At 37.7% G+C, this 561,372-nt stretch overlaps 21 protein-coding genes and 2 long non-coding RNA genes across 27 annotated transcripts; 8 read left to right on the top strand and 15 right to left on the bottom strand.

Moving 5' to 3' along the window:
* Nucleotides 1–583: 583 nt before the first annotated feature.
* On the top strand, nt 584–6,869 carry LOC125488547. Its single transcript, XM_048624578.1, has 2 exons — nt 584–5,827; nt 6,467–6,869. Exons 1-2 carry the CDS (start codon nt 1,687–1,689, stop codon nt 6,844–6,846), a joined length of 4,521 nt encoding a protein of 1,506 aa, XP_048480535.1. The 5' UTR covers nt 584–1,686; the 3' UTR covers nt 6,847–6,869.
* A 33,973-nt stretch (nt 6,870–40,842) lies between these two features.
* On the bottom strand, nt 40,843–244,933 carry LOC105384996 (kinesin-like protein CG14535). The gene is made up of 9 exons (XM_038118950.2): nt 244,596–244,933; nt 239,118–239,190; nt 191,591–191,994; nt 79,196–79,367; nt 53,612–53,815; nt 48,635–48,728; nt 45,922–46,119; nt 45,221–45,436; nt 40,843–45,102 (listed from the first exon to the last, which is right to left on the bottom strand). Exons 1-9 carry the CDS (start codon nt 244,715–244,717, stop codon nt 42,380–42,382), a joined length of 4,206 nt encoding a protein of 1,401 aa, XP_037974878.2. The 5' UTR covers nt 244,718–244,933; the 3' UTR covers nt 40,843–42,379.
* Nucleotides 244,934–264,511: 19,578 nt separating this feature from the next.
* Nucleotides 264,512–314,704, top strand: LOC105384984 (polypeptide N-acetylgalactosaminyltransferase 2). Of its 2 annotated transcripts, none has more exons than XM_048624691.1 (10): nt 264,512–264,649; nt 286,735–286,985; nt 292,873–292,971; nt 293,390–293,457; nt 293,822–294,009; nt 308,199–308,312; nt 311,071–311,249; nt 311,799–312,005; nt 312,373–312,545; nt 314,113–314,704. In XM_048624691.1, exons 1-10 carry the CDS (start codon nt 264,587–264,589, stop codon nt 314,382–314,384), a joined length of 1,614 nt encoding a protein of 537 aa, XP_048480648.1. In that variant the 5' UTR covers nt 264,512–264,586; the 3' UTR covers nt 314,385–314,704. The 2 variants fall into 2 exon arrangements, with proteins under 2 accessions (XP_048480648.1, XP_048480647.1); XM_048624690.1 differs by lacking the exon at nt 264,512–264,649 and adding an exon at nt 264,985–265,224.
* A 1,610-nt stretch (nt 314,705–316,314) lies between these two features.
* LOC105384985 (ATP-binding cassette sub-family G member 1) lies at nt 316,315–341,566 on the bottom strand. The gene is made up of 11 exons (XM_011555287.3): nt 341,380–341,566; nt 334,449–334,652; nt 326,782–326,899; nt 322,870–323,059; nt 321,172–321,317; nt 320,775–321,013; nt 319,887–320,134; nt 319,548–319,716; nt 319,102–319,358; nt 318,621–318,844; nt 316,315–318,307 (listed from the first exon to the last, which is right to left on the bottom strand). Exons 2-11 carry the CDS (start codon nt 334,576–334,578, stop codon nt 318,112–318,114), a joined length of 1,917 nt encoding a protein of 638 aa, XP_011553589.3. The 5' UTR covers nt 334,579–334,652; nt 341,380–341,566; the 3' UTR covers nt 316,315–318,111.
* Nucleotides 341,567–348,849: 7,283 nt separating this feature from the next.
* On the bottom strand, nt 348,850–351,702 carry LOC105384986. 2 transcript variants are annotated; one of them, XM_048624692.1, is made up of 4 exons: nt 351,607–351,702; nt 350,718–350,888; nt 350,302–350,446; nt 348,850–349,194 (listed from the first exon to the last, which is right to left on the bottom strand). In XM_048624692.1, the coding sequence occupies exons 2-4, from the start codon at nt 350,871–350,873 to the stop codon at nt 349,043–349,045; spliced, it is 453 nt and encodes a 150-aa protein (XP_048480649.1). In that variant the 5' UTR covers nt 350,874–350,888; nt 351,607–351,702; the 3' UTR covers nt 348,850–349,042. The 2 variants fall into 2 exon arrangements, with proteins under 2 accessions (XP_048480649.1, XP_011553590.3); XM_011555288.3 differs by lacking the exon at nt 351,607–351,702 and adding an exon at nt 351,407–351,580.
* A 3,941-nt stretch (nt 351,703–355,643) lies between these two features.
* LOC105384987 (ATP-binding cassette sub-family G member 1) lies at nt 355,644–383,229 on the bottom strand. 2 transcript variants are annotated; one of them, XM_038119312.2, is made up of 13 exons: nt 383,074–383,229; nt 380,590–380,717; nt 375,490–375,607; nt 370,967–371,156; nt 369,679–370,003; nt 368,633–368,774; nt 367,144–367,349; nt 363,320–363,477; nt 360,968–361,136; nt 360,450–360,550; nt 358,424–358,579; nt 357,631–357,816; nt 355,644–357,246 (listed from the first exon to the last, which is right to left on the bottom strand). In XM_038119312.2, exons 1-13 carry the CDS (start codon nt 383,100–383,102, stop codon nt 357,088–357,090), a joined length of 2,067 nt encoding a protein of 688 aa, XP_037975240.1. In that variant the 5' UTR covers nt 383,103–383,229; the 3' UTR covers nt 355,644–357,087. The 2 variants fall into 2 exon arrangements, with proteins under 2 accessions (XP_037975240.1, XP_037975238.1); XM_038119310.2 differs by lacking the exon at nt 383,074–383,229 and having other exon boundaries at nt 380,590–380,955.
* A 335-nt stretch (nt 383,230–383,564) lies between these two features.
* On the top strand, nt 383,565–386,843 carry LOC105384988 (etoposide-induced protein 2.4 homolog). The gene is made up of 7 exons (XM_048624737.1): nt 383,565–383,719; nt 383,790–383,941; nt 384,030–384,285; nt 384,850–384,969; nt 385,125–385,348; nt 385,552–385,623; nt 386,131–386,843. The coding sequence occupies exons 1-7, from the start codon at nt 383,705–383,707 to the stop codon at nt 386,231–386,233; spliced, it is 942 nt and encodes a 313-aa protein (XP_048480694.1). The 5' UTR covers nt 383,565–383,704; the 3' UTR covers nt 386,234–386,843.
* Nucleotides 386,844–393,325: 6,482 nt separating this feature from the next.
* On the bottom strand, nt 393,326–400,331 carry LOC105384989 (equilibrative nucleoside transporter 3). Its single transcript, XM_011555291.3, has 8 exons — nt 400,214–400,331; nt 399,684–400,037; nt 399,301–399,455; nt 398,735–398,880; nt 397,942–398,379; nt 397,696–397,781; nt 396,309–396,505; nt 393,326–394,928 (listed from the first exon to the last, which is right to left on the bottom strand). The coding sequence occupies exons 2-8, from the start codon at nt 399,912–399,914 to the stop codon at nt 394,817–394,819; spliced, it is 1,365 nt and encodes a 454-aa protein (XP_011553593.2). The 5' UTR covers nt 399,915–400,037; nt 400,214–400,331; the 3' UTR covers nt 393,326–394,816.
* A 2,226-nt stretch (nt 400,332–402,557) lies between these two features.
* LOC125489294 lies at nt 402,558–402,877 on the bottom strand. The gene is made up of 2 exons (XR_007266864.1): nt 402,813–402,877; nt 402,558–402,665 (listed from the first exon to the last, which is right to left on the bottom strand). It is a non-coding gene; the product is annotated as an uncharacterized LOC125489294 (long non-coding RNA).
* A 3,357-nt stretch (nt 402,878–406,234) lies between these two features.
* Nucleotides 406,235–429,880, bottom strand: LOC105384991 (protein bark beetle). Of its 2 annotated transcripts, XM_011555292.3 has the most exons (14): nt 429,193–429,880; nt 417,972–418,135; nt 411,573–417,787; nt 411,278–411,489; nt 411,033–411,168; nt 410,706–410,925; nt 410,413–410,538; nt 410,133–410,162; nt 409,304–409,565; nt 408,809–409,010; nt 408,566–408,698; nt 408,355–408,475; nt 407,631–408,267; nt 406,235–407,483 (listed from the first exon to the last, which is right to left on the bottom strand). In XM_011555292.3, the coding sequence occupies exons 1-14, from the start codon at nt 429,547–429,549 to the stop codon at nt 407,197–407,199; spliced, it is 9,102 nt and encodes a 3,033-aa protein (XP_011553594.3). In that variant the 5' UTR covers nt 429,550–429,880; the 3' UTR covers nt 406,235–407,196. The 2 variants fall into 2 exon arrangements, with proteins under 2 accessions (XP_011553594.3, XP_011553595.3); XM_011555293.3 differs by lacking the exon at nt 410,133–410,162.
* A 1,630-nt stretch (nt 429,881–431,510) lies between these two features.
* LOC105394054 (RNA-binding protein Rsf1) lies at nt 431,511–432,912 on the top strand. Its single transcript, XM_011565894.3, has 3 exons — nt 431,511–431,669; nt 431,908–432,571; nt 432,775–432,912. The coding sequence occupies exon 2, from the start codon at nt 431,923–431,925 to the stop codon at nt 432,436–432,438; it is 516 nt and encodes a 171-aa protein (XP_011564196.1). The 5' UTR covers nt 431,511–431,669; nt 431,908–431,922; the 3' UTR covers nt 432,439–432,571; nt 432,775–432,912.
* Nucleotides 432,906–441,795, bottom strand: LOC105394055 (mediator of RNA polymerase II transcription subunit 17). Its single transcript, XM_048624587.1, has 12 exons — nt 441,438–441,795; nt 441,088–441,349; nt 439,351–439,632; nt 438,926–439,076; nt 438,135–438,352; nt 437,800–437,880; nt 437,244–437,409; nt 435,872–436,011; nt 435,101–435,186; nt 434,508–434,640; nt 433,816–433,957; nt 432,906–433,200 (listed from the first exon to the last, which is right to left on the bottom strand). The coding sequence occupies exons 1-12, from the start codon at nt 441,524–441,526 to the stop codon at nt 432,980–432,982; spliced, it is 1,971 nt and encodes a 656-aa protein (XP_048480544.1). The 5' UTR covers nt 441,527–441,795; the 3' UTR covers nt 432,906–432,979.
* A 604-nt stretch (nt 441,796–442,399) lies between these two features.
* On the top strand, nt 442,400–444,878 carry LOC105384999. The gene is made up of 6 exons (XM_038119307.2): nt 442,400–442,512; nt 442,627–442,812; nt 442,996–443,128; nt 443,389–443,528; nt 443,855–443,959; nt 444,273–444,878. Exons 1-6 carry the CDS (start codon nt 442,498–442,500, stop codon nt 444,393–444,395), a joined length of 702 nt encoding a protein of 233 aa, XP_037975235.2. The 5' UTR covers nt 442,400–442,497; the 3' UTR covers nt 444,396–444,878.
* A 72-nt stretch (nt 444,879–444,950) lies between these two features.
* On the bottom strand, nt 444,951–459,009 carry LOC105385001 (pancreatic triacylglycerol lipase). Its single transcript, XM_038119306.2, has 7 exons — nt 458,816–459,009; nt 458,614–458,659; nt 456,205–456,469; nt 454,971–455,119; nt 447,205–447,431; nt 446,149–446,308; nt 444,951–445,348 (listed from the first exon to the last, which is right to left on the bottom strand). Exons 1-7 carry the CDS (start codon nt 458,859–458,861, stop codon nt 445,207–445,209), a joined length of 1,035 nt encoding a protein of 344 aa, XP_037975234.2. The 5' UTR covers nt 458,862–459,009; the 3' UTR covers nt 444,951–445,206.
* Nucleotides 459,010–459,418: 409 nt separating this feature from the next.
* LOC105385002 (serine/threonine-protein phosphatase 6 regulatory ankyrin repeat subunit A) lies at nt 459,419–494,212 on the bottom strand. The gene is made up of 19 exons (XM_038119372.2): nt 493,783–494,212; nt 482,433–482,534; nt 476,867–476,968; nt 476,464–476,580; nt 474,815–474,907; nt 474,255–474,468; nt 473,079–473,275; nt 472,449–472,547; nt 471,996–472,140; nt 471,039–471,196; nt 469,240–470,467; nt 468,927–469,126; nt 468,196–468,732; nt 467,895–468,101; nt 467,123–467,813; nt 465,443–465,663; nt 463,630–463,758; nt 461,330–461,465; nt 459,419–460,266 (listed from the first exon to the last, which is right to left on the bottom strand). Exons 1-19 carry the CDS (start codon nt 494,116–494,118, stop codon nt 460,037–460,039), a joined length of 5,142 nt encoding a protein of 1,713 aa, XP_037975300.2. The 5' UTR covers nt 494,119–494,212; the 3' UTR covers nt 459,419–460,036.
* Nucleotides 494,213–497,259: 3,047 nt separating this feature from the next.
* LOC105393708 (TATA-box-binding protein) lies at nt 497,260–499,301 on the bottom strand. The gene is made up of 4 exons (XM_011565502.3): nt 498,858–499,301; nt 498,355–498,485; nt 497,807–498,050; nt 497,260–497,616 (listed from the first exon to the last, which is right to left on the bottom strand). Exons 1-4 carry the CDS (start codon nt 499,104–499,106, stop codon nt 497,341–497,343), a joined length of 900 nt encoding a protein of 299 aa, XP_011563804.1. The 5' UTR covers nt 499,107–499,301; the 3' UTR covers nt 497,260–497,340.
* Nucleotides 499,302–499,443: 142 nt separating this feature from the next.
* Nucleotides 499,444–511,633, top strand: LOC105385004 (WASH complex subunit 4). Its single transcript, XM_048624499.1, has 5 exons — nt 499,444–499,877; nt 500,019–500,185; nt 500,410–500,891; nt 508,781–510,916; nt 511,198–511,633. Exons 1-5 carry the CDS (start codon nt 499,600–499,602, stop codon nt 511,402–511,404), a joined length of 3,270 nt encoding a protein of 1,089 aa, XP_048480456.1. The 5' UTR covers nt 499,444–499,599; the 3' UTR covers nt 511,405–511,633.
* Nucleotides 511,634–512,138: 505 nt separating this feature from the next.
* On the top strand, nt 512,139–513,603 carry LOC105384994 (eukaryotic translation initiation factor 3 subunit K). Its single transcript, XM_011555296.3, has 4 exons — nt 512,139–512,305; nt 512,401–512,620; nt 512,867–513,086; nt 513,412–513,603. Exons 1-4 carry the CDS (start codon nt 512,253–512,255, stop codon nt 513,561–513,563), a joined length of 645 nt encoding a protein of 214 aa, XP_011553598.1. The 5' UTR covers nt 512,139–512,252; the 3' UTR covers nt 513,564–513,603.
* A 2,414-nt stretch (nt 513,604–516,017) lies between these two features.
* On the bottom strand, nt 516,018–516,901 carry LOC105394640 (histidine-rich glycoprotein). Its single transcript, XM_011566546.3, has one exon. It carries the CDS (start codon nt 516,899–516,901, stop codon nt 516,071–516,073), a length of 831 nt encoding a protein of 276 aa, XP_011564848.3. The 3' UTR covers nt 516,018–516,070.
* Nucleotides 516,902–517,833: 932 nt separating this feature from the next.
* LOC105394639 (histidine-rich glycoprotein-like) lies at nt 517,834–518,749 on the bottom strand. Its single transcript, XM_038119410.2, has 2 exons — nt 518,552–518,749; nt 517,834–518,463 (listed from the first exon to the last, which is right to left on the bottom strand). The coding sequence occupies exons 1-2, from the start codon at nt 518,747–518,749 to the stop codon at nt 517,924–517,926; spliced, it is 738 nt and encodes a 245-aa protein (XP_037975338.2). The 3' UTR covers nt 517,834–517,923.
* Nucleotides 518,750–521,058: 2,309 nt separating this feature from the next.
* LOC119693924 (histidine-rich glycoprotein) lies at nt 521,059–521,781 on the bottom strand. The gene has a single exon (XM_038118916.2). It carries the CDS (start codon nt 521,779–521,781, stop codon nt 521,059–521,061), a length of 723 nt encoding a protein of 240 aa, XP_037974844.2.
* Nucleotides 521,782–532,511: 10,730 nt separating this feature from the next.
* Nucleotides 532,512–555,365, top strand: LOC105394638 (visual system homeobox 1). Its single transcript, XM_038118897.2, has 3 exons — nt 532,512–532,906; nt 542,954–543,198; nt 555,195–555,365. The coding sequence occupies exons 1-3, from the start codon at nt 532,696–532,698 to the stop codon at nt 555,363–555,365; spliced, it is 627 nt and encodes a 208-aa protein (XP_037974825.1). The 5' UTR covers nt 532,512–532,695.
* Nucleotides 555,366–558,584: 3,219 nt separating this feature from the next.
* LOC125489297 lies at nt 558,585–560,155 on the bottom strand. Its single transcript, XR_007266867.1, has 2 exons — nt 559,436–560,155; nt 558,585–559,018 (listed from the first exon to the last, which is right to left on the bottom strand). It is a non-coding gene; the product is annotated as an uncharacterized LOC125489297 (long non-coding RNA).
* Between the last annotated feature and the right edge of the window lie 1,217 nt (nt 560,156–561,372).

Raw genomic sequence — 561,372 nt, 5'->3', positions numbered from 1 at the left:
AATGCTTATTTCTACTTTATTACTTAAACTAAATCTTATTTTAAGTTATTTTTTACTTCGTAATTTCCTGTAGTAACGAGGAATTTTAACGACAAAACTTAACAATGGCCTAGAATCTTTCTATGACCTAACCTATGTATTAGAATACATTTTATTATTATATACCTAACCGTGAGTGAGTGAGATTCACACAGCAATCCTGAAAACAACCAGATAGCAACCTTATGTCCTCAGATTTGATTCTGATTGTCTTCTATAGGCAAAAGACAAACCTTACCTATACTAGTACGCATTACTGTGCCTTTTGGTGTGATGACAGTTAAGGCCCTTACCTTCCCATCTGCACCAGGGAATGTCTCCACCACACGAGCCATAGGCCAAACCAAAGGAGGGGCATTATCAATTCGTAAGATGACCAACATACCCTTTGATATGTTAGGTAGTGGCTTACGCCATTTAGGCCTACTCTGAAGTTGCATGAGGTACTCTCTAGACCATGATTTCTCAAATTATGGTCCTTCATCGGAATTTATAAATCTATCGTTTGGATCAGGGCGCTGTCGCGAGTGTGGCTCATCTTACATTACATTGCATTGGCCGTACCAACGCCATTTTTTACATCGGACTCTCGGACTTTTTTGCGGTTGTGCGGAGCACCGGACTCTTACACTAACATTTACAAGTGCCGTCAATCGTGGACAGTGTTACAAAATTACCAAAGACTTTATCTGGTCTTGCGGAGTGTTTGCTGCAAGTGCACTGCTATAAGTGTTTTCACCGGACTTTGGACTTTACATTACATTACAAGTTGGTTGCTGCTATAAGCAATCGACGCCAGATTGCCCTTGTTGCTTCTGGGAATCATCGGGTCTCGCGGCTATAGTATTTTCTGCGAGTGCACTTCTATAAGTGTGTCACCGAGGTTTGGACTTTACATACAAGTGGATTGCTGCTATAAGCAATCGTTTCCAAATTGCCCTTGTTGCGGCATCTTTACATCGTTTTATGATACAGTTTAAGAGTGAGAGACTATACATTCGAGCTGCATTCATAGTTTTACAAACATTTACATGTGCTAAATTTCATGGTTCACCAATACACGTAGCCATTTCCATCGAGTACGGTTGGCCAACATAGCTTCAAGAATTCTACGTCGAGGTTCCTGATTGGTGGAAAACGAGTCAAATTGACCGTTTCCGCTACTGCGAGAGGAGGATAGCTGATCCAATCCGTAGAGGGTTAGAAAGGGACGGCATATCGTCGGGAGCGCTCGTCACAGGTCGGCCAACTTCGAAAAAAGCAGCGACGCGAGCGCCATCCGCGGTCGGGTGACTGCAACTCGTCGAGTCGGCAATACTCGGAAGCGCTCGTCACAGGCGGGCCAACCTCGAGAAAAGTAGCGACGCGCGCGCCACCCGCGGTCGGGAGACTGCAACTCGTCGCATCGGCAATACTCGGGAACGTTCGTCACAGGCTAGCCAACCTCAGCGGTCAAAAAAGGCGACGCGCGCGCCACCTGCGGGGACCGCGGACCAAGCTTCGATTGATTCGAATTCGACGTTCGACGCCATTTTATCTCTTTGAAAATTTCTTTGTTGTTTGTGTATTTAGTATTTTTCAAAAATATAATATTAATCTATATTAATATAACTAAATACAAGTGTAAAAAGTTATAGAATCTCCAAAATGGAGGAAGATTTAAAGAAATTGAAGGCTGCCAGGGGGCAAGCCAAATGTAGTATCACGAATATTTGTAATTTCACAAACGTGATTAAAAACTTAGAAGAATGTACGTATTCTCAGCTATTAGTAAAAAAAGATAGGCTTGTTGAGGTATTTCAGAAGTACTGTGATTATACAATAGATATTTCTGTGTTGGATATTTCAGATAAGGAGGAGTTTTTAGAATATGAGGAGAAGTATTTTTGTGCTTTGTCTGCCTTGACTGAGTACCTCACCATGAAACAAGGTTACTCTGCTTCGTCATCAGGAAATGCTTCCACCAGCTTAACTAACAACAATCACACATTCCAACGCTTGCCACCTATCGATATAAAAAAGTTTAGTGGAAAGGTATGTGAATACTATGATTTTATTAATCTTTTCACCAGTGTAATTGCCAATAACTCAAGCTTATCGTCCTGTGACAAGTTTTATTACTTAAAAACATCATTAGAGGGCGAGGCTGCTGATGTAATCAAGCATTTAGGCCTAACTTCTGAAAATTACACAGTAGCATTACAACTTTTGGCTGAGAGATATGATAACAAAATGAAAATAATTAACCACCACATATCTGCTTTATTAGACATAGAATGCCTAACAAAATGTACTGCACCTGCCTTAAGAAACATTGTTGCACAAGCTAAACAGCATCTAGCTGCTTTAAAAACGTTGGAGGTACCAACTGATCAGTGGGATCTCATCATCATTTGTATTTTACAAAGAAAGTTGGACCAACAAACGTTGCGGTATTATTATTTAGAACTTAAAGACGGCTTACATAATTTGCAATCTTTTCTCAAATTTATAGAACAACGAGCTGCTGCGTATGAGACTGTGGCAGATGGCTATAGTTCCAGCTTAAAAAGAGGTCATGCAGTGAGTGGGAGCCGCACCGCAAGTCTGGTAACAACCTCCACCCAAAATAGCAACAACAACAATGACAACTGTAAGTTTTGCAATTCAAAATATCACTTGCTTCACCAGTGTGAGAAGTTTAAGCTATCTAACTACTCAGATAGAATCAACTTTATTGAATCCAATAAGTTGTGTAAATTATGTTTAAGGTTACATAGCCAAAAGTGTAGGTATGCATTTAGGTGTAATATTTGTAAAGAACGGCATAATTCTTTACTGCACCAGGAGAAAAAACCAAAGCAGGTGGCATTGTCTATGAACATGGGTAATAATATTTTATTGCCTACATTAAATGTGGGGTTACATGATAAAAGTGGGAATGTAATTTACACTAAGGCATTATGTGACTCGGGGAGTCAAGTTTCATTAGTGTTACATGATTTAATTAAATCAATTGATTGCAATATTTACAATGAACAGAGTGTCATTACTGGCATTGGTAATGAGACAAATAATATTTCACAAAAGGCTGAATTTACAATTCATTCAACCACAAACCAAGAGGCACTTACATTATCATGCTGTGTAGTGGAGAATATTACGTGCAACATGCCTCAATTTTCAATAGATGCAAAAGAATTAAATATTCCTGATCATGTACAGTTAGGAGATAAAAACTTTTACAAAAAGGAGAAGATAGGTATCCTGTTAGGGTGCGATATTTTCTTTCAATTGCTCTTGCGGGATCAAATCCCAATTGTACCTGGTGGTCTTTGTTTGTATAAAACTTTGTTTGGGTATGTTGTGGCTGGTAAGGTCCCTAGACAGGGTAATACTATACAGAGTGATGAAAATAGTTCAAGCAGTCATCTTTTGAACGTTGAGTCAGAGTCGCAACATAACTTAGAATTATTAAATGAGTTAAATACAAATATAAGTCAACTCTGGGAGTGTGAAAAAATTACTGAAACATTCACAGAGGCTAACACAGAACAAGAACTTGCTGAAAAAATTTATAAAGAAACAGTAGAATTAAAAGAAGGCAGGTTTCATGTTTCATTAACTTTGAAGCAAGATTACGATAAAATAAAGTTAGGAGATTCATTGACAAGAGCTTTACAAAGATTTCACAATTTAGAAAAAAGATTTGCAAAGGACAGGGACCTATTTTTAAAATATAAAGCATTCATTGATGAATATGTATCTTTAGGTCATGCACAGTATATTGAAATTGAAAAATATAATATAGACGATGTTCCATTTTATATTTTACCACATCATCCTGTATTCAATGACAAAAGTAAGACAACAAAGATGAGGGTAGTTTTCGATGGGGGGATGCGTACAAATGAGAATGTGTCATTAAATGACATATTGTTAAATGGACCCACGGTTCAAAATGAATTATTTAACATTCTAACTTTGTTTAGATTTCACAAATATATTCTTATATCTGATATAAAAATGATGTTTAGAAATCTTATGTTAGACGAAAACCACTGCTCATTGCAGAACATTTTATGGCGTGAGACGCCTGAAGAGAACATAAAGGTCATTCAACTTAAAACTGTGACGTATGGGCTTAAATGTTCAAGCTTCCTAGCAACGCGATCTCTGATAGAGCTAGCTGATATGTATGAGGAGGACTATCCCCTAGGAGCTTTTGCATTGAAGCATAATGCATATGTTGATGATATTAATACAGGGTGTAATGACATTGAAGAGCTCAAAGAAACAAAAAGGCAGTTATGTGAACTGTTACAAAAGGGAGGGTTTGAGTTACACAAGTGGTGCTCAAACTGTCCAGAACTTCTCAGGGACATACCACTCGATAAACAAAGTATAAATGAGGTCGATTTATTTAAATCTGAACATGTTTTGATCAAAACTTTAGGTCTTACATATGATGTCAGTACAGACACTTTACGAATTAACTGTCCTGAGCAAAATTTATTAGATATCTACACAAAACGACAGGTATTGAGCTTCATGAGTAAAGTTTTCGATCCGCTAGGTCTAGTAGGGCCAGTTGTAGTGTTAGCAAAAATTATTATGCAGAGAACTTGGGCTTGTAAAATTCAGTGGGATCAGCCTATCCCCCAAGAACTAAACAGTGTTTTTATAAATTTTGCAAAAAATTTATTTAAAATGAATGTTAGCGTTCCTAGGTGCATAAATACAGTATCTGTTAAACAGATAGATCTTGTAGGATTCTCCGATGCATCCAGCAAGGCACATGGTTGCTGCTTGTACATAAGGGTCATTGACTCTGAAGGAAATATAAGTGTAACTTTATTGTGCTCCAAATCTAGAATAAATCCATTAAAACAGCTTAGTATTCCTAGGCTTGAATTAAACAGCGCGTTGTTATTAGCGCATCTTGTAAAAAAGGTTTACGATGAAATAAACAAATTAAATATTAATCCCTGTGTGTATCTACATTCTGATTCACAGATAACGTTGGCTTGGCTTAAAACCGAGCCCCAACAGCTGACAGTTTATGTTTCAAATAGGGTAAAGACTATACAAGAAGAAACTCAGGGTTTCTCGTGGTTTTATGTAAACAGTCATGAAAACCCAGCAGACGCCTTATCGAGAGGAGTTGAACCTCATTTATTAGAGACAAATGAGCTGTGGTGGCGAGGACCTGGCTTTTTATATTGTAAAGAATTCCCCAACAATAGGGACAATTTCACGATGCCAACTGATATACCTGAAACAAAGGTTTGTTTGGCGGTAGATAAAGCTGAAAAACAAGAAAAACTTGAAGTGTTTTCTAAGTTTTCAAGCTTAAACAAATTAATACGTGTGATGGGATATGTTTATAGATTCATTAACATATGTAGAAAAAAGGCTAAAAGAAATGCAGGTCGTTTATCTTGTCAAGAAGTAGATGCTTCATTAAAAATGATCATTAAGTATGATCAACAACAGCATTTCAAAGAGGAAATCGCAGGTTTATCTTTAGGGAAAGAAATTGCAGCACATTTAAAGGCATTAAATCCGTTTGTTGACGGCATGGGTCTTATGCGAGTAGGTGGAAGGTTACAACATGCTGACCTACCTTACTATCAAAAACACCCAATCATATTAGCCAAAAAATCTAATATAACCCATCTAATTATTGAAAATGAGCATAAAACTTTGATGCATGCAGGTCAAAAATTGATGTACGCTTCCTTGAGCCAAAGATACCATATAGTAAACGGCTTAAGGGAAATTAAGCATGTAGTACACAAATGTCTCATATGTTTCAAATTGAAGGCAAAAACGTCAGAGCAGCTGATGGGATCTCTGCCTCCAGACCGAGTCAACCCAAGTAGGTGTTTTGAAAAGGTAGGCATTGATTTTGGAGGTCCATTCATAGTCAAAATGCATCGTATAAGAAAAGCTCTTACGTACAAGGCATACATATTATTGTTTGTCTGTTTTGCCACAAAGGCAATTCATATTGAACTTGCATCTAGTTTAACAACTGAATGTTTTTTGCAGTGTCTGAAAAGATTTATAGCTAGGCGTAATAAGCCCTCTGTTATATATTGTGACAATGCTTCGACCTTTAAAGGCGCGAATAACGAATTAAACGGATTGTATAATTTACAAGCTAATCAACAGCACCAAGACCTGATTCTTGATTTTACTACTAGTGCAGGCATAGATTTTAGCTTTATTCCAAGCTACTCACCAGTGTTTGGAGGCCTTTGGGAAGCCGGAATTAAAAGTGCCAAAGGACACATTAAAAGAGTGGTGGGTAATCAAATATTAACTTATGAGGAGTTAAATTCAGTTGTTATACAAATAGAGGGAATTTTGAATTCAAGACCACTGTTGTCTTTACAAACAGCTGACTTTAATAATATGTCTTACATAACACCAGGCCACTTCCTTACAGGTGCCACCTTGAGCACTGTTCCTGAACCTAATATCAGTAACATACCAATCAACCGTTTAAAATTTTGGAAACAGTGCAGTCACATGACTCAATGTTTCTGGAAATCATGGTCTAGAGAGTACCTCATGCAACTTCAGAGTAGGCCTAAATGGCGTAAGCCACTACCTAACATATCAAAGGGTATGTTGGTCATCTTACGAATTGATAATGCCCCTCCTTTGGTTTGGCCTATGGCTCGTGTGGTGGAGACATTCCCTGGTGCAGATGGGAAGGTAAGGGCCTTAACTGTCATCACACCAAAAGGCACAGTAATGCGTACTAGTATAGGTAAGGTTTGTCTTTTGCCTATAGAAGACAATCAGAATCAAATCTGAGGACATAAGGTTGCTATCTGGTTGTTTTCTATAGGCAAAATCCATAGGTCGCTGGTTCAAATCCGGCTCGAAGGACCATAATGTGGGGCACTGGTAATGAAACCCACATAAAATATTGAATGGACTGTATATTATTCAACTTGTAAGTTTACACATGTGTTTGTCAGGGCGTACGACGTGTGACTGACTCATAAGTACTATATGTACATACATCTACCTACATACATGTCTGTATCGTACATATGGCCAAAACAATCAGAAAAGGTGGACAAAATTCAACAGAAAAACTAACAAAATTAGCGCAATTTAAAGGTAAAAAGTGTGATGGTTTTCAGTCCTGTTCACTTTAGTATGGAAACCCCTGTTGAGTTTTCTTGACAAGTCCCAATGTTAATGGAAAGTATCGTAGGCGGGGACCAGCAGAGGGTTCACCATTTAGCTGAATGTTACTTAGAAAACGGCCTTGAGTGGCGGTCAAGTTGTTCCCCGCCTGCGATACTTTCCATAAACATTGGGACTTGTTTTCATGTTTTTAGCGTACAGTCGGGTTTTTCGTTTGTTTATAATTGTATTTTTTTATTTGTAACTTTTTAGTTGTTTTTATTTTATGAAATTTTACGTCAGTAGTTCATGATCATTTTTTATTTCAATAATTTTGGTGTTGTTATTTAAATACCTTCAATATGCATATTTTTGTAATGTGAAAATCAAGCCCTTTCATTTGATACCTTACACGGCAAAGTTGAATTATTATTTTTTCGATCATCACGTTATGTCCTCTAGAGGGCGCTATGTACATTTTAATGGAACGTCACATAGCCTATAACCATCGCGCCATCAATACGCTTCTAACAATACCTCATACATCAAAATAGAAACTTTGTTGGACATGTGACTTTTTACCATGGAAAACGAATATTTTTTTTCGCGAATTTGCCAATCTCGTAGAACAAAAGTTGTCCAGAATGACTCCTTGAGTCATCCCCTTTTGGCTTAGTATAGCCCTTTTGCGACACTATGTTTGCTTTGTCGTCGGGGTTCAGTTGGCTGGAGGATGCCCGAAACTTATTATCTACACTTTAATACTTGTAGATACCTTTCTACAAGTAAATACCACATTTGTGTGAGAAAGCTAATCGGGTTCCGAGTATAGAATAAAGTGGCACCCCTATTAATTTCTACTCTTTCCTGGTGCCTACCAGTGTAAGTAAGAATTATACTTACTTACCCTAAAATCACCCAAAATGTACTTGAACATAATTGTCAATAAAGTTGGCGAGTAAAAGTTTATCGACCCACTGTGCAAACTTACATGTGTGCGTGTCACTGCGTGTGCTGTGTGAAGAGCATTGAAAACCCAAAATTGGCGCGGCACGTCACCCTGTACGGGCCCTTAACGTTGCGTATCGTCAACTGTCACTGTCAAAATGTAAGGCAAAGTTAGTTCCAAAAGTGACATTTGTTTTTTCCATATGTTAGGTGGAATTTCACCAACCGCTAAACGTATTTAGAAGCCTGTCATACATCTGTCAGTTGGTACAAAATGTATTTAAAATTTGATTTAAATACGTTTAGCGTTTGGTAAAAGTGACCCTTCGTGTAGATTCGAAAATAGTATCGAATCCTGTGCTCGCTGCACAGATTTTGACAAAGTCCGACAACGCTAACTTTGCAACGGGCATAAGATGTGAGATTTTTCTTTTTTTCAGAAATTAGGCAGAATAAATTTGTTTCCCCAATAAATTTTTTTGGCACAGATTTTTGGTGTTGAACCTCGTTTCTCTTTGATGTTGCACTGCCAACTCTTCAAAGCTAGCTTAGTCGGACTCTAGAAAGAAAATCTTCCTAGTCATTCCGCCACTGCTAAGTTTGTATTTTAGTACCAGTTGTATATAATAAATATGTATTTATGTGTGTATATAGCTTAGCCCTCCTCCCCCCTTCTCCAGGAGCGTGGTCTGTTTATTCCCGACCTGATGAACTCCGTCCTAAGCAAACAGCAACAAAGCCGATGAAACGAAACAATCTCACAAAACCATTTACCTTTTTTTACCTGAAAAAAGTGGATTTTATCAGTGATCGGACCAAAATCGAGGCAAAAGTTTGAAAACACAGCATTTAATACACTTCTTATGACGCCTCATTGCCTGATTAGTCAAATGCATTCCGCGGTCAAACACATATCTCCTTTAGTTTCACAGATGTTGATCAATACGTATAAATTTGGTTAGGTACCTATGTACGAGTAAGTATATCCGTTGTCCAGTATAAATTGATTTCAACACTAATAAAATTTTACCCTGTGTTTAGTGAGCGGGCCTTTTTTCAGCCGAAGTTTATTGTATTGACTGTTATACTAATAAGTATACCTATATACATACACACTACATGCTGTAAATTAGGTACTAGGAAATGAAGACTTCTTGAATTCCATTCGACATGCAATAAAGAATTGAGAATTAATAATATAATTATGTTTTTAAAGATTTTACCCTGTCAAAACAATTTAGCTAGGATAGGACTACTATTCTATATACTTGGGTTATTCGGATATTGCAAAAGAGTGCGATATTTCCAATATTTTGATGTCAACAACCGAGTTAAAACTAGATATTTGTGGTAAATATTTCCCTAACAAAATATGTTAACTTATTTAGTTCCAGCCGACGTTTTTGCATCGCAAATAACATTTACGGGTGTGAATTCGTTTTTTTCTAGTAAATATTTTTTTATACTGTAACATACCTACATGTCGAGAAATATCAAGTACAGTTAGGTATTACAAGAATTTAATGGAGACTGGGGTCGATCAGTGAATCTACTTAATTAATTGTTTATGTAATCTAATTAAAGCTTGTTAACTTTTTCGATGCCTACCTACCTACGCCTAGTGCTTAATATTACAAGCATTCACAGAGCTGAGATATTCTGAACTTAGTTGTGGTAGTCTTTTACTTACTTTTTAATTTAAAAGTTTTAATTGAATTTTACTGTCCACTGGAAAAAACGCTGTATTTATGTGTCTTCCTGTTTCTTCCCAACGAAAGAAATATCTTAATATGTACCTACATAGCTAAATTATAAAAAATGCTTATCAAGAATTAAATGTCTAATGTCATTATGTATTTTTTTAGTTGCTTTGGCACTTCGTTTTGATTTCTTAGTTAGGTACTTAAATAAAATAAAATAAAAAGCCTTTATTTGTTCCCAAATATAAACCATTAATCATGATATTAAAAATAGTTAAGAAATAATTTCATTGATACAAAATTTATTTTGGATTAGTTAGGTACTTACCGCACCTATTTATCTTAGGTTGATCATATACCCGCGTTTATGATCAGCTAGCTTATTTATAAACTGTACCATCACAATGAGTTCTCGTATTTTAGGCAACAAAGCAATAATTACAGTACAATACAGTGATACTTGTATTCAGTTGAGGCTTGCTGAGGCAGACATTGAGAGGCATCCGGCCTCCTTAGCTCTTCGTTCGTAATACAATGTGTTTGCAAGACTGCGGGCCTTGTGAAGTTGTGACTGAAGCAATGAGGTAAAGCACGGTTTGTGTAGCCCTTGAGATGACGTCAAGTTTGTTATTCCACGAAATAATTTACCAAAGTTGTTTTCAGCTTGGATAGACGGAAAATTATACTTCATCTCATTCGAGATATAATGGAAGTATTGGAGAAACAATCGGGTGTGAAATGAATTTATTTACACGTTATAGTTTGGTGGCGTATTTTGGAGAGGTAATATTCAGCAATGGTCTAGGTGTTTGGCTATTTAAACCTATTTATGTATAGTATACTGATAAAATCTTGGAGTTATATTATGTCAAGCAAGAGTGTGTTACTAAATTTATCGTGAGTGAAAAGTTGAGAAGGGGTTACCCACATTATAACCCTGATATCATAAGCCTATCAAGATTAGCCCCGAGAGACAAAATTTAATGTAGCGGAGGCATCAGCATACGAGTATAGTTATAAATGTGTACAATATGCAGTGGCTTTATTTATAGCAAGTAATTATTACAATATTACCTCTAAGCCATTAATGTCGTAGATCCTATGTTAAGACTTGTACTTTATGAATTATGAATAATGCCCTAAATTGCCGTCTAGGGCGTGACGGGAACCCTTATTTTATTGAAAACGTTAATTTTACACGCTATTTTAGGGTTGGAGTTCTTTCAGGATTCATACTTTTGAAAAATTTACAGGTAGCCAACTTGTTTCAGTATATTTATAATAAGAGTATGAAGGTAGGTATAATTTCCCCAATTATTGTAAATTGTAAATAAATAGGTATTGAAATACTTGTAACGAACGCAATCATACCTTCTAAGTATATGGCTTTCTTTGAGTAGTTAATAATAACTAAAGGCTCAGCCTAAATGCAGTTGGTAAAATTTTAATAGGCAAGGCGAAAGATTTTGAAATCCTCTTCCGTAATGCAGATAACCATCTATTACTTAGTCATATTTATAGCTAGTCACGTAGCCCGCAGAGCCGACGACCGCTGGAGTACAAAGGTTCTGGAGTGGAGACCCCGTGTCGGCAAACGGCGTGTCGGTCGCCCCCCAACCCGTTGGTCTGATGATCTGCGGAAGGTAGCGGGAAGCCGCTGGATGCAGATGGCGGGTGACCATTTGGGGTGGCGATCGTTAGGAGAGGCCTATGTCCAACAGTGGACTACAGAAGGCTGAGAGAGAGAGAGAGAGAGAGTTAAAGATAAATACTAATAAAATAAACTAACAAAGAGGTTTTCACGTTTCTAAATTCGGAAGAGCAAAATTCTTTATTTGTTGCAAGGAACTCGCCCAACATCAATAAATCGATCCTGGGCAAATTTGCACTGTTTGCCTTAACAAAACCTGGTTCCATTGTTAAAGATAGATTCGTGTTATAAAGTCGATAAATCACAAAAACAAATATATATCAATCGTAACGCGCAATCAGTATGTAAGGTAATCAAATCAAAACACAGTGAAGCGTACATAAGTATGACGTCATGCGCTGTGATTGGCGTTTCAGTCAAAATGGCCGATTGCAGTATTTTACTCTTTTATTTTATTGAAAATCTTATTAATCTCATTTTTTTTAATAAAACTAAATCAGTTTTTTAAATCCTTTGAATGTGTATTTTCCTCTAAAGTCATTAAATCTTTGATAATGTAATACTGTCGACACGCCTATTGCACCCCACATTAAAATACGCTACTCTAAATATAAGATTCAACGGAAATAGTCGTGTCTTTTGAATTTACTTATGAAAGGTGAAGCTCGGCTCGTCGCCTCAGGCACATGGAAATTAAACCAACTTACGGGGAAGCCCAGGCAAGAGTGATCCTCCGTCCCTTTCCTCCTCGTCTAGAAGCTCCCAAGTGTGACAAGGAAGGTGATATCAAAATTGAGCCAGGAGAAAATGGAAGGATTCAAGAGTAATTGGAAATACCTTTGCATTGATTGGCGCGCCTGAGGTTTTCGCTGAAATTGAGATCGTATGGAAAATATTTTATCAGCTCAATAGTGAAGGCATTGTTCGGGTGCCTGGAAATGGAAATTTTAAATGCATTAGGTAAATTGTGAAAAAATTATCGATGAGTGGATATTTTAAAGGCATAACCAATGCTATTAAAAGAATAAGAGGAACGGAAAATTGAAATGAAATGAAATATTTAAAATGAGTTGTAGCCATATATCTTCCTAATTGTTAAAAATGAATGCTTGTTATTCATTTTATTGACTATGCAGGACTGGTAGGTACTGTACATAATGATTTTGATGAAGGTAGTTAACAAATAAAAAATACAGAAAAAAATGTTAACACCTTATTAATGCCAAGAAATTTATCATCACTATAGCCGCAAAAAATTCACCATACCGTTTCCCCTTTCATTTTTATTTTAAAAATTAATTAAACCAGAACAAACTCCACGAAGGTGTTAAACGAAAGTTTAGAATGCAAATAGAAAAGGGCTGGTATTTCCATACACTGGCACTCTGGGGCCCCATTGATAATTATTACAGGAGCCATAAGGGTTTGAGGGGCCTAGAAGGGTGTCTTCACGGGAAGGGCCCCTCTGGGATGCCTGGACCTGGATTACGTCCCGTGTTAATTAAGGTAAAGCACCTTTTGGGCTACTTTTTGTGGGTTCTGAATTATTTGATATGGACGCGTGATGTTCAATTCTGCGTGGGCCTTTGCGGTCGAATGAGACAACTGAATAATATGTTGAAATGAAATAGGGTCCATTCTATTCATATAAAGCGGTTTATACAGGCAATAACAATTTTATTTCGACCGTTACTTGATTTCTGCAAGGTAGGTAATATTACAATACAAAAAACATGCAGGAGTCCCTATAATTTCCACAGCTATTTAAACCATTGCACAAAACTACCTCTGCAATTTTTATTGCCAATGTAAGAACCCCAAGTAATGATAGATTTCCTCAAGAAGGAAATATGGAAAGGAAAAGTGCACATCTGTTGGCAGCCCGCCGAGTGGAAATCACTGCTCGCTGTGTTATTGTCTGAATTTGTGAAACACCCGAGTGTTGGCAACACTCGGTAACACTGGGTAACACTGGGTAACACTCGGTAACACCGGCAATGCGAGGAACCAGTGGCGCCCCGCTGCGCTACTCGCAAGAATTATGAGATTTATGAGTAAGTAAAATAGCTTGTGAGACTGTGCTGCTTTTAATGGCCACCGTGGAAAATTTCATTCAGGTTCAAACTAGGTAAGGACTACCCAAACACTCATATGTCCTCCTATTTGTGCCTCTTTTTAAATATTGCTATGAATAGTGAAGCTCCCGTACAAATTAATACCGACAGTGATTTTAGTCCTACTATGACTTAAGTATGATTTTATGATCATGATTTGAGAAACGGGCACCAAATTTAAATGTGATTAGCCAGTGTAGCACAGGGCGCTATAAAGACGTGACAAAAGTTCTCCGTCGCGCTCGCGCTTGAGGCTGCGTAATGTGAATGAGCGCGATGCAAAACAATTGTCACGTCTTAAATGCGCCCCGTACTAGCCCTTCAGGTCTAGATATTTTATACTCTAACTATCATCGTCCAGTTACCAGAAAGGCTCTGCCGTGCTGGCTCCGGCACTAATCTGCTTGCCAAAGGACACAGAGTGGTAATAAACCAATAATCGCACCAGATTACGCATCACCAACCACCGACTTATCCGAGACACGTCATTAAACCGTAAGTATTCTAGGACATAAAAGCGATATCAAACTGTTTTATTACTACGCGGAATGATTTAATGAAATCCATAATAGAGAAGATAAGGCACCCCGCCGCAATATGAGCTATAAATTGTCCACAGTATTATTCTGCGCATGGTCTCGCCATCCTTGTTAGATGAGAATGAACATTGGCCCATTTAACGACACACTGCTACTGAAGGAATTGGGATTAATGACTGCTTTCTTTTCTTGTGTAGTGTTTATTTAGTCCGATTATTTACACTCAACGAGATATATAGAAAATACTTAACAAAAAGTTACACTTATAAAAAACACCAATGAAATAAACAAAAGCTAATTTACATCCCTAATTAGCCCATTCCTCATAATTTAATTAATTTAAAAATCAGTCAGTCAGTAGCATTGTCACTATGGGTGAGTTCAGGTTTCTCTGCCCCATGCTATACCACAAGACTTTTATCACGATGATGTTTCAGGCAAGGAGTGTAACTAGTAAAGTCCTATTTAAATTATCTACATATGTATATACCTAGTTAGGGTGTAATCTTACACAGAACTGTCAAAGGGGTAGTTAGTAAGTTAAGTTCAAACTCGGAGACATATCTACGGGTTTTACGATGGATGACCGCAATCAGGCCGCCGGGGCTGTAAAGACCCTCAGTCCTCAGCCTTTGGGAATCCCTGACCGGCATTACCATACCCGAGCAACTCTGTGATCAAGCTACTCGAAGATTTGGTTTGTCTGTGACTGTTTGGCTCTCCGAATAATAATGCATTACCTGTATTCATAAAATTACAAAGTCTTTTAAACTGTCTGTAATTAAAACATAAGTAGATTTATTCCGTTCAAGATTTACGTGACATCAAATAATTTATAATACAAGTAAGCTTATTAACTAAATTCTCTGTGGACTTAAGTAGGTATACCTATTAAATATGCAACTAAGCAGGTAATTAATTAATTCATAGGGTCATTCACACCTACAAGGTAAATCACTTAATTTGCGAGTAAAACTTTGCGAAACAAAATCCAGAGACAACAGTTAATAAAGCAAGCAACGCTAAGTGCATAGGGGTGTATTCACATCGATCTCGACTCGGCTATGAATTATGCAGATCGTGACAGTTTATCCGGCTGCCAATTAGCCGGCCGCCAGTGTGTACTGGGCTTTACTAACACATCATTTGTGGCAACGAATCAAGATTCATCAAGATGAGGTATTCGCGTATATTTATTATCATTGTTTTCGCTGTAACTACTTCATCGGTGGAGCGATTGGGATAGTTATCAAAAAGGTGTTTTTTTTTTAAATTTAGGGCTTGTTCTAAAAAAACACAGTAAGAGAGCCACAAAAACAAAATTGAATTGAATTCTAAAAAAAATGTGTCTGTAAGATGAATAGCGCTTAGTACCTAGCACCCTTGCAGCATCTTATGCATCGATCGGAAAAACCAGTAAATAGCGATTGAGTTGCCGATATCTACTTATTGTTATTTTAATTTTCTTTTAGTGCACTCACAACATTGGCGGCGACAGTCGGTCGTCGGTCGCTTGTCGCCTCGCTGCATGTCGCTGCATGTCGCCTCACTGCATGCTGCGTCGTGCGGGAGACATGCACTTACCTCCGCGCGTCCGACTCCGGACAACTGCAGTCTATTTACATTCTTCAGCTAGGTAGGTTTATTGGTGTTATAAGTTTAACCTGTCTGTCTGTGGCATTGTACTCGCTGTAAATATTAATAGGCTGAACCAAAATGGTTCAGCCTATTAATATTTACAGCGAGTTTACACGAGTCCACCAACCCGCACTAGGCCAGCGTGGTGGACTAGGCCTAAACCCTTCCTTCATTGGAAGGAGACCCGTGCCCCAGCAGTGGGGACGTAATGGGTCGTGATGATTACACGAGTCATCACACAGTAATATTAGTATAGTACACGTAATTTGGTGACAACAAATGCAAACTTTCATTATTTACAAAATCATGCGTTTTTTCAATACAACTCACTTTACCTATATTTAAAATTGCCGACAAATGCGTGCTTCAGACGTGTAGAGGTATTACAATAATAATGATGTCTGTCTGCCGTGGGTGGCGATGCTGCAATATTATCGACACTGCAGTAATGCACCATTGAGTTTTAAAGGGTGTGGCTCCGGGAGGTACCTTGGAGGTACCCATAGCGTGTTTATCATTTATTTACGTGCGTAAATTTTCAGCGAGACTGTGGAAATGTTTTTTCTTTTGCCACTACTTTTTCGCAATACGGTGCGATTTTTTCACGTAAAATACAAATCCCTTGTTGAAAGGTGGAACTCCAAATTTTGAGTTTTAATTTAGGAAGAGCTATGGGATAAATATGTCGTTACAGCTCTTAATATATACTTATGTAGGTTGTAAGTGTAACCTTCGATTTCCCAACATATTTAACAGATAGTTGTCCATCAACAAAATGGCTTTCAGATTTCAGACTAGTTCGGATCAGGACATTATCTAGCCACTTAGATGGTGAGATACGTCGTTGAGACTATCATATATCTCAAAGCAGCTCCATAGGTCTCGTTCAAGTGTTTGTCTTGTGACCTCATTCCCACAGGACACTAACTCGAAAGCAGATCTACAGACCGTTCACCATTTATCTGTCCCCTGGCGCTTCCTATATCCAATTGAGGTCTCTAAGCTCGTGACTCATAAACCTTCCTTACAGGGTCCACTTTTGTTTGGCTTTTAGATGCGCCAGAAGATGTTTGTTTGTGAATAGGGTAAGTTCATTGGTTGGCCCAGTCGCCTAGCTAACTGTCACAGAGATATGTTAGTAAAACAAGACCGTTTGGGACACTCCATCAATACGATTGTAGCTATGTACCTAATCAACGGGGATGAATGAAGATAGAGTAGACTTTGTACGTATCCCCGAAGTATCTAGATGTACAATGTGTTTTAATACTTGTTTGAATTAATATCAGTCTTCTAACCCATAAAGCCCGACCAGTCTTGTAACCAATAAATAGAACACTGAAACCATAGATTTCTGCTACGGACATAAATATATGCTAAAGCTTTTAATATTTCCTTACTTTGTACCGGTTTTTTGCTTTAACCCAATAAAAATAAAAGGCCACTGGTCAAAAACATCAAAAGGCCCGCAACCGGCGGCCATTCCCGATTGTTACATGAAAACTCGAGTCGAAACGTGCGAACGCGTCTAAATGGTGCTTCAAAAATCGTCGATCAAAAACTTGGTCGCGCAATGGATGTGCAAATTAGATTTGTTAGTGGAGAGCGAACGGCACGATGTGTCATTCAACCTATCTATCTACCTACGTAGGTACCTGCCTGGATTTCGACAGCTGAATTTTCACCAAACATTTCTGCAAACGTGATAAATTCCCTTCTTTTGTTTTTGGTCCTTAAAAATTCATGAATTTGCCGTTCGAGTCGCGTGTGTTTGATTTCTGTTCTGACGCCATTTGCACTGTGTATATGTGTGTAAGTTGGATTATTTGCTACTACCAATAGTAGACGATGTTCTAGTTTAGTTTTGTGCCTGATTCACATGTGATGGCTCTCATGGTGGGTTAATATCTCAGTTCTAGTACTTATTGACAAATCCTTCCCAGACCACCACTGCCATAGGGAACCCCAACTCAGAAGCTACCAGGCTCCCAGACAATAGAAGAGACAAATCAAATGCCAATACAAGTGGTTGCACAATGGAATAGCTCGGCCACAAGACGGCAGGCGTCGCCACGGTCACAGACGCCGGTCGACGACGTTTTACGTTCCGGAGAAACCCGCACACTTCCGCTGCGTAAGCCGTATTGTCTCGCTGACTGTACTTGTGCACCACAGAGAAAAGGGTCTAAGGGCGTGGCCCCATTGCAGCGGTGAGTAGTTTTTCATATATTTCTTAAGGGTCATGCATGTAAACAATGAGTATAAGATTGCGCTAGCGTAGTCGCCATGTTTTACTACCACTGCTGTAGTGTATAACATGTTACATACTGGCCCATCCTCTTCTTATGTTCATTTAAACTTAAGTCATGCTCATCTTCAATTCAGCCAATCATAGTTCTACATTCCATATCGTCGCTATGTACTGCAAAAATCAACTAGTTATCTCAAAATTTTGCATAAAATAATTTAGCAGTACGATACTAGGTACTTAGGTTTTCCTGCTCTTTCATATGTGAAAATTGGTAAAATTTATTAAAAAAAAATGTGAGTTAATTGCCTTTTGCAGTATAGCGACGATAAAATTGGGAATTGTCGTGACCTACAATAGCTGGTAAAAGTATGAGAAAGGTCTCAGGTAACCGCCAGTGGCTAACTGTCCAGTACAATATTTTTGTGCCTAGAATCGCTACCAACCTACGGTGTCTAGTCTACAGCCCACCTAAGATACAACAACTGGTTAATATTTAATACTTATAATTAGCGACAATAAAGATTATTCATAGAAATCTATAGGTGGTTCGTATCGCATCTCTCGATTGAATCAAATCGAATAGTTATCGATTGCCGTTACTAGATAGCAGTCGGCAACTTTGTGTCCCTCTAGAGTTAATTGATACGGCAACCGTGCTGAATAGTTGGTATTGTCACTGTCTATTGATATTCCGTAGTATTATGTTCTTAGGTTCCGTAGAACGGCATTGATACTCTCGGGGCTTACAGAAACTGTCTACTTACGAGTCTTACGACGATAACTATGTAAAATAAATCTAAGAACTGTCTATAAACTTCTAAGCATGTAATTTAGTTGAAGTTTGGATGTTCCTTTTCATATTAGCATCATCATGACTGGATACCTTAAGACCTCCTCTTTCCTTACAAGATCACGAAAAAAGTACCTAAGCAAGATTACCAAAGTTTCGCAAAAGAAAATTTTAATCACTCGCCACGCTAAAGCTAAGTAGTTTCCGATAGCTCTTCTTGGCGTTTTCAAGAAATTTTAATAAAAAATGAAGAATATTCACGTCTTTGAACCTGACTTTAGTTTCATTAAATACAGTCAGCCCAAGACTGAATACTGATGACGCGTCCAGTGCGAAATTGACTCGTATGTGTATGTGTTAAGGTTAACTAATAATTGTACAAGTCACGTGAACCGAAGTGGGTGCTGGATGATACAAAGCAAAGCTCCTGATTATCCAATACCTTCTTGGTGAATATTTTATGAATGAAGTTTCTGTCCTTTGGCTCAAGACAAGAGATTAATATTGTACCTAGTTTGTGAACTGTGTTTGGTTGCTGAAGTTTTAAATGAAAGTTAAGTTAACCACTATCAACCAGGTAAAGTGAAACTAATATATGTACTTACTCATTATTAGATAGGTATATCTGCTAATCTTAAAATGTGCTTTAGACATCAACACAAATACATACTATGCCACTACTTACAAAAACCTAAAGAATTCCCAACACAATAAACGTTCTCTTTTAAATAACTTGAAATATTAGCATATGTCTGTAAACGGAGGCATATCCACTTACATCCCGCGAATGTAAGACAACGTCTGAATGTTTCATGTGATAAGGGAAAGCTTCACTTCAGGCCACTCAGAGCGCTTTGACTGACATTTTAATGGAGCTACGAATTTATTCAATGTCTGCCCACCACTCTATATTTAATATTTTAGTTTATTGTTTTACTTTTAAGTCGTTGAAGAAGTATCTTTAGTAGAAATAGGCTTGTGCAAGTATAGTACAACTCCAGAGTCCAGACAAAAAAAGGATGGTTTTATTTTTAAATAAGGTGTTCATTTACGGCAGTCAGTGGCTCTTTCATGAAAATCGGTTCCGTCAATGAAAATAAGTGGTTATTCATCCTACTAATATTATGCCAAAGTTTGTGAGTATGTGTGAGTGTATGTTTGTTACTTCTTCACGTCAAAACGGCTGGACCGATTGTTATTAAATTTGGTATGGAGTTAGATGATACCCTTGATTAACACATAGGCTACTTTTATAGCGGAATTGTTTATAAGAGACTGGTTTTTTTATCCATGTGAACTGTGAACAGCAGAACTTATAGACAAGTATTTAGAGAGATTCCGAAATATTCTTTCTAAAGGTTATGCATTTGACTTTTGAGAAGGGTTGGACGATCTAATTTTATATAATATGGCAAGAGAGTGAAAAGTGAATGTACTTCCGACTCCAGGTGTGCCACTGCCAATCATACTTAATATTACAAGGTGAGGCATACCATGGTGAGCCGTAAATAAAAACTATAATTTTGGACGACTTAGCGCTTTTCTGTAAGTATCTTTAATATACTGCTGTACCGAATGTCCCGATCCCGCCACCATCGCTGGGGCAAGATACATATCTGCTGTGGGATAAATGATGTGTTAGTCAGTATCCTATTAGGTACATAGGTACTTAGGGAGTTTTGTGGCCCTGGGATTTGTCTGGCTAGATCTTGTCTTTTAAATTATTTATAAAGCACATAAATTAATTATGATGATGTGATGTGACTCAATTTAGGTATTTAAGTAGGTACGCTGAAGAGAGTAGTAAAACAATGATATAATTTTGAATATATTAAATTCCGTGTTTAATGCAGCGGTTAAAATACAGTTACTCAAATTAGAATTACCTAAGCACTAAAGTACTTCATACAATTGCAACAAATGTTTATGCTTCACGTTATTGTGGTGTTCAGTAGGTAGTTTGTATTGTTAAACATAATACGTTTAACAACCTGTAGGGATAGTACGGGGCGCATTTAAGACGTGACAAGAGTTTTGCATCGCGCGCACTCACATCGCGCAGCCTCAAGAGCGAGCGCGACGGAGAACTTTTGTCACGTCTTAATAGCGCCCCGTACTAGCCCTTCTGAATATTGGTCGTAAAATGTAAATTAATGGTCATGTTATATTTTGGTGCTTTCGGATCTCATTTAAATGTTTGAGTCATCATACAAGCATATGTATGTATTATTAACGTTATATTAATGTACGGACTAGATTTTACCAGTTCGCTTCCGACGATAGTATTTCGGAGTTCACATGGAATAGTTATTCTATCTAGGTACTAGAGATGCCTGAAAATTGGCTATCATTATATACATACTTCAACAAATCTGTATCACCATCACGACTGAATATGTGTTCCATGCGACCAAATAGTGAACACTGACAGTCTCAAAGGTCGGGTTCAATTTCCGGCCAGGGCAGTTATTTTACACTGCCCCTGCTACATTGCAACATAATGCATAACATGCGCCTATCCTAGGAAGCGATCGTAGAGTAAAATTTTCATCCAATGTGTAAACTTACTTTTATACTTGTATAAAATGGTTTTCAAAGGCACTATTAGGTCCCACCACGTACCTAGCGCTGCTATCTGGCTCCCGATTCATTGAATCCTAAAACCGGGCAGTAAATTAAAATCGGTTTCCACACGGACGGTCGCTTATGAACCATCTCCCTGCAATAAGTATTAGAGCTCGGCTCAGCATCATCTGCATACAAAACCTCTAGCCCGCTGACTTGCAATTTCGAGAAGGTTCGTGTCACGGCACGTTTCGTATCGAGCTCAGTTCTTTGAAGGACCTTATCTGAATCTAATACCCTTCCACCCTTACCTCGGCCGTGGGTCTGCTGAGGCCAATCTCTGCTCAGCGAAATTGGGTAGCATAAATTGGACGCTAATAAGGCGCTTGTAGTCTGACCTGCATTTTAGATCTATCTGTGAATATACTACATAGTAAAGTTCTTTGTTTTGAATTTACTTTGCGCTGAAAGACTGTTTGCTAGCCCTTTCGAATTTATCTTTTGAGGTTAGCAATACTTTAAATTCCGCCGTGTACATTAAAATACCAGGTTCTTGTGCTACTTGGCGCAATATTTCTTCTCGCTCCCTCCCGCAATCACTTGGCACCAGAAGTTTTATTTTCCCGGCGGCGTTCCCCGTTGTTTTACTATGTAAATAGGGGAGGGATTTCCGGCCGAAGACAAGTTTTGGCTGCGCGGAGATTTCCTTTGCCACATAATGCACTTCGATCGAGGATAAACGTAATGTGGAGACTTATCGCCGCATCTTGGCTGGAGGGGGTATCGTCACGCGCGGCGGCTCAGGTTCCCCCTGTGTCGCATTGCTTCGGAGTGGGCTTGGGTTACTTCTTCATTGCGTAGGTAAACTTACTCGGTTTTTGGTTGCTATTTAAGGTTAGTTAACTTGGCTATTATAGGTTTATATGGATACCTTTAGTTGGACACTCTTTTATCTGAAATGAAATGGTGAGGATGTATGTAACTTAAATATCACCCATAAATTCCAGTAAAAATCTGAATCAAATGCTTCCGATGTAAAGCAAAAAAACGTTCGCAAAAAACGGCATTCACTTAAGGGTTCCAAATAAAAATAAAGGTCCAGGTTAATGTAAATAAAATAGCATTGTAAGCTCCACATCGGCCGGGGCAGAGGTCCGGGAAACGACAGCTGCGACTCACGTAGGCCACTCAGGACCTACCTGCAAGGAGGCCGGGGGCTAAATCGAAATAACCAAACTATTTTCTCCATTCCATTTTCAAATTTAACTGCCGTGTTAATTGAAAAGTAAAAAGCGTTCTATATTTGAATTTTAAAAATATGAGAGCTTTTTTCTCATCTTTAGATTCTGACGATATTTTACGTCCAGCGTAAAAATAGTTTACGAGCAATAAAACGGATGATATCGCATTTCTTCGGATACGTACGTAGTTTGGGTACACGGGGCAGTGTAACCTGAGACGGAGATTGGAAAGTGGAGATAGCGCCCCGATGCGCCGATAGGCCGGGGATGAGTTTCCTTGAGCCTCCACTGCCCTTGGGCTCATTTCAGATTACCATGGCATTTAAAAAAAACATGCATTTAACTATAATTGACACCGTAGTCGCGTAGATGAACTGCTTCTGTGATACAGGCTTCAAATCTAATCGAAGATCCGTAATCACAGGTTGTAGAATTCTGATCCTGATTTCAGCAATGACCACTACCACCGAATTTTCAGCCCTTTTAAAAGCATTTGAAGAATATACCCACCGACCAAAAAGGTCTGTCGAGATTTTCATTCCGTTTTTTTCCGCTATATTACCGGGATATTTTTAAGTTTCACAAATCATGGTTAATTAAAAGGTTACTAAAAAAAACATGTTCTACCTATGGTTACTATGCATTTTACTATACCTATTACCAACAAGGCGTTGATTGCGAGTTTAAAAAAATAAAATTTTAATTGGTCAATAAATTATTTATTGTTATTAGAATTAAAATTTACAAAACAGGTGTTAATTACGGTTATATGGATGAACTTTTCGTAACAAAACTAACTTTACTTCAGCCAAGTACAAAATTATTATACTATTAAAGGGTGATGAACTTTCGTCTAGACAAAAATGTTCTAAATTAATTAAATCGTAATTTTGGTTTTTATAAATTTTTATACTAAATTATTTTATAGTTTAGTCGGCCATAAAAATATTATATTTTTAACTTTACATAGAGATAATTTAATAGGCCACTTTAAATAGCACATAACACACACTTGAATTTTAGCACTGAAGCTAATTTTTGCTCTAATTTAAAATTTACATAATAGATACCTACCAAGGCTTTACTGTCGTGAATATGTACCTATATACATGCACATGCATGCATCACACGACGCAACCATCTCGACACTCAAGATAACCAATAACTCGAAAGATGATTTGTCGAATCGATCCCTATTTAAGGAAATTGGATTTGTAGATTGTCGTGGATAAGGCGGGGTCGGGATATCGCCGGTAAAAGTTTATGCATCCCCCTTCTGTAGCTCTTGAGCCGCGATATCGATTTTACTATTATTTCGTAGCTGTGAGAAGAAATCTTAATAATGGAAATGCTAAATCCCGTTGGTTCTGGCTCGGTTGAAAGTTTCAGTACTCATTCTGCCATCGAATAATGCGATAAGAACGCTTTGTTACTTTTTGTTCTTCTATGGGATATAAACAATAAAAGGTATATTCATGAATTTACGGTATTTATGTACCTAATACTACAGATCATGATCAAAGACCTAATAGGTATTTTAAGAGACATGCTCTAGTTTAGTTAAGGACCTTTAGTTACCTAGTTATAGACATACTCGGTAAATCTATTTAACGCAACGTATAACGACTAGCTATGTAGACCAGCGGAAAAGTTAACACAACTCGTTTCCTGTTATTTTGGAAGTAGCATATGTTTGTGAAAGGTTCTTTGGAAGTGCAACTTATAAGGCAGTTATCTAAATCTGGGGTCCTCAGAGATCCTATAAAATTGCTTACGGACGTGAGCCGATGTTAAACAGCTTTTTATTGTTAAATGTTTCTTTTTCCGAATGTTTCCCCGCTCTCGCGTAGCCCGTAGATATAAAACGTTTAAAGTACTTATTAAGAAATATGAGCGTTCTAGGAAATGTTTTTCTTGGAGGGAAGATACTTATATTGCGAAGTTATTATAACCTTTAAAATAACTAGTAGTTTTAAAAGCGACCTGTTAAATTTACTCAATAAATTGGGCTTTTCTTGAAAATTTAAGCTAGAGTCGTGTCTTTGTAAAATGAAAAATAGATAATTACTCGCATGCATTCGAGTACGAGAACCTGAAGTTACAAATATTTGATTCTAATTAAATGAGCAGAAGCTAAATAAAAATAACATCTCTAAGTAGTTCTTAGAACGCAGCATCAAAAGAAAAGCGTTCGAATACCGGAGCCATTAGGGCCTCAATTTTCTTTACCGTTTCAAATTCAGCGTAAGTCGTAAGAGTTATCATTGCTTTTTTATTTAAAAAAAGGAAAACGCATCGTCAACTCCTTGGGGCAACATAAAGCTGACTTTTGTTTCGTTTTAATTACGCCCGGCCGGCTACTGAAGTTAAAAAGTTAATTAGCTTAAATTTTAACGGCTGTGGGGCGGCTCTTGCACAACTCGGCAAATACAGATGGACGCTTAGTATAAGCGCTATGAATATAAATCTATGCAGTTTTAAGTTTAAAGAAAAAAGTAGGGGGTTGTTTTTATCAGTCGAGAGGAGTTTTGGTATTACTGCTTGCTTCATCTTGAGTTATGTTATGAGTTTTTTACAGTTATTTTGGATTGCCGCAAATGTCTCAAGTAGAAAATATATCCATCTACAATATTATTTGCCCTATAAATTCAAACACCACGACGGGAGTGTATAAAAAGCGCGTTTCATTATTTTAATATTCATACCAATAATTCAAGTTACGAGTTGGCTCGTAAAATTGGCTTCTCCCTTTACATTCGACGCTGGGCTATGTATTCTTAGAGTGGAAACAGAATGATACGCACAAAGAGACTATAAAATTTATTGTCACCAAGGAAACATCTGCAGCCCCCCCCTAGGGTAGGGGGGCCACGCAAGCTGTTTTACAACGGGGCCCACTCAATATTCAGAAAAATAAAACTCGGTAAGATACAGTTGGTGGCTGCGATTCCCATCCCACGTGTGACGGATTCAGTGGCATTCTTGTGAGTTGGCAGTTTGTATCATAATGTAGGTAGTTTCATAATTTGTTACCACTGCACAGGTGTATGTGGTAAGTCCCGACTCAATCCCCTTTATTATAAAACTTAGACTAAAGTTCTGGTTTAGAACCGGTTATGGTCCAGAGATTGCATACAAATAAGTAGTTGTTTTATTTTTATTATTTGTTTATTAGATTTTTGAGCTTATTATTTTTATGATTAAATCCAATGGTGTCAAATGTACTGACTTCTAACTTTGAATATCTACTTGTTTGGAAGAATGAAAACGGTAGTATCTCTTACTCGCCGAGCAACGATGTAACACTAGTAGGTACGTTTAGCACCGATCCTAAGTTGTGCATCGTTACTACAATTTTAAAAATAATGAACATAATATAGTATAGAATAAAGTAACCTCGTCTATTTCTTATCGTACGTATATAGAGTGTTTATAGGTATTTAAACAAAATTAACTTTTTCCTCTCAACCTATCGCACAACCTATGCACTAACTACTTATCGCTTTCTCCATAACGCTCACCCACGGTTATGGATGGTGAAGAGAATTAATACCTATTATATCAGGTACTATAAGCATTAAGTTCGCTTATGTACATTTAATTATGCGCAATAAAGAATTTAATAATAATAATAGACGCATTTTTCCTGAAATAAAAATGACATATTATGTATCTAGCCTATCTGAAACCTAGTTAAACATTGTGAGATATGGCGTTTCGACTTTCTCCGTGTTCGGCATCATAAGGGTCACAGTGACAGTTAAATAAAGTCCATTTTTCTCTCCACCTTTAGTTTGCAAGGTGCGGGTGCCTATATAAATAGAGTGAGTCGCCCGCGCGCCTCAGTTGTAATATCACCATGCAGAAATGACTAGGTTTCAGATAGGCTAGATACATAATATGTCATTTTTATTTCAGGAAAAATGCGTCTATTATGTAGTCTGAGCCTATCTGAAACCTAGTTAAACATTGTGAGATGTGTTTATTATCGCATGGTGGAGAGAAAACCAACTGTGACCCATAAGCTACTGATGAGTGTATCAGTAGATAAATATTTGAACCTATAAATTTATAATGCATAGATTTCTAGGTAATAGATATACTAAAAATAAAGGTATAAGTATACATAAGACTTAAGTACTTCCTTATTATTCCTGACTTGTCAGAAAGTTATGGAAGGTATATACCTATAAATATAGGTAGGTATTTATACATATGGATACACACAGTGCCTCTTCGAAAGCAATACTTATCAGTAATTATTGATCAAAATCTTGTTATTGTCAAGGCAATATTTTTAACATACACTAGCCGAATGGATGGAACCAGTGAAATACTTTGCAACAATATTTAAAAGCTGTAAAATGTAGAATATCGATCCAGGCCGCTGGGGCTCAGGTCAGCACATGCTGACTAGGGTATGTAATTCTGGACTGACCTCAGAAATGCAGCAGCCGACCCTGGAGCCTCGAGGACCTGCTCAGTCAGCCCTGTACGACGACACGGCCTGCAACACCTGGCGCGGCATCTAGTCCTTGGAACGAGAAGTGGTGCTTGAAGGGAAGATAATTTTACTAAATATCTCAGCCTCATCAGCTACTGGAAAAGATTAGATGAAGGCTGTGACACTGGCGGTTAACTAAGTATTCAGTTTTTCAAAACATGATGCAGGTCACTACATTCACAGTCTAATTTTGTATTCTAACTAACTCGGCGGTTAACGAGTTCCTGTGCAGTCCTACTAGGAAGGAAAGTTATTTTATAAGCCTTTGCACCGATTTTGTGGGCTACTATCATTCTGTATCATCATGTGTGAATATTATGAGCTCTGGCAGCATTCCTTGGTAGATGACATCAATTAATAAAGATTGATTAACACAACAATAACAATTATAATAGTTGATAAATGAAACCCGGCTAACATGTCTTAGCTGGGTAAGTAAATGATCAGTCATGCCACCAGGATAAGTAAAATGTTCAGTACTTCATATGAAAAACATTAACAAGGTCACCTTTAGGTATGTTCGTCAACACTAAGGGCAGGTCTCGGCCAAAACCTTAAGGCTTCGCCTTGTTGCAACTTCAAAGGTACGTAGGTAGGTACCTACTTACATTGTTGTAGGTTCGATTTTGAAACCATTAAGTCGACCTAGATAAAACAAAATAAAATAGCTCGATTAAATAAAGATGGTACGTAAAGATGTTAGTTGTACCTGATCAGACCTGATGCAACGACAGCCAACATAGACTCTCTAATCTGTGGAAGCAACAATCACGGTGGCGGGAACATGGACAGTTGGACGAGCCACCTCGAGCCTGAGAACTGACAGTTCGCCAACAGCAGATAGCTTGCGGCTATCTATAGGTAAACTTAGGTAGTTAGCTATACCCAAGAAAAATTCCTTGGACATCGATATGAGAGTGGAACAGCGAATAACTGTGACATTCATTAAAACAAAAAGGCTTGTTGTTGTTGTTGTCCAGCTAAGGAAGGTTACCTACTCCAGCGACCTGGTATTGCATTCTGAAAGAACTGCGAAGAGTTAATATTATGACTAATAATTATTACTTATTTAGAAAGTTTTCAGCAAACTCTAATAAATCAAGCAGCTACCACGTCACCGCTGCCCGGTTATAGCTCTGTACTAGCTTAGTAGATATATATACCAGTTCTAGCCTTCAGCTAGAGGCCAGAGAGCTCCTAAATGAGATGCGAGTACGAGCATGACACAAGTAATTTTTTACTTGGTAACTAGTTACGTAACTAACTGAAAGATCCATAAAACAGTTGAGGATTACTCAAAATGGAATTGTGAAAACGGCACGTCTGCATCTTAACCAGTCAGTCTAAGTAGTTTCAGCAGATACAGTGTTGAAAAATAGTTATGAAACGTTTGCGCCAGAATCGAATTAAAAATACATTTTCATTAGAGAAGCCGTTTAGGCATGAATAGGTACTTTCACCCTTTGGATTGTGCTCCAAATGATGACCTTCGAAATTTATAGAAATTTAATGACGACTGCCATTGTTTATTATCTAGCCCCGTACATTGAGTAGGGCTGCGGCTACACGTGATGTGATACACAGTACACAGTAGGTATATGCATGTTCCCAGAATAGTGGAAGTTATAATTTTACCAAAAGGTAGTCGTCTCGTGCAAGAGCACCGTTACTCGATTTATTCGATACACAACTAGTAGACAGCTGCTGCGTAGGAGGTTCACGCATTTTTCAACAAAGAGCTCGGATACACTCACAATCCACTGGGACATAAGGAAGACAGCTAATATGGTGCCACTCAGAAACCGCGATGACTCTCCGATCATGATCACCCGACAGTAGGATCATAATAAATTCGGTAACTTGTGAAGCGGTATGGTATAGCAACAGCGACTTTCACGAAATTAGGAATTAGCTCAGTGCTTTTAGGTTGAACACTCGCCGGTGGGATTCACTTTGCTCACAGCCGAGAAAAGAAAAGACTCAAAGCTGGAATCTGCCGATGTGTCATGACACTTAAGATAGTGTCTGGGGGGTCACTTTATATGACGAAAAACGAACTTTCAGTGCACTGCGGCGCGAGCCGCTCTATCTGTTTGTATGTAGGTATTAAACGTGCCGATTGCACGACAGCTCTCGTTCGTTCGTTTCTCATCAGTATAGAGTAACGCTCCTGTACTTACCGTGCGTCACCATTCCCATGAGCAGTTCAATGATCTTTAGGCAGTTTAGAACAAAAGCTGCATTAGACAGTTTCTTCAGCAGAGACATCGAAATAAAAAATTGATTGCACAACTATCCCCAGGAGCAGTCTACAGGTCACTTTGGGTAGTTCAGAAGAAAGCTGCTTTAATAGAATACCCTACCTCAGCGGAGGCATCAAATTGAAGTGCTATAACACTTTTAGAAGCGGTGCACGTTACCCGATTTGTCGTCATCCATGCCGATGCGGCTACGGCGACTGCAGGTGGTTACTCAGGCTTCGTTGGTGTGCCCTTGTATGGCTAACATGACCAACCTTGGCAGTAAACGTTCGTCTGCATATGCCAAAATCACTGATGAATAGCGCACGTTACTCGATACCTTCTAAATAAGTCACTCATAATGATGGCTGATGATGATGATGACCGTGCTAGCAATAGAGCAGGCGGTTCCGCTGAGCATAAAATCTCTTCCCAGACAGGGGGCGTTTGGATCTGGCAACCAGAACAGGAGTGCCAGGTGTGCGCAGCGATGCAGGTGGGACAACACAGCCGCCAGGGCAGGAGTACATGGCTGGGTCTATGCAGCGATGCAGGTAGCACAAACCGGTGGCCAGGGCCAGGACCGGGTGTACGCTGCGATGCAGGTGGCACAAAACGGTGGCCAGGGCGAGGACCGGGTGTACAGCCGCCAGGGCAGGAGTGCATGGCTGGGTCTATTCAGCGATGCAGGTACCACAAACCGGTGGCCAGGGCCAGGACCGGGTGGACCGCTGCGATGCAGGTGGCACGAGACGGCGGCCAGCGCAGGAGCACAGGGCCGGGTGTATGTTGCGATGCAGGTGGCACGAACCGGTGGCCAGGGCAGGAGCGCAGGGCCGGGTGTACGCTGCGATGCAGGTGGCACGAGACGGCGGCCAGCGCGGAAGCACAGGGCCGGGTGCAGGCTTCAATTTCACCGAATCGGCCTGCCTACCCTTCAGCGGGTAGGTACCGGCGGATCACATTACTTGCCGCACATGCCACAATGTCCCAACATACTGAAACTCGGAGCCACGTGCTTCCTGTAAAAAATCCTATGACGGTCCTGGAAAGCTCCTGTTTGTAAAGCCTTACATAAGCTATAATCAAGTGCATTATTGTAATAGCAAAGTTTTTATCAACTGTTTTCTAAAAATATTAGAAATTGAGGGTAGAAAAATATATTTTTATTATTTTTTCCTGTATAAAATTAACATATGCTTTACTAATGTAAGTATCTAGCTCAAGCGCCACTAGTAGGACCGGAATATGTGATCAATCATCACCACGACTATTGAATCGGACCCTACTGCGTGGGATAAAAACCCCAAGCGCCGGAGCATTATGACCAGTGGCTGAGCTTTTAAAAGCAGTAAATAATAGCATTTTACTCACGGCTTATCAACTCAAACCTTCGTTGCGAAATCCTCAGCAATGGCTGCGTGCGCAGCAGCCGGCAGGTCCCGCTCCCCGACGCCACGTGTCGCGGTGGCCGCGCCCCGCGCCGCCTGGTCCGCATCACGCTGCTCCCGGCAGCGAGGACTCCGCAAATTCAATATTATATTTTTCCCCGTTCGGAGCGAAGCCGACGAGAATCGTGGCTACATTGAGCCATTTTGCCGAAGTGTTCACTTCAAAAATCAAAAACCAACTGAGGCGCGCGGGCGACTCACTCTATTTATATAGGCACCCGCACCTTGCAAACTAAAGGTGGAGAGAAAAATGGACTTTATTTAACTGTCACTGTGACCCTTATGATGCCGAACACGGAGAAAGTCGAAACGCCATATCTCACAATGTTTAACTAGGTTTCAGATAGGCTCAGACTACATAATAGTCTAATGTAAGGTCGGTTTACCACTAAGCCAAGATTCAATGAGCAAATATACTCAATGCAGTAACCAAACGATAGCCGATGCACATCCAAGGGCAGTGGACAGTGGACACTATGGGACTGTGAGGCCGAGTGTATCGATTATCCCAAATCAATAAGCCATATCGCCCAATATTAGTTATCGATACTATTTATTTATTTATATACACTTTATTGCACACAAAAAACAAATTTTACACAGAAGCATTTTAAAACCATAGTTATTAATTTGCGCACAAAGGCGTATCGTAGGATTAACAATAAGGAACCTACCACAAGGACTTAGACAGTGAAAAGAAGTTTAACGCTGCCAAAATTGTAGTTAAACAATGTATGGTGGTAATACAATAAATGCCCGAATGCATTGTGCATGCCAATAATTCACATAAACTATTAATTATCTTAAATCTGCTTGTACGTAGAAAACCTTGATGTATATTTTTAGAAGAAACATATTTGTATATCACCCTATTTCAGGACAATCACGTCAATCACCAATAAAGTTTAGACCCGTAAAGTTATATTGTATATCTGTGTAAATAATGGAAAGTAATGGTCAAACTAACGTAGTGTTTTTTTTTCCTCAGTGGGTGAAACTCAAAAAATAATTAATCGAAACCAAATATTTATTTGAATTTCATAATTGGCTCTAATAAACAAGTGAATCGATTATCTCACAATCGTATCGATTATTCCAGTGAACGATTAATCGATACTTACCCGTTCTATTTAAACAGCACTAGTGAGCCCCATGACTGCAGGGTCTGTCGCCGGGTTATTTACCGGCCCCGCGCTGGGACATATTTTACACGACCAATCGATAGCAGTCGAGAACTACCGGCTAATGTCTGCAGTACGATACATGTGTCGTTCCTTTCACTGATAAAATTAGTAGCTAATATAGTAATTAGAGGAATCAAATTTAAGATCTCGCCTGAAAAGTGGTAAGTATTCTTATATTACATTTCGGAGCTTTCGATTAAGAACCTCTTTCGTGATGTGTGATGTTATGATGGAATATCCTCATATTTCCGACAAAAAGAGGGGTGTTATAAATTTAACGTGTCTGTGTATTTGTGTGTGTGGATACTGTGGATCTGTCTGTGGTAGTGTATCTCCCAAACGGCTGAACCGTTTTTCGATTTGATTTTTTGTGTAATACTAATAAGTTACCGCGAGTGTTCTTAGCCATATCTTACCGATCGATATCTCAAATTTATTTATTATCTCAATTGGATTAGCAGTTCAAAAGTTATGCCACTTTAGTGTTGAATATCGGGGTTTTAATAACCTAATTATTCTTGTTCTATTATTATGAAAAACATTCCTAGCTACTTGTCCACACACCTTACTTACCGTTCTAGCTGGTGTCGGCACTGCGCTACATGTGCAGCAATATCTCACGGTGACGCATTGCGATGTGCGATAACTACCCCCTGTTGTGGCACCGCGCTGTGTTCTGAGATTTTGTCACTTGTTTAGGTGACGAATGGTTAAGATCCTTTAGAGTATTAGGTACCTTACATAGATAAGCTCTATTTTAATTAACATTAATTGATTGATTTGACCGCTTTTAGACAGGTCGAAAGTTTAGAGAATCACTCATTGCGCATGTGTTTGTTGCACTTTTACAATGTATTTCCTTCGATTACTTAGGTATCCCAGCTTCTAGCTTCTTCCTTAAGTAAATAAGTAGGTAGTAAGTTTAAAGTATACTTGCTGTAAAATGCAAGGAAGTTCTTCATTTTCAGGCTTTTATGTCACTCAAAGAAAGTATTAAGTAAGTGCTACAACGAAGTAAGTAACTAAAAGTGCGCTTCGGTTCAATTTCATCGTCTTGCTCCTTTTTGAATACAACACTCGTGACAACGTATAGTCCAGTCAATAAATGACTCAAAATTAGGTGTAGAGTGCGTGAGCAGGTAACTAAGCGATTTCTTCAGAAACTTGTTCAGGGGGCTTAGGTTGTTAACATACCAAAAGTCCTGACTCCTAGGTGATGAGCTGGGGGGAGGAGGGGGGGATAAAGGTACGAATTTTTGGTTTTTAGCTTATATCTCGAAAACGGTGCATCGGAGAGAAATATTTTCAACTAATGAAATAAAGTTCTTAAAATTATCTATTACTTTTATATCATATGTTATTTTCTAATTCCTGACCGTTTTCGAGCTATTACCCTCGGAAAAAGTTGAAATTTACAAGAAAAATGTATTCATGTCAAAACATTCATAAACATTGCATCATATTGTCTAAACCTATTGATAAATGAAAAAAATGAATAGAAAAGAAGTTGTAGATTTTTAAATTCCCTTTTAGAATATATATACATATGCTGGTTAATGTCCAACCCACCTAAAGGTACAGCTATTTTACTCACACTTAACGTTACTAATTCGGTGAGCTATGTCAGTGACTTTACCAAAATGCAAGTTTAAAATAGCTCTAACTTTAGGCGGGTTGGATATTGACCAGCATATGTAATATATTCTAAAAGGGAATAAAAAAATCTACAACTTCTTTCCTCTTCATTTTTTCCGTTTATGAATTGGTTAAGACAATATGATGCAATGTTTATGAATTTTTTGACATGGATACTTTTTCTTGTAAATTTCAATTTTTTCCGAGGGTAATAGCTCGAAAACGGTTAGTAATTAGAAAAAAACATATGATATAAAAGTTTTAGATAATCTTAAGACCTTCATTTAAGTAGTTTATAATATTTGTCTCCGATGCACCGTTTTCGAGATATAAGCAAAAAACCAAAAATTCGTAACTTTATCCCCCCCTCCTCCCCCCCGCTCATCACCTAGGAGTCAGGACTTTTGGTATGTTAACAATCTAAGCCCCCTGAACAAGTTTCTGAAGGAATCGCTGAGTTACCTGCTCACGCACTCTACACCTCATTCCTTGACTGGACTAGTATGTCGTACCTACCTCGTATTTTCAGAATAATTTCTTAAGGGCCCGTACAGGGTGACGTGCCCCGCCAAATTTGGGTTTTCAATGCTCTTCACACAGCACACGCAGTGACACGCACACATGTAAGTTTGCACAGTGGGTCATAAGCTTTTACTCGCCAACTTTATTGACAATTATTTTCAAGTAGTGATTTGAGGGTAAGTATAATTTTTAATTACACTGGTAAGCACCAGGAAAGAGTAGAAATTAATAGGGGTGCCACTTTTCTCCATACTCGGAACCCGATTAGCTTTCTAAACAAATGTAGTATTTACTTACTTGTAGAAAGGTAACTACAGGTATTAAAGTGTATACTAAGGGTATACTAAGCCGAAAGGGGATGACTCAACTCAAGGGGTCATTCTGAACAACTTTTGTTCAACGAGTTTTGCAAATTCGCGAAAAAAAATATTCGTTTTCCATGGTAAAAAGTCACGTGTCATCAAAGTTTCTATGAAAAAGGTTTTTTTTTGTTAATTTTTAAAACTCGTAGAACAAAAGTTCAGAATGACCCCCTGTCTCACTTGTTTTTACCCGACTGCCGAAGGAGGAGGGTAATATTTTTCGATTGTATGTTTGTAAGTATATTTTTTGGAAGCAGAATAATATTTTTTCTTATTTTTAGGGTTTTGTACCTCAAAAGGAAAAAAGCAACCGTTATAAGATCTCTTTGTTGTCCCTCTGTCTGACTGACTGTCTGTCACCGCCCTTTTTCTCAGAAACGGGTAAAGATATCAAGCTGATATTTCGCATAGATATGGGGAGTACCCCAAAAAAATATTGGGGTACTCCCTCTCCCATACAAGTAAATTGGGGCTGATATTTTTTGCCGGTTATTTTGATGGTGTAGGTAGGGTATCGTTGAATTGGTCTTTTAATATAATAGATATAAAAAAAGGTTAAAATATAATTATTTTGCTTTTACCCTTAAATTTGGGGACCACACCATAGACAAATCCTAATTAAAAAATGATTTCAATAGATGGCGTGTTTTTATGTTGGGTAACTCAGAATAAGAAGTGATGATATCTCAGAATAATAATGGTTAATGGTACTATTCCGCTGAGCACCGAAACCGGTGGGACACAAGTGAAAAGTGGCGGTTCCCCTCATCTCGCATAATCTTTATTGACCTAACTCATTTCGCATAACTCGTATGGTCTAAACTTTTTTGGCCGAACCATCACTTTGCCAAGAATTATGTGGCATAAGGCTCGTTTCGTCTAAAACTCTTTAGGCACAATCTTTAAACACCTAAGTTTCGTTAGCTCAAATGTATGTTCGTCTATACCTATGTATAATCTTGTTTCTCCTAATGTTATCTTAATAAATAATATATTAAGTATGTAGTAAATGTACAAATTGTGGTATTTTTTCTCATACATCCCGAAAATCACGATATTGAATGATAAAAAAATCGAAAGTTAACGAGCAATACAACATACATTTATAATACACATACAATAATTATTACAAACCCCATGAGATCGAAACCTAAAGATAGGTGCGACGACGAGCAAAGCGAGGAGGAGCGTGTTAGGTGCACATGTTCATCAAAACCGAAGCGGAGCGCAGCGAAGCGGAGCGGAGCGTTTTCCAAACAGCGGAAACAATACAAGGCACCAGTTTGCGCTATAGAGAGACGCTCCGTCAAAGTTAAAGCCAAACAAATATTATTACTCTGTATAAACCTATTATTAGGCTATTCAAGATTTGGCCATACCATTATTAGGCTAATCAAGATAATGCGAAATAACTTTTTACTAATCGAGATTTATGCCATACGATTTTCGGCGAAACGAGACTTTAACCAAACGTTACTATGCAATACGAGATTAGGCAAATAAATCTTGGGCCAAAAAAGGTAGAACCGAAAAGTGGTCATGAAAATGCACTAGGGTAGACCCTGCTCCTAGAACAGGGCATGAGTTTGTGATTTGTGTGCGAGGATGGAAACTTTGAATATTTTCTTGATTTTTTTATTATTGATGCAATAACATATAGTATTTTTTTCTGAGTTACCAACCGAAGTCACCCCGTGACAGGGTGACTAGATAGGTACTTCTGCAAATTACGCCATCTATCGTTGGTTTTTTTAGTAACTACTGTCTATAGAAGAAATTCCGTCATTATCAATTTTACTTTGAATGAATTTAGTAAACCCAGTAAACCTAACTAATCCAGAGGAAACCTAAAATATCTTTCTGTCTCTCTGAAAAACATACTTAATAGCCCAAACTCGATGCTTTTAGCTATTAACATCTTTGAAATAAAATTCAGTCACCACCTTGTTACTGCCCTCATCAGATCCTCACGAGACCATTCCTCAACCAGTACCATGAGACTGTGTTTTTGATGAATCCTAACCTAATGTTCCTACGTATTGTCATCACTTAGATCCATTCGCTATATTCCTGCTCCTCATCGGACCTTTACGAGACTGTAATGTCACGCGAGAACATTGCCCACTATCTGATTTAATTTAATGTATTGAATATATTGTAAGAATTATGCTTCCTCAATTTCAAATCAAATTATGTTGGTGTCATAAAAGTTGAAAAAGTGCAATGACAACCAATGTGCAGTGATTTTGCATCTGTACACGAAAAGATCGCGAGCTGTCAGTGCTGCCTAAACCGACGTGACCCTTCTTTGGAGGCCACCGGCCGACTGAGTCAAACGTCGCTTGTGTTTTTGATTTTATAACACAGAAAGCCGCCATAGATATTTGTATGAAGATTTGAGGGAAAAAAATTGCTCAAGTTTGGGATTAATTTACACAAAATAGGTGTGTGTTCATTAAAAAACAAGGTATTAAGCGCCTAGTCCAAGCATTTATCTTTATAATTTGATAACAATTATATGAAAATTCTTTATAATTACGACACAGTTGTTACAATACGGGAGTGTGATTTAGTGATTTTTCAGATTTAATTTACAGTTATCTATAAGCATTTACTTAAATTCGAATGATTCAGCACCTAGCTAAACTCTTCGGCTACCTGTGTGATTTTTTTCAAGGCTGTAGAGCATCATTTACTATATAATTCTATGACAATGCCAACCCTCGATTACCTATTGCCGACCCTTAATTAAAAAGTAAGATTGAAAAAATACGATTAGTTAAGACGTATTTTTTAATTAAGTTTAAATACTGATAAACGCTTATAGCAATTCGATACAAATCATAAGATATATAAATAATAATCAAAACATTTATAAGTTCATATTGATTTTGATATATAATGGGTAAGTATCGCTATAAAATCCCACGCGTATAAGTGATCAGTTCAGATCACAAGTTATTTCATATCGTAGGCTCAGAATGTACCAAAGACTTCACAAAGCAATATTATTAAAACTTAAAATTGCCTCATAAATGTTAAATATGTATTTTCAATTCCAATGCTTGTACTTAAGTGGGCGAGTAAAGTAGTTACATTGTCAAAAACATACAGCATTACTCGATATTTTTTTTGACTGCGATCAATAGCAGGGCTATACAGGGTGATGCAACACCAAACAAATTCTAACAAAATGGATTTTTGTACCGGCGGCACGCAAAAAACTGATCCAAGGTGTCGATTTTCAGCAAATTTATAAAAGTGTCAATATCTCGAAAATTATCGAGTTTTTACTAAGGTCATATTGTGATATTCTGGCCTCTCATGAGCTGACCTATCAGCCCTTTAAGGTATAACGTTGACTTTTGGGACACCCTGTATACATTCAAAGGACATGGACTTTATAATAATATGATCATGTACCCACGCTAGCGCAAATCGGTCGCGGTTATTCCAGTGAGCGGTAATATCGCTCGTCTTATCTTAATAAAACAGGTCTAATTTCACATAATATGGATGGATGGGCGCGCGGGCGGCTCGCGTCCTCTTCATTCCGAATAATGCGGATTAATTGAAGATGGACGCGACAAAAACACGGCAGCGAAGAAATTCACAGTAAAAATAGTGACTATTTTCAGGTAATTCTACCATTTGACTCGAAAGGCGTGTGGTGTGACTGAGTATCGTCTTTAGGACAAGTTTCACTCGCGAATGTTTTAGAGGGTTCTATTCTTTTAATTTTGTTTATCAAAGATTCTATGGGTAAATTATTACAGTAGGTACTTTTTTAGTATGTGTCATAAAACGAAGATTGTAATATTGAGTTTTAAATGATCCGTTTTTTCTGCATAGAACTATTTATTGTATGTAGGTACATACATAGTTATGTAAAGTTGTTGTAAACGTCCGTAACTATATTTGGAATAAAAGTATTCACCTAAATTTGTTCATTTCAGTACCGGAATGGGGCTGCTTGTAAATATTAATCAAAACCTAAATTATTTTTACAGAAAAAACAAATTACCTACCCTCAGGCAGAGCTTTCACATCGTTTAATTTAGCTTTTACATTTTTCGCGTTTAATCACTTCAACTTCAGTTCCAGTAACAGTCTAATTTCAGTTTAGTTTCTAACCAGGATACCTACCTATTTTACCTATAATAAAATTATATTTGTTTCGAAAACTACACAGATTACCTAATTCCGCTGAAGAAAGTTTAAGGGCCTGGTTTACAATGTCTGGATAATGGATCTACCTTTGGGAAATAAAACTTGCTGTGACTGTCTAAAACATAATGACAGAGAGTGACAGCACGTCTTTGATCCCACAGGTAGCCATTATCCAGACATTATGAAACAGGCCCTTAATCTTGCGGGATGTAGAGATTTGTGACGTCACACTAGCGTGGCGGCGGCTGATCGTTCCAGCTCGCGGCTGCAGCGAGGTGATTCGATTTGTGGTCGTCACACGCATGGGGTGACGCCGCTGAGGAAATCATGTTACGTAAACATCGACGCCGGGATTAGGGTTCACTGGAAAGAAGATGATAGGAAACGCTGTATCCATAGCGCTTTCCGACGCGACGATGTCATGTAGCTTCCAATGGAATAGAAGGCGTCCATTCCATCTTCTGCTGCCGCAACACGGGTTCGTTATCGATGTAGACAAACGGCACTTTGTGATACGTTTTCATTTTTTTAATACGTGTTACTAAGGGCTTCTAAGCTCCATCTAATCTCTGTTTTATTTAAGAATCGTTGCAGTTTTCACTCTTAACGCCTGTTTCAGACACTTTCAGCATTCAGCTCATACCTTATACATATTTCCTTACACAGATCCTAGAAGATGCTTATGTCATGGACATATAAATAGGTATTTACGGAAACTTTTCCTTTTCCGTAACCTGTCAAAACCTTAGGCACACTCTTCGTATAGCATTTCCACCATCACTCTACACAGTCAACACAGTCTAGCTAATATAAGTTCAGGGTCTAACTTTTCCTCATAGCTAAAGGTAAGTAGTTACTTAATAAAATTACGCGTGCGGAACTCAACCGAGGAACAAGTAGTAAATTGGAGGGAACGTAAAGAAAGGAGTCCTCATTCGCGATCTGTTCTTTGTTCCCGATTCTGTCCACGTATCGCGTCGCCGTAATGTTTCCCGAATGGCCTTTTTAAAGAAACGGATCGCGAAATCCTCAGCCCAATGTGTCCTGAGGCGCGAGCATAGGATTCGATACTATTTTCGAATCTACACGAAGGGTAGCTTTTACCAAACGCTAAACGTATTTAAATCAAATTTTAAATACATTTTGTACTAACTGACAGACGTATGACAGGCTACTAAATACGTTTAGCGTTTGGTGAAATTCCACCTAACATGGAAAAAACAAATGCCACTTTTCGAACTAACAAATTTGCCTTACATTTTGACAGTGACATTTGACGATACGCAACCAATACGCAACGTAAACGGAGGTTTCGAATCCTGTGCTCGGGCAACTGAGGAATGTGGCTTTCGAATTGCATTTTAACGGCGGGAAAGCCTGCTTTTTTGTTGGGTGACAGTTTTTTGCACCCTTGTATCGTTATTTCGGCTCATTTCGTTAAATTGCTGCACATACTGTTCATACTCTTAAAACGTTTGTTTAAAAAGCACGGATTTACACACTCACTCCTGGATCTGATAGGTTTTAAAAATATATTATGCATGGATCTACTTACTTTTTAGCTAATTAATAAAAGGTTTTCTTGTTGTTTCTCTTATTTGCAAGGGTACCTATACTTACGCACATACCATCAACTTGTAATTTTCACTTTCATCAGCACCAGCTACGTAGCATTTTGCTTTTCAGCTTTCAATATTTTCCACGGCCACCTAATCTATGTAATCAATTTAAAACATAACAGCAATTCCTTGCTCCTTGTTGCATGTATCACGTTTCAATATTTCATACAAGACGATAAACGCAAGCGGCGTGGCAGGACACATATGTTGTTTTGCCGTTTCCTTATCCGTAACTAAATAGGGGTGGTTTTGGTGTGTGACATTGGTAAGTTTGGCTATCGGCAGTGGCGATATTAGGGTTGCCGCTCACGTGCGGCCGCCGCCCTGTGTTGTGCCTTTGTTTCAATACTTTTATTTTTGCCGGCGCTCCAGCGTTGGTGGCGCTGCGTATTGGGTTACCATGACGATGTATTTTAATGTGAATGTGTTTTAGGTGTTTAGATGGTCTAGAATCAGTTCACGAGGATAGGACGTAATAACGAGTGTCCTATTTAGCTATGTCATTTTTCCTTTTCCTCAAAATTGTATGTAATCATTTTGAAATGAATGTATTTACGCGTATGTTTGTGTAATGGTTGGCACTTTGTCAAATTATTGAAAGATTTGTTAAAAGGTCGCCACTCTCTCGATGGGGGAGGTTATCTTCTTATTTGATAGCTCGATTACTTGGGGGGCGCCCGAATGTTAAATTACGGGCAAAATGAGAGATAATAGGACGTCCTTTTAAAGGAAAAAAGTAACTTTTCCTTATTCCCGGAAGAAAACTTTTAATCCCTCTGATTTAGAAATTTTCACCCCTCGGGAAAGTTTTAACTTATTTATATTTTCATGACTTCTTATAATTCAAATTGAGTGAAAATATTACGTATGAATTTTCAGTCAGGGTTCGCTGAAACACAAGAATCTTTCATAAATGTTTATTTATCCGAAGCAATGAGAACACATAGTAAAATTTAAGATATATGTTTAATATTAATAATAATAATGTATCAATAATAATAATTAACAAAACGTTGTCTTAAGCAAAAATTATGTTACCTAACCAACGTTTTCATAGCCACGTAAAGTTCAATAATATTGCAGTTTACATTTTTATGTACAGAATTCCGCAGTGACCGGACATTGAATAGGGCTTATATAAATAAGAAATTATAGCTATAATAATATAAACATGGCCAACACGTCAACAGACCAGATTAATAAACAAGTTTATACATATTCAACATCAATCAACATTTACATCTATAATAATGGCGTAGTTTCCGAAAGATCCCATGGGAACTGAAACCAGTAAATATTTTAGGGACATGGTTACTTATTCACAGTTATAACTATAATTTTGCTCAGAATGTGGGTAGATTCAGATCTTGCATAGTAATGTAGCAAAAGTTGTAAGATCTAGTGTGTATAAAATAAGATTATGCTATGCGTTAAGTGATCATTTTCATTTTACAAAGTTGCTTTCCTTAATTTTCAGTTCATTTGTTTTGGTTTGTATTTCTGTTGAGGAAGACATAGGAAGACTACATTTTATGGGAAAAGTAGTTTAGCATGTATAAAAAGCTACGTAGAAAATTATTTCAAAAATAGCTATCAAGTACAAAGTACAAACTGTAGCATCAGTTTGCTTGGTATATTCTGTTATCAAAAACATTTAACTGAATAAGTAATAGGAGCACTTAGAAATTATGTCAAGTAAATCATGAGGAAAAGCAGACCGTCTTAAATAGTTACAGTATATCTACTTCGATGAACTTTTTAGTACAATACTTATACAGTTTTAAATTTTGACCGAAGTTTATCTATAAATAAAACAGTAGTCATACTAGACACTAATTCTTTTTAAAAATAGAGTTCACAGTTAGAAAACTACGAGCGATATCGATAGTCAATAATATCTTACACCTATTATAGAGCGTTAACACTATCACTTCGTGCAAAAGCTTTTTTACTAAACAGGTATTGTATGTATGTTTCTAATAATATGTAAATACATCTAGAGTACAAAAGCAGTCTCCAGAGTAAATTCGGTAACGTAACTTATTTGATATAATAAATGCATTGTAGAGTCTACTTAAAAAGACGATTCTAGAAGTCGCTGATTTCTGGATCGGTGTCTGCGTATTTGCAGGTGAAGGGGTTCCGCAGCCAGGCGCAGAAGGAGCGGTCGGCGTGCGGCTTATACTTGGCTGTGGTGTGTTTCTTGGCGTGGGCCCTGGCCACGGCGGCGCGGCGCGTGGGGTACGAGTCCAGCGAGGAAGCGTCGGAGTCCCGCGGCACGGAGTCGTACCCTGACTCCGCCCGGCGCGAGGTCCCCGCCGGGCTGTGCTTACCAGTCCGCGGAGTAGACTCGTGCCCGCTGTCGTACCCGTCTGTCTTCCCACACCCCGCCACGCGAGCTATCGTCTTATCCGTCTTATCCGTCTTATCCAACTTTTCCGGGCGCGGCTCGCTCGTCACGACCGTCGGCGTAACTTCTAGGTGCAAATTCGATTTTAACTCCCGAAATGTATTCAGCGTCGCCCCCAAACTCGGCGCGCGCTGCTCCTCGCGTAAGTTCGGGTCGGAAGCTCCGTCGGGGTGGCGAAGAGATGCGATTCGGGCGTCGGTTATGTCGTCGCCGTGGTATTTCTCGAAGGGTCCGTATGTGTCGTCGTTGCCTGCGTCCAGGTCGTGGTATGCTCCGCACTCTCCCACCGCACTGTTCGGTCTGGACATTGTTCGTTTACAACTATCACATATTTTATCACTTGGCCTGTAGGCGGGCTCACTGTAAACAGAACCGTCGCCGTGGAATTCATCTGTATCTCGAACATTACACAGTGATATTGACTGAAACACATTAGATACTCTCGGGTCGTATTTCCCCGATTTGGAGTGTGCGTATAAATCACAGAGTCCCATCATGTCATCAACTCTAGATTTAGATGAATGTACACTTTCATGTGGGTTAAAGTCAAGCATTTGATCACTAATTGCATTTTCTGTATAAAAATCATAATTTCTCCTCAAGTAAGATTCATTTCTTAGCTGTCGCTCAACTTCACTATAAAGAGATAAAGTGTCTGTAAATGTTGAAGCCACAGTAAGATTTTCTTGGCTCAAAATCCTCAGTGGATGTTCTTCAGAATTCTCCTGGTCACCATCCGCTAAATTACCATCGTATCCCATGCAGAAGTCAATGTCTTCTTCTGTAACTTGAAGACAACAGTCTTGCATAGCGACTAATTCCAAAGGTTCTTCTATTTCAATTATTTCTAAAATTTCGTCCTCGTCATCATCAATAGGAGCTCTACTTATACCGTTTGGACCTATTTCCCTGCTACGATTTGAAGCTAATTCATCATCCATCCTCATTCGTTCTTTGTATTTACTATCTAAGCTCTCCATAGACACCTCTCTACTACTAAGTTGTTGAAGAAGTGGAAGGGCAGGAGGAATTTCGGCTAGTTCTTCACTGTCATCGTCGTCATCTATATCATTCTTCGGTGCTGTTTTGGCTGAATTTGTCGACTTTTTAGGTGTTAAACTCTTTTCACTAGACGGTGGACCAACATTTTCTTCTTCGATAGCCGCACCTTTTGAACCAGCTTTAAGCCCAGTTCTTATTGTAGATTCTTCAACATGTCTCTTTACGGCTTCCTTAATAAATGGCTCTGACTTTTGTGGCAAATCTGAATTATCATTATTTTTACAGCCACTTTGTTCTTTTGTAAGCTGATTTGCTTTGTGACTTGGAGAATTGTGTCTAGATTTATGAATTTGCGTTGTTTGATTTTCTACCCATTTTCGAATCATATTTTTCTTATGATTATCCATGTAACCGTATCCGAGGCTCTCCCCTCCCTGTGCATTTAGTAAACCTACTTGTAGAGGGATTGTACTAGGCTGTAGAGTAATAGGATCGAGTGGCACAGGAGGGGCTTGTTTCATTGGTCCATCGATCCACGTCTCCCGTTTGTTGCTTTGTGTTTCTTTTATGATATGTCTTGCTTCGACTAATTTCGATTTAGATATCCTTGGTCCGTCTATCCACTGTTCATCACTATTTCCTGTGCCAGAATGTTTGCTTTTGCCATCATCCCCAAATGTTTTTGATGACGTTGTTTTCATAGGTGTGGTTTTAGGTGTGTGGGCTGGTGATGATTTAGGAGTTAGGTTAGCTGAATGGGAAATGTTTCTCTTCATGGGTGATGACTTCGGTGATGAATGCAATTTGTGAAGTGGGCTTCTTTCTTCGACAACCTTAGATAACGACGATTTATGTTTGTGCTCTGCAGCAGATCCTCTCAAAGCTTTACTTAAAACGCATCGATTATCGCCAGAATTGATGTGGGGGATATATACCGGAGGGTGTTCTCCATCGGTTTGATCATCATCCATCGGCCCCACGTATATAACTGTATCAGCTGATAAATCACTGCTGGATGGATCAGGCTCACTGCTACTTGGTTTGGACGCGTCTTCCCCAGAGCTACCGCCAGATCCTGCATTGTTATTTGCAGAGAACTTCATTTTTCTTCTCCTTAGCCTATGTATTCGAGAAGCTAGTTGTAACGTAGTCAGAGTATCTGAATAGTTTTGTACGTTTGGAGATACATGTACTATCATGGCTGTATGGCACGTTAGAGATCCTAGACATTCTTTGAGAACATGTGTGAGATTGTGGTCTCTATACGGAAGGTGTCGCTGTCCATTGAATATTGCTAATAAAATATTTCCTAATCCTGATAGTGGGATGCCTCCACTAGCTTTGCCTCGTTCCGAATTTCCTAAGTCGATCAAATGAAGACGGCTTCTCCCTCCGGCCACTGGAAAGAAACATTTGTATTATTTACAAATACTAAAAACTCGATGGCAATAATATTATTATATAGTGCTATGCTATAATATATAATGTTGTTATTAACAATAATTGATGTCTATTACCTGCTCCCTTCCCTCCAATACTGTACTGGTACAGATGTAGGGTGTACAGTAAGTGGCTGTCTCTTCCTTCTTCCCTGGTACCACGGGTGGCCAGTGCTGCGTCCAGGTAGAACGCAGCCTTCTCAGCACTGTGTACCCGGAGCTCAGACTGGTTCTGGAGGTGAGTCCCGAATAGTGGATCATCTCTCAAGTACACGCCTGGAGACTGCTCAGAATCTGTTGAAGAAGATGGACATTTGCAGTATTTCCAGTGAAGTCAGTGTCAGGTCTTCTTAAATCATAGAAATATTAAATGATGACTATTTGCTTCAGATCTGGATATAATTAATGTGAATATTGGGTTTATTTTCTTCTTGCAGGTGTATTAACTAGCTTTTTATGTGGGGTTGTTAGTTAGTCTACACGTTACTATCACTCGAATGCAACCTCTGTGCATAATACTGCATAGCCATAAGATCTAACCGGGGGGGTTTACCACCATCGTCACATTAGCAGCGCATTAATCCAAAAACAGCATCGCTTGACTGTCAAACATCTGTCAGATACATACAAGTTACGTCAGATTTCATTTGATCATCATCAAATCTGACGTAACTTATATGGATCTGACAGATGTTCGACAGGAGAGCGGCGTTTCAGTGGCGGTAGGATAGCTGGAATCATATCCTGTGCTAAAACGGCACAACTCGGCACAAGCTTACCATTCTGATAAGGCGCGAGGAGGTCCCGTATCTGGTTGGTGTTGGTGCAGAGCTCCACGGCGGAGACCCTGACGGAGAAGCGTGTGCCACACTTGTGGCGCTGCTCGGCGATGCCCCGGAACAGCCACGAGATGGCGCAGGGGATGGCTCCGAGAGACCCGGCCGCGTCCGCGCGACCCAACATGGTGTAGGATTTGCCTGGTGGGGGAATGTTTTGGTTAGGTTTGGTTGGATAAGGTAAGTTGAGGGTAGAGTGCGCGTGGTGCTGCCATTGAGTTTACTAGGTACAGATTTTTTGTGTAACTCAATTGGTGCTGTTAGGGATCTTTATAAACTCTTCACCGTAGCTGTACATGTTATTACTTACATGTATAGATAACAGACCAACTGGCTGTTTCTATTACACCATATGTGCCTAGAAATCAAATTATTCACTACCTTTCTAGTTTACAAGTTAGTATTATTACACCAACTTGTTGACTACCAATCAAAATAGCCGTAAACTCTAACCTAAACCTGTAATATACACGCTTTTATAAGGTTAACATGAATATATCGACTTAATGCCGACTATATCCAGCCACCATGTAAATGAGTAAGCAATAAGTTCTCTCGAGTATTTCATATTCAAATTTCAGGCTGACTATTCTGAACATGCTCGGCGTTTTTAAAAGCGATAATAATTATGAATTCGTATCGCGTCGTCGTGTCATGTCCGCTCAGTGTATTGTCATTTTAGTTTCACTGTACTAGGAGCTTTGTATTGCAAAAAAACGTTAAATACGAGTATCATAGTTTACGTAGTAGAATACGTAGCTTATCATCTAAACAAAAGGCCACGCAAGAATGGGCGTTTTAACATTGGGAGATAAGTGTATTAGCATGATAATTATGGTCGGATTGACTTGATAACGTTGACTAAAAGAAGGTAAGTAGGAATAATGAAAGCATTTACTTCTAAATTATACCTAATTATCAGATTGATATCTTTCAGTTATCGGAAGTGTCATTACAGTTATTTTCCAATCGATTTCTAAACGCTATGTTGCCCCGAATATGGCACTTGGTTTCTCGCGAGCAGTATTGTGAATTGTGAAGTCGTTCTGGATTTATTCTGAAAGTTGGCCGGCAGCACGCCGTATTAGCATTCAAATAGACGCCGCACTGAGGACTTAATTGAAACTTCCAGAAATATACGAGAACCTCCGTCTCTGCGCCTGCACGGTGACATTCGCAGGATACACAGGTGTGGATGTGGAGTAATCTTCACATGTACGAATCTTGCTACTTGTATTTGTCACAATTTCTTAATGATGTTTAAAGTACTTACTTTTTAATGTAACTAATACATACTTAGTTACTTAGGGTGTTAATGGTATCTGCATACTTAATCTTATATATCTTCAGACTTCTTTTTCAGTATAGGTACAAGGTGAAATTTTATCACTAGTGCACGATCCGAAAACTGGTGAATGTATCCGTAATGAGAAAAATACTTATTTCCAAATTTCGCGTTTAAAGTTACGTGTATAAGTTTTTAATAGTCTCGCTAATTAATTCAATTTTCATTTCACTAAAAAAAAACTGTAAATATTCAGCCTTATTCCATTAAAAAAAAGTATTCTCTTTATGTCAATGTATACTTGTATTCCAGTACACGCACAGTTCATTTCAAAACCCTTTAGAAACCACATAAGCTTCTCAGCCCTTTTATTAAGTCTTGGAAGTAATCACTCGCAATCCGCCAAAGTATTTAATTCTTAATTCTTTAATCTAACTGAGAAGATGAAAACGCCATACCCCAGTACGGATTACGGTTTTGGAATTTAAATTAAATGAAAGCTACCGAGGAATTATCTAACAGCGAGTTAGATATAAAGCTGTCATAATGGATTATCCACGTAATGAACTGGTAATTACATTTGAGGGCAACATTTTGTACATAAAGAATGCGTAAATCAAGATTATAATATGTATTGATATATAATACTTGGTGTGTTGTGTGTACAGGTAAATAGTTGCTAGGCTACTTATTCCGAAACCCTGATACACGGATAGTAGGTATTTGTTCAGCTATACATTCAATACCGTAGTTTAGTTTTGTTCTATACACAATTACACACCTTATAGAAAAAGTGGTACCTATAGTACCAAAGCTGAAATTGCGGGGCCTATCAGGGCCTCATACTAATAGCACAGTTAGATTATTCTGTCACTGCCTGCACAGGGTGCGCGGCACATATACAGAATGTTGCAAAAAGGGTATACTAAGCCGAAAGGAGGTGACTCAGGGGGTCATTCTGAACAAAATATCAGTTCTTCATAGTTAAGTTACGTGACCTAAAAAGTTTGTATAGGGAAGTCGCAACGGTCCAAAAGTTGTTCAGAACGACCCCCTGAGTCACCCCCTTTCGGCTTAGTATATCCTTTTTGCAACACCTTTATAGGAACAGGTGATACGTCACTCGGAGATGCTTTTCCATCCCTGCATGATAATGATGATGATAATGTTGTTGTGTGCATTTGTGTAAGAACAGGTGATACATCAGTCGAAGATGCTCCTGCACCCCTGCATGATGATGATGTAGTTGATAATGTTGATGATGATTGATAATATTGATGTTGATGATGATGTAGTTGATAATATTGATGATGAAAATGATGATGATGAGGATGATGACGATAGAGATGGTGATGTTGATGATATACTGACCGAGCCCGGCGTGTCCGAAGCAGAACAGGCAGCCATCCGTCCCGTTGATGACGGCGTGCAGCACGTCCGTCAGCGCACTCGAGCAGATCTCCGACTGGAATTGTATGCAATATGTTAGTAAAAAACATATTGACACAATAGTATGGATGTTATGGATATCTAGTGAAATATGTGCCTCGGTGGAAGAGGGACTAAGCAAAATATACGAACACACAGTACCTATTAATGAAGGATTATCTTCGTTCAAAAAATTTATTGACACAGTCATTATAGTATAGTAGTACCTACGCATATTGTAAATTAGGGGCCAATACCTACAATTAGGGTGATTGCTAATTCGATACATTCATTTAAATGGGTTATAGAGGAAGGCATTTGCAATCGATGGAAGCCTGCCTTATGGGTGTAAGGCAGGGCTTAAGGCATTAATATATGGATTTACCAATCCTCTTGTATATTCACTTATGTATGTATTAAAGAAAATGTTATCAACCAAGCCCGTAACATTTGTAAAGGCAATAAAGCACCCCATGAAAATAATTCACAAATAAACAACGAGCGTAATCATTGATCAATCATCACGAAAGCTACGCGCCTAACCCCAATTCCAAGAAAATTCCAATTAGCGTTTCAGTTATAAGCGGACGCTATTAAAATTTTCATTCAAAACAATTTCAATATGACCCTTCGCATTCCCTCCCGTGCGTAATCTGGAAAGCGCACCTTAAGTCCTTTTAATTATCTCGGATGTGGTCGCCCCCCCTTTACCTCCCGCCGCAGAAAGAATCTCCAGGCTTAGGCACTCCGCAAACACAGTGAATGAAGGGAACGTGGTATGTTTCGTCTTCATTGCATCAACTGAGCGGTGTGATCCAATGTTGGTTATGTGTGCTATCGCCCTAGAATATATTGGTATTATAAATATAAAATATCTACATTGTCGCAATTTTTAGGGTTCCGTAGCCAAAATGGCAAAAACGGAACCCTTATAGTTTCGTCATGTCCGTCTGTCCGTCTGTCCGTCTGTCACAGCCGATTTACTCGGAAACTATAAGTACTACAGTGATGAAATTTGATGGGAATATGTGTTGTATGAACCGCTACAAAAATATGACACTAAATAGTAAAAAAAAGAATTGGGGGTGGGGCCCCCCATACATGTAACTGAGGGATGAATTTTTTTTTTTCGATGCACATACCCGTGTGGGGTATCAATGGAAAGGTCTTTTAAAATGATATAAAGTTTTCTAAAAAACATTTTTCTTAAAGTGAACGGTTTTTGAGATATCAGCTCTCAAAGTCGTAAAAAGTATGCCCCCCCCCCCTCTATTTTTATAACTACGGGGTATAAAATTCTAAAAAAAATAGAGGTGATGCATGCTAATTAACTCTTTCAACGATTTTTGGTTTGATCAAAGTATCTCTTATAGTTTTTGAGATAGGTTGATTTAACTGTAATTTTGGTTAAGTTATTGACATAATAAGTTTATTATATTTGCTGCTACGGAACCCTTTGTGCGCGAGCCCGACTCGCACTTGGCCGGTTTTTTGTTTTACAAACATTGTGTTCTTTATCACTAACTCCAATCTGTTATTTACTCAGAGCTTCGCTTTCCATAAAAACTACGATACAGTAACCCTGCTATACGTACAAACAAACACAAAGTCATGGCTCTAAATCTATTCTGTTATTCGTATTTTACAGTATTAAATATTAGTACGGATTACCCAGACTGTTTAGTGGCGGCTTAACACTCGCACAGGCTGAAACAATGCAGTAATTGGGGCACTTCCACTACATTCAATGTTCAAGAGGCGGCTTTGTAACGTAAACACGATGTAAGTGGCAGATTTGCCTAAATAATTTAAGGCATTAACCGGAGTTACCTGTATACCGGGTACGTTCTGTTTGTATTCGTTGTCTTGTACTTTTGCTTTAATATTTAAGTGGTTTTGTTGGCTCTATGTGTGAGCGTGTTTATGTCTAGGTTTCCACCTGGGAGATTATGTTTTAATCTAGAAGCTTGGATTGTTGCTGTGAGATTTCAACCCAGAATGGGAACGGGTACGACGAGCGAGTTTGCATTATAGATTTTATATTATGCAACGCGATCAACAATATAGATAGTTACTATTAAAATCCTACCATGCCTCTGTTTGAAGGCATGATCTTAGAAGTTTTCGACATCGAATATTTTACCGGATAGATTTTAGATAGTCATCACTTCTTAAATTCCCGCCCCCTATTACATTGGGACTAACATAACACTCTGGCGAAAAGTGGGTGCAGCAATGCACCTCTGCCTACCCCGCAAGGGAGTACATTAGTACAAGGCGTGAGTGCGTGTGTGTCTTAAATTCAATCCTACGATTGTAAAGTTGAAGAGATGCATTCTCGCTTGAGTTAATGTTATGTTATCAATATAAACACAGTTTTATACCAAGGAGTTATGAGAAGGTGACCTTTTAAAGCCCGCTCGTTTCGAGGGTGGATGCACAATTATGTATCTGGCACACCGGCCTAGTACGGCCCAGTCGGATGCACAGCCTATCTTAATACATATTTTATATTTATTCATTGTTCCCTTATCGCTGTATAAATAAAATACATAAAAAAAAAACTTCTGCCTCATACTTATATCGGACGTTATTTAGATACAAAACGCTTTTTTTCTATTTCATGCTTGAATTAAGATTTCTTTCAGGATTTTTACTTGCATTAAAATGTACAGAGCGGGTGGCTTGCTTGCGAGTCAGCTCTGACTGCCCCTTCGGGGATTACTACAGTTGTGAGCATAATGTATGTATGTAGGTACTTGTATTAACAGTATTTCCATTCGCTGCTATCGTGCACTCATTAAAATCTAGAACTGTGACGCGGCTCGTGATACCTAGAGTCAGATAGCCGTGATAGGTGTCCTGTCTAGTCCTGTCGCTGGGCTGTGACACGGTCAGCCGGGATAAGCGGCTGTCAGGCGCCCGCCCAGCGCCGCCCAACGCCGCCCACCGTCGAACTGTGATCAATTGCCGGAAATCACCGGCTTCAGGGGTTCTGATTGATAAATGTTACCGGTAACATGCAGTATTTGCTTACTTGTAACAGTTAAGATTAATATTCCGGTTGCTACCATATTCAGAGAAGTATCTTAATTAGACTATCCATAGGAGTATGGGATTTTTTCCACATCGGCGCTATACCTCATGTAAACACATATTTGTCAGCATCAGAACAGAAATAGCCGAATGGAAGTTGGTGCAAATATCTCGATGGTACTACTTCTGGGGGGTCACTCCCTAACACTAAAAACTAAGTTTCGGAGCGCCGCTGCGCGAGCCACGACTCTACCTCGTTGTATTGACGAGCCGATTACACGACAGCTTTCGTTCATTCGTTTTTCGTCAGTATAGAGTGACCCTCCCGAGCTGTCACTGGCCCGGTAGATACGCGGTGAGGTAAGCCCGGCTCAGCTCGTGTCAGGAGACAACGGGAACTACGCTAAATGACGGAGACTTATTTGACGAATCTATCTCTCTTCCGCATAACCTGGTCACCAACGATGGTCATTATTTGGGGACTTACATTGGTTTTGCTTTTGGCTCTATTGATTTCGAAAGGAACTGTATCGACATGAGATGGAGGGGGTTATAAAGTCGTTAATTAAGGTTTAGGAACAATGAGAGCGTCGCAAAACGAATTATAACTTCGACTGTCAAGTGATTATCTGCCATTCATTGGGACAAATTCTGGCGGAATTAAAGCATCGTTCCGGCAGCTCGCGCCTAATGTACGCCTGCGTATAGCACTACATAAAGAGGATTAGGCCAAATTAATGGGATTGCGGGAATGCACTATGTGACTGTAGAATGTAAACGTATAAATTATGGTTATATGCTTTGCATGCAAATCCTCACGTGCAAATTAGATACTTAATGTAAATCTTCTGGATAAACGCGGTATAAGCTTTAGTCACTCGGCGTATTTTGTTACCATCAGGCGTCGTGTTTTTGTTTCATTTGGCTGTTCAGTTAGCTAGGCTAAATGGAAATAGCATCTGTTTTATCTGAACTAGCAGGGTAGGGCATTCTGTGTAGCGTAGGAATAAAAGAAAATAGTGGAATCTAAAAGATTTGGACTAAGCCTCGATCAACGTTACGCAAGCGGATACATTTTTGTAAAAAACTGCCGGCCTTTATTAAAGGGAACTATGCGACTACGCGAAAGTTTGTCGATTAAATCGATACGAGCTTCTACATCCGGATGTTCGCTTCAAAAATATTATGATAAAAGGGAATTTTTCGAAAGTATTCCGGAGAATTCCGACGTGAAACAATTTAAACATGAAAATTCCCAGCTGGCGCCGGGGAGTTTTCGGTGCATAAAATTCGTTGTGTTTGGTGCAACGTGGCGACGACCGCGCCGCACTTCATACAAAGTTTTATTCCTACTTTAACAGACTGCCGCAAAAGAAGTTTCCCTGAGCTAGAAGCGATCTAAATGATTCTCTAGTAAACATGTACGAGGAGTTGTAGTTTTTGCTTTCAGAACTTTCTCTAAGGACTTTTCAGACACAATATTTTGTAGACTCGCTTCGGCGTCGAGGGACAGTGGGCGCGTGCCGGGAGCTGCAACGCTATCGAATCATTTTATTACGTGCATATTGTTTTAAATTCAAACCCCCAATAGTAATAAAGTAGAAAGCATTTTAAAGTTTCTTTATACGCGGTGGTTTCCATGGCTTGCTCGCGTACTATTTCTTTCTGGAATAGTGTAGTGAATAAGTAATAGGTTTGCCGGTACGGAGCGTTTATTTGTTTTTCTTTTCATGTACCTACTCGAGTCCTGTGAGCTAATTTACCTAGTGTCGGTATATTTTTATATACCTCTAGAGAATTTCAGTATGATATCATGGCAGGCTGAATACTGAATAACCTGAGCATATTTAAGATGTTTATTGTTATTATGTTCATTAAATTTACCTGAGCATCATCCTGCGAAAAGATCGCATCAAAGGCGAACATCTTGGGCGCGGCCACGCCCAGCTTCCTGTCCTCAGGGGCCACGGGGGCCGCGCTGGCCTCGCACAGGGTCACCTGCTTCTTGCGCTTGTCCAGCGAGAAGGTCTGGGAGCCGCTGGTGAAGGGACCCTCGCCGGCCGCGCCCACCCGCAGCATGACCTTCACCTGGGGAAGAGGAAGTAGAGGTTAAATAAGGAAACAACCAACACCAACCTGCAACTGTCCACCATCCTGCAATAGGCCAGCGTGGTGGACTAGGCCTAAAACCCGTCCTTCGTTGGAAGGAGACCCGTGCCCCAGCAGTGGCGACATGATGGGTCGTGATGATGACGATCAATGCATTTCAGGACCTATTCAGACCGCAGAGTGCGGGCCGTGGTGGGTAGCGGAAAACGTAGATACATAATTATGGCGATAGTAAGGCTTTAGAACCGTTAAGAAATAATAAAGGTATAAAATTGCATAATTTATAAAAAAAAAAAGAGTAATATTATTCATTACGTAGGCTGCCTTTATAGCTAAATCTTATAATATTATGGATTTTGATCGCCTCTCCTGAATTCAGGGTAAATCTCACGAAGGATCCGAAGTCACGTAGATATTGTCTAATTGATTTCAGAGTAATTACACAGTGCGTGGCGGCTGAGGCTGAATTACGAAACTTGTGCTGACGAGTGTACGGTAAAGTACAGTCGGCATCAACATTATTATCTAATTTTAACGACCGACGGAAAAAGAGGGGTATTATAAGTTTTGGCTCAAGGAGTTTCTAAGCCATTTCGTATCTTTAGGGACAGAGTCTTTGTGAAATGGTGGTAGACTAATATTATGACTATGTAATAAAATTTAACGTCGAATAAACAACATTCATGTGTATCTGTGTATTTGTCTGTAGTTCTGTAGCCTCCAAACGGCTGAACCGAATTTGTTATTTTTGGGTGATGGGTATACCTAATGTTACTCCGAGTGTTTTACATTATAATTATAACTCACTCATTTAATATAATATAAATATTATAAAGTCATGATGGTGATCTAATAAGATAATAGGTGTTTTCACCTAACAAAAGAATAACTACGGTCAGTGTAAATAATTAATGAAAATTTTGATTGAAATTGTTGCAACCATAATTATTCAATTGGTTTATTACATGATAGTTGAGGTGCTTGAGGGTTGTAATTAATTTGTGGTCGCACCTAATTGGGAATTGGGATAACTGCGGTGTTCAATATGAAATTATCAAGTTTATTTATTGCATTACTTATATTTATATACTTGTTTATTATTGTACGAAATAGAGGCACCTGTTACTATTACCAACGTTAGTGTGTAGTATAAGGCTGCGTTTCCACAAGACACCAATAGTTTAGCATTCCTCGCACTGTACATCACCAGTGGAAACGCGGCCTAACACTCTAATCAGTAATTCAGTCAGTCAGTCAGTCAGTCAGTCAGTCAGTCAGAGGTGCATTGGGGAGATTAGACTCACTCTTTTGGGTGGGATAATAACACGTTATAGGTGTCATAGAAAAACACGAAAACTAACGCCCATTGGCATTATCTTTATTTACAGTATTAAGATTCATTGTTACTAACACTTACTATGGACTATGTGGTCTGAAAATAAATATATTTATTATTTATTATTATTATTATGTTGTGTCGTTACCATCTCGGGACCATGGGGTCCCGGGCATTTGGAAGGCGTGCATGGGGCCGAAGCCAACATGTAGAGGCTCTTTTGACAACATTAATCTATATGAAATGTGACACTAACCGACGATTTTCCCTGCGAAAACTATAGAAGTGAACCCAAGGAAAATCCCCGGTGGAGAAAACTAATACAGGGTTATGGAATGGGGTGCTAAATGGACTGGGTATCTGGGACTATGGAAGGACTATGGCCCCTGCCTGGACCTATATGTTTCACATACGGATAAAAAGGCAGGGGGTGACTCGCACACAAATTAAATGGGCCCCCCAAAACAGTCGCTAGCACATTACAGTGACGTAGCAACAAGGGGGCAACATGGCATGAGGTGCTGAGGGTGGAGAGGTATACCAAGGCTCTCAGAGCAATCGCGGATGCCGGTCAAGACCCCTACAAGCACTTACTGGATATACTTCCTTCCTCCGAGCATTTCTGCTCTAGCGGTACACCACTCAAGCCAGCCAATGAAGGCAAGCAAGAGGTGAGAGATCCTGTTCCTCGTCAGTGTTCACTCTGGACAACCAATAAATATTATTATTTAGTAAACCCCACTATTCATTAAGTGTCTATTCTATTCTATTCTCTGTGGGGGTTTCAGTACCTGCACCTGGCTCTCTCGAATGGAACCTTTGTGCATATCCCCAAGGTCTAAACTGCCTTCCTAAGCTTGGACCATTTCCCACCACGCTGGTCCACTGCGGGTTGGTGGGTTCACATATCTAGATGTGCTAAATCTAGATATGCAGGTTTCCTCACGATGTTTTCCTTCACCGTAAGAGCGATGGTATACATTGTACTTAAATTCAGAAAAGAACTCATTGGTACATTGCAGCGCCGGGATTCGAACCCGCATCTCTGGCGTGAGAAGCGGGCGCTTACCCGACTGAGCTACCACCGCTCCAGTACTTAAGTATCTAATACATTAATATAAATTTGTAATCGGTATAATATACTATCGGAGAATCAGCCATATCTTAAAAAGCCTAGAACCAGTTCGAACCCTGCGAGCGTGTTCTCTACAAGCACACTCTCACTTCATCTCAAGATGGATAATGGTCCTTTTATGAAACCGTACAACTTTCGGATCGGGTCGACTACTTTGCAATTTTATTAATTAGGTATTAGAGTAGGTGTATCTAATAAAATAATCCTTTTCACTATCAAGTTCATTTATAACGTCTGTGTGCATCGAATCGAACGGCGATACTATTGCCGCCATTTTGTCGCGGTTGACGGGTAAATCCCTAAAGCCTAGTGACAGTCGGGCGACCCTGCGACTGCGATACCGCGCCGCGCCGCCGCCGCCGCCGCCGCCGGGAGCCAGCTTTAAACTGTCATTCGTAATATGCACCGGATTATTGTACACAATCCTGCAGGACTAACATTGATAAATTGAAACATCAATATTTTATTTTTATGACCATTTGTTGTGTGTGATAGAGGGGCGGTGAGTAGGTTTTGGTTAGTGGTTTAATCATAGCGTAGAGAATTCTGTTTGTATAAGCTATGTAAGTATACAATATACATGGACTAGACTAGACAAAATTTAGTCACTGAAAATAGTTTTCTATTTAATAAACCAATCTAAATACCCAAAAAGGTGGCCTAGTTATATTTATGTTGATGTTAATTTGGGTCTGGGTCTGGGGTTCCCAACTCTATCAGTCGTCGCGGCCCGCGGGCGAAACGACGGCGGCGGCGGCAGCGGGGATCCACCTCGCGGATACGACGAATACCTCTCCCACGAATATTTTCTTGGCGACAAGATTTAAGCAAATTGCGTAAAATTGGGGCAGCCGGGAGTGCAGCGATCGTGACGGTGCGGGTGCGTTCATGTATAAAATTAAACCCGGATAATGAAACGTTATAAGCACCGTTTCGCGCCATAGATGGCGCTAAGCTGCAAAATTCTCCGATATAAACCCGCTATTACACTGATTGACGGCAGTAAGCAGTAAGCCGTTCTTTTGAGTCTGGAGCCCGCATGTTTCGCGACAAGATAACTGTATAAAGCCACAGTCAAAGAGATGTTATCGTAACATTGGGTCCTCGGGTTGAGACGCTTCAGCCGCACGCTCCCCACGTTTGAATTTGGAATTAATATTTTTCTTTTTTTTTGGTCGTGATGGTGGCAGTCGAAATCGTTTCGCAAATTACGTAGGCCTCATTTCTGTCGTGGTTGTTTACGAGCGCGCACCCTATCAATCAGGAAGTGATTGCGACGGGCGTCCCACATAAAATATTCCGTGCTCTTTTATGATAAACGTGCCTGAACAAAGTCGCATAAAAGTGGTTTATCATTTTGAAGCTGCGGAGCAGCGATCTGTCGAGGCCTTATGATGATGTTTACCTTTGTACTAAATCGAACGTAATATTTTAAGGTCAACACGTAAAAAGTGTATTGATTCGAAAGCTTAAATTATGTGTAGGTACGTGGCTTATACATAGGGATATACCTACTAGTTATACATAAAGCTGCTTACATGTTGACTCACTATAAACAATGTGGAGGTGAAAAATGTGCTGTGCTTACAAGATTTATTATAGATAATATATGTAGATAACTTTATTGCACAAAAATCTGAATTACAAACAGGTATATATGATACAATTAGCGGTCTTATTGCTAAAAGTAATCTCTTCCAGACTACCTCTATGTACGATGTACATCTACACCTGCATGTAACCCCTTTACAATTGAATAGGTACATAATATAAATTATTATTTACGTAAAAAATATAAAATTCCCGTTACATAAAACGGTATTTAATCCCCAGCTAAACCCTAACCCATAGCAACCCCAAGCAACCTTTCAAGGCATTTATTTCACAGGAAAAAGCGGTTTATAGGGAATCTGTTTTAAAAGTCAAGGAAAAAATGTAAAACTGGGGGAAAGAGGAAAATGTCATCTCGTGTTGAACAAAGAACTGTAACAAAGTGAAAATGGTTAGCGAAATAATGCAATATACGAGTATTTATGGGTTTCCGTAGATTTATTATGTGGCCCATTAAGATGCAAGCTTTGCTACATGAGGCCTCTACAACGGTTTCATCCGCCGAAAAAGGGACAAATAAATAAAGAGATTCAGATTTCAAACACTTGGTTTGGTTAAGTGGTTGAGATTTTGCCTGAAGCGTTTTTAGCGCTTAGATATAATTAGTCAATCCTTGTCTACGGTGACGTAGGTACCTACACTGAATTATACGCTTCATAATTTTTATGTTTGCAGATTATTGTTTTCTAACCTTACTTCTAAACAGGCTCATGATAAGTAACTCTATATTAGGCGGCCCCTAGACAATCAATTATATTGCGCAATATTGACAATTGTACAATATAATTCATCATCTAGGGTTAATATTGAAGATTGCGCAAACGTCATTTGGATGCAAAACTTATTGCACAATAAATATATTGCACAATATTATTGTAGGTCTAGGGTCCGCCTTATAGTTACAATATAACCTCAGTTAGTGGGAAACCTTCCAAATCCGCGCAAGTTAGTAAACAGATGATATAAATGAGCCGGTCGTTCGTTTTTATGTGGCAAGTCGGTTGAGCCGACACGGGGGTGGAAAGATTAAGAATGTGCTGTGATACATAATATGAATTATGCATGTCTTTTGTTACTTTATCATTTTACGCGGCATAACGCTTTACTGGGTCTGTTAACTTTATCTGATCCCTGATCTGCTACTGCAAGTATTTTTTATACATTTTTTTAAGAGTGAGTGATTTCTTGTAATATTTTGTTCATAATTACATTCGGTTACACAAAATTGAAAGGTTGGTGTCCCCAGTATTAAATGTCTGTTAACAATAAGTGAGTAAGTATTCGTTTTTTATTTTTATTGTGGTCCAAGATCCAAGATGCAATCCTATTGGAAAAAATACCAACGTATCTACGATATTTCCAGGCGGGAAATTCAAGAAACCCAATCTCTCAATTAACGCATTAAAGATTTAAAATCAGAGCATACGTTCTCCACCCCTCGAGATCATGGAACCCCTGAACGAACGAATGAATGAATGGCTAAATTATGCAAAGCAGCTTCGGCGGTTAACATCCTAATATTGTAAGGCACTTTTGACTCGGTGCCCTTAATTCTTCGACGACGGAGATGTTATCTGAAACGGTATAAATGTGCAGGAGGGTTACTGTATACTGGCGAAAAATGTACGAATAAGAGCCGTTGTTCGATGGCACGTTGCAACGAGATTTCTATTTCAATTTATTTGCATAACCACAGGTTAGTAACAATGGTCTTGTATGTAAGTTAGAACATGCCATGCTTTGCCATGAGGCGTACACAATAGAGATAAGGCGTCGGTCTTAATTTAAACAATTGAAAACTACAAAAGAAAAATATATCGGTACTTATGTATATTATATTAAAATGAATCTCGCGTTCTAAAACTTTGTTTTTCGTCTTCGAGAGTGACCCCACAGCTACTTGTACTTGCGCCTGGTATAATGTGGCTCTGTCTGTACCTACTCGTGGGGTGACTCGCCGCGGGGCGTCTTTTAGTAGATTGCCTATTTGGTTGCGGCTACCTCTTCCTGATTTAGTGATAGAATTTCGGCTAAATAAATTAGAAACCCCAGTTGGAAATTCCTAAGCAATAGAATATTTTCTTGAATTTATGAAGAGTGTAAATACTTATGTACCTAGTACTCATGAGGTCCGTTGAGGGCATTATAGACTTTTCGTGTTAACCGCATGAATGTCTAGCCTCATTCATCACATCATGGGACAGACTGATGTAGCAAGAGAGAGACACTTCCAAGAAAACATAATGAATGATCTATTTTTATTATACTTATCTAGCTTTTACTTAGGTGGAGAGATATATCTCTAAGAATACGAAATATTTAGGTAAGTACTTAAAATATTTTTAAGCAAACCTTGAAGAAGGCTATTTATAACCAACGTAACGCTTATTAATGTTTTACAGTAACCCAAGGAAAACGCTCAACTGAGGTGAATGGAGAATATGATCAAAGGGAAAACTGTTGTGATCTAAATCTAAACAGCCACGTTCTGTACATGAAATATAAACATATACATAGGTACTTACAGTTCCATATACAAACTTACTTAAAGAGTTTAGAAATAACATATCGTGGCAGTTAAAAATGTGATAAAAGAAAATTATTTACACGGTAAGTTATAGGTACTCTCAAGGCGATGCGAAGCTCGCCGTCAAAAGCTAGTAAGTATCTATTAATTTTCTTTCGCAATTTTATCAGATCGTTAAGACTAAGACAGAGATAAAGAACTCAATTAGAGTAAAACTATAAAGTTCAGTCGTAAAACAGTACGCGGAGGTCGATTCTGTAACTACATAGCGATTGTGTCACGATTTATGCGGTACGCGTTTTTTATTTAGCCGTAGCTTTATGAGGCCGTTTTGTGGCGCGACTCAGCCTCCCTTTCAAATTTACGGGGAGCTGCCACTATCAATTCTTTAGAACGGAACGTTAACTCAGGAACATTACTTCAGATTGTGCGTTTCAGGCGACTTCTACGGTTGAGACTGTTGCGGTTAAATCGACAGAATGAGACTGAGGAATATGTTGGTGAAATTAAAGTACCTACCCAGGACTATAATCTACAGAAACGTTTCAAGCACTTTTAAAATTCAAGAATGTTGTGTAACGTGTGACAATGTGGTGAGTTACAATTTCTAAGTGTGTCTGCGACCACAAAGCTCCAATGGACGGTTTGAATGTTAAAGAAGTGACTTGATCGGGAGCTATATCTCATATATGTATTAATATTGTAATTATTAATATTAATATTGTACCTAAAAGTTGTACGTGACCACGCACGTTACAATTTACGTCCATTTTCCATTTATTTATCATTATCGCCGATTAATACTCGTAACTTCGGCACGGGGCGCGGGGCCACGGTGAGTTTATACCTAACTCCTCAGTCCTCCGTCTTGAGAATAACCCCTTTTAGTTCCGATGTCGCAGTCGCATTATTCCTGTTTTATAGTAACCAAGTGTCTGCGGTGAGAGCGGTGAATTAATTAAGTTTATATTATCCCGGAATCGCAACTGCAGCCATTCGGTTTAATTGAACCGCTAGGATTCGCCTTTTATAACTTCTGTTCTGAGAAGTATTCAAGTGATTGAGTCTTGTTTGTGGGCCCGATTGATAGCTTGGTGGAAACTGATTCTGTTACCTGAAACTGAATGGTTTTTCGCATTGATATCGTTGGATTACAATAAAATACAATACAATACATTTTATTTACACCAAACAAAAAATATATACTTAATATAAAATCGATTTATGTATTGTCTTGCTTGATGTAGGTAGCATCAATTCTGAAGTAATCTGTCGGCATCTGTTGTGTATAAGGTTACATATTGGCCTACGACATTTGTAATGAGGATAATTGAATAATGTACGTTACATTTATCATTCTCTCCTATACTTACTACAAAGTACTCAAAATGGATTCATCCGATCTTGTGCCAAGATACCCAAGTGATACTAAATGTATACCTACTTAGTAACAGAAACCATAATACAGTAAAACGGAGCGGAATACCGTATCCCTATCCGAGAAAACAATAGAACATCGCAAACAGGCGACCCCATGACTAATAGCGTCTTATAAGGCCACCGCGGCCACACGAGTCAGCTGTGCTAAGACGCCCGCGCCATATTTCATGGCTCTCCCACACAGCCTACGGGAGACAAACGGAGGCATTTTATTTTATATTATTTGTTACGTTGTAATATTGGTTGTAATATGCGACATAGGGGTTAGACTTTTTAATGTTAAAACATTGCATTGTCAAATGCTTACGTTACGTTATAGTGCCACAAACTTATCTGTTCCGGTGAGAGCGAACTAAATTGGTCCATACCTCATTACTTACTAATGAATTTCATATTGACATGACATAGATTATATGGACCAATTTAGTTCGCTCTCACCGGAACAGATAAGTTTGTGGCACTATACGTCTTTAGCACAACAAAAACAAGAAGATGGTGTCAAAATTTGGATCTACAATTCACATAAAAAATATAATTTTCATCTGCTTGTAATATTCAGTGGCAGGCTGCGAGAACCTAAGTTGCATAAAATGGAGAGTCGCGCCCGCTCGGTGTCCTGAAACTTTCAGATACTTACTTCAATGTTATCTGGCGTCTGAAAGTATGCCCGTAGTTCACTATGCTCCTTAAAATTTTCTAGTCTATAACTTTGTTTTCTTGATTTAATACTTTAGAAGTTAAATAAGTACAGTCTGAAAAAGTATTCGTCATCTTCATCATCACCAGGTCAACATCCAATGCTGAACATAGACCTATGAAAAGTTTTATTCGGGATTAATAATACGTCTACACTCTCTAGTAATGCAAACGCACTAGCTAGCTACGGACAATGTGCACATAGGGGATATTCCTTCATATCAGGTACAGCTTTGTAGTACCAATCAAGACACCCTATATACTATTATCCGTGTGTGAAACTGAACCCACTGTGAATAATTGAGCGTGCAAACGTCTTCTCCTGACGAGACTCCTTCATCAAACAGATTTGAGCGCCGGAGCTGACTTCCATTGTCCATATCCATTTTCAACGTCTAAGCCTATTATAGGAAATTGACGGCGATTCGGTTATCACATATGGAACATTCACAAAAGCCATAATCGTGCTGGCACAAAGACATATCCGGAATTCGGCAATCGGACGATAAAAGATAAGATCATCTCCGTTTCCGCACTAAAATCTGATTATCCAACTAATAGGTGATAATTTATTATATCCCGCGGGAGAGGGCCACTCGCTCCACTACTTCCTTAAACACTATTAAATCTTGAAAGCGAAATCTGATTTAAAGTTGGGGGTGATCGTTAAAATTGCAAGTCCGCCTACGAGGAAGCCCGGGCACGATGGACCAAGTTGTAAATTTAAATCAGTAAGTCTAGCAAGTTCCCGCAAGTAGTGCGAACTTATGGCAAATTGGATTACAGTTGCGTGCACCTTCCAGCTAGTTTGTCACACCGCAACCTGTTGTTGCGCTGCTCAGTTGCTTCGGTTGCAGTTGCAGAGTGTTTCAAGTTGCGGTGCTTTTGACAACCGTTTTCGGGACTTATTGGCTGGCGCAGCTTTAAGTGGTTGTAAGTTGACTTAGTTTGCGAACTGGGTCTCATGTTGCGCGCACAAAGCATCTTAGATGCTTTTCTAAGAGATAGGTATTCTTGTGTCTGAATGTACCTCTTCAAAATGAGCGCAAACTCACATGAAACGCAACCTCGGGAAGTGCATCTACTTTTTAATTAACTGCAGCTCTTTGTGCTTGTTACACCCCAAACTTAGTGGGACCACATTACCATTCCTTTAAAGTCGTTGGCGGCAAGCGCTCAGACTTTTTGCTCGGAAACATTTAAACAGGCAGGAAAAACGATAAAGTGCCTCATTAAGTCGAGATAGGTTCCCGAAGGGTCCGCGAGGCGGCGCCACCAGGCAGGTACGCGGCCGATGGGCCCCGAATAGGGAATACAAGCCCGGGATCCCGTTCCCCGGGATCCCGGGATCCCGGTCATTTTCCAGTCCCGAAATTTTCGGGATTAAAATTTGCCAATCCCGGGATTTTCGGGATTGACAAAATAGGGTAAATTAGTATGTAAGGGTATTCTCGTAGCTTTGTTGTCATTAGTTAGATGTCAAAGGATTGTTTTCTACCCGTGTGACGTCACAGATGTGATAATTTATAAACAAATATGGCTGACACCGTTTTCGCCTGTTTATGAAAAGTAGAACTTTTAAGTTAAAGTTTTGCAATTGGCAAGGTCCAAAAAAATAATTGATTATTTTGTTTGGTCTAATACAGCAATTATTAATCATATTAGACCTACTTACTTTAAAAAAGAGTCAAGTAGCCTCAGAGTAGCCTATTGTTTATTTTTTTAAGAAGTATATTTTTTTTTCAACTATGTATGGTCTGACAAAGTTAAATTATAAATACTGTGTCTTTAATAAACCTAAAAAACTTTGATTCGTTAGCATGTTTTTGCTTGTGACCTTAATCCCGGGACTATCCCGGGATCCCGGGATTGTCTTCATCCAGTCCCGAAATCCCGGGATCCCAAATAAAGGTCGGGATTGTATTCCCTAGCCCCGAATCATTAAATTCGCTTGTCGCTTGTTCGCAAGTTTTAAGAGCTATTACGTGACTAAGCGCAAACCGTGAACACTGAAACACTTCTTCAGAGCCGCAAATTAAACAAGTTTCTAAACTCGACCCCGCAGTCATGACAATGATTTTCTGAAGAGTTTGTTTTGCAATTATCGCATTAGTCGGTTTCTCCCCAATATCCTTCATAAGTTGTCTGCACGGTGTGCGATGCGATGTGAGTGGCATTGTTAAGGGTGAAAGTTTCGCCAAGAAACGGCTTGTTGCGTGACAAGTTGACAAGGCGGCACATTTTCTGACATCTTCCAGCTTCAGTCAGACTGTTCTAATTTTCCAACTATTTGAACTCATTTGTGCAACGACCGCCGTAATTTTAGTATCTAAATCATCTATATTTTTACAACAATGATCTTCATATACATCTTATACATCCATCTTACATGAAACACGAAAAGGCAGAGGAATGTAGAGCATGAAATGGGAATAAGTCGAGGGTGGCATATTAGCAAAGTCGTGCACACACAGAGCGCACTCCGTCGCGGTGCCGCCGCCCGCCTAGCGCCGGGGGCGCCGCGCCCAGCGCCCGGGCGGCCGGGGCGGCCCCAAGCCGAACTCCACTCTCGCACGTTTTGCTCACTTTTCCACTGCCATAATGTATGCACGGTAGGCACGCTTATTATCAACTCCACTGAGCTTGTTGTTACAAGGATTGAAGGTAGCAAGGAGTTCGGGGTAAAGCATCTCATCTCGAGTCTATATTTAACGCACGTTTTATGTGCCACTTTAAACAGATGTCATTCGGTTTTAAAAGCCAACTTAAATTGGGGCAGGTTAGAGAGCGCTTAACTAAACTTTATAGCTCGGTTTTATTGTTCCATCTGTGCGAGCGTCACGTCTCACGCGCGTCAATTCTCGCGGTTGCCTAAACGGGGTCCCGACGCGAGCGGACAAGATTTACAACGGGTTCCGTCTAAAAACTTAAGCCGTTATTAAGTTTTCTCATATATCGCGCGGCTGCTGTAACAATTTGCTCGATATGTTGTTCTGTACGGTTAACGGCTGTTGCGACTTGTGTCATGGGTGCGGCAGGGCGCCCTAACTGCCTGTTAGCTAATGTTTTCTGAGTGTATGTAATGTAGGTATGTACCCACGTACTCCCACACGCATTGTTCTTGGAAAATATTAGCTGCGGAGCGGAATGAAAATTAATATTTCACGGACTTGCAGCAGTCGACGTAAATTTCGCAGATGCAAAAAACGAGGTAAATTTTTCAGGGACGGCTTAGTTTGGACAAAATATCGTATCGTGCACTACACGGAAAGGCACTGCGACTGCTGCACTAACATTTATTCAAATTTATTGTGGCGGTTTAATAAAGCAACAAATTCTCTCCCCGAGGCGCCGGAGAGCGGCCGATGAACTTTGTGGGGCGAGTTCACGCCACTTCTGCTGAACTAATAAACCCAACTATTACAAACATTTCATATTCCGCTTTGTGTTATCGTGACATATGCGTAAAGAGGGCAATTTTCTAGGTATTCGTCGGTAATCTGTCGATCTCTCACAATTTGCCGGCTTCATGTTCGTAGTTGCGCTTAGCTTATTACGCTTTTTGCAGGCGAGCGCGGCTGCAAACATAGTTCGGCGCACGCTAGCGGTGGCGCCAGCCCTGGAGCTACTCTATCAACTGTTTTATTGAATGTTTTTTTTATCACAACGCAATAGCTTTAAATGAAATCATGGATATATAAAGTAACTATAACAAGTTACTGATTAGTCCAACCAAAGCAAGATGGAAATCCATAACCATTGAAGTATTTACATTCCAATCTCTAAACCCATTTAAGTACCTCTGCACAGTAACCGTATCTGTATCGCCATTTATGTCATTTGGTAAGTGTCCCATGCATTGTAATGCGGTAATACGCCTATTAGTCCATACAGGGACGCATATACGTGTACACCCACAGGAGCCCAAGGCCATTTCTACACGGTCCAGCCCACAATAACATTCCGCAATGGCCGGTAACGCTCTCCGATGCATCAATTACCAATATGATTGCAGAATATGTGGGCTCATTCACTGGAATATTGCTTTTATGGGCTACGAGAGCCTTATTAAAATAACAGGTAGCATTCATATGCGATCACGAAATTACCGTAATAACAATATTGATAATATTTCAATTAGCGGAGCATGTGAAGAGCAGACTTTAAATATGGAATAACGGTCTAACCTCGTTTCTCATTAAAAAGCTTAGCCGCTCTGCTTTATGGGTCAAGCGGTTGCGCCTTTTTGCATTTAACCTGCATGCTGTGGGTGGGTTGGCAACAAAGTTCTTTATTTAAAAATGCTCTCGGCAGATGACTTGAATGGCGTACTGGCTGTCAATAAAAAGAAAAGGCAGGCAATTACTTGGGGATGGCGGGAGGCTGCAATCAATAGCAGCTCGCGGCCGCTTACACTACAGCCGGCTCACTGTCACAGTGTCTTCACTTGAATGTACTATGTCAATACATACTATGTCAAGTACATTCAAGTTAAATTAATGCCCCTCCCTGTAGCCCTACTTAGGAATAAAAACATATCAAATGATTCGTGTATGCATTAAAATCGTTGCAATATAAACGTATATACTTATCATGTATCTATTAAATTGTGTTTCGATTATACTATTGCAATATTTGTATTGGATGCAAAATGTAAAATATTTAAATTAGGTAGGTACTTTAGGTATTCCACTCATTTTAATGGCTGCCAGCAAACGCAATGCTGCGTTCAATTGATATCAGTTTTATACATAGTATAAATTTAATTCATTTATTGCAAAGTAATCCGGCGAGTCCCTAGACCCCAGTGGTTCCGCTGCTGCTTCTAAATTACTCGCCGCGAAGCTCTGGGGGTATGCTACAGAAAACGAACGAACGATCAAGAGCCGTGTATTCCGTAATACATCGAGACAGAGCCGCGGTTAGCGTAGCGCTCCGAAGTTTAGGTAAAAAGTTTTTTTCTGTAGAGACCCCCCTGGCTCCGGTTGTGCATTTAAAAATAATTCAGCCCGTCTTGAAGAATTGCATAACGGACACGATTTTCCTTGCAGTTGGTCTTAAGTCTAATGGAAATGCAGTGTCCGCGTGGTTCGGTACCTACCTAGCATTGTTGATAACTAGAGCGCCCCCTAGCGGTGGCGCGGCCCGACATCGCAAAAATACCAGGCGTGTTTTACTGACCCGAAAAACATTAAAATAAAGGCAGACGACACGGAATATTAAAACGGGAATCATGCTCCAGTTTCTTTGAAAGGATATTTACGAGAAAAAAGGTTGGTCTACTTATATTTATTAACAGAAAAAAACTTTTCTCCCTAATAACAATTTGCGTTTAAAAGTTCTGTTTATATCAGTAAATATACGATTATTGTAATGGTTATGGTCGTACTTATTTATTGAGTTAATTGAATGAACGTTCGGAAGTCACGATAGCCACGACCATAGAGTGTAACACGTTATAGACCGCCCCTAGACGGTGCGTTCGAAAACCTTCGCTTGTAAAAACTACACTCGAGAGTCGGGGCATAAGAGGTTAGTATTATGTCCCTGTTGAATGGTTATGGAGTCGTTGGCAATTACGTTTATTTAATACAACATTGGGGTCATTCGGGGCTCACCATGTCGGTAAGAGCTTCTTTGACACGTCGTTACAGCAAGGTAGTCGCTTCTATCTATCCATCAAGTAATATAAAATGATTTATTTACCTGTATATCCTTAGTACAGTAGACTAGACACGCTAAAAGCAAAAGTAATGGTTAAAATTTACTTTTACGACGACGTACTAGTACAGTACAAAATATGTACGTTTAAAATAACCCGACCTGTGTAACAATACGAACGTATCTTAGTCCGGGAGACTCAGAACAAATTGCTCCCTAGGGACGCAATCTACACGAGCATTGAGGTCATAAGCAAGAAGCTTTTATGCATCAACTAAATTATTGTTCAAAAAATGATGTGACTACTGACTACCCTTGGGGCCAGTAGGCAGTAGTTTTGATGACCCACTGCTCTATAAAAGGTTTCTGTTCGAGGTTTAAAATAGGTAGATAGATGGATAGAATATTATTTATTTGTATACAACAAGAAAACAAGTAGTTAAGTTCATAACTTGTGTACTAACACATAGTACAAAATTTTGTACAAAAATGGCGGTCTTATCGATTAAAGCGATTATAACAAGACAACCTTGTTTAAAATAGGTCATTGGAAACAACAGTTTGTTGTAAGTTTGTCATCGGTATATAAGAAAGGCGTTTCTTTCTGTGATTGTACAATGCTGTTTAATATGATACGCTCATTTGTCATCAGAGTTTGTTTTATTTATACCGGATACGAGTAAGTATTTATCATATGGTAAAAAATAAAAAAAACAAATGAGATAAACATTAATTAATTGACGTCACATGACGTAATTTGATCTCTAAATGACGTCAATTATTATAATTGTAACTCAATCGTTTCGTTCCGAACCGAATTTGTTTTTCAATTATCGGCTATACTTACCTATTATTCACAAACCGTTTATGTAAACATTGCTCCTCGGAAACCAGAATTTCACGGACCTTTCTATTCGTTCAATTGATAATAAAATAAGTAAATACATAACAAGTTAAAAAAATAATAATTATACAACGTACCCCTACCACATGTGCTTTCCCACTGGCACCGTCAAATTAACCGATTCACACCTGTGAATGGATGTGCTTTAAATATTTTATATTTTCACAGACACTCCGCTCTCTATCGATCATTCAATCAAAAAAAACCAGTCGGAACCAACAAAGACTGGCTTTTTAGAGCCATCACGCCATTTCTATTTCACCGGTTAAAATAAGTTTCCACTAGTGTTTCAATTACAATCGGACACGAAACAAACAATAACATACGAACGGGCGGAATGTAAACAAAAATGCTTTTAGGACTGTCCGGAAAAACTACGTGGGGAGTAAAATTCAAAAATGGAATTGGCGAAAAACGACAGTTACAAAGTGCTTGGCGAATATTGGAGGCATTTCGGGCCGGTCGCCATTGTTTACATTTACCCTGAGTTAAAACCGTCCGTAACTACCAGTGTAATAGCTTACATTAGTTAGGCACTGCGTAGGTACCCTACACCAGTACTGGTGACGGCAAAATCTGCTATCAAATAGAATAGACATTTCGATTAGTATACATGTAAAAATTCTGTTCAATTATTATTTTATTGCAGACTATTAACATTTTCAGGTTACACTTATTAGAATCTTGAAAGAAATTGGAAGTCAAGAGATACACTTACTGGGTATATTATTGCTAGAAAACATGAGGATGCTCAGGAATATTTCCGAGTGTGAAGTAAAACACTTGCAGTGAGTAAACTGGCACTGAAAATATTATTTTAAGCCTTTCGCCGCGAAGGTACCTTGTTGGACGGCGGCCAGAGTGTCGGATAATTTGATAAAAACCGCTGTATGCTTGCCACCCAACGACCGTATTAACTGCAGCCAATTTATTCATACGCTTCCACTCCGCTAAAATACTCCTTGTTTACACCCACCTAAGAGCTAAGAGATTTTATTTTCGCGGTTAGGTTGGCACTACAGCCGTCCAAACTTTATAACACTTTATTAAGTTAGCGCTATTATTATGGCGGGCTTTGTTTTCATTAGGCGTTTATTGAGAATAGAGGTAGTTATTGGTTCCCAAGTGAGCTTGAACTAGAGGTCTGTACTGAAGTTAGATTTGAGCTTAGTTCAACAGTCGTTAGGCAAACAGGCGTAGTTACATTATATTACAGGTACACTTCGGAACTGCTTCGTGATCGTTGGATTATGTGAAGTGTACGTTGTGTTGTTTGTGCCCGATGATATTGATATGTACCTAATAGTAGCTACTAGCTATCTTACCTAACTATCTCTGTTTATAAGTATAAATGTTTTATCTGTATACTGTGCTGGTTCAAATAAATATATTCTATTCAATTAATATAATATAAACAGCTTGATAAGATATAGGCAGATATTCTAAACAAGGCATTCAAAATACATTTTAGCTATCTAACCTACAAAATATATTTTACAGGATTCAACTCCTTTAAAATCATATACTTAGGTGATCTAAACTGTACCTAAGAAATAATAGAAAAAAGTTTACATAATATATTCATAAATAATTATGAAGTAACCGACTTAATTACTAATTAATTCTTAACCTAATAAAATATAATTAAACAGATCTCAATAATAAAATACTTTGACCCTCCAGGAGACGGAATCCGAATACTTATCAAAATTGGAAGAATGCCTTTGTATGTACCTCGTTTAGAATTCCTATCTAGGTTATTGGGGGATTTCCTATAGCATCCATAGCAACCTACAGAATTATCATCTTTCCAAATAAGAAGGTCCTCTTGACCTGATTCCTTTCTTTTCACCAGCACAAAGGGAATAATTACATGATCCCATCACAAAAGCATTGACAGCGCAATACTGGCATAAAATGTACATAAAACGTTATATAAATGGAATAGTAGATAAATGTATTTTATAAATTTATACATTTTTATATAGTGTTAATGAAATATTAACTAATCTCTTTTAAGTACGTAGGTACCTACATATGTATACAATTATACGTACATAAGTAGTACCTATCAAGAGGTAGGAATACTTACAGTATACAACATTTTATATAAATGTAACAGAAGTTTCAGACACTAACTTTATAGTAACGTATCAATAACGGCAATGTTCACGTCTTAATAAATCATCCATCCTTGAGGGATGTCCGGCAAAAAGGGCCCGACAATCAATAAGCAGTTTAATCCCGCGGGATACGCCGGCCATCCTTATTGGCCGGCACAAATTGTTCAAGAGGGCGGATCCTAGTGATGGGACACTACGATAGTTTTACCCCCGAATTCATAGAATGAACTGTCAGTTTACCTATATAGCTATTACGTAAGAGATAAAAGTCCTAGTAACTTAAATCTGTGGAAGGTGATTTAAGATGTTTAGATTTGTGTAGAATACAATGTTAGTAGTTGTCAGAGAGAACACCTCTAAGTACAACATATTTTTATTTAGCCATTTTTTTTCCTTACTGCTATGCTGGCTCCCCTTTTTTCCACACCTGTCGATGTTTGGACCTTGCACCCGGTATAACATAAACATATAGAATATTATCGATAGTGGCTGTTACACCACTAAAGTCCACTTTTGGGGCACTCCACTGGGCAATAGCATTAGGCTCTAATAAAGCAGGAGATTGTTTTGACATGGGATTACTGAACATTTTCCGACACGTTTGTTTTTGTGGTGTGTTTTTTATTTATCGCACTCCCAACTTCAAGTACTTTCCCAGGGGTAGATCTGATTTGACAGCTTCATTTTTATTAGACATAACTATTTCTTAGGTCGACAGTATAAGGAAGTTTATTTATCGTGATTTGATATGAAAGTACGATTAATTAATAACAAAATGGGAATTAGGAACCATGGAAGAAAAAAAGTATGTACTTAGGTAGCTAGAAAGTTCATCTGCCGAAAAGTTTATCTACTCGGAATAGTTGAACCCGTATGTGATGTTATAAAAAGGACGATGGAAAAGAATGCAACGAAAAGTGGAACAGAAAAACCCAACAGCAACAAATAAATACCGAGTGAAAATAATCTCGAGCGTAAATTTACCCGTTAATTCCCACTTTAACCTAGTAAAACTAGGAACAAACGACGGCGATGCAAAAAACAACAACGTGCCGTACACGTTATCTTGAAGTAATCCACGCTAGTAGCCTGCGCCCCGGGCAGACCCGCCGCAATCCGCAATCTCGGCCTTAAAACCTTATTAGCCAAAAGCTACTTCAACCTCAGCAGTCTAAGCGCACTTGGGGCCAACACTACGCCACAATAGTGCGCTGCCAACAGTTTTTGCCACCGCCTACGACTGCCATTCCGCAGTTATCTTAGGAAGTACCGACTAAGTATTATGTGAAATGCAAATTGTAACGACATTCTACGCGAATGTACTTAATCTTGTACAAGCGGGGTAAATAGTGTTAAGCGAATATGATAATTTTAAGCTACTTGTATCTAGCTAGCATTAAACTCTGTAATCGGAAATCGATGGCGGTATACCGATAGGTATCCCGCTCATTTCCTACATATAAATATTCAATGTAAGTTGAAAGATTAATACAGAAATGTGATTGAAAATGCTTTTACTGTAACTGAAAAATGCGTTGATGTAGCGGTATCCGTATCCGTATGCATGCGGGCGGAAACGAATATGTTTGAATGTGAATGTATTATTTTGCAGCGAGTAATTATATTATTTATCAAGTAAGTAAGTTTAATAATGCACCGGCCATGCGGTTGGTGAATGATGTGAAATTTAATTTCGCTAAGTACCGAGTCAATACGTCATGTTTACTAATGAAACCGATTACCCGGTATGTGCACTGCACTTGAATTAACAATACTCTCAAATTTAATTTTATGATATGATATGCATGATACTATACGAGCACACAGTACATGATATAATGTTATAGAGTTGTAAGTTATGAAGCTTCAAGGCTTACTGCTGATTCTGATAAATATATGTACATATATACAGCATCAGATTTATAGCTCACGTTTGTTATCCCGTATGAAGTCCACCGTTCGGGAGCTTACGTTAGACTGTAGTCTCCAACTAGAGACAACAGTTAACATTTATTTATTTATGTATAATAACGTCCAAAAATCATAACATTCAATAATATCTGCTTTGTAAAATCCCACGGGCTTGTGAATAAATGGGATGGGAGAATAAGTTGTTTGTTTCCAGAAGAAGTATAACATCCCTATTTTTAGGTCGGGGGTTAAATAAAATGCATTTCTTCATCCAGCGTAGCGTGCTAATGAACTAATGCCAGTGTTGCTAGAAAATTGCATGTTATGCTTACCAGTATTAAAATGAAAAATTAACTAAGATACTAGCAGGGAGAAAATTGCAAAATTAATTAGCTTTTAGAGAAAAAAAGTATGCTCTTTAGTTTTTAATGTGAATAAGGAATGTTTTTGTAATATTTTGTAACGAATAAGTAAAGTACCTGAGTACCTAATCGCGAACTTGTTTCGACAATGATTTTAGATTTAAAATGTATTGAATTTGACAATAATTACTACGTAAATTTTACTTAACCCCTTTTTCGGCCCCTTTTGTGTAGATTGTTTTCTACGTCTAGTCCTACCTACCGTACTGAGACTACAAAACGACTCTACAATAATTCCCAGACTATCGGTCTTCCAAATCAATAGTACCTAGACTTTATATTTAATTTCCGTCAGGTACCTTGGTGCAGCCAGCAGCTTTGTCAGACGTTTGTATTATTAGTTCCCGACGTGCCCACTTAACCTTAGTCTGGACACCAGTCTGGTTTAGGATACAGGAGCTATAGAGGAGGTACGCGACTGTTGTACCTATGGATGAAGGATGTAAGCGGGAGTATAAGGTAACGCGTCCTTTTCCGAGGTAAATCATAACATTTAAAGTACGTAAGAACAATAAACATTTTTAACCATAAATATTGTAAAATATTGTCTTCTGTAAGAATAGACCAACATAAAATGTTATTCTTCAGTAAACATAATATTGTTCACCATTAAAAAATTAGCTCAATTTAGCTTTTTAAGGATTCTTAAATATTCAATAATGTTTTCCCGTTTTTCATATATTTTATCTATCTACCTATAATTTTTTTCTTCTCCAACTCACATATCAACCAAGACGGGTACTGTACCCCATCTATAGCTACGTGTAGCTCGTCGTGGACTCCTCAGCTGCGTCTGATGACATTAGCGGTCCGCCAGGCAGCTCACGTGCCGCCGCCGCGAGGAATATTCAAACCAGCGCCGGGCTCGTGCTGACAGCTTGCTGATTCAAGTTTAAGGTAAAACGGAAGCTTTTACTTTCTTACTTGGCAGCTTATAAACGTAGGTACTGTTGAAGTAATTAGTCAGTTTACGAGAGTACCTAGGTATCGCGTTAAAGATTTAAGCGTCAATTCACACGTACCACAACCACACGACGTCGCAGCGACAAAATGTGGTCAAGCTGTGGTTACGTGTGAATTGTGTGACAGCGGCTTTTTGCAGTTGCGTTGTGGCAGCGACAAAATGTCGATGTGGTTGCGTTGTCGCTGTCATTGCGATGTGGTAACCACGTCGTCGTGTGCAGTTAATACGGAAAACAGGTTGCCGCGGTGCCGCCGTCGCGTGGCGGTGTTGCCGTTGCGATGTGGTTGCGTTGTGGTTGCGATGTGGTTGCGATGTGGTCGTATTACACAGGTGGTCAATAACAACGGCAAAATGTGGCACGTGTGAATTGGATTATTCATTGTCAATACAAAATATACGCCCGACCACACCGCGTGTAGGTGCGTGTAGGTACTACTTAAGTGTTTCATGGTAATTATAGATGTTTAGTTAGATTCGTGGTGAATACAATGTTAGTAGTAGTCAGAGAGACTGCATTCTCTAAGTATGACATAAGTATTTTTATTTAATACTATATTGCACAAATGTAACATTTCGCCTATTTGTTTTCGCTATGCTGGGCAAAGGCTTCACCTTTTTTTCACACCTATCCATGTTTGGACCATGCACCCCTTATAACATAAATATATGGATGTAAATATTTTTTATCGATAGTGGCTGTTACACCACTAAAGTCCACTTTTGGGGCACTCCACTGGGCAATAGCATTAGGCTCTAATAAAGCAGGAGATTGTTTTGACATGGGATTACTGAACATTTTCCGACACGTTTGTTTTTGTGGTGTGTTTTTTATTTATCGTACTCCCAACTTCAAGTAGCTTCCCAGGGGTACATCTGATTTGACAGCTTCATTTTTATGGGACAGAACTATTTCTTAGGTCGACAGTATAAGGTAGTTTATTTTCGTGATTCGATATGAAAGTACCATTAAATAATAACAAAATGGGAATTAGGAACCACGGAGGAAAATAATAATAAGTAGGTACCTACTTAGGCATCTAGAAAATTCATCTGCCGAAATGTTTATCTACACGGAATAGTTGAACCCGTATGTGATGTTATAAAAAGGGCGACGGAAAAGAATGCATCGAAAAGTGGAACAGAAAAACCCAACAGCAACAAATAAATACCGAGTGAAAATAATCTCGAGCGTAAATTTACCCGTTAATTCCCACTTTAACCTAGTAAAACTAGGAACAAACGACGCTGATGCAAAAAACAACGACGTGCCGTACACGTTATCTTGAAGTAATCCACGCTAGTAGCCTCCGGCCCGGGCAGACCTGCCGCAATCCGCAATCTCGGCCTTAAAACCTTATTAGCCAAAAGCTACTTCAACCTCAGCAGTCTAAGCGCACTTGGGGCCAACACTACGCCACAATAGTGCGCTGCCAACAGTTTTTGCCACCGCCTACGACTGCCATTCCGCAGTTATCTTAGGAAGTACCGACTAAGTATTATGTGAAATGCAAATTGTAACGACATTCTACGCGAATGTACTTAATCTTGTACAAGCGGGGTAAATAGTGTTAAGCGAATATGATAATTTTAAGCTACTCGTATCTAGCTAGAATTAAACTCTGTAATCGGAAATCGATGGCGGTATACCGATAGGTATCCCGCTCATTTCCTACATATAAATATTCAATGTAAGTTGAAAGATTAATACTGAAATGTGACTGAAAAGGGTTTTACTGTAACTGAAAAATGCGTTGATGTAGCGGTATCCGTATGCATGCGGGCGGAAACGAATATGTTTGAATGTGAATGTATTATTTTGCAGCGAGTAATTATATTATTTATCAAGTAAGTAAGTTTAATAATGCACCGGGCGTGCGGTGGGTGAATGATGTCAAATTTAATTTCGCTAAGTACCGAGTCAATACGTCATGTTTACTAATGAAACCGATTACCCGGTGTGAGCACTTGAATTAACAATAAGTAATTTAAAATTTAATTTTATGATATGATATGATACTATACGAGCACACAGTACATGATATAATGTTATAGAATTGTAAGTTATGAAGCTTCAAGGCTTACTGCTGATTCTGATAAATATATGTACATACATACAGCATCAGATTTATAGCTCGCACGTTTGTAATCCCGTATGAAGTCCACCGTTCGGGAGCTTATGTTAGACTCTAGTAGACCACATTTAACATTTATGTAGGTATTTATGTAAATAACATCTAAAGTCATATGCAAATATTATCTGTTTTCTTTAAATCCCACGGACTCGGGAATAAATTGAATGGGAGAATCATGTTACCAGTAGTAGTATAATACACCTTTTTACGTCGAGGCTAAACATGCATTTCTTCATCCAGCGTAGCGTGCTAATGAACTAATGCCAGTGTTGCTAGAAAATTGCATGTTATGCTTACCAGTATTAAAATGAAAAATTAACTAAGATACTAGTAGGGAGAAAATTGCAAAATTAATTAGCTTTTAGAGAAAAAAAGTATGCTCTTTCGTTTTTTTATGTGAATAACGAATGTTCTTGTAATATTTTGTAACGAACACAATATTATTTTATGATTTTCACAGCCTGTCTTCTACGTCTAGTCATACCTACAGTTACTGAGACTACAAAACGACTCTACAATAATTCCCAGACTATCAGTCTTCCAAATCAATAGTACCTAGACTTTATATTTAATTTCCGTCAGGTACCTTGGTGCAGCCAGCAGCTTTGTCAGACGTTTGTATTATTAGTTCCCGACGTGCCCACTTAACCTTAGTCTGGACACCAGTCTGGTTTAGGATACAGAGGCTATAGAGGAGGTACGCGACTGCTGTACCTATGGATAAAGGATGTGAGAGCGAGTATAAGGGAAAGCAACTAACGCGTCCTTATTACGAGGTAAATCACAACATTTGAAAATAAAGTAAGAAAAATATGCATTTTTAACCATAAATATTGTAAAATATTGTCTTCTGTAAGAATATACCTGTGTAAAATGATCATCTTCAGTAACAGAAGACAGACCGTTAGAAAATTAGCTCAATTTAGCTTTTCAAGGTTACTTAAATAAACCTAAAATCATGCCATCCAGTTTTTCACATATTAGGTATATCAACAAATTTTTCTTCTCAATCTCACATATCCGCTAAGACGGGTACTGTACCTCCTCTATAGCTACGTGCAGCTCGTCGTGGACTCCTCAGCTGCGTCTGATGACATTAGCGGTCCGCCAGGCAGCTCACGTGCCGCCGCCGCGAGGAATATTCAAACCAGCGCCGGGCTCGTGCTGACAGCTTGCTGATTCAAGTTTAAGGTAAAACGGAAGCTTTTACTTTCTTACTTGGCAGCTTATAAACGTAGGTACTGTTGAAGTAATTATTATTTTTTAACTGACTTCGAAAAAGGAAAAGGTTTTCCATTCGTCTGTATGTTTATTTTACGTATGACAATCGATGATACATGTTTTTGACTAGGTGTTAATTTTGGGTTCCGTGATAAATCATGCATTTAATATGCGATTTATCATATTCGTCTGGATATCTTAACGAGTATTTGTTTTTAAAGAAAATTCTATCACTAACAATTTTTGTTACATGAAAGCTCAGTTTTCATCTGACTGTAAATAAACGGTATCAACCTAGTATCTAAGTGAGGGAACTTAGTGCCTATTGGTCCTTAGAATAATGAGCCGTAGTTCATTACGAAGAGATAATCAGCTGTCTCATTAAAGCAACCAATTAGAGGGCGTCCAGCGCTAAGCGTCCTCTTAAATCATGGCAGCGACCCTCTCAAGGTTATTAAGAAAATTGTACTCAATTTGTGCCTTTTAAAGTAGTTTTTGCTTGAAGTCTAAGATCGTATCGTATCGTCTGTTGTTTTGTTTAGAAATTGAATGTAATTTTACCTTAACGAGCACACCATTTGGATGTTTCGTTATTGATGGTGATTTTAAGTCAGTGGAATTCGTTTCATTATTATCATATTTTAATTATTAATGGTATCTATAAAAAAATTGTGAATTACGACCTTAATAAAATTATAGCGCCGATTCCAACAAATCGTGCAAGCTTGTAGGTTTATACTGTATCCGCAGCCGGGTAGGTTTCAAGTGATTCGTATAGTTACATAATACATTTATATAACTGCCTCTGTGGTCTAGTTGTAGAAGCTTCGCTTCATGACCCAGAGGTCCCGGGTTCGATTCCCGGGTGGGACCATCAATTTGTGTTTCTAAATTGTGGTTCCAAGTTTGGTTAGGACATAGAAGACTGATCACCTGATGTCCGAAACAGTGAAACGATCCATGCTGTCGGATGGGCATGTAAAGCAGTCGGTCCTGCGCCTAGCTCTCTCCAGTCGTGTCGGTCAATCCGTCCCATTGGGTTATGAGAGTGATGGAACAGAGAGTGCTCCTGTGTACTGCGCACACACTTGGGCACTATAATCTACTCCTGCGTAGATGGCTGATCTCAATTGAGATTGGCCGCCGTGGTCGAAATTCGGCTAGGAGGACATTATTACATTTATATAATACATACGTCATCGGCCGATTCCCCAACCGACTGTACACCACTTTTACAAGACCTATTTAGTGAAAAAAAGCATAGTTAGGTACTAACCTTGCCAACCCCCGTGGGTTCCTTGACCCCGAGCCGGCGCAGCAGCGCGGGCGGCGGCGGCGGCTGCGCCCGCTGCAGCGCGGCACAGAACCCGGCCGGCGGCGCGCTGTCGTCCTCCGCCGCGCGCCGCCGCCGCTCCCGGTGCGGGGAGCTCGAGCATTTCTGGGACAGCCTGTAACAATGGAGGAAGGGGTTTTAGATAAAAGATTTAAGAGTAGTACATTTATTTAACACACTGAAAACCAGAAGGCATTGAACTCAGGATATACAAAAGAAACATAAACATATATTATATCAATATGTTGCTGTCCAGAGCGTCAAAAAGGCCAGCTCAGCATGTGCTATAGATAATAAGCCAATACTGGTAATTTAATAAAACAATCGATTTGTACTTTTACGTCCGTTCGTACGTTACTATAATCTAGCTACCAGTGAGATTATGATTGTATACTTATACGCGTAAAACAACAGTTTATTTACATACATGTTATTCTATATCTCTGCAGCTAACTTTGAACTTTAAATTCATAAAACTTATCTAGGTACATTATAGAGTCCCTGGAGGAGTATGAATCTAAAACTTGACGCTGCTGAACAAGAAACAACAATAGAACTAACACCTAATTTATAACCTCGTATGCAGTTGAGTTATTATTCACAACTGCAGCGTGAGTGAAATATGAAGTGCAACTATTTTACGACAGGTGGAGCGAGATACAGCGCTAACTGAAATTCGTAAAAGCGAGGGCCAGACAGGTCTGCACTATTTAATTAAATTTCTTCGCCGCAGCCGCGAGGGTAACTGCAAGAAAGTGAAAAATAAATGGATTGCACGTGTCGTAGTGACCTTTTTACATTTTTCAAAAATTCGCCGCGCGTCAATACGTATCGGCTCGGGGGGAGTCGTGACGGATGCCCGCGACGTGACGACTGGCGACGCCGCCATATTTTATTTTAATACCGACAAAGTAAGAGCACCCCTAGAGAGGCTTAAAATTGAAAATTCTCTTTACGGCCACTATATAATGCCAATAAAGAGTAGAAGCGGCGCCACCGAGCAATAACGGCAGAGACGGCCGCTGCCCGCTATTTTGTTAATAGTTTTGGCGCCAAAATGTAGGCCAATTTGTATTTCAGCCATTCACTTTTATGTAAAAACATCAAGAGCTAAAGCATAGCAAAAATAGTTACCATTTAAAAGTAGTAAAAAGTCATTGTTGTTGTGAAAATCATCCGCGGAGCGCATAGTTCGGCGGCATAAATGGGGTAATTCGGATGTAGAAAAGTCGCTGAAGCGCTCGCTTTCAGTGAGATCGGGGGTTATTATTCGTGAACTCGTCGCGTGCCGGAGCGGGGGCGTTATCGCGAAGTGCACTTGTAGAAATGCTAACAAGTGCAGCGACACAAGGTCCCGGGCGGGTGTCACTCGGTACAGTCGGCGGCATGACATGTGGCCGCGTGCCCCCGCCCTCGCGTGCCACGGCTCGCGTGCCGCCACCGCCGCCGCCGCAGCCGCCGCCCGCCCTATACTTTATTGTGCTTACTAACTATTAACATTCTTCTACCCGGAATGTTTAGATAACTCCACCTTTCGGCTATGCCATCAGCCCATTATTGCCCTTTAGTGCCACATTCATATAAGCATCGTTGATAAATCCGACCCTAATCGCTCACTCGCTGCTAACAATGCTACCACGTAAACTTTGGCGTATATTTTAATAAAAGAGTTTCTTCGATTTTGCGAAGGATGTTCCCCTATGATCGTACCCTTGATTTTACGGGCTGACGGGCACGCTGAAAACAATCCGAATGAAAAGGCCATACCGTGACATTTGATAGGAAATTCCTCGAAGCATAAACAATCCCGGACGCTTGTATCCGTCGGTTTTGAAATTTGCCGTCTCGAGTATTCCTTTATTCGTAAGAAAATAAAACAACTTGCAAAATTCCTTTTGATTTTACATTCCTCCTTTCCGTCACAAGTATGCGAATGCGACATGAAATTCGCCTATCGAGTTGAGTTCATTGTTTCGCTGAGTAACTGCCGTGGTTTTACGGCCTCCGTAAAGTGAGCGGCTGTGTCACAACTATCCCGTGTAGTTTAGATGTTTTAATCAATTTAATTGTCTGTTTTACCGAGGTTTTACTGTCCTTACATTTACGAGTACAACTTTTTGATTACGTTTAGAACAGCCATTTGATTCATTGTAATTAAACAGAGGCTGCCCCGAGTGTGGAGGTCGTAAACCGGGTGTCACGGGGACACAAAGAGTTTAGACACACTCGCGTCGCGTGACTATGTTCACCTTTTGTTCTTTAATTAGCGCACTCACAATTAATACTCGTAAAACATTTAAGCGCTCGAACCTTTTCGCCGCAATAAACTGTAATTTTATAATTCATTGCATTTTAACGGCGCTAAACGGCGTTAGAAACGTTTTATTTACGCGCGTGATTTGAATTATATGCACGTTGGCTCATAATTACGTTTCGCCGACTGTTTTTTGTGGGTCGTCCCCGTGACAAATAAATATAAAGGACGCAGTCAGTTTAAATGGGGAACAATACATATTTTAACAGTGCGATAACGTCACGTCGTATGGCGATGCGTGACTACCGAATGGAGTATTTCGGACTCTTTCGAAATAATTAACTGTTTTGGTAATCTATCATGGTGCGGCGAATGTAGAGGCAAAACAGTTCCAGTTATGCTGGATTCAATTGTTTGTTTGAATTTAATATTCTTTCAGTAGACAGTTGTGCCTGCGACGAGTGCATCGAGCCATAAATCTTCAGTAGTTACTTTGAGTATACAGTTGCTGAAGTTACCTTAGTACTTATACGATTTACTAAGCATCTGACAAGGAATTTGAATTTGAACAATGAGCTTATTATTACGGTGCAAGCCGCGATATTGTCCTGAACGAAATATGAAGGCACGCCAGGCAGCGGGCAAGGTACCGCCTGAGCTACGTTTACACCTTTTATATCTGTAAGCAGACGGAATTTTTTTTCTCTTCACAGCGCCGTGGCTTCGTGCCAGTATTGTCTGGAGTAAAATGACGGCAATAAATATAGAAAAGCCTTTTATAGAACTATCCGATTGCATTGAGGCGAGCTGCTCAACACGCTCCTTGACAGAGAAAGTTTTAACAACATGATTTCCTTCCGCCCCGCGTGTGTCGCCGAACATTCGACACAAACGCCACTTTTCTTGCGCAACTACTTTTACAGTTATACGGGGTGGAAATTTATCAGTGATTTTCGGTACTAGGTCACTTTAACAATAAAAACTTTTTTTTTCTTATGGTATCAACCCTGAAATCGTGAAAAATAACTGCTATCTGCATATGTAGGTAGTATGTACTAGCTGATTTTATTAAGTCTATTTCTGAGCTGGCAGAGAGCTATTCCCATGAGCACGTAGTCACTAGAGACAATTACACTATAAGTCAGCGCCTAACTAACGCCGAGGACCATATTTCTCGCACACACGCGTGGTATATTCATCCTCTGAATTTTTTATCTGAAAAATTGCTAACAGTGGCGGCAACGTTTTATACGGCGCTAAGCCTTCCTTATATCTCGAGTAAACTGTGAAACCGGATGTGTCGGATGTGGTCTTCCGTCCTGCTCGCTCGGTACGGGGGAAATGAGACGGGGATAATTTTCGGTGCTGCGGCACATTGTCGTAATGCTTCATGGCAGAGAGTTGAGGGTTACTCTATAATGAAGAAAAACGAACGAACGAGAGCTGCCGTGCAATCGGCACGTTTATACAATAAGATGGAGTCATTTTTCGACTTCTAGAGTGACCCCCTGAGTCGGGATCGCCGCGTAGTCCATTACATAGCGTATTAATAAAAGAGTTGGGGTTTGTCCGTCCCTTTGTGTACAAAACTCTTCATTAGACCGATCATGGCATTGTTGCGTGCGGGTCGAAGTTACGCAGTCAGGCTTTTAGGGAACAATGAACAAGATGGATTTGTTCTCTTGAACCCCCGCTGAGAGAGTCTATTAGAATAACGACTGGTATATGCGCGACACGCGGTGTAAATATGGATATGAGGAGGTACTTATGCGTCGGTGGTATGTATAGCTTATATAAGCTACCCAATACTTGACAGGATTTTTAAAAATATTATACATTGTATTTTTTTTGTATGTTTATTTTGAACAGGACTCCGAAACCCATTTAAAATGGTTTTTTTTATTATTAGATATGGTATTTAATTATTTATGGCACAAATGCCAAAATATAAATAGATGTACAAAGGGTGGAATTAATGCTTAAAGCATTTTCAACCAATCAAGGATTTGAATGATTTCATTATTAAAAATATGAATAGAGTTGATTTCCACGGGAAACGAAAGGTGATGCGATGCTCAGGTGGAAAAGCTAGTATCAAATATTATAAGGGTCATAAATTTACCATTCTACTCGTAACCTCATAAAAAACGCTCAAGAATCCTGAAAGATATTTTATCTAGGACGAGACTGATCTCAGCACTCAGTAGGTACAGGTAGGTCGAGACGCCAGCAGTCAGCTCACAGTTGCTCGACTGAAATGATTCCATAAACGCTTCCCGCCGCCGCCGCTCCGTGCTAAGGGTAATAATTTATTCCCTACAATCTTTTTCCTCTCGACTTTCACGAGCTTTGACATTTATAAAATACGAATCGTAATCTGAGCTGGCTCCCGGGGGGCGCCGCCTTTTCGCGAACACTTGTACTCCATAAAGTGGAATTTTCACGTGCTTTACAGCCTTGTGGAGGCACCTGCCTGATCCCGGAGGGTAGCCGGCGATTTGGAACCTCCTCGCGCCTTCTGCCGATGATCGCTTTCATGACAGCCATTAAATAAATGAGTACGGAAGAATCATTCGAATTTTAAAGCTCGAAAAAAACATACTGCAGATGCCATTTAAAATTTTCAATTATAATGATAATGATAATTAGGCGAAACAAAGCCATAAGGGTAGTGTAGTCAAATCCCTGAAGTAAAACCTCATTTGCAAACAAAACTCAGTAAATTAGAAACAATTAAACAGAACGTGCAGACGGGATGTTGTTTACACAACAATTACCGCCTAACGAATGCTCCACAAAGCATGAAACGAAACGGCAAGTCTTTATTACACAATCCGGCGGAATAAATGATCACTGGCACACGTGAGGCGGATCTGACGGATGCCGCTGAATAGAAACGTCCCACAAAAAATATAGCCTTACAGGAAACGAATACAAATACGAGTAAAATAAATGTACAAGAGAAAATTCAGTAGGGCCGCGGAGGAGCGAGGAAATGAGAAAAACCATATTCCTACCGACCCCTTCTGTGCGTGCGATAGGGTTGCGCCGTCTGCGCCCTGACAGCGAGCCGCGAGCTCTGCTTTGTGTCAGCTTGCGGTGAGCCGAATTTACGAGGATTAACCAACGAACGCGCCGCCGCCGCCGCCCCGCGCCGCTGTCATACATCGCCTATTGTTTCCATGTTCAGCTACGCTTTAACACAATATTATTTGATTTTATTACGTGCCAGTCCCAGTCAGTGAAACGCTCTCGTCTTCCTTACACCATTGTGCTGCAACGGCAGCACGTAGAAATGCAGAACAATACATAACAGAGCTTTCGTTTCAGAATTTAAACGAAGCGGAAATTCGATAGTTGCAGCCCTGCGCCAAGCCCCGCCCAGCGCTTGCTGAAAAATAGAAGTGGGAGTCGATTGCAACGCAGCGGCGCGTTTTTATTTCTATGTAAATTTACATAATGATATTTTTGTCGCTGAAGTTGCGGCAGAGATTTACGGTGTTGAATCTCGCGGGGCCCGGGACCGCCGCCGGCTGCCGTAAATGAGAAACTTCTGATAAACGCGCCTGCAGATACACCCAGCGGCTCGGGAGGCTGTTATCACGGCACCGCCACACCTTTTTTACGACAGAAAACGTTCGATTTACCAAATACGTGCGACTTTACTGCGCTACATACGAGTACGGAAGGTATTTTCATCACGTGTCCAAAAAGTTTGCAGCTGGAATAAATTATAACGTTTCAAATGCGATGTAGTTACACAACAAAACAGGAGATAGCACATCACGTGCATAGTTTAATTCGTGTTTGTTTAGCGGTGTTTGTCGCTACATACGCATTAGGGTGTGTTTCCGAGTGGACAGCACGGCTGCACTAGCTCGTGTGTCGCCGCGGGCGCCGCTCGGGGCTGGCGCTGTTTGACAAATACTCCACGATGCAGATATCTGATTGCTTGTAGGCTCCGATGAGGCAAATGTTGGGTTTTACGAGTCTAGGTGTGCGCTTCGCAAGGGTGCTGTAAATAAACCTGTAAACTCGACTACAGTAACTGCTCGCTGGTAACAAATAGTTTATAATATAGTGTAATTGATTGAAATTGTGACTGTAACTTCTAAAATGTGTCAGCTGATCTTTTTGAAACAAACTTTCAGAGGGTTCACACTTCAGAGCATAATTAAAAATAAAATAAATAAATAAATATGTGGGGACATCTCACACACGGCCATCCGACCCCAAGCTAGGCAGAACCTGTGTTATGGGTGTCGGACAACTGATATATCTACACAAATACATAGATAGATAGATACTAAATATAAATATCAACACCCAAGACCCGAGTACAAATATCTGTCTTTAAACAAATATCTGCCCCAGCCGGGAATCGAACCCGGGACCATCGGCTCAGTAGTCAAGTCACTAACCACTACGCCATTCGGTCGTCAAACAACAACGTACATTTCGGAATAAAAAAAATATATTTTTAAATGAAAATGAACACATTTTTAACTATAATCCTACTATAGAAATTGATGCTTCAGTCAGCTCAATTTGTAATATTGTCAGAATTAGATGGATACCCTGGAAATCCGTCCAGCCACGGAAATCCTGATTAACAAGTTAGAAAATCCGGATAAATCGACAGATCAGTCCGGGCTCGAATGTATATTTATTTCCGACGACACTTTCGTGTAAAACAGATTATTTTGCTATTTAAACGTAACCGAGCCGAACTGAAAGCATTTGTTACAATTAAAATAATTGGCTTTGTTTGTGAAGAAACGTTTAATTTACCAAACAAAATAAAGTACATATTTTAACAAGTTTAAGGTCGATTATGTTTACTAATTTTGACTTCTTAATTTCCAATATTTTTACTAGGTAACTTGAAATATAATTTGATATTGTTGACAGTTTGGAATTGAAAATTGTTCAGTATGTTGGTAACATTGACCTGGCCACCCTGAATATTGTACATAGGTTTGGCATTGAAATCTCTAAGTTGCCGTGGGTTACTTGGCTGTTCCATATATTTAGCTACTTACCCGAAAGTATATTACTGTAGGTGATAATAATTAATGTAGGCAAACTCGCTATAAGTTGTAGAACTCAAATTCCAGATTAGACATTAAATAATTCAGTGACGTACGTACATATTCCCGCTCCATTTCTGAACCTAACCGAACCTCAACGTCTTATGTCAAGATTTGATTTTCTACGATATTACTTAGACGTGAACACTGAACTAATTTACTTAACTCATTGCTATTTAGCATTACGAACCGGTACCGGTACCCATGTTTAGGGTTTGTTAATCTTAGAACACTCATCGTGGACTTATAAAAAAACCATTGTACCTATGATCATTAGGGGTTATTTTTAAGTACTTGTAAACGTCCTAAGTAAAATATAACATGAGCCCCACGAGTGACAGACCCTTATGCCTAGTTTAACAAAGTTGGTTTTCCCTACAAAATAAACAAATGACAAATCAAATGTATATGGAAGCTGCCAGGGCTCATGCCATAGAACAACGCGGACTCGGGTCATGCTATATTTTACAAAGTATAGCAATTGGTGCATTTGTTCCAACTCATCTCATTTAAAAACGGCGTTGTGGCTCGCGGCCTATCACGTGAGTACAAAATGCACAACAGCGAAAAGCGGGTGTCTCGCTTGCGAGTCACCTCTGACTTCTGACTACCCCTTCGGGGATTACAGTCGTATTTATGTATGTATGTAGTAGGTACTTAGTGCATTTCGGTCTCGGAAATAGTATCAGGTGACCCCCCCCCCCCCTCACACCGCACCCCTCACCCCGCGCCACTGACTCCGCAGTCGACATAAATATTCTGTATAGCATTAGGCGTAGCATAGAATTTGCATTCCCATTAGAGCTGCAGTATTTACACGGCACACGGCACTCCTCGCTACACGCTTTCTCACTGTCCCACACGTGTATGTATGTATGTAAATGTATATTTAGCTCTAATTACATGTAGGAATTCTGTTTATTTATTTGCATACACTTGCACTTGGTTCGCGCACTGCTTGCCCAATTAGCTACTCTACTACAGGAGTCTTGTTAAATAAAAACTTGTAGAACTAAGATTAGCTTAAATTGTTCTGCTACAAAATAAAACTTCACTTAAAAAAAGCACAATAATAAAATCTGCAAAATATTGACTATACCTTGATCTTTTATTCGGCGGAATTCTGACAGTTATCTACTTTTGACATGTCAGAGATCACAAACCTTTTTTGGCTTAGCCCTTTTTTCAATACGAGTCTGGAGGGCCACTACCAAAAACAAACGAACGAACGAACAAGAGCTCGGCTCTATCTCGTTGTATTAAGCGTGCCGATTGCGTGACAATTCTTGTTCGTTCGTTCATCGATTTAGAGAGTGACCCCCCTGAACATCTAAGTCTAAACTACTCTATACATTTTATTTGTTAGTGAATGTATCCATTTTATTAAGTGCGGCGCTCCAAATTAAAAGGGGATAATTACCTACGGTGAGTAATAATTACGTCCCTTTACATCACAAAAATAATATACTTAATTAAAGTATAAATTAATAAATAAAGAAAAAATATAATTGATTATTAAAATATCTAATCGATTATTAAATAATAATAAGAGCGGTGGTAGCCCAGTCGGGTAAGCGCCCGCTTCTCACGCAAGAGATGCGGGTTCGAATCCCGGCGCTGACATGTACCAATGAGTTCTTTTAACTTAAGTACAATGTATACCATCGCTCTTACGGTGAAGGAAAACATCGTGAAGAAACCTGCATATCTAGATTTAGCACATCTAGATATATGAACCCACCAACCCGCAGTGGACCAGCGTGGTGGGAAATGGTCCAAGCTTAGGAAGGCAGTTTAGACCTTGGGGATGCAAAGGTTCCACTCGAGAGAGCCAGGTGCAGGTACTTACATCCCCAAAGAGAATAGAATAGAATATCTAATCATTATTAATACTTACCGATTATGATGAAACTTAGACTAAGCCATTACAAAAATTAATAGTGGCAATCGGTTCAATCGTTTCGGAGATATGCGTGGACAAACATTATAAACATACAAATTTTGCAAGTATATTTGTTTGCAGTTCCAATAATCTTACATAAGTACATACGAGTATGTACCGAATAGAGAATCTTTTTTTGAAATCGATTAAAAAGGTTTACTATCCCTGTATTTAGTAGGAAGTGATGCCAGCTAAAGAATAAAATAAAGTAATTAATATGAATTCGATACATTATCTGTCATTTTATTTTTTTATTGCCCAGAAATGGATCCAAATTTTACCTTTTTTCGGTTAAGAGCTTTTTAAGTAGCATCACTTTTGAAATGTCAGAATTCCGTCGAATTAAAGATCCAGGTATAGGTATTGTATTTTAGGTTGACATTCCCTTTGTGCTCAAACCCACTTGTGATAGTGGCTGTACCGCCGGGTACAGTCGGATCCAAAGCTAAGCTCCATTGATTTGCTTGACTGATGAACCAATCCGCTCACCGTATACAGCGCACACCTGATCTCCTTTGTTGGGAGTTAACGGAGATATTTGTTACATGATCTCTTTTGTCGCTAAGGTATATTCATGGGCGAAAGGTTTAAATACGATTTAAAAATAAAGCTGAGAATATAACATTTATGTTCATAAATTTATGTGGGCATATATTACGTATTAATAATTTAAATGCTGGTTTATCAATCATAGTATCTGTAGTCATCGGTATAATTCAATTTATACGTCTGAATTCAGAAATATTTATTAATTCATTAGGTTGCCTCTCGGAAACTGAGAGTTTTACCGACTGAAATAATATAATATTAATTTTGTATACTTACGAACACTTTTTAAGCAGTTCGTGATGATACTATACCATCCATGTACTGTTAGGGATTTTGTAAGAATTTCATCACAGCCAATGCCAAACAGTCAAACACAAGAAAAAGTCATGTTTTGACCATTTGCATTCATTGATGAACCAACGATGATTTTTACATAAAAACTTGTCTGAATCCAACATCTTTATAGGCTCCCCTACGAAAGTGAGAGCGTTTCAGAGCGTTCCCCTTTAAACCAATATTTCAGGAACCGACAATAGCTGTCACTCGCAAACCAGACTCAATTATGTGCATTCTACCAGCGATAACGTGCCGCCAAACCTCACCAGAATAACTGTAAATATGCACACAAAAGCTGTCTGTTTGTACACATGTTAAAAGAACTGCAAACAACGGTCAAGGAAAGTCTTTTGTATAAAACGGAAGGCAAGTTCTGAAAATTTCACGCTTGAACAAGTCTTAAAGAACTTTTCTGTATGCTCACAAAAGTGTTGTACAAAAATAATACGCAAAGCAGTCTATTGTTAGAAGCGGCTATCTCCATTTACTTTATGTGCAATGTCATATTAAACTTTTCGACGCGGAGAGCACACAACAAAGTAACTGAAGATAAATTTTATGTGAGAAGCTTCGTATCAAAATATATCAAACAAGCGGGAATAATTGGTAAAGACCACCCACTGTATCCATGAATGTCACAACGAAAGCAACAGTTAAACATTGGGCTTAATAAAATGTTTTCATTCTACATCGGTGGCTCTCAGACGTCACATAAAGTTAGAAAGGTAATGTAGCAAAACGAAAAACGTATTTAATGTGTCCCTTTACGCCTTATGTCGTCTCAGTGGAGCCGCCGCGGCGTGCCACGGAACTAATGTCGCGTGCCGGCAAACGAGCGCACACTCAAAATAATGCTTTAATGAATGTTAACTTTGGGGAGCAGGGGGTCATTTTATATGACGAAAACAGAAGTTTTGGAGCGCTGCTGCGCGAGCCACGACAGCATCTGGTTGTATTAAACGTGCCGATTGCACGACAGCTCTCGTTTGTTCGCTTTTCGTCAGTATAGAGTAACCCTCCAGAATAACTGAAGAGGTGTGCGGTTAGCGACTGAAGGAATTTTGTAAGCCGACAGATGGATTTAGGTTTAACTGCCATAGAATTTGGAAAAAAACATATATTTTTTTTATTTGTGCAGTTTGAGTCGCAATTTAAACCTCCTTTGGGTCGTTTGAGATTACATATCACCTATATAGCTACGTCAAGCTTTCACAAATGCGCCGAATATTTTTATTGTATTTATTGAGATCATAATATATCAAAATTGTTATGATAACGAAAGTATTTCTTGTAAGTAATAATCGTAAATATTTCACAGCGAAGAAATAAAATAAATATGAAAATATCAGAACTTGTCACATTTCCTGCGAATGTGGCGACAAAAGTTTAAGTAGCCACATTTAACTTTCGCTTTACTTTGTACTCATAATGGAACTCTTTAGTGTGAATACAACGAGTTATTATGACATCGGAGATCTACTTAGTTACACAAAATACAACTTTTGCCAAAGTAGGACATTAATATAATTTATCTTCTAAATTATTCTACTAAGGTTAAAGTTCCTAATGTAACAAATGAACTGTAATAATATGTTTCTACATTTAAGTATATTATGTAAAGTTATTAATTATTATATTTTGGACTATTTACGTAATTAGTTTCTGTGAAAACTAAATGAGCTTACCTCTACTATAACTTTATATGATTGTATTGCCTACTTCCAATTTAAACATAATAGACAAAAGCCATGCCCTATGGCAGTAAACTGCAATTTCAATACATATTATATAATTAATTCATTGATACCAGTTTTATGAATATTGTCTCTGAAAGCCTGTCTAATTAAACAAAAGTTTGTTCGTACAAGGTAAATATATATCATAACTATATTTCAAAAAATTCTTATAATCTTTCCCAGCCTACCCATCTTTGTGTCTTTCACATTCCCAAAGAATGTAAATCAAGTTTAAAATACTTCAAAAATGTACGGATGGGTTGCCTTTTATCTGTGATTCTGTTGCAGGGGTGAGTAATGAGTAGCCGGGGGCAAGACGCGTATCGTTGCGTCTGATCTTTCAGTACTGTAAACGTATAACACGACCATGTTACAAAGACGCGTGTGGCATCTATATAAACATCTAGCTGTCTCTCTTACTCTTACCCAACTGCGGCATAAACAAGCTGTGTTGTCACTTGTTTCGGTAGCGGATACACGCTCTGTGAAACGTCTTTTCTGTATGCATGTGTTATATTGAAAACGGGCATGTTGTAAGCGTGTTGGACTTCTGAAAGATATTTTGGTAACAAATATTACGGTTTACTTCACCGCTTGTTGGAAGCGTAATGATAAGATAAGATAATTAGTTTTGTATGTTCCTTACTCTTAATTTTACCGAGATATTATATTTACATAATGATTTTCGTTCTTATGCTCGTTATTTAAGTAGAAGATATTGAAATATACCTATTGGGGTTTTAAATACCGTTAAGATGAAAAAACAAAAAGCAAAAATAGCACTATAAAACTATTATTTCACAGCGCATTGTACTTAAAACCATTAAATGTGCCTGGCTCACTAAGATATTAAGAAATATCTATTTTCTGCGCGCTTCTGCGATGGGACTTTAAAAAGGGATATAAATGCCTGCTGCAATAGTCCACCCACCCAGTGACATTTTATCTATTTTTATTGTAGGAAAAAATCTAGATAGCTATTAAATACACTTTTATAAGGAAACTAGGTTGTCCGCGAGCTTTGCCTCAGGTAGGTATTAGAATTTCCTGTGAAATATCTGAAATCAAATCAACTTCTACAAATAATCTGAAATAGGTAGATAAAAACATAACCTCACCAATATTCAAAACACATTGAACACTAAAACTCGCATTACTTTTGAACGGCTAAGCCGATTTTGATAAAATATGACTAAAGAACACTCGGGATAACATTATCTTATACCCTAAAAAACAAAACGAATCGGTTGAGCCGTTTGGGAGCTACGCTACCACCGACAGATACACACAGACACGTTAAACTTATAAAAAGCTGCACTGTCAAGTCCTATGAAATTCTTGACACTAGCAGGAAAATCTTTGTGTAGGTGTATTTAAATATTTTTAATCTGATACATTTAAAGAGATCAGAGTTCACTGCTCTGACACCATCACGATCCACTGGGCATAATATAGGGTTAAAATATTACTTGATAGGTACTCTTTAAATTTGAGAGGCCTATCCAGCCCTTAGTGATATCGCAGTCGCGCTCGGTAGCGGTATCTAGGCCGATGCGATGCGATATCGCTTTAGATCTAAACAGAGCTTTATAAATATAGCACAAAAAACGAAACGTACATAAATCCCAAGATAAACCTCACGCTTCACTCTCTGTGCACAGCTAAACATTTTAATTGAGAGATTATCTTTCCATTGTATCCTTTTTGTACCTTAGATGTTTATGTCCGACCTACTTTGTAGTAATCCTTTATGGGGCGCACTCTTTTTTAGGAGGGAGAGTTTCATAAAATGGACTAGCTTTCATCAGCGAGGATTTATAATTTCTGATTAAGGCAAAGATAGAAACATTGGATAGCAATACTTTGTGTTATATAAGTAATTGTTTAAAAAAATTAGTGGTTTGTTTAACTATAAATATTTTTAAATCACTCTTGGATGCAAAGGTTGTCAGGAAGACATAGTTATACTTAACCAACTAACATAACATAAGAGCCGCGTTGCACTTTTTTCTTTATTTAAATCATGAAATTAAATAAAGAGTATTTGTCACGGTGTTTTTTTTGTTCATGATTTAAATAAAGGGTCTTGTTACGGTGACGTTAGGTTATTTCGGTTGGTAGGTATGTCATGTCGCCTTATTAAAAGCCGTAATGTCGTGATGCAGGGCAATTAATTCAAATGTAATTTATTTTCATTACTTCAGCGACATTACCGAACTTGTACACTTTGTTAGTTAAAACTCTGTTGAATAGATGTTAATGGGTTCAAGTTAGTTACAGTTACAGCAAGCTTTCGTTTACAGTCCCCTTGTCGAAGTAGCGTTCTACTCGACACGACAATGCTCCCGAATTCGCCGTTCAAACTATTGACTTTGCAAAATTAATGGTAGTCGTTATCATGCAAGCCGTCTAGTGTGCCTATAGATGCTGCAGTATTGAGCGTTGACCTCTAAGTAGACTCTGTGCGCTGTGATTGGTTGATTTTGTTAATTAATGCTCGCTTCATTGGCTACATTTTTATCGCTGTATCGCTTATTGGTCGCCTATCTACAGGTGGCAATGTTCATGAGCTGCTGATTACCAACAACGACATAAGAATTAAAATATTTTTAATAATAATAACCAAAGATTTACGACATTTTCTAATTAAAAATTTAACAACCCCAATTCTCATTTAAATGTCCATACTTTTTTGAAGATTAATAACAAGAGAGACATTAAAAATGTTCCGTTAAGCTTTCTAACAAAAGTACAGCCAAAGACAAAATGAACAAGAGGCTAAAGAAGAGGCTGCAGTAATTTAAAAATACTTGAAATTCTTCAAAAGGAGTGCCGGCGAGGTGACTCGAGGAAGAGGGGGGCATCTACTTAGTACGCACCTGAGATAACTTTTTCTTTCATCTTATGAATACAAAAAGGCAAAAAACTTCAGCCTCAAATCCTCTGTGCTTCCGGGCGGCGAACATTCCTTATTGCAAGGAGAATTGTACAAAATGCATTTTTCAAAATATAAAAGAGGTGACCGTGGACATTGCGAGCCGGCTCGCGACATCAAATTAACGTTTTCAAACTTCAGTTTTCGTTCCAATTGTCGTAGAAGTTTTTGCGGGATCCTGACGTTGTTTTGTGAATGGCGGCTTCTTAACTGAGTTAAACGCTTGATTGTCCGCGGGAGTGAAAGGGCGGGAATAAAGTGGCTGCTCAAATCATCGGTTCACGCTTCCAGCTGATTACATTATGTAAATTACGACCCGTTCCGCTCCCCTATTCATTTTTTCTTTTTCTTCAAACAGATAGGTTTCCTCGCTTTCTACATCGTATCGGGGACATTCCGGGATTAATGTAAAGAATTGTGCGTTTCTAATTCGATTTGCGTATTCCGATTATTGGTTTGCAAAGTAATTTTGGATATCTCGGGGTTGTGGCGTGGCATTACTTCGCTCGCATTTTAACGAAGTCGCATTTCCGACGTGACTCCTGACGGCGGCGGCCATCGCCATTCATGAATGCTAATCTCAACAGTATCTCATGGCTCTGGTGAAAGTTACGAGTTACGAGCACGAGTAGGAGCGACGTCGACGGAAAACCTTTAATAATTAACGAAGCTACTCACAGCGTCAATTTGTACGCTAATATTTTAATTTAGGCGTTAAATTTTAATCATTCTGCCAAAACTAGACAGCTAGCGATCCAAATCAATTAACCCATTTCCAAACAAACAGCTTTGATAATAAATAACGGATTTAATGTCTGTTGAAGGTCGTAAATATAAGGTTTCATTTTAGGGTTGCAGATTGGTGTGATTTGATGGAATCAAACGGTTGTCCAATTCATTTTTATAGTTTAACGGTTCAATAAATACGAAGATAAAACTAATATTTTGAAAACTAGACTCCCAAATTAAGAAAATAGGTATTTAATAGAAACAAAATCGAAAATGATTTCATTTTCAAAAGCGCTGAAACCGACAGCAAAAGAAAAACAACGATACAGATAGAGCGAGCATTCAGCCAGCTGTCAAAACACGACGAGGTAAAAAATGTATCTTGCCATAGACAAGGATATAGGCCCTCCACACACGACGCATCAATCATACGCCGAGATTGGATCACGTCTGTGGCTGGCTTAGCGTCCGGCCCGATCATAACAGCGAAGCATATTAAACTGAAAGGAACAACACACGGAAAGTACTCAACAGAAGCATGGAACAATAATGATGAGTTTGAGCAGAATAACTTGATATACATGTGTGTTTAGATAGTCGAGTAATTGGCTAGAATTACATTATTCAGGAATCAGGTTGTAACCAGCAATACAATGCATGAATAATAATCATTTTATACTAATTATGTCTAACATTGGAGAATCTATTTTTTTTTATTAATAAGCTTCTACACACTTCATCAAACATCATCTGAACATAAGTTTAGTTTGTAATATTGCCAATTACATGAAAGTTATGTTACATCCCTCGATAATACAAAAAGTATTTTTTCATGTAGGTATTCGAATCAAAAAGTTCTCGTACGCGGCCAATTCGCAAACACTAAGCCCAGTTATCCTTCAGGTGTTCGCGAGGTAATATATCGAAACAAATGGACCGACGTGATTAGAATGTGCAACGGAACGGCCTGACCCAGATGCGGAAATAACCTCCCCAAATTTAATACCACCTTTATTACGTCAGATATTGGGTCTGTTTTCATCTAGCGAGAAGGGTGGGGGTTTATTCGCGGATCATCGAGCCGAAAGAGACGCGATTCGACGTCAATCTGTGCGTCTTTTATTTTGGTAAAACGCTCCGTTTCAGCCATTAAAAGATATAACAATGATGCGGTAATGCTGTGTATCTGTTGTGCTTTGTGTTGTGTAATGTATCCGTACTTTGTACGGATTTACACTTTAGATTTACTGAACTGCCATTGTTATGTTTCCATACTAAATATACTTATGTGCTTATATAGCACAATATTGTAAAAATGATTTTTAGTGTCGCTTGAAATCAAGATGTTGAAGCATTACATAGCTAGAGGTTTATTGGTTGTAATAATACCCGAGCATACTCCTCATAAGCTGAAAAATATATGAGCTATTAACATATTTGGGCAGTGGACCCTTATCATCTGTCATATTCAGCCACGACGCGACGGCCGGCGTGTGGAAATCTCAATTTTATGAGGACAGAAAAGTTCTGTCAGAAGTTCACCACTTTATTTGGTTTACAAAATTAACAGCAATATTGTTAAAGAGATAATATCAATGAACACGGCTTATTAAGAGCATCATCACATTTTGGGGAATATTCACGCGACATTAAGCACATGTGCACGCACAATTTATTGAAAGTTCAGCCACATTTAGTATGCTTTATTTGGAGAGGAACTACAGATTATTTTAACGCTATAATATACAACAAAACGGTTTATATTCTATACTTACAAATTTATTTGCTCTTGTGTTTCTGATGATTTGAATTTGCAGCCTTCTATTCTATTCTATTCTCTGTGCGATGGTTCGTACCTGCGCCTAGCTTGCAATCTACACATCCAAAGCTTTTTTAGAAAAAAATCTCGACTCCTTTCGTTTTTATCGTGTTATACTTTTTATACAAACTTAGCCCACAAATAAGATCCTTTCAGAATCACATTTACGTTTGATTTAGCTAAGGTAATATTACAATTTCAGGGCACGTGAAAAAAAGGAAATTCAAAGAAAAACCATCAAAATTGCATATTTCCAACGTCGGGTCGCCGAGTGAGGCGGGCGGGGCGCGGCGTGAATGAAAATGAGAGTTCACCACACGCGTGCCGTAGTCGACTGTCGGCTAATGTCGACTACTGTCGACTACCGAATGCGTCAGGACTCACATGTGTGATGAGGTGGTATGCTAGCCTAGTTGGAGAACTCTTCACCGTTCGATCAGTGAAATCTAAATAAATATAATGGCATTGCAGCGTCCGTTAGATGGTAAACTGTCCCGTGCCATAAAAATATGCGATTAGTTCAATATTTTGAACTGTGTTACTCCCACTAAACCCTTTCAGATTATGGTGAATATTCACAAATAATAAAGAAGAAGGATCCTGTTAGGGGAGGAAAGACTTTAGTAGCTCTATTGTATAATTATATTTTTCAAATATGAAGTGAATTTTACACGGTTATAAATTTAATGTTTAAACGTATCTGTACAGTTTTTCGGGGACGACAATGAATGTTCAGGCCAATTGTCCCTTCAAACATAACTTGTATGTCTATGGCAAAAATCCATGCACGATCACGTGGAAACGTGTGTTGCATTCTAGACCTTACTCCGTTTGTTTTACGAGCCAGTCTAGCTAGTTGCGGTCTCCATAAAGTCTGCAGCGCTGCTTGGCATAATTCATTCAGCACTCGTCGATAATCGCGCCATAACTTACCCTGTTCACGGGAAATGCAGCTCTATGCACCATCGATATTAAAGCGGGATAATATATCCAAATTATTACGTGAAAATCTAAATTTATCGCCTTTTTCAGTGTTTTTACAGATTCATTATGCTGTACAAATGTGATGTCTAAGATATTCAGGTTAAGTGTATTTTAGCATTATTAGTGGCATCATGGTATGGAACATAATTATCACAATTTTGACTAAAACGTTTAAAAAATTTACAAACCCATAGTTGTATTAATGCACTCGAAAAACATTTACATTAAAGATAAATAAAGCCGTACATTTATAAGTGTTTTAGCGATAGTTTGCAGTTTATGTTTAGGATATTTAATAACTTATAATACTTAGCTTTGAAATGTGAAATTTAAATACTGAAATAATGCAGCTATTTCTGAAACTATTTATTAATAGCTGAAGACGTAAGCGTCTGGTGTAGCCTCCGCGGGGACGAGCCACGCCAACTATCATAATATCATCGGCAGCATTTTGAACTTGCAAACTTTACCTTTTACTTTTTAATATAATCCCTAACATTCTAGACATAAGAGTGACTATATCTTGGGGATGTGTATTATTATGTTAGAAATGTCTCCACGCCGTCGGTCCCTATAGATGTCGTAGTCATCTCAGAGCCACTTTAGCATACGAAAAGCGAAGTTTCGGAGCTCTGCTTTGGTAACTACGACTCTACTGCTTGGGAATAAACGTACCGATTGCATGGCAGCTTTAGTTAGGTTGTTTTTTGTATAGAGTAACCCCCTGTCGCTCGCGTCTATACTGTCTTTTAAAAGAAACTCTTCCATGAAATTGTACACCGCGCAATTTAAACGCAATCCATCGAAGTTATTTAATTTTTATGCTGCCTTTTAGTTTTTGTATCGGGACATATGGAAATGAGCATTAAAATATTGCGATCCACCTCTCTAGGGACTTTATCTATTTAAGTGTGAAGAAGATATTATTATAGTTCTTAAATTGTCATCCACCAATAGACCGTTGATGTAGAATCTACGAAAGTTTTGCTTAATATGTAGGTAGGTACATTCGATGAAGCAATGTTTTTAAATGTATTTTTATCACCAGAAACTATAAATAAAACATTGCTTTTATCCGACTGTACAGGGTGATTATTTTTATCCATCCTGCGCAATATTTCACACCATATTAAATTACTGTCGTTGTAAGGAGTTCGTTTTATAATTTATGATAAAGCACTCGCGGATCGTATTCAATATTGTTTATTATGTAATTTTCATACATCGTAAATCATGTGGGATCATAAATTTTCCCGTACTCGTATGTGCTATTTTTGTCATTCCTTTTTTTGCGTTTACAGTCTTTGATTATAAAGACGTATGTCAAATGAGTGCCTATTGTCCATTTAGGTTGTGTTTCTGAATTAGACCGAATTGATACTGGTATGGTGCCTACTTCTAAAAGTTATTAGTAAACTTAGTGAGGATATTTAGACCAAAACCATTAGGTTTTACTGTACTAATTAACACTAAAATTGCAGTGATTACCTACAAGTGTATACTGTATAGCGAAACGCAGGCGACTCGCTTGGGGGTTGTATCTGACTTCCCCTTTGGGGACTACAACAGGTGTATCATTACCTTTTTTTTGGCGAATTTGATTACTGTGACTTTAAATATAAAGTTTTGTAGTTCGTTCGTTGGTCAATATGAGTTTGGGAAACATCTGCAGTCGTCAGTCGCATACGAATTAGCACTACCGTATTACGCATTATCACAAAGCACTTTACGTTGCAGTCGATTTAAGTAAATTCAAAATATTTGGAAACGTCTGATTCATGTGTTAGCTATTCCTGTAAGCGAGGACAGAAATAAAAACGCTTGGTTAAGGCACACAGTCTGCGCCGTTTATCCTAGTATTGATTTTATATTCACGGTCCAGATGGAAATAGCTGGACGTTTCAATTATCTCCTGTCAGGCCGGCTTTGTCGCCACACAGGCTCCTAATTGTCGGGTTATTTTAAACTTCACTATCATTCGTTTAGCTATTTGCGGTTTGATAGTTTGGTTTACATAACTGTTGCTGATGATTTTATTGAACAATGTCGGTGGTTGGTTTGGGATGTTAACGCAACTCTCTAATTAGAATGTGTGTGGTGATATTACATATTATTAGTTAGAAATAGCAATATAAATAATGTGAGTTACAAAATGGCATCGGTCTGATCTATTGGATTGTTTGATGAGAAGATAGGTAAGGTGGTTGTTTAAGAATCTGATCACACGTATTCAACGGCTAAGCTGATTTTGAGTGGTGCCACATATGTTCATATATTTTAACCTGCAACTCCAGCCTTCGTAAAACCACTGAACGACTATATACCTAGTCCCTAACTAATTCGAGTAAACATGACAATTTGCGCCAACCACACTCGAAAGAGTAGTCCATTTGAATAATCCTTTTCTGAGTGCTCCGCGGGCAGACGCAGGATCTGATAAGGCGGTCATTTGTGTTGGAATTTAAGTATGTGTGCGGACGCGCCCGCGGCAGCTTTCTTATTGATCTTGCTCTCGAGACGTGCGTGAGTAGCTTCCACTAGGGCCCTTCAGCTAAAGGGGTGCCCTCACTGGTTCACTGCTGTAAGAATGTCAGGAGTTTCAGGAGTACGTTTATTGATACATTCACGTGTGGTTCTCAATGCCGCGCGGGAGTGTGACGGTCCGCTGTAGGACGGGGTCAATTTAACAGTTTTCTATGGTTGCTGGTTTACTGAGATTCATTACAAAAGACACAATACATTAGGTATTGTTTTCTATTCTAGGAGGCAGTGAAGTTCCTGTACGTATTGGCTATCTCGAGTGGAACCTTAACGCACATTCCACATCATATTTTATAATGCATTAGACTGATATAGCGTTGGGTTGAATTTTGTTGGTTTTAAAAATTTTGAAATTAAAGGTGAGGTAGAAATCGATGTTTGTGTTGTGATAGGTCCTTATCTTGCTGTGCGATATCTGTTCTAATGCTTTGTATGAGGCAACCACATTGCCCAGACGGAATGCTAGATAGTAAAATAATACGATCGATAAATGTGACCATCAAATGAACGACACATGATATGTATCTTGATTAACCAATAGCAGCAAATAGCCTGTTGTTGTCAATCAGTGAGCTAAAACGCGATAGTGTGTTTACAGCTAATTGATTATACGAGCTATATACGAGCTGGGGCGATCCAGTATCTGTTTAGAGGCTGTTAGGTTTATCAGTAGGGCAATAAAGGTAACCATATATTATATTGGGTGTATAGGGTGGAAATTTATCAGTGAACTCCTCAGCGGTTGCTCAATGTATCTAATAGTATAATTCCGCTTGTAGAAACAGATCAAAGCGGTGATACAAAAACGATCACATTGTTATTAAGTTCAGGCCTTCTAAGTGCGATCTAAAGAGTATTTTAACCAAAGTGAAGCTACATCACACAATATTTTACAACAATCTGAAAATGAAGACCACCAACGACGCTTAAGAAGGTCGTTAAAGTCGAGGCTCACACATTTATTGGTCATTTCACGCGAAATTTAATGATAATGAAATATTATACGTCCGTCGCATCGCTCCTTTTATACCTAAATCAATGAATTATCCTTTATTTTTGTATATTTTAAAGGGGTAATAAAAAGAGATGAAAGGTAACACTTACCTCGGTAGTTCCTTGGCAGGACTGGATTGGGTTTCCTGGTGACTGAACGACGCCATATTTTTCAGACTCCGTAACCGCAATGTGTCTCTTTCATCGTTTAGTTTATTGCACTAGAAACTGTTATTTTTACGCACATTATCATCAGTTTTTCAGTATTAATGTCATTTATGATCCTGAAAATACATTAGGAAAAGTAAAAATCACGCGTTTTTATGATAAATTGTAGAGATTGGCAATATGTGAACTGTGCATGTGCATAGAAAATTAACTAACAAAAAGTTACCGGTAAATTTTTATACCATTTCTTTGTATAAATTGAGTTGTAATTGTATGTGTTGTATAAATAACAGTACTTTATTGCACCTTCATACCATATATTACATTATTTATTATTAATATAACGAAATTGGCAACAGTATACGCGCTTTCAGCGTTTTGATGAGCAATAAACCGTTTCTATTGGGTCTCGTTAAGCGAGAATTGGCGATGGATTTATTATGTTACTGCTAGTTAAGACGCAGATTACAGTAGGCGTAAAACTGGTTTAAAATACAGTTAATTTTAAGGTAAGTACAAATTTACTTTGATTGGCGCCGTTCATTTGACGTTTGTGCGTCAGACATCAAATGTATATGGAGAAATTAATGGAGGTCCTTATCCGTCCTACTCTCAGTTCAAAATAAATTAGTATTGATAACAATAGTAGAAAAAGGTACCTTAGTAGATATTTATAGAGAGTAGGTATATTGCAATCTTTGTATGCCTATGAGATTCCATTTTACGTTTTAAAGGTGATGGGTATAGCAGCGTAGTAATAATAATAATAGCTGCAAAAGCGCCGAATGAAACTTCCTTTTGTGAAGACGTTAAAAATTTATGTGCCAGCGCTGTTTTGCTTTATTGTTGACGCCGCTGGCGCCTCACGAATGTAAGGGATGTAATTAAAATAGCTACTAAAAGTGAGTTTTCAAACTTTATGTTACAAACTGAAAATTCACGCTTTTAAAGCGCTCGCGAAATAAAATGGTTTATTACCTCGGTTAGAAACCTTTCAGCTTTCGTAAATCTGAAACGAGTGTGTGGGTTTATTCAAAAACGGAAAAAAACACAGTTTTAATATGCATACTCTATTTACTTAGTTATTTCTAGTGTACTTGGTTTTGACGTTAGCTTTAAAACCTCCAAGATACAACGGAGCCCCTTAATAATCTTAAAATCATTACGATCGTGCCTATTTACCCCACAAGGCGGGCGGGTCAGGTCACCCGTATAAACGTTAGTCCTTCTTACTCGCGCCATATCTCCACTAAGCCTGCCGAAGGTCCTCCTTTGTCCGGCCAGGGTCACGTCTCCGCAATGGGGGTGAATTCTAATGAAGCCTGCTTATCATTCCAAATGACAGCCAAGTTTGTCTTCCGACCCCGCTAAGTTTAATTAATTTATGAATTAGCCGAGTTGAGTCGAGTTTGTCGAAAATTTTAATCTGTCAAATTTTGTCGCGCATTGAAATGCTTCTCGCGGATTCCAGTTATCTCGGAGTTTGTACTGCCGAAGTAAGAGTTCATTTTGATGTCGTAACGCTGATTGGGTATGGAAACAGAACTTCCTGCGGCATAATATAATTAATTAGGGAAATCTGAATATTTCCATACTAAATTGGTGTTAAAATTCTGTATCTACGTACGCATAAAACGTTTTCACTCCTTATAACATAGTTAGATAAATGGTGAAATGTTCTACATACGACCTTCTTAACTCTTGTACATAATAATATATTATTTTTAGTTTTCTGTATGGGCTTATGGCCGATTGAAGCCTCAGATCATAGCTGAAGTAACACGATGCCATTCTACTATTACTCGGCTACCATTACAAAGTGTAATGTGTACACATGACGCTGCTAACTCCAGATGCGCCCAGCCGCCTGGCTAGTGAACTGGGCCCCAACTGCAGTAGAATAAATTTTATCGTCACTCGCACTCTTCATAATTAAAACGGCGAGTTTGAATGATCGGATGTTGAAGGTGCCCTAAAAGTGTATTGGAGGTACAGTTGATCAAAGGTTGTCTTGAAAAAAACGTTGTTAGCGATAAGACCGCAATTTTTCTACCTATGTGTTGTAAATTGAGTTCTTGTCTGTGTACAAATAAAGAATTATAGAATATTCTTTATTTGTACATATAAGTACTATTATTTATTATCAGTCAGTTTCCTGACTCGATAAGTAGTCCTTTCAGTTCCTTACCGTCGGAATTATAAACAGAATTGCACCTGTTATAATTGTCTAATATGCTGTGATGGCATACATACATACAATTTTAATCTCTAGAAATAAAATATGACTCTAAACTCTAAACAATAATATTTATAAAAGTTATTCTTAACACAAAGAAAAACAACATGAAAAACTAAGCCAAAGGCGAAAATCACACAAGGAGTAATAGAATTAGATGCAAACACATAATTATGTATATGAGCGAAATGTTGCTTTATTGAAGGATTTATCTACCTTTTATCGTTTAAGTACTTTTATATTCCACGCAATCTTTCATTTTAAACATTTAACCGCTGCGAGCCAATTAGGAAATGGTTTGTGACAAAAAGCTATTCAACATAGCTTCTAAAAAAAGGAATCAACAACCAGTCTAGATACAAATAACAATACCAAAAGCCTTACCGAGGCGAAACCATCCATAACGAAGTAACAGTAACCAAACATCATGCACGATGTAATACAGATACAGTCCTGCGAGTCGCTACACCGCAGCTTTATGATTATTGCACTCCATAAAACACGGTCCCGCCCCTCGGTTTATGGATTATAAATTTCATTAGCGTATGTTGTCGGAGGTGCATTTATTAGACAACTGGAACCCCGCTATAGTGCCCTAAACTTTTATGAAACGATTTACATAGTTTTTATTTATGGAAAATATGCTAAACCGCTCGAAGTGGAGTTTGTTTTTATTTCAGGTTTCACAATGGCTCGTGTACAATTATTTGGCTATTCTGTGGATGGATTGAATGGTTATTTTAAAAACGCTGATTTGATGAAAAAATAAAGTTAGTATTTATTTTAACTCTAAACATTTGCGAACCCAAATCCACATACTTTAAAATTCTCACCAAACGCACAAAAGACAACAACAGTTTAAAACAATGTTTTCCATTTACACAATTAATTAATCCAATTGTTTCTGAAACCGCGGCCAGTGCGGGCAACTACAAACCACTCCATAGAATGAGTGACTCATTCAATTTGATTTGAATTGATTCAACAGAATTCACCAGATTCCATCCATTTGAATGCGTTACGCAGTTTATGGCCGGTAAAATGCGGTGGGCATTTACGAGGTACGTTTTACACTGATCAAAACAATCATGTTCACCACTAAGTGATACCCACACGGGTGTTTACGGAGGGCGTTACATTTAAGTAAAGGTAACACTGTGAAATTTAATTGCAACTAGGTAGCATTTTCATTTAAGTAATTTGACCAATTGTATTTTTTTAAGTTACAGATTTATAATGTAAAGGTCTAGCCCAAACCCTGATTAAATACCTATGCAAAACACGTGTGCAAGAATGCTGCCAACAAAGCGCGTATAATGCTGCCAACTTCACCACAACGACTTAGTGCTTACATATTTGCTTTAGTGAACGTGAATAATCCGAAAAAGTTTTTTAATATAGCACAGCACAGGGAAATTAAATACGCGAAATACGCTGCTCGTAGCGCGTAGTCGGCTACGGCGTAGCGGCGTAGCGCGCGGCGCGTGCTTCGCGCAGTACGGCCGGCGCGGTACTGCCACTGAACTTCAGTCGTCCTGCATCCCACATCCCTACGCCTACAGCTCTGAATAACCACCCCTCCATTTATGTGCGCCTAGTACCTCACGATGGGAAGCTGAAAATGTGAACCACGTGTTTCGTTAAATGACTGAAATTTCTTTTAGATACAGCATCTACAATAGATAATGTTAAATTTAAGCGCGTTTAGTTTAATATACAAAACATACATGTTTACATTATTTACTAAGCATTTTTATGGGTATTTAAGAAATCGTCTGTTTAAAGAACAACATTATTCTGTATCTATTATTATCTCGACTACAGGTACTGAAGCAGGCCCGGTAATAGATTTCTAACGACCGGCCGGTCCGGCCAAAGCGAAGGTGCATCAAAGGATTTGGCGATAAAGGATTGCAAATGAGACTTGAAGAAAATGGCGGATTTTCTTACTCTCCCTTAATTAGAGGGCAACTGTTTGTCCGAGTTCCGAAGCCGACATAATTACTTTGCCCTTATAAAATCTGAGCCTGTTCCCTAAGTAATTGCACAATTAGCTAAATTGTTTGAAACACCTCACCCGATACTGAGAGAACGGAGGGAAGTTCATAAAAAACTTCCTGGAGGCTTGTGAAATGGCTTATTGCGTTATGAAATAGTAAGTTTCAAACTTGACTTGCGAAATGTGGTAATTAAAGCAAGCAAGTTTATGATCCATTTTTTAAACCTTTCCTTTATTTTATTATTACCTCCTTATCGTCCACTGTTTGAAATGCCTAGACCACTGCCTCGGCCAAAGAGCTGGAGGGCGTCCCACTTTATGTTTACCTGTAAGTAGTTTCCACTTCAGATCTCATCACATAAAATAACCAAATTCATTTTCAGTTGAGTACATCATTCCAGGAATACTTCATCTGCGTACATCGCGACCTCATTTCAAATCCGTGTCATATTAAAATTCCTCTGGCCGCGGCAGGCGCCATCAAAGGCACCTCAGACATTCCCACGGCGGCGGCGGAACTTCGTATCAAATTATAAGGGCGGGCGAACACATGCCGCCCTAGTAGCTAGTAAAATCTGGCAGTTGGACACACGAAACTACGGACATAGTTTTGTAGAGAAGTGTGAGTGAGTACCTATTAGAATAGTTTTGGGCCGCGCGGTAATATAAATAAATGATCGATGGAGGGTTGTCGGAATCAAAAACATAAAGACAGACTAGACACAACTTTAACTTAGGCTACTTTTTGATCCATGATCCGCAACATGTGGTACCTATTTATTGTTTTTATTACCCACTGAATGGAACTACAAAAATTTATCCAATTCCAATACCAAATATCTCAGAAATACTTTTAGGCCCATATCCACTTCCACCAAGCTCCCTATTCTAAGCAGTCGGATGTTATTCTGAAGCGGCGTGCAGCAGTACGGGGTCACGTCTCCCCTTCAGAATTAAACGGGTCAGTGGACAGGTAAATATTATAACGTAAACAAATTCTACTCACTTTAATGCGCCATTGATATTTATATTCTAGAACACGGAAGGGAGCTCTCGAGGGTTACCTCAACCCCTCAAACGGCTATTTTTATAAGGTGTTTTTATTAGGAATCACAACTCAATGACTTTTTTATGGTGATAATGTAAATAGGTAAGTGTAATCGTATCTTATGTCGATACCCCTTACGTATTTAATGAAAATAACTGATATGATACGATAGAGGGTGAATTAAACTGTAATTTAATTAACCCTATAACGTGATAGTATTAATTTTCCGAAACAGGCGAGTTCAAGCACCTTTACCCAAAACTTTGTTGAGGCTACCGTACCTTATAAATGAGATTGTTTTCCTCATACGTCGGGCGGAACTAATCCTGCGCAGTATCTTAAATAGAAAACTCAATTAATGTGCCCAACAAGATATGATTCAAGTTGACAGCGGCCGCTGAGAGTGTATCAGGGTTAGGCTCGTACACACTGGGGGTCTGTCTAGCTTAAATACAATGGGGCAATGACAAAGTTCCATATAAAAATGGCCCCAATTTTTAAAAACATTTATTTTACAATTTGAACACAGTATTTTTTACTTTTTAAGTTGGTGATATTTGATGCGCTGTTAATTGTACTTGAATATTGCAGAAATCGTCATTAAGCTAGCTTTTTCCGAAATTTGGTTTAATGTCACTGAAACTTTTACTCGTGAGTACAAGTGTCGGATCTCTGCTGCGTTTACCACTACTCTATCTCGTTGCATTACGAGTATACCGATTGCCTGATAATTTATAGCTCTCGTTCATTCATTTTTCGTGAAGCTAGATTAACCTTCCTGTGTAGTAGGTACGTACTTACGTATATTTTGCGAACGTTTTTAAAATGATTGTTTACATTCAGAAGAAATTAGGTGACATGAAGAATAGGGAATATGCAAGAGGTTCAAATAAAGGTCAAATATTATTTATAATAAACTTTGTTATTTCATAACTACGCCTCCATCAATATTTTTGATTATAATTTATTTTTGAGCAAGTAAATGAAGTTGAAAAGTACAAAAAAACTTCGGTAAATTTTAACTTCAGAGAAACGTCACCCATTTTCTTTGGGCGGATGTGACGTCAAAATTCTTTATATATCAATCTCAGATTAATAACTTCTTTGCGTTTACGGTGGAAGTTAAATAAATGTCAAGTGTAAACAAAGAAATGTTAATGTCACCGAGTGTTTGTGATGCTCGTTGTGATCAGATACGATGGATCACATAAAAATTCTTCCAATAGATCCTAGCCTCCTATAACCTCTCCACTTCTTGTTTGATATGCTTGTTTGTTTGCAAAGTTTAGGACTTTTTATATTTTTTGTTGGTAGTGTATGGGCTGCCACTAGTTGTTCTTTTGTAATGAGCCGTAAACATTCGCTAGTCAACGAGCCACTCAAATATGCTCCATATTGCAACACAATAAAATTAAATTTGTATTGTAAGTATTATGACATGAACATCACACAAGTTGCTCTTTCTACTTTTAGGTTATAATGGCAGTCGTTAGTATATTTCAAAAGTTGTTATTTTTTTCTAAATTAAGTTATGGAAGAATTCTCGTAATCAGAAGAACTGGACACATTTAATTTATTACGCAGTATAAACGAGTAAACTGTGGCCAGCTGCGGAAAAGTTTTAATTATAAATAATATAATATGTATGTTATACGTTATTATTTTTGTAGAATTTAATTCGGGGATAATCATGTAGCATGTGAAAGAAAACATCGTGAGGAAACCTCAATATTTAGATTAAACACATTTAGATATGTAAACCCACCAATCCGCAGTGGACCAACGTGGTGGGAAATGGTCCAAGCTTAGGAAGGGGGTTTAGACCTTTGAGATATGCACAATGGTTCCATTCAAGAGAGCCAGGTGCAGGTTCTTACACCCCCACAGATAATAGAATAGAATGACCCACTAACCCTAGCCTCTCTTACTGAGAACCAAAGTTACAGTAAGTACTTACATACAATACATACTTTATATTCATGTTGCCATAATAGCGTAATATTGTGTACAAAGGTCCTCTGGTTTGCGCGCTCCCATTTCAAAAGAGCTACTAGTAGCTATTTACGAGCTCCCATTACAAAACAGCCACTGGGCACACTTTATTACCATTACAAAACAGCCACTGATCACACTTTATACACTTCCTTTTTCGTTTGTTACCATGACAACATTGGTTTGTTGAAAATACAAAAGTACTCTGTGATTACTTGATTAGGTAAAAAATCTATGCCGACTGACGGGACTCATTATTCTGAGCCGTGAAATTAAAAGATTATGACGTCACACCAGCCCGCCATCCTGACGGGAATTTCAAAGTGGTCGTGATGGTTGTAATTTTTTAACTTTCTTTAAAGTACCTTAAATTACTTATTTTGGCGTTGATTTTTTTTTTACTATAATAAAGTGATGTAAAACTATCCAATAAAAGTATAAAAAAAAAATATGCATATTCCCTATTGGACCGAGTAGTGGAAACGGCCGCGGAGAGGCCTGTGCTCAGCAGTAGGGAAAATGGTAAGCTGCTAAAAAATAGAACAAGTAAAGATTGTGTCCACGTTTTTTTGATATAAACAGAACAGCTGTTCTTAGGCTTTTTTAATAGGCATCTTTATAGTTCTGACGATTAAAAAAAATACCATAAAGGAAGTAGAATAATAATATCCATTAGTATCCAGTAGTGCATTATTTGTTAATTATTATAAATTTAATACTGTATTGCGAGGATGATAATGATAACCAGCTACACATAAACTGACGAACGTATACCTAGTAGGCGTTACTTTAATCCGTGCACTATAAATATTATGTTATATGTAATAATGAGGCCTTACGCTTCATCAGAGAGCTTGGCAAGCGCCTGAAGGAAAAAGGTCATGATGCTCGCTCTGGGTCGTTCCTGGTTCAGCGTATTTTCACTTTTTGGTTGGGCACTTTCGAGCCAGGAACGATACGAGGCGGTATCTTTGACTAGTTAGACTAAGTTTGAGGCGAATACTTTGAATTTGTAAAATTTTATCTTTTAGTTCAGTTTTCATAATTTTATTTACAATTAGGTTAGGCTTCATTAGTTAAATGTTAATTTATATTATAACCTTGAATAAATGTAAATTATTCTCCATAATAAAATATGTAATTTAGTCTATACTCTTTGTCGTGTTGGAGGTTGACCTTTAAATTTGCCATTTGAATCTGCCCTTTAGCGTTGGTAGAGAAAGTCAAAGGAGCTTTTGGGTACTGCATATCGTGTTACGGCAGACGAAAATCCTTTTAATAACAGTGACAAGTCTAATGATTATCCATTGTCATCCATTTTTATAAGTCCTACGCCTACAAATAACCGGTTTATAATCTTTTTTTTTAATGTGACAAACGCAACTTAATGGTTACTTCTCTAACTAGAAGATTTGTTCGTAAACCTATCAGTATTTTAGGGTGGACGTAGAATATATCTTCAATTTTAAACTTGTATTCAAACCTTGAGAACGATAAAACGTTTGCGAAAGTGGTATACAATCCGTTGCAAAGATCTCGGTTGACCTCGCTACAACAACGACGATTAGCTTAGGAGCAAATTGGTCGTTAATGGGTATTCCATCTGAAATTGCAAACCTGAATAGAGAATAACAGAAATTCAGTAATGTGCATTATTGTATGAAATAATTTAACAAAATAATTATATAAGGATACAATTACATACTTATTATTATTGCCTTTTTGTAGAATCTTACGATACATTTTCTTCATAGAGATCTGTCCTTAAATATAAAATGTCTACCCCACAAGTTTTTTTAAATAACAATTCTCCAGTGACATAATAATTATAAGGAACTGCAATGGCAGGTGGAGATTTTTCATTGCTCGCAAGTTTCGGAAATTGCATCGTATGTGCCTTTTGCTACAGAATTCTTCATAGGCATCCGTACGGATATCCTCTTAAAACACCACTTCCCAACTCCCTAAAAAAACAATAATCACTCATGCATCACAGCATAACATTTTCAGTAAACAAAACCGTTTCCCAGCCAGCAAACACGACATGCGTATGGAGACTAATATAAGTGGCTTCTTGTTTCGCATGTGGAGTAAGAAAATAGTAGTTTTGTCGCCTGCAGCTCGCGCCTCGGGGCTCCATTCAGAACTAAATGCTCAACAAACAGAGGCACATGCGGCATGAATAGCTGAGACGAGAGACTCTGAAGCAGACGACCGTTGCACCCGTGTCGCACTCACTACTCAATCCACGTAGGAGGGGTTACTCTATATGATGAGAAAAGACCGAACGAGAGCTGTCGTGCAATTTAAATACAACGAAATTGAGTCGTGGCTCGCGCAGCAACGCTCTGAAACTTTGTTTTTCGTTATGTAAAGTGACCCCCCGCCTCGGCTTATACAATCGCAAGCAATGAAAAAGTACCACCCAAAAAAACAACCGACAAACAGCTTATCTTCTAAGATATAGAACCTATGTAGCTTCATAGAATAAACACCTAGTTGGAAATATTCTGATGCGCTGTGACATGTAATTCAATATCGCAGACGGCGGCGTCGTAGTTGTAAGCCAGCCTGTCTGTTTTAAGAGTAATTTGGTGCTATGCCACTGGATCTTTTTCATTACCTGATATAACCCCTAGTTACTAATTCAAATAACTCTAAGCACTTTTGTCTTTACATTTCATGTCAGTAAAACTGATACTTTCCTCATAAAAGAATCTTAGAAGAATAATTTTATTAATTCATTTATGAATTTTGCAAACTAGGTACCTAATAAATAAGTAATTCAAATGAAATGTAGATTCGTAGTAAACTATACTGAAGGTCGATACCTAATCGCGAAATTTGATTTGAATATGAAATTACTTCCGCAAACGTTACAACCAAACTTGTTACGTTAAGTCGGAGCGGCGAAATTATCATCGCAACATCAAAATTCATAGCGAGAATATCGGAAATACCTTTCTATTTTGGTTTCAATCAATATCCGTAATATAAACGAGCTGTAAATACTTAATAAGGAGCCCCGAATGTCGATTGAACCGCAGAGCAAAAAAGAGAAAAAAGGTAGGAGAAGTAAAACGGCTTTCTTATTGGCTGTCCTTAGAACACATCGGGTAGAAGTGAAGTATAGATTACCTCTTGTTCACCTCAAAAAAGTCATGTCACGTTTTTCAATATCTTTAGCATTGTCTCATAAAGCTATAAAGGCGCTGAAAAGCTCATATCCTAAATATATTTCTTTATACCTACAAAAATAAAATTCAAATTTTATGTCCTATAATAATATACATACGAACAGAAGGTTTTTTTGTAGTTTGAAAAACTCTATTCTATAAAATTAGAAGATAATCCATCCTAAATATCTCTAATAATGAAGCATACAGTGGAATTGCAACTAAGCATAGGATAACGAGTACTACTACTGTATTTATTATTGTATGAACTAAGTATTTTTTCTTAAGAAATTTCTTTGTATAGTTTTTTACGTAGTTATGCTGTTTGTGTTTTTTAATAAATAAATAGGTAACCATAACTCTTCCACATATTTCCATGTTCCGGCGACGGGATCCAATTGACCTGATCGTTTCTTATTAAATTACGGGAACTCGGAGAAAAGTGGGAATTTACCCGTCATTGTTCCCATTCGGTTAGCGTAATCCATTTTTAATAGGGCCTCTACGATAGAATAGCGACGAGAAATTATTTGTCTGTGAACTGAAGAGAGAACTGAGAGAACACTTCATAGAAGATAAATTTTATATAAATGGGTTTGGGGCTTGCCGGCTTGCTATCAATGGTTAGCATAATTTTTAGAGCTGTCTGTTAATTTCTATCCCGGTATATTATTATTATTCTCTACGACATGTATTTTAATAGCGAGATTAATATATTATTATAGTACCCACCTACGTGCTCTCTCTTTTTTTTTTTTTTTTTTTTTTTTTTTAATAAATGATTATCACTCCACAGACTTTATGTCCGTGCCTTTTGAAGAGTGGTAATTTTTATGAGATAGTTTTTAATTCTTTTATCTACTTTCTACTCGGTAAGGAAGTTTAGTTTATATATATTATCTTTTATATATATTTATTTTGTCTTTAGTTTATATATTCTTTCTTTTATATATATATTGTTCTTTTTCTCTTTTTTTTTCACTGCTGGGGGAAAATCCACATGGACACCTGGGAAGAGGACCCAGGTAGTGTCGGGCGTTAACCGACTAAAAACCCCCAGCCGTGTATCTCATTATACAAGAATTTTTTTTTTCCTTTTTTTTTTTTTTTTTTTTTTTTTTTATTTTTTATTAATGGTTTTCAGAGTCACACTTACATTAGTAATGGCAACAAACTTAAGGAGGACAGGGCCAATGCCAGCTTTCTTCGGAGAACTTAGTAGACACCTGGCAATGGCTCGGCCCCTCAGTCGTTATAGGTCATGTTTTGCCTGATGTTAGTGTGTGACTCTGTTCTTAAAGATAACTTATTTTAATTGTTAGTTTTTATAATAATTATATAATAATCAATTTGGCCTATATTTTGAGCTCTTAACCAAAATTATATTTTATGTTTTATTCCGCCCCGTTATGCCTTCTTAACATTTCCCCAGAAAGTGCAATGACCTCTTCGTCTCGATTCTTAACTGCCATTTTTAGATTGTACTCGAGGATGCGTTTCTTTGGCGCTGTTATTGCCGTTTTAGCGAGGTTGCCGATAGCGTCCTCGGTGTCATCCGCATAGTAGGTGCAGGTGGTGGTGTGCCTCGACAGCGCCACTACTGCGTGAGGTACGCTATCATGCAGCTTTATTTTATCTTTTGTTCTTATGATAATAACGGATTCGTACGGTCAATCCCTGTGCTTCGTGTATGGTTAGGACGCGTGAGCCCATTCCTTCACCATACCCTTGGCTGGTCAAGGTCTCTTTTTCTTCCTGTGTATGCACCAGGAACAGAGTGTTGGTTTGGGATTTGGGAATTACTGCGTCTGTTAACCTTTTCAGCTGCAGGGATTGGATGCGCGCTGTGGCTGCGTATATGCCTGAGTATACTTCCTTTAGGGCGTATGCAACATCCATGGGGTTTCTGTATGAGCACAACAGCTCCTGGGTAATGTTTGCTACCAGTGTTGGGCGATTGTACCTAAGCTCGAATAGGTTCTCTCTGTCGATATATGGTAGCTGATTGATGTCTCCGATCAGAGCAATATCACAGGCACGAGACAGGTGGGCGGCCATTACGATTGCCCCGAAATGGTTCATCAGGGCTTCGTCAATTAACAGGCGTTGGCATCCGACATGTTCTCTAAAGCCGTTTACCAGGACTGATGCCATCGTACGCACCCTAGTTCTGACCATGTCACCAATACGATGCGCTAGCCTGTTTCTTATGTCGATGGCCGCCTCAGTTGTTGTTGTGATAATGGTGTCTTTGCTCACATCGAAGTTATTTATCACCCAGGTTGTCTTCCCACATCCAGGTACCCCGTTCACCCAAGTGATAGTGGGCATCGTCCAGTGATTCCAGTTGGTGTTGATGGTTTCCACTTTTGCTAGGATTTTATCCTCTAGCATAATCCTGGTGCACTGGGCGACGACCACTATTTGGTTGTTGTGTGGGACAGTAAATTTTGAGGAGTTGCATTCCCAGGGTACAAATCCGCTTTCCTCGCTGTAAGCCGCCATATACGCTCCAGTCATTTTGCCTCTGAGGACGTGCTCTCTCTTATCCAGGTCTTGAAGCTTAATTTATTGTTTACATTTTATATCAATTTCTACTTAAAAAAAACTTTTGTAAGTACATACATCTTTTTCACATTCATTGTAATTTATTAGAATGGTATGAGTTGCATGGCAATCTTGTTCGTTTTATAACATACTGTTTAAATTATTTAACTATATCCTCAAAATAGAACGAATATATACTATAAATTAAGCGCACTTCATTACCACAACCGCTATCTCAACACTCGATACATAAAGTACGCGAGTGCGTTTAATCATAATATATTATGTTGCAGTCAAATAGTCGTAAACCGCCGAATCGGCGAATGTCTATAAAGAGCTGAGTAGCCGCCGACGAGGCACCATTAGCCCTTTATGTGGCGCTGTGATTGATTCCCGTTGATTCCAGTTGTAATGGTCTGCTGATTGACTGCGACTTGCTTGTGTTAAGGAAACGGTCTTGAAGTGAAAGCAGTGGTGATTTGATTGTTTTAATAGTTTTTTAAAATAAATGTATATTGCTATTTTTATATTCATTTGTCGCCAATGGTAGAAGAAAGAGATACATATGGATATAAATATTAGCATTAGTAGAGATGATTTTATAGTTAAGTATAAAAATATTTTTCACAATTAAATTAATCTACTCGTACTAGATATTAGTAGTACATTACATTAACATTGATTTAATGTTATCATCGAAAGCTCATTGTGACATTTCATAAATTCAAACTCAAAAATTGTGTTTAAAAATATCGATGTCAAAATAAAATATATGAAAAAGCATTTTTTTATTTGAAATCTGTCCATGAGCCTACGATACTATTTACACCAAGCTGATCTTGCTCAAAACCTATAATGGATCCCAAACTAATAAATATTAAAACACTTGGAAAGGAAAATCCTCTTTCTAAGTTTCAAGTTTTAGTCTAAGTGATAAGACAGTGTTTTGTGGAACTCCAACTTTAGGTATGAAGCGGAGATCGAGAGAACACGCTAAAAGTTTCAGAAATAAAAGTTTTACACCGTTATTGGGTTAGACGTTTTCGTGGGCTGTTTTGTAAGTGTTTTGTTCCGGGATTTCAATGTAACTGTAACATATGTGTTAGAAAAATAAACATAGTTTCCTTTTTGTATCACCTCTTATAGATTCAGAACATCTGTGAGATTTTAATTGTTCGTGATTGCTTATGTTTGGTTGTAGCAAAAAAGTTTTGTTTGAGTTTGAATGCATTTTATATCATGAAGTTTATTTTTTGTCTATAATTGTACACATAAATTTTGCGTATTTGGCTGTCACTCCTAAACGTTCATTTAAAAGAGAAAGCTCATAAACAGTACCAGCGTCGACGGACGAGCGCAAGTAAACGCACTCTTTATTGCACTGAATTTACGCAACGACGTTAATCTCAGTGATAAATGTATTCAAATAAGTTCATAAAAATGCAATAACTGGTAAAAGCTCGCTCGTAACATGTGAAATCTTTATTGGATAAGAATGTTTTGTGAGTATGAATGAAGATTTTTATTTCTGAAAAAACTTGTAATATTTAAATTTATTAGAATGTTAAAAGTCATATTAAAAGTATTTTACATGTATAAAAATGCTCGATACACAAGTCACACAAATATTGAAATCCTTTTTGAGCGGCTCATAATACGAGGAGCATTTAAAATCAATACCAGTGCCAGTAGGTAGGTACCCACGGATTTAAAAGCAAGAGTCGACCCGAAATCCCTGCAACTTCTAAGCATTTTCGAGTAGACCCTTAAAATCGGGGGACACTTTTGCAAATTTCCCTAAAATTGTGAGCAACAAATGGGGCTGAGGCAAAAACTTACTTTCACTGAAGTATGCTTGCGGCGTGAATCATTGTCACAAATTTATGGTTCATAGTAGGTACCGCCGAGGCACTCCGGGCAGGGTGTAGACCTGTTGGGACGTCTTTATGTACCAAAGTTTGTTTAATAATTATGATTCATCAATACACCAAGCAACTGAACTGCTCTGTTAGCATTAATTGTAGTAACACAATTAATATAAGAGTACTGTTTGTATAATACTTGTGGTATAATCATAATTATTGTAATTTTACCATACCCTTACTGTGAAAACAACAACGGCAAATCAATATTAATGGTTTACTGTGTGTAATTTTACGAATACTTAAGTGAATACATTTAAAATTTAAATTTATTAAGTTTTCGCAATATCATTTTGTAAATTACGCGAAAGTGTTGAAAAACTGTATTTCGAAAAGTGCCACTCTATCATTATCCGATACTTACGTGATCAATTTAAATTGGCATCATGCTACCCGTCACTTACACACCTGCTTAAAAAATGCATTCATTATATTTTAATCAGCTTCAAAGGTCATTTGAGTAAAACGTGTCCTTTCGTTTAAAACCAAACCGCCATTATTGAAAATAAGTTTTACTCATACATATTTATAAATGTGACCATACATGGGGTATAATTCCGATTGCATTGTGGTTACTGAAAGAAAGGTGAATATATGTAGAAAATTATAAGAAAGAAGAGACGTACATGCTTATTGGCAGGCTGCATAATTCCATATGCACTGAACTACACAAAAACGTGACCTTAGGGGCATTATTGTCACCGAAGCACGAGGGTCCAATCCTGAGGACCCAGTGGGTCTCGCACCGGATCCTGGCGTTGTTTTTGCCGGCGGCACCCAAATCTCGCTGATAATCCTGCGCTGTAACAAATACTCCCGGATTTGCGACGACCCCGCCGGGGCGCGATAAACAGCTTGCCGCTATCGGGACCGCTTTATAAAAACTAAATACGCCACTGCACACGCTTTTAGAATTAACACTGAAATGATAAGGTTAGTCGTTTCGTGTTAGTTAGTATTTTTGGGGAAACTCTAATTTTTGTGGAGCTTTTAGTGGGAAATGAAAACCTTCCATATTAGTTCATGCTTTCATTTTTGTTTTGTACGATGACAGACCATAATGATCTGGCATTATACTGAGGACTTAAGATTGCTAACTTTTATTATCAATATTATCATTTTAAAAAAGGGCAACTACATAATTAGGTATTTTCAATAAACAATGCCACAATAACAAATGCCACTAATTAAAAACAAAAAACACAAACAAAAACACCAATCTTCGGCAAACGAACTGCCCACTACAAACCCCTAAATACTTCGGGAAAACAGGACACAAACAAAATAAAAGTCCTGTTAATCGAAGTGCAGCCGTTTGTTACTGCCGACGGGAAATGGACAAATCAGATTATTTCACCCGCTATGAGCCGTAGATAGCTGCCCTTCCGAAACCTCTAGCTTAAGAAACGCGAAGTTACAGGGCTCTCCTGCGTAACCGCAACTCTATCTCGTTGTACTAAACGTACCGATTGCATGCGATATCTAGTTCGTTGGTTTTTAGTTGAGGTGGAGTAACCCTCCAGGCCGACGATAAATTAAGACTTGCCTGCTTAGACCCCGTCACCGGCGTCGCGAGGGCGAGAGGCACTATGGGGAAGGTTCACTGTAGCCATTTTTCACTCGGACTTTTAGGCTCTTATGGCTGTTGTACATCTGTAGGTTTATGTATTTATAAGTAGGTAATTAAATATTATCAATAAAATTCGAGGGTTTACTGCGAGAATCGAGTACTTCATCACGACCCCACTGCTGGGGCACGGGTCTCCTTCCAATGAAGGAAGGGTTTAGGCCTAGTCCACCACGCTGGCCAAGTGCGGGTTGGTGGACCCCAACACAAGCAAGCTTGTGCTGAGAGAGTTGTCGGGTAAGTGGGCAACCCGACTGTCAGATGTTTTCAAGCGGCCCGAAGGCCTCTGACTATGCTTAAGGGGATCCCTAAAGCTAAAATGCTAAAGTCGGCTTGATATACTTGATTAGATTGGAAAAACGGTAGCTTCTATCACATTGATAAAAATATATTTTGTAGCAGAGGGTATACTGAACATGTTAGTTGCTTATAAATTGGTGCAGGATTATAATAAGTATGTTAAAAAAAATTGCAAACACACCATGTCTTTTGCAATTTTTTGACTTATTATGAAAAAACCCTCGAAATCAGAGGGCCCATTTTCATGGAATCTTATATATATGTGTAGGTAATTAAATTCTTAACAAAGTTACCTTAAAGAGTTGGATTTAATGGACCAGAAGTCAACTTTTTTTGCAAAAAACTAATAAATTCCGGTTTAAAAATGATGACACCGTGACAGATTTCAGATTTCTTCAGTCGTCGCCCTGGTGGCGGCCTGTTAGGAGCGATACCCACGCCATTTTATTTTTTATCAAATATTTCACAAAAACTGATTAAATCAACAAATTATGACTACAAGTATTATAATACATATGCATTTGCTATGGAAAGTTAATTTTCTAATCATTTTAGATGCAGAAAAGCCGAAAATTCTTAGAAAACATTTCGCCTTTTCGATTTGTTTACATTTTTTACTATAGAGTTACAGATGCATAGATAAAGGTAAACATTGCACATAATGACACTTATTAGATTCTCCGAATAAGAACTATACGGTCAATGCAGTATGCCAAAGCGCGAGCCTGTTTATATTCTGAGGGGTAATTTATTTTATTTTAACGGTTGTGTATGGTAGGTAAGCTACACAATATACAGGGTGTTGAAAAGTAAGTTCATAATTTGTTTTATTTGAAACCAAAAACCGTAGTTAATTAAAAATATATATATTTTAAGATGTGGTAGTCTGTACACTACAGGTTGTTAAAAATAAGTAGGTAAGTATTTTTAAAAATTGAAGATCTAAAATTTACATAATTTTTTAAATCTATTTAACAAGCTTTGCAAAAAAGCGGTTAAGTGCGACTGTATCTCGCCATGAAAAAAATGAAATGTTTACTGTAGCTATGAATTTTATGCGTTACAAGTGGAATAAAATACCGCATAATAGTATGTACAACTATGTAAGAGCCTAGTTTTTTAAAAAAAACTCATAAGAAAATATTAAATACACAGGTTTTTTAACCCCTGAAGGAAATAGAGGGGTGTTATAAGTTTAAAGTAAGGGCTCAATTTTTTTTTTTTTAATTAGGGTGATAGGTAATGTATATTTTTAATGATTTTTTCAAATAGATAAATGTTATACCATTTTTAAATTGCCATAAAATTACCTATAGTTATAGTTATAGAAAAGGGCAGGGCTACCAGTGCCCATTCGCCACTGCAACCTAAAAGATCTATAAATTATGACTCCCCATGCCGAGTCTCACTCTACAGGCCCAGGTCTTTTATAAACCTGATATTACCTATACAGGATGTTGCAAAAAGGGTATACTGTGCCGAAAGGGTTTGACTCAGGGGTTATTCTGAACAACTTTTGTTCTCCAAGTTTTGGAAATTCTCGAAAAATAAATTCGGTCTCTATAGTAAAAAGTCACGTGATCGAATAAGTTTCTATGTAAAAGGTTTTGCTACGTGAATTTTCAAAATTGTAGAAGAAAAGTGGATCAGAATGGCACCTAAATCCACTTTTGGCTAAGCTTTATACCCTTTTTTGAATACCTTGTATAAAATATCGTCAGCGTCACCTTAGATCGTAATCATCGTAACTCCTCGTGACCAAATTTTAGAGGAGACAAAAATACTGTTTTATTTGTAGTTCTAGTTGGCATACTACCCACCTAAAGTTTTTTTTAACTAGCCTAAAAATGATTTGTTTAGACAGTCTATCTTCCTGTTCAACCGCAGCCTGAGTGCCAGTGACTCAATGACTGAAAGGAGGCCATTAGTGCTCCTAAATAAATAAAGCAGGCCTGTAGATTATCTTTCAGTGTACCGACACATCTGATTGCTGTAAGAGCCTGATAAGCTCTTCGAACGAGTCATACCTCTGTGGTGGTACGGTTTCGACCTTTCGGACAGTCAGTTTGGCATCCGAAATGCGGATTTGAATAGTGGGTACAATACTTTGCGTTCGTTCACTGTCGGAGCAGGATAAGAACCACGGGCGAGTTGTTGCGCTGGCTGTTTGCTTAAAAATAGTAACCGCGTTCAACTCTATCCCCTAGAGGGCGAACCTTTAGGGCGGCTCTTGTATACCATCACTTGTCTTCTTATCTGCAGAAAATTGACAGAGGTCATACGTGTCTAACAAGTACATTAAGGATGCGAAAAGAGAGGGTTTGTTTTCACTGAAGAAGTTCAGTTGCGGAGTTCCACAGCGGTAGGTCTTGGACCCCTCTGCTGTGGAACTTGGCATACAACGCGGTCCTGCAAATCAAGCTCGCCAACGGCGTTAGCACAGTGCATTTTTCTAATGTCACACAGGTCGTGAGGTAGGCTGAGAGCCTCCTTCGGGGATGACATCCCAATGATTCATTACGAAAAAATTGCTGCAGCTGTGCTCGCCATGCAGTGCATGGGCTACTTCCGAATCTGGGGGGCTGTTGCAAAGGAGTCCGTTGCCTCTATACGGTACGGCTTCCGTGCGATCTATGATCCTTCCGGGAGCACCTGTCTTGTCAAGTCGAAGAGAATGGCTCGTATTCGACGCAACCTGCAGTACTGGTGGGATTGGTTGGAGGACAGGACAGCAGGAAGCTGCAGCAGCCGTCATGCTGTGATTCGACGCATAGATGCAAAAAAAAGTTGAAAGTAACTTCATGTTAATAAAATATTAGATCTTAATTTAACAAAATAACATTGCAAAAAAAAATTTACATTGTTGAGTATGTTATTGTAATTTACTAAAGTAGTAATAAAAACAAAGGCTTATTGCATAGTTTTCGTTCACGTTCGCCTACATCGCACGTTGTATATGAGAATAAAGGGTATAATTACTAAGTTTTCTTGTTTAAAAATCACGGTTTGGGGTTTAGAGGAAAACAAATGGTAAAATGCGGAATACAGTTTTTTTTTTCGAATAAAGAGGAAAACATGTGAATTCAAAAAACGTTTCTATTGACACCAAAGAGTACTTTTCGCCGAGAAAAGTGGAGTTACAATGTTTGCGATCTAAAGTGATGATAGAACTAGAACTTATTTTTTCAGTTCACCTGCTGTTGAGTGAAATCGTAATTAGGTAAATGACTCCTTGCCATGAAAATAACTTTTTTTTTATAATCGTTATAACAAAACCGTTTTTTTTAATACAGCAATATTTGTAGGTGTACTTACAGTGAGCAAAAGAGCGCAGCAAGGTGTAAATTTTTTGGTTTTTAAGAAACAAAAATATTATTTCTATCATATCCCAAATACACATAAGTACTTAAAAAAAAAATACACACTCTCGCCTTGTACTAATGTACTCCCTTGCGGGGGTACTTACATGTTATTATTTTTCTGGTGACCTCCCCATATCCCTTTGCCAGCTACGTAACCTTTTGTGTCACCCTGTATATGTAGAGTTCTGCAAACTACTGTTCTGCTTTTGAAACACCAAAAAAAAACAGGTCGTCTAACTAAAAGGTCACGTGACCAAAAAAAAATTATATGAAGAAGCGTTTTTTTTCATGAATATAAAAAATTACGTAGGATAAAAGTTTTTCAGAGTGACGCCTGAGTAACGCCCTTTCGGCTAACTATACTTTTTTTATTACACGGGGGCAGAGTTTAATACAACACCCTGAACTATTAAACTCTGATAATATTTTCGCGATTTTTTTACATTCTGATTTCATTTCCTGGCTTAGAAATAACATCAATAACATGCTGCACACGTAGGTTTCGGCATAGTATTAAACCCTTTTTGCAACAAACTGTATAAATATCGGCACGGGTACGACTTTATATATAATTAATTATTAAATATTAAAAATACTTTCAAATAAAAATAAATATTTTCGTATCACAAAACAATATTACTTACTTAGTATATTTTTAACAAAGTGGCATGTCTTCACTTTTAGGTTTTCGAGTACTATGTTAAAATTTCATGTCATTGTCCGTAGAACGCCCCGCATACCTCAACCCCCCCTCACTAGATTTGACAGATTCTGATTTTCTTCCAGCTTTAGTGACAGCCTTAACGACTGCTGCCGAAGCAGCAACCGGGACCCACGGCTTAACGTGCCGTCCGAAGCACGGAAGCGTCCAGAAAAGCACCACTTGAAATTGGTCACCCATCCAATGGCTGACCGTGTCAGTTGTTGCTTAACCTCAGCGATCAGTTACGATCACTGAGGCCCGCTCGACTACGGACGCTTCGAGTACTTAATCGAGTACTTAAGTACACAATATTACAAACTGTGAAAAACGCTTAAGTTCTGAGTGACGATAGTAACTGTAAAGCATAATAATAACATGGTATCAGCACTTGTTGTTAAATATGTTTTCTAATAAGTTTTCTATGTATTAATATCTATATCGATATTTAAAAACTGCTTAAATAAGGAAAAAACGCAATTAAAGCGTTTGTTATGCGACTCCTATTAACTTTTAAGGAATAATTCTCCCAGAAAATCCTAAATGTTCTCATACTTTTAGAGTTTTTGTTCCTAGAATTTTCTCCTAGTGTTAAAAAACAAATTTTAATATTGAATAATAAGTATAACACTTTACAAAACTTATAACACTGAGTATACATCTAATCTATAAATCAACAATTACCTACTCCCACCTCTTGAACTGCTGAGAGCATTCCCCTAACAGAAGCACCGGCGCCGCCGCCGCCGCCGCCGGCCGCTACAAGCCACGCTAAAAAGGCACGAGGCAAAACGAAGACGTTTTTGTACTTGGTGATTTGTTCTGTTTATCTTCAGCTCGTATCTAAATTAGATGTGTGTTGTAAGACGTTGGAAACGGAAGTTAAGTAGTCTGAAAGCTCTTGATCTTATTTGTCTTTAAGAATTACTAATGAGAATGACAAGGTTTGAAGGAATATTAAGTGCCTTCTCAAGAGCCTCACAGCGTTTGTTTTCGAATTTCGTTGTAAAAACATTGTTAGTACCTTATTACCCAGCTACATATTAGGTACCTATATTGGTAAATAAATTATAGAAGATTTCATTACCTGTCTATAAAATCATGATGAAAAAAATGCTTTAACTAAGTATTATGCTTAACTTATTAAGTTTTATGACCAGCTGAACATATTATGCAGAGTTCTGATATTGCCGAACTTCTTTCAAATTCATGATCTGGTTGTAATTTATACCTTTGGATGGTTAAGCACACCAGATACGTAGATACTCTCGGTAACATACACCGCTAAACTTCATATTTAAAGTCCATTGCAACATAACACTCTTTTTTATTTAAACGGAAATCTAATGATCTTTGACCGGAAACCAGCGTGTGACGGCGCACATTAAAAATGTCACAGCTGATTAAACAATAGGAAAGGGTATTCATAAACGGTATTACAAAGTTGAAACAGTAATACCTCTATTTTTGTGTTCACAATCCATATCGGTTCCAGTCTCCTGGAGTTACGCCTTCCAGGGAGAATGTAGCTTGAGTTCTCACACTCTTAATAATAATTGCGAGTAATTTTATTGTAGTTCGAAACAATTCGTAATTGCAGGAAATAAGTTTATTATTTAATGTTACGTTTTACGGTTTCATCAGAAAGTTATGTTATTAGCTTATTAGTTATATATTCATATGTGTTTTGGTTATAGTGTTGTTAATTATGTTTTTACGTGATTCGGAAATAAGATTATCTCATCTACATTCAATGGAATCGACAAGTAACCACTGGTTACTAATATTTGCATGGTATTACTTTCAAAGACAAGTAAGAAAAAAGTTGACGATTGTTGTCGAGAAAAACAATCAAACTGATTTACCTACAAACAGAAAAGGGGCACCAGTATTTATCTATTCTCAGTGAATGTGAGTGCTGGTACGAGTATTAATGTCGGAGGGTGATTGAGAGAAGCCATTTGTGCAGCGAGTTTGTTGATAATTTGTAAATGGAATGATTTTCGAAGACTGAAAGTGTACATGTGAACTGCTAATGGATGCTTATTGTTGCTGACACGTCTTGTTACCAGTTGTTTCTAAGTAAATTCATAACCCGTTTAAGGGTACATTCTTAGCGTTGGATTCACGCTTTTCAGGATCGTTTTTGACCATTTGAGTTTATGACCCAACTAAATATAAATGACCTAAATGTAATGTATATGCTATAATATCTGTTTATTACTCCATATTGTTTGTCAGCGACACCTTATGAATAAAAACTTCATCATCGTAATTTCAGTAAAAATCATAGACATGTTTATGTTGTTATGAAGTACGCAATCAACTTGTCATAATATCCCAGGCAGATGACATAGACTTGGCTGCAGTTTGCGAAACGCCCCGTTGTGGAAAATTGCTTTAGTACACAATTTAAGCAAGCACTAAAAAACGCAGTCGACGCCTTCTAGTTTGCATATTTATTGCTCTAAAACGTACATTTGGCTGGTTCTGAATGTACCGCGCGTTTGTTTGGTAATATGGTATGTTGATTGTTGTAGAACTGTTTTTAATTTATTGCATTTTCATTTTAAGTTTCAGAATTTCACTAGTATTGCAATCGAAACATACCGCCTTTTGTTCTTTGATTAAGTTACAACTTGTTTATATTATTATTCCTTTTGGTGTACAAATAAAGAGTATTATATCTATCTATCCATATCTAATGCTTACAATCACATACGGTACGCAATGTAGGTAATTTACATATCATTCAAACACAATAACAATTTCGAACCAAATCGTATATATTCAGATCATGTAATAGAATAGGGCATGGTTTTTGTATACTCCTATAGATCACAAACGAATGCTGTCAATACATCAATAGAAGGGGCGTGAGGCGTAGGTACTTATGAACAATGCACTCAGACATCACGATGTCGCTAAAAACTGATAAATAGTATTGTACAGTGCAAACCACCTTAAATATAACACTAGCAATTGCAATTTGACTCTTAGTGAATACGGATTAAGAACGCTACAAAATCGATGTCGGATTATAGAGTCCACGTGCGTGACCATTTCACATTACTTCTACTCATTTTGACTTCGTTTACGGCTCTGAATTTATTTTTTATGCCTGTTTTGTCTACATAAATTGTGTACTAAAATTGAATCGTTATTTAATATTTAAAACTGTCTTAACATAGAGAGTTGTAGGTGCTAAAATATAACTACAAATTTTGGGTAGGCAAGTAATTATTTTTGTACAAGGGCGCAATCTACAGGTTCTACCAGCCCTAGGCCATGGGAAACGGCCAGATGTTTCGTTTAACAGGCACAGAGCTGATTGTTTGGAACAGTTCAAAGCGCGCCCGCCACTTTCGACAGATACAAACAAAAGTTCACAAACTTACAAAAGGTGGGCCCAGCGCGCGGGGCCGAGTGTGTTACACACTTTATGTTGCGATGGACTTTGAAGGCATTGTGCAATTTGTCACTGTATAAATAGATGTATTGGATACAGTCATTATTTTTTTACTTAAAGATAGATTCCATGTGCATTGCATTTGCTTTCTGCATCTCAGTAATTCAGTTGCAAAACACATTTTTAATGTTCACGAATTTCATAAATAATATGAAGCATTGTTGACACTAAACTGGTAGAGAATAAATATTCTAATCTTGTAGCTTATGTTACATTTGCATGTATATATTAATAGGCATTTAATTCAAGTGTTAAAAATACACTCACTGTTCTCCACGAAACTAGTAGGTATAAAATAACTTTAGCTCCATGAGACGGCGGGAATAACACAGCAACTATAATTTCACTGGCTGTATCTTCATAGTTTATTCTGCTACCTTTATTTTCCTTTTACAAGATTATATTCCCCTCCACATTCCCGTACATCAAAGTTGCTGTTTTCCCGTTGTCTGAGAATATAATGTGCTCCTCTAGGAGACGCAGAATAGGATCACCTTAATGCAATATAAACAGCGCCGGCTGAAAATAATGCTCTCAACAAAGGGTTTTGCTAAATAATCTGAAAATGGTCTGTCTAGGTAAGTACTAGGTAATAATAAATGTGTAAAATATGTTTATTATGTAGTTTAACCCCCGGACTCATAGAATAAACTGTAGGTTTACAAGAGGCAAGCAAGCATGGAACAACGCGGCGCGGACTTGGGTGTCTGGCAAGCGTCATCGTGACAGATAAGTACTCGTATTTTGATTTTATAACAAAAGACTCGATCTTCGAGTAATAATTCGAATCGAATCTTCGATGCTTCCAACACGGGTACAATTGGATTCTTCATCTTTAAATTTCACTCTTAGCTATTTAGTTAAAAACGAGTATACCTACTCCTCCCGAATCTGCTAAGACGAGCCATTTTCTCAAAGTAAGTACTACTACACTACTTACGTAAGTACCTATTTTTTTCACAAACGTAAAAGTTTTTAAAACTATCAAAGAAAAAAGCTGGCTCGTTTGAGAACCTCGGTAGCGTAACAAAACAAACACATAACACTTTTATCTTTCAAAGGGAGAAAATAAACGTAAACAAACTTAACTTTTTTTTTCATTTTTGTTTGTAAATTGATTGATTTCGTGCCGACGAACACCCTATGTGTTGATTTTTGCTACCCTGCTATCAACATAAATATATGAATGAAGTTATATCAATAATGTATTGATTAATTCGGTACTTAATGCAAAGTTTGAACTCTCCAGTGCTTTTACTTTTATAATAAAAGGTTTTTACTCCATCCAAAGTTACATATACGGTTCTCATATAAATACATATATGATAGGTACATATGTGCATATATAATACTGGTTAAGGTATTAAAAATTATAATAAAACTACGAGAAGATGAATAAAACGTAGCAGGTAACCTTTTCACTTAAACGTCTTGGCGAATGGCGAATTGAACCTTCCTAAATTATAATATCACATCAAGTGAATAATAGTAAATATTCTTTATTTTTAGTTCCCACCCCAGTAGAGACATTATGACAAGCATCATTACCGGCTATAAAACGCTAATAAATTGTTCAGAAAACAAATGTTTACTTTTATGCAACGGTAGCGCTTTAAAACAACCATAAAGCAATAAAAAGTTAGGAAGGGTGATTCTTGATTATGTTATCAGTATCAGGCCACTAATATAATAAGACAGGCGTTTAGATAAGACAAAAAGTAGTTCTTTTTTTGAAATTTAATAGTTTGAATAGCACCAGTAGCTTCCTGTTTTAATCCCGATAGTGGCCGCGGACAAGCTTAATTGTGCGTTAGCGTGAGGATAAAACACTGATTAGATTTCACCTACTTTCGAATAAAAATCAAGTACATACTCCATTAAAGTCAATTGCATGCTTGAATCTAATAAGTAGAAAACTACTAGCGAGAGACAACAACTTGTGCACTAAACTGTCTTTTTAACTTTCTGAGTATCCCTTTTAGAGGTACTTAATACCTAACTTTAAGAGATAAGATTTTATTGAACTGAGAGACTTTAAGTTAATACTTTAAACAAAAAAAAACATAATTATCAAAGTTTGTCTAGTAGAGAGCCTTAGGAAATAAAGCCGCCTTTTAGTACGTAAGTACTATCATATTTTAATTATGTAGGTACCTATGGTTTTTGTGGTGCAAATAAATGTTTTTAACGAATAACCTCAAACCTATCACGTCCTACTAAACCCTGACAAAGTGCCGATATGTGCGGTGTGACAGTAAGGGCTGGAGTCCACGCCGACTTATTTGTCACAGCGAGATTACCCAGATAATGGCCGATGACCTAATAGAGACAAATGATGCCGTGATATCGCCTGCGCCCAACGAGATGCGGGCTCGAATTCGAACACCCTGTATAAATTAATTTGTTGTCGATATCATAATGATTGAGAGCATACTTTTAGATTGAGTAAAGTGCCTATATTATTTAGATTGTCCAGAATCATCAGTTGGTTAATTTATAAGCTCATCTCTCGGTATCAATATAAGAGCTAGGGTGTCTCACCGTGGTGTTAGGACTACAGGATTAGCAATTAGGTACGGCAGTCGCTGACTGCCCAAGACATGCCAAACGTTTATAACGATCGGATTACTCGTAAGTTAAAACACACCCACCGTACTTTAGTATTAAAAATAAATATTTAAATAGTAAAAAAATCATACACATTTGATAGTTTCATTCAGGTTCGTTGACCACCAGTCTGAGGCATTTCTATAGGTATAGTTGAGCCCGCATTGTGTAATGAAGACCCATCAATTCGATAGCCCAATTACTGAGGACTTATCACAGCCAACGATAGAATATCAATTAGACTGCTAGGACTTCACCTATATCATCTTATCAGACTTGATTATTAGGAACGACCGGAAATGCGTGTATGCGTCAGTGATTTTTGTGCCAAAAGAAAAAAATAGTATTTATCTAAACTAAAGATTATGAAAGTTACAAAAAAATATAGGTTGCAGTGTTTGGTAGAAATTAAAAGGTGGTGATATAACAAGGGCTACCACACTAGGCTAGGCCTGTGTCGTTATAATGAAAAATAGTTTATACAATGTATTAAATACCTACCAATTTTATTTTAAAACTTAAAGTTAAAAATACCATCATTGAACTTCCATATTGATTAATTGTTTCTTAACAAGATGAATGTCTTCCTATTACAAGAGCAGTCTAATGCATCGATAATAAACGATGTTGTAGTTAAAACAGTTAATCCTTACTTTTTTGAAATGGCTGGGATTTCCTGGACAAGAATGATATACTACTAATACATAAGGTGGTGGCTTCCGGGATACTTACTGGCATACTTCAATATGTCTTATCTAGCAGGTGGATTGGTAGAAAATGATTTGCTATTGTATCCAACATTATAACTTAAAGAAGATCAAATCAAATATCAAATTCAACTATAATTATGTCAGATGATCGCTCATTTAGTAACAGTAGATTCCGAGTGTGAGTTGTTCTAAAATAATCGATATTATGGAGTATTTATTATTTTATATAATTATGTAAAGCCACAGTTTTTTTACAGTTTTTTTTTACTATTTTGAATACCTTTCTCGAACATGAGGCGAAGTCATTTTGGTGAAGGCAAGTTCTATGAAACGCGCCTTAAGATGCACTTCGTTTTATCAAACTTGTGTTTAACTCTTGGCAAGTTTCAGTAAACTCTACCTTCGTTGGTTTCTATCAAAAAGCTGCACTAAGAAGTTTATTTGTATGCATATTGGAGTTAGGAATTCAGCTGTTGATTTACATAGAGAAGATAACCAAATTATTTCATAAATATTTTGGGTGTCGCAAAAAATTGCTAAGTTATAAAATTATAGCTAAATAATACTATAACCTCTATATACGCAATTATGTATTCAGTAAGTAGTTGCCATCCTCTGTCGCAGCACTAGGCGTTGCAAAAAAAAAGTTCACTTTTACTTTAGACTAAGGCGGATGTACCTATACTGTTCTAACTTATCACACAACAGAATCTGAATGCCACAAACATACAAACTTTCCCACTACGCCCAGGGTCGGGTATCATAATTTGCAATCCAATAAACATTAAGGATATTGGCCATCTCCCGTTATCTTTGAACCGACGGGCAGGTAATATGTTAATTCGCACGCCAGTGACTAACTACTATTAATCGAGGAGAGACCTCTTATTCGGTAGTTCGTGAATGCTTTTGACTATTATGTGGTGGAGTTACCTTTTGCTTTTAATGTTACATTTGTAAGTCTGTATATGTATATTATGATAGGAGTAATAATTATACAGTTACATTTTACATTTACAGGGTGTTGCAAAAAGGGTATACGAAGCCGAAAGGGGGTGATTCAGGGGGCCATTCTGAATAACTTTTTTACTACGAGTTTTGGAAATTCGCAAAAAAAAATTGTTCTCTATAGTAAAGTCAGTTTCAGACAGTTTCAGTTCAAAGTTAGACCAACAAAGTTTCTATGGAAAAGGATTTTTTTTCGTGAGTTTTCAAATCTCGTAGAACAAAAGTTGTTCAGTTTGACCCCCAGTGTCACCCCCTTTCGGCTTAGCATACCCTTTTTGCAACATCCTGTATATGCACGTATGATAAATTCGTGGAACTATACATTATCGAGCTTAAAAATAACGCATCGAAAATCACTTTAGCTACAAGCGACCGTTGTTGAAACATCACTAAATCACCAGATTCTCTTAGTTAACAATGTTAACATAGTTAGTGGGCTAGCTACCGTGACGTCTTAAGAAATTCTATTAGTTAGATTTACGAGGCGCAAGGAGCGATCCTTAACCTCTCCTGTAGTTACTCTGGCCGAAAAAGACGGGCCAAGTGTGAACTTACTTCAGAAGGAATAAACTCAATCGATGACAAAATATTACAATGATTCAAAAAAATAAAAAAACACACACTCACGCCTTTTACTAGAATGATTGATTACAAGGTTTTTAGTAACTTATTACTAAAAGTACCTACCATTATAAAGTTATATCTAGTGGATTCAATATTAGATATTAATCAGTATTCATTCAAAGATAGTATATTAATGAACTATAAGCAATATATACCTCCTAATAAAGCATAATTCATAAGAGTGAACTTGCCATAATACTTTTACCCAACAAAAGACAAACACTAAAAACTAAAGTACCTAGCAATTTCTTTCGTTCTTCTTCTCCACCGGCGGAATCTTAAAAAACGTTTTAGGTGAGGTGGATATTTACGACCTTTGTACCCAACAGGAGTGTAACGAAGTTAAAAGTGACATGAACTATTTCACCGTTTCGGGAAAAATAACTAAAATAAACTGCACCCGGCTTTATTCGATTCATAGCTATGACTATGACATCACTGTTGTGTAGGCAAATGTTTTTCGTTTATGTAATTTCGTATCTTTTTTGAACATATCTATGTTTATGTGACGTCAAATGAGCTTTACAAGAATTTGAGCTATTTTTTATAATTCTATCGATCATACGGGTAAATTCCGTTACAAAAGCGAAGCGCACTCCATTGCAAAAGCTCGACATCATTCATCCTACAAGCATTCTTGCCTCCAATAATCAGTTTGTCTCATCTAAGTCCTGGATAACATTTATAAAGAGGAAGAAGGAACTGTGTCGCCGCACAGATGGCTCCTATCACTACACAAAGGTTCTCTTTCATGTTGCTCTTGTAGGAAACAAACATTGTTTGATTGTACAAAGAGAATTAACTGGGTTTGTTCGCCACACGCGCTTTAATATTTTAGCGCTATGGAGCAGTTTGTTTGGTGTAGAATATTTTCTATTATGAGGCGGGTGGTTGCGGCGAATAATTGGAGAATACAAATTGGCTCGCTTATTGCGTTTATATTTTTTTTATGCAACTTCTATCTATTATTTTATACCATTAGCAGAAGGTGTCGGGCATTTTTGAATTTTCCTTATTTAACATCGTTGTAGGTCATTTGTAGGTTGTAATCATGAAAATTGTCTGTCAAAACTCAGCATCGAAGGGACATTTTTCGAGCACACAAATGACAAAACAAACGGACCGAAACGAAAGCGCACGAAGGCGTCAGTCGTTCCATTTTTAAAATTCATGCTAATTGTGTGAGGGGCGCCGGGTGATGGATCAGTGGCGGGTTCTGTCTACTCCTGTAATGGCTTTTAAGAAATGTAATAAATTACTTCGCGCCAGTTACTCCAGGTGACAGTGGGCCAAGTTGTGGGAGGACGTAGGAACTGTTGGTATTAGGTATTAGGAAAAATATATGTATTCATTTAATAAATTGTGATACTTGTTAGCGTAGTCGTATTTAGGATAGTGACAGCCAAGATATTACTAGGTGTGACATTGGAAAATTCGCATGCTTTTTATTACATTATTTGGTAAAATATCTTACGTCGTATATATCTAAAAAGTTACTACTCGTATTGTATTGAATTTTTTAATACGCTCAATACCTACTTTTTACAACAAAATCAAAAGCAATCCGCGCAAAGCTTGCAACTCGGCTCCTCGCACACCGCTACGTTATAAACGCCACACTGACAGACGTGGAAGATCTCCCATTCACGGAATTTCCGCCCCTGCTTATTAGTACTAAGTATTTGACACATGGAAGGGCAGCAAACATGGCTGCCTGATTTGTTTATTAACAAACTATTTGATGTTGTGGAGAACACAAGTGGCTTTTGTAAGTGTGGAAATGCCTTGTCTTTGTAGTTTGTACTGTCAGTTAAACTTAACACACATATTTATTATTATTTTAATATAAAATATATAGTGAATGTTACTTCTCTTCAATATTCCTAATCTCCTTATGAATATCAGATCTATTTATCTACCAACAATATTTTTACTGTTGACTATTAAAAATACATTAATAGCCTTATATGCATTTAAGTGAACTTTATAAAATAAGATACTGTGTGTTTCTGTTAAAAAAATAAATAAAATGAAATTGGTGAATATGTAGATGTACAGGAAGATTATAAAAAGTACGCACAACTACTTGATAAATGAAAACTAACTGTGTGTGAAAAGCGAGTAGCATAAAAGGTTTCACTGCAGAAGTGTCAGCGTAAATAAGTTCAACCCGTAATTCAGTCCTGCAATATAAAAATAACTTCCTCTTTTCATGCTATTTTTATTAGAAATACCTAGCTTCGCAAAATGTTTTCTCAGTATAATAGAGGGAAATGGTTGACAATCTATTTTCGAAGCATTTGCTTGGCTGCTCACATTTTGATAAGTTGTGGTGGAGCGTGGAGTAGGCAGTGTCTACGCATCTGTCAGATGTGATTTTGCTAACGAAAACGGATGAGGTCCCTACGGCCTTGGTAAAAGCGACGGCGCTAACGCTACTATGTGTATTCATTAAACGTGCTTTCAGGTGTTTACAGCGATTGAAATTTCAATAAGTACCTACAGTAGCAAGTTGTAGTCGGTTGACAGTTAAGTTCCCTGTAGTTGTCACTTAACTGTCATAGAAGTAATTAAAGTGGAAAGCGGCCTATATAAGAACAGTAACATGCATAAGAACAACAACCCAACTATTTATTTAACCTTCCATAAGAAAGGGTCATCTTTTCTGTGGAAGTCTGAAGTTTAATAGCACCAACGTCGGGTTGGGCTTGTCAGCAACATGCAATGTCTAACAGACTTCAATCTTGTAACACTGCACAGTGCGCCGACACTCATGTCCGATGTCAACTAGCGAGCTGACTACACTGGCGTGCAAAATATGTAATACTACTTTTCCTAATAAACAAATATCATAAACAAATATCATTTTTATACTATACATGCTATTAAGGTAATTAATCTATATAAAGCGGTTTTCAAAATGGCGTACATACTCCGAACCATATTTATTTTCGTGATCGCAGTTTTAGTAAGTTTATACACTAGTCAAGTCCATTTAATATGCGGATACACTAAAATAACAATTAATCTTTTATTATCTCTTACTGAAACACTACTAGATAAGTGTCGAAAGGCCGACGCCGCCATGTTTTTATTATAGAAAGTTATTAATTATGCGATTTCAAGTGCAACTTATTTTTAGAGGCCATTGTATGCTTTTCAAATGGTTCATGTCAACACGAATGCTATTTGAAAACTTATTCGCCCTTAGTTTACGTTTCTTTTTCTATATTGGTATTTTCTTTCTTCCTACAAAGAAAGAACATTGTCAAAATGCATACATAAACACATGAACATTGAACATTCCAAAATCTACTAACATTTTATGTTCTCAACATGAAAGGATTGTGATGCAGACTACAAAGTTCAAAATAGGGAAAGAAACAGCTCGGTCATAAAATAACATTTTCTGTAACGATTCCATCACAAGAAATGCACTTAATCCAGGAATTGACGCATTCCGACGACGGGGAAGGGAGACCCCCATTGCAAATGTGAAAAATCGACATTTAATAGGTGCGAGGCTATTTCGTAAATGGGGAAAAGTTTCAACCCATAGAAGGGAGATGATTTAAAACGGACGGTTTCGCGAAAGCGTTACTTGTGCAATTGAAAAGGCAATTTTTCTTTAAGACGCGCTCGAATGTTCGAGAACTTTCGTTGGTTTCCGCGGGAATAGATTAGTTTTCGTCACTTCTGATTAATGTTCAGACTTCTAGGTGCTTTAGGTCACCGCGATGAAGACTTTCAAAGTGGTTCCTAAGATTTATTACCAAGTTTGAGTACTAAAAACGTGAATCTAGCTTTATGATAAATTAAGGGAGTGAAGACTACGTCGTATTTTTTTGCTTTAAAATTAAGTATCCACACAAAAGAAGAAAAATAATGAACCAATGAATGAAGGAGAAGAAAATAAAGATTTATTTCCACCGCTTTTAGCGATAAGTAGCTTTAAACAATAACGAATGGCGAACGCAGTAAGCACACTGGTCTACTACCGTTGCCTCATTAGGAAAAAGGAGAGAAAAAAAACAATTGAGGCAAACACTGTCCCCATACACGGCAGCAAGCACCTCAGTTATTCCTTTATGACTATTATGAGCATTGTGTTTTAATTCATTCAGTGGAAGGCTTTGTTCTTTGAAAGCAGCTCTATTATTATAACAGTTAATAGCAATTACCTGCGTATTGTTGCGTGACATGTGATGTGAGATGTGAGTGAGACACATGATTGGACTGTTCGCTTTTGTTTTCTTTAATTTGGAAACAATATGTGGTGTCTGCATTGTCTACTCCAATTTGGGAACAATAATGCGCGTAGTATATTAAAACATTTAAAAAAAATGAATGTATGATGTGTGAGTACTTAATTGATTAAAGATTTTTATAATACTACTTACGAGTAATACCAATATTTGGCACAAAATGTACGGGTTTTACGACATAAAATCAATATTCTAGAAAATCCAGAAAAGCAAATAAGCCAGTGCACTTTCTTTCCATTACCCCCTGAAAACAAAAAAGTTTCATTTGCACAAAACCCAGCACAGTACAGCTAAAGAAAAATCGAAGCCGAACCAATCCATCAGACTAATAACACAGACGACTCGCTACCTCGTTAGATGGAAAACTGCAAACAAATTTGATTACCTAACGAGCCAGTAGACAGCAGACTTAGTCAAACAGTGTTGTGTTGGACCGACGCTCAGTCTGGGGGTAGAGCTACTGTATTCTAGTCCATTTAATATGCGAATAGGATTCTTTTTTAACCGTTAGTATTTATCTTATCGGGTGCATGAAAGAAGCCTTCTATAATAGTGTGACTTATCACCTGGGCTGTACCGTAGACAGCCAGTGAAGACAAACTCAAAAGTTTTTATTTAGGGTAGCTCCCTATAAAGAATTTTGAGTTTAATGGTCATTACATAACTTAAACTTTGAAAAAAAAAACACCAAGTTGAGTTAGCACTTTTTTATTTAAATTATTTCCTAGATAATGTTTCACTGAGATTTCGATTTCCGAATCGAACCTCTCGCAAATGAGAGTCAAACACCGGCCTCGCGCATTGCATATCGGGCACTATATCTAGATGAAATTCTGAAGTGTTTACCATACACGCTTTAAGTCTAAAGTTTTCAAATCAAACTTTCACTTTAAAACTTACGTTTGTTTTGTTTATATATTCTCCAATGTAAAATATCAAGCAAAATGGAAAGACACGTTTTACATTTCATTCCATATTAAAATACTTTGATATATTTCACTACATTTTATTCCTCTTGGTAACATAATAGCTATAATAAAATACAACCAATATCTACTATAATTGACCAAAAAGAGTCACAAAATTCAGTAGTTAAACCTTAATGAGTTGCAGACGGAAGAAACCAATAAAAATTATAATGTAGACATTGTACAGAACAAAGTAACAAACTTAGTCGTAAAGAGAATCAATTAGTTCCAAAGAAACTCGTAAAATTTATGAATCTCTCATGTAGCAAATTGGAGATTTCGTTGTAAAGTTACAAAAATAAAACTTTGGAGACCTTTAATGACTGAAGGAAGGTCCTTGTTTCTTATAATATGTTTGTAATTGATAACTATATTACGTAAACGCCGTCTAATATGTGTCATGGCATTAAAAATCGTTTCATTACTTTAGTATGTACTAGACGACTGATTACTTTACCTACTGGATGGCTGAGTGTGTGAATTGTAGGGAACTAAATCTGATTTCCCTGAAGAAAAGCGAACGAATGATAGAAAAACTGCTGTGATACGAGCGTTGCAGCAGCTCATGAAAACATTTAGATCGGAACACATAAAAATATAAACGGGTGGTGTAGATTCGTTATAATATTTTCACAATCGCCAAATATAATATGTACATTTTTGAAACTCGCTTAGAAATAATGAATGAATGAATGAATGAATGCACCCACCCAGCCAGGAGTCACCCTGTATCACGGAAAAAGCCGCGCCTACTGGGGGGCGCTCATGTACATTTTTGAAACTCGCTTAGAAATAAGTCCAAAAATCCGTGGACAAATTAAACTTTTCCTTCACTATCGTTTTAGTTAGAAAATGTTAACAGCAATAACTAAATAATAAATAATAGTATGTGGTATAAAGCCAGCAATAGAGTTTTTTAACAAGGTATCCTTCAATTTTCCTGGGTCTGTTAATGAATGCTCACGAAGGCTTTCCAAACAAAAAGTCGGACCAGCAGACAGACAAATAAAGATTTATACAGAGAACAATGTCGGGTAATTGTGCAATGTCAGCGCTTCAGGTGCGAGCCACCGCCACACGCACACACGCACACACGAGCGTACACGTAATTTAATTAACACACACACACACACATGCCCCAAAACGTGTGTTTACAAAATACCTACCTCAAACTGTTAATGTCGAAGCAGGCAAATAAAAATTCTTTCCAAGATTAAATACACTAAAAGACGCATCAAATATCTTCATAAAAATGCCGTCATTAAATCGCCCCAACTTATTACCACTAAAACACATGATAAGTTTTAAAAACCCACCCTCGTAACATCACACATAAAATCTTTGCGACATAAGCCCTGAACGCCATTAGGCCCAAAAAGGTGTTTTAAAACAACTTTAATGCACAGCGATACATAAAACTGTAGGCAGGGTAAGCGACAACAAACATGAAACCTCGATAAAATTTAAAGTGCCTCGCCCCTCGCCTGCAGGCGTCAGAGCAGTGACGCTTTTGCAGCTGCCAAAATACGCGGCGATTCCGAACGAAAATTCATTAAAATCGCTTCGAAAAACAAAGTTTTGTTGTCCCAAAACGCATTATGCTCATCACCAGTAATTGTAACGGGTTTCAGTTGAATTTTGCGATAATTAACGGTGTTTTGTGAGTTTTGTGCGGCTAACGAGCGCTTTACTGAAAACTTTTCAGTTCCAAAATCAATGCCGGCCATTAAATATTAAACGCTCACTTTTTTGTTCGCCGGTTGACAGAAAAAAAGATTTATGGGTAATAATTCAGCGCTGGTAATTTTTTGTGTGCTTTTCCGAAAGCCTTCGAACTGGTCAACCATCTGGCGGTGAGCGTAGATTTGTAACAAATGAAATTATCGTAGCTCTAATGAATTGGAAGTTTTAATTAAAACGCGGAGTGCGCCACCTCGGGTGTGCCCGGCGCGGCTCGCGGGAGACAGACACAAAATTGCCTTTTAATAATTTGAGAAAAAAAAACTCTTGATCTGTGCATCTAATTATAAGTTTTGTTAAGAATAATTATCATACCTTGAAGGCGAAGCAATTGGTTTTCACTGAAAAGCTGATACTCGTTAGTATTTTCTGGTAGAAGTTCTTAGATCTACCTTTTGTACCTTTTAATAAAATATACCCACCTGCCTTTATTTTCTACGAAAAGAAGACAATCTTTGAAAAAACATATAAATGAAACCATTTCTCAAATCCTTCTCAGAAAGGAATTATATTTTGATGACCTCGCCAGGGATTACAGTTACGTATAAAAGAAGAAATAAAGAGCGGAAAACAAAAATTGGGAACCATTTGTCAAAGTCTGTGCTGCGGAAACGCTGCATAAATAAGGTCCGGTGCAAAAAAACGTCTGATCTATTGCACGTGAAATAAGCTATAAATAAGGCATAATTCCGGTTTTACATACATTTTCGGACTAGACATATGCGAAAAACAAAACCTGGTGTATGTGGAGTAGATTATCTACCGTGTAAATTGGCTGCGCGGTCGTTAGCTCTACTTTGAGCAGATTCCAAACGTATTTCGGATTAGTGCTGCAGCAAAAAGCATTTTTTTCAGTTTTGAAACACACTCGACGTGAAAATCAGTGACTGAATCCTAACGTCCTGTTTATAATGATGAAAATTGGAACCGATGGACCAAATAGGTAAGCAGCCATTGAATAGCAATAGAGCTATAGCAGATCCTAAAGGATAGTTTAAAAAAACTCAGTAAGGTAACTTCTCCTCGCCCTTACACACACTAAAAACAAGCCGTCTATAGCGTGGTGACGTCAGTCTCGGTGCCACGCACACTAGCAATACTGCTAACAACCATCGCTATTTCAATTTCGGAACGCCTTTTAACCTCGCAAATATGCACTCCATGTAGGTGCAAGCACGAGGTGGGACAGGGAGCTGAATTAATGAATTCTTTGTTGGCTGATTGATTTATCGCTTTACGCTGACAACACCTAGTCGGTGCGAGTGAGTGGTGAATGTTTAATTAAATGGATTCCCAATAGGTAGCGCTGTTAGAGGTTTTGTTTTAAAAATATTAGCTCACTATTTATCCATCAGTTTACAAAATGATAAATTGGAAGAAGAAAAATATGTTATTTGTAATTTTTTTGATAACAAAAATACATATTTATTGTGTGCTATGGTGTTGTCCATCTATTTCTTCTAATTCCTAAGAAACTTTTCTAAATGTGCAACATAATTATGCCAAAATTAGGTGAAAGATCGGAACGAATTTATAACATTGCTTTAAAACATACACCTGAATTACATAGGGAAATTTAAATATTTATCCAACTTTACATCTTGCAAACATTCAAACTTCTATCAAATATAATCGCTTTCATAACAATAACTGTTATTTTGCTAACCCCTATCTATTTTCCACTTGCAACAATAATCGTTGGATAGCCCTAATTTGAAAGTACATAGCCATTCACTGTAACTGTTATGGCGGATAATCTTCAATATTGAGCCACTTGTTTCAAATGGGGAAATTTGAATGTTTAGGAGTTCGATTTTAAGCCCGTAAGTACTTAATTTTGTATCGGCAGTAACTTCAATAGTATTCCATTTGAAGTACGGGGTATTTCATTCCAATGCACTTTGCTTTGTGAGATGAAAATAATCTTCGCTTCGGCATCATTCAACAACAATGCCCCAGTTTTAATTAAAGTTTAAAGCGAGAGCTCTTTTGTGTTCGTAAAGAAGGATACTTGGACGAAATAAGTATTTGCCGATTCGCCGCTCCGAGTTGAGAACGAGCTCAATACAATCTTATCACGCGATGCGAGCGCGGAGCGGGCCAAACTACTTGAGACAAACGCCATTCTATTACTAATGTGCAACAAAGCTTTTGTTTTCCTATCAAGGGATAACAAAGCTTTTATAAAATTGCGCTTCATTCATTAACAGGCGGAGTATACTCTGTATACTATACGTTTATGTACCTCGTAGGCAAACTCTATCTTAAGATTGTTAAGTAAGCATGCTGTTTGTTTTTGAAGTATTTAAAGTACTTGTTAGCGTTACTTAAAGTGCATCTTATAATTATAATTTATAGTACCAGAAGGTGACAAGTCCCTCGTCTCACCTTAAACCATACCGACAGTGGAATACGCTTCACTGACCTACAATGTTTTTAATGACTGGCCTAAAAGCCCAGGCTAAATATTTTATTACGTATTCATTTTATAGTTTCTCGGGAGTGACAAAGCCGTGATGGCCTTTTAATACCTCTCTCGATCGATGTCGCTAAGATGCAGGTAAAGATTTTATCAATGATCTGCATAAAAATACTGCAAAAAATTCAAATATTACTTATGCAATTTGAATATACATATTATTAAAGTTATGATAATATTTTATGATATATTCTGAACTGCTGTGAAATAATGATGTGTTATGTTTAATGTGTAATTTGGTATTGAATTACTCTAACGTTCATATTCTTCAGCAAGTCAGTTGCGTTGACCATTATTCGGCTCGATCATTGATAAAAATTCACCCTGTATTTTGAGGCGCAAATTTTAATGTGCCATAAAATAAGAAGACGGGCGCGTGGCGGTCCCGACGCCGAGTTGTACCGCAGCATGAGCAACAGTTTTATGTTACTTTAATTTTACGAACTAGACGATTTACGATATGCCTATATGTCATTTAAAAAGTAAATTTAATAAAATAATTTTAAAATGTGTATTTTGAGATATTTATTTCAATTTATATACGCAACGAACACATTAAAGGTAGGCTACCTACCAAGCTACTTTTACCTAATCACAGCCTAAAACCATAATTTAAATCCTATACGTACTTTTACATGAATAAAGTATAAGTAAGTACTCTAGATTGGTACTACAATAATATGACCTAAACCCACTGCAACACCACCACCACAAATAACCTCGCTGCAATACTCTGTGTGCATCTCAAAGTAGTTCACGACGTGTAGCCTGAACCACAGAACACTAGTCTAGTGCTCTGTTTGAACCTACGGAACTCTTTGGGACCTTCTTAGCGTGACATGCGATAATGGCTTCCCACCACCTATTTATGCACTGTCCTCTTACAGATCAAACAAGAATAGTGAGAGAAGGCAGAAAGTGTGGCTCAGAATATTGAAGATAGCTTTACAAAAAAACAAATGTATTTATGTATAAACAGGAGCAAAGTAATTTTAAAAATGGTATGTGTACTTGCACGACCACAGAATCAAACCAGCATCAACACAGCAGCAACACTTAGCAATGGGCTGAAATATACCTGAAACAAAATGAAATTTAATTAAGATTGTGAACAAAACAATATGATGTCAGGTCAGTATAGGTAGTGAGTTTAACAAATAAACGAATTGCGGAAGGTTAGAGATAATAATTATAATGATTCAAAGAGAGTTCAAAGGGTAGACAAAATTTTTACGCTTAAAATACAATACCTACGTACATTTTATCTTTGAGTCTGTTTTTACGAATAATTATGTAGAATACCTAAAACAACCGATGACTAATTTATAATAAAGATAAACGAAAGCTAAAACATTATTTATGTATGTAATTTAGTAGGTATACTTTACCTTCAGGCTATAACTATATAAAGTCATGTTATTTTGAACTAGAGTACTGAAATGTTTATATGCATTTTCACTGGTTTCACACTGAAATATGATTATTTCCACAGCGTGTGTAGAGCACGCTGAAATTATTTATGTTTGTTTAAGGCCTCTGTTTGTTTTCACCCACTTTGCGGTGGGGATTGTTGAAATTACATTATCGACTATAGCTATGATAAAATGCAATAATAATTTTACCTACTTACATACATAAATACTCACGCCGCCGCCGCAGTCGGTAATCTCTGATGGGACAGACAGGTATGATATTTTATAATGAACAGAAACTATTTATAATAAAGAACCAAATAATTCATAAATACTCGTAATCTTGAATTTAATAAGTATAGGTACTACCTAATTCTTTGGGCACTTATATTTACGCGTCCGCAAAATAGGGATGTGTGTAGCGTCACTGACGACTGACACTAACGTGACTGTGGGTCACTCTAGCTTTCAAAATTTGATTCTTTGTAAAACACCTAGACTTTTGTTGAATTATAGCGTAGTAGCCCTTCTTTTGTGTCCTCGTAGCTTCAAAAATGATGAAACAATTCAAAAATCATGATTATGTTTCATCAAAATCAGTTTAACAAGTTACGTTCGTTTGGTTTTTAGTTCGTTTATGTTGAAACGGTTTCGTTCCTTTGTTTTCTACCACTTCTCATGTTTAGATGTGTATTCTTTATGATAGCAGCTGTCTCCATAGCCGTAGACAGGGCTTTTAAATAGACGTTGAAAGAAGCGACCGAGCGCCCATCAAGTAACACTAATAAGCGATCGTCGGGTAGAACAGAAATAATTACAATTTGTCTTATTTTAGAAGAGGATTCGTCTTCAGCCGAACATGATTTTGATTTGGAAATGAACGCAGAAATGTTAACTTTACAATTTGTTTGTTGAATTCCTATTTCGTTGCACATAATTCTGTAGAGCTGTTTTGTCTTGAGATTGTTTTTATAATTAGTAAATTCTTTATTCTTAGATTAAATTGTTTGTGTACTAATAAAAATCGTAATTCATATTATCAATCGAGTGTGTCACATACAAGAACACACATGCATTTCTTAGTGGGTCGGAGACAAAAGTCCTTGGTCGGAGACAACTATAAGTGAAGAAGGGTCTGTCTCTACAATTTTTAATATACAAAAAAAATCGGTTATAAGATATGTGACTAGGTATATTTATTAGAACAATGGTTGTCATTTTGAACTTTAAACTTTTGTCTCGGTTTGACGGTAAACAAAATGCGAACAGTACTAAGCTTTGTTTTTTGTATGTGACACTACATCTAAAGTGATCCCTATACCTCTCTGGAGGGTTGCTCTATACTGGCGAAGGAACGAACGAGAGTGTCGTACAGCCGGCACATTTAACACAACGAGATAGAGTCGTGGCACGCGCAGCAACGCTCCGAAATTTATTTTTTTGTCTTAGAGAGTGATCCCCTGAAGCGTCTTCGTTCGCCGCAGCTGCACATAACGGTCTCAGACGGCAGCCCCCGCTCCAAGAATATGCCTTTAAGAAAACTAATATCGCACTCGTAGTACGAACACCCAGAAACCGCCAACTATGATCATGCAGTGCGAAGTTTCAATCGCCTCCGATGTATCTTGCGAGAGCGCTCGTACAGAGGGCAATAAAACTGTAGCAGTTTAAAATTAATTCTAAGTTATAGTGTTTTAAGTACTAAGACTTTGGCCTAATCATTTATTTAGAATGGCGGATTTCTGAAGACTTTTCAGGGACAAGTGTAAATTAATCCCTGGCTAGATATAATTTTAATAGAAAAAATAATCCCAAATACTGAGCAAGGTATTCTGAAAAACAAGTAGGTAACTATTCTCTCTTTACTTTTGATATACGTGACTAAACATGAAAATAATCTAACATAACTGTTATGAAATCTAATGTATGAATATGATTACTTTATATTTTAAATAATTGTTGATGACATGTAAACTATTTATAACGTAATTAAATACGTGGGTATGTACAATGTACATACTTAAGATAAGTTATTCTATTTCGAGATTGAACTTTATTAATTCAGAGAAAGATCTTCCAGATATAGGATTGGATGCGTGAGTAGCATGAGTTCTGTCTAAGCAAAAGCAATTTAATGTCAAGACCAACTGACATTTTGACAGTTGACGGGGCGCCAGGAAATTTACACTTAAACATTACAAAGTGGGGTGGCAGCATCATCCTGTATCATAAGATATTTGTTAGATTTTTGAAATTGAAGAATTTATATAGATTTTTTGTAGCGAATAAAGCCAGCCTGTCTAGGTAATTACCAGATTCAGAAATTACTAAGTATTAAATGGACCGACTTGCGCACACCAACAAATGATCTATTACTACCCGAACCTTCAACAATCTATCAATTTGTCTAAATGGAAATGTCCGTTTTTGGCAATGTGAATTTAAAGTATTTTAAGGACGAGAATGAGCCCTCAGTTAGGCATATAGGTACACATGATAGCATACATCTTGTCATATTCACCAATAATTTATAATATATATGTGTTATGTCCTGACCGAATAACATCCATTGTTAAGTGTTGCTGGAGGTAATGGCTTGTGATGTAGCATTAGTAATTTGATGTCTTAATAAATCATTCCGTGTTAATAATAAATTGATGCAATGTAATTAATGGTCTTGTAGTTTCAAGTGCGTAGATTGCGATGAGCTGCAGTTAGGTAGGTATATGATGTATTATCTACATCTAGTATACATTAGCTTATAGCTTACACTATGCAGGTTTATGGAATAAATTTTGATGAAAGCTACTATATATATACAGAGATACTGAATAATTTATTAATCTACTACTCACTACTCCCACAAAATTGACCACCTACATACTTATATGATTTAACCTCAAGACCTATCCCAAAGCCTGATTTATTGTAAATAAAAAAATATCTGCCATTTTTAGGGTTCCGTAGCCAAAATGGCAAAAACGGAACCCTTATAGTTTCGTCATGTCCGTCTGTCCGTCTGTCCGTCTGTCCGTCTGTCACAGCCGATTTACTCGGAAACTATAAGTACTACAGTGATGAAATTTGATGGGAATATGTGTTGTATGAACCGCTACAAAAATATGACACTAAATAGTAAAAAAAAGAATTGGGGGTGGGGCTGAGTACATGTAACTGAGGGATGAAATTTTTTTTTTCGATGTACATACCCGTGTGGGGTATCAATGGAAAGGTCTTTTAAAATGATATAAAGTTTTCTAAAAAACATTTTTCTTAAAGTGAACGGTTTTTGAGATATCAGCTCTCAAAGTCGTAAAAAGTATGTCCCCCCCCCTCTATTTTTATAACTACGGGGTATAAAATTCTAAAAAAAATTGAGGTGATGCATGCTAATTAACTCTTTCAACGATTTTTGGTTTGATCAAAGTATCTCTTATAGTTTTTGAGATAGGTTGATTTAACTACGGAACCCTTTGTGCGCGAGCCCGACTCGCACTTGGCCGGTTTTATTACAATGGACAACATTTCATTTTCTTTACCCTATATTTTTATTAGCTATTCGGAAAGTTTATAGAAAATTAGTGGACCCGTATTTTTTTATTTTGTATATACATTAATTTTGGCATGTTATTTTTAACTTTAAAGTTCATTATTTTAAAACCGGAAGTGACGTCACATATTAGGCTCAATTTTTATTTTTGTCTATTGCCTGAGTCTCGAAAAAAAACATAAATGACACTGACAAGTGATATTTAAACTTTGTTTACATGCCAACCAACAAATGGGTCATTTTCAAATGACATTGATATTTCTGATGATGGAAAGTAGGTACTTATCATGTAGAAAAATAAGCAGAAGCATTTTTTCAACTGTGTAGGCGGTGGCATGCTCTGGGACATATTATATAGAGGTCATCTCTTAATAAAAAAATAGTCAGAAAGTGTCAGAACAGAATTAATGAAAATGACCCAAATAAACAACAACGTCACGATAAAACGTCAACGTCAATCAAAAATGAAAGTGACAGTTACTTTGTTTTTAAATCTATGGGCTTTGATCATCAAAATGCATCGCACCTGATGCATGACGTCATCAGCACTTTTTTACTATTTTATGATTTTCTCGAAAATGATACATCCAAAAAATACAAAATAATTTTTTTTGTGGCCTTTAGAGCTAAATCTCGAAATGGTTTTCGATTTATAGCAGCTTTAGTTTTTTGAAATGTTGTCCATTTAGTCGGATCCGAATATGTGCACAAGTTGAAACCACTGAAAGCTGAAAGCTCATACTCCTAGCGCCATCGGAACCACGCGTGGGCGGTTATGGAACTAAATGCAACAGCTACTCTGTTTGCACAGGAGAGGCTGTTCCCGAGCTTCCTCAGGGAGCTCCCGAATAAGTTATAACGCGGCTGCTAGATGGCGCTACTATATTTGGCCAGTTTCTAATACCGTGGTGTATTAAAGTTTCTGTGTGTTTTGTAATTTGTAAGTGATTTTAGGTCGGTAGTAATTAATATGGTATTTTAAATTTAAATTTGCCTTCAGGAACGCTCCCGCTAGTCCTATTATTGTATCTTTATATTTTAAAATATTCGCACATTTTACGCACATAGGTAGTAGGTACTATAACAGGATTAGGTGCTCGCTTTTAAGTGCTATATATTCCAATATACCTACAATGCAATCGAGCATAATCCTGAGCTTAGCACAGCGGAGATTTAACCGTTTTTTTTATTTATGATATAGAGTAGGACTGAGTTGACCAACAGTGCATCAGTTTTTTTTTCCAACTTTAATTTTCTTCTTTTACCCTACACGAAATGCCTAATACAAAGTAAAAACATCTTAAAAAGAATAATAAATTATAATACCTCGCACTTCAGTAAATCATGAACTTCAATTCTATATTCTCAACTATATCAGCCAATCACAGCCCTGCATTCCGTAAACAATGTCTGCTTAACTCCAAGTTTTCAGGTGTGAAACTGAGAGTGAATCTATAAAATAAAACATGGACGGCTACAGCTTTTAGTCGAATTCGGTTTGTCGTTATCCATTCTGTCTATTTTGAAAGTTAAAAGGCGGAAAATATACGGATCTAATGGCAACAGTCAGTAATGCCATCAAAATGGGTTAATCCTCAACCTTTTCGACGGAGCCCAATTTAATGGGAAAAAATATTTACGTAGATTTCATGAAAACCTTTCACGTTCCGTGAGTTTCACGATGTTGATTTTTTTATCATCGACCGAAAAATATAGTTTTATAAGTTATATAGTTTAATGCCTGTGTTAGTAGCTCCAAAATGGTTTGAGTTTTTTTCTGTAGAGATGACTTAGAGAAGCAAGAGTGTTTTTAGCTGCCTGCTTCAGTATAAATAATTAAGTTTTTTTCCAACAGCTTTTTTTAAATATCTATAAGTATTTACTTATAATAAATTATAACTTTGTAACATATGCCCAGGCATTAGAAGAACGGTGCAGGGGGGTCACTCTATAAGACGAAAAACGAAGTTACCAACCGCTGCTGTGCGAGCCATATAATTAGGTATTTTCTTCAGTATTTTCAGATATTCGGATTACAATTAATGCATACAAATGCAGTGTGATCTCTACAACGATCATCTAAAAGGTTACGTGACATTTCTGAAAAGAAAAAATAATAAAATATCAAAAAAATAATACTGACACAAAGCGTCGCTCTTGGGCGGAAAAGACCCATACTCACTTTGAATGTCCGTCCTGTCCAAGTGCCGCGGGCAATGGTCGGTCTGGTCGGGGCGGGGTGTGCGGTTAGCCTATATGGTAACTTAAAGGTACTAAGCACGCCAATTAGTAAAATCGAATATTTTAAAAGTTATCGAGGTGTAAATAGAGTGCTGGGTCTTTTCGACCCACGCGCGACTATCCGCGGGTTAATTTAAAAATATAATTGGAGCAGTAGATATGAATAATATAATGTACCTAAGCGTATTCTAAGCGTATAACTTGTCATTTGTCCACTTGGTCGCTCCGTGACGAACACTTCAAAGACTGATAGCGCACAATAGCAAACTCGTGACTTCAAATACATTATAAATTCTAGTCTCTCTGCCACAGAAATCGTTCGATAAAGAACATACTTAAGTAATTGGTGGTATCTAAATAATTATAAGCTGAAACAAAAGCCTGAGGTAGTTACTTAATATTTTTTACTTTTTATTTCTTGAGTGCAAACCATGAACAGATAAACGTAAGTCCCTGCGAGGCTGCCGTTAGTAGTATAATAATTAAGAAAATGTGTAAAATTATAAACAGTAATTCAAAAGTAATAACTTTTAAATCCGTACTCCGATTAACAAAGTCGCTGAAAATAACTATCGAAAACTTTTTTGTAAACAACTCTACCCTATTTACTAAAACTCTACCATGTTTACGAGTCATAATAAAATGATGGTACCTCCCTATCTATCAAAAATTATTATACACTAGCTGTTCCCGCGAGCTTCGCTTCGCCTTAAAAAGTTTTCCCGTGGGAATTCCGGGATAAAAAGTAGCCTATGTTCTTTCTTTCTTTCTCAGGGTCTTGACCATATGTGTAACCAAAATTTCATTTAAATCCGTTCAGTAGTTTTGGCGTGAAAGAGTAACAGACAGACATACAGACACAGTTACTTTCGCATTTATAATATTAGTTAGGATTCAGCAATCTCCATCAGGTAAAACGCTTCTTTAGGAATATTAAATATATCAAGCAGAATATTCTGCAACTTTCGGAAGACCGTTTCTTTTTATGAAGTTTACGAGGACTGCAATTCGAAATTTAATTTTTAAGTAAACCGGAGTGAAGGGGAATGTAGTTTTTGGTTTTTGGTACATAGAGGGAGGTAAGATTTTTGGAGACTGACAAAATGACAAATTGACATGGGGGTCTAGTACAGGTTTGATAGTTTGGCGAAAACTACAAAAGTGTACGTTTTCTCGCATACTAAGTGGCGCCTCTAGCGGAAACTATCATGAAACTTTTGACAGATAATGGTATGCAGATGACAGGAGAAAACGTAACTTTTTTAGTTTTCAAAAATAACAAATCCCGTACTAGAGGCCAAGACGAGATCTACAGTAAAAAGGTTTTACTAAAAACTAACTAGGTACTTACTTCGTCATCTAAATATATACAGGGTGCTGCAAAAAGGGTATACTAAGCCGAAACCAGCATGTGCAGCATGGAATATCTAAGCCCGAAACTGAAATCTGAATTTCAAAATTCGTGAAAGAAAAAAAAAACTCGATAGTAAAAAGTCACGTGACCAACATAGTTTCTATGGAAAATAATTTTTTTTTTGGCGAATTTTGGAATTCTGATTTCAGTTTCGGGCTTAGATATGCAATGCTGCACATGTAGGTTTCGGCTTAGTATACCCTTTTTGCAACACCCTGTATATATAACTGTAACGATTGCTTCGTATGATATACCTGTCTCTCTTCTATCATTAAATAATTAGTTTTAAACTTATAAGCTTATAACAGTAAAGATGAATACAGAATTTCACAGTACCTTTCTGTTGGGTTAGTTTGCTAGTACCTCATTCTCACTCTTTCGTTGACTTTTACCTTAGGCCATTCCAAAAACTACAATAATTTTACGGCGAAATTTTAATGCTATGTACGTATATCTAATAGTATGTATTATGTGACACATGGTGTTGCTAAAGTGGTATAAACCGAAAGGGGGTGACTCAGGGGCTCATGCTGAATAACTATTGTTCTACGAGTTTTTTAAGATATTTAATTGTTGCTCACGTGACTTTTTAGTATGGAGAGGCAAAAAAAACACGAATTTCCAAAACTCGTATAACGATAGTTGTTCCTCCCTTACGTCTTGCATACTCACCACTTTTCTATCACCCTGTATATGTGATTCAGGTTTTAATGTAGTTAAAAGGGAATGGCATAGCATAGCTAGGCCGCATTCTGAAGCGACATTAATAATGCAATGGCTTGTCTCGCCACTACACCAGACGAATTCAGTGTTATAAAATTCAAGTGCTCAGAAATATTTACGGATTGTTTTTTCAGTCCCGCTCTCTCGTAGGACCCACTGAAAAGGGGTTTTTCTCATCTATATTGAGATTCAGTACAAAGTTGTTTTCGTTATTGTATGAGGGATAATAGGTTGATTCTGAATTCATAAATAATAAATATGCATTTAAATAGGTATATACGAGTGTGTATATTTCCCAGGCATCTGGTTGAATCTCCTTTTTGGTTGAATCAGTAGCGCGTTCATTGGATGGCGCTATTCAATTGTATGACTAGGCCGAATGTTGATTGTACAAGCGTCACAAAACGGCCTAGTTGGCGGACTTAAAATCAGTCAGGTGGTAAATAAAACAAATATGGCGTCTAACAGCAAATAGCTGGCACAAAAAGCACCTGTATTGTTATTTTTTGCAAATATATTTGACCATATGGATTTACCTATTATTACGCCGCCGGCAGTTAGTTTCAAAGAAAAAAATGTGGCGAAACTGGATAGTTATGACCAACAATATACAAGGTACGTTTATTTTTATTGTTTAGTTACTTTGTGAGATAAGAGCTTTGTAACATAGTATTTTTGTTGACTCTTGTCTGGTCATGTTCACCCTAACGAGACATTACAAAGTTGTTATACTATATCCCATTCATCGACTTCTCTGAATGACGTTCAGTCAAGACGTCGGACGTTACAATCAACGACTTGACAAGTTGTCCTCTAGTCATGAAACTGAATAGCGCCATCCAATGAACGTGCTAGTGATTCAACCAAAAAGGAGATTCAACCAGATGCCTGCGACATATTATTATATTATACTTATATTTAGCAACTTATTTCCATTATTTTTTTTCGGGGTGTAAGGGTTCTAAACATCCGAATGAACCAATTGCCAACCTCACCTGCCCGTGGTGCACCCTGCTAAATAACAGACGAGGCTCTGGCGATTATGACAAAATCCTCCATGGAGTCACACCCAAAGCCCCGGCCCCCAGTTCCCGGCAGCCCTACTATTCCTGACTACGGCAGCGGTCTAGGTAACGGTAGGGCAGGGGGTGCGAAGAATCCCCGGGTTACGAATGGCTGCCATCAACGACTACAACTGGCGACATACAACGCACGGACACTGAGAGAGGACGAGAAGATGGTAGAACTCGAGGTAGAGCTTAGCAAAATAAAATGGGACATCTTAGGGCTATCAGAAGTCCGTAGAGAGGGCGAGGACACGATGACCCTGGAGTCCGGCCACATGCTCTACCATCGCGAGGGCGATCAACTGTCCCAAGGTGGCGTAGGATTCCTCGTCAACAAGACCCTTGTCAACAACGTAGTGGAGATCAGCAGTGTGTCGAATCGGGTAGCGTACCTAGTACTAAAACTAACCGAGAGGTATTCCTTGAAGGTCGTACAGGTATATGCACCAACCTCGGCATACTCTGACACAGAAGTCGAAGCAGTATACGAAGATATCTCTAGAGCTATCAAGTGTACTGCTAAGACCCAATACACCGTTGTGATGGGGGACTTCAACGCCAAAGTGGGAGTACAAGAATGCGACGAATCGAGGGTAGGACCTCATGGCTTTGGTAGCAGAAACCAGAGAGGGCAAATGCTTGTTGACTTCCTCGAAAGGGAGGGGCTGTACTTGATGAATTCTTTCTTTGAGAAACAGCCCCAGAGGAAGTGGACATGGGCAAGCCCCGATGGTAGGACGAAAAACGAAATCGACTTCATTATGACTGACAAGCGCCACATATTCAGAGATGTCTCAGTGATCAATAGGTTTAAAACTGGGAGTGATCACTGACTTCTCCGAGGTACTCTGAATATTAACTTCAAGCTGGAGAGGAGACGTCTGGTGAAGTCGACCCTTCGTCCCACACTGCACCAAATTAGAGCTGGCAACACCAGCTTCCAGAGAGAACTACAGAGCCGATTCGAATCGCTGAAAACCACTACGGATATTGACGCGGATACAATCCAAATAGTGAAGGCTCTTCGTGAGGTGGGCCACAGACATTTTATCGTGAGAAGCAAAAGCAAGGAGTCTAAACTTTCAAGCGAGACACTCGAGCTTATGAGGCAGAGACGCGAATTTCCGTCGGCAGGTGACACTTCGTCAGAACTACGGGTACTCAACAAGCGTATAAAGAAGCTGATGCGAAGAGATCTCCGTCGCTCCAACACACGCGCCATAGAAGCAGCAATTGAGCAAAATTGGGGGTCAAAAGTCTTCGTTCAGCAACTTGGGAGAAGCCACTTGACGAAGTTGAGGTCTGCAGATGATAATATCGTTGCCTCTAAGCCGGAGGTTCTTGCCGAAATCGAAGGTTTTTACGGACAACTTTATGCTTCACACGCGCAGAAGTGTGTGGCGCAGCTCACCGATTCCAGAGCGCCACTAATACGCCACTACACTGACGACATCCCTGACGTCGACATAGGTGAGATTAGGATAGCCCTTGAGCAGCTTAAAAACAACAAGGCTCCGGGTGAAGACGGAATTACTACAGAGCTTCTGAAAGCTGGAGGTATTGCAATCCTCGAACAGCTCCAGAGGCTCTTCAATTCGGTTCTTCACAATGGCATTACACCGGACGCATGGTCTGAGAGCGTCGTGGTATTGTTCTTTAAGAAGGGTGACAAAACCCTTCTGAAGAACTATAGACCGATCTCGCTTTTAAGCCATGTATACAAGCTGTTCTCAAGGGTTATCACGAACCGTCTTGCCCAAAAGTTAGACGAGTTTCAGCCCCCAGAGCAGGCTGGGTTTCGAAAAGGCTTTAGTACAATAGACCACATCCACACAGTAAGGCAGATTATACAGAAGACCGAAGAGTATAATCAGCCTCTGTGTCTAGCCTTTGTGGACTATGAAAAAGCCTTCGACTCCATCGAAACCTGGGCAGTTTTGGAATCCTTGCAGAGATGCCAAATTGATTGGCGCTATATCGAGGTGTTGAGATGTCTGTACAATGCCGCTACTATGACTGTCCAAGTACAGGACCACAAGACAAGACCTATCCAACTGCAACGTGGAGTGAGACAGGGGGATGTAATATCTCCGAAACTGTTCACCAATGCATTGGAAGATGTCTTTAAGACGTTGGACTGGAAAGGACATGGCATATGTATAAATGGCGAGTACATGTCACACCTCCGCTTCGCGGACGACATCGTTATTATGGCAGAATCTCTGCAGGAACTCAGCTGGATGCTAAGTGGCCTAAATGCTGCTTCCCGACGTGTAGGCCTCGGAATGAACTTGGACAAGTCGAAAGTCATGTACAATGCTCACATCAAACTGGAGCCGGTCGCCGTTGGTGAGGCAACACTCGAAGTTGTGCAAGAATATGTCTACCTCGGGCAGACTATTCGGCTAGGCAGAAGCAACTTCGACAAGGAGGCTGCAAGGCGCATCCAACTGGGTTGGGCTGCATTCGGGAAACTTCGTCACATATTCTCCTCGGCCATTCCTCAGAGCCTGAAGACAAAAGTCTTCAACCAGTGCGTCCTGCCAGTGATGACGTATGGTGCAGAGACGTGGACACTGACGGTAGGACTGGTCCACAGATTTAAAGTCGCTCAGCGTGCTATGGAGAGAGCTATGCTTGGGGTTTCTCTGATGGATCGTATCAGAAATGAGGTTATCCGTCAGAGGACTAAGGTTACCGACATAGCTGTCAAAATATGCAAGCTGAAGTGGCAGTGGGCTGGTCATATCTGCCGAAGAACCGATAACCGTTGGGGTAGACGAGTTCTCGAGTGGAGACCACGAACAGGCAAACGCAGCGTGGGACGCCCTCCTGCCCGCTGGACTGACGACCTTAGGCGGGTGGCGGGTAGTGGTTGGATGAGGAAGGCCGAGGACCGAGTGTTGTGGCGCTCCTTGGGAGAGGCCTATGTCCAGCAGTGGATGATTATTGGCTGATGATTTCGTACATTTCATTAATAATTTTATGGTTTAAATAAAAAATATTATATGTGTATTATGTAAGTAAATTAAACAATGACTTTTTAAAAGAAACGATTAGTAAGTAAGTCTGTAAAATTGAACCGTTTTTCAAATAATATTTTTTTACCCTTAAATCAGGGTGCGTATTTTTTTATATTTTAATCACATTAAAAAACGCACACCGTGCCATCACCCAGACCTTATTGTACAGAGAGCATTGTTGTGTCATGTGTAGTGCTATACAGGGGGAGTAAATAAATAAATAGATAGGGTAGCTAGCTATCCCAGGTAAGTACTATGTATAACCGTTACAGTTGTACGTAGGTTAGTAGAGACTATTTTTTGGAATAACAAAATTTAAAAAAAGTTGCATAAGAAGCAAAATAAATATAAGACGTCTCAGCAAAATAAATAAATTGCAATTGATGCCCTCGCTAGTAGTAGGGATCAAAAGACTAATAATGGTAATGAAATTGGTCAATCAATCGATTACGTGGCTACCATCAGTGACGATTATGCTTTACCTAGAAGTGATAAAGTACAAAAGAGCGATCTCACCTCTCATGGGAACAATTAAATAAAACAATAGAAAATCAATCATTAGTGGGTCACCGAGCGATCCAGATTCCCATAAACGATGGTCTTTAGAGGTTCTGGCGTACTATAGGGGAAACTAATAATTAAATATGAAGTGCTAAAATTACCTGTGCGTGCGGCTTCAAGAGGTTCGAAGTTATGAATAAGGTAAGACACCGTCTCGTCCCTGATAGTACTTTTCATATAAATTTGGGAAAGAAACGAGGGACCACCTCACTGCCACCTGTTTGAGAGTGACTGGAGTTATGAAATATCCTTATTGAATGCATAAATTATAATGAATGAATCATATTATTATAATAATTATTATTAACCTTATAAGTATTGTATGTGTATACTAACTAGTATTAAGTCTTTTTTTGAAAAGATGGCTCAGGAGTTTCTTGCCTCCGTTCTTCTCCTTAGACAGAAAAAGCCCCCCTTATCCGAACGGAGAGTAGTTTGTAAAAATTGACGTTCATCAGAAAATTTTATATTTTTACGATGAATAAAAAAAATTGATTTTGTGTTTGAGTTTTAAATATATTACAAAGACCAATAGAATTGAGATACTGTTATGGGTGACATTTTGTATTTTGCTTTCACTATCGAATGTCAATGCGCTAACTATATACACTGAGGGTCCCTGATTCAATACCTGTTGGCTTTTTATCATGTCGGTGACAAACTCAAGAGCCTAGACCCTATAGTCTAGGCCCTAGGATTTGCCATCGTGGTGAAAATATTTGTCAATCAGACTAGGATTAGTCTCTGACTGTGGTGACACGTCACTCGAGGAGGATCATTTCGTGTACCACAGAAAAACAGATATACTTAGGTAAATACAATAATAAGAAATATTTACGATGGCAATACATAATCGATAAGGATGATTCCCAAGTGACGTATTTCACGCGAGGCCATCATCTTCTCAACTCGGCACGTCGCTAAAAAAAAAACTTTTCAAAAAACTACTTCCACCGATTTCCTTTACACCGGCCCCTTTGACAAACACAATAGCAGACCGTGGCTGAAACCTGGGTGAAAATGCCGAGGACAGAGTACCATTGTAGCATTGCTTGTAGAGGCCCATGCCCAGCTGGACTGGACTGGATTTGTGACTCGGACAGTGAAGGATTATTGGCTAATGTTTGTGTATTATTATTTATCAGCCACCAATGCTTCGTTATTTTTGTTCGGTAATTCATTCCGTGCTTTGAAACGTGTTGAGATGGGAAGGAAATACCATAACATAACGCCTGAATAACTCAATAATACCTAAATAAATTGGGCTCCCGCACTGAATACTTAATAATGAATAAGTATATCTTATGTCTTTATGTCTATGTCTACATACTTAGATAGACTATAGGTAATTATAATTACACCGGTATATCTAACTATCTGTATCTTTACATTGTTAGGTATTTCGGCTGTGCCATTTCAAAACCTAGTAAGCGCCAACTTAAAAAAGGGTCTTCGATTTATACATTATTTTAGGCAATTGGGCACAAAACTGCACTGTCAGAATATCAAATAACCGCTTAGAAACGAAAATAAAAATTCTAAAAACCTAGTAACTCCACCCTGCGATATCAAAAATGCCACGAAAACCATTTTAAAACAAAGTTAGAGCCACCAACCATTTTAAAACATAGTAAGTGAAAATGACTTACTGAGTTTTAAAATGGTCAATGGCTCATACTAGGTTTTGAAATAGTCAGCAAAGGTAAATTTTTGCCCGTTAATTTTAGTAAGTCACAAATGGCATACATTATTACTAACACTTTTTTCGAAAAAAATATCAGATATTTCAGAACCTGTATCTTTGAACCAATGAGACCTAGAGAGTTGAATTAAAAGTAGAACATAAGGAAATTTTGTCTTTTTTATAAAAGCGATAGAGACCTTTCTCGTCAGAACCTTTCTACTAGCCCTATTTTGCATAAACCAAAAAAAATTCAAACATAGTAAACTAATTTTTGCTCAAAATTAGTCAATTTTTGACTAATTTAAGGCAGCCATAAAACATGCATTCTTAATATGGCGATTTAGTTAATTTAGATAAAACAAACTTAAAAATATGCCGGTATTTCAGCTATTACTTATAGTGCGGTCGAATAAAAGTGCTGCAAAATTTGATTTATATTATGTGAAGGATTCCAAACATGTAAAAAATTAAAAACCATATAGGTACATTATTACGTAATTATTGCAATTTCAATATACTTAACTTGTCTTAAATTACACAATAATGGCTCTTACTAGGTTATGAAATGGTCAGTGAGGGCGGTTTAAGGGTCAGAAAACCATTTAAAACCTAGTTAGTGTTTTCTTCTGTGCATTACAGCAACAATATTAGTCATATTTAAATGAAATAGTATTGTATGTAAAGCCTTGGTTCTGCCGCTTCTTTTAAGCTTACATTCGTTGAGATATGTATCATAGTTTTACCAGGGCATTGAAATGAAGGGACAAAAACGTTTTTTGGCTCTCCTGAAAATTTTGTCTCTTGGCTGTTACTGTGTTTTGAAATGGCAAAGATGATTAATTGTTTTATATTTTTGTATCAGGTCATTGTTTATTTATGAGCAATCAGATATTCAACATCGCTCTAAAAGTTTTGATTTAAACCGATGGTTTCACGCGATCTCATCTACACTTTGGAAGGGTGCATATTAATTATACGTCCACTCGTTTCATAATTTTATACATTTCAGTAAATGAATTATGATTTTCCTCACTTTTATTTAAGGTATTTTGTAGGACCCCAATTAATTTAAGAAATTTAAACTATCTTTCATTCACAGCTGCTGTGTAAAAACAATATTTACCTCTAATATAGTGCTCATGGCGATGGCGCTCCTACGAGTAGGTATGGTAGGCAATCTTCATTCAGGTTTGCAAAGTGCAAAGAAATTTACTATTTCGACTTGTTCCGTCTCATGTTACAGATACGTCAGTGAATGGTGAAAAGTATGTTTTAGTATTTTCTATGATGGTCACTAATTCCAACTTTATTCCGTGCTGGCTGACCTGTGGGTGCGTGTAATCCATCACAGTGATATATGACGCTGATACTTTCAAGTGGCAAGTGATAAACTATGCGTACATTCTGTGAATAGAAACAACCATTTCTCATCGCATTTTCCTAATACAAGTTACTTAAAAGACATATAAGCCAACCGAGTTGTGCCTGCAAGCTACATCGTTAAGTTATGCTTTTGATTCAAATAGATGATCTTCTTCATCATCAGCCTGTTTTGAGGTTTTCCGTGGATGTATGTATCTGACCGAACCGACTGAACGGCTGAACCGATTTTGGTTTTGATTTTAGGGTCATAGGTAAGTTGCCCTAAGTGTACTTAACCATAGCCAAAATCAGCATAGCCATTGAAAAGTTATGCAACATTTAGTGTTGAATGTCGGGCGTCGTTGGTTAGGTTAGGTTATTCAAAATTACAAAGAACTAATTTATATGAGTCAATTCTGTAAAATTATTAACCTAAGCGTGTAAATCATTAGTTATTCCAAAATTATTTTCCGGTATAAGTAATAATATTATTATGATAGAGACATTCTTGTATGGTTAACGGGAGTATGAAGTGGTGTTCTGCTTAGCTGAGGTATTCAGCGAATTCATGTTTTAAACCGTAATGTTAGTTGACACGCAAAGTTACTTCATAATTAAAATTTGTTTGAAATACCTCTAAACGTAGTTTTTGACGGAACCATTTATTAAACATTAGAATTAATTTATAAAAAAGCGAGTGTACTTATGCACGTGAATCGTATTTTTAGTAAGCAAGGATGAATTGTAGTTATATTATACATTATGATGTGATATTATATCTTATGTTATACCTACTAACATAATAATATAAGTAATTTTAACTTTGACTTATAACAGCCCTTAACTTAAATACATTAACTTATTTACCTATAAAGTTTAATCTTAAAAAGAGCTCGGGGCAAACACAAAATAGATCAGGAAAATTTGTCTGTCACTTGCAAAAAGGCCATAAGTAGACACACGCTCTTCAACGTTTTTACAAGAAGTGAGCGATCATGCATATTTAATGTATGGAAAGGTAACGTCTGACAAAGAAATGTGAGTTAGATCGTGGCCTAAATAAACGGAATGGTAATACTGGCTTTGGGTCGAGTTGAGCCCGGGGGCCCACATTATTTATTTAAAACACTCAGTTCGGTCGGAGCCCGAATAATTGTTCCTTTGCGATTCTACGGGTTCGTACCTATCTGTAATTGTATACAAAGGAATAGCCGCTTTTGAATCACCAAATGCTTTGCAAATATTGGTGAAATAATTGAATTTGGAACTGTCATCTACAGAATCCATTGCTAATAAACTACAGTCGTAATAATTTAACCAACTGATAAGTCATGAATGAATACCTAAAGGAAATAAGAGTTCGCGTAAAATCTTTAGTGGTCGCTCTTGTGATTATGCCTTTTCTTTATAACTTGAGCGTCTAAAGTCTAGACATTTCATGAAACGCTTATTAATGTCAAGTGTCTGCGACATAATTTCATGATACCTTTTGAATTCAAATAAGGTGTCTGCAATAGCCCTTAATTAAATAATAAAGCGTACGGCCTCTTTCATATTTCATGGGGCACTTTGCTTATTCATTTCATGATAACTGTAATTAAATAAATTAATGAAAAGAAGTCGCATCATGAAATGAACTATACGAGTTTTAAGTGTTTCATTCATTAATTAGTCGGGCGTGGGTCCTGAAGATTTCCATTTCCACATGCTAATGTTTGTTTATGCATCTTGTAGTCACATGTTCAACTTTTAAGTTTTAGAGTGCATCTTGTTGTTACTTCAGCCGCTCCGTGAACTGGGGCTCCGCTGAGTAACTTGGCTTCGGATACTATTTGTCATTTCGACTTTCAATTAGTTTCCGAAACTTGTCCAGCTAACGTTCCCGTTCCGGTTTCAATTATAATCTGTACTTAGACTCGGCTTTGAATAGTCTCCCAATGAAACGGGATCATCTGTTAATCTGTGAAAATGGAGATGCAAGATATCAAACAGCGTGTGTACAAGATAATGTATGTGCAGATGCAAGCGTATGCTTGGTTTCTATCGAATGAGAGACTTTGATTAACTGTCACTACTGTTTGTATTACATGACTGTGCGGAATATATTGTAATATCCCCCCCCTGTAGAGACCCTTCGGACTCTAACCTACCTATTTGAGACGTATTTTTCGCCCTAACTAAACTGAAACGAACTGAAGAGAAGTCTTGTAACGGTATACGTGTTTTGCATTATTCGTTTGGCCAATACGTGATCGTCTAGTCTAGCGGTTAGGACTCTACATTTCCGAAGTAACTCAAGTTCTTTTAGGAGGTTGAGAGAATCCCTACCCTAGCACTAATCCCTAGAACCCTAGTTCATAATCCCTAGTTTATCTATTTGTTAGGACAACAGAACAAAGCTAAAGCAATAGTTATTTCTTAAAACATACATGATTTAATTAAACAAAAGTAATTTAAATATATACAAAATTATCTATAAAAAAAAGGGTTTTTTAATTTGAATAGAAGGTGCGCCCCGCCTCGCACACCCTATGAAGGACGACCAGATCTGTCCACCAGACCCATCTACCTTCTCTAGCCCACTGGCTCTATTCAAACTGTTTTTTTTGTCAGTCAGTCAAAGCCTAGGAAAGGATCTATTGATTGGGATCCAGATGATGTTAATAATATTTTATTCAGCTTCACAATTCAGCACGGATATCTCCTGAGCCTACTTAAGTATTTATTCGACACGGATATTTCCTGAGTCTACTTATGCATTTATTCGACACGGACACTTCCTGAGTCTACTTAATGTATCAATAATGTGTAATAGTTATTCGGCACGGATAGTTCCTGAGCCTACTTCTGTAACCATAATAAGCAATAATTATTCGGCACGGATATTTCCTGAGCCTACTCTTGTATTTTCGACACGGATATTCCCTGAGTCTACTTATACATTTATTCGACACGGATATTTCCTGAGTCTACTTAATAATGTGTAATAGTTATTTGGCACGGATATCTTATGTATCCATAATGTGTAATAGTTATTCGGCACGGATATTTCCTGAGCCTACTCTTGTATTTTCGACACGGATATTCCCTGAGTCTACTTATACATTTATTCGACACGGATATTTCCTGAGTCTACTCATGTGTATCGTCACAGTACAATGTCTTCCAATAATGGACATAATTAGAATATAATTACTATCTCCCATTTCAGCTTGTGTCAAGAGCAATCACTCAAATGTATCTCTATATTGTAGATCTCAGAGTTATGTGACAATTAATATTTTATCGATGCTGGCTTGTGTCTACCATGGTACCTACAAGTTGTTCGAGGTGGTTTCCCTGCCTCTAATTAACTTCATCACAGTCAAGCTCAACATTACTTATTAATAACTAACTGTCATCATCTCCTCCTGTATATGGTATGTATATTGGTCAGTTTGTAAGAAGAATCCAATTCAGCAACTGCTTTCCTTTACCCAAGCTGATAAGAAGTCATTTCAATTTATTTATCGGTAGTAAGTAACTCATGTACTATGAAAATATTTTCCTATCTTATTCCAAACTTAGTAAATTTTATTTAGAATAGAATACAGTTGAAACTCTTACGGTCGCCAATCGCCTCAATGACCCTAATTATAAATTTTGTTTAATATTATCAACATCTTATCCAAACCCAAATCAATAATTATTAATATTAGCAGAATTAAAGGAGGATAATAAGTATAATAAATTATTACTAATCACTTCATATGTAAAAGTTGTCATGGTCACAGTCAATAATATATAGCCAATGATATCCATTTAACCTTCAAAAGTAAAATTGCATGAATATTCACTATGGAAATATTTATTTTATCTTTTCCAAATATTTCAGTTAACTTAAAATAGTGTTAGTGCTCCTATGGCCGCCATCCAACACATTGACCCTACGGGTATAAGTATCTAATTGAAGGTATTTATTTTATTTAATCAGACAAGTAGATCACTTTAGTAAAAGTAAAGTTGGTGCTCAACTAGGTCGGCAACTGACTCATTGACCCTATTATTTATTAATTTTGTTTAATATTCTTAACATCTTTTCCAAAGCAAAATCAATCTTTATTTATATTAATAAAAGGGTATAATGCAGGTTTTTAAGTATTATAAATTATCATTAACTTGCTGAATATATAAGAATTGTCTTAGTCACAGTCAGTCAGGTACAAGTTATGGCCAATATAACCATTGAATAAAAGGAATACTTACTAAATTACATGAATTCTATTCTGTTTTCTGATACATAACTAGTAATTGAGGTACTGAAGTAAATACATATTGAATTCCAATAAAGCAAACTTTACATACTTAGGTGGGTAAGTAAATACCAAAATCATATCTATCACATCAATGAGTAAGAGGCCTAGATCCACTAACTATACATCAATAACATTCACCACACATGAGATACAAAAGGATAGCATGTTTTCAATTCAATAACCTACTCTCCCACAGTCTAAACCTAACTGCTTAGCATCTAAGTGGTTTGAAGATGAAATGCATTTTATACAACCCCACATTTTACACAATGTTCCTAGTATCAAGTACCTAGTAAGTAAGTATAAATTAAGAATCTGGGTTTCTTAGTTCTGAACTAATGTTTTGAAAGTAGATTTATTTTGCAAACAATACAACACTTAAATGTTTGTTGGTTTTGTTGCTGCCTAATTGTTAAGTATGGTTTTTTCTTTTATGATAAACAATACTTCAAATACCTGAATTTACCAAGTGTAGCTAAAGCCATAATAAAACCATAGAGAATCATTAAACTAGTGAATCACACAAGTACACACAATAATTATTCAAGTAGAAACATAGTATTTTATGAAAATATGGTCCGGCCAATTTTCATCCCGGTGGAAAAATGTTTAAAATCATTTCAAATATTAAGAATACAAGTAATAAGTAATGTTTATAATAACCACTCTTAGAGAATCAAAGTAGGTTGAGCTAGCTGTAGATTTTAAATTACTTAAGTACTAAATAGGAATGCTGATTCAAATAAGAATATAATTTTGCTAAATAGATTCATAGCTTAATATGAATAACCTGAAGCATATTCTTCATTCTGGTTTCAAGACTGAATAGATAAGTACATGCTTACATGAGAACTAGATGGAGTTGGTAGAAATAAGTTTATATAGTGTATCTCAGGAGATAAGTAAATAAGTACCGACTACCTAGGAATATGAATCTTCTTGTAACCTAAACAATTTCAGAATGATCTAATATGTTACCTAATAGATTTACTTAAATTGCAAGCACTTATCACTGAATAGGATTCCACATAATTATGTTATATATCTGATGAATCATCCATTATTATTACTTAGGTACTTATTCAGATTGTTGTGCAAGCCTAGTAAGGTTGTAAACCAAATATGTTGGAACATAGGTTATGAACCACCACAATGAAACATAGGTACACCTAATGGTCTGTATTATGCTAATTACTGTTCTTTACTGGGTATGCAAAGACTGCTGGGTGAAACAATTTCAGGTAGATAGATTGCTGTGAGTAAAAGTAACATACTTAAATACTTGACTCATTAGCCATCATCTCAATAGAACATACTATTCAATATCTGTACTATATTGATATAAGTAACTAAGTTTATTCCTTCCAGGTAAACATAGCTTGATGAAACAAGTGGGGTAATTTTCCCATAGTGGAATGTACTTATGCTTGTAAATTGATTGTTTTATGTGATAGAATCTTTAAGGCTGATTGATGAAGTAAAAGGTGGTTTCCTTGGGTCTCTCCTAATAAACCTAGGTACCCTAGCAGCCTTCAATTTCAAAATGGCCAAGATGCTGAACAATTAATAATGGGGAACAAGTGGATTTTTAGGTTATGGAAATATTCGAATTTTGAAACCAGAACAAAATAAATAGATATTTTGATATTATGAATGGAGTGGAATATAGATAATAATATGCTGTGATACCTCGAAATAGTGGTTATTATAAAATCCAATCGACACTTAGCTGAGGTTCCTTGTTGCGCCGCCGCCGGCTGGTCGAAGCTGCAATCCACCGTATCCACACACTTATAAAAATACATTCTCTATCCCCTTTTCCCTTTAAATAAAACTCTAAAATGCAAAGGCTTGATGTTATCACACGAAATCCCGCGGGAAGACCAAGGGCGAGTTTTCTTCCCGAAATCTATTTATAGCCTCTCCTGACCATCGACTCCCTTTTTCTTTTTTTTTTTCTTTCTTTTCCGGTTCATCCATCGAACTTTATCGATTCAACTCCATCCCCAAGATCCTAGACTACAGGTGGCGCCACTGAGCTAGACAATAACACAACTATTAAATATTTTTAAGGTAATAAACCGATGGACTATTGTTCTATAATTATTGATAATTAATATTATTATTATTTAACTAGTATTTACTAATTTCAAGTCCTGATTCGATTAATTAGAACTAAAAGATACTCAGTTGAGCGTCAAGGAGGCGTAGTACGTAAAGTGTCGCGTAAATTAGTGTTGTGCAAATCTGATCCTCATAATAATAACTTATCACTATGGCGTCATTCATTTCAATAATCAAACAATAATTAACAGAGCCGTATAAACGGTTGAAACATAATATAACCGAATCTAGTATGATATCTCTTTAAACTCTAAGCGTCAACAATAAGACTTGTACTTATTCTAGGTATCTGTCGATTCGAACGACACAACACCCCCCGAACATTACCATATAAGGAAATGCGTCATCGAGTCTAACCCAATAGATGGCACTAGTGTGGCATTTCTACATCTCGGTATGGTTGTGTTTTCCAACCAGCGTATAGTCTTATTTTGCTTATAATAAAAATTTCGCCCATCTATACATAAATATTGTAATAATGTATAAGTCTGCTACGGACGGACTATGTTCCGTTACAACCACCCCCTAAATTTTTAGGAAATGCAATTGGATAAAAATTTACCTATCTAAGACTTGATAGACAATGATAACTCTATATCTTAGTGAAGGTGATAAACCCCAATACTCTCATATTAAATTTACTTAATTCATAGTATTGTAACCAGTGTTTTATTGTCACTTAGTAATATTAAAACCAGGATATTCGAGGTAACAGTCGCTGTACCCTTCGCTATCTCGAATATGCAACGAGTTCGAGGCCCCCTACTGCAGATAGATGCCACCCACTCGGCCAGCGCACCCAATGAGGACAACAAAGGTGTCATTACCCGACAGGCGTGCACATAATCAATCCTATCAGGCAACTCATTTGATAACTCTCTTATAAGAATTCATCAAACGCCTTATATGTTTCTCAGTGATTTCTCCATACGATCGATGCATTGGGTGAATTGCTTACTGTTTTCTTCCCAATGTCTTTGCAATTAAGAAAAGAACCTAAGTAACAAAGTTAAACTAAATACTTGAGTTGAGACCCATATCCCCTCTCAAATATGTGATCGATTAGAGCCCTCACTGTAGATCCTCACCGAATGTCCAGTCAAGCAGACACCATCTACGACACAGGTATCATTATCCAATAGGCTTACACTATCAGTAGTCCTGTTGAACAACTCATTCGATAGCCCCCTTATAGAAGCTCACCAAATGCCCTATGTGCCTATCAGTGGTTTACCCGAATCGTTTTACTTTTCTACTTGGATTAACTCCACTTCAACACCTTCACAACACTTTTATCAACAGAATTTTGTAAGGTAAATTTAAGAATCCCTGGGTCCTATCACCTTCAGCATTTACTAAACCTACCTAGCTTTATGTAAACCTGTAAGCTATAGTGACAACAGGATAAAAGTTTATAAGAAAAACAAATAACTGAACGAAACTTTTAACGAAAAGAAATGCATCTCTGGAAGTACTTCTTAATTATAGCTTAGTTACGTAAATATTAATTAATAAATTACGGCACACTAAAATTGTAACCAGTGGTAAGCGTAGACAAAGTATTCGAGATAACAGTCGTTGTGCCCTTCGCTACCTCGAACACAGAACAACTTCGAATCCCCCACTGCAGATTAATATCGCCCCACCAAACCAGCACTCCCGCGAAGGCGACAAAAGTATCATTATTCAAGAGGCTTGTATTTTTAGCCTAATGAATAACTCATCTGATAGCCCCCTTATAGAAGCTCACCAGACGCTCTATATGTCTCACAGTACTTTCTTAGAACGATCGGCGCATTGAGTGACATTTAAATTAGTTCCTCCTCAATGTCTTTGTGATTTATGCAAATCAATAATAACTCATTAATGAAAAATATTTGAGTTGAGATCCAAAGTCACACTATTCCCTTCTCAAATATGAGATCGTTGAAAGCCCGCACTGTAGACCATCGCAGAAAGTCTTAGTCGGTCGAGACAATAAAAACGACAAAGATATCATTATCCAATAAGCAATGCTACTAGATAACTCATTTGATAGCCCCCTTATAGAAGCTCGGCAAATGTCTTATATGCCTATCAGTAGTTTATCCGAACTGTTCAGCAGTAGGTATGTATTTAAAAACCATCACTTATCACCTTCACAAAAAAATATATATTATAAAATGTAATCTATCACGGTAAAGTTATTAAGTATAGGAAGAAGTACTCCAAAACTACATTCCATTTCATTACCATACCAAAGTATAGTCACCGACATTAGCGCGCCCAAAAGTATAAAATTTACAGGGCCAATGAATAAATGACACGGTTACACGGTGTGACCATCATCACTGTACCTTCAGATAACCTGTACCTAAACTTAAATCCAAGTAGAAACTTATTTACTATCCCTCTTGTGTAAGTACACAACACACCCCCTTGATTTAAGAATTTATCCACTCTCCTAATCACTAATCATAATAACAATAATCCTATTCCAATCCATAACTTTTAGTTTAACCCAAAATCCTTTACAAAATCAATTAGTTATTTAAAGGAGTGCAATGAGAATTTAAATCAGCTATACTCAACCTGCGGCCCGCGTACAATGACTTAAACGTGTTTGTGGCCCTTACATAAAAAAGGTTGAGTACCAATGATTTAAATGGTGTATCACCCCCAAAATTAAACAACTCTAAAATATTTATCTATGTTGATGAAATACTTAGGTAAGTTAGGCACATTCGTTCACTCCAAGACAGTCAAATTTAAAATGCATTCAAATTGTCAAATAACCTAAGCTCTTATCTATTCCTGTAGATGAATACTCTCACCCCCACGTGTGTAACAACAGAACAATACTTAACCCACATTCACATCACGACCGTCTTTCCTATTTTATAGTATTGATTGACTCAATTCAATCACCTCACTACACTCTCATTCATAAACATTCCTACATTTTTAAACCATATTTACTAATTTTAAGACACACCCCCACTCTCATATGTCACCTATTCCTAAACACACCCTACTGATGATGATGATGATTATAAAATTGGAGCAGCCCATATTTACTCACTTTAAGAGACACCCCCACTCTCTTATGTCACATATTCCTAAACACACCCTACTGATGATGATGATGATTATAAAATTGGAGCAGCCCATATTTACTCACTTTAAGAGACACCCCCACTCTCTTATGTCACCTATTCGTAAACACCCCCTATTGATGATGATGATGATGATTATAAAATTGGAGCAGCCCATATTTACTCACTTTAAGAGACACCCCCACTCTCTTATGTCACCTATTCGTAAACACCCCCTACTGATGATGATGATGATGATTATAAAATCGGAGCAGCCCTAAGGATACCTATTCTGTGACATTTACCTAATATTATGTTGAACCGCCCGATGATTATGAATCTTGGCCATCATAATCTAACACATCATTATAATCTAATACACATATTATAGTTTATAAAATATAGCATGAGCCCTTTAAAATATACCACGTTTGATTGACAGATCTTCCTGGTAGATGACTATCGACAAATAATTGTAAAGTTTTACGTCGACTAAACCATTTGATTACCGACATAGCTGTCAAAATATGCAAGCTGAAGCGGCAGTGGGCTGGTCACATCTGCCGAAGAACCGACAACCGCTGGGGCAGACGAGCTCCCAAGTGGAGACCACGAACAGGCAAGCGCAGCGTGGGACGCCCTCCTGCCCGCCGGACCGACGACCATAGGCGGGTGGCGGGTAGTGGTTGGATGAGGAAGGCCGAGGACCGAGTGTTGTGGCGCTCCTTGGGAGAGGCCTATGTCCAGCAGTGGACGATTATTGGCTGATGATGAAACCATTTGACTTTGACTTATGCCTGCTAAATAAAGTTGGGTTTCCCTTGAAAGCGAAGAAGTGACAAATAAAATGTATGGATTTGACAGCTGTCATTCTAATCAAGCTATTTTTAAAGAACTGTAACATACATTCACTAGGCTCACCCCCACTATCTTATGCCTTCCAGCTTCCTCTCCTGGGAACAGTCCTAAACACCCCCTATATGTGATGACGACATTGAAGTAACCCTATGAATACCTATTTGTGTGTAACTTTTAATCTAATGATGTTACGGCCGATGATGATGATGAACCCAAGCCACCCTAATTTAACACATTGATAAAATCAGATATAAGTAAGTATGTAAATACGAACATAGTTTCCTTCACTAGCTCATTTTATTTACACCGTAATCTTATCATTCCTCTATCTCATAATATCCCTAATGTCGTGCACATTATTCACAATATCAATCCATACTCAATCGCACCTACACGCAATTAGCAATCCAGTACCTATACTATATGTAGCTAGCACGCACTCACGCGCAGCCTGTATTTAGGTATACACTGCAGGACACGAACCTCCTCCAATTCCCCAACAACAGAGAGCCACCTCCACAATCTCCATGCACATAAATTTAACACCACAACACACATTGAACACCAAAAACCCGAGGATCGAACTCGAGACAGTAGTCAAGGTCACTATCCACCACAACATTCGGTAGTGTAGCCAGCTAAGTATTTACATACATGTAGAAACATAAGATCATAATATCATAACCTCTCTTTCTCCACATGCTAGGTATCGATTTCCCCTCCTAGTTCCAATTATATACCTAATTACCTATACCTGCGTATTAGCAAAACGCATACCTACTACATACATGCCATTGAAGTAGGTACAACGAAAGGAGTGACATATCCACTGTACCCAACACACGAACAGTGCCTCCGGCATCGGCAAACAGCCACCGACAACTGATCCCACTACATAATCTTTTAACCACGGTGACAAACACCTTAGTGACAATCACTGGAGCTGGACAGCTGTTTGTCACTGACATTATAATAAGAAGTAACATTACCTATCATTGCCTAATTAAATAGGTACATACATGAAGGTCATTGAACCTGTACAAAACAGTCTTTAATTTTGTCGACACGAATGCGGTAACTATATACATATTCAGTTAACCCCACGAAAGCTGAATATACTATTACTAAAATCCACAAAACTCATAACAATAATATTCGCTAAACTTATAACAGCCCTTTCCTTTGTCCGTAAGGTACCTACACGTCAGGTATCTAGAACTCACCTACATCCATACCAAATTCATGACACCAATCCCCTTCTATCGTGGGTAAAAGTCACCTTGACATAAGACCCAACACTAATCCTATCTTTCCTATGCTGGCAAAATTTATTTGTCATACATAACTAATTCTCATTACACCCCTTTCTCTAGCGTTGAAAGTATAAATATATCAGCATATAAACATACACCAAACCTATAACAACACTCTTCCTTTATGGTTTAATTAAACCCACATAACGGACTACCTAAATAAATGAGTAAGAAAATTATACAATGCAAAATATTTTAATATGTATACCAGCGCCACCTGTGTTAAAACTCTTGAACTGCAATTAATCATTGCTATCTACAGGTAATCAGGTTCGAACATCAAATACAGCTAGCTAACTTCTTCCTGTTGTATCCTTATTTACCTTTTATTTAAAGGTAAGTAGAAGTATAAAATAACAGTGACAGACAGTACACTTGGAATTAAACCTAAAATCGGATGCACACAATCAAAATAAATTTGCCATGAGTAGATATATCTCATCCGCCGCTGTGAAACTGACACTTATTAAAATGTGTCTACTATCTACCTATAATATGTGTATATGTATGTATAAATAACAAAAAATCTATTCCCTAGACAATCGTAGTCGTAGAAAAAATTAAATAGGTAAACAAGTACTTAGGTACTTACTAAAGTTTGCATTCACCAAAACATCTGTACAACCTACCACGCTAACTTCGAACGGTCTTTGACCTTACTAGTTTATTCTCGTTTACTTAGTAGGTACCTACTTTATTTTACTATAGGTACCCCTTTTCCTTTATTAATTTAATGAAATAATTACAGAAAATGACGCAACATCCATGCGCCAAACCTACCAGTTTCAAGTGCACCATGGTAAGATCGGTATAAATGAACCGTGTAAAGCTTCTAAATCACAATGTCATGCCTTTACCAAAATAATAATGACAGGACGCTACCTATAACCTATTTGATTGTTTTACTAATGCATTTGTAGGCAACCTACACGTATTTTAAGCACACTTAGTTTGAATGCAACAAATTTGTATACAGTAGGGTAAAAGTACCACATATCGGCACTTCAAATGTTTCAAGCAAAATGTATACAAATATACAAATATACAAATATTATGCTAAGTTTTTTTTTTTTTGTAAAGGGTAAAGTTACCAGTTATTGACCTTTTAAATGGTTCAACCAAAATGTATTACCTAAGTGTACACTTTTTTTTTTTTTTTTTTTTTTTCTCTAAATGCCTATTTTATTGTACGCCTACACATATGATTTTCTATTAACGTTTTCTCTCAATCTCCTTCCGTTTCACGGCAACAATTGTAGGCTAATAGCCTTTTAAGTTTTTGAATAATGCAAAACACAAAAAAAAAAACGTTCCTAATAACCCGATCCTGTTTCTAATAATTCTGATCACCCTATCCTGGTCTACGGCATATCAATTGTAATATCCCCCCCCTGTAGAGACCCTTCGGACTCTAACCTACCTATTTGAGACGTATTTTTCGCCCTAACTAAACTGAAACGAACTGAAGAGAAGTCTTGTAACGGTATACGTGTTTTGCATTATTCGTTTGGCCAATACGTGATCGTCTAGTCTAGCGGTTAGGACTCTACATTTCCGAAGTAACTCAAGTTCTTTTAGGAGGTTGAGAGAATCCCTACCCTAGCACTAATCCCTAGAACCCTAGTTCATAATCCCTAGTTTATCTATTTGTTAGGACAACAGAACAAAGCTAAAGCAATAGTTATTTCTTAAAACATACATGATTTAATTAAACAAAAGTAATTTAAATATATACAAAATTATCTATAAAAAAAAGGGTTTTTTAATTTGAATAGAAGGTGCGCCCCGCCTCGCACACCCTATGAAGGACGACCAGATCTGTCCACCAGACCCATCTACCTTCTCTAGCCCACTGGCTCTATTCAAACTGTTTTTTTTGTCAGTCAGTCAAAGCCTAGGAAAGGATCTATTGATTGGGATCCAGATGATGTTAATAATATTTTATTCAGCTTCACAATTCAGCACGGATATCTCCTGAGCCTACTTAAGTATTTATTCGACACGGATATTTCCTGAGTCTACTTATGCATTTATTCGACACGGACACTTCCTGAGTCTACTTAATGTATCAATAATGTGTAATAGTTATTCGGCACGGATAGTTCCTGAGCCTACTTCTGTAACCATAATAAGCAATAATTATTCGGCACGGATATTTCCTGAGCCTACTCTTGTATTTTCGACACGGATATTCCCTGAGTCTACTTATACATTTATTCGACACGGATATTTCCTGAGTCTACTTAATAATGTGTAATAGTTATTTGGCACGGATATCTTATGTATCCATAATGTGTAATAGTTATTCGGCACGGATATTTCCTGAGCCTACTCTTGTATTTTCGACACGGATATTCCCTGAGTCTACTTATACATTTATTCGACACGGATATTTCCTGAGTCTACTCATGTGTATCGTCACAGTACAATGTCTTCCAATAATGGACATAATTAGAATATAATTACTATCTCCCATTTCAGCTTGTGTCAAGAGCAATCACTCAAATGTATCTCTATATTGTAGATCTCAGAGTTATGTGACAATTAATATTTTATCGATGCTGGCTTGTGTCTACCATGGTACCTACAAGTTGTTCGAGGTGGTTTCCCTGCCTCTAATTAACTTCATCACAGTCAAGCTCAACATTACTTATTAATAACTAACTGTCATCATCTCCTCCTGTATATGGTATGTATATTGGTCAGTTTGTAAGAAGAATCCAATTCAGCAACTGCTTTCCTTTACCCAAGCTGATAAGAAGTCATTTCAATTTATTTATCGGTAGTAAGTAACTCATGTACTATGAAAATATTTTCCTATCTTATTCCAAACTTAGTAAATTTTATTTAGAATAGAATACAGTTGAAACTCTTACGGTCGCCAATCGCCTCAATGACCCTAATTATAAATTTTGTTTAATATTATCAACATCTTATCCAAACCCAAATCAATAATTATTAATATTAGCAGAATTAAAGGAGGATAATAAGTATAATAAATTATTACTAATCACTTCATATGTAAAAGTTGTCATGGTCACAGTCAATAATATATAGCCAATGATATCCATTTAACCTTCAAAAGTAAAATTGCATGAATATTCACTATGGAAATATTTATTTTATCTTTTCCAAATATTTCAGTTAACTTAAAATAGTGTTAGTGCTCCTATGGCCGCCATCCAACACATTGACCCTACGGGTATAAGTATCTAATTGAAGGTATTTATTTTATTTAATCAGACAAGTAGATCACTTTAGTAAAAGTAAAGTTGGTGCTCAACTAGGTCGGCAACTGACTCATTGACCCTATTATTTATTAATTTTGTTTAATATTCTTAACATCTTTTCCAAAGCAAAATCAATCTTTATTTATATTAATAAAAGGGTATAATGCAGGTTTTTAAGTATTATAAATTATCATTAACTTGCTGAATATATAAGAATTGTCTTAGTCACAGTCAGTCAGGTACAAGTTATGGCCAATATAACCATTGAATAAAAGGAATACTTACTAAATTACATGAATTCTATTCTGTTTTCTGATACATAACTAGTAATTGAGGTACTGAAGTAAATACATATTGAATTCCAATAAAGCAAACTTTACATACTTAGGTGGGTAAGTAAATACCAAAATCATATCTATCACATCAATGAGTAAGAGGCCTAGATCCACTAACTATACATCAATAACATTCACCACACATGAGATACAAAAGGATAGCATGTTTTCAATTCAATAACCTACTCTCCCACAGTCTAAACCTAACTGCTTAGCATCTAAGTGGTTTGAAGATGAAATGCATTTTATACAACCCCACATTTTACACAATGTTCCTAGTATCAAGTACCTAGTAAGTAAGTATAAATTAAGAATCTGGGTTTCTTAGTTCTGAACTAATGTTTTGAAAGTAGATTTATTTTGCAAACAATACAACACTTAAATGTTTGTTGGTTTTGTTGCTGCCTAATTGTTAAGTATGGTTTTTTCTTTTATGATAAACAATACTTCAAATACCTGAATTTACCAAGTGTAGCTAAAGCCATAATAAAACCATAGAGAATCATTAAACTAGTGAATCACACAAGTACACACAATAATTATTCAAGTAGAAACATAGTATTTTATGAAAATATGGTCCGGCCAATTTTCATCCCGGTGGAAAAATGTTTAAAATCATTTCAAATATTAAGAATACAAGTAATAAGTAATGTTTATAATAACCACTCTTAGAGAATCAAAGTAGGTTGAGCTAGCTGTAGATTTTAAATTACTTAAGTACTAAATAGGAATGCTGATTCAAATAAGAATATAATTTTGCTAAATAGATTCATAGCTTAATATGAATAACCTGAAGCATATTCTTCATTCTGGTTTCAAGACTGAATAGATAAGTACATGCTTACATGAGAACTAGATGGAGTTGGTAGAAATAAGTTTATATAGTGTATCTCAGGAGATAAGTAAATAAGTACCGACTACCTAGGAATATGAATCTTCTTGTAACCTAAACAATTTCAGAATGATCTAATATGTTACCTAATAGATTTACTTAAATTGCAAGCACTTATCACTGAATAGGATTCCACATAATTATGTTATATATCTGATGAATCATCCATTATTATTACTTAGGTACTTATTCAGATTGTTGTGCAAGCCTAGTAAGGTTGTAAACCAAATATGTTGGAACATAGGTTATGAACCACCACAATGAAACATAGGTACACCTAATGGTCTGTATTATGCTAATTACTGTTCTTTACTGGGTATGCAAAGACTGCTGGGTGAAACAATTTCAGGTAGATAGATTGCTGTGAGTAAAAGTAACATACTTAAATACTTGACTCATTAGCCATCATCTCAATAGAACATACTATTCAATATCTGTACTATATTGATATAAGTAACTAAGTTTATTCCTTCCAGGTAAACATAGCTTGATGAAACAAGTGGGGTAATTTTCCCATAGTGGAATGTACTTATGCTTGTAAATTGATTGTTTTATGTGATAGAATCTTTAAGGCTGATTGATGAAGTAAAAGGTGGTTTCCTTGGGTCTCTCCTAATAAACCTAGGTACCCTAGCAGCCTTCAATTTCAAAATGGCCAAGATGCTGAACAATTAATAATGGGGAACAAGTGGATTTTTAGGTTATGGAAATATTCGAATTTTGAAACCAGAACAAAATAAATAGATATTTTGATATTATGAATGGAGTGGAATATAGATAATAATATGCTGTGATACCTCGAAATAGTGGTTATTATAAAATCCAATCGACACTTAGCTGAGGTTCCTTGTTGCGCCGCCGCCGGCTGGTCGAAGCTGCAATCCACCGTATCCACACACTTATAAAAATACATTCTCTATCCCCTTTTCCCTTTAAATAAAACTCTAAAATGCAAAGGCTTGATGTTATCACACGAAATCCCGCGGGAAGACCAAGGGCGAGTTTTCTTCCCGAAATCTATTTATAGCCTCTCCTGACCATCGACTCCCTTTTTCTTTTTTTTTTTCTTTCTTTTCCGGTTCATCCATCGAACTTTATCGATTCAACTCCATCCCCAAGATCCTAGACTACAGGTGGCGCCACTGAGCTAGACAATAACACAACTATTAAATATTTTTAAGGTAATAAACCGATGGACTATTGTTCTATAATTATTGATAATTAATATTATTATTATTTAACTAGTATTTACTAATTTCAAGTCCTGATTCGATTAATTAGAACTAAAAGATACTCAGTTGAGCGTCAAGGAGGCGTAGTACGTAAAGTGTCGCGTAAATTAGTGTTGTGCAAATCTGATCCTCATAATAATAACTTATCACTATGGCGTCATTCATTTCAATAATCAAACAATAATTAACAGAGCCGTATAAACGGTTGAAACATAATATAACCGAATCTAGTATGATATCTCTTTAAACTCTAAGCGTCAACAATAAGACTTGTACTTATTCTAGGTATCTGTCGATTCGAACGACACAACACCCCCCGAACATTACCATATAAGGAAATGCGTCATCGAGTCTAACCCAATAGATGGCACTAGTGTGGCATTTCTACATCTCGGTATGGTTGTGTTTTCCAACCAGCGTATAGTCTTATTTTGCTTATAATAAAAATTTCGCCCATCTATACATAAATATTGTAATAATGTATAAGTCTGCTACGGACGGACTATGTTCCGTTACAATATGCATCATTTACAAGTTGTCTTGGGAAAATCCGTGTTATCCATATTATATTCATGTATCGCAAGCTTCTTCTTATATAATGGTTTATTAAAAGATGATTAATCATTGTTGTAGGCACCAATTTTAAGTACGTATTAAAAAAAATGAATTTCAATCTTACACGTTTTAAGCAATGTAATCTAGAATTAAAGCGTACGCCTTTAAATTGTTCATATTCATCACGACCCATTACGTCCCCACTGCTGGGGCACGGGTCTCCTTCCAATGAAAGAAGGGTTTAGGCCTAGTCCACCACGCTGGCCAAGTGCGGGTTGGTGGACATGTAGTTCATATTGTCAATGTTAAAATGAGAATAAGCAGAAATATATCCTACTTACAAATAACACGCTAAGACCTCTTTTTCGGTCGTCGGTTAAAACCAGGAAAGATTATCAATTCCGCAGCAGATACCTTCGACGTATCAATCCGTATCCCTCACTCCCGGAAGGTTACTCTATCCCAACGAAAAGCGAACGAACGAGAGCCGTTTTGCAATTGGTAAGTTTACTACAGCGAGATAGACTCGTGTTTAGCGCAGCAGCGTCCAGAGACTTCGTCTTTCGTATAATCTATTTTTTCTTACTTGTCGTAGATTTTGAGCAGTCTTTGAGTGTCTTTTTATTTGAATTAATTTTAAAACTTGTAAACTAAAGACTTGTTAATCTTTAGACAAATTAAATACTTACAATAAAAAAATATTGATTTCGTAATTAAACCATTTATTTTGCCCGTAGTTTATTTGTTTAATAGTATTTTAATTAAAAAGACACACACAAATTATTTACCTTTTGTGCGAAATAAGAATGGATACAGTATAAGCTAGAGTGGCCCGCAGTCACATAGTCACGTCTCATAGAGTCGTATCTCTACATAAACTTTGGCTAATTCGGTGCGCGCTCCCACCCTCGTCTTCAGCAATACCGGGTTCAACTTGCGCGAGATCTAGACTTCAAGTTCCAGGCTAGACTAGATCTAGGTATGTAGGGTATTATGAATTTAATTGTTGGAACTCGTGTTCGATGTGATGAGTTGGAAGCTTGGAAGATAATGTCGGGAGCGGTTCCCAGGTTAAGTGTACCTTTTAATTATGTACATTTTATTTATGACGCCTTGGGATATTGTAAAAACTTGATTTACGCATGATACGATAATAATATAATACGTATTAAGACCGAGAATCCTGCATGCGAAGTGCGAGTTCTTACACCGTTCGAGTAGCAGTGAGTAAACGTGATATGTGATGGCGATGGCGCGGAAGAGTCTCCAACTTGCCACCTAGCGGTAGTTACATGTGCTGAGCTATCTCCCCGTCATACAAATTTTGAGCCATTTTCACTGTTCGATCGGTTAACAAAAACTTACACTAATCTCTCAGAAAGGATGGGAAACTCGCTGCGCTCTCGCGTCTCCTATATCTCGATCGGCTGCGCGATTCTTATCGCAGCACAATAGGTTATTAGCTACAGCATTCAGATGCTATCTGCTTATCTATGGTCGGGCGAGCACGTCCGTGAATATCCTTAGAGTTGTACACTGTGATTAAAAGAGTTAATAAATTGGGATACAAATATCAACTCAGATGGCAGCATGTTGTATAGAAGTTATTGGGAACTAACCGACTTTATAAACTGGTAAAAATTTTAAGGAAAACACAAGTATTCGTTGTCAACAAAAACGTTTAATACCTACATACATTGAATCATAATATTTGTACTGACGGCTAAAGGGACAATGAATACAAATTCGAATTATGATGTAAAGAAATGTAAGCATAGGTAGAAAGGTTGAGGTTCCACAACATAAGTACTTACTTGTTTTATTGATATAGAGTTGGAGCAGTTTCTTATGGAATAATCAGGTATTAAACTGCTACTTTGATACAATGTAATGAGATTCTGACTAGTTTTGCTGATGTAAGAATTAGCATTGATCAATAATTTTTTTTTTTTCATTTTGATTTACAATGAAAACATCAATATTCCGCAGTCAATCTTAAACGCTTTATATTTCATACTAATAATGCTGATGCCTCTGGCTAGACTACGAGCGCAACATCACATATTGTTCTCCGCTGAATTGCATAGAAAGATCATAATCAACTGATTCTATCTCCTATCATAAGCAAAATAGTGACGATATTCAACTGCTATTGCGGGGCAGAGAATCCTGCTACAATTTATCATTGCATCCTACATGTGGAAGGGCTTAGAGCCTCTAGCTATTCTTGACTTCTTGTTATTTTATTTACTTCTCATAATAAAATATTTTCAATTGAGATATTGGCGGGGATATTGTGCAGAAAGGTTTGAATACATAATTATAATACATATTTTAAAAGCATAATAAATGTCTACATTATTTTACAAATATAACTAGTAGGTACTTAGTAACGAAGACGGCCCAATAGCTATCTGATATTAGAATTAAAATAAAATTAAAACTAAAACATAAAAATATACTAAGTATATTTTAAAAGTAACGGTATGTATGTATTTATGTACTTAGCCAACTTTGATCAAGACTTTAAGGAAAGTGGGTTAATCGTTTAACTGTTCAATTAACATGGTTTCTGATTAAACCGCTTATAAATACATAGCATTTAAACGAATTAATAGCATGGCAAGGATCATATCAGTGATTTCGCGTAATGATACTGCCGAGACCAAAAAAGGTATGAGTAAGTGCGGGATAAACAAGAACAAGACTTTTTTATAAAAGAATATCGGCGAGACTACTAGTGATGGGCAACAGAATATAAATTATATATAAGTAGGTACATATAATTTAAAGATAAATTTATATTGTTTTAGGTGGCTGGTTTTTATTTCTAATATGTTATACCAACATAATTAATTATGAGAAATAAATTGGATTCTAAGTTTTATAGTTAGGATCTGAATGAATCTCTAGAAACATTCAATATAAGTTACTTACAATGACAAAGGCATAGTAAAAATTAAAATCTCTAAAAAAAAATAGTTCGAAAAATGCTGTTTCCCATCCCTTGTGCGTTAATACACGTATTATTAGCGAGAAATTGACAACGCCTCTTCACAATCAGTCCATCTTCTTCCACTTCACGTAAAAGGAAAGAGACAGAACCACTTTCAACATGATCGAGAAGGAAGCCGTCAGATGGTATCAAGAATCAAGGTTGTTATCGAATCGGATCTCGCATTGCGGTACAGTAGTGGATATTAACCAAAGATACAGTGAATATTTATACGAAACTTAGTTATAATTGTAAATGTGATTGTATAATCACGGGCAAAGAAACAGTTCCACTTACAAAATTCAGACATCAAATGGCCCCAATTTTTAAATTATTAAATAGCATATTTATAATAGGAAATTTAAACAAAATATTGATGTCTTTAGTTGGTAATATTATGATGCACCGTTAAATGAACTTAAATATTGCAGAAGGCGTCATTAAGTTAGTTTTTTCATTTAGGAATAATTTGGTGATTTTCTTTTTTTTTTTAAATCATTTATTTATCCCAATTACATGTTTTTACTTAATTCTATCTAGCCACTATCGGAAACCACTAGGTTTATCTGTAGCAGCGAGTGTTACTGGCAGAAAGTTACTAATTACTTAACTAATTTAAACGAAACAGAGTTACATTACCTACTTAAGTATCTAACAATTAACTTATATATTACAGTTCCTAGATGTCTTATTTTTAACAAGAAAATCTTTTATCTTACTTTTATACTTATGAATATTGCTATTTATATATAGATTCTGAAGGTCGTTAGGAAGTTCGTTGACAATATCCGGCAAAAAATACATCCATATCCTAGTTCCATATGTGTTATTATATCTAGGCAATGTATACATGGGCATATAACTTAGCTTACGTAGTCTAGTAGGACGTTCCTTTTTTTTCAGGAATGTTTTATTACAGTCTTCCTCGATAAGCGTTTGTAATTTTAGTTTGTCGTATATATCTAAGACTTTACAATAATGGAATAGGTTAATATTGTTTTCCTTATATTCTAACATGATTTTATTAGGAACAATTACTTTTAATATACTTTTTTGGAGCTTATAAATCTTTTCTAAGTGTGTTTTGTATGTTTTTCCGTAGCTACTTAAACCATACCCTATTATTGAATCAGCCATCGCCATATAGATAAGTCTCAATATGTTAAATGGAACTTTATATTTGAGAATAGCCATTTTACCTAACAGTGCTCTGAGCTTGGTACAGACGTGGTTTACATGCGGCTCCCAGTTAAAACGCTGGTCTATTATCAATCCTAGGTACTTATGTTGTGGGACCACCTCTAATGAAATGCAATTACAATTAGTATTTTTTGTGTGGAAGCATTGGTGCTCGTGTGCTATGATACTAGGTTGTATGTCATAGGTGTTGTGCGATGAACGTATATGTACCACCTTTGTTTTGCTTGCATTGATAACAAGCCCCGCGTCGTGAGCCCATTTGCATAATAGGTCATAGTTTTTTTGCATGGACCGCTCCGCTATTTTTAGGTCTTTGTGGGCGATGACCAAGCATGTATCGTCCGCAAATTGGTAGACAGAGCCTTCGGTAATTATGTTACACATGTCATTGACATAAAATAAATATTCTAATGGAGCTAATATGGATCCCTGCGCAGTTCCTACAGTGGTAGGTATCATATTACTGAGCTGCTCTGATATTTTTACCGTCGTGAAGCGACCGCAGTGATAATTTTTTATCCATTTTAGAAATGGCCCCTGTATACCGTTTTGTTCTAATTTGTTATATAAGGTTTCGTATTCTATGGTATCGAAGGCCTTACTAAAATCGATAAAAGTGGTTAAAACATGTTTTTTGTTATTTAAGTGTTCGTTAACTTCGTTAGTAAATTTTGCTAATAATTGAGTTGTACTTTTATTTTTTTGAAAGCCGTGTTGGTTATTATTTATTATATTGTTTTTTCTAATATAGTTATTTATTTGTGTACCAAAGTATTTTTCAATAATCTTATCTATACTGGACAAGATAGTGATAGGTCTATAATTATTAGTGTCGGTTTTTATTCCGTTTTTGAATATTGGTCTTATGATACCGATTTTTATTTTGTCCGGGTATATAGATGTTTCTATACACTGGTTAATCAGGTGAGTAATAGTGGGAACCAGCTCATTAGATATGCTTTGTATATCGCATACTCTGATACCATCTATGCCGGGACTTTTTTTTGTATTTAAGTGTTTAATTATTCTTTCCGTGATCTCATTAGTAGCATTGTATATTTTTATGCATCTATCTGTGATATTTGTGTGATTGTTGTTATCTAACAGTGGTATTTTACAGTTTAGGCAGATTTTTTTAACATTATTACTGAATTCCTTAGCAAACATATTAGTTAAGTTAGTGACATTCGTTTGGAATGCCTTACATATTATGTCATCAACTGAATAAGAAATTTTACCACATAATCTGTTTATTATTTGCCAGATTTGTTTGGTATTTTTAAAGTTATTGCTTATTTCCTGTCGTGTAAAATTATTTTTAATTAAATTAGTGTATGCTATGGTTTTATTCCTGTAATTATTATATATTAATCTATTTTTTGCGTCGCTTTGATCCTTTTTCCATATTTTATAAAGTTCATCTCTTTTTTTACACATATATATTAGTTTTTTATCGATCCACATACATTTTTTTCGTTTACTATCATAATTAAAAAAAATCTCAATGGAACTTTTTCAAAAAAACATCTAAAGAAGTATACAGAGTTGAATTGTTTTAGAATTCGAGCTAATCTGGATATCAGGGAGATATAAAAAAAACTCTTAACTATGCCATATATAATAATATTATAGCATAAAAAAACTATATTGGTACAACGGTATTTATTAAATAATGAGGTCCTACTGCTATAACATATAAAAGTTAGTTTTGGTCTGTAAGATTATATCGGATATCTATATTCCACTGTACACAATAATTACAAGTGGTGAGAGAAATCATAAATGATTGAGGTAGAGTGATCGATTAAGGCTGTACAATCAGGTTATATCTGCATATATATATAGCCGATGAATTCCTGACAATTAACTGATGAAAGAAATTGTATGAAAAATACAGTTACATTGTATTTTTTAATATTTAACTGGTCATCAAATCTTAATATAACTTTTTTTCGCACAATTAACAAACTCTCCTGTATGTTTTGGTATTAAGAGCCGTGGCAGTGGCGCCCTCACCCCATTTCGAATAAAAAATGCAGTGTTTGCAAAACATCACCCTGTATCATTCGCGTCTAAGTGAGACATGCATTGTACCCTGGACATGTTACATGCAGTGCCCAAGGGCATTAAAATTGCGCGCCGACTGATGGGTTAATCTAGCTTAACAAAATGCGAACCAACGAAAGCTCTCATCATAGTCATCATGCCATCGGTACGTTTAATACATCGTGATATTCGTGAATTTATTTAATTCACTCTCTTCCATCCAAAGGTCTGGTAGAGATTAATATAAGCAATAAGGCCTCCTCTTTGCTCAATCTTATATTAAGTTTTTGATTTGCATGTTTTGTTCTTTGTGCAAATAAAGTGTATTGTATTGTATTTTATCGATCTAGAGTGACCCCCATGTGCCCATGTACTCGGGCTAAATTAAAAATATTTCATAAAGTACCTACTTGCTGCGGCATGCAACTCAAGAACCGACATTATTAAGCTTTGCCCGTCGACGTATAAAATGTACTCAAAAAAATATAAATATAATTTTGAAAATCACGTTTATACTTTGCGTATTTATTTTGTTTACCATTAATTAAAATGATTACATTCCATAAATTTTTACGCAGTTAGGCTTTCACAAAAAAAAAATGGTCAGTACACGGGAGAATAAGTAACTAGTTTAATTTTTTTTAAATATTTGATTATACTGTACAAACCTTTTCAGAATTAAAGATTACTCTATTTTATTTGTAACTCCGTATTTTGTAGTTACAGTAAAGTTTAACTACATTATTATAATGTTCGTAAGTTTAAAAAAAGAAAAGCATTATAACTTTGATCATAATACCTATGTATAGAGTCATCTTGTGTACAAAAACTATTTTCCACAACATCGAAACTTTTAGACCTTCAGCCAAAACAGTAAAATAAATCTCAAATACGCGGTCCATATAAACTTTTCTTAACACTCGCATCGCATTCATACTTATAAAAGTATACAGGGTGGACTTTAATCCGTGACATTCCTGTTGCGAGGTGAATATATTCGTCTTATAATAAAATAAAAATAAAAATATCAGCTGTTTCATAGTATTACATTACTTTTAGTAAAATAACTACTCAACCAGAATGTTTGAAACAGATTCACTTCTAGATTACAAGTATTGAAATGAACCTACGCTTAAAAGAGAATGGCCAAATCTGACCCGCTTTGCAGCCACTAACCAGACCTATTTTTATTCAGTGATAAAGGCGTTCTAAATAAGGGTAAAATATTTTAATACATAGACCAATCAGCACTATATCTTCGTTCTCCCATGCCTCATAATAATAAAAAATAAAAATAAATAAATAAAAAATCTTTATTTCAGGCAATAAACCCATAGTCCCATATAATAAAGTTTATACCAGGATATACTGTAGTCATGGGCAACACATCAGTATATGTTTTATCAATGGCTGCTCTGGCGGGTCATGGCGCCATAGAGAAATGGTCATTCTCCTTTAAACGAAGAAACACGATTTTCAATATGCTGCGCTAGTTAGCCCTGTAACATACAGTGAAACTATAAAGTCCTGAAATTAAATGAGGGCGCAGCTATCTTTCATGTAGCAACCCTATATAGCGAAACAAAACTGACTTTGATACTTGAAATTTTGCCTGTGACTACCTACCCTATTTCTGTATTTAAAAACCACTTACCATCCACAAAATAGCTCATTATTAGAGCTAGAAGGTGTTAATATGAAGGCTAATAGTGAAACCAATAAATATTTATTTAGATAACGTCATTACAACTGTATAAAATATCCGGATTTGTTGACGAAGGGCACATATAGTAAAATCATTAATTTCTCTTTTTAGACGGCTTGTACTGTTTCTTCCAGGAGTTAGAAATATTCCATTATAGAGCCCTCTTTTGCAATATGCCAGACGGTACTGTTCGATACTCCTATAAAATAAAATAAAAATGCTTATTTGAAATTACCCTTAAGTTAAGAAAAACAGAGTTACAGAATGAGAATTTAGTAAGTAAACAAAAAATATAACTTCAAGTATCAAAATGTTATGGTTTGACTCAACTTAAACCAGCTCAAACCTACAACCAGCGGTATGTAAACAATGTTCGACTTGGGCTCTAAACCTAGGTTTATCGATAAATGAAGCGTTGGTACTGATAAAAAATGAATTATTAGAATTTGTACAATGTTACATACCCGTCATAGACGCTGTACGAGCGTAAACATCCTCCAAATTCGACAAAATGTGTCCAGCTTGATGTTCCGCTAAACATTGTATATAAACTCGATAAATAACTTCCCTAGCTTGACTACGAATATTTTTCTTCTTCTTCCTTATTGCAAACAAGCGTAAATAGTTGTTTTTATCTAGATTATCCTAATAATTAATAACAAAATGGAAAAAACAGCCAACCGCCAACTGCCATAAACAATTGTTATGACTTTTATGTTTCTTTTCTAATGGTGCCAGGCTCCTGAAAATTTTAGTTCCTCAAACATTAATTTCATGAATTAATAGTTTCACTGTACTTTGTATCATAAGTATATTCCCCCGCGATGCCACCGGGAATTACACTGATAAAACTCTACCCTGTACATCTGACGGAGGAAAGGTGCGTATGTATAAAATTGCCTTCGGAAGGAAAAAGTAGTCAGTAAATCATACGAGGTCGCCCGTTGCCGGGGGCGTGCGCATTGTACTTAAAAAAACTTGTAGTGTAGCTTTTATGTTCTGAGTAATAGGCCGAAATTGTTGCTTAATTTATAGCTATAGAGGTATTTTCTTTATATTGATAGTGAGTGTTTACAGCACAATAAAAATTTATTTTATGTAAAGGTTACAGACCTAACTTTGTACCTTGCAACTTTGAACTAAAACCGCTGGAGTTAATGCCTCAGTAATCTAACCTAGTTAGAGAAGTAGTTAAATGTTTCTTGATCTGAACCAATTTTATCACAATTTGGTATTATTGTCCTTATGACAGACCCGTGGAAATGATTAGTTTCTATTTCTAAGGTACAAACCGGTAATAATTACCTATGTCTCACGCCATCTGCTAATAGCTTCCATCACAGCTACCCCTGGGTATTTCCCCCAAACCCCTACCTACACAAACAAAACAAAAAAAAGATTCTATTTGCATTCTCGCTCTACAAAAACTAACCCAATTATCGTGTAAACTTAACCGCAGCGAAAGTTCACACTCAGTTTCAGTCACATGTGTGTTCGACAGTAAATACGTTCATAATTTACAAATTGGTCCCTACTGTTTTTTTTTGTACGGGTGACGATATTTTACGGCACACGTTTCGTTTATGACTCTTGTATGATTAAATGCATCTGTGGAACACGGCTTCTGTTGGGCTATTTTATTTATTACAACTTTAGTTTTCCCTGCAATTTTCACTTGGTTTTAAAAAAACCGTGGGATTATAAGTTTTTAACACACACACACACACACACACGCACTCACGCCTTGTACTAATGTACTCCCTTGCGGGGTAGGCAGAGGTGCATTGCTGCACCCACTTTTCGCCAGAGTGTTATGTTAGTCCCAATGTAATAGGGGGCGGGCCTATTGCCATTTTACGGGCACATCCAAGACCCGAGAACAAATATCTGTGTTTAAACAAATATCTGCCCCAGCCGGGAATCGAACCCGGGACCATCGGCTCAGTAGTCAGGGTCACTAACCACTACGCCATTCGGTCGTCTATAAGTTTTTAACTAAAGGTATTAATCCGACTGGCAATCGAGCTACTGACTTCCTGGTTATAGAGATAGTGTACTAAATTTAAAATTAGTACTGTTATAGTCATAAGTTAAGAAGCGTTATTTAGACATAGTGTTAATGATGAAGGTATAGTGCTGGTATAGCATGTCTCAACAACATACAGTACATTCAGAATTAGATTTTAATTTTATTGTTTCTTACCATACCTAGAAGAGCTAATAACAAAAAATATTTTTATCGTTAGCCCGAACTGGCTCAGCTTCCCTGAGCTACTTAAACTTGTATTCAATAAACTGCATTAGGAGTTTCTTACTACCTTCCTATATTAAAAATGCATGATGAAAGGTTATTTTACAAAGGTATGACCTACTTTTACATGTGGTCATATTACCTTCATACAAAATACACTTGAAAGATTCTCTGATAAACCTTCCGGGCTAAGAAGATTAGGTCGAGAATCAATTGAAAAGTTGTTGAATATGTTATCGTAAGCTTGGGATGGTTCGATAGCTATTTAACTTTGTGAATTTACAAGAAAAAAGTTTTGCTTTTGCTTAAACATCGAGTGGATAAACGAGTTTGCTTGACATTTTACTTATACAGAATGTTTTAGTTTTATTACAGTTATAAGCAAGGTGTACCATGTACTAAGGTACCAGTAACAATAATTTGAAATACCATAAGTAAAAAAAGCATTTTAATAATTAACAAATGCACCGAATTAGCGTTTATTTCAATTATGTATACGTGTATAGTGGCAATACGCACAATATGTACACGATAATCGCATCTTTAACATATAAGTACGTGGCAGTAAGTAGGTACTAGCCAGCCTTAAAAAAAGTTTAATATCAAACCCTAAAGTTTTAAATCGTCCAACGTAAAAAGTAATTAAGTACCTATTATAAACATCTAAAAGATCCACCCCTCTTTGTAGCTACACTGTAATCCATATACAGAGTGATACAGATACAGGGTGTCATCAAAGTAATATTGCACGGAACAAAGGGATGCAGTATATTATACCTAAATGCATAATCGGTGTGCTTGCATTCCTGTGGAGTGGCCAACATGTCGCAGTCACCCTACACCGCCCTTTGCAACTCTACGCTTATTCGCGATCAATATCCTAATTAATTCCTGCTCCATTCATAGAAAACATGCATTTGCATATGCCCTATATGTTTGTTATACCTACATACGTGGTTGTTTACAACTAGGTATCTACTGGGTTAAACTATCTACTATGTTTGTGGTTTATAAGTAAAATGTGTATACTTATTTATAACGTATTAATTAAACGTAAAAGTAACTTGACTTACTACGCGAGGGAAGGTTTTTTTGCGAAATAAAATATAGGTAGGTAGATATCCAGAGCCGATAACTTTTACCAACAATGTTAAAAAGTGTAGCATTTAGCTTGACGCGGTCCATTTATTCATTAAAATCAAACTTGTAAAAAAATATCCATAACAAAATAACCAATAATAAAAAATACTTATTAGGTACATGAACATATCGTACTTTTTCAACTTGGAGTACAACAAGAATTAACTTTTTATTCCTCTATTTTTATCAGATTCTGCTAATCAGATTTCAAGATGCGTACTGCATGTTTTATGGTACCGTAACGATGACTTCCCGATGACCCTTGACGTCCCGCCCCGTACGGGCCCGAGCGTGAGGTCTGACGTCACCTGTCACTTATCATTTGTCAGTTGACACGTCCTCGAGAGCGTCTCGCTGACAGTCGAGCCAATGGAATATTCTAGTACCTAATGTAAAGCATTGATACACATAGCAGACAGACAGATTTAAAATTTTAACAGGATGTAATATAGAACATTTAGTTGGCTATCAACTGAGATGAGATTTTTCAATTCAAATTTTTTGTATTCAAAAAAATATACAGACAGACATTTTTTATCGCTCTGACAATTTTTGCAGTTCATTCTATCGATCATTCAATCTTACGGTAGTTACGGGCTATAGCTATAGGTACTATTGATTAGGTGCATTACTTCACTGCACGTTCACCAAAGATACCCAAATCCATTGAGTGGCACCATTTCAATTTAAACTTTGAATAGCAGAAGCGCCCCAGTCCACCTGATTAACCAATTCACCGTCTACGACGGTTCTGAAAGCGAATGCGTGCCTGATTAATTCAGTCAGTGCATGTATTGTTGTGGTGCATTTGTGCGAATTACATCTCTACTGAGACTATGTTACTGGCGGATTAGGTTAATAGAACTATTATGTATAGATGGTATGAATTTTGGTACCTATAATAGTGTTACTTGGGCATTAAAGTAGCAATGAAAAGGTAGAAGTGGACTGGTGACAACAGGTGTTGCAAGCATACTTCTGCAAAAAGTTTTGATAGTTATAGTTCGTTTATTGTAGCAAGTTCAATGAGGGATCATCGTCGTTGGATAGCTTACCTGGCTAAGTTAAAAAAGAGGAAAAATTGTGATGATAAAACCTATATATAATATAGGTATACTATAACATTTTTTTTGCGATATTATGCAAAACGAATATCCGGCACAAAGCAGGTTCATAAATTGCCCTTCGAGACATGATTTTGCACAATTTACGTGATTACTCGCTTTTTGGTGCCGTTTCGCTGTAACTTATTATGTAAAAATCTTTTAAAATGATTTATAGTGAGCGAGAAGTATCTCTTTAATAAATTGATGTATCTTTAGTATTCATTTCATTTTTATTTTCATATTGTTAGTTATAGACTATTCCTTCGACACACTATTCAATAATATGAGTAAGTACATATTACGTGTAGGGTCGTAGTTTCTTTTATTCTCTAACCCGCCATAAACACATGGGTATCGTGAAGTTTGAAGTGTTTGTGTCTCTACATGTAATACAAATGTACATAATTGTTTAATACATATAAGTACCTTGCATAGTAGACCCCATACCTACGTCAATTATTACTATTTATAAGTGAATTTTTCTCTGAACTTAATAACAATTTTACTACTAGCCGTAAAATAATTAAGCAATAACATTTTAATCAAAACTACAATATTGCAAGTTAATCATAGTGCAGTATTAACAAGTAGGCGTAGATTGGAGCTTGGTTTAAGATCGGGACATCTGGTGCGTAAGGTTTTATGAGTAGTAAACTAGTGACTCGTAGCTAAAAGGTATGCCTTATTACTTGGGCAGACCCAAAACAATACTGAGTTAATACTTGCTTACTTGTAACTCTTGTAAGTATAATACCTATGTACCTATAAGTACGACCGTACGGAATGAAACTTTTCTGCGTAACTTAGGTAATTATAAATTTAATAAACACTTTCAATTATTATTTAAGACCGTCGACGAAAAAATGGTAATTGTTTCTAAAAATACGATTGACAAAACTACTATAAACAGGGTGTTTGATAAACACTCTAAAACGTACGCATACCTATTAGGTACCTATTTATAGCGTTATCGAGAGATTCGTACGATTAATCGCGATGGGTCAGGAGGCCCCGGAATTTGGCATAGCGTCAATATTTCCTCGTCGAGATTGTTTTCATTCCATTTTTCCTGCCCAAAGCTCCTGGGGCTTAATATTACCACTTTCAGAGTAGAGGTACCTACCGTGTGTAAGCATCCATTGGCATTTACTTGTGGATGTAGTTATGTAGTTTTTTTTAGTTACCTTGGGAATAAACATAGAAAGGAGATTACGTTACATAGAGTAAGTAAAGGCGCAAGTTGGTGGCACACGAGTTCACACGACACCGACATGAGGTTATACAGGGTGTACGGGGCCAAATATATTTTTGAACCCCTATCGGAAATATATTTTTTTACGACTTTTGTTGCAAAATCAATTAAGTAGGTACTCGTACTAGGTATTTTCAATTTTTTTAAAACAAAAGTTGCTCGGAAATACTCAAGAGTTACACTCTTTCGGCTTCTTAGAATACCTACCACTTTTGTAACACTCTGTATAATGAACAAACTTTAACGTAAAATCTCCTATGGCTAGGTATAAATTAGAGATGCTATTGGATGAGATTTGGCCGGATAGTCGGATACCGAATATTAAGTAAATCATAACAGGTAGGAAATAGCTTAATAAGGCATATAAAATAATTTTAATTCTTCGTTGGAAATTTAACAATAATTAAATAAACTGCATTACCCGTCAAATTAAACTATCATGTAAACCTCGACCTATTTATAATATCACGAACCAATACGGCAAAGAGGATTATATTGAACACCAGTTAGTTTCGCCTTACATGGCGGACAATATACAAACACACAGACACACAATTATTGTAATACTTATTAGTAAGTAATTGATGATGCTGGACTGTCTGTCTGTATCTGTAGGTCATGGGAAAGTCGATAGTCACGACGGATGAATATTGTGCAAGTATTTCTAGTTTCCAAATAATTATAAGTAAGCAATAGATTTATTTAGATTATCAGACACCAAACGACCCCACTTTTTTCAAAGATTTCATTTAAAATTTTAACAAAGTATTAACCGGAAGAATTGGCGTACACATAAGGAGGCCTATACCCAACAGTGGGCGATAGAAGGCTGATGATGATGATGATGATGATATTGTTTTTAGTTGGTAATATCCTGATGTTCTGTTAAATGTACTTTAATATTGCAGAAGGCGTTATTAAGCTAGCCTTTTCCGTTCCGAGGAGTAATTTGGTGTTTTTCTCAGTGGAACATTTTCATTGCCCGTAAGTGTATAAGTACATAAATATAGGTACTCGTGCCTGTCTCCCAGTAGGGTAGGCAGATACTATGATGCTCCATACTCGTAGATACCCTACGTGTAAATATGTTACGAAAAAAATACCTACTCGTCTTACCTACTTAAAGCCAGATAAATTGATTTAACCGCAAGGACCATTGCTCATTTTCACTTTAAATAGCTTTGGTTATTACTTATTTAAAAGTCATATTATAGGGTAACGTAACGTACCTAGGGACACTTTCGACTACCCCAACTTTGATTGAAGATATTGCAGCGTACAACTAAGATATTAATGTGAAATTTACTTTATTCGGTAGGATATATAATCTATTATCACTAGTATTTGTGGTGGAGCTTTGGAGTGGCCACATTTTTTGAAATTAAGATAAAAGTAAAAATGCTTGCTTTGACCCAAGGTACGTTACACGTTTGTACCTTGGGACACTCTTAAGTGTACTTTGGGACAAATTGATTTATAATATTTTTAGCAAAAAGTCCTGTAATCATCGAAATTTTATAACTACATTGACATCATATTAACATTAGTTTATAACGAAATTATATTTTGCGATTATGTATGAATCTTACGTTACAAAAAGGAACATTCACTTTATATAAAATAAATAGGAATATTTTCTCCTGTTTTTACTTTATCTACTGCTTGTTTCAAACGTTCCAGACTGACTGCAACTCTCTTCATTCCAGTTTCACTCTGCCACTTATAAGAACAGAGATATAAGACGTTATTTAGATGTTAGCAGTCTCCATAGTACAAAACCATAGGAAATAGTGTCCCAAGGTACAAATTTAATCGTGTCCCAAGGTACAAAAAAGCAATTTTTAACAAAAAAAATCAGTATCTTTATTTTTATGTAAGGAATCTTTATCATAAAAATGAAATAACTGAAAATATATACGTGATATTCATGTCTCAATTTTGAGCATGCCTCAATGAGATAAAGCAACTCAAAAAACTATACAAAAGTAAATTCTGTCTCCAAAAAACTTAATGTTGTCTTCACCTCACACTCGATCCCGGTATGATCACGAGACTCACTAGTTTGGCCAAGCGAGTAAAACACTACGCATAGGGTAGAATGATACTTTGTTAAATTTGCCAGTTTTAAAAATAAAATCATTGTCCCGAGGTACAAGCGTCCCAAGGTACGTTACGTTACCCTACCTACTCTAGTGATAAACAAAGACAAAATATACTTAATTAAGTTAACTACCAAGTTTACTTACATTAGAGTAAAAAAAACAAATTATGTAAGTACTTATATAGCTATATTAAATAAAAGCTTTTCATTCGAGCTTTTCTAAGATATTATGTTTACGCAAAAAAACAATAAGATAAGCTTCATAATTTTAAATTTATCATACGAAAAATTAAAAATATACTTCACAGTCAAGCTATGTAATGTAGGGCTACACCTAGGTACTAAATGAACATTTTCAATTTGTAACTCAGACCGTTATTATTACGAAAATACTTAAAGTAGGTAAATCAATTACTTTCGTCTGCAAAGTTCGTTTAGAAAGTAATAAAAAAGTTCGATTGCCTAAACGAGGAAAACTAAACAATACCAACAGTTATTAAATAGTTAGTTACTAAGTATGAAACTTCTCAGTATACCTCGTCAAACACAATATTTGTTATCGAGCATTGCATAAACAACAACAACTATCGGAAACTGTTGCTACACCAAAAACTTTTCATGCATATTTTCCGTAAAAACAAACAATAATTCAGTGCGTTTTTCCGCACACTGAGAGCGTGCGAAATCAAAACTCCAACATAAATTAAGTTCCGAAACAAAAACAAAACTTTCAAAGACTAACCTTAAGTTTGTAGCCCCATGCTGGTGCTCCCTATCTCCTCTGTGCTTCGGGCTGCCGTTATCACTTCGCACCTTTTTCACTGTTTTAGCACTTTTGCACTCATATTCCTGGGTGTCGCGTATGGTGTGATATCTTGGTTGATAACTTTCGAGTTGCGAGACTTGCGTCGGTTGGCGCGCTCTTGTGGGCCGCTGCATGGCGGGAGGGTCACGTGACAGTCGCGCGGCGGTCGCGGCGGCACTGCCGGTGGGTCTCGCAAGCACCCTCTGAGCGGCCCCCGGGCGCCGCCGCGGCTCCTCGGCCCGCGGAGGGCGCTGCATCAGGCTGATCTTCTTCTTCTTCGCCGTGGCGGTGGCGTAGAAGAAGAAGCCGTTGCGGTCCATTTTCGGCACCACGGACTTTACCTGCGAAGTGGAGATTATTTAAGTATGTTATTATTAATTGTATACACGATGATACTTAAGTGGAGACAATATCCAATGTGGAAAATACTTCAATTGTAGTTTCGGTAAAAGGAAAGAAAGCAGGTGAGTTAATTTACTACCTGAAATCTTATTCCAAAAAAACTTTTCCACTTCAACATCGAAGAGAAAACATTTATAATAAAGATTGCGGCAAAACAAAGATAAATTGGAACAAAGATGTCAAATAAAAGAAACTTTCAAGCGAGTTGGGTAAGGTTTTCTCATTTGCAACCACAGAAGAGATTGTAGTGTAAATATACACAGATACAGCGGTTAATTAATACTTGATTTAAGTTAGTATAAAAATATTATTTACAGTTAAATTCTCAATGCAACTGAAATTTATATTGTAAAACTAATTGCATGAAACAATTAATGTTCACTTACTAATGTAAATATTATTGTTATCAGATTAATAAAAGGCTTATAATAAAAAAAATAAAAAAAATATATTATTTAGTTCAGTCAAAAGATCTCATTGCATTGTGGCCTTATAAAGCCTTACAGAAAATTTTGTTTAATAAGTTGGATGCCTTTAGAAATAATGTAGGTAGGGACTTCAGTAGTCAAAGGAACCATCATAGAAACAGGTCAAAATTCTCGTTGGCGGGAAATTCGGAATTCCTGGAAAGTATTTCTCGAGAATTCTAGCGGGAATTTTCAATTTTACTGCATTCTTAATATTGCGGAAAATTCTATTAATTATTTTTGGATAGAGCCTTATAATTATTTCAAATTTACTTAATTATATTTCGCAACTTATTATATTAATTAGTTATACGCTATACGTGATACGTTATAACAAAATTATAATCTTTACCGTTGCCATTTGAAAGCTAACAATAATAACAATAATATAGGCATAAATATCATAATATTATCTACGTTTTTATGCAGGATTTATATAGGTGTGTACAGGATGGAAAGGTATCTAATGTTTGTCTACCCGCCATATTGAGCAACTTTCACCATAGGACCAACACAGAAATCATACTTAACTAGAAAGAATGAAAGAGCTGTCTTTATGGTGCCATAATAAAATTAGCTAAGTATCATGGGTACTTTGTGTACAACTGCACTTGCATTCACCTGCAATTGGAAATTTAACTGACAATTAAAACCCTGTATAAAAAAAGGTTAATTAAAATCATTAACAAACCACGCAGCCCATCTTCCCATGACCCATTTCAAAACAAGTGAATGACGAACGAAGGAGTATTTGAGCAGATCTCGCTACTTGATCCACCGAGACGCAATCTAAATGGTGCGGCACAATATCTGCAGGCGAGAGGGTTGATTCAAAGCGGCTCGCACAAAAACGCTACAATTGACAGCGATGCACAGACGTAAAGGCTTTTACAGGTGCTCTCGTCATGTTTAAATAGGGGTGCAGTAGGTTGGCTTGCTAGTTAACTGTTAGTTATCTCGCGCGCTACGGCAATTTTACAAACAATTGTTTGTAAAATTGCCGTAGCGCGCGAGATGTAATGCTTATGGCACAATCGAAATAGTATTACTTTGATGGAATTAGTAGTATTGTCACTATGAAAAGTACATTCAGAACAAGCATTAAAATATATAATTTAAATATAATTGGACGTAGTTACGCAGAAAGGACTCAACCCACACAAACCTAGTTCTGAGATATAGACGTTTTAAGTTCTAATCGGTATTCTTCAGCAATGAAAAGCATCTTATATGTGGAAATTATCTTAAATTATGCATATTTATTGTTATTTTACTGTTGCAAATCATGGTGTAGCTATAACGAATATTTATTGAGTTATTAATGAAAATATGCACTTGGATCCTTTCTCCTAAATTGCTTTTTCTATGCAAGCAGGGAAATTCAACGTTTCGCAGAAAGGATCCAACCAAATATTTATTTTTATAAAATATTTTTTTAAATAACAATATGGTTTTTAAAGTAAAATATTTATATTGTAGACACAAGACATTACTTTTTTACACAAAATAAAAATTATATATCAAAAGTAAACCTATTATTAAATAATTTATATTGAAATGTAATCGGAAACAACATTTCACATCTATATAAAAATCTAACCGGAACTGTATTCCCAAGCGCAAAACTCTGGATCAACTTAACCGATTTTGATATTTTTTTTACAAAATAGAAGCCTACCTTTTTCGTGAGTATCTACGATCCGTTTGTATCCCATATTTTCAGGATAAAGCATTTTGACGGAAAGCAAACCTCATAGAAAAAAGTTGGGCATGAATAAAATTCTAACCGGAAATGTGTTCCCAAGAGCAAAACTCTAGATCAACTTAACCGATTTTGATATATTTTTTTACGAAATAGAAGCCCACTTTTTTAGTAAGTGTCCCATCCCATATTATCCTATAATTTTCAGGATAAAGCAATATGAACATAAGCAAACCTCAAAGGATAAAGTTGGACATACTTAAATAAAATTCTCTTTTACTCTAACTTCACTTCATCATCCTCGGTATATTGCAACTATCCTCCTTTTTATGCCTCCGTAGGATATTCGTCTTTCCCTGTGCTTACCATACGATCGCTGAAAAGTGGGATTTCAGCGATCGTATGGTCCGTATCACTTCGACTTTACTTTGCGGTTGGATATTAAAATTTATGTCAAGATGCAGAATAATTATAAATCTCATAATCATTAACCATCATCACGACCCGTCACATCTCCACTGCCGGGGCATGGGTCTCCTTCCAATGAAGGAAGGGATTAGGTTTAGTCCACTACTCTGGCCCAGTGTGGGTTAGTGGACCCCAACACAAGCAAGCTTGTGCTGACAGAGTTGACGGGTAATTGGGCAACCCGACTGTCAGATGTTTTCAAGCCGCCCGAAGGTCTCTGAGTAGGCTTAACGACTGCTATCGATTTTATTATAATCATAATGATTACGATTATGCTTCTTGACATATATCAAGATCTGGATATACAAGATGCTCCTGGTTTATTGAATCTGCATCCAACTCCTCAGATACAGACTGGTTTAGATCTTTAAAAACTTCGGCAATGTGGTCATACCATCTTACAAGTCGGTCTTCCATAGTAACAAGGAGATATCCTGGGGTTTGTTGCAAAGTTTATTTGATTCTTTCTATAGATTCTTCATGGCAGCCGCTGTTTGTTTTCTCCAAGATATAGAATCAGACTAACAGCGTTGGTCCTTTTTTAAATTACGTTTGATATTTTGTTCACAAAGAAAATACTCGTACGCAACTCGTGCTTCTTTAGAATGGTAGTCTAGTGCGATGTTAAGTCTTCCTTGGAGAGTTGATCATATGCCATGTTCCTTTAGACATCCATTCTTTCTTTAAGTGTTCCTTGTGCCTTATTATTTCTTCGCAACTTTTTTAAAACATGTCTTTAATGCCAGTGCAGTTATATTTGATTGAGGCGCGTCGCCCACACTTAGTAGATTGATGGTATTTGTTGTGGATCTGGATACTAAGTTATCTTCTGACTTCTGGGTCCTGCAGCTTATTTACAGCGACATCTTTGGCAGATCTTGTGGCCTGCTTCTGAGCTCCCGCTATCGTCAAGCAGATTTTTCCAACCACTAAGTGGTGATCACTCTTGACTTTAGCAACCCTTCTTAAGTATTTCTAACATCTAGAAGTGAATGTCTTCATTTTAGATAATAAAAATGTGGTCGATTTGGTTCCCGGTCCGACAGTCGTGTGAGAACCAAGTCACCTTGTGACATTCCTTGGAGTTACCACCACCGAAAATTAGCCATTAACAATCCTTAGGCATCGTCGCTCGCTAATCAAATCGGGCGTAACTTGTATGAATCTGATAGATGTTTGAGAGTCGAGCGACGCTGCTTATGGATTGTTAATTGCTAATGTGACTTGCCCACACGGTGCCGATACATGGACGATGACCAACGAAACTGTGCACCGAATGAGAGTTTCACAAAGAGCTATAGAGCGAGCCATTTTAAGTATTTCGCTTAGACGATTCCCAACGTGGTGATCCGTCAAAAGAGGAAAGTGTTCAACGTCGGTATGCGGGTCGCCGAACTGAAATGGGAGTGGCAGGATACTTGGCTCGTGTGGGGACGGAAGGTGGAAAAATGCGGTGACAGAATAGTGGCCAAGAGACGGAACAAAAACAGTTTGAATCCTTTCTGCCAAATAAAATTTGAACTGTTTTATTAAAAACTTATATTATATGAAACAACTCAGACAGTTTGAGTCCTTTCTGCTAAATACAAATTGAATTCTTTCAATCAATAAGTATTTCGCTAAAACGACTCAAGACGGTTTGAGTCCTTTCTGCTAAATACAAATTGTCTTTTTTCAATGAATAAGTATTCCTCTAAAACGACTCAGACGGGTTGAGTCCTTTCTGCTAAATACAAATTGTCTTTTTTTAATGAATACGTATTTGTCTAAAACGACTCAGAGCGCTTGAGTCTTTTGTGTAAAACTAAATTTTTCATGGTTTCATAGGAAATGCGTTTCTGTAAAAGGACTCAAACAGTTTGAGTCCTTTATGTGAAACTAAAAAATGTGTGTTTCATACAATGTGGGTTGGTCCCCCACATCAAAAAAGTATGTTGTAGTTGGTTTTTTACTGTGTTTGTTTTCTTGACAGGTAGACCCTACATTAAATAGCATGTTCTAGTATATAACTCAATTTTGACAAAGTTGTGGGTTGAGGCCTTTCTGCGTAACTACGTCCAATTTAAACCGTAAGATTTGTAAACAGCACTACGGTTAAAGAGAAAACTACTTATTGAGGAGGGCATTATCTGAGTTTTATGTATCGGAACATGAACTTGCTATATTACAATCTGAAAGCCTTAACAATAACCGTAACCATGGACAAAGAAATTGATAACTATCCCTGAAAAAAAACTAAGAGGAAATTCACAAAATTGCACGAAAACTGCCAGTAACATCTCACTTTATAAACTACATAAAATCTAGTGACTAGTAAAACAAAATGCACTGTTCGCTAGTATGCACGGGAGTCGCATTGAGCGGCCAGTTAGCATTCAGAAAGACGCCCCGGGCGTCGCGCAGATAACATCACAGCGCCGTCGCCGCCGCCGCCGCCGCCGCGCGGGCGGTTGAATGACACTGGCCGACAAGAATTATGGAAAAAGAAAAAACATGATCAAAGAGGTCATGGTATTAATTCGATGAATTAGTTATGTGTAACACTGGCCGGTTATAAATTATTGGAAAGGTGGAAGGAAACTTTTGTGACCTATAAAGTATGTAAGTTTATGAATAGTTCTATAGTTTTTTAATTTGTAAAAAAATAAGAGCATTCTAAAAGAGATTTTGTGTTTCTTTGTTCATATCATTATATCTTTGATTTCTAAGTTAATTAGGTAGGTACCTAGCAGTTTTCTGTTTGAAAAGTATTGATGGTCTCCCGAACTTTCAAGACAATTTGAAGGCAGTTGCCTACAAAGATAAACCTACCCTAGCTGACCATGTTTGTTTCTCATCCCATAATAATGAACTCGTATGGTTCAAACCTACAGATTTATAGGTACCTATTGTATTCTGAGTTTATCACTGAACATATAATAGGCGAATTGGTGTTATATTTTTTTTGTATTTAAGTCTGTTACCCAATAAATTACTTATTTCTTATAACATGCACAATTGCACATTGCACATATTGCGCAATGGATGCACATACATATTGCACATTGCCAAGCCACATAGGTACAGGCTGAATCTAAATGTGACCTCGAGATGTGCGAGTGACGGCTAACTAATCACGTTATATGAGCAGCCGCCGAGAACACTCTGTGAATGATGATGATGAACAGAACTTGTCGGATTTTGGGGCCAAAGTGCATAGAGAATAAAGGGCAATATTGCATTTACTAATTACAGTTTTAAATAAAAAAATGTAGGTATCTACTTATTAAATTAATGAAAACCAAACGTGTAAGTATAGCTATGTTTTCTCTAACGGTATCGTATCTTATGGTCTGTAAATGCTGTCAATAATCAATACTTTATAAAAGATGAAATTAAAGGGAAAAGGACTTTAATATGAAAAGTTGGAGTTCGTTTGACGACTCTGTCGTGCATGGCATCTCAATGATTTGTCTAATATTTGAAAAGTTAGTATTCCCTCGTAAAACTTTCAGTGAAGTGAAAGCTATCCGAGTCTGCATGTTATATTTTGTGGAATAGAGATGCCTGAATTATTCCAATATTAAAGCTCTTACCACCGAAATATATTCTGAAGCTTCTGCAGTTCCAATATATACCTACGTATAAGTGTAATATACACGTTAGGTAATATACACATGTAAATATTTTACCCATACTCTAAAAAAATGAAAATTATATTATAAATATAAAGAGATAGGTACCTATATGATAGCAAGATCCTATTAGTTCATACTATATTACTTTCCATTGCAGTACCGATTATAAAGTGACGGCTAACTTACTCGCAACTCACAAAAATCAGAATCAAAATATTTTCATATATTTTGTAAATAAAACTCTATTTCGTGAGTACACTAAACTTTTTATCAGTTTAAAAAAATATCTAATCTCACTTGTGTATATTATACACAATGAGCAACAAAAAACAGTAGAACTCCGTAACAAAACACGATCTAAGGGTGCGTTTCCTCTCGGGCGCCGTCTTCATCTTCAGTCAATATTTGTGTTCCTGCACAAGTGTGTTCTCAACCTCGTCTGGATTAAGGTGGGAAGGAAGCAGGTGTCTTCCAACAAACTTCGTCTTTGAGCCGGGACAAATAAGTGACGGTTTACTTTGTAAGTTTGACTAGATGCGCTGTAATGAAGATACTGAGACTTAGATTAGAATATCAATTACGTTACGTGGATTAAAACCGTTTCTTGTTCGTGGATTATGAAGTTTTATATATACACGTAAAAACTTTGGCAAATATCTCGTCATTATTAGATTACTAAGAAAGTTTCTGTTAAATTTTTAGATTGAATTACAAGCATTTGAAATGTTGAAAGCAAATCCTTTGAGACCATATAGACTGTGAAACACGTACTGCTGTATGTTTAATTTGTTCTCAACTCTGTGCATAATTACATGTGAATCTGCATTAAGTTTAGTACAACAATTGAAGTACATAATAGCTACAGATACATATCTACTGATTAAAAGTGAGCATTATTTTCAAGTACTTTTTAGACCATTTTCCCCATCCATTCTAACAGATTGAATCTAAATAACTAAAAGTATTTTTTGGCCAAATTCTCGGGAGCAAAAGGCACCCCAATAGTAGGGTCCGTCGGTAGAGCAAAAAGTTGGTAAGAAAGTTTGTTCAAGTTGGATGGCGGGAACAAAAACTATATCGTCTAATTGATTGACGACTGCGCGATTAGTTGGCGATTGAACAGAGGAACCATAGAGCCACTAATACTTACAAAGATGTCATTCTGCCAAAGGATCATTGGCTTTCATATCAGTACTCTACTGAATAATGTGAGTTTACCCAAGACAATCGTGAAAGAAGAAGACGGAATCACGGAACTCGACAGATCTTGTTTTACTGAACAACTTTAAAGTACAAAACTTCCTTTATCTTAATGTCTGGATTACTTAAAAACGTCTATTTCTCGTTGGCGTTCTGAAATACCCATCATTTCGAGGAAGGCCGCCAAGCGTAGCCAACTAAGCTGCGTAAATGTTTTCTTGTAATATTTCTAAAGCCGGGATTAACTCTACCGCTGCTTCTCAGACAGTGAAAGCCTTTATAAAATTCTAGACAAAGAACTGGCGCACTTGTACAGCTTCACTGACCGCAGGCGACTTCAGGATTTCTGTGTTTTCCTCACTTATTTAATCGGAAGCTTAACTTCTCTTTCGCACGTCACTCTATAATTTATGGGGTGAAAAGGATAGATATATGGTGCTGATGTAGCTAATAATGATGACGGTGCAGAGAGGGCTCGAGATGTGATATTAGTGTGTTATCTTTATAAATCAATAGCTTGTTGTTTTAGGGGAGTCTGGGATAATTATTCCGATGATATCTCAGTTTTCACGGTCGGTGGTTATGGTTAGGTTATAAAACAAGGCATGCAGTTGGAGTTATAGTACCAGGCGCGCAGTCTGTACAGGAGGCAACTCGTAAAACTGCAACACTCCCCCAGCCCCCAGTAAAACTGGAGACCAGGAGGCATTACTTTAATCATCACCGTCGTCTTTCATTACACCATAAAACTTCTCCGCTATAAAACAGCACTTATCACTCGACATGGATTTTTCATATCGGATTTTTGATGTTCGTGCCGCGTAATAAGAGAAATCACTTTACGTCCATGATATCTTTTCATTCCATTGAGGTAGATGCTTTTTAATAAAAACTAAACCTGGGTTTATAGATACATTTTTTTCCCATCCTTAATTTCACGAGCATCCGAAGAATTCCCACAATACTTTTTTCTGATTGCTTTCTGCACTCTCGGAAAGTCATATTTCTCTATGGGGTGCAGCTTATTGTTTACAAACAAAATAATTTAACCTATCATCAGTATCATTAATAAACGTAAGTAATTAACTTGTACAATCAAACACTATTAAAAATCAAATGATCCTCAGTAAGAATATTCCACAATCTAAATCAACACGAATACGATAGTTGTTGCAATAAACCGAACATGTCTACGTCTGTCTGAGCCTAAAACATCTTTGCGTCAGTGCAGTAAGGACAATAGGGGAGGGTCGCAGCTCCTTCTACCCTCAACGGTGGGAAGTGAATAAAATCTGCGTCTAAGCGCCGCTAGGGGGCGATCGTTACAATCTGTAGACTCTGTAGTCCAGGTTGTCGAGACTTGCAAGATTAATATTTCAACCCCCTCCCCTCTCGTCCCCTCGCACGAAGGCAAATAATGGAGAAGAACACCCGAACCGTAAAATATTAGACGTCATATAAAGCTGGCTAATGGATAAATCTTGATTTTATGTCTGGTTTTTACACTCAAATGTAAGTAATAAAGTTTGTTCAGTGTTTGAGAGGTTGGAAACTGGACTTATAATATAGAACTTAACTAAAAACCTTTCACTCGCGATCGTGCATTCGTCTCGCTTGCACGCGCTCTCAGAACATCACCACATATTATACTCGTTTATTCTAAGTCAGAGGTTGTCAACATTTTCGACTACAACACTATTTCGAGAAAATGCCTAAAGCTTGTGTTCCTGCCAACTGCGCTACCTGTCCTGATAATGTCGGGCATGGTCCGGACTGTTCTAGCTGCAAGTCGAGATACCATTTCTCCTGCGCTGGAATTAGTGAGCGAGGATATGACCGACTTGGAACCGGTAAAGCGACCTGGATATGCTCATCATGCCGGGACAAGCAGGTGAAGCCGCCTACCGATCTCGACACTACCTGGACGTCCAAGGCTGAACCGAAGCAAACGGCGGGTAAGGAAGACATGTTGTTGCAGATGTCTCAGCAGATGGATGTTATCCTGAAAAAGCTTGACTCTGTTTCTTCCATTGAAGCGGATATTAAGGAGATGAAAGGGGATATCATGGTACTTAACAGTAACCTCAGTAAGAGTATCGAAGAATTAACCCACAGGATCTCTGATGTGGAAAACCGCGTCACGGAGGTGGAACAGCTACGCAGCGAAGTGAACGAGTTGCGAAAGACTGTCGCCGACCTGACTGAGGATAACAGTAGGAATGAGCAATGGGTGAGAAAATCAAACATCCAAATTAATGGTGTGCCTCAGAAACAGGGTGAAAACCTCATTTCTATTTTGAGCAGATTGGCAGATTATTGCAATTTTTCTCTGAAACCGGATACCGATATCGACTTCATAACCCGAATCGCGACCAAAAACGATACCGATGTAAAGCGTCCGAAACCAATTATCGTTAAATTTCAAGCGAGATATAAGAAGGACGATTTTCTGGCTGCTCTCCGGAAAATGAAAGGTATTAAATGTTCCGATATTGGCTTTGTTGGGGTTGATGATAGAATATATGCGAATGACCATCTATCAACAAAAAATAGATACCTTTTGCAACAGGCGAAAGCCAAAGTTAAGGCCAAGAATTACGCTTTCTGCTGGGTTCGTAATTGCACTGTAATGGTTCGACGCAACGAAAAATCACCAATAATTTATATAACGTCAGCCGATGCTTTAAAAAAAATTACATAAGTGCTAACTATATTTTTAATATGTTGTTGTTACCTTTCGCTATTGCATTTGTTACATGTTATTGCTATTTGTACAAAAGGTTGCAAACCCCTGCCTTGCTTTTGTGCGCAAATTGTAATGGTACGAACACTACTGATAACGCACCTCATTTTATTGTAAGTCTTGCACAGCATGCTTTAAAGGTGATTTTTATTCGGGCTTGTTTTTTCTATTCATTCGACAGACTAACTTGTTTTGCGGCAGCGAGCGGTCACGCGCTAACATTGCCTTCTGTCTCATTGAATGAGTTTGTTTATCCGATAAAAAATATTTCTCTCAATGCGTATTCAATTTTGATGATTGGTCTATTGTTCCTCTTTAACTTTAATGATCCAGACTATCGTCTGAGAACTATAATAAAGAGCTATAGGATAATATTAAGGATTATTCTTTATTTAATTGACGCTAAAAATATTTATTTATTTTTTAAATTTTCACTGGCCCATTGTGTTAAGTCGGGTGTGATGATTTTGTTTCTAAGCATCTGGTTTCTATTATTGATGGCATATTTATTTAAAGTAATTTTATTTATTCAATGTAGTCATGGCAGCGCTTAGTGTTTTTTACCAAAATGTTCGGGGATTACGAACAAAAACTAATAACACATTCCTAAAAAATGTTTCAAGTGAGACATATGATTTAATATGCGTCAGTGAGTCATGGCTGCTACCTGGCATATTTGATAGTGAGTTAGTAGATTCACGCTACAGTGTATACCGAACAGACCGGGACTATGTGGGTAGGAACATGTCGCTCGGCGGCGGGACGCTGGTGGCCGCGCGGCGCGCGCTCGCGGCCGACTCGCGCGACGTGCGCGCGCCCCCCGCCATGCCCGACGCCGACATTACCTGCGTTAATATACGAATATCCGAACCACCTTTAAATAACTTACTACGTATATATTGCTGCTACTTTCCTCATAATGCAGACCAGGTTAATTCGGAGCTAGCATTTTTTGAATTTATTTCCGACTTATTCATCGAATGCCCAGATGATAAATTCCTTATTATTGGTGATTTTAATATTACTAACGGTAAATGGCATCCCGCCCCTCAAAGTTCTAATTGTTACGTTTTAGAGAATCCATCCGAGGATTCCCTAACTTATAATATTTCTACCTTTTTGTCATTTACAAATTTTACTCAGCATAACTTCTTATTAAATCACAACAACAGAATGCTGGATCTAGTTGTATCTAACATGTCGTGCTCGGTGGAGGGTGCGGAGGGCCTGGTGCCGGCGGACGCGCACCACCCGCCGCTGCGCGCGCGCGTGCTGGCCGCGCCCGCCCCGCCCGCGCTGCCGCCCGCCCCGCGCACCGTGCGCCGCTTCCATGCTGCCGACTATAATATCATTAACACAGCTCTTGCTTCCGTAAATTGGGAACAGCATTTATCTGTAGACTGCATCGAGGTTGCCGTAGATAACTTTTACAATGTCGTTAATGATATTATACACAGATTTATTCCCAGTCGAGTTGTTCGTAATGAAATGAAATATCCGCGGTGGTATTCAAAACCTTTAATTAGCCTTATCAACAAAAAAAAATAAAATTCATAAAAAATGGAAAATATACAACAGGTTATCCGACTACGAAAACTACTCTTCGTTGCGCCGGATGCAAAAAAAGTTAGAAAAGGATTGCTTTAACGCATTTATTTCAAATGCGGAAGATAATATAAAAATAAATTCAAAGCATTTTTGGTCATACATAAAATCACGAAAAAGTATTAATGAAATCCCAGACACAATTTACTTTGGTGAAAGTTCTATAGGTTTAGACGGCCAATCAATAGCTAACATTTTTAACACATTCTTTCATTCAGTTTTCGAAAAGGACCAAATTGCTGACAATATTCCTGACAATAAGAATTATCTTAACAACACCACAATACTTTGCTCTGTTGATATAAGCATTGATCTAGTTGAAAAATATTTAAAAATGCTAGACACCTCTAAGGGATGTGGGCCTGATGGTCTTCATCCATTATTTTTGCAACGCTGCCATCGTCAACTTTCAACCCCAATTACTGTTTTATTTAGAATGTCTTTGGATACCTGCGTAGTTCCAGTAAAATGGAAGCAGTCTCTTGTTACACCTATTTATAAAGGAGGTGGTGATAAGCACAACGTATGCAATTATAGAGGCATATCTAAGCTCAATGTTATTCCTAAACTGTTCGAAAAAATTATATACGATGTTATGTTTCCCTCAGTTAGACCGTATTTAATAAACTCCCAGCATGGTTTCATTAACAGAAAATCCACTGAATCTAATCTATGTGAATATATTGATAGTGTATTGAATGCTTTGGACGAAGGATTTCAGGTGGATGCCGTCTATACCGATTATTCAAAGGCGTTTGATAAAATATCACACAATCTGCTAGTAAAAAAACTAGATTTATTCGGTATACACGGTAACCTTCTGCGATGGTTGGTTTCTTATTTAAAAAATAGGTCGCAAGCGGTTTCTATTAAGGGATATACATCGTCGTTCATTCCTATCTCTTCTGGCGTTCCCCAGGGCTCCCACTTAGGTCCCCTTCTTTTCAACATTTTTATTAATGACGTAACAAATATATTAAATAACTCAGATTCTTTATTATATGCCGACGACACCAAAATATTTATTAAAGTTAAGTCAATAGAAGACTGTCATAATTTACAATCAGATCTGAACAATCTATTAAATTACTGCGAACTAAATAAAATTTCTCTTAATATCGATAAGTGCTGCGTTATATCTTTTACTAGGAAAAGAAACCATATTTTATACGATTACAATTTTAATCATAAAAGTTTAAGAAGGGTAACCGAAGTGAGAGACCTAGGCGTTCATCTCGACAGCGAATTGTCGTTCCGTAAACACTTTGACATAATTACAGCAAAGGCATATAAGATGCTTGGTTTTATTTTCCGACAAAGTAAAGACTTTAAACAACCGAACACTCTTATTTTGCTTTTTAACTCATTTGTAAGATCCGTTCTTGAATACGCGTCTACGGTATGGAACCCTCAATACCTAAATCATATATACAACATAGAAAGAATTCAAAATAAATTCATAAAAAGATTAAAATATAAATTTAAATTTTTTGACACTAGTTGCTTTCTATCACTCGAAAACCGTCGTGAAATGAGAGACCAGATGTTTCTTTACAAGATTATCAACCACTACGTCGATAGTCCATACCTACTTAGTAGAATATATTTATATTGTAAATACAATTCCCGTCATCAAAAGGCTTTTGTGATACAGAACTGTAGTAGAAATTATACAAAGAATCGCTTTGTTATACGAGCTTGCGAGAATTATAATAAGTTGCATAAGCAAGCTGATCTTTTTCATGAAAAACCATTGTGTTATAAGAAAAAAATAATGAGTACCTACCTTAAAAACTGATTACGTATAAAATGTGCAAAGTTGAACTTACTATATGTAATTTTATATTATAAGTAAAATCATGTTGTTATATATTATGTACCTACTATAAGTTAGTGATGTTTTGTTTTAATGTTTAAATTCTTTGTGAAACTTTATTGGCTTGTGTATGAACTTAATGTTAGTTTATAAGTGAAATATTATAAAGCTGTTTGTTTCCAAATAAAGAAAATTAAATTAAAATTAAACCTTACCACCATTCAAGAAATATCATGCTGTGAATACTACTTATTGTTTTCCGTTTTTACTTGTTCGCGCAAATGAAAAAGTATCCATTTTCATTTGTCAACTGAAGCAATGATCTGTCATTTGTTTCATGTTATATGTAAAGCTAGGAGCGATGCATTGTATGTCTTGTCTGTATGTAAGCAAACTGGAAACTGGAAACTTGATTGTTCTTCAACGACAGATTACAAAAATCGGCGTCTATTGCAACTTTGCAACCAACAAAAGGTTATACAAAGTTGAAACCGTTACCAGAATACCTTGAGAAAACTTTTTTGCGGCATATTACAGTAAATTTTCTGCAATAGACACACCTTCAAACTGGCTAAATTATTTATAGTCATAATTATATTTGATGATGGCAAGGACACCATTATGTAAATGTGACATGTAAACCGCGTGCCATTATCGCGTAAGTCACAGGAGTGACGTGTAATGCTACTTCGTAAGTCAATTAGAAGCTAGCCAAGGTGAGAATTTGTCAGTGATTTAGTCGGCAGCTCAATGTTCCCCCAACACTATATATTTTAATATAATAAATTGGTGAAAATAGTTTTCGTTCTAGTTAAATTTGTTAAAAGTTGTAATTTTTAATGTCTCCTAAACTTTGTTCCTTTCCTCCAACAGCAGAAACTTTAATAAATATACTCTGTGGCATGAACTAAAATATCTCCTGTAGGTTAGTAGTTAGGAAGGTTAGGCGCCTTACGAGCTGTTGATAACAATATTTGGTCATATTTCGTGAATCACAGTATACCACAAGGTATCCATATTTTTTAAAAGCCATATTGCTCAATTGAAATAAATACTTACCTACTTGGCAACAAATATTTGAAAGAATCGGATAAGTATATCACTGATAAAATGGCACTTTGTATAGAACGTATAATAGCAACTTATGACTGCTATTAACTCATTTAAGTTTTGATATACCTATTGCCACATTTCTTACGTTGCCTATCTGCATGTGAGATAGAAACATAGAACAACGCAACGCGGATACGGATAGAAATTAATATTATGGTGTTAACATAGTGTCAGAGAATGAAAACATGACTTCTATCCCATTGATCTTTTATCGTGAGTATCGTGACATTGAAACATACTGTTACTATATTGCATTTCATGGAAAAATCACGATATTATAAAATATTGTATAGGTAATAATAAGTATAACCTATCATATTTCAAAATGGTGCCAATAGCTTCGAGCATTAAAAATACATCAATACATCAGATCGGCATTTCCAATGCGAGAGCTATTTTATCTAACTCCATTTCATAAAATTCAAAACTGAAAAGGCTCAATTAGATGTTGAATCGCATTGAAATAATTTACAGAATTCACATTCATGCATGCAACAGAATTTCACCTAATTGGTTCTGTTAAAACATTTCAATTTGATATGGTTATTATTGTAGGCTTCCCCCGGCAGACGGGAGGTAAATATGCAAATAATGCAATCGGCTTAAATAAATAAATAAATATAAACGCAGTGGTTCATGGTGGGGCGCCACGCAAATTGATTGATTCCATGACGAATGGGGAATGGGCCCACCACTGAACCGTAGGGGCTGCGCATTCAAATAAGACTAGAATAACGTAGGTACCTACCCAAAATAAAAAAGGTAAAATCCAACGACGAAATGGTACCAGCGTAGTCTTAATTATACAAGGGCATTAAAAGACATTATTATTGTCAATATCTTGTTATAGGATGTTAATTAGTTCTATAAGTTCGCCATGATAAAACTTCTTAAGTGTCTGAATTACTGACAACCTGTTTAATACTGCTTTAAAAAAATATTCTTTGTAAGGGTAGCGACAACATTAATCTTTCGTATTATGAGATTGAGCGTAGCCTTAATTATACAAGGTATTCCATAAAAAATAGGAATTACTATAGGAATTACCAACTTTAATAGTATGTTTTCAATAACAGTTAACGCTTTCTTCCCCTGCAAATTTTTATGTTCACGATTGAAATGAAAGCCTACAGCCGTTCATTTTACTACGGTTAAATAGACTTGCTTCCAGCCTCCTAATAAATCATGCGGGAGTTTCACATTTCTACTTCCATCCATTACGCGGTGCGGACATTTGTGGGTCCCTGAAATCCATTAAATAACGTATTAATTCTTGTCTCGGTTCATATGCGATTGCTGTTTAAAAATGTGCCGCTTTTAGCTTCACGCTAGGCACCTTGAAGGGGCGGTTCCTTGGAAGAATCTAACATGGTAGAATTGGTAGACTAAACCACCATTTTTTTTTCATTTTCCATGCAATCAGTCCCAGATTTATGAGCAGATTTCTTCTCAGTTTAATGGCATTGAAAAGAGTCCCCCAGTGGGAACCCCTCTTTATTTTATCGCTAGGAGTGTGCCAGCTGGGCATAGGTTCCCTTCTCTTCAAACGACGCTGGAAGTTTGGTGTGGTAAACCACCATATGTAAAAAAATATTCTTAGTTAAACTATAAAAATAAAATCTCGGCACAATAAGGGTTTTTACACATGGATAGAAGTCCCTTCGTTCCTTAATTTGTACAGGACCCCATCATTTATAACAAGACACTGGTCATAGGGCCAGACCCATAAAGTAATTACCTAGTGAATAAATAAGATCACATCATTATGAATTGCAAAATGTATGTATTTCTCTCTGAGGAAAGTGCAGCACGCAAATAACGCATTAGCGAAAAAAAATACAAGAATTTTCGCACCTCAGGTAGGTATTATTATAATTAATTATTGCTGCATGCATTACCTATGCAGAGGATGGAAATTATTGTAAAGGAATAATTAATCACAACTTTTTAACATAAAAAGAGGTAAAAGTAATTAATATCAATCGTTATTTTATTATAGGCTATTTTATTTGGCGCGCATATTTGTTAATAATAATAATAATAAATAATAAATTCATTTATTTCAAGTAACCACGGACTCATAATAGACGCATTTTTCCTGAAATAAAAATGACATATTATGTATCTAGATTCTAGCCTGTCTGAAACCTAGTTAAACATTGTGAGATATGGCGTTTCGACTTTCTCCGTGTTCGGCATCATAAGGGTCACAGTGACAGTTAAATAAAGTCCATTTTTCTCTCCACCTTTAATTTGCAAGGTGCGGGTGCCTATATAAATAGAGTGAGTCGCCCGCGCGCCTCAGTTGTAATATCACCATGCAGAAATGACTAGGTTTCAGATAGGCTAGATACATAATATGTCATTTTTATTTCAGGAAAAATGCGTCTATTATGTAGTCTGAGCCTATCTGAAACCTAGTTAAACATTGTGAGATGTGTTTATTATCGCATGGTGGAGAGAAAACCAACTGTGACCCATAAGCTACTGATGAGTATATCAGTAGATAAATATTTGAATCTATAAATTTATAATGCATAGATTTCTAGGTAATAGATATACTAAAAAGAAAGGTATAAGTATACATAAGACTTAAGTACTTCCTTATTATTCCTGACTTGTCAGAAAGTTATGGAAGGTATGTACCTATACATACAGGGTGTTAACTTAATTGCGTTGGAGCGGGAAATGGTAGATACAGCTGATGATACTGAACACGATAAGACATTAAAAAACGTATTTTATTTGCTTTAAGCTGACCAACATAAAACAGTTTTATTTAGTACATTTTAAAATTTCATAGTCACCCTATTCAGGTTTAGGTACGTTTGACAGAATGACCATGAACTTGAAAGCCAAGATCAAGGCCAAACAATTCAAAGCCAAGGTCAATAAAAAAGTATGCGTGCATCTGCACCACACTCGTGGAGCCACATCGTCAAGGTACCTACCGAGATTTTGGGTACTCAAAGTACCCAATCCATTGTAGACATTTCATTTTACTCCATAAGTATCACTTTATTGATACACAATTATCTTTTATGAATACAGAACATTTTCATTTTATGCTTCATAACATAGGTCACACGTATTCACAGCACAGCACAACATAAAACGAAATGAGGAACAAGGCTTGGTAATCAAAAGATAGAATTGTAGGTACCTTTTCCCTTTTAGGTAATAATTGTAAAAAATGATTGTAAACAAGTAAACAACAATGACTGACTGACAGACTAGATCCACAGAGAAGGTAATGACTATCATAAATACTCGATGGTTATGATACGCAAGATTGTTATTATTCTACTGGTATTTAAAGTGAGGCCATACTTATTATGAGGATTTCCGTACTATTCGTCATCAAAGACGTCTCAATCGCAAGTACACAACACAAATCGAGATGAACGAGTGTAAGTAAACCAATTCGTCATTGAAGTAGACCCTGTTATCATCCTGTTATGCATTGTGGTCTTTTATCTTTAGCTGCATACAAACCGGCCAAACGAACGCCAACGAACGGGTTTTGTTGACCTTCGTTGCTCAATCTTTCCCTGTATTATGTATGATAAATGTCCATCGGTGGGCGTTCGTTGGGCCGGTCTGTACGCATCTTTAGGTAATAAAAGAAAAATAAAATGTGGTGAGTATCAAGGGTGAATACTAAACGCTTACCTTATTCTGAGTAAAAAGGTTTAATTATTGTTCTGAGCTCCTAGAAAGTCATAAATTATATTCTGTACGATCTATCAAACTTTATGACAATCAGCTGTTTAATTGTTGATTAGTATGTCATTAATCACCATGAATAATTTCAATTTTATTTAATAATTGTTATTACCTACTGTGTAATTAATTACAATCATAGTTACATCAAATAAATTATGAAAAGTGAAGTTGATAAGAAATTTACAGTGTGTGTTCTTTTGCAATCGAATGTCTCATTGGTTATGTGTTTGTGTAGGGTGACCATGTTTTTGATTAAGGTAAAACTTTCCACTTTACTTTAGACTTTAAACATAAATATTCGAGATTCTGATGTTTTTTTTCTTAGAAACTTGCTTGGTTAGACTAATACTAACCCCCATTTCCCGCTCAAACGCATTCTAGTTAACACCCTGTATAGGTAGGTATTTATACATATGGTTCTACCTTTTTTGGCCTAAGATTTATTTGCCTAATCTCGTATTGCATAGTAACGTTTGGTCAAAGTCTCGTTACGCCGAAAATCGTATGGCATAAATCTCCTTTAGTAAAAAGTTATTTCGCATAACATTGTTTAGCCTAATAATGGTATGGCCAAATCTTGAATAGCCTAATAATGCTATGGCATAGGTTTATTAGGTTTATACAAAGTAATAATATTCGTTTGGCTTTAACTTTGACGGAGCGTCTCCCTACATAGCGCAAACTGGTACCTTGTATTGTTTCCGCTGTTTGGAAAACGCTCCGCTCCGCTTCGCTGCGCTCCGCTTTGGTTTTGATGAACATGTGCACCTAACACGCTCCTTCTCGCTTTGCTCGTCGTCGCACCTATTTTTAGGTTTCGATCTCATGGGGTTTGTAATAATAATTATATTGGTCGTTAACTTTCGATTTTTTGATCATACAATATCGTGATTTTCGGGATGTAGGAGAAAAATACCACAATTTGTACATTTACTACATACTTAATATATTATTTATTAAGATAACATTACGAGAAACAAGATTATACATAGGTATAGACGAACATAAATTTGAGCAAACGAAACTTAGGTGTTTAAAGATTGTGCCTAAAGAGTTTTAGACGAAACGAGCCTTATGCCACATAAGTCTTGGCAAAGTGATGGTTCGGCCAAAAAAGTTTAGACCATACGAGTTATGCGAAATGAGTTTTGGTAAATAAAGATTATGCCAGATGAGCGGAACCCATATACATATGGATACACACAGTGCCTCTTCGAAAGCAATACTTATAAGTAGGTAATTATTGATCAAAATCTTGTTATTGTCAAGACAATATTTTTAACATACACTAGCCGAATGGATGGAACCAGTGAAATACTTTGCAACAATATTTAAAAGCTGTAAAATGTAGAATATCGATCCAGGCCGCTGGGGCTCAGGTCAGCACATGCTGACTAGGGTATGTAATTCTGGACTGACCTCAGAAATGCAGCAGCCGACCCTGGAGCCTCGAGGACCTGCTCAGTCAGCCCTGTACGACGACACGGCCTGCAACACCTGGCGCGGCATCTAGTCCTTGGAACGAGGAGTGGTGCTTGAAGGGAAGATAATTTTACTAAATATCACAGCCCCATCAGCTACTGGAAAAGATTAGATGAAGGCTGTGACACTGGCGGATAACTAAGTATTCAGTTTTTCAAAACATGATGCAGGTCACTATATTCATATTCTAGATTGCCAAGTAACACACAGTCTAATTTTGTATTCTAACTAACTCGGCGGTTAACGAGTTCCTGTGCAGTCCTACTAGGAAGGAAAGTTATTTTATAAGCCTTTGCACCGATTTTGTGGGCTACTATCATTCTGTATCATCATGTGTGAATATTATGAGCTCTGGCAGCATTCCTTGGTAGATGACATCAATTAATAAAGATTGATTAACACAACAACAACAATTGTAATAGTTGATAAATGAAACCCGGCTAACATGTCTTAGCTGGGTAAGTAAATGATCAGTCATGCCACCAGGATAAGTAAAATGTTCAGTACTTCATATGAAAAACATTAACAAGGTCACCTTTAGCTATGTTCGTCAACACTAAGGGCAGGTCTCGGCCAAAACCTTAAGGCTTCGCCTTGTTGCAACTTCGAAGGTACGTAGGTAGGTACCTACCTACATTGTTGTAGGTTCGATTTTGAAACCATTAAGTCAACCTAGATAAAACAAAATAAAATAGCTCGATTAAATAAAGATGGTACGTAAAGATGTTAGTTGTACCTGATCAGACCTGATGCAACGACAGCCAACATAGACTCTCTAATCTGTGGAAGCAACAATCATGGTGGCGGGAACATGGACAGTTGGACGAGCCACCTCGAGCCTGACTTATCAATCAGAACTGACAGTTTGCCAACAGCAGATAGCTTGCGGCTATCTATAGGTAAACTTAGGTAGTTAGCTATGCTTACCCAAGAAAAAGTTTCTTGGACATCGATATAACAGTGGAACGGCGAATAACTGTGACACTCTTTAAAACAAAAAGGCTTGTTGTTGTCCAGCTAAGGAAGGTTACCTACTTCAGCGACCTGGTATTGCATTCTGAAAGAACTGCGTTAAGAGTTAATATTATGACTAATAATTATTACTTATTTAGAAAGTTTTCAGCAAACTCTAATAAATCAAGCAGCTACCATGTCACCGCTGCCCGGTTATAACTCTGTACTAGCTTAGTAGATATATATACCAGTTTTAGCCTTCAGCTAGAGGCCAGAGAGCTCCTAAATGAGATGCGAGTACGAGCATGACACAAGTAATTTTTTACTTGGTAACTAGTTACGTAACTAACTGAAAGATCCATAAAACAGTTGAGGATTACTCAAAATGGAATTGTGAAAACGGCACGTCTGCATCTTAACCAGTCAGTCTAAGTAGTTTCAGCAGATACAGTGTTGAAAAATAGTTATGAAACGTTTGCGCCAGAATCGAATTAGAAAATACATTTTCATTAGAGAAGCCGTTTAGGCATGAATAGGTACTTTCACCCTTTGGATTGTGCTCCAAATGATGACCTTCGAAATTCATAGAAATTTAATGACGACTGCCATTGTTTATTATCTAGCCCCGTACATTGAGTAGGGCTGCGGCTACACGTGATGTGATACACAGTACACAGTAGGTATATGCATGTTCCCAGAATAGTGGAAGTTATAATTTTACCAAAAGGTAGTCGTCTCGTGCAAGAGCACCGTTACTCGATTTATTCGATACACAACTATTAGACAGCTGCTGCGTAGGAGGTTCACGCATTTTTCAACAAAGAGCTCGGATACACACTCACAATCCACTGGGACATAAGGAAGACAGCTAATATGGTGCCACTCAGAAACCGCGATGACACTCCGATCATGATCACCCGACAGTAGGATCATAATAAATTCGGTAAAATGTGAAGCGGTATGGTATAGCAACAGCGACTTTCACGAAATCAGGAATTAGCTCAGTGCTTTTAGGTTGAACACTCGCCGGTGGGATTCACTTTGCTCACAGCCGAGAAAAGAAAAGACTCAAAGCTGGAATCTGCCGATGTGTCATGACACTTAAAGATAGTGTCTGGGGGGTCACTTTATATGACGAAAAACGAACTTTCAGTGCACTGCGGCGCGAGCCGCTCTATCTGTTTGTATGTATTAAACGTGCCGATTGCACGACAGCACTCGTTCGTTCGTTTCTCATCAGTATAGAGTAACGCTTCTGTACTTACCGTGCGTCACCATTCCCATGAGCAGTCCAATAATCTTAAGGCAGTTTAGAACAAAAGCTGCATTAGACAGTTTCTTCAGCAGAGACATCGAAATAAAAAATTGATTGCACAACTATCCCCAGGAGCAGTCTACAGGTCACTTTGGGCAGTTCAGAAGAAAGCTGCTTTAATAGAATACCCTACCTCAGCGGAGGCATCAAATTGAAGTGCTATAACACTTTTAGAAGCGGTGCACGTTACCCGATTTGTCGTCATCCATGCCGATGCGGCTACGGAGACTGCAGGTGGTTACTCAGGCTTCCTTGGTGTGCCCTTGTATGGCTAACATGACCAACCTTGGCAGTAAACAGTGAATAGCGCACGTTACTCGATACCTTCTAAATAAGTCACTCATAATGATGGCTGATGATGATGATGATGACCGTGCTAGCAATAGTGCAGGCGGTTCCGCTGAGCTCTCTCTTCCCAGACAGGGGGCGTTTGGATCTGGCAACCAGAACAGGAGTGCCAGGTGTGCGCAGCGATGCAGGTGGGACAACACAGCCGCCAGGGCAGGAGTGCATGGCTGGGTCTATGCAGCGATGCAGGTAGCACAAACCGGTGGCCAGGGCCAGGACCGGGTGTACGCTGCGATGCAGGTGGCACAAAACGGTGGCCAGGGCCAGGACCGGGTGTACAGCCGCCAGGGCAGGAGTGCATGGCTGGGTCTATGCAGCGATGCAGGTACCACTAACCGGTGGCCAGGGCCAGGACCGGGTGTACGCTGCGATGCAGGTGGCACGAGACGGCGGCCCGCGCAGGAGCACAGGGCCGGGTGTATGCTGCGATGCAGGTGGCACGAACCGATGGCCAGGGCAGGAGCGCATGGCCGGGTGCAGGTTACACGAAACTTCAATTTCACCGAATCGGCCTGCCTACCCTCAGCGGGTAGGTACCGGCGGATCACATTACTCGCCGCACATGCCACAATGTCCCGACATACTGAAACTCGGAGCCACGTGCTTCCTGTAAAAAATCCTATGACGGTCCTGGAAAGCTCCTGTTTGTAAAGCCTTACATAAGCTATAATCAAGTGCATTATTGTAATAGCAAAGTTTTTATCAACTGTTTTCTAAAAATATTAGAAATTGAGGGTAGAAAAATATATTTTTATTATTTTTTCCTGTATAAAATTAACATATGCTTTACTTAAAGCGGTCATTAATGTAAGTATCTAGCTCAAGCGCCACTAGTAGGACCGGAATATGTGATCAATCATCACCACGACTATTGAATCGGACCCTACTGCGTGGGATAAAAACCCCAAGCGCCGGAGCATTATGACCAGTGGCTGAGCTTTTAAAAGCAGTAAATAATAGCATTTTACTCACGGCTTATCAACTCAAACCTTCGTTGCGAAATCCTCAGCAATGGCTGCGTGCGCAGCAGCCGGCAGGCCCCGCGCCGCCTGGTCCGCATCACGCTACAGCTCCCGGTAGCGAGGACTCCGCAAATTCCCCGTCGGAGCGAAGCCGACGAGAACCGTGGCTACATTGAGCCATTTTGCCGAAGTGTTCACTTCAAAAATCAAAAACCAACTGAGGCGCGCGGGCGACTCACTCTATTTATATAGGCACCCGCACCTTGCAAATTAAAGGTGGAGAGAAAAATGGACTTTATTTAACTGTCACTGTGACCCTTATGATGCCGAACACGGAGAAAGTCGAAACGCCATATCTCACAATGTTTAACTAGGTTTCAGATAGGCTCAGACTACATAATATAAAACATCAAAATTACATTTACACATTAAAAATACAATTTACACATAGAACACAAACAAAATTGGATTAACAGATCAAATTAACAGAAAATTTAAAAACATTCATTAGGTACAATAATATTATGCAGTAAAATTTAAAATAAATTATCAATAAGTAAAATAAGCGTCCGTAGTCGAGCGGGTCTCAGTGATCGTAACTGATCGCTGAGGTTAAGCAACAACTGACACGGTCAGCCATTGGATGGGTGACCAATTTCAAGTGGTGCTTTTCCGGACGCTTCCGTGCTTCGGACGGCACGTTAAGCCGTGGGTCCCGGTTGCTGCTTCGGCAGCAGTCGTTAAGCCTAGTCAGAGGCCTTCGGGCGGCTTGAAAACATCTGACAGTCGGGTTGCCCACTTACCCGACAACTCTCTCAGCACAAGCTTGCTTGTGTTGGGGTCCACCAACCCGCACTTGGCCAGCGTGGTGGACTAGGCCTAAACCCTTCCTTCATTGGAAGGAGACCCGTGCCCCAGCAGTGGGGACGTAATGGGTCGTGATGATGAAGTAAAATAATATAAATAGAAAACAAAGATACTTTTTTGAATAATATTGTCAACGTAAATAAAATTTATATAAAAACAAACATACAAAAAATCATAATAATTAAAATTTAATAATATTATATCTGCCACTGTTCGTTGTGACATGTTTTTGACAGCAGTGGCGGATATAAGGACACTCCTCTTTGTTTGCAATCATCGCAAGGACAGTGTTGGCGCTGGCCCGCACCCTCCGCACCAGGGACGCGCAGCGCTTCCGCACGGTCGCGTGGAAGCAGTCAGTGCGCGCCCACGCAAACATGCCTGAAGCGCTGCAGTAACGGGGCAGCCCCAACACTGCCCTTAGCGCGTTATTATACTGGTTTTGAAGGGCCCTAATAGACTTCTGCGTGTAGTTAGCCCACAAGCTGCACGTGTATAATGAGGTACAAAATGCTCGGAAGAGAGTTATTTTTACATTTTGTGAAAGACGTGCAAACCTGCGAGCCAACATGTTTGCTCTTATCGATAGGGCCCTTCTTTCCCGCTCTATATCAGCACAGTCTTTGAGGTCTGGTGTTAGAACATGCCCAAGGTATTTAAAATGTTCCACCCGGTCCAAAGGCACGCCATAAAGTCTGATGGGCGGCACACCGTCGGGACATTTTGAACCGGCCGCAAAGACCATGTATTTGCTTTTCGGCACATTATATTTCAGACCATGACTCATTGCGTAATCCTCACAGATCCGCAGAAGCTTCCTCAGACCGCAGACCGACGCGCTCAGCAGCACCATGTCATCTGCGTAGCTCAAATTGTTTACACATACGCCGTCTACGTGACATCCGACATGCTGCTTGCTAAGCGCGACGATCAGCGCATCCACATATAGATTAAAGAGTGAGGGGGAGGTTAACCCCCCTTGTCTCACCCCGCACTCCATACCGAAAGACTCGGACATCACGCCCGCCCATCTCACGTTGTTGACCTGGTGCGAGTACCAGTACTGAAAAATTGTAACTAGCTCATGAGGCAAGTCGATATCCCTCAGTTTTCCCCATAAGATGTCGTAGGAGACCAGGTCAAAGGCTTTGGAGAGGTCAAGGAAGCAGGCGTACACCGGAGTCTGTCTATCGGTGTAGTACCTCACTGTGTGCTTTAAACTTAGTATTGCACTCTCAGTTGATAGGTTCGGTCGAAAACCGAACTGATTACCGTGCAATACCAAGTGATTTTGTAAATGCACATTCAGTAAGGCATCAAAAACCTGCGCAAGGATTGTCGCCAGAGATATGGGCCTATAGTTATTCATATCTCCAACGTCTCCGGTTTTATTTTTCAAGACAGGCACCACCACCGTAATTAACATCTCAGGAGGTAAGTAAGAGTGTCTAACACATAATGTAAAGAACATTGCCAGAACCCTAGATATATGAGGACCCGCGTATTGGAGATGCTCAATGCTGAGACCATCATGACCTGGAGATTTTCCTCTAGATATAGACCTTATGACCTTTGCTATTTCTTTTGCTGTAAAACGAGTACTCATTTTCTGTACATGGGTCTCAACATTGGGCATCGTCCGAGCAGGGCCCAGGGGAGAATTGATAGTAAACTGGTCCCTAAACAAGTTAGCAATATCCTTCGGGTCACTCACTCCACCAACACTCACCGGGAGACCAGGTCGCGGGTTCATCTTACTCGTGGTTTTCCAGAACGTTCGAAAATTACCTCTCATGTTTTTCTGCAAGGGCATCCATTTTTATTTGGTCCTGGTGGTCTTGGCACCACTTTAGTCTGGACTTAAACACCTTTCGGCTACTGCGCATATCATCGTAAACACATCCTGAACTAGGTTTACCGCTTAACAACCATTCATGAAACCTCGATCTGGCCTCCCGATGAGCCGCACTGACGTGCTTGTTCCACCCTACTATACGTGGGCCCCGGCCTACCCCCTTACTGCCTCCTCGACTCACCTTAGCCGCCGCCTGTAGGGCGGTCACAATGTCCGAGTATAGATTGTCGAGAACGCTTCTGTGGTCCGGCTCACCACAGCAATGGTCAGCACAGTCTGTGAATTGAGCTGGAAAATCAACGCACCCTAGTAGCCTATGACACTCCTTACTGTAGGAGGCAACTTCGTCTTCGTTTCTATCCCCCCACACCACTCCATTGTCTTTAATGCTTTTAGAAGCTAACTTTGGTGTAATAAGATTTAAATTGCATTCAATTATTAAAGGAAAATGGTCAGACCACAGAGAATCATATTTGACAAACACATTAAGACGCACAACTACAACTCATGCTGGACAACAAACGGGCGTATTTTTATAAAGGAAAAAGTTGATGGAGCTTACATAATAGTAAAGAACGAGCAACAATTAGAAACCCTCAGCAAGCCTAACACAGTATGACTAGTCTTAGATTTCAAAACTGCTACTGATTTAAATTCATGCATGTGTCAAGTATCTGTAATAATCTCATATATCCTTAAGTCTCTTTTTGTTCAAATTTGCAAACTAACTGTATACAACCAAAAAATTCATACAATCACACAACACACACAAACACACAACTCACACTACCAAAACGATAGGTTGAAGTCTCTGAAAGTTACTTCCCCGGTACTAAGACGGCCTACCAAATCCCTTTTAACAACCACCATCCCTGCTCCAGCCTTAATATATATTTATTAAATTAATAATTAAAAATGTTAGATAACAACATTAATGCTTTATTTGAATGTTTAGACCAAAACCTTGTGTCAAACTTCTATGTAACAACTCCTAAAAACTGCAAACTATTTTTAGATCCACCAGGAAAACATTTATCTACATCACCATCGACGCTAAAATCCCACAATCAATTTTATACACAAAGTGATTGCAACACATCTATATTAATATATATTTTTACACTATTGACCGGCTTTATTATTAAAAAAACAGTGAGCATACAATTTATTGATTCCCTCCAAACTATGCATTTCTTAATTACTCCGTTTCCGTGAATAAAATAGACGATGCTTTTCTGCAAGATCTAGATAATTTTTATGTATCTACTGTCATATCCTGTACGAGTACTCCAGAACAAATCCATAAACATGTTACTAAACACAAAAAGAAACTTAAAATACCTACTATCAATCAATATTCGCTCTATAAACTGCAACTATCATAGTTTCCTTACTCTCCTCACAAGATTAGACATAGACTGCGATATTCTAGTCTTAACAGAATGCTGGTTGAATTGCCTTTCTAATTCTAACGTTCCTACGCTAGCAAACTACACCACTATTTTATCAACTAAACACCAGAATCAAAGTGATGGCGTTATTGTTTATGTAAGGTCCGAACTCCCACTCAACTCAGAGGAAATTGATTTTAACGGATCAGCTTCTGGGCTTCTATTGAAAGTAGGTTCTGACATAGCTATACTATGCATCTACCGCTCTCCTTCTAATCATAACATTGATTTATTTTTAGAAACCATGTCATTCCTACACTATCATCATTTAAATCCCTAATCATAACGGGTGATATTAACATCGATATTACCCCAACCTCTCTGGACTCACGCTCTCATAACTATCTTAGCCACCTCTCATTCCATGGTCTCCTGCCAGCGCACGATCTACCTACTAGAGATAATAGCTGTCTAGACCACCTGATGCTTAGAACACAATCTCCATCACTCACTTTTATTCTCGACTCACATACAACTGATCATCGCCCAGTACTCTTTATGCTAGACTTTAAACCCACACGAGATAAGTCTTTGGGAACAATTTCTATTATAAACTATGATGGCTTGGATAACGACATGGAACAACTAGACTTTACTCATGTCTTCTCCTCGACTGATCCTGAGTCCGCTACTAATAATTTAATAACCAGTCTCTCTACTATAATTAACAAAAATACAACAGTTAAAATTATCTCCAAAAAACATAAAATTCTTAAGCCATGGATCACTCCCGGACTCCTTCGATGCATGCGTAACCGCGATCATCTCCATAAACAGCAGAAAGCGGACAAGGATAATGAGATTTTAAGATTAACTTACATACGCTATAGAAACTTTTGCAATAAACTTTTGAAAAAAATAAAAAGACAGTATGATAAAAATGAATTAAAAAAGGCTGGTACTAATAGCAAATGCTTATGGGATACAATAAAAAGAATTACAAACACTAATAAAACTAAATCCATAGCTAACCAACTTCTTTCTCCTACTAACTCTCCTAAACAGTCATGCAACAGTGTAAACACCTTTTTTGTTAATATCGGAAAAACTTTGGCCGATAACACACACACACACACACACACACACACACACACACACACACAACTCATAAACAGCATGTTAGTTATTACGTTTTTTATTTTGTTTTTTATTTTATTTTGTTTTTTATTTTATTTTATTTTATGTCTTTATTTATGTCCTTCCTTCTGAGGGAACATAAAAATATTGTTTAAAAATATTGTTTGAACACTGAAAAACAGGTCACCGCCGATCACTGTTACGATCCTCATAAGAGGTGCGGGCCTACTTAATCATAAATACAGGCTACATGTGAGCCTAGTTATGATAGTAGTCGTCAAAACTATTATGTTACGTTGATTTGTTTTTTACTATGAATAAATGAATGAATTATTATTGTATGACGCAGTCGCCTCAGATATTTTAAGCTCAACATAACGAACTTTCTTACAACTTTCCGTAATTCCGAATAAGTTTCATGAAATTTTCAATAAACGAAACGTCACTCACAAATCAACGTCACCAACACACGTACATCAACTTATAATAAGCATTTACTTAATCAAGAAGATAAACGATGATTAATTTAACAGTAGTGTCGCAAATTAAACATAGCAAATGAAGAATAAACTCTGGGGTGAGTCGGGATGGTGCAGCCTGCCCCGGGGCATGGTATAAGGGAGGTACAGTCAGTTATTAATACCGTACGCGGATATAATCTGGCTCTTTTATCCATACTGATATGTAAAGAAAGCCTACGGATCTACGCAGGGTTTTAGACATCATTATAAATAAAGTACCTACATGAAGAAATTAACAACTGTATTGGCAATACATTCTTGAAACTTACTTAATTTTACCTAATGTAAGCTTTTTAGTTTTCAGTTAGATTTCACCATAAAGTAGGATTTCAGAATTTAAACACCTTCATTGAAAACTGATTATCCTTATTATTATGATAATATTTAACTATGCGTAGCTAACGCAGTTTTACCATCATAGTATCGAAGCTCTACCGGGCGAACTATGTTTTTGGACCTAATTTATAAGATGTGCAGATAAACTTTTACTAGGTTTAAGTCACATTATTTAATAACAATAATGTAAACTATTAAATGATTAAAAAAAAATAAGTTACTATACTTTCCCTATATTGCAACATAGCGTAGCGTAATGCGAAGTTGTCGACTGCTGAGCCCTTGGTGCCAAAGACGAATAGCCTACCTTCTAATACACAGGGTGAGAAATTATACATTACTTAATAGTTAGTCACACGATCTAAAATTCACATAAGTAATTATTTTTTCATCATCAAAAAGAAAAACATATTACAGATCAAACTTAATTTAACAAAATGTACAAATGGCGGTCTTATTGCTACGAGCGATCTCTTCCAGACAACCTATGGATGGACGGAGATAAGAACGTTGGATAGGGTACTCTGGTTTTAAGTAAATTAGTATGTAAGGATATACGTAGTTTAAGTAAGTATAATGAATATGATGATAATAAGGCTTTTTGGCAAAATTGGCCTTTGTACTTACATTGTTAGTTTTCTTTTGATGTTCTTCTCTTTTTTTATGGTAACTTTATAAAGTGTTTATAATTAAATAAATAAAATAATATATAGGTATTATTATGTTATATTCACACAAACTTAGGAGCAGACGCCGAATTCGAACCGAATCAAATTCTTAGTCACAGATTTGAGCACGGACCCTGCCAAATAAGGGTGACTTACTGCCAACACGGCATCGTAGGTATTTGGCTCAATCGCTCCCCCACCGCATCGGTACGTACATTTATTAATCCATCTCCTTAATGTGTTCTAACTTGATTATTTTAGATTGAAAATTAATGTGTTGCTGACGCGGTGACTGAGGCGGCGGCGGTGAAGGTTAGTGTCTGTACGTCTAGTACAGGTTTTGCTATTTTAGAAAACTATAAAAGTTTAGATAGATAGATAGATAGAATATTCTTTATTTGTACACAAGAATAGATTATACAAAGCTTAAATATAAACACATAGGTACAAAAAAGGCGGTCTTATCACTAAAAGCGATTTTTTCAAGGCAACCTTTAGGTGGAAGAATATTTATGTTCAGATAGGGTCAAGTTTTAGTACACTTGATCCTATCTGAACATAAATATTCTTTGAAGTTTAAGTTTTCTTCTGTCATCTGCATACATTATCTGTCAAAAGTTTCATGATAGTTTCCGTTAGAGGCGCCACTTAGTATGCGAGAAAACGTAAACTTAGTTTTCCACAAACTATCAAACCTGCACTAGACCATCTGGTCGAATGGCTGAATGGCGCAGTGGTTAGAGGTCAGCAAAGCAAGGATGTCCGAGAGGAGTCGGTTTGAATCTTTTTTTTAATATTGGAGATTTTTGGAATAACACAACATTGCGTAAATAAATTTCTGAAAGATGGAAAGCTTGACAATATTTAGTTGTTTTAGGGCTGATTTTTCAATAGCTAGATAAAAGTTATCTGTCGAATTATTATGATACTGATGCGACTCAATGTTTGTATTAGACAGTGACAGCAACAATTTTATTCCTCAGATAACGTAAATCTGACCACTGAAAAATTCAGCCCTTAGTTAAAACTAAAAAAATCCTACTTAGAGTTACCTTGTATGTGTCGCAGGCAACTGGTTTAATCTTCTGTTTGATTGAACCACTAGCCCGTTCATTGGATGGCGCTATTCAGTTGTATGACTAAAGGACAACTCGTCAAGTCGTTGATTGTAACGTTCGACGTCTTGACTGAACGTCATTCAGCGAAGTCGTTGAATGGGATATAGTATAGCAACTTTGTAATGTCTGGTTAGGGTGAACATCACCAGACAAGAGTCAACAAAAAGACTATGTTACAAAGCTCTTATCTCACAAATTAACTAAACAATAACAATAAACGTACCTTCATATTGTTGTTCATAATTATCCAGTTTCGCCACTTTTTTTCTTTGAAACTATCCGCCCGCGGCGTAATAATAGGTAAATCCATGTTGTCACACTATTTTAACACAAATAACGCACTTTAAAGCTAGTCAGCTGTTAGCTGTTAGACGCCATATTTGTTTTATTAACCACCTGACTGATTTTAAGTCAGCTAACTGGTTGGACGTTTTGTGACGCTTGTACAATCAACGTTCGGCCTAGTCATACAACTGAACAGCGCCATCCAATGAACGGGCTAGTGGTTCAATCAAACAGGAGATTAAACCAGTTGCCTGCGACATATGCACGAGCTAAAGATAAGAAAATATCGGAAAAGAATATGCAGAAGCTAAACTCAATGTTTTTCGCATAAAATCTTATGAGAACTTAGGTTGGATAGTTTTTTTTATGAATTTTAAGTAGTTTCGGAAAAGATACGTAGGGACCTTTACGTATACAAGATGAAATCCTGAACTCATAAAAGTTAGCTGAGCTAAGTTAGATAAACTCTTTTATGGACTTTTTATAAGGGTTTTGCCGTTTTTATTAAGGTTTTTTTCTGCATGGAAACAAGAACTTATCTTGCTATAATCTATCAATAAGAATATGAATTGATCCATACTCCTATCGAAGTTTTTGTAATTACCTAGGTACTTATATATTATAATTAAAATATAAATATAAATAATAAATATGTGGGGACATCTCACACACGGCCATCCGACCCCAAGCTAGGCAGAACCTGTGTTAAGGGTGTCGGACAGCTGATATATCTACACAAATACATAGATAGATACTAAATATAAATATCAACACCCAAGACCCGAGTACAAATATCTGTGTTTAAACAAATATCTGTCCCAGCCGGGAATCGAACCCGGGACCTTCGGCTCAGTAGTCAGGGTCACTAACCACTACGCCATTCGGCCGTCGCCAATTATACTTCTCTATATCTAAATTTATTCATTATTTAACCATCGGAACTTCTTTACAGTTATTACAGGTACGTATATTTAATTATATTTACAAAATATTGTGACGCGGTATTTTACATACATGTAGGTACTATACATATAAGGTACAGTGCTAAACACATATTTCACGTGTACAAAATAAGTTTCTAAATAAAACAATTTAAGTTTTGAACCCCAACAATTTGCCCGCCATCATCCATTAATCTCGTTGCACAGATAATCCGTCAACATTTCTTCAATCTTAACTGCACGAGCCGAATTCGGGTCTAGCCACATTCATCCCATTCCGCATTCGACCCGAATTTCATAACTTCGATAAGGTTCATTTTCGTTTGTATTTTTTTCCTTATCTCAAAGTAAAGTAGTTAGAAATTCGTGTCGAATTTGGCCGGCTCGAATGCGGAATGGGACGAATGTGGCTGGACCCCCGAATTCCGTAATGATTATAAACGACGCGCCCCGCGGGTTGAGGGCGCAGATTTTATTACCGACTCGTTACAGCGCAAATATAGGATATGTTTAGGAACTAGGGGCACCCTTATTGGAGTAGTGGACCGAGAGTTACAGCTGCCGCTACACGGAGTCGTTATCGACGTAGATAATCGTCACTATATCGTGATTCTCCATAAATACGGCGCTATGATAATATGCTAAAGGAGTTTATCGAGTTCTTGATATTTTCAGATTTTTTAAAATTTAAAACTTGGAAGTGACTCCATAAAAACATTCCTACTTACAGAAGAATTGAAAACGTCCTCCTATTTTGAAGCCGGTAAAAAATAAGAAAATATAATAAGTCCATTGATGAAAATTAAAATAGCAAACCACTCCTGGCCCTCACTGCAAGAAGAGAATAATCTTACTGAGTTGGACAATACACAGTTTCCCGCGACACCCGCCGTGCAGGGGCATATTCTACTATTGTAAAAAATATTTAACAGAAAATAATACATCTTTGTATGGTAGGTCGAACAGGTGTTCGCCTATCTTTTACGTCTCATTAGTGCAAAAGCTATAGTATTACTTCTTTGTTTGATCTCTAAATCTTTATTTATCAACTCACCTTTATGCGTAGCAAAGTTTGTGCCCAACCAAAACTTTGCTAAAATACAATACAATACAATACAATAATCTTTATTTGCACACCATAAAAAACTTAAATCTAACTTAAATAACAGAGATGCACAAATGGCGGTCTTATCGCTAAAAGCGAAAATATGGATTAAGTACCTTAAATAATGTAATTTAGATAAGAACAAAATGTCAATTCTAATTAATTTAGCAGCATCACAACATGCTGCTTCCTTGTGGGCAGGCGGGGAATAATGGCCGGCACTATATCTCCTCTATGCGCTTACAAGATGATAGCAGATGAAATTCGATTCGATCTGTTGTGGGGGGTCACGTATCGTGTTTTATAGCGGTCAGTGTAATGATTTTATATTGTTGCAACTGAATGTTTCACGCTATGAACCATTATTGGACCGATTTAGCAGTCTTAGGCTTGCCTTAATAATATTGTGGTGGAAACTAACTTCAGTAAATGTTTACCAACTTTCAGTTTACAAGACGCTTCTGTCTAACACAAGAAGTAGAACCCCGTGCATGAAGCTCGTAATGACCGTATCAAACTCTTTGCAAGTTCTATGAAGACGACAGGTGAACAAATAAAATAATTACGCCCCTGAATGCGTTAAACAAATAACCATGCACGAAAAGCTCATGAAATGAAACCAAAATGCTCGGCTCGTATGAATCGCTGTGATAATATTGTCATTTTGGTCCACAAATGGAGCTCAGCGAGGCAATTAATATATCAATTATAATTGGGCCTGTTAACACCCCGGTTTGTTTTGGCATCGGACACGCAATCTGGGTTATTCCTAGTGAAACAAATACAATAAATATCTATTTATTAATTTTTAACCGACTTCGAAAAAAGGAGGAGTTTCTCAATTCGAATGTACCACCAACTTCAAAAAAGAACAGTACCTGCTTAGGTATATTTGCTATGTCACAAAGAATTGGTCTAAACATTAAATTATTTCTTACTTCCAGAAGCAAGCGAGCTTTAACAAGAACTGTTTTATGAACTGTACTGTTATTTAGGCTTCAGCAAGAACATGTATTCTGAACTTCTAGTAACGTATGAAAAATATTTATGCTTCATCAAAAGTATGTTATGCCATACTTCTACACATAGTCCAGAATTGCACATGACAAAGTTAAATACCTCCAATAATTTGAAATACAAACACTAGCAATTGTAATATCATATGAATGCCCGTTTTCACAAAGACATCCTAAACAGTTACAAAGTCAAAAGTCAAAGTCAAAGTCAAAATTTTTTATTCATCGTACAAATATAAAATTTTCTGATGAACGTCAATTTTTACAAATTACTCTCCGTTCGGATAAGGGGGGGCTCTTTCTGTCTAAACCTTTTTAAGTTTACCTTACTAAGAGTTACTAAATGCTTTCTGAAAATACCTGCAAAACTGATACCAGCTGAAATCGAGAAATAAGAATGCCGTTGTGAGAGGAACAGCTCGGAAAAGCCCAACTTACCTCGATTTTCGATTGACCAAAAAAAGTTCGGATATTGTTAACGAAACTCGCGTGGTGCGGCGAAAACTTATTCGTTTTTCCTCATGTCAACGGTACGGTGTATGCTACGCCATATTTGATGGAAAGCCTACTATTTTCGTGACGTTTTTTTTTTAATGACGCTTTGGGTGAGCGAGTACATTATTAATTTACGAGTTTTGCAGCTTTCATTGAAAAGTTAATTGCTTACATCGCTTTTGCCTTTATGGATTTTTTCGGTGAAACCCTTCGTCGTTCGTTTTTATTTTTAGATTGATATGTCAGTAGATTTAGTGATCACAGTAAAAGACTTTTTCTACTTTGACTATCATTATCACACACTTTAATACACATTTTAATAAAAAAACGCGTGTGTGCTACGTGTCTGTAATGAATCTGTATTCATTGTATGAAAAAAAGAGTTTAACTTCCCTCGAGTATCATGTTTAACAAGACGATAGAATGTAACGATCCACCACATTACAACCAGATTTACTTGTAGCAATGACATAATCGTTAAAGCAATTTAAGTAGGTGCTTATTCTTTAGGACGCAAGTGTGGTTTTCCCGCAGGGTATAGTTGTAAAACCAACAGAATACAAGAAATGTGTTATTGTGTGCGATATTCGTATGAGAAAAAGCTTTGTTTATACACGATGTTGCCAAAAAAAGAGTTGATGTCTCTGGTTTTATGAATAACTTACATATTATGTTCTAGGTCTTGAAAATTCCTGTAAAATACAATTCTACTCCGTTTACAAAAAATCACCAACAAAGTTAAGATGCAGTATTTATTTAAACTATCCCTGATTGTCCAATCTTTGCCTTAGGACTCACACTTACTATAATTTTGGCTAAAATTATGCCTATTGACATTACCATTAACACAGGTTTAAGCTAAACATGATCCCTTAACCCTACAAGCGAATTGCTCAAACAGCCGTGAAGGGAGACGTTGAAAAATACCCTGACATTTCTGAGACGCACAAAGGCGTAATCTGCAAGAGGGAAGAAATTAAGGGCGCCAACACACCTGCACCCCAATTAACAGTGAAATGTAGCTAACGAGCCAGTTGCATGCCGCCTTCCCTTTATTACATGCGTGAGCTGGTAACTAGGCTGTCTAGGTTCAACTTTTTATGGATACTTAGATAAAAACCAAGTCTAAAGTGTACGATGACTTTTGAGCAGCTCTATCGATTTCAGTAGCACCAAAATATTAGGTTTGCCGGAATTTACAGATTTAAAACATAAATCGAAAAATATTCTACAAATATTCCTTTTCCTTTTTCAAAACGCAGTCGCTGCCCCAGATAAATTCATACGTTCCGAAACATTTACCTGAGGATATTACAAACACCAAATACTTATTTTCAAAGCAACGGGGAGGTAAATAGCGTGGAATCTATTCTGAAACTCATCTCTTTCAAGTAAATACCTCTTAATTGGTCTGCGGGTTGTAGCGCACGTGTGTGAACATGTGGAGTCGAGATATTTACCAACAGCAGGGGCGGACTCAGGGCCGCAGTCGTAGGGCACTCTTGTGATACGATTTTTTTATTTAGAAACTTTATTTTAGTTGTCAAACTTTCAAAGTCTATAGCTACTGATAAAATCTGTTATGGGTGGGTTTTTAGCATGTTTGCTTAAATGTCGTATGTAATAGCAATGGAGTACAGACAAGTTAATAATTATTGTTCATACACATTTCTTGCTTCAATACTATCTAAGTTATAAATTAGGATATAGTTTAATTATTAATTGATCATGGATATGTATCTAGGATGTAGGTGTAGGTATAGATAATTAATAAATCTTTGAAATACTTGTTATTCTTATCATAATTATTAGAAAAATATTTTATACGAACCTGCATAAAATAAACTTCTTGAAAGGAACGCATCTTATCTTTCCCAAGATCCAGGAGGGTTACTCTATACTGACGAAAAACGAAGGAACGAGAGCTATCGTGCATCGTGCTTCTTTTAAGTTTGTTAGCCATATTTCTTCAGATTACTTTGTCACCGCACCAACATCAAAAAAGAACAGTTCCTGCTTAGGTATATTTGTACTGTCACATACGAGTAGAATTTGTGTAAACCTTAAATTATTTCTTACATTTTAGTGGTTTTTTGAAGTCGGTTTTATAATTTTTTTAATTATTATTTTATTCGTCTTAGAGAGTAACCCCCCCAAGCCGCTATTCGCTCCCAACTCCGGCCCTGTCCTAACCGCCCCTCATCTGACACGCTGCAATATTTCGTCATCTCGCGGGGCGAGCCGCTTCTGGCGACGAGCGAATAAATTGGACGCGAAATCAAATAAAAAACATTTACATTCATCTCCGGAGAACCCATGTGGAGGAATGCCGAGGATATGGGGATTAGGGCGAGAGAGAGATAATCTGCAATTGTCGGTAATGGGGTGGCAATACCTTGAGCACATGATGTACTGTGTTTTTTATACTTATATTTGCGGAATTAAATTCTCGGGTCTATTGAAATTGTAAAGTGTTTGTTTTTAAGTCCTGTCGTTGTCCAGAACCTTACTTGCCATATTGTATTATGATCTGCTACTCAATAACCAATGTTACTATAAAACAGTAATTGATTATTCATACGCGGCATCAGATTAGGCAGTGACCTGTTTAGTCAAAATCACTAATTATAATTAAACAGTATTAATTAGGTAGTCAGCTTAATACATGAAGCATGTTTTAACGGTAAACAATAGCCGTGGGCTATCTCGCCGGATCTCATCCGCACTCACTCCCCAATAAACAATTAATACGCCAGCGGCAAAATTTTATGTTGACATATTGCTGGTACAAAAAAAACATATTTTCAGAAACCGGAAACGGAAGTAGACTGCGTCCGTCAACAGGGGGAGCTTTCGGGTTTACTGTTGAAATTTTATTTTCGACAGTTGGCTTAAACCTAGTTGTTTTGTAGGTAATACTTAATTTATTTGTTAAGTGCATCGAGGTATTGTTTAGTTGTGTTTTAAAGCTATGAAGGTTAGACAAATAAGTCGGGCACTGGAGGGAAAGTCGCATTTTAGGTTCTTCTACACAAGTGACATGCTGAAAGAATAAAACCGAGAACATAATTCAGTCTTCAAATTCTCCTCTGGAGAGCAGCCAAAGTCCAGCGATTGCCGTGTGAAAACGAGTTTAAACTTACATAGCCGGCCCCGTGTGGCCTCTTAAACCAGAAGCCACTGTATATTTTCAGTCAAATACAAAGCGGCTTTCATCTTAGAATGCGCATTCCAATGAGCTGGTGCAATGAGGCTCACAGCTCCCTATTTACATACTGACACAGATGAATGTAAACTATTTCGTACACTGCAAAACACGACACCGACAGCTCAATTTTGACCCTTACCAAGTAAGATTTAGGGACGACGTAAAGATGCAAATGTTGGTAGTGTAGCACTGTACAGGATGTTAATTCCGTCTACACATATACGGTGTGATTTTGAGATGCTGCTTGTTAACCTCTGACACGAAAGCGGGAGAGTCATCGTAAAATATTAGTCGGTGTTTGTGGGATGAGAAATGGATGAGAACGATAGAAATACGTAGACAAGGAGTTTATAATTTTCAATAGGCATTGTCATCAGCACTCATGTGCTGGTATGGAAAATGGAAAAGTTGCAATCATTTCTATCATCAATAGCATCAGCGACTGCTAGTCAACAATTTATCTAAATACTTACATTTTTACTTACATTACATATTATCATCTTAATGTTAGCAGTCTTCTACATTAACTGCCAACAAAACTGTATCATCACATTTTATTTTCACATAAATATTAAGGAGCTTTTACAGTTGAATTTTCAAAACGTTATTTAATTTGTCGTCGTGTGTTCTCGTCCTGTGACAACCTTCGTAGATCATCATAAACATGAGATCTGATACTGAGATGGAACCGTACTTGCAGATTTGACCCACACCATTAAATTATACCTATTATCCATGCATGTTAAATTTTAGTATTACAAAAATAAAGCTTGTGAATGTTGACTACACAAATTTTGGGTAGACAAGGCATAATAACATGCTCGTAGGTACAATGCATCGCCTCTACTGGTGACTAACATGAAATTAATATCTATCCAAACTATCGCAAATCAAGGACCGAATGGTATAGTGGTTAGTGAACCTGACTGGTAGGCCGAAGGTCCCGGGGTCGCTTGGTGTCGGCATTTTGCAAGACGAAAGCTGACTGAAACTTTTTCATTGCTTGTCAGTCAAAGTCAAATATTTATTACTATTTATTTATCCTTTACCTAAATATGTATAAAATTTTCTGATAAACTTAAATTTTTACAAACTACTCTCCGTTCGGATAAAGGGGGCTCTTTCTGTCTTAGGAGAAGAACAGAGGCAAGAAACTCCTGAGCCATCTTAAAAGTAGTTGGTACACAATACTTAAAAGCTTAATTATTATTATTATTATTATATGAGGAGAGCTAACTATTTATCAGTGTATTCGATGTGTGTTATGTTCGAGATTAAGGTCCAGTGAAACTGATGCCAGTCCAGTGAGCACAAACCCGCCACCGCATCGCTGACGGATCAGACACAGATGCAGCACACCCTTTATAATCTAGGTGCAACAACGAACGCACAACACTTATTAGAACACCCTCTGTCAGGTTCATTCGCTTTGATCTCCATAGTGTGATGTTTTGCTTTTTGACACGCCCAGTCGCCTGTGATCTGTGGCTCGATGCGTTTCGAATGTTCTTTGTGATCGGATTGCGAGGTTCGTTTTAATTGGGGGAGACATCTGTCTGGTTTCAGCTGAACTACCGACAAAGGGTTACGGGGGACTGTTACAATATTTGTTGCGCGTAGCCTGGGTGCTTGTTTTGAAAGATCGGTTTGGCGGTTGTGGTTTTACACGCCCTTTTTAAAAAGTTGTGGCAAAACTTAAAATATATATGCTTTAAAGAAATTATTTCTTTATTTTGTCAAGTAAAGATAAATGTAGAATGAAAAGCGGGTGGCTTGCTGGCAAATCACCTCTGATTACCCCTTCGGGGATTACAGTCATAATTATGTATTATTTGTTGTGATAGTTGTAAACCGTATATACTATACTACTATTCTCAGGGTTCCTCAGTATATTTTCTATTATTAAATACCAATTTAGCTAATACCTCATCATAGCTGTTGCAGTAGTAGTAAGCTAACTGTTGTCTATATTTTTTCAGGCAGGTTCTTGTGTGCAAAATAAATATGGAATGGGAAACATTAATGCAACGTGTGAATAATCTTTAAATCGAGGGGTGCATAATTTATCATGAACGTCGGTGAGTAAAGGCCCTTCCAAACTGATTCTTGAATTGTGCATTAGTTTAAACTAAAATATTTATTGAAATGAAAATAGTTTTGAAACGTTATTGAGTATAATAAGTGTATAAAAATGCACTAGGTAAATCCTTAAAGCATTTACTGGTAAATCTAAAATACTTGCTAGGATTATTTATAACAAAGTTCATTTTATATATTCCTATTAATAAAATAAAACAATGGTATGTTTCCCCATAAAGACATTCACAAAGGCACCTGGAAATCCCCCGATGGTCATACTGTCAATCAAATTGACCACGTTCTCATTGATGACAGGCATAAAAACAGTATAGAGGACGTAAGATCTTTCAGAGGCCCCGACTGCGATAGCGATCATTACCTTGTTGGGGTAAAAATGAGAGCCAAAATAAATATCGCCAAAAGCAAACTCAGTGGAGAAACTTTGAAGATAAATACAGATGCTTTAAAAAATGAAAATACCAGGCACAAATTTCAGATGGAACTGTCTAACAGATTCGCTCATTTAGAAATACAGCATTGTAACGTAAACGAGCAGTGGGAGAAAGTTAAAAGCACTGTCAAAGACACCGCATTTCAAATTTTGGGCCGAAGAAAGCGAAAGAAAGGTAGAAAGTGGTGGACCGAAGAGTGCGACAGGGTGGTAGAAATAAGGCGTAAGTGTAAAATCTTAGCAGAACAAGATGAAAAATGGAAAGATCAGTATGAGGAAGCCAGAACTGCTTGCAGAAATACTATCAGGAGGACCAAAAGGAAACATCTAGATATGATCTTACGCAATATGGAGCTACTCATTCGATCCAACAAAACTAGAAAATTCTACCAAGAAGTAACGACTACTAAGAAGGGTTACCAACCGACCTCCCAGTTCTTGGAAGACGAAAGTGGAAACTTGGTGATGGACTCAGGGACAATAAAAGAGACTTGGAGAAAATACTTCGAAAACCTACTCAACTGTCCAGAACCGAATGTCGCAATCCGGAACCATGAAGTCGTCAATAGCGAAGACATACCTACACCGAGCTTTGAAGAAGTAAGACAGGCAATAATGAGGCTTAAAAACAACAAAGCCCCAGGTGTTGATGATGTCCCCGGGGAACTCTGGAAGTACGGAGGAGGTGCTGTACAATCCCGCATCTATGAGCTCGTCATCAACATCTGGAATAAAGAGCAACAACCGGAGGAGTTCAATGTCGGCGTTTTATGCCCAATACATAAGAAAGGAAGCAGGAAGAAATGCAACAACTATCGCGGCATCGCCCTGCTCCCAACTGCCTACAAAATACTGTCGTATGTATTGTTAAAAAGGTTGGAACTGTACGCTGAAGGAATATTAGGAGACTACCAGTGTGGGTTCCGGCAAAATCGCAGCACAACTGACCAACTTTTTCTCTTAAAACAACTCATGGAGAAAAGGTGGGAGTACGCAAAAGATATTCACTCGCTTTTCGTAGATTTCACCAAGGCATACGACAGTATTGATAAAAAGGCATTGTACACCATCCTTAGGAATTATGGAATTCCTGAGAAACTAGTCCAAATGATCGAAGTGGCTACGAGAAAGAGCAAGATGCGGGTGAAAGTGGGCAACGAACTGACGGACGAGTTCGAGGTAATTACTGGGCTGAAACAAGGAGATGCGCTGTCACCCGTGCTGTTCAACCTAGTACTCGAACATACCATCCAAAGAGTACTGGCGCTAGATGTGGGCATCCCACTAGGAGGACAGCACAAGGTAATTGGCTACGCTGATGACCTTGCCCTAATCGGTCAGACTGAGGAAGAGGTGGTAAAGATGGCACAAGTCCTTGAAGAGGAGGCGACCAAAGTGGGGCTTAGAATAAGCCAGGAGAAGACAGAGTATCTCCACATGACAAGACGCAACGACCCAAACAACCCAAGAAAAGACCTCCAAGTAGGAAATACGACCTACAAGGGTATCGCAAGGTTTAAGTACCTAGGGTGTACAATAACGGATGCCAATACCCGAGAAGGAGAGATCGAGGTTAGGGTCCAAAATGCGCTGAGATGCTCGGCTGCCCTCCACAAAGTACTCACGTCCAAACTTCTATCAAGAACTACAAAACTGCGCATCTATAAAACAGTCGTAAGGCCAATCCTTATGTACGGGTGCGAAGTTTGGACGTTGACTCAAAGTGAACAGAATAAACTCCTGGTCACAGAGCGTAAAATCTTACGTAAGCTCTTTGGCCCCACGAAACGCGATGATGGCACCTGGAGGATCCGTAGAAATGCTGAACTCGAAAACCTAATGGCCGAGCCCAACATAATTGGAGAGACTAAAGCTGCAAGACTCCGCTGGCTCGGGCACGTAGAAAGAATGGGAGAGGATCGGGCGGCTAGGATGGCATACGAAGCGCGACCCGTTGGGCGTAGGCCAGTCGGTCGCCCCAAGTATCGCTGGAGAGATGAGGTGGAGAAGGATCTGCGCGAGCTCAAAGCGGACAACTGGCGAGAACTTGCGCAGAACAGAGAGAAGTGGCGTCTTTTGGTAGCGGAGGCCAAGATCCACTTCGGGTCAACGAGCCATCGAGAGTGAGTGAGTGAGTGAGTATTAATAAAATAACTAAGCCTAGTTAAAAATTCACCGTACCAGCCTTTTTCTTATTATAACGTTAGTACCGGGGGCAATGATTTCAAAAGGAAGGATACGCCCGTCAGAACGTTTTGTCAAAAGAAAATGGCACCCGCGCGCTGGCCCTAAATTCATACAAATTATGACAGATTTATGAGGTTTTAGGGCCAACGCGAGGGGGTCATTTTCTAGAGCGGTTAGGCCTGTCCTTACGCTAGTAATATATAAGTCAATGACCGGGGGATTTTCATCTGATAGGCTAATAGCGATGATGGGAATAACCCACAGTTGATATCCTGAGCTATTATTGTAATATATAACATCACACGTTTCTTGAAGAATGAATTTCAAATAGCATCGGAAGTTTATGTAAGGGGAATAAATCCAGTCTGAAGATATATTTGAAGAAGCACGGTAAATATCTTCGTAAATATTTAATATATTTTCGTTTCATTTATCATTTTGCCTGCATTATATTGCAGTTAACAGAGATCCGCCACTGAAAGATTTTAAGGGGTGATATTTTTATTTTTAACAATATTTCAAACAGAATAACAAATAACTTACCAACCGTTCTTTCGTATCAATCCAATGTTAAAATGTAATATTATTATGGCCTATTTTCAAACGGACTACCTACTACAGAAATTTAAAACAATTTGTACTTAAAAAAACTGTGAAGCAGTTGTAATTTCCTTACCATAATGTATTTTTTGCTAATAATATGTACTTATACTGGATAGACGGCAGAATGGCTTAGTGGTTAGTTACCCTGAATACTGAGCCGAAGGTCCCGGGTTCGTTTCCCGGCTGGGGCAGATATTTGTTTAAACCCAGATATTTGTTCTCGGGTCTTGGATGTGCCCGTAAAATGGCAATAGGCCCGCCCCCTATTACATTGGGACTAACACAAACACTGCCGAAAAGTGGGTGCAGCAATGCACCTCTGCCTACCCCGCAAAGGAGTACATTAGTACAAGGTATGAGTGTTTATATTTATATATTTTATTATATTATACTGGATACTCCAGAAAATAGCTCCGCAAAGCACTGTTATCATTCAAAACACAGTAAAATCGCCCGGCAAATGAGTAATCGTCAAAAAGCACATTAAAGAGACATTTCAGCCAGGTTTCACTGCCATTTTTACAGCACCCGTAAAAAAGCAACCTGCAAAACCTGCCAAGTGCCAACCCATAAAAACTTACTGCCCACCTACTAATTAGTTTTCTGACAATGTTAGCGACATTTTCCATCCACTTATATCAATAGAACTGGGAGTTTGTCGTTAAATTTCGGTCAGGATTCATAAATTACGACCAGTCTTTTACCGCACTTGGGATTTTATTTCGTTTTTATTTGATCAAAATCTCTTTTTTTTATTAACAATAAATTTAGCATCGGCAAAGTGAGGGACCAAATCACGCAAGTTGTTAAAATGTTATTAGATTCTATTTATTACGAGGGTGTTATATGTGCTCACATTCACAGGGAATTGAACAGCCTGCCAGCGTGAGGTTTCAACCAGTCGATGAGCTGAAATGTTTTGATCACGTCAAGTTTGATGATGCACCTTGTATAGCTTCTATAAACATATCTTAGCAACGGAAAAGTTGTACCTGTAGATAGTTTATGAATAAAATAGCGTTTCCAGAATCCACTGGCAAAGAGGGTATACTAAGCATGCTGCACATGCTGGTTTCGGCTTAGTATACCTACCCTTTTTGCAACACCCTGTATAAACCGCTCACTCACCCTGAATAAGGTTCCGGTAGTGTCACCATTTTCAGTCCTACTTTTGAGTCGTGCTAATAAATGAGTGGGTCTCTGCAGCCGACACCATTTGAACCTCAATCGTGACTCAATTTCCGCCAGAAACCCGCACAAAAGATGCTTTAATGAGCCAATAAAGAGTACACTGGCTAAGCATTTATACTTACTTTTGACGTTGACTGTACCATCAATATTAGACTTCAACATAATAATATATTTAGGATATGATTATATTCGAAGTATGTAGGTTCGAATTTTTGTAGAGATGGAATGCCTATATTTAAAAGTTTACAACTATTCTGAAGTCTGGCCAAAACACCCACCTCATAATATTAAAATCTGTAAATGTTAAAATGTTCCGTCAGTTTTGAACTGAGACGGGAAGGGACGGGGAGGGCAGTGGAAGGGAGACAATAGAAGTCGTTAGTTACCTTCTACGAGGAGACGGTAGATTAGGCATATTACCTATTGTGACTGTGCGATTAGATTTTTACCTATCTGTGTGTATGTGTATACTCATACCCACGTTGCGATATTTTACAAAAGTTATTTTGAATTGTTTTATTCTATGAGATTACTAAATAAATTGTGCACCTAAACTATAGGCATATTTTTCTTTTTATTGATTCAGGTTTTCTTGAATCTATTGTAGGTATTTATAACAAAAAGCTAATGTAAAGCTGAAGAACCTACTGTAGCCTATTGTACTTTTAAAGTGTTTTATTCCTTTTCGGTAAGTTTGTATCTGAATCATCCAATGACCCCATGCCCTTAATAATGGGGAAGAAAACTTAAATCTTAAACAGTAGAAAATATCACTTCAATATTACTTTATTAGGGAAAAACAGGAGGGTCACTCTACCTTACACACCAAGAAGTTTCTAAGTGCATCTGTGGTAACCACGAGTCTATCTCCTAATGTTAAACGTTGTAATTTCTAATTACAAAACACCTTCTATTCGATTGGTCGACTAGCGTAGTTAGTGGCCCTGATTGCTGTGCCGAAAGTCCCGGGTTCGATTCCCGGCTGGGGCAGATATTTGTTTAAAGACAGATATTTGCACTCGAGTCTTAGGTGTTGATATTTATATTTAACATGTATCTATCTATGTATTTGTGTAGATATATCAGCTGTCCGACACCCATATCACGTACAGGCCCTGCCTAGTTTGGGGTCGGATGGCCGTGTGTGAGATGTCCCTACATATTTTATAATTTTATTTATTCGTACTTTTTTGTCAAGCTGAGGTAGCCCTCGAGTGCCGTGGTGAATCAGCAAATGTGCTCAAATTAGGAAGGAGACGGTAGGTGGCGCCACCGGGCCGCGTTGTCTGAGTTGGGAACTTCGGATATGGCGAGTATGGCAACACCGGGGGCGTTGGCACAGCTCATTACGCTGCACAAAAAGTTTTGGTCACTGCCATGGATGAGCAAATATTGCTAGTCAGTTTATGCGACAATTTTTGAATTATATTAAAATTAACTTTTTAAAACAAATACATATTACCTATGCGTTTCAAAATTTTAAGTAGCATCTACATATAAGTAGATAGTAGTAGTAGTAGTTTTAGTAGTTCTGAAAAGTACCTGCAGAAGATACTGAATTTGGAATTTACAGTAGTATAGAGATTAACTTATATTATCTTTAATTTTCTTCTATCAGTATTATCTTATATTTACTCCTAGTATTAGATAGGTACCTACTACTTAACCCGTTGGCAGCCCTGTGATTAAAATACGTTAACTTAGAGATGCCTACGACCATTTAGTTTTTGCGCTTTAGGCATTTCTCCTAAAAAAGAAAAGAACGGAAGTACGAACTAGAAACTTACAATTACAAAGTGCATGTGTTTTACCAAATATGTATGCCAAGCAGTCAAGACGGTCAATATACAGTATTCAAATATGGTATTAGTAGTTACTACCAACATTAATTACTAGGTACTATAGTATACTAATTCCTGGAGAAAAACGCATAACCAGCTCTAGTATAAGTCACTACTAAGGGTGACTTGCACCAAAAAATTTAACGTTTACCTTTATTGGAATTGGAAGGAGAGCAGTGGGGACGTGATTGGTTCTAAATTTGATGATGACCCTAAAAGTGAATAACTTGACATGGTGTAGGTACTTACAGCATTCAGAGCTTCCACTTCACACGGGCTGAGCTTGTAGGAGCCATCAGACCCCACGAGACGGGGAGTTGACCTGAAAATATATATATTTTTTATATTTTCCCACATAAAGTCCACTCGCGAAAAATGAAAAAGTTCCATTGACAAAAGCTCCATACTACGTCTTAGCTTAATGACGCCGCATACAAAGGAATATTGAAGTACATTTAACAGCCCATCAGAATATTACCAACTAAAAAAATTAACATTATGATTAAATTCTAAATTAGATGTTTAAAAAAATCAGCTCACTGCTAACTGCCACTACCCAATAGTTTGTTGAGTGCATAACTACGTCCTGCATTGTCTTTGAGTTTCTGCCATATCAGTAAGATAGCACTGCTAGTCTTTATGAAATAATTCAGCTTTTAGTCTGTATTCGAGTTTTAGTCTCCGCTAGGAAAACTAGTAGAAGTTGATAGATAAATGGATTTTGGCTGCATTCAGTGAACAAAGATAAGGGAATAGCGAGTAAGAGGTTGGTATTTAATTAAAATGGCATGAAAGTTAAGAACAATAGAGGCAAAGAACGGTGAAGTGCCTAAGATATCTGGAATGCCTGTAGACCCACAACTATAGGTAGGTTTTAATTATTTCAATGTCAATCACAGGGGTATCTGTAATCACAACACAAAACGCAGTACCATAGAATAACGAGTACTATGTAGTACTACTGTACTTGTTATTCTATGGCATTACCTATCTTATATCTATAGAGTAGCTGATGTCTGAAGTGAAGAAACGAAATTAAAAGTTATCGTACCAAATTCCGATTAAAAATAAGTTTACATAAGTTTAACTGGTTTATCTGAAAAATATCGTTGTAACATAACATTTTATATATGTAGGTATAATTATGGTAGATTTTGTGTAGGTTTTTTTTTTGTGAGATTCATTGATTCATTGTGATTTTTGTTATTTTTTTGCACTTCCCTACTTTCTGCTCCTGAACCTCCTGCAGGTTGACTGGTAGAGAATGCTCTTAGCATTAAGTCCACCTCATTGTACATCTACTTTTGTAAATTGTGCAATAAAAGCATAAATAAATAAATAAATAAACGTCAGTAATCTTTGTATTTTCAGTGTGACCAGTTCATATCTTACTTAATCTAGTCTTCGAGCCCTATGTCCCCGATTAGGGATCCTAGGCTCTATTGATGAGACTTATCTAGGGTTTAACTATAACACAATGTTTTCAACCTTTCTCATCCTGTCACTGTATTTGTATTTTTACAGTGGCATCACACCGTCACACCGGCTACTAAATTTGAGTATTCGAAACTGAACTTTCCCAGTACTAATATTTTTATTTCGCGCCTCGTTTGCGTTTGGTAGTTGGTAGTGAGTTAGCGGCGAGAAGACAAATGCGCTCATTTCCTGCACCTAGGGGGCGTTCGCGGCAGAACTAACAAATTGCACCTAGGTCTAGCCGGCTAGCTAGGTGTACTAGGTTAAGCCACTAATTTCAGGTGGAAATTCGCATTGAGAGTGAGTTTGCTACAAATATGTTTGATGGTTTGGTAGCAGAGACATGTGCTACCAAACCATCCATCCCAAGTCCAATGCCTTTTTGATATTTATCAGATACCAACTTTAGCCGACAAGTAACTCCTAATAATTTAAACTTTACATAATACAGGATGTTATAAAAACGTGTTTCAGTATACCACCTTAGGCAATTATGTTTTATTATAATACAGAATTCCATGTACGTACCTATAAGTACTTACATAATAGGCTATACCTACTTCTCAGCTTTAGTCTCAAGGACTAACATCACCAGAATACAAACGGGTGAAATGAAAGAAAATTGCCTCTAAAATAAATTCGAGTCAGCTCTGAGGGCCTACTCCAAGTATCCAAAATTAGATACCTACTACCTAACCTATACAAACTACCTACTCTGAGCTAATAGGTAACCTGCCAGGGAGTTTTTAGCGTTTGATTTTATTATTATTATTACTTACTTAAATATCTACATCACGATTTCAGATATGACCTAAATTTTGACATTGATCTGCCATCGAGAAGTTTACTGATAAAAGCTTCCCAATCCACAGTCATTCCAGCCCGTCTAAGGAGGGCACAAAAAGTAATCGTGAAACCGGAGTAGACCTTTCCTTTGGGTTTGATGTACACGCGTGGATGTTTGTCACATCAACTTCACAGACAATTTACCAAACGCTGTCTCGGAGATTACGTGATATACACGATTTTCGAACATTTTATAAATCTAGAATCTAGACTAAGCAAGTAGTTAGATAGATTGCATTGTTTCTTTTAAAAAATAGTTTATGAAATCTTCCTAAAATACTAAGGCCCTGTTTCACAATGTCTTGTTAGTGGCTACCTGTACGCTGTGAGACAGGTACATGCTCTCACTCTCTGGTATTATTTTTTTGACATTGACAGCATGTATTTTATCTTAGGCATTGTGAAAAGGGCCTAAATATATAAATACACTAGCTGTTCCCGCGAGCTTCGCTTCGCCTTAAAAAGTTTTCCCGTGGGAATTCCGGGATAAAAAGTAGCCTATGTTCTTTCTCAGGGTCTAGACCATATGTATACCAAATTTCATTCAAATCCGTTCAGTAGTTTTGGCGTGAAAGAGTAACAGACAGACAGACAGACAGACAGACACAGTTACTTTCGCATTTATAATATTATTTAGGATTAGGATTATTAAATAGCTAACAGCCTGTTAAAAAAACATTCAAGTTTTAGAAAACTCAGAAAAGGTTTTCAGTAGCTGCAACCAGCGCCATCTAGTCGTATACTCTGAAACTAGCTGGTAAGTGAGGCGGATAGTTGTATATTCACATGCAACCGTTACTGGTACTACAATGTAGAAAGTGGTTTCAAGACTGCCTAAAAGAGGGCGCCACGGAAATGAATAAAATAAAACTGAAAAGTTTTTCAATACCTTCTGTAACATTTGTATGCTTCCGGGTCCATGCAAACTGTATGCTTTTTTATTTTACTCTTTAACCTCTTGTTCTTTAAGTTATTAGTTTAATTATTTAGTATAGCGTTTTTTGTTTATATTTACCTACTTATATCAAAAGTTTACTTGTTTGATTTGATATGAATGAATTAAGTTGCTTGATCTCTTACACGGTGTGAAATTTCAGCAGTAGACTTTTCGAAGGCAGGTCAATGAATTTCCATCACCAAGGACGAATGTCATTTTATTTCTCATTTTAGAGTTGGTCCTTTATTGAAATTTCAGTATTGCTTGTATTTATGATGCTTAAAACATCCACGTAAAATGATCAGTCTGTTTTCAGCAGTCTACATTCATCCATGCAAAATGTACAACAAGTGCGTCTAATTTCGTTAGCCGCCAACAAACGATTCCTTTACAGGAGCTTTTCGCACGTGCAACTTGGAAAGCTCGTGAAATCGTGTTCCGTGCCGCCAAACGGCCAGATCAAAGCTTCGGCCGGATGCTTCTATGGCTGCAGCACTATTTATAAGCAGGATCCAGAGACAATCCACTATTGGCTGGTGAAAGGTGAATTTATTTGGGCTTGCACAGTGGAATGGGAAGACAAGCTTTTAAAGACAGATTATGTTGTTCTCGCGACTTGGTGTCCCTGATGAAGCTTACTGATGCGAACCCTTTATTAGATGAATTATTTTGTATTAGCACTTAATTTAAGACTGAAGAAGAGCGGGTGCAGAAATGCGCCTCCTCCTACTACGAAGATGTTTATGACATGTTAATAATGCACATGACTGTGGTAAGTATACAATTTTGAGTAGTAATACAAAGTTACGTTGTCCTCCTATTTATGAATAAAATCCAAAGTAGTACAAATAATTAAATATTATATTTTATAAGGGTCATTAGTTAGTATTTTAGCAAATTACTTTAGTTAAATAATATACCTACTCAAATAACTTAGCTTAGAGCTTAAAAGCTTGTTGCATAGCTTGTAATGCAAAGTGTTAAAGCGTGTTCGCTTCTCATGAGCAGATAGTAAATTATAATGAAGAAAGTTTTATATTTTATGTTTCATAAACTTATGAATAAGCCTTAAGCCTACAACTGACTTACCTAACTCATTGATCTTACTATACCAGGTGTAAAATAGTAAATAGTATAATAATATTATTAGTATGTTTTAAATATTAGCAAATCACAGCATCGCGAATCGCGATATAGTGACGTTTATCTACGTCGATAACGGACTCGTGCAACGGGGACAGATAAAGCATGAGACAGCTTATATTTTATTGCTCCTTTAAAGGTTTCCGTATCCCTGATTCCGGCGGCGACACAACTCGGAGCACTTTTATGGAATCGTTTAATCACTCAAAATTACTCGTTCAGCTGGGAAACCAAATACAAGACACTTGATATGATCCGCTATACCTTGTTAAACAACATAAGTGGACGGTAAAAGTTCATAGTATTTAAGGCGCTGTTATCATGTTTTTCTAAGCTCCACATTCTTTACTTTTTATTTACATACAGAAGGTTGCAAAAGTGGTATATATGTCGCAGGCAACTGGTTTAATCTCATGTTTGATTGAACCACTAGCCCGTTCATTGGATGGCGCTGTTCAGTTGTATGACTAGGCCGAACGTTGATTATGCAAGCGTCACAAAACGTCCAACTAGTTAGCTGACTTAAAATCAGTCAGGTGGTGAATAAAACCAAATATGGCGTCTAACAGCTAACAGCTGACACAAAAAGCACCTATATTGTTAGTTTTTTGCAAATAAATTAGCTTTAAAGTGCGTTATTTGTGTTAAAATAGTGTGACAACATGGATTTATCTATTATTACGCCGCGGGTGGATAGTTTCAAAGAAAAAAAGTGGCGAAACTGGATAATTATGAACAACAATATGAAGGAACGTTTATTGTTATTGTTTAGTTAATTTGTGAGATAAGAGCTTTGTAACATAGTCTTTTTGTTGACTCTTGTCTGGTGATGTTCACCCTAACCAGACATTGCAAAGTTGCTATATACTATATCCCATTCAACGACTTCGCTGAATGACGTTCAGTCAAGACGTCGAACGTTACAATCAACGACTTGACGAGTTGTCCTTTAGTCATACAACTGAATAGCGCCATCCAATGAACGGGCTAGTGGTTCAATCAAACAGGAGATTAAACCAGTTGCCTGCGACATATACATATACATAGCCTAAAGGGGGTAAAACTGAACAAATTGTGCCATATGCCTTTTCGAAATTCGCAAAATAAACCTTCTGCACAACCAGAAACTTTCATAGTCACGTGACGTTTTAATATAAAGAGCTCATTTTTTTTATTTTATTCACAAGAGTCGTAGAACATTTAAGTTGTTCAGATTGACTCTCTCCATTGCAACAGCCTAGATAATGATGTAACTGCACATTCTCGGCAATAACCACATGCAACGTCAAATTAAAACTCTTTACCGCTAATTTCAAAGACCTTACCTTTCAGCGTGCCCCCCTCTTGGAGGGGGCATAGGAGTGGGGATGCGCCTCCCGCCATTCATGCCGCACCCCCCCGCGCCCGGCCGGAGCTGCAAAGAACACAACACAGATACAGCCATCATAGACCATAGACCACTCACTCCGATAGGCTGGCTGGCGAGACGTTTTTGTTTCGAACTGTCAATTTTGAAAATCGAAGCGTTATCGGAAGTTGGTGTTGACTCGTTTATTTATTCAAATTGATGCAATTTTCCATTGCAATAATTTTTCCCACAGTTTTTATGGTCTCTCAATTTTTCAAATATAGATTTTATAAATCCTGTCTAATACGGGGCTTTTATATGTGGTATACTTCACTCAAATGAAAATGTCAAGGCAGTTACTTTAGATACATCGGGGTCTGACTAAACTGACCCTTCATTGGTCCCCCAGCTATAAATTTTGTCGTGTCAATACCACACAGGTCTGCAGTTTGTGGCTATTTAATATTTGAACAATGTCCTAGGGGGGGAAATATTATAATCCCTTTTTGTTTGGAAACATTAGATACATTGTGACTAACCACGGCGCATTTTTTTAAAAACAAATGCTTTAAATTAATTCAGTTAATTTTAAAAAAATCATTATTGTTTAATTGATAAATACGACTTCTTTCAACACCCTAAAATATAAGAAAAAAACTTTTCCAACCGCACTTTCTTTTAGTAAAGGGAGAGAGTTTTATTTTGTAGATTTCCTTCAAGAAATCTTCCTTTGTTTCATCATTACAAAGGATATTAATTTCATAATGGGACCTATGTGCTAGCAAAAAGTCTTAGAAGCTGCTACTTTCGGTACACAAGCCGATATGGACCTAACACTAGTGTCTTATGTGCTATTTTTCAATGCATATCCAAGGTGATAGAGGGCGTAAAGGGTGATTCTCATTAGCTCCTTTAAATATTTAACTGTTTAATCTAGTAATTCGCTTGGCTGAACTCACGTTATGAAATGAACACAAATAAAACATAGATAGGTACTACTAGCGAATGTCCCGTGTGTTCCATAAATTAAATATGTACACGAATTCACAATAGTGGAATGGAACAATATAAATTAATGGCGTATTCTTCTTAGTTCTATGATATATTGTTAACCAAAGGAAAAAATACAAAAAAACTTATATAATAAATATGTCCTACCTACTCATCAAAATATTTACAAGAACTTTTTTTGTTTGCATGGTTCATAACTTAACCTTTGACTCTACTGTACTACACTAGCCAATTTAAAGTCCTATCTTTTTTGGGGGAACGCAATGCTCTACTTTTGACAGTTTTTTTTTTAATCCCGTTCTAGTTAGGACTGGAACGGCCCCTGTTCAGTCAAAGCGGGAATCCTCGAGACTCATCATTGTGTCCTCTGTCAGGCTGTTCGTCGCAACAATCCGTGCCTTATGAAGCTACATTTTTTTTCCAGCCAGCATTCCCTGTGACGAGAATGGCCCTTGACAAACCACGTTCTAGTTTTTTTCAAATTCGTCGAGCAGATTTTTCTTTTGCATTCGAATTTTCAATTTTTTATTGTTCTAAGATAACTGGTCCAACATAAGATTGTACTAAAACTTTGTTGCTCGCGTGACATTTTTTAAATATGGGTGGCATATTTTTTCGCCCAAAAGTCGTAGAGCAAAGTTTGTTCAGGATGACCCCCTGAGTCTCGGCTTACTAAGTAGGTATACCACTTTTGCTGGAAGTTTTGTACTAATCTTATAAATTGGCTTGCAGGAGCAGATTTGCTTTTTGTAAATCTAAGTCAACATCTGTTAGTAACCCAATCTCGATGCACACATGGTGAAATTTTATCAGTTTGAACAATTGAACTATACAAATTTTTCAAATAAATATTATTGCAAGGGCACAATTTCATACAGATTACTTTGACGTATCTAGTGTAAACTACACTCGCGAGCAACCAAATCGACTCAAGCCTTGACGGCGCAAACATACATTAATACAAGTAAAATTATGAATAGAAATAATAAAAATGATATGTCATTTAAAAGCTTAAGATGTCAGCTTTAATTTGATATCATTATTATTGAAATCCATTCATCATTTTTGAAATAAATGATGTCTGAACGCAATTGTAGGAAAAACGGGAATTTAGGAAAAAAGGGTATGGGTATCGTATTATACAAATTAAACAAAAAATGTTAAGATAAAAATTTATTTATTTAAATCAATACTTTGTATTGCCCCCTCTTGCCCTAATTACAGCCTGCAGCCTGTTTCTCATAGACCTTATCAACTTTTTGACAGTTTCCTGAGGAATGCCGTCCCACTCCTCTAATAAAGCTGTCTTCAGCTCGTCCACGCTTGCAGGGACTGGATTCCTGGCCCGAACTCTTCTTTTGAGCTCGTCCCATAAGTGTTCGATGGGATTCAGGTCAGGACTGAGCGCAGGCCAGTCCATCGTGCGCAATTCCTTCTCTCTCAGAAACTGCCGACTGACTCGTGCCGTGTGGCAGCGGGCATTGTCGTGCATTAGCACGAAGTCTTCACCGACAAATTCTGCATAGGGCACAACATGACCGAGTAGAATGTCGGTGATGTACCGATCAGCTGTTAACCCGCCTCCTCGGCCGCCTCCAGGCACGAAAACAAGTGCGGTTTTTCCCTCTAGAGAAATACCAGCCCACATCATGCAGGAACCGCCGCCATATGCTACTGTTTCAGCGAAACAACATTGGGCAAATCGTTCCCCCGGACGCCGGTAGACCCGGCCTCTCCTGTCACTGCCATGCAGACACACTCTGCACTCATCAGTAAACAGGACCGACCGCCATTGCGCAATGCTCCAATCGAGATGCTCTCGAGCAAACTGAAGACGCGCTTGTCGGTGGCCTGCAGTCAATTTGGGGCCTGATGCAGGTCTTTTTGGTGTCAAGTTGGCTTCCTTCAAGCGTCTTCTCACTGTCCACTCGCTGACAGCCACTTGTCGTACACGTCTCAGTTCTTGCTGCACATCAACGCCCGTAAGGTGTCGATTGCGCAGCGAGGTTGAGACAATGAAGCGGTCGTCTCTCTCTGAAGTGCAGCGGTGGCGGCCCGTTCTTGGTCTTCGATTGAAGGCACCAGTCTCTTGGAACCGTCTGTATACTCGGGATACAGCAGACTGGCTCAAGTGGAGCTGGGCAGCGACTGCTCGCTGACTTAACCCTTGTTGCAGCAAGGCAACAACTTGAGCAGCTTCTTCTGGTGTGGTATCCATGGGTTTGCGAAAACAAGGAATACAATGCAACGAGATGTGTACCGGTCAACTTGCAACAAGCGACTGATAAGGTACACCGGATGTGGAAAGGTTTTATAGCGGGATCAGGTAGCGCAAGGCGTGGATTCCTAATGAGGTAATTAACACTGACGGGCAATTAAAATGCGTCATTAAATCTGCGCTTAGTTTTTTTTTATGGTATTGATCTTAATTGAAAGCCTAATTCTTCAGCTTTCGAATGACATATCACTTTTATATTTACCATTTATCGTTTTAGGAAAATCAATGTATATGTGCGCCGTGAAGGCTTGAGTCGATTTGGTTGCTCGCGAGTGTATTACTCGTACCTATTATTAAGATTTTCGTAGTTTGTATTGGAAAGGCTTCGGAACAACTGGCCCGATTTGAAAAAATATTTCACCGTCTTAATGCTATATAATCCCTAAGTGCTATAAACGAATGCCTACAGGAGAACCCTTAAACAACGATGCAAAGCTCACGGAACAGCTAGTGCGATGATAAAATTCCACCAACTCCTGCGTTCTTGCGCAGGTAAATAAGAAACCCACATATTTACGTTGAAGCCAACTGAAATAAGCATTCACTTGAATTCGAAAGTAGAGCGAGCACTATCTAAGAGGGGCATCTCAGCTGACGGGAACCTTTCCTAGCTTTTGAACCCGTTCAAATTTTAATATCCTAAGGTTACTAAAATGTTCTGCTCTGTTTGCGAACACAAGATTTGCATCGTTGCGACATCGTATCGGTTTTGGGTAAGAGAAATAAGTATTGTTTTGTTCAGGAAGCAGTAGTAAGGTTAGTCACATTGGGTGTGTGAGGTAATACAGCTAAGTATGTACTTAAATTATTTTTATTCATTGTGTATTATACTGATCATTCAAATGAAAATTTAAGGGTTTTTTTTTGGTATGAAGATCTTATTTTTGTAACATAATGTTACGGTCCAGTGAATCTCATTTTCCGGTTCAGTTTTTTTTTCAATACCTGCTAAACTTTAAATATGTAAAGATAGTTTAGCACGATAAGATTAGTACCTAGCCAGAAAAACCCAAATTTTCAACATATTATATTATTATATAACATAGTAAGTACCTGCACAGATCAAATCATGAAAATCCATTTGTAAGTGTACGTAAAGTAGGTTGTAGAATTATAATTATTGTCCGTGGCATAACCAAGAATATAGCACAACTGAGGAAAATAATTGGAGTCTCCTCAGTTCTTTCCCAGTTGAAGTGGATGAAGGAAGATTCAAAGGCAGTCTTGTGTTGTAAAGAGTCAATTCAATTTCCTTTGATTGCATTGCGACTGATGTAGGTATATGTACTCTTAGATGACTTGATTTAGAGCTTTTACTTATGGGATTCATTAAATTAATCACTGGAATGAATACAAATAAGGTGGTGGGAATAATTCATATAGGTGAAAACTTGTTAAACGTATTTTACGTATATATTTAGTCTTAAATTAATGTATTGTCATCATATAGGTAGGTAGTTAAGTTTTCCTATAAAAATAAAATAATAAATAGGTAATATATCATTTTTGAATTCTCCTAAAATTACAAACTTTACGTTGTAACTTCTCTAAAAGTTATCAAGAGATCAAAAGCCGTCTTATTAAAATAGATATACTTCCGTAAGGGGAGTAAATTTAAGCATTACATACTACTGAAACTTGTATGTATTGTGTTATTCATTCCAGAGCCGTGTTCTTGAATAAGGCTGCTGATTAAAAAAAATCTAATTGCATGCAAAAGCGCACTTACACTAAGTGAGATGCTTATTCATGATAATGATTACCTACTAAGGTAAGGATGCTCTAGCTTACACCCCTTGTAGCTAAAGCTGAATTTTTAATGGGCCTTGTATGGGGAGGTAAATTGTTAGTTTTCGCTAGAACCATATCTATATTAGCTAATTACTACCTACTTTATCATTTATGATAGGTAATACAATACTCTACATATTTTATTATAGGTATATGTAAGTTAGTGTTAAAAACTATAACGAGACATTTGCATTTGTGACAGGCAAAGCAAAGCTTACTGGCAAAAGCTAAAAAAAAATGAAATGAATATTTCAAAATAGCGCATAAAAATACCAAAGATTGGCCATCAACTCATCAAAGATGAAAGAATCCTTACATTCACAATACAAAATAACGGCAAAGGAGAATTGTAAAGCTACATTTAGGATCTGAGAGGCAATCAGATATATTCTTATTGGCAAGAAATTTCAATTCTACCCGATCGGCATTGGAGGTTGAAACTTGAGCTCGCATTTCTAGCCTCGTATAAAAAGCCATTTACAGTCTGGCCACATTTTATTTTGCGGCTGTATACATAAGTAACTACTTAGCTCGGTTATATACTGAAATATCAGTAGGTTTTCAGACCGCATGTTTATTTAGGTACTACTTATCAAATATTGACCTACAAATCCCTCTCCACATAATAATTATCGAACAGAAGATAAAAAATGCAACATTAATTTCACTGTAGATGTGCAGGTATCACACACACAGCTATGAAAGCTGAAAGATATTCACATCCGCACGTATTGCAATAATTATATTGACCGTTTTGCAGTAAATTTCTACCTCTATATCTCTGTTTTCTCCACACGAAATTGGCGTGACGTGAGGAGGAGTTTTTCCCGACGTATCGCTAATAGGGAATATGCGTAATTTTTTTTTATACTTTTATTGGATAGTTTTCCATCACTTTATTATAGTAAAAAAAAAATCAACGCCAAAATAAGTAATTTAAGGTATTTTAAAGAAAGTTAAAAAATTACAACCATCACGACCACTTTGAAATTCCCGTCAGGATGGCGGGCTGTCGTGACGTCATAATCGTTTAATTTCACGGCTCAGAATAATGAGTCCCGTCAGTCGGCATAGATTTTTTACCTAATCAAGTAATCACAGAGTACTTTTGTATTTTCAACAAACCAATGTTGTCATGGTTACAAACGAAAAAGGAAGTGTATAAAGTGTGATCAGTGGCTGTTTTGTAATGGTAATAAAGTGTGACCAGTGGCTGTTTTATAATGGGAGCTCGTAAATAGCTGCTAGTAGCTCTTTTGAAATGGGAGCGCGCAAACCAGAGGACCTTTGTACACAATATTACGCTATTATGGCAATATCAATATAAAGTAATATTTGTATTGTATGTAAGTACTTACTGTAACTTTGGTTCTCAGTAAGAGAGACTAGGGTTAGTGGGTCATTCTATTCTATTATCTGTGGGGGTGTAAGAACCTGCACCTGGCTCTCTTGAATGGAACCATTGTGCATATCTCAAAGGTCTAAACCCCCTTATCTAAACTATCGAATAAGAGTATAAAAATATATGCATATTCCCTAATATTTGGGCACATGGCTCTCGACTTTTCAATATTCTTTGTTGTCCTTTTCCGCAGCTGGCCACAGTTTACTCGTTCATACTGCGTAATAAATTTAATGTGTCCAGTTCTTCTGATTACGAGAATTCTTCCATAACTTAATTTAGTAAAAAAATAACAACTTTTGAAATATACTAACGACTGCCATTATAACCTAAAAGTAGAAAGAGCAACTTGTGTCATGTTCATGTCATAATACTTACAATACAAATTTAATTTTATTGTGTTGCAATATGGAGCATATTTAAGTGGCTCGTTGACTAGCGAATGGCTGTTTACGCCTCATTACAATAGAACAGAAAAATGGCAGAAAATGCTTTTAGCGTTAAGTCCACCCTTTGTACTTTTATTTGTAATATTTGTACAATAAAGAGTTAAATAATAAAATAATAATAATAACAACTAGTGGCAGCCCATACACTACCAACAAAAAATATAAAAAGTCCTAAACTTTGCAAACAAACAAGCATATCAAACAAGAAGTGGAGAGGTTATAGGAGGCTAGGATCTACTCGTATTGGAAGAATTTTTATGTGATCCATCGTATCTGATCACAACGAGCATCACAAATACTCGGTGACATTAACATTTCTTTGTTTACACTTGACATTTATTTAACTATACGCAAACGCAAAGAAGTTATTATTCTGAGATTGATATATAAAGAATTATGACGTCACATCCGCCCTAAGAAAATGGGTGACGTTTCTCGGAAGTTAGAATTTACCGAAGTTTTTTTGTACTTTTCAACTTCATTTACTTGCTCAAAAATAAATTATAATCAAAAATAATGATGGAGTCGTAGTTATGAAACAACAAAGTTTATTATAAATAATATTTGATCTTTATTTGAACCACTTGCATGTTCCCTATTGTCAAAATCAGTGCATAGATAGATAGGTATACGCGGGTAGTTTAAGCGAGAGCGAAGGGTCGGCTAAATACCACCCCTCCTCTCCTATCCCGTGCTCGGCTTACCCTCTCAAATGCAGTAATCATTGTACCGTTTAATGCGGTGATTGTCTGCTTTTTGTGTGATTTTGATGCGATTGATTCATTCACTTTATTGATGGAAGTCTTTTGGTTTTTTTTAACAAGTAAGCTTTTATTGGGGTTTTTACTGACTTTATATCGGAAAGGAAGCCTAGGTCTGAGCACAAATTTAGCTACGTCTAAGTTCCACAATACTATTCCGTTTTGAAAGTACTAACTTTAGTTTAGATGAAACAAAACCGTTTAAAGTAAGTACTCAGAAAGTTTATATTTCTTTTTATTGCAGTTTTACCATATTTTTGAACTAAATATTACTATATTATAAAATAAATACAAAGAGGAATCTTGTATTATTTTTTTTAATCTTTCCTTGACTATGAAGCTCCGATGACTGTGGCACTGACCTGATGACCTGACCGAAAAGTATTCTAACCGTATTTATACTTACTCTCGTTTATCATTAAATGTTACGGTACATCCGTTTTCAAGTCCCAACAAGAGGTAAATTAAAAAGCTGTACTTATAATATTATTTTTTTGCAAGTAAAAGTTTCCATCTCTGAAATCCCACCACAGCAGACATCTCATCCGATCGGCGTGTTGGTTTTTGCAAAGTCAATATCGAATGCTGCCTTCTATTGACTTACCCGGCAAATACAGGGAAATATATTTGTTAGGGCCATAAGTCTCTGAGCATACAAACTGTGTTATAGTTTAAATTAAAACGAATGTAGGTATAGTACTAGCAGGGGGTGGTTTTGTTTTTTTTTATATTCTTTGTGATTCCAATCAAAAGTTTAGATATTTTTTTAATATTATTATGGATCTACTTGTAGCTACTTAATGTTATCATTTAAAGGGTGGGGTGCTATTCGTCAAATATATTGAAAAATAAACCTATTTTTAACTTTTTGCATCTCAAAATCGAAATATCGCGGCTAACAACATTAGATTTCTATTGCGTCTGATTTCATGAGATTGAAGCGTTTAATCATTATTGAATTTGCAAACTCTGTCTGTACATAGTTAATTATTTTAGAGCAGAATTTGAATATAATGAGTAGGTGCAGTGTTTATGCACGTGTTGGCCGGGGCCCTGTCTTCAACACATGGCGTTGGGTCAGAGTGAAGAGAGTGTTATTATAAAATGAGTAAAATATGTTTTGGGCTTTTTGTCTTTGTCGTTTAAAGTATACGTGTAATATTCAAGTACCTACATCATATTATATAATTTACATATCGTTTACTCTTAATTTATTTATTTATAAAACCTTCTTTTGGTGTCGGGGGTCAAAACTAAAGCGCATCCTAACTAATATTATAAATGCGAAAGTAACTGTGTCTGTCTGTTACTCTTTCACGCCAAAACTAATGAACGGATTTGAATGAAATTTGTTATAATACATGGTCTAGACCCTGAGAAAGAAGATAGGCTACTTTTAATCCCGAAATTCCCACGGAAAAACTTTTTAAGGCAGAGCGATGCTTCCGGGAACACCTTGTAGTCTATATCGAGCGAATATTCAATATCATTCGGCGTTTAGTCTGTAGATACGTAAGTGTATAAATTTGTATCTATAATATCATAATGCTGAATTTGAACATCAAAGTCAATGATTTTCCAGACTACCGATGCAACAACAGACTTCTTTTAAAAATAAAATATTTCATAAACAAATATGTGTGAATGTTTGCAATACGCTCCATTGATGTGGCTATTGAAATAAATATTTGCGCAGCTCATTATAACACTGGTAGTAAGCATTAAATATTATAATTATTATTGTATAACTATTGTTATTTTATCGTTATTTTTGTACTTGTGTGTTATAAAAATATTTATGGAATAATAAACCGTAAACAGAGTCTTAAAATTGACGTAAAAGAGGGTAAGATGTGATCTAAATAAGTGATCAAACTAGATCACTTATTTAGATATAGATCTGTTATTACCTCTATAAGTACAATAGAGTATTATAAACAAAGCCCTACTGTTTAAAATACAAAATAAAGGTGTACCCTATATTATTATAACTACGTACCTATACGTATTGTAACGACTCACTAAGTATACTTCTAAGTATCTTAAGCTCATTGAAAACGAGTTAAACGTAAGTATTTCTCAGGAACACTTCAGTTATTTTAGTTTCCTGCAAGCTGCACTAGAGTTCTTCAACGTTCCTGAAAGCTTCCGTTTTCACCTCACTATTTAGACGTTAGTGCTAAGTGTATTATTACCTTATCATACTACATTATATGACTAAGTATACACGCATTTCAAAAAGCATATCAATTATTTGTAAGTTACCGTTACGTTATGTAGAGACGCTGGCATAAAATTGCTAGTGAAGGTACTTTTGTATTATATGTTTACCTAATTTATAGTATGTAAAGTGTAAAATAAATAAATAAATAAATAAATATGTGGGGACATCTCACACACGGCCATCCGACCCCAAGCTAGGCAGAACCTGTGTTATGGGTGTCGGACAGCTGATATATCTACACAAATACATAGATAGATAGATACTAAATATAAATATCAACACCCAAGACCCGAGTACAAATATCTGTCTTTAAACAAATATCTGCCCCAGCCGGGAATCGAACCCGGGACCTTCGGCTCAGTAGTCAGGGTCACTAACCACTGCGCCATTCAGTCGTCGTGTCTGTGGTCTTCATAATAGAAAAACATACCTACGTTCTAATTTCAAATGAACCAATAGAATCGCAGGTAGCGTGCTTCCGTATGCCAGAGTGCTACACCCGCGCCCTCTGCGCTGAAACAGCTCGTCTGGAGAGCGGAAACGGATGTCGGAGCGACATCTGCCGGCGACTCTTGCACTTTGTTTATGCTTTGTTGATTATTGTTTAGAGACTGCAAATTTTGCCACTTCTTAAGTATACAGGGTTGGGTTTTAACGGCGACATTCCCATCGTTAGGGCAATGTAGTTTCACTATTGGTTAAGTTCCGAAAAAAATACAGATATTGATTGATTATAGTCTTAGTCACCCTAAAGAAAGACAGTAAAGTTAAAAACAGGGTGACAGCTCACATGACTGAGTGATGTGAGAGCTCACATGACTCCTAGGTAAAACATAAGTCTCTTTAGAAGTTAGTAGTTGCCAAGCTGCCAAGTAACCTTTGACCGATATTTCCCGGGAGAAAACGAGGACTTTTAATCATCCTGAGTACAACCATCATCATTCAGAGTCACATCTACAGAGTTTTGTATCTATAGTCGCAACATTTATCTTACAAATTCTCTCAGTTACTTTTTGATTCCAGAGAGATTTAAAGATACACACCGCCCGGAATCCTTTGATTTTTTCTTTACAACATCAAAACGACTTAATATAAACAAAATGTAGCTCGTTTGTTTACTGTAAGTTTCTACTGACTGCGGTTCATTGACTGTGGTTATTCTTTCTCTATGTTGTATGGACGGATAAATTGTTAATTTGGAGGATTATGTAAACAAGTTACGTTGGTCTGTGCGCTCTGTTTATAAGCTGCGTGCGATCACCTTTGCCGGTGCATTTAAATTGGGCGGGTTAGTTTACGGTATTACTCCAAATGGTATTTAATCTCAAAGAACCGTCTTTGAAAATGAATACCATTTAAAAGTAATTTTGATAAATACATATAGGTAAGTATTATTATATACAACACACTCATTCTACTGTTTCCTTTTATAGCAATGCTACATTATTTACAACAATTTTGCACCAATTGGGTAAGTACTTACATCGAAACCAAAGCCCCGCAAATAATACACTCTGAATCAGAATATGCATCAGATAGTTTCAAAGGTTCGCAACACAATATCAAACAACAATAGGGGAAGAGCCACCATGTTTGCGTCAAAAATCCGGTGACGTTAAAATTTACGTGAAAACTGAAAATTTTATATTTGCAACAGACGGCCAGCGGCGGGCCGAGGCTTTACGTTTCAAACGAAATTCACGTGACACGTTTGACTCTTTGTATGAAAACAATTTGATACCCAACTGTACATTAATATACTGTGTGTGGTCTATGTGTCGCAGGCATCTGGTTTAATCTCCTGTTTGATTGAACCACTAGCCCGTTCATTGGATGGCGCTATTCAGTTGTATGACTAAAGGACAACTCGTCAAGTCGTTGATTGTAACGTTCGACGTCTTGACTGAACGTCATTCAGCGGAGTCGTTGAATGGGATATAGTATAGCAACTTTGTAATGTCTGGTTAGGGTGAACATGACCAGAAAAGAGTCAACAAAAGACTATGTTACAAAGCTCTTATCTCACAAATTAACTAAACAATAACAATAAACGTACCTTCATATTGTTGTTTATAATTATCCAGTTACGCCACAATTTTTCTTTGAAACTATCCGCCCGCGGCGTAATAGTAGGTAAATCCATGTTGTCACACTATTTTAACACAAATAACGCACTTTAAAGCTAATTTATTTGCAAAAAACTAACAATATAGGTGCTTTTTGTGTCAGCTGTTAGCTGTTAGACGCCATATTTGTTTTGTTCACCACCTGACTGATTTTAAGTCAGCTAACTAGTTGGACGTTTTATGACGCTTGTGCAATCAACGTTCGGCCTAGTCATACAACTAAGCAGCGTCATCCAATGAACGGGCTAGCGGTTCAATCAAACAGGAGATTAAACCAGATGCCTGCGACATATGCATGGGCTAAGTACACAATGGGGATTAAAATTTGGTCTAGACACAGAAAGTGCTCATTTGGGATTATGGTTTAATAGTTTTTGTAACTTTTTATCCATGCCTACTTAGGTACTTATAGTACGATGCAGGATACTTCAGTCCTGTAAATCATCATAAAAAAATATATAAATATCCAAAGTCTTCTACATTTATGTATGTTATTAATAAATGTGCTTTGTTATTTTATGATTAGGGCAAGGACACAAATGACTATTCCACTCGGTCAATTGACCAGCGCCGAAGAAGGTTTTAGATTTACGTCCACTTTATATCAGATAATCTCACATAATGCTCCATCGCGAAAGCTTCTCACTGTAAACAAGTAATATATAACTTTTATGTGGTATTCTCTCAGCACTGCTCCGGTAGTATGTTAAGACCATTTTTATGGGAGCAAGAAGTCGGCGTTTCCACGAAGTGTTGCGAATCCTCGCCTGAACGAATCATTTTTATGTTCCACTGGCGACTCGGCAAGCGGGCGTAAACTGAACTCCTCGAGACCACCTCAATGTATGCTGTTTTATTTCCGAACTTGCAGATGGACCTAGAGGGTTACTCTAGCATAACAAAAAACGATCGAGAGCTGTCTTGCAATCTGTATGTTTCATGCAGCGAGATAAAGTCGTGCTTAGAGCAGCAGCGCTTCGAAACTTCACTTTTCGTAAGATAGAGTACCCCTCATGTGTGTGATGTGTGTGAATTAGTACCGACCAGTCACGGATGGAGCTCAATTTGCGGGTTTCAAAACTAAAACTGGAGTTTGTCGTGTTTCGGCGTTTTCGTAAAACACGGATATTTGACGGAGCTGACGTCGTGTTTGCATGTTGTAAAATTATTATGGCGTATAAAAAATGAGTGTGTGATTAAATTGAAGCCGCCCTCCATTCACAACATTACGGTTTGTTAAACTTGACGCAGGTACATTGGCAGACAGCTCTTAACAAACTAGACTTGCGTGTGTAATTCTTGACATTCAACACACTCGTCAGAAATGTAAGTAAGCTCCTAAGCCATTGCAAGGGTTGAACTGTTGAATGCGAAAAGTACGTCAACACTGTACGCCGAAATACAAATTGAGCCCATCAACCCCTTGGGTACGCGATTGTTCGTCCCTAAAAACGTCGATCCATTAGTAGTTCATGTACTCACCACCGGAGCCGGTGGCACTACTGTATGCACGCGACACAAAAGTCTATTGAAATCGAAACAATACGGCTCGTAGAGATCCAAGCCACGCGCCGTGTTAACACGTCAATCAGCCTGCAGGCCGCTCCAAAATATCGAAGGGCAAAAAATGCCCATAAAAACGTGGCTCCTGTTGCCTACGTGAGTATTGGAGGGTTAATTTCTTGCAACATTTTGAAGCTCCAATTTAAAAAATCAATCAACCGGCTGTATAGTGCAGCTAATTTATTTAAAAATAGTTTTGATATTTATAAAGTGCTTGGTTAATTAATTTTAACATCAACAACAGCAACAACAGGGTTGATTATTATTTTCTTTATAATTCAAATTGGAAGGTGAATCGTATTGATAAATTCACTATTCCATTAAAAAGTATGCTGTGTATTCTGATCTTCTAAGCGTGATTAGATAAATAAACAGACATATATTATGCCTCCTCCAGGGCTGAAGTTTTATTGCTATAATTTTCAAATTTTGAAGGCGGATTGGAGATGGAGATACAATGCACATAAAGGTAAAATCTAGAAATACAGTACAGATTCGTAGAGTTTAGTTCTTCACACGGTTTGTTGATTTTTGTGTTGCTAATGAATGACTAATGAAAGTCTAGACATGACAGATGTTTCGTAAATAATAATTAATCAGAAGCTCTTTGCGTGACGGCGTGACCGGGGAGCCAATGTGATCAAGTGGCAACGAGGCCCGTTCTAGGAATTACTAGGGCTATGAGGAATTGTGAGCGATTGTGAAATATTATGATCAATTTGTTACAGAGGTCTGTGCAGTGCAGTACTATTAAAGCAATTTAAAATGTTCAGAATACTGGTAGTTTAATAAAGTACACGTAATATAAAATTAAAAATATAAAAAAACGCTGCAGTAATTAAAGCGAATGGCATCAATGAATATTTTACGGCTAATGTCAGGTGTATATGTCGCAGGCATCTGGTTTAATCTCCTGTTTGATTGAACCGCTAGCCCGTTAATTGGATGACGCTACTCAGTTGAATGACTAAAGAACAACTCGTCAAGTGGTTGACTGTAACGTCCAACGTCTTGACTGAACGTTATTCAGCGAAGTCGTTAAATGGGATATAGTATAGCAACTTTGTAATGTCTGGTTAGGATGAACATGACCAGACAAGAGTCAACAAAAAGACTATGTTACAAAGCTCTAATCTCACAAATTAACTAAACAATAACAATAAACGTACCTTAATATTGTTGTTCATAATTATCCAGTTTCAGCACATTTTTTTCTTTGAAACTATCCGCCAGCGGTGAAATAATAGGTAAATCCATGTTGTCACACTATTCTAACATAAATAACGGACATTAAAGCTACTTTACTTGCAAAAAATAACAATACAAGTGCTTTTTGTGTCAGCTGTTCGCTGTTAGACGCCATATTTGTTTTATTCACCACCTGACTGATTTTAAGTCCGCTAACTAGTTGGACGTTTTGTGACGCTTGTACAATCAACGTTCGGCCTAGTCATTCAACTGAATAGCGTCATCCAATGAACGGGCTAGCGGTTCAATCAAAAAGGAGATTAAACCAGATGCCTGCGACATATACATGTGCCGAGTGCCGATAATCTCTAAAGTAAATAAATAAAAATAAAATCATTTTATTTCAGGCACAGGTCCCATAGGTAATACACATGTGTACACATTTTACATACATGCATTTTGTTGATACTTATATTTGTAATTAGCCCGGTTTACTTAGACTTAATAATAATAATATAATAATAATACATTTATTTTCAGATAACAAGAAGAAGATTTTCAAAATTATTGTCACATTGCTTCTACCAAATATAACTAACAGTTTATAATATATTACGTGCGGGGTTCAGCACTCCGAAAGGCCATCGAGGAGGAACATCGGCAACAAGTATGCATCATAAAGGGAGGTTATTTTCACTCTGTATTAATTTGAATTTCATGAATGCACAGAGCATTTGACCCGCGGGTCAGATATTATCTTTTAAACATGTCACCGCGTACAAAAGCCACAGTTGGGCTTATTCTTTAGCCATAAATAGGACTGTAGATCTGTTAAAAGGTTAAATTCTTCATCTTCTTATCGTTCCGGTGACTAACAGAAACACAAAGCTTCGATACTATGAAAAAAAAACATAGAAATGTGCAATAGTAAAAGGATTACAGTGTGGGTAGTATAAAATACCAGGAATCGTCTTGATGCTAGCATTGTATACTACGTTATTAACTTATTACCCGTTTTGCTAATTAAAATTTTCTGCCTAAAAAAATCTTCGTGGTATGAATTTCAATGTTACCTATTTACCTATTTCCTATTTCAAAATAATCAATATTTTTTTGGAAACAAAAGCAATAAACAAAAGCAACGCAGCAAGCAATAATAGTACATATCACAAGGTTTAAAAGGTCGTGGGTTTTTTCGCAACTTCCCGCGGAACCCTCAACCCCTCACCATATAATGAACACTGACCGACCTCAACATTGTGTCATAATGAGACCGTATACAGGGTGCTTCGCCGTTGTGACGTGTGGGGTAGGTATTGAATAAAGACCTATCCTATTCAGAAGTAAGCGATATCGATCGTGAGGACTCTGAATAGAGCATTAGGGTGAAAGGTAGTGTAAAATAAAAAATGCACTTGGAGTTGTCGCGAAATTAATTGAAATAAAAAGTAAAGTATGCAAGGGTGTTTCGTTAGTTAACAACTCAGAATACTCAGTCTAAATATTTTTTGTTCTTGGAAAAATGGAATAAAATAGAAGTTTGCCACTTTTTAAAGAAAAAAAATTGGTTATCATTACGACTTGCATCAACCTCCTACCGGCATGACGTATCCACGGAAACTTTTGCCCGCACCAGAATAAAAAAATATCAAACTCCATTTACGTGAACACGTAAGTACTCGTATGTGCCGTTTTGGGACACCCTGTAGTTACTGGGCACTCCAGAGGTCCGGGCGAAGCCGCGTGCATACACAATGGAATATAAATACGCAATAAATATAGGAGAGGGATCGTCTTTAAAGGGAGAATCGGCATTATTATTAGCCAGTGTAAACCCGGCCTTACATGCGGTAGGGTTGGGGGTGCTATGAATATAATTACCCTTGATTATTACGATTTTATTTTATAATTGTTATGAGAGCAGTAAATTATGATGATAAACTTTAGGACTTGTCAATCATTGGGTACTGATGATGAATGATTAAATAATTGATTTTAAGATATAAGGTCATATAAACAAATAGGGTCGTTTACTTCTTTTATAAGATATACATATGATACTATAATATTACATTTAATTATGTATTTTAATAAATATTTAAATTCATAAATATCAAGTAGGGACAAGGTCTCACGGACTGAGGATTATTGATGATCATTTAAAAATAAAATTGTTGATATAAAAGATGTGCTTAAAAATATTATAGTCCTTTTTATAAATATGTGACATGTAAGCCGCCCCTTACCCACATTGTTTGTCGTCGCGATTTCGAGCTGATGAATATGAAATTCTACAGATAATTGAAAAACTCGCCAGTTAACATTATTTGATACTCGGTTTAAGCCTTTGACAGACACATGACAATGGTAATCAAAAACCGAGACTGGATTATATGAAGCCAGCTATGTCGGTTATAATTTATTATTATACATGTGTGTTGTGTAGTTATTAATAATGCGTATAACTTCGCACAACCAATTATAGTTCTGAGACATGTATGTTTTTTAAAAAGGTAGTTTTAAAAATTAATACCCACCATTGAACTTCAAGCCACGCAACTCTCGTCACGTACCTATGTTTATCATTAGTTTCATTCAAAACAAAACACAGTCCAACTTAATACTGGCACATTACAGAAAACAATTTTAATCTTCAAAATAAAACAACACAAAAAGTCCAACTCATGATAAAATTAAAAAGTACAACAATCAAATTAAATTTCGAACAAGGTCCAATTCTGGTGACTTATTCTGTAATTAAAAAGTAATCGTTCGATTTCGCGATCTTCGCGTCCGACTCGCGTCCCGCTTGCGTCGGTTGCTGTCGGGAAGCGGTGCAGTCACTGACTGACGGATCCACGGGATGCGGGAACACCGAACTAGGGGAGACTTGCATTGAAAATAAACGAAACGTGTAAATGTAAACAAATGTTATGGATTTTTTAATACGCCGACAGGTTAACTTGCTCTTGAAAGGGTATGGAAATGCGTTGGCGGAGATGTGTTTTAACTAATTGATGTTGACATGTTCACGTTTCTTACCTCCACCTGAGAAAAGATTGGCTTATAAGTTTTCCCTTTGAGCTATGCGAGTATGCGTGTGTCAATAGGCTGTATTAACAAAATTGAATGAATTTACAAAATTCGAATTAAGTAGTTTTTTTTTCTGTTGACTACATTGAGTGCGTTTTTAAATAAAGTCTGTGGAGTGATAAATAATCATTTATAAAAATAAAAAAAATGGTTCACCCATTAAAAACAGCTGATTGCTTACATTGTTATTTTTTATTTATTTATGTAGAATACCACCTTATATGATTAAATGATTGGGTACTATTCTTAAAGCATGTTAGCTGTTGTTTACCTTAAGGGTTCTATTTTGTATTGTTGCCGTGTACGTAAATATAAGGTAAGTACACCTACGACCTATTAATGTTGAAGATGAAAGATTTACGATGTTATTTTTTGTACCGAACCTACGCAACCGATAGTTAAGTAGCAGGAAGAGTGTCCTAACACGTACTTAATTAACTATTGGGCAATAAAGTAGGGAAGGTATTTATAACTTTTATTATATTGTTTTAAAATAACTCTCATAGATTTAGGCCATAATTTTATGAGTCATCATAATTAGAAGGGTTTTTGTAGGCAGATTTTGATTAGATTTTAAGTCATAAGAGCGATACATCGCGGCGTAGGCTTACTAAGGGCCTGTTTCTATTGTCAGCCATTATCCAGACCACAAAGCAAATATTTATATGCTTTGTCATCCAGACATTGTGACTGTCAATTGGCACCTGGGGTAGGCTGGTGACTAAAGCACAAAACACACATCTAATGTAAAAGAGTGGGTGTAGTTTACTGTAAAAAATCACCAACTTTATATTAAATTTTAATAATAGGGTTCGTCATCTAATTGAACTTCATGATTTTCGAAACTTCAGCACAAAACAGCTAAAATATACATTGCTTCACAAAAACTTTATTCTATAAGTTACTCGACAATGATGTTGATTCTGAAGGCAGAAATTCTAATTTTAACGCTGTCAAACTAAAAAATTTGTTAGCATAAAATGACATTTACGGAAACAATCATAGAGTCGAATTTTAAACAAAGAAATTAAGGTTTTGACATCGCTAAATTTAAAATTTCTGCCTTCAGAATCGATATCATTGACGTGTTTTTCCCATGTATAAAACAAGAAAGAAGTTTAAATCTAAATTAGCCAGAACATGTAATAACGCCATCTTCACGATATAGCTCGAACTTCATTCGTTTTAGAAGCACACCATATCGGGAGAGTGATGCATTGAATACGCAGAGGGCGCTTCACCCGTTCATTTAATGCGGTAATTATTTCAAAAATCTAAACTATTTATTCTAATAAAATCACACTATTAGTTAAATGTGAACATGGAAGTAGAAAAAAAGAATGTGAATTATATAATAATGAATAGTTATATACAATAATATACATTATTATTTAATATGCAGCTATTTATTGTAGGTATTGTATGGTATTGTCCCCTTTTTCCATCTATCATAAATATTTTATTTAAAACAATACTAACTAGAATACCTACCTATAGTTTTGGCTTATTCTTATTACTTACTATGACTTCATTTAATTATAAATCCTACCTACATTAGCGGTGAATTATTCATAATCTAGATTATTGTGTGAATAATTAATGACGGATTTGTATTATGTTATTAATTCGAATGTGTATTGGATTGGATTAATTATTAATGCTGACATTTTGAGAGGTACTGGTTTGGTATAATCGTTGATAATAATATCAAGTTTTTTTAACTACACAAGAATTTATAAAGCTGTAAGAAAAGATTTTACGTTTTAAATTTGAGATACTAAACAACTACATTTTAAAATATTTATAAGCCTACGGAAAAAAATCCGGCAGGCCTTTGCTACGAGAGTGCTACGAGTTTCGTAGCACATTGCGAAACCGCTACGCAAACATTGACACCTCAAACAAATCTGTGTCTCGCTCCCGTCATAAAAAGGTTATTGTCCTTTTATCTTATCTGTGTTTGCTCTCACTTTTTGCGCCAGTTTTTTGTGAAGCGTGCCGCTGCAGTAGTGTTTACTTTGTTATATTTAGCGGAATATCTGCGACAAGTGAAGTTCTATTTTTGGTTGTGTCTTTGTGCGCATGTGCGGCGGCGGCGGCGGCGCACTCCCGTCTACCGATAGTGGAGAACTCCCGAGTGATGAGGTAAATAAACTGCGGCGAAATTAGGGAACTACGAACGTGTTTGTATGTGAACTCATTTATAATTAAGTGAAAAAAAAACTATTTTAAATTTGCAATTGGATACGTACAATAAAAGAATGAGGAAGCAATTAAAAACAAAATCATTTTTAATTTATTTAGAGTAATACTGTTCAAACATTTAAAATTAGTAAATTACACAATAATTAACGCGCAATAAAAACTTAGTGCACGCGTTGAACTCTTTTGCTCCGCGACCTCTAATACGTAAGACCTAACACCTAAATCCGCTGATTTACTTTCGAACATTAGAGCGCAATGGGGCAATTGTTTCTGATAGAGAGACCAGTGGCGCCGCAGTGCCGAGGCGCGGGCGGAGCGAGCGGTCGCGTCGTGAGCAGGCGGCAGTCAGCGCGCAGCCACAGCGGCCCGAGCCGCTAGCTGAACCACGGACGTGACATGCAAAAAGTTTAGTGCCCAAAATGAGACGGAACGTGAAAATCTTGTTCCTCATAGGAACTGTGTGGATGTTCTTCCTCTTCTACTACATGCACTCGGATAGCGAGACCGTGTCTAAGGTGAGCGATCAGTTTTGGAGGGAAGCCAATCGCCGCTATCGGGCCCTCGGGATCAGCTGGCGATGTCAACGCCCTCTGACCCGCAGGTCTGAAACGCTGCATTACAGGATTTCCTAATTTAAAAATGCTTCGGCAATGAAACATCTGTACCGAGAGCTGTTATCGTAGCATTTGCATTATCAGCGGTCAGGTTCGAGCTGAACCCGACAAGTGCACGATGACATGACCGGGTATGTATCGATAGATAAGGGAGCTAGAAATTGTGTGTGTCTTGTAGTTTTATTTATTTACCAATCGTTACGAGTTTTCCCTGTTTTGGACAATGTTATTGCGAGAAGTACGGTATGGTTAAGAGTTTCCGTAAATCGTGGATTGTTATGTTTGGGGGCTAGGACTTTTAGTGTTATTAACATTTAGTTGTGTTGAGGGAGGGGTGTATTCCGCAGGGAGGGTGAGGCAAGAGGGTGCATCGCTAGCTCATGTTTTTGACATTCAAAGTTGGGTTAGAATTTTCTTTTCAAGAAAATTATTTATTTTATATTTGGTAATATATGGCAGTGTGTGAATAAAATAAATATTTTAAAGGGTTGAGATCTATATAGTCCTACGAGTAGGTAGGTAGTATCATTAAAGTCATTTGTTTTGGGTGTAAATATTACTTAAATCATTTATATTTTTAACGAAAAGCAAAATCAAATCTTTAAATTCAAATAACATATTTAGTTTGCACCTGAAAAATTTATTTCTTACAAGAATTTATATTATTTAAAGCTACAAGTTACCTATAAATAATTATTCATATTGTTAGTTTTTGCTTACATTTTCATTAGTTAAATTATTCAAACTTGAACTTATCTAGGCACTGCAGCATTGCATAATGAACTGGTAGAATAAAGCCCTGCATTTCCTGGATGTCATTAAAATTACAATAGAACATAGGTAAATGTTGCAATGCCATTGTTAGATATACTATTATCGACATTAAAGGGTAAAGTTAGCAAATAGAATATCTACTCAGACGTATTGAACATATTCAAACATATTTGAGTGAATTAAGATGAGAATACGAAGTAATTAAGCTTAATAATATATTTTTTTGTCTAAATAGCAGACACTTTCTGATACATTTAAACTTCAAAAAAAGATAAAAATACATACTTAATTATTATAGACAATCAACTTGATATCTATGGAGACTGGCCGCATATTATTTTATTTTATGATTAAACTTACGTCATTGCAGACAATAATATGTAATCGAAAAAAGAAAAAATCCAAATTCAAAATGAATTAACATTGGGAGTCACGCAACCTGCATTCTCTTGTTAAATACGACATCCTTTCTAAAAGTCGCTCTGAGATTAAGCGGATACAGCATTAAATTAAAAAGATAAGCCAATTTAATTACAAAATACTTGATCTATACTTTTATAGGAACTGCCGTGGTAAATTGACGATTAATAATTATTTAATAATTATTAATTAATTTGATATGTTTATCTGAATGTGAGAACATATATATATTTAAAAGAGATGATTTAGATATAATACTTACTAAGAATTCATTTTTACAATAGAATCAATTATATATGATTACTGTACTTATTTACCTAATATTATATACCACACATCTACACATGCCTATTTTAAGTTTGTAACATTTTGAAGATCAATATGTCAAGGTTACAAATTAGATTAACATAATGTGTGATTTTGCAATAGAATATAAATTTGATAATTATAATGTGTATAATATATTAGTATCCTAAGTTTTAATATACCTATACTTATCATTTGAACCTTAAATGCAGAAGACAATATGTGAAGGTTCTTCCATGATTGAAATATTTAAAAACCTTCATAAATGTGTGATTACGTAATGGGTACTTCTACTTAATGTCATAGAATATCTGGAATTATTAGCCAATTGAGCTATTTAGTTGTTAAGTATTATTAAAGCTAGCACACTTCTTGCGGTTACTTTACTGGAGGACATTAGTAGGATATTATTATATTGATGAAACTCTAATTCTGTGGATGACGCTGTGGGCTGTACATTTATATTTCTTTTTTACTTATGTTATTTATAAGATTTTCAATGTATGGCTGTTTGTCTTCCCTAATAAATAAATAAATAAAAAAAAAAAACTCTTATGATCCGACTGCAAGTACCTACCTGCTATTATGACAGATTGTAACCCAAATTTTGATATAAGCAATTAAGCAGGTAGGTATACTTACATGTTTAAGGGCATATGAGTTGCATTAGCTTTTATAAAGTTTTATGTAGAGCTTTAACATACCAAATATGTCATGATCTAGTGGTAGAACTGCCTCTGTGGTCTAGTGGTAGAAGCTTCGCTTCATGACCCAGAGGTCCCGGGTTCGATTCCCGGGTAGGACCATCAATTTGTGTTTCTAAATTGTGGTTCTAAGTTTGGTTAGGACACAGAAGGCTGATCACCTGATGTCCGAAACAGTGAAACGATCCATGCTGTCGGATGGGCATGTAAAGCAGTCGGTCCTGCGCCTAGCTCTCTCCAGTCGTGTCGGTCAATCCGTCCCATTGGGTTATGAGAGTGATGGAACAGAGAGTGCTCCTGTGTACTGCGCACACACTTGGGCACTATAATCTACTCCTGCGTAGATGGCTGATCTCAAATGAGATTGGCCGCCGTGGTCGAAATTCGGCTAGGAGGACATTATTATGTCATGATATAACATAATTAATGAGGATAGCGACATTTTACCCAATTTTGGTTACACTAGAGATGTCCGGATTAGAGCCGCATTGCCCACCACACACAAATATCACTTACATCAACAAAATTGTACAATTTACTCCCTGTACCTCCTGCAGGTTGACTGGTAGAAAATGCTTTTAGCATTAAGTCCACCTAATTGTACATAATTACTTTTGTATATTGTGCAATGAAGAATAAATAAATAAATAAAAACTTATACAAATCGGTGACAAATACTAGAGCTGGACTAGGGGTTGTCACTGTATATACGTACACTCACAAGCAATGAAAAAGTTTTATCAACTTTATCGTTCATAACGTGCAACATGATTCTTGTTTAAAGAGTGATAAAACGATTACATTCTCCTCCAGAATTTCGGCCTACTTTGAAAATATGTAATATCTTAATTTCCTCATGTCATAACCTACTATATTTCAATGAGCTTTACATTAATTTTAATATTAAAGGCCTATAACAGCAAAATATCAGTGGAATTCGAATTGAACCCGGGACCTTCGATGTCGTTTGATTGTTGACTTATTTCATTAACATACTTTTACTGTGTCGTCGACCACAGACGGAGAGTTAAAAAACAACGTTTGTTTTTATAATTTTATGTAACAGCGGCGTCTTGACGTCACAAAGTGGGTTAACAATTTAAAAATAGCATTATATTTTGTAAGCTTACTACATTTTTTATTCATGTAGTAAGTAATTTTAATATGAATTATTTAATAATATTTTTTAATATATGTTGAGTAGTAGGTACATTACATATTTTATATACTCTGTTACAGAAGCTGTCAAGTATCAGGTAGGTAGGTAGGTACATAATAATATAGGATCACATAGTATCTCGTAAGTATCTCACATTCTCTTACTTATGTGAGTGAAGGCAACCTCCCTTCTATAGATTGCATTAAAGTCACTCACGGCCGCTGCTAAACCTAACTATTGCTAATATTCTCTGTGGCCGCTGCCGCTACTGACTTGAATATCAAATGGAATGATTTTTTCGGTCACTGGGCGACCCATGACTGTACTGTAGTATGCCTAGTTTACCTACTTTTAAATTTGGTACCACTTGCAAATACGGACTTGAAACAATTTAAAACGGTTTTTTAATTAATGTCCTTTATGCATTTTATATATAGAGTGCGTTGCACATGATACAATCGCTCCTACCTTATACATGTTTTATTATATAGTAAATAGTAGATACCTATATTAGTAATTGAAGCTTTCAAAATGAGTCGATCAAAGGGTTCATACCAAATTTCAAACATGTAAAGATATAAATATTGTATCTATCTCGTAAAAAACACATTAAATTAAGCATGCCCTCAGAAATCATGGTCATACAAGTAATTAACTTGTGCAATAAACACATCGCGTCGTGTCATGCAAAAGTGATTAGCTTGGTATCATTAAAATATATAATTATATTATATACTTATGGAAATCTTATTTGGTTTCAGGTCCAGTAGGTTGTTCTGGCCCTTTTAACTAAGTACCTATATGCTAGCAACATAAGGTAGGGTCGAGATATTATAAAAATACAATAATTTAAAAAAGTAAGTAGGTGTGTTGCCAAAGAACTGCCTACGCTCCTGCTTTAACTAATATTATTTTTAATGGTCGGACATAAAAACGGTGACATAAAATAAAAGAAAGGCTTTCCATGGGCATAGAAACTTTAGTACGCAGAAAATCATTAATCTATTTAGCGAACTATTCTATGGCAGTAAACTGACCGCTTTCATTTTACGTTCCTCCAAAATCCGGTTTCTATACCCACGATGTTACATCAGAGCCCAATTACAGGAGTACTAACTATTATAAAACATTTTATCTGTGTAATTAATATTGCACTACTTTGCATATTAGGTAATAGTCTTTAGAAACTTTTAAAATCGAAATAGTCAAAACAAAGAAAAGCGGTAGAGCGTGGTGAATCGACTTTTTTGTCCATAATATCGATTTAGCTAAAAATAATGTGTACTTATAATGATACGTTAAAAACAGGGTGACTCAACATAGACCACTGGTTTTCGGATCATTTGAATTATTAGTTTAAAGCAGGATTATTTAGTCAGGGTATCCGACTTATATATTCATGAATTGTATTTTAATACGCGATTGTTATTGTTATAGCTATGGTATAATATAACATGAGTTTTATTTAACAGTAGTTGAGTATTCTTAGCAAAATACACCAGTATCATGTACAAAATGTTAAATAACAAGGTTGAATGTTAAATTTTATGGCAATTCGTGGTCATGAATGATCGTGAGTTGTAAAAAAGTAATGGAGTAAATGTCAACTCCATGACAAAAGTGTGTCTCGAACTAATCGATTCAATGTTTTTTGTGAATCAATTTAAAACGAAAACTACAAAACGATGACTGATTCGGCTTCCAAATTGCGAAGACGCTTTTAAATTAATTTCAATAGTAGGTAGTTTCGTAATCGTATTTTGTAACTTTATTATTTTTGTATGTTCACCTTAATACTCGATGCTTTAATTTTTCGTTGTTGTTTAGTTAAGAATACAAAAGTTTTTTTTAAATTTACACTTTCACTGCACAGTTGGCAATATTGCGATTCCTTTGCAATATTGCCTTCTGTGCTGTGTAATTAAATACTGTGTGTGTATCTTTTTTTAAATTTTATAGTCGTCTACACAAAAACCAAAACATGGCGCACTTGTTTTGTTTTCTGAACTTAATTATTTGGTTGCAATAATTGTAAATAACAAGTTATACTAACAACTAGATATCAATGGATAAAGTTCACACTTTGTACCTCTTATCAAATCTAAGTTCATACCTAAGTAGGTGGGAATATTGAAGGGTATAGAATAAGTAGCAATTGAAAAGCAAGCAGAAACCAGCTGTAAGAGTTCTCTTTGATTATACCTTTAGGACCAGCGACCGTGAACCTCATACAACACTTTCACATAATTTAAATTGATTAAACGTAGGTACTTCTATAACTTTTCAAATAGCATAGCTGTAGGTACTGACTGCAATCGTCCCTAGTTCCAAGTCGATTCCCGGCCGAGAAATAGTGTGATAGATTAATACAAAGTGTGACACTTCGCCAAGCGCCTTGGTCTGAGCCAGTCGATACCGATTATCCTGCCGCTCCCAACTTGCACGAAGGTGACACCACCACTCCGCCGCGTACTACACTCACGTAGTCCTACGCCGCGACACGGAAAATCAGCCCCTCAACCTGGACGTGAACGGGTGCAAACCGAAGAGGTCAAGCACACTTGTCGCTAGCCGGACAGGAACGTTTCCATCCTTTATCCAGCTTCCTTCACCGTCTATTTCATGGTAAGTATGTAAGTTTTATCTTGATGGAATTACTAGTAGAATCCACCCTTAAAATTTAACGGGTCCGAAAAACAACACACTGTATGTGTATAATAGTTAGCTGCTAGCTGCCACTTCATGTGACGTTCGCCACCAATCGGAACCATAAGCTATGCTCAACATCGACCACTGATTATTGCAGCCTCGACGAAAGTGACACCACATTATTGAAAGTGTGGAAAATGGAACCGAGTTTCCCTATTGTGATTTTATGAAGCATTGTATTGTATGAAAACAAAAAATATAATAATGATGATCGAAGTTTGTTTTTTCTGTAGTAGTATCTGAATAGGTACTTAAGTAAACTATGCAGTAGTTTTTGCAGATTTCACAAACATTTTTTATGTTTGTGACTTTATATTTTATATAATTATACGCAGCGATAGGTATTATTTTGCAGATTATAGCCATAGTTTATCCTACACACATACATAATTATTATATTACTTACTTCGATATAATATACAAATTGCAGTAGGTATGTGCCTGCAAGAATTGAATAAAACGCACAAGAGTTTAACTCAATTGTTTGTAATAACAAGTGAAAATAACTTATAAGATTAATTGACTGCGTTAATGCTAACACATGATCCAAACGTGCCTACACTAACTATAAGCTATTGCAAGTTCCTTCTTAGAACTAAGAAAGAGGCTAATGTTAACTTGAAAAAAACTCTAATTGCAGTCCCGCCTCCTTTGTTGACTTCCGAGCGCGGGAACCACAGACAACTGTTTTTTTTTCTTTTGTTTAACTGACATGACATGACATTGCAAGAATTGAAATAAGAACGATACATTTCATCGAAATTTGGAAATTGGAATCTCATGTATTCTAGCCTGTAAATTAATTGTAAAGCGTTATATTTTTTTCTATCTAGGTATATTTTTTTTACTGTAATGGTCTAAATTGTTAGATTTTAATTAGGACTACCAACTGTATCAATACGTATTAACATGTGCATATTCATACATATGCATTTCTAACGGCCTATATTTGTACGCTTGCTGAATTTTAACTCAATTTAAACGAAGTAGGTATAAAAAACGTATTCTATTAACAGAAATAACTTTTCCGGGAGATCCATGCGCATGAAATTAATAGGTTTCCAAACGTACAATATTCGTAGTCATTTATACTTATCTTAGGTATACGGATATAACATAAAACTACCTACAAAAGGTATGTACACATACACAATAGGGGGATGGACATTCCAACCAATATTGTTAAACTTATATTTAGTTAAACCTACCTTAATTAATTATAGACGACGACCATGAGAAATACCTTATGTGACCGATTAGAAACTATTTTAAAGTTGTTATCGTAAATAACATCATCCATAATTTGTTAAATTATTTATAAGTAAGTACTTAAATGAGTTTTTAATTTAATTTTTATTATATATTATTTAATTATAGTACACATGATAGTTTTTTTTTACTAGCCACCTTTAAAATATTTAAAAACAATAATTAATAAAATATGTATCCAATTTCAAATGTATCGATACTATGGACGCGTTGAGCTGTCAAATGTGTTATTAAATTTACTCTTCGATATAAAACTGCTCGCGATGTCGTTGCGAAGACATATACGGTATCTAACTTTATTTCATCAGATTTCACAGTTATTCTAAGAACGTATTCCAATAAGAGTAGATTCAAGTAGACTACCATCATTAGCACAAATACGTGAACAATTTGAGTGTCGGCAAGTCTCGGTGAACTTAAAATGTGTTTATAACCAGCCATTAGCCGATCATGCGGGAATGAAGCCTTGTAAGTGTCCGGTGAAGGGTAGTTCTATAATACTTTATACTTACTAATGTATCCAAAAATTATTATGCTGAGCGGCCGACGACAGCTACATATAGTAAAGTTGTTGATGTAGAGGCTTACGTGCGTTCTACGTGCAAAAAGTAGATCGCAGGAAGTAGTACTACGACTACATAATTCTAATCCTAATTCTTGTACATATTTAGCATGCTGGTGATAATTGAGCTGTTCAATATAATTTATATTTTTAATTCCCAACTGATCACGGTGTTTCCCGGTCAATCATTTTCGCATCACCGCAGTAACGAACCGGACACCTCGAACTAGTTCATAATAAATACGCCTTGTCTCATCCATCATTTTCTTGAAGTAATGATGTAACAGCTGTGTACTAACACTGTTCTAAGTAACTTAGAAAGTGAAGTGGCAGATATAATTGGGCCATTTTGCTTCTCGTATGTCTTGCACACCTACCCACGAGATAACAGTCGATGTATCAGGTCAGATATCCACATCCGTTAATTAAAATAACTGGTATCTGTTTTTTGGTTTGTTTTTTTACTCTTCTGCTTTGCGTACTGGCTATTGTTTTGTTATTTTTTCAATGCAATCACCAAATTGTTTTATTAGTTATCTATAATTTTATTTTGCTTGCTTTGCTTAGTACCCAGTGAGCCAAATTTATTAGATACAAAAGGAAATTACTACCTGGAATGAAATTATGCCGGAAGGATGTAATTCCTATGTATAATGGAACATTAATATAATATAGAAAGTTATTTGTCACTGTGTCCAAAATTGGCCATTGGTCTAAACGGTGAAAGCTAAGTGACCAGTTAGGACTCCATTGTAAATTTTAAATGGACATTTTCCTGCAATGTAAATTTCCATTAAAATATTTAAGACCGTAATCGTATTGCGTAAAGTTGTTACACGTCTAACATGCTCGTATACTATTTTTTATTAAGTACCTACCTATGTTGTAATAAAATAATACTTATCTTAATTATTTTTACCTTACCTACCCATATAAATTATTTGAGAACGTTACGTTCATTAAGAAAAACATACTTTTGTTTGCACAACATAACAATTAACTCGAAAAATGACGTGGAATAATTATCAAATCTTTCCGCGAATTTAATAACTTAAATAAGGATTCAATAAAATTTGGTTATAAATATGATCACCCACGCTATCTTAATCTACTAATTAGGATACATATTGCATGTAAGCAAGTCCAATACATACATACCTACACTTAAAAACTAATAAGTACAATTTATTTAAGCTCAGCAAAAGGGTGGATTTCAACAAGTCCTAAAAAATCTTCATTTCCGTGGACTTTTTTATCTTAAGGTTTTTTATATTAGAAAAACGCTTTTATTCAAGTTTTTGTTAATGTTAGTGTTCTTACTTAATGGGTAGCAGATAAGTTAAAAACTGAATGAGATACGGATGATAAAAAATTTCCTGCCACGGCGATGAAACATGCGTTCACGGCAATGAAACAAGCGTCCACGGCAATGAAACAAAGGCCCACGGCAATGAAACAAACTTCCACGGCAATGAAAGAACTGTATACAATGGAAATGAAAGAATCAATCCACTGCAATTTTTTAAAAAGACTGTGTGGGAAACTTAAACTTAGACAGGTATGTATGGCAGAAATATTTGGATAGATATTGGAACGAAAGAAAGAACGGCAGTATGTATAAAAAAATAAGAATATAGTATGGAATTCTCTAAGTAGCATTATGGGGTCCGTATTGCGACGTATAAAACAAAATGTTTCATTTCACATTAATAACGTTCACAACATATGATAAACCTTACCTATAACATCTATATTTTCATAAGGTATAATATCCAATTCGTATACTGTTCATTTTATGTAAAATTCATAAATTATACTATAATATGACATAATCTGTGCTGAATAACACAACACCGGCAAAACACCTAGCACCAAAATATAAAGATAGGTGCGGTTAGGTGCACATGTTGGTCAGCTAAGCGTCTCCCTACATAGCGCCAATAATAATAACGCAGTCAAAACTCCTTGCACCAAAACCTAAACATAGAGCGTCTCCCCATGTAGCCCCGCTTCGCTTTTGATGAACATGTGCACTTAACCGCTCCTCCTCGCTTTTCTCGTCATCGCACCTATCTTTAGGTTGTGGTGCTAGAGGTTTTGATGGTGTTGTGTAATTTAACAGATTATGTGATATGATAGAATATTTTATGAACTTTATGCTAAATCATAGTATATTTTAATTGGTATAATAATATGAAATGTACATGTTATCATCATCAGCCTAATAATCATCCAATGCTGGACATAGGCCTCTCCCAAGGAGCGCCACAAACTCGGTCCTCAGTCTTCCGAATCCAGCCACTACCGGCTACCTGCCTAAGCTTGCATATTTTGACAGCTATGTTGGTAAACTTAGTCCTCTGACGTATAACCTCTTTTCTGATACCATCCATTAGAGAAACCCCAAGCATAGCTCTCTCCATAGCACGCTGAGTGACTTTAAATCGGTGGACCAGTCCCACCATCAGTGTCCACGTATATGCACCATATGTCATAACTAGCAGGGCGCAATGGTTGTAGAGTGTTGGATGAGCCTTTCAGCCTTCTTGTCGAAGTTGCTTCTGCCTAGCCGAATAGTCTGCCTCAGGTAGTCATATTATTGCACAACTTCGATAGTTGTCTCACGAACGATCACCGGCTCCGGTTTTATGTGAACATTCTACATGACTTTTGTCTTGCCCAAGTTCATACGGAGGCCTACACGGTGCAAGCATTAAGGCCACTTAGCATCCAGCTGAGTTCCTGCAGAGATGTTTGTTCTATTATATTCTATTCTACTATCTGTGGGAGGTGTAAGTACCTGCACCTGGCTCTCTCTAATGGGACCTTTGTGCAATGTGCATATCCCCAAGGTCTAAGCTGCCTTTCTAAGCTTGGACTATTTCCCACCACGCTGGTCCACAGCGGGTTGGTGGGTTCACATATTATCTAGATGTGCTAAATCTATAGGTAGATATGCAGGATTCTTCACGGTGTTTTCCTTCACCGTAAGAGTGATGGTATACATTGTATTTAAATTCAAAGGAACACATTGGTACATGTCAGTGCCGGAATTCGCACCCGCATCATTGCCGTGGGAAGCGGGCGCTTACCCGACTGAGCTACCACCGATCTTATTTATACATAACGTTCATTATAATTATGTTGTGATTGTTATTATTAATGTAATCCTAATCCTAACTAATATTATAAATGCGAAAGTAACTGTGTCTGTCTGTCTGTCTGTCTGTCTGTTACTCTTTCACGCCAAAACTACTGAACGGATTTGAATGAAATTTGGTATACATACGGTCTAGACCCTGGGAAAGAACATAGGCTACTTTTTATCTCGGTATTCCCACGGGAAAACTTTTTGAGGCGAAGCGAAGCGCGCGGGAACAGCTAGTATTATATATTTCGTTTTTATACATCGCGATACGCACCCGTTTTAACGCACTGCAAAAAGAGGTAATGTTACTAGTCCTGTAGGTAATGTCAGTGATCGGTATTACCTGTATTACAGGTAAAAGATGGTAAAGATATGTTACTTTGCCTAATCATACATACCACGGCGATGAAAACATAAGTCACGGAAATGAATAACCTGGCCACGGAAATGAATAACCTAACCACGGCAATGAATACAAATTATTTAACAAGACATGGCAATTAATTTTTTTTCATTGCCGTGGCTTTTTTTCATTGCCATAGCAAATATTGGCCACGGAAGCCACGGAAATGAAAGCATGGCGATGAAAACCAAGGCATTAAATATAAATAACTACAAAAGTATTAACTATTCGAAGAAATAAACACTTTATCAGGTAAATATTTTCAAAAAGCTTTCTTTTGAATGCTTATTCTAGAAGACAAACTTAATTTTATAGAAGTTATATCTATCCACGGCAATGAAAGAAAAATTGTCCAGTCCCCAAAAAATTTACTGATTTTCACTATTGCGCAAAAACGCGGGCACCGATGAACCTCCTGCCACCTCTAGCAGTTAGGCGACACTTGTAAGAAACGATTAGCGCACTCAGAGGGGCACCCAAGTTCATAGGTAAAACAATATCCTTGATCATGTTTAGGACACGGCGATGAACAGAAGTTCTGGGACACATGAATTTTCACTTACCGTTCGTTATATTCTTTATATATTTCAATAAATGTATTCCCTGACAATACTTTAACTATTAATGTATCAAATGAAACTAAGTTTAACTATCAATACTCAATATTTTTTCATCAATGAAGAATAATACAAAACGTGGTTACGTGGGGACAGACACGGCAATGAAAGATTTGGAGGTTTAATATTTTATTTAAAAATATCCATTAATCCTATTAATACAATATTTAGTGCTACACATAGATAACTATTTCACTTAACCGGAAAAAAATATTAGAAAATTATAACTTGGTTTTTTAGTACCGATTTCATTGATGCCACGCAATTTTTGGCCGCGGGAAATTCACCCAAAACTGTTATAGTTATTTTTTCAGTTATTTGTCGGTAAACTACGATCCTAACAACATATAATTAACATTTATGTATCACTGAACTTTAAATTTTTTGTGGCTATTATTAGGTACACTCACGAGATGAAAAGTTCTAGTGACAATAGCACAAAATTACTCCTAAACGGAAAATACTAGGTATCTTAAACTCGCCGTCTGTTATATTCATGTAGAGTGGTCCAGAATATTAGCAACTAAAAACGTAATAGTTTTTCAAATGTTAAAAGAAATGATTTAATAAATTTGGGCCATTTTGTGTCGCATTTTATGAGTGGGACTTTTTCATAGTTCGCAAGTATTACTAGTCACGTCAGTGTTCGTAGTACAAGGTGGTAATAAGGGTGCGAGCTCTGCACTTGACGGCTAGCTGTCCCTTCCCGGCAACCACTTTCACTTTCTAAGTAATTTCTTCCTCCGTAACCTCTTCTAAAGTTGTAACTTCATTCATCGGTCATTTAAAAAAAAGGTCACGTATTTTTTTATAATTGGATCGACATTGGTAATAGGATTGAAGTAATTTCATAAAATATTGACCCGGTAAACAATCAATTTACCGTTACCAAAGTTATCATGCAATCTAAAATAAAATAAAACGTAAAATTATTTTAGGTCGAGGAATTTAATTATGTTGTTTGTTTGTTTTTTGGTAAATTTAGGGTAATAAAATAACTAAGCATTACAGTATACTATAATTACTTATACATACATATATGAGTTCACGATGCAATGCGTTGGCCGCTTCGGTCAATGAATTCTGTGCGATATCTAAATTATTGTCACATCGGAAATTATTGCTTTATTCCTTTTATTATCAAAATGGTGAACAATACTTGTAACACTTGTGATATTCGAAAGCCACCGTATCTAGAAGGAGAAAAGGCTTTGCCGTCTGTAAAGGTACAACATCAGGATAAGATAACACTTTTATATTAGTAATATTCACTAACAGTTATAACCTTCTGTTCTCAAGTTTCAGTACTATTCACGCAATTCGCTCATTGTGGTCCAAACAATGCATCGGGCGAATATTTGGACTGAGTTTCAACATCATAGTGCTTCTGGTATCTTAATGTACAATCTCTACTATCTCCGTAAGCTACTATTACACTTACATTACAACCAAACTGCGTAGTCTAGACTATTTCATAAACATAATATAGGTATCATTATTATGGACCTTCATAAATATTGCTAGCTTTCCCTGCGAGCTTGGATCTTTGCCTTAAAAGGTTTCGCCTTGGGAATTCTGAGATAAAATAACCCATGTCCAGAGTATATTACATTAGTACAAAAAAAAGTATGAGTGAGAGTATATTACATTAGTTCAAAAAAAATTATCTACATCTAACCAAGTATTGAAAGTATACAACATTCACATTTATACTAATACAGTACATGGTGTAACAGGCACTGAATGTAATATTTGAATATTTATATTTTCATGCTTGGCCATGCAACACGCGTCGATATAAATGTGTTAAGGTGGCCAGTAGACAAGTATCATGTACCTAGTTGTTAATTTGACGGTAACACTGATAACTGATAAACTTTGAAAAATATGAAATAAGACGACTTTCATTAAAAAAACAATAACAGTTGCGATAGAGGAGTTGTTGAGATTTTGGCTATTTAGATTGTAATAATATTGAAATAAGGTTTTTGTTATGAAATATAACAAAAAGTGAACAGTTAATACAGTGAAACTCAATGGACAACATTTCAAAAAACTAAAGCTGCTATAAATCGAAAACCATTTCGAGATTTAGCTCTAAAGGCCACAAAAAAAATGTTTTTGTATTTTTTGGATGTATCATTTTCGAGAAAATCATAAAATAGTAAAAAAGTGCTGATGACGTCATGCATCAGGTGCGATGCATTTTGATGATCAAAGCCTATAGATTTAAAAACAAAGTAACTGTCACTTTCATTTTTGATTGACGTTGACGTTTTATCGTGACGTTGTTGTTTATTTGGGTCATTTTCATTAATTCTGTTCTGACACTTTCTGACTATTTTTTTTATTTATTATTAAGAGATGACCTCTATATAATATGTCCCAGAGCATGCCACCGCCTACACAGCTGAAAAAATGCTTCTGCTTATTTTTTTACATGATAAGTACCTACTTTCCATCATCAGAAATATCAAGGTCATTTGAAAATGACCCATTTGTTGGTTGGCATGTAAACAAAGTTTAAATGTCACTTGTCAGTGTCATTTATGTTTTTTTGCGAGACTCAGGCAATAGACAAAAATAAAAATTGAGCCTAATATGTGACGTCACTTCCCGTTTTAAAATAATTAACTTTAAAGTTAAAAATAACATGCAAAAAATTATGTATATACAAAATAAAAAAATACGGGTCCCCTTATTTTCTATAAACTTTCCGAATAACTAATAAAAATATAGGGTAAAGAAAATGAAATGTTGTCCATTAGAGGCTTTACAAAAGGCCAATTAATTTGTGTTTCCTAACAAATGCCCAGAGGCAGACATTTCCTTGCCTAATCACAAATTGCATTGACTGCAACATGCGTGAGATAATAGGGGACAATCCACTTGGATTGCGCTCTATCTAACGTTCTAAGTCATTGCCCAAGCGTGTGTCAACCTTTTGTTACCTTGTCTCAGTTTTGTGCTTTACTAAAACAATGCTTCATAAAATTGTTTACATTGTTCAATCAATAAATGATCAGGTAATAGATATAAGGTACACATTATAAAGTCATATTGATGTCGATTCTGAAGGCACAAATTCTAATTTCGGTGCTACTCGTATCAAAACCTTAAATTCTTTGTTTAAATCCGACTCCATAAGATTTAATTTACCGTAATTTGTATTATTATTAAATTAAATAAACAGTTAAATACTTAACATTTAGGTCAGAAAACGTTCTACAGAAACAGGATATTCATCTTGGCTATTGACGTGCCTAATACAAACATAGATACCATAAAATGTAAATTATGGACCCAGAAAATCCATAACATTCATTGTACTATCCTACAACACAATATTGTAGCACGCTGTTGCAAGGCAACTGACAATGAAAGTAAACCCCTAGCCATTACGCTCGCCATCTTAGGCTAGTATAAACTATACAGACATATCCCTATATCTAGATTCTAGATAGAACACGGAGGAAGCAGATACCTATGCCTTCACGGTGCCTTAGTATTTTCGTCGCAGAAGGAAGAGCGTTGCAAATTACCTCTTAAAACCTACATTCTACGGTCCAAATTGTTCAACATTAAGGATGTATAGGTTCGTGACTAGAATCTGTAGAAGTAACTTGGGGCTTTCCAATCGTGTCTACCAGTTTAACGGCTTATAAACCTTATAACTATATATAGTAAACAGCTCTAAACTGGATTGAAAGCTCGGGAAGCTAACTTGGTGGGGAAATCAAATGACATATCTTTTGCAAATCAATTGAGGAGGTAGATCAATAATTTATATACTACTTATAGGCGAAGGGTAATCATAATATAAGCCTTCAGTAATGACCGTCTTTATTATACAGCTTTTATCATCTTTCTCCCTTCTAGCTTTCCCCGCAGCATACTTGATAGCAAGTTTTTTTTTTTTTATCCCAAGTCCGCGGTAACCTTTAAAACGACGGACAGTTTGATATCAAAGCTATTTTTAGTTCGTCTGTATGTTAGAAATATCTTGAATCTGATCCTCTCCGAGGATAAGGAATTTGACACTTTTCCAATATCTCTCTCTTAAACTATCGCCCTGAATACGCCACGGAATAGACTTATCCAATTCAGCGACTATTTTCTTACAGATTTGAAACGAATTCTTGGAATAGTTGACCTATAAAGTGTGCTGGTAGTACTAGAAGTATACAATCATCATTGACTTAATCATCCTAACTAATATTATAAATGCGAAAGTATGTAACTGTGTCTGTTACTCTTTCACGCCAAAACTACTGAACGGATTTGAATGAAATATGGTATACATATGGTCTAGACTGTGGGAAAGAACTTAGGCTACTTTTTATCCCGGAATTCACACGGGAAAACTTTTTAAGGCGAAGCGAAGCTCGCGGGAACAGCTTGTATAATATAAATCATCTAATTCGTCGATATGAATCTGCGTCACTTGTTGAAATGACAGGACGCACGTCCCGTTAGAACATTATACTGTATGCAACAAACACTATAGTATATGCAGTAATCTACATGCTTTATACTAACTTAGGTACGTATCATTTATCGCACTGTAATTTTTTGTAGCGCAACTTTTTCGACACGATTTTTTAGTCGCGCTTTTCATGTAATATTACTGTGATTTTTTATTGATAAGTATATTTTTTTATAAACTTTTACGACACAACTATTAAATTATAATGAGTTGCATCACCGTACATTAACGTTCATCGATGATAAATTCCATCGTAAATAACACACTCCCCGTGTAATCTATGCAGTTGATGTACCGAGCCTTTGCGCTGACCTTAGGCTTACTCTTAGAAACACTGATTAGATCAAATTCTATCTTTGTATTTAGGCACAGTTAAGTACCTATATTTAGCAAATATGGGGTGGAAGAAATGAGTGGGCCCTGGAGGGTAAGTAACTTGAAGATTTACGGTACTTTCTCTCCATGGACTTTTAAAATTTTCCACCCTGTAAGAATACCTTATTATATATGACAACCGAAATAAAAAATCGTACTAATTTTAACAGTGCAGTAGTAGTATCAGTCAGTTATTAATGAAAAATATGGTCAGATAAATGTTATCTGCGGAATAAAATTCCTGTCAATGATGTTGATTCTGAAGGCAGAAATTCTAATTTTAACGCTGTCAAACTAAAAAAATTGCTAGCATAAAATGACATTTACGGAAACAATCATAGAGTCGAATTTTAAACAAAGAAATTAAGGTTTTGACGTCTCTAAATTTAAAATTTCCGCCTTCAGAATCGATATCAATGTCTTCTTTAATTACAAAGATTCAGACGCGACAGCATGAACATTATTACCCAGATAACTTTTATCTGACCATTGAAAAATCAGCCCTTATACTATAGTCGGATTCCTCTAACCTCTAATCAAACAGAGGAAAGTATAATTGGCTTCAACAGTAATCCTACTGCACAATTTCACTTTTAAATTACACACCTCGGGTGCGTTAGGACGGTAAGTGCTATCTTGGGCAAGTTGCCTGCATAATTTTCCATAAACCTGTTGTACGCTACCCCTACTAGCCTTCACATAGACTATGGAAGATTAGACTTTCGTTGGCCAAAAAATACTCCTTTAGGCCTACGCGCACTGTCTTTTTTTTTGCAGAAATATCACATATATTAATTTATATTATGTAAGCGCGCACTGTGACAAATAAATCGCAGAGGATTACCTCAGCCTGAATAGCGCGCTTAAAAATCGTATCTCAGAAAGTCGTGCTACAAAAATCGCAGTACGCGCAGGCTTTTACGGAATAGCAGTTTAAGAAGAAGATATAGATGGTCGAAATAGCAGAAACCAATAAACTCTAATCACGTCTTATGTTAGACGTAAGTATTATTTGGTACTTGCAGTTTTATTTATAACTTTACTTTACGTAAAACGGCAATGCAAAGTCATGTCTAATTGTATAATAATATGTTCATGGTCAACGGCCATAAAAAAATTAGACACCGTTATAAACATGCCAGGGTTACCATGTTAAAGTATTTAACTCTACCTTGCAAATTTGGGACCAAACCTTAGGTACCTATGTCTCAGTGAAAGTAATGGGACACACAGTATGATTGACATCGAATCTAATAAATTTATAAGATATAGGTAAAGTCGTCATTTGGAAAAATATTCAAAGCCGTATTCTGTCAGTCCGTATTTATTTATTTTGTACCTTGATGAGTTTTAAGAAGTAACAAATACATTTTTAAAACATAATCGAATTGATATCCTTATATATCTATCCTTTGAAGTCAAACAAAAAATAAATATTACAGCAATAAACCTCCGCTCTCATAAAAGCACGTTTAAACACTATTAAATAAGCTTTAAAAGCTCTAATTGATACACAAAGTAAATAAAGCAATTAGTCGGGCTCATCATTATTCCACTTGAAAAGCTGAAGTTTGCACAAACACAAGCTCTGGGTCGGTGTTGCGCAAGATTCAACTGTGTGCTTTATGTTTTATGAGTTATTATGACACAAGGTCGAATCGCGCGTTTATAGATACATCTTTTGTGCTCACTGCAATTTGGTTTCATCATCGTATGCTAAAAATGGCAGTTTAATAATTTGATAGTATATTTTTTACACCTGTTGGAAAATTTTACGAAACCTCAACATGATTGTGACAAAGAAAATGATACTTATACCAAAAGCACAAAACAAAAGAAATCGCAATGCAAAGAAACCATTCGAAAGCTACACGAAAAAGTGCGTAAATGTAACTTAATAATATGTAAGGTGGCCATTTAACCGAACATCGATACGATTGTATGTAAAGCACGGAACAAGGCAAACATGTACCGGATCTTAGTCCACTCAAAATCAACTCACCTGCTTATTCAGAACCACACGCAACATAAAAGCAATCGAAACATGCATCTGTCTCGATCACTCTCGCGGGAAATACACCTCGCGCATATATAAACGAGAGATTACGATTGTATGTTTATGAGAATCAAGGCTTTGATACCTTGATAGTGGGTGTTGCAATGAGATGCCAAGGACGCGAGTTGTCCGGTACTTTCACTGCATCTACGTTGGTCCGCGGCCAAAATCCAGTCTAAACACTTACATAATAGGATTAATGCTAACTGTTTCTTGTCCATTGAAAGTCATGGCCATATTTAACCCACTGTGCGTGGTGTTGCATACCAGTGTCCAAGTTAAGAATAATTGGACAGTGGGCCGGCTACCATGCCTGTAACTATTGAATACGTAATATATTTATGAGAATAATATAAATTGCTACAAAAGTCCTAGTTTAATAGGCGCCGTCGGTTGACTTATTATATAAAATGGACAACATTTCATTTTCTTTACCCTATATTTTTATTAGTTATTCGGAAAGTTTATAGAAAATTAGTGGACCCGTATTTTTTTATTTTGTATATACATAAATTTTTGCATGTTATTTTTAACTTTAAAGTTAATTATTTTAAAACCGGAAGTGACGTCACATATAAGGCTCAATTTTTATTTTTGTCTATTGCCTGAGTCTCGAAAAAAAACATAAATGACACTGACAAGTGACATTTAAACTTTGTTTACATGCCAACCAACAAATGGGTCATTTTCAAATGACCTTGATATTTCTGATGATGGAAAGTAGGTACTTATCATGTAAAAAAATAAGCAGAAGCATTTTTTCAGCTGTGTAGGTGGTGGCATGCTCTGGGACATATTATATAGAGGTAATCTCTTAATAATAAATAAAAAAAATTGTCATAAAGTGTCAGAACAGAATTAATGAAAATGACCCAAATAAACAAAAACGTCACGATAAAACGTCAACGTCAATCAAAAATGAAAGTGACAGTTACTTTGTTTTTAAATCTATAGGCTTTGATCATCAAAATGCATCGCACCTGATGCATGACGTCATCAGCACTTTTTTACTATTTTATGATTTTCTCGAAAATGATACATCCAAAAAATACAAAAACATTTTTTTTGTGACCTTTAGAGCTAAATCTCGAAATGGTTTTCGATTTATAGCAGCTTTAGTTTTTTGAAATGTTGTCCATTGTGAAATACTTAAGTTTAAAAAGCTTCAACCAGCGATTACGAATCCATTTTATATGCAATACAGTTGTTAATCCAAATAATGCGGGCACTTCAATCCGTATTTATTTATTTATGTCTGCTCCATGTAATGTAATGTAAAAGGCGTATCTAATGATCGTTACATAAATCAGTGGTCCATAGATAATAGTGGAATCAGCCGCCATGCGTGTCATTTGATTCGTTTTGAACAAATAAATCTCTGATATCTCTTACAAGGAAAAATATTTAAAGATTGTAGTACTATTATTATTATACTCTGGAGTAGGGGACTCAAACTTGCAACAGAATCAATTTTAACACCATAATATTATGTATAATTATTAAGATGACAATCTATTTTAGGTAAAGTGTGGCCTTACCTACGATAATTGAAATATCCATCCATCGTTTACCTTTGTACGTACATAGGTAGTTAACTCAAAAAAAAAGTTTATGAATTGCCCAGTTACTCTGTTTCACAGCCAATAATGAGCTAGGTGCCATGGTATCCAATTTAAAACGCATTACATTTTATTTGGTGATATAATTATGTATACCCACCATTGCAAAACAGCCTTGCGAATTCGTGATGAAAAAAAACTTTATGCGAGTATTCTTATTTATCATGGCTACTTTCTAAAGTAATTTCGCAAGATTGAACTAAGCAACCTTCTCTATTATATCTGAGCCGTGGGAAAACCCTACATTCCTAATAAACAAGTATAGGATTGTTTCACTAAACTGTCCTTAAAATACTATTTTAATGTTTTCATTTGGGTTCCATACTACTATTAGTATTAGTAGTTCATCATCATCAGCCTATAGCAGTCCACTGCTAGACGTAGGCCTCTCCCAAAGCACACCACTGGATGTGATCTTTAGCTTTAGTATTAGTAGTTATTTATTTTTAATTGATAGCATAACTCTTTAAACATACCATAACAACTATCCTTTGACGAAGTTTCATACTAAAGAAAACTCTGTAGCTCCCAGGCAAAATAGAATGTAAACCGCAGTCTTGAATACACCACACAAAACTCATTTTGTGGTCAACTCTACAAACCTTTGTAAATCACTACAAGTACAAACAAAAAACGATATCTACCTACACATTTTGATGGATACACAAATCAATCAGAAAAATAAGTACTTAAGTGTTGAAGCGTAAAAAAGGAAGGAGCTCCTGGTTCTAGAAAATAGCGCTGAGTTTCAGTTTAACTCCCGTTTAATAAAAAACTAACAACACACCCCATATTTGTCCGCAGGAAGAAAACGTGGCCCTCAGACTGATAAAGCAGCACCCAGAGTCCGAAGAGACCGAAAGCAGTCCTCAAACCCAGGAGTATGGGACCCTGGGCACGGCGGCCAGCGGCCGAGGCGTGGCGTACTTCGACGAGGCGGCCTACGTGGCTGGGGGGGCCAAGGACATAGACCCCTATGTGAGGAACCGCTTTAACCAGGCGGCGTCCGACGCCCTGCCTAGCAATAGAGCCATTCCTGACACAAGGAATGCTATGTGAGTTTTGATCTTCGTTTTGTACCGTACCACTGCTGTCACATTAGCAATTAACTTGGATGTCAGAAATCGGTCAAATCCATACAAGTCACGTCAGATTTGACTATAGCGAGAGAGGCTGCTTAAGGGTTGTTAATTGCTAATGATCGGTGGTGGTAAATCCAATGTATATTTTAGATGGAAAGTTTACTAGAAAAGATAAAATTATATAAGGCACTTAGATCCTTACAGAATCGAACACATAAATTGATATAATTAATCACACATGTATGATTTAACAACATTAACATTAGAACAATGAAAGAAAACGAATTTACCAGAGACAGCACAATGCATACTTTCGAGACATTCTCGTGATGGGAATGATTCACTCAAGGTCTAGGCTGCTTATTGTTTCAATATTAAAACAAATACGTTATTAAAAAGTTTTATTCCCAAACGATATCTCTTCAAGCAATTAGAGGAAAGCAACACAAAGAGTAAAAGTTATACTAAAGTCGGACTCATAATATAAATAAAATTATGAATACCTATCATTGTTTCATAAATTTCATAACTACAAACGGTTCCTTTCCGCGGGGGTACCTGCCGATACTAACTTTAAAGACTGTGACGCTTAAAATTACTATCGATAATATCAACGATATAGGTATGAATTCTGTACTTACTTAAAATTTCATTTACAAGAAAAACATGCTCTACTACGAGTCTAGCAATGTTCTAATCTTTTACTACTGACAAATATTAGTAATGTAATGATAAGGCTATGCTGAAAGCTAACTTTACCTTCATAATTGACGATACAAGCACCATCCTAAATTATTACTAACCCATTAAATATCCAGCTATGATAATTATACTCATAATAATATTAAGCAGTATTATCACCGCAACAATGCCATTCAGTCATACGATATCCATCAGCCATACAGCAGACAAGTTACACCGTCGCGCTCAGTGCGGATGACTCATTATGTCACTTTATTATCTTTGTTCCACAACAAACTAAATAACACCTAATTAAAGTCGCATTATGGGTCACTCGGAGCCGGCTTGTGCAATGTGATTGTCTTAAAATAGAACTTGCGCTCTCACTTTGTGAGTTCCGTGAGAAGTGTTGAGGAAACTGTACCGTTTGTGAATAATGTTCATGTTGCGGAATACCATACAAAACTGAAACGATTCTTATCTTCACTGTCAATCCGTAATCCTCTACTGCTGGACATAGGTCTATCCCAAGGAGTGCCACAATACTCTGTCCTCGGCCTTCCTCCCCCAGGCATTAATGGCTATTATGTCTATGGTGGTCCGCTCAGCGGAGGCCAGGGTCACGCTATGCTGGCCTGTTCGTGGTCTCCACTCGAGAAATCGTCTACCCCAGATGTCATCAGTTCTTCGGAAGATACGGCCGGCCCAAATTCACTTCAGCTTGCAGATCGAAACGAATCGAAAGCAGAATTTATAAATATTTGTTACATTATTAACTTCTTTAACATTTTGGACACTCCTCTAAACCATTTTTATACTAAAATGTCAGCAGGAAGACGCAAATTAACCATTTTATTCTTCAAAGCTAAGAAGATAGATCGCTTCTTTCAACGAAGTAAATAAGCGCCAATCTAAGATTCTTATTTAAGTAAGTTTAAGCTTTCAAGCTTATCACGTTCCTTCGCCGCTCTGACGTCAATCAATATATGTGAGGGCCGGGCACTCGGGCAGGTGGGGTATCTAGTTTACATTTATTTGCAAACAAAAAGTTGCACGTCCACTTCGCTAGTCTTGCCTACTTTAATACTTTTTGACCGTCCGTGATCTTTACCCATATAGTATTTACTATGTAGGATATCATGCATGTTTTTAAATTTTTGATACTTTATTTACAAAGGCTCATGCTCAATATAATATTAATATGTTCATTAAAAAAATATTTGGTGCAATGTCTTGCCTATTACGTTCAATGATCTTATTTATAATATCTTCAAAATATTCCCTTGTTTGTGATAATCACTGTTTTATACTTAAATATTTATTCTAGGTACATTATTTGCTTTCCAATGTTTAATGTAACACCATACATATTTCACCTTCCACCCAGCAAACATAATTATAGCGAGCATATACTATGATCATAAACAATTATTGCATAACTTACTAATATTTTTCTTGTAAACTAAAACCAGTTTCTAACCTTTGACACCTCGCCAGCTCGCCACAGGCTACATAACTCCTTAGAGAGATACAGTTGCGTGCATCTAAAATATGTACAAACATTGGGCCAAGTCACTTTGCTACTAACGAAATTGAGACATTATTTAGAAGATAAATATTTGAAAGCAAATTTAATGTACTTGGCATATCCTATCCTAATCCTAACTAATATTATAAATGCGAAAGTAACTGTGTGACAGCTGTCTGTTACTCTTTCACGCCAAAACTACTGAACGGATTTGAATGAAATTTGGTATACATATGGTCTAGACTACTCTAGACCCTGAGAAAGAACATAGGCTACTTTTTATCCCGAAATTTCCACGAGAAAACTTTTTAAGGCGAAGCGAAGCTCGCGGGAACAGCTAGTCTACAATAAACAGATCTATGCCGATGGGACCGTCATAATGAACAGGTGCATTGTATACTCGTAATTATTCGTAGTATAGTTCTTAAATCATGTGAGGTAAGAGTTACATTTGGAATACTCTTCAACCAGTGTGATATTGACTATGTGCTCGTCCATTACTAGTTTGATGGTTAAGTACACTCAAATAGAGTATTTTTACTTAAGTAATGGATAATATGGATACTTACTTATAGCTATAGCTCAACTCAAGTTACTAATACCTACATTGTGAAGCTCACTTAAATACTTACTTACATTTATGTATGGATAAGGTAGAAGTTTTTTTTCTGTTTGAGCCATTAACTTGGTAGCTATCTGTTTAAAGTAGTAGATTTATGTAAACCAACTTATGTAGGGACGGTACAACGTTAAACGTTTATAAATAAAGGTAAAATATGTAAATGATTTAACTAATCTAAATTGGAGTAGAAAGTTTAAATCGAGGTTTTTTTAAAGCCGTCTTTGTAGGTACTTTATATTGAAGGTTAATTCTACTATACCTACAGGGCATGGCCAACGTGTTCTTTCACAACAGATTCACGTAGTTATAATAAAAGTAAACTAATTGGACTCATGCTGTGCTAAACCCACCTACGAGCGTGTATGCGTTTCGTTTTGTACAGCAAATTCATAGGATACCTTATTACGTTAATATGACCATATTTCGTTGTTGTTGTTACATTTTAAAAAAAACACTCACACCTTGTACTAAAGTACACCCTTGCGGGGTAGGCAGAGGTGCATTCCTGCACCCACTTTTCGCCAGTGTTATGTTAGTCCCAATGTAATAGGGGGCGGGCCTATTGTCATTTTACGGGCACATCGAAGACCCGAGAACAAATATATGTGTGTTTAAACAAATGTCTGCCCCAGCCGGGAATCGAACCCGGGACCTTCGGCTCAGTAGTCAGGGTCACTAACCACTACGCCATTCGGTCGTCTACATTCTGTCGATACGACATAATAGTATGGCAAAAGCTCCTTCAATGACTATTAAATCAAATACACATAGGTACACCGTGCTTTAAAATATAGTTACAAAGGCAAGCCATTTTGGATTACTATACTACTTTTACAACTCCCTATATTATACAACAGTCTGAATGAGATGTAGATGATAGTTACGAGAAGGTACGTATTAAGAAGTCTGTAAGAGATAATTTTCAGTTTCATGTTAATTACTTACGTTAATGATTAAACTGCCTAGTTGCTAAGCCTTCCTATTTAATAGTAATGAGGTACCTCGAAATTTTAGTACTTAAGTACTTATAGTTCTTATACTTATACTTTTTTTTTACATACTGTAAAAGTCGGGTTGCCTACTTACGCGACAACTCTCTTAGCACAAGCTTGCTTGTGTTGGGGTCCGCCAACCCGCACTTGGCCAGCGTGGTGAACTAGGCCTAAATCCTTCCTTCATTGGAAGGAGACCCGTGCATGCCCCAGCAGTGGGGACGTATATTTATTTATTTTGGGAACACCCAAATATTCCGAAAAACTTTTTTCCGAATTTGAAAACACCGAATATGTAATTTACGAAATATTGCAATACCGATTTTTTAAAATGCCGAATTCTAAAAATCACGTAAATTATAATTACGAATATTATAATCACGAAGATTTGTTATTACGATTTTCAAATACACGAACGTCAAAAAATACGATTACTTAAGCTTACGAAAAATAAAATACCGATTTATTATAATCACGAAAAATTCAAATCCCGATCGAAAATGTGATAATTCGTGATTTTGCCAAAAAAACCATAAACGTCTTAAAAACCTTAGACCCAAAACCTAAAGATAGGTGCGACGACGAGCAAAGCGAGGAGGAGCGTGTTAGGTGCACATAGATATCGAAAAACAAAGCGGAGCGAAGCGAAGCGGAGCGGAGCGTTTCAAAAATAGAGCAAAACAATTGCTCGGAATTTTATGGTGTTTAACCTTTAAAACCTTAGTACCTAAACCTAAAGATAGGTGCGACGACGAGCAAAGCGAGGAGGAGCGTGTTAGGTGCACATAGATATTGAAAAACAAAGCGGAGCGCAGCGAAGCGGAGCGGAGCGTTTCAAATATAGAGTTAAAATATTGTAAATAGAAAACTATTTGTAGTATTTGTTGTTAAGTAACACAACAAAGCAATAAAATTGCTCGGATTTTTACGGTGTTTAACCTTAAAAACCTTAGGACCTAAATCTAAAGATAGGTGCGACGACGAGCAAAGCGAGGAGGAGCGTGTTAGGTGCACATAGATATCGAAAACAAAGCGGAGCGCAGCGAAGCGGAGCGGAGCGTCTCAAATAATATAGCTTAAAAAATATTGTTAAATTGTATACGGATTATGCTGTTAATAAACACACTATTCTTAATAACTATTTCTTGTTAACTAAGATACATTCGGGAATTTGTATTTTCGGAATATTAAAACTTCGGGATTCGTAATTTTAACAATTCGATATAATAAAAAGTCGTACTTTTAAAACATCGAAATAATAATATTCGGAAAATTGACTTTCGTCATTTTAATAAATATGTTGTTTGAAATTTCGTTTATTAACTATTCGTGATTTTCGTTATTCGGAAACTTAAAATTCGGGATTGTGAATTATTCGGAATTATGAAATTCGTAATTTTAAAAATCGTTATTTTCATATTCGTAAAAAAGTAATTCGGATTTATGTAGTGTACCCATTTATTTTATCATTTTCTTGGAGAACTCACAGCATTGTATTAAGTACTTTACAAAATAACTTGGTGCATTTGGTACATAGGTCCCCGCATGTAATACATAATTATTTTAAGAAAAGCACAACCTGTTAGATAACCTGAAACATTAGATCATCATTATCATCGTCGTCAGCCAATAATCATCCACTGCTGGACATAGGCCTCTCCCAAGGAGCGCCACAACACTCGGTCCTCGGCCGTTCTCATCCAGCCACTACCGACTACCCGCCTAAGGTCGTCGGTAAACATTAGATATGGAAAGAAATTTTCAAAGACATTAGCAGCAGGCTCATAGAAGACTCAAGGGACCCTAGGGCTGGCTCTTACCTCTCACAAAGGCTAAGAATCGCCATACAGCGAGGTAACGCGGCCAGCGTCTTGGGTACCCTACCCGACAGCGGCGGCAATCTGGCCAACATTTTCTTTTTAGTTTAGTTTTAATGATTTAGTTAGTAGTTAATTATATAATCATGTTATTTAAGGTTTTGTAAACGTTATTCAAAATACCAAATGATATAGAAATAAAACATATTATAACATCCAGGTGCCGGCTGAAGAAGTTCGACGCGGACCTCCCTCAGACGAGCGTCATCATCACCTTCCACAACGAGGCCAGGTCCACGCTGCTCAGGACTATCGTCAGGTCAGTATTACATGTAACTACTCATGCCTAGTTTCACCATAGTCTGTTAGATCATTAACACCCCTGTTACATTGTGATGTCATACCGAAGTATATGACCGAAGTAACTACAACTCGTGTTTGATCTATACAACTTCTACACTAATAATGTAAAAATAATAAAATTGTATTGTTGGTTTGTTGATATTAATTAGGCTCCAAAAGTACGAGTCAGAATAAATAAAAACTTGCATCATTATATTATAAATCAATATTACGCCACAGTGTTTTTCACTACAGGAAACTTTAAGCTCGCGCGGAAGCTAACTACCTTCTCACTGCATTTGCGCGGTCTAAAAAGTCTGAAACAAAAAAATTATCCGCGATGTTCAGATATAGCCGTTGTGAAATAAGTGATTTATGAACGTTTTTGTTTACAGTGTGATCAACAGAAGTCCGGAGCACCTATTGAAGGAAATAATTTTAGTCGACGATTTTAGTGATAATGGTAAGTTTAAACGTAGTTTTTAGTAAGACATAATATTATACCATACCTACCTATAAAATCTTAAGGCTTCGCCACCAGTGTGTGTAGGCTGTAACTGTAAATCACTAACGTCCGATTACACCATTGAAGAATAAGGCTTATCTAAAATTTATAAGTCTATTTACTCGAGACTGGAGAGAGTACGAAATTATCTTCAACATTAAGTCGTTGCATATTCCCGACTAAATAGGTGACTTATTTTCGGATACGCCTTATTTTTCAAATGCGAAATGAGTTGTTAGTCAAATTAGAATGCTCCTGCCACTGCATATCAATCTGCTATTACTGTACTCCAGCAAATCACCACATATCCATTCCCCCACAGCGGAAGACGGGGCAGCGCTCCGCTCCATAAACAAAGTCCGAGTGATCCGCAACTCCAAACGCGAGGGTCTGATGCGGTCGCGGGTGCGCGGGGCGGGGGCGGCGCGCGCCCCCACGCTCACCTTCCTGGACTCGCACGTGGAGTGCAACGCGCACTGGCTGGAGCCCCTGCTGCAGAGGATCAAGGAGGTACGACCACTACTCTTTCAAAGGACTTTAAGCCCATTACGACCAAATGAAATGTATAGCAGCCATGCTTTGACAGTATACGGACAGAAAGAAACATACATAGATTTAATGCCGACATTAGCTTTGTTCCTTTCTGCAACTGAACGTTTACGTGGTTTAGATTCGTACGGGTGACATCTGCTATATAGGGACGTTTTACTATCCAATCGAGTGGTAATGTTTGTACCTAGGTGATAGGTGTCATCCGCATTATTCTATAATAGCTCGAATATACTAGTACAGTGTGTATACCTTTATGTGGGAAAACGTGTTTGTTAACTGTTACTGAGTTGTATGATGGAACTTTAAACTGGCATACTAAGTACCTAAAAATTGTAGGTACTAGATATAAGTAAAAATTGTAATAGATTATAAGGAAAAAGTTGAAAAGATGCTCGAGGAGTTTCTTTCGCCATTTCTTTCCTTCTCAATGACGGGGCCTTTGTGAAATGGTGGTAGATGACTATCGACAAATAATTGTAAAATTTTACGTCGATTAAACCATTTGAATTTGAATTTGAATTTGACCTACAATTTAAGCTCGACTTGACCTTTAATATTTCTATGTCTGACAGTGTCTGTCTGAATGATGTTAAAGCTAGGCCATAGAGCTTAGTTTAAAGTTAGCATCTGTATAGTCTACTCGAAATATGTGAAATATTCGAATGAACTATTGATTCCTTTTATTCATTTCATTCGAAACACGTTACTTAATGCCTTCCTCTGACACACCGTCGGATCGTTCACTGATAAAATGTACTGTAAAGTAGTTATGAAACATTTACATAACCCCTAGTTACCTAGGTGAGATTTTGTTGTCAGCACCTAAGTATCTAAGCAATTAATTTCATTACACTGACCCGCTCATCCGGTGATCTAGCTAGATGACTGTATCTTCTGTAATTTACTACATAAATTGCATGTTTCTTTGTAACTAACTACTCTGTGTTATGTGCTAGTTCTATTGTGAGACACACAACAAACAATAGACAGGTGGACATCGTGTTACATAAGTTATTTAGGTATGTAGTTCAGACTTTCAGACCTACATAGGTGGCTAAACGTACACTGGCTAGTGGGAAACACCTTTTGTGTAACACTCGCATCTGCACATTTGTTTAATGTGGCAGCTTAACTTTATATTTGGGACTTGGGTACAGTAAAATATTAAATCGTTTATATTTTTTCATACGGTATGGAATCCTCTCCTTAGTATCGTTAGATTGAATTAGGTCAGACAGAGCGCTTAGGTCATAATGCTATACCGTTTATTTTTTTATCATATTTCCAATGATTATTACTATAATAATGGAAGGTGCGATTTCTAACCTATTTTACCTATCCATGAAACCGTTTATTTACGCAAGCAAACAAATCAAAATTTCAATCCATATTTTATTTCAAAACTGAAAGCAGGTAGTGGAAACGCCAATAACAGCACCGAAGGCAATTTAAACGTGAAATACGATCAAAAGGAACTTCGTAACTAGTGGATGAACAGTTTGTCAGTTCCTTTCAATAAAACGTCCACATTATACACGATCAGTGGGCGCTCGCTTAACATGCAAACTACATTCAAGTACCATACTTGATTACAGCTCGTTCACTTTAACACGGCTCATTTGATTTGCTGTAAAACATTAGGCACGAATTACGATTTGCAGCGGCGAGGTGCTTGAGGGCAGTTTCTAATCAAGTGTATGCTACACTTGAATACAATGTATAAAATAATAGCTCATGAATTTAAATACCTTTCGAATTAATTAATAAATGGTGTTAACAAAATAATTAAAAAGTAAATAAGTATTCAATTTTAAAATTAAATAAGTATTTAAATAAATTGGGGCCATTTGCTCTCGAGTGTATTATTGTGGTATTTTCCATGAGCGTCACAACACGCTCGGTCTTATACCATAACAAATCAATGAGCTAAATTAATGTGAGCTGACTGTACATCATGTACCTACTTACCTGTGGAAGTCTTGCGCGAGTGCATGCAGGAATCGAGGCAATAATCGAGTCATGTGGATCGATATCTCGATTGTCTCGATTTATCATCGTGTTTACTCGAGCTGCATCGATACCGGATGTCCTGACTGTATAAGGAAGTGGCTGCGGATTGCGGAGGTGTTAGTGGACTTGCGTTTTTAATTATTATTATGTAATTAGTATCAACTGTTATAATAATTATAACAGTTTATTATGTACTGTGAAGATGCCAAATAGGTGTAAACTTTTGCATAGAATCAACATAATAAGAAAAATAAAGGGCAAGAGAAGACCTGGCCGTAGAAGAACTCACCGGCCACAGAACCTCACCGAATTGTTCAATATGTACACCATAGAGCTGTTCCGAGCAGCAACATCCCGCGCCCAAGTGGCCATAATGATAGCCAATGCAACCTACGATATAGGAAGATTATAAGAAAGAACATAATAGACAACAATCATATAAATTGTAATAAACGAATTATTGTTCAAAGCTAGCGCCTTGTGAGTCGCGTGCTAAGAGCTCTTCACAGTTACGGAGAAGCTCTTGTCAACACTCGTGTCAGACAAATTCACTTAGTTAGCACGAGAAAAATACTGGGCTGTTCCTGACACAGCCTTCGTTATGACCTCAAAACTAGAGTAGGTATATCTATGAAGGTAATTTTTTCATAAACTAAATAAAATAATTAATTAATAAATGCACACCACCATGGAAAATGTTATCTAGGCCAACCATAACAGCTGGCATTCTTAACAGGTTTCATGTCTTCTTATAAGGTTTTATGTAACACCAACCTCTCTAACACTTACTTTATGTGCCCTAAACAATCCTATACCACAATATCATAGTTATAGTATTTAGCGCATCCGTTTCTTTACCATTTAATTATTCTCTTTGTGGTCTGTACCTCTATAACGGTAATGTGCATTAATAATAATAATGTCTCGGTGATTATTTTAGGACTTACGTTGGACAGTAATGGAATAGCCCATGCATAATAAAGCACCAACATTATGTCATTCTTAACAAATAAACCCGACCCATTGAATAGTGATGAGGTCAATTAATTTTACTGACACTCAAGTATTTATTTCATCTACAAGTTGAGTTCAAATAACAAACCGGTCTGTCGCTATAAAAAATAAAGAATTTGAATTGTAAACTCTGACCTTAGTTATATAGATGACAAATGTGCTGTTAACGTGTTAACATCGATTGCACATACGGGTTTTTTTCGGAACACCGATGATGTCGTTTTCTAAATTAATATTAAAATCTATACAGTATATAGGTAAGTTTAGTTATTTATGGTAATGGAATAACGAGACAGGCAAGAGAAAAAAACATTAATGAGATAAGGATGTCTGACAATGAACTGAGCTGCAGTAACTGATCACTCAAAATTTTAGCCAAGTCAAGTTACACTTTGACTAAAACTTCAATACCATTTATTCTAAACGAAGAGGTCACCACAACTGGACCTGAATGGCGACTGAAGCGTTTTGAATAAATCCACCATAAATAAACCACAATATTTACAAAACAAACCTGCCACACAAAAAGTTTTACAAAAGCTCTGTTATTTATTCATAGTGTGGCGGTGTGGCAAGCTCGCGGCGCGATGTGAATGTTGCGAGACCTTGACATTAAAAATTGTCGAGTATGCCCTGTGAGACCTCCGTCCTAGGCCAAGTTTTAAGAGATTTCGGTCTTATTGAAGTACAAGTACATGGACCCTAGCACCAAAAACATATAATAGTGTCAGTTTATATCTATGAGAAAACATGAAGTTATATACCCAACATAATTATGTTGTATGTAGGTATTTGTAATGAATGACTATGGATATTAGAATTAGTTTTCATAATAATGATTATTGTTATAGTGTTTATCTTCTTTTGTAAATAAATAAATTCTATAGTAATACGATGACGTAGTGAGAATATCTTGACTTTTAAAGGTATAGCTTACCGGATCAACTGCAGCATTCCAAATGTATCTACACGAAATACTATCTACAGCCCTAGCAACGGGAGTCGTGGAGGCTAGTACTTAAGGCAACTTGCATTAAATTGATGAAAGGATTAGGACTCTGATGATAATTTTTACGGATTCTTGTAAGTAATTTAAGTAGGAAATCACTTTGAATTAGATTTGATAAAATTCATATATACTTACCTATAGATATAAATGATCTCTCTCTAGGTTTATGTACTTGCGGCGGGTACTAAGGTTGATCCGAAATTCATTAAATTGACATTATTCATACTGTATTTATCAAGTCATGTTAAGTATGACAGCAGTTTGTAATTAATTAGCAATAACATTTGGTTTTCGTTGACACAACATAATAGGGAATATGCGTAATTTTTTTTTATACTTTTATTGGATAGTTTTACATCACTTTATTATAGTAAAAAAAAATTCAACGCCAAAATAAGTAATTTAAGGTATTTTAAAGAAAGTTAAAAAATGACAACCATCACGACCACTTTGAAATTCCCGTCAGGATGGCGGGCTGTCGTGACGTCATAATCGTTTAATTTCACGGCTCAGAATAATGAGTCCCGTCAGTCGGCATAGATTTTTTACCTAATCAAGTAATCACAGAGTACTTTTGTATTTTCAACAAACCAATGTTGTCATGGTAACAAACGAAAAAGGAAGTGTATAAAGTGTGATCAGTGGCTGTTTTGTAATGGTAATAAAGTGTGACCAGTGGCTGTTTTGTAATGGGAGCTCGTAAATAGCTGCTAGTAGCTCTTTTGAAATGGGAGCGCGCAAACCAGAGGACCTTTGTACACAATATTACGCTATTATGGCAATATGAATATAAAGTAATATTTGTATTGTATGTAAGTACTTACTGTAACTTTGGTTCTCAGTAAGAGAGACTAGGGTTAGTGGGTCATTCTATTCTATTATCTGTGGGGGTGTAAGAACCTGCACCTGGCTCTCTTGAATGGAACCATTGTGCATATCTCAAAGGTCTAAACCCCCTTATCTAAACTATCGAATAAGAGTATAAAAATATATGCATATTCCCTAATATTTGGGCACACGGCTCTCGACTTTTCAATAGTCTTTGCTGTCCTTTTCCGCAGCTGGCCACAGTTTACTCGTTCATACTGAGTAATAAATTTAATGTGTCCAGTTCTTCTGATTACGAGAATTCTTCCATAACTTAATTTAGAAAAAAATAACAACTTTTGAAATATACTAACGACTGCCATTATAACCTAAAAGCAGAAAGAGCAACTTGTGTCATGTTCATGTCATAATACTTACAATACAAATTTAATTTTATTGTGTTGCAATATGGAGCATATTTGAGTGGCTCGTTGACTAGCGAATGGCTGTTTACGCCTCATTACAATAGAACAACTAGTGGCAGCCCATACACTACCAACAAAAAATATAAAAAGTCCTAAACTTTGCAAACAAACAAGCATATCAAACAAGAAGTGGAGAGGTTATAGGAGGCTAGGATCTACTCGTATTGGAAGAATTTTTATGGGATCCATCGTATCTGATCACAACGAGCATCACAAATACTCGGTGACATTAACATTTCTTTGTTTACACTTGACATTTATTTAACTATAAATAAATATAAATAAATAAATATGTGGGGACATCTCACACACGGCCATCCGACCCCAAGCTAGGCAGAACCTGTGTTATGGGTGTCGGACAGCTGATATATCTACACAAATACATAGATAGATAGATACTAAATATAAATATCAACACCCAAGACCTATACGCAAACGCAAAGAAGTTATTATTCTGAGATTGATATATAAAGAATTATGACGTCACATCCGCCCTAAGAAAATGGGTGACATTTCTCGGAAGTTAGAATTTACCGAAGTTTTTTTGTACTTTTCAACTTCATTTACTTGCTCAAAAATAAATTATAATCAAAAATAATGATGGAGTCGTAGTTATGAAACAACAAAGTTTATTATAAATAATATTTGACCTTTATTTGAACCACTTGCATATTCCCTATTTCAACAAAAGAACAATGAAGTTAAGGTTTTGACAAAGCGAACTGTACAACATTGTACATTGAACCTTCGGTTGTTATAATTCGCTTTTGAAATAATGATCCGTTAGGATATCCCATGGACCAGCACAGTCATCTTACATGATATATTTTATAAAGTAAGTATATTAAAGTATCAAGAAGTTTCCATAATGATTCTGAAGGCAGTTTTACATTTAACAAAACAGCAAAAACTTGATTACAATTTATTGATATCTGTAATAGAAAGTAAAATGTTTAACAAATATCTTTTGTTCATTCTTCCATTCACTTATACAGTTTGCATAACCACAATAAAATGTTGCACGTCTCATGATTATTTTTTGCAACAAAGGGTTTCGTAAATTAAAAAGGAATGTTCATAAGGATTATTACGACCCTTTCGGTACATAAGCCACATTGGTATCCCAAAAAGCTCATTATTTAAATATACATACCCACAACCTCAATTACGTGAAATAAATAATCCATTTCCTATCCTTACTAATATTATAAATGTGAAAGTAACTGTGTCTGTCTGTCTGTCTGTCTGTCTGTCTGTCTGTCTGTCTGTCTGTCTGTCTGTCTGTTACTCTTTCACGCCAAAACTACTGAACGGATTTGAATGAAATTTGGTATACATATGGTCTAGACTCTGAGAAAGAACATAGGCTACTTTTTATCCCGGAATTCCCACGGGAAAACTTTTTAAGGCGAAGCGAAGCTCGCGGGGACAGCTAGTAATATATAAAAGTTTGCAAGAAGTTACCTAACCTTAGCTTTAGTATTCCTCGTTATTTGCAGTTCGTAATGGGAAATAGGTCACTATTTGTTCTGAAACGGTGCCGGTGGCATGCAAATTTAGCGCAATACTGGTCTAGAACATCTAGATGTTTCTAGATAGTGTCTAGTCTGTCTGTCTGTGTGTTGTAATCTATCAATCGTTTTCCTTGTGTATTTGAGACAAGCATGATCTATTGAGATTACATTTGTAATCACAATCGTTGTTGGTACGTATAGGTACTTAAGATAAGATGTTATTTTACGTATTACTAAAAAAACTACTTGTGCTAAAATGTTACAAATTCAAATTTAAGTTAAAATAAAGGTTTATATTTTTTATAATTATGCCTTAACTATTTTAACTCAAAATTACACAGAAAAAAACAAAAATTTGGTTCACATTTTTTTTTTCTTGAAATATCTTCAACTGGTGACAAACCACGGCGTCCATCAAATTTCTACCTAATGAGATCATAGCTCGGTGGTTCGACCATAAACCAGCAATATAGGTCTTATTGCTTACATAAGCGAGTAGGAACAACGCGATGCAGTAGCTTGTGGTTACTCAAGTATCCCGGATACCTTATTCAGGAAAACACTGCGTTTTCAAAGTAGTTGTGAATCCTGTAAATATTGTAGGAGTGTAGGAGCATTCGGTACTATTAGAGCCGATTTTCAATTGTCTGATAATATTAGTCGTTATAGAATAATGTCGCTGTCCCATTTCAGATGCGACAGTATCTGTCGTTATCTGACAATTGAAAAATCTGATTACAATTATAAATGAGATTATTGGTGGGTTATAGAACGAATTATCTACGTGGATAAAGATGCCATAACTGATGGATAGGCGGTCGGGGAACAAAAGAAAATAATTTAAATCGATCTCCTTCGATGATGCCTATAGTCCATCAGTAAGCGACTATCGGTTGAAAACTACATATGTGAATTGTGCGTGCTTATATCGATACGCCACACACCAGGAGCGAGGAAACGCACCACAAACTTATAGAATAGCAGAGATAACCTGAATAGGGGCATGTGATTTAATGCACTGCAGTGTACGATACAGTACATTGCACAACATTAGGTACAGCTCGGACCATCCGCGGTTGTCCTTTCACTGCAGTCAACCGCTAATTTTGTCGTAAAGTACTCGTATACTACACCTATTACTTATAAATCGTGTTCCGATAGAAATAATCACTTTGATGTTGAAATAAATGATCGCTGTTAAAGTTTATGGCTCCATAAGAGAGCATTAGTTTCAATGTACTTACAAAATCGATATCAATTTAAAGTTATGTTGCTGAGTCTCATTTGCGGTATCATTATGTGGTTGGATTATGTAAAATGTATTTTTTAAATAAATATGTTAGTAGTATTTTATATACATATTCACGTCACGACTAGCTCCCCTAAGAGGTAGTAATAGTCAGAAGTTACTGGGAGGCGAGTCACCCGCTTTTCGCTGTACATGTTCGCGACAATCGATAGATAGAGTAGATAACTCGCGAAGGTTCTGGAACATTCTATCACTTTCCAGTATTTTCGATAAAGTTCTAGAAGGATTAGTATGGATTCAATAGATCTACAATAGTCTGGAAGCTTCTAGAACAATAGTTAGAGAATGTTCCACAACGTCCGCGAACTTTCTAGATGCTAAGTTAGGTACTTATAGTTAGTAGATAAGTATGGATTGTTCTACCTACTTAGTAATAATAATAATAAATAGTGTGACCTCGAGTATCTCTGGAACTTTCGGGAAGATCGCTCGCCGGCCTATATAAAGCGAGGTGTCCGGCGCACATTAAGTTCAGTTTAATAGTAACAGTCGAACAGTTCAGTTTAATAGTAACAGTCGAACAGTTCAGTTCTAATAGAAAGCTCGAACAGTGAACAACTCCAGAGACACTCGAGGTGAATAGTGAAAATTAATACTGGTGTTTTCTTTTAAGATAGTACCATCCGGCATTCGTAATAGTTGTGAGTCGTGTCGAAGGGGCTCACATTTATGGTCCTTCGAGCCGGATAGTTATAGTCGAACCGGCTTTCGCATTCGTTCGTGAAGTGACCTTACATTTATGGTCATTCGTGCATCCGGATTGGAAGATAAGAAGATGCCTGTAACGAGGTCTCAGAAGTCGTACGCAGTGAAGAGGACTACGGACGAGAAATCTGCCGTCTCCACGACGAGGTCTGCAGATGCAACGGAGTACGCATCGGCATTGGGTGCAACCACAGGAGGTACACCAGGTCCACAACCGCCGTCAGAGCCGACGACGGAGACGCTGTCCCCTCCATTGTTGCCACCCTGCCCTATAGTCGACGCCGGTGTCACAACTGCCGTTGCCCCCACCGCCGCAGTCAGCGCTGCAATAGATAGTGTCGAGTCAACATCGACAAATCAAGGAAGATCACGTCTTTCGTTTTCATCGCACTCCACTGCTTCTCGTGCACGGCGAAGAGAATTGGCCCAGGCTCGATTGGAACTTCTCGAGCGACGAAAAGTGGCGGCCATTGCTAAAGCTGAGGCAGCTATGTTTGATGTTGAATTGGCTGCAGCCAAGGTTGCCGTGCTAGAAGATGACTCGGAAGAGGAGCAGATAGAAGAAGAGGATGGAAACATCAAAATGGCGCGCACATCCGAGTGGGTGCGGAGAAGTACACCCGCACTCTCACCGCAAGACGTCGTCGCGTGCCAAGTCCTGCCTGAACCTGCGGGACCAGGATGCTATGCTGCACAAGCAGCCATGATTGAAGAACGAGGAAGCGCATATCATGCGCCAGAGATGCCCATTAGCGTGAAGGCTAATGAACCTGTTGTGATGAAGCACGACTATGAGGAGCTCGCTGCTGCCATAGGTTCTGCTGTTGCACGTTCCATGCAGCATACAAGTTCGAGAATAGTGGAACTGCCATACTTTAATGGTGCATCAACAGATTGGTTGCCATTTAAAAGAGCCTTTGAGGAATCTGAGTATCAACTCAGTGAACAGGAGAACCTGGCAAGATTGCGCAGGAGTTTGCGAGGCCTTGCTAAAGAGGCAGTGCATTGTCTCTTTGTTAGAGCAACAACAGCGCGTGAAGTTATGGAGCTTTTAGAACTTAGATTCGGCCGTCCAGAAGCAATCGCCATGGCTGAATTAAATAAGTTGCGCAGCTTACCGAAGTTATCCGCAAACCCAAGTGATATCTGCGTGTTCGCCTCGAAAATTATGAACATGACGGCAACTATACGAGCACTTGAGAAGCCCCATCATTTGTATAACGCGGAAGTCGTGCGGGCAGTCGTCGAAAAGATGCCGTCTGCTTTACAGTTTCAATACTACAGGTTCAACAAAGAACAACCAAAAGACCAGCCGAATCTCATCACGTTAACCAACTTCTTCAAAGTTGTATCCAGTGAAGTTGGTGAATTTGCTTCAGCTGAAATTGTTACTGCTGAAGACCGGCGGGAGCCTCATTCAAGAAAACCACAGCGAATTCATCATGTCACAGACACGTCAACGGCGTATAACGCGCACTCGTGTCCGGTCTGCAAACGTGAACACAGTATCACAGATTGTTACATGATGAAGAAAACCAGCGTACAAGAAAGATGGGAACTGGCGAAAGCACATAAGCTTTGCTTCCGCTGTCTTAAAGTTCGACGGTTCGGCCACGTATGCAAGTTTAAGCAATGTGATGAAAATGGGTGCCAGTCATCACATCACCCAATGTTACACACGGACACTGCGAAGACTACATACAGTGTAACATCGCAAGTAAACGCAGTTAGAGTAGAGGCGACGAGAGAAAAAGTGAACTATGTGTCAAGAGACTTATCCTTTGACCCTGAATCGAAAGAAGTCGTCGTCAGCCAACCTGTGGTGGAAATCTTGCCCTGCCTTCTCCCGCCTGAAGCTGTGGGAAACGTCGTATCAAGCGGAGTTACGCCTGAACCTGCGGAAGTAGTCGTCGCCGGTGAAAACCGGCGGGAGCCACAGCGGAACAAACCGCTGCAGGGAAATAGAGTGGCTCCTGAAAATAGTGTAACATCGACAAGTGAGCCAGTCAGTGCTGAAAGTGAGGGTCCTACACTGCCGCCCTCAGCTGAAGTCGTCGGAGCACTCACACCATCCATAGACACAATCAAAGATCGTAGTCTAGAGAATCGTAGGATGAGTGTGAGTGCCATAAAAACGGTTCATCTCCCTACAGAATTCGATAGTCCTACAGATAGTGAGACAGATCGGCATGCGTTGCCGTTTCTGGCGGACAAATCAAAGAGTTTACCGGCGGGAGAGACCGAACTGCTGTGGAAAGTAGTGTCCAACAGCAAGTGTGACTTGGCAGTTAGAAGACTGGATCTCATAGACAAGAAATTAACGGACAAGTATTGGGCACGATGGATGAAGAAGTATATGCGAGGTTCTCAACATAGACGAGACGGAGTCATGAATCCTGCGGCACTCTACCTTGGGGATGATCGAGGAGCTACCCATCGACGAAGATGTCGCGACCGCGGATAGTTCAGCTACAAGAGCTGCGGCGGGAGTAATGTTCGCGACAATCGATAGATAGAGTAGATAACTCGCGAAGGTTCTGGAACATTCTATCACTTTCCAGTATTTTCGATAAAGTTCTAGAAGGATTAGTATGGATTCAATAGATCTACAATAGTCTGGAAGCTTCTAGAACAATAGTTAGAGAATGTTCCACAACGTCCGCGAACTTTCTAGATGCTAAGTTAGGTACTTATAGTTAGTAGATAAGTATGGATTGTTCTACCTACTTAGTAATAATAATAATAAATAGTGTGACCTCGAGTATCTCTGGAACTTTCGGGAAGATCGCTCGCCGGCCTATATAAAGCGAGGTGTCCGGCGCACATTAAGTTCAGTTTAATAGTAACAGTCGAACAGTTCAGTTTAATAGTAACAGTCGAACAGTTCAGTTCTAATAGAAAGCTCGAACAGTGAACAACTCCAGAGACACTCGAGGTGAATAGTGAAAATTAATACTGGTGTTTTCTTTTAAATTCGTACCACCCGGCATTCGTTTTAGTTGTGAGTCGTGTCGAAGGGGCTCACAGTACATACATTAAATTTGTGCTCACGTAAAAGGTGGCGAGCCATTAAATTTTAATTGCCATTTTCGAGTACAATACACATAGAATCTAGATGTGCAAATATGTACATATTATATGTTATAGATAGATAGAATTCATTCCTATGAAATACTAATGAAGAGACCTAACACTCGAGACATTATAATAAGCTTATTTCTCACGCATTATAATCTCATTATTACATTCTAGTTCTGCGTATACCCAACCAAATGACCCTGACAGACATACTACGTAACTTTCGCACGTATACAGCGAGCGCGAATGTACAATACCGGTTTTCATACTGACATTCGCCTACAAATCCATATGGAAGACCTTGACAGATGAAATTAAGCATTTCTTAAGTACTGCTTAAAATATTCAAATCATGAGGCTTTTAAGTAAACTCGTAGATTTAGCGGTTACGTCATTCGCAACTCAAGACTATGGTAAAAGTGGTTAGGAGCCATGATTATATCATAAATAAATAATGATAATCACAACCAGCGAACCCATTATCTATTAGATTCTAGGTTACACATGCCAAGTTTCGGGCAAAAGCTACCATATACCCATCTATCAATAATGAACTTGTAGTAAGTAAGGTAGGGACTTCAGTATGATTATAGTTTTATAATAGTAGAGTACTTATCAAGCGTGTCTTATATCTGCCATCAAAACGTAAATAAGTTTATTTATAAAACAGCCAAGTCTCGCAACTCAACCGCAAAAATTTAAGTCGGTTTATTTCAGTCTCTACAAATGTTTCACCTATATCTTAACTTAAGTTAAAACGTTATCTCGTAGTGACCATAGGTATATAAAATCTTCGTTTTCTTAAATAAATAGATTGATTTGGTAATCGCACTAATTAATCCTATTTAATATGAATCTATAACTGTAACTATGTATTAGGAGTTAGGCTCAGATCTCACTGTGATCTACTTTTTGTAATGGCAAAATAAAAAAGTTAGTGAAAAACAGTTAGTTGTTAAAACAAAGGAAGGAAAATGTACCTGGTACAAGGAAAATAGTATCAACGTTATGATATTACGATTTCTACGTGTCAGGGTCACTCCATGTGCCTGTGTCACGTTGACCATTCAGACTTAATGAGCGTTGATTCCGACAAGCCGACCTTGACGAAAAACTTGGGAAATAATTTCTCTAATAGGGTTTTACTTTTGTTGAAGTTATTGCTTTACATGGGACATAGAACAACATGGACTCGGGTGTACAACATACATACTCAATGAATGGAAAGAAATAAGTTGTATTTAAAACATTTAACATTATTACTAAAATTAGTACATTAGGTACCCGAGTCCGCGTTATTCTATGATTAGTAGTTATGTAATAAAAAGCCAGATTTTACGGATGCTACTAATTGCTGATGCCTAAACAAATAATCGTCGCATAGTTTTAAATATTGAAAAAAAACGGTTTTATTGAAACAACAACATGCCCAAAATACTTTAAATTGCTGTAGGAGTCTGAAATTATACTTTTTTATATGAAACATATAACATTGCCTACATACTAACGTCTTCTTACGTGCTGCTACTCGGGTCTCACACAAATTGAATTTTCCATATCAGATGCCTTAATCCCTTGGGCTGACCTGAAGTCAACTGCCGGGTCGTAATGTCACACACACACACACACACACATAATCATCATTACATGCATGAGTGTGTGTTGCAGTGGAGACTTAATTAATGATTCATTCTTGATTATCAACGACACCAGAGTTTATCCGGTGAAAAGGTTAATTAATGAATATATTCTCTATACTATTAATGGCTTAACTGTTAGTTTGTATTTATTGTGCTATTCGAAGTTATTAAGCAAACAGTTTATTAAATAATCTTATTTGATAAGAATTTCCAAGATAGGTGTAAGCAATACATAATTTTACCCCCATTTTAGTATTAATAACTTACTTAAAACCTCCGTTGAACAAACGAGAATAATTTACTCTAACATCACAGGATGGTTGGCCACATCATCATCATCCATCACTTAAGGCGGGAACAGACGGTTCATTCGAGTGAACATTCACTCGAGTGAACGGTTGACTTTTGTTTCATTTTGAGTTAACACGTATCATTTCGAGTGAAAGATGACGAATGAAAGACAAGAATAAACCGTCTGATCCCGCCTTTATAAAATTGTAATAAAATGTACCACCTTCTAATTTTTTTGTAAAATGTAAGTACATACTTACTAAAGTATTTTTGTTTCTTTTCCAGGACCCGACGCGCGTGGTGTGTCCGATCATCGACGTGATCAGCATGGACACGTTCCAGTACATCGGCGCCTCCGCTGATCTGCGCGGAGGATTCGACTGGAACCTCGTCTTCAAGGTACGCACACGGTTACTCTTACTTAGGGTGTCGATGACTAACACTGGAGTTGGGGTAGGGTTTTGTCACTGTGGTGACAGGTAAACATGTTCTGGAGTGGATACCGCGACTAGGCACGGCTAGATTGGGTGACGACTTGCGAAAGGTGGCTGGTAATTATTGGATGCGGAAAGCTATTGCTTGTGCTTTGGGAGAGGCCTACGTCCAAAGGGCTATTATAGGCCAGAGGCTGGTGATGATAATGATGATGATAGGATTGGCAAATCAGATTAGTTATCAGTCGCCAAAGGTGCGCAAGGTTATTTAATACAGGTTGTTAAAAGGAGTATATGTAAAGAAGTGTAAGCATTTTTTTTGCTAACTTTGTAACGTGATTTACCATGAGTTTGAATTACTTTTTAACACAGTAAAATACACTATCTATCTAATATATTCAAAAATTAACATTCATAATCAGTTTAATCACGAACATGCCTTCTCTTCAAGAGATTTTCCTTAATTTAAAACATGACTCTCAAATAACCGCCACATAATAAAATGAGCTTCATTAAACTTACATAGCATTCATAATTGAATTGCGTAAGACTACATACACGTCTGCCAGTTAACTATAAAGAATATAAAAGCATTGGAATTTCATAAATGGACAAGATGATTATGGATAGCAAGATAAACCGTTTTTGCACATCAAAATTATATCTATATAATACACCTCTATACAATGTATTTATTTATTGTATATCGCAGGTGAACCAATGTACGATTCGTAAATTATTCACAGGAAATAATTGATATATTATGTACTAAGCGATTTACGCATAATGAATGTCTATAGATTATTATTTATCAGGATAAAGCATTGGTTATTTAAATAGGTTAATGTGATGGCTATTTTTATGATTTTGATAACTGATATTTGAAATGCTCTTTAGTATATTCATTCATTAGTTCATGTACATACAAAATCCGTCTGAATATCGTTTCTGGGTCAACAGGAAGCAGGGTGATTTCGTCATAACCTTTTCATTGTATTGAGTACCTGACTACTTGAGAAAAGGTTATTCTTTCCTGGCTTTTGTTTGGCTGGATTTGACTTCGATTTTTTCATGTTTTTAAATTTATGTTTTATATGGTGACCTAATTTTAGTAGACTACATTCCTAGGCGTAAATGCTGCAATGTTTATGACATACTTTTCTAGTGCTGAGATCATTGTGACCTTCCGAAGAGTTTGAGCGCAGGATTAGGCGTCATCGTCAGTAGCTTTCGCATATTAATCGCATTAACCCAGTTTAGAAACTATTATAATTTCGCTTTATTTGAGAGTGTAATCCTAAGAGCGGTGACTCAGATGGTCATTCTGGACCACTTATGATCTATATGAATTAGGAATACCTATACCTATGCGAAAATAATATGTATTTGTTTTTCCGGGGGTACTTCATTGGTCGGTCATTATTATTATAATTCTTTACTTGGTATGGTAATTGTAAAAATGGTTCAAAGACTTTAGAAAAAAACGAGGTCCAAGTGATTTTGGGCTCAAAACAAAGTTCTTGACATATGTATCCAGTTCCACGGCATGTTGCCTTGACCCTGTCACCAGGAGGGTCACTCTGTACTGAAAATGAACGAATATTGAGAGCTGTCGTGTAATAGGCACGTTTAATACAACGAGATAGAGTCGTGGCTCGCGCAGCAGCGTTTTGAAACTTAGTTTTTCGTCATATAGAGTGACCCCCCTGAAGTCACCTCGTACACTCGATTAGGGCATGCAATACCGGAACTATTTTCAATACCGGTATTGAGTTCCGGTATTGCAACTCAATACCGGGATCCCGGTATTAATACCGGTATTAGATTTCCTTGTAATAAATGGCATATATTGTGATTAAAGGTCGTATACGTCAAAATAAAACGAGAAAAAGCAATGAAATTCAGTTTTTTGTAATAGATTTTTACGAGAATTAAGTATTAGAGTTTAAATTTCACAAAAAATATTATTTTTACATCCAGTGTCCGTTTACGCATGGTCATCAAACGGCCGAAAACTGCATCAAACGGTTGGAAACAAGTGCGCTTTCACAGTACATAGGAATAATATATCTTAATCGCTTTATTATAGCCTAAAAAAGTCCGATTCCGGTATTACTTCAATACCGGTATTAACTTTCAATACCGGTATTGAAAAAAGCGTGAATTTTGTCCCTAATACCGGTATTACGAATACCGGTATTTCGGTATTGCATGCCCTACACTCGATCAAATAGTCGGACAGTCATTGCGTTCCGAGGAAATGGGCATTTAGTTACTGTCACAATGTTGTCCTAGTTAAAAATGACTTGGTGTGGTAAAGCCTACTGTGTCAGTTTTAATCGTCAATACTTTCCGCTACTATAGTATTATAATAACTACTAAATTTGCTAACTAGCTTAGTGTGAGAACCCCTGCTACCCATACCTAGTCCAAATAGTTTTTAAACTGTATGATACCCGTTGTGCGTATTTATGTAGCTATTGTATGTATGTTTTAATTAGTTATAATAGGCCACCACACACCGCCCTCTAATGTTTTTGCTTTTTATCTTTGTATATTCAATGTTGCCTGTAAGAGGTCGCTCTTAGCGATAAGGCCGCCTATTGTTCATTGCTCCTAGTTTATAAGTATTCCATGTATGTTTTTCTATTCTTAATCTTTCTTGTGTGTAAAATTAAAAAAAAATAATCATTTTTTCTAAATATTTCTTTCTTAACTCTTAGTGGGAATACCTGAGCCACCAGGAGCGCAGCGCGCGGCTGGCGGACCCCACGCAGGTGATCAGGACGCCCATGATCGCGGGCGGGCTGTTCAGCATGGACCGCCAGTACTTCGAGAAGCTGGGGCGGTACGACATGAAGATGGACGTGTGGGGAGGGGAGAACCTGGAGATCTCGTTCAGGTAATTTTGATTATACTAGCTGTACCCGAGAGCATCAACAAATTTTCCTAGCCTATGTGTTAATCCAGGGTGTCAGCTAACTCCATACCAAATTTCGTCAAAATAGGTTTGTTCAGATAATTATAGTTATATTGGGTTTGAGGGATCTTCTTACTAGCGGGCTAAAGAATGGGGGATTTGTTCCGTGGCTGTTAATTTTATCGCCTGACTTACTCAACTGGAACTATTCCAAAACGTAAGTTAGTGAAACTTAATATTGGATATCGTTCTCGTATATAATGATATCCTTTTTCCAAGGCCGACTAATTTAGTTACTGTTAGTAAATAGGTGTGTTAAAGTATTACTTTTGTAATCGCTGCCAATTAGGACAGAGCCACAATTCCTTAACTCATCCCCCAATTCCGTCAGTTCCGCAAGCGACACCCCTACACGTTCCCGGGCGGCTTAGCTTAGGGACTCTTAGGGAATTCTTTGTCTGATTGGTTGGATTGAATCTGCAATCGCATTCACTCTCCCTGTAACTCACAGCCCTAACTCTTCACTTCCAGGGTGTGGCAATGCGGCGGTTCGCTCGAGATCGTGCCGTGCTCACGAGTAGGCCACGTGTTCCGCAAGCGGCACCCCTACACGTTCCCGGGCGGGTCCGGCGCCGTGTTCGCTCGCAACACGCGGCGCGCCGCCGAGGTCTGGATGGACGACTACAAGGAGCTGTATTACCGCTCGCAGCCGCTGGCTAAAAGCGTGGATTATGGAGAGTGAGTGTGCACTATGCTTTATGCAGTATGTAACCGTCACTAAATCGCGATTCGCCATAAACACTGCTCTGTGATTGGTGGAACGCGTATTAAACGAGTTTATCCACGTCGATAACAAACCCGGGCCGCGGCCGCTGAAAAGTTTAATATGCCTCCTTGTTTTCCTTCTTCTTTTAAAATAGTCCGATTATAATCACGCCTCCCTTAACTGAGTAGGCCTGGAAGACATCGCTGTTAGCGATAAGGCATTTTTATGTAAAGCCCGAAAGACATCACAAGCCACTTTTATCCAGAGCTGAATCCATTCACTCAGTCCACCGTTATCCAGGCAAACCCATATCAACCCATAACCTTCATCCTTCCATAGCCTCTCCGAGCGTCGCGCCCTGCGCGCCCGCCTCCACTGCAAGCCGTTCAAGTGGTACCTGCAGCACGTGTACCCCGAGCTGAAGGTGCCCGCACTGCCTGGAGCCTCGCGAGCACTGCGGCAGGGCCAGCACTGTCTCGACACCATGGGGCATGTCGTCGACGGGACCCTGGGTGAGATGCACTTTGAATATAAGGCCCAGTTTTACCGTACTCTGTCAGATCATAACACGGGATTAGTGGTTGACTTTTGACACAACTGTCAAGAATTTAATATGGAGATGACGTATAATTGATGATTTTTCAATGTAACAGGGGTGTTAATGATCTAACAGACTATGGTGAAACTAGGCAACACAGATTGCTTAGTGCGAGTGATTAGAACGTATTTAGAGACATGGACCACTGAATGATCCAGTGGTTAGTGCTACGCCGAAGGACCCGCCGGATTCGATCCCGGGGCAGTCATTAATAAAACATTTGATAGAATGCAACCCATTTGTAAAGTTAAGAACACCGATAAGACACCTGGAATACTTACATACCTCTTGTGACCTCATGCAGAGTGTTAAACCGCCTTGATCGAGCTAGCATTTTTAACCAAACCATAGCTCTGTTTTGAGTGAAATAACAATGGGGTGTAAGGAAGTGCCAAGTATCTATAAAATATTATAAATACCTATTAACGGTTGTAACCTAACGCAAACTCAAAGACAATGAAGACATTCCATTTGTCACTGTATGCATAAAATACTTACAAGTTTTACTTCCACTCAATGTGGTAGGTCAGGTTATATAATATGATATAGTCAAGAGCATAGTACCTACCTTTTTCCTAGCAGCATAAACACCATAGCCGTAAAACTAGTTCTTGGCCACCGTTTAGTGATTGTCCTATTCTATATCCATATCTAACTCTTTTACCGCAAGAATGAGTTTCTAAAGAGTAACAATAGAACAATGATGCTTTCTTGTTTCATACTGAGCTCCCATGCCTCTGTAAATACAAAACGTGTCTTTCCATGCTAAATCAAGCTAACGATGCCACTGTTCACCGTTAATGTTGTCTTTTCTACGCAATTGTAATAGGTAGATATACATACCTTCAGGTTTCATAGAATAAGAAGATGGGTTAGAAACGTATCAACCATTTTTACATGACTGAGCAATTACCTACCATTCGAACGCGCTATGACATTAAATAATTATAGCAAATTAGTTACTAACTTTTACTTCAGTTACACAACACTGACCTAACACGTATCAATCATACTCATATCCACCCACGTGCCCACGACTTCGGAAGAACGAAAGCAATACGCGATCAGAACGCACGACAAATCACATGCTACATCCATCACTAATTACTAATTATTACAGTCTCATTTCCCACTTCACCAATTAAGTGAATAAAACGGCAATTTCACACTTATTAAACATCACTAATTGCTCTATTTCACTTTCACTGTTAAGTTTATTAAGTGTAACATCTCCGTTAGTAACTTAGTATGGATAAGATATCCATCTATTGTATTGTGTACTCGTAATAATACTAACAGTTCCGGTTTCGATATCTGGCCGGGGCAGATATTTTGACTAAAAGCCCTTTCAATTGAACCCTTTTAGGTCCCTAAAAACCGTATTTTATATCGTTAAAAATAAAAACATCTGACGTAAAACTTGGGAAACGTTTTCACGCAAAATGTTTATCAATAACAAAAATACGGCACTTCGTTTCCAGGAATGTACCCGTGCCACAACATGGGGGGCAACCAGGAGTGGCGGTACGAGGGAGGACAAATCACCCACCACAGCCTCTGCATCTCTCTCTCCGAGGACTTCTCCACCGCCATCCTCGCCTCCTGTGACGTCAACGATGACTTGCAACATTGGGACATCAAGGGCACTATGGTGAAACACGCCAAAATGGACGCCTGTCTAGATACTGACAAGACGTTGCCGTATCTAGCACCCTGTGATCCGGACAAACCCAGTCAACAGTTCACTATGTAAGAGATACTGATATCACTACAAAATGATATTTATACTAAGGTATAAGAATTAGTAGTACATTTAACTAGAGACTGTGAACTTTCCTGCTTGTGATAGTGTAACGCGGTCTAAGTCTGTGCAAATTGTAAATAACTTAATCTCCTGGCATAGCTGGGTTATTGGATTATAATACTGTATCAATCTTCAAAGTTCATTGCTAAAATATAATTTATCTTACATACTATAGGTACATATACTACATAAATACTATGATGCTTTTAACGAGTTACGGTAAACAATATTTCATGTAGTCTCTATACGTATATTGGAACTTACGATGTTTTTACGATTTATATTGAAATCATAAGTAGGCCTAGCTAACTCCATAAAAACTAATCAAGAACTAATACAAAACTATATGGAAGTAGTTACTTTTCTATTTCAAAATCATACTGTACGAAATGGTTAGGCCTTTCAAATAGTGACTGGAATTAAAATAGGTAGCTAACTGTAAATTGAAATCCTCCAATGTAACTTATGATTAGTTTTAATAACGTACTTAATAGATACATAATTTATATCTATGCGTGTGCCTCTATAATGAAGCTTTCCTTTAGGAAGCTTTAAGGTTTCTATGTAGTTACTATTTTCTTAGTATACCTGTAATAATGAATAATAATATGTAGGCACACTACTGTGCTGTTTTTTCAGTTCCATACGTACTGAAAGATTTAATTGCTTAACTTTCCCTGATAGATTCAAAATACATAGAAGTGGTATGGTTATGAGTACCTGCGAAGTATAAAATACGAGTAGGTACGATACGATATAAAAAAGCATTTGTTAAGAATCTACATAAGTATCTTACTTTTCTCCATACTTACAGTAATTTTATTCAGTATACAATGCTAGGTATAAAATTAATGTGGTATCATTATTTTTGAGTTTCTATTTAGCATGCTTTTTTGGCTACATTCCATTAGGTTATTTATTGTACTTTAGTTAGAATTTAGTTAATTGTTTATTATGTATCGTCTGAATTACAAATTTTAGCAAAATTTTGTGAAATATTGTATTGTTTTTGTTTGTTACATTTATACTCTGTTATTTTTGTATTCTTTAATAAGTCGTAATTAAGGTTTAGAGTTACCAAACACTGTACATAAATACGATGTGTAAGTGCCGGGATCTGTGGAATGAAGTGATATTATGTATGAAATAATATAATGATAGTTTAAGTTTGCGAAGAAACTCTAATGTAAATCTATGTTTTTATTTCAAATAGAATGTAAAACTTGACTTATATGTAGGTATAGATCTTCTAAAGTAAGTATCTTTACACCTACCTACTTAGCTAAATCACAAGTCATCTGACAATAGCATGCTTCTTACTCTTATCCTAACTAATATTATAAATGCGAAAGTAACTGTGTCTGTCTGTCTGTCTGTCTGTCTGTCTGTCTGTCTGTCTGTTACTCTTTCACGCCAAAACTACTGAACGGATTTGAATGAAATTTGGTATACATACGGCCTAGACCCTGGGAAAGAACATAGGCTACTTTTTATCCCGGAATTCCCACGGGAAAACTTTTTAAGGCGAAGCGAAGCGCGCGGGAACAGCTAGTACATAATAATGTAACAAAACCTTTACCTAAACGATAAATATTAAGTCGTAGATTAATATACCTACCTATTAGGTAAATAATGATAGTGATAGTATTATGGCTCGTACAAATAATTAGGAAAATCCGTCATTTTATAATATTATTCACAATGTTTGTAGTCAAACACTGTAATGATAGATATATTAGATATTACTGTCTCAATATCATCAGGCGCTCATCAAAAAGTTGCTAGCTTACAGCCAGTTTCCATAACTCTGCCTTCTATAAACAGTTTGTTAACTACGTTCATACGATTTTTACATACTTATAAATTTAATAGTTACAACTTGTTAAAATGAAAGTAACTGTCTCTCATAGATAGATTGAGTAACTGGAACTGACACAAAGCTAGTAACTTATAGGTAGCTCTACGTTACTGTACGCAAGTCTGAACACTCTGAACCAGGCACTGGAAATATTTAAAAAAGTGTGAAGAACTGCACTTTTAATCTTAGTTAATGGTTTCCTTTGTTGTAATGTACTTTACATTTAATTTTGTTAAGATTTTTGGTACGTATGTAATCTTGCAGTACCTATACTTACCTGGTATCTTTCTTGACATTTATATTTATGTACTATATTGAATCTCATGTAGCAATCAATACTTTGTTGTTTTACATAATAAGATATTATACCCTAGATAAGTATAGAGATTTGTATATAGTCTTGTCATGTAGTAAATATACAGAAACCTAAGCATTTTTAATTAGACTTTTGGCACCAGTGGTCCTATCACGAGACTGCTAGTAGGACCCCGAGGCCCAAAGGAAACTGACATTCCCTGGAATATGACCGTAAACATTTAATCAGCTTTTTATCGTTTGATGATAGTGATGATGAAATCCTGTTATCCCTCATCAGGGACATAGGGTTCGAATATAATATAATCGCTTTTATCGTTTAATTGTACGAAAATCGGCTACTTTTAATAGGTACGTAATATTCAAACGACATTTTTATATTTTACTGTGCAGACCATGATATTTTGAAATTAATAGTTTTTTTTTATAGTTGTGTTGGATTCAATGCCTAGCGCTAGTCAATAAGAAAAATGTGTTTATTTTTATCAAGTGATAATATTCGAGAATGGGAAGTAAAAGAATAAAGTTTTACAAAAAGTTTAAAAAATATTTTTATTTTATGAACTCTCCTCAAACAATCTTCATACATATCACAATGAAAATATAAAACCAAAACCTATGAAAATGAGTTTTGAAGTCAATAATACTTACACCTACTACCAACACTACTAATCTAATTAAACTAAGTTTTAAATATTATGAAAGACTCTCTAATCATTGGGTAGATATTAAATGTATAGCGACCACCAGATCTTATTTTAATATAAAAATAAACTATTGCTATTTGCTTTAATTATAATTACCTAGGTACTACACTCGAAATAAGTCAATCATAAAAAAGTTTCCATAAATACAGTAAGAACAGTAAACGCCAAAAGTAAATTTTGTATTTATGTACAGATTTCACTTTTGATATTGACTGTAGGTACTTATTATTCTTACGCCAATGCAGGAATGGTCACTCCATTCCAATATATACTTACATCGTGCTTTTCACTATGGCACGTCAGTACAAACTGCCTACGGTATTCAGTCAAATATTATTTTAATAAATTTTAGAAATCTATAAATTAGAGCCTTACACATAATTATAGTGGTATTATGAATTCTGGTCATGCCCATGATAATTTGCCCATATCTTTATGTTTTAAATACTTTGCATTGTAGGTATAGTTACCTACACAACTTTGCTTCTTCTTAAGTTGCTGTAACACCTCACAGCCGATCTAAATACAATAGCAAACAATCAAATCCATCTATCTCAATTTAAAGATACATCATTTTAAAACCCAGAATTCACTTTTGACACTACCTAATTTAAGCGACCTACGATCATATCGTAGCAAGCAACTATAAATAATGGATGTCGATTCAGAAGGTCCAAATTGTAATTTTAGAGCTGTCAAACACTTTGCTTACGAAAAATTTGATTTACGGAAAGACTCGTAGAGCTCTAAAATTAGAACTTTTGTCTTCGGAATCTTCATCAATAACACCCCATTTTCAATGCGGCGAAACACTGATCTTAGTCTTGATGAAGCGGCCGATGACCTTGATGGCTCGGAAGGCGAAGTTGGGCGACAGGCGCTGCCGCAGCAGGTAGTATCCTGCCAGGTTCATGGCGAGCAGCATGAGGGCCAGGACTCCCACGTCCAGCCAGAACGACACCCCGGACATGCCCATCATCTTCACGAAGTAACTGTGGAAGGTGTGCGAAAGGGTTATTGAGGAGCATTGGTTGTAGTTGACGAAGAAGTTACAAGGCCAATAATAAAGAAAATGACAAGGGTAAATGCTGATAGCTAAAGCACGGTCGCTAAGAACCCGGAAAACCCGTTTTTCGGGAAACCCTGCTTTACAACTTTTGAACAGCAGAAACAAATTTGAAACAATGCTTTTGAAGAAAGTTTTTCGAAGGAAAATACAGTTTAGATACCAAATAGCTAAAGTCAAACGTAAGACTATGTAGAACCCGTAAAATTCAAAACAAAAAAGCATAACATTATACTCACGCAACATTCTTGTACTCGCAGTAATCCACGTCATCAGGGCAGACCAGGTCGTTCCTCGGAGGGCCGTAGATAGCAGACACGAGTCCCTCCAGTCCGTACCGCAGGAAGGAGCACGCGCGAGCCAGCCGCCAGAACAACGGGGAGGGGTTGTCCCCGTCCCCTATGCCGTATACTGCTAGCAGCATCAGAGGAACGCTTAATGCTGGACCCATGAAGACTGAGTTCTGGTGGGGAAATGGGGATCGCTTATTTATAGTGTAGGTATTTGTGGGAAAGCTGCTTATGGTAACTGGAGAAGGTCCGGACTGTTATGTAACTTATGTATAAATCTGAACATGTCTACCATGGTCTAAGTTTCCACAATAATTAGATCAGTATATGCGGACGTAAACTCAGATAGATGATCAAAGCAATAAATCATAAACGTATTTTTAATTTTATTCGCAAAAAAGTGGGTAAGTAAGTATTGTTACAAACTTACCACAACACTCAATGATGACGATATCACTGTTCCCATAGATTCCGATATAAGAGCCGTCAGGATGCAGATAGTCGCGAACATCAGTATTCTAGAAGTTTCCAGCGGTTGTGACGTCATGGGGTAAGTGATGCAGAGGTACATGAGACTGAAGAATATGGTCGCCGGAGTTCTAGAGACTACTAGAGCGGCATAGTACGGCTTCAGACCGTACCATCTGTTGAAGTACTCCCGCTTCACTAGCTGCACTTCTGTTGGAACTGAAATAGGACAAGGTTTCAACTTTCAGTTTTCCACTTCAAAGTTTTGGCTCTCTCTCATCAACATGTGTAATCATTAAATTCGATTGAGTCCATGAACCCCTACTGTTTATAATTTATCAAAATCTACCAGTATCAGGAGCAGCAAAATGCATTTTCGTAATCTAAATAAAATAAACATCTACTCACAAGCCAATAGTACCGGCATCATAGGAATATAGAACATGACAATGATGCAGGCGTAGCAGAAGCCGAAGTTGAAGATGGTCTTGGAGGCGTCGTAGCCCATCTTGTCGAACAGCGTGCCGATGATGAAGCCCAGGAACAGGTGGAGGCCCACTCGCAGCCAGAGGTAGCCCTAAGGGAAAATAACTGTTTGAAACTCTCGCTCTATTTAGGTGAGTTTGTAGTTAGGTGAGTTTAATATTCATCTTAGTGTATGTAAACTTCAACAAATTTTGGCAAGTAGGTATCATATTTCACATTAGTTCATTTTTTTTACACAAAACTTTAGTTATTCAAACTCACCCGATTTCTAACAGTTTGCAGAAGCATTCGCCGCAGTAGTATCAGGAACTGTTGGGCCGCTGTACTGCAGTATATCTTGTCCTGCTCCTCAGCATTGCCGGTGTTTAACTGCTCTATGTCCTGGTCCTCTATGACGTCTTCAGCACACTCTATGGCGAAGGTTCTCCATCTGTGGTTGCGTCCGTTGTCTACTGCTGACACCATTCGCTCCACGTGTTGACCGTACTCTCCGCTTGATACTTCTATCACTGTAATATAAATGTAGGTATAAGGTTTAAGGTTTAGGCATTATTAAAATTATAGGTAGATATCCCATTTATTAGTTTAAATTAAAGTTGTTATTTTTGTGATTGTTTATAGGTATACCTAAATGTATTATTGTACATTTTAAGAGCTTACATTACATACAACCGATAACCACCAATCAAAGGTTGGCTGGTAGAAATTGCTTTTTAGCAATAAGTCCGCCTTTGTGCGCAAATTATTAGCTATGTTTTTAAATGTTTCCATGTAAAAATTGATTTTTGTGTACAATAAAGTTTTACACTTTATTGTAACACTTAAATAAATAAATAAAAAAGTATAGTTTAATAGAAATGTATGACACCAATTACTGATATTTTCAAATTTCAATTTAGATAGATAGATAGATAGAATATTCTTTATTTATACACACACACATAAAATAAACTTACAAAACTTAAATACTAACAAATATGTACAAAAATGGCGGTCTTATCGCTTAAAGCGATTTTTTCAAGACAACCTTATCGAAGCAAATGATGTTGATAATAATTATGTCAACAACATTAACCTGCCATCAGCTCAATCACTGCCAACAAATAGCAATCTCAGTTAACCCAGAAAGAACACCCCAAAACTACTTACCAAAATCGGCAGGATTATACGTCTTCGGGCATGGCAAGTTGAGCTCTCTCAGGAAGGGGACCACGCCGGCAGCAGAGCCCTGGTAGGCGCATCTCCCGGCGGCCACCACATAGACATGGTCAAACTCCGCGAAGAGTCTCGCTGATGGCGTGTGAAGGGAACAGATGACTGTGCGTCCCCCTCGCGCCACGCGCTTGAGCAGAGAGACACAGGTGGATGAAGCCACGTCGTCGAGGCCCCTGTGGTAGAGATTGTAGCAATGAGTTTGGTTTGGGTAGTAACTATAGTGATGTATGAAGCTAAATCTAAAATGAGAAAAGGCAATGGCAGAGTGCTGAGGGGACACCTATATTCAGCAGTGGGGTTTTTTCTAAGACTAATGGTGACAAGTACTAACGTGGTGGGCTCATCCAGGAATATGACAGGGGGGTTGTTCAGCAGCTCCAGTGCGATGGACACTCGCTTCCTCTCGCCTCCCGACAGCCGCTCCGTGACCGTCTCCCGCGCCTTGTGGAGCCGCAACATTTGGATTATCTCGTCTACCTGCAGAAATAATGAAATTTTTGAATGATTTACAATGATGATGATATAAGTTTTTGTGTATTTCGTCATTGGGTTTTGGTTGAATGAGGGCCTTGATCGGTTATCGAATTTTCTGGTTGAACATTTTCAGCTCAGGGCTCATTATATTGGTCTTAGTTGCTTTATAAATCTGTCTTCCTTGTCGGAGTAATCCCATTTGGTTTTTTATGCAGTCGTATTTGCATATGTTTGTGGGTTGTCTGACCAGAAAAACTCCTGTAAGTAACTTTGTTGACTTTATCTCGTCACTTGTATCGTCAATGCATATTTTTTTTATAACATGCACCGCCAAAATGACCGTCTTGACTTTGTCACCTCAAAGTGCTTTGGCGTTTTTCTGTTGAGTCATTATGGCCACTTAGGTATATATGTTAAAATTTTGTCATGTAAGTAGGTACACTCAAGTTTTTTGTCCACTGTGAAGAACAACAAGAACTGGCAATGCATGTAAAAATGTCGATGACCCTAAGTTTAACTTAAAAAATATAATATTTAAAAGCTTAGAAACTGTCAATTGTTTACATTAAACCAAGACACAATATTTTTGTTCTCGAAGCGGCAGCCCTGACTTCAAAACAATAGCATCAAAACTGCATTAAGGATGAATGCAAGAAGGTGAACCAGTCTGTATTGTCAACATTATTGCTACTTGAATCTGCATCTAAGATCTTGCTAAGTGCTTGTTTAATGTACCTGGTACGTACGTAGGTACCCCAGTACAGAGAATTGTACATTTCCTTAATTAGCACGAGACATCAATGACCTTTGTCATAAAAGTTAAAACAAAAACTTAGTTTGCAAATAACAAGTGAATGGACGTTTAGTTCCGGTTCGGAGGGAACGGACATTTTGCACAATCAAAAACAATAGGGTACCTACACCACCTACAGTCAGCTGCAAAAGCTATTGCTTATGTGAAATTCCAAATTGTCGATGCGCTATAAATTCCCGTCATAAAACGGTGCTAAACTTTTGTGACTGTAGAAACCAGTCACATCTCGAACTTAACAGTCCAGAAGTTAAAGTTTTACGACTTTTGCAGCTGACTGTACAGTAATGCAGACCATTTTTAAACGTGTTCTTTGTCTGCAGCATAGACTAATATGGTCTGCAGACAATAGGTACCTAGGTACTTGCATGATATTCAGTGAACAGATTAACAACTTGTTTTAAATCTAGATTAGTAACAAGAAATACCTGTTGAACACCAAGAGTTGAATCCTTAGAAAAAATGCATACGCACGTGTTATACCTACTTAATTTTACACTTTGGATAAATTGCGGAAGATTGTAAAATGGTAAAGTTACTTCATGTAGTACCTAATTGCAAGAATTCCACCGAAACCTGTGACTTAAAAGATGCTTATCTGATTATTTTTTTATTAAAATGTCATGGTTCCTGTGTAAGATCAGAAACGATCTAGATCTCTGTGCTAGCACAGCATTTTGCATTTATAAGTAACCAGATGCTAACCTGCAATCCAATTGAACTTCTTCATAAAAGCATACTCACAACGACTCTCTTCTTGGTCCGGGTCATCTCGGAGCCCAGCTTGAGGTCGGCGGCGATGGCCATGGCCTCCTGCACGGTGATCAGCGGCTGCAGCAGGTCCTCTTGCATGATGTAGCGCGACAGCTTGCGGAACTGTCTCAGGTCGCGCGGGGACCCGTTCGTGCAGATTGACCCGGCCGCGCCCACTACCCTGGGGGTGGGAAGGGTTGTGAGAACTTGTGGGGTTTGTAAAAGCTTTTGGGATAGTGTTTATAAATTACTTATGTAGTTGTTGTTGTTGGATAGTTACAGTACAATAAGATATCTATAAAAAAACACTCGTGAGCAATGATAAAGTTCCACCTGCCATTGACACTTTTTCATTGCTAGGGAGTGTATTTATTTAGGTATATTCTAAAAGCATTTTCTAAAATACAACCTGCAGGAGTTTAATTAATGAAACAACCTACTTTAAAAAAAAAATACCGATCTCGTTTCACATACTTACCTAAGAGATATTAGATATTAGATATTAGATATTAGATAGATAGATAAATATTAATGATACAACATTATCTAAATTCTAACATCGCATCGGCGAATTCGTTTGAATTAGAATCTAAAGATACGGCTGTATAGTCATCCCATCGTCGGTATCAACTTCGACCTTTAGAATTAATCATCAACATGATTGAATCCTTCGATACTTGTGCGAAGTCTATGATATTTTAGACCACAGTTAGAGCTGGTCTGATTCTGATCCGACCACCAGATGGCTGGTTAGGAACAGTTGTGCTGGTGAGGGAGAGACTCGAGTGGTTTAGGGTTCGAATTCCGACATACCCGTAAAGATGACAATATAGGCCTGCCTCAATGTGGTAACATGAGGAATACATACTAACAACGCTGTGAGTGGCTAAACCCTATTTAGCTTGTAATACACAGCTATCATTTCAAACTGATTAGGTAAATAAGTCATAAGCGTGGTTATGCATGAATTCCCCATGAGTACCTGTGCATGCATGCTTAATTAAGATCGTTTTAAAATTGTCTAAGTGTCTAGAATAATCTGTTCCAGAGGTCAACTCATAGGTCCACTCCAATGCACTATTATTAAATATGATCTTTGATGTTTGTTTATTATGTGACTCGTTATTTGTAATTTACCTTCAAACCCATAATACTCATATAAGTATTATAAGGACTATGTATGATCTTAATGAGTACCTACAGTAGGCTGCTTTTGTGATTTAGGTCATGTATAACTAGGTTACTTACTAATAATTCAGTAGAAAAACGTCTTAAACCAGTGCTAGTCTCTGAGACTTTCAGAAAATATGTGGAAGAAAAACAAACTAAAGGAATAATTAACCTTATTTAAGCATTGCTTGATTTTAATTAAGTTGAAACTTTCTAACGTATCTTGCGGTTTCTGGCTCTCATCATAGCCATCTGAATAAGTACACGGTATCATATTAGTAACCTCAAGAATGTTATTTCTTAAACCAATTAGGCACTTTCACAATAGTAGTAGAGATACATAATGCAAAATACCGTAAAAATCGGTTTTACCACCAAAACTTAGACACATACTAAACGCTATCAAATAACTTATAAATATTTTTTTTAATGCTTTACAAGTGCTTTACCAACTGTGGGTGTAGAAAACCCAGTAGGTACTTACATGTTTTTAATACTCGTAGTAATGCAGATTGGAATTTTCTTATAAATTTAACTTTCAAATCATTGTATTTATCATCCTGAAAATATTATAATTACATAAATACATAATTTTCGCAACGCTCGTATATTTTTTCCATGGAAGACCACTGTTTCAAAAAGTATTCTAAAGTCGTTAAAAAAGAGAGTAGGTTCAACCTACTACTGTACGTAATTGCAGATTATCTGATAATAATATTAGAAAAAACTTGTCCGTCAAGCTATTGAGTAGAATCGATTAAATTCAAGACGAGTTCATTACAGACTGTAATTTAAAACTGTAATTATTGCTTAGTACTCATCCTAGCCAGTATCACTAGCATAACAAAAGGTCTTCTAATAAACTTACAAAAAGTAAAGTAAAGTATGTATTTCAACATAGAAATAAGGGCTATTGTTACTAACAACAACTATGGGTTATTTTTGTAATTATGAAAAATTACCTGAAATAAATGAATTTATTATTATTATTATTATTTCTTTCGAGTTAGAGTGGAAGTTGGGTGTATTGTAGGTATATCGATACAATACACCCCACAATACCTATCGATATCTAAAGATCATTAATTATTCCTTTTCAAGAGTGCATTGTGAAATTGCTTTTCAAATTAGAGGTTCACATAATAATGATTAAGGACTTAACTGAAAGGGATAGTGATTGATATTTCAATTAGATAATACGCTCGGCAACCAGTCAACTTCACTTATTACCTGTTATTTTCATGGAAATTAATTATACATAAGTACGAGTTCTCTGTTACATTGTCATTGTTATGAATAGCACCTAGCAACGGAAAAAACAGCAAGTGGAATTTTATCTGTGATCTAGCCACAAACAGGCTAATGTACTTACCCAAACTACTGAAATTATCTATTTTAAAATTTTCTAATTGATTCTCCTTAAAAAATCTAGGGGAGGCAGGCCGAGACGGAGATGGCGGGACGACCTCGAAAGTTGCGCAGAATCAAAGGAGGGGTTGTCCATCAGTGGGAAAGCATATTATTAAATAAAATAAAATATTGCTCTGGGTCGTTTAACAACTCAAATCATCAATAGTGAATTGAAATTGAACACTGTATTATAAAATACGTCTATAAGATTAACTGAAACGTATGTACCTAGGTACCTACATCCTTATAAAAAATAACTAGAGGCCATGAAGTGGATTTTACAATTATAAATAAGAATGGCATTCCTTTCTCTACCTATAAAAACATAATAAGTAATTCTGCATTTACTTGCAACATACATAGTTACTGTGGTAACAGATAGTATAACAAGGGAGCGCGGCCGGGCATGATCAAGACAATGGCATTTTTTACTATTACGGTGTAGGTAAGTATACAGGATGTAGCGAAATTGAGATTGTTAGCCAAAGGGATGGAGGTTATTCTACACTCTCTCATAGGTAACAATACTCAAAGAGCATAAAAAGCCAAGCTCATGAAAAAAACTTATTAAATAGAGATAATGTAGGAATTATCTTAACCGTGTAAAAATTATACCTAACACCAATCACTTATGGCGATTATAAACACAAGTAAAAATAGACTCAATTAATTGGCATAATTAGTATAAGCCACGTGCAGTGGTTTTTTGCTCGTTACATAATTATACATTGTGATGTTACTATTCTATAGTTTTATATACATAATGTTGGCACTTGTATTATCTTATTATCACACTACATTAGCTTAAAGGTCCATGCTTCAAAGGGAAAAGATGGGCGACTCAATGCGATCTAATGAGATTTTCCGACACCATAATAACTATTATGTTTTTCACTCAAAAATAGAAACAGTACAAATAAAATTGGACTACCCCCTAGAATCGTAATCCTTATGAAACTGGCTAACTCTTACAAGATCGGAATAAGGGTCCAATTTATCTTAAAAACAAATGCATTACGAAAATAATTGTTAGCACCAATGTCGTCTATTGCTCTATTTATTTAGACTTGCATATGCCATCCTCCCATATAATCTAATACCTACATTATTTATATGATTCTATTCTGAGGGAGTGAAGTTCCTGTACATACCTCTCTCGATTGGAACCTTTGTACATACACCTAATTTCAGCTCAGTCAGCAAAGTTCCCGTGTAAATTAGAGCAATAACCCTGGGTGATGCAAAGCTAAGATCGATGTGTAGGTCTAAATCTAATACATATATTTGTATGTTTTAAAGATGGTTTCTTTCTTTCTTTCTTACCTATATCCAGCCAGTATGTTGAGCAGGGTGCTCTTGCCGGCGCCGGAGGGCCCGAGGATGGCAGTCAGTTGCCCGGACCGGAACTCGCCGTTTATGTTGCGCAGTATCAACTTTGAACCTGGAAAAAGGAAAAAAAATGTTAAGAATGAGGCACATTTTTCGAGTTTCAAAGTTTTCGAAGTGACAAAAGTATTGCATTGCGCTCACTCACATCGCGCTGCCTCAAGAGCGAGCGAACGGAGAATTTTTGTCACGTCTTAAATGCCCCCGTACTAGCTCCCCTGCCTCTAAAGACATGTCGATAACTTGTAAAAATGTAAGAATATCGAGACCAGAATGCGTTGGTAAGTATGCAAGTTTTATAACGTCGCAGGATGGTCAGTTGGATTTGACAATTACAATACACGGTAAAATAACTGCTGAATCGCTGTAATTTAATATTCCTGAAATGTGTTTTGGAACTTTTAGAAACACAATTATCATTAGTTTAAATCAGTAAAATTTAATTTCAATTTTTTCTTTACAGATTTCCATCATAAAATATAAATTTTGTAAAGATAATTAATTTATTAAAGTAACGTTCTTAGCACACAATATTATTGTTTAAAACAACAACGTACATAAGGAAGGAAATATTCTGCTCACTCACATCATATTAACTTAATTGTTACAGGTAATTACAGTTATAGTTGACATTAATTTCATGCTCTAGGTGTTTTCGTCACCTAGGGGCAACCATTATTAATATTATTATGTGTTTTATCATTGTCTCTAGAACAATCTACTATTATACCTATGTCATATTCTATGTATCATTGCATAGAGTGCACGAAAGCCTCATCGTGTGAAATATCACCTGTTCCTTGAAAATGTTTCTTTCCTAAAAAGATTTTCTTTTTTTTTCTTTTTATGAACACCTTGTAGAAGTAGTTATTTCAAAATTAAGTGTTGCAAGCTAAATTGTGGCCCTCAGATTCAGTTTCATCATAATATATTATTATTTTGTTACCTATAGCAATACGGAGCTAAAAGTTTAGTACTATGTTTAAGTATAATTTATTGATACTGTGCTAGATGGGCAAATTACTAGGTGTCTTTCAAATTGGGCAAGACACTGAAAATAGTGGTATAGTGTAGGACGCCCTTCGGCTAGATGGGGTGATGACTTGCGAAAGGAGTCCGGCGATTAGATGCGGAGATCGCATCTGGTGGCGTGCTTTGAGAGAGGCCTCCGTCCAGCAGTGAAGTCAACAGTGCTATGGGCTAATGATGACGATGATAACAATGATCATACGAACAACCACCTGTTCGCTTAACTAGAAACTACATAATATACTTTTTTTACTATCATACTATTACTACGTATTGGTCTCGCATTTCTCTCGACCCTCAGAAAGCCGTCCTGTTTTCACCGAATAGCTTAATACCAGTTAGTCTAAAGTTTAGAAACCGGTATTATAATATAGCGATCGCATGGTCGTATCATAAGGCTGTATTGGGGCCAAGGATTGAGTGCGACGAGATTCGGCCCTTCGTACAAATTGCAAATGTAGGTATATATACGTTCACCTTTACCATCATCCAGTTGTGATTAACCACGTTATGTTATGTTCATCAAATTACTGTTAACTTCGTGGGCTATGGAAATAACTCTACACCTTAATCCATCCTGAAAGCAGATTTTTAATTGGATGAGCATTTTTCACGCAAAGCGGTGTCCGATAAATGTCAATAACGCCATCCCTATACAATACTCAATCACTGGAATATCCGATTAAAAATTATCAAGTGGAAAGGGGGGTTAGATACTTTGTGTAATCAATTATGTTACATTGAGCTAAACTAATGTGTCATTTATTTATTGCCGCCTTCTAATGGTGACGAAGCATTTATAGGTAATAGGCGCAAAGTTCAAGTCTCTTCCTGATTCGTCACCCGAGTTTATAAGGCAATTAGTAGTTTATTCTACTTCTACCATATAGGTCAAGATTAGTCAAAAATGACAGACAGTCTCTAACATCGATGGACATCATCAGCCAAAATCTAACAAAGGTTCCCTATATCTTCTGAGGGAGCGCCTACCTAGGTATGTCCTTGGCCTTCTTCATCCAGAAATTTTGGAGTAGCGGCTCACATAAAGTATTTTAGTAGACTTAACTATCCATTATGGGCTACAGTAAAACAAATGCTATTTGCATTATAAATCTGCACTTTACAGCCTTCTAAATATTTTGTTGTAGTGCATTTACATTAAGGAAATTAATTATAAAGAAAAAATATGATTGCAATTTTGCAATTATATCACCTACAATGCATACCATACTCTGTATAATCTTGACATTGCCATCAAGTTAATCTAGATTTACTATGCTGAAGACATGGCATTGCAAAATTTCATCCGGTTCTTTTTATTCAATGTCATGGAATTTACCCAGTAGGTTTGGACTCTTCGGACCTGCTTAACCACTGTTTATTACTTGTAAACAGATTAAGTAGTATGTAAAGACCCTGTAAAATTGTGAAGCGGATCCAATAGGCGGAAATTGCTTGCTCAATTTAATTAATTAAATAATAAACTTTTTGCACTACTATTTTACAATAGGCAACGGTATGATGTATAGGTACAATGTACACTTGCAAAATGTGAGTATCATGATATCATGTTCATGACGCAGTTCATACCTTTTTTACAGATTTTTTTAACCTAGTTTTTATGTCTACGGATGACGTTGATAAACTTAGTTGTAACAAAAAAAATAACTTGACTACGAAGCCAACAGCGTTGTATATTAAGCAATGTTAACAACTTTGAAGAAATAAGCTTTAGCTTTTGACGTAGACACCGAAAATATATTTTAGCTATTCTTGATAGGCCTTTAGTGTTTATAACCGTGGGCACTTCCGATTTCTGACTGTTGATGACTTCCCAGGGGGTAGATGAACATTAACACATTTAAATCAATTAAGAACTTTAGTTACACAGCCAAAACGAAATATTATACTTATTTGACTGATCAAAACTTATCATACAGAACCCTAAATTAATTACCTACGTAATGTTGAAATCTAAAAATAGTTCCAAACAAATATAAAACGAGTTCCTTTGTTAAAAATAACTGCAAGTTCACCGGGAAGCGTTGCGATCGCCGCTCGCTAATCATAACCAGTGATCACGCAACACTTCACACCAGTTTTTATTATGTGCACGTGATTATGTACTTGCACGAAACATTACACTAAAGGTGGTAATAATCGGTAGAATGACGAATATGCCGAGTACCTACCGAATATAAAACGAATGGCCCATCTCTAGTTCTTCATACCCACCTCGAGCCTATGTGTCTCATTAAATTAGTCAACGTCATGCCATGCCGGCAGGGTCATACAAATCGTCATTCCAAGTAACTTTTGTTGTAAAATTAAGCCTCCGATACTAAAAAGTAACACAACTACTTAACACGTTTTGTAAGGAAAACCAGAAAATAACGAGTAAATACAAAAGTTGATTAGAATGACGATTTAGATGTCCGTTATTTAAAGGGCCAATTTCACCGTTTCACATTTTATCAAGATCAAGTTTACGTTACAGAGAAGATTGTTTATTAAATTAGCAGCCATAAAATGCATGTTTCTAGCCGTTATAAACTCACTTTAATGTAGTTAAGGCTCGTGTTTTTTTTTGTTTTATAGTTGTGTAACTTAAACCTATTTTATTTATTAAAACCTACAAACAAATAATATTCTAAAATGTAGGAGAAGAATAATTCAAGGGGATGATCCATAAAAGCTGGACTAATCACTAGCCTCGAGCCTATGGACCAGATTAAGAAAAAAATGCCTTTTAATTTTCGACCCAAAAGAAACTCTGTAAGCGTCCATTCTAATTTCATTAAATAAAACCAACAACCAAGTACCCGCCCTAAGACCTAGATAAGCATGTAATGGGGAAATGGACACTAGGCCCAGTGTAGATCTGTATAAGCGGTCCTTGAAAGTGCAGCGGTTGCCCAGCAACGGCCGGTTGCCTAGCAACGCCTCGGTATTGCGCCGGCGCCGGTCGGACTCGGCCAATGCAACATCCGCGCGGGCTGCTCCTCTACGATCACTTTTACTTTATTTATTGCAATAAACAACATGTACGCATAAAGATGTTACTACTTCCATTTTGAATGTGAACAGCAATATGATAATTATAATAATATAAGTATTAATATTTATAGCTTTGCCGGTAAGTAATTTGGAAGTTTGTTAATCGCGTCGGTCGTTGATGAAAATGGTGAAATGATAAAATTATATCCCATTCAGCTGTATTATAACATGTTGAGGTGCCTTTATAAATAAATAAAGCTGTGTTTTCATTTTACGCTCTCTGCTTTAAAAGGAAGATAATAATGTATATAGGTAGTACACCGAGACCCTAAAGATATATTTTTTTAATTGAATATTATGTTAGTAAAAGTGCATCCGACCAGCACGGCCCGCTTCCCCGTCGGCTGCGCCTGCGCACGTCACGTGCGGCGCGGGCGCAGCTTGCGGCATGCGCCTCACGTGTTCACATTCACTACTACTGTCACTATCATTGCGTTGCCATCTCAAATATTTGCACCAACGCCAACTGATCTACCCTTGCTGACGCAAACTAATGTAGCATCTTAAATGTTTACATTCCACGAATTTTAGATGATGAGAATTTAAGATAGAATTACACATACAAAAACTGATAAGAAAGTCTAGATTTCAAATACCTGGGCGCAGGGGCATTTTCGGAGGAATGTAAATATTTAGGACGCATGATGGATGATGAATTGCAAAAGGCAGTTCAAAATGTCCTGTCATAAAATATAACAGTGCTAATTTTTCGGCATAATGAGTATGATGACATTGATGACTTGCAAAAGGCAGGATAAAATGTATAACCGAACATGTTTTGCATTCGTAATCGTGTGTAACGGTGCATTTTTTGGATTGCATAATGTCATAAAACTTACAAAAAGAAACATAAAATATAATTACTTACCTACTTATGTTAAACAGGGTAGTGCGATATTTTTTAAAATACACCTCCGCTCCCATACTCTAAACAAAAATGCACATTTAGTATTTCCTAACTTATCAAAACAAGCTTTTAAGAAATCATCTTGCAAATCATATAAATATTTATGTCGAATACTTATTAAACGCACAAGGCCAAGTTCAAGATCGACAATGTATCTTTCGAAACAACGGAACATAACACTATAATTACAGTCGCAAGTTTTGTTTCCATCTTGTACGAGTCGTTGTTGTACGACAACGGACAAAAACCGTGTGCATACATAATGTAGTCCTGACCTGTCGACCTCCCGACGGCTGACCTAAATCGAACTATCCTCGCAGTCACAGTAAGGCATAATATACCGATTCCTGATCGAAAACGGCTCCATTTCAATGTCGATTAAACCAAAACCAGTAAACTTTGCTCTGCATTTCCGCTGTTGTAAATGTTTTTCGGAAAGGACCTTTAGTCAATGAAACCCGAGCTGCATTCGATTCCGCGTTATTTGCCACCGGGCGGTTATAAAGGTTAAATTTTGTATGAATCAGTGCCATTCATAAGTTCATAACAAAGAAGTGACCTACATCTTTCTAAAAATAGTTGCTTAGTATCGGCATTGGTATATTGCTTATTAATTTATATTTAGCTTCTTCATTAGGTAAGCGTATAGCTAGAGTCTCATTTTCATAAAAACGCTGCTTGGTAACTTTTTCTGCAACACTCACGGCTCACAGTCAATTACCTACATGCATACGTTTGAATAATTCCCTTTTTATTCTAGCATCCCTACGATCCACTCTGGGTAACGGACAATATAACATTGGCATCGTGGATCAACATCACCTTCAGTGATCCACCGCTGGTCTGCCTGTCCCAACGAACGCCACACCTAACTATCCTAGGCTAATGAGTAGCTATAGCAAATCAAGTGAGATGAGATCCCACGGTATCTCACGTGTCCAGGCCACGAGGCTGCGCAAGTTTGCAACAGATTGGGCAAACGACGAAAGGAGCCGGCCCTGTGTCACGTGCCGAGTTGGGACTTAACCTATAATTTCAACATTTACAAATGGACCGGTCCGGCCGTTGAACTTACACATTTCGTATAACTCGGAGGTTTCCGATAGTAACATAGATCGGACGTAATTTGATGGAAGTATCAGAGAGCAATAAAGTTTTTTTATGCGTTTCTAAATTGCAGTGAAGAGAGATTGTTTTTGCTTTATTGCATTGGAAAGTTGTAAAGAATTATACACCTACTCTCAACGTTATATCGTCGATTTGTTTTTCAATATAAGTAAGTATATTTAAATGTTCTTCAGTTAGATTTGGCTCAGCTCTGGCTCATCAGGATAATAAAATTTATAAATTAAATGCTAACCGCATACAGTGATTAGTGCCAATTTCTCCATTGTCAGTTATCTAATCAACAGGGATTTAAATTATAAATTATATTATAAATTGTGAATTATAAATTGATTGGAATTATAAATTAAACGTCATCTCTATATAAAATTCATGACAGATGTGTCAAAAGTTAACCACTACTCCCAGGTTATGCTCTAACCGAGAATGGAGAAATTGGCACGTCTGATAAGATATTCACACTGTGACCAGAAAAAAGCAATGCAGCACGAGCAGTAGATAAATAGTAGATTAGTAACATTTGACGACCGAATGGCGTAGTGGTTAGTGACCTGACTACTGAGCCGATGGTCCCGGGTTCGATTCCCGGCTGGGGCAAATATTTGTTTAAACACAGATATTTGTTCTCGGGTCTTGGATGTGCCCGTAAAATGGCAATAGGCCCGCCCCCTATTACATTGGGACTAACATAACACTCTGGCGAAAAGTGGGTGCAGCAATGCACCTCTGCCTACCCCGCAAGGGAGTACATTAGTACAAGGCGTGAGTGCGTGTGTGTTTTTTAACATTTACCTAAATTCAACAAAGATGACCATGAGAATATCATCTCTCAATACAGATAACTAAATTAGGCCAAATAACATGAGAATATGATAACCTAGTGCTCCCACACTTGAGCTAAAACCTAGAACTTATGAATCAGCGTGACCTAATTATCAATTTATACGCAATTAGAATGAATGTTATGTCTTAGGTATTGCCAATTTAATTAAACACGTAATCTTGACATGAAATACAATAATGATAATGAAATGAACTTGTGCGATGATAGCATTTGCATATGATATTACATTCATTTATCAAGGGAGCTGACACAGTTATGTATGGCTAGTTATCGTTTCTCTATTCATTTCAAATGGAAGCATAGTACCTAAATGAAAATATTTAATCTTCCAAACTTAACTTTATGGGGTTCACGAAAGGAGATTCTGCAAGTTACGTATCCTTCATAAGTTATTCGGCGCACCTGGCCAAGTCAGAGTCTAGCCGATTGTTGTTATTATGTCTGTCGGTGACAAACTTTCAGTCAATTCAGTCAGTCACCGTGGTGAAAGGATAACTTATGGATCAGGCAGATGTTTCACAGACGAGCAACGCTGCTTATGAATTGTGTCGGTGGTGGTACGATAGCAGTTTGATTGAACACTCGGGGATGCTCCTTTCATGCACCTCAGTACTTATGTAAAGCATCTACTCTGGTACTCACTCTTGCCATCCTGCACTGTGTACGTAAGGTCTTGGAAGCTGATGTTGACAGGTGGCCTCTGAGGCAGGTGGGACAGGGCCTGCGTCCGGCTGAACACCCCGCCGTTCGGGCCCAGGCTCTGTGAAGCCATGGTTACTAGCACTGGGCTGTGGCACTTCACTCACTCACACGCGGATAGTGAACGGCTGGGGTTAATCCATGCGCCTGAAATAAGAACAGAAAAATATTATTGATTGTTATGAAAAGTTTTGTATAAAGAGACCTACTTCATGATTGTTGGCTACTGATGATGATGATAAAATCTCGCATAAATAATATATACAGTATATTATTTTCTAGATTCTAAGTATCATCGGAGTATCAATAAATATTTTTTCAACATAACTCTAGCAGATACATAATTCTATTGCAACTTTATTCAGTAAACAACACCGCTCTGAAGACACATCACATACCTTACCTACCTAATCATAAAATTAATATGCTAACATTAACTAGATTGTAGATAGATTATAAACAAGAATTAACTGAAACAGGCTGTAAAAAACTAATAAGTAATCCGTTGACCCTACAACCTCTCTACAAAGTAACAGGTAAGGTAATAGAAAATATCCTCATATTGCATCAATCCTCATTCAATTCACGTTTCCTCTTGGCAATCGCAACCTTTACCGAGAAACTCAAGACTAAGTCGAGCTGAGCTTCTTTGTAATGAGACTAAACAACTGTTTATAAGGAAAAGAGGGGAATTACAAGAAAATTAATATGATTATACATACTTTTGGGAATGCATTCATGCTACTGCACAATGGTATTACTCAAGGAAGTATAATAATATACCTACTTAATTATAATAACAGTTACCTAATTGTATTAAGTATTACATTTTAACCATATACAAATTCTTTAAAAAAATGCATTAGTGATTAGGTTTCCGCTGGGTTCTACTGCATCTGCATTCCTTCAAAGCCTTCAAACCGCAATTATTTGTAAGTATTCCTGCTCACCTCTCAACTTCATTGGGTTCATTGGCATCAACAAACTATAGGTAGTTAAACAAAATGTACAATAACCAATTGTTTTATCTTTCAACACCATGGGAAAATAATATGAATTAGCCAAATATCCAAGTTCTTAAGTACAGTCAGGTTCATCAGTGGCTATCTAATACTTTTGTACCTTGTCAAAATACCTTTTATTTCATTCAAACATTGACAGTTTGTTAATATAACAAGGTCTAAAAGAGTAAAGTAAACTAAAATAAAAGTAAAAAACGTTTATTAACAAATTGTTCAAGTACATTTGTGATGTGGCTGCAAATTCCACACTATATAGGCGAACCTGTATCGTGGAACTTAGGATTAAGATATCTCAAGTTCTACGAGTATTCTAAGAGTACAGCTACCTATAAATATAATTTGTTTTCACACGTTACCCACTTTCTTAAATTTATTTTTCCTATCTATGTGGTTGTCTGGAAGTGATTACTTTTTAGTAATAAGGCCGCCGATTGGGATTTTTATTTTCTGCTCTATGTTTATAACTATGAAACTGATTCTTTTTGTGTGAAATAAAGGGTGTTTTATCTTTAACTGTACATAAACTAACTGTTTGTACAGATACCTAATCTGTGTGACGGTAGATAGAGTTACTGCAATTAGCAGTAAAATTACAGGGTCGAAAGCCTTTTTACCCGACTCCCGAAGGAGGAGGGTAATGTTTTTTTCACCATCAATTCATCATTGTCAAGGGTCAAAACTTGGTTAAAGTATAATTCCTATAAGTAGCTGAAAATTTACGACTAGGTCACGGTAAAATCCTTGAGTAGAAAAGTTTGAGTAAATACTTATAGGTACGTAATACGTATGCAAATATTGTTTTCCAAATGTAAACAATACGATTTATCGAACGCTTGGTAAATGGTTTGCGGATTGAAATTATAATTATTTAATAAATTATTTAATTAATTTCTTCGTAAATGTTACTTCGTTTTGACTTCGCGATAAGGCCCCAGTTACGTATGTGAAATATCATCCGACCCATCGCGTCCTCACTGCAGGGGCACGGGTCTCCTTCTAATGAAGGAAGGGTTTTCTTCTACTGAAATAATGTAAGTAAGTTAATTTATTACTTGATGAAACCAATGGGTTAGAGTTTGGGGGTAAGTACTTTAGATATTAAGTATAATGACCTATACGTCTAGTTTTGGTATTTTATGGGCATTACTACTATAATAATATTAATTGTGCAAACTTCCTTTATAACGTAACTGGTAGTATTTTTTTATGAGTTTTAACTTAATTATTACTTGCTAAATTGCAATACCTACTGTACCTAAATATGTATATAATTTGTATCCTAGGTATTAGATGTTTTTTCATTGCTAAGATATAAGTACTAGTGTAGACTGTAGGTATCTACCAAAACATATCCGTACGTACAACACGCTTTTATTTTAGTTTTTGATTAAAAAATACATCAGAAGAAAAAAACTGCTATATTTTCTATTGAAAGCACAAAAAGCAGCTATTATTTAATTATTAATTGAAATCGTTATTTCAAAATTAATAATTTAGATTATAATTGCTTCTCAGAAGTTACTTAAATTATAAGATGAAACAACCATTGGAACGAATACACCTCAGTAAATAAGTTATTGCACCGTCAATACTGCAACTGTTGCACTTGCACAATGTGGGTACCATCACATGTGTATGAGACCCATGCAATGTACAGGTACAGGTAGCTACACAAATACATTGTATAGTAAAGTTATTTACTTATTTATTTTTAATATATCTGGTTTTATAGGACGTAAGCTTTAGAGCATTTTATTCATTTTCCGATTTTTCATATTCTATTAGAGTGATTTTATTTTTTCGTGTTTTTTTATTTCTAACTACTTACCCAGTTATTTTGGTTTGGTACCTATACATAGTTGGATGGTCGGTAATTAATAATTATTTACATGTTAAAGAATGGAATGAAAACTTAAACGTAAGAATCGATCGAAAATCCACGAAGTTAGTGGTGAACCTACGTGAAACTGTAAATTAAATAACATGAGGTAGATATCTTCCTTACTATTGTAAACTTTATATTTAAAGTGGTATCTGAACTTACCACAATAACTGTACCCACTTAAAACTTAAACCACAATATTATACCAAGTCGTTTTAAGCAATGACTAGATTGTGAGACCTTGACCAAAGCCGGCTTCGGTAGGGCTCAAAATTTGTAGCCGTCCTAAATAGGTATCTAACGGCAGACCTGTAGGTAATGCAGACAGATAAACCGTATTATATCATTTAATTTTGAGACAAATTCTATGTGACAGTACAGGGCATCATATATGCACCTCTATCTACATATATTATTCATTATGTGTGACTATTTGTATATTCTACCTTTTATTGATGTTTTGTTCTAAAAAAGAAATCAACCGAAACTAGGAACCGTCTATGCATACGGTGCATGGATACTATTTAATCTATGAAGCTAGCCAGTATTTTGAAGCCGCCGCGCACCTCCCAGTGCCTTGACCTGCGCCTGCGCACAGAAACTCATTGAAAGGCGAATGACTTCGCAACGTACTGCATTCAGTATGCGTCTTGACAATTAGGTGAAAACGAGCAGCCACTGGCCACAATAGAATGAGGTTAGCGAATTTCATGCCAATTTTATTGTTCCATTTTTGAATTTGCAATGGAATGAACGTTTTATTTATCAAAATTAATTGTTTAATTTGTTGCAGAGTTAGAGACTAATAATAGAATTAAGTTTAGTTTAGGATATTATTATAAACATAGGTTCGCTTCGAGTTTAAATAAAAATATACAAGACATTTAATACTTACCTTCATAATATTCTGTAATTACTTATACGAGTATGGGTATAATCTAGATCAGCAATGAAAGGATTAACGAACCCTTTCATTCCAATTTGATGCAACTTACAATAGAGTACGCCAGTAGCAATCTAACTAACATATATATGTATAAGGTAAAAAATATCTAGAAATTCATAAGTGATGAAGGCATTATTAAAGCGATTTTAACCTAGTATGTATGTAATGTTAGGGACATTATAATCATGAAAGTTTGTAGATATTAAATAATGTTTGTTACACTTTTAGGGGGGAAAAGCAGTATACTAAATTTTATTAAATATGGAATGTAGTCAACTGACACCCAAGTTTTATCCCGCAATTCCCAGGTAAAACCTTTTAAGGCGAAGCGAAGCTTACGAGAAAAGCTAGTATAATTATTCAATGATAATATCGCTACTGCATGATATCTGAATGGCAATAAATGTTTAATTTATCAAATGTAGGACAGCCGCCAGAGTGGGCAGCCCCGCACGCGACCGGAATTGACCGGATGCCATGATACCACACAATTTACATAATTATAATTCACGTATGATGCACACACATAGTTCACCAAGGATTTCAATTATTGTGCGTTTATGCCGTGTTCCATTGATGTCCATGAAGACCCGTATAACCAGCGATTTTGTTTTTTAAATGCAGTGGAGTAAGGGACTGGCAGGGGAGTGTTTATGCGAAACCTGGTTTGGATAGTGAAAGTGTATTCATATCCACCAGGGATATGATCCACCCACAGCAGGGTTAGGTATAGTTAGTTACCTTCTATAGTCTTTCATGCTCCTGATGGGCACCTCTGATTTTGTTCTACCTTCATTAGCTAAGGTTTGGTCTTTCTTTTGAGACATCATTGGCCTGGTACATCTGTCGTCTGATGAAGATTATGACTCTTCATCCCTTTTGAGATGACTCAATTTTTATTCTAAAGTAGTTATTTCCGTTACAGAATTACGTATGTTTTCTGTTTATATTCCATTGTATAACTTATAAATGTATTTGGATTAAATGGAGAATGCGTGAAAGCGGAATACATTGGTTGCAACAAGATTTTCTTTTTCTACCTACATTTTTACGAGTTTAAGTTTTGTTTATAATACGTACATTATAAGCCTTACAGGTATAAGTTGATTACTTAGTTGTTTCATGGAGCATTTGCCATACAATGAGTCATAAATCATGATTGGAAGAATGCTACAGTTATTGTTTATAGTACCGAGGTATGTAACATCTGTTGTTGCGCGGGCGCCGGTTTCATGGCATTATTACTTAGTTGATTACTGCACTCCTAATCAATACAATTCAATCAACATTACCAGCAACCACAATAGCGAATCGATCGTATCTAACCTTTACATGAATGAATAAGTTAAGCGAACTCTATATTATCGTAACAAATTGTGTAACTTTCTGAGTAGGAATAGCACCTACACTACATACTTACCCAACAAGAAATAAAGCCATTTTTAATCAAATAAAACAGAACATGCTCTTGTAATAGTACTTACATCAAATTTTATAATTCTTTCAACAAGCTCACCTTATGTCTTAATATGTTACCGTAGGTAGTATTCAATCGAACCTACAAATAAGTTGAAATAAATAATAATAGTGGACTCTTCCTGTACAAGCTATGCCAACTACAATGTATGGTGGTCCTGCACGCCACGTCCGCCGGCCCTGTGCTACTCATGTCCATCATAACAGCTCATTAGCGTAACGTAACAAAGTACATAAGTAATCGATACTTTTTCGTCTAAATGTTTGCTTTCTGAGTTAAAAGTGAATAATACGATACCACGCCGAGGTCAGCGAATCAATTGAATCAGATTCTGAATTCTGACCCGAACGCGTATGTATTGAACGAAAAACTAAATGTTTTATTTAGGTACCTATGTTCCGGTTACGCTACTTCAAAACTGAATTTCAGTGAATGGTTAAATTGCACTGTGCATCACAGATTTGATGCAAATAAGAAATATATAGAAGAAAATATAAATTCTCTATAATTAAAAAAAAAACAAAAATGAAAATGTTTCAGGTTCTTTTTTATTTTCTTAGTTTTTTTATATTTAGACCTCAAACGTGGTCGTACAATGAACTTTCTACAGTAATATAATTGTTTTCATGAATATTCTACATACTCACGTCGATTAGAATGTATTGAATAGCCTACTACATACGTTTAAAACACTAAACACTCGGTATACCCTGATAATTTATTTTTGTCAATTATATTTGTGTTAAATTCTTAAATAGATAGATATATACCTTTATTGAAAACACGCACTTCAAGCCCAGCACACTTCATTCGTTCTCGGAGTTATTTACGATAATTAATATATTCACTCTGAATTTCAAGGTAAATACAAGTCTAAGGCAATCAAAAGATCTTGTTTCGGTGCAGGCCGGCGCTGAACGTTGCAAAATTATTTATAATGCAATTTACTGTTCATATCTTCTGTTGTTATAATTGTTGCTTCTCTAGGTATTTTTTTGTAATATATAAAATACAACTTTTATGTGTAAGTACTATAACAACTACCATGGCCTTTAAAAAAAATACCTAAAAATTATATACTTAAGTATATATTTATTTTCATTTTAGTATCTCGGTATATGGTACGTACCTATACGTACTCTCCTAGATTGATTTTCATTTTCATGGCTAACTCTTCTACAAAAAGGGTGTTCATAACTGCGGGAAAATTTTGGAGTTTTTCCTTCTTACTAGAGGTACTAATGTATAATTTGTAGGAGAAACGTTAACAAGACTGCTATCTCGATATTTTGATATCTACGTTATCTGTGTTGTTTACATTTTTTTTCATCAACAAATTAAATAAATTAAGCAGCCTACCTTAAAATTTCATATCTATGTATCTACCAACAAACACTTATATTTCAAATTAGAATACCTACCTAAGCATAAATCTTTCATTATGAAAATTACAAAACCGACTAAACACTACGCTCGGATCAAAACAAACTGAAATTAGAGCAGAGACCGAAAATAGAGAACTGTGAACTTATAGTTAAATACTTAACCTGATAGCGTTCACTGCGAAGGTCTCACAAATCTCACAATAGTCCCAAATTAACATTCGTATAGTCCACAAAGTGTTCACTATAGAGTCCCGAGTGTATTTATTTGTTTATAATCGTGCGGCGGAGTGGTGGCGCGGCGGCGTCGACTCCGCGGCCGGGTTGTTAGTACACTAATAAATTCGCGCCCAGCCAGCCGGCTGAATGCTTTTCATCGGGTATCCTTCACGCAGCCAGACGCACTCTCAATGTAAAGTTCTTAGATATATATTTCTATGGTTACTGGTATCCATTCAAAGTTCAGTAAACAGATTAAGTAAGTTCTGAATAAATGCCATATGATTTGTACGAAAGACGAAAGTGAAAATCGAAATGAGATTGCTCACTTTCACAGCACTCAGACAATAGCTAAGTTAGCTCTACAAGTTAGTCGTGACTGTTTCTAATGTTATGTTATGCTTCAGATAACCTACACTCAAAAACTGAAATCGGGCTAACATTCTACGAAAGTTCTAAGGTCAAATAAAAATGCGATTGCAATGTTTTCGTCGACCAACCTTGACAGTAAATTCTAAAAACCTGTTATTTAGTTGGAAATGGTGCGGAGTAACTAGCTTGTGTCCGGATCACGCTGGCCGAGATCCACCTACTGGTAAGTATCATAGACAAGAGTCTTCTCCATCACTCTTATAACCTTATGAGGCGAATGGCTGTCACGGCTCGGCTGGAGAAAAATGCGAGACCTATTTACACAGTTTTAGATCCCTATCCGATAGCATCGTTCATTTTACTCTTGTAAATTTTAGGACATGTCATCAGCAGTCGATTTTATAGCACATATGCTATAAAACCGAAACTTCTCTATTTTAATTAGAACACAAATTGTAAATTCCACCGGGAATCGAACCCGCCGCCTTTGGGAGTTGAAACAGATTTTTAAACACCACCTGTAACTAGTGACCTATATAATTAAAACATGAAATAATTTACAGCAATTAAAATAAAAATAACATTGTCTGAAACTATTAGTTTCTACTAAATTCAGTTGCATGTGATGGCTAACCTCATTTAAAAACATAACAAAGGATTTAATTTAATACAAAGTGATCAATGTTTTGTCACTGGAGATTTCCAACACGTGTCTGCTACTGATATGCTACTCTCTATATTATGTGTGTGACATAAAAATCGATAACAGAACACCACGCTCCAGCACTTTGCAGCTGGCTATTCTGAAACTAAATACATAGTTAGGTCGGTGAGTTCAGAGTTCAGGGGATTACTCTAGCTTGAAAAAAAATATTGAAGGACAGCTGTCATGCAATCGATACGTAGAGTCGCTTAGTACGATACGAGTAGGGCCAGGGTAGGGGCTCTGAACTTAGTTTTTCAGGTATAGGTAGAGTGACTTCCTGAGGTTTGTAGTAAGTATACCTATGTAATATTTATTATCAGATGTATTAAATCTGTGAGTTCTGTGTTTATTAGATTATTTATCAAAAATTATAATTAGGTATGTAATCTGATACTTATTAAGTTATTATTGACACCTTTCGGGAAAAGAGTATAAACAGGATGATTTCCCAGTGAAAACTTTACATTTCCTAATTAGGTATCTTCTAACCAACGCAATAAAAACTATTTGCGCATTTAACGAATGATTAACACCGCTGCTATCAACATGACCGATGTTTCACATATACGTACCAAAACACCAGCAAACATTATCTCTGAAAGTTCCAAACAAAGGTAAAATATTCCAACCATAAAAAACATCAGTTACTTACTATAAAATCACTTTGTAATAAATATTAGGTTTAGAAGTAGGTATTTTAATCGAAACTATGGGAAAGTAACAACCGACGACATATCTAATCGAGTGACCTAAATAGTAAAGAAAGTTATGGGGCAATGAACTCGTTGTGCAGGAGTCATCAAGTGATTATGTCGCCGGGGGGACCAACCGAGGGGCTTCGTGTGGCTTCTCAGTACGAGTATTGTACCGACTGACTCGACATAATAATGGTGTAGTTGTGCATATATATTATGCTGGTGTAATTCGGTAAGAAAATACATATATTAAATGTCTTTTTATCAATCTTTAGTGTGTAAGTAAAATAATACTTCCCTATTCTATTCTAATCTTTGTGGGGTTGTAAGTACCTGACCTGGCTCTCTCGAATGGAACCTTTGTGCATATCCTCTAGGTCTGAACTGCCTTCCTAAGCTTAGACCGTTTCCTACCACGCTGGTCCACTGCGGGTTGGTTAGTTCACATATCTAGATGTGCTAAATCTAGATAAGCTGTTTTCCTTCACCGCAAGAGTGATACAATTGTACTTAAATTCAAAGAACTCATTGGTACATGTCAGCTTCAAACCCGCATCTCTGGCGCTCTAATTAATTACTTCCCTTATTAATTACTCATTTAATTATTATTGCAATGTATAGTGTTTTCTTTAAATTTTAATGTTGAATACGAGTGATCTTGTTTTACAGGTACTCGTAGCCGAGTCAGTACTGAATGGATGATGAATGCCGAGAAACAGAAATGCGCCATCCGATAACCGGATGATAACGATAATACACTCTTTTTTTGTAGGGCTAGTATTGACCCACCTAAGAACCCCTGACTTAACTATTATTGCTGTAGCGTACAACACATGCAATTGCAACAACACTGGACACATTCTAATTGTTTTTAATTTAAATCCATACACATGAAGAAGACATGAAGAATGTTAGTAAGTACTTAATTATAATAGTCCAGCGTTGTTCACCATCCTTTGTTGGCTACTTACAAAACTATAGATACAATAGTTAGATATAACTTTTAATTAAAGTACCTAGTAAGTATACTTGGTACTTACAAAAGTGATATACCTACTAAGCCGAAAGGGGGTTGACTCTGGGAGTAATTCTGAAAACTTTTGTTATACTTACGTCTTTTGCAAATTTGATAAATAACAATTTCAAAAAAGTATAAGGTGTGTTTTTTTCTGAAAATAGTCATGATAATAGCTCTTTTTAGGCCTGGGGAAAATTGATTTCTTGCATCTAAAATGAGATGAATGGTGATAAATTTTAAGAAAAAAGTTACTCTTAACTATTTAACCACTTTTGCAACAACCTGTATATTTAAAGAAACCCTATTGACATGCACCAAAAAGTGTGTGTAAGTAAGTATTGTAATCTACTAAGGAAGTTTAGTGGTTAAAAACAACAATAGATTAATATTATAATTATTTATGTGGATTAATTAGATCCCATACTTTTCACGATAATAAGAACTCTGATAAGATTATTTAACTAAAACGTGTGTGTGCAGTTGCATTCAATTAACGACATTGAGCATGAAATGATGGAGATCCATCCGTAGGTACCCGACTCTCGTCCACATTGTTCTTTGACTCAGGTGTCGGTCAGAGTCCACCTCAGTATAGGTATCGTACGTATTGGGCCAAACGGAGTTTCATAAATGTATGGAGAAACGGCGTCGGTAATGCCGATGAAGTGGACGCACTTGTGCGAATTTCTATACAAAGAATGCGATGCGTCCGTTACGTACGATGCCGAAAGGTTGACGATTACCTTTATACAGCATGATATGTGACATTTCTTAGATTTGGCAGCAAACAGTAGTAGCTCGACCGTATCCTTGCAGGTAGGTACACCTCTGATACAGTATACAGCGTGTTACAAAAGAGTTGAGCAATCAGCCGACTCGTTGATCTGCTGCGAGGTCACACAACGCCACAATTGAAACGAATTTTGGCAATTTAACGTCTCACTTGAAGAATTTAAAAACATCCTTTGAGCTCATAGATTATGGCTACTTTCAGTGCGAATACCTAATCATCACCCTTTAGATCAGAAATCCCTTTGAAAAATACAAAGATTAGATACGCCTAACTACGTGTATTTTATAATAATTTATCCATAGTATAAAAATATGCAATGATGGAAAAGTCATCAAACCATACACACTTTTTAAATTACCTAGCTATATGCCTAGGTAAATAAATATGTTTCTAGGTAATGTATTTGTGTAAGCCTAGACTAGATGAACAAACACTAGATTAACTGATGTAACTGGACGGCAGATTACAAATAAATTACTTTCAAATGTAGTAAGTATTCTAAGAGGCATAAGGTACTTATGACTTTAATTTATAATAATGTAAACTAATGACTGTATTAATTTCAGGTGTCATGATTATGATTACCCATGGAAATATGAAGTTACTGTTGCTTTTTACGGCTAAGATGCCTTTTGAGAAAATAAGGACATACTTACCTATTGCATAATGTATTTCAAATATTTACTGTGAACTTATACATAGATCTCAGCATACATAAAACTGATGACTGGTGATAATAACAATGTGATAAAATCAAGTAAATAATATATGACATAATCTACATAAGTACTGAAAAATATATGAATGTTGACAGATGACAAGCAGGTGTCCCTGCCCTTGAACTTTCAACTTATTAACAGCATCCAACACGATTGTTAACAAGTAAATCGACCATAATTATATAATGAACTCAACTATGGTACTTAAGTATCACTTGTTTTATAACCATGATCCATGCTTAAATTTTTCCTTAAAAAACCTGACGACTGAATAAAGTAATGGGCATATCAATGTTACCAATTTAAGAAGCAAAGAGATGAGTCAAACTCTGATTTATTTTATCCGTAAAATATACGGCAGATCTGCTATAGCTCGAGAACAAAACTTCGATACCTATGTATGTCTAAGACAGACATAGGTAAGTATCTAAATAGAGTTATCCGCTTAAACATTAAGTGTCAATTTCACCATAGTGGGTTAGAGCATAACCAGGGATTATTGCTTGATTTTTGACCCATCTGTCAAGAATTTAATATGGAGATGACGTATAATTGATCAACCTTTCCCTGGTTACGATCTAACCGACTATAGAGCAATTTGAGCTAATTCACGTAAATAGGCAGCTTTAATAAATAACAAGTATATTTAGACGACCGAATGGCGTAGTGGTTAGTGACCTGACTACTGAGCCGATGGTCCCGGGTTCGATTCCCGGCTGGGGCAGATATTTGTTTAAACACAGATATTTGTTGTCGGGTCGGTTGTCGGTTGTAAAATGGCAATATGCCCGCCCCCTATTACATTGGGACTAACATAACACTCTGGCGAAAAGTGGGTGCAGCAATGCACCTCTGCCTACCCCGCAAGGGAGTACATTAGTACAAGGCGTGAGTGAGTGCGTGTTTTATTTTTTCGTCATGTGTATTTTTTCAACTTATCGAGTGTCGATTTATAAAGGTTCCGTAAAGTTACTTATATATACTTAACTAGGTACATACATTATTTCCCTTTTTGTGTACGGCTTCATTCCTGCACCGCAAAAGATCACCGCACATTTTTCAGCTTTATGCAGTTTGTATCTAACGACAAAAAATGCTCATGACTCATGAATTCATGTGTCTTATGACCATATATTATCGTTTGCATTCTGGAAAAGTATTATTCAGCGATTTTACATAGTGATTGATTACATAGATGTAGTTATTTGTGTTGATAATGGTACTTACAACAATAATTCATGTACTTAGGTACATAGTTTTCGTTGTTTATAACATGTGTTGTTAAAAATTAACACGCGTGTTAATTGCTAAATAATTGCTAAGTATTAGACTTTTTATATTCTCACATTATAAATCAAATATCTTTGTCGCGGAAATTGTTTTAATTGTATTATTAACGTAGTATGTGTGACAATGACAAACAACAAAATAATGGTAACAAAAAAGTGAGAAATTGACTCATAATAGATCGTTATAAGTATTCAAGGCGGACAAAAAATATGTTTTGATGGAAAATTATGATTTTAAAATCCGTAAGCAACATTTTTTACACTGCGCGATCGAATCCATATATAAGTACTTCAGCGAGACATTGACTGTACTTACTTACTAAAATAAAATTATAGCCCCAACTATACGATGGCAGATATAATATATTATTTTACACTGAACTGAGCCCTGATTACTTATTAAGTTAACGTGATATAAAATTGTCAGAGTGATGTATTGATAATACCTGTGATGATATTATTTAATACAGGTAACCAGAGGTCAGGTCACGGCTAAATTAAATAAGTCAAAGTATTACGAGTGAGTACTGAGGGTCAGTGCCTTGACCGTAATTGTTTTAATTTCTTTTGAATTCTCTGAAGGGTCACATATTATACTTACTTATTTTTGAAGTATTTTCCTTTCACCAAATCACAAGGTAGTATGTGCGAAATTAATAGAACCTATCATCAGAGTCATCGCAGAATCTAAGTAAATTTATGATTAATACGCATAGCTGATGATTTGTTATTTTTTGGTAAAACCTCCCCAAAGCAAAGAGAGGATTGTGTTACTGACAAAATCTACTTACTAGTCACTAAAATTACATGTAAGTATGTTACAGACTGTCTTCAGCTAAGTGATTATAATGTGTCCATGGCATGGCATCAGACCTTGATAACATCTAGATCTAGATCAATACTATAATGACCGTTGTTTTCCTAGAAATAATTAGGTAGTTAGTTGTATTCTACGTATTTTAACTTTAACCTTTAGTTAGATAAACATAAATATAGCTATGTATCTGCAATTTTGTCCTGTATGGCTGTTAAAATGGTGGGTTTTGAATAATTTCATGAATACTTATATTATGATGGCAATAATGTTGTACTTATTCGTTCCTATAGTATATAAAAAGCAATTAGGCACCTACACTATTATTCTAGCACGTGTCTAGCTCTAGTCTATTACATGCTATGATACAAATTATTGGTACCTAAGTAATTATATTTAAATGTTTTATACGGGAAAATGACTTACGTTAAGTAGTTGATAATTATGACTAACAAAGAAAACTCGCATGGATAAATACAGGATGTTTTTTATTCAGTTATCCGGCCAATGTTACTATCAAGTCAAAAAGTAAATTCATAAATGGAGAAAAATAGATAGGTACGTAGGCGTCGCGATAGCGCAGCTATCTATAGCTAAACATATATTTACATAATATATTATATATGTATATGTAAATAAACTTGGGTTCATCAAGAGATTGTAGGTGAATACAAATGACTAAGAGTCGATCATTGACGAATTTTGATCCTGTACATAATTATGATTATGTAAAATATCAATGAGTGTTGTTAATTGGATCATTTATTGCCCCTTATTAATGTTAGGTTACACATGTCACATACCAGACCTGCAAATGTAGACTTTGCATCTCATGATGTAGCCGTAGGTACCTACAGTGAGACATCGAGTTTTCCGCCTGAGATTCTATATTTTTAGATCCATTTACAAATGGGCTGGGTGTTGGATTTTAAAGTTAGGTATTTGTTTGCATGGCTAGTAGAAGAAGGAATTTTGCAAAGGTAGTATCCACGACTTTATACATATTTTTACATAATCTTGTCAATACCCCGTTCTTCTGCCACTATCATTCTTCTTTTCGCATACACCTCTTTTGTACACCTGTGAGATTCGCAACTCAGGGTGGCCGCTCACACTCCCACCAGCCGTCACCTACTGACAGAGCTCCTCCCCCCCCCCCTGCGCAGCCCCCGCTGTAGACCAGCACCACCCCTCTGACGTCATCTACTGACAGAGCTCCTCGTGGTCCCCGAGAGCCGCTCCACTGTAGCCGCCCAGCACCACGCCCGTGATGTGGTTCTCACACTCGTGCCGCCCCGCGCCGCGCACCTTGCAGAGTAGACTGTAGATGAGGATCAGCAGGTATACTTGCATGCCTGGAACGGATAAGGCCATATTTGTTATGCTAAATACATACATACATGCACTCATTGTATCTACAGTTGTACACATACATACATGACACAGGCATATACAAGTGTAGAAGAAATCCGAAAATGTAAATACGTAATTTTCGAATTAGGTAAACATCAACGAATAAGATAAAATCAAATAACGAAACAGAAATTCGATGAAGCGCTTACGTCGACGTGCCGCGTCAAATTTTGGCAACCATTTTATTTTCAAATTTTTTGCATAAGAAAATTCATAGTAAGGTAACGTAACGTACCTAGGGACATTTTCGACTACCCTAACTTTGAATGAAGCTATCGCAGCGTACAACTAAGATATTAATGTGAAATTTTCTTTATTCGGTAGGATATATAATCTATTATCACTAGTATTTGTGCTTAAGCTTTAGTGTGGCCAGATTTTATTAAATTAAGATAAAAGTAAAAATGCTTGTTTTGACCCAAGGTACGTTACACGTTTGTACCTTGGGACACTGTTTCCTATAGCTTTGTACTATGGAAAATGCAAACTTCTAAATAACGCCTTATATCTCTGTTCTTATTTATTTACAGCATCTCTCTTCTGTCTAGTTTCACTCTGGCACTAATAAGAACAGAGATATAAGGCGTTATTTAGATGTTTGCATTTTCCATAGTACAAAGCCATAGGAAACAGTGTCCCAAGGTACAAATTTAATCGTGTCCCAAGGTACAAAAAAGCAATATTTAAACAAAAATTTAAATATCTTTATTTTTAATTAATAGGAATCTTTCAGATAATTGCCATGTCATAAAATTAAATAACTGAAAAGATATACGTGACATCCATGTCTTTATTTTGAGCATGCCTCAATGAGATAAAGCAACACAAAAAACTATACAAAAGCTACTTTTGACTCCAAAAAACTTCATATTGTCTTCACCACACACTCGATGCTGGTATGATCACGAGACTCTCTAGTTTTGCCAAGCGAATAAAATACTACGCCTAGGGTAGAATTTTAATGTGTTTATTTAGCCGGTTTTTAAAATACAATCAATGTCCCGAGGTACAAGCGTCCCAAGGTACGTTACCCTACATTTGATACTTACACATCGATGCGAAGAAGGAGAACATTGCCGATATAATCACAAATCTCCAGTGAATGCGGGTGCACTCCAGAACCACCATCACCACCAGGGATACCGTCTCCGCTATGGAGTAGTAGAAGAATATCTTGATGTAGAGTAACTCTTGCTGAAACAAGATGGAAAGTTAAAAATAAATATAAAATATATCTTGGTACTTACTTCGGTCGGATGGGGATAAGAATTAAAAAAGCGATAAAAATAAATAAAAAAATTATTGAATTAGAAAACTTAGTACTTAGGTACTTATACCTAAGCATAAAATTTTGTCTGGATTCAATGTAAGACTGCTGCATTAGATGCTTTCAGAATAGCTGATATCTGAGTTAAATTTCAAACTATAATACTGAAATTTGTCCTTCATGAACAAAAAAACTCACCTTATGTGCTCCATATAAAAGTAAGGCATTAAATACGAGCCTTATCAAATATATAGTCAAGCACACTTCTGCCGGAAGATAATCAATTATACTATTGCTCTCAAATCCTAGATAAGCTGAGCCGTCGTGAACCAGGTAGCTTTGCACTGCCACCATCAGCAGTGACTCTACCTGAAAATATACATAAATAAAACTTATTTTATATACTTACGACCAAGCGGTCATGTAGTATGTAACAAGGTAACTACAATGAAGGAATAAAAATCTCAGATTAAAAATTGGTATCAGACAAACAAGTTAACAACAACCAGGGGCGAGGCAAACTCACAAATGTTTTCTCTAGGTGAGCGGGATTCGAACCTGCGGCCCCGAGCTTCGGAGGCAGGTTAGCCTGCCGCCTGAGCTATATGGTGTCATGCTTGTTAGACGGCCTGCTTTCCGCTTTCTGCTCAAATAAGTACTTCGACCCTGCAACCGTCTCTGAGAGGTCACTCTTGCTAGTCAAAAACGAACTGATGAAAGTAATAATTAAGTACGTTTAATACAATGAGATAGAGTCGAAGCGTTCTGAAACTTTGTTTTATAGCTGAGTAAATTTTGTACGTCTGAGTATAAAATATGATGCATCCCTGCCTAATATGCTGAAAGGAAGAACCTATAGGTTCAGCCTTGACGTGCTATTTACTTACAAGGGTCACATATCCAAACGTGATAATACCCCTCCTCAGTGGAAAACAAAAACAACATCTAGTAACGGTAGGCCACTCGAAACGCATTTTGACACTATTAATTTAGTAATAACAAACTTATTTATTCACAGTCTCTGTTTGTATCCTCACTTAGTCAAAGAATTATGAAGTATGTGAGATAACACGAATAAACTACTTACGATTTCTTATGTCGTCACTTTAATCACATAAGGTCAGCTTTTACTTAAACATAGTTACTAAACAAAGCTAACTAGCCGATATAATGGCCACACTCCCACAAAACTAGCCTAATATATTAAAACTAGATATTTACAGGTTCAAACAGTTTTTTATATCTTAAGTGCATTAACAATGTCAATTTGTTTTCGACAAAATCATAGTTAAAATTTTCTTCATAAATCACTACCATAATATGGCGCATTTTTTTATTAATTTGTAGATCTATGTAGATGATCTGTATTAGGAGTAGGAGAGACTCCAACGTCCTAAAATTCTTGTTGTCATAGTTATCTCACATTTAACTTGTGCTAATCAATAAAATATCTGTATCTGTCTAAACGAGTTTAGTTTTTAATACACTTGGTGGAAGTCGGCCTTTGCAAATAATAACAACTGATAATAAACGATAAGCTCAGGTCAAGGGGCAAGTAGGTAGGTAAGTTTTTCTTTTCACAAAATGTACTTAATCTATATTAAGTATTCCTATGAATTATAAAATTTAAACCAATTTATTTCAGGAATTTACTAGGAATAGCCGAATAGGTCGCAGTTTCTACTTTTACAAACCCCACAATAAACAAGCTTATTAACATAATGCGAAGTTTTCCTTTTGTAAACATAGCAAGGTCTGTTACTGCACTGGATTAGATGGCAATGACTTTGTCCATATAGAACTATGCCAAGTGTGTGAGTCGCCTTTTAGCGGTCAGTGTCAAGTCTCAGCCAAGTGGGCAGGGTCCCTTTAAGGATCGTGAGATCGAGCCTTAATGGATTGTCTTGATGCTCAGATTGCTCAGCTATTATAAACATATGTAGCTATATAACTAATTTATACAGACAGAGACAGAAATTGATTGTCTACTAGGCAAGGTACCTACCTACTTAACATGCAGCAATAAAGAACAGTTTGGTTTCAGTAATTTCTGGTAATCTACCATAGTTTAACGGCCTGTCGTTCAAAAGACCACTCAATGTAAAAATAGAGTATTTCCGTATTAAACATGTTTTCCAGGCCTTCATGGCTATACCTACTCATATAAACGGCAAAGACCCTCCTTCCCTCCCCTTCTCTGGCCTCCAACCTGTAGGTGGGTGTATAAAATAAAGACTTTTAAATACAAAAAAATATGATATACTTATTCACTTTGAATTTTGAACTTGTTCAGAACAACTGGTTGGTTCTCATAAAAGGACAAAAAAACATCGCATAAAATATTGGACACGTGAGAAGTTTAATAGCTAGGTTTTTCAAAACGCTTTTTTTACCAGCGTAAAAGGCTGAACAGGTTTTGATTCAGGCAACTGACCTCACAGGATTTGCGTCATATCCTAAAGTCCAAATCTCTGACGTAGGTACTTATTACCACGCTCACAAAAAAAAGTTGATAGATAACACTAATTAATGAAGGTGCTGCACACAATCCTGCGAGGATTATTGCAGTCTATTTAAGTTTTTCATATGTATTGATTATTATAATAACCTATAATTAAATAAATGAACATTTTTTTTTAAAACGTCTGGTTTGGGTCTATCATTAAAAATATTAGAATGTTTAAAACTATTCTAATTGCTAAAAGTATATTAATTTTTTATTTAGCTGCATGTATCTCGTAAATATTAATTCTAGTCTGTAGTCATTTATGGCCTACTTTATGCTTATTTCAGTTCTAGATCAAGCGAAGCTGGAAAAGTGTATGAAAATGGCAAGTATGATGTAAAAATTAGTCGTTTTCTTGTATCGGCATAGAACTTACCTGTACCTATCTGTAACCTACATTGTTAGCGTGCAAGTTCTTATTTAAACTTAGATAGTTCTCGAGAAAAACGAGGCTGACTGTTATAAATAAACAATTATTTGTAGTGAGACTAACAAGTGAGACATGTAAATGACAACGTGACCTGCGTTAATGGCACTTTGTCACATTTCCATGGCCTACTACTTACTGGGTACCTGAGGTGGTAAGAATTACTGTGTTAAGTAATTAACAATTAACTAAGCACTACTTGCCTACCAAAGAGAATATGAGCACTTAGGTGCGTTGATTAACGGCATAGTATAGCTTGAAACTCACAGAATATATGTATTAAGTAGTTGTTAAGGAAAACTACCACTGCAGATACTTACCGTGTTTTCAGTTATTGAGGTTGGTACTTAAATACTTATAAAATACTTACAGACTGCACTTGATGGTGAGTTATTAAAATTTCAAGTAGCATAACATATAGCATAGCATAACATAACAGAGCGCCACAGGACCGAAAAGGTTGCCGTACTTTCACGAAAGCCTGATGAAGATTATGACGGTACTTATCCAACTGTAATACCTGAGTAGCTATGTAAGTTACATGTAATTTTTCCCTGCAAAGGTATAGGAGTGTTAATGGCGCGGTAACTCCGTACATTTACGCTAGTACCTACGCTTTGTGTTGAACCAACAATTTCGAAACTTGTTTTTTTTTTCATATTAATAAAACACAGGAAAACATACTTACTTATCGTAAAAAAATGTTAGGTATCATAATATGGGGATCATAAAATTACAGAAAGGAAAACTTAACGTTAAATACCCTAATTAGCAGAAATGAAATAATTGCCATTTATTTAACGTGCTTTTTATGATTTAATAACAAACAAACCAACCTGTTCACAACCACCATTTTACCACGGTTTGAAGCAACGAGCTTAGAGAACTGGTTCCAGAATTAATGACCCCAGCCTTGCAAAAACAAACGTATTAACTTGCGTTTTTTCCCGCAAAAATAATATATGTACTTACCTATGCTAATTTACGATATCATGGACACTTAGTTTTTGCTGTCCAATGACACCATAAATTACTTAATGAGACATATTTTTTCTTATGCCCTTATCGCTATATTATAGGTTTTGAAAAGCTCAGGTACACTGGATTCAATCAAAAGTTTTTGACACATAGGTAGTTAGAGTCAGGAGAAGATACTAATACATGCACTTTGATATAAAATTCGTCTGACGAATGTTAGATGATTAGAATGTTTAACCTGTGACTCTAATTATTTTGTTTTCACTGGGGTGGATACTTACCTCTTTTATTGACTGTAACAGTCAGCTTTTGTGTTGTGCAATCTATGTAAGTCCGTTTCAACTAACAATTAATAAAATATACTTATACCTACATGTAAGTATAAGTACCTACTTAATAATTTAATAGTTTATTGGACAAATATGAGATAGGTATAAGTGTACATAATGCTAAAAGCATTTTCTACCAGCCAACCTACAGGAGGTACAAGTAAAAAGGTAGAAAGGTGCAAAAAATATATTCCTTCTAACGGAAGATAGGTATACTTACTTATTGCACGCATGCAGGCATCCCTCCTGTCCTGTAACGTATAAGACCTCATTGTTGCTGTGATAGTTTCGTAAATAGGTATGTGTTGCATTTCGGTGCCGCCCTTGCGCCCGCTGTACCTTCGAAGGTAATACGGTGAAAATGCAGGATGCACAGAATGTAAATCTACATATTATTCAAATGCCACTAAGTAATGCATTACTATAAAGGTTTTTACGCAAGGCACGCATTTGTCCTTAGTTTTTAGTTGCGTAATGTATGGACTTCGGTCAAGTTCTATTGTATTGAAACCGTAGGAAATTTTACTTTATTTAATGAATCTTACTTATTAATTGTGTTAGGAACTCACTGGAAACCTTTAGAAATTATCCTATTCACAGGATTTACTGCTTTTATTAACTTACCATTACAAAGTTAGCGTCTTTTAACTTTGTAATTAATAATGTTACAATACAATAATTAGTATAGTAGGGAATTGGTACTGTAGAAATCGATACATAAACTCCTACATACGAGATTCTAGTTTTCGAATTCCACACGTTCGATTCGAATTTCAAATTCACATAATTGCACATTTTAATTAACTTTGTCTATTATGTAAAAACATCACAATGATTTTTTTACTTATATAAATATCATGGGTAAAGTGCAAGTAAAATACAGATTCTTAATAAAAAAAACCATTTAATAAAAGATATACAAAACATTATTATAAAATCTAGGACCTACAACTAACCATATTTTGGACCACTTTCTTACGCTATTTTTACAGCTAAGTACAAATATTATAACCTTTTACCCTATCAATTACATACATTTATAAAGTTCGGTCACCGCCTTTTGAGGAACTTGGTCTATTCTCTATCTACGATCTCTCCAATAAAACAAAACAATCTCAAGAAGCGATGAATTCACGAACAAAAAAGACTTATTGTTGTCTTGTCGAAATAAAGGCAAGCCTGCTGACGGCAAGATAATGATCAGAGTTTATACTTTCGTTTTAAAATACATGATTTTTGCACCAACCACTGACGAAGGTGTATCCACTTTTGAAAGACGCGGGTAATGACGCCGCCTTGGCCTGTTTCGACGTACACATTCTAAAAATTGAATAAAATACACCTAAAATGTTTTCAAGGCCAATAACAGTCGAGTTGAATGTACTAGCAAAAATGCAATGTTTTAATTTTTGTACAAAGAATGCAATTAAAAGTGGATTTTCATTACCTGCCTGCTGAATTTTGGTACACATACCTACATGTTTTTCATTATAATTTAATTAAGTATGTAAATATATTATGATTTATTTAAACAGTCAATGCACGGTTTTAGTATATTTGTTAAAATGTGTATCTTTAAAGGCCAGCTTACCGTTAAAAGGAATGATTTCAAAATAATATAAACATTCGCATTATCACATAAAATGATCACATTTAATAACAATTCCATCACAAGTTTTTCATAAGGGCGTTTTCACATAAAGGCACAATATTGTACGATTCGGTTGTAAATTTAATAATTAAGTCTCCATAATTGTCATGTTTCAAGAAAATAAATAACTTTGGATACAAACATTATTTTATTTATTTTCATAGTTTGCTCATTCCTACATTAAAAGCTCAATCACAATAATAAATAAAATATAACGTAAATCAGGAATAAAATTGCATTTCCAATGAACCAAGTAGGTACTGGTGTATACTCAGATTTTATGATGATTATCAGAATGTTTCAGTATTATCAATATTAAAACCGCACAGCGATCTAACTAACATATCAATTGTTCATAGTCTAACAACATTAAAATATACTTAAACATACAAAAAACTAATTTATCTACTACTTAGTTAAACTGCACCACCCTTGGGAATCGGTTATCAGTCTCAATATCAGTTTGTGATTAACTTGAAATCTTCACGAGAAGTTTCATAACCGATTCACTTAAACGGACGTGTTTCCGACATATTTCCAACACCAACTGATTTAATTTCATTTACTATGTTGTTGCTCGTAAACAAAACCAGCGCACCATTGAAAAGTCCGGCAAACCCGACCGAATTAAGAATGTCCAAGAGCAGTGCAGTATAACCCTATCAAATTCAGACGGCTTATCTGGTGGACTTGAGCTTCCAGCGCAGGAACAAGAAGGCGGAGACCCTGAGCACGAGGAAGATGACGCAGAGAGCCGCTATGTCCAGCGTGATGTCCGCGTCGCCCATGTCCAGCTCGTCTAAAGTTGTGTCCGGGTCCTTGAAGTGGCAGTACACCTGGGGAGATTGAAGTTTGTTAGGATTGTTTGTGATTTTGTGAGGAGAACGAGTCTTGATTATGTTTTTTGTGAGTTACAGGCTAAGCTGTCAAAAACGTTTGGTTAGGATGGTGTACAAAGCATGTTGTAGAATCACATTTCTTTTGATGCTGTGATGGTTGAGTGGGTTTAAAACTATGCACCTGAAGTACTTGAATGGGACCTCGCCTTTCCCTCGCTACAATACCATTCTTTCCACGGCGTTCGTTATGCAACCACTACCGGCTAAGTGTCTAAGGATGCCATGCTATGTTTGCCAGTTCTTGATCTCCACTCGAAAACTCCTTTAGCCCCGAATAAAATGGAATCTAAATCTTCTATATAAATATCCTAATGATCTTACCTGGTGACAAACCAAGTTGGTCCTATTAAACGAGTAGGTAGCAAGGGCAGTGCCCTCGAACCCATATCTAATGTAGGACAAGTACGTGATCCACCGCAAGTACACCGGGATCGCGTTGAAGGACACGAAGAAACCGCTGAACAGAAGGAAGGGGACCGACATCACTGGCGCCAGGAATACACCGTTCTGGAATAAATAAAAATGTGATTATTGTAAACGGGAACTGTTAACGGGTTTTGTATGTGGCTGTTTGGGAGATATTTATTACATTAGGACTAACACAAAATATAGTAAACACAGAGCCATATGTCCACATGTGATATATAGCGATATCATATTGAGTGGCGAAACCATATTGTACAGAATAAGTAGAGTGCAGTGCAGTGGTTTCTGTTTTTTGAGTTAGGACGGCAATGCAACTGCAACGTAAATATCACAAAATGGAACATCGGCGTTGGCTGTTACGTCAGTAAGCACATTCAAATCCATGTAAGATCATTAAGGTCCCTACTGGCTCAATTGGATTTGCAGGGTGAGGAATGGGTGTATACTTTAACACCACACGAATTTCCATTGTGCGCACTATGCCGCTAATATTCGTCTATTGCGGCATTGACGCGCTCCCACTCCTATGTTTCATTCATGAGTGACAGCCACCATTTTATTATAAAATTAAGTACACTCCAGGGCAAAGAAACCTGACCGTTCTCAGACTGAAAATACTTCCTGTGAGGTTGACGCTAACCCAGGTGTCTTTGCTTCAGACTGTCCATAGATTATATTCTAAACCCACCTGCACATTCATGGCAGCACCAACAACCAAACCGACGCTCTGTGCAACAAAAGAGATGAGCAGGCACGACGTGAGGAACATCACGAAGCGGAACATCTCCAGCGGCTGCGACGTCAGCAGGTACACTATCACCACGTAGATTATGCAGAATATCGCCTGGAAATATAGATTGGTCAGCTTAGTATGGTAGATATTACCACGATACCTAGATATTACTACCCTTTCATTGCCCGTGAGTGTATGAGTACAAAATGTGAATTGGTCTCGGTGTACCCTAAAAGATTTTCAGTTATAACTGGTATATAAATAGGTTAAATGTATGTGCGTCTTCAACATCTACGTTGCTGAGACAGATATACTCCTTCTTTTTGGAATGTGGGTGACAATCCCTATACAGGGTGTTAACTTAATTGCGTTGGAGCGGGAAATGGTAGATACAGCTGATGATACTGAACACGATAAGACATTAAAAAACGTATTTTATTTGCTTTAAGCTGACCAACATAAAACAGTTTTATTTAGTACATTTTAAAATTTCATAGTCACCCTACTCAGGTTTAGGTACGTTTGACAGAATGACCATGAACTTGAAAGCCAAGATCAAGGCCAAACAATTCAAAGCCAAGGTCAATAAAAAAGTATGCGTGCATCTGCACTACACTCGTGGAGCCACATCGTCAAGGTACCTACCGAGATTTTGGGTACTCAAAGTACCCAATCCATTGTAGACATTTCATTTTACTCCATAAGTATCACTTTATTGATACACAATTATCTTTTATGAATACAGAACATTTTCATATTCACAGCACAGCACAACATAAAACGAAATGAGGAACAAGGCTTGGTAATCAAAAGATAGAATTGTAGGTACCTTTTCCCTTTTAGGTAATAATTGTAAAAAATGATTGTAAACAAGTAAACAATGACTGACTGACAGACTAGATCCACAGAGAAGGTAATGACTATCATAAATACTCGATGGTTATGATACGCGAGATTGTTATTATTCTACTGGTATTTAAAGTGAGGCCATACTTATTATGAGGATTTCCGTACTATTCGTCATCAAAGACGTCTCAATCGCAAGTACACAACACAAATCGAGATGAGCGAGTGTAAGTAAACCAATTCGTCATTGAAGTAGACCCTGTTATCATCCTGTTATGCATTGTGGGCTTTTATCTTTAGCTGCATACAGACCGGCCAAACGAACGCCAACGAACGGGTTTTGTTGACCTTCGTTGCTCAATCTGCCCCTGTATTATGTGATAAATGTCCATCGGTGGGCGTTCGTTGGGCGTTCGTTGGGCCGGTCTGTACGCATCTTTAGGTAATAAAAGAAAAATAAAACGTTATTCTGAGTAAAAAGGTTTAATTATTGTTCTGAGCTCCTAGAAAGTCATAAATTGTATTCTGTACGATCTATGAAACTTTATGCACATCAGCTGTTTAATTGTTGATTAGTATGTCATTAATCACCATGAATAATTTCAATTTGATTTAATAATTGTTATTACCTACTGTGTAATTAATTACAATCATAGTTACATCAAATAAATTATGAAAAGTGAAGTTGATAACAAATTTACAGTGTGTGTTCTTTTGCAATCGAATGTCTCATTGGTTATGTGTTTGTGTAGGGTGACCATGTTTTTGATTAAGGTAAAACTTTCCACTTTACTTTAGACTTTAAACATAAATATTCGAGATTCTGATGTTTTTTTTCTTAGAAACGTGCTTGGTTAGACTAATACTAACCCCCATTTCCCGCTCAAACGCATTCTAGTTAACACCCTGTATAAACTAGGGTTGGTCTTCGTGGTGAGAGGATTAGCGAGCCAGGTCATTTGTCTATCACTATAAGATACAAAAAAATATATATATCACGAATTACGGAAAAAGAAAGAAGAGAGAAGAAGAATCCAAGGAGGACTAATGTTCACTAGACGTATAAAACTTCAGTCCATATTACTCCATATCTTACAATGATGATGATTTATTAAAATAAAAACGGTTATTTTACCTGGAATGGTATATCAGAGACGGTGATGGCCAAGTAGTAGGACTTGAGCGAATACCACCGATTGAAGTGTTCTTTGACGAGCACAGGCATTTCGAGTGGGACTGGAAATAAATAACACAACTTAATAAGAATATAATAGTTACAAAAAGTAGGGAAAGTCGATAACTTGCCTTGCCAAGGTGCCTTAGTGAGTGTGTGAGAGAGACTTGGCCAGTCAGTGCTTATTTTTCCCGATCAAATCTTCCGAATTTATTGCCGAGTTGCATTTAGTTTTTTAAGTGTAGCTGAACGGGTTGTTATCGACGTTGATAAACGTCACTATTTCACGATTCACGATACGTACACGTAGACACGTGTACACGTAGCACAGGGATAGGTAGCTATAAGATTCTTTAATCTGAAGGGTTTGCATCGTTCTCACTCACATCGCGCAGCCTCAAGAGCGAGCGCGACGGAGAACTTTTGTCACGTCTTAAATGCGCCCCGTGCCGGCCCTACTGAGGAATAATCATACTCACAGCTAAGTATAGTGATGGTCATGGAGGTGTACATGAGGAACAGCATATTGAAGAACAGGAAGCCGAGGTTGGACAGCACCTTGCTGGCGTCGTTGCCGATGTTGTAGTACAGAGCTCCGATCAGTATGCCGACCAGGATGTGAGCGAAGAGACGGAGGTACATGAGCGTCTGGAAGGAAGGAGAGGGGTGGTTTGGTTAGCAGACTAGTTTTATATATGGAAACCATTTGTTTTTTGTGAGATCTTCTTCTTAGCTTATCTTTGACTGACACAAGTAAAGCGTTAGTCACTGTAGTGAATTGATTAGCCAATCCGATCGGTTGTCATTTTGTAAACCGCCATGGGCGCATGGAAGTAATAAGTCATTGAGATGCTCGTTAAGTGCACCACTTTTATGAGATATACTGTGATGATCGGAATCTTTTGTCCTATATAATTTCACCTTGTATTTTGTACCTACAATGGTAATTACTCATATCCAGCTAGAATTTTAATCAAAACATGACACAGATAAACTGTGTACAGCGCAGTAGATAATTCAGTAAATATGAAGCGGCGAACAATAACACCCAGTGACTAATAAATCTGGAAGTTAGCAATTGCGACCGGGTCCAAAGTCACTCTTTGTTCTGCCATCAACATGTAGGTATGTAGGATCATCAATATTTTGAAAGTATTGTTTATTTTAAAATAAACAAAGTGGTCTCATGGAGTCATCCGTAACTGTACAATAAGTTTTTCAGCCATAACTAATGATCCAGCAAGACATAAAATAAGTTTTTTCCGTGTAAAACTTCACTTAATTTTTCAATTACTAACAAATTACACTACAATAATAGTGTAATGATAATGTTTGCATAGTTATGAAGGTTCTTATACGGGTAGAGGTGCAAAGGTTAATTTGGCCGAGCAATAAAAGTTGACACACATCATAAACAACTGCATAAGTACTACTTCGTCTGATTTACTTCACTTGAAATGCAAAACTGTTCTCTATTCACTAAGCAATAGGGTGCAAGGAATTGAGCTGAAATAATAATTAGCTGCTTAACCGACCAGATTTTTATGTTGTAAGTGGAAATACAGGTTTTCTCGTTGAATCTGTCATTCGTTTTAACAACTGTGCCTACGTAAATGTATTTTTCTTGTAAGCACTCACTGTATGTAAGTAGGTACTTAGTTGTTATAGGCAGGGATTTAAGAGTGCTACATTATAACAACTGTGGTCTGTGACTCAACAAAACAAAGCATATCTAATGAGCAATGAATTAGTGTTAAACGGCTGTGCATTACCCGCCTACTAATTAAGTAAAACTGAAGGTTTAAGTAACTTGCTGAGTCAGCTGAAGTAGCTAATTGCAACACACTTCATCCATCGTTAAATGTCTAGTGTAATTAGTTATTAAATATAGAACTCAATCTAAAATTACCATTAGTTAATACATTATGATATTTATTTAACTACTATGGATGTTACTTAGATTTTAATGAACATCCACTTACATATACATATATAAATTATGCTGACTAATTTACTTATACTGTGCAATTATAGTTTATTTTTTTTACGGTTGGTCAATTTTATTTGGTTTATAGACGATCCCACCATCCTATTACAAAAAACATGCCAAGGTTAACTAAATATTTAAACACTAATTCGAAATGTCATTACAGCTTAATAATACAACTTCCGCAATCAAAATCTATTATGCTGTGTGTTTGCTTACAAATTACCCTATTGTACATAAATATGCAGAAACACTGAAACACACTACTGTATTTACCGATATTTATTTCAGAGCTGAATATTATATGCGTGGATAATACAGATAAGAACTTGCAGTAAAATTTCAGTGCTTTGAGAATTAACAACATTAATTATTTAGATCAAACGTAAAATTCGCCAAATACAGCGTAGGGAAACCCTTATTACGCCTCATCATCAGCAAACAATCATACACTTCTAAACATAAGCCTCAGTTCAAGGTCCCCAACACTGTCTTGGGACTGCTGGGCCTCCTTCACCCAACCAGTTACATCGTTTAAAGTAATCGATCCTGCAGGGTGGAAGATGTCACTAGCTACTTTAAACTACTCATTTGAGGTGTCCACTTTTAGTATGGATCTACCCCAAGGTATTATCGGTCCTTACATGACCAGCCCACCATCACTAGCTCTCACTTCACCTATGTTCAGTAATATATCCTTCCACCCAAAGGTTGCTTGGAAGAAATCGCTTTAAGCGATAAGGCCGCCATTTGTACATATGTGTTAGATTAAGTTTTTTTGTAATTTTTGTCCATGTTTTTGTGTACAAATAAAGAATATCTATCTATCTATAAGCTTCCTTACCCAGTCCCTAAGACTGAAGAGCAGTGTCCTCTTGAGCACGACCCAGAACTGCGTGAGTTCGCTGGTGGCGTAGCGGCGCGGGGAGCCGCTGTCTCCTAGTAGAGACACTGATGCGTTGTCCTGCTTCTCCAACTCCATTTGTACCACTAGTGGCTCGCCTGGGGAACGGAATAGGGGTTTAGAATGGGTAGAGGATGATGTAGTTATTAGTATTGTTTTGGGTTCCATAAAGTTGGCTACTGTGCTTGTGGAATGAGGTATGTATGGAAGAACCAAATAATAAATATGTTATCAGGGTACTTCCCGTTGGCAGGACTCAGAGGTTTTATTTTATTTTCATTCCGTAATAAAATTTATTTGCTAAAACTCAGTATGTCGGGGGCATTGACTGATCTCTCTTTATAATATTAAATTTGAGGATTGGATGTTTTTTGGAGAGAGTTGTTTTGTATGACCATACATCGTGTAGTAAAACAACTTGTATTGACAGTAGGATCATGCGATACCTAAGCTATTACATTGACTGATGGTGATGAATAATTTATCGTTAGTAGCAGAGCCAAAGCTTTGTAGTCAAGTGCCAAGCCGATCGAATACAATTTAAAACCCTATCATCGATATGTACATACATTCGCGGCATATCATCATGTTTTAAGATTTCGTTTTACTTATTCATGTAAATTACATAAATAAAATAAAAAATCTGTCTTAAATTTTTCTACAAGCTGAAGGAAAAGACGCTGATATCTCGTTTATTCGCAGGGTAATAAATATTAATAGCCACCTATGTTATTGCTGTAATTAAAACATGACTTCTCATGATAGTGTCTGAACAAGTAGTTATTATAATGCTTGGCACTTCGCTCTTAAAGTGTTCTGTAATCGCAGTATAGTGTTTCATCTTATAAAGTTAATTGGTTATTATTCCTCTGCTAGGGAACAACAAGTACAGTTCTCCCATATTAATAATGCGCATGCAAATCTTCGCAAACTGTCGTATTCCCGGAAACACCCGAATCATTGAATCGTAAGAGCCTTAAACAAAGCGATTGCATTTTGATCCTTGTTCGAATGAAATAGTAGTCAATATCATGTGACACATAATCGAAAACAAATTGGGCGGTCGGTGGCTGTCACCGATCAGTCAAAGGTCTCAAGGTCAAGATCAGTATTACTTTAGTGGAATTATAAAGAGCTGCAATTACACATCGTTCTTGTTATTTTTTTCAAATGTAAATTTAATTTCAACTTCAATTATTTTTGACGATGCCATATTATGAGGCACATTTAAGAATAAAATATACGTCACATTGATAGACTTCACTTTGCCAATAAAGCCACACCCAAAAGACCAAGTTTGTAATTGTAATATTATTGTGAATGATCAGCGCTGTAAATACTTTTGAACTGAGATTTTAATGTAAATCTGTGTTTGAAATCCATTTCTTTTTTATAATATAAACCTTGTGTCATTCAAACCTTCTTTCATCATCTTTACATCAGCTTCAGTAAGACACTGGAAAAGTACTGTAACATTTTCGAAGTAAATTTTAATATTATGACAATATTATGAATTATCGAATCAAATTTCGTTACTGATAAATCAATTATCTCTTTTAGCACCAAATACATATTTCTACTAAAATTTCATGAAGAAAATGCACTTAACCACTCTAAATACATAATAGTTTTCTAACGCTCGGGAATACGAACGTTGCCGAACAATGACGAAGATTTCTATGTGCATTATCAATTTTGGGGAACTGTACTTTAGTAAGTATGTACCTATGTATTTATTGTTTTTTTTTAATATAAATGAAAGTTTTATAAACATCTGTAACTGGGTGCAGCAATGCATTATTGTGGATTACAAAGGCTACTTATAGGTAAAAGTGATAAGTAATTGTCATTATCATAATAGATCATTATAACTGAAGTTGTTTCTAATTTGTAAGTAATTGTTAAGTAATCAATTCATTTGTTAATTTATTCATTTCGTTAAGTACAGTTTTCCGTTGAGGAAGTTAGATTGTCTGCTATTTAAATATTTAAACCTAACCTTCGCCTGAGATTCAACAGTTTGAGGGAGATTTTTATTAAAGTTTCCACTCCAATGTATAATTTCAAATTCAACTTTGTGTGATTATAAGCTCTCGAGTGTACTTAATCCTTAGGCAGGTATTACGTATGAGACACAGCATGTAACGCCTGGCAAATAAATTTAATGAAACTCAATAAATATGTAAATATTTTAGCCTGTGTGCAATTATTATATTTATGACGTACAAATCATGAATTAAATTGAGATTATCTTTATTTATTTTACACTTTTATGTCAGGCTTTATTTTTTTTTGTATGCTTGTACAAAATAATTAAGCAGTCAGGCCACTTGATTCCGCGTTGTTCTATGCCTAAGATAAAATACGGGTTTATGAGCAAGCTCAAGTTTTAAGTTCAATTAGGTATTAAGCAGAAAAGTGACCGTACTTTGTTTTTATTCAAACCAGATTTAGAAACTGGTTTTAATTTAGGCAACGAATTTACGTTACACAATATTCTACATAAGATCTTAGACGTTATTTCGTGATATTCGGCTTGTTAGTCTAAAAACTTGCTATAATATTCCTATGAAATGTTTGAATACATTTAATAAATGTCGAATTCACTTCTATCTATTTATTGGACATGAAAATGGCTGAAAACCATATCGTAAAATAAAAGATGTAAACGTTCATGTAGTAAAAGGTACAAAATAATTTAAATGACTTACATGTTTGTTAAAACATAATTCTTTAAAAGTGTCTAAACACAACAACACCTAAAGTGCATTGACCCGGACATTTAAAATTCATCCGACGACGTTGTCTTAAGAATTTCAAAGTAATGATTTATTAATTAAATCAGATATAATACTGGTATCAAGGTAAACGTGATGTGTAGTGTCGGAAATCAACCACTTGTAAATCTTCTTTTCATTCATTTGAACAATCTTTATAACGTACCTACAAAATGAAATACTCATAATGGGAGTTTAATCTTTGCTTTAATTTGTTTTTTATCAATAAATATCTAGTGTGGTGGAACTTTTGTGTATTTGTCTCTTTGATAAAAATTAAGTCTAACAAATGCGGAATAAGCGCAGTTTTCATTAATAGTTATAGAATCGCGAACATTACGTTTAAATTAGCATCTTCATTCAGAGAACAAAAATACTGTGAAGTCGATAGTGTCAAAATTATAATACTTATTAATATCTGCATACCATACCAACGAAACAACATCCAAAACAAACAATAGAAATAAAGACATCAAAGCCAAGGCTTTCTTTTTACAATAACTGTTTAAAGGTTGTATTTCAACCCAAGGGAATACCAGCTGTCGATTCACAGAACAATTCTGCACAATGCTGTGTCACTGACGTCATAATGTATGCGGACTGCCTACAAATGACCTTTTGGGTGCTGAGACAATGCTCCATCGTTCATTAACTTGGAGATATGGCACGCGGTTTGGAATTACAGATTACTAGGTAGGTATACAAGGAACCAACCGAATCTACGTAAATCTTTATATAAGCAGGATTGACACATTCAATTAAGTATGATATTGAAACAAAGCCGTTCTTGGTGTATACATAAATATATGGCTAGGAAGAACTTCAGACTCAGATTCATACATCCCTGAGAACAAAAAATGGATTCCCAACATCGCACGCAAACCCTATCTGGCATTGCGAACTCGCAGCAATCTGTCAAAACACTCAAATCTTACCACCGTATCTATAAATAAACAAAACACGCGAGACAGTAAACAGGAAAAATACCTTTGCCCTTTGCTATCTCGTTCGCCGCGTACTGTAAAAGGCCATTCTGTAGGTTGGAGCCGTTGGAGCCGTTCTGAGGCTCTTGTCTGAACTTGTCACGCACTTGCGAGAGGTCGTTCTTGTTCACTTCTGGGGCCAGAGACACTTCCATGTCCTTCTTGTTGTTGAGGTCCGGGACTTTGCTCTCGGGGAATGGTAGGCCGTTTCTGTTTGAAGAGAATTGTAGGGTTAGAATGAGTTTTTCGGTTGAGGTATATTTTAGGAACATTATCAACTATGGGGGTGAAGGAAGCCTTTCCGAATGGGTATGGTAATGGTACTTTATACAACATCTAATCTAAATCCAGCGCACCCTGGACAGGCTAATTCTTAAACTACATAACCCATAATCTTCAATGCTGGAAATATTCCATGAGATGGTAAGGTGCCTATACTTACTTACTATACATACATAAAAAATATTATTATGTACTTAGTTACTAAACATACACATGTATAATGCTGACAGTGAACGGAAATATATTTTTGGGCAAAGTTTTACATTGAACTTTTAACTCTAGGTTATAAAATCAATTAAACAGAATAATTATTAATGTAGCTGTTTATTTACTCAGGCGAAATATGACAAAGTGATAAGACATTGTTATGATTTTTTAACGTAGTATTCGTACAGTTTTGTGAAAACAATTTAGGCAGATAAAATAAAAACTTGGTCACAATAATAATATATTCAGATAAATATGAAATCGCACAAATTATGCTTGTTGTCTGAATAAATGATACGACGACGAAACCGGAAGTCTGACCAACTTATCCATAAATAGCGAGTTCCACAACAAAGTGAGTATCATCAATATCATCGTGTAATTTGTGTAAAACGTCATCGAGACGTGGGTGAGGCGGTGGAAACGACAAGTTGGTGTGCGTTGACCTCTGAAACTACCTACAGGTTGCACTCAAGATGGAAGATTTTATCTCGAGTGGGTATGTGAGACGTGCATTTGAGATTTAAACATTGTGACGTTTCTAAATTGCCTGTCCTGGTAACATGAGTTTCACAAATGCCGTGCAAGTGCAAAGAACAAAACAACCATCCTTTAGGTACTTATGGCTAGTTCCGATTATGAAGCTGACTCTACACGCCAAATGTACCTAGATGTTTACCCTGTCAATCGCCAAGAACAGAGTGTTGTGGCGCTTGTCGGAAGAGGCGGTTTGCAGCCTTGCACTCTATTATTGGCTTTAATGATTCCCAAGTCAAAAACCCTTCTACTCCCATTCTATTAAAATTCTAAAGACATACAGTCCAACTATAAAGTCATGGCAATAAAGAGTGCGATTTTGCAAAGACTTTTTATAATTGTCAGTTCTTTACATTTTAAAAATAAAATACCGATCAATAATTAGATCGATTAATTACGGTTTTTAACAATTAGTTACGATTCACTTCCGTTTTCAGGACTTTATAGTTTTACTGTAAACCACTCACCTAATATCATGCTTCCCGTTATTAATAGCTCGGACCAGCTTGCCGGTGTTGTCCCCGTACTCTCCGCAGGACACCTCGATGATGAAGGACGCGGGGTTGTGGTACGACGGGCACTGCAGGCTCTGGCTGCCCAGCCACTCCACTGAGGAAGGAAGGGAGGTCAGTGGGAGTGTTTAAATGGCCAGGTATTCTATTATGTTCTGAGAGGGAGCGAAGTTCTTGTATATGTTCGGGTATGTCGGGTATGTTTGATGGTGGGGTATATTGGTATGGCATCTCTGACTAAGGAGTGTAGTCTGCTACATATGAGTTTTTATTTTACAAAACTCATTTTTATGGAGCTTACTATACACTCCATACTCAGTAATTGACATTACTTCATTGGTGGTTCATAAGTGGTTTTAATGCTGCTCTACCTATATTAGTATAAGAAGGAGTAAGCTTTTATTACATATTGTATAAAAGAATCCATGCGGATAAAGAAACATTATTGTAAATGGTATACGAAGTCATGCTCTAACTCGCTTTTATCGTATCTCTCTATCTACTGAATGGACAAAGTGTCTTCTGCAAATGGAGTGTTGATAGATATATTATGTATATGAGTACAAAAAGCTAATAACTTCATACTTGTTACTGCAGGTGTAATTTTATTCAAATGTTCATTTCCAAAGGTACCTAACAAATGCTGCGGCAAAAACTCAAGCACCGTTAAACCAAGGTTGCTGGCACGCACTTAAGTTTTTTATGTGCGGTTGAGCAATGTCGCTTATTTTTGTTAGATTCATACCATAAAACATGTTACAAGTGTTTGTATGAAGCTTGTATTTCGTGACTTCTTGATTGTATCTACATACGTAGGTACATAACTTAGAAGGAAAATAATTACAATTATGTATTAAATCATAACTACATAATTTTTCTGCATTTTAATCGCCCATTTTCTTCCAAAACAAAAAACCCTTTCCATCTCTCACTTTCACCTCTAAATAGCTTTCACTCAAAAACACCGTAAACATTAACCACTATTCTCAAATGATACTGACCTAGTCTGCCCGTGCTGCCCTGGTACACACACTGTCCGTCGGCCAGCGTGTACAAGTGATCGAACATCTCGAACAACCTGGCTGAAGGCTGGTGGATGGTGCAGATGATAGTCCTGCCTCCCCTGGCCAAGGTCTTCAGCAGAGATATGCACTGGAAGCACGACGAGCTGTCCAGTCCTGATGTCGGCTCGTCGAAGAACATGATGGGAGGGTTGTTGACCAGCTCCAGGGCTATGGACAGACGCTTCTTCTGTCCTCCTGACAAGTTTGACGTCATCGTCTTGTGGTGCTCGGATAGACCCAGCGTTTCGAGGATCTCTTGGATCTGAAATAAGTATGTTATTTAGTTCGTGTTGCGGATTTGTTTTGGGAATAGAAACGTGTGTGTAGTTACTTTGTTGTGAAGATTAGGTATTAGGATTCCCTACGGTTGATCGTCGTCCAATTTTGGCTGATGTCCGAGTTGAGACCGTGATTATTTGGTTACATACTTCCTAACAGATGCATGTTAATTGCCAATCTATTTCTATAAATAACTATGCATGTCCATAAGGTCGATGAACCGGGTAGCGTGACCTAGAAACTTTACTTTCATTCAACAGGTTGCTTAATTTTAAAAACAATGTTTCTTTTTCTAGTTTGTAGCGCATTTAATGCTATGTCTGTTGCTTTGCTGTGGACACAAAAATTATCCTACATTACCTAAAACTAAATGTATATTTTATGAAATATGGCTTCTTATGTAATATTAATATGAAATTGCTCTTGGGAACTAGAACTAGTAGTATAGAAATCAATGTGTGTCGTCAATGGCACAGAACTGATAACCAGGCTAGTGCTAAACGGATCTAGTCTAGATAACCTACATTATGAGGTCGAGGCATCTTGACGCTATCGACTGCATAGTTTAGACTAGCGGTGCAAATAAATACTTAAATCAGTTTGTAAGAATAGATCAAACTATTCATGGTGGTAAGTATAAGTAGGTAGGTATATCCAGTTTGAATTAAAAGCTAAACGAAGCTAGATAAACAGGTCATTTAGGGACTGTTTCACATTGTTTGGATGAAATGATTATCATTAATTAATCTGTTTCTTGGAAACATAAAAAACATTAGGTCAGTACATGAAACTTATTAAGCTCAAAGTAATTACATATTAAGAATTTGTAAAAAATATATGTACTTAATAATTTTGTCGTATAAACTGAATAAGACTACCTAACTACCACACGAATAAAGAGGTATCACTGGGCAAGAATTTACAGCATCATACAACATCCACTCACCACTTCCTCCTTATGCGCTTTAGTAGTGGCCGACGGCAGTTTGAGCGCCGTGGCCACGCCCATGGCCTCCTCCACGGTGAGGTTGCCGTGTAGCTGGTTGTCCTGCATGATGTAGCACGACAGCTTCCTGAAGCTGGACAGGTTGCGCTCCATGCCGTTCACTGTGATGCTGCCTTCCATGCCTGAGGTCCTGGTGGGATTAAGGTCGGTTAGTAATGATAATAATCCTACTAAGGCCCTGTTTCACAATGTCTGGTTAGTGGCTACCTGTGAGATAAAATACATGCTGTCACTCTCGGTTATTTTTTTTTACAGTGACAGCATGTATTTTATCTCACAGGATACAGACGGATGTTTATTACTCTTACGCATAAAAACTACAGATTTTCATGAAATAACGTATGCAGGTAGCTGATGCAAGGTGGACACATAGGCGCCTTTTTATCTCGGCTCCCGCAGCTACCACTGGTTTTTAAACACTTTATGGGGCATTTTTTTTATGTGGCCATTTCAGTGTCCCAATGCTGGGCAAAGGCCTCCCCATGTTTATGGGACATACCTAATACAAAAGTGTACAACTTCGGGAATAGTCCAATCATTTCTTTTCACTGAGGAGGTGATGGTTTTAGTTCTTCCATCTGGTTCAGTCGAATGCAATTTTTGTGTGTATTGAGGTATTAAATTCCAATTTCATTATCATTGATCCATTACCTACCATACAATATGTACTTATAGAATTGCATATCAAATAGTAGAGTGTTAATTTGTTTATTGCGTATGTCTGCTAAGTGTACATGTATGTGAAGAACAAATGACATTTAATTTATCCTCAGATGGATTTAAATTTAAACTTGATAAAATGCAGATAAGCCAGTTATACTTAGAAGATAAACATAATACTGCTAATCAAGAAACAAATCCTAATGGAACATTGTTAATAGTAAATATAGACATTTTAGAAGCGCAGCCTAATCTACTAATGACGATTAGATAGGTAAGTAACACCATTAACTAAATTCCTATTTAGAGTACGATTCACAAATGTAATTTTGAAAAACTCGATTACCGGAATATTCCATTTGTAAATTACAAATAAATCAGTATTACAATTAAAATTGTGTAAAAAATGGTTGAATTTTAATTTCATTTTTAGTACATGGTAACATGTTTTTGATTTTGTAATCTGCCCAATACATTGTTTAACAAACATGATTAATTATGTTCATAGATATCTTATCTGGGATATAATTTGATAATCTAAAGGTTGTGGAAAGTCAGAGTTCCCAGATAATATGAGTACAGTATATAGTTATATTTATGATCATACTGTAAACATGAAACTTAAGAAATGTAAGTACGCGATTAGCATAATGTACCTATAGCAGCTATATTTAAGTTTGTATGTATTGCACTTCTGTGTAGAATCAGCCAAAAAGGCCCTTGCGAGACGCACCTTAATCCACCTAGCCTAGGGGCTAGATAAATCTTTTACCGTATCTAAACCAGTCAGCTCACATTATATTGGTTAATAAGCCAAGCTACTAACTTGCTTACATCATCAAGCAGAGTTGCAAAATTAAATCACTATCTATCGGCCATCTGTACAGTAGTATAACTACATGTGTGAAAGAAGTCCTATAAAGCCAGTACTTTAAAACATGTCCATATCGTTTGTTGGTCTTATACCCTCATACCTACCTCCTGCTCCTACCAACGTAGCACATTACAAAATATGTATTTTATAAGCTATACTTACTAATTTTACCTCATTTAATATTCACGCAAACATGTTACAAGTGTATAGTTATGATATGTAACAAAAAAAAAACATATTTTGTGATAAAACTAAATTTTATCAATCAATACTCAATAGGAATACTATCATGGTTGTATCTCGCCTAGGTAAATGAGGCTTCTCTTTCGTAACGCAGGCAAACTTTAGCTTTCACATTTTTTGTGTCACCCGAGCCGAGCCTTGTCGTCACATAACTACATAATCTACAAGCACTAAACAACAAGCGACATACGTCTTGGACTGGTCTTAGATCAAGTTGCAGTTGGACAAACTAAGGCATAAAAGTTCAAAAAACCTAAAGCAGATGAATTGCGGAAATAAACTTTATAATTAAGTATTTTTTTGGTTTACAGCCTTCTATAACTTTGGTCCCACACGTGATGTAGATCATTGTTATATCAGATTTATCGTATTGTAAGGCAATACTAAAAATCTATAAAATTGCACCGTTTTATGTTGTGTTTCATACAATTTTATTGATGAAAGATAAGGATGTGTCGTAGTAGTCCGTCACAACACCACTACACCAATGGAAACTGTTCGTTAAAAACTACAGAAATCCTTTTAGGTACTTAACTAACAAATTAGAAGAGTAACCTAATATCATACTTACTAAATAGGTACGTTACATTATACTTAGCCTAGAAATGAAACCGAGCAATTACAATGATAACACGTCTACTTAATAATTAGTGAACAAGGACACTGATAGACACTATATTGATGGCTTTAGCAATACAGAGGGCTGATAATAATCACTGTTGTAAAATTTTGTGTTTTGTTTCAAATGGATTTCTGATTCTTTCATTCCAATTACTTACCATTTAATTTAGTTTTTGTGTGTAAGAGTGTTTGTCACTTAGGTGCTTTAATTGGTACGAATAGAGTTAATAGGAATTAAAAATAAATAAATAAATAAAAATAGATGTGCTTAAAAGTTATATAACATTATTAAGATATTTCAATAGTATCCACAGTAAATGTTTTCTGTTTTGCCTGGCGACCTTTGCTCATATCCGCTTACCACCATACTAATTACACACTTAGTACAAGATAGTAGCGTTTTATCGTCACGCGATTTATAAATGAAGTATCGTGCAGCTTAGAATTAATTTATTATTAATGTAAACGACAAAGTGAAATGTAATGGAAATAGGTACTGATGTGATAAATACTGAAGTATGATCCTAAGCTTTAAACCTTAAGCTTTTACGCCCCTTTACGTAAGACTAGGAAAATAATTTCTTAATTCTAAAACTACACTTAATTGAAACTATCTATTTCGCGATTTTCGAAACAGACTTAATGAATTTGGTTGTAATTAGAATGTTGGATATGAAATAGCTAGTCGATCATATTATTAACATTATTTTTACTTATATGAACTCATATATTATTAAGTGTGTTGGTAGACTCTTGACTTGGGCGACTCAGCAAGTTGAGTAAAATGTGACAACGACCAAAGGTCACGGGCCGGTGACGCAAACTTATCATTTACACAAACTCGGCTCGTTTTCGACATTCAGTTTTACATAATTAAATAGTGCAGAAATATACAATCGTGTTTGAAATGCAGAGCTATGACTGAGGAAGACTGAATTTTTGTTTGCAAAACTTTTTAAGGAAAATAACCAGAAGCAAATCTTATGAATTGTCATTATCATTAGCCCCTAATCGTTCACAGCTAGACATAGGCCTCTCTTTAGACTACCACAACACTCTTTCCTCGGCATTCCTTATCCAGCCACCACGGCATCGGCTACGCACTTGCAAGATGATTTTTTTCCATATTCAAATTATATGGAGCTAATCTGAATTAACTAACAGCAATATTTACGAGAAAAACTTATTATTCTTATGAAGTTATAACATTTTGGGAGAGCGAATCTTTATTTCTAGTATTGAGTTGTATCTATCTGTATTATAATATTAAGTACATGCAAATACACTTACTTAAATAAATATAATGACGATACTTTGGGTACCTATTGAATCCTATGAATGCGACTTAATACTTTTGACCTTCAATTTGGACAGTAAAATATATAACCCAACAATTTGTAGGTATAATAATTTTACGGAAGTCCCCACTTCCTCGTTATCAAACAAAATTACAGGTTTAATTTCGTTTATTTTGCGAAATATAGTTAACTTTAAACAATAACCGGTTTATTTACTCACACTGAAACTACAAAAACTGTTTTGAATGTGAAATATGCTAATACTCGTATTATTAATTAGTAGTTAATTTACTCAGCTACGAGTATAAACAAACAGTACCTAACTGTTTGAAAAAAGAAAAGGTTTGACTTTATGAAGCTGACTGTACCTAATGGTAAATGGCGATACGGCTCGCAATCATCACCTGAGTACAAAATGTTCTGCGTAAAATGGGTTTCTTGCTTGCTTGCAGACTACCCGTACAAAGTAATCAACCCTTCCTTCGCCACTGATATGCACACCTGGATGGCATTTAGCTTTCTTCATCTTATAACTGAACTAGCTGTTCCCGCGAGCTTCGCATCGCCTTAAATAGTTTTCCCGTAGGAATTCCGGGATAAAAAGTAGCCTATGTTCTTTCTCAGGGTCTAGAAAATATGTATACGAAATTTCATTTAAATCCGTTCAGTAGTTTTGGCGTGAAAGAGTAACTGACAGACAGAAACAGTTACTTTCGCATTTATAATATTAGTTAGGATTGTGTCACTTGCAACACGTTGTAACTCACTTGTATCCGGTGAGTATGTTGAGCAGCGTGGACTTTCCGGCACCGGACGGGCCCATGATGGCCGTCAGCTCGCCGGACCGCAGCCGCCCGGACACCGACTTCAGGATCGTCTTCACATCTGAAACAATCGACGGTTTAATACCAACAGCAAAGAAAACGGAAGCATGTTGGACCACAGTGCTGAAGACTTAATGGACGTTGTGGAGTAAAGTATGAAAACCAACTTTATGAAAGGCATGTTGGATTGGCTCCATCCATATCTGCTCGGAAATCGAGTTCTTGACTACAGATCGTGAATAGATACGCACTGAGACTGCAAGAGTTACGCTGAGTTGCAGAAAGGATATTCACGCTAATGTCGACCTTAAATGTATTGCTGCCTTGCTTTGACTGTATACTGATAGAAAGAGACAGATATTGATTTAATGCCGACATTAGCTTAAAGTTTCTTTCTGCTACTCGTCATGTAGACAGTTAGGCGGTAGTTGATGGGAGAGTATACGGCTGAGGGAAAAGTGTTGTGGAGTTTCTCGTAGGAGGTATGTGGCAAGTAGTTGCTGACTCAGGGCTGTAACGGCTGTTGATGATGACTATGGAAGGTGTGTAGAAGATAAGAGTGGAAGAGGATAGGTAAAAATAGTTACCTATATTTACTGTGAAATGATCAAAAACAAGGCAATGATCGATCGTGTCGCTCCACCAAAGTACACACTGAATAGTTGTTTTTGTAAATAGCAAACACTAAGTAAGTTTTGTAAAAGTAATTAGCTAATTAGAAAACACTGCAACCTTATTTCGTATCAAAACCAAGTAAACCAATGTGAATGAATTTGATTGGTCGTCGCGTCGTCGTAGTAAAAGGGAAGTATAGAGATTGCAGCAAGAACAATGTAATGGTCTCTAGCAGTAAAATTATAGAAAGTAATGTTTCCTCTGGCATTGGTAATAAGTTACAACTGCAGTTACCTTGTGGCAACACCTACCGCATCTCTTTTTATCTGGTTTTCATTTGGTTCGTATTTTACCGACAGTGTTTGTAGGGTTATCTTGGCTTTTACTTCCCAAGGCAGACAACAAGTCAATGGTCACACAGTATTATAGGTACTTATACTATATATTTTCTGTACAACAAAATATATGAATGGAAAAGTTGCGTTTAGTATTGCGTCTATAAAGTGTTGCCAACTTGCCATCACTTGCTTTCCAAGACCGGTTCTTGAATAATTGCAGTTACTTTTACAGTTAGCGTTTGAATAGACTACGCGAATGTGGTGAAAACATCGTAAATATAATAAATTGTAAACTACTTGCATATATGCTTTCATACGTAGATATTTGCATTAACATGTAGGTACAATAGGTATGTACCGGTTTCAATTTAATTATAGATTTCATTATTTATAAAAACTTGCTTTGCGATCTAAGTATGAGTACTTAATAAGTACCATTCCTGTTAGGTTGCATAATTGTTTGTACAACCCTACTTTGCACAATATTTTAAACAGCATCGACCGGATAATCATTTCCTTATCCAACTATCTTTTATACCTATATTTTTCCTGAAATACGTACCGTAACTTGTTTCTTAATTAATATTGAAATCGCGATAGCGCGCACTTTTTCTTTAATTGCGTACCAACTACCTATGCATCGACTGAAGGTCTGTTTTTTTGTATCAGTGTAGGTGATTAATTACAAACTAATGCAACATATTTAAATCCAGTAGGACGATCGGACGGATAACCAAATTGACCAACTCGAAAGGAGAGGTAATAGGCGCAGGTACCTACTATTCCCGTCGCTTATAATAGTTATATGTATTATGATAAAATAAATTATTTAGTTAGTTAAAAAAAAAACCTAAACCGCCTTCGGGGAGGAGGCGGTGCTTAAACCAATTCTCTGCGGTTGCGGAAACCTTCAGTCTACGTCACATTTAATACCATAGGACAACGCGAACTTACAGTGCCCAATGCTCCACAGTGTCAGTGTAGTCAAGAACAAGATCTAATGATGGCTAACGATGGCGCAATGACGACGACGGTGGCGAAACATTGGATGGACATCGTTTAGTGCATTCACACGAATGAAGAAGTCAGACTATGCATGACCTACACATATAATGATGAACTGGTGTATAAGCTTATAATATTTCCTATGCATCATTTGAAATGTGTAACATATAATCTATTCGGGGATGCGAGGGGAATATTCTTCTTCATTACAGGATTTATACCATTTCTATTCTATTCTAATCTTTACGGGTGTTTAAAAAAGTGCCTGCACCTGGCTCACTTGAATTTGGTTGGTGGGTTCACACATACAGATTGTGAAAACTTTACCTTATTTACTTAACTTGCGATGCCTGGCTTTGACCCATGTAGTACTAAGCCCATCACTAATAAAATCATCTGTGACCGGGACGATATTGACTTTCCAAACACCCATTGCTCAGTAAGCAGACCCTTTTACTGATGCGTCACCGGTATCCGTCATATGTACACCTACTCGAAATGTACAATGAGATAACAAGTGGTCAAACTCCACTTCATGTGCTAGATGTGCAACACACACTCCCGGGTGTATTATCAATTACTATGGAATGCTGTTCGTTTCAGCTGAATCTCGTTATTACCTATAATCATCTTTTGTATACTATTATACTATTGTATGTCAAAATAAATTCCACGAGTGAACGTAACATCATATTATTTTTATATTAATGAACTGATCGGCTACTAACAAGTTTTGGCGCAAGGTACATTGATTACTACATAAATATGACATAGATACTAACTGCCATGTTTGCAATATTAACCATTCCATAACATGTGCCAAGAATAGACTGTTTTATAACTTCGTTGCATAATTATTAGATTTACTAAGGTAAGTATTTAATAAATTTATTGGGACAGAAATCTCGTACCTATAGAAAATATTATAGTAATTATCGAGCACATTAATATGCACAAAAATAAAACTAAGTATATTGAAGTTATCATCATTGTTTGCAGAAGCCACTTCTGATCGACATCATTAGGTACCATAAAATATGTGAATTTCGGCATTTGATTGTAACAATAAACCAGGTGTCTCAATACATGTAGTAAATTTCATAATTTATGTATGTTTTAGATAATCTGATAACAAATTAGGCCACTAGTCCATTACTGCTATATTAAAATAGTACGACTAGTGCACACGACATGATATCGACTATTTTATTATTGATCAACAAAGGTAGGTACCCTAAGTAAAAGTAGTCAAGTTATTACTGAGAAGTAGTAATCGAGTGTACGTCGTGAACTCCGACCGGCCGATGCAGGAAGGCCAAATTACAGGATGACGGCCACTTGCGACTATTATTGTCAGTTATTAGTGCCTTACATTATGTACTACTTAAGTGCAATAACATACTTAGATGATGTGCTGTTAAAAGTGTTGAAAATTATGAAATTGGAATGATATCGTAATTATTTTCTTTTGTATAGTGATTGTAAAGTACTTTTCAATTGATTGATTTTACATGTTCATTAAGATTGTAGTCTAACAATACCCAGAATAATTTTAAACTAAGGAAGTTATATAAAATACTAAACTGCAGGAAAAGGTTCATGATCATGATGATATGTGACTGGAATCTAAAATATTTATTTATCTTCCTGATCAGTGTGGTTTTATAACAATCCTACTATAAGGCTTCAAGATAGTACAACACATAGACACACTTGGGTAAGCAGTACATTTTGTGCTGACTTGTGATATTTTCCATTTCTGATCGGTCTCATTTACGGCACTTATTTTAATTAGAAACCAATGTATGTGGTAGGTACCTTGCTATTACTCGTAAACTAGTGATTATAAGAGTGTCAGTCACGTGTAGCGCTATAAGATCGCATGCGGCGAGGATCTTGTAGAGTAAACTATTTAAAACTTGTAGTTAGGAGGAAAATTCTCAGTAAAAATGCGTTAGTACCTGCTGTATTAAATGACATAAGTAGGTATAAATATCTAAGGTACTAGAAAAAAGAAACTCTAGGATCTTGCCTTGACACCGGTTAATCAAGGATTACTGGCACAACAATCCCGACAGTTGAAGTTAACTCGAAAACACATACGTACTTATACTTGATAATCATTTTATATGTAAGTATGTTTGTTGTTGAAATGAACAATGCCTTTTGTTTTTGTATTTCACAGACAAAGCTTGTTATATTCTTTGTTTTATCAAGATATTAATGCTAAGTAACTTTTGGGCGCATCTTGAAGGAATATCACCTTACTCAGTTTCGCTAAACGTTTCACATTGTGGGTAGGCCGGTACCTACTGTACCGTTATTATTTAGTGCTTCGTAACTATCGTAAGTCAAAAAGTGTTGAGTTAGGTATACCACGGTACCGGTACCGGTATACATAAATAAGAAACTGGAAATTAGTGACGCCGGTTGGGGTAATTCCTTGTGTATAAATTATTTATCAGCAGTAGGCAGCAGCACATCGGACGGGCCTTGGAATCCGGTTTACTAATTGATATGAAAGACATTTTTATCTTTGTTCTGTCGATAAAGGAATATTCGATGCAGGAAGATATTGTAATCTGCACATTTTGGAAAAATACATCCGTGTCTATATTTTCGTAAGACTTGCGTTGGTAAATTCATAAATTGTAGCTAATACATTCATATTTTTTGTAGCCATCACTGTAATTATTATTTAACATATGCCCGCAAAATTATTTACGAAGATAATACAAGATAGACGTAGTAATTATAACTATGAAGGAACTGGTTAGAAGCAACACTCATTTAGATCATTATTAAATGTTTTCGAGAAATCATTAACAATCTATACAGGAAAAGACATCAGGGCACAGAGGTCATCAAGCTATATGAACCAATTAACTTGATCATCGTTAACTTCGGTTGCATAGTTTGAGGGTATTAGGAAACTCTGATATTCATAATGGGCGATTGCCAGATTGCAAACTGGTACTCCAGAGCTATGATCTGTGTAGGGGTGTAGAGATGGAAGATCATTGCCTGAATGGAGTACCTCAGAGGCCTATTTACGGGGTAGTGGAAAATAACAAAAAGGACTTACTGCTCTTGCGTCCCTCCTGCACTTTGTAGGTGAGGTCTGTGAAGGCGAGGTCCACGGGCGGGCGCTTCGGCAGGTGCGTGAGCGTCTTGTGCTGCGCCGGAGTGATGGTCACCTTCAGGCTCTCCTTCCTGTCGGACAGGAACGGTTTAGACTCGTCTCCAGCCACCGTGGGCCCGGCCAGGCTCAGCGACGCGTCCTTGTCCACTTTCATTCTGAACTAGTAACTGTATTGTGACGTTACAAAGCTGCTACCATCACTCGGGGAACAAAGAGGTACGCGGCACAATGTACGCGCTGCGTCGCGCGCGGTGCTTCACTGACTGAGCGGTGGTGACACAACAACACACGCGCGCTGAATGACGTGCGACTACTACCGGGGTTACCAGCCTCTATTGTTGGGATTGCCTGCAGGCTATTATATGAATAATATTGTAACAAGATTCAAGCTCCTAAACCTTTAAATAATGTAAATAAACCATAGCGTTATAAATATGAATTAATAATACCTATCTAGAATTTATACTTTTGAAACAGTGGAAAACTTGTGTGAGGTATGTGTACGATTTTCAGGTGAAGTTCTTGAGAACGTGACCAAAAATAGTGAAAACGGACCAAAGGAAATTGTGATGATGATAGAAATCCTATGAAAGATGATCTTATCTGTTTCTTTCTTGTTATGATAAAAGTTTTAAAATACTGTTTTAATATTAGATCTGAGGTAAAACTGTTACATTAAAAGCAAAAGGTACTGGTTGGAAACTGTATGGCATAAAATATGGAATTACTTTCAAAGTTGTCCTTAAATTGTTTGTTTAATTTTAAAGTGGTAAAGATGTAGCCTTGATTCAAGGTAAAAAGGGTCAGTTGGTAACACTGCACGATTGGACGATGGCCGATTGCGACAGCCGCATGGCGCATGTTCTTGACTGCTCCAACGCGCCGCCGCCGCTTGCACAAAACAAGTAAATAAAGTAAAAGTCTACTTCAGTTCAACGTTACAACTTCCATATTAACTGCAGACTGGCAGTGTTAGATGTCCTAGTTTTAAATGTATTTTCTGATTTTATTACTATACAGACAGAATGTTTTAATTAAATAAAATTACGGAGTTTTCAATTAAAAATGATATTGAAATTATATTTGTGAGGATTAAAAAATATTTATACATATCAGTACTTCATGAACTGGCTGTCTGACTCAGCATAGCTGAAACCATAGGATGGATTAAGCCAAATATGGCAAGCAATACAGATTGATTCCTATTATTATCAAAATCATGCTCATTAGATAGTAAAAATATTTTCCTCTAAATCAATGTGCTCCAAGGCTTCAATTCAATTTTCCAGGGTGCTCGCAGACCTACATAAGCTCAGTCTGGAGGCAAAATAATAGAACCTAGCTCTTTTATTTTAAACAAAACAAAAAAATGATCTTGTGTGTCTAATGAATGATATGGCTTAAAAAGTGTGCTTTTTTCTTACAAACTTGGAGGCTCACATTAACTTATTGAATTTACATTTAAAAAACTTAGCATTTGCCTGTCTACACCACATCATATCCTTTGTTTATCATGAGTATTAGTATATGTATATCAGTATGTCTTCACGGTTTCCTTTTAAGACAGTGTTCACATTCACCATTTAACAAAAGGTATTTACTCCACAAAAAGAATTAGCTCTGTGCCTCTATTTCATATTCGAGAAAAATGCCCACTGTCATGTTGTTAATCAGGATGCAGGACTTAACTTCATGCTTTATAGGTTTCCACCATTAACATATTTATTTAAAATATTGTTTTGCATAAAATGATATTAAGGAGGTATTAATTAATAATGTTTCTGTAAGATTAATATTACTAGTAGATCTACACTTTATTAATTGTTTTTTTTTCCATACAATGAAGAAGCTGCCGTGTGAGCTCAGCATATTATGCTAAAGCTGACCCATTTTTATTCTATATTTTTACTGTAGCCTAACTAGGTACCTATAAATAGTCCATTGCAAACAGAACCAGATGCAAGTTTGGAAAAATATCATTTATACTTTCAGTTTTTCATAGTAAAAAAATTGTTCGCACAAAGCCAGCACAAAGTGATGTCCCATACTTTTAACTTGTACTTGTAAGGAAGGTTCTTGCGGTTATCTTTTACCCCGGACGTAAATCATGGATGACTTCACAATAAATACCTACATCAGATCAGAAAAACGACATAAACCAGAATGTGTCCTCGAAACCGAAACTTTCTAATGAAGGAAAATAAACTTGCACTTGTACAGTAGGTACTTAACTCTTAATAAACTATGTTTTATATTACTGAAAACATCTTAATTATTTTGCTATAGACTATAGCCATTTCGCGTTACCATGTTACTCGACAAAAGTTATCAAAAATTAGAATTCTTATCAAAATAAAATTAAAGAGGTCACTCGTACATCAAGTAAATCTTTTGTTTCAGTTAATTAAAACATCTGAATTAGCTTACCCCAAATTATTTATGATTAAATTATCCATTGTGACTTGTTTTCGCTTAGTTTTTCATCAGTACTCCGTTTCTTTTTACAAATTCAAAGTTTTAGAACAACAAAAATAGAAATAGAAACAAAAGTGAAAATGTTTTCCATTCCACCAGCCAGCAACTGTCAATGTCAAGTCATTAACCACAAAATAACAGAACACAACGATCTGTTAAGGCACCGACACACTAGCGGACGCGGCTTACGGACGAACTGTCCCAAAAGACCGTGCACATTATCAGTCTCGTCCGTAAAGCTGCGTACAGACCAGCCCAACGAAGGCCAACGAACGGGTTTCGTTGGCCTTCGTTGCTGCAATCTGCCCTGTATTATGTATGATCAATATACATTGTTGGGATTACCGTTGGCATTCGTTGGGCGTTCGTTGGCCCGGTCTGTACGCAGCTTAAGCCGCGTCCGCTAGTGTGTCGGCGCCTTTAACGTCAGAAAATGCTATTATTCTGAGATTTTGACACTGGCATTTTTGTATCTGTGACTTCCGTCATTCTGTCAAAGTAGGATTTTAGTTCCTGTTTTTACGTATGTGACAATGAAGAAAAACAAATTGGTAAAATCCAAAAAATTACAATAACAAACGCAATGGAAAGTTTTACAGTAAGTTATTTGATACCAACTTGCTTTATTAACATTATTCAAGTGTTTTAAAAAATATTTCTTTCCCCAGAACTTTTCAGTGTCTCTATTCAAAGGCTTCATTGATAGTCTTCGAGGAGTCACTGTTCTACTGTACTTAGACAAAGAAATCAACGAGCGAGCGTTAAGTCGATCACCTAATAAGGAAGCTGAAAACAGGCAAAAGAACATTAAAGTTAATCAGTATGTACCAAAACAGTTGTCACTAATTAAACTTATTTATAGACTCATGTAAGCTCATATGTAATATATGACTTTATTCTGTTTTCAGAGAGTCCAAAGTACTTACAAGGGTTTTGCAATCATGCGCTCTCAATGGTGGCATATTTTGGTTTAGTATATTAATATTTGAATATGCGTTGTTACCTGGTGTGAAGTACTTAGTTTCGGTGGTGTTTGGCCATGACCCGGGGGTGGCGCACTCCGTGTGGGGCTGGATGCAGCCATTCCTCTCCATGACCTTCAGAATGATATGGGTGCTCCCCTTGTTCCTACTGAGCAAATTAGTCAACAGTTTATGGTTTCAGGTTAGTTTGATCTTGACCTTTGAACCTCATTATCTATTGTTATGTTATTTAACATTATTATTGTAAGGTCCTATGCAGTGGAACAGTACTTTATGTTGGTAGTTGTGAGCACTTTAGGAAAAATAATGCTCTACAGTTCTTGTTTGTACAGATGTGTAACACACATGTACATGCATCCTTAAGTTCCTTATTTTAATATATTATTTAAGTACATGGATTTTGTGTAAATATCTTGCAAATTTTAACTATCTATCATGTTTGATCCTAATCCTAACTAATATTATAAATACGAAAGTAACTGTGTCGTCTGTCTGTTACTCTTTCACGCCTAAACTACTGAACGGATTTGAATGAATATTGGTATACATACGGTCTAGACCCTGGGAAAGAACATAGGCTACTTTTTATCCCGGAATTCCCATGGGAAAACTTTTTAAGGAGAAGCGAAGCGCGCCGGAACAGCTAGTTGTTTATATTCAGTTATTTATGCAATTGACTTTAAATGAGTGCATTAATATAACTTGCATACTGAAATACTAATAAAGTTACTATTCTCATTTTCAGGATATAGCTGATTCTGCATATAGGCACAGAAGAGGTCGGCCACAGTTCATGTCAAGTGTTAGCAAAATAATAGCTGACTCACTATTCAGCTTGCTGGTTCAGGCACTATTTTTAATACAGGTATGATCATACCTTCACCACTAAAATGAAAAATGTGGATTATGTTTAGTTTTATCAACTTTTATTTTAGTTTGTTATTTGTCTGCCAAGCTGTTATAGATCAATTTATGTAGTGGCAATTTTGCCATAGTAATATTTTTATTGTTACATTTCAGAGTATGCTAGTCAGTATGTTACCTATAACATACATTGGAGAATTATTATGCCTCACGCATTTATGTTTATTGTACTCACTGTACTCTTTTGAGTACAAATGGTTCAACATGGGTTGGGAGCTGCATAAGAGGCTTACATTTATAGAGAACAACTGGCCATATTTCCTTGGGTTTGGACTGCCTCTAGCTGTGCTGACTCAGATTCCACAGTCATACATTATAAGGTTAGTACCCTGTATATTTTTTTAATCCATAGTAGGTTTAGCACTAGCTCTTAATTCTGGAAAATATGAGTGAGCTATACCATAATCATCTACAAATTAGAATAATAACATGACAAATGCCTTGTTATTAATACTGAGTAATCAACAGCTAATTAACATCTATTAGATTTACGTGGTTATAACTATGTTTTGTTTTGTTCCAGTGGTTGTGTATTTTCAATACTGTTCCCTCTATTTATATTGAGTGGCAATGAAGCTACTCCTGTGCTGAGCAGGTAAGACATAATTCATTATAATAAGCATGTCCAGAAGTATTGGCTGCTATGCCAACACTATATGTATAATTGCTGTGTTGTAGTATAATGTGTTTTTATACTACACATTATACTACAACACAGCAATTAGTTTTGTCTGGGCGATTCAGGGCCAGACAGTGATTAAAAGATATCCCCATTTATTGTTGTAATTATGCAAATTTAAAATATTCAGTCCTAACGATAAGTGTTGTAATCTATCCTCTACTGGAAGTTTTACTATCGTTATCATATAAGAGCGCTCCTATGTCATCAACTCATCACTACCTCATATGCAACACTTATAAATAAAATATTCTGGATAGAAATCTGTAAACGGCGTGCGAATGTAGCTCTTAATTCTACTCTGCAGGTCAACCTACTCATTACACAAAGTCTAAGTTTTATACCTTTCGGCCCCCATTTGACATTGTAACCTCCTCGTAAGTTATATCAACGGTGACCACTCAATTTAAATTATTTTTTCAGTGACTACCCACTACGGTTGTTCTCTCCGGTGGTGGCCCTCTCTAACGGAATGTTCCGTGTGGTTCGACAAAGTGCCGAAGCCGTCACACAAAGGAACAGGTGATCGCGAAGGAAACATCATCTACTATAGTACCTACATAAATAATATTATTTAATATATTTTTGAATCATTGTCTTTTTATACACATCATTTTTATGTATGTTTAGTCAGTAAATGTAATGTTGCGTTAGCGGCGGAGCTCAGCTTTTTGACTGAATTGTTGTTGTTGATAGTTTCCGACATTTGGAATATAGTCTTTTTAATAAACATGATTTGCAGATTATGTAGTCTTTATGTTATTGGGAGAAATATTTGCTTTCATACTTGACCAATTTTAGGCGAAAGGTTTTTAAATATCTAAAAGTCTAAAACTGTAATGGTTCTAATGCTCGGCTTTTATCATAGAATAACAACTCGTTATTCTATGCTTTTATTAGAAGCTAATGACTATTACATTGAAAAAAAGAATCTGTTCAATATGCATAATGTGCTTTGCTCACTTGATAAAAAGATTTTGTTTTGCAAATTTTTGTAGTTAATACAAATTTTGTTTCATGTAGTTTCCACTTCGGTTGGTGTTTTTACATTATGAATATTATGATTTTTAAATATGAATGTATGTGCTGATTGTAAATATCGTTTTATACATGACAAATAAACGGACTGATCGATATTCATTTGTATTTTTATTCTGTAATAACAAGAAAATATGACTTTTAAATCACAATGTCGGATGATAAATGACATCATCATCAATCCGACATTACATAATAGGGCTATAGAAAGGTATGGCATAGGTACATCATCATCACGACCCATCACGTCCCCACTGCTGAGGCAAGGGTCTCCTTCCAATGAAGGAAGGGCTTTAGGCCTAGTCCACCACGCTCACCTAGTGCGGGTTGGCAGCAAGCTTGTGCTGAGAGAGCTATCGAGTAAGTACGTTTTCAAGCTACCCGAAGCAACAAGGACCCACGGCTTAACGTGTCGTCCGAAGCACGGAAGCGTCCAGAAAGGAATCACTTGAAATCGGTCACCCATCCAATGGCTGACCGTGCCATGTGTTGCTTAACCTCAGTGATCAGTTACAATCAGAAGCTACCTCGAAAATGGACGCCTCTTAGGCACATAACTTTACATACTTACACATATTATAGTATCCTCAAAAATACTTACCCAGAATACAGCATCCAACAAAAAAACTATTGTAAGGTGAAATATAAAGACAGGTCCTAGTTGTTACACTCTTTATTATCGAATGAATAAGCGCCGCCTCCTACCCACACATGTTCGTCTTACACAATCATAGACATACCCTATAGTATACATACACTACAATCCTCTTCACATAAATATTACTTACATATCTTATTAATTTAAGTCTATACTAACACACATGATTATTTACTGTGCCCTAACTTGACAGAAGACAATACAAATAATTTAGGTATACTATAAGTATTAATTAACGTTAACATGTAGACGAAAAAGCTCCCATGGGCGCTTAGTAGTTACAGCTATGGTTATTTGTATTTTGGATTCAAGTTCCTCGTGACCCGGGGCGGTCTCGGGGCATTGGACGGTGACTGTGGCAGGCTCACCGGTGGCGGTGGCGGTTGTTCCGTGGGCTCGGGCGGTGCGGCTGACTCTGATGACATCTGATGATTGTCTGGTGCGAGGTCGCTCGTGCCCGCGCTGTCGCCTGCGTCATGAGCCCGCGACTGCGCTGGCGAGTCCGCCTGCTCCGGCGCGCAAGACGGTAGTGGACCTGCTAAAGAAACCCTAGACCTCTGCCTTAATTGGTCAACGTGCCTATGTGTCAGTGTACCATCAGGGTTTCGAATATTATAATCCGTCGCGCCTAACCGTTCTGATACCTCACCTGCAGTCCATTTATCACCTTTTTGGTACAGTCTATACCACACCGGATCTCCTGGTCTCATATCCCGCTTCTCTCCCCCCTTATTCTCACTTTGCTTCATCTGAGCATGAACAATTTTATTTTCCCTATCTGGTTTTAACACATCTAGTTTAGTACGTAACGAGTGCCCCATCAGCAATTGCGCCGGACTATCACCAGTTGTACAGTGCTCGGTATTTCTATAATGTAATAAGAATTTATTCAAGGCTGTTGCGATATCTACGCTTTCCGATTTAGCTTTCTTAATTACCTTTTTGAGTGTTCTTACTGCATTTTCTGCGGCACCGTTTGAGGCAGGGTTAGTGTTGCCCAAATGCAAGAACAAGACGAGACTTAGCCAGTCTTGGTCTTGGTCTTGCGCCAATACACCTGGTCTTGGTCTTGGTCTTGTTCTTGCGCAAATACACCTGGTCTTGGTCTTGGTCTTGGTCTTGCGCTCCCAGTCTTGGTCTTGGTCTTGGTCTTGCAGCAAGAGTCTTGCAAGTCTTGCAATTACCTATTAGTCTATTACTATTTATTAAAGTTTACTTTTTGATTTTAATAGATATTTTTTATTCGCTATGTTTATGGTATTAGTCGTAATGTGCATAGGTCCAGTTTTTCATATTCTTTGATACAGTTTTTTGCGTCTCATAGAATTCCTACGCGTACCTACCTATACACCGAACTGTTACACCTAACTACTCAGTGAAATAGCGCTAAGTCCTTGCTGCAAGACGCAAGAGTCTTGCAGGCTATGTCTTGTTCTTGCTCAAGTCTTGCACGGTCAGGTCTTGGTCTTGGTCTTGCTAAAAATACGCGGTCTTGTTCTTGGTCTTGGTCTTGCAAAAACGCAAGAACAAGACCAAGACTGCAAGACCAAGACTGAATTTGGGCAACACTACGGCAGGGTGATACGGAGCGGAAAACATATGTTTTATGCCGTTAGATTGAGTGAACTGACTAAATTGACTACTGGTAAAGGGGGGGCCATTGTCACTTACCAATGTTTTTGGCAAACCGAACCTTCCAAATACTTCATTTAATCTATCTATTGTGTGAGCTGCACCGGTGCTCGGAACTTGGAAAACCTCGAGCCACTTTGATGTGGCATCTACTAGCACTAAGTATAGTTTATTATCTATGGGTCCCATAAAATCTAAGTGTAATCTAGTCCATGGGCGCGGGCACCACGGCCACGGGCAGGGCTGGTGCGCGCGCGGCGCGTCGCTGGCGGCGGCGCACGCGGCGCACGCGCGGCACGCCGCCTCCACGGCCTCGTCCACCCCGGGCCACCAGACGTAGCTGCGCGCTATGCACTTAGTCTTAACAATGCCCATATGGGGTTCGTGTAGCTCGCTAAGCACCTTTGCCTGACAACTCTCGGGAATTACCACCCGATGTCCCCACATTACACAGCCCAACTCCAAATACAATTCATTTTTACGGTTGAAATAAGGTTTTAAGTTTTTCATATCTACATCCCTTGGCCAACCATCGCGAATGTAACTAACAACTCTGCCTAAAATATGGTCTTTAGCAGTTTCTTTTTTAATGTGAGCTGAATCTATCAACGAGGTGTCCTGCACGAAGTGCAGATAGGTTTGCTCTGGAATTCTATGATATCCAGAGTCCCTATTACTTTTTATAGGTAACCGAGAGAAGCTATCAGCTACCTTATCCTTGGTGTTTACATATTCTATGTCATATGTGTACGCCGATACGATAACCGCCCACCTTTGCAACCTACTGGCGGCCATGGCCGGGACACCTGCTTTGGGGCCGAAAATAGTAACCAATGGTTTATGGTCGGTTCGCAGAGTAAACTTCCTACCATACAGATACTGGTGAAATTTTTTTAAGCAAAAGATAATAGCTAGGGCCTCCCTATGTATTTGTGCGTAGTTTTTCTCGGCGTCATTGAGTGTCCTAGACACGTAGGCGACGGGGCGCTCCCCGCGCGGCCCGCGCTGCGTCAGCACGCCCCCCACCCCCTGCGCACTCGCATCGCAACTCAGTATCAACGGCTTGCTCTCGTCGTAATGCGCAAGAACTTCCGAGCTAGACAAAATTCGTTTCACTTCATTGAAAGCGCGTGCACAAGTGTCACTCCAAACCCAACTTACATTCTTTTTTAGCAACTCGTAAAGTGGAGATAATATACTGCTCATATTTTTAACGAACCTACCATAGAAGTTCACTAAACCTAGAAACGATCGCAACTGAGTTACGTTTTGTGGCTGAGCCATTTCAGACATCGCTTTAATTTTATCTGGGTCAGTTTTCACGCCATCCTTAGAAATAATATAGCCTAAATATTTAATCTCGTCCACTAAAAATTCACATTTATTTCTTTTCAGTTTAAGTCCATTTTCGCATAACCTACTCATGACCATTTCTAACGACTGTAAATGCTCCGTTATATTCCTACCGCCTATGATGACGTCATCTATGAATATTCCTACAAATGGTATTCCCTTTAATAAATTGGACATTGTTCGTTGGAATATACCGGAGCTTGACGACAGACCGTACACTAAACGGTTGTATCTAAAAAGCCCCTTGTGTGTGTTTATCACTGTGTACTGTTTTGATGACTCATCTAACACCAGCTGGTTATACGCCTGCGATAAATCGCACTTACTAAATATCACTGAGTTGTTTAGTGTGACCAGTAGGTCCTCAAATCTAGGTAAAGGATATCTGTCAACCAACAAGGCAGAGTTCAAGGTTATCTTATAGTCAGCGCATATCCTCAGTCCACCATCCGCCTTACTCACCGGCACCAGCGGGGTCGCCCAGTCCGACGCCGCCACGGGCTCAATGACGCCCTCGCGCAGCATGCCGTCCAGCTCGGCGTCCACGCGCCCCCGCAGCGCGTAGGGCAGCGGCCGCGCGCGGCAGAACACCGGCACCGTGCCCTCGCGCACGTGCAGCGCCACCTCACCACCCGTGAACCTGCCCAGTCCTCCGCTGAACAACTCCTTATGTCTGTCGAGTAAAGCATTTAACTCATCACCCGCTGATAATTGATTACATTGCAGTGACCTACTGTTATTATTACCAAACTTAGGCAAAGAAATTTCTAGCTCTGATAACCAGTGTCGACCTAGTAATGACGTAGTTCCCCCGCTTATAACAAATAGTTCTAAGTGTTTACTTATTTCATTATATTGAACTTTCGGTTTTATAACACCTAATGGGCGTAATTTACTACCATCATACAATTTCAAGGTCAAGTCACACTTTTCAATAGTCCTATGTTTAAACAATCTTTCATAAGTTACTTTACTAACACACGAAATTGACGAGCCTGTATCTACCTCCATAAAAACCTGTTTGTTATCAATTTTTATAGGTATGCTTACCGGCCTGTAGCCACTTAAGCTCAGCTGATTTAGATTCTCTTCTTCCGAGAAGTCATTTTCTGATTCTTCTTGGTCGGACGTGTCCTCAGCCTTCAGATGATGAAACGCTCTTAAGCCATTGTTATTCCCCTTGCTGTAGCCACCGCCACTACTGCGGTTGTAGGTTCGCCCCGCGTTCTCCGCCCAGTCTGAGCAAACGCGCCTCAAATGGCCCTCCTTGCCACACTTGCTGCACACCGCCTTCTTGAACCGGCAGTCCTTGAACACATGGTTCTTCGCTCCACATGCCTGGCAGTGAGCTGCCTGGGCCGCGCCCGGCGCCCCCGGCCCCCTCGCGCTCCTGCCTCCGCCACGCGGCCACGGAGCCAGCGCATGCACGGCGCCCGCCTCCTGGACCCCGCCGCCGGCGTGCGCCCCCGCGCCTTCCGCCGACAGCTCCACTGCTGACGCATCACGCTCCGCTGCCTCCAATGCACATGCCAACTTGACCGCTTGATCAAATGTTAGGTTATCTTCGACGAAAAGACGCTGTCTTATCATGTCACTTTTTAAGCCACATACCAGTTGATCACGTAGGTTTTCATTTAAATTCGATTTAAAGTCACAGTTTCGCGATAACTTTTTTAGTTCCGTAAAATAGTCTTTGATAGATTCACCCACGTTTTGTCTTCTTTGACGGAACCTGTACCGCTCCGCCATTACTGACACCTTCGGTTGCAAGTGGTTTTGTTAGTGGTTGGATTGCTAATCCAATGTGCTATGCACGCGTGGGTTCGTATCCCATCCTCGTCGCCAATGAAAAATAAAGACAGGTCCTAGTTGTTACACTCTTTATTATCGAATGAATAAGCGCCGCCTCCTACCCACACATGTTCGTCTTACACAATCATAGACATACCCTATAGTATACATACACTACATAAGGTAAAATAAAAGTGAGTTCATTAGATATGCACTATTATAATTATTTATTTGTATCACATACCTACATATTACATGTAATTTTGGTAGTAAATCTTTAGTATTTTTAATTTGATTAACAAACAATTTGGATTACCTGTAATCAAATAAAATAATGTACACATGTACGATTAATAGTTTTAACTGAAATCATAAATTCAAATGCAAAGAAGTTATGAACTTTAATAAGTCATAATGTTACACTATAAATAATAATTATTAATTACACTTCTAACAATTGGTTCGTTAAGTAAAACAAAATTAAAAATTATAGATATCTAACATACACACTATTCAAGCTTATCTATACAAAAAATAAGTCAGGTACTAACTAATACAAGCACAAAATTTACAAAAATGTAGTTATAATTGATATAATCTTCCATATTATTATTAAATTGACTATTATATGACCCATCTATTATTATTACTTAACAAAGGTCAACTTATAATGAGATCTTTTACATTTATAGGGCTCGGTATTAACATTAGGTACTATTATTATTATACTACACATCTTACAACAATTTACATAGAAGTCTTTAATAACATAAAAAGCATGCACCTTAATTGAGTCATTTTTATAAATTATAGAAAACACAAATATGCAGTAACGTGGCAGGGTCTTAGAATAGGCCCAATTTCTCATTTGAGCAATTCTACCTAAGCATGACCTTACTCAGTCAATCACAGCGTTGTGTATCATCCTTTAAGTTCTGCTTAATTTGTCATTCTCATAACCATCAGTAGGTATAAGAATACTAATGTTAAGTTCATCATTGAACTCTAACTTTTTGCCAGTTACACTTTGAAAGTAAAAACAGAAGGCAGTGTAGTAATAAAAGGAATGCATATTATGAGCAAAATGACGATTAGGTATACATACCTATGCACTAACATTAAAATATTTTAATTTACCTGTCTGTGTTATAATTAAGTCATCAAAAATAATACACATACATAAATAATCCTTATCAAAATGGAGTCGGAAGTAGAATTGACAGACTTATGAATGAAATAGGCAAGATACCATGATTCGGCTGCGTGCGTTATACAAATACATAATAGGTAATTATGTATATCTACGATAGGTAGGTATACTTTCCGCTTTCCTATGGAAGATATCCACAAATAAATTCGTGTACATTTTGTGTACTACAAGTACATACGTATTCCTACAACTTTATTCTAATGCTAATTAAGACTCATGATATCATCGGCCCAATTAGCGACTAGAAATTCATTTCGTGGTCTTATCGCAGTCATTACAATAAGAGATATGCCTGGGCACACTCTGAGTTTACGAACGCATAACTTTACAGTTGCCATTTTTATTGCCTTGGATTATTATGACATTTAGCTGAAATAACCATTTTTATTTTATAAAAAGATATTTCTTTACAACAACAAAAAACACATGTTACTGTGCTACGTTTGGTTACTATCCTTTAGCCATTTTGTATTATGTATTCGCACAGACAGAGTGGCTCTTTCATGTTGTATCAACTGACACAACGATAATCGTAACTTACAGTGGAGGATACACATTGAAAGGCCAATCTAATACAATAAACATTAAACATTCAAAGATTTAAGTATTAACTCATACATAAGATTATATATATAACATTTTAGTTATTTATTGAGTTCCTACTGCAATCTGCAATACATTTTGTGCGATGAGGAGATAGATTTGTCTTTGCTGTAGGTACTGTGGTTTATAAATTCGTTCAGTATGTTTACATTCTTTTTCCGTATAAGTTGGTAGCTTAGCGAACATTATTAAAACTAAATGTGAGTACCTACTATAAGGTAAACTCAATAGCTAGCTTTAAGCTATAATATTTATTATAACTAACTATATAATATTATAAGGCCAGTGCGCCTAATGTTAGTTTGATCACTACTCGCTTTGAGTAAACGTTATTTCATTTATTACATTATGTAAAACTGAAATAATGCCACCAAATTCACCATTACATTGAAACATGAAATTCAATATGAAACTCAAGGGTTTATATTCGGATCTACCTATATGTTGCGTTCCTATATCTCATAGATCTCTAAAAACTCTAAAAGTATGTTACGGCTATTTTAGCTAGCCGTAACATGCTTTTATTACTTGTCCAGAAAATATTCAACGGGCTTCCTTGTGTCAATAGTACGTCTTGTACGGGTTTGAGTTAGCATAAAAAATTAAAAATATTAACGTTTACATACAAACTGGCGCCTCTAGCGGACAATATCAAACTTTTCACACATAGTGTACTTATGCGGATAGAAGAAAATGCATATTGCATAACCAGTACTCGATGCAAATTTATACCTTTTTCCACAGTACAGTCTCGGACTCCTCTCAGAATCATCCCTCTGAGAGGTCAGGTTTAGTTACCTCTACTGTACCCTCACAAGGCGGATCTAGATGACCCTGACCAGCAGCATGCCCACAGCGGCTCCGAGCGTCAGGCCCAGGCTGAGCATCGTGGCGATCACTGACGACGCCTTCTCGCGTTCGTGCGGTTCCACTCCCCTGGAGATACGGAGAATTATCATCGTTATGAGAAGAAAAAAATACAATGGTTGCGGAAAGGCGTAGAGCAGCCACGGACCGGAAAATTTGAGGTACTTCCGTCCGTCCGTCCGTCGTATCCGATGGTGGGAGGAAGGCTGATGAAACTGATGATGATGAAATAAATCTCAAAGGGATGGTAAATTGTGGGTGTGTGTATAGGTATTTATGTCACAAGTACAAATATATAAGTAGAAAAGAGTGAAATAGGTGGACATACTAGATATTCGCATATTACGATTAATACATACATACATATATACGTATACAATCCTCCTTTAGCATCCATTTTAATAGGTATTTACATAACATTTAATAATAACACTTAGTATGGAAGGTACTCAGGTATAAACTTAGATCCTAACTCTGAAGGTCAAGCGATACAGCCAGGATAGCATGAGTAATTTATGCAAATTAGATCGACAATATTTAAAAATGCTAAAACAGTCCGTATTATTCCAATAATAAGGTTCAAATAAATAAAACTTGGAAGACTGAAGTCGCATTTCTAGTTTGTTTTATCTCGCACGTGGTAAGTGGGAATAGCGATAACCTTATGAGCTTGGAAGCTTCCAACATTGCGCTATCTGGACAAAACACTATCATCAATGCTATTACTTATATGATAATTCCTAATTAATTGCAGTGCATGTAAGTATACATTGTATATGTAGGTACCTACACGACACACGACACAGGCTACCCATGGGATTTAATTTAATTTTAATATAACTATCCCAATAATTTAAATCTTACACCATAACTACAAATGAAGGCCAATTAACTTATATATTTTGTTTAAGTCTTGGTTTTAATAAACACTTTTGATTTAAATATCAATGCTCTAAATGCGCAGTCTCTTTATCTGTCTTTCACGATAACCGCCTTAGCAATTTAGATATTTAATTAAGCTCAGTAGATTTCCCTGCACATAAGTACATAAAGATTAATACATTTTTAGTATTTTATGAGGAAAGCAATGGAAAAGTTCCACCTGACATTGCCGTTCCATATGTCACTGGAACTTTTGCATTGCTCCATAGTATATTTTTAGCACCTATTTCACACAAGAAAACAAAGCAACAAACCTGGTAGAATGCCATGACCAAGTTAGTCTAATACCCATTGGTAAAGGCGAAGACGATCATGATCATGATGTACTCGTAGTCCCACGGGAACAGCACGAGCGGGTGGCGCCATTTACCAATTACATCGCACCCAAACACTCTCATGTCGCCGCCATTGTTGTGCCTCAGTGCTTAGTTAGCGAGATGCCTTTCGCCTAATTTTATACTTCGATGACTCGAGAGTATATTTTAGTGCCTATAACCATGTACTAACCTGGTAGAATGCACCATAACCAAGTTAGTCAGGTAGCCATTAGTGAAGGCGAAGACGATCATGATCATGATGTACTCGTAGTCCCAGGGGAACAGCACGGGCAGGTGCCGCCGCGGCTGCGCGTTGCACAGCATCAGCATGGGCACACAAGCCACGCGGAGGAGGCTGGCGCCGGCGATTATCCACTCGTTGCACGGCTGGAAGAATAATAATATTGTATAATCTTTATTAGCACACCGTAAAATATTACAGATAAAACTTATTTTAACAAAATGTACAAATGGCGGTCTTATTCCATCTTCCAGACAACATTATACAAAACAAACAAAGTTTGCTATCCAGAGCATCAAAAAGGCACCGGCTCAGCATGTGCTTTATTACAACAGTTAGAAAAGGCGGCTTTATGTTTATCTCTAGCAGACGACTTTTGACTGGGAGGTTTTGGATGAGGTGGCCATATTTTGACCACAACAAGGTACTTACTAGTAAACATAATGGATAGCAACACTTATAGTCTGCACACGAATATTTGGAGTTAGCCAATGAACATTATATCGAAAGCCTCGATGACATTGGAATAGTTTACTAGATACTAGTCGATGCAAAGATAATTGTTGTTGGAATGAAATTAGAACTTATGACTTCATAGCATATTTCACAAAATCAACAAATGGTATAAATATAACGCTTTGTTAGGTTTATACATAGTAGTTGTAAGTACTTAGATAGGAAAAATATGAAGACACAAGGACTAGTCTAGTCATACTAGTAGGTAGGTTATAGAAAATGTAGGTCAGTCTAGATAAGATCATGGTTGGGGTTAGAGTTTATAACCAATACGATGAAGTTGATGCAGGCCTTATAAACTATTATAATGATTCCTTGACGATTACAGACAAGTACTTTAGTAGTTCATAAGCATTCTAACTAAATAATTGATTGAGTTACTATACTTATGTACCGTATTTTAATTTAAGATTAGGTATTACTCATACATTTGCATCTCTTTAGTCTGCGTGACTCAGACATGTTTATCTCACTTTACAACCGGTAATACTGCTTTTTAGGGTTGAGTTGATATTATTTCAATTACGAAAATGACGCACACCCGCCGTCTATAACATAGTAACGAGAATTTCTCTAATGAAAAGTAAAATACTACCAATGTAGGCTAAGAGGTTCTACCGTTGTTGTAATAATACCACGTGCATTTTGAAGGAAAACATCGAAACAAAATTCTTGCCTAAAAGACCTGCCCATCTGCACATTCAAGATAATGTGTCTCAAGTACTTTATACTCTAAAAAAATAGCATTGATGCTTGCAATCTAACTGTTGCAAAACTACCTAATTAGGGATTGAATAATATTTATCTGAATTACTCTTACCCGTAACAGGAATCCAGCAACGAGACGACCTGAATAATCTCCGCAGTTGAATATGAGATAGTTGACCACAGGAACGAAGAATATATCTGGAAAGAAATTGAAACAACATTAATTAAACTTCAAATAACCTTCATTTATCTCTCAACCTGAGTCGGGACGACTATAAAATCTGTAGCCTATAAAAATTCTCAAGAAGATTTTGAATTTTATAATGACAAACATTGCATTAATAAAAAACAAACTCACTATTCCAATCGGTCCCAGCAGTAATCGGGTGCGATTCCACCAGCACAGTGACCGCCGGATACACGCACATGGTGATTGTAAACACGGCGAATATACTGAACGCGTACACCCAGATCTTCTTCATCACGAGAAGCATCGACACCTCCCTGTGCCTGTTAACCGCTACTCCCCCACAACCCCTCAAAATGTGATATGTGAAGAAATCAATCTTGAACAGACACACAAACGCAACCAGAGACCCCAAGACCATTATGTCAGCGATGCTGAAGTATATCAAGGCACTGTGCTGAGGGGATATCTTGAAGGCCAGTGATATGATTTGGGCAATGGCAGCTATGATGCCTCCGAGGGACTGGCCACTGACCGCGGCCGCCATGTACTCTTTGGAGAACCGGCTTGACATGCCAAAGAGACTGCCAATGAAGACTGCACTTGCAGCTGAAATAAAAACCAGATTTATAAAAAAAGGTTGTAGTTTGTAAATGTCTCTCAACACGCACTGACTAGAGATATTGTGTCTGGTAAATTTTATGAGGGCTGATCTAATAACAAGTAAAGCTGAATGCATGGGAGCAAGTGCTGGTGCATGAATTATCATATAAATCAAGCATAAATAATATAAAAGCTGGTATAATGGCTTCTTGCTGACCGTGGCATGGTGGTGATAGTGGCTGGATGAATTAAGCAAAAAAAGAAAAGAAAAAGAATATCAATTAATATTAACACTATGTGCATGGCTGGTTAGAAGCAGGGTGATGGTGCATGAAATATTTATGCGATTTCATTGTATTACCTGTCATTATAACCACAGTTACCATGGTCATTATAAAGAATCCATTTTGCCAGTGGTCAGTGTCAATTTGTACAAATACAGTTGTGACAAGAAATGATACTGTGACCACAATGAGAGACCCTTGTAGCCTTGTCTTTACTGGGATTCTGGAGAATAAATAACATCAAATAATTTCTCAGAAACCCCTATTATAAAAGTTACAGATCTTTGTTCATTAAGGGCTGATTTTTCAATAGTCAGATAAAAGTTATCTGAGGAATAATTCTGATGCTGTCGCAACTGAATGTTTGTATTAAACAGTGACAGCTACAATTTTATTCCTCAGATAACACTTATTTGACTATTGAAAAATCAGCCCTAAATAGAAGAGGTAAAAACAGATTTGCATGTAATTTGTGTGGGGAATAATGTTTGGTAAGTTGTAGGTTTATTGGATTCTTTAATTTAATTTCATTTGATTTTCTGGTTGGTGTAAAGATAATTATAGCCAAACATATTTTTCTATTTTTCATTAATATCTCAAAAATAATTCAAACACATTTTATTACAGTACACCAAATACTTACAAGTGGCCATACAGTGAGTTCAGAATAAGGAACACCAAGTTAGGCACAGCCATGGCCACATTCAGGTATGAGGTGAACTCCGCTTGGAACTGTGTCTTTCTAACTACCATGGTCAGATTGCTTGGTGTGACATCCCGGAACTTGTACATCCAATACTGGAAATAAACAACACTATTTTACTGCCAACTCAAAAACATCTTTAACAAAGCACTCGTCACATTAATTTGTAGAAATACACCTGCTAATGATATTTGTTTACAACAAAATAACAACCTTTTATAGTCTTTAAGGGTAGTTAACACATTAACCCTTCAGCAACACAAAGTAATTAGTATTTAATTCAAAACAATCCAAAACAAACTAATTAAGCCACAGGTACTCACATCATTAGCAGTTATCAGAAAGTTCCACGGAGCCAGGGAGGTGATGCCAAAGAGGTAGAATAGAATGTACACGATGCGGTATCTGTCGAGGGGTGACTCAGAATTGTCCAAGACCTTGGTGGAACAAGAGTCCTGCACCAACTCTCTCTCTTCGGAATCATCCTGTATCTCTTCATCATTCTCAATGATGTCTAGGTGCTCCTCAGCATTTATAGAACCGGTTACGTCCATGGCTTCTTTGTCTTTTAATACGATTACGTGATTTCGAAACCTCGCAGTTTTATTTCAAAAATCAAACATAGTGTTTGACCTTTAAGCTGGCTTGTGTGGAATTCTCGAAATTATAATATGTTTCTGAAATAGTAGCAAATTGAGAAGTCAATTCTGTAAGTAATTAAAGCTACGAGTCTTTACAGAAATCATTGTTGTTTAGTATAAATCAATAAACACAAGTTTTGAAAAAAAGGTCTGGATATTATAAAATGTTAAATGGTATGTATAATGCAAAGATTGTGGCCATATGGCAGTACCTTTTATGTTTGCTAATAGTTTATTTTCACTGTATTCATCAATATTCACTTAAAAATCCATTAAATTTATAACACGGATCCCAGCACAACACATCCACCTCAACAATGATGAACGAACGAACCATAGAGAAAAAATAAACAATTGTGAAAAGAGTGCCATCTAGAGGAGTTTTTTGTCATACTCTATACGTCATACTGAGCCTACAACGCCATCTCTTTATATTGCTCAACCTCATTGTACATACATACAGGGTGCCCTGTTGGGACACCCTGTATATATAGATATTGTTGTCACAAGTTAATGGCCGGATCTCCACCAAACGATCCAATGCGATCCGATCGCCCGATCCAAGAAGTTTAGTATGTAAGATTCCTTGGATCGCGCGATCGGATCGCGTTGGATCGTCTGGTGGGGATCCGGCTATTAACTTCAATCTATAAAGATATAAGACATATTTGCGTTAACGTAGTTACACCACACAACAGTTATTACATTTATCAGCTAAATTTAAGTTCAATCTATTTATGTACCTACCTACATGCAACAATAAATAAAAAACAAATTATTATATAATTCTTTATTACCTAGCATATAACAATGTTTCAGTTCAGTTTTGTTCATGTCACTTGTAAAATAATATGCGAGTGGGTGTGTGTATTCCTTTCACCATGAAAACCAATTCATGTTTTGCTAGTTTATGTTTCCCAAGAGAAGCAAATCTTGTCACTTGTGGTGATAAAGTCATTTCGTCCAATAGTGCATCATTTATCCTCGCGAGGCAAATCTTTGACGACATTTATCAGTTTGGTACACATAGTATTTTAATCTTCAGCGGATATGAAGATGTCGATCGCTCTTTGCCAGTGCCGCCATTTCAGCTCGGTTCCCGTGGTACCACATGGAACCTGGATCCATATGGAATCTGTCAGGTCACAAGAATTTCATAAAAACACTTTTTGCGGATAAAGATGCTTTTTCTTGACACACCATGTTTATTTTTATTTGTAGGTATATACAATTTATAAATAACGATATACCGAGAGTATAGGCTTTTATTACAAAAATGTTATTTGCGAGACATTGTAAGACAACTGAACTGACACTGACACGCAATTTCTTCATAAAAGCCATAGATCATGACAATGTTAACATTCAAATACTACTTATCTATGTGTCTTGTTATTGTTCTATGGTCTTGTTGATAACGCCATCTTACATATTTTTTGGTAGTAAGAGTAATATAAAGAGATGGCACTACCTTCTACTAAAAGTTCAGCCATTAAGGCACTGACCCCCCCCTGGAACGAACTCACACAACAAAATTGACACATGACATGATGTCATTGATTGACACTGACATTTCAGTTTTGACAGTTGCAACGGATGTGTTGTCACGTTATTGGGTCAGAATAATAACCTCTCGTTTACTCTCCCCATGATCAACATCACCACACAAAAGCGAAATAACTAAAAATAGATTTCGTTCGCCTGGCATTATAAATAATTTATTTTATTTATTTATAAACGCTTTATTGTACACAAACAAACAATATACAAAACAGATTACAAATTTAAAACATATAGGACGTATACAAAGGCGGGCTTATTGCCAAAAAGCAATTTCTTCCAGCCAACCTACGACTGGGTGAAAGAGAAATAGAAAATTAAATCTTTTAACTAATTTGAAGTAGGTACAATTAACAAAAATAATAAAACCTAACTATTATTAAAGTAAACATGAAACAAAACTACAAATATAAATATAAATAATATCATAAAAAATTATAAATATAAAATAGAACTGCATACATATATACTTTAAATTATATATTATATATATTATAAAATATATATATATATATAGTGCCACAATCTTATCTGTTCCGGTGGCGACGTCGCTGTCATTGAATCCAGTGATGCCATCGATTAAATTTTGCCTATTTCTGGTTTAAACGACAACTCATTTCTGCCATTACCTATTTTTATAATTAGGTACATTCATAAGTATAGATAAATCAAAATATAGGGTCGATAGTAAATGAAAGAGGATATAATATATCAAACGACATTTGTTGTATAAAAAAATTGTCCACGGCAAACAGAAACAAAATTAGTTCTGATTATGTTCTGATATAAGACATTAATTATCTGTGGGTCGTGGGAATAACGAGATAGAAAACTATTGTACTTAATTATTATTTATTTATTTATGAACACTTTATTTTTTTCATTTTCTTAAGTAACAAGAAACAAGAGCATAAAATTCAAAGAAATTCAGACAATGTACAAAGGCTAATTGCCAAAAATCCATTTCTTCCAGCCAACCCTTGATACTCGTAGTGGAAGAAGAAGATGTCATTAATCATCATTATTTCGTCTAAAATCGCTGCAGGTGCGAGAAATTCTTCTTGGTATACTGCCTAAGGTATAGGTACGCAGCTTCACTCACACCTGTAATCAAAGAAAAATAAAGATTATATACTTTCATCACGACCCATCCCGTCCCCACTGCTGGGGTACGGGTCTCTCGGGAAAATATTAATAAAATTACATGTAAGTATATGGGTAAAATTATTCGTCATATTTGGCAACACTAACCTGTAGCCGCTGCAACTCGTTCTTCCAATTTTTCTAACGGAATTAAAGGCGCCTGAATACGTTATTCTTCCTGCATAAAAGCCAATATATCTAGTATTACTTTTCTTGCATCACTTTTCAGCGCTTTTGGCATTATTACACCCAGAAAATCACAAAACAAATTAAATAACGTAGCGTCAGCCTCTTCGCAGAAATTGACAACTCAAATAACGCACAGAGTATGAAAGGACGTTTGACAATGACGTCTCGTTAGTACACATTTTGACCACCGGAACAGATAAGATTGTGGCACTATACATATATTATTTTATCTGCCAACCTAACGATTCAAAATAGTGATTCTTCACATTTTTTTTAAAAGTTGCTAGCGATGGTGACTGTCGCACGCTCTCTGGCAAGGAGTTCCACAGACACGCTGCCTTCATAGCGAAAGAATCGCTATATGAGGCGGAATGGACAACATTTCATTTTTTTACCCTATATTTTTATTAGCTATTCGGAAAATTTATAGAAAATTAGAGGACCCGTATTTTTTTATTTTGTATATACATTAATTTTTGCATGTTATTTTTAACTTTAAAGCACAGGGGTATAATCGTGACAGTTCTGACATTGCGAAAAAGAGACGCTTAGCTACATTAAGCGTAAGAAAGAAACGTTAAGCTGCAAATGTTTTTTGTCCTTTTTGCTGTGGCGCCTGTTTACGTCAGTTATCTGTGCCAAACAATGAAACAAATGAAAAATCTGTGCCAAACAAAGGCTGACAGTTACAACAAAATTTTCTAAATGCTATTTATTTTTGATTTGCTAGTGATTTGTGGGTGTTTATTAAGTTTATTAGACTATTATCATCACTTAACGAGTGTGTGACATGGGTAGGTGGATTTTGTTCGGTTGTATAGAGCATATTGAACGAAAACACGATGGAATGATGGATGAGATATATTTTCACATGTAAGTAGATACTATCAAGTTTAACAAGCTTTCATTCATCATAGTACTATCTATTGGCTCGATTTTAATATAAAACCATACTAATTTTAATACTGTAGGGTCTTTTAGTATCAGTTTTAAGTAAAAATTACGAGGTACCATATCATAACAAATCACATGGTGTTGCAAGTTATTGAAAATTTATTTTACCCACAAATATTATAGTATGCAAAGAAAATACTAGAAATTGTAACGGACTCGGGTTGGGTTTACAAATGGGGCGCACGAATTCGGTTTTTGTGAAGATTGTATTTTGTAGAAGTCATTCTCCTCTTTCAAATGAGGTGCCTCTCATTGTGAGGAAACGTTCGTTTCGTTTTTTTCTTCTATGTGTGATTTCTTCTGTATAATATAAAGTTTATTGTATTGATACGAAATGCGTGTTTCCTTTAAAAAAAACCCCATCACATATTTGGCCCACGATTATAATGCTCATGCTCATCCATTTATCTCTGCTTCATAGGTTTCCGACAGAAAAAAAAATATCAAGAAAATGGATAGACATTACCGGTCGCACAAATTGGGAACCAAAGAAACATACAAAAATTGTGTTCGACACATTTTGAAGAGGATTGTTTCGATTGGACGAAGACAATGAATCATACAATCCACTCAGTTTGTGTATATTAAATAATTATATTGAAATTAAATAAGTATGAGTAAAGTTTTTTTTCTTATATCGTCGGTTGACAGGAAAAACTCACTAAGGCTGATTTTTCAATATTCAGATAAATGTTATCTGGGTAATACAAACATTGAGAAACATTGAGACGCAACAGCATCAAAATTATTTCCCAGCAAAACTTTTATCTGGCTATTGAAAAATTAGCCTTTAGTGTCTTTTTCCTATCAACCGACGATATACTCAAGTTTTGTTTTTGTTATTATGATAAGTTAAATTTCCCCATATTTAGGTTTAATTTTTTTGTCGGCAACATCTATGGTTTGAGTGAGAAAGAGAATAGTGCACACGGCGATTGCCAGTCTAGAGGTAGTAGGTCTATGCTTTAAAGTTAATTATTTTAAAACCGGAAGTATCGTCACATATTAGGTTCAATTTTTAATTTTGTCTATTGCCTTAGTCTCGAAAAAAAACATAAATGACACTGACAAGTGACATTGAAACTTTGTTTACATGCCAACCAATAAATGGGTCATTTTCAAATGACATTGATGATACAAAGTACTTATCATGTAAAAAAATAACCAGAACCATTTTTCAGAAGCATTTTTTCAGCTGTGTAGGCGGTGGCATGCTCCGGGACATATTATATAGAGGTCATCTCTTAATACGTACTAACCATTATATATAATAAATAAACAAATAGTCAGAAAGTGTCAGAACAGAATTTATGAAAATGACCCAAATAAACAAAAACTTCACGATAAAACGTCAACGTCAATCAAAAATGAAAGTGACAGTTACTTTGTTTTTAAATCTAAAGGCTTTGATCATCAAAATGCATCGCACCTGATGCATGACGTCATCAGCACTTTTTTACTATTTCATGATTTTCTCGAAAATGATACATCCAAAAAATCCAAAATATTTTTTTTGTGGCCTTTAGAGCTAAATCTCGAAATGGTTTTCGATTTATAGCAGCTTTAGTTTTTTGAAATGTTGTCCATTATGAACAGGAATGCTCAACAATAAAATGTGGTGGAATATAAACCACCTTCAAAGAGTTTGTCTAAAAATAAAATAATGAACTGACCACAGACTAAATAATACTGAAATACTCTGGCTGACGTCTGATATATTACTTACTCTGTGGTCTGACGTAAAAGCGCGAAAAGATAAGACATTAGAAACTTATAAAGAATACGAATTATATAAACTTTATCTACATCAATACTTTGAGCATTTGTGTAAATAAACTACAATGAAAAGAATTCCATCCAACTTCCTTCCCGCTCCAGCTTGCTGCCGCTATGGTAGGTAACGTAGTCAAATAATTTGTTTTTATGTTCTTTGCTTTGACCGTTTTGTGTAAGTACTTAGATAGCAGGTACCGTTACGCATGAATGGTGCCTAGTCTAGGGTATATGTAAGTAGTTTAATATGAAACTCAATGACCTATGCTTATATGGCTACAACGATATTTGGTTTTTGTTTTGTTCTTTTGTGTAGAAAAGTCCATAAGTGCCTAGCTATATTTAATACCCGCCGAGACCAGCCACAGCCAGATAGATGTGCCTACTTACTCACTGCTAAAGTCAGATACATACTTAGATACAGTTTAATAAGTTGTTAGTTCATTGTTGTGCAGTAGGTATACAATGTGTGATGTTTTGTTGGTAATGTGGTGTAAATGTCCCTAAACCACTGTCACCATATCACATACTGATTCGTAGCTATGTGGTGGTCTATCTTTTCAACCATTTTGGTGAAGTAGGAAGTGGGAAACTTTTAGTAAAATACATTTAAATAGGTACCAAAATAGGGTAAGTATATTTTCTTCATAAACTAGTACTAGTATCTCAACTCTTCATAAACTCTTATCATTTTGTACAATTTTTTATTTTAAAGCGTTAATCTTAATCTACTGATACCTACATCGTTATTTAAATTAATTTTATTACAATTAAAATCTAAATAAATGATATCTTAAACAGTAAAGTGATGTAAGTAAATAAACTGTGATAATAACTTTATTTTAAACTATTTATGAGTATGTAAAAGTAAAAAAAAATATGACCAACTCTTACATTGTATTCAAATATGGACGGATACTATGTGTATAGTTCTAATAAAAGTAAGTATATTTAATTTCGGTTTAAAAAAAACATGGTAAAAAGAATAAACATGTAAATAATTCTTACTACCCAATGGGTACAAAGATTGTGGAATGTGAAAGTTAAAATACTTTATTGTTGGCAGTAATTATTAATACATTTAAGAAACACTTTCAATGTCAAATCCATAGGATTTATTTGCTAAAGGCACACTAATATTATAGGCACTTACTTTAGTTTCCATTTTCGTTAAACAACTTAAACTGACAACTCTTTATGCTTAATTATACAGAAATATGGAAGATACCATGGTTTTACTTACTAGATGGATTTAAGTAACAGTGGCTTTCAGAGAAAATTTAAGTTCTATTCTAATTTGTTATACATAGATAAAAGGTTGCAACTCTAAAACTGAGATCGTGCATTTTCTGGTAATCATTAAGGCTAATTATTTAATATTAATACCATTGAATTAATTCAATACAGTTCTTCGCATAGTATGCACACTAACATATAAAAATGCTCTATGATCTTTAAACCTACTACACATTCCCGCGCAATTTATTTCAGTCTTTTGATATGTTACTTCACAATCATAATCATTCAGCTTAACTATCTTTCGCATTAATTTCATAAGTATTTTTCGCTAGTTACATCACATCGCAGTCTCTAACGGTTGACTGTAAGACCTACTCGCTTCGGTTATCGGTAATGATTCGGATTCGGTGTCGTCAAAATCGAAATTAGTTTCGAGCAAGTTTTCCGACTTGGATTTGCTCTTGGACATTCCCGGGATAGGGGACGAGTCGTCGAATTCTCTGGAGAGGTTGTGTGGACTCGAGTCGTAACTGGGGATAGGTTCCGGGGACGAATCATAGGTGTTCGAATAGATCGGCGGGTGCGGTGGACTGGGCAGGTTGTCTTCGTAGTACTGTTGTTGATCTGAAAGTAAATATCTAGTGTAAATACGGTCACTTATTATGTCCGCGAGTCCTAGGCAGTTAGACCAAGACTCAACAAACCTGGCACGAAACGATGCTCATATAAAAACAATATTTGACAATGACGATAGCCAGATATTGAACTTACCAACAATATTCCTTCGTTGGCCGAAAGTGGTTTGTGGGGTAGACCCAGCCGGCAGAGGCTCAGGTATCTTGGACCGCAGTTCCATCAGGAACGACAGTTTTGGCTGCCCACCATGATTCGGGGCTCCGTATGGACCGTATATCTTTCCTTCCCTCTCTAACTCCTGTTTTAAAGCTAACGTGTCGTCCGATTTATTGAAATCTCTAAGCGGTAACGTGTCTGATGTGAAGTATTGGTCACTGGAAGGTGACAGTGTATCGTCATCGCGCGGGGACTGCAGGCCACCCGGGTGGTGAATTATTGGGATCTCTTCTGCCATCACGGTGTTCATCGATTGAGCTCCACTCACTTGCTCTGAGTTATCTTTGTAACCCTCGTTTCTGTAGGCTAAATTAAACGGCCTGTTATTGTTCTGAGGGACGGAGTATTCTGGTGGTGGCGGCTTCTTGCTGAAAGTGCTGTGTTTGAGCTGCATCACGTTAGCATTCGGGTTATGAGCCTCGTAGATGTCGAAGCTTTGCGTGTCCTCGAGTGAGGAGTTGAATTGGCTTTTCTCCATCGACTCCATGGAGGTGGTGGATGCCAGCATCTTCTTGTAGTCGGAGCCTTTGGTTAGGGTTTCCGTGGATCTGGTACTCTGCAATAATCATAAGCATAAATAAATACAAATATTCACTATGATGTTTGGTCATATACATATTATGCTAAAAAAAGTTAAAGTTACCATTTGTGCTAACTTGCGTCTGTAAGCTGTGTCTGGGAAACCGCCGTTGATGCTTCCTATAGACCGGACCGAATGGAGCGACTGTCGTATTGAATTTCTTCTTTCCAATCTTTGGAGATGTCTGAAATGAGAAATTATAGTTCGATAACTCGTATATCAATACCATACCTACGTAGACTGTGTGTCATATTGAAGAATAATTTATATTTACCTATGCTTTGACTTTGAATACCAGCAAATGACTGCAGCACCAACCAATACCACAGTCGCTGCCAATAATCCGATGAACCCGACGGCTAGCATGTCTCCACTCCACGATAAAGGATCGATCGTTATTATTGGGTCTGAAAATAAGAGTTAGTTAGTTAATATATTTCATATTTAACCATTTCTTCAAAAGTAGCAGACAAGTAACTAGAGTTTAGTTAAGGCAACGAATGTTAACCGAACTTACCAATTTCACAAATGAATGCGTTCTTTTCATTACAATCAGTGATCTCTATATTGCTGAAAGCAAATGACGTGCACTGCGTGACGTAATCAATATGGTTGACCCACACACGGTCGCCGTTTTGGAACCACTGGTTTTGCTTCTGTATGAAGTCGTAGAGAGCCGCGTAGTTTCCACTCACGTATGGCATTGATGCGTTATCCGACTGGAATGTACGAAATAAATATATTTTTAATTAATAAATTATTATTACGTAAATGTTACCAAATCATTTCAATAAAATTATGATTAAGAGGTTTACCCTTTTACAAGCAGTTGCTGAAATATTGCCACCTTCTTTGGAACTCTATGCCATGGAGTTAAGTTGAATATAAAATTAAATATTTCAACTTTTTAGCCTTATAAAGGGTCAACATATAACTATTATATATATGCAATATGTATAACTATCAGTTTTATGAATGAAGACCAGAATATTATAACTCGAATAAAACTCACCAAACAAAATTGTCTAGCTTCATCGTACGTCATAGGCGCTCCGATATACATATAGCAAGTTCCCGACACAGAGTCCCATCCAGGAGGGCACTTCCCACCTCCTAGCACCGTGTGATTGTTCATGTAATACGGGCGGTGGTCCACTTCTAACAACATGGGGTTATCAGACTGGTCTCGTATGCGACCGGCCACGGCCAAGCTTTCGTTGTAACTCCAGAAGTTGTGTTTGGCATCGATCCGTGTACGCCATAGGTCCAATGAGCTAAAAGATTTACGAAGTAAATTAATGTAGGCTTTTAACTACCACATTATTTTTTTATCTTGTCTAACTAATGAGTAATAATGTTGCTGATGATACTCTCCAAACTTATGGTTTAAATAGTGACGTCAGGAATATTTATACACCTAATTTTTTTCTAGTATTGTTATAGGTAAGATATGGTGATACACAACAAGCACAAAAACAAATCATGAACAAGTAGGTAGGTACAATGTAATAAACAATCTACAACTACTGGATTCGAAACCTGCGTTTACGTTGCGTATCGTCAACTGTCACTGTCAAAATGTCGATTTGAAAATAGTATCGCATCCAGTCAACCTTAAAACTAGAAACGTATAGCTTACTTGATTAATGCAAAGCAGTGCAGTGCTGTTAGTTAAGCCTGAATTAAAATATGTTAAAACAAGTTTTAATACAATTTATTAATACTTATTCCTAATATCTAACATACATACTACCTATTTTTACTATTATTATCGGTGATATTTGTGAATTTGTTATTGGATAATGAAAATGATTTCCTTGATGGTCTTATAAATAACTCACCTCACTATATTGGGATTATAGTCAACAAAGCTATATTCCGGGTAGCCATGCAAGAGAACATGCAAACAGATTAATACATTTCTTATTATATTAGCAATTTCATATTAGTAAAGCCATTATTAAACTTTTTTAAATTTCACTTAATAAAATAGGTACTTGTAACTAATATTTCAAAGTATATTTTCAGATCTCCATAATGTTAAACATAGTCGCTATTGATAAACGATAACATTATTAATATTATACTTAATCCAAATAGATATAAACTAATAGTACTTACATGGAACGGTTGACAGTGATCATCTCGTAATCATTATCAGGGTTGAAGAATATATTATCCACGTAGTGTTGCCCGGCAGTGCCGGCGACTATTGTTGCTCGGCCTTCTCTATCAAGAGCGTGGTTTCTGTAAAACAATTATTGGATAATAAGTTTTTGCTGTTTATATTTGGTAAGATTATTAATCTTGAAAGTGAGCTCAGTCGTGTATCTCGTCAAGTTACTGTCTTACTTCAGTTACAAGTTACAAGGAAGGTTCAACTATCAAACAACATAATTTCATTAAATATTTACCTGTAAAATCCATTGTGCGAAGTAGTCTGATAAATCGGCAGGCGCACTTTATGGAATCCAGATACTTCCAAAATTCTCATACCGGTGTTATCGTGGACGTAGTTATAAGTAAAATTAGACACAACTTGTCTTAAAACAATTACGTCTTTGAACATAACTTTGTTCCTTGTGAAATAGTTCCTGTAAATTGTTACTTCTTGATAAGGCGATGATTGACGTCCTGAAAGCAAAAATGAAGAATTATTTTTATTTATTGTATGTTTTTTTTCACTGGTTACACATTAATTGGCGGTTAAGCCAGCGTTTTGAATTAAAAAAAAACATTACCTTCTACTTTTAAACACGGCAAATCATGATTTTCGTAAAACAGATTATTGTGAATCCATCCTCGAAGTGAGGTAGCCGATCCACGAGAGTCTGCTCTTACTGCGAGGCCACCAACGTTGTTTCGCACCAAGTTGTTCTGTAAAAGTCGAGTAGAAGAAATAAGCACTTTTCTTTATTTATTATGTTAACTCGGACAGAGACGAACAGTTTAACATTTACATTATGTGTATGGATGAAAATCTTACCCGAAAAACTAAAGTTTGAGTATTTTGTACATCAATTTTCACAGCTGATTGGCAAGATGTAAAGTTGCCATAAAGTTTAAGACAGTTATCAATAAACTCATTTCTAGCTATTGAGACCAGTGGGTTGACTTCGCCAACAGAACTGTATGAGATGGCTCCATCCCGGTTCTTTGTGAATACACTGTTTGTAATATTATGTTGAACATCTCGATCTGTAACACGATAAGTAATGTTAAATCATATCCAGCAATCATGGTTGAGAAGAATTAATTGTTTAAATATGAATTTAACTTACTAAATGCTATTGCTGATATAGGAAGGGTCACAATTTCTGCAATGAACCCATGTACAGATGAGGCACCATTAGCAAATAACTTTACACTTAAACTTGATCCTTCAGTTTTAAAAAGCCTTTTCTCATCAGGAGATCCGTTTTCTATGTAACCAATCTGTGGTGCTGTTATATTATAAATATCACCATCGTATAAAGTTAGAGAGTCGCGTTTTCCGTAGTTGACAGTGTGATTGAATAAGTTGAATTGCAACAGTCTAAATCCAAAAGGCTTTACTCTGTACATACTCTTAAATATTTTCACACAATTCACTGGGTTATTATCGTATTTATAGTAAAGTAGGACTCTTTCTTCGATGGTAATTACTTTGCTACTATCACATATATCAATTAGTGAAAACAAGTGATACGGAAGGTTCAGATCTTTTAATGGTGTAAAACTGGACTCTTCTGATTCTCTACCTTCTCCAGTTAGCGATATAGCATTAATACCTTCTCCTAGCACATCATTCACTGTATTGAACATAACATTCATTGTATCCGTTGGAGAAACCATATTGATCCCATGGTATGCACAGTTTGAGATGTTGACATTCTGTATCCTAGGGTTCTTAACAATACTTTGAACAGCTGGTGATTTCTCGTTGTGCAATATTCCAGCGCCCATTATATGCACATGTTCTAAAGCACTTTCAACTTTTTTCATTGTGTCGTGTGTGTGGTGATCATGTATTCGATGCTCGTATAATGAGTACTCAAACTCTGGGTTAGCAAATCTGATGCCTCCCCAGTATTGCAAAGGCTCTTCAAGATTTCTCATACCGCAATGAATAAACACGTATTCGGAATCCCACTTACATTCATGTCTGTGACCATATAGCTGTCCATTTAGTCTGATAGGGCAGTCTTCATACCGCTCTTCAGTTCCCACACATTGTAATTGTTCAGGCCAAGACCATATTCGTGACAGTGAATTACTATGATATTCTACACGTCGATCATGGGCAAAGAAGGCATTTATCGGATCAAAACCTAATTCGCGACATACGACTTGAGCGTTTCTTTCGGTAAATCTACTGTCACACATAGGTACCCATTGAAGAGTTGTTTTATTGTAATACTCTAAAAATCCTTCATTCTTCCGGTCAATCACATTGTCATTGACAGAACAGTTTCTTCCAGTACACAGCCTTATAGATTCTTGTACTTGTAATGATTCTAATTGCCTTCGATGTTTGTGATGACTTGAAGAGTATTGACCAACTTCTCTTTTCTCTAATCGATTATCTTCAATATTTGTTGTACCGATTGGTCTCATTACTATCGGTAGTGAACTATGCCCAATCGCATTCATTGTACCCATGACAAGTATGCCGACATTCGGTGCAAATTCTAGTATGACTCCTGGGTGTATTGTCAAAGTTACATCCGGCATCACGGTTATATCAGCTTTTACTATGTACGGGGCCAGCCGGCCTTCCAAAATGAAATCTTGTGTTAGACGACCACCTAATTCATTCACATCCATTACTGTGGCTTGGCTAAACGTTACTGAAAGACTAGAATCAAAAGAGTCTTCAAGTAAATACGGCAGATATGTAGCGACGGCGTGGTTGTTCCAATCATCAAAATCAAATATTTGGTTCTTAATATCACGTTCTTGTGCACTTCCCCACCAGTTCTCAGTGACGTCGAGTAGATTATTAATCTTCGCTGTTTTAATGCCAGCAAGAAGTGTATATTGTAGAGCATTATTTCCAAATAAATTTCTACTAACTTTGACTTTTTGTATTCCTTTGAAGCCTATTACGTATGTTGGATCCGATGTTTTGATCAAAGCTCCACGCATAGCAATGGTCATAAATTTATTCTGCTTCACTTGGTTGTAGATAAATACCGCATAAACAAGGCCCATTATTTCGCTTTGACTGTCCATGTGAAATTGAACCATGTATTGTCCATTATTTCTTTCAATTAAATTAGCATCCACCTTAATCTTCTTTTCCATACCACGAATGGAAATTAATCCAGTTTTACACAAGTTATCCGTAAAAATATTCTTTGTGATGTTTACTTCGGCAAAGTGACCATCAATGATGAATGCAAAATTTTGGTTACTGCGCCAAGTGTTATTGTGCATAAAAACTGAATGAGTAAAGTTTTCATTGTATTGCCAGACATATGGAAGACTTATGTCGAAGCCACCGTTTCTATTTCTTTCAATTGTGTTATCTTGCAGAATATAATGGTACAAGTTATTAGAACTCCTTAAATCTCTTGCAAAATGGTACACTCCCCTTCCATTATCCGTTATCAGTGTGTTATTTATCATTATTGTTATTTCAGTTATGTTGCTATCATGTATGTCCCAGAATGGTGTATTGACGTACACTGCTTCTTCCAAATTATGAGCTATCTCGCAATTAAATATTTTAATACTTTCGTTTGCTTTCCTTAAAAAGTGGTCACCAATTTCATTAAGATATCTATTGTAGTATAAAGCTTTGATACCTTTAGTGTTTCCTTTTATCTTAGAATTCACAATTTGTAAAGTGGGAACTGGACCTTTCACGATTCTGTTTCGTAAGTTTTGTACTGGTGCTACAATGGAGCTGACTACTAATACTACGCCTCCCAGCGCTACATTCCCGCTCTCGTATGTCAAAACTACTCCAAAACTGTTACTTGTAGTTGGGAACGTTGATAAATCACGATCTAGGCACCATTTAGTACTAGCTTCATTGATATTTTGTGAATCGTAAATGCAAATACTTTCAGTTGAAAAGTTGTGAATAGGATTAAGTAGCTGTAGACCGAGTACGTAACCAGGATTACACTTTATATTGTAGGTTTTCTGTAACTTTGCTCCGTAATGCTTTGTAAATATTATATGCCTTGTTTCTCCATTTACTAAGCTGATATCAGTCTCATACTCTGGCAGCATAATGGGATGGTAATTAGACTCATCCATATTCAGTCCAGATTCTAGATTGAACCAGCCAGCTATTTCTCTTTGTTGCTGACCCGTAATGTGAGGGTTATGCGATATACCTGCTATGTTATTATTTTCTATCACAGATCCATATACTTTTAGTCCTAGTTGTTTAAAACTTATTCCACTTCCTTTGTTATTACTGAATTCAGAATTCCTTACAGTGTTGACTGCATCCGAGCCATACAAATCTGAATATATGATACCTAAACCATCATGGTAATTATTGGCTATTTTAACGCTTTCTAAACTGTGTCGCGCAAAGTCAATTTGAAGGGCGGGCTTAAACAAATTTGATGAATAATCTAGAAGTCCAGCTTTTTCTATGTTCACATATTGTAAATCAGCTCTTTCGGCGATTGCACTAAATCGCATTCCAGCCCAACTAGTTTCGTAGCACCGTATACCAACATCATTCTCATGAGTACAGGAATTCTCAAAGTTCTCCATTGTCTCAGCCTTACATTTTGTTATATCATTGTCAAACTCAGTGCATTCTACATTCGATAGAATAATATCTTCAGTCATACCTGCGTATGGAATTTCATTGGGTTCTAAAAACCAGTCGTTAGGATTCAATGCGAGTCCCAATTGATTGCAAACTAACGCAGCATTAGTTATACTCCATCGGTAATTACATACTGTTCCCCATTTCTCATTAACCCTTACTTGTAATCTTCCTTCATGTGGAGTTCTGCCACCCAGCAGTCTTATCGGAACAATAGGCTCTATGTATCCAGGTGTAGTAGGTTCATAATTTTCTGTATCAGTTTCGTAAATGCTCTCATTGGCCATGACTACCTCTTCTTTTAGTGTGAATGTGATGTCGTTAGGTCGTTTACCTCTTGCATCTAGTTTTCCTGCTACCATTATGCCGATAGCAGGAGGAAACTTTAATGTAACACCAGACTGTAAAACAAGTTTTCCTCCAGGACGTATATTTATATCCTTATCTACGTCATATTCTCCTTGTCGTAATATTTCTGTGCCATCTACTTCACCACCCACTACAAATGTTCCAGGTACATTAAATTGAGGTACGTATAATGAATTATAATTAATCTGTGTAGCACCCGGATTGCTACTATGTAATAAATAAGGCATATAAATTATTTTAGCTAAGTTATATCTGTCTTTTCTGTGGAAAAGCCTTTTATACACTTTTTCTTCATCGCCGAATCCCAACCAATTGAAAGTGCAATTAAGTATTTTACTTTGATCTTCCACGTGCGATCCTATTTCATACTGAGCATCGGGATTGTTTATAATATTTCGGAAGACATCTACGTTGCTGGATGATAGGACAACTGTTGCTGCAACTCTGCTTCTTGGCGTCAGTCGAGACGATACACCTTCTAGTGGCTCAAATGGTTCTCGAATTTTATTGTCTCGCAGGAAATTTCTCGAAAACAGTATATACTGTAGATCACTGTATGGTGATAAACCCAAATTCACAACAAATGGCCCCTTGTTTCCGTAGAAATGGTTATGTTGAATGTTAAACTTGGCGGGTAAAATTTCAAATTCTTCCCAATATTTTTCTTTTATTCTATTTGTTATCAACATTGCTCCATATTCTCCTTGCTCGAAGTAATTGTATTCAATTTTACCCAGAACGTTTAGAGCTGGCTGTATTTTTATTGGCACTTTTATATTTTGATAAAACCTATTGTGTCCAATTTGTAAATTAAGTATTTTTGAAGGTGCATTAAAATTCCAACATGTTCCAATGTCAATAGTGCTATCATAACTGGTGTTGAACCAATTGCCCGTTATGTTCACCCAACTGTCACCACAGTAATTTCCATGTAGGATTCCGACTTCTAAATTCTTGAATATTTCTGAATACTCCACGGCTGTAGTTTGATTGATTAAAATGTATTCAGTCTCTTTTGTATTGTTAATCCAAACTGCTATACCATAACCTTGGTTTGAGCTAATTATACTTCTTGATATATTTCGGCTACCTCCTGTTACGGTAATGTTGATTCCATCGCCTTGATTGAATGATATTCTACTTTCAGTCACATTTACATCTCCTGCACCATTAAGTACTTGCAATCCCGCAACGTGGTTGTTATTCGATATTGAAGTGCGATGAACGTGAATTTGCGACCGTAAATTCTCTATGACAACACCTCTGCCATTGTTATCGGATATAATTGTGTCTGTTATATTCAAGTCATAGGTCTTGCTAACACCTGATGTTAATCGCAAGAACCCTGTTATATCGGCGCGCGTATTTGCATGGAACCGAACATACATTCTATTTCTAGATGAAGTTACACTTTGGGGACGAGTGTGATTTCTTATGCTGAATGACATCAATAGTTTATCATTTGTGGTGAGTCCATCGTAGATAAAGATTTCTGCTGAATCGTTTCGATTTGTCAATATTTTCATGAAACTGAGTGTTAAAACATGGTCTTGCCTTGTGTAAAACTTTTGGTTACAATCTCTCTCCATATTAGAGTATCTTGACTGCTCAATAGACATTTGTATCGGAAACGTTTGGCTCGGAGTTGAGGCTAATGTGCACAAGTCAAAGACCTCACTGCGGTCAAATCTCTCATCAATGTTTAACTCATGAACAACATATTTTACTCCATCACCGCCATTATCATGGATCAAACAGTTTTCTATTTTCGTCATACCGTAGGAAGAATTCACATAAATTCCGTAACCTCTATTGTTTTGGATGGTACAGTTATTAATGATCATGGGCGCATTAGGCAGTGTTACGTTTATGGCATTGAACGCCGAGTTGGTTATCTCTAAGTCCTCCATGATAGGCGGTACGCCGATAACATCTAGCGCACTCGTCGCGTTATTGTCCCTTCCTAACCCCGCGTTCTTTATCTTCACGTGCATTAATTTGGAGGTAGATGTAGGTACATAAAGCGTGTTGACGGCAGTGAGAATGCGTTCAAAAACGGCATTTTCAAATCGGAGCCCTCTCCAGTGGCGACCTGAGTTTGTTAACTCATTATTATCGTGATGCGGAAGACATTGTATTGCTAGATCGGGATGGTAATCACAAACGCCTGAGCCCAGCTGTCTTGAGTTCCAGTCGCATTGAAATAAATCGTACTCGGTTCCTTTACACTTGGGTTCCTCGTATAAAAGACGCGCGTGTCTTCCGGGTTGACGATCAATCCAGTTGTAGAAAGACCCGCCCATAAAACCTAACTGTCTGCAAGCCGTCTCCATGTCGTGAAGAGTCCAGCTGAAAAACAGAAAATAGTTATGATTAGGTAAGTAAGTACTTAATTTAATAGTAAAGTAAGAATTCACTGATTTATAATACCTAAACTGAAGTTAAATAAATGATAAAAGTTCTATCTTCTCTTTAAATAGCGTCAATTTATATGGATTATTAAATTTTATATGAGATTGCCCTAAAAACTTACTTCCTCGAATTGGTACACACTGAGCGCCATTGTCCTCTGTGAAGCAATTGCACTCGGCCCGCCAAAATGGATGGACCATCCACCAGCCTGATATCCGGAATAGGCTTCACGGATTTTATAGGCTCTTCTGTGCTCGTGAAAGTGATTTCTCTTTGTCGATCCCCCTGTAACAAAAAACGACGTTTTAGCACATAGTGACGCAATGTTAATGATAATGCACTGCGATCCAAGTGAAATTTACGCATTTATACGTGACATAAAGCGGCGCGGCGCTCAGTCTATTCTCTAAATTGCTATTGTTGTGTCTTTCACAAGAATCTCGATAAATCCATTTTAGAGAGTTTCTGTTTAGTTGGTACATTAGTATCATCGCAAAAATACCGAATGCTCCGACTTTGATTGACCAAAGTGACTTAAAAGTTTCGATACTGACCTTCTAAAAGGTTATTTTAGAAAAATTTAAATATTATGCGCATAATTTAGTAAGCGGCATATACCGACACGCTAATACGCCCTTGCACTTCACACACACGGAACACGGTGTTATCAACATCCGGTCCCTTTATGCATCCCTAGTCCCGTCCCCATTCATCGCAGCTCATGGTCTAATGCTCCCGGCCGCGCTGGAATCGATGGAATGTGTTTTGTATTCGAGAAAGTATAAAAGAATGCTGAATGAAAGAGGAAATACAACTATAATATGTTAAAATATGCAATAATCGGATCACGGATACTATATTTGGATAAAAATTGCTTTCAGCTTCCCAACGATCTTCATAACCACATAAATCTATCATAGTTTTCCTAGACCATTACAATAGAAATAAATAAATACATCCTGATGATCCTATGTTTTAAGTTTAACTAACGAGAGCTAACACTTCGAACTTTGTACCCTCCTTATTTACAGAGCAATAGCTCATAAATATAGTTATGATGTAAAACTCAGTCATCGACAAAATCTATAATTGTTAAGTTTTTCATATATAAGTACCTAGCTAAGTGATATTTATTTTGCTGGCTTAGCCGATTCAATCGATTATTGCGGTGAGTGACGGACGATTCACCAAGGCAGAGTCTTCCATGTTTTCCGGTGTACGAAGAATGTGTGATTCTCCACGCACGCACTGTAGAATTCTAAGTAGGTACCGACATAAACATAAGTTTGGCCGTGGCCATGACAGGTGGATGAATTGAAGCGTGTGATCGTTGGGGCTGCCTCAAACGGCCGTTGGTAATTTGGTATGTGGTCGGATATTATAAATATAGTATCATTGTGGGCTCCGTTTGTTTTTAACGACATTAGGTATAACTTTATAATTGTTTTAAAATAACGACCGAATACCTACTTGACAACTTAAGTATGATTAGCCTAAGGAAATACCATCGAAAAGGAAATCATTCACACCTGACTAAACAATGAGAGCAATCTCCGGCGATTTCTCTACAATGAAATTCCTTTTAACGAGATAGCACGCTGTAGGTCCCAAAGTTCCTAGGTACCTACGTTATTGTTTGTAAAAAACGGTAATAGTAGGTACCCTACTGGGTGGCCATACTGGGCATAAGCCAGAGTACGTGTAAACTGTACTTACATTGTATTCATGCTGTATAAAATTGCAAACGTTTGGTCGTTATTTGGCAACTTTGTTTTGTTTTGTTTTATTTTAAACAAAAAGTCCCATTCAATACAACTTCCAGGAAGTCAGTACTTGTTCCGTTGACAATTATATTGTGCCATTTTCTGATGAAATGAGTATCGAACTAACCTAAATATTTGTAGCATTTTATTACAAAACGGTTATTTATAAACAAATTATTATTTCGTTACTATCGACTTTGTTCATTATTGATGCACTTCGTTTCTACCACTCAAAAGGATCACGAGCTCACGAACAGGAGTTCGTTAGTTTTCTATATTGCAAGTCGTGACACAGCGACTCCGGGTGAACAACCTCATCAAATCAGATTCTGCATTATGGCATCGCTCTATCAGTAGTTTTAGTGCATCAAAGAACTTATCAAGATGGTGCATATGCGTAGCCAAACTTTTAGTGTTATAAAGGTCATAGTAGTAAAAGGTACTATACCGTTGGTTACATCCGTTACGCCCTATCATGTGGGTAGACCTACCAACCTAAACTCATACTAAACGTGATGTATTTACAACTCCATAATTTAGTGAAAGAACGATTAGGTGGTCGAATTGGTCGCAGTGTAAGTACCTGTATTAACCAGTACGGTACCAGATTGTGATCGTCGCGCTCTGATTGAGCCCCAGGCAGCGCCGGCGACCATGGTGGAAAAGCGTGACAATCTCCGTGCCATGGATTAGGGACGAAGAAATTATTTCAAGTCCACAATCCACAGACGCTTCACGTGAAAATTATCCCCATTAGTCTTGTTAGAGTACTTGGTGTCTGAGTTTCTACTAGTTGATTTCTATATCAGCAACAGCGATTGCCATAAGTAATTAACTATGAATGAAGATCTCTACACATTGTAGCTGTGTACGGTTCTACCTTTTTTGGCATAAGATTTTTTTGCCTAATCTCGTATTGCATAGTAACGTTTGGTCAAAGTCTCGTTACGCCGAAAATCGTATGGCATAAATCTCGTTTAGTAAAAAGTTATTTCGCATAACATTGTTTAGCCTAATAATGGTATGGCCAAATCTTGAATAGCCTAATAATGCTATGGCATACATACATACATACATCCATCCTGACATCCCTCAGCAGGGACAAAGGGCTTTGAGAAGATTTCTCCATCTGACTCGATCTTGGGCAGCGGCTGCGAGATCCTCCCACTCCATCCCCATAACCTTTGCCTCACTCTCCACAGAACGTCGCCAGGTTGTTTTAGGGCGGCCTCTTTTACGGCTTCCCGGTGGCTGCCAGGTGAGTATGCGCTTCGAAGGAGTTTCTCCAGGTCTTCTAAGGGTATGCCCCAGCCACCTCCATTTTCTAATGAGGATTTCTTGGTCGATAGGTTTCTGCTTGGTCAGTCTCCACAGTTCCGCGTTCGAAATGGTTCGTGGCCAGTAAATCCGCAGGATTCGCCTTAAGCATTTGTTGACAAATACTTGTAGCTTGCTGGATAGGTCTTTCCGAACGAACCATGTCTCGCAACCGTATAACAGGACTGACTTCACGTTAGACTCGAAAATCCTCACTTTTGTTCGCCGGGTGATGACGCTGGAGCTCCACACTGGTTTCAACTGGGCAAACGCGCCTCTTGCCTTGTTCAGACGACTCTCTATGTCCAAGTCTGTCCCACCTGTTGGATCTACTACTCCCCCTAGGTAAGTGAATTTGTTAACCCTTTCAACGTCGACGCCATTGATTTGGAGCGGCTGGTCATCAAGGGACCGAAGGCGCATCTCCTTGGTTTTCCCAATATTGATGCGAAGACCTTCTTTCGCCGCTTCCGTGGCAAGGTCGTTTGTTTTGGACTGAAGGTCAGCACGACTTGTAGAGAACAAGCACAGGTCGTCTGCAAAATCTATGTCTTCCAGGTGCTTATTCTCAGACCAGGGTAAGCCCCTTTGACATTTGCAAGTCACTCTACACATCACGTCGTCTAGAACAATAAGGAACAGAAGCGGAGACAGCAGACACCCTTGCTTAACACCTGAAGTCACTGGGATGGGATCAGTGAGACGGCCTTTATGCATCACTCTACAGGAGGACCCTTCATACAGACACTTGATGAGTCCGATGATCTTCTCCGGTATTCCTCTCTTCTTGAGTATGCGCCATATACTGGACCACTTCACTCGGTCAAATGCCTTCTCAAAGTCGACGAACAATGTGAAGATCTCACATTGCATTTCGTTGCATTGCTCGAGAATCATTCTGACAACGTTTAGTTGGTCTGTGCATGATCTGCCTGGTCTGAAACCACCCTGCTCTTCTCTCAAGTGTGTGTCTACTGCACCCGCCATCCGACTCAGCAGTATTTTGCACAGGATCTTCGAACACACCGGCAACAAGTTGATACCCCGCCAATTCGCACAACACGATAAATCGCCTTTCTTTGGTAGCTTCACTAAGACACCTTCTTTCCAGCTGTCCGGTACTTGTTCTTGTTCCCATATCGATGTCAGTAGCGGAAACAACACGTCTGCAGAAACTTCTGCATTGGCTTTCAGAGCATCGATAGGTATAGCGTCGATGCCAGGTGCTTTTCGGTTCTTTAGCGATTTTATTGCTGAAGCTATTTCAAGCCGTGTTGGAGGCTGGATATTTATGTCGAGACAGTATTGGTGACTGTTACTGTCTATATCCTCCTCTGCCACATCTGCGTGCGACGGTTGTGGAGCTTCAAAAACCTCGCTGAAGTGTTGCTGCCATCTTAGAAGCTGGTCTCCCAGTGTTACTAAGAGCTTACCGTCCTGGCTCTTTATGGGTCGGTCTTTACTGGGTTTTCGGCACAACTCTTTCCCTGCTCGGTACACTTCTCTGGTGTTCCCAGTCATGGCAGCTTTCTCTGCTCTACGAGCAATAGACTCAGCCCAGCGTCGCTTATCTTTTTTAAGGCTACGTTTGATGTCGGTTTCGCATAAGAAGTATTCGTAGGCTAGCGCTTCTTTAGCATCGTGATCCTGCTCTGCGTTCAGCTGACCTTTGATGGATTTGCGATTTTGGATTTTATCCCACGTCTCGTTTGTGATCCATTCCTTCCGAGAATACTCCTTATACCCTAACACTTCCTTGCAGCAATTTTGTAACACGTCGCTAAGCTGGCCCCAGTGCTCTTCGATCGGAGCTTCGTCTATGGCTAGAGAAAAGTATCTGTTGTGGAGCTCAACGCCAAATCTATGTTTTACGTCGGGATCCTGAAGTTTGTCAACGTCGAAAGGTTTGTTAGTTGGTGTTGATCTCTGTTGAGCGTTTGCTATCTTCAGCTTGATCTTAGCGACGACAAGGTGATGGTCACTATGCACGTCCGCACCTCTTTTATTTCTAACGTCTAACAACGAGTGTCTCCACTTTCTACTGATCATAAAGTGATCTATCTGGTTTTCTGTTCGCCGATCTGGCGAAACCCAGGTCACCTTATGGCAGTTCTTGTGCGGGAACACTGATCCACCAATAACAAAATCGTTTTCGCAGCAAAGCTCCACAAGCATATCTCCATTTTCGGATCGATCTCCTAGAGCATGTTTTCCTACCCATGACTCTACGCCTCTGTTGTCACAACCTATTTGAGCATTAAAGTCACCCATGCACATCACTATATCCTGCTTTTTAATGGCTTTCAATGTGGAATTCAACTGACTATAAAAAGTTTCCTTTTCTGCCATATCAGCCTTGTTAGTGGGAGCATAACATTGGACAACCGTAATTTTCCTCACCCTTGACATAAAGCGGGCTGTCATTATGCGCTCAGATACCGGGTTCCAGTCTAATAAACTCTTCTGGGCATTTCTGCTAAGCAATAATGCTACTCCTGCTTCATGCTTGTCCGGTTTGCCGGAGTATAGGAGAGTCATGTCACCCACTCTTTCTTCACCGAAATCCTTCCATCTTGCCTCTGAGATGCCCATAATATCAAGTTGGTATTCTGTCATGTACTTCGCTACTTGATGCACTCTGCTCTCTTCGCGCATTGTTCGCACATTCCATATGCCAATCAAAGTCCGTTTTTTCGCGCCAAAAGTCTGTTGTTTAGAATCAGTCCGTTTATTTCTTCTCAAAATGCTATGGCATAGGTTTATACAAAGTAATAATATTCGTTTGGCTTTAACTTTGACGGAGCGTCTCCCTACATAACGCAAACTGGTGCCTTGTATTGTTTCCGCTGTTTGGAAAACGCTCCGCTCCGCTCCGCTGCGCTCCGCTTTGGTTTTTATGAACATGTGCACCTAACACGCTCCTCCTCGCTTTGCTCGTCATCGCACCTATCTTTAGGTTTCGATCTCATGGGGTTTGTAATAATTATATTGGTCGTTAACTTTCGATTCTTTGATCATTCAATATCGTGATTTTCGGGATGTAGGAGAAAAATACCACAATTTGTACATTTACTACATACTTAATATATTATTTATTAAGATAACATTAAGAGAAACAAGATTATACATAGATATAGACGAACATAAATTTGAGCAAACGAAACTTAGGTGTTTAAAGATTGTGCCTAAAGAGTTTTAGACATAACGAGCCTTATGCCATATAAGTCTTGGCAAAGTGATGGTTCGGCCAAAAAAGTTTATGAGTTATGCGAAATGAGTTTTGGTCAATAAAGATTGTGCCAGATGAGCGGAACCCGCTGTGTACCTATGCTAAGCTAGTCATTTATCGGATAAAAATTATAACGCGGCTAATTAGACCGTAGGTAGACTTTAGACGTCATTGTTACACAACCGTTTGCCCTCATTCTTCGTAATCTCATTACAAATTCTTGATTTTGTATTCATAACAATCATGTCCCTTGTGTGTTACATGTCTTTGAACAGCTTCATTGAAATCCCAGCTCATTTGCGTCACAATCACAATAAGGCTTGTGACATGATTTAAGGAGTCTAACGACCGGATCAACATCTTGTCAACCTAGGAATGTTAAATAAGTTCTTGTTTGCTGTTAAATAAAGTCGGAGCTTTTAAAAACTCTATATTTTTGAACAACCGCACATGCATGTGCTTGTGCATTCCTCATCTGTAATGTAATTCATCCCAGGATGCAAAGATTCGGATCAGATGTAATGTAACACAATAATGCAATAATTATGTGCCTCCTTGATGTACTTTTCTAAAGATACCGTAACTTTTTAGGTATATTGATTTACGGTAAACTTGTGAACAAAGGTGAGGCACTAACCGTCCAGGAGTCTAGGGCTTCAACCGTCTGTTAGACACGAATCTGTAGGTGCACGGAGCGGGAAGTCAGTTCCGTGACGAGATCCTCCCGATAACAACAGGCATTGAACTTACTTCCATGACTTCCATCCATAGAACAACGCGGGCTCCGGTTCCATCCCACGGTGTCGCTTCAATCGGACTTTGCTGATGATACCTAGTCCTTAAATGTCTACAAGTGGGTGGACCGGTCTCAATTTTAATCATTTGAGTTTATTTCGCGAATTCGGATTCTTCATAGCTGCTTCCTTGATGTTGTCATTGTACGTGCTCCGTTCGACTTTCGGATTAGGTGGTGATCTCAATTATAAACGGTTGCAGAAAGTTTTAGCCGCTTTGGTTCATCGATTTTGCATGGTTGACATGATTTTATAGGTACAGCGGTTATCAGTTTTATTTAATCTAAATATCGATCCCACACATTTTTCCCGCTACTTTTTCAAAGTGTGTGAGCCTGATACCAAGTCCTTCCTACCTTCTCTGCCAATAGCCAGCAAGTTGAGCTCTGATCATGACTTTTCTTTCTAGTTCTATTTTAGTTGTAGGCTATTATTAAATTATCTACAAATAAATGTACCTACCTAACTAACGATACCGAAAAAGCATCGACAATAATAGATAAACGTTTAAATTTCATTGCCCGGTTGTGAATTGTATGGTATTTTTAATATGCTACTATTTTCCAAATTATCTATCGTAGAAATGGTTACTCATCGTGAATGGGATCGTTATCTATGTGATATCAACGTTACTGAGAAGTAGAGCTAGTATGTACCTATGAGTAATTAAGACGATATTTTTATATGATTTGTAGATCTCTATGAATTTCAGACGCAGGATGTCGTTCCGTTGTTCAACTGTAGGTAAGCAAAGCACAATTTATTATGTACTAGCTGTTCCCGCGAGCTTCGCTTCGCCTTAAAAAGTTTTCCCGTGGGAATTCCGGGATAAAAAGTAGCCTATGTTCATTCTCAGGGTCTAGACCAGGGGTCGGCAAGTAGTTTTAGGTAGAGTCCGGATATTGGTCGAAAAATTTTTAAAGGTCCAGAAAAAAAACAACTGATATAATAAGTAAGTCCAGGTTTATTACTAAAATTAGTGAGAAAAATTGTATCGGCGGTCTTAAGCCAGGTTTTTATAGTTTGGTTCTCGTGAAGAACAGCTAATTCGAAGAGTGTCTTCTAAGTGAGCGTCTGTTAATCTCAAACAATATTTGTTTTTCAAATATTTCTGAAAATTTTAAAAAGGTGTTTCGCATATGTTTGTCGAACCAAAAATAGTCAATTTTGATATTCTTCTGGGACATGTTTGACCCAAAATCCTTCAGTTGACACCTTTTTATATATTTGCAAAGACACATCTTCTTGCAGATCGATTATTTCCATTTGAAGTGACGCCTTTGGTAGATTAAATAACTTGGCAGCAAGGACTTTTGCTTGGCAGTTGGCAGCCACATCTGTCCATTCGACGGCTGCATCAACTTAAGAGGGTTACTTAAGAATCAGAGATAGCTTGCCCATCTCTGCAAAGTCTCGGAACCTTGTGGCGAATTCATTGCTAAGATCGGCCAAAAATACATAGGTAATTAGGTACATACACATACATATGCACTCACGACTGTAATCCCCGAAGGGGTAGTCAGAGGTGGCTCACAAGCGAGCCACCCACTTTTCGCAGAACATTTGTACTCACGGGCCAGGATTTGAACTTTGATTGAGAGGACGAGGCCTTATCCACTACGCCACCACTGCTCGATATTCAAATATGCCAAAAATGTTGTCCTTATTATAATTATTATGGTCGTCGGAGAAGCTATAAGTACCTACCTATGAACAGAGCGCGCGTGGCGACTCGACGGCGCGGGCGGCGCGGCGGCGGCGCGATGTTTTTGATCGATATAGATGTTGTAAAACAGATTTATTAGATTCGGTAGGTACTAAGTTAGATTGTTTCAAAATATTACAATAATATTCAAAGTATTTATTTATACTTGACAATGTAGGCATTAATTACAATATTTGGCGGTCCGAGGTTCAACCTTTCGCGGTCCGCAAACGGACCGCGGTCCGCCTGTTGCTGACCGATGGTCTAGACCATAAATGTATACCAAATTTCATTCAAATCCGTCCAGTGGTTTTGGCGTGAAAGAGTAACAGACAGAGAGACAGACAGACAGAAAGACAGACACAGTTACTTTCGCATTTATTTATAATATTAGTTAGGATGTATACCGTACTGGCGTATATTGTTTTGGTGTCAAGGTAAACTAGCCTTTCTTGTGCTGAATGTATGTGCTGATCCATTTATTATTTAGTCATATTCAGCTATTTATAAAATAACTTGCAAAACTGCAACAAATTCAGTTCTCTAGTTTTTGCTAAGCTGCTGTCGGCCACACTTTTATCTCACTGAGAAGATTTCACAAACGGACATTGAATCATAATTATGTAGGTAGCACGTCATGTAATGAGTCACTCCATGAGCGGTTGGTCACTTGCATTCGTTATTTATGTCAGCGCTCAGCGGTATACCTATGTTTTTCCGAGGCTCTTGCCTATATCTAGAGGGAATATAGACATGTGTATTATTAGTAGTATTAGTAGGTACATGTGATACCGTAACAAAATGAAAAAAATATTTGCAAAGCAGGAAATCGTTTGCCATTTCCTCATCAATCCCGAATGTTGTGCAATATAATACCAAAACAGAAACTTGGACTTCGACTTAAAATCATTCCGTTTTGTCATAGAAACTAGGATCTCTACATCTACAATTTACTAAGGTCAATCAACGCTGGGCTCGTAGCTAGCTGTAGTCCTGCGTCTAGATGAATCAGCCAAGGCGCCTACCGCGGCCGTTGCCGGTAAGTAATGGTATTTAGGTCCAAGGTTACTACGGTACTGCATACCCGTAAGTTTTTAGAACCCAGTTAACTGTAACAGTTTATAGTTACGTCACCTAACTGTAACGTTTTTGTTTTTAACTCGACTGATAAGAGGTCATTAACTGATGGGATCCATTAGAAGCTCCCAGGTAGAGACTATCTGTATCGTGCGCACTTTGCTATTAGAATCTTGCAAGATCTCATTTCGTAATGGGTTTCTGTTACTGCACTATGCTGTTTAGAAGCATCATCGTGTATTCATTAGCTAATGTATATTGATCATTACCCTCTTTTCAAAAGCACTCGAATCCGACTGCAATAGATCTATACTCTTCCATCTACCATTGTCTTCAATATTTTATCAATGGACGTTTAAGAGTCTACTGGGTACCTACCTACTCAATTACTCGTAGTTAGTTACAAAGGTAATAATTCCCATGAATCTGCTACAAGGCTGGGCATCAGAGATTTATCCAAGCTGCTAGCTGATTGAATTAGCGAAAGGATGTCGCGCCGGGGTCAGGAGACAAGGGGCCGGTGCCTTTGTCGTATTGCAGCTGCTTTTACAATTAACACGTGCTACGGAATCAGTAATTATGTATGTAGTTAGGTATTATAATTATGGGACACAAGTGACTCAGAACAGAAATCAGGCAGCAATGCATGTGATGAGAAATGCATCAGGAAAGATTCGACGTGCGGCGATAAGAACCTAGTTCCATAAGTTTTTTAGGTCCCATTTTATCTTGACTAGTTAGGTAAGTATACTCATTATTACTCTAAGGTATACTCACACTCAAAATTATTAATATACAACTTAAAAAAGATTTACCTTTAATTCTAAACGTAGTAAAAAATAAATAGAGTTGCATAGAGCAGTGGGTCGTTTCTCCCCCATGTTTATATTTTTTAACAGCACGTTGAGTCACTACCTAAACATCCACAGGTGAATTAAATCAATATCAACCATGCGTTATCTAAAATGAAGGACTTACCTGCGTGTTATCGTAGGCAAGTACTAAAATTATCAAAAGGGAATGATAACAGTTCGGACTGGGATATTATCGATAGGCGGTATTTTACAGGTATTCTAGGGAATTCAATGTACTTACCTACCTTTCTGTATGTAGGTGACATACAAATAATAAACATACTCAACTAACTACAACATAATTTAGTAGGTACTAAGTAAGGTAGGTATGAAGACGAAAAAATATGAGGATGTTTGGTACACCCGAGTCAGAGTTTTACCTCTAGGTATGCTCATACTAAAATCGTAATCGTACTATGCTATGTAACCTGCCTAGGCAGTTGTTAAGTAATTCATTTAATAATTCATAGGTATTTCATCTACTTACAACAAGCGCAAACTACAAGTCAGCTATACCAAACAGGTTTCTAACTTACCCATGTCTATCTATAGCCACAATGATAGGTCCCTCATTCTTTGTAAACATAAACAAAGGCAACTTACAACGGCAACGAGTTTCCCACGCACGGTGATGCCGACCATCGGCGCGAACCGCACCTCGACGCCGGGCTCGATGACCAGCTCGGCGCTGCGCTCCACCACCAGGTCATCCCTCAGGAGGTACGGAGATCCCCCCTCGCGCCACACCGACTGTCCCCCCGCAAGCACTCCGCCGGGCAACTCCGTCAGACCAGACGACTTGTTCACCAAATACGGATCCGACTCCGCTGACCCCATCAACCCCTGCCCACCACACCCACTTATCCACACCACCAACACTAACACTGTCCTCCACTTGTACTTTGTGTCACTGAACTGACTGTGCTTCTTTTGAACGCCCATATCTTTGCAGGACTCCATATTCACTAGCTATTTATATCAATAATCATTTCACTTTTACTGCGTTCCTCGTCTCACCTGCAACCTACTTCCAACTCTACATAAATATCAAACAGATAAGTAACATACTTGTAGAGTTGATCTATCACTTATTTATCACACGATCAAAGGCACTGATTATTTTAAAATATTTTAAAAACTTTGTATACTATAAAAAGTTCTATGAAAAATAAATAATCGAAACAAAGGTTCGATGTCGTGCGATGCGAAAACGCGCGCTACACGCGAGCGAGGCGCGACCGTTGGACAAAGTCGTTTGGCCGGTTTCCCTCCGCCCTCCACCTCTCTACACCTCTCCCTCCTCCTTGGAATCAAATTCGAATTCGAAGCCTTCTCCCTTCCACAGTGGTTTTGTAGAACGCACACATTGATAGACAAATTACACAATAGATCACACACACACACGTACATGAAACACCATAGACAAGGTAGAGATCGAAAATAATCTATGGTCATGAAGAACTATGAAAATCTCAGAATAATAACAGCGACATTACGTTCGAAAACGAATGAATAAAATAATGGCAGTCAGACAATGAATGACAAAAGTTTGTCAATGGTTCACCTGTCATTTTTTACTTCAGTTCAGTCCAATTTACCCATTTATATTTACTCTTTGTCGTGCTGCCACTGAAGACGTAATAATATATTTGCTTTGCAGCGAGAACAGGATAACTGTGCAATAATCTGACCATTCTTATAAAAAACTGGCCAAGAGCGTGTCGGACACGCACATAAAAGGGTTCGACACAAAAATCATACATTACCATTTAGTTAGGGCAACTGCACGTTATAAGTTGGTCGAGTTGTATAAAAATAAAAAACTATGAATGTTACAGAGTCCGCTATAGTTTTAGTTGAAAGTACTTACTTGGAGGTATACACAATATTTTTTTCAGTATTATTGAAAAAGTATATAAAAAGTTAAGGGGGGTTCGCTTTAATTTTACCTTTGTATTAATACATATATGTCGAGACTGGGGGGTTCGATCCACATGGTTTAAAGGCAATTTTTTTTAAAAAGATAACTTTATAACGATACCCCGCACCATGGGGTAAAATGAATATTTTTTTTCGAATACTTTTTTTTGCTGTATGGGGGGTGGGGGGCAAAAATAGATATTTTTTGATATTTAAAAACCATTTTTTGGATTATCATCATAGGTACATACATAATTATATCTCCACCAATTTTCGTGGCAATCGGTGCTGAAACGGCGCGGCGGAGAACGAGCCAGGACAGACAAACGGACGGATGAAAGTGGACGGACAGATATGACGAAACTATAAGTACGAGTATCCTAGTAGACTTACGAAACCCTAAAAATTACTTTTTAACAAATACATATTTATTTATATGTTGTCCAGCATAAAAAAGACATAAGTAGGTATTTTGTGAAACATAGTATAAATCGTATGCTAGTTAAGTATGACGTTTGATTGACAGTTCCTTAACGTCTGGTGCATTGACATATTACTTTTGAAAATATTTTAAAATCGATATTTTAAAATAGGTTAAAAAACGAACAAATCAGAAATAAAATGTATGGATTTGATAGCGGTTATAGGTATTTTGTATACTTTGTCACCCACTCTTATCATTTTATTTTGTTAGTGATAACATTGGAGAAAAAAGTTTGTTAAATAAAAAAACCACAAAAGGTTATTGGTTCATCACCTACTTGCTTATATCCACAAACCACTCAAAAGGTTCAAAATCTGAAGCTGTCGCGACTGAATGTTATATTCCCTACGTCTGTTGAATACTTGTTTTGCATTTTTTACAATATTGATCATGAATATAGGTGTAACTACCATGTGCCGTCGTAACTCGTAACGTATTTAATTTTAATTGTTAATATACCTACGATAAGTAAGGTAAATTGGACTGCGTGTGTCCATTCATTCATTCAATGGTTCGTTCACTCGTTCCGCTCGTTCGTTCATTCAGCTTTCTCTTCGTTTTGTGACGTATTGATTGAAGGCTTGTTCAAAATTATTTAGGTTTTTTTTAAATAAAAATAAGAGTATATTTGTTTTAAAATAAATTAAATATAATATATAAAATTACATAGTCCAAGGTAAGTTGTTTACTATTTTCATTTGTAGCGTAATATCACTAAAAACATAAGTTTTACAAAAGTGAGGTTGGCGTGGCATTATTGACTGACGACATTTTGTTTTACATTATATTTACTCGTGTAGATATTAACAAATGTACGCATTACGCGATAATTTTAATTTTATAATCAAATTAGATGCATAATTTGTTTGTAGTTTTTACACAGGGTGAGTTGTTAATGCTTGGATTTGTTTTAGGTTGACAACACAAACATGAGTTCTAACGGAACGCGGGTGTACGTCGGCGGTCTAGTCGAAGGCATCAAGAAGGAAGACCTAGAGAGGGAATTCGACAAATATGGAAAGCTAAACTCTGTGTGGGTTGCATTAAATCCACCGGGATTTGCATTTATTGAATTTGAGAACCAGCAAGAGGCGGAAGATGCTTGCAGTGCCATGAACGGCACGGAAATGCTAGGAGCTACATTAAAAGTTGAGCTGTCGAGAAAACGAGATGGCCCTCGTAGGAACGGAGGAGGTGGTGGCTTCAGAGGAGACCGCGGTGGCGGTTTCGGCGGCGGGAACCGCTCGTACGGCGGCGGCGGCGGCCGCGGAGGCTCCAGGCCCTACCAACCCTACGGAGACGGCGGCGGCCGCGGCGGTGGCCGGCCATACAACCGCGAGGGCGGGCGCGGAGGCGGCGGCGGCGGTGGCGGATACGGCTCAGGGAACGGAGGAGGCGGCGGCGGCGGTGGCTTCAGATCCAGATCACCGCTGTCTCGATTTTAATTAGATTTATTTGTTAGGATAGGTATTAGTGTTAGTTTTATCTGAAGCCTTCCAAGTTCTAAATTCAGTGCCTGGTTGTACTAGCTATTGAATTCTAGGAAGAGTTCTGTTATGCAAACCCTGGGAATTAGAGGTAAACATTTTACTATTTTAGTACTATTCTTTCTTTTTAAATAGTTTATAACCTCAAAACACCATGCCATCATTCAAGTTTTTTGTTTTTTCAAAAGTGTGAATATTGCATTTGCATTAATCACTAGCCCCCAACCATTATTTTCATCAAATATTAGCTTTTTAAACTTCAATAAATTCATGTTAATGTATTTATTGTTTCAGCTTCTTGGACTTTGATCTCGTCAACCACATTCATCGAGGTGTAACAGAAGAACAATCTTCAGTGGATATTTAACATATATTACCTATAATTAAGTCTCTTTACTCGTAAATAAAAAACAAAAACTATTCAGTAAGTTACAAATTAGTTTAATTTTTATAAAATTAATATTAACATAACTTACATTTTAACTTATTTAAAATTGATTTAAGTAGGGCTGCTGAGGCAAGCCATTAATAGTTCCATCTTGTTGAGGAAGTTCTTGCCTTCCATTCTTTCCAGCTTGATTTCTTTGAAGGAACCACCAAGATGCTCCCACTTCTTGTCTTGCACTAATTCACTGACAAAGAAGTCTTTTCTTGGAGACTGAGCAATGAATACTTGAATGCCAACAGATGGCTCGCATCTTACTGCTATCATTCTGTCACCTGCAAGATGAAGTAGTATTTATTATTTCAAACATAATAAATAAACATAAAGGCAGTTAAAGTTTACAATACAAAGCCTCAATTTCAGGAACGCTTGAGTTATTTATTGCATATCATCTTACATCTATAGGAAAATCTATCATACTGAGGAAGCACATATCTATTCAATGTCTGGTTTCAAGATATTGGGGATCCATCACATGCAGTGCAGGAATGATGACACAGACAGATTGACACAGGTGACACAGCACAACCATAGTAGTTCAGGAAGCAGGCTAATAAAGTTACAAATTATGTATTTTGTATTCTGATACTTCTAAGGCAGGTAGGCAGTGCCGTCTTCATATTGACACTACACTGCATAGAGTATATGCAAGAAAACAACAACTTTTTATTTACTTTCACAACCTAGTCAGCTTGGCCTGTCGAACAGAGATGTGCTGAGCTTTGAAACTCTAGATCGTGTGACATCCACCAATAATATCAACTGGTCCACAATAGTCCACATAGCACTAGCTAGAGGAAACATGTAGCTTTCACATCATCGTAGCATAGCACATATCTGGCAGTTAGGGCCCTAATGGCAGTAGAAACAAGAACATGAGGTAGCATTACCACTAGGCGAGGCCAGGAGGCAGGAGGAGGCGTTCCCGAGCGGCTCCACCGGGCCGGAGCCGAGGTGCGAGCTGCTGGCCAGCAGCTGCCAGCCCATGCAGCGCGCCACCGCCTGCACCGCCACCATCTGGTGCTGATAGATCTGAGGGGAGGGAATAAGGTGGAATAGGTCACTGAGACTTTTGACTGAGGCTATAGCTCAGTGCACACTCATATTGTGTAATGTAAACCGCGTTGGGTGAGGTAGGCGGAGGGAAGACTATTCTGGTGCTGTTTGAAAGTAATAGAGTGTAACTGTACGATTGCTGGCTGATGATGGCTATCAAACCTAAAGATAAACATAGCAACTTCGTCTTTTCATAAAGGTTATTAACACGGTTTGACGTGACCGTAACCGACACAGCTTCACAAGACGTTTAAAGCGGAACTGCTTAAAAATTCATTAGCGACAAAAATCCGATCCGAGGCGTGACCGATGAAGCCATAGTACGAGTTTTTCTCACCGACGCCGACGTACTATAAAACTAAAGCTGAATTTGTATGGCGATGCGGAAATACCAGTAGATGGCGACACTCGCGCTCCATAAGTTTAGGTGTAAAACTACAACCCTCAGACTGAACAAATTTTTTGTAATTTACAGCAAATTACAAAAACTGTATAGCAGACCGTATGTCAACCCTACGTCTATTACCTGGCAGTAGATGAGGTCGCGCAGCTCCTGCAGCTCGTAGCTCATGTGGCGAACCTTGCCGTCGCGGCAGATGCACTTGAGCGTCTTCTCCCCGACGTGCACTACGAGTGACGTGCGGCAGACTGCGTCGTACCTGCGATAATGATGTAGGTGTTATCTTACATGTTGGCTTGGACTATGGAACCTACCTACCATTTTTCTATCAAAAAAATATTTAATCAATTTCAACAAGTTTGCCGTCATGATAGCCCTCCATGCACTAACGCCGCCAAAATTAGCATTTTTTTAATATTAACTTCTAGGTACTAGATGTTAGGAAGTGGTTCTAGAATGGTAATTAGCATGAGGAACAGGGCTAGTTAGCTTTCCAAAAAATACATTAACCTTGGTAAGGTACTGTTGTAGGGAGGGAGGGCGCTTGGGGGTTTAGGTAGAATGCATATTTTTACCTATTATCAATTTATACTTAATCGCTATAAACTTCACTAGGTGTGTATACCTAGTACCTACTTATAACCATATTAGATACATGGTACAGTATACACCTAAGTATAGAGCGCGACGGGCAAATTGGATAATTATAGTGCACATACCCTTGAGACATGATGTTGATCTTCACACAGGACTGTGTAGGGCTGTTGAGCGCATTCCAGTGAGACACGATCAGTGGGTCCTTCACCTGCGCAGACGAGACATAAGAGTTAGCAATAGAATAGTTTTGCACTAGTTTTGGGTAGTATCGTGGCGAAAAGTTTTGAAAGTGCATCAGGGGTAAAGTTGCGTCGGATGAAATGGTGTACAAACAGAGGAATTCTACTCTGTAAAAATACTGATTTAATATGTTATGAAAGACAAAACGTTAATTTTGCAACCTAGGTCTGTGATAGACACATAGCAGCTAGCATACTTATACTAGATCTAGAACATTCAGGAATAAAGACTGGTAATTCACTCAATGTCTGTTTTATAGGTAGTTTCGTCGTAAAAATAGGCATTATCTATCTGATCATTTCAGTATTTTATGAAAAACGCCTCTGAAGAGAAGTTATATTTTTTTTTAATTTTGAGAACGCAAGACCTACGCTATACATAGCCTTTCAAGAGTAGGGGTACTGCGGTCTACATATAAACGTAGTCTAATACCATACCTGTATACTCCTCTCTATTCTTCGCCAAGCGCATCAGCTGTTCCACGCTGGCCACTCCCGTCCATTCTCTTATATTGCGGAGCCACGACTTTCTCCTGCTGCCCACACGTCTTTTCCCCTCTACCTTGCTCATCATAGAATAGAGAGGAATATGCAGAGCTGACCGCCAACCTCCAGTAGTGGAGAGGCACTAGAAGAAGAAGAAGAATACCATACCTCCTTGCTCGCGATAGTGTCGAGCACGATCTCGGCGCGGCGCCGCATGAAGAAGTGCTGCGCCTGCTGGATGATCTGCTCCAGCAGCGACTGCTCCTTGCTCATGTCCAGTAGCTCGTAGCGGTCGGCGGCCATCGGGCCTGGGGGTTGAGGAGGCAGGGGGTTAATGGTGGTGTCAGGAGAACAATGTGAACAGATAGATAGATAGAAAGAATACTCTTTATTTTCACACCAACAAAGAATCATATGAAAAACCAATTGCAACTTAATTAGGGTACAAAAGGCGGTCTCATCACTAAAAGTGATCTCTGCCAGACAACCTTTGGATGGAGGGAATAAGAGATAAGATTAGTAATGTAGACGTTAAAAGGAAATGTAGATTCATTAATAAACTACACACTAACTATAATATTACAAATATACTTACAGGTGGAATAGGTAGCCGAAAGGGAGGTGGTCATCAGGTTATTATTATGAACTATATTTACTCTACGAGTTTTGGTAATTTGTGAAGAAGCCCGAGCCCGGGGCCCGAGCGGGCCGGTGGCGGGGTGCGGGAAGGGGTGACGCATGTTTCTCGTATAATTCATAGTAGACCATGTATGTAACACGATAAAGTATAAACTCCCTTACCAGCAAGGCAGCGTCGCTTGGAAGGCCCGAGCGGGCCGGTGGCGGGGTGCGGGAAGGAGTGACGCATGTTTCTCGTATAATTTATAGCAGACCATGTATTTAACACAATAATAATGTATATATTTATACCATAGTAGACCGTATACCTAACGCAAAACAGTATAAACTCCCTTACCAGCGAGACACCGTCGCTTGGAGGGCCCGAGCGGGCCGGTGGCGGGGTGCGGGAAGGGGTGACTCATGCTTCTCGTATAATTCATAGTAGACCATGTATGAAACACGATAAAGTATAAACTCCCTTACCAGCAAGGCAGCGTCGCTTGGAGGGCCCGAGCGGGCCGGTGGCGGGGTGCGGGAAGGAGTGACGCATGTTTCTCGTATAATTCATAGCAGACCATGTATTTAACACAATAATAATGTATATATTTATACCATAGTAGACCGTACACCTAACGCAAAACAGTATAAACTCCCTTACCAGCGAGGCAGCGTCGCTTGGAGGGCCCGAGCGGGCCGGTGGCGGGGCGCGGGAAGGGGTGGCACATGTCTCCCCGATAATTCATAGTAGACCATGTATGTAACACGATAAAGTATAAACTCCCTTACCGGCGAGGCAGCGTCGCTTGGAGGGCCCGAGCGGGCCGGTGGCGGGGTGCGGGAATGGGTGACGCATGTCTCCACGATAATTCATAGCATAGTAGACCATGTATTTAACACGATTAAGTATAAACTCCCTCACCAGCGAGGCAGCGTCGCTTGGAGGGCCCGAGCGGGCCGGTGGCGGGGTGCGGGAAGGGGTGGTGCGTGTTGCTGTGGTGGACGGCTCGCAGCAGCTGGTGTAGAGAGTGTTCTAGAACGTGGTCGTGCTCGGGCTTGCCGATGCCGGCGCCGCTTTGTGCCTCCGACTGTGGAGAGAAGGGGTTGTTTATTAAACTATGTAATGACAGGACAATAGACGTAAGATATGTCTGAAAACTTCTGCTAAAAATATTTGTATATATGCTATGAAAAAATAGCTAGGTAGGATAATAAATTATTCGTACTTAATAAAATGAGACCCATAATTAAGTTACAAACACCACATTATGACATTCTTGTAGCATTTATTTTATTTATTTAGGTATGAAAGCCATAAAGCTGTCTAGACGTGCACAAATTCCAAGAATGGAAATACAACCGCAGTAATGTGACACAGAATGCTACAAGAATCTCATCGGAAACAATACCACTGTGGGAACTTTATCACAATGCTCTGAGTATACCGGTAATTGTACAGTTGGTTCACTCGCACTCACCTTCACTCCGTCGCCGTTGTTTTGGTTGTTCTGGCCGTTATTGTGACACAGTCCTATCAGTAACTGAATGCCGGGTAATACCTGAGAAAGATGTAAGGGATTCAAATGATTACCATTTTCACATAAATATAATGTAGTCGCCAAGTTTGTAAATGTTTGTCGTGGCGTTTTGTAGAGGTCTATTATCTAGCATGGGATGCATACAGACTGAAGACGAAGTCATGTGCGTCACGCAATAACTAGCATTTTGCACTAAACGCCTATACAACTAAGCACTCTAGAATTACACTACAATCAACGAGTACCACAGACAAATATACATGACACAAACTCACAGTGGCCATGATCTGGTTGGCGACAACCATGTGCGGTATGGACGCGTCGAGCTGCACCGCCTCGGCCGCCAGCCTCGCGAACAGCTCCTTGCAGAACAGCACGTTCTGAGCGGCCTCCAGCTTCTGTTGCCAGTGCAGCTCGGCGCCCTCGCCCGGTAGCGTGCTCGGGCAGTTCAGAGCGCTCGAGTTGAGGGTCGCTGTCACTACGTCTTCTTGCTCTGTTGGTGGAGAGGGGATGTGATTGGTTGTTGTAATTGTTGTTAAATTAAATAATAATTTGGTTGAAAAGGACTTTTGTTGTCTATATCCCATTCCTATCTAGCAAGCAAGCAATAATTGCGTGTTGGCCGTAGCTGTTAAGCATTATTGTTATTATAGTAAATAAATTCCACGGGGAAAGACATCTGATAAAATCAAAAACTACCCATATTCAATAAATACATTCGATAAGGGTTCTGTCAGATGTCTTTCCTCGTGGAATGGGATATAGAGCGGAAGAGGTTGGATTCATGTGTGGATTTAACTTTTATTACCATATTGCTTGTTTATGGTTGTGCCATTGAAATCTGCAGTATGGACACTTCAACACCTTGTTACCCTTTCATCATATTGATCACAATATGTATGATCTCAAGAATCGAATAAGTATGTACTTTAGAGGTATGTATAACATAAAAAGTGACGTCTATAATATCTGATGATGACACATAACAAGGCCAATCCTTTAACCATTTTGAAAAACTCCTGGTCTAGCTCTTGTGTTAGTCACAGATTAGGGTGTAAAGCGGTACCTTTCTGGCACAGCACCGTGATGAAGGCGACGCCCTGCAGCTCGGGCGGCACGGTGACGCGCAGGGCGGAGGGCGCCGCCCCCGCGCCGCCGCCCGCGCCCGCGCTCAGGCTCATCTGGTGAGCTATGCTGTCTTCTGACGCTTTTGTTACCTGGAGTAGGAATAAAAACTGTGTTTATTTAATGTGACACAATTATGTACATAAAATCTGATAGTTTGTAAATGAGGATGAATGGATGTTTGTTACTCATATTGAAGGAAATCAGGGCCATAGGGTTTTATTAGTGTGATCATTATTTTATTTGTAAACTCCTAATGTTGTCAATTATATTAACATCTTCCAATAGTTCAGAGAAACTCACTAATACTCAATAGTTAGATTTTGCCTTCAATGTATACAATTAAATCCAAACAGAGCTACAAACCTCAAACACTCCAGTTTGAGTGAACTTGGAGCCAGCAGTGCGGTAGCTCAAATCACCAACAATGGTGTTAGAGACTTTCTTCAGCCTCCAGTTCTGTCTTAGTCTCAGTAGATCAATGTGGAAGTCGGGCATGTTGCGGGCCGTGCGCATGGTCTCGCTGGCCTTCAGTCGCTCCACACCCGCAAGGAGGACCGCTGCTGCGGCCGCCAGGGCCTTCTTGCGCCCATACACCTGCACCATAGGCCGGTTGTCTATCTGTTCTGCTGGTATTGGATCCAACACCTGAAGGATAAGGTAAAATAAATGAAAATTATCAGTGCCAAAAAGAATAAGGTAAATACATAGTGTTCGCAACAATAGCTACATAGAGTAGATTATTCGTCAAGGTTCTGGAATGTTCTAGAAGGATAAGTATGGATTCAATAGATCTACAATAGTCTGGAATACCCTGGAAGCTTCTAGAACAATAGTTAGGGAATAGGGATTGTTCCACAATGCTAAGTTAGGTACTTATAGTTAGTAGATAAGTATGGATTGTGTATACCTACTTAGTAATAATAATAATAAATTGTGTGACCTGGAGTATCTCTGGAACTGGAAGATCAGTTTAATAGTAACAGTCAAACAGTTCAGTTCTAATAGAAAGCTAGAACAGTGAACATCTCCAGAGATCCTCGATGGGAATAGTGATAGTAATACTGGTGTTTTCTTTTAAGTTCATACCATCTGGAATTCATATTAGTTGTGAGTCGTGTAAAAGGGGCTCACACATAGCATCCAAACATAAAGAGATATTTACAACATAATAATATATCACTTGTTATGTGTACAAATATTATATTCATGTATAATGTGTTAGATGTTTTACATACTGATTAGGGTTTCGTTTTTCCCGACCTTTTTCTGTTCCCGGGAAACGGGAATTTATTTTAAATGCTTGGTTTTGATATTTTCGGGTATTAAAAGTCTATTAAAACACTTACAATTAAATCAAATATACTTTTATCACTCGTATAGGTAGAAAAAAGCAACAGTCAGATAAATTAACAACCAAAATTATAATGATTTGTTCTACATGCCAAATCATTTCTTTTTCTTAATTGTAAATTAAACAATAACAAAGGTATTATAATGAACAGTTTAAAAATAATATTATTATGACATATAATTAAAATAGAAAATTAATTACACTTGAGGTAATGTTTTCAAAAAAATTATTTATAAATCGTTGAGATTTATCGCTCAACCTACTTCTTATTTTGGTTCTTTCTATGCGTTAGTAATTTTATAAAAAATAAACGCGGACACAAAACGGGGACATAAAAAATATGACAGGCATCACATATGTAACAGCCGATCAATTGTTTGGTTTTAGGTAGGCGGTAGGACCAACAGATAAATAAAGATGAAAATATTGATTCAGGAAGAGGTGAAACAAGGTGATGTAGATGAGTCATTTATCTTTGTAATGCAGCTGCGAGAAAACAATACTAGTATGATTTTCCAATAATTTACAACAATGCCGAGTTTCTGATCGTAGACGACAAGCCTGCCGATATTTTTTTTGGGTTTAAGGTAGGAGAAACAGATAAATAAAGATGAAAATATAGCATAGAATCGATTTAAATTCAAACCCGGGAATTCCCACGAATGGTATTTTTTTCCCGGGTTCGGGAAAGACAAATTTAACAACACGGGAACGAAACCCTAATACTGATACATAAAGATACTACTTACCATGTATCGCTTTTCCTTAGCAATGCTCAGTACATCAGATAGGACACAAACTTCAGTAAGAGCACTCCGTAGCTTGGTCCTCACGGAGTCCCACGGCCACATGCTGGACTGATAGCCAGCATCTTTAGTTTCATCCTCAGATTTGCTATCACTGCTACCCTCCCCTTCCTTCTTAATAGCAGGTCCGATAAAGTCATCTTCTGTTTTTGAAAAATCTATCTTCTGCGCTAATCTAGCCAGATTCTCTGACATAGACAATGGGCTGAAATTCCATAGAATCGAATAAGTAACGGTATAAGATCAAACATTGTAAGGTATGAGTTATAAAATCTTATAAATACGAAACTTACGCTTGATATATTTCTTGGCCATCGTAGGTGATTTCTTGAATTTGGTTCTCTATTGGAGCCTCAATTGATATATTAACGGAATTAGCCATGATTATCCTTATTCAGCGTCAAATACTAAGCAAAACACTGAATGTAAGTAGACTGGGAAATGGTAAGCTAGTTTCACTATGCTGTTAGTATTGAAAGAAAAAAACCATCCGGTGCATCACGGGGTTGGGTGATAGCCTATGCATTTAAACTCAATTTATCGGTGTACATCTCTGTTTTATAAATAAAAGCCGGACTTTTCAGTTTTCTTTTGCGATTTAGCTACAAAATCATCATTGATGAGTTGATGACAGCCATGACTGAAAAAAAAACTGTCATTATGTACAGAATAACAGAGAAAAAAAAAACACGCACTCACGCCTTGTACTAATGTACTCCCTTGCGGGGTAGGCAGAGGGCAGAGGTGCATTGCTGCACCCACTTTTCGCCAGAGTGTTATGTTAGTCCCAATGTAATAGGGGGCGGGCCTATTGCCATTTTACGGGCACATCCAAGACCCGAGAACAAATATCTGTGTTTAAACAAATATCTGCCCCAGCCGGGAATCGAACCCGGGACCATCGGCTCAGTAGTCAGGGTCACTAACCACTACGCCATTCAGTCGTCTAATAACAGAGTACATTATTTATGTACACATTTATTTATTTATTTATTTATGTGTGCACATGTCGTTTTGGATGAGATAGGAGTTGGGCTGAATGCTGTAGGAGGGTCTTGGTTCAGCAAGTGGAATGGAATGATGAGATGCAATAGCGGGTCTGCAGCGTGATAATAATGATCGAGAGAAACCGAAGCTGAGTATAGAAATCTGATACTCGAGGTCAAGGACCATCCAAGACTCAGAATAATAACGTAAATATTTTTTTCACAGCGTATGTTTTGTGGCGTTTTAATTTGTTGTTTTTTAAAAAAAATTGCATTTGAGTTCAAGTTCAGTCAGTCAGTGTTTATTTATTTATTTTTTAAAAATTAAGCGATTTTTCTTTAAAAGTGGTCCGTAAAACAGGGTAACATGTCGAACAATAGCGTAAGTATTTTCGCTGAAAGTAATGCCTAAACTACTGACGTATATTCGGACTGTCATTCCGTAAAAAATAAAATTATACTTAGTACCTAATGAATCCTGTATTTCCCTTCACAGCCTCGACCGACGATGGAGCAGGTCCTAGCTATGCTGAGCTTCATGGAGGAACACCCTAACCTGGCGCTGGGCAAGATGAAAGGCGGCGTCGAGAACCGAGCAGAGAGTAAAAAACTGTGGATACAGCTCGCAAGATCGCTGAATGCTATGCCTGGGCCCAACAGGTCTCTGAAGTCTTGGATGAAGGTAAGCATCGTGGAATAGGTCCATATGCATAATCATAAATACAAAACCAGGTATCCTACCTTTAAGGAAACTTGTGTACAGACTAAATTAGACCTTAAACTTTTACTTATTGATTTGGAATTGATTAATTTTATGTATATTTTTAGTAACAAAATATTTGATATGTTTTTAATATGGTTTCAGTTTTGGTCCGACAAGAAGTCCAATCTGAAGCTGAAAGTGCAGACAGCTGGAGGTGACCCCAGCAGCCTGCTGTCCAACATTGAGTGGAGGATCTGGGACAACTTCCTGTCTAAACATGGTGTCAGGAGACCATGTAAGTTTCCTAATAGCCAGTTCCTTTCTCTATGTAATTTGAGTTCAAAATCTGCAGATAAATTTAATGTCTTATCATAGCTGGTGAGTGTGATTTTACTCATCAAGGGGCGCTACAATAGGGCTTCAGTAGTGAATTCACACTAGTGGTCCTTTCTTTCTAAATGACTGTTACAAACAAATAGATTAATTATGTATATTATTTGTTATTTCTATTTTTACTTTGGCATACCTACTTGTAAAGTGGATATTATTTTTCAGCTAAAACTAACAGTGTCAATGTGAAGCGGGACATAGAAGATGATCAATATTTTGATGAAAGTAATGAATTAGAGCCAGAGCCTGAAGAACCAGAGGTTGAGGACTTTGATGAGAAGCAAACGAAAATGATGGAGAAACTGGTATGTAAATTGAAGTTCACATTATTGAAATAAACAACAGATAGGTCTGTGAATATTCAATTAAAAACATAATTAATTAAGAAGCCACTAGAAAGCATACATAATTGTAAGAAGACTAATAAGACAGGCTTATAAAGACCAATGGAAAAATTATAAAATTTATATAGGACATAAGGAATATGTAACCTTCATCTTCTACTCCACCATATTTCTGGTAAAGTCATCCACAATCATTGTATTGGTATCTTGTCATCTTCAAAGTTTGTATTCGTGAAATCTAATTAAACTTTTATATCTGCTGACATGTCACTTGAATTGGTCCGCAGGTGGTGGCGATGGGCGAGCAGGCGGCGGCCACGGCGCGCCTGGCGCAAGCGTCGGCCGCCAACGCGCATGCGCTCAACCGCCTGGCTGAAGCCTCACAACTACAGGTGTGTACAACGTCCAGTATAAAGAAAATACTGTATTACCCCAAAAATAAAGGGCAAGGCATTTTGAAGTGCTAAACATCAAATAAACACTGTCTATGTACTTGTGGTACGGCCCTTAATATCCTGAAATACCCAAAGATCTTAATTACTAAACAAGTGACTGTCATTGCTCTCCTTCTTACTTCTGCGTAACAGCGGCCTTTTTCATATTGATTCTGTATCCGCGTGGGCAATACGTATATCCAACTACTTACAGAATTAGACTAATGACTTAATACACCGTTTTATTAAACTAGCCTTTCTGTTGTTCCAGGCAAGAGCCGTTGAACGGCTAGCGAACACATTTGAGAACGTGACGTCATCCACGCACGATGTTCGGAACGCACTCCTGGACATGGACATTACTATGAAAAGGTTCTACGCGTCCCCAACTTAGCTGAGCCCGTGACACACAAGTACCATTTAAGATTTCTTTTTATTTTTGACTAGTTCTTAATTTGTTGATTTTTTGTTGTTGAATTATTTAGCGTGGATGCTGTTTGCGTTTTTGATGATTGAAGTTGTATTTGAATTTAAAAGTTTATCTTATGTTAGTGACAAATCCTATCATTTCATATAAGTGATACAAGTAATCTATTTCAAGATAGATAGTGATGATTAACGAAAATATATGTATTATTGAATAGTCTGACTAGTGTAGATCTCTTTTGTTTAGAAATGGAAATCATTTCAAAAAACTAAAATCTTATGATTTTTATTACTTATGCCATTCTTGTTTGGTGAATTTTCAGTAAACTACACTCTGTAGAAGCCATGTTATCATTATGATAAGCCTAAATAAGTTTTTTTTAATAATAAGTAAGATAGCTTTCTTACTCGCGTAAGATTAAACAAATAGAAATAAAACGACTGAATTTAATCTTATTTTTATTTTCTCGTCAGTCTTACTTATTCATAAACCTTATAGGTAAATAACTATTCTTACTTTAAAACTTTTTTACAGAATTGGAAAGATGCATAGTTATACTTTCAATTGTAGGTACCAATCACATCTCAGTATTAACTATTGTTTACCAATAAAACAATGGGTACTAAGACTATTGGCACTCACCAAAGCCTATTTACAAGCGTACAGTTCAACACAGGTTCAATTGGCACTGGTTTTTAAAGCTAAAACACCTTTGTCACAGTAACAATAGTACATGTCTAGTGACCCTTGCGGTTTGGTGGAGCCACTGCATCAAGTATCATCTGAGATACTTGAGTAGCCTGGTGATGGAGGAGTTCCGCCGCTTCCGTCGCACTTGGCTGACGTCGGGGGTCAAGCCTTGCTGGTTCTTGGAGAAGGGAGCTGTAGCGTTGGTTGTCAGGAAGAAGTTGCCTTGAGCCCTGAGGATAAGGGAGTTATGGTTATAATTGTGGTTTTACCATAGACTAATTTTACTATGGAGTGAAGAAATTCTAGATAGAGTCGGTCGGATTTGGTGCCTTTATTGCTGGTTCTCCCCATACTAAAATATGTATGACGTAAACAATTGTATTTTCATATATGTATTATTATGAACCTACTTATCTACCGAAGCCAGATGACTAATTTTATTCGCGTTTGTGACACTAATAACAACCAGGAAATAAAGAAGCGGTGCAAGGCTCTGATTATAGGCGCATGAACGAACTAAAGGTCACCTTCAGTATCGTAACAAAAAGTCCAGGATACGGAATGATGACGTGCACATTTCTCATGAATATCACGACGGTTAAGTTGTTTGTGTGGGTTGACTTTTCCGCGTGCAGATTGCGTTTTTATTACTGCCCCAGATTATTATTAATTTCATTCTCAATAAAAGGTCATTGGCCTTATGCATAAAAGGGAAATTTACTGTAATTAGTCGGACTCGCTCATCTCAACATTATACGAGTTACCGAGAATAACAGATGACAGTAAATTAATGAGTTTATCATCGTTTCCGATTTTGGTTAATTTAATTTATTCCGTAATTGTCCTTCTTGTAGGTTTACATTATTTTTGATAAGTTTGTTGTTTTTCTTTGGTAGATGAAATCACTTTGTAAGAAAACTCTTTTTGTTCAGCCTATGTCAACCCATTGCAGCCCCTATCCATGAGTTACGCCATACTTCGTAATCTTCTAATAAGAGGCCTTCCTAAAAGTTGGTGGCACTATACTGACCTGGTGCTGGTGAGATCACCGAGGTAGATGACCGCTGGGCTGGCTGCGGGCGGCCCCTTGACCCACGCCTCGTAGTCCTTCGCGTGCACCGCGGGGAACGCGGTCGGTGACGTGATGGCCTCCACGAAGAAACGCCAGGAGCGGTCGTGGCTGCACAGGTCTGGTAGAAGGAAGCATAGTTTATATAGACCATCAGTGGAGAAGCAATACCTACGTACTGAGTAGGGGATCAATGTAAAAGGGTTGGCCAAAGGCTTAGGGTTATGCCCGTGAAAAATAGATAACTAAGTTACGTGTGGTTACGCCTTACTTCTCTAAGTCTTGAGTTTTGAATCTGAAGTCCGTTCTCATTCTTCTGTTTAGTAAACATAATGTTTCTTTTCCTTCTGATTTCTAATTGTAAAGTTATTTTTCTGCCGCGCTTGCATCACATAATAAGCTTCGTAATAATGTATTCATCAATTTCTTTAACAAATAGGTCATTTGATGAGACAATGTGACCATCACTTTCCACACTGTTCCGTTTTCCAAGGGGTCGGAAGTTAGTAATCTGCATTATAATTAGGGGCTACACGGCATGTAACATGTCACTCAGTGTGTTATTATTTCACTGCACATTCACACAAGTGAACTATGTATCCTTCCTTGGTTACGATAGATTAGTTTCCACGCCAGTTATCAAGGTTCAACTAGTTACAGTTATTGCACATTCACTTCGGTAGGACTATTAATCGTAATAGAGTGGCTAACCAAAGGATTGAAAAGCGGTCTAAAAATAATATTTAATTTCAAATGAAGCTAATCAAGTTAAATATTGTAATAGGCCAAAATCCTTGATCAATATATTGAAAGAGCCGTTTTGTAAAGGTGCTTATTCTGTAACTGAAATTTTGTCTAAGTAACACAGTCACTTTATTCCATAGCTTGGCCAAAAAGCTAGGTAAGTATAAGAAACTAGTTCCATTAGCCACTATGAACTAGAAACAGAATCTATTAAGTAATTATTTAATTCCTTGATCAATCAAATACATTCAGCTGATATTCTTATATCCTTACCTTCAGGACTAAACATATCATAGTCCCCGGCCGGACAGCCGGGTTGCACGCCACCCGGACCGGAGTAGTTGGGCCAGAAGTCCACAGTCCCCGCCGGTAGGCTGGTGCCGTAGCCGCCGGGGTCGCTGTGCACGATGTCCACGAACTTGGCGCACGTGCGGTCCAGCCCCGCCTGGACCGTCAGGGTGCCTTCGAAGAGGGCTCGCGCCGGGTCGAGACCCGTGATGCTGAAAATAAGATTGTGTGTTGTTAATTTGGGCTCTTAATCGTATCGATAGATGTTTTAAAATGGTAATATTATACCTACTCGTGACGCCTCCTTCATTCTTATTCACAAGTCTAGACGCTACCTATTTTCAAAACTATTGCCGTATGAATTTCCGGTTTTCTTAACCTCAGGATCAAGGTACACCGGAATACCTATTGTCTCAAATTGTAAATAACATTTAACCGACAGCCGATTGCACGTTTATTTGCGGTCTCCCTCCGCGACTGGGTCAATGTACCCATACTTATACCGATATCTCAAATAGTTTCCCTTATAAGAGATAGCAACTTTGAAATAAACAAGCCGATTGCAAGTTTGTTAGCTGATTAAAGACTTCTTTAGTTTTTATAATTAACCAGGGCGTTAACGCTTGGAGTTGTGTCTGGAACTAGGTACGAGGGCTACACCGAAAAGATCGGGAATAGAATACTTAGGAATAAATTAGAGTGAAACCTTTTTGGTGTATCAAATGTAGTGTTTTTTTTCAAACATAATTCCATTTTCGAATTTAAAAAAAAGTAAAAAATAAAAGAGTATTGACCATTTGAATTTGACAAGTCGGTGTAAAAAATGGAGCTTACGCGGGAACATTTCCGTGCAATAATTTTTCACAACTTTCGTCGAGGTTTATCTCAAGAACAATGTCTCGCCGAGCTTGTTTCTATTTATAAACTTGAAGCACCAAGTAAAACGACTATATATCGTTGGTATTCTGAGTTTCGCCGTGGACGTTCCTCTCTTACCACAGTCCCTTCTACTGGTCGGCCAAAAACAGCGGTAACACAAGATAACATCGATGCTGTACGCCAGTTAATAAAAGAAGATAGACATGTGACATACGAGCAGATTCGGGCTTCTCTCAGCATTGGTATGACAGCCATTCAAACCATTTTACACTACGCTTGGAGAGAGAGCACAAGATAGTAACGTCCCCAAGATAATAAGCGTAGACGCAATGGTGATCGAGCATAAGAAAGGTGAAATTGTTGACCAGCTGGGCTGCCTAAAAGCCTCAAAACAACACGAAATAGTTGTGTATGAGGACAGAGGTGAAGACCTAAGCTTTCTCAGTGGACACATACCCGTGAGGAACAACAACCACCAACAAACTGAAGCGGTCACCGGATCAGAACGCCTACAGGAGAGGATGGCTTCCGAGTCCGTCGCTGCTGCTGAACAGCAGGAAATAAATATGAGGATGCAGAGCAGAATCTCGCAGGGGCGCACAAGGGTTCCTTCAGGCATTCAAATCAGCTGCCCAAAGCCTTATGGGGAAACCACAGAGGACACCTGAGTGGCGCCAAATCCCCAAAGGCCCCATCCGAAAAAGAACGGCCCAAAGAACCATAACAAGAGCCGACATGGGTCAGGTGGTCCCACCGAAGCTAAAAACAGCAACCTCCCCTAAAGAGCATTTGGAGAATGCCGTCATAGAATTTGTGGCAATAACAACCGCCACAAAGCAGGTAAACCTCTTGTCGTGCAAAACCATCATGCAGACCTACAGGCAAGAAAACGAAGGCCGGCTAAAAATTCTACTCGAGGAGGCCGAAGCCTGCATATACGATAACAGTAGTTGCCAAGTCCTCAGAGGCAAAATGACTGGAGCGTATATGGCGGCTTACAGCGAGGAAAGCGGATTTGTACCCTGGGAATGCAACTCCTCAAAATTTACTGTGCCACACAACAACCAAATAGTGGTCGTCGCCCAGTGCACCAGGATTATGCTAGAGGATAAAATCCTAGCAAAAGTGGAAACCATCAACGCCAACTGGAATCACTGGACGATGCCCACTATCACTTGGGTGAACGGGGTACCTGGATGTGGGAAGACAACCTGGGTGATAAATAACTTCGATGTGAGCAAAGACACCATTATCACAACAACAACTGAGGCGGCCATCGACATAAGAAACAGGCTAGCGCATCGTATTGGTGACATGGTCAAAACTAGGGTGCGTACGATGGCATCAGTCCTGGTAAACGGCTTTAGAGAACATGTCGGTTGCCAACGCCTGATAATTGACGAAGTCCTGATGAACCATTTCGGGGCAATCGTAATGGCCGCCCACCTGTCTCGTGCCTGTGATATTGCTCTGATCGGAGACATCAATCAGCTACCATATATCGACAGAGAGAACCTATTCGAGCTTAGGTACAATCGCCCAACACTGGTAGCAAACATCACCCAGGAGCTGTTGTGCTCATACAGAAACCCCATGGATGTTGCATACGCCCTAAAGGAAGTATACTCAGGCATATACGCAGCCACAGCGCGCATCCAATCCCTGCAGCTGAAAAGGTTAACAGACGCAGTAATTCCCAAATCCCAAACCAACACTCTGTTCCTGGTGCATACACAGGAAGAAAAAGAGACCTTGACCAGCCAAGGGTATGGTGAAGGAATGGGCTCACGCGTCCTAACCATACACGAAGCACAGGGATTGACGTACGAATCCGTTATTATCATAAGAACAAAAGATAAAATAAAGTTGCACGATAGCATACCTCACGCAGTAGTGGCGCTGTCGAGGCACACCACCGCCTGCACCTACTATGCGGATGACACCGAGGACGCTATCGGCAACCTCGCTAAAACGGCAATAACAGCGCCAAAGAAACGAATCCTCGAGTACAATCTAAAAATGGCAGTTAAGAATCGAGACGAAGAGGTCATTGCACTTTCTGGGGAAATGTTAAGAAGGCAAAACGGGGCGGAATAAATCATTGTACAATCATCCTAACAATATATTATCTTAGTGTTTATGCCCGCTAACAGATGTCACTATCTAATTGCCTGCATCGCGGTATTAAGATTTCTTTTGATACAATGACTTTCTGGTTGTTACAAATATACGATACTTCTGTCAGCAAATAGTGGTTTGATTTGGACTTGTTCATGGTCCTTCGTTAGCCGGATTGCGGAATCAGAAAGTCAAATTTTGATCCGACGCAAGTATCGGGGAAAAAGGAGTCCCTGAAGGTGCTTCGGGTGGTTGGCCAGAGCGTCAGCCAGCGAGAGCAGTCAGTGCAGCGCGGACAGCTCCAGCATCGGCAGAATTCCTGAGTGCCCAGCGACTGACGGCAGCAGCGGCGCCGCGAGCAGCGTCACCACGTCGGTCCACGCAGCGGCAAAGGGACGAGCAAGAGAGAAAGTGTAACACAGGAATCACAGAAACCCGGTAACCACAAAGTGAACCAAATGTGAGTACATTTTGACGTTATCAGCTCAGAGTCCCCCAAAAGTGTCAGTGTCATCAGTGTAGTGAACCTCAGAATAATTAATTGAAGTGACAGTGTCATTATGGACAGTAAGCAAAAAGAAACATTATCTGTAGTTGAAACGTTCTCTTCTCTTTGGTAGTTAGTAGTTAGAATAATTATTTAGTCAAGACTTAGAATAATTTTACAAATATTAGTCAGACGGGGAACCTATGCCCGATTCTGGTTCTGTGAACAAAACTAATTTAAAAACTTGTAAAATTTTCAAAATTTCTTTGACTTAGCAAGGTTCCAAACATTGTTCATCTACTTTATCAAAATGTCTTTCTGTGTAAAAAGTCAACTTGGCTCAATTTCCAACATTGTTAAAGCGTATGAAAACTACAAAAAGGCACCAAAAGACCGTTTAGCCAAGGAATCATACTTACAAACCAGACTAGAGGCGTTAGAATTTCATTTCAAAATTGTTACTGACAACCACACAAAATTACTCTCTGAAGCATCCGATGAAATACTCGATAGCCATGAATACTTTACAACCGACATGTACTCAGAGGTAGAGGAAACGTACATCATGTACAAGGCGGACTTAAAGGAAGCTCTATCCCGCGTCGTGTCTATTGCATCGGCTGCTTCTGATAAGATAAACAAACAAGCAAATACCAAGGGGGGATCTCATGTTCACTTGCCTAAACTTATAATTCCGGTGTTTTCTGGCACATATGTAGAATGGATATCATTTAAAGACTTATTCTTATCATTGGTCCACAACAACGATGCATTAGACAATGTACAAAAAATGCATTATTTAAAGGCGCACCTCTCTGGGGAAGCTGAGCAGCTCTTACGGCATGTACCAATCACAGCTGCAACTTACGACGAGGCCTGGGTGACGTTAAATAATAGGTACAATAATAAGAAGTACTTGGTCAATTGTCTAATGCAACGATTTATGGATCAATCTTACATTGTAAATGTAACAGCTGGGGCAATAAAAAACGTGCTAGATTTAGTGAATGATACTTTGAACGGTTTGAAGAATCTAGGTGTACTAACCGAGTCTTGGGATGTGTTCATCATTCACGTGGTTTGCTCAAGGTTGGACTCTGAATCCCGAAAAAGTTGGGAAGTTAAAATAAGTACCTCAACCGAACTGCCAACCTTGAATGAATTAATGCAGTATCTAGAAGCTCGATACAGATCCCTTGAATTCTTAGACACCGAACCAAACCCAACACATGCACATGTCATGCACGCAACTGCCACCAGTGTCCATGCAGGAGCCATAGGGTGTGCCTACTGCAACAAACGTGGCCACAAAATCATCCACTGCAAGGAATTCTGTAAGCTACAATATGAAGCACGACACAAGTTTGTTATAACCAACAGGCTATGCTATAATTGCATAGGCCGTAATCACTCTGCCAATAGCTGCCGCTCTATCAACACATGCCGCATCTGTTATCATCATCACCACTCATTGCTTCATCCGACGCCAGCTTCGGGGTCGCATGTGGGTGGATCCAAGTCATCACTGGCCGTAGAAGTCAAGGCAACAGGTGCCAATGCCAAAGCAGCATCGGATAACCCTGGATCATTACCATCGAATACAGTCCACCGTTCACATCAGATTGCTTCACCATCACATACAGTCCACCGTTCTAATCAACTAGCATCATTCCATTGTCATCAAATCAACAGCATGCATACAAAAATTACATCAGGTGACAATGGTAAGCAAATGAATGAAGGCGGCCACAAATTGAGAATCGACAGGGCCAACACACATTCAGCTTGGTCACGTCACTCAAGCCATTGGTCATCATTCAAAAGAAGCCGAATATCAAAACGTTCGAGGAAATCATTCAGCACACAGTCCCATGCTCACGACCCATCCATCAATCACTCATCTGCATGTCCTACCGATCCATTCAGTCACAGCTCTGAAGTCCAGTCCAGTTGGAGACGAACTTGGATTTCTAATAATCATCATCCCCAGGTCGGTAGTTATTAGGTAGATTGATTACGCAAATTTTCGAAAAAATTGGGTCGTAGTATCGTATTTCGTGATAATAAATTGTATTGCAAATTAACTATGTTAAATTTTTATCTTATCTGTCATCAACTGTTATCGTTCATCATTTAATATATTGTTATGTTGTATATGTATTTATGTCTTTTGCAAATTCTTCATAAAACCGAGTACCAATCTGTCTCAACCAAAGCGTGTATTTTCTACTAAATAGTTTTAAGATCGCGCAAGGTGCATACCGATGCCATTTTTATCTACCTTTTGTGTCTATCAATGCATCTTGTGACACCCCCTTGACCTCATGGTGGGCGGTAGTTAAGAACTATATGTTCTTGGTGGGCGGTATGTACAATCATCCTAACAATATATTATCTTAGTGTTTATGCCCGCTAACAGATGTCACTATCTAATTGCCTGCATCGCGGTATTAAGATTTCTTTTGATACAATGACTTTCTGGTTGTTACAAATATACGATACTTCTGTCAGCAAATAGTGGTTTGATTTGGACTTGTTCAATCATAAAATATAATTTTGGTTAAGAGCGCAAAATATAGGTCAAATTGGGAAAATAATTTATATAACTAACCTATTGATTATTATATCATAACTAACAATTAAAATAAGTTATCTTTAAGAACAGAGTCACACACTAACATCAGGCAAAACATGACCTATAACGACTGAGGGGCCGAGCCATTGCCAGGTGTCTACTAAGTTCTCCGAAGACAGCTGGCATTGGCCCTGTCCTTGTTAAGTTTGTTGCCATTACTAATGTAAGTGTGACTCTGAAAACCATTAATTTAAAAAAAAGGAAAAAAAAAGAAAAAAAAAAAATAAAATAAAAAATTCTTGTATAATGAGATACACGGCTGGGGGTTTTTAGTCGGTTAACGCCCGACACTACCTGGGTCCTCTTCCCAGGTGTCCATGTGGATTTTCCCCCAGCAGTGGAAAAAAAAGGGAAAAAAGAAAAAGAAAAAAAAATATATATATATATATAAAAGATAGAATATATATACCTATATATAAATGAAACTTCCTTACCGAGTAGAAAGTAGATAAAAGAATTAAAAACTATCTCATAAAAATTACCACTCTTCAAAAGGCACGGACATAAAGTCTGTGGAATGATAACAATTTCTTAAAAAAAAAAAAAAAAAAACCATTTTACATGAAGAACTGGGTGTCAAGAAGTTAGTTTCGCGCTGGGTGCCCCACCGTTTGACCGAGGAACAAAAGTCGGCTCGTGTTAATTGGTGTCGATCTGCTCTGCAACGGTTCAATGGAGGCAGTTCAAATGCTGTCTACAATATCGTCTCTGGTGATGAATCGTGGATTCATTCATATGAGCCCGAAAGAAAACATCAATCGGCAGTTTGGGTCTTCGAAGGTGAGGTCAAGCCAACAAAAGTTATTCGCTCACGCAGCGTGTCGAAAAAAATGGTCGCTTCGTTTGTATCGAAAACTGGCCATGTGGCTACGATTCCATTACAAGAACAAAGGACAGTTACTGCTGATTGGTACACAAAAAAAAAAAAAAAAAAAATAAAAAAAAAAATAAAAAAAATAAAAAAAATTGTTTGTTTGCCGGAAGTCGTAAGAGAACTTCGTAAAACTAACCCGAATCGTCGTATAATCCTTCACCACGATAATGCAAGCTCTCATACCGCTCGCAAAACAAGAACGTTTTTAAATATGGAAAACGTGGAGTTGATGGACCATCCTCCGTATAGCCCTGATCTGAGCCCCAATGATTATTTTACATTCCCAAGAATTAAAGATATGCTACGTGGTCAACGGTTTAGCGGCCCAGAAGAGGCGGTCGAAGCTTACAAATCAGCTGTTTTGACAGTATCCACTTCAGACTGGAATTACTGTTTCAATGATTGGTTTAATCGAATGAAAAAGTGCATTGAATGTCACGGAGACTACTTTGAAAAACAATAAAAGTAAATAATATTATGATATCTTTGTACTTTTTTCTATTCCCGATCATTTCGGTATCGCCCTCGTACATTATGTTATAGGTTATGGTAGTAGAAATTAGTTGATTTGCCTTGTCTAGGAGAGGTAACCTGATAAGTTAATTTGCAGCGGCAGTTCCTTGCCTATCTGAAGTGCACCCTCCTCGTGGGATTCTCAGCAGAATTCTAGTTGGAAATTTGGACTCATTATGCAGCTATTTGTCTAAAATTTTCTCGGTAGTCTGACTGCACTGTATTAATGGGGCATGCTAACTCACCGCGGCACAGTATACCCCTTCTGGCGCGCCGCGCGGCCGGCGTGCGCCATGACGTGCGCGCCCAGCGAGTGCCCCACCAGCTGCAGCTGCGAGATGTCCAGCCCCGACTCATGCAGCGCCATCAGCGCCGCGCCCAGCTCTCGGCCTATCTGGAAGAATATGGCAACTGTTTAGCCGAGCGTCCTCTGACGGTTTAACTAAGTTAGTTCGCATAGTTGAGACATTTTTTGTTTTTTCATGTGCGTCCACTGCAAACTATGCATGTATGAAAAACTGGCTCAACTATGCGAACTAACTAAGTTTAGCCGGCAGTCGGACGTTCGGCGTTAGGCTTAAGTACCTCATCTAGCTTTGCCAATCGGCTAATGGCTAATTCATTGGGCGTGATAGCTTGATACATTGATTTGATACATTAGTACATCCAAGCACCGATTAATGTTGGGGATTAGCAAGTTACAATTATGTCACCTGAATAAGTTGTACATACTTATCCATTATTCAAGCATTATTCTATTAAACGTATCAGTCCATCTAAAGTTACGACAGAACTCGCTAACTGCATAGTAATTTTATTTTAATTTGTGAATGCATCACGCGGATTCACGCGTCCCACCGCATTGTGCTATCCGTAAAAAATGAGCCCAAGTATGTTAAATATTTAGCTACTTAGATAGTCTTGTTTGTAAGGTAACACTTGCACCAGCAATCCGATAGGGACTTCTAAGCCCTTCCTTTGTCCTAGAAGGCAGTTACTCAATATACGCGTGTAGAGTCTATAATTTATGGTAAACGTTACATTCAACTGGTTTTAAGGGAACATGTGTGTATGCACGACACAGGAGGCTCACTCCGACTTTACGTTCAAAAATTCTCGAACTGCTAATCGCTACCTCTACTTTGAGGTTCTAATGAAACTCTACTAGCGTCTTTATTAGCGTACTGCTCATCTGCAGTATCGTAGATACCTAATCGTAGAATGGAAGAGCCCCGAGGCGCACTGTGACCTGTGAGCCTGTGATCAGGTGGCGCAAGGATTTAGGTGCAGTCTTCACCGTTGTGTACGTTGACCTACATACATACATTAGTAAAATCTAGTTAATTTTAAAAATAAATTAAATGTTTCTATGAAATTAATTGTGCTATCTAATTTCAGCACTGATTGCGTAACCTTATCCGTTCAATGTTGCCCCTAGGTTGCGTGAAGTTTCGATACGACACATCTTATTCAAGTTACCTTAACAGCGTTCGGAACAGCATACAGCACATAGCCCAGCGGTATCCCAAGATACCCGCTCCGGGCCTCCTCTTCCCAGTCCAACAACAGCACATTCCGCTTCCTCTTGTTGATGTAAGCATTCAGAACGGCACTGGTGGCGGGGCCGGCGGTCTTGCCTCGGTAGCCGAAGGTGTAGATCACTGTCGGGAGCGTGAGGTCCACGCATGATGAGACGATAGGCTGCGGTTTGGATAATGGCGTCGCTATGTAGTTTTCTATTGAGCTGGAATGTGAGGAGTGAGATTTGATAGTATACTTGGTATTTGTTAGTAACTGTTCTTATGTAAAGGGTTAAATACAATTTTATCGTAATTTTTATGCTCATGTTTGCAAATTACGTACGTACATCTAGATCTAATTTAGAGACTGCAGTTTTAAAGTCAATAGTTAACTACTTATGTAAAGTTACCTCGTTACCAGTATTAACTGTAAGATACAAATGGTTAAATATAAGTAACTTATGTATGGAAATAAGTATAAACAATGGTTGCGGGCGTTTGCTAACTAATTAATATTTTCTTTTGTTCTTTCTTCGGCGGCCCAATACTTATAGTGGCCAGCCGGCCACGTGCCTACATAACTAATCTTTTTAGGGCAGTAGTAATTAATGCGTGGCAGTAACGTTGATGGCCCGACGTCATTTATCGTGGTAAGCACCTACCTATACTCAGTGCCAAATGGGTATGTATATGGAACGTTTTATAAATCAGCACAGTGGCTGTTGACCTGCTGTCCCGATGGTCCACTTATGAAGGTAGACCTATAATTACAAGCCGGTCAATACATTGCAATATTACAAAACACATACTTATTATATATTTATATATATTTACATTTATTATGTTGTTAAATGCGCAAAAGTGGTAAGGCCGTACCTATGTACCGGGATCCTACTGTAAATTCCTACGGGATAGAGTAGGTACTCAAGTTCCTAGCGTACCTACAAAGCCTAGCTTATAAGAAATAACCTAAATCGATTTTACAACAATAAATATCATATTAACCATCACAATAACTTTACAATTACAACGGTGCCGCAGGTTACGAAAAAATGTTAATGAAATAGAGCTGTGCGACGTAAAAAACCAGTTGATTGATTGCACGCAGCTTGCACATCGAGTCGAATCGGTATTCGGACGAAAGTCGGCTCGATTACAACCGATTACGTGAATCCACCCAGGGGTCATCGTTGTATAACTGTCCCCTGGTCTAGTTCTGACGACCTTGCCCCTGTGGGTATGTGGTCACGTATGATTGCCAAAATCAGCAATTTCACCCAAAATTACTCAATACTTGTCTTGTTATGCTAATTTAATGAATTTATTGCGTTCGAGAATGTGAACCAGCAGATAGAGCGTATAATTATTGGTATTTGGAAGAATATAAATAAGTATAGATAGTAAACAAGCTATTCTTACCAATAAATTATGAAAATCTAATCTTGCACATTTTATCTTTGCTATATCCTTTATCTGCTTTATCATATTCAACCTACCGATCTCGGCCCTACGCCTGCGTCTTAACTTAAGAAATAATTAATTTAAAATTATAAAAACTTCACTCTTTAGTACATCACCCTGGTCGGTAGGTATTCCAATGAGTAATATAATACCTAATGCCATAATGGAAGGTGACGCGCTGAGGACCTTACCCTTGCTGCGGTTAGCGGTTCTTTGTTTGTATACAACTGTAGGTGCCATACGATTAAGCGCCTAAGGAAGATTCCTGATCAGCAGCCAAGTTATTGTCGTCTCCTTATTATTTTATAGTATTGTGTATAGGATGACATTTTATCAGTGACATTCCCGTTGCCAGGTGAATGTACCAGTGATCACAGCTGTTCTAGAAAAATTGCTGCTCCATTAATTAAAGTTGGGTAAAGGTAAGTAGTTGCTATGAAACAGCAAATTTTTTTTCACGACACAATAGATTTTCAGCGTCTGATTTCGCGCGATTTAACCGGTTAGTTTAAATAGGTGCCTAAGCTACTCGTAAGCGTAGAGCTTTGCGAGACATTTTTTTTGTGTTTGTTCTCTTATTTTATTGGGTATTCTGGGTTTCCAGTGTTCAGGTTCAGCTGATATTCAAGATATAATTTTATCTGCCTTTTATGGTTATTGATCTCATCATCAGAACTCTTAACTTCTTTATATTTTTAGTGTCGAAATTTTGTAAGTGGAACTTTTTCATTGCTCGTGAGTGTAGTAAGCTCATAGATGTATGTACCTATCTATTGCTTCCATTTTGTAGGTACAGAGGGCCAATACACCTGAATCCTAGCAGGTAGCAGTACACTGTTACTATGAGAGGGGTCAGGTTTCTTTGCCCTCAACATGTTTTTAATTTATAAACATACAAATTGCTTACCCCTTGTAACATCTTAGCCAAGCAGCACTAGTTATGTGTGAAAAACCTGAAAAATTGAATAAAGTTTTTAATTTATATTAACCCTCATTTTCCTTTGATTTAATTCTGAGTTATACATAAAGACTCCCAAATTTTTGCATAAAAATATAAATAAGCTAGTATGCGTAAGTTTGAATGCGAAACATAGAAGAAACATGCTTACCAAATATTATCGTAATAATCCAGACACAAATACTGGCACTCCACATTTTAACTGGCCGCTTTGCACATTAACCAAAAAAACAAAAACAATCAAATTCTAAATTTGAATAAATTTAATTTTGGCGCGCTCTGGCGGTGCGTGCGGCGACCGACTGCGCGCGGCGTGGCTACTGCCCCCGACCACAGCCAGGGAAATAATATAAGCAAGCGGCTTTCCAAGGAGCATCCACAAACAACTCCATATTGTTTTTATTATACCACACAAGACAGCACAACCACAATACGAAGTCAATCATCATCAGCTATGCTTCACTTTGTTCAGTCGTTTTGGCGGTAACGTGTCGGCATTATGTTTTTCAGTGCCTAAAGTATGAAAGGAAAACATAAGTAGAGCTAATTATGGAATCTAGTGTTCTTAGTTGATCCTTGACCTTGCTACTAACGTTTTTCGGAAGTTTAATGAAATGTTGGTGTTTTGATAAATGCTTATTTTTCTAATTACTTACTGCATTCCGAAAAAAGTTTTTTAATAACTGAGATTAGAGGAAGTATGTATAAAAACTGGACATAAAATTCAATCGATTTATTTTAATCGAATCACATGAAGGTACACAAATACAACACAACACTCACTTAATTCTACTAATTACAAAAATATTACGAAGATATCCATTAATATTTGAATGTGATACTTACTTACTAAACATATCTTGATTAAATTAAAATTATTCAACTGTATCGATCTAAATGGTAGCAAACTTTAGTTACTTAACTTTATGACTAGAAGAACGAAATACTTTATTTACTAAGGTTTTTACATGTTCCATTTATTACTATTTACATCTCTTAGAAATCGTCAGATTTCCCTCCGCTTTCTTTTATAATTATTTATTTGTCTACCACAAAATCCTATTAACGTACATTATTAAATTAAATTAATACTGACACGTTGTAATACAAAAGAAAGTGTAAAACACGACTTTTCGCAGATCACGATTTTCTCGGAACAATATAGACTCATTCTAACCTTATCCCTAGCCAACAAACAATTTCTCCCCAAAAGTTTTAAAGTATACAAGTAAACTTACACAAATAACCTATTCAATTCCATTCAACAGAAAATATCGGAAGTTTTTAATCGGGAAGTTATGATTTTCGATACCGAAGTACCAGGCAATCACGGCCTGTAGGAAGTGTGTCAAGATTAGTCTGGAAGATTAGTTCAGGTTGGCGCGAGGGCCACGTTGTTCGGCACCACCCCGGAGGCGGCGTCCTCGGCCGCCTCTGTGTCGCTGTCCTTGAGAGCCAGGTCGTCTGGCTCGTCCCTCATGAGGGCGCGGTACTTCTTGGCGATGACCTCCCAGTCCACGACGTTTTCGATGCGGGTGACGTGCTCGAAGCCGGCCTGCGAGCCCAGCGGACTCAGGTGCACCACCGACAGACGGGTGGAATCTGGGAATCCGACAGGTTGAATTAGGGCGTGGCAAAAACAAAAGAATGAACAACGTTGTACACTCACGGGCAATGAAATAGTTCCACTCACAAAAATCCGACACCAAACGACCCCAATTTTTTCTAATATTTAATTTAAAATCTGAACAAAAATATATGATTGTGTTTAGTTGGTAATATTCTGATGCTCCCTTAAATTTACTTCAATGTTGCAGAAGGCGTCATAAAGCTAGCTTTTTCCGTTTAGGAGTAAATGTGTGTTTTTCTCTGTGGAACCTTTTCATTGCCCGTGAGTGTATTTTTATTATACATAGGTACTATTTATAATTAGCAAGAAATATTATAATTATTAATATTTTGTCATGTCGCATGTATTCTTTGCTACATACATGTTACTTACTGTAGCAACATGATTTCTACTGAAGACAGCAACAAATGCTTGTTTAGTGCATTCGCGCTAATAGCAATGAGATGATAATTTTCGCGATATTTATAACAACGCAAAATTGCATTGACCTATTGCATTGCATTATGCTTTTTAGCACAAAATCTTGAATCTATGATTATGACCAAATTGTTATTTTTATCGGGGAAACAAATTGACTAACGCATACCCGTTTCCAATGTCATAGCTTCGGCTCTGCAGAGCAAATAGTGAAAAAGTCTCTACATTTCAAAGTTTTCTATTGGTTTTATAAGTTGCTAATTTGTATGCACAATAATTACTTTTAACAGACTCACACAGCATACTAAAAATATAGCACTTAGTTTATATCTATATTAGGAAATTTTATATTCTTATCCATGGCATATTAATATAGCATAGGTAAAGCTTTAAAGCCTGGCCTCTGGCCTCTGACCTCAGTTTCATAGTTTAACGTTATTTGACCAGGTCTGCAGAGCTGAAGTTGTAGCCTATCAAGAATAACGGTTAATATTATGATATGCTACAAGTACTTCAGCTTTTTGAGAGTCGTGTTCCTGCATACCTAACGCTTTGTTTGGTCCCCCAAATTCTGTCTAAAAGAGGAACTTTCTCTATGCTATGCGCAAATCCACTTACCTTTAGGCACGACCTGTCCCCGCTTAACCTTGGACAGCCACTTGGAGCCGGCCTTGCTGCGCGCGCTGCTCGCGTCGTCCCGCGAGACGCCCACCATGTGCACCAGGCTCGGGCGCTTCTTCTTACTCATGCGCGCCTAGTAGCAAAGATTATTGTTTATCGTTAAAAAATATATTTATTCGGAGAGTAATGTGATATAGAGGCCTGATCCTGCAGTGGATGATTAGTGGCTGATGATGGGGTAGGTAGAAAGATGTGCAGTCGCCAGTGTTGTTTTTAGTCCCAATCAAACTAGAGCATTTTTTTTATAGCTGGTCATGTGCACCAGGCTTGGACGCTTCTTCTTACTCATGCGCGCCTGGTAGCAGAGATTGTTACATATTTACTAGAGATGCCACAACTATTCGGTATTCGGCCTATTCGGCCAGTTATTTCAGTATTCGGTATTCGGCCGAATACCGAATACTTAAAAAAGTAGCAAATATCTTACAAAAAGGAATAAAAAAATCAATTTGATCGAAACATTTAACTATCAAACAATAATTAATTGCGAAAACCTGAATACAACATCGCGCTTACGACAGTTGCGCTTTTCTTCATAAAATATACAATACCTGCTACTGAGACACAGGTATTTTTTAACAAAATATATAAGGTTTGGCTACTTATTCGAGTTGGTACAACTCAATAAAATATACAATACCTGCTACTGAGACACAGGTATTTTTTAACAAAATATATAAGGTTTGGCTACTTATTCGAGTTGGTACAACTGGTGGTGAACCAGTTATACGGATCTGCCGTAAGATTAAGAAGAACACTTTTTAAATAAAACTTTAACTTATTGAATTATACTGGATCACCTGCCGAATATTCGGTGGCCGAATATTCGGTATTCGGCTGAGAGCGCCGGCCGAATATTCGGTATTCGGTATTCGGCCAAATCACTATTCGTGGCAACACTAATATTTACCATTGGAAATACATTAAATTGTATGCTGTTTCTCCCTTGCAGGGTAGGTAGAGAAGCATTGCTGAACTTTAAGTCAGTGTCGTGTTTAGGCCCATTCATAGAGTAACTTTTATTATGGCTGGACCTAATGTAATAGGCGGCAACGGGAGGATAGCCATCTCTCGGCACAAACAAGACCCTAGAACTAATAGGACAAATACATACATGTCCAGCCAGAGAATCGAATCCTCGGCACAATAGAGTTACTAAGCTTTTATTTCTTAATCCGACTTTCCCGTAAATTTACATCATCAAATCATAAGATAATACCATCATTAACCATTATCTTTACAATAGGTATGACTATAGCATTACCATTGCTATAAATCTTAGTTATCAGTTATCTATCACAGAGTTCTAGGACTAAAAGACCATTTGCGATAGTACATACGGGTGTTTATGAATATCAAGTTTTCCCAATAATTTTAGTTGAAGTATTTAGAAGGTATTACTATGTATTTAGTTTCCTTACGAGAGTAGGAATTAGGATGCATTTATCTCTTAAAACTGGTTTACCTACCCAAAATAGATACCTGCTAGTTTAACAAAATTAACACCATGATAAATAATTCATTATTATTCATCTCTAAGGTTTTGACCCTATTATTTAATTCTCATTATAACATCAGCAGTTATCTGAAGGGCTTATCTCAATATACCTTGAAATTCTTACCTAGAACTATATCTTGAAAGGTTTGTTTGTATCCATTGTGTATCTAATGCTTAATGAATGGCTGATGAGACTATTAAAATTCTATCCGTGTGTAAAAACTGTTCTGTCACAGGACCGTAAAATCCTTGTGTGTGTTCTAAAACTATAGGATTTATTGTAGAGATGTAAAACAGTTTCCTGCCTTGGCCGCCAAGCTGGTAGGAATGAGATAAGGAAGGCCGAGGATTTGTTTGTAGCATAATTAGATGACCTCAAGTTGTTCAAATTGAATCCTAGACCTAGACAAAGGCGGCCTTATTATTAAAAGCTCTCTCTTAATCTTATCATCGCTCTACATTTGTGGCCTTGTGGGGGGGTGGGGGTTGCAAAAGTGGTAGGCATAGTTAGCCAAAAGGGAGTGCCTCGGGAGGTCATTCTGAACAACTTTGCTTCGTAATATTTGGAAATTAAAATGATGATGTTGATGATGAAAATGATGATAAAACTATATCTACCTACCTGTTGTCAACATTCTGTATAGCGGAAGTCGTATCGTAAGCTACCGCACGCGACGCGGTATCTATGGTCTTATTAACCCTGCCACAAGACTGCTGGAAAATAAACAAGACATCTCACCTTACACCTGGCAATGAGCCACATGAGCCAGGTGGTGACGAGGTTGAGCGGCGACGGCGCCGTGCTGGTGCGGTGCATGTTGCGGATCAACTTGGACAACCCATACTTCCACTCGATGTCCGATTGCGCCTGCAATGTTATGGAGTTAGAGTTTCTGTTGGCAGTTGGCGCGTTTAGTAACCTATTGATTTCGATTCTGAAGGCACAAAATTTAATTTTAGTAATGTGTAACTATAAATTTTGTCAGAGGAAAATTAGATTAACGGAAACACTCAATTAGGAGATTAGGTAGATTTGTGCCTTCAGAATCAGCATAAATAATTGTTACGTTAGTTAATAGTTACGTACGAGTAAGTTCATTGTTAGTATTTAGTTAAGTTTATTGTTAGTATGTTAGGGTTGTACAGGGCGGAATTTTGTCAGTGACGTTCGTGTTCTCAAAAACTTCTGTATTTTATCGACTTACTCTGGAATGGAATGGAAAATCCCACCAGTCTGCTATGCCAATTGATAAAATACCACCAAATATTTAGTTAAGGGCTTCAAGTTTATTATATTTTTTTATTTGGAGAGTGTACGAGATGTGATTTTTTAACTGAATTTTCACTATAGTGATTATTATGAGACATGAAAAGCTATTTCGGAGCTTTTAGGTTTAGTGACTTTTGGTTCTGGTAGGTATCACATCTTTCACAATCTCTTAGTTTATCAACTATATTTAAAATAGGCACAAGCGATTTATTTGTATAATAAGTATCATGTACCTACTGCTGATATTTACAACATAGATACTTAAATGGCAGGAAATTTACTGTATAATTATTCTTACATATATTATTAAGAATATTTACCTACTTATCGCTGTAAAAATATATTTTATACCAATACATATCATATTGCGAGTGATGTACCTACACAGGTTATAAATAAGAGTGATTAGATAAAACATATTCTAATTAGTAAAGATTAGATGGCCTTGGCACAAAATTCAGTTTCAGTTTTGTAACGAGTAGGTACATACCTGAAGGTACTAAAGTATTAAGAACCTGTATCATAATGTTTGGATAACATTTATATGAATTATAATTTATAAAAACATAACTTCAGACATTTACAACATTAATGTATATCCTCTTCATTCTGAAACAGGCACTTAGTAGAATCTTATAGGTCACATTATGTTTCTACGATTGATTATTTTAATGTAGAGCAGGATGTAGATGTAATAATCTTTACTTACCTTTTTTATAAGTTTTTCGTATTTTTTTAAATGTTTATTTTTATATATTGAGTATTAATTTTAATTAATAGCGATGTACGGTGGCCTGCGCCTAAAAGTATATAGGCGGAGTTTTTAAAATAGCGATCCCTGATGATGAAGGGACCAGCTACTTGTTAATGTATCGTCTATTTTTGTTTGTGAGCGCTGACATTATCCGCTGTACGCTGCTTGCATATTCAGCGGCCGGCCTTGTTACTAGTTTCCGCCGTGTTAGTGTTCTTGCTTTAAATAAAGCTATTATATCATGTTTTTACAGAAGATTTACAGTGACAAGATTAGTGTCTCTTGAATAATTTGTACTACCTGTGCCATGGTTAGCACAAGGGCTTTTAATTTTTGTTTAGCATTGTAACGATAAAATATTTATGTGAAGGTGAGATGTTACTTTAGGGCCCAGGCAACATTGATTGTTTCCATTATCAATCTAATGGTCCTTAGCAAAAGGGCTATTGGCACTGACTCAATTATGATTCTTTCCACATTCTCTCCGTGTTTGGTCGGCCGGTGTGTGTGTGTCGCCGCGAGCGTTACCTGGATCCTCTGGTACGTGTCTGACATCATAGCGATGAGCAGATTGATGAGAACCACCACGGACACCAGCATGTAGATGCCGAACACTATTTTGAACAAGTAGTTGGTCCACACGGGTTGCACGTTGGCGTCGTTGCGGTGCACTCGTGTCTGCTCCGTCGTCGTCTGCCCGAACACCGCGAAGAACAGAAGCTCGAACGAGAAAAACGGGTTCATGGTCACTGCGAACAAACGTAACACGTGACAGAGGCAGTTACCTGGATGCGCTGGTACGTGTCCGACATCATCGCTATAAGGAGGGTAATGAGCACGACGACCGACATCAGCAAGTAGCTCCCGAACACCACCTTGAACAGGTTCTGCGTCCACAAGGGCCGCAGCGCCGAGATGTAGTTCAGGTCCGACAGCGTGATCTGGCCGAATAGGGCGAAGAACAATTTCTCGAACGCCTCAACCGCACTCAACGACGCTAGAAGACAATACTGAACATGGACCTGGTCTGTTATCATCACACACTCTCTACGTAGCAACGGGTCGGGCTAGGGACGGGGTGACTCTTGTAATGCTCTAGTTTCTACTGTATTTGAGGTTTAGCTTATGTAACTGAGTGGGTGGTTTAATTGATTATTAATTATGTTATTTAGTTGTGAGTTTTAGTTCTGTTTTTGTTAGTTTAAATGTTGTTATAGTTTTAAATTGCACAGTAGACTCTAGAGCATTTCATTAATAATTAAGATGCAGTTATTTAAGGTGTTAAAAACCACCCCTAGCCCTCTACAGCAGACAGCTAAGTGTCGTGAAACATCGACAGCGTTGGCGCCAGAGCGGCGCACATTGACGAACAGCCAAACATATCTCGAACAAACATAAAATGGCATCTAGCAGACACCGGTGATACAGAAACGCAGGACAGTAAGCCAGCCACGGACATGCGCAAATCAAACTGATCCACAATGCAGTGAGCGGGCCCGAGCGCCCCATTCCACTAAGTTACTAACACAGGGAGTGACGCGCGCAATGCATGTTCTGTGTAAAGCGACGCGCGCATTCCGTGAGGCAGAAGATGCATTGTGTGCCCGGCACATGCCCGCACTACGCCCGCCGCGCCATACTAGATCCAACAACAACAATTATATGGGCATGGTTGAACTTCTCTTCTGGTCATGGCAACGGGTGATGTGATGGTTGATGATGTCGGATGTTGGTATATTACAAGACCTAACACATTCCACATAGTGTTTCATAGCAAGACAAAACTAACGGCTATCACTGACAGATATTGATCGCTCAACGATGATAACATTCTCGATGTGATAGTAAAAGTTAAAGCTTATAAGCGGATGCATGGATCTTTAGAAATTAAATAAGTAAAATAAGAAGAAGCACATCGAGATAAAATGTGATCATCGTGGATAGGTGACAATGATATTGTACGTCTATCTGTGGACTTACGTCCTGCCGGCCCTTGCTTCCTCCGGTATGACTCTCCAGAGAGAACCAATTGGCGCTTTGATCGTCGAAGATTACCATCTATTACATCAACAATCGTGTTAAATATGGGGGGAAGTAAAGACAAGATCATGACTTTTTTATACAATAGGGGTCAACATTAAATTGAATGATGAATCTATCTTAATTAACATCGAGTTACATGAAAAAATATACAAGAGAGGTGCTTACCGTCTGAAAATAGTTTTTTCCTCTGTTGTCTCGCATATCTTCTGTCTTCTTCTTTGTACAAGTTTCTGAAGGGCTGGTTGAGAGCCACGATGTGCATAGAGAAGCCGAACACAAAGATGGCGAGCACGGCGAGGAACCGGCCCAGGTCCTTCATGAGGTCGCCGATGATGATGGCCCACGGACCGAACAGGTGGTGGAACGAAAGGAAGTCGAGGATCTGAACACACGCCAGCAGGAAGGACAGCGCGAAGCACTGGTTCCGGCAGTACATGAGCGTGGGCCAGTACACGCGGTTCACGAAGATCCAGCCCACCACGTGCGTGGCCACGCCGATCATGCCGATCAGCAGCACGGCCACCTTGATCCAGCCCAGACCCGACTTGTCGCTGGGGTCCGTCAGCTCAAACAGGAGCAGCCCACTCAGCCAAATGAGAAGCATCCACTCGTACCACTTAGGCACTAAACTATCTCTAAATATCGAATTATGTATAGGCGTAATTGCCACTAACGACAGCAATGTCATAAGATAAATATGGGATGTCAGATACGACATAAACTTAATGATCGGAACTTTATTATATTTTGAGACGGGAAGGGAGAACACCATCCAGACTGGTGGACAAAATATAAAGGCGACAAAAAGGAACATTATTTTGATGCCGCTCCACCGGAGGCTCCCTCTCCAGAGTTCCTGGAAAATAAACGAGATTAGAAAATCCATCTGGATAACAAGGCATTGAGCATGTAGCAGTTGAAGTTACCTATTGTTTACCTGAAGATATCTTTGTACTACGGTGTGCGCGATGACCTCCTTCTGTTCGTTCTCTATGAGCACGTCGAGGAACTCTATCTGGCGGTTGTCAGTGGCGGTGAGGATGTGCCCGGCGGAGTCGGCGCCGGCCGCGAGTGCCAGCAACTCCGTGGCCATCGCCTCGCACTGCTTGCCCGCCGCTATCAGGTCTTTGGCACGTTCTTTTTCCTGAACAGAACACCCATTCAATGCTTATTCGTCAAATCAAAACAGAATCGAATTCCTAATATAGTTTCCGAATTCCCTGGGAACTAATACTGACCTTTGTGGATAAAATTATGTAAATATTAGACAGCTTAGCGGCGGTGTCGACCGGCGCCGGCGAAACAAGGACGAACTCTTCTATCGGGAGGTTATTGTGGTTCTTGGAGCACACCATCAAGTTGTACACGAATCTCTTGTCTTCCATCAGGGATTGTGTGTCATGTTCCTTGTGCAATAAGTATTCTAACACATCGTTGTGGTTTTCTGACGCTGCGAACCAGATAGGTGCACAGTTGAGATTAGTTTCACTTTTGGGTGACGCTCCTGATTCACACAGCAGCTTGACAACGTTTAGATGTCCAGCTTTGGAAGCACAATGTAATGGAGTCCAGCCATTTTTGTCGGTTGCATTAATCTCAGCGCCTTGGCCCAGTAGCACCTCCACCATCTGGTAATGTCCGTGCGTGGATGCTATATGGAGACCAGTTTTTCCGTGACGGTCTGTACTTTGAAGTAGTTCAGCTGATCTGCTCAATAGTAGTCCCACTATCGACATGTGTCCTCCAAAGCAAGCCAGGTGAAGAGGGTTGTAGCCCTGTAAATGAAAGAATATTATAACTACAGGCTTTTCATGTCATAAGTCTATCCATTATACCTCAAAGTATATTTCAGAGGTGACGACTTACATAAAACAAGTGATGATTGCTGAAAGCTTAATGTGGTCACCGGCCTGAGAAAAGGCCAAGATCCTACGGTAGCCTGAAGTAGGATAAGACAAAATTCACTCACATTTTCATTAGTAGCTGCATCGACTTGCACCCCAGACGAGTTGAGCAACAGCCGCACGACGTTCTCATTGCCGTTGTATGCTGCCAGATGCAGGGGAGTGAAGCCGGACTCTGCGCCCAGCTCCGGTACTAGTGAGGTGCCGGTGGGCGACTCGGACTTGACCGTGCCCGGCACGTGCGCCAGCAGCTCACGGACCGTCTCTGAGGGAAGATGATGGAGTATTGAAGACAAGTTGGTAAACAACAGAGAGTGCACAACAGACTCTGCCATGTAAAAGTAGAGTAAAAGTACGTAATCGTTTTTAAACACTCACCAGCTTGTCCATAATATGCTGACACGTGCAAAGGCGTTAGTCCAAGCTTCTTGCTGGATATCCTAAGCGTGTTTGTAGACCTCATCACATCCAACACATTAGTGTGCCCATGTTGCGCCGCCAAATGTACTGCGGTCAGACCCCCTTTGTTCTCGTCCGTACAACTAGCGCCGGCCCGGACTAGAACCCGCACTACGTCTGCGTGTCCACCCTCAGCCGCCAGTTGCAAAGGCGTTGAATCATTTAGTTTATTCCGGGCTGATATCACTCCAGTTCTGTCGAACTTCATCAGCTCCTCAATCACCTTTACCGACCCTTGAATAGCGGCAATGTGAGCGCAAGTGTTACCGTCCTTTGTCGTGGCCATTACTAAATTCGGATGCTGTTGGAGAAATAGTTGTGCTACTTCAGAAAAGTTGTTTTGCGCTGCCGCATGGATGGGCTTTTGACCCATTTCGTCGGTCGCATCAATATTGGCCCCCAGCTCAAGCAGTAATTTACATACTTCTATTTGTCCATTCCCAGCTGCTAAATGTAAAGGGGTTTGCTTCTTCAGAGTGAGGACGTCAATCATTGCATTGTGATCTCTGATGAGAAACTTTACTAAATGCGTATACCCGTTCATGGCGGCCAAATGTAGAGCTGTTCTTCCGTTTCTTGCCTTGGAGTTGATGAAGGCTTTGTTGGTTAGAAGAGCGTCACATACTTGTATGAAGCCGTGTTCTGCGGCTAGATGTAGAGCAGATCTGCCCTCTACATCAAACACGTCCACTCTTGCGTGGTTAGAGAGTAGTGTGTTCACGAGCTCCATGTGCCCTCGGTTGCAGGCTATGAGGAGCGGAGTCCACCCTTGCGAGTTCTGTTTGTTCAACGCTCTACCAATATCAGCCGCAGACATGTGGGTGATCATTTCGCTCATTATGTCATTGTTGCCCGCCACCGCACAGACGTGAAAAGCCGTTTCGTGGCTATGTTTGGTCGTTAACGTTACATTAGCCCCATTCTCTATTAGTAGCTTGACTACTTCTCTGTCGTTGGAGGGGATTTTCACTTCTTCTTTGGATATCTTGCACGCATAGTGCAGCGCGCTGGAGCCATCTTCGTCGACTGAATCGATGTAAGATGTGGCTACGCTCTCGCCCTTCGTGTCCTTGACGAATTGTATCAGATGTCGCACCACTTCCGGCTTGCAGCTGCGACACGCCATGTGCAGGGGGGTCTCACCGGACTGGAAACAAAAATATTATAATTAGTTATAGTCTTGAACATAGGTATTTATTCACGAATAATAATTTGATGCAGATAGATATTTGTTCAAGGGTTTTCAATTACATAATGATAACTTAAAACCGACGATCAGTGGGTGCAGCAATGCGCCTTTGCCTCTACACTTGTACAGGCGTAAGTGTTTATGATGGCGAATCACACCCTAACGGCATCGACATTAGACATTCGGTAGACAGAAAAGGAAATGCTAGACCATGACGCCTTTTAACAGAACTGGAGCGGCGAGGCCTTTATATGGATAGGTGGAGACGAACAAGGAAAAACCGTACTTTGGCAGTGGAACACAATAATCGCCAATCCACTTGCATTAACATTTTGGACATAATATTCAATAGGCTCCGAAACGAGACGATATGTTCATTTGATGTAATTTAAAATATTTTCATTTACATCAAATAACCTATTTTATCCATGAATATACCTACTATAAGCTACTTTTTATCCTAAAAAAATACGGGAAGTTCTACAAAAATAGCCTCCAGAAGAGCTAGTACAAAATAAAAGCTAGGTACCTTAGTCTTCCTCAGCGGGTCCCCGCCGTCCTCCAGCAGCAGCAGCAGCGTGGTCAGGTTGCCGAACTTGGCGGCGACGTGCACGGGCGTCATGCCGTCCTCCGTCGCCTTGTTGGGGCCCGCGCCCGACTTCAGCAGCATGAGCACGCACTTGTCGCCTGCAAGGAATAAGGAGTAAGGGACCTGAGGAGCAATGGCGAAGTGAAAACGAACGAAGTAATTAGTGTCAAAATTTATTCAATTCATCAGGAAGCCTGTGTACCTATCGTGAACTGGTTTTGATAACGATTTTCAAAATGTATTGAAAATGATACCAATTACTTCTTTAATGTTATTTCGTTAGGACTTCGCGATAGGACCCCTGTCATCTACGTCATGTTTTTGGTTGCATGTACTTTTGTGATGAGTGACGTCCGGCGCTTCCTGAGTGGTCAGCAATCTGGCCAAATCTTTCGTCAATGTGGCCAATATTAGACCAACTCTAGTTTGTTACAGAGGAAGACTGTTGTGTTTGAACCCCGATGTTGTAAATCGTGTGTCTGATTAGCGCTAAAACTTTGAATTCGGGGCGGCTGTTTATTAACCAATAAATAGTTTTCGCGTGCCCACAGTAGGTACATTAAGGCTGCTTTTAATGGATTTCCTGGAAAGTTTTGCACAATAAGACTGCTACGAATACGTTAGATATTCTTGTGGCAACCTCTATCATAAAAGCATCTAATCCTCAAATGGTAACGGTTGATTATTATTTCACGAACGATGAGCCTATAAAATCCCTCTAAACAGGAAGTGAAGGGCAAAGACCTGAATACCTAGCACGAGGCGCAAGACTTGACAAAAGTTTTCCGCGATCATTCACATCGCGCGGCCTGAAGAGTGACTCCGCCAGAAAACTTTTGTCACGTCTTGTCGTACGTGTCTTGCGCTCCGTGCAACAACAGCCACTTCTTGTCTCACCGTCAGGTATCCTGGCGCCGATATGCAGCGGGGTCTCGCGCTGCTTGCCGCCGCGGATGTGCACGTCGGCCCCGTACCCGAGGAGAGTCTCCACCACCGCCGGCTTGCACGCCTCCACCGCGATGTGGAGCGCTGTGTAGTTGCTCTGGAATGTGGAGGTGGAGTGGGTAATTGGATAGTGGAAGATGATTTACACAAAGTTCGGACTAGAAAGGGCTATGAAAACTTTGGTCGCAGAAAGAGAATCTTGTAGATTTTATGGGAAACTTAGAAAATAAATAAAGAATATATAGATTATTTATTTAGTTATAGCAGAAATAAAAAGTAGCTGAATCAAATCCCGTTACCGACTAAACTTTGATTCTCATTTGCAAGTTAACACCTAGCCTAAGATGAAACGAAATCGCCTCGCTAATCTACCTATTAGAAGATTAGTTGAATGACTAAACTTACATTGGTGGTGACATCGACGTTTTCTCCCTTCTGTATGAGCGTGTTGATGATGCCCACGTGTCCGTAGCGCGCCGCCGTGTGGATACTGCGAGCGCCATCCTGAAAGTTTAATATTTTGATATACTTAATAAACTTTTATATACTTAAACAATTTTCCATTTTGAGAGTATTTCTTCGTATAACTATTGGGTTGTATCCATTACAGTTAAAACTCGATTAAATTAATAAATAAATATGTGGGCACATCTCACACACGGCCACCCGACACCAAGCTAGGCAGAGCCTGTGTTATGGGTATCGGACAGCTGATATATCTACACAAATACATAGCTAGATACATATTAAATATAAATATCAACACCCAAGACCCGAGTACAAATATCTGTCTTTAAACAAATATCTTCCCCAGCCGGGAATCGAACCCGGGACCTTCGGCTCAGCAGTCAGGGTCACTAACCACTGCACCAGTCGGCCGTCGATTGATTTGCTTTTATGAAAATACCGAAGTGACAATGAAATACTTACATGTCTCTAGCAACCTTGAGTGCTCGTGGTAAAAGTACTACTTTTATTCCAACCAACCGTACCGCACTTTCTTACTTAACCTTCCCATCACCAGCACTTCCTTACCTTATTCGGCATGTGCAAGTAAACCCCCTTCTTGAACAGCATCATGGCACAATCAGCATGACCATTCAGCGAGGCGATGTGCATGAGGGTGCTGCCGTCCTTGGTCCTCTCGAAGATGGAGGCGCGGAACTTGTCCACCAGCAGCTCGATGATGCCCGCGTGCCCGTTCTCCGCCGCCAGGTGCATGGGCGTGCGGTCTGGAATGAAGAAGTGTTAGCGAATGGAGCAAGGGTTGACCTGTCTTGTATCGACACTGACACCCGGCGTGGGTTTTTTCCATTCACATACATAATCCGGCGCTCAAGGCAGCGGATTTTGTAAAGAAGCATCCCGCGTGTACTAGACACCATTGGTATACCCAAACGTGCTTTGCATATTGTAGGTATTTTTTATGAGTCTTGTTAAATATTAGACCTTGGACACACTCTATTTACTAAGAGACGACTTCCAATGTGCATGTTCCATGCATAAGTACATAAAAATATCGAAGATATCCGCTATGGCTATCTGCAATTCATTCGAATCATAGACCTACTACACAAATATATTTATAAATTGTAGGTTTCACTGCTCAACAGCGAAGTAGCAGGCTTATCTTAAAGGCCACTTCAGGTATTACTCCAGTGTAAAGTGCAAAGAAAGCGAATAAGTACACAATAATAATGTGAGTTCGCGTGCCTCTTGATGCACATTAGGCGGGCGGCGTTAGCGGCGCGCTTTTACATTCGTGCTGGGATTGTTGTAGATACCTTTGTAGTGCTGTGTGGAGTGGCTCTAGTGCTCAAGGACTTTCAGTTTCAGGTTACTTTGTTGAGCCTACATGGTGATGTAGGCTCAAGTAGTCACGAAAGACCTCCCTAAAAAAAACATGATATACATAGATAACGATATTAATACCTATTAATATAATACGATATTATAATATTAATACGATATTAATAGGTATTAATATCGTTATCTATGTATATCATGTTTTTTAGGGAGGTCTTTCGTAAAAATATTAAAACTAGGGTAGTATCTATACCTATAATAGTAGGCTAGTAGGTAGAGGTACAGTTACTGACATGTTTAATTAATTGATTGGGCACTTTTTGAGTATAGATCCCGCTGTCAGTGAGTGCCATCTCTAGAGTCAAATCGTGAAGACTACCTACACAAAAACAAATGAACTCTAACCCTCATTATCAGCAATGCCGGCATTGGCTCTCACTCCATAGAAGTACTTGACGAGCGGCTCGTCGCCCTCGGCCGCGGCGATGTGCAGCGGCGTCTGGCCGGCGCCGTTGAGCGCGTCCACGGCGGCTCCGTAGTCGACCAGTATGCGCGCCATGTCCACGTCGCGGCGACGCGCCGCCAGGTGCAGCGCCGTGTCGCCCGAGTGCGTGCTCGCCTGGGGAGTAGGGAGTGTATGGCAAGGGTCGATGAGGGTTGAAGGTGTAACAAGTGGACGTGCTCGCAGATAATGTAAAAAATTAAGTTATGCGGTGCGGAATTCTTATTTATCAATTTAAGTTTTATATGTTTCAGAATGAGAGCCTATATTGCTTTCTTGGGTTATTGGTAAACTTAGGTAAGATCACAGACAAAAACGAGCTACCTATCTAGGTACTTTAAAATTTAACTGTTTATAACGCTTGGGATTCGAACCCTTTGAATAACTCTTTTAGGACAACGTATTGTACAACACTCTAACCATTAACTTTTCAGTACCACCAGATAATCTGTCAGTCACTCACCTTAAGTTGCTCTGCGGTCTGCGCGCTGAGCAGCTCGCGCACCATGCTCTGGTTGCCCGCCTCCACGGCCAGCAGCAGCGGCACCTTGCCCCTCTGCAACACCATGTCGCGAATTAACTTTCTCCACTCTTTCTGTCGCGCGCGCTCTTTGTTCAGCTCGATGTAGCTGAGCTCGAGCTTGGCGGCGTCCCGCGCGGCGGCCCCGGGCGAGGCGGCGCGCGCGGCGGAGCGAGGCCCGCTGCCCGTGCCCGGCCCCGGGTTGTTGTTGAACCGCGGCGCGTCCGCCATGCCCCTACACTCGGCACTCCACGAGGATATCTCTCTCACTCACGCTATCTCGCCGGTGCATCGCGGCACGAACTGATCCAAACTGCGACACCAGCCACAACCATAGTTTTAAACTTACATGCACCGCGCCCGTCTTAGTGGGCGATTCGAGCCAATATTAAATCGATTTACTACAACGTCTCCATCAAAGGCATGCAATTTTTTGGCTGGTGCTTTGCATAATTTTCGTCGTTAGAATTCTCTTAATATAAAGTACGTACGTCTGGTTCTTCCATCGCTATCGCTACAAGTTCACAAAGGAAGGATCAGCGCTCAAGACAAAGGAGCGGTCCCGGGCATGGCTCAGTCGCCATTCCTAGACGAGGCCCGTGAGTGACTGAGACTTATTGTATTAAACTAATTTTGAGTTTAACCTCTGACGTCTAACTAATAGTGGCGTATTCCGCGACTAATTTGCATTGTAAATTCGCGTCGTGGCGGTCTCCGAACGAAAGCTCGCCGGATAATTAGCTGATTCCTATTCCTTCAGTTTATGGCATAGCAGTTTTGTTAGTTTACTACGTTTCCTGGTTCGATTTACAATCGTATTGATTTGCATAAATATTGTTTACGCAAATTAAATTGTTTGGTATCTGTCGCATTTAGTTATTCTTTTTACCCTTGGAAGCTTTCATCTTACTCAAGTGCATGAGTAGTAAACACAATCGCGAGCTGCAATTAGCTGCAGATGTGATTCATCTGGTCTGCAAAATTAAGGGGTTGTTTTGTTTATTCGCTGCTGCCTGCCGCCCCCGGCTGTGGGGGCGCGGGGCGCGCGGGGCGGCGCTGCCGGTGCCAGGCGCCCCCGCCCCGCCGCTACACATGCATGCAGACTACACTCTGGTATTAACGTTTTCTTTTTGTAAACATTCGGTTTCACTTGGATCTTTGTGCTCACGGGACTTCGTACTTGATGCAAATGTTTGTGAAGTCTAGACTTTGGATAATAAATGCAGTTAGTAGTTGTGGATACGAAACTAAATACTTTTTAAGGGGGGTTACATTAACGATAGTTATAAAAAGATATCAAAATAAAGTGAAACATTTTAAACGTTTTACTTTAAAAGCTACTATGAAAATTCACTTGTAGTATTTTATTATCATTTGGGCAATTAATATTCTTATACCCATGTTACACCAACCAAGTACAGTGGCGAGACAGAATCCTCGACCGATCCTCGACAGATGCTCGATCCTCGCTATCAATTGACCGAGTGCTCAGCCGACGATACTGTCTCGGCCACCCTCCTCGATAGGTATAATCAGGGTTGTAGGAACGTTAAAGAACTTTGAAACAGCTACACAATGGACAATAGACATACCCCATCAGCCCTCAGCCGTATGTCCTTCCCGGCGGCGGCGAGCAGCGCGCGCAGGATGCTGGTGGCCGTGCCCGTCTGCCGGCTCGCCACCAGGTGCACCGCCGTCTGCTGCCGGCTCTGAGGGAGAGAGGAGAACGTTAGGGTTTTCGAATGCATCATGCGTGTTAAAATTACAGAGAAATTGCTCGCTTGTCTATTACAAACGATTTAAAGGCTACCAGTTGCCAGTTTACAAACAACAGCATCTTCTGCGCTATATGCGCTTATAAAATGTAGACTTAAGTTTATAAAACGTAGACAAACGTTTATAAAACGTAGAGAAAATAATAGTTATATTTCGTCAACCGTTTATAACAATGGGGTTAATTACTACTGCGATGTGTTTCCTAATGACAACACTCACCCCTCCCGTGGCGAAGGGGTCCACCCCGCGCTTGGAGAGCAGCAGCTTGACCACGTCCTCGCGGGAGTACATCGCCGAGATGTGCAGCACGTTGTAGTTGTCCTGCAACAGTACAGGGGAGTTGATGATAATGTACACTCATGTGCAAAGTGAATGAATGCATGTGAAAAGGTTCTAGTGACGATAGCACCAAATTACTCCTAAAAGGAAAAGACTAGCTTATGACGCCGTCTACATGATTGAAGTAGCGCATCATAATATTATGAATTAAAAACGTAAAATTTTTGATTAATTTCTATATAAATTAAAAAGCGCAAACGCACAGGCCGTATTAATTCACCGCATGACACGAGCCTTCTCCCGGACTGGAGGGTTATTGACATAATCTCCACGCTTTGCTGGTTGATATCAGAGAGATATAACACCCGGGACCCGACAAAAATGTTATAAATGCCCTGTGTAGCAACAGTAGCAAACAATGAATAAAGACAAAATGCTTGTTCAATGACCTCAATGTCTGGTGAAATTCTGAATATATCTTACTTGTTCATAAAAATGATAATTTACGATAGCATCTTAGTAATTTAAGGGTCGGCAATAGGCAATCGAGGGTTGGCATTGTCATAGAATTATGTAGTAAATGATGCTCTACAGCCTTGAAAAAAATCACACAGGTAGCCAAAGAGTCTAGCTAGGTGCTGAATCATTCGAATTTAAGTAAATGCTTATGGATAACTGTAAATTAATTACGAAAAACCAGTAAATCACACTCCCGTATTGTAACAACTGTGTCGTAATTATCAAGAATTTTCATATGATTCTTATCAAATTATAAAGATAAATGCTTGGACTAGGCGCTAAATACCTTGTTTTTTAATAAACACACACCTATTTTGTGTAAATTAATCCCAAACTTGAGCAATTTTTTTCCCTCAAATCTTCATACAAATATCTATGGCGGCTTTCTGTGTTATAAAATCATAAACACAAGCGACGTTTGACTCAGTCGGCCGGTGGCCTCCAAAGAAGGGTCACGTCGGTTTAGGCGGCACTGACAGCTCGCGATCTAATTGTGTACAGACACAAAATCACTGCACATTGGTTGTCATTGCACTTTTTCAACTTTTATGACACCAATATAATTTGATTTGAAATTGAGGAAGCATAATTCTTATAGGTACTATATTCAATAAATTAAATGATAATGTTTTTTATTAGTTAAGTCCATGGTACTTCTTGATTAAATTATAATTATTAATGCCTAACTAAAACTCACTAATATAAAATTAAAATTAAACTAAAAAGAAGATGCTGGCCAGATCGCTGCCACTGTCGGGTAGGGTACCCAAGACGCTGGCCGCGTTACCCCGCTATATAGCGATGCTTAGCCTTTGTGATAGGTAAGTGCCAGCCCTAGGGACCCTTGAGACTTCTATTAGTCTGCTGCTGATGTCTTTAAAAAGCTGACGTGCCTCCCCACGGCCCTGGGATGAGGAGCAGGAATATAGTGAATGGATCTAAGTGATGACAATACGTAGGAAGATTAGGTTAGGATTCAAAAACACAGTCTCATGGTGCTGGTTGAGGCATGGTCTCGTGAGGATCTGATGAGGGCAGTAACACGGAGGTGACTGAATTTTATTTCAAAGATTTAATAGCTAAAAGCATCGAGTTTGGGCGCGGTGGTAGCTCAGTCGGGTAAGCGCCCGCTTCTCACGCAAGAGATGCGGGTTCGAATCACGGCGCTGACATGTACCAATGAGTTCTTTTAACTTAAGTACAATGTATACCATCGCTCTAACGGTGAAGGAAAACATCGTGAGGAAACCTGCATATCTAGATTTAGCACATCTAGATATGTGAACCCACCAACCCGCAGTGGACCAGCGTGGTGGGAAATGGTTCAAGCTTAGGAAGGCAGTTTAGACCTTGGGGATATGCACAAAGGTTCCACTCGAGAGAGCCAGGTGCAGGTACTTACACCCCCACAGAGAATAGAATAGAATCGAGTTTGGGCTATTAAGTATGTTTTTCAAAGAGAGAGAGAAAGATATTTTAGGTTTCCTCTGGATTAGTTAGGTTTACTGGGTTTCCTAAATTCATTCGTAACGTAAAATTGTCAATGACGGAATTTCTTCTATAGACAGTAGTCACTAATAAAAACAACGATATATGGCGTGATTTGCAAAAGTACCTATCTAGTCAACCTGCCACGGGGTGACTTCGGTGGGTAACTCAGAATAATACTAATTATATGTTATTGCATCAATAATAAAAAAATCAAGAAAATATTCAAAGTTTCCATCCTCGCTTTTCACGCACACAAATCACAAACTCATGCCTTGTTCTAGGAGCAGGGTCTACCCTGGTGCATTTCCATGACCACTTTTCATTAGCGTCCCACCGGTTTCGATGCTCAGCGGAATAGCACCATTAACCATTATTATTCTGAGATATCATCACTTCTTATTCTGAGTTACCCAACATAAAATCACGCCATCTATTGAAATCATTTTTTAAATTAGGATTTGTCTATGGTGTGGTCCCCAAATTTAAGGGTAAAAGCCAAATAACTATATTTTAACCTTTTTTTATACCTATTATATTAAAAGACCTATTCAACGATACCCTACCTACACCATCAAAATAACCGGAAAAAATATCAGCCCCAATTTACTTGTATGGGAGAGGGAGTACCCCAATTTTTTTTTGGGTACTCCTCATATCTATGCGAAATATCAGCTTGATATCTTTACCCGTTTCTGAGAAAAAGGGCAGTGACAGACAGTCAGTCAGACGGACAACAAAGAGATCTTATAACGGTTGCTTTTTTCCTTTTGAGGTACGAAACTCTAAAAATATGAAAAAATATTATTCTGCCACCAAAAAATATACTTACAAACATACAATCAAAAAACATTACTCTCCTCCTTCGGCAGTCGGGTTAAAACAAGTGAGACTGATTCTGAACTTTTGTTCTACGAGTTTTAAAAATTAACCAAAAAAAACCTTTATCATAGAAACTTTGTTGACACGTGACTTTTTACCATGGAAAACGAATTTTTTTTTTCGCGTTTTTGCAAAACTCGTAGAACTAAAGTTGTTCAGAATGACCCCTTGAGTCATCCCCTTTCGGCTTAGTATACCCTTAGTATAACTTATTATCTACACTTTAATACCTGTAGTTACCTTTCTACAAGTAAATACCACATTTGTTTAGAAATCTAATCGGGTTCCGAGTATGGAGAAAAGTGGCACCCCTATTAATTTCTACTCTTTCCTGGTGCTTACCAGTGTAATTAAAAATTAAACTTACCCTCAAATCAATACTTGAAAATAATTGTCAATAAAGTTGGCGAGTAAAAGTTTATCGACCCACTGTGCAAACTTACATGTGTGCGTGTCACTGCGTGTGCTGTGTGAAGAGCATTGAAAACCCAAAATTGGCGCGGCACGTCACCCTGTACGGGCCCTTAAGCTCCAAGAAACAAAAATATCTAAAGTTAAAATTCTACATTTTCTAGGATGCGCTGTGTCGCGCCGCGCGATGAGTTTGACAGACAGTTTCCGGTTCAAAAGAGATCAACGCGCGCACTATGGCATGTACTTTTGTAAGTTCTAGCACGCACGTGTCCACAAATCAAACTCTAGCTGCAACATCAACATCAAACTTTGTAAATGAATCATTAGCTAAATTGCATCATCATCATTAAGTTGGCGAGGGAAACCGTGATTTACGTTTCGGCGATGTTTGTGTCACCCCGTTAGTCACGTCCCGGGGGTCACTGTAGTTTACGAAAAACTAATTTACCGAACGCTGCGGCGCTCAACACGAATCTATTTCGTTGAATTAAATGTACCAATTGCATAGCAGCTTAAGTTCGTTCCTTTTTTTCTAAACTAAAGTAACCCTACAGTCCTTCAGAACGCATAATTCCCATGTTGCGTGCGGCGGGGGTGATCCAGGGGGTCGCCGGAACTCGCTGCCTCTCACCTACAGCGTAATGTCACGGCCATCAATCTATGATTCAGCTCGTTTGTGTACTATAAATTAAAGGAAACATTTTTCATAGCGCCCGAAGGTCAAGGATACTTGCCCGCAGTGCAAGGGGTAGATCGCCGATAGCAGTTGACCGTCATGCTTTTCAAAGACATTGAATTTCTGACTAACGATGAATAATATCATTATTCATTAGCATTATGTAGTGATTTCCATAAAAGGGCCCGTGAAATATTTACAGGGCATAGCAGTTGAGTCTTTAAAAGACTCAATGTTTTTTTTTATAAATTCGTGATTCATTTTGTTTTATTTTAAAAAAATTTTAATTTTATTTATTCGAAGTAAGGTGATTACAATAAAGTTGTTATGGCTAGGATTTGGATGAAAAATACATAATTGTTAGACGGTTGCCGTAGCGTCTGCTCTCATAGCTAGGCTATAGAATAGCCTGTATTAATGAGAAGCAGGCCCCTTGACTTAAATAGTTTAGGTACAGTGTTGAAAAATAAAAATATTTTGTTTACTTTTATGGTTTACTAGAATATTTGAGGTTCAAATAAGTCATTATTTTAGAGTATGTACATTCAGATTATTAAGTTGATGGGTCGAAACGTTCGTATCCTCTCGAACCCACAGACCGACTTTCATGAAGACATTGACAATTGTTAGAGTGAAATGTTTCAAAAGTTTATTGCTACTTCTAAATACTGCTAAACCAATGTATACTCTAAGGCCAAACCATACCTACTTTCATAAGTGTAATCTATTTCATATTCCATATTAGTAATTTTTGCACACACATAAGTCGTGCAATCACCACGGGTCCGAGTGACCCGGCGGCCACACTCGGGCATAAATCGTGAGTCAGTCGCGTTATCGCGCCATCAGTATGACGGTGGCCTACACTACACACGCCGCGACCAAATTACTCCCTCGTTCTACTTTCCCACTATTTTCCTTTACGGAGCCAAATTTAGTACACTTTTAAATTAGTTCTCAGAGCTTGATTGTTTGTAGCCAGTTATAATGGTTATATTGCTTTTACGGTCGTTGCTTTGTGATATGCATTCGTTATTGCTGAATATATTGATCATAGAAGTATTTTACTTCGTATGTGCTGTACAACATTGACAAATTTAAGAAACACACGTTTCATGACTCTTTTGCAGTATCCGAGTTTCGTTTCACTATTTTGTTATATTGATTTAACGCGCTTCGTTTCAACATAAACATAACACAGCACAAACATTTATCTTAAATCACTATCATCAAACATCATCAAAATCCGTTGTGTATCTAGTTTCAAAGATCTAATCATACATGCATACACATAGAAAGATTGCTTTATCCTAAGCAGTGATACTGATACGCATCCTCTCAGTATACTATGTAGCGAGAGTGACACATATACTCACATTATACTGTAGTGGTAGTGACACGTATCATCATCATCATCAGCCTATAGCAGTGCAATGCTGGACGTACGCCTCTCCCAAGGCATGCCACTGGATGAGATCTATAGCTTTCCAGTGACAGTATAGTATTTATAGTGATACGTGTACTCACATTGTTCCGTGCGCTGACGTCGGAGCCGAGGTCTATGAGGCGCTCCACGAATGACGTGCGGTTGTCCTTCACCGCGTACATCAGCGGAGTCATGCCGGTCGCCTGTGGGAACATTACTATGTTGAAGTATACTAAAATACACGCATAATGGCCCACCTTAGAGGCTTAATGCGGAAAATCAGCTTGCCATGATAGATAGGCTCACGAGCAATGAAAAAATTCTAGTGAGAAAAGCACCAAGTTACTCCTAAACAGAAAAAAATGCAGTCTGCAATATTATAATATATTTAACAGCGCATCAGAATATTACCAACTAAAAACGTAAATATTGAATTATATCAAATTCTAGATAAAATGATTTAAAAAATTGGGGTCATTTGGTGTTGACATTTTGTAAGTGGATCTTTTTCATTGCTCGGGAGTGTGTTAAGTTTACTATTTTTTACAATCTGAAAATGTAAATACATAATAAAAAATTCTAAAGTCTCAATATTATTTAATTCTACACAATTGTTGCCTAGGCTATTTCAGCACAATCTGAGATTTACCCATCGACATTCGATTCAATAAAAGCTCCGTAAAACAGTTGAGCGGAGGGTTCGTGCGGATAATACTCTCAGGTGAAGTGTGGAGTAATTGTGCCAGTAGGTACACCCTCGCGGAGCTATTCTAGATACAAGTAAGTACCCTTAATAAAAGAAAACGAAAGGGTTGGCATTCAACTAGAATCTTACACAGCCCCGACCGTGTAACTTCTATTTTTAATCTCCGATGAAATTTAACGACGTCGTCGTTGCGACCAATCTCGATATATTGATCAACGCCTTTACTTGTAGCTTCATTGTTATCAAAACACTCACGGAGATAGTACCTAGCTTTACTATAAATTGTGAAGGAATAATTTCGGGGCCTATGCAATATTTCATAAACAAACTTCATAGCATTATGTATCTTTTATAGCTTATAAGATTAATAAACTCACGGACAATGAAATAGTTCCACTCACAAAATTCCGACACCAAACGATCCCAATTTTTTCAAACATTCAATTTAAAATTTGTACAAAATATTATCGTATTTTGTTGGTAATATCGTGATGCTCTGTTATATGTATTTTTTTAATTTTGCAGAAGGCATCATTCAGGTAGCATTTTCCGTGAAAGAGTAATTTGGTGTTTTTCTCAGTGGAACCTTTTCATCGCCCGTGAGTGTATGTATGTTGTATCAGATGAAAAGACGGACCCATTACCGGAATATCTGTTTTCTTTCCATGTTAGAAAATATCAATAGAGAAATTCATTCAGAACTTCAGAAGATGTTCTGAATTGGTCTATTTGCAGAATGTTTCTGTTCACAGAATACGCTGGCGGGGAGCGTGACCTGCACTCGGTAATTACAATGATTGCCGGGAAAGCGCGAACTTATCGACGCCGGCAAAAAGTTCAAGGAGCCGAACGCTTTATTGCACATTATAAAGCGATAAAATGTTCATTTGTCGTACACCAGCAGTAATGCTTTATCTGATTTCTGAAATTAATGTAGGTAGTTAAGTACTTAATAGTTTGGGCGTCTATTTGGCACATACCTACATTAAAAACCAAGTTGCAAAATATTAAGCTACATTATAGTTTTTGGTATACGTGTAAATGCAAAGTTAACTTTTTCAATTTTAACAACATTGCAATTTTTTTAACTATTCTTTGATTTATCATGATTGCCGATTGTGCCGTGCATTGTAGGTACATTTTGTCACAAATTTAAATAAAACTGACAATGCAGGCCCGTTTAAAACAATTATGCTAATATTTCTACAAACTTAGCATTTTTACTATGGAAGTTAACTGACATTATGTCCTAAATCGTGAAAATTTACGTGAAATAGCAAAAGATAGACATTTTGGCAAGAAACTCCATTTGGAGAAGCTATAGTTCAAATGTGGGTTGCCACAATCAGGCAAATTATTGTAATAATGTGTCTAGCCCACGTGGTATCTTTAAAGCTGTAGGCGCGCCTATTTCTTGCATTTCCTACTGTACTAAACCATAATCGTTAGCAATCCAGGCCAAAATAATTTCCTAGACCATACAATAGAACGTTTTTGTTAGTTTATGCATAACTTATGCTCCTGTAATATAAAAGAAACACCCACTTTAAATAATGATATAAGGACCTCAATCACGGTATAGCAATTACCTTTCTGAAATTGTTTGCTCTTTATGAAAAACCTACAATATACGTACTACTTAACATTCTTGGAAACAGTTTGTAATTAAAGTTATTGGACAATCGACTGTTGATGAGCCATTTTAGAATCTGTCAATTTAGTGTCTGACGGCCCCACTACACGTCCGCGGATGCGTCCGGAGACGTACGCGGATGCATCTGCAGAGGAATCTCTGCAAGCGACCACACGTCTGTTGATCGGTCAGTCTGAGTTGAATATCGGCAGACGCTACTCGTAAACATGGACATCGAAACGGCAGCCGCTGCAGCTATTTATTTGTTTAGTACTTTTAAATACTATTTGAGTGTACATCGCAGTCGAGTTATCAAGAAGAAGTGGAGAAGAAGACGATGCTGGACTCACTGACTGAGGCGTCCGAGAACGTGTGGTCGCGATGCCGGATGCTCGCGCTTGAACCCTTTGATCTGTGCCACAAAAACCGACAACAAACGGATCGGTGGCAGATGCGTCTGCGGACGTGAAATATCTCGACAGATGCCCAAATCACCCCTCTACACGTCCGCGGAGGTCATCTCCGGATGCATCTGCGGACGTGTAGTGGGGCCATGAGACAAAATAATACATAACTAAGTATACATATTATTCGAAAAAAATAAATATAATGTTTTGCCTGGGTCTTATATTCAAATTATTTATACAATAATTATAGTGCTAATCTTATCATAATAATTATTAAGATAAACTATTGTTTATCAAAGAGATATAGTTATACTATAGTATATTACGCAGGTAATAAGACCTACGTGAAGATAGCGGTAAAAGTAAATTTTTATAAGAGCGAATATGTTTTCATGATTATGAAGAAATAAGTCATTTCAATAATCCGCACTGCTACGCCGTAGCTGCTACGGCTGCGCTACAAATCACTCGTAGCATATTTCGTAGCATTCTCGAATTTTTATTCTTACAGAAAAATAATCTAAACTATACTTCTATTATATCCAAATATACCAACGACGACGCTGCTGCAGTGTTCATATGTATAGGTAGTTACTTAGGTACTTTTGTAGACATGTCTACATTAAACAGGCATCGTTTGTTTAATATCTAATTTCCTGAGTACAAATACGGCGAACAACCACGGAAACTTCATATTAGGCTTTTGAAGAGGATTTCCGACCGAATGCAATATCCGTTAATAAAGAATATAAGGCTTTTAGTCAAATTACTAGACAGTGATACGATGACCTGCCTTTTCAAGAAGCGCTGAGTCACTAGTTTCAACTTCTTTCAGATATGAGAAACACATATTTGATTTACTTTCACAAAATTTTTACCACTTCTATTTTAACTAGATGCTATCTTTTTCAAAGTATTTTTATATTATATATCTAGTATTTAAATATCGTTCTGGGCCACCTTAACCCATTCGTCCATATGAAATACTTGAATACAAATACATTATTCATGAATTCAGTATTTTGGTGTACAAATATGCGTGATTTGCCCGTCACTGTTGTTAAATAAGTACCTTGACGTTTCTGCCATGATTTATTATTCAAAAATGTGTGAAAACTTCCGACATTACTTATGTGCCATGTATGATGTGTTGATGTTGAAATACATCGTGAAACTAAATAACGTAAATCTGTTAAAATTTACTTAACGTTTAACGTTATATAACGTTGCCGATAAATTTATATTTTCAACGTTTGCTAATATTAAAAAGATATCGGCATGTTCTTAAACTACTTATTAGCTCGCCTAGCTAGCCTTGTTCGTAGCGAGAAAATCAAAACAAAATAAACTCCTAAAGGTTAGATACGATTTAAATCCATTTACCTACAAGGGCCATTGAAATTCAATCTCGAAGATTATGTTTTACCTTCAGCGGCAGCATTCAGCGAGATTATTATCAACTTCCGCGTAGTAGCGCCTTAATTATAGATTGTTGGCTTTCATTCTGTATCAGTGGTGGTCAGGAGGTTGTGGTAGGAGCCAAGGGCATAAATCTCAGATCGATTGCTCGGTTCTTAGCTCGCACGCAAATCCTCGGGCCTCCCTTTTTACCCTTGACACAGAAAAAAAACGCCATAAGCAAACCCCTAACAGTATTTAACAGCCGAATTTAATGTAGGCCAAGACGCAGGTAGCACTGGCCGGAAGCCTGCGGCCGACCTTACCTTGCGAGCTTACATTTGTTACCCTCCACTTTGTCTCAATGAATCAGCACATCAATTTAGATTTTTATAAAAATGAATTGAATTGGTTTGGAATTGTATTTCGAATTGAAAAGACGAATAAAAACATTTAAACGAGCAACTAAACGTTTTAAAACATATTTGTTAATAAAATCTAAGTAAGTAGACACTTATTAGCATGTCTACCCACCACTTACAATATTAGAGCTAAGTTTATGGAAAAGTCTGGCGTTTAATTAAGTAGATTCCCGGCCTAAAAGTGTAACAAATTGCATAACAAGCGCACAGTTAATCAGCTGAACAGCCCTTCAGTGAGGAGAAGGTGTATTTTCTTGTTTTTCTGCTATCGCTATCGCTGTCAAACTGAAAGCCAGACAGCTAAAAATGTGATACCCGATCATTACCCGATAGACACCTAACCTATAGGTTACGGGCATTTTGTGTGTCACGTTGTCTGAAGATATAATAATAATAATAATATATAATCGCAAGAAATTACAACTTCTTTCCTTATCTGATTCAGATATAGGACGATTGCGATAGCTGGCAAATAAAACAATCAGATCCCAAATTAAACTGCAATGCAGCAATGTACGTGGCTAGCTAACTGGTAAGTATATTACTACTATAAACTACTGTTCTGTTAGGTAAACATTCTAATTCTCTAACTATCCTGGAACGTATAGCCTTCTCCATGGAAGTGTGTGCCATAATCGCTTAGCTGGTGGGAAAATAGTTCCTTCAGCTGCAATTTACAACTGCCTCTGCCTACGCAAGTACGCAGTGACGATTCGTTCCGTTTTATCGCGATTTATAACCCTCGCTTATAACTGGTCCCGCCAGTGCAGGTTTCCGCCGGCATGTCACAGCTACGATAAATCAAAACGAATTACTTCTTAGTGCTTCATGAAAGTTTTAACAGAGTTATTCCGTTACTTTGCAAATCGGAATCAGTGTTCGGAGGTTGAATAAGCAACTTTTTATAACTTCATCCGAATATGTTTTATTAATTTACTTGTAGCATTTTATTGCAATAGTGCTCTTTATTGTTAATATTGCAATTGTGTTGTGCCTTATTGCGGTTGTATTTAAATAAATTACAACTAAGTATATACCATTAGTCAGAGGTTTTCTATTCTTTGGTTTTTTTTTTAATAATATTATCTTAATATTGGAGAGAGCCTAGAAACAAAATACCTAAGAAAGTAAATAGCGAGGTTATAGTTACCGTGAGGTCACCGCTGTAGTGCTTTACCATTTATTAATCTAGCGAAACTATCTACTTAGCTCGGCCTCACCTTTTTATAAGCTTGACCTATCACTTTAGAGGCAGGCATATTTTACATTCCACTTTATGATTTAATAAACGTTGTTTTATAACAAACACACACGTAACATGTATAAAACTGTTTTTTTCAAAGAGTTGTTTACATTAAATCTCAAAGCTGCTAAATAAAGGAATTGTTTCCTCAATCAGCTATAAAACTTTATATGCAATTATTTTCTGTATTTGTGCAATAAAGAATAAATAAATAAATAAAACATTACAAGTGTAATTTATAAATAGGTACTAGGTAATTTTAATTAGATTCCAAACATGTAGATATGTAAGAATACTAGAATAGCGTGAGGCGTGAGGTGTGGAACGCTGTGGAAATATGTATCTAAATAAATTCTTCATCCTTAAAATAATAAAGTCTTATTGTAAATAAAATTAAAAACTCGTAAGTAAAAAAACTAAAAGTTTTTTTTTAAGATAGTGTAACTACTGAAAATTCATGGTTTTAGAATTAAGTAGTATTATTATAATTAAGTAACTAAAGTGAAAACATGAAGTATTTCAGGAACAGCCCTGAAGCGTAGCTGTTTGGCTTGTAACACTTTCGCCGGCACGCCGCGGTCTGTCGGACCACATCGTAAAACGTTATTTATCCGGCCACCGAAAATAGCCCATCTCAGCTGAACCTTACCAGCTCTGACGTCAAAACTATTTTCTAGCTTCCACTTTTTCAAGACATAATTAAACGTTCCCTGTATTTCCTAGCTTGGGGTCGGATGGCCGTGTGCGAGATGTCCCCACATATTTATTTATATTTATTTATTTACAGATTGGGTTTTGATCACTGAACTTGCTAGCACCGCAGCTGCTACCGGCTAACAGAAGGTAACATTTGGAATACAGTTGACTTTTGTTTACAATATTATATCAGAAGCATTTTCTATTCATATTTTCCCCATATTTTCTTTTCACGATGCAAAAAGTTACCTAATAGATTTAATACACATACTAAGTGCAATTTTTTTTTTTTTTTATACTGAACTACATTTTAACTTATAAAATTGCCAATCTATGAAATCATCGAGAAATGTTGAATTTGCTATCAACAGTTGGACCAACGACCTAACACAGGTACCCGTAGCCGCATGAGGAAGGCCGAGTCAGAGAGTTGCGATGCTCCGTCAGAGAGGCCTACGTGCAGTGAACAAATGAAATCAGAAAGGTCAATTTCGATAATATAATTGACAAACAGATTTGCTTTATTTCGTTACAAGCTAAATATTATCAAATGTGCATGTTTTTAAAAGATGCATTAAAAAACACCTAGAAAGATAAAAAAAATTATGTGGAGGTAAATATCTATTTTCATGCCACTTTTCAGGCAATTCTTACCAACTTTCAGATCAAGAGTGATGAAAAATATTGCATTGATAGATGCTTATGATGCTGTTATTTTAAATATACATAGGTACACACGGCAACGTTAAATGGTTGGCAGGGCACACTAACGTAGGTAGTGTATGTGTGTGTCAGCGACGTCGACGTAATTATTTAGTTCTGGGCAACCCACACACGGATATTGTAAGCATGTAGTTGTGCTAGTGACAATGATTCATTGTTTTTATGATATGAAGCAAAATTTTGCAATGCATTGTAATAGATTGAATGGCTCAGTTGGTATGATACAAGACTTACAATAATCGGTATGGTGGTTCAAATCCCTCTGAACTTACAAAATTCCTTTTTTGTTTTTTTTATAGATTTAATTTATTTTTTAATATGGCTAATAATAGTATTGTAGTAAATACGAATAAAAGCAAAACAGAAAGTAAATGAAACAAGTTATTAAGTGTTAAAATTACAAAATTTATTCTTGCCGTAACATAAACATTAAGGATGTTACGTTTTTGTTGTTTTTCGTTTTAAAACATAGTTGTAGTTTATATTAATAAGGAAAATTTTCAATTAGCAGTTAAATCATAATAAACTACAGAAAAGGATGGACTGGCTGTTTTACTAAAGTAAATAGGCAAGTCATTAGTTATATGAATCAACATGTTAATTAGCTAGAAATAAGATAACTTATTCCAACCTCAGTAACAATAACATCATTAACACATGGCTTACCCATAATTGTAAATAATAATAAGTATTTAACAAAATGACTAAAATCTTATACAAATGAAAAAATAAAAATTACTGAGCTAACCCCAATAACTATAATTTTCACCACTTTTTCGCCATAATATCTTACCATCCATCCTTGTCTGACTTAAAGGACTTTTCATCACTAAATATCACCACATTGTTGCACCAATCAAAGTTTAAAATAGTCAGTCGCAAAACGCACTCTGTTTCGACATCGTCGGATCTGATCGGTTAGAGCAATTTTCTTCGTCGGCTTCCGACACCGCAACCCAGCAGCACGCAAGTGAACCCGTACGGTTTGTAGGGATAGATTATGTGTTGTGGCCGTAGAACGGGTGCTGCAGAACGGATCAGCGCTATGTGCAGCTACGATATCTCGATGGCGTGGTGATGCATCCGTATAGACGACTGCTGTCTACATGTCCCGAATCTGCGTATCGGTGAACCCATAATTGAACAGTTCTCCTCTGCAAACAAAAAAAAACAAATACTTAGCTTATACAAATACAAATATTCTAACAGTCAAATAAAATATTTACAATTCTATGTTACTTACCGTTAAACGTCTTGCGATTTCACTAATTGTAATGTTTTGTTCATATAAATACGATTATCTCCGCCTTTTTGAACATGGTTAAGTGACTTTCCATACTGACTGCGAAGAGTAATTAATTAAATTGACAAATCACAAAGTGAATCACTTTGCAGACGCAGAGGTGAATTGAAACTAAAACTAAAAACAATTTCGTTTATTCATATTGTATGAGGGTAGAATGGTTTTAATTCTCAAATGAAGAACGAATCATATATTTTTGGCGAAGAGAAATAGTCGACAGCTATGCAGCTTCTAGTCATTTATTTGTCAGTTTCAAATATATTAATTTTATACTCAACAGTGTTTAAATTAACGCAAAATTTGAATTAAGTTAAATAAAAATAACCATCCGTGGACTCGAACTCACGACCTATGTTTTATTAGTCCAACATTCTACCAATGAGCTACGAAGTGTATAGACACAGGTAGTGAAATTTTGCTTCACATCAATTTTATAACTATTTCACTAACACTACCGGTTGATATTTTTATGTCACAGCTGGTATACGGGCGTTTGCCTACGCGCAAACTCGTTTGTGCTGTTGTGTGTGTGTGTGTGTGTGTGGTTTGTTACTGGTGTGTAAACCGATTTCTGCGTTTATGCACACATAGACAACGTTAGTGTGCACATATACACTACGTTAGTGTGCCCTGCCGACCATTTGACGTTGCCGTGTGGTAAGTACTTACTTAATTAATTTGTTTTGTTATTTTGCCAAGGTAAAGGGTTTGTTTTTATTGTAGTAGAAGCAAACCTCAATGCTAATTATTATAAATTATATTTTGTAAAGAAATCAAAATGCGTGTTCACCCAGTAAAATGTTAATTAGGGTTTATGCATGTCGTCCTATTATTATGTTATAATTATTGATGTAGTTGAAGCGAAGGTACTAAGTACTTGACTTGCAATTTCAAGCATACTTACTGCCGTTTAGAATTTTTGCGGAATTTGATTAACCTAGTTTCTTTATTACTATTAAGTAATAGGTATTTCTTTCCACCACTAGCCCCTGTCGTTAAGCATGCCTTCAAGGTCAGAGACCATTGTTTTGCTTAAAGAAAATAAAAATCTATCTATTTCTACTAATGTTTTATCCTAAAATGTATTTAATCCAGCTAGGAGTAGACACTCGTGTTTGGATCCACACACTAGAATTGAGAGGCCACTTACCAAATCTGCAATCTGGCACCGGATGTGTATAACACGTTTGCAGCCTAAACAACACAACTGGGTCAGCCGGATGAATGAATGCAACATGTTTTAGATAAAAATATTTACATAAGTAGATTTATATTTAATGCCAGCACCAAATTCAGAAGAGATACTAGAAAAAATATTGGTGAAGAGAAATGTTGATAGAACACCAATAGACCTGCTCCAGAATGACCAAAGTTCAGTGAATTTTCCACACATTCTATTGAAAGAAAGGATGAGATCTGCTGCATGCAGTACTGTGGATGGATATGGATATGGATTCATTCAAGAAATGTAGAAATATTTTTATGGTGGGCTTTCCCTGTCCCTTCTCCCGTGATCATGTTGTAGACCGAGCAAAGTGCACGTGACGTCGCTCACCGCGGCCTACGATTGCCGACTTATTATTGTTTTTTCATTGAGGTATTTATTGAGTTATTGCTCTAAACTTAACCTACTTTTATTTAAGTTTAGCCTATAATTTTTAAAACTACTAGATTGTGTAGGTCAAGTACTATTTTTACTCTCTTTGTTTCAGGTAAACAGACCATAAGAAAAAGAAACTCACAAATATGTGTGAAAAGATTCTACTTAAGTAAAACATTTCATAACAACAACATACAAGACGTTGTAAAACAATGCAGTAATTGGCATCTGAACCCCGCATCGCCCCGGGACGATGGCAACAACAAACAAAACCGTGCCGTGAAGACATGATAAAGACCAAACAAACATAACAGCTACCATACCAACTTGTATGGTAGGAAAAAAACCTCCTTATTCAAAATCGATCAAAAATGATATTCAAGAAGCAGTAAAAAGTGCGGAGACACGCGACGAGCGTTGCCTGTCCCCGCCATCTGATATAGCGGGGGATCCACCGCCGCTGAGCATCCACTCCGTACCACCACTACCACAAACAAAAACAAACTTAATACCCACAAACTACAGTTCATTTTCAATGCTTACAGTACCCAGAGTAAAAGGGTAGAAAAACTAAACGAACATTCCAAAAAAGAAAATGTAAACTTTGGAACTAGGCAGTGACGTGCCGAATGAAAACAGTAAAAAATGCCTTTTGGATGCTTTGACTTCGCTTTCATTTCAGGGGATATATGGATCTATTGTACCTAGATAGGTACATACATACAGTAGACATGCAAAGTGCATCGTTTTTCAGTTGTATCGCTGGAATGTTATTCGTTTACTATAAGCGATAGTTATTCATGAATTTTACGATAATAATAGTCTTAAGTCTATAATTTAAATGAATACAAGACATTTAGCTGTTTGTTTTTTTTTCAGTATACCTAATACCACCAGGTACCAAGCTTCGTATTTTTTATTATATACTTACCTACGTGTCTAAGCAGCAACCTACACCAGCATTTTTAAAGCTTTGAGTAACATTTTAGTCCTTTGGTTATCATACTATTATCAAACATTAACTGATAAGTGGTAAAACACTCTGCCAAATAAACACCGAAACATCCAGTCTCCTCCATTAACAAGATAAAATCAAAACAAATATCTGACACAAATAAGCTTTCATATTATTTTTCCTAATACACCTACCACCATAGGTATACTTTTCACGCAAAAAATATCCCATTGGCCTTATTAAGTTTAAGTGCCTTCAGTAGACCTGCTCAGCAAAAATATAACGTTTGATTTGGAGAGTAACGTTAAGAGGAAGAAACGACTTTGAAAGGGACTTTCGTACTGTTACAGGAGTGGCGTAGTTACCGGGTCGAGGATGCCGGCCATGGGCACGGTGACGGCGTCGTCGCCGCCGGCCGCCACCAGCTTCTCCAGCACCTTGAGGGTCTGCTCGATGGCGGGCCACTCGCCCTTCTGCGCCAGCGCCAGCACCTTGGCGGCCGCGTCCCGCATGTTGACCCCGGCGCTGGGCGGCTTGGCCACCAGCTCGCCGCTGCCCTCCTTGCCTTCCTTCTTGTCCCCATTAGTGGACGCCGTCTCATCCTTGTCGTCGGCGGCCTTGGGGCCGGCCGCCTTCTCCTCCTCGGTATCCTTCTTCTTGGGCGGGCCCTTCCCGCCGCCCTTCTTGGCAGGCTGCGACATGGTCGCGTCGCTACCGGGTTAGTATGTGGTCCGAGGGAGAGACACTGTTTTCGCGCATAGTTCACTCGTGGCGGCGGCGCGGGCGGAGCGCGGCGGCGGTGGGCCGAGACTGCGGGCGCGTGCCGCCGCCGCCGCCGCCGACGTCTTGCATGCTTCAAGATTATAAACTCGCACGGCGTCGACTCGACCCGCCCTAACTAAATCTCTACATTTATAAACAACCAACCCCTCTATGACGACGACGTCTTCAAATGTCCCAAACTGTTTGCTCTACTTTTTTATGAATCAAAAATGCAGTTTTATTAGGAGCAGACAATGCTAAATTGCCTGAATTAAAGCTATTAACATTGCAAGACTTTTTATTTTATACCATTTACTGTTATTGCAAACGGTTTTTCTTCGTAGGCGGGTATGCGCGTAACAAAAAATTCCGTAGCCACAGCGTAGCAATGCTGCTACGAAATATTGCATCGTAGCACGAGCGGCTAGCGTTGAGTGGTTGAGATAGCTATAGTTACAATATGTATAACCTAATAATACAATACAAGGTCTAACACGTTACATAAGTTAACATTATAAACAAAATATTGTAGACCCAGGGAGAACGTTAGAAAATAATGAGTGAAATAAAGATACTCTTGGTTATTAAGCCTTGTCGATTCGATAGACTCATTTTACAATGATTATTATACATGTTCAGAGAAGTCTATACTTTGAAAAACATCCAATACAGTCTTAACATCAGACGAGATACAAGTTTTCAAATGCTTACCAATAGAACCCTGTTTAAGAAGTCAACTTCAAACTTTAGTGTTGTGAGTGAACATAGCCTCTGTTAGTCATTATACTTACCTACTCATGATTTAAACTATTTAAAAACATTTATATTTCAGCTTATCCAAAACAAGATAACATAATTATCAAATTTAAAACTGACCATACTTGTACCGTAGCACCAGGCGCTACGACGCTACGACGCATGCGTAGCAACTGTGCGCTACTCCGTATAAAAGAATTCAACGCAGTGACACACTTTCAAAATAATGAGCACATTATTATCTCGATTATAATCAAATCATTTGTTTTTATGAAACCAGCTAAGTATCGATACTAAATCAAGTATAGGTAAAATTATATTTTATAGCTTTATTAGGAAAGTGAAATCTGGTGGTGTCAAAATAATCAATGCCGGGATAATTGGCGAGTGAGTAGAAGGTAGTAGCTGGTAATTTTTCCCACTTCGATCCATATCGCGTGGCCTCAAGAGGTCGTGGAAATTTGCATGTTTCGTCACCGGTGCGGGACTCGCGGGTAGGGTGTCCATGTGATTCACATTTTCCGGGACTCAGTTGTTAATACTAAATGCGATATTTGCTAAATCAACAAATCAAAGTCATTGCAGAATTTGAAACTGTTATTATAACTATGACTTTATAACTAATTAATAATTACATTTTACAGTACCTATAACCAAAATATATGCGTGCCAGTTATTGTCATGTTGTTTTAAGTACATAAGTATATCACAGTTTAATTATTTTTTATTATAATGTCACACTGACTCAAAACAGCAGCAATGGCTGAAATACATACCTACGCATACATGAAATGCATACATTTACATCAGCGGGTGAATTATCTTTGTGGCACCATACAGAGGCAATACCTAATGTATTCACCCCTTTGTTTTGTACCTAACTGATGTTCCCAAAAGCGTGGTCACCCTAATCGCGTGTGGCGCGGCTTCCGGGCCTCGGGCGGCACGGAGCGGCCTCGATTCCGCCCCCGCATCAGATACTACCCTCTTGGTCTTGGTCAAGAGTAACGGCGCTACCTGACTATCCATTAGACCATGAGCCCCGCTATTGATATAACTTGATGAAAGATAATGCTTGTTTATTGCCCTTGACGTTGGCAATAGTTGGCATATGGAATGCTTCAACATGGTATGCTAAAGTAGTGTTGTGTTTTAAAGTGTAGCCGAAATGAGGTGGCATAGCTCGTCGTTTGTTTATATAATTTCTGAAATAAAATTCACCGTTTTAAACCCAAAGTCACGTGATTAACAAAGTTTTAGAATATCGTAAAACCAAAGTATGACGAGCTAAGTAACCTTCTTTCGGATTAGGTACCTACTACGATAATCAACGATATTCGATCATTCACGATTTACATTTTTTTTTAAATCCGCTGTGCCATAGCGTATTCTCTAATCCTAAAAATGCATGATTTTTGACGAATTACTTTAATTTCTTTATTCAATTTACGGCGATATCTATAGGTACCCTGTATAAATCATGAATTTTACTACCAGATATGATATAGGTACCTACCAATAGCTGCACACGAACCCAAACTGCAGGAACGCGTAGTCAAGACAACGCTCCGCAGTAAAATACGTTTTTATATTCACCGAAGGTTAACGAACTTTAACTTACACTTTGTGTTAGGAACCATCAACAAAATAAAATACCTACGTAAGGTACCTAATAAGTTACAAGCCCTTTTATTTAATTAGGTAGGTGCTTACTTCTTGATACAGTTTGGGGCAAAAAACCTAATTCCAGATAGCAGTCTCACTCTGAGAGTGGTCAGGTTTCTTTGCCCATATAGCACAGTCTCAAGCAATGTACCAAGCTCGAGCTGGACAAATTTAACTAAAAACTGACCAGGAATCGAACCCAAGAACAGTTTATAGTGATAGTGCTGAAGTGCCTATAGTTATAGATCCTTCGATCTGTGATATAGCAAGTTTACATATCCACAACAGAAGGCGTTGCTCGGCTGTCGCGCGACAAGGTGTCGTTAGCCTCCGTAAAGCCTCGTTGTCGTCATAAACAAGCGTCCGAAATCCTTTGTTTATTCAATTTTCGTGAGTTTAGTTCCGTTCTGGAATAGCTGTTGAATGAATTTTATATGGGTCAGTGGGTTTTCTACTTGTTTTGTTTACGCAAATACACTGTTCTGTCAATTTGGTTTAATTTATATCACATCTTAGGTAAGTATACAGTTGCTTTTGTGTACCTACTGTGCCTTTAGAACACTATTGCCATAGAACCAAAGTGGCAAAAGCTTAACCTTTCGCCACACCGTATTAAATAACAGTTTCATCTAAAAGGAATTCCGAATAAAAGGAACAGCTAATCTCGAAAGTAATCTTATATTTCTAGACTGTTAAACATAAATTAAAACTAGAAAAACAACAAATAAAACTTAATTCTATCACTGTTTCTTGAAACTTTTCAGTATAGGGTATATATTATCAAACGCCTCGTATATTTCCTGTCGAACTTTGGCACCGGTTAGCACAACCTTCCCTGATACAAATATTAGCAGTACAATTCTGGGTTTGACCATTCTGTAGATGAGTCCGGGGAAGAGCTCGGGCTCGTAGGAGCTGAACTGGCCGTGGGTGAGCACGAGCCCCTCCAGCCGGATCGGGAACTTCACGTCGCAGCTGCCCACCATGTTCTGGATCTTGAAGTCCAGGAACTTTGCCTGAAATGTGAGATTTTTGTTACTGTTTGTGGCTTTGTAATGATAATAAAATTGATATTAAGTATGGATTATAATTGTCATTGCTTACATTTTTGTACATCGTTGATTACATCTTAATAATTATTGATACATAAAGATTAAAAGGACTATTATGGTATAAAAAATATGTAAAAAATTAAACAGGACTCACCACAAAACCTAATTTCTGTATAATTCTAGCATATTTCCTGGCGGCTAATCGCGAGTCCTCTTCACTCTTGGCTCCCGTGCACACCATCTTGCCAGATGAGAAGATGAGGGCTGTGGTCCGCGGTTCACGTATTCTCATGATGACAGCAGCAAACCGCTTTGGGTTGTATTCAGCATTACGGGCATGCAGTGCTATTTTCTTTAAGTCTAATTTGCAGTTCAAGTTTACAGTGGATACAATATTTCTGAAAAAAAAAAGTTATAAAGTAGTTTTCAATGTTTGTACTTACAAAATAGTGATTTTGAAATAAAGTGACCACTGCATTAAAACAGAGTTTTTCCAGTGAATTCATAATCGCAAACTTAGATGTGCAGGGTCCCCCAAATTGCTCTATTTAGGCAAAATTTGTGACATCTCTCAATGTTTTTGAATTGTGTTTTGAGGAAGCCTGCATTGTACACAACATTAAATATGTACATAAAAACCAATTTAAGTCATACCACAGTGCTATTTTAGCTATATACTTATAGCTGTGAATATAAACTTACTGTAGCTGTGGAAGGATGCCGGGGTCGGCGGAATGTGGAGTCATGGGGGTCATGGGTGCCGGGCTGGCCTGGCCCAGCATCTGCTGCCCGACCAGGCTGCCGCCCGTCACCATGGGAGACATCATGTTTTGCTGAAAAATTCATAATAATAATGTTAAGAGGTTATTCACATAACTGAAAATAAATATAGATATTTGAACATACATAAATATAACAAACATGAACAATGTTAAGTCCTATGTAAGTTGAAATCTCAAGTTATTAGCATTTCTCTTAAGTTACAGAGATCATCTTCTCTGTATTGTATCCTTGAAAAACACAAGAGATAGACTAGTTTGTCACCATAGTGAAAAGATGGGCCAGTTAGATGAGCGTCAGTCACTAAATGCCTGCAGGGATACAGACATTTTACTATACTACTATAAATTGGTTTATGTGCCGAATACAAACTATGGGATACTAAAATAACAGAAAGTAGATAAATGTTCCAATACACAACATACCGGTGTCTGTGGCTGCATCATCTGTTGGGGAGTGGCGTAGCTGGAGGTGGGCGCGTAGGTGTGCATGCTGCGCTGCGGGGTCGCCAGGCCGAACCCCACCAGCGGCGACGAGCCCATCGACGCCAGCGACGGCATCTGCGACTGCTGGATCTGCTGCTGTTGCAGGGCATTTGGCAAAATCTGCTGGTCTTCTTCAGGTTGATGTAACGGGGTCCCGATCCCCGGTATGTTGTAAGGACTCAAGTCCATTTTGAATACACAAGGCGAACTGCTAACGTAAGCTTATCTTGGTTTCTACACAACCTGTGGTGCTACCAGTTAAAGGATTTTATACATATTTCTTCCGTTTCACTTTGTTTTGCTTGGATACACAGTTTTGAATGCTTTTAGTTAGAAACAAAATAAGCGCTTCTCAAGCAACCAAAACCGAAACAAAAATTGGACAGTTTTATTTTTCTGAAGTTGACGTTTTGGCATCTCGTGTCATCTGTTCTGTGGAGGGGTCCGTTCTCTTATTCAAAGAAGCACGTTTCACAGATTACTTAAAGTAGAATGTTAATAGTCTTGTTTACAAAATACCTAAATGTCAAAAAGTTCCTAAACTTGTTTTCTTTCGGTTTTTGTAATTTTCTACACTTTTATTTGAGAGATAGGAGTAATTAACTAATAATGTATGCTTAAAGTTTTACTTAGTTCGATGGAATTATAATACTATCCATTCGTTAACTTTAACTGCACAACAATGAAATCGGATGCAGAGAAAGAAGCTGGTTCAATTATACTGAAGGAGTATGGACACTTTTTCAAAAGGCAGTTCCTTGAATACAGATCCCTCACATGTGACGAGCCATGGGAGTCCAACAAGACATTCGTGCCCATCCAGGCGGTCATGGAGCCACACGAAATGGTCTCACTCATTGACTTGGTTTCATCAGATAACACCTTGATGACTAAAGTACTCAGTGTTTTATCCTCACTATGTGTTGAAGTGATTGAATTAAAGAAGGAAGCCTATGAAAGGTATGTGTACCTAGTTCTAAATAGCTTTCCTATTATCATATAATAATGTTCAGGTAAGGGACAAAGAAATTAAATTACCTTTTAATTTTTAAACTTATTAAGTATGTTACTTACACTACAATAGTACTTAATATCTTTCAGACATTTTCCTTTTCTGGCTGTTTATGAAGAGTACTCTGGCAGTGATGTTAGTTCCCAAATGGAGGCAATCTGCCTGCTAAGTGCGTTTGTGGGCCGCTGTGAGGATGTGCTGCGGAACATCTGCAGCCAGGTGTTTGCCATCTATACCGAGTCTGTGGTCAACCTGAGTAAGATATATTTTGCTTACTAGTTTATTCATTCATTTAATTAATTGTCTTACACAATGAATAAATTGTCTGTTATAGATGTAGAGGTGAGTGCTATTGAATTAACTTATAACTTACAAGTGAGTGGTGACCTTTCTTGTAAATTATGCAAATAAATACCTTATTTTGAATGCAAAGTGTGTTGGTATATTTAATATAATAAGCATAAAATTTCTCACTTTCAGATGGCATACAACTCCACTACATTATAAACCACATTGGAGAAATATTCACCATCCTAGTTCTGACAGAGCTTCTGATCATCAACACTTCACTGACCAACAAATGGGACAAATACTGCAAGGAAGTGAAGGGACAAAGACCAGAGAGTGTTGATCTAACAGAGGATCGATTTAAATCTATTCTTGCGGCAATTGATAACATTGGATCAAAGTTGATGAATGATAATATTGTGCAGAACTCCCTGAACAATTTGTCCATTCTTCGTCAGAAGCTGGTAGACAAAAACACAACCACACTGGCCAATGAAATGACACAGTATTTAAAATCAGCCATATTCAACCTGGACAAACTCATTCAAGAAAAGCCGTCATCAGTGAACCTGTACAAATGTATTAAAATAAATGCACTGTTTGTGCTAAATACTCATTTATTTGGAACCCATGATAAGAAGATATTTAAAGCTCTTTTAGAACTTGATGCAAAGGTATAATATAAACAGTTATCCTTTTAATTTTAAAACCATAACTTTAAACTTTAATGGAATTATAACCCTCCATTAGACATCTACCCCCATTATTTATTTAAATGTTTACTTTTAGGTTTCTTATGTTTCTATACAAAACCAGGCCTGTGTCACTCCGCGCATGGGCGGCGCAGGCGCCAGCCTGGCGCCTGCCCCATCGATGGGGCAAATCTAGTCGGCTGCCGGCTGCCGCAAGCGGAAGACGATACACGCGCGCGCTATTTGTTCCTATTTTGTACTAGTTTATAAATGTCGTATTTAGGTATTTATTAAAAATTATGAATAGAAAAATGGACATAAAAAGAAAAAAAGCAGCAAAAAAATACTGTGCCGTATTTAATTGCTTAAATACGGATCGTGATCCAAATTCAATTTTTTTTAGATTACCAAAAGATGCTGACATGTAAAACTAATCTAAGGGCGTCTTGCACAACAAAGTTAAATAAAATTAAATAGTTTGTCTCTTGCTCTGACAGTATAATGTCAGAGCAAGAGGTCATAGATTTAATTTTATTTAACTTTGTTGTGCAAGACGTCCTAAGTATTTTATTGATTTCTTCTACGTTCCTTATTTGAAATGAAATTAATCCGAACTACAAACCCTTTTTTTTCTCCACGTTGAACAAAGTCTATTCCAATTTTGTTTTCGTTAAAGTATTAAATTTACAGACACAACTACCTTCAAAATGCATTAATGAATCGATTATAAAATGTGCGCTGAGTGGGATTAGTGCTTAACGAAACTAACACGTTCTGTATCATAATATAAATTATATCCATAATATAAATTATAACCAAAAAAAAACATGTTTTCACAAAATTAAATGTTTTAGGTATTCATACATATTTTATGTACTTCAAAATATCTTAACTATGAAATTGTTATTGTTTTTACTGGTTATTTCCAATAGAAAAAAAGTTTGGAATAGCTTTGTATTCTAAATTCAAATTAATTTTGTTTTAAAACATGTCATTCTTTTTACAAAGTCAGTCCGTTGCTTAGTAAACGTTGTAGTCTGTGGTGCTGAGGCAACCCTAAGGTGGCTTCTTTTTCAATGCGTATAACCACGTATAACTTATTATGCACCGTAGTCCAGTGAAATAAGGCGCATATTCCCTCAAAAATTAATTGGTAGGTAAGTAAATAAAAACGTGTGCGGCCGGAACGCGATCTAAATTAGTGTCTATGGTTGTAATAATGGATTCCCGCCTAAAAAAAAAAAAAAAAAACATGGCTGTCAAGTTGTAATCTGCCGCCCCGCTTGGGCATTATGAGTGTCTACCTATCTATACATACAGTCCACTTAAAAGTTTAACATGTCTTATTAGACGCAAATAAAGATTCATACAGAACGCATGTTTGTTTGAGTTTAAATAATCCCAGCAAGTAAAAGCCGACCTTATCATTCTATCATTTGGTCCAAATCGAACCGGACTGAGCGCGAGCGAGCCTACCTGCGAGAACAAAAAGAACCACCGGGACAGAGATAAGGCGGCCGGCGGACACCTGTTTATTTGCAAGATTTAGTGCAATTATAATTGAAAAGTTATAAACTTGAGTGCGAGTGCGTAAATAAACAATAATTACGTGATTTTGAGACATTCTTAAAAACTTCTAATATGAGACATTGAGTGAGTGAGTTACAGACTATGGACAGGGTGCATTTACGTTGTTTTTAAGAACTATACCTACCTAATAAATTACGGACTTAGTGCTTGTGCTGGGATTATTACTTGTGAGCTACAATGACTACTACGAAGGAGGTGGACGTGCTCATATCATTACAAGATGAGTTATTCGATCAGTTGGAGCGATCTATCAAAAATTACAAGAAAACGGCCAAGGAAAAAATTAAGCTACCTTATTTACTTACAAGGTTGGAGTTGTTGGAACAATTATTTACCGACTTTAAAGAAGGACATAAGGCGATTGTGTTAGCTTCGCAAGATAGATCTGACGCATATTTTACGCAAAATACGTATGACATTTTCGAAGATAATTATGTGGAATACAAGGCGGCGTTACGAGAGGTTATCGAGCGGTTGTCACCGAGTGCAGCGTCATCGTCAGCGCCCGCCACCGACACCGCGGCGGCGGCGGCGCCCGGCAGCAGCGCCGAGATAAAGAGTGAAGTTAAATTACCTCAAATTAACTTACCTACATTTAGCGGAAGATATGAAGAGTGGCAAACATTTTATGACATGTTTTCGTCGCTTATACATAAAAACCAGAGCATTACGGCAGTACAGAAATTACACTATTTAAAAAGTTATTTAACTGGTGAAGCCAAGAATCTATTGAGCAACTTTTCAACTACAGAAGCTAATTACGAAGAAGCTTGGAAACAATTAGTGAAACGTTATAACAATAAAAGATATAACTCGAACGCAATATTGAGAAGTTTATTTGCTATGAGAAAAATAAACACAGAATCAGCTGGTGCAGTGAAGAATTTACTTGATACAACATCTACTTGTCTGAAGTCCCTGCAAAATATGGGTATCGATACGAGCTCGTGGGATGCAATTATTGTATTTTTTGTCGTATCAAAATTAGACACAGAATCCATGAGACAATGGGAGCAGCATGTTAGTATGGTTACTGATGAGTTACCGACCTGGGAGCAACTACGAGAATATTTAGAGCACCGATTCCGGTCGTTGGAGATGATCGACACTAACGTGACGCGTCCTAATCAACCTGCCAAGCCTGTCACGAAAGCTAAAATATTTCACACTGCTATTGAGAATAAACAGAAGAGCAATGATGTCGAGTGTGCGATGTGTCATGAGAATCATTATATTTATCACTGCAAGCGGTTCGGGCTAATGACACCTAATGAGCGACAAGAGTATGTCCAGAGTAACCGACTGTGCTTCAACTGCTTATCACCAACACACGCAGCATTGAAGTGTCGGCAGTCAAGTTGCAGAAAATGCGGAAGGAGGCACCATACCATGCTACACTTCGAGCGAGTGGAGAAGGAGGCCAGGCGCGAGGGTACGTCAGCGAACGAGGCTGCAGCGACGGCGTCACCGAGTGGACACGAGAGGCCGAGCACATCCCAAGGTGACACGCACATCACCGCAGCGCATTCCAGAGGAGAAATGCAACCCAACAGCGTGCTTCTTGCGACGGCTAGAGTAAAGGTATTTAATTCGACAGGTTGTAAACAAATTATTAGAGCTTTACTCGATCAAGGATCGCAGGCATCTTTTGTAACTGAGGCTACTGTACAATTACTAGGGCTTACACGTAAACCTGTTAGTGGTTGGGTGTCAGGTCTGGGAGATGGTCGTATGAGAATAAAACACACTGTTTCGCTTCGAGTAGAGTCACGCCATAGCCCAGAAAGTTCGATACAAGTTAATGCGTATGTGTTACATTCCTTAACTTCTTTACTTCCCGCAGCTGAGTTGACAGTTCCTGAGTGGTCAGAAATTGGTCACTTACCTTTAGCTGATCCTACATACACGAAACCAGGTAAAATAGATGCACTTCTAGGTGCAGAGGTGTATGCTGAAATATTGCAAGATGGCTTGATTAAGCAATCTGAAGGGAGCCTACTAGCACAGAATACCATATTCGGATGGATTTTATCTGGAAGAGCGGCGAGAGGTCCTGAGGAACTAGCAAAGGCAAATGTTATGAGCATGCATGTACAAGTGAAAGAAGATGACTTATTGAAGAAGTTTTGGGAGATGGAAAATGAGCCTAACACAATACACAAAGAGATGACCAAGAGTGAGAAAAGGTGTGAAGAGATTTTCGACGCAACGACAGTGAGAGATGATGAAGGAAGACTGGTGGTAAGACTACCATTTACAACAGAAGATCCTAAGAGTCAATATGGTAATTCAAAAGAGATAGCTATCAAGAGACTAGAGATTTTAGAGAGAAAACTAAAGAGAGAACCTAAACTGAGAGAAGAGTACAATAAAGTGTTTGAAGAATATTTGAGTTTAAATCACATGAGAAAGGTGAATGAAAATGAGATTGAGAATCCCAAGGCAGTCTACTTGCCTCACCACGCCGTAGTGAGAGAAGACAAGGAGACCACAAAGGTGAGAATCGTCTTCGATGCTTCGAGTAAAGGGACTAACAATGTCTCGCTGAATGACGATCTACTCGTGGGTCCGAAGCTGCAGCAAGACTTGAGACACATACTAATGAGATGGAGAAGGCACAAGGTGTGCATCGTCGCGGACATTGTGAAGATGTACAGGATGGTCCGTGTGGCTGATGAAGACACCGATTTTCAGCGAATAGTTTGGAGATTTTCATCGGATGAGTCACAACCTATACAGCATTATAAGCTGTTACGGCTAACTTTTGGAACAGCATGTGCGCCATATTTGGCTGTCAAATGCCTACAGAGACTTGCTGAGTTAGAAGAATCTAAATATCCGTTAGCGGCAAAATTAACAAGGCAAGATTTCTATATGGACGATCTAATCACGGGAGCTGAAACAGAAGATGAAGTTATGAATATATACAATGAGATGAATAAACTATTGAGATCAGGAGGTTTTGAGCTACAAAAATGGAACAGTAATTCAGAGACAGTACTACAGAAGATTAGGAAAACAGAGAAGACAGGACAGGAGCAAAAAAAAGGATCTGATTCAATCAAACTAAACAAGAGTATAAAGGTTCTTGGAGTGAGTTGGAATAGAGACGCTGATAGTTTCGAGTACATGTTAAAGTTACCAGAGCCCACAGATTCGATATCAAAGCGGCAAGTGCTTTCTGATGTCGCAAGATTATATGACCCTTTAGGCTGGATCGCCCCTGTCATAGTTCTGGCGAAAATTCTGATACAAAAACTGTGGCAATCGGGTCTAGAGTGGGACGATCGTTTGACTGAAGATCTACTGAGTGAGTGGCTTGCATATCGACGCGGGTTAGTAGATTTAACACAGCTAAAGCTACCGAGATGGTACAATGCTACTCAAAACTCGAAAATCGAGCTACACGTGTTTTCGGACGCTTCGAAGTCAGCTTTTGCAGCAGCAGTGTATGTTAGAGTGATAGACGAGTGCAACCAAGTACATGTACACCTGCTGACAGCAAAAACCAAAGTTGCCCCCATTGAAAAGGAGATTTCGATTCCCCGCCTCGAGCTGTGTGGGTCAACGTTGGCAGCAAAACTTATCAGCGAAGTGGCGCAAGTGATGGAAATACCTAAAGAGGATTTATATGGCTGGACTGACTCCACCATCGTTTTAGCATGGCTTAAGGGAGGCTCAAGTCGTTGGACGACTTTTGTGAGCAACCGAGTGTCCACGATATTAAACATCATGGAGTATGAGCAATGGGGCCATGTATCGTCGGAGACAAACCCTGCGGACTGCGCTTCGCGAGGCATGCAACCACATGAGTTGCTACAAAACTCATTGTGGTGGAATGGGCCGCAGTGGCTTTCTGAGCCTAACATCGAGAGTGATGGTACTAAGGTTGAGGACACACACGAGGAGGAAAGAGTCAAGGCTTTAACTGTTTTATCAAAGATAGATGAAGAAGAATTCATTTGGACAAGATTTTCGTCATTATCGAGAATGCTAAGAGTACTAAGTTATTGCAGAAGAATTTTGAATTTAAAGATACCAGAAACCGAGAGAGCTAAATTAACAAAATTTGTTACAGTAGAGGAGACAAATGAAACATTACTTTGTTGTGTTAAAGAAGTTCAAAGGCGAGAATATGAAAGCGAGATAAAACAGTTAAAGACTCGAGGATGCGTTCCTAAAAAGAGTAATTTACGTACTCTTTGCCCTTTTCTTGACGAAAAAGGAACATTAAGAGTTCAGGGACGTATAGCACAATCAGACGCATGTTATGACACGAAACATCCAATAATTATGCCTGCTAAGGATCACCTTACCAAGCTCATAATTGTTGATGCTCATCATCAAACTATGCATGGAGGTCCTCAGATTATGTTAAACTTTCTAAGAGCAAAATTTTGGATTATTCATGCCAAGGAACAAGTCAAGAAGGTTTATCGAGAATGTGTTATCTGCTTAAGATATACCACCAAGAAGACAACTCCATTCATGGGTCTTCTTCCTGAGGCGAGATTAAAACCAAGTAAACCATTCAGGTCTACTGGAGTGGATTACTGTGGTCCTATCAACATAAGATTTTCACCAGGCAGAGGAGCTAAATCGTATAAGGGCTACATATGCCTCTTCGTCTGCATGGTTACCCGAGCAGTCCACTTGGAAGCGGTTACTGACTTAACTGCTAAAGGTTTCATAGCAGCATTCAGGCGTTTTACTGCTCGGCGAGGCCATTGTCAAGATTTATATAGCGACAATGGCACTAATTTTGTCGGAGCTGATAGAGAGATGCGAGACATTTTCAACAGTGCAAAATCATCACTGACGGAGGAAATTGCTTCGTTACTTACCTTGGAGCGTACAACGTGGCATTTTATCCCTCCCCACTCCCCAAATTTTGGAGGTTTGTGGGAGTCCGGCGTACGTAGTACAAAGACGCACCTGCGTAAAGTAGTTGGGAATAGTACACTTACCTATGAGGAGATGTCGACAGTTCTGGCGCAGGTGGAAGCGTGTCTAAATTCACGACCTATTTCCGTACTTAGTGACGATCCAAGCGACCCTCTCCCCTTGACACCAGGCCACTTCTTAGTAGGTGAACCTTTGTTAAATCTAGCTGATGATGATTATACTAAGTTTAATGTTCAAGGATTAGACAGATGGCGCTTAACGCAAAAAATTGTAAATGATTTTTGGAACCGATGGTATAAGGAGTACTTAGTTAATTTAAATCAACGGTACAAATGGAATACTAAAAGTGTTGAGCCCGAGATAGGAGATATTGTTATCCTGAAAGAAGACAATTTACCCCCTGCTAAATGGGTACTAGGTAAAATAATACTTAAACATACTGGGCCTGACAATATTACTCGTGTAGTATCAGTGAAATGTAAATCTGGAGTGTTCAAGCGTCCAGTAAGTAAAATTTGTGTAATTACTAAATAGTTAAGTTAAATAAATTGTTAATGTCTTAGAGGCTATTTACTTTAAAGATTGTCAGTTTATGTAGGTTGTTAAATTAGAATAGTTAATGCTGAAGCTGGCAATTTCTACTTGTTATATTTAGTATTGTTTAAATTGTTAACATTTTGTTGTCAATATCTGAGTTTAAGTTTTAAGCTAGAACTAATACTTACCTGTTACAGTGAGCAATGTTATGTAATGGTGGGCGGCTAGCAAATACTTACGTTTTAAATAACTACATGTATTATTATATTTTAGAGATACCTATTTCATTGTTAATACGTTAGGAATTTAGGATGTTGATACTAAAATGTGTTTTGCAGTCGTTAAGTTTATATCGAGTTCGTTCTAAGATATAAATTAGTTCTAAGTCTAGAGGTTAGTTTGCATTTATGATCTGATATTTTAAATGTACCTACTTAAGTAAAAGAACTAAGTTCTTGGTGGGCGGAATGTCTATGGTTGTAATAATGGATTCCCGCCTAAAATAAAAAAAAAAAAAAACATGGCTGTCAAGTTGTAATCTGCCGCCCCGCTTGGGCATTATGAGTGTCTACCTATCTATACATACAGTCCACTTAAAAGTTTAACATGTCTTATTAGACGCAAATAAAGATTCATACAGAACGCATGTTTGTTTGAGTTTAAATAATCCCAGCAAGTAAAAGCCGACCTTATCATCCTATCAATTAGATCTTATTGCTTATGGGATGGAGTCATATTTCTTTGCAGGCCATTGCGAAGATGGGCTTCTGTACCTGGTACTAGTTATTATTCTGTGACAAAACTAAGTCTAACTCTTTATTTATTTCCGCATCCCCCAGGCGCACAGCGTGCCGGTATCGGGCACGTGCGTGTGGTACCCGGAGCAGTTCCTGCAGCGGCACCTGGCGGCCGCCTGCGCCTCCACACCGCGCCTCGCGCACACCATGCTGCGCGCCAGGCAGGCCTACATCACCGGCAGAAAAACCTCCCTACCCCGAGATGTAGCTAACCTACAAACTCTGTGCATACAGTGGGTGCTGAATGTAGAGGACTACTTCTCCCCAAAGCACACACAGTTGAACGCGGCCGAGATGGGCACACATGCTAAAGCACTGCTGTCTGGATTGGAGTTGGCGTCGCAAACACATTACTCGTTGCTGACTCTGATCAATTTGCACTTGTCGCTGGGAATACCGCTGTCGAAAAGCATGCTGATGTCGATTTTTGAAATTATTGATGTTCTTAAGTGCCTCAAGAATGCAGTCAACAGAAACAGCAGTAATATTGTTACTTCCATAAATATGATCATCCAACATCTGATGTTTCAAGCGACTTCGTCTATTGTGGAAGTGAAAAAGAATTTGATGACCGACAAGAACTTTGCTAATCAGAGACTGGATGAGTTGACGTGTGTGGTGATCGCCGAGAAAGCGCTCAAAGGAGCCGCCACTACAGAGAGGATCGTGGCGGCCAACGTGGCCCTCAGCTTCATTCCAGACACCACATACGAAGAGGACGCCTACGCCAAGCTTGGAATTCTTCTGGAGAAAGTGCAATCATTATCAAACTTCATGAATTCCATAGAAGCATCTTGCAATGGCTCCTGGCTCATCTGGCATCAGAATGTGATTCCCATCTACCTAGAACAGAATTTCACACAGCAAATGCATTCCCTCAAGTTGAAATACTTCCTCAGTGCCATAGAAGATTGCATTACTGTCCTTCATCAAACAGATAAACAATTCAATTCAAACAAAGCCCAAGAGTTTCTTGACAGTATCAAACTCCTGATGGAGGAAAATGTAGTGAAATCTACTAGTCAACAGATAGAGACAAATTTGCGACTGCACATACATTCGCATCTACAGTTGGATGTCGTCAACCCCTTTATGTTCGAAATGACAAAGAAGATGCTGCTTGTTATTGACAACTTCAGACTTCACCAGATCTACATATCCGTGATACCTTCAGTGGAGCACTACCTATCCACTATGTACTACAACCTGACAACCGTGGTCTTATCAGACTGGAAAACCTATGGAGAAATGAGGCAAATGGCCAAGTTCAAGTTCAACCTAAACACTGTCCAAGATAATTTACCTACACAGACTCTCGAGCAAGGCCTCGACGTGCTTGAAATAATGCGTAACATACACATATTCGTATCCAAATACCACTACAACTTAAACAACCAGATCTTCATAGAGAAGAGCAGCAACAACAAGCACCTGAACTCGATCAACATCCGGCACGTGGCCAACTCCATCCGCACGCACGGCGCCGGCGTCATGAACACCACCGTCAACTTCACCTACCAGTTCCTCAAGAAGAAATTCTTCACATTCTCGCAGTTCCTCTACGATGAGCACATCAAATCGCGCTTAATACGTGACCTGAGGAACTTCAAAGAGCATTCTGCGTCTAACGGAAACATGTATAGCTTCAAGAATGCGGAGAAGTTCAACAAGGGTATCCGCGGCTTGGGTCTGGACGCGGAGGGGCAGAGCTACCTGGCGTTGTTCCGCGCGCTGGTGGGCGACGTGGGCGCGGCGCTGGGCTACGTGCGCATGGTGCGCGCGGGGGGGCGCCACTGCTGCGCCGACGCCACCGTCTTCCTCCCCGCCCTCGACCGAGACACCTCCTTCACCACACTCTGCCAACAAAACGATCTGGAACCTTCCACGGTAAACGCGGCCGAAATTCTAGACCAGAATATAGACAGCCTCGTATGCAACTTCACGCAGGGCACGGAATACTTCAAGCTGTTGGTGGACGTGTTCGCGCCGATATTCAGGAATCCTAAGAATGTGCACCTGAAAAACTTCTACATGATAGTTCCACCGCTGACGCTGAACTTTGTGGAGCACATGATTTTGTCCAAAGACAAGATGACGAAGAAGAATAAAGTCGGTGCGGCATTCACTGATGACGGGTTCGCCATGGGCGTGGCTTACATACTGAAGTTATTAGATCAGGTGAGGAAGTTTTACCATTATTTTATTCGCCATAAATGCGGCGCTCTGATTGGCGGAGCGCGCATTAAACGAGTTTATCGACGTCGATAACGAACCCGTGTAGCCTTACCTGGTATTAATTAGCCATAATAAAGATCATTAAAATGCTCTTAGCATTAAGCCCACCTTTTGTACATGTATTTTTATATTTGTGCAATAAAGAATTAAATAATAATAAATAATAATCATTTATAAGTAACTCAAACTTCTAAGCTTATCCAAATTCTATCTTTCATTTCCAGGACTCAAGCTTCGAGTCCCTCCACTGGTTCGAGTCGGTGTGGAAACACATCGGCGAGGAGCGACGCTCACTCGAGGAACAGAAGAGCAAAGGGTCAGTGCAGTTGCAGCAAGCCCTGGCCCTCACTGAGAAGAAAATCAAAATCATGGAACAAGAATTTCAATTGCTGTACTACAGTTTAACTAGTGCGAGAATATTTTTCCGTTAATGTTAAGTTTTTATATTGATAGTTAAGTGTAGTGGGTGATACAAAAATGATGTTGTAATTTTAAGGGCGGTGGGAATGGGCTTAGTTTTATGACTGAGAATTTGTGTAGTTTCATGTCCACCTTTCTAAGCATTACAATGTCCATTTGAGAACCTGAAATAATATAATGTACCTATCTAAAGTTATTGTATATACCGAATATTTAATAAAACTAATGTTAATACTTATAGAACTTGGTTTGCAAATAATTTTTGATCATGCTAACTACCCCGTGGAGGAACACTGTGATTGGTTGAAGCAATAATATTCTAATCACTGTAACGGCTGCGTTAGGAAAGAAATCCTAGTCAGATGCCTACATTCAGCAGTAAACACTTGTCAGCAGGTGATGAGTATAGTCCCCGACTTCGGGATGTAATATGCTTATCCTTAGAGAACATAAATACTTCAATCATGTTCCTCGGCCTAGGGCTTCTCATTACTGTATACATGTTCTTTGATCCAGCATCAGCTTGCTTATTTGCCTCAGAATAATAACTGCCAGGCGTTTCGATATCTGAGAAACCATAGACATCATATGAAGATATCCTGTGAATGTCACTTGACTTTTCTCGATTATCTTTCTCTTTCATTCAAAGCAAACTTTAGTACTGCGTGAGAGAGATAACTGATAATCACAGAGTAAATTATAATATGATTATAATACTATGTGACATTTACAGCCTGACATTTCGGATTCGATTTTTTTTCCGGCTGCCATTGCCACGCTATACAGTGTATTTTTGATTGTTTGGTAAAGAATAATCAAAATTTTGGATACAAAGTTACCAGAGTCGTAATTTTACACGATGGCCGAGACTATGAAACAAACGGTTGCCAGCATACTAAAGACTATAGAAAGGTAAATTCTTGAATAACCTTAAACCAAAGCATCCTTACACCTTTCTTCCTGATTCCGATGTTTACTGACTTACACACACTTACTGACTCTTGCAGATACAACCCGGCCAATCTTCAAACTCTAGAGCGGTATGTGGACATGCAATCAAGGGATAACACCTACGACCTGGAGGCTAACCTAGCTGTGCTGAAGCTATACCAGTTCAACCCTGAAAAGTTTAACGCTGATATCACCTGCCAGATCCTTCTGAAGGCGATCACCAACTATCCGCACACGGACTTCACCCTGTGTAAATGCCTGCTATTGGAATCTGTGGTAAGATAAAATATTTTTGCATTATGGAGTGTTTTTATTGTGATACAAGCTTCCCTTATTTTAAAATAAGACTAACTGCCTTATTTACAGTGAATACTATGTGTAAACTGTATGGCTTAGTTGTAGTACTGTTTGCATTCCAATCTATGAGCAGTATACACTGCCTCTATCAATCCTCATACTCAGCATTGACTCCCATTCAGTTAACTGATAAACAACTCACAGTTAAATCTCTATAATTTTCAGGTTGAGAATGAAACCATCTCGCAGATCAAGTACCTAGCAGACATTCTGGAGCAGTGTGACTTCGCCCAGTTCTGGAACCGTGTGCACCAGATGCCGGAGCTGTGCAACCGCATTGTCGGCTTCCATGACTCCATCAGGAAGTTTGTCTGCCACGTGGTTGGCATCACCTTCCAGACCATTGATAAGGATAACCTTGCTAACTTGCTTGGTGGGATTGATGGTAAGTAATCGTCATATTTTCAGCTAAGACCACTGACACTTTAAACTTGCTTAGATTTGGCACTATTACTGCTCAAGACCAAAAGACTAGTGAATGCTGCCAATCTTTTAAATATGTATGAACTCTCAGAAGTAAACTAGGTCTATTTTATTTGAGCCTATCCTTCATTTTTCTTAGCTGAGGCTTGTGAGAATAGATTTCATTATATTGATATTAGAAGTTCATGATAGATACATTAATTTAATACAACACAAATAGAAGTGACTCTGTGTTTCAATTATAATGAAGTTATTAATAAAAATGTAACTTTTTCATTTTGTTACAGATGTGACTCTTAAACATTGGGTAAAGAAATATGGATGGAGGGACGACGGTGACCTCATCTTCATTGCCAACCAAGATGAAAACATCAAGACTAAGAACATCACTGAGAAGATTGAGTTTGAGCACCTGGCGCCGCTCATGGCCTTATTGTAAATTTGTATTATCCTTTATAAATAAACAATCATATGATTGATGCTGTAGTTTAAAAATACTTTCAGTCCTACAGGCCTACTATTTTATAATAATGCTAAGAAACCTTTTTTTGCTGTAGAATGAAGTGATCTTGGGGACTATAATGATGCATTAGTCCGTTATACTACATAGATTATAGATCTTTTTAGAAAGGATCAGCTATCCCAACAGTAATCTTCAATAAAGAGGGTATCACACAGTGATGACACATGAAGGGAAAGTACTTAAAATATTGAAATTTTTACTGAATGGAAACTTCGAAAGGGCGAATATTGAAGGTAAGTATAATATATTTCCCCATCATGTGGCATTGCCGTGAGACACGAGAAACCTTGTATATGAATGATAGACCCACAGCCTCTCATCATCACTCCCAGAACATGTTGTAATTTGCTACGCAGTTTCACTGGCTGCCTTGCGCCATCCGTGTATGGGAGCTTCAAAGGTGTATGGATCAGTCCAGCAGTTCCTAGGTAAGTATTCTACCTAACATTCGTCTTGCCCTAGTTCCGAGTGTAGGTAGGTACCTACCACAGAAATGTTACCCACGGTTCTACCTTTTTTGGCCTAAGATCTATTTGCCTAATCTCGTATTGCATAGTAACGTTTGGTCAAAGTCTCGTTTCGCCGAAAATCGTATGGCATAAATCTCGATTAGTAAAAAGTTATTTCGCATTATCTTGTTTAGCCTAATAATGGTATGGCCAAATCTTGAATAGCCTAATAATAGGTTTATACAAAGTAATAATATTTGTTTGGCTTTAACTTTGACGGAGCGTCTCTCTATAGCGCAAACTGGTGCCTTGTATTGTTTCCGCTGTTTGGAAAACGCTCCGCTTTGGTTTTGATGAACATGTGCACCTAACACGCTCCTCCTCGCTTTGCTCGTCGTCGCACCTATCTTTAGGTTTCGATCTCATGGGGTTTGTAATTATTATATTGCTCGTTAACTTTCGATTTTTTTATCATTCAATATCGTGATTTTCGGGGTGTAGAAGAAAAATACCACAATTTGTACATTTACTACATACTTAATATATTATTTATTAAGATAACATTAGGAGAAACAAGATTATACATAGGTATAGACGAACATAAATTTGAGCAAACGAAACTTAGGTGTTTAAAGATTGTGGCTAAAGAGTTTTAGACGAAACAAGCTTTATGCCACATAAGTCTTGGCAAAGTGATGGTTCGGTCAAAAAAGTTTAGACCATACGAGTTATGCGAAATGAGTTTTGGTCAATAAAGATTATGCGAGATGAGGGGAACCCGTTACCCACCGAGCCCTACTCGTTGAGATCATCACCTACCGGTGTAACCAGGGTAGAGTAGAGTGAGGTAGAGTAGAGTGTTAAGACAGTATCGTCGGCCGATTTTAAAACCCAGTTTTTAAATAAATTCAAATAAAAAGGTTTTGTGTCAAGTACGCATGCTGTGTTAATGGGCTGTTTGGGCCACATACCTTTGTCACGATGTCGATGGTATTAAAAACTAACAATAAACAAAAGATGATCGGTTTTGGCGGCATCGGAAAATAATCGAAAATATCTACTTTCATGCGAAAAAATAGTAAATTTTTATTTTCCATTGAGTTATAATTATATGTAAGTACTTATGTTTCGGTATTTTACATATTTATACATTTCTGTGGTATCGCACATTTGGTTGGGGTGAGTTTATTTCTTCCCGTTAGTAGGTAAGTATACCTATTCCATTGAACTAATATTACCTACTAAAGTAGGTAAATGACCTATTCTAGTAATATTCCTTTGTTTAGAGATATAATGTTATCTACAGTCCAACTATAAAGTCGTGAAAACGGAAAACGGAAGTGGATCCTAACTAATTGTTAAAGATCGTAATCGTATTTAATCGATCTGTTATATTTAAATCCGTTAAAAATCCATAATCAATCGGTATTTTATTTTAAAAATGTAAGTGTGTAAAAGTGTGATGTAATGTGATGTCTTCCAAGCCGATACGGCTACGGCGACTGCTAATGGAGATTTAGGCTTCGTTGGTATGCCCGGATGTGGCTTATGTAGCCAATCTTGGCGGTAAATGTTCGACCGCTGTGTATCAAGTAAGTAGGTTCTTAGGTACCTACTTACTTAATTTCCACCCTTCCCTATGTTTATCATTAATTACTTAAGAAATGAGGAAATGAATGCATATTAATGGAAGTAAGTACCTACCTACAAACGGGCGTTGTCATTTAATAATAAAGTTGTCGTGGAATTAAAGGGCTGCGAAGGGCACGCCTCTAATTAGCGAGGCGTCGCCCCGGGCCGGCGACCCCTCGGCGCTCGGCCGCAACCCCCGGTGACAAATTACACACCACTCACATTCATTGTCTAAATAAATATTTATTTTAAAACATATTTAAAACTTAACTAATAATAGTGACTTGAATTGCAGACATAAATAGGAACCAACAGTAAACACCCACAGCAAGAAAATCTCGTTCAGTGCTTTTTGCCGTGACTGTAGCCGTGCTCCTTGCCGCCGGCGTGGCCGCCCTTCTTGGCGTGGTCGTGATGGTGCGCGTGGTGCTCCTCGTGGCCATGGTGGCCCTTGTGGCCTTTGTGGTCCTCGTCGTAGTGGCCCTTGTCGTGGTGGCCCTTCTTGCCGTGGTGCTTCTCGTGGTGGCCCTTCTCGTGCTTGCCGCCCTTCTTGTGGTGCCCCTCCTTCTTGTCGTGGTGCCCGTGGAAGTCGCCGTGCTTGTTGTGGTGGCCGCCCTTGTGGAAGTCGTCGTAGAACTTGTGCTCCTTGTGGTACTCGTCCTTGTGCGACTTGTGGTGGAAGCCGGTGGTCTTGGAGCCCTTCTTGTGGCCCTTCTTGTGTCCGAACTTGCCGCCCTTGTGCCCGTGCGCCGCCTCGTGGTGCTCGCCGTGGTGGTCGTGCTCGTCGTGGTGCTTCTTCTTGTGCGCGGCGTGCTCGTCGTGGTGCCCCTCGTGGTGGTGCTTGCCGTGGTGCGAGTGCTCGCCTTTGTCGTGGTGGTGGTGCGACTTGTACCCCTTGTCCCCCTTGGCGCCCTCCTCCTTGTGGTGGTGCGCGTGGTGCTCGTGGCCGCCGCCTTCCTCCTTCTTGTGATCCTCGTGCTTCTTGTGCACGGTGGCGGCGGGCGCCAGGTCACCGCCGTCACCGCTGGGCGCGGTTTCCCCAACAGCACTTGGGCCCGTTAGCTCTGCTGTCAGTTTTTCGACGGCGGGTGTCTCGGCTTTCAGGTCTACATTTCGGGCTACAATCGCAGCTAGTGCGGAGGCAAACAGCCCTAGTAGTAGTAGGAGCCGCATTTTCTGTAACGACATAAAAAGCTATTAGGATTAGATTGGCGAGGTAGATACAATGTTTACAAAAGAAAGTTATGGTATCTTCACTCACCTGATGCTGTGAAGCTCACAGTGACAGTTTTGCAGAGAGCCGCTGCTATAAAGTGTAACACTATTTTTCTGATCTCACATTTTATAGATGAGATTGTTTTTCTCTGGCTGCGATTACACTGGTCTGTAGCAATCGGAATTGCTGCACTTTTCTGGACGACTGACTTCGGTGGCGACATCGGGCTCCGCTGCGCTAAATCTCAATCCGTTACGTCTCGGGTGTTGACACACAATTATTTTCAATATCTCCATCAGGCACGCGCTACGCGCTACGTGCACTGACGAATCGTAATGTCATTGACAAAAGCTGACAAGGTCAGTGAATCAGTGAAACAATTAGTTGTAGCGTAGCTATTATAATGTGGCTTTTATAAATATTTATGTTATTTTTAATTCATTGCATGTATTTGATTAAAATTAGTATTTTTTACAGTTATGTACTTACGAACTTTTTTGTCGGTAAGTATATTATATACGCCAAGAACACTATGTAAAACATAAGACACAAATAACACACTGAACAAGTGTCTTTCTACCGATCTATCTCTGTGCTCCCGTTTCTCTGTGCCCGGATTCCAAACCTGTGTTCTGCCTACTAAGGCAGGAAAGCTAACGTCCCCATAATTAGACCAGTCATCATTAAAGCCCAATTATTATTGATACATCGATACTAAAATACTTAAAACTTAAAACTTTCTAAGATATAGAAAGTTTGCGTCTTTTAAACCGTCACATCGGAAAATTAATTCTAGTGTGTCTGATAAGTAATAATATTAGTCAGCGCTAAACTGGAACTGTATTCCATATTTTACGAAATCATAAAGCCATATATTTTTACAGATTCAACAAGATTTTATTCAGTATTTACAAAGTGGTAAAAAATAACAATGAACTAAGTAAGTTATAAATAAAACAATAAGGGTCTTAACGTTACATCAGTGTTTTCCGTGGTGGAAGCCCCAGTGCTTGTGGTCGTCGTGGTGGCCCTTCTTGCCGTGGTCGTGGTGGTGGTGGTGGTGCTCCTCGTGGCCGTGGTGGCCCTTGTGGCCCTTGTGGTCCTCATCGTAGTGGCCCTTGTCGTGGTGGCCCTTCTTGCCGTAGTGGTCTTCGTGGTGGCCGGAATGATGGTGGCCTCCCTTCTTGTGATGGCCGCCCTTCTTCTCGTGGTGTCCGTGGAAGTCACCGTGCTTGTGGTGTTTGCCTTCTTTGTGGTGGTCGTCGTAGAAGTGGTGGTCCTTGTGGTACTCGTCCTTGTGGAACTTCTTGTGGTAGCCCTCGGTCTCTTCTCCCTTGTCGTGGTGTTTCTTGTGGCCGTGCTTCTCTCCCTTGTGGTGATGTCCGTGCTCGTGGTGTTTCCCGTGGTGGTCGTGTTCGTCCCAGTGCTTCTTGTGTCCACCTCCATGCTCGGAGTGATGGCCCTCATGGTGGTGCTTGCCGTGGTGACCGTGTTCGCCCTTGTGGTGGTGATGATGACCCTAAAATCAACATATTATGTATAAGTTTTATAGTGTTGCATTGTGCCAGACGTAAAAGTCTTTACCAGGGCTAGCTACAGTTAATTACCTTGTGTCCCTTATGGCCCTTCTCCCCGTGTTCGTGGTGGTGATGCTCGTGGTGCTCCTTGCCGCCGCCCTCCTCGTGGTGGTGCCCCTTGTGGTGGCTGGCAGCCGGCACCAGGTCCCCCTCCCCCGCCCCCGCCACCTCACGCCCCGCGCACATCGCCACACATCCCACTACGGCTAAAGCCACTAGCGTCCTCATCTTAACACCTGTGATTATCCTCCTGCTGTGGCTGCTTTCTGGGACTGAACTGACGCAAATCTAACAGGGGAGGGCATTTATAGCATACAGTTGTAGGTTCGATTCGGTGAAAACGTCGAACAAGGACATTGCGGTGGTACGCGCTACGCGTAATTACAGGCCAAAGATGTTGCGAAATGTTAGGCGCCTAGGCTAAAACGTACGAGATAAAGTGGTACGCGCTTTTTGTCATGGAGAGAATGATAAAAAAACGAGCGGCGTTCATATAATTACTAAAACTACATATCTATATGCACTGACCACAATCAAACTTTCAGAATCGATTAGTATCATCATCACTCTAAGCCACTATTGTCCACAGCTAAGCATAAAGCTCCCTCCCAAAGATCGCCTTATATGCAGTCCTGGGACTTCCTCATTCAACCCCTGCAGGATACCTGCTGAATTTCGGTTTTCCAACTGGCTGGGGGTGTCCTACCCTACTCTACATTCGCCTATTCGTAATCAAAGTGAAAGTTTGAAAAATTATTCATAAAACATGTCATCATATTTGAAAAGTATTCATAAAACATGTTTTGGTTTTGTACACCACCGGAGAGAAAATGAAGAATTAGATACAAAAGGCGCAAATTACAGTGTTTCGCAGCCAGACGCAAATATGTATGACTTTAAGTTCCAGTTTATAGAATCAAATTACCTACTCCTTAACGGAAAAAATTCCAACATAAAGAATATTTATAAAAAAAAAAACAAATTGTTGATTTAACCAATTGGGCCAATTAGGTGTCGGTATTAAAATTGTTGTAGACGACCGAATGGCGTAGTGGTTAGTGACCCTGACTACTGAGCCGATGGTCCCGGGTTCGATTCCCGGCTGGGGCAGATATTTGTTCTCGGATCTTGGATGTGCCCGTAAAATGGCAATAGGCCCGCCCCCTATTACATTGGGACTAACATAACACTCTGGTGAAAAGTGGGTGCAGCAATGCACCTCTGCCTACCCCGCAAGGGAGTACATTAGTACAAGGCGTGAGTGAGTGTTTTTTTTGTGTTTTTTATTAAAATTGTAAGTGAAACTTTATCGTTACTTGCGAGTGTATTTCCCATGACTCCCTCGAGTGATAATCTCTTTCTAACTCTTCTTGCACGAAGATCTATAATACACGCCAAATAAATTCTATATTATTAATTTACCTACGCTCATAAATTTGCATCTACATACCATTTTCATGTTCACGTATTTCATATTTTATTAATAATAATCTTATCTAAACCAAATGTTAATGGTTTCATATTTTATAAATGTTATGATTAGTTTACTCATAATCTCATAAATATTATGTCCCACCCAAGACTCCTAAGCCGGGGATAGTGAAGGTAATAACGTTCTACCGCCAGTGCCAGTTCCCAGCATTTTGGTTTACGTACTTAAAAACTCAGCAAAAGTGCCAACTAAGTTTCTAGAGACGCAAAACAGCCATAAAAGTCGTTGGAAAAATTAATAACCCCCTGAGTCACCCCCCAACCCTTACCGATACTACTGTAGCTATATATGTAATATTCATACAATAAATTCATAATTATAGATCTCTTATTAATACTTACTGGTGTTATATACTTACATGGACATTTCAGGAAAGTATCTGCTCCTGGAAGCCATACAACTACATAGGTACGTGGGTCGGTATACTATAACACAAAAAGGCTATATTAAGTACTGTTATATTATACTTCTATGGTAATATAACGCTTACGTTACTTTACTAATCTAACGAATTATATTGCCCGTCGTCGTTAGTTAATGGTCACTTATACTTTTCTTACTATACTATTCACCGAATAGGGAAATTCTACTTTTAAGCGAACTCTACCTAAAAACGAACATAATCGTAGATACATGCCTTAGAGTTGCATGCCTTTATTAATTGTTGATTCTATTTATTTCGCGCTCTTTCTCGGTCCTCTAATCCGTATAATTATTTAAAAAATATTGAAAATATTTCATTCATCCATTTCATTACGCAGGGTTGCAAGCCTTCGCATCTCCCAGCTGTTTACTTGACAAGGTGGCGCCAGTGGTGCTGCCAACACAACGCCGCAGGCTTGGCTTGAAAAACTGTTTAAACGAGGCGAATCATGTGCTTACGCTGGCTGCCAGTCATCTTACATGTTAATTAATATTCAAGTCTCTATTTACAGAATAAAATTCTATAATAAGTATTCACATGGAACGTTTATTTCTTACAAAAAGTATAAAAAATGGGATTTCTCTTAAAACTACATAACAACGATAATAGAGTCGCGGGCGGTCAGTGTTTCCCGTGGTGGAAGCCCCAGTGCTTGTGGTCGTCGTGGTGGCCCTTCTTGCCGTGGTCGTGGTGGTGGTGGTGGTGCTCCTCGTGGCCGTGGTGGCCCTTGTGTCCCTTGTGGTCCTCGTCGTAGTGGCCTTTATCGTGGTGGCCCTTCTTGCCGTAGTGGTCCTCGTGGTGGCCGGAATGATGATGGCCTCCCTTCTTGTGGTGTCCGCCGTGATCCTCGTGGTGCTTGTGGTGGTGGTCGTGCTTGTGGTGCTTGCCCTCCTTGTGGTGTTTGTCGTGGAAGTGGTGGTCCTTGTCGAAGTGGTCCTTGTGGTACTTCTTGTGGTAGCCGTCTACGTGCTCGCCCTTGTCGTGGTGTTTCTTGTGTCCGTGCTTCTCTCCTTTATGATGGTGTCCGTGTTCATGATGCTCGCCGTGGTGGTCGTGCTCGTCCCAGTGCTTCTTGTGTCCGCCGCCGTGCTCGTGGTGGTGTCCCTCGTGGTGGTGCTTGCCGTGGTGTCCGTGCTCGCCCTTGTGGTGATGGTGGTGCCCCTTGTGTCCCTTGTGCCCCTTGTCGCCGTGCTCGTGGTGGTGGTGCGCGTGGTGCTCGTGGCCGCCGCCGTGGCTGTGGTGATGACTCGCCGCGGGCTGCAGGTCCCCGCCCCCCTCCTCCTCCCGCGCCGCGCACGCCGCCAGGCACAGCGCCGCCGCCGCCGCCGCTATCAGCACTCGCATGTTGGTGGAAGGAAGTCCGGTGGTAACTGACCCTTGTCTCCGGCATTTGCCATTTATACCGGCGCGCGCATCGCCGGTAGTACGCGTTCCGCAACCGCGGAGCTGCTAGTTCAAGGTGAAGTTCGCTGCACTCTTGTCACAGGCCCGCTAATTTTTGCAGATCTACTCACATACCTATATTTTAACTGGTAAAGTATATAACGATCTCATCTTTTAATTTCCTACTTATTTCTTTTTCGTGAATTTCAATAATACACTACTTATGATTAAGCGTGAAAATCTAACCTGTATACACCATTCACTGAAACTCAAACTTTATATTCTATTGTTATACCTACTCTATACTGCAGTGATGTATGAGGCGGCATACTTGATTGACAGCTTATAAGCTCGATTCAATGGTAAATTATCTGCTTAGTGGGTCCTTTGGTGCATCGGACACCGCTGTTTGGTTAGCGTTAAACAATTCTTCCGGGCGAGTAGCCACACTTAATCCAAGGGCCTATTGGAGGCCCAATAGAGTCGAGCCCTTTTCACTATTTCTGTTTGAGTTTTTCCAACTGAATTATAACGCTTATAAATTCATAACGATTGCTTGCACAGCTGGATTAGCTGTTTGCAGTGTGAAATTAAGAAATATAAGATTGTATGTAAGCTTTGTTGAGATTTCTTCTTCTTAATTTTAATTAAATAATATGTTGGTACCTACGCATGTGGATAACTCCTATACAGGTATACAGTGCTATACCTGAGTATTTGAAATCAAATACGTAACGTCACCCTGTCCAAAACATAATGACAACTTATGATTTCTTTTCCGACCAAAGTATCTCAAACGTGCATAATTTTCAAATATTCAGTTCACTTTTATTTTTCAGGGTGCCTGTTTATAACGCCGGGTAGCCGGTGTAATTGCGCAATGAAATGAGTGAGTTCATTTGAAACTTATCACATAGATTCTACACATGAGTCATAAGTAGAGCTATGAGAAGGATTTCCAATGAAGTTGTCGTGAGTTGAAGATAGAGCGGCGGCGGCGGCGGTCGCGCTCTGCTGCCTGCCGTTTCCTAACACCAAGACAATACCACCAGGAGGGCCACTCTAGATTGCGAAGCACGACTCTATCTCGTTATTGTTACCTACCTATTGCATGTGGCGAGTCTCGTTCAATATTTTTGTTGTCAAGCTAAAGTAACCCTGCAGCACTCTCTAGTCTACGCCGAGGTTCAAGGTGCCACCCTGACCTTTCGCTCTCTCTTACACAATAAATATGTATTACTCGTGCCAAATAAAACTTTCATACGGCCATTGTTAGAGTGATTTGGAAGTTTTTTTACATTTACAATAAAGTTCCGCTTGATTTGGCTTCTTTTAAATAATCCCACAGAATTGAAAGGTACATGTGGAACCTACTCACATGTAGGTATAGACGAACGTCCACAACTTGCCTTTTCTTTAATATTTATGAGTAATAAGAATAATAGTTACATAATAATATGTTTAATGATTGACTAACTAATCTGTAGCATGGACAAAAGTTGTGTCCTGTTACATTTATATTGCACAAGTATACTTAAAGAAGTATAAGTACTTACAAAAGGTGGACTTAGTGCTATAAGCATTTTACCCCATTCTTTACAACTATAACCCACACCCATAATATAACACACATGTTATTGACTGAATGTAACATAATCCGTGTTACACTTTCCTGTAAGACTAGACCTGTAGGGCATACCTACTTTGTGGCGGTATTAGTGCATCGATATAGGTAAGGAGTTAGGGGTAGATGCTAGTACGGTCACCACTGTATTTGTTGTAGCTAATATAAATATTGTGATAAATACCTACCTAGTTTCTACAGAAAATTAAGATCTGCATCTAAAATCGGAATAGGTGCAATGTCTATCTGTTTCTTTTGTGGGTATTTTCAGGGTCTTCTTTATAAGTAGGTAAAACTACTTATTTGTAAGTAGGTACATAAGGTAAGTACATAATAAAATTAATTACACGATTCTGAAGATAAAAAACTTAGTACCTTCAGTCAACAACTGAAATTATTTTTAACAAAATATCGTTTCGATTTGTTGTAATTGTTCCCTTTTATGAATCCCGGTTTATGAATTTCAGTCCAGGCCGTTCCCAAATTTGGCGGCTAAAAATAGCTTCTATCAATAAAGCTAATTATGGCATGGACAGTACACTTGCAAATACGCTTACCGCAACCAGGGCGGCGTATTCTTAGCAGCATTACGCGTAAGCAGCTAGACACAATCTCGTTAGCCGGCTGCTAAGCTCATTACCTTTACAAACAACTGGAATTCGGTTTCTAGTTGTTAGTTCACCTGCTTGACTCACTTAGATATTGTTGGAGACTGTCTTAAGGTAGTTTAGTTAATTTGCCTAGCTTGGTTAGGAAAACAGAGTTTGGAATCTGAGTGTTTAATCACCTGTGTATATGAAGGTGGCATACATTGTTATATTTTGGTTACATGAAGATATAAATATAAATAATAATTTAAAGATTAATTTATTTTCGCATTACCAAATATGGGTCACATGTGGGTTAGTGGTAGAGGCGGCGCACTGTGGGTCGCCCGGGGGGCTGATCCCGGGATAATCCGCGCCATTGTTAGCTATTTTATGCTGATTCCCTTTGTCCCGGACGTATATTAACTCATACGCGGCTAATCGCCGTATTATCCGGGCTACAGCTCGCTATTGCCTAAGCGATGGCAGCTGGTTGCTGGCAAACACAGACAGAATGTGAGAATCAACGAGCTTTGCGCGGCGCGGATTAATCAAGGTTGTTGGGAGTTATGTACTATTGAGGTGTATGTGATGATTAGAAAGGTCTTATTTACATCGAATGCTCTTGTTAGTAAATTAATATGTACCTAATTGGATTTGCCGGCATGAGCTTATAGTCCTCCTGTAAGGCAGACTCATACATAGCTGTGTTTTCACCTATAATAAATAAATAAATAAAATAAATAAATGTTATGTAAGTTGGTAATTATACAATATACAGGCTAATTACCAAAAGTAATCCTGAATAATATTTTCGACACTTTAGTCAAGCCTAATAACCGCTAACCCACCGCATTCCGACCAAAATGATTTTACTTCCATCTTCAATTAGAACCAATCATAAAAAAACCGGCCAAGTGCGAGTCGGGCTCGCGCACAAAGGGTTCCGTAGCAGCAAAATTACAGTTAAATCAACCTATCTCAAAAACTATAAGAGATACTTTGATCAAACCAAAAATCGTTGAAAGAGTTAATTAGCATGCATCACCTCTATTTTTTTTAGAATTTTATACCCCGTAGTTATAAAAATAGAGGGGGGGGACATACTTTTTACGACTTTGAGAGCTGATATCTCAAAAACTGTTCACTTTAAGAAAAATGTTTTTTAGAAAACTTTATATCATTTTAAAAGACCTTTCCATTGATACCCCACACGGGTATGTACATCGAAAAAAAAAAATTCATCCCTCAGTTACATGTATGGGGGGCCCCACCCCCAATTCTTTTTTTTACTATTTAGTGTCATATTTTTGTAGCGGTTCATACAACACATATTCCCATCAAATTTCATCACTGTAGTACTTATAGTTTCCGAGTAAATCGGCTGTGACAGACGGACAGACGGACAGACGGACAGACGGACATGACGAAACTATAAGGGTTCCGTTTTTGCCATTTTGGCTACGGAACCCTAAAAATCACCCCAATAAAGTGCTCAAACAAGTCGCCAGCGCCGCGCGCCGCTGCGCCTCGTCGAGTGTCCAATATTTGCAGGAACGGGACACCGTGAAGATGCTTCCGTTCAAAGTATCGAATGAAGTCAAACAACCCGGCAGCTGGACGACATGACTAATTACACCAATCACCGCGCACACGGGAGCGGCACTCTAGCTTCACAAAAACCAAACGGATGAGATTTATCATGCAATCGGTGGGCCTAATACAACGAAATAGAATCGGGGTTGGCTTTGAAACTTTGTTTACCATAAGCTAGAGTGGCCCGCCAGCTCGGGTTGCGCCCAGCTCCGTCAATATTTGCGCAGTCCCGGCCGCAGTCGCAGTCTTGTTTGACTTTAAATTTAGATGACAATGGAAAATTAAGTTACGGCTCGAATATGAATCTGGCGTATTATTTTGTGTTATCTTATTGGTTACGTAGGTTCGATAATTATTTAGGATGTTGTGTAAGATTTTTTGTAGAAATAAGTAGGTAGGTATTATGGTAAAAGCATAGCCTTATGAATTTTTCAGGAGTTTCTCTTCTTGTTAATACTTAATAACTTTTTTATACTTGAGCTACCGATATATTAACTATGGTAGGTACTGCCTCTGTGGTCTAGTGGTAGAAGCTTCGCTTCATGACCCAGAGGTCCCGGGTTCGATTCCCGGGTGGGACCATCAATTTGTGTTTCTAAATTGTGGTTCTAAGTTTGGTTAGGACATAGAAGGCTGATCACCTGATGTCCGAAACAGTGAAAAGATCCATGCTATCGGATGGGCATGTAAAGCAGTCGGTCCTGCGCCTAGCTCTCTCCAGTCGTGTCGGTCAATCCGTCCCATTGGGCTATGAGAGTGATGGAACAGAGAGTGCTCCTGTGTACTGCGCACACACTTGGGCACTATAATCTACTCCTGCGTAGATGGCTGATCTCAATTGAGATTGGCCGCCGTGGTCGAAATTCGGCTAGGAGGACATTATGGTAGGTACTATCCGTAAGTATACGAGTACTTACATAGGCAGGTACACTAACTACCCACGTCCTGTGTCCACCCCTCCATTATAATAAAAGGATATAGAATGTACTTATAAATTTCTAAAATAATGCTTAGTGAAAAAATAATGCTAGATAATACTAAAATTATATCTATATACAAATCTATGAAACACATGAGATACAATCATACAATGAGTCTTTATACATTTCCTCGTACAAATTAAAATGCCCGAACCCATATCGGAGGTTCGTTTCGCTGTAAAGATTATACTTATTCTTTCCCAGAACCTGGATAATAAAGCTGGGATTGACTTGTCGATCGTAAATACAATATCAATAACTAAATTGAAAAACTCCACAAACACACATTTATCCCTGAATTGTCCATGTTTGTTGTGTCATAACAACTCAGGTAGCCGCAAAATGATCAATAGACAGTAGTAGACTGCATTAAGTCTTTACAATGCGGGGAACATGCGAAAGGTTTAAATACAAAAACATTCACATACAAAGCATAAGTTTGTGTATTATTGCGTACTGCGGATTGTTGATAAGTAGGTATACAATTGTTTTGCTGAAGGATATTTTCAGTGGTCAAATGAATAAGCGAAATATATGATATATCTAAGAAAACATAAATGCCTAAGCATACCGTCGCAGTCGTAGAACAGTGACGGATCTGCAAAACAGCAACTTTACAGGAGAGCCAGTTAAAGTTTTTAAACAACGTTTTGTTCCATAAAATGAAAACGGCTGAAGCAATTCATTTGAAATTTGGTCACATTATTATACGAATGGACTTTTGCAATATAGCCTGTATAATTTGTCTGTAATAAGTCTAGGTTTCCTGAAAAATCAGATAGGTCATTGTTCTATGCATCCTACTATGTCGCATTATATGATACGTCGTTTTTTTACGGACTTTTATTGCGTATCTAATGGCGTATTATACTTTTCGTCGTTGTTTTAGGGAATATATGGAAAAAATCAAAGACGGATCTTTAAAGAACCTATTTAGGAGGGTGCTGATTGAGCTATTATAATATTTTGTTTAGGTCCTACTTTTTTTTACAAAATATAATTATTTTATAAAATGTTTTTTGAAGACCTTATTGTGTCCCAGCATCAGTCAATAATCATCCAATGCTAAACATAGGCCTCTCCCAAGGAGCGCCACAACACTCGGTCCTCGGCCTTCCTCATCCAGCCACTACTGGCTACCAGCCTACGGTTGTTCTTGTTTGTGACTCGAGAATTGGTCCACCGCAACGGTTATCGGTTCTTCGGCAGATATAGCCAGCCCACTGCAACTTCAGCTTGCACATTTTGACAGCTATGTCGGTAACCTTGGTCCACTGACGGATACCCTCATTTCTGATACGATCCATCAGAGAAACCCCAAGCATAGCACGCTGAGCGACGTTAAATCGGTGGACCAGTACTACCGTCAGTGCCCACCTATCTGCCCCATACGTCATCACTAGCAAGATGCACTGGTTGAAGAAGACTTTTGTCTTCAGGCTCTGATGATAAAAGTCTTCTTCTCTGATCAGGGATGGCCGAGGAGAATATGTAACCGAGTTTCCCAACTCAATTGTGACCCACTGCTGGGCAAAGGTCTCTTCCTGGGTCTTCCAGCTATCCCTGTCTATGGCCTCCTCATTCCAGTTCCTAATAAACACGTCTAGGTCATCCCGTCATCTTCTTCTGGGTCTGCACTTGTGTCGGCGGCCGTTATCGGCTACCCATTTGGTGGCATTTTTACCCTACCTATCCGGGTGCAAACGACAGACGTGCGCCGCCCAGCCTCACTTCAGTTTGGCGGTCTTAGCACCCACGACGAAGGACGCTATCTCGCCCAAACAAATTACTCATTGACATATTGTATTTCCTGCCTATCTACCTCAACCCTATGTTTCATGCTGTTGGTCATGTCTGTTGTCTTCGAATGGTTCATCTTTAGTCCCACTTCAGGCTTGCCGCGGATAGCTCTCGCAACATTTGTTGGAGCTCGGGCATTGAGTGGGAGAATAGGGCAATATCGTCCGCAAAACCGAGGTTTGACTATTTTTTTACTTCCGACAGTGACGTCCTTGTCCTCCCAGGACTGTGTCAACTTCTTGAAGACCTCTTTGAGGAAAATTTTAAAGCGTGTTCAGCGTGGGTCGCCTTGCATGACACCCTTTTCAATCGGAAACGTTGGACCAGTACCAGGTTTTTCCAATTTCACGTTGGCTGAGCTGTTTATGTAGATAGTACCAACGAGTTCGATGATGTAGGTTGGATGAATTTTGTGGTGTTAAGGGCGGAAAGTATTGCTTGGGTGGTAGATACTGTCAAAACCTTTGGTATAGTCAATAAATGCAAGGTAAAGTGGTGTGTTAAGCTTAATGAACTTTTCAATAATCTGATTGAGCGTGTATATTATGGATTTTCGCGGTAGAATAACTAGGTCGGATACTGACTTGTTCTGGTGGTTGATGTTAGTTCAGCAGAGAACGAATGCGATTGTGAATTATTTATACATGTGTGATGTTAAGCTAACGGGTCTATAGTTTCCGAGGTAGGATTTCTCACCCTTTTTATGGAGAAGTAAGTAATATGAAAATTACAGAATTTACGGGGAATTTTCCCTGAAATTAATAGATGAATAAAGTGGGGTCACCTTTATTTAAGACAGAAACCCCCAGTATCAATCGAATGCTGGTGATTGTGAAACAGCTGAGGAAAATGATAATCGCCAAGTAGTTCGAGATGACCCTTACATAGCTATGGATAAGATGATACCAATTTCCTTAATTATTTACCGCCCGCAAACAGTAAATTCACTGCTGTCCGATCACCCCTAGAAACAGGGAATTTACTGATTGTGGGCAGTTAATGAAGGAAATTGCTGTCACCTTATCCGTAGCCATGTAAGGATCCTCTCAAACTGCTTCGCGATGGTCATTATCCTCAGCTGTTTGACAATCACCAGCATTCGGTTGATGCTAGGACTTTCCCTTTGCAGTTGATGTAACGGTAGCTGTTAATACAGAAATTTAATTTTTGATGTGGATTCTGCGACTGACTTGGTTTGTATTGGTAACTCATGCGAATGGCTGGAAAAACATAATTCCAAACCTACCCGCATGGGACCGTGCTCCCATCATCACCTGCCTCTGGCGGTAGAGGTGATGAACAAAAAAAGTACTTAGGTACATAATTTTACATTGTTTTTGAGCACATAGTTTTAAAAACATAATAAATTAGCAAAAACATACTGAAAAATCATAAATTTATTTATTTTCCATCGATAATACGAAATATTATGAAAGAACAACGACGTATCCTAAAATAATTCCAAAGAATAACGACGGTTATCTACACACGTCTACCACTTATCCATAGAAAAATGACGGTTTATACAAAACACCCATAGTAAGGTCATAGAACATAGTCGCATTTGAAATACCGTCACTAAATTTAACAAACAAACAATATTGCTTTTTTAAAACACCGTACCTTATTATAACTAACTTCTCAATGATTTTAGCGAAAACTAGAGTTTTTATTTTATTAAAACAAAGTCCCAACAATAACGACGGATTTAAGAGACCGTCTTTGTTCTATGGGAGAAGTATAAAAAAATGTTTACTTGGAAAACAGAAATTTTTAAATAATAATTATAGCAAAAAACATTTTAAGTACTCATTACGTGTTCCATGTGCTCCTACATAGAACACTGACTGAACAAACAAACCGTCGCGCGGGAGCGGGTCGCGGGGGGCGAGGCTCACCGCAGAACATCGACGGGACGTCACAAGCGCCCATGTACTACGCGAAAAAATCAAAACCGTCAGTATTCGACTCTGTATTTCACTTATTATTAAAGTTTTTAAAAAAAACTTTTGTTGTATTGGTAAATAATGAAATTTTAAATACGAATCTGCAATAATCCGAAAATCGAAAAAAAACAGATCCGTCACTGTTCTACGACTGCGACGATACTTTTTTCAGAAAATAGTCTGTTGTGACATATAATAATATAATAGTACCATACGTGGAATAATGAAATACGTACCATTTAGATAAGTTGACGCCTGAATTTATATTTTTTGTGACAATAAATACCTACTATTTGATTTGATATAAGAACCTGAAAAGTAGCAGGCAGGCTATTATTGGCTGATGCTGATTTAGTTAACTAATATAGTGAGACGATGAATTATTGTTCTACGTATACAGATAAAGGTATGTATGTATGTATACTTAATACATCTGCAGTCGACAATGGCGGCCGCACAGAGCGCGTGGATAATCCTCGTGATATGAGCCATCACACAGCACAACACATTGCGTCCCAAACATTGTAACTAATGTAAGTAATACTCAGTTTCTGTACATTTTATGTAGTTATCGCAAGAACCTAACTAAGTACCTACTTATTACATTGCGATGTCTATAAAAATGCGAATATAATATCTATAATTTAATGTAATTAATTGGATCCAACGAAGAATATAATGAATATGTATTTGTGCCTACAGGTTGGACGGACATAACATTACTACCTACTTCATACCGCCACCAAATATACAGAACTTAGACCGTAGCAGTAATTTCGCAAGTTGTGGAGCCGCAGAGAAAAAGGCTTTCAAACAAAATAGCACATGATGCCGCGAGGGTGGCAGACGGGCGCGAGCAAGGAGGCGGGATTAGCAGCGACGAGCAACGAATTGAGCGACAGATCATTGTCGCGCGGCCCGCGGCGACACCACATACGACCGTCTTTTCACGAACACAATCACGATTGTACCCCTTAATGCCATTTTTTACTAATTCCTGATTAAGTTGCCCAAATAGCGCAATTTTGTCACAAAGGCTTGTAAGCTCGCTTTTTTGGTGGGAGGCTTTTTGCAAGTTTTGGGCTCTCAATGGATTATAAACACAAAATACAGATGTTTTTTGTGAAAAGCGATGTCTTTTCGTACCTTGCACACTACCCATTCTTCTACCATAGTACCTATCCAACATAAAAAAATACTTACGTAATAAGTAGATACATAAATAAACTGAAATACGAGCTAATGGATTAAATACGAATGCGTAAATGATATGCATTAAATGACGAGTAGTGAAATATATGTAGTAATATTTCAGCATTATCATTACATTAATCTTCAGCTTAAGGGCGTTTCCAGGGCTTTTTTCTGTGCCAGGTATTTTTAAACCCTATCTCCTAATACCTAGTACCTAACTTCAATCAGAAGTTAATTTCATTTCCATTAGAATAGTTTTGTGTTTTTTTATATGCTTTATATAATAGGTTTTAGATTCTTTTTACTCTGTATTAGAATAAGAACCTATCTCGTTCCAAAATTAAAATTGGATTTCCAAAAAAAATGCTTCTAAACATAAGTTAGATACTTACATATTTTTGTCAATTGGTTTGCTTATGTGTTGTGAAACTTATGAGTAATTCGAAACACGGAACAAATAATATTATACGTATCTTTCGTCTACTCATCTACCTAGTACGAAAAGTGCCTTCATAAGAAAAATATAATGGTGCACCAGACCCTGTTACATATTATTTGCCAAGTTATATCTCTCTTACAATACCTCTAGGCAAATCCAAAGGCAATTTAGCCAGTCAGATATGAATTTGTACAAAAATATGAATAAAAGTAGATAACGAATATATGAATACCAAATTCAAATCGGACTAACTCACTTACATTTCAGCGTTACAAAAACACCACCTTTCATAAATTTAACGATTCGCACGAAATACATTAAGTGACTGAAAAAAGTTTGTATTCTAACTCATCGTACCAACGTAGCTATATAGGATTACCATATAATCTGTTTGGGTGCGTCATGTTGTCACATCCATTAAGCTGCGGTGGGCGGGGCGAGCGCGGCGCCGCCCCTCGGCCCGCCCGCCCCCCGCGCCCGCCCGCCCCGCCGCGGCCGCGCCGCACACACGCCGAGCCTCGCTCCGCCGCGCCGCGTCCCGCGCACTGCACCGCCGGCTTACGTCTTGTCATGAAGCTGCGGCTTGTTTACGTACGGCTACAAACGCATTAGACATTTATCTTAAATCGGACTGTTAGTGTAGTGATAAAAAACAGAAATCTCCCTCGTGTAAATGTGTGTCGTGTCTTGTTTGTTGTGGCGGTGAGCGATGGGCGCGACGGGCGAGGGCGCGTGGCGGCGCGAGGGGCCGGCGCTGCTGAGCACGGCGCTGCTGCTGGGCGGCTCGCTGCCGGAGCGCGCGCCGCCGCCGCTCTTCACCATCGACAGCATCCTGGCGCCGCGCCCGCCGCCGCCGCTGCCGCCGCTGCAGCTGCACCACTTCACGCACTCGCCCTTCCATAGGGCTCATGACTTCTTTGGTATGTTACTAAAGTTTAATTCTGGTATCTTTGGTGGATATATCGTGCCGTGGTTAAGGTAAAAAAATATATGATGTCCATTTAAAAGTTAATGTAATTATTAATCCGCCGGCGCCGTCGGAATGGCAGCTATAGCACAGTAGCTATAGTTCAACAAGTCCAAAATTTTTTGTTCCCTTCATCAACAAAAAATTTTTAACTGCTGTTGTTAGATTGCGACTGGGTTTAAATTATGTTTGTTCTAAATATTATTATTTTTATTATAAATCAGAAATAAGCAAATTATCCGGTACCTAACTGTACCGCAGTTAATAAAACCAAAAGGAAAGTGTTAGCAGTTTTTAAAATCATAACAGATTAGTTGTGCTGTCTATATTAACAAAAGTAACATTTTTATTGGAAATTACAAAATGTGTTATACTTACTGGAACAGCCTATTAAAGGGGATTGAGGAATTTTGTAACCAGGCTGTATACTACAAGAATAATACTAGCAAATCTCAGTATGTTTTTTTATTATGCAGATTGATAAACTACAGCGACAATCACAAATTGAAAATTGGTTGTTTTCCATTGTCTAAATTAGCATGAAGAAATAATACTTAGGGGAACCCGGGGTAAGACGGGGTCGCTAAGGGAAAATTAAAAAAACAACAGGTATTTATAACCACAACGTTATCAATTATTTATGGCTCATTAGGAACTTAATGACGAACACTTTGGCATAACTTTTGCCAAAAAAGTAATCATTACAATTGACTTATTTTAAGAAATGTAAAAAATGGGAAATAAACCATCTTGCCCCATGTACGGGGTAAGATGGGGTAAGTATACTATGTGGGGCACAAAACAGACAAACAACACTTCTTCTGTGATTTTATCGTCAACACCAGCACCTGCAGTGTGAGCCCAACGCCTGCACCTTTGAAATCCGACCCACTTTTCCTTAGATTTAAAGTAGGACTATTGATATCCTCAAGTAGAGGTAGACACAGTCATCTTGGTTGTTATTCTTCTTCGTAGGCAGTATCTGCTTTGTCTTTTTAGCCTACTTCCCTGTAGCCCTTTTAGAGCCCTTCTACAATGTCAAATATCGGGTTGGAGAAAAAAAAAACTTTACCAAGCTAGATCCGTACCCTATCTTGCCCCTCCAAAAATACCCCGTCTTGCCCCACGTTATATTTTTTATAAAAATAATTCATAAAAAAATATTTTCAATGTTAAAGTGATTTTGCACATATTTAAACAAAGCGTACCAAACCTTAAATAAAAAGACACAATTACCAAAAATGCCACTGTTTTACTTACTGTGTTGTGACTTTGTTTCTACCGGTCAAAAATAACATGGACACTACTCAAAAACAAACAATTGAGCTTACACAAAAAACGCATGCGCTCACACCTGCTGTCACTGGCGCACTAAAAGTCAATCATTTAAGCCTTTCTATTGGCTCATTACTTAGATTCCTAAGATGTATAGTTTTGCATATATGTTGGGGGTCCCGTCTTACCCCGCGACCCCATCTTACCCCGGGTTCCCCTACTACTTTAAAGTGTCACAGTACCACTTTATTTCGGTTCTACCTTTTTTGGCATAAGGTTTATTTGCCTAATCTCGTAATGCATAGTAACGTTTGGTCTAAGTCTCGTTTCGCCGAAAATCGTATGGCATAAATCTCGTTTAGTAAAAAGATATTTTGCATAATATTGTTTAGCCTAATAATGGTATGGCCAAATCTTGAATAGTCTAATAATGCAAATAATGCGTAGGTTATATAAAGTAATAATATTCGGGCTTTAACTTGGAACAACTGGTGCCTTGTATTGTTTCCTTGTATGTAGGAAACGCTCCGCTCCGCTTCTGACAAAAATGTGCACCTAACACGCTCCTCCTCGCTTTGCTCGTCGTCGCACCTATCTTTAGGTTTCGATCCCATGGGGTTTAATGGCGTTTGTAATAATTATAATTGTCATTAACTTTCGATATTTTGATAATTCAATAATTCAATATCGTGATTTTCGGGATGTATGAGAAAAATACCACAATTTGTACATTTACAACATAAGTAGGTACTTAATATATTATTTATTAAGATAATATTAGGAGAAACAAGATTACATAGTTATATGAACAATTTGAGCAAACGAGACTTACGTGTTTCAAGATTGTGCCAAAAGAGTTTTCGGCGAAACGAGCCTTATGCCACGTAAGACTTGGCATAGTGATGATGCAACCAAACAAGTTTAGACCTTACGAGTTATGCGAAACGAGTTTTGAGCAATAAAGATTAGGCGAGATGAGGGGAACCCCTTTATTTCACTTATGAACCGTCATACTTATATGTATACATTTTTTAAGATTATAAAAATCACTAAAAACAAGGTACTAAAAAGTAGTAATATGTGATAGTTAAAATACATACTTAAATAAGCTAAGCAGATAATGCATTTTTGAAATTGGTGTGATTAAAAACGAATTCGAATCATGGCAATGCAATGGCACCAACTTCAGAATTAAATAACTTTCAGATAATAAATTGTTCTAAAAAAATTTTTTTTTTGTAATTTATATAGTTGGTATATTATTACTTTTTATTATTGTGTGTGTGTTGTTATTTGTAAAATTATTTTGCACTGACACTCCATCTAGTTCCAATTAAAATATCTCGTTGCCGTAAAATGATATTGCGCCTGGCAGTCATTGTTCACCGAAAGTAATAATGTCCGAAGCGTCCGTAGTCGAGCTAGTTTCAGTGACCATAACTGATCGTTGAAGTTAAGCAACACATGGCACCGTCACCCATCACATGGGATTTCCAGTGGTTGTTTTCTGGGCGCTTCCGTGCTTTCGACGGCACGTTAAGCCAAGGTCCCGGTTACTGTTTCGGCAGCAGTCGTGAAGGTATATAAGAAACTTCGGGAAGCTGGAAAACATCTGACAGTCAGTGGGTTGCTCACTTACCCGACAACTATTTAAGCACAAGGTTGTTTGCCCAGCCAGCGTGATGGGCTAGGCATTCCAAACCCTTCCATCATTGGAAAGAGACCCGTGCGGCCCGTGCCCCAGCAGTAAGGTTGTGATGGATTGTGATCATGGTCTGTGAAGATATATCAACTGTCAGATACCCATATTACAGGCTCTGCCTAGTTTAGGTTCGGATGGCCGTATGTGCAATGTCCCCACTTATTATTATTATTATTACTTTAACCGCGGCAATAATGATAATGATAATTATTGACTTGTACCGTTGATTTCTTGATAGCAAAAATGGCATATGAGTTCAATTAAGTTAAGTTATTGAATAAATAAATATTAATTTGCGCTTCAGGCTTCGTTCATAATTTATGGGGCCTGTGTAATATAGTATGTATATATTTTTACTGTTTTGGGTGGTCTTTCAACATATTTGTTGTAGTAAGCGGCGTAGTCGACTAACAAACATTTTACTTGATAATTTAGAGGAAGTCACCTAATCAAGTGTGTTCATTCATTATATCCGCTGCTCGTTAACTGAAGCGGGTGTATAAACTACTAATTTATACTATCTACTACTTACATGGGAGTGTAGCGCCATGTCTTTTTTTTTTCAATATATTTAATTTCGTAAAAATATTTTAACGAAATTAAATATAGTGTTGACCAGTACCCGTATCACGAAAATTCGAGCTAACGAATAGAATCGAATGCGAGTGCGACTATTGTCAACTTGACAGCACTTTCCAACACTTTTTACCTTTCGAATGAGTTTCGAAAAGAATGACCACAGAGTACATAATATTATTCTGACAATGACCTATGGAATGAGCGCTGTACTGTACAGCGATCCGGAAAAAACGCAGCACATTCTATTCGATAGTCTATTCGAAAGTGCTGTCAACCTGTCAACAACAAAATGGCGGTGTATAGATTTGCGAAAGTTTGACAGCTATCATTCCATAGGTCATTGTCAGAATAATATTATGTACTCTGTGGTCATTCTTTTCGAAACTCATTCGAAAGGTAAAAAGTGTTCGAAAGTGCTGTCAAATTGACAATAGTCGCACTCGCATTCGATTCTATTCGTTAGCTCGAATTTTCGTGATACGGGTACTGGTCGGTCAGTTTACTGTCAAAGCAAGAGAGCAACAGATTTTATTTCATTTTAGTAAATGATTGATGCAAGTCTCCCCCCAGTTCCATTTGCACCAGATATTTAAACGTAATTAGGTAAGTCTATTGGTGTCGTGCTGAGTTAGTATTCTATCGAAGCAAGAGAGAAATATTTTTAATTTTGTTTGAATATTTGGCGCAGTCACCCTAAATGTCAAAATAAATTCTTATACGACTAAAATTTTTAGGCAATCGTAACTTTAAAAAAACTCATCCTCATTTTAATTATTCCTTTAGAATTCTTTTAGTACACTTGACCCCTCTTTGATTATAAATATCCGTCCACCCTAAGGTTGTCTTGAGAAAATCGCTTTAAGCGATAAGGCCGCCATTTTTTTACATGTGTTAGTATTTAAGTTATTTAAGTTTATTTTATGTGTGTGTACAAATAAAGAATATTCTATCTATCTATCTATTCTTCCCTCCCCCTTTTAATTTGTCATTTTTTATTACTTCTATGTTTGATTCTCAGTCAGATCGATCGATTTTATAAATTTATAGTAAAATTAGCCATATTATTACTACACATATTTTCCTTGAGGTTAAATCCAAAACATATCTTCCGTTTGTCGGCACAAACGTGGCCGTTTTGAGAAAAACGGTTGCAAACTAAAGTTAAATAATACTAAATCGATACATATATGCCACACATATCGCACAAGGATCATCATTGTGAATTAATTTTTGGGCAAAAACTCAACAAATACCATCGAGCATCCGCCATATTAACCAGGTATCACGGCTCTAGCTTATTTTTTTCCAAAACTCAAATTACCACTTCGAGGCACTGTTTTCAATCGATTGAAGACAAAATCGGAAAATTTAAGGAAAATTCGCCGTGAGTACTAAACACAACTCTTGATTAACAGCATATAAAAAATTGTGATGATTGGATAATTTGTTGGCATATACAGGGTTATTTGCAAGTAGACCTGATCCTTTCAGGAGGTGATAGAGGAAGGCATTTCCAGTCGATTATACCCTATAATGCATTATCCGAAACTTAACCATTTCTAAGATATTTAATATTTAAAGATTTTTTCATGTTTAAAACCGAAAATAAAAAACCTAGCCATATTTCAATACTTTTTTTGGTTTGTTTAGCATTAGTAACATCTTAATAAACTTATTAAAATAATCAAATGTGCATTATTCGACTTAAATAAGACACAATATCTCAAAATAGATAAACATTTTTAAAAAATATTCAAAACCTAAAAACAAAAAAGTTAAATTAAAAAACAAATTTCATAAAACAATTTTTTGTGCACTTCAACTTAAAAACATTGTCAACTTATAAGCTTTCAAATGAGATATTTCAATATCAAATCGATTTAGGTATCACCAAGATATGGCCAAAACAATCAGAGAAGGCGGAGAAAACTCAACAGGGGTTTCCATACTAATGTGAACAGGACTGAAAACCATCACACTTTTTACCTTTAAATTGCGCTAATTTTGTTAGTTTTTCTGTGGAATTTTGTCCGCCTTCTCTGATTGTTTTGGCCATATCTTGGTGATACCTAAATCGATTATAAGTTGACAATGTTTTTAAGCTGAAGTGCACAAAAAATTGTTATATGAAATTCTTTTTTAAATTAACTTATTTGTTTTTAGGTTTTGAATATTTTTTAAAAATGTTTATCTATTTTGAGGTGTTGTGTCTAATTTAAGTCGAATAATGCACATTTGATTATTTTAATAATTTTATTAAGATGTTACTAATTCAAAACAAACAAAAAATGTATTGAAATATGGCTAGTTTTTTTTATTTTCGGTTTTAAACATGAAATTGTGGCAAAAATTCAAAAAATCATTAAATATTAAATATCTTAGAAATGGTTAAGTTTCGGATAATGCATTATAGGGTATAATCGACTGGAAATGCCTTCCTCTATCACCTCCTAAAAGGATCAGGTCTACTTACCAATAACCCTGTATGTATCGATTCTAAAAGAGCATACTTTGAAGGTAATAAAATAAATTTGGATGAATAACAAACATTTTGTGTTTTATTGATAAAGTCCCGATACTTTTTACACAGAATGTATACATATTTTATATTTTGATGGAATTATACTGACACAGAGTCGTAATAAGCATTTATAAATTTACAATAGTTCTAAAAAAAATTAAGTCATCTAGAAGATTGGTACTCTCCTCTACTGTACTTATTTCTAATATGAAAGACCCCGTGATTTGACAGGTGACTAAATACGTTTAACGTTTGGTGAAATTCCACCAAAATTTATGAACCGCATGCCTACTATGTAGAAGTTAGTGTTCAAGATCATAATTATTAATTAAGTACCTATTAGTTTTAGAGCTTAGTATTTCAATTTATTGTTTGTTTAAATAAAAATCAGTACCTATTATTATATTTGAAATTTAACTTTGCCCGCAGAATTCATTAATACTATGAGTGTATAATGGCGAAGTCTCGTCGCCCCATCCCATGTGTAGGGCCCGTCTAATCTCATCCAAACCGCAGTAATATGAGAGCGTTTTAAAAATCTAAACATCCCCTGGGCGCTGCTTTTAAACTGTTTAAAGCAAGAATAATAAAAAAGTAATGGTAAAAGGCGGTCGAACAAGGAGATTGAAACAAAATTATTTCGGATAACAACAGTGAATTGCTTAAATTAGTCCAGTTTATATGCGAGGTATAGATATTTCTACTTACTTACTGACTGGCTATTGACTGATGAACACCGCACTTATATATGTCGCAGGAATCTGGTTGTTTTTATAGTTTAGTTAGTTTGTGAGATAAGTAAGGGCTTTGTAACATAGTCTTTTTGTTGACTCTTGTCTGGTCATGTTCACCCTAACCAGACATTACAAAGTTGCTATACTATATCCTATTAAACGACTTCGCTGAATGACGTTCAGTCAAGACGTCGAACGTTACAATCAACGACTTGACGAGTTGTCCTTTAGTCATACAACTGAATAGCGCCATCCAATGAACGCGCTAGTGATTCAACCAAAACGGAGATTCGACCAGATACCTGCGACATATACATTATTTTCTCGATTTTACACCAGATAGTAAAACGTACTTATATGCCTTGTTATTACTAACCATATAGTAAACTAGCTTCAACTGAGTAGCTTTGTCACAACAAAAAAAATGTGTTTCAGTAATAATCATGAATAAGAAAAAAACCCTATCTTATCGCCAATTATGGTTTTACTAATACATAGTTACCATCAAGTAAGGCTTTTTTTAGATCGAAGATGTTTTTCATTAAATTTACTTTTTATGATTTATGCTAATTCCTTTCAATTCCACAGCATTAAATATACAGGGTGTTGCAAAATTGGTATACTAAGCCGAAACCTAGTTTCAGGCTTAGACATACCATGCTGCACATGTAGGTTTCGGCTTAGTATACCCTTTTTGCAACACCCTGTATAGGTATGCACTCGTCATTTTCGGCTCCAAAGTATTAGCCTATCATTATTTTCATTAGTGTATGATGAGTGTTGTAAAAGTTAATTAAATGTTTAATCAATCCATCTACATATTAGCGGTGCAAATGGAGACAGAGAAAAAATGTTTTAATTTTATTTACTCCGACTTACTACGAAGAGACCTACGTGTAAAAACACACTTTTGAAATGAAATTGCAAAAATCACCGGAAAAATTGTCTGGCCCAAGTGAATAAAAGTAATTTGTTCCTTGATTATAATATTAAAAGGTTTAAATTATTTTAATTTTCTGATCGCGAAGTTTTACGAACTTTTAACAGGAAATTATGAAAAATCTTGGGGTAAACTTTTTATGAAGTCTGTCTAATAATTAACCAAGTACCTATCAGCAAGTTATTTTTTACAAAAAGTAAACTAAGGCTTAGCTAAGGTATAATTAATAAGGTTAAAGGTTAAGATAGATACCTATTTACAATAAATATATAGGTGTATCAAAAAAATCTTCCGCAGCACCAGCACACTAAGCTCGTATTTGTTAAGTCCTTGTACCCATTTGAGACTATCCGGATGGGTAATATATGACTATTTTTTTTTACTTACTTGTACTTTACTATAATATAATACAAGTACTCAATAAGCTGGAACGCTGAAACCGGCATTAGTAAATATAAATAATGATTTCTTAGAAAACACAGTATAATATAAAAAGACTATAAATATTGATTCATCCTTTTCGACCTTTAGTAAAAGGTATAGATTTCAATTTCCCGCTACCAGTACGGCCGGTCTCCGTAGCCCGACAGTACCGGCAGATCGCATAAATCGATACAGCTTATTCGGCGGCCGCCAGCTTCATATCTCCTTACAAACACGCCGGCGGCCTTAAAAGCTTTTAAATTTCCACAGGAAATAAATACAATGTAATACCTCCCGTGGCTCGAGGAAGTATGCAAAGTACAGATTTTTTCCCGTTCCTTATAATATTGTTAACGGTTCGATGGCCTCCGCACTCTCTCTAAGTCGCGATTTTTCCACGCTGCTGGCGGTGAGGCGAATTACACTGATGCGGCGAGACGTGTGCGCGGTACTTTTCTACATACAAGTTTTTTTAAATATCGGTGTGTTTATCTTTTCTACTGCAAGACTTAAAATGGTTAAATGGTTTTAATTCTCATAATTTATATCAAGAAATACAAGTGACATAAAGAAACAATACTAAAAAAACAATTTCCATTCCAAATTAGTGTAGGTACAACGTTTAGAAAAACTCAAAATGTGAAATTCACTCAAGCGAAGCAGGCAGAGCTACGTAAGTGCTACGCGCTACGACGGTCGTCGTAGCATGCTACGGCTACGAAATTAATATCCCTAGAAAAGAATTTAACGGGTTCACGAAAATGCCTTAGAACTTACAAATAATGTTCATTAAAGCATTTACTTATTTATCTAAATGAAGGCATGATTGTAACAATCCAACCGATATCATATTTTTTGAAACTTTTCAATCGATTAAAAGTATTCCTATAGATTGCTATAGACGTTTTGAGAGTAAAATCTCAAAAGTTAAAAAAATGGTTTTAGGTGGGTTTTTACAATCGTGCATTCAAATAATATAACGATTATTTATAGAACAACTTTTGGTCTATCACTTTTGGAAATTCGTTATAGAATAAAAGTTGTTTAGAATTCACTTCACTATTTACGGGACACCCTGTATTGAAGTAATATTTTTCATCATACTGTGTTAAATTTCGGGTAGTGAAACTATTTGTAATACGACATAGCTATTATTACCTTTATCAATGAATTTAATATCAGAGACTACCAAACCATTGAGTAGTAAAAAACATATGGCTGCATTTGTGACTGAAATACTAAAAATCGTTTCAACTCAATAATATTCAAATTAGGGTGTATACGAGTACTTTCACGATTTAAACAAAAGTTAACTATGGTAATTTATTTTATTATTCGAATCTGTGTTAATAATGTAAAACTACAAACATATTAAATGATTATATTTCAATAAAAACTACTGACATAAACATAATTCATCATAATTTAATATCAGTACTTAGTTACAAACACAGAGTAGACTGTAGCCATATACTTACCAAAATAATCGAATTAAAACAGTTTGAACCTCTCTATGAAGTAGTCTAATAAAAACCTCTCCTTAACAAAGGCTATTTCTACTATCTTGAGTTATTTGTATAATTATCAGGACCACTAAGATTTCAGGTTCCTGACCTTCTCTACACGAAAGGCATACTTAGGAATCACACAATCAATTTTTTTTCAACATTTAACTTACAAAAGAACTATAAAATTTAAAATATCTAATTTAAACTACATCTAGTCTCTCACTCACACTAATTCCCCGTATCTTAATCTTAGCCAGCAACAATCACCACACTTGAGAACATCGAACTAACAGCTAACAGCGCGCTTCCTCCTCACAGGCGTCAGCGGGGTGGGCGGCTCCGGCGGCGCGGGGGGGTACGCCGGTCTGTACGGCGGCTACGCGGCCGCCGCGCTGGCCGGGCTCGCCGGGCCGCCGCCCAAGCGCAAGCGCCGCCACCGCACCATCTTCACGGAGGAGCAGCTGGAGCAGCTCGAGAACACCTTCGACAAGACCCACTACCCCGACGTGGTGCTGAGAGAGCAGCTCGCGCTCAGGGTCGACCTCAAGGAGGAGCGGGTTGAGGTGAGTCGTTACATCTACTTATTTATTTGTGTTTTTGACTTGTGTTTCCATGGAATGTTCATCCTGTCTGGTCTAGTCTATCGGTTATAAACACGCCACTTGAGCCATTACATACCTACGTGCGAAACATCTTATAAAATTATGTCCTCGCAATTTTAAGACCAATGGTAGGTATTGAGTGATTTTGTGGATTGCTAGCTACTGAGTACTTTTAACGTGTCCTTTGAAAGGTACTTATAGGTAATACTTATTTGCTTTTACCTTTTATAAGGAACAATAATCTTTTAATTTATGATTTCGTTTGAAGTTGTATTGTTATTATGATTTCCAATCGAGTTTTATTTATTGTAGCCACATTAAAACTCCTTTGTCGTCGATATTGAAGGAATTCTGGTGAATTTGCGCGGCTTCATACATCTCCGCACAAAGCGATAAGTTGTAAAGAACGATCCATATGCACATTAACCACATCTTGTATTTTTTATCAGATTTTCTTTAGATTCTCGTGTATTTAATTATTCAAATTTATAAACGATATGTTAAAGTCATATCATTGTTTCCGTTACGTTTGCCTAACTTATACCTACACACTGGGCTAAACTATCGAATACGTACTCAGAAGCTACTTGTCGTGTGTGATGGGATGAGCGTAACTCGGTGAGCAGCGCGCGTCAACAGTGGACATGACTCAGCTATTCTATAACCTCTTCAGTGTCACTAGTGCGGTGCGGGTGGTCCAGAATCACTGCCTTCTTCTACTTTTATACAACTAAATCATCCCAAAGTAAGGAGTTGTGGAATATAAAGTAATTTAAAACTAAGTTTGTACGTCAAGTCTTTTTGCTAAATTAAATGAAATGAAATAGCGTGACAGCATGCACTAATAAAAACGATCTATCCATTTATTTTATCATATCATGATTTTATACCTAGTTCCTAAAATTTTAAAAATGAACTTATTGAACAATTCATAAAATATTGCATAGTAAGAATTCTGCAACAAACGGTAATCCAATATATCGAATTTGCGAAATTCCTTCACTCCGAAAGCACCTTGCGTAAATAAGTAAACAATAGTCAAGGTAACGGACTTAGGATCCGAGTCGCCCTTACAAGATACGTAGTAAGGTTGATTTTGTGGTGCGGTGGTGAAGTGATGTTAGTAGTTCAGTGGCTGGAGAGCGGCCTGGGTGGGCGCTGAGTGCTCCTCACACAACACGGTAGCGAGCAAACACCCCGCGGCCCACTCGCCGACACGACTTATCTCACTCACTGACTAGAGAAAGTCACCGTCTCGCGAACGCCCTTTATTCGTACATCGCTTCACCGTTAGCGACACCCGCTCCGCCAAAAACGTTTAAAACTTCTAAGGTTTTCCATCAAGGAGCACAAAGGTCACACTCGTGTGTGCCTGTAATGCAACCCTGTAATTAATTATTTTTCAATACAGAATCCGTAGGAAATAGCTAAACGAAACTTCAGCTAAGAGCTTTTATAAAAAGGGATCGCGTGGCAAGGCGGGTGACGGAACCGCGAAAATTAATCTGAGTTAATTAAATTTGATTTATTTATGGTGAGGCTGTGGACCGGGCCGGCCGGGCCGCCGCCGCCGCCGCCGCCGCCGGGGACGCGGACGGTGGAGCACAACACAGCGGTTAATGAGGGTCCGTCGTACGGCTTCGCCCCGGATCACGCTGTTTTTCCGATTTGCCAAACTTGCCGCTTCAATTATTAGTAAAACAGGGGTTCCACTTTAAATATCAAACAAAATTAATAACGATCGCCGAACTTTCTGAGATAAAGAAGTAAGTTACGTTTATTGAATTAATGAATGAAGCCCGACAAATGTGAATGAAACAAATAAATTAGAAACAGAACATTGATTTGATTGTTGTATTAAACGATTGTGTAGCAAATGTACCTACATGGAGTGGAATTTTACTAATGCACCGTCGGTGAAAAAAAACTTGCTTCCTCCTACTTCCTACTACCCCTACCACCTAACGCAGTCTTTTTTTAAGAAATTAAAATTTGTCACTTTTTGAAAAACCACTTTTAAAAAATATTTTTTTTTATTAATTATAGAGTTATTCTGTTTCCCGATAACCATACCCGAATCCGCGCTGTTCTATGTATAAGGATAACTAATATGAAACCTATATTATTCTAATTTCAATCTATAATTCTATATTATTTTTATGAATTCTATCTAGTAAAATTTTGGCATAGATCGTGCTATATACAAAGATGTTCCATATTATGATTGTATGATAGCATTATCTTAAATCCGATTTTGCTGATCATTACTTGGGCGCTTCTAAAGCCGTGGATATAGTTGTATGAAGAAGTTTGCTACAAATGATTTAAAAAAACTTCTGTAGGTAGCAGTTTCTAATCTAACTAAGTATATCATAATTTGATATTTTAGCTCATTGTTGAGTGCTATTTTTAACAAAGAATCTAGGTAGGTTTTCATTGTTACATTTAAATCTGCTGCCTTCCGAATCGAATTACAGTGTTTTAAATCATATTTTATGGTCATCAGTGCCGTCACAATTTCACATTCAAACTTTCGCATTCGCATCTATACATATTATCAACATTTCAGCCTCTTAAGTTATTAAAAGGCAGCGAGTAAAAAGCGCACATTCAGCGGCCCCTGTTATTTGTTTAGCGGCAATTGGAAACTGCATTATTAACTCGCTTTTGTTTAGGCGCCCGCAACACTTGGCGGAGCGGCGCCGCGCTGTTCACGTGTTTACCCCGCTTTGTTTCAATGCTGTGCGTACACTCTAAACGCTGTACGTACAAACTACACGCTAAATAAAATGCCCGAAATAAAAACGCCATTTTGTTTTGTGTAAGGGTTTAAAAGCACCGTGCTCCAAAAACTACAAAGTGAATTTAAACAGTGACAAAGCGTACATAGAGTCAAAGCAGAACTAGAGAAACAAGCTTTGTTGGCATATAATAGAAACAAGGTGGACTCGGGTCGTTCGGATAAATGTACCAAACTTATTTAATAGTAGGACGACAAGTACCTAAGTTAATGATTGATTCAAATCAAATACGATACATAATAATAATATATTATGCTAAAGTAATCAAGTCAGAAATCTTTGTTCGGTGTGGAAATGGCAATGACTTACAGATAATTTAGCTATACGATTTAGCTATCAATCAATACTATTATTACGAAGATAACAAAGAACACAATAAACAATAGCGTTATCTTATAACTAAAACTGATATCTTCAAAGTAACTGTATCAAAACAATCAAGGAATCATTCACTTTTATGTAATGTAGAGTACCTAAATTACAGTGTTTTAAATAATCAAGCATGTATGTATATGTATAACCACTCACAAGCCAAGTATGTCATGAGAGTTTCAGGAATACCAAAAAGCTGTTTCATCATAATAAAGTATTAATTAAAATAATTTATCGACTGAAACCCAATTTATTTAATGAAAATGTTATTTCTCTCTTCTTTTAATCATGTGAGTAGTCAACCCATACAAGGTTTCAGTGTTAATCAATTAATGATGCTTGCTTGATGATGATATACTTATTTCTCATGTTGGTATAAATATGGCTATGGTGCACTTCGGTTTTTTTTTTATTATGACATACGGACGGACGAAAAGACGAATCATAACAATTTATTTTTTTTTCATTTGGCAACGGAGCCTTAAATGTGAAACAAGTACTTACCATTCCCTCGTCTGCACGTCAGGTTAACGCGAAATTTTTGTTCATTATCTTGATGTGGTACAATATTTGGCAAAATGGCAAACAGAAAGGGCGACTTGGCATTGTTCTACAGACAGGGTTGAAAGTTAAATAACGTTTAATAATTAATGAGCCAAGTAATCTTGTCTCCCAAGTGAAAGCGAAGCCTCTGGCGAACGGCGTAAAAGAGCGCAGAATGTTCGCTTGAAATTCTCGTATTCGGTCCTTTGTTTTTTTTTTCATTATATAGCTTCCACTATGTTATTGTATTTATGACGTTTCCTTATGTCTGGTAAGTAAAGTTGGTTTTCCTTTGCAGTCGTCAAAAATGTATGGGATTTGAACTGTCTAAAAACCAATAATATAATGGACAGAGTATATAAGTAGTTGTTAGTTCCTGCGCTTCCTAGTCCAAATCCCAGCCATAATAGATGTACGTGGTATTCTATTTAGATTGATAGATAGATAGATAAATCGTTTATTTGTTCCACTTAAACATAATACATATAAGTAGTTACAATAAATTAGATAGGTACAGTTAAATTATGGAACATGTGTGTATTTAGTAAACAATGCCAACGTATTCCATTTTATAAACATTTACCTACATACTACACTCGCGAGCAATAAAAAAGTCCCCATGACATAGCACCAAATTACTCCCAAAAAGAAAATAGTAGCTCAATAACGTAGTATAACATGTAAAAGCGCATCAGAATATAGCCAAACTATAAATTAAGAATATTGTGTTCAACTACCTAAATTAAAAAAAAAAGATTATTTTTTTCATTGCTCGCGAGTATATTTTTAAGTATGTACTTACATACTATACCTCTGACTTACTTGAAACTGTAGGATAAAGTTTGTATATATCTATTGGTAGCCTAAGATTGCCCCCCGTTATCCAGACTTTAGCGCCTCGTCTGTGATTATGTACCTACTGATTGCCCCCAGCGCTGACGAGAAGACAATGTGGATCTTGTTATAAAGGGAGTTTAATGACATTGAGTAACCAGCTCTTTTCATTTATTTTTCTTGACTTTAAATAATATATAGAGTTTTAAACAGTATATTAATATACGGGACCCGTTTCATTCCCGTGATTGTAAATCTCAAATGCCTCCTTGTGCTACTTATCTTAGTCTTGAGTAAAACCCATCTTGAGAAGTAAGAAAGCTTATACGGAAGAAATGAATGAATTCGCAATAAATTTTTCATCTTAAACTGCCCCGTAATTTAGCCATACAATTATTATGTTGTTAATTTTTATCCCTCTATGTTATTATCAGTCATACTCATTTTTTCACATTCACAAAGAAAGAAAAGACATTTATTTAGAGCTACAGTGCCACAAACTTATCTGTTCCGGTGACAGCTCACGTAAATGTGTAATATTTCTTAATTCTATAAGATTTTAGGTTTGCCAGTAGTGGTAATTCGCTCTTGTGGTTTCAATAAACCCATCTAATCTATATATCAATATATAATTCAAATTCATTAGTAAATAATGAGATATGGATCAATTTAGTTCGCTCTCACCGGAACAGATAAGTTTGTCGCACTGTACACGAATACACCACTTACACAGAACAACAGTTTACATATACGCTAATAACACAAACACAGGATAGTACACAAAACAAAAAAAAAATGACTTCTTCGGATAAAGATTTTGTCGTGTCAACCAACACGAGCTGGTTGCCGGTCGGTCGCCGTGGTGAAGGAGTTGCCCAGTTTTATTGGCGTTAGTTGCTGACTGTCCAGCAGAGTTGCCAAATATATATGTATATAAGGTCTCTCGAGAATTAGGTTGATCTCGAGGTAAGGGTTTTGTGTATCCCATACTCACTACACTTTAGCACTAATTACTTCCAAAATGGCCATCGAACACCTACACGCATACAACAACACTGCAAGACTATCGTCTCGGCTCCACATTATTCTATGCCTAAATACACTTAAATATCTCGGGTGCCTTTCCTTTTCCATGTAGACGTACCTATGTAGATTTATCTGTGGCCTCCGTAAAGTAATTATTGTCACTGGTCGAGCGGCATCGCCCATTCACCTGCTGGTAATTGGACAAATGGAAACCGGAGCTTGCAGGTCTATTTCATGTGCTGGTTGCCTAGTAAGGTTTTTGATATATACTTACAAAGTAGCTTTTCCGATTACAATTGGCAAAATATTTCATTATGCTTTCCTTGTAGAAAGCATAATGAAATATTTTTAGAAATCACATGTCTGCATGTCTTGTCTATCCTTGTGCCAATAGAAATATTTCCACTTTCGAATATTAGTTACTTAGTATGGTTATCAAAATTACATGATTAGTTATTTTATTATGTATGCGTGACATCGTCGTAGCAAGCTCGTAGCGCGTAGCGGCGTCGTAGCAGTACTCTTGGCGTAAATCGTTTAATCCAGTTTCTCCTATAATTTAGTGTCTACTGAAAACTTTTAAAAGTATAATATGCTCGAAATACATACAAAGGTAAGTCCTTTGTTCAGATTGTTTTAAGCTTTTTATCGAAACTTGCTATGAGTATTTTATAATATTATTCTTCAATACTAGCTTATATAGGAATATTTTAGTTCCAATTTCAGAAGAATTTCAATATTTAGATACTAGCATTTTTACCAATATCATTTTTTCGATGAGATATTCGCACTCCCGTCGTCCCGCACAACAGTTTCAGTGCTCTCATCTCAATATGCGGGTAATATCTACGCTCGCTGCGCCGCCGCCGCCGCCGCCGCCGCCGCCGCTCGGGAAGGAGCACAATGATGCCTCCACCAAGTGACAGATAGATGTGAACAAGAAAAAGTGGGCGTGTCGCCCCGCCTACCGCCGCTCCGCACCCCGCGCGCCGCACCCCGCCGACTTATCTCGTAATAGGGAGATATAAAGCAGATACGAAGCTCGCAGCATGTTACTAAGTAATAGAGATCCGCCATTTTGAGTGTCATACCGACCCGCGCCACTGGCAATAACGCCTTTATTACCTACACTGTAAGTCTGCAGCTGAGCTGATCAAAGAACTTCCTCGCTAACTTCAATTTACGCTTGTTACCCTCCTCTTTGACTTACCAACCGGTATAATGATAATGTATTTTTGATATCTGACTGTATTATAATGGATAACGTTTTATTTGTTGTCAGCTAGAGACGCGTAAAGTCCCCGTTTGAGATGAGAATTGAGATGTAACGTTGCGTTATTAAATATGTACCTAGCTGAGGGATTGACAGGTTAGGGAAGGGAGATAATTAACATATTAACTTAGTTAATCTTCGACTTTGATTTGATTTATAATAATAATAAAAGCAATTCTGCCAATCAATTTTATGTTGGTAGGTATGTTTTGAATTAGAAGTGAGAAAACTACCAATAATATAATGACTGACAATCTGAATAAATAAATTCGTGAATAAGAAAATCTGAATAAATAAATTCGTGAATATGTAATTATGTACCTATTTTACATACATTTGCTCACCAGAGGCAGAGATTACGGGTTGTCATTATGGAGTAAACATAGTGTTAAATAATCGTAAGTCGATCACTACTACCCTTGGAGCTGAGTTACATACGTTCGCCTATTCGTAATGTTTCCTGAAGTAGGTATTTTTTTCCAACGGTTCCTCGACAGATATGATAAGGCCTCTACCACTACCATTTGCAGATAACAAATTTACATAAGATACCTTTCTAACGTTTGTTTATAGAAAAGAGCTTTTAAAAAAGCTTTTATTAATACGATCAGCTTTCTCTAAAACTGTGGATCCGGCCCCGGCTCGTCCGGTCACGCAGAGAGTATCACTCTATTATTTATAAACGTTCGATACGCAATACAAATTATTGTTTTCAAAGTATAACGTTAAGGGGAGCCGCTGTTTGTAGAAAGCCCCTAGGGAGCGCCCTCCAATCCGCCGGAAGCCGCTAAACTGACGCTTATTCCGAGGGCTTTAGTGTTTATTTTAAAATAAGAATCGTTTTAGCAAAGCGCTTGTCAATCGGTGACGAAATCGGGGTACTATTAAAGCGATCTTCTGACAATTGAATTTGGTTTCGGTTTAGTTATTGTAGTCGCTTACGTCGTTCCTTGCCGCGCCGCGCGCGTGTTTGCACTCGGTAATTGATACGAAGTGACACGCGAGGGGCAGCCTCCGGCGGAGACGACTAATGTTTTGACATTAACCGAAATGAGGTGGGTGTGATTTGAAGTGCCCTTTGTGGAATTATAGTCGCGAAGGACGCTCTTAATAAAGACTAATGCATTTCGCAGCTAATGGGGAGATGGAAGGCGACAGGTGTGAACGGAGAGCTAAGCTTCAACAAACCTTTTATATCATGCTTTTCATCATCTCGTATTAGGCATCGTTAGTATCAGAATAATAATCACTGGCATTAAGTCAAGCTTATCAAATCTGTTGGTACTCATCACACCAATGAACATACCTAGATATCTCTAACGAAAAGCAATATACTTACAGTTCAATTTTCATTTTTTTTTTACCATCCTTCATATTAACAATTAGATTTGTTAATACTTGTATACATATACAGTTTATTTAATATATTTATAGTACTTTTACTATATTATAGATCCCAGAATATAATGTGCTAGCAAAAGTTAGATTAGCAATTGGTATCATTACATTGTTTTTTTATAACCTACGCTACGTGCTGAATGTCAAAACCTTGTAGGGATTGAAATTCAATTTTCATTAACATGGGAACGAACATACGACTAATGTACTTACTTAGAAAATATGTTGTAATTAACTCCGCACAAAACGCTGTAGAAATACGAGCGGATATTTAAACTAATAGACACAATCCAAGCAAAACATCTCAGTTGAACCCTAACTAAACCATTTTACAATTAGCGAAATTATCCGCCCCGGGAAAAACCGGGCCGAATGTAAATTAAATCGACATTAAGGTATCAAGGGCGGATCAGGCGGTCCATTAATAAATCAGTTCGCTAAAACCGTAATTGTAATCTCAAACAAGATGGAGGGTGCGGTGTGTTTGTTCTAACAACATTATTACAATAAGTTCCGAGCGCGCCGGCTCGCACCCGGGCGGTCGCACGCTGCCGGATCACCATTGAATACTATTAGCTGCCGAGCCTTACGATTACACTTAAAGGAAATAGGATGTAACCTACCTAATGCGTCGTAGTTACCTAATCCAAAAGCAAAATCAAAGAAAGTGCTCGTGAAAACATGTTGCACCTTAGTTTAAAAAAATATTAAATCGCAAGTTTCCTTAATTAATCAAACTAATTCGCAGTATGAATCAATTACTTAAATGTATGGCCTTTTTAAGTCCAAAACAATTTGTTCATTTGATTCTCTATTCTGCTGTTTCCGATTACTTTCAGTATTTTCAGATTTCGTGGATCACCTCCATGTGAACTCTTATCATATACTTATCTATCCCAATGTTTCTATTTGGGTCTTAATTTAACATTAATTTCATAACTATATGCAACATTATCCTGGTGTAATATCCTCCTATGCCGGAGTGTGTGGTGAGGCGTCGACGCGTGGCCGCCGCCGGCGCTGCCGCGGCACCTGGCGCCTCCCACGACACAGCGACCCATCTCCAACAACAACACGTATCACCCTCGCAACCCTAATACGACTCCGTTACGATACGTCCATGCATTATATCCTCTTCAGTTCCTTTTAAAGCAGCAAAATATTATGCTTTTGCGATAATGCCACTCTTAGGTTTGTTGTTTTAGGTGTGCGTTTTTGCGAACTTCGATGTTTCTTGTTGCATTATTCTAATTATGTGGAGTTATCGCAAAGCTAAAACGAAGTAACTGTTTTACGTAGTAACAAATTCAATACATTTTGAATCCGAAAATTATTGTCAAACTTCGCTCTCGGCTGTTCAGACCGATTGAAGTAGGCAATACTCACCTCTCTTCTCAAATGCGTTCCACTGAAATACCTATTTTATCACCTGTAAATAGAGATATAGATATTAATTATATGCCTTAACGCTATTTACAATCTGATTAATCACAAGATCCCATAATTATAAAGATGATCCAAAAACATACTGTCTAAAATTACTATATATTTTATCTAACATTGCTGAAATTATTTACAAATCTGCTGTATGTAGAATTGTACATTTATCTGTATAGCTATGCAACGTAAAGTTACTCTTGTGAATGTTCCTATACAAGTCTTTACCTAATATGGAGCCTGCAAGGAGACTTGAAACCTTTCAGAGCTTATTCACAAAGGTATTTAGGCATTCTCGTCGACATAAGAACAATAGGGCATGTTCACAATCCCCAGGTATTGGAAGATTTAACAGAGATCGGCGCTGTAGTTCCGAACGAGAATTAACCAAAGAATTATTTATTAGTCTCGGGTTAAGTTAAATCGATTTTGGCGATTGTGTGTAACTTGTGCGGAGTTGACTTTAGTTAGACGTGTTTTCAAATAGGATTTGTATTGATTCGACGGAGTAGGTCCTTTGTTTGTGTTGGCCGGGCAGAATCACAGATGCCGGAGGGCAGTATTGCACTGGCCGCCGGTTGTTTAATTTTGCAATTGAAGTCTTATATATGTTTTCTCTTAATTTTTATCCTACTTCTCCTCAACATTTGTATTTCGGGCTATTCATTATTTGATTTCCTCATAACAAACAAATTTTCAATACACGCAGACCCCTCGCATTTGTTTCCGCCGGCGTTCAGAATGAGCTCAACAATCACTCAAGTCAGCACCAGAAACCGATCTTGGTTTTTATTCAGAGCTATCGGCTAGCAATCAAAACAACAACGAGTTAACCACAACACAATCAGGGGCTGACAAAAGAGCGGCGGGTGTGAGTTAATCTTATTGGTGGCGAACAATGGTGCTGGTGCGAACAGAGGCGGCAAGGAGCCCTCAGGTCTGCTCGCGGCGGCCATATTTGCCGCTCCAGGGACCTCGAATGGCCGAGTGCGGGAGTGCTAAGCCGCCACTCATTCGCCGAAAGTTAATGGGCTTTTTGTGAAGCTTCCGTCGACTCTTGTAATGCAATTAACACCAACAATAGCGGGCTCGTTGACGAATTAATATAAGCTGTTCTCTGTGCCGGTGCCGCCGGCCGCCGGGCGGTATCAGATCGTACTGCCAGTAGGGTTAGTTGATATTTCAATTCATTAATTATACCTAGGGAAGTACTTGATTTAATGTGTACTTATATGGCATTTATTTATTTATTAGGAATATCTATCATTACAATAATACCTACTGAATCTGTTAACTATAACGGTAAAACTAGATTAGATGATATGTTTTGTGAAGAATAAGGATAGCATAATAAGTTAAATATGCATTTTATAATAACTTATTCATACGTGCCTAGATTTAAGTAACTCTTTCATAAATCTACGACCATTCATGGAATGAGCGGAATCATAAGGTGTGTAACTAACTATCAATAACATATTCAAAACGAATCCGCAACTAGGTATCTATGTAATATTTTAAATCCTTTGTAAGCTGAACAGAAACATGCATGAAGACACATTAAATTCACAATGAAGCAACTATGAATGAAGGATCACGACACAATAGTAAGTGAAACGCGCTGTTGTGACCGCTTCGGAGCCGCCAAGGGCCATCGACCATCACCAATAGATGTACAAGCTACGAGTGGTCGTAGACGTGGAGGCGGCGACCACCCGCGGCGCCCGGGCCGGGTGTAGTCGCCTGGAAGTGCCGGCCGGGACGCGCCCGCTACCGGGAAGCCTCAATGGACACCACACAGCCTCGCACAATGCTACCTGGCTTTACCGCTTCATTTCACATCACAGATACGTTTCTATCAGTAGCGCGATCGGCTGCCCCTCGCACTCAATTGTCCACGATTAACATGCAGGATTAAATGTTATGAGAAAAAAACTGTGTATAGGTACGCAGTGTATTATAATGTTGTTACAATCAACTTTTTCGGAATTCGAATGGAATACGCTGTATTGTGATTTATCGGTATCAGTGCCCCACATTCAGAGTTAACAAATAAAAGGTTGTGGATAATAGATCTCTTAAATTAGTTACGCGTTAAATATAAAATCTTATTCCATTACAGCTATCCTACCGTGTATTCGTAGATACAAGTAGGCTCTTATATTGATACAATATAGTTACACAATACGACATCACATCTTGCTGCACCAGCAACACTAATAACAATTATAAAAATGTACATAACAGTATCTAACCTGCGTATCCTCTTTCAGGTGTGGTTCAAGAACCGGCGCGCGAAGTGGCGCAAGCAGAAGCGCGAGGAGCAGGAGCGCCTGCGCAAGCTGCAGGAGGAGCGGGGGGGGTGCCGCGCGCCGCCGCCCCGCGCGCCCGCCTCGCCCCCGCGCTACTCCGACCACTCCGACTCAGACCTGGAGGTCGCCTGAACATCCTGGCCATCTGCAGGGAGCGTGAGGAAGTAGACCTAAATACTCTTTCTAAATTCAAACTTCTTCGTCCCAACCCAACGAAGGAGGTTGGTGGCCAAAGGAGGTGGCATTACTGCGTTCAGAAAGAGGAATAGATAGGACTGAAATATTAATGCAGTAAAGTTTAATCAGTGCAAAGTGAAGTGGACAGTTAGTGAAGACTTGCAAGTGCGGACAAACTTTCCGTCTGTATAATGAACGCAGCAGTGATATGTGCAGAGAACTCGCTTGAAGGACTTCTTTACTTCTCGAATGTACTAAATAGTAACTTGACAAAGTTAAGTAAGTATATTATTATCTAGTGCATAATGTTAAGTAGATAAATTGACCGTACATAGTTAATACCTAAGCAACAGTATGGGATTCTGGTAAAGGTTATCTGTATCTATGGCTATTATAATATTATAATGTATACAATTATTTGTAGGGAGTACCTATACCATTATCATGTGCTTGTCTATCCGTATCCGTTATAAAATACATACGGCTGAAAATACCTACGTAGTTTCAAATATTGTGGAATTTCATCCGTGATTCGTGATTGGTCAATACCTACATGATGATGTAAGAAAAGAACTCGGATGTGAGATCGGCACGTGCCCTAGCAAAATTCCACACTTAATATACTTACCTTAGTTAATTGTTAATAATATGTAGGTATTATTAACAATTAACTAAGTATAATATGTAGGTATTATTAACAATTAACTAAGTACATATTAAATATCTAAGTTGTACTTATATAAGCCGCAGCATCCAAAAAAATAATTAGCTTTTTAATCAAGCGATGCATAATGCATATGCAATGCATACATTATGTATTCTTGTGGAAAACGCAATATCATAAAGTCTAAACTATTCAAGTCATTTTAAAAAAATCATTGTGAAACCATCATATTTTCGTCGTTGTATTATGTAGCAATAGTAATTCTATGAAGACTAAAGTTTAATGTCTAATAATAGAAGTCGAGATTGTTAGGAAAGTTTGTAATTAGAAGTATAAAGATTACATAGTTGGATTGTTAACTACTAGCTTTTACCACAGTTTACTTTTATGTACTCGCGAGCTTCGCTCTACCTTGCGTAGCATTCTCATACTCTGGGTTAAAATGCTGTATATACATATTATGTATACTTAACTTACCTTCATAATTCATTACTATATATCCGTGTATACTTACTTATATTGAATACTCTTCAGTAATACAAGGTCGATGAAAACCTTGTACTTACTCCAATTTTAATTAAATTCAATCAATTTTAATATGTATGTACAAGTACATGTAATGCATGTTTTATATTACCTATAAAGCGATGCATCACATGTACAAGGTGTAGAATCGATCCATCAGAAGGTACAAGAAAGTCTCAGATTGTGAGAAGGTATATTATAATTATTCTGAGATGTACGAAAATAGTAGGTACAAAGATCCGAACCTATGTAATAGATTTTTTGGTTCAGTATCAAACCGATGTAAATGTTACATCCTGTATGTTCTATCGCATGCCTCACCTACTCGTTGTATGTGGTGCAATCTGCCCTAACTAAAGTTAACATTAATATGGTACGATCACTATAATTATCTCCTTAACTTCAATGTAATCTAATAACTTACGTCTACACTAAAAAACTTACCGTACCTAAGTATATATTTGTAAATATCGACATAAATTATAATTATTATTATATGTACATTTTAACGTGTTTCTTTTACTCTACATACCTAAACATAACACCATTAATGTTTAGTAATAAGTAGGTATCCATAGTATAGTATACCTACTTACATATACAGGGTGGAATTTTGTAATGCCTCTTAATAATATAAGTACCTAAAAAAAAATTTCACTCATTCCTTTATTTTTTAAAAGAAAAAAACTACATTTACTTAAAGAAGTTTTTAAAAATCACTAGCTATTAATAATTATAAAACTTATCTATCAATTATTTGCTCTTATACAATCAATACCTTTAAAAAATTTAAAATGTTCCTTTTTCAATCCCATTTTCTTTCAATACTTGCAGAAAAAACTAAGTAAAAATGCAGTTTAGTTTCTTTTTAAAAATATATAAATATTTTCTTCGAGTAATATTTTCTATCTACAGTATTCAGGTGGCATTACAAATTCCACCCTGTATATAATATACCTACAGCAAATATTAAATTGACGTTGTCCTTATTATGCTGTCAAACAGGAGATTCGACTCGGCATAGCAATGAGGGGGAAATCCGAACAGCGGAGACCTTGCAAGTGCCATGGATGTGTCGACTCACATCACCGCGTGTGAAGTTATCAATACTAATCCAACAATAATGAGCTCATTGAGTAACTAGTAATAACTAGAGGTAGATGTGAGCAGCCACATACATTCCTAGTATTGACGTCGGTACTTGTGCATAGTTAGAGGATGAGCATCAATGAAAAATAAATCACTTTGAAAATACGATCTATCAAACGAGTACAGTGCGGTCAACTTTGTATGGGTAGTATAGAATACCTACTGGGCTTAATTTAATTGTTGCCATTTGTCAGACAAAATTGTGTATGGATGATTATAGTAGATGTGTTCTGTGATCGAGAACTCCTGTAGAATTTGTACTACAGCTCTGGAGCATGAGTCCCAAAAACAGCAAAATTATGACTTGTTTAAGTTTTGTTTAAATTAAAGTGGTTTTAATTAGTATTGGTTACTATGTACCGCTGTGATGCAACTAAATTTCATAATATATGGGCCTAACGAGAACTCTCTGGATACAGCTTAGTAAAGATATATGTAAACAGTACAGGTAGGTAGGTGTTTTTGTGATTAACACACTAAAGCAATTAATATGGACACAATTACCTATAGTCATGCAACTCTAATTTCTGAATTGAAAATTAAATTCCCGAAGACATGCCAATGTGAGAGTGAACTACTTATATACTGATAAAATTTTACCCTGTAACTATATGAAAAATTGTTCAGCAATTAAATTTATTTATAGTAGTGCTGAAATAATTTGCCATTGGTATAACACGTAAGTACCTACAGAGCAGCTACAGCTAGCGAAATAGAAATCATATAATAATTTACCATACTTAGAATAGTTTATTGAAATAAATAAATTCACATATAGGTAATTAAATAAGTAGCAACAGTTAACATGCGTAGGTATATAACAAAGTAACAGTGAGAAATCAGCCACTTTTTTTTTATTATTATCATTATTATGTTCCCATTTGTAAATAACAAATCATTACTCTAATTTAAATAATATATTATGTAAACAGAGATACATAATCCTACCTTATCCCTTTTTGACATTAAACTGTACATTTTCGTTAACAAATCGAACACCCGTACTGGACTATAACTTTTAGCATAAACAATAATCACAACAGATTAAACATAATTAATCTTCAGTCACACAAAATTACCAAAACCACGAGGAGGCATACCCCCACGGGTTGTACGCGTAAGGGCTATAGTACAGGGGGTAGACGATGCCGTCGCCGACGGCTGCGGGCGAGGAATAGGTCACCCACGGGTACGCTGGCGTTTCTACAAGTACCGCAGGCTTGGCCGCCGCTGGAGCCAGCATCGCGACCACGGCCACCAGGAGTACGGCCTGAGGAAGCAACCACCACTTCAATAATCAACCCTGTCCACTGTCGACTTACTTTACTGGTTGGTTAAAACAATGTCGAGAACTAATGAGCCCGCTAGGTATCGAATCGTCTGGGTATCGAATCCGATAGCCTCGGCGGCGCAAAGTTAGGTGTTTTACCACTGAACCATCCAGACCTACCGGTATTTGGGTGATCATCTTCATTCGTATATGATTTTGGAAACCCTTTATTTAAAAAGTAAGTATTAAAAAATATTCTTGCATTAGGTAATCTAGAATTCGGTAAAGCACGCACGGAATCAGGTTTATTTTTACAGCTGAACATCACTTAGAATTAACAGTACCTAAGCAAGTATACCTAGGCTGTTAATATATTACTTATGTTAATCCTTGAAATATTCTAAAAAAAACACTTACCAACTTGAACATATTGCTCCGTTTAATTCACAAACTCAGCTAACACAAGGACCTGATCTAGACTGCTGCTAGACTGGCGTGCTGCTCTCGGGGGCTGGGACTCGTCTGCCACCAGCGGTCCAGACACGGCCTTATATACCAGGACGCATCCCGGCCCTGAGCTCCACCATCACAATGACACATTTAACACCACAAACACATGCATGCCATATAGGACATCTCACGAACAACTATAATGGACAGTTATTAAAACGCTAATGGCCACAAAAACACTACAGATCCGCTGGCCATTGTCCTCAATATGTCACAGCGACAGCTAATACCAGAAATACTCAGCTGATAATGATCTATTTTATTTCGGCAGAAGAAAAGGAGACTTGGGGGTCGTACCTACATTATTTGTGCATTGCAAAGTGACCGCTAAACTTGTCTCCGTCTGTCTTTCATGCACTTCATGTTAAGTGTGACATTTGTTGCCGAATAATTTACATAATTTGAAAAAGAATATTAGGGATTTCACACTTTATAGTCACGTTGTAATGTGAGTACATTACAATGTGTTCAAACAGTATTAATATCTCGCGACGCCTGCGTTGAATACTGATGTATGGTTGGTAGAACAGTCATTTGCCTAACCTAAAGTGTGAAGGACAAAGACGAAGATGTTATGGGACGTGTAGGAACGTCAATGACAGCTCCTATTCATGCAATAGGTACAACCGTTAACGCCGGCTCCATACGTTGGCCCCAACGCAGGTCCCAACGCTACTCGTCCAACGTATGGATCTAGAAAATTGCATTGGCCCCAACGTTGGGGCGAGCGTTGGTAGTTGGCCGTCTTGTGTCGGTTTTATCAAAGGAATCTGCGCCAACGCTGGCGATCACGCCCACACGTTGGCGCTTTGCTCAGTGCTGTTGCAACATGCAACGAGTGCGGACGTCGAGCGAGAATGGATTTTTCGTCCACAAAATCGTCAGCTTTATGGAAAAATTAAAAAGTTATAGATTTTATTGAACTTAACAACAAGCACATCCAATAATATGAGATGGAACTCGAAAGGAACATAAAAATCTAAATGTATTAGCTGATGCATGGCGCAGCATTCAACAGAATATGGGCATGATCTTCTCAATTGAAGATTTAAAAAAGCGGGAATCATTAATGAGCACATATTTATCGCCTCAGAGCAGTTAAGATTTCTGTATCGGACATCTTCACGTTGGCCCTGCCGGGACACAACTAGTTTATTAGCCAACGTATGTACGCCTCACCCAATTTGCAGTCCAACGTTGGTACGAGCGTTGGGGCCAACGTATGGAGCCGGCCTAAGATAAACAACTATCGAATTAGATTATAGAGTATATTATATTATAGAGTAGATTATAGGGTTCTACCTTTTTTGGCATAAGATTTTTTTGCCTAATCTCGTATTGCATAGTAACGTTTGGTCAAAGTCTCGTTACGCCGAAAATCGTATGGCATAAATCTCGTTTAGTAAAAAGTTATTTCGCATAACATTGTTTAGCCTAATAATGGTATGGCCAAATCTTGAATAGCCTAATAATGCTATGGCATAGGTTTATACAAAGTAATAATATTCGTTTGGCTTTAACTTTGACGGAGCGTCTCCCTACATAGCGCTAACTGGTGCCTTGTATTGTTTCCGCTGTTTGGAAAACGCTCCGCTCCGCTTCGCTGCGCTCCGCTTTGGTTTTGATGAACATGTGCACCTAACACGCTCCTCCTCGCTTTGCTCGTCGTCGCACCTATTTTTAGGTTTCGATCCATGGGGTTTGTAACAATTATATTGGTCGTTAACTTTCGATTTTTTGATCATACAATATCATGATTTTCGGGATGTAGGAGAAAAATACCACAATTTGTACATTTACGACATACTTAATATATTATTTATTAAGATAACATTAGGAGAAAC

The sequence above is a fragment of the Plutella xylostella genome, chromosome 12 (assembly GCF_932276165.1).
Source record: "Plutella xylostella chromosome 12, ilPluXylo3.1, whole genome shotgun sequence".
NCBI lineage: Eukaryota > Metazoa > Arthropoda > Insecta > Lepidoptera > Plutellidae > Plutella > Plutella xylostella.
This window is presented reverse-complemented; position numbering and strand designations above follow the sequence as displayed.

What these genes read in the sequence shown, in the direction of transcription:
- LOC125488547 (XM_048624578.1), top strand. Translation starts at nt 1,687, where the DNA reads ATGGAGGAAGATTTAAAGAAATTGAAGGCTGCCAGGGGGCAAGCCAAA. An exon ending in TGTAGTACACAAATGTCTCA is followed by an intron (nt 5,828 to 6,466) that starts TATGTTTCAAAT and finishes CAGGCCACTTCC; the next exon opens with TTACAGGTGCCACCTTGAGC.
- LOC105384996 (XM_038118950.2), bottom strand. Translation starts at nt 244,717, where the DNA reads ATGATGGCTGTATCTGTGTTGTGTTCTTTGCAGCTCCGGCCGGGCGCG. An exon ending in TTTCGCAGGATGATGCTCAG is followed by an intron (nt 48,729 to 53,611) that starts GTAAATTTAATG and finishes ATACAATTCCAG; the next exon opens with TCGGAGATCTGCTCGAGTGC. An exon ending in CTTCGGACACGCCGGGCTCG is followed by an intron (nt 46,120 to 48,634) that starts GTCAGTATATCA and finishes TTCCCCCACCAG; the next exon opens with GCAAATCCTACACCATGTTG.
- LOC105384984 (XM_048624690.1), top strand. Translation starts at nt 265,129, where the DNA reads ATGAGACGGAACGTGAAAATCTTGTTCCTCATAGGAACTGTGTGGATG. An exon ending in ATAGCGAGACCGTGTCTAAG is followed by an intron (nt 265,225 to 286,734) that starts GTGAGCGATCAG and finishes ATTTGTCCGCAG; the next exon opens with GAAGAAAACGTGGCCCTCAG. An exon ending in AACCTGGAGATCTCGTTCAG is followed by an intron (nt 311,250 to 311,798) that starts GTAATTTTGATT and finishes CTTCACTTCCAG; the next exon opens with GGTGTGGCAATGCGGCGGTT.
- LOC105384985 (XM_011555287.3), bottom strand. Translation starts at nt 334,578, where the DNA reads ATGGCTTCACAGAGCCTGGGCCCGAACGGCGGGGTGTTCAGCCGGACG. An exon ending in GGACCAAGAAGAGAGTCGTT is followed by an intron (nt 321,318 to 322,869) that starts GTGAGTATGCTT and finishes TTATTTCTGCAG; the next exon opens with GTAGACGAGATAATCCAAAT. An exon ending in TTCCTGGATGAGCCCACCAC is followed by an intron (nt 321,014 to 321,171) that starts GTTAGTACTTGT and finishes TCTCTACCACAG; the next exon opens with GGGCCTCGACGACGTGGCTT.
- LOC105384986 (XM_011555288.3), bottom strand. Translation starts at nt 351,493, where the DNA reads ATGCGTTTCGAGTGGCCTACCGTTACTAGATGTTGTTTTTGTTTTCCA. An exon ending in CGTTTGGATATGTGACCCTT is followed by an intron (nt 350,889 to 351,406) that starts GTAAGTAAATAG and finishes GTATATTTTCAG; the next exon opens with GTAGAGTCACTGCTGATGGT. An exon ending in CTCCTTCTTCGCATCGATGT is followed by an intron (nt 349,195 to 350,301) that starts GTAAGTATCAAA and finishes TATCCGTTCCAG; the next exon opens with GCATGCAAGTATACCTGCTG.
- LOC105384987 (XM_038119310.2), bottom strand. Translation starts at nt 380,800, where the DNA reads ATGAAAGTGGACAAGGACGCGTCGCTGAGCCTGGCCGGGCCCACGGTG. An exon ending in GGGCAGCACGGGCAGACTAG is followed by an intron (nt 368,775 to 369,678) that starts GTCAGTATCATT and finishes TTCCTTCCTCAG; the next exon opens with TGGAGTGGCTGGGCAGCCAG. An exon ending in TCTTCAGTCTTAGGGACTGG is followed by an intron (nt 361,137 to 363,319) that starts GTAAGGAAGCTT and finishes CCTTCCTTCCAG; the next exon opens with ACGCTCATGTACCTCCGTCT.
- LOC105384988 (XM_048624737.1), top strand. An exon ending in AGGCACTATTTTTAATACAG is followed by an intron (nt 384,970 to 385,124) that starts GTATGATCATAC and finishes GTTACATTTCAG; the next exon opens with AGTATGCTAGTCAGTATGTT. An exon ending in CCACAGTCATACATTATAAG is followed by an intron (nt 385,349 to 385,551) that starts GTTAGTACCCTG and finishes GTTTTGTTCCAG; the next exon opens with TGGTTGTGTATTTTCAATAC.
- LOC105384989 (XM_011555291.3), bottom strand. Translation starts at nt 399,914, where the DNA reads ATGGACGTAACCGGTTCTATAAATGCTGAGGAGCACCTAGACATCATT. An exon ending in TGCTGGGACCGATTGGAATA is followed by an intron (nt 397,782 to 397,941) that starts GTGAGTTTGTTT and finishes ATTTCTTTCCAG; the next exon opens with ATATATTCTTCGTTCCTGTG. An exon ending in GTTATGGTGCATTCTACCAG is followed by an intron (nt 394,929 to 396,308) that starts GTTAGTACATGG and finishes CCGTATCTCCAG; the next exon opens with GGGAGTGGAACCGCACGAAC.
- LOC105384991 (XM_011555292.3), bottom strand. Translation starts at nt 429,549, where the DNA reads ATGGAGTCCTGCAAAGATATGGGCGTTCAAAAGAAGCACAGTCAGTTC. An exon ending in TATATCAGCAATAGCATTTA is followed by an intron (nt 411,490 to 411,572) that starts GTAAGTTAAATT and finishes ATCGTGTTACAG; the next exon opens with ATCGAGATGTTCAACATAAT. An exon ending in TATAATCCCAATATAGTGAG is followed by an intron (nt 409,566 to 410,132) that starts GTGAGTTATTTA and finishes TAAATCTTTTAG; the next exon opens with CTCATTGGACCTATGGCGTA.
- LOC105394054 (XM_011565894.3), top strand. Translation starts at nt 431,923, where the DNA reads ATGAGTTCTAACGGAACGCGGGTGTACGTCGGCGGTCTAGTCGAAGGC.
- LOC105394055 (XM_048624587.1), bottom strand. Translation starts at nt 441,526, where the DNA reads ATGGCTAATTCCGTTAATATATCAATTGAGGCTCCAATAGAGAACCAA. An exon ending in CTCAAACTGGAGTGTTTGAG is followed by an intron (nt 439,077 to 439,350) that starts GTTTGTAGCTCT and finishes TTCCTACTCCAG; the next exon opens with GTAACAAAAGCGTCAGAAGA. An exon ending in CCAACCAGATCATGGCCACT is followed by an intron (nt 437,881 to 438,134) that starts GTGAGTTTGTGT and finishes CATCTTTCTCAG; the next exon opens with GTATTACCCGGCATTCAGTT.
- LOC105384999 (XM_038119307.2), top strand. An exon ending in CTCTGAAGTCTTGGATGAAG is followed by an intron (nt 442,813 to 442,995) that starts GTAAGCATCGTG and finishes ATATGGTTTCAG; the next exon opens with TTTTGGTCCGACAAGAAGTC. An exon ending in ACATGGTGTCAGGAGACCAT is followed by an intron (nt 443,129 to 443,388) that starts GTAAGTTTCCTA and finishes ATTATTTTTCAG; the next exon opens with CTAAAACTAACAGTGTCAAT.
- LOC105385001 (XM_038119306.2), bottom strand. Translation starts at nt 458,861, where the DNA reads ATGTGGAGTGCCAGTATTTGTGTCTGGATTATTACGATAATATTTG. An exon ending in GATTATTACGATAATATTTG is followed by an intron (nt 458,660 to 458,815) that starts GTAAGCATGTTT and finishes TCAATTTTTCAG; the next exon opens with GTTTTTCACACATAACTAGT. An exon ending in GGTGATCTCACCAGCACCAG is followed by an intron (nt 445,349 to 446,148) that starts GTCAGTATAGTG and finishes CCTTATCCTCAG; the next exon opens with GGCTCAAGGCAACTTCTTCC.
- LOC105385002 (XM_038119372.2), bottom strand. Translation starts at nt 494,118, where the DNA reads ATGTCGCAGCCTGCCAAGAAGGGCGGCGGGAAGGGCCCGCCCAAGAAG. An exon ending in AGCATATTATGGACAAGCTG is followed by an intron (nt 469,127 to 469,239) that starts GTGAGTGTTTAA and finishes ATCTTCCCTCAG; the next exon opens with AGACGGTCCGTGAGCTGCTG. An exon ending in GAAAAAACTATTTTCAGACG is followed by an intron (nt 465,664 to 467,122) that starts GTAAGCACCTCT and finishes GTTTGTTCGCAG; the next exon opens with TGACCATGAACCCGTTTTTC.
- LOC105393708 (XM_011565502.3), bottom strand. Translation starts at nt 499,106, where the DNA reads ATGGACTTGAGTCCTTACAACATACCGGGGATCGGGACCCCGTTACAT. An exon ending in GGCATCCTTCCACAGCTACA is followed by an intron (nt 498,051 to 498,354) that starts GTAAGTTTATAT and finishes TTTTTTTTTCAG; the next exon opens with AAATATTGTATCCACTGTAA. An exon ending in TACAGAAATTAGGTTTTGTG is followed by an intron (nt 497,617 to 497,806) that starts GTGAGTCCTGTT and finishes CTCACATTTCAG; the next exon opens with GCAAAGTTCCTGGACTTCAA.
- LOC105385004 (XM_048624499.1), top strand. Translation starts at nt 499,600, where the DNA reads ATGAAATCGGATGCAGAGAAAGAAGCTGGTTCAATTATACTGAAGGAG. An exon ending in AAGAAGGAAGCCTATGAAAG is followed by an intron (nt 499,878 to 500,018) that starts GTATGTGTACCT and finishes AATATCTTTCAG; the next exon opens with ACATTTTCCTTTTCTGGCTG. An exon ending in TACTGAAGTTATTAGATCAG is followed by an intron (nt 510,917 to 511,197) that starts GTGAGGAAGTTT and finishes TTTCATTTCCAG; the next exon opens with GACTCAAGCTTCGAGTCCCT.
- LOC105384994 (XM_011555296.3), top strand. Translation starts at nt 512,253, where the DNA reads ATGGCCGAGACTATGAAACAAACGGTTGCCAGCATACTAAAGACTATA. An exon ending in ATACTAAAGACTATAGAAAG is followed by an intron (nt 512,306 to 512,400) that starts GTAAATTCTTGA and finishes TGACTCTTGCAG; the next exon opens with ATACAACCCGGCCAATCTTC. An exon ending in CTTGCTTGGTGGGATTGATG is followed by an intron (nt 513,087 to 513,411) that starts GTAAGTAATCGT and finishes ATTTTGTTACAG; the next exon opens with ATGTGACTCTTAAACATTGG.
- LOC105394640 (XM_011566546.3), bottom strand. Translation starts at nt 516,901, where the DNA reads ATGCGGCTCCTACTACTACTAGGGCTGTTTGCCTCCGCACTAGCTGCG.
- LOC105394639 (XM_038119410.2), bottom strand. Translation starts at nt 518,749, where the DNA reads ATGAGGACGCTAGTGGCTTTAGCCGTAGTGGGATGTGTGGCGATGTGC. An exon ending in AGGGCCATAAGGGACACAAG is followed by an intron (nt 518,464 to 518,551) that starts GTAATTAACTGT and finishes TGTTGATTTTAG; the next exon opens with GGTCATCATCACCACCACAA.
- LOC119693924 (XM_038118916.2), bottom strand. Translation starts at nt 521,781, where the DNA reads ATGCGAGTGCTGATAGCGGCGGCGGCGGCGGCGCTGTGCCTGGCGGCG.
- LOC105394638 (XM_038118897.2), top strand. Translation starts at nt 532,696, where the DNA reads ATGGGCGCGACGGGCGAGGGCGCGTGGCGGCGCGAGGGGCCGGCGCTG. An exon ending in TAGGGCTCATGACTTCTTTG is followed by an intron (nt 532,907 to 542,953) that starts GTATGTTACTAA and finishes TCCTCCTCACAG; the next exon opens with GCGTCAGCGGGGTGGGCGGC. An exon ending in TCAAGGAGGAGCGGGTTGAG is followed by an intron (nt 543,199 to 555,194) that starts GTGAGTCGTTAC and finishes ATCCTCTTTCAG; the next exon opens with GTGTGGTTCAAGAACCGGCG.